The following is a 576,716-nucleotide window of genomic DNA, read 5'->3' as shown; positions in this document are numbered from 1 at the left end:
ATAATCTAGTGTCTACCAACGCTATAGCAATCAAAGGTCTTCCTGTGCACAGACAGCTTGCCTACACTCACTCACCTTAATCCCTGATTTGGCAGAGCCTTATCTACATCTCCCCATGCCCTACTCCTCAACAATATCAGCCATCTGAGATTTCCAAACACTAGCAGACTGGCTGAATGAGTTCTCATAGTAACCCAGAGGAAACAGAAAGGGCTTGCTTCAACACAACATTGGAGGAGAGTCAGATTAATGTGATCTCCCATGGAAATGTCACTGTGGTTTGGAGGGCTCCTTCCACACTGCAGGATTTAGATTTTCCTGGTGTGTGTGTGTGTGTGTGTGTGTTTGTGCACGCGCACACGCACATGCGTGCATGTGTGTTCCACAGCATGTGTGTGGATGTTAGAGGACCGAAGTGTCTGTGTTCCTTGCCTACTCCACCATCTTTGAGACAGGGTCTCTTGCTGTAAACAAATGGCACTACAGCATTTTAGATCCCCTGGCTCTGCCTCCCAGTGTCATAGGCATTTGGGGATCACGGACACATACACTACTTTAGATCCAGCTTTATATTGGTACTGGGGAGGATTGAACTTGGGTTGGAAGGATTTGCAAGCAAACTCCTTTAGCCACTAAGCCATCTCCCTCAATCTTGATTTTTTAAATTTTATTTTATTTTTTGAGAGAAAGAGAATTGGTGCGCTAGGACCTCAGCCACTGCAATTGAAACTCCAGACGCTTGCACCACCTAGTGGGCATGTGCTACCTTGCGCTGCCTCATCTTTGTGCCTCTGGCTTGCATGGTATCTGGAGAGTCAAACATGGATCCTTAGGCTTCACAAGGCAAGGGCCTTAACCACTAAGTCATCTTTCCAGGCCTTGTTTTTTTTTAACTGTATACCATGTGCTCAAAACTGACTTGCAGTGGACATTTTAGAGTATGGAAAATTCCCAACTGTAAGGAATAATGCTTTAGACTGGACAACCATGAACTAATTCTGGTAATTAAATCTTAAATTTGATAGTGTTGATTCTGAGTGAAATAGCTCAAAGAAGTGAGAAATCAAGTGGGGCTCAAGTTTAAGGGATGAAATATATGGCAGACACTTATTGACAAAACCTGCTCCTTTCTCTTCCAGAGATACAACTGGACTACAATTCCCAGCAGCCCCTTTAGCAGTGAGATCTTTCCAAGTATGACTAAAAAAATAAGAGGACGTACACCTTTCAACATCTAGTTCAGCCTGGTCAGTAGGCACTCAGAGGTTGCCATGCTCTTTCCCATTTCTGCTAAAATGATCCAAATTGGTATAGCACCTTGGGAGCTAGAGAAACTCATGTTCACCTTAAACTCAAAGAACTCCCACTGACAGACACCAGAAAACAAACTAAGAGTAAAATAAAGCAAAACAGTATACACATACACACACACACACACACACACACACACACACACACAAAGAAATGAAGAACCACAAACAACTATCAGAGAAAACAATACATAGCCAAGACTGAGCCCATAAGGTTTTCAAAATTAATATGATCAGACACTGCTTATAAAATAAATATTTAATGAGTCATATATGGTGGCCAACCCCTTTAATCCCAGCACTCAGGAGGCTGAGATATGAGGATTGCCATGACTTTGAGGCCACTCTGGGACTATATAGTGAATTCTAGGTCAACCTAGGCTAGAGCAAGATCCTACCTCAAAAAAACAAAAAAATTAAAAAGTAAACTAAATAAGTATTTAAATAAATCATGCTCAATATCTTCAATACAAATGAAATTTGGATTTAGGTTTGGCTCCTTAGCAATACAGGCCAGAAAACAGAAGAACTACAGCTTTCAAATGTGAAGAGAAATAGCTAACTTTATACCTAGCAAAAATATACATTAGACCTAATATGACTCTTTTTGTCCCTTTTTTTTTTTGGTGGCACTAGGGATTGAATCCAGGGTCTCATGTACACCTGGCAAATGCTCTACTACTGAGCTATAACCCAGTCCTATAAGACTCTATTTTGAGAACAAGAAAATAAACATTTTCCAAGAAACAATTATGGAAACAGTATTGTGCCAATTTATCCTCCCTACATAAAATAAATGTAAGAAAAGAGGTGATGAGACCAGGAAGGATTTATAAGCCAAGAACACATTTAACACATAGACACATAGATAAAACTAAATATATTTCCAGTTTAAAAATAATGATAAATGTCTACACTTTGTGATCTATGAAGTACACACACACACACACACACACACACACACACACCCCTAAGGGGGAAAGTAAGTGCAGCTGAGTGGCCTAAGGTTTTTACATTGTTTGAGAAGAAAGATATCAATTAGCTTTAAGCTTTGACAACTCTATACCTTAAATTTCTGGAGAACAGCTAAAAGAATCGTGAAAGAATGTAAAACTTGGCCCATGTGTGGTGGCACATGCCTTTAATCCTAGCACTTGGAGGCTGAGTAAGTTTGAGACAGCCTGAGACTACGTGGAATGTAAAACTTTCAAACTGCTACAAATTCACAAAATAGGAGGGAAATAAGTTAATGCAAAAGAAAACAAAGAATGAAGGCAAAGGAAAAGTTGAAGGGGCAGGAAAAATAGAAAGGACAAAATACATCGGAATACATTTGTAATTACAATAACTACAAATCCATTATACATTGGAGCTTAAAAATAAGTATTTGCAGACAACATAAAAACAATCTCGAGCAATGTTACATAGATAAAAGACGCATCTTTAATAATTAGGATATAAATGGTATGAAAAATCAAAAGATACAAAAACAAATAGCCAAAATAAAACGAAGGAGAGCTGCTCATGTCCCACTACTTCCTAATATTTTTATACACTTTAAATAAAAAGCACAGTGCGAGGTCAGGGCAGCACCTCAGGGCTGGGGACGAAGCTGAACTGCCACAGCACGTACCCGATGCCCTGAATTCTGTCCCTGCACCCCATGGACAGCGTGTAGCGTATGCCTGGCATCCCAGAACTCTCAAGATGACAGGAGCTCAAAGTCACCAGCAAATACATAGAGAGTTCGAGGTCAGCTGGGCTACGTGAAACCCTGCCTCAGAGAGAGAGAGAGAGATTGACCAAGCCAAGATTCATTAGAGGAGAAAGGAATTAAACAGTTTTGCTAACAAGTTTGACTTAAGTGAAAAGAGTGGCGTTGTAACTGTTGAAATCAACAACATAAAGATAATGAAAACCATCCGCTGGGCATAGCATTTCATACTCATAGTCTCAGAACTAGAGAGGTTGAAGGAGGAGAATTGACAAGAGTTAAAAACCAGCCTAAGCTAAACAGTCAGTTCTAGGCCAGCCTGGACTACAGAATAAGACTCTATCTCCAAAAAAAATAAAATAAAATTTAAAAAGCGTTTGCTTACAAAACCTGCCAACCCAAGTTTGATTCCCTGGCATCCACCCATGTAAAGCTAGATGTCAAGTACCACATGCGTCTGTGATCCCAATGCGCCTATGACGAAAGAAAGTGGATCCAGGAGGAGTTGAAACTCATGGGCCAGTTACAATGATGTTTCCAACAGCAACACACCCTGTCTCAAAGAAGGTGGACAAAGAGCACAGATACCTCAAGGTTGTCTTCTGATCTCCACAAACGTGCTGTGGCTCATGTGCACCCATACACAAGCACACACACAAGCATCCACACACATGCAAACAAATTTTTTTTTTTTTTTTTTTGGTTTTTTGAGGTAGGGTCTCACTCTAGCTCAGGCTGACCTGGAACTCACTATGTAGTCTCAGGGCGGCCTCGAACTCACGATAGTTCTCCCACCTCTGCCTCCTGAGTGCTGGGATTAAAGGCATGCGCCACCACGGCTGGCTGCAAACAAAATTTTTATAAAGGGGTGCCCAGTCGGTCAAGGGACCTGGCTGGTGCCTTGCAAGCACAAGGACCTGAGTTTGGTCCCCAGAACCCATGAAGATCTGCCTGACATGAGCTGGGAAGCCGGCGTGGCGGGTAAAGTATTTGGTACACAGGCATGGGGAGCAGAAAATCAATTCTCAGCACCCACATCGAGCTGGACACAACAGCACAGCAAGGAGGGAGGTGGAGACAAGAGCGCCCCCAGATGCTTGTCAGGCAGCCATCCAGCCAATACTGTAGTGACTAAGAAACCCAGCCTCAAGCAAGGTGAGAACCAACACCCAAGGGTGACCTTTGACCACCACACATGCACCCTGGCACATGTGCATCTGAATACACACACATACACACATGAGAGAGAGAGAGAATATCCTAAATAGCTCATAGGACAAAAAGTAGTAATAAACTTAGAAGTTATGTGGAACTGAATACATTAGTCCTTCTGAAAGCTAATTTCATATATAGAATCTAATTTATGGCTTACGCTTTGATATTAGAAGTAAAGACTTCAAAACAATGAACTAAACAGTAATTTTAGGAAGTCAGAAAAATAACAAAAAACCCAAAAGATTAAGAATGAAAACAGGGCTGGAGGGATGGCTTAGCAGTCAAGGCATTTGCCTTCAAAGCCAAGGGGCCCAGGTTCAACTCCCCAGGACCCACGTTAGCCAGATGCACAAGGGAGCCCATGCGTCTGGAGTTTGTTTGCAGTGGCTGGAGGCCCTGGTGCACCCATTCTCTCTCTTTCTCTCCCTCTTTTGCTGTCAAATAAATAAATATTTTTTAAAAAGAAAAGAAGAACAAAGACAGTAGCAAAAAAAGAGAGAGAGAGAGAGAGACACTATGAAGAAGATCTAAGAAACTCAAGTTTTCTTGAAAAGACTAATGACAGTAGTAGAATTCTGGTGATAATAATCAAGAAGATGAAAACAAGCATGAAAGTGATGTATTAGGAATCAAAATTAATTGTGATGACATAAACTTTAAAAACCATTATAATAGCCAGGCATAGAAGCACACACCTTTGATCCCAGCACTCAGGAGGCGAGGTAGAAGGATCACCACAAGTTCGAGGCCACCCTGAGTCTACATAGTGAATTCCAGGTCAGCCTGGACCAGAGCAGTACACTTTCTTGGTAAACCAACAACAACAAAAAATTATAATAGGCATTATAAATACTATATTATGCCACTAAATGTTGATGCCAATTTAAGATATTAATTAAGATATGGTACATAAACAATAGAGTTTTAAAAATTTTTATTTATTTGAGAGAGAGAGGCATAGAGAGGGAAAGACAGAGAGAAAGGGGTACACCAGGGCCTCTAGCCACTGCAAACTCCAAATGCATGCACCACCCTTGAGCATCTGGCTTACGTGGGTCCTGGGGAATTGAACCAAGTTCCTTTGGCTTTGCAGGCAAGCACCTTAACTGCTAAGCCATCTCTCCAGCCCCAACAAAAGAGTTTTATTTATCTGTAAAGGCTGAAATTCTGTCATTTTTAGGAAAATGGTTAGAAGGAGAGATCATTATGTTAAGTGAAAGACATTTTGTCAGAAAGACAAAATGGCCTGTTTTTTTCTCAAGCAGAATCTAGAATCTATCAAAGAAGGGAGAAGGAAGCCAATGTGTGGTGGGGAAAGGAAAAGAAGGGATGGCCTGAATATGACCAAAGTATAGTGATATACATGTATGAAAATGTCATGAAACCCATTATGTTGTATACTAACTTTATTTTTCGAATATTATTTATTTATTTAAGAGAGGAAGAGAGGCAGATAGAGAATGAATATGCCAGGGCTTCCAAGTTTTGAACCCTATTAATAAGACATTAGGTAGTTTTTGTTCATATATTTAAAAAAATTACAATAACAAACTGAACAGACTTAATTATTTCTGGACATAACAATGTGGATGGTCTTTGATATAACAAGTAATTATTGGGCATCTATTGACTAAAAAATCCTGTGTGAAAGTTCATACCAGCACTGTTTTTTTTTTGCTTGTTTGTTTTTGTTTTTGTTTTCCAAGGTAGGGCCTCACTCTAGCCCAGGCTGACCTGGAATTCACTATGGAGTTTCAGGGCGGCCTTGAACTCACAGCAATCCTCCCACCTCTGCCTCCTGAGTGCTGGGATTAAAGGCATGCGCCACCACGCCCGGCTAGCACTGTGTTTTTAGTGTATTTGTGTGTACAGTGTGGTGTGGGCAGTATAGTGCATGCATGTGTGCACAGATGTGTGTGTCCTATCTGTACAGATAGACACTACTTTAATTAAGTAGACACTTTATACGGACACATCATGTGTTGGTATCATTTCCCTCCTCTCTACCCCATTCCATCGAGGACCCTCCTCCACGGGGCGCTGTTAGTCCCCATGGGGTTGTAGGTTCTGAGTTGTGAAAGCAATAGTCACTGTTTGGAGGTGGGTGGCAATGGCCCTGGGTATTCCCTCCCACCCTGTGGCTCTTACAATCTTTCTGCCCCCTCCTCCTCAAAGTTCCCTGAGCCGTGCTGGGTGTGCGTTTGAAGTCTACTTTAATGTTGAGCTCTCAGCAGCTTCTGGATTTCTGCTTTGGTGCATGTTGAGTATTCTCAGGCAATATTTTTATCTGTTTACACTATATGTACAAGCGCAACACTCATACACCTTTTATGTATCACATCACCTTTGATATGTGTACATGTATGAGGCACAAAAAATAAACCTGAATGCCTGACACGACCCAAAAAATTTCTGGATGGACTCAAGGCTGAAATGTAATGAACAAACTGCAGCCTCATGGGTAAAGCAAGTTCTATGTCTGTATCAGTGCATTTCAATTGCTATAACAAAATACCTGAGGCTGACTAAGTACTTCATCATAAAGAACAGGTTTAAAAAAAAAAAAAAAGAACAGGTTTATTTTGCATAGTTTTCAAGACTGGATTCATGAGGGGGCAGCCCATTCTGTCTGACCTCTAAGTGAGGGCCTCTGGCCGAATTACAACCTGACAGATGACATCACGACAGAGCACAGTGCAGGAGTGTCCTAGATACCAGGGAGAAATTCAGGAGCCAGGCTTGCTCTTTTATCAACAGCTGGCTCTGGAACTGAAGAACTCCCCTACTCACTTCCAACTAGGTCTACCTTTGAAAGATCTCACCCCCCCCCCTTACAATTACCTCAGTGGGGAGCAAACGTCCAGTGCTTGAACCTTTGGGGGGCAAACTCAAACCATATAGAAAACACAGCAATGCTCAATGCACATGTTGAGATGCTTAGTCTTAGCCAGAACCAAGAAAAGTAAAATGACATGGGATGACCTCACATTGAATAAATTGGCCAAACTTTTCAAGAGTGACAATAGTAATTGTCAGTCAGATTGTGAGGTATCAGGGATAGTCCTGTTCTCTTGGTCAGAGTGAAAATAGATACAGCATTTCTAAAAAGCATTCAGGTGCTGGGAGCAGTGAACTTATCCCAGAGCCAGAGGAGGAGCTCCAGTCAGACAACCAGGGCCAGTGCCTTGATGGAGGATGGGGTTAACCCTCAACTGGTCAGTGGATCCCAGGGTGGATGAAACACGTCACCTAGGATAGCAACACAATGTTCTGAGAAAGTCGAGAGGCTGACAAGACTCACTGTTTAAACAAATATGTCTTAAAATATTTTATTTATTTGAAAGCAGAAAGATACAGAGAGAAATGAGCATGCCAGGGCCTCTAGCCAATGCACACGAACTCCAGGTGCATGTGCTACTTTGTGCATCTGGCTTTACATGGGTACTGGGGAATTGAAACTGGGTCATTAGGCTTTGCTGGCTAACACCTAAACCTCTGAGCCATCTCTCCAGCCCCCATCAAACTTCTTAAATGAATTTATTATTGTCTTGGGTGCATATATTATTCGGTATGTGCATGCATGTTCATCTGTATGTGGGCACATGTGCTCATGTGCATGCGTGTGGAGACCAGAGGCAACATCTGGTGTCTTCCACATTATTCTTTGACACCAGCTCTCTTGCTGAACCTAGAGCTCCCCATTCTGCCTAGTAAACCCTGGAGATCCATCTGTCTCTGTCTTTCCAGCCCCGGGATCACATCCCAGGCCATTCTACAACAGGGCTGGGGAGCTAATTCAGGTCCTTACTTAACAAGCTCTTAACCCATTGAGCCCTCTCCCCAGTCAGACTCACTAGTTCTCCACTTCCAAGGGACCAACTGATGTTTCCTTTCCTTTCCTTTTCTTCCCTTCCCTTCCCTTTTCTTTTTGTTTATGTGTGTGCACATGCGTATACACACACATGCATGCAGATGGATCCCAACATCAGGTGTCTTCCTCAGTCACTCTCCACCTTATTTTTTAATTTTTTTTTTCGAGGTAGGGTCTCCCTCTAGCCCAGGCTGACCTGGAATTCCCTATGTAGTCTCAGGGTGGCCTCGAACTCACAGCAATTCTCCTACCTCTGCCTCCCGAGTGTTGGGATTAAAGGCATGCGCTACCACGCCCAGCTCACTTATTTTTTGAGATAGCATCTTGCACTGAACCTAGAGCTCACCAATTCAGCTAGACTAGCTAGCCAGCAAGTCCTTGGGATTTTCCTATCCCCACCTTTCCAGTGCTGGGTTATAAGCAGGGAGCCAAGGGAATAAACTAGATGTGTAGACTGGAAAAGGAGTGGCTGTCCAAGTTTTCTAACCTGGAAATGAAGAGAATGGTTGCAACAGGAAAAAGAGGAAGCGGGGTGGGAGATGGAGGGGAAAGAAGACATTTCATTTATTTATTTATTTATTTATTTGGGTTTTTCAAGGTAGGGTCTTGCTCTAGCCCAGGCTGACCTGGAATTCACTATGTAGTCTCAGGGTGGCCTTGAACTCATGGTGATTCTCCTACCTCTGCCTCCTGAGTGTTGGGATTAAAGGCGTGCACCACCACGCCTGGCTTTCTTACGTATTTCTGTCTGAATGTTTACACTCTGGATTTGTATGCCTCGTCTCTTCTTCCCATTTTCACACTCAAATCCTCCTTGGGGAAATATACCCATTCTGAAGCTCACAGGATTGCCAAAGAGTCATGTAGAGTCCCAAGACCAGGGAAGGAGCTGAGGAAGATGGAGTTGTGGTGGAATCTTCTAGTCTCCCTTGAGACTTCACACTCCAGTTCACACCAGCTCCACCTCCAAGGGCACCCAGACCCCAGCATCTGCTCTGGCTGGGGCCTGTTCTGCAGCTTGCTTATAGACCTCAGGGGTTGGGATTAGGGTCCCCAGAGAGTGGGGCTCCCCCCTACCGCAGTACCTTTAGGGAGGGCAGCTCTGCTACCAGCTGCCTTCTGCGACTGCTGTGGGACCAGCTCCCAAGTGAACGACACCCTCTTAGTTACGCTTTCAGGGACACTGTTCAAACTGAAACAACGAAGCGTCAGTACCTCCAGGAGGGACCTCAAGGAGGACATCACTTCGGTCTGCCCGTATCAACTCAGAATGAACTTTCAAAGAGCCGCCACTGGGACAACATCCTCTTCAAAGGCGGGGACGAGTCACCGAACCGATGGCGCCGGGCCTGCAGTGAGTTTCTTCACAGGACACAGCCCGTGGTATGCGATGGGGGCTCAGTTAGTGTTCCCCAAATAAATGTGTTCATGGCTCGTTTCCCTGAGCTTATACACATGTCCTTAGCACTTCCCTCAATCAATTCTTTGAAGTGACTTCCTACGCAGGAAATCACACCTGTGAAACATGAATCAGTTCCATCAAGCTCAGGTCACTTACCTGACTCCCTTAAACAGAATCAGAAATTATCAGGAATGTGCTTGAACGAAAACGTGCGCATGGCCCATTGCAGGTTCCGCCTGCAAGGCAGTGTGGGGTCCTCAGCTCATGATGTAACTTGAAGTGCTCCCTCACCAACATAGGGCCTCCATAAACACATCAGAAATCTGTATAACTTATGGTGACAGAGTAGGAAAGGGTCCAAAATGGAGATGGTGGACATCCTGTGAATTCGAGGGCTTAAGCCAGGCTGGCTGGCTGGCTGGCTTGCTTTCTTTCTTTCTTTCTTTCTTTCTTTCTTTCTTTCTTTCTTTCTTTCTTTCTTTCTTGTTTGTTTTTCAAGGTAGGGCCTCCTGTAGCTCAGGCTGACCTGGAATTCACTATGTAGTCTCAGGGTGGCCTTCAACTCATAGTGATCCTCCTACCTCTGCCTCTTGAGTACTGGGATTAAAGGCATGCGCCACCACATCCAGCTCAAGCCAGGTTTTCTTGGGGGAAGGGGAAAGTAAGAGAATGGTGGTGGTTTCAATGTACAATATACCCCATTGACTCATGTGTTTGAACACTCAATCCTCAGCTGGTGATCCTGTCAGGGGAGGCTGTAGAACCTTTAGGAGGTAGAGCCTTGCTGAAGGGAGGGTGTGTCACTGAGGTGGATCTTGAGTTTTATAGCCTGGATCCACTTACTGCTCTTGCTCCCTGTCCTTACTCCATGCTTATATGACAATGTGCCACAGTAAGTCAAAATAAACCTCGTTTCTTCCTTAAGTTGCTTCTGGTTGGGTCTTTTATCATAGCAAAGAGAAAGTAACTGGTACAGAAAATGAAGAGCTGTCATTGTACTTGCACACATGACTTGTTGAGAGCAGTTCATGTCAGTTCAAAGAAGGAATGTCATCTAGGAAATCTGTTGCTATGGGCTAGAGATGCCACTAACAGAACGAGTGTAATAGTTAAGGAAGTGAAAAAAAATCACATTCTGTGGCTAGTACCATTTGTTCACCAAGTAAGCAATTGTTCTCAGAGACAGGTGAAGAGAAATAAAAAAGAAAGATGAAGGAAAGAAAAGAACTAACAAAGGGCCTAGGGAGATGGCTCAGCGGTTAAGGCCCTTGCTTGCAAAGCCTAATGATCTGGGTTCAATTCCCCAGTACTCATGTAAAGTCAGATGCAAAAGTGGTACATGCATCTGGAGTTTGTGTGCAATGGTAGGAGGCCCTGATGTGCCCAGTCTCATTCCCACCCCCCTCTGTTTTCAAATAATAAATGAATAAATAAATAAGTAAACTTTAAAAAAATTGACAAGAAACCTACCTAACATATCTTTCTCACCACAAAGGCCAGATGTGGGAACACAAAGTCAATAGGCAAAATCCCATTTCCTTGCCAGAATCACCACAAGCATTCTCATCCCATCCTGCAATTTTTCCAGGAGGAGGCTCCACTTTATGTGTGGAGGGGAAGGCCAGCAATGCTGGCCTAGAAATGGTCAGAGGAGCAGCTGGGAGTGGTCAGCAGGTGCGAAATCCCTCCAACTGCTGTCTGAAGCTTGGAGGTGAGCCCTAGTCTGCTCTCAAGAAGTGAGTGGCTCTAGGAATATAATGCCTGTTTCTTCATCTGTAGAATGGAATATTAATGCATAACAGAATTAATTACTGATATTAGTCACACAGCATTACTATTGGATTAGTATGAAAATTAAATACAATAACGCAGAAAGCAGCACCTGTAAACCAAACCCCATGCCAGGGTGATGGGATTTTTCCATACCATCCAACATGGCCAACTTCACCCAGATCAACTTGTTTCTTTTTCTACAGCCCATCCTACATGCTAGATCTAGTCACAAAAATCAATATAATGGTCTTAGCTTAGAGACATTTACTAACTAGTCATTAGAAAGTTATTTCACTTTAAAGCCTACAAAACTATTGAGTTTTCTGAAGCAGAAAATTTCAGGGTACAAAGAGATATTTTAGGGTATCTAAAAAATCTATATTGTATAATATACTACAATCTCCTTCCCAAGTGAAACTTGCTGTGCTCCAAATCCTTGCAGTTGCAAAGGTCCTGGGCACACAATGTGCCACATTTACAGCAAGTTTTCCACCAACAACCATAGACTGCATCCTTCGAATCCAAAAGCAACACCTCCTTTCCTGGCAACCGGGCTTAGGATGTGGTTTGGCTAGCAGATGCCAAAGTCCTGGGTTTGATCCCCAGTGCCACCAGGCTTAGGATGTGGCTCAGCTTGGAGATGTATAAAGCCCTGAGTTAGGTCCCCAGCTCCCAGCTCAGGGTTCGTGGACATGGCAGGAGTTTGAAGCCATCCTCACCTACATAGCAAGTTTAAGGCCAGTTTAGGATCCATAAGACCTTGTCTCTGAAAAGGAGGCAAAGCCTCCAAGAACATCAGAGAGCCATATTGAGACCCAAACTAGCATAGCTGTGTTCTCATGAATAAGCCCTGGAAGAGTTCCCATGGTTTTCCATGGCTAGATACACTCCTCAGAAAGGCAGGTGGAAGAAGGCATCAGATAGCCTTAAACAGCCTAACCATGAAAAACTTTATGCAGTACAATCCCAGAAATAAAAGTTACCCACAATCATTTTCATCCACTAGTGCAGCCAACTATTTTGTATTTTATCCTAGTTTCATCTTTGTAGAGGCAATATATTCTTTAAAAACATGGTTGGGAGCTCTATGATTTCCTGAAATGCTGATTATTTTAATCATAACCTTAAGCCCCATGCAGGCAGCAGAAACATGGCAAGCACAATGCAGGTTTTGGAGAATGGAGGGAAGGAGCTGTCTGTCCTTTCTACTTCTGTAGACTCCCCAACTGGGCAGCCTCCAGAAGTCAATGCCGAGAGATCGCTGAGTGCCGCAGAAGCACAGTCCTGTACAGCTTGCCCCAAACCGCTGCTGATTGCTCCATAACCCCCGTTCATGCATATGTGAATCAATCACTGAAAATCAAGGGAGGAACTGAAGGGGATTTTCCTTTCCTGCACCCCTAAAAAAAATTCATTAATTCTGGTAGCATCTGGGGCATAAAGAGGACCGCTGAGCTCACTCCTCACTGCTGGTTCAGTATAATCTTATAATAGCGGAGATAATGCAAATATATTTGATGATATTCAAATATCATCTGTGTGTTATCATTTTACTCAACACTCAAAACACCAGTGAGTCTGCCAAGCAGATTTATACAGCTTGGCAAACTTTCATTTCATGAATGACACTTAATATGAAATTATTGTCACTGACTAATAGAATAACAGTGAGGAAGCAGACCCTGAGGTGATAATAGATTGTACCCATGCCTTCCAGTAAAATGACAGAAACCGTCTCAGGCACATCTCCGCGCGGTTACTATAGCTAATAAGGAAAATATAGTAAGTAATCCCTTAATAACAGCTTTGCATCCCTCTCTCGTTACAGTGTGAGGCAGGACTTTTCCACACCACAACTGCACTGACCTTTGCTCTCTTGTTAGCTTCTTGGGGTCTGGTGTATTACACACTCAAGTGTTACCTTTCTTCTCCTCCCTCTGAAATGCTCAGGCCCACAGTTCTCTTTGGTGAAGTGGGTACAGGGCCCTGTAGACACTCCCTTGGGCCTCCTTAAGAGAGGATGTGGGGCAGTTTAAGAGCAGTAGTTTCCAGCTGTGTTGAGGGACCCTGGAGGGTTGCCAGGCAAGCCCAGGTACAGCCTAGAAGGAGGAGGCAGTCACCAGCTCTGGGCGGCTTGTCCCCCACCCCTAAAGCTCTATTAGCATTCAACTCATATTTTGGTGTCTTGCATAAGATTCCTCTTGGTAGAATGGGTGGAAAACATTGAAATAGATGATTTTCTCTCTGGCTCTCTGCATCCCCATCGATAGGCTCTTCCCACACATGGGGATTGATACTCTTGTAGACCCATAAAGATCTTCCTCGCCCACTTTCAGCATTTGGAACATACATGAATTGAAACACTTATTTTAAAAAAAATTTATTTGCAAGGAAAGCAGAAGAGAGACAGACATAATGGGTGCGCCAAGGCCTCTTGCCACTGCAGACTTGACACGCATGCGCCACTTTGTGCATCTGGCTTCATGTGGGTACTGGGGACTCGAACCCAGTCTGTTAGGCTTTATAAGCAAGGACCTTAGCTCCTGAGCCACCTCTTCAGCTCAAAACGCGTATTTATAACATCCAAGATACAATGAACATTTTTGTGATATGGGGGTCCATGTAGCCCAGGCTGGCCCTGAACTCACTATGTAGCTAAGGCTGCCTCTACCTCCTGAGTGCTGGAATTACAGGTGTGTATCAACACACCCAACTATATGGTGCTGGGATCAAACCCAGGGCTTCACGCATGCGAGGCAAGCATTCTACCAACGGAGCTGCATCCCCAGCACTTCCCGCCCCCATACTTTCAAACAGTAATTGCTTTCAAAGTTAAAGTTTATTTTTCTCAAGTGTCACCTGAACTGACTTTCACCCCCAACTTTGACATTTTGCCATCATCAAGGCTGGCATATACCTGACATGTATTCTTTATAGATGTTTTTTCGTCTGATAAGAAAGGAGCAGAATGAAGCTGTCTCTTTCCCAAACCTCTATGCACTAATACTAAATTGCAACTGGCATTTGATTGGTACTCTGGAATAATTACTAAAAATTTGGCACAGCCATCAAAGAAATTCCAGGTTCAGTAAGTATGTGAGCAACTTTCTGACAAAGGAAAATGAATTGGAATTTTATTGAACATCTTGTTAATTTGTATTGGTGAAATAACTCGTACATGGTAGTTATTATAAGGATTAATTTTTCAAATTCCAAAGTCAAAAGAAATCAACACAAGTGACAAAGACTTAAAGTAAATTAATTATACTCTTAAAAAGTCACTCTCTTTGAAGTGTTCAGAGCAAACTCTGGGACAGGCCATAGAGAATGAAGGTAGAGTCTAAAAATCAACAAATCCCATTCATTTCTTTCAGTTTGTTAAAAAAAGGAAAAGAAAAGCAACTGACACAATTCCAGCCAATGAACACGCTTGCAGATAAGAAAGCGCTCTACAGGAAATCCTTTGCTGAAAGCGACCAGTGCCATTAAACTCAACCTGATTCATCCCTTCCTAATCCATAAAATATTTGTTAGCATAGGATCATAAAACATACACAAAATTGTCCAAATGATGCTATATGTCTCTAAGGTCTGTACCTCCTCCAACACTGACATAGGATATAAAATAAACATTAAAATATACTCAGAAATTCTTCCATCTCCTCCCTCCCCCTGGCAATCAGTCTATGAAAACAAGGGGAATTGGATGCACTTTACAAAGATCAAACTGTAATTTGAATAAGCTTAAAAACTGACCATTTTCAATTAAGGTAAAGCAATCCGATGCTAAATATGGCACATATGGAAGGAAGCTATTTCTACATGAGCATCAAGAACTTCCAAGTCTAAAGATTACCATTGAAAACATTGGGGGGAAAAAAAAACCCCACAACAAATGCATTGCCTTTATATTAACAAGTCGAAGAGCCTAGAGGTAAAAATTTAGGAGAGGTCAACTCGGTTATTTTTCACTGTAACAAAAAAAATGGGGCCTCAGGAGGAGTGGGCAGAGGCACCTAAACTTCCGTCCTTTCTAGCCCTCACCATTACCAAACCATAGCTAGCAGAATACTTGGCCCCTTGGCTTGGGGAACCTCTGAACCAGTGTACAAATGCAAACACTCTGTCCACAAAAGAAGAAACTTCCAGAGCAGCCAGCTAGTGATCTCTACAGTTTTAGAACTGTCTTCATTTCCATTTAGGAGATTTTCCTTTTCCTACAAATCTGCCAAGAATAAACACCTTCCCTTTGGCTTCTCCTAAGCACCAAGCAGCCTGAATGCTTGCTCTGCTCAGGCAGCCTTATAGCACAGAGCCAAGATAACACAGTCCTTTAAATTCAATTGCTGCAGCTCAACTGGGAAACCCTCTTGCAAACAAACCCTCTGATAACTCTTCGTCCACAGGTAATATCCTGGTCTTGACGGCTCTATAAAGACTTTTGTTCTAATGGTAAACATACAAGTCTAACAGCGGAGGAACAATTCCATAATTGAGTTCTCAAATACATGCTCTTCAGCCTTTCCCTTGCACAACTTAAGAGATCACAAAATGCTAAGTAAGCACGAGCGCTCATCTGGCTTTCAGGTTGTTTTTTTTTTTTTTTCTGAACTCTGTTCAATAAAAATACAGTTATGAAATCCAGGAGACTGCATTTTTGGTTGTTGTTGTAAAATGACCTTGGTTTGACAGGCGCAGTCTCAAGTTTCAACAGCTCTAGTGGGGAGCTTGCAGAAGCCAGCATGCTCTGGGGGCATCTCTGAGGACACGCCGGCGGTGCTTTTTTTTTTTTTTTTTTTTTTTTTTTTTTCAGTGGTGGTCAAGATAGTGTATGCATGTGTAGTGGGGAGGGGGAGGTTACACGTCTCGGTTTCCATGACAACCACGTCTCCACTCCTGGGTTACTAGATACCATCCACTTCCTGTGTCTAAAATTTTAAACCAATCAGAAGAGTGTTTATACGTTTAACAACTTCTGGAACCCGGCTTCTTGCAGGCTGAAATGAAGATGTCCACAGGTCTTACTTACACTTTGTCTAATAGATACCCATTTCACAATTTTTACTAATTCATAGCCTTCTGTGGTTTTTTTTTTTTTAAAAAAAGCTCTTTTGGGGGGTGTGTGAAACGCATCCTGCTCAAAACAGACGCTAAGGTTTCTTATAATAGCACGTGAGTGTTCATTGTCTTTCACTGCCACAAGACTTAAGAGAGCGAGACACGTTAGTACACAAGGAGCTTGAATTATCAAAGTCATGATAGAGTTAAACATCCATTTGGGGAGGTTGCCATTTAAATACTGAGATCCAAAAAACGGTTAGGAAAAATTAATTCCAAGTTGAACAACTTTGTATCCTACAATGGAAGAGCAGAAATCACAGAGGGTCCAGTGAAGTCATACGTCTACCCATGCAAGCTAGTAGCCGACGTCTGCAAAGAAATTTGTCACCAAAATGGCCTACTTTTATCTGGATAGAAACAACACCACCACAAAAAAAAAAAAAAAAAAAAAAAAAAAAAAAATTAAACATAAAGGCATCAGGAGCCAAAGCCATCCAGATTAAAAAAAAAAAAAAAAAAGCAATGTTGCAGAAACCTGGTTTACAAGAGAGCTCATGTGAAATCGCTGGCAGGATTTTTTAAAGGAAGGTTTGGGGTGAGTGTTTTCCTAAGTCTCAATGTAACTGACCAATCAGTGCCAGAGTTGGAGCGGGCTCCAGACATTAGTGCAGTCTTCAGAGCTGCTCCCCCTGGCTAAGGCAGCGCTGGAGATCAATGGAAAACAGGGAACAAAAGGGTTATAACAGGATGTCTTCCTCAGCTGAGGGAAGAGAATCCCGATTTCCTCAATGGGCCCATCGCACCCTGCCTACCACAGCTCCAGCTCTGCACGCGAGCTCCCAGCAGACCGTCCTTGCCTGTCTCCGGGGAGAGGCACATTTTTTGCATTTGCAATCCAGAGTCCCAGCGCTGGCAAAATGTGTCACCTTAAGAAACAGCCGGTGACGGAGGTCTCCGGGAGCCCAACCAATTGAAACTAATACATTAAATAAATTAATAATCCCACGATTTAAAAGCTCCCGAGAAAGATTGTGTTTCCCTTTCCCCAAATGTCATTCCCAGAGTATAAACAAAGCATGAAAAATAGCTCATCACGGTTTTCTCCTCCATACAGTGTTTCTCCAGAAAGAGAAATATATATATAGATATATATAGACGTATATTTTTTTGCTTCCCTCAACGGAAACTCTATCGGTGTCATATCAGGATAAGCAGTTACATACGCGAAAAGAGGTTTAAACTGCCCATAGACTTGACACTGTGTTTATAATTGATAGCAAAACAGTTGCGACAGCAAAATGCTGAAACTCTACCCCAGACAAACTCCACATTTTTAACACGTTCCTTCTTTGAGGGTAAAAGTGACTCCCGGAGACCCCATCCAAGCAGGATCCCCTACAAGTCATTAACAGAATTACATCAATTATTTGGCCATTTTTATAAATATCCATTGTCTGCAATTTTTTAAAAAAAATTTTAAATGGCTATCTATAAATTCTAGAGAAACTTTTTTTTTTTTTAAATGAACTTACTTTTCAGACAAAAACTAATGAAAATAAGCAAGTTGCCATCCCCGTATCTTTCTCAATCTGGGCTGCATGCTATAAATCAATCTGAAACTGGGTGGAAATATGGGGTAGACACCTTCTCCAAGCCAACCCGAGGGTGCCCCCCCCCAAAAATGCCAGCATCCCGCGCCGTCCGCCGGGGCTCTCCCCCCACCACGCTGCCCCCCGCCCGGGACCGCGGAAGGAAGCCGGCCCCGGCCCCGTTACCTCCGGTCGCCTGCCTTCCCCCCCGCCGCGTGTCGCGGCCGCACGGGGGGCCCGCGGCGGCGCTGCTCCCGCGGGTGGCCCGGCCGCCGGCTCGCGCGTCTCCCGGCCGGCCCGAGCTGCAGCGATCGCGGCCGGAACCCCGGCTCCAGCGCCCGGCGTCCGCCCGCCCGCCAGCCCGCCCGCCAGCCCGCCCGGGGTCGGCGGCGCGGTTCCCACCCGGGCCCGGAGTCCTGCTGGGTCCTAGCGCACGCCGCCACCCCTGCCCGGCCCTCCCGAGCTCTGCAGCGCGCACGTACCGCGGGGCGGCTGGGGGAGCCCCGGGAAAACCCGGCGGGGGTGGGGCGGGGAAGCGAGCAACCGTGTGGATGCTGGTTTCAAACGCCGAGGTGATGGGTACGGAGGAACCAGAGCTTTGGTGTGCAAAGAAAGCCGCTGCGGGTTACGACCGAACTCCCCGGTAGGCAGATGTTCGAATCTGCAGCTCCATGGACAGACAGCGCAGGGGCTGGGAGGTGGGCTCCGGGCACCTGTGCCACACGGAGTGCCTGCACAGACAGTAAACCACGTCGCGGGATCCATGAAGAGGTTTCAGAAATGCAACTCAAAAATCATTTTTTAAAAAATTTAAAAAGTGGACAATTCCAGTGTTTCGAACCAGTTCTCCAACACCCGACGTTAACAGGTTCCTTTGCATTTCTCTTTCTCCTGCTTTATAATACACTGTTTTAAATAACAAAGCCCCATATGGCTAGGCATGTAATCATCTGATTTTCAAAAGACCTCCAAAATGACATCAAAATATGTGCTCTTGTACCTCCTAAGGAATCAACGAGGGAGAATTAATGGTGGCATATGGCGTGTCTCGTAGAGAAAAACTTAATTACAAATTAAAACAAATGCGAAAATTCACAAATCCCATAAACTGAAAGTAAATGATGATCCTAGACTGGTACCCCAGTCTGTAAGTTCTCGGCTGTGTCGCCCCACAGGGGGAAGGTTGCTTGTCACTGGAACCCAACATAGTCTCCAGGCTGCCCCTCCCCCAAGGCCTGTCAGCAACCACTTGTGGGTTCCTGTCCTTTAGCCCACCTGGAAGGCAACTTTAATCTTGCAAGTGCCCCTTTAAGAGGACAATTCTATTAGCCCTTAATTCAAAATAACAGTGCTTTAGGTTTGAAAAGCCGGGCTAGCGAGAGCATTCTTCGGGCCTTTAATATCACCAAGTTTGAAGGTCACCATTCTGTAATGCTGCTAATAGCAAATGGTGCTTTACAAGGAAAAGAAAGTCAAACGTGCGCCTTCTTCTGAGTTCTATTTTTGGAGTAGAAAAAAGTCCCTTTGCAAAGTGCTCTTGCCTTCACCTTTCCAATTATAGCCAAAATAAAGGCAACGGAAGTTTTAGTGCTAATTAAACATCAAAAGCACCCTTTCTGCCGCCGTATGTTGTAATGTTGTACACTTGAGTTTCGAAGTACTAGGACACACATCTCGTGTGATCTTTCCCACACCTCTGAGAGAAAAACAGATAGTTATAATACCAATCTTCAAAGGAGAAAATGGAGGTACCAGAAAGTGACTTGTCCACAGCCACAGAGCTGGGGAACAGACTCCCATGTTTCCAGCAAGCCTTGCTTTTCCAAGTAAATCCATGCTCCTCCCACAACTGTCTCTGGAAACTCTGTGGGAAATGAGGTGTCTGGACAAATCAGCAAATAGGTTTCTTGAGCCATCTGGTCTTACCTGTTGCAGACCACCATTTATACGGCAGGGACACTCGAGGCAGGTTGAAAATATTCTCGTGTCTGTTGAATGAGAAAGCTTTGCTAAGTCGAGTGTGCTCTGGTCAGATTTCTATCCTGAGGCTCTCCAGGGCACCCTGGCAGACAGAAAACATCCAACTCCAGGCCCGGCGGTGCCGAGGTCACTCCTTTGCATCTTTTTGCTCTCTGTCAGAAGGAACTCCACTTTGTTCACACACAAGGGAGGTTTTCTTATTGGAAACGGATTGTCTCTGTAGTACCTGCACCAAAACTTTGGCAAACCCTGGGAGCTCAAGGCGTTTCAGATATAAGGTGAGATCTGGGGTGTCCCTGTGCAGACCACATGGCGCCCAAACTTGGAAGGGCCTCAAGAGAGTCACTTCTCAGTGTCCCTGCACCTGTGGGAAAGTCACCAGCCAGCTCTGTTTGTGGCGGCTCACTTCCTCCTCCTCTGTGCCAAAATGAAATGTCACTTCTCTGGTGGTGTGCCCCAACCTGCCTGAAGACTAGCCAGGTGAAGGGTTGAGTGACATTTAACTGGACAGACAAAAATGTGTTAATCAAAAAAAAAAAAAAAAGAATGATTCATTCTTTTTCTCATGCAGCTTGTGTGGAAGGGGCAGGCCGGGCAGGGCAGGGGCATAGTAAGGTGCCTGCTGCTTTCCTAGCTTCCCGGAATGATTTCTGCAAAATTCACTTGGTGAATTCATTTGATCCCTTTGTTGAAATCACTCTAATTACTTTATAGTCATACCATCCCCCTGGCCTTCAAATGTCGAGAACACTGGGCTCCAAGTCGTCTTAGCACCCGTAGAAAGTGATGAGACGCTGAAAAGAAGCCTTGCTGGTAAGCTAGTCCTCAAAGCCGGAGCATGACAGGAGAGGTGTTCGCAGAAAGTAACCGTCAGATGTTCATTCAGTCATGACTTCATTCATTCATCAAATCGTGAATGAATCAAGCAGTGAGGAAGGCACTGGACATGACAATCATGTCCCCAAAGCACTCCTTCTTCCACGGAATCACGGACAGCCGGCAGTTGCAGTTGTCACACCCCTGCAGCCAAATCATGTTGCTAGTGCCCTATGTGGGGTGCCAGCAGTCCCAGTCCCCAGCTGGTTGTCTTTGGGGCCGTACTTGAACACATTCTTCTCTGGGCTGCTGGAGCGGCCTTGTGTAATCTGAGTGTCGGAACCCTCGGTCCACCGGCAGGTGGCTGGGCCTGGCAGAGAAGGGGACTGGAGGAAGCGCTGTGAGTCTCAGGGAGCAACAGGCTAGAGAATGTCCTCACTTCTCTTCTGCCTGATGTGTTGTTTGCCAGGACTGCACCTGGCTGGGTCTTCTACCCGGTGGCTTCGGGCCCCGGGCCTAGGATATGCTTCTTGTGAACCCTCTGGCCTCAGGATGTTATTGACTCTCTGCTGAGGTTAGTCCCTGGGTAACTTTACCACGAGGTATACAAGAGTGGAGGCATACAAGAATACAAGTCAGGCCGGGCGTGGTGGTGCACGCCTTTAATTCCAGCACTCGGGAGGCAGAGGTAGGAGGATTGCCATGAGTTCAAGGCCACCCTGAGATGACAGAGTTAATTCCAGGTCAGCCTGGACCAGAGTGAGACCCTACCTCGAAAAACCAAAAAAAAAAAAAAAAAAAAGAATACAAGTCAGGACTAGAGGGGACAGCTCAGGCACAGCAAAGGCCCAGAGGCAGGTCTGAGCACTACATGGAGAACAGCATGGTTAAAAGGAGGATTTCACAGGAGGAGGCTCTGTGAATTCTGCTGAGCTGGCAGGCAGGGCCCATATCCACTGAGATTTGAACTTGACCATGACTTCCATGTTAAAACCCTTTTATGACCCTTAAGCCTTTTCCAAACATTCCCTCCCCAATGTCATATTTTAAATATTTTGTAAACATCTTGTCTCTTTATTGGGGGCGGGCAGAAAGACAGAGTACGTATGCCAGGTCATCTAGCTACTGCAAATGCACACCAGAGGCATACACCACCTTGTACATCCAGCACTACATGGGTACTGGAGAATTAAACCCGGTGTCTTAGGCTTTGCCAACGAGTACTTTAATGGCGAAGCCATCTCTCTAGCCCTACCCCATTACCAATGTCATTTTTGTTTGGTTTGGTTTGATTTTGAGGTAGGGTCTCACTCTAGCCTAGCCTGATGTGGAACTCTCTCTGGAGACCAAGCTGGCCTTGAACTTTTGATGATCCTCCTACCTCAGCCTCCTGGGTCCTGGGACTAAAGGAGTGTGCAACCACATCTGGCTATCACTTACTTTTCTTTATCCACTCTGTTTTTCCTTCTTCTGTTGCCCTTATCATCTCTAATACGTTACTATTTTATTTAAGATTTTTGTAATTTGTTGTGTATTTCACACTTCTCAATAGTTCTACAGGGTCAGGAATCTGATTTATTCAGTGAGAATTTACAACTGTACTAAACAGCATCTAAACTGGTGTGGTGGCTTAATGCCTGTAATCCCAGTTAGTGCAAGGGAGGCTAAAGCAAGGGATCTGTGAAGACAGCCTGAGCTTTGTAAGTGAGTTCCAGGCCAGCCTGGGCTACAGAGCGAGTATCAAAACCAACACCACAACACAGTAAAAAAGTGCCTGGTACACAGTGACAGCCCATTGACCTTTTGAATGAATGAATGAATGAATGAAGAAAATCAGTAAATAAGAAGGTATTTTATGGGCTGGAGAGATGGCTTAGCGGTTAAGCGCTTGCCTGTGAAGCCTAAGGACCCCAGTTCAAGGCTCGGTTCCCCAGGGCCCAAGTTAGCCAGATGCACAAGGGGGCGCACGCGTCTGGAGTTCGTTTGCAGTGGCTGGAAGCCCTGGCGCGCCCATTCTCTCTCTCTCCCTCTATCTGTCTTTCTCTCTATGTCTGTCGCTCTCAAATAAATAAATTAAAAAAAAAAGAAGGTATTTTATTAGTTGGGGTTCTGCAGAGCAGCAAAACCTATAGGATGGGTCAGGGGGGAAGGTTAAAACATATAAGGATTTGTTCATACAATTATGGAGGCTCAGCAGTCCCAAGATTTGCAGTGGCAGCTGCAGCCCAAGGAGGGCTGAAGGGGTTGTTCAATCTCAGGCCCCAGGAAGAGCTGATGTTTCAGTTCAAATCCAAAGGCAGGAAAAACTGATGCCCAACCTAAGGGAGTCAGGTTGGGGGTGGGGTTTCCTCTCACTCAGAAAACAGGTCAGCCGTCCACTGGTTGTATGAGGCTCTCCCACACTTCACACAGAAGGCGATCTGCTTCATTCATTCTGCCCATTCAAGGTTAACCTCATCCTAAAACACCCTGCTAGACCTGCTCACAACAATGTCTTGTCATGTCTGCTCTGAATCTCAGCACAGTTGACGTATAAAATAAATACCATGTTGCTGTCAAGGACTCTGCAAGGATTGTTCTAGAAACTGTGTGGAAGATGACTTGGATGAGTCATCACTCAGATGGCAGAAGGCCGGGTGACTTGTAGGCGCTTGCTGTTACACCAGTTCATATATGAACGGGAAGGAGCTCATCTTCGGTGGCTTGTTAGAGGATCCACTCGTGGCTGGGAGCGACGCATGGCATTTCACACACTAGAGGCTTCAGACAGGAGGAGCCAGTCAGGAGTGTGGTGTCCAGAAAAGATGATCATGGTGGGTTCTGACCAACTCTGCAGAAGGCCGGGGACAGCACTTGGCTCTTGGCCACTTAAACTGCTCAGGCAGAATAGACACAAGTGGGGGTGGCTCCCTGCTCCCCCCATTGGTTGTCTCAATTCACTTGCTGGCCCTGGTGTGGGCTCCACTGCAAGCCCATCGGTGTCCTGTGGAATCCACTCACCAGTCACACTGATCACTGAACTGCAGGGTGCCCCAGCAGCCCCATTCTCCGTTGGTGGGTTCTAGAGGTAGAAGACAGGGCAGCTATTATATTACCTGGAGGGTGCTACATCATAATGACAGCCTAATATAAACTTTGGATTATCCAAATGCACCTCCTTCCCTCCTCCACTGTTAGAAACACTTTGGACTCACATGTATGCATAGCCAGTGTTTATATACACTGAGAATCACAGAGGCCCTCCCTGTGCTGGAGAGAGCCCAAGAATGCTCCCTAACTTTCTAGATATGGATGGCACCAGGTGACGCCGAAAGAAAGATTCCCCACTTGCTTCTTTGCAAGCTTTGAGCTGTAATAAAATGCCACCTGCCGTAGCCCCATGAAGTCATTCACAAGCTGTAACGTTCTCTATGAAACCGAGAGCCTCACCCTGTTACTAACGTACCCTTAGGTAGCACGAGCCTCAGACTTCATTATTTTCACCCACCAACAGAAAGGGATTCCTTGCCACCCACAGGTGATGGGAATGATCCACTACTACGCTTCTTGTCAAGAGGAAAGAACAAACTCACTTTGATTCATTCACATCTTTCATATTTCTCCTGGGCATCCCTACACTGTCTGAATGTAGGCATCTGCAGGTTGTCCTGGCTGACCATAGTGGATGGGTGGTGTTTCACCCCCTACCCTATAGGGTCAACTTACAGAATCCTTGTGGGTTCCTCAGCTCCAGTTCAGTCCCCTAAGGAATTACTTATCCTCAGCAGAGTTGTGATATGGGCCTTGAGAAAGACATGTGGGGCCGAATGCTGCCAAAAACCAGTCCAAGCTGGCATGGGGCCAGCCAGCTGGCTGTTGAGCAGAGCCCTCTCCCAGCCTCTCCAGACCCCCCTTCTGTCTCTCTTTTACAGCTGTCTGGCCTCAGGTAATCATCCGTACTCTGCGGGTCCCTAGCTCTTTTCATTCCTGTGTTTCAGATCACTTTCCACACGTTAATTAAGCCTTGAAACACTCAGGAAAAGAAAAGCACACGGCGAGTCCCCATGTCCTCAGGCTGGGGAGCACGCCGTCCCCAGACCCCACTCTCACCCAGGAGGAAGCTGAGGAGCCACGGAGAACAAGAGGAAAGGGAGAACTTCTCAGATTACTGTGGGCAGCTGAAAACGTCTCACACCACAGAACAACTCGTTTTACTGAGAGTCACAGAACATTGACAGAGAACAATTACCCACCTGGGGGGTCACCTGCCCCTGGTGATCCAGATGAGCTTTGGAAGGCAAGGCGTAGGCAAGGCAAGGCTGGAGATCATTAGTACCTGCTTCGCACCTATGGTGAATGCTCCGGATCTAGACTGCTGTGGTCAGGGTCAGGGACATGAAATCAGAAATGGAATCAGAGAGGCCTTGGTCCACAGCCTGGCCCTGTCACTTCCCAATGCAGCTGTCTTGCATGCATTACATGAAATCTTAAGTCCCATTGTCTCATCTATAATGTGGACAGGACAGTGTCCACTATACTGTCCACCTTCCTCTCCCAGCAGCCATCCTCAGTTTCTGGGAAGCAGCAGATCACATCATGTATGCAAAGCAGCACTTGGCATAGAAAGTGGTCAATGTGTGGTTATTCTGAGCCATCTTTGTAACTAAACCCTGTTTGTCTGGGTTAATGTAGCCCTGCTACTAATGTGCTAGATCCTGCAGCTTAAGTTGGTGCTGTTGTCTCCCATTGAGATGAGATGGTGGGCAATCCCAGTGAAGCCTGCAGTGTAGGTGACAGGTTAGACCAATGATACTTCCTTAGTCTGAATTAATGTGTCACTGTTATCTGAGCTATTAACGTAACGGGAAGTCTAGAGAGTGGAGTATAGGAACTATCTTCCGGTTGATAACAAGTCTTATTTTGAAAGCATCAAGATTGGTAATGACTACCCAGTATGTCTAATACTTCATTTGTATTTCTTTTAGCATACTATCTTAAGATATCTCATCCAAGAAAATAATAACTGCCAAGACTTTTGTTAAGAAAATAAGAGACAATTTATGTTATCTCTAACTGTTATCACCACCCAGAAAAATTCACCGAGTTTCCAGCATCTGTGAGGCTCCATGTTATATGTTCAAATAGCAAATATTACCATCAAGAGAAAAACCACTGGCTGGGCAGAAGTCATTTTAAGACAGCTGTTTGGATGTAAGATATTTGATAACCTTCCTGGTTAGGTCCCCAGTGTTTTCCTTATTTTGCAGAAAATGGATGGTTTGCCAGCCATGCAGCTCAAAGCTTTCCCTTCTGCTGAGAAGTGACTAGGAAAAGCCATGCTGTCAAATAGCACTGTATTTATACTGCTTGCCTGCCATTCCCAGGACAGTTATTGTGATGTTCACCTTAAGAAGCGTAGATCTGGGCTGGAGAGATGGCTTAGTGGTTAAGCGCTTGCCTGTGAAGCCTAAGGACCCCGGTTCGAGGCTCGATTCCCCAGGACCCACGTTAGCCAGATGCACAAGGGGGCGCATGCGTCTGGAGTTCATTTGCAGTGGCTGGAGGCCCTGGCGTGCCCATTCTCTTTCTCTCTATCAGCCTCATTCTCTCTCTGTCTGTCCCTCTCAAATAAATAAATAAAACAGAAAAAAAAATTTTTAAAAAAGAAGCGTAGATCTTTCCCCTCTCTAACTTAGTAGAGACCAGAGGGTTTAAACACTTTCATTTCCTTATCTTTGTAGACCGTGCAAATCGGGCTATGCTCGTGGAAATCAGAAAGAGATTTTGATTGAGTGGATGGGAAGTTTAGAAGAGCCTTGTCTTCAGTGCCATCAAAGAATGTAAATGTGATCTGGCCATGTTACAAGCAGTTCAGCCAAAGGGCCGCAGCCAGAGAAAGTAAAAGACTCAAGGTGTCAGGATGGAGAGCTGACTCCGTGGCTAAAGGCACTTGCTTACGAAGTCTGATGGCCCGGGTTTGATTCCCCAGTACTCACGTACAGGCAGATGCACAAAGGAGTGCATGTGTCTGGGCTGTGCAGTGGCCGGAGGTCCTGGATGCCCATATTCATTCTCTCTCTCTCTCTCTCAAATAAATAACTAAAACTATATTAAAAAGAAACATCAATTGGGGCATTAGGAAGCACCCCTTTGGATGTGTCAGTGAGGATATTTCCAGTAAGGATTAACTGAGGGGGAAAGACCAGTCTCTGTGTGGGACTGGCACCATCCTAGGGGTTTGGGTCCCAGACTGAATAAAAAGGGGGGAAAAAAAAGAGAAAGCCAGCAGAACACCAGTTCCCTTTCCTGCTTTCTGGTCCACTGAGATGCGAGCAGCCCTCCACCACCACAGACATGAGGTGGTCCAGCAGCCACGCCTCCCCCATCATGAGGAACTGCATCCCTTGACCCATGTGCCAAACTGAACCTCTCCTCCCTGAAGTTGCTTCATCAAGCATTTGGCCACACCCATAAGAAAAGTCGATAATAGGGTGTTCAGTCAAGCAGCCTAAGGTGTGGCAGCAGCTCAGTGGGGAGGGACACATTGTTGGTGTCCACAGCAGAACCGTCACCTGACCTGTGTGCTACACGACCTTGGTCCTCAATCAGGGCGCCTCACCTCAGAGTCAGTCCTCTATCTCTCCTGTGGGTTCTTTCGAGCCAGCCACCCGCCCTCCTATGAAGAAGTGTTGTTTCTGTTTAGGACAGTGAGACTCTGTCGGGCACTGCCAGGCACAGGCTGGATCCTTCAGGAGAGGGGTCTGAGCTGCCAGGCATGGCTACAGAGCCCCAGGCTACAGGAGGCCACTCCCTCTCCAAGCCCAGCACACCCGAACTTAGGCTCTGCCCATATTCCTGTAACCTTTGGCCAGTTGCCCAGGAAACTCCTTATCAGCCTTCACACAGCCCATCCTCCTGAGACCCTAGATCACCTGACCACCCCCCCCCATTGCCTACCTGCTGGAATGAATGTCCCCGTATGCTAATTAGGCATTAGAAATGAACTTGGTACGTCCAATCGCCTTAGGACCCTTCCCCCTGCCCTCAGATGCTTATAAACCCATTTCCCTGACAATAAACCGAGAGCTGTTCACACCGAAACTCCTCCCAAAAGTCTTTTACTTTCGCGTGCTCACCCACCCCGGTTGCCTGGGTGCCTTCTGGAGTCCGTGGCCAGCACCCCCAGAGCCAGAATCCAGGAACCCACAACACTCAGCATCTGCTGACGAGTGACAAGCCTTGTTCCATCATCTCCGTCTTGGATGCTAACATTGGACTCGCAGGGAGTCCCCTCTCTCACCAGACTTTCAGGGCAACACTTACGCTTGGGACTGTCCACGGACACAGAATAGGTTTTAGTGAATTCACCAGGACTGTGGGTACTAAGTGAATCAATCAGAAATGTGAGCACACTTCATCTCATTTACCTTAGCGCATGGGTCAAATGCGCATGTGTTTTAACATATTTCTGGTCTTTTCTCTGATACTGGAGAATATAGTGTCATGTACACTAGAGATTTGGTAGGAAGGGAGAAGCAATATGACAACAAAAAGAACAAAAGACCTCTGTAGTTACCGAGGAAGCATCATTTTTGCTGTTTGTTTTTTTTTTAATAAAGAACGGGTACCACCATTCAGTTCATCTTTATTCAGCCTCCTCTCTTTGTCCTGTAGAAATGCCATCCTGTAGTGGCGAGTACTTACAATTCACCCATTGACTCTTCTGGATGACACTGAACTTCACAATGAAAAACTTTCAATGTGAAATGGATCATCTTGTTTCAAAGGGCAAAGCACTGGTTGCTTAAAAGATTGAGAAAACATGAACTTTCATTGATAAAAACCTGGAATGCAGGGTTTTCATATTCTTCTCCCAGCAAGTTAAACATGGAAACGGAATAATTTCATACAAAACAAAGAGGTAAAGATATCATTAGCCCTTCAATTATGCTGCTCTTAGCGGCCATGAATGGAAGTCCGGGAGCAAACGTCTGGGCTCCTAAGTGAAAGCAGAATGGATTTAAGAGAATTGGAGCAGAGGTCACAGAGAAAGGCAGTCTGCGTTTCATTCTGAATTCCTCTGAATCCCACGGACCAGACAGCCTGCTGCCCAGTGTGTGTGTTTGGGGCGGGGGGGGGGGGGGGCTGCCTGCACTGGGGGCGGGAAGAGTACATTTCCATCTCATCTCCTTCGCACTGTTGTCCATCCGGCTGCCACTGGAATCACCATCACTCAAATACTCATGTGTCCCCAGGGCCTTAACCTACCCACCCGGACCTTCACACGTCTACCTTTGTCTTCTAGAAACACTTCCTGCATTGGGCTCCACCTCCTCCTTATTTCCCTTCCATCCTTCTGGTGGGTTCCTCTCCACACCTATGCCCCGCGCTGCCTTTCCCACCTGTGTCCCAGGGCCGTGCCCCGTCGTTGACTCTTGTCTTCCTAGTGCACATGTTCCTTGCTGGCCCATCACATCTGTGTCCATGCCTGCCAGTCACTACTGGGGACCCATAACTATCACCCACACTCCTCCCGAGTTCCCAACCCTGGTTTCCACTAAGCTCCTGGACTTCACCCTCCATATTCTGTTGTCACTTCAAATTCAAAAAAAAAATTGCCTATGCAGTGGGCTGTGGCATGTGTGTGTGTGTGTGTGTGTGTGTGTAATGTGTGTATGGTGTATATGTGTGATATGTGTGGTGTATGCACATGTATGTCTTAAAGCAGAGTCCCATGTGCTCGCCAGCAGTGGACTGGGCTTCCTTCTAGGACACTGAAAAAGGCTACTGTCGTGTATGCTAGAGACTTGGTAAGAAAGGATGTGATGGCAAGAACAGACCGTCAGGTGTCCCTCCCACCGCCACCCTGCCTTCCATGGAGTCTCTGGCTGATTCCAGAGCTTAGTCTCCTTGGCTTCCAGAGATTCTCTGGTGCACTCTTCCCAGCAGTTCAGATGGATTCTGGACATTGGAACGTGGGTGGTCTCAGGCCCCCCTCAGACCCTCTTACTTGTGCAAGAAGCATACTTAATCACTGAGCCATCTCTCTGTCCCTCAAATTCAAATTCAAACCAGGTGCATATGTGTAACCCCAGAATTGGGGAGACCAAAGCTGGAGGACCAGGAGTTCAGGGCCAACTTTAGCTGCATAAGAGATAGAAGAGAGAAAAACCTTTAAGGAACAAAACAAAATATTTATTTATTTTTTAATTTTTTTTTTTTTCAAGGTAGAGTATCAGTCTAGCTCAGGCTGACCTGGAATTCACTATGTAGTCTCAGGGTGGCTTCGAACTCACAGAGATCCTCCTACTTCTGCCTCCCAAGTGCTGGGATCAAAGGCGTGCACCACCACACCTGGCTAAAATATTTATTTAAAATATAGTCTAATTTTATTTATTTGTGAGGAGAGAGGGAGATTATGGTTGTACCGGGACCTCCTGCCACTGTAAACAATCTCTAGATGCATGTACCACTTTGTGCATCTGGCTTTATGTGGGTACGGGGGAATCAAACCTGGGTCCACAGGCTTTGCAAGCAAGAGACTATAACTTTTGAGCCATCTTCCTAAGCCCAAACCAAGATTTAAATTCAGTATTTGAATCCGAACTATTTATCCGCCTGCTGCGATCTCCTTCCTCTTTCCATATCACTACATTCGCTGGCAAGAATCCTCCAAGTGTTCCTTCGCACACCCCTATCCCTCTGCTTGATGCTCTTTCACCTGAACCCTCCTCTCCACCCCAGAACCTCTGCCCACCGTGGCTGCTGTTTCCTGCTGCGTGGGCCGCTAAGCGAGGTGCCCAGGCCGCTGGGAACCAGGGAAAGAACACAGACTTCCCAGTGGGCCAGGCCCTGGATGGTTCAGTCGCCTGACAGAGATCGTTAGCGACCCAGCCGACCCCTTGCTGTTTGGAGGGTTTGAACCACCCTGTCTTCCTGCTCTGAGGGAGGCTGCCTGCCCCCCACTCTTGAGCTGACCGAAAATATTACTTTAATTCCACTGCTTCCCAGCCCTCGTGTTTTTGTTGACTCCCCGTTACCCACAGCAGACTATTTACAATTCCCACCAAGCACTCCAACCCCATAATTGCGCTCTCTAGTCTGTCTTTACTTTCCTAAATTAGCCTTCCTCCCTGGCCACACTTAACTTTTCACCTTGATTCTCCCATTCTTCCTGTGCTTTTCCTCCTCCTAAACTTGCCCTATAAAAATTTCCTCAAAATTATTTAGGTTTTGCATGATCACTTTAAAGTTAGCTCAACTAACTTTAAAAACATATTTATTTATTTGTTGTTTGTTTATTTGCAAGCAGAGAGAGGAGAGAGGGAGGCAGACAGAGAGAATGGGTGTACCAGGGCCTCCAGCCACTGCAAAGGAGCTCCAGATGCATGCGCCCCCTTGTGCATCGGGCAAGGGTCTTAACTGCTGAGCTATTTGTACAGCCCTCAACTTTTATTAGAGTTGTAGAAACCAAGCCAAGCCTTACTCCATCCCTTTGAGGAGCACCTATACCCTAGGGAAAGATGCCAAAAGGAAGTTGCATTACAGTGTGACAAATTCTACAATGGCATCAGCCTAGGATGTCCTATGAACACCTGCTGGAGGGTCCCTCCGATCTCATCACCACAGAGATGTCTGCTTAAATGACCTCCTTAGCAATGTTGTCTTCTCTTCTGAACTCAAGGCTGCGTGGTTCTCAATTTCTTTGCTCAAAGATTCATCTGGGGGTACTTTAAAAATATCTTTGGGGCTATAGAGATGGCTTAGCGGTTAAACACTTAACTGTGAAGCCTAAGGACCCTGGTTCAAGGCTTGATTCCTCAGGACCCATATAAGCCAGATACACAAGGGGGCACATGCATCTGGAGTTCATTTGCAGTGGTTGGAGGCCCTGGCACGCCCATTCTCTCTCTCTCTGTGCCTTTCTCTCTCTCTCTGTCTGTCGCTCTCAAATAAAAAAATAAAACAAAAAATATTTTTGTATATGTGTGTTTGTGTGTGTTTGTGTTGTATGTGTGTGTCCATGTATGTGAGTGTAGGCACGCATGTACCAAAACATGTGTGGCTATTAGAGGACAATCTTGTGTTGGTCCTCATCTTTGTGAACTAAAGTTCCCAGAAAAGCATTGCATCTACTTCCAACAAGGTTAAATAGACTAACAGAGCTCTTGTCATCACAGAGATGGAATGTTGCAAGGTGAGAGCCAACTTACCTCGGGCTACCTTTAGCACCTTAATCGTCATTTACTGCCTGCTTCTGTGTCTGTCCACACATCCTGGTGACTATTAGAGGATCAGATGTGACCTTTCTGGAATGTGCAAACAGACCCCCAGCTTCCACCAACCCAAGAGCTAAGAATGTCATCAGATAGCATCTGAAGCCTATGGTGGAGATTTCTCCTCCTTGCTGTAACCCACCTACCTGAAGTGTCAGCCAGCATATTTGAAAAGTGGCTTAAGGGGCTGGAAAGATGGCTTAGCACTCAACGTGCTTGCCTGTGAAGCCTAAGGACCCAGGCTTGAATTCCCAGTACCCATGCAAGCCAGATGCACAAGGCAGTCCATGCATCTGGAGTTTGTTTAAAGAGGCTAGAGGCCCTGGTGTACCCAATCTCTCTCTCTCTTTCTCTATCTGCCTCCTCCTATGCTGTCCCCTCTCTAATAAATAAATAAAATATTTTAAAAAAGAAAAATGGATGAACACTCAGAAGCTATAGATTGTTACTAGAAAATTTTCAGTGCAGGGATGGGATATTTTCTAGTGAGTTATTGGCCAGGGAGGTCCCTGAAGTCCCCAAAACATTACAGGCCATTACTGAAGCCCTTGGTTTCCCACCAAGAATAGATGGTAAGACCCTATTGCTGAAGACTCCACATACATGGCCTGCAAGGTCACTGAGAAATCCTGCTGGAGCTGAGCTGAAAACTCCTCCATGTAGACCAGCTGACAGAAAGTTGGAAAAAGCATCACTGTATGTAGTTCAATGGGAGATAGGGAAATCACCAGTGAAGATATTCAACAGTGGACACTGCAAGCCGTATATTGGGCCAGCCAGGCCAAATGAGCCAACAGGTGCAATAGTGGCACATCTGTTATTGGGGGAAACCAACCACCCTCTAATTTGACTGGAGTCCCACTCCATGGGAGGAAATACATCCCTGATAATGAAAACCTACAACAGGGGTAGTAATGAGCCCTAGAGGTGTAATGTCTGTTGGTGTCTGGCTAAATGTATATACTATGCTCACCAAACTGCACAGTAAGCACTTCTCTTAATGTTCATACCCATATATTAATGCTATTCTCACTTTTGGTTAGAGACCTTCTCTTTTCAGATGGTGGTGACCTTGGGATGGCTTAGAAGATACCATGGTGCTGAGAAGAAATGACAGAGGCGTGCTCAGCACTGAAATATCTCTATCACATCTTCCAAGGCTCAGGGTCCATTGCAGAAGAGGTTGTAGAAAGAATGTAAGAGCCAAAGGAAGGGTAGGACTCCTTACAATGTGCTCCTGCAGACACAAAATAGCCTAGATATCCATGACCTCACAGTGCCTGACACTACCTATACAAGACCATCATAATAGGAGGAAAAGATCATGATATCAAAATAAAAGAGACTGATTGAGAGGGGGAGGGGATATGATGGAGAGTGGAGTTTCAAAGGGGAAAGTGGGGAGAGGGAGGGAATTACCATGAGCTATTGTTTACAATAATGGAAGTTGTCAATTAAAAAAAATGGCTTAATTTATGACTTTCTTTGGTTCTGTAACTATAAAAACCTTCATGAAATTGTTAACACATCGGAACATGAATTTGGGGTAACCTAAATCTGAGTTCCTAGGGCCATGGCCACTCATGTTTGGCTCCAGAAGAAGCTATCTCTTATCCCCTTTGAGGTGAGAGCTGTGTCTTCTATGCTGACATCTTCCAGCTTGTTTAGAAGCAGGATTGCTTGTCAGTACTGTAAATGCCAGGCTAGTTTACTGTGAGCTTCTGAGAATTCTTATGTCTCTGCCTCCCATCTTGCCGGGATTACAGATGCTCACACTACCATGGCCAGCTTACATAGGCTTTATATGTGTCCTGAGGCTCCAGACCTGGGTCATCACGCTTGCACAGTAAGCACTTTTACCCACTGAACTGTCTCCTCTGGCTCTGGGGGACTTTTTTTTATAAGTCCCCTAGGGGATTCTAAGGTGTAAACATTAAATTTATTCGATATGAGGCCTTACTTTGTAGCTTGGACTGGCCTCAAAATCATTGAGTAGCTCAGGCTGCCCTTGAACTTATGACATGACTGCCTCAGTTACTCCTAAATGCTGAGACTGAAGATGTGTCCAGCCACACCCAACCTGGGGGGACTTTGTTTTTATTTTTTTATTTTTTGGTTTTTCGAGGTAGGGTCTCACTCTGGTCCAGGCTGACCTGGAATTAACTCTGTAGCCTCAGGGTGGCCTTGAACTCACGGCGATCCTCCTACCTCTGCCTCCCGAGTGCTGGGATTAAAGGCGTGCGCCACCACGCCTGGCGGGGACTTTGTTTTTAAATCAACTCGTTAGGAGGCCTCACTTCCAGAGATTCTGATGAGTTGGTCTAAGAATGGTCTGAGTATAAACTTTTTTTCTTGAGGCAGGGTCTCACTCAAGCCTGGGCTGACCTGGAACTCACTCTGTACTTCAGGTTGGCTTTGAACTCACAGCAATTCTTCTAGTGAATCTTCCAGAGTACTAGAATTATGCATGTGAGCCACCATGCCTGGCTCGGGCATAAACATTTTTTGAAAAACCTATCAGTGATTCTAACATTGATGAGATCACAGGTCACTCTTGGAAGAACATGGCTCAATGTTTGCTTCTGCAGCTGTCTCAACATACAGACACTTCATTGTAGTCTATGTGCTTCCTTATATGTTTATGTTGTCACCAAAAAGTTGCTCTTCAAAAGCAGGATATGTTTCTTACATATCTGTAGTGGTTACCTTCTTATTGCTGGGACAAAGCACCTAGTCAGAAGCTGCTGATGGAGGAATTTATTTTGGCTTCAGTTTCAAAGGGAAGTGTCATCATGGCTGGGAAATCATGGCACAAACAGACAGCAGGGTGTCACATCTAGTCACATCCGCTGAGAGGAAGCAGCAAAGCTGAGCCAGCTCACACTGACAAGGGGGCAGGACTATACAATCCCAAGGCCCACAGGGAAATGACACACCTCCTCCAGCAAGGCTCCACCTCCCAAAGGCTCTCCTAGAGACAAACACATAATGCTATGGGGAACATTTCATGTTCAAACCATCGCAATATCTTTGCATTTCTCTGTCAGACATTGGCAGGGTTTCTCTGTCGGACATTGGCAGGGCCCTGAGTTAAAGCAAACCTAAACTGTCTGACACGAAGGCCCCAGGCTATGGAGGGGTAGCAGCAACCTGAACCATGGTCATATCTCGGGGACCAGACCAGCAGGGTAGCTCCTCCCCCCATCCTTGGGGGTGGCAGTGAGCCAGGATCCTCACCTCACTCTTGGGGGTCACAGTGAGCCTGGACCACTGGACAAAATCCTGGACCCCAAGATTGGCAGGAAGTAAGGCCACTCCCTCTCCAAGCATAGGATACCTGGACTTTCAGAAAAGACTTAGGCTTTGTTCATAACCCTGTGGCCTTTGGCCAGTTACCTAGGAAACTGCTTATCAGCTGACACCTTCAGATCCTAGATCACCTGACCCACCATTGTATACGTGCTGGGACAAATGTCCCCATAGACTAGCAATCTTTAAATCCACCAATCTATTTAGGGTTGTTTTCCCACCCTCAGATGCTTATAAATCCATTTTCCCTGACAATAAACTGAGAACTGTTCACCACAACCGACTCCCAGGAGTGAGTGATTCTTTCTCTAGTCCTGAGTGCACAACCTTGGTCTCCATGGTTGCCTGGGATGCCTTTGGGGGAATTGTGGCCGGCCTGAAACAAGAACCCAGGAACCCACATTCCTCCACAGCACAGAATATAGGAAATGAATAATGAGATATTTTGGTACATTTGCCTTTAAATTTTTGTTATGCCTGTAAGTTTTCATAATGCTTTTTCAAGATTGATCTGAGAAAGTATGTCTTCCAAGAGCCACAAAGTGAGGTGGACAAGGGCATTTCTGCCACACCCCCAGCAATGGACGTGGGGCACCCACAGTCTACACCATTTTAGGGACACACAGGCTGTGTCAGCATGATGTTAAGTCAGTGTTTTGGGAAGGTGCCATTGGCCATTGAAGGGGGGTGTTCTTTAAAGCCACCTCTGATCTCCGCAGGACAGTTGTGAACCTGTGCTCTTTCTAACATGTCTATTCAGTGCCCTTTCATGAAGAAATGAGGGAAACCCCAGAAGCCCAGGATTGCCTGGCCCAGCTGGAGGAATTGGCCTTCCTTTGTCCACAGCCTGTGGCAGAGCAGTGGGCAGATCACACCTGCCAGGAAAGGACCATCCAGAGTCACTGCGCTGAGATCCAGGTCCCAACCAAGTAGGCATATCATTGCCCTGTCTCTGCTCACTCTAGAGCCCTTCCTACCTGAGAACATGGCTTCTCCCCTGATGTCAAATGCCTTGGGCCACTGGACTGTTGAATATTCCACAGCTGTGTTTTGTGGACCACCCACGTCTATGATGCATGGCAAAGAGTGCCTCGAAGTCCCAGTTGGGCCTAAGTAGTCCCCAGAAAAGAAATGAAAGAGGATTAAACCAGGATTAGTGTTCTATTCTCTTCTTTTTTTCTACAATGTTCTTTCTGTTCTCGGGAGAGGGCTCTTCTTCCCAGGTATATGCATCTGGCTGTCCCTCACTGAAGTCACCAGGGCTTCCTGTGTGGCATCAGCTTTTTTCTAATCTTTATATTCCAAGAAGTTCTCTAGTCTCAAGAAAGGTCCAGATCTTGGGTGAGAAAGTGTTCAGCATTCACTTTAAGAAAATTTTATTGGGGGGCTGGAGAGATGGCTTAGCGGCTAAGTGCTTGCCTGTGAAGCCTAAGGACCCCGGTTCGAGGCTTGATTCTCCAGGACCCACATTAGCCAGATGCACAAGGGGGCGCACACATCTGGAATTTGTCTGCAGTGGCTGGAAGCCCTGGTGCGCCCATTCTCTCCCCACCCCCCGCCTCGTTCTCTGTCTGTCGCTCTCAAATAAATATAAAAAAATTTTTAAAAAATTTATTTACTTATTTAAGAGAGACACACAAAGAAAGGTAGAGAGAGAGAGTGAGAGAATGGGCATGCCAGGGCCTCCAACCACTACAGACAAACTCCAGACACATGTTTCACTTTGTGCATCTGGCTTACATGGGTACTGGGGAATCGAACCTGGGTCCTTCAGCTCCACAGGCAAGCACCTTAACTGCTAAGGCATCTCTCCAGTCCTGGCATCCACTTTTGAACCAGGCTTTATAGTTCAGACCCATTAGAATACAGCCGAGAGTTAGAGAGTGGACAGGGCGGCACGAGCAGCATAGGGAGGAGATCTACAACTGCACCAGGGCGGAACCAACCCAGTCACAGGTACCAGGACTCGCTGTAGGGCAGCAGGTACCCTGCTCGCCTCCCACCCTTGTCTGCATTCAAGCAGGGGCTGAGCAAAGCAACAAAGTCTTGAGACAGAGTGAAGACTGCCCACTGATGGCAAAGAGTCCCTTAGCCCCTGAGCTGAGTTTGAAGCCCTCTGCTTAGAGAGGCCATGCAACTGCATGATGTCACAGTGAGACTGCGCAGGCAAGTTAGACATTCCATGAGAAAAACTCCCAACCGCCTCTTGGTAGCTGTGTCCTGGTGAGACAGGGAGTTGGATGTGAGCAGAACAAGGGAACCAGCTGCGTCTCAGCAGAGGTATCTCCTGATGGTCCTTTGTGGTGAAACATCCTTGAAGCTGTGCTTGAGCCCTTCCTACTGTATCAGGATCTAAAGCACCAGGGAACTTTCCCATCTGCCACACGTGGACACGAATGAAGGGTGAGCATCTTTAGGAGACCTTGGTATCATGTCATAGCTTTAAAAATATTTTATTTATTTATTGGAGAGTGAGAGAGAAAGAGGCAGATAGAGAGAAGGGGTGCACCAGGGCCTCCAGCAAATGCAAATGAACTCCAGATGCATGAGCCACTTTGTGCATCTGGCTTTACATGGGTCCTAGGGAATCGAGGCTGGGTCCTTAGGCTTTACAGGCAAGCATGTTAACCGCTAAGCCATATCTGCAGCCCTCATATCATATCTTTGCATTGTGGTTGTGACCTTCTTCCTTCCCTCTTGTGGACTTTTCAAAAGCATCATGGGAAGAAATAACTTAAAAGGAAAATCTGATCCACTATGATTTGGGAGACAGGGCTTCCTAACCTCAATGAATATGTCACCACATACCTCATAAACATTCACAAAAACTTCTTAAAACTCCATAACACAGGATCCAGTGGTTTGCTATCCATATCCTTTTGGGTCAGCCCATGTCAATCTCTCTTTGCGTGTAAACTTCTGCTTCTACTGGGTCTCTTAGCTGAGTTCTTTTCTTTGAGAAGGCAAGAACTGAGGAGAAAACCTTCACCCAGTAACAGTAGGAATCCATTAGTCACATGTGTGGATCTACCAGGAGGATACTACAGCTTTCAGGAGGGACAAGTTTGATAATTAATCACACATAGAAGGAAGAGGAACATAGGCAGAAGGGTGAAGTTGGCAGATAAACTTAAGAAAAACATTCAGTTGAGTCACAAAAGAAACACAGAAAATAAAGAGACATGAGAAGAGAAAAGAGCCCCTCACTTCAGAGTCTGGTTGAAGTCTCTTACAAGCTGGGTCAAGAATTCCACCACAATTAACAACGGTCACTGTGAGGGTTGCCTACATAAAGACTATTCCTTTTACACAGAGCATTCAAATAAGAATGTTAAAATAGCAATGAACCATGCTGAAGGTTCTGCCAGGAACGTTAACTTTCCTGAGGGTATATGATGTTTGGTATAGCCTTACTCATTTCCAAGATACTTTATGGAAATCTCATAAATAAAGCCATTAACTACTCTTTTTTAACAATAAAAACTGTGATCCAGGGATTTACCTTATCAACTACAATCCTATCCAAGGCACCCCAGTAACCATCCTATGATCTCATTGAGTTCCTTAGCAACCCTTTGAATTATAATTTCAGCACCAAGCAAATCTTACATATGGCTATTGTAAAGACATTTTATCACTCTCCCTTGAGAAGCCCACATCCACACTTGGGTACGTCTCTTTCTTTCCATATATACCACTCTTTCCATATTAATCCCCATGCTTAACTCTATGTTAAACCTTCTTCCTAAGAAATTCCAACTTTGCTTTGTACTGACTCATTCTAAAATTCTTTGCATGAAGTCAAGAATCCCAGCTTTACCTGAGGTCTCTGAAAAGAATTCTGCTGCAGGAAGTAGCGTGGAGCTATGTTTCTGGCCTGTGTCCCCATGCTGCTGACACCATGATCACTATAGGATTCAGAGCAGTGAGAGATGTCCCATCACAGGACTCAGGCATTCACAGCTACTCCCTCAGTCCAAAGGCCAGCCCAGCCTTCAAGACGAGGGCATCTCTTCACTACGCAAATATCCTTTTTCATGCTCATGTGTCCTGGTTCATGCCACCTAAAAACTGGAGGTGGTTACACTGCATGCCTCTAAAGAATGTCTGTAAGCAAACTGGGGGGCTGGGGTTGGAGACAAAGTTAGTATTCCTTTAATAGGAACTTGGTGGAAGTGAGTACCTTTGGAATCGCCCATCTGGTCCACCCCATCTGCGTAAGCTAGTAATAATAGGACATTAGCTTCCAGCATGTTAGTTTCTAGAAATGAACTCCAGAGACAAGTGCACTGATAGTTCAGGATGAATTACAGAATAGAAGCTTCTTGGAAGTTAGGAGTGAAAATCTGTGATGTGCTTTATATTTTTCTTGTCAGGAGGTCAAACAGACTACATGGCATGATGGGACTTGCTTCAATTGACATCAAGAGAGGAATGTCATTTGCTGGGATGGCCATATTTTAACAATGCTCTAAAAAGTATTGCCCTGCCACCACATTAGCACATGTGATGGTTCGAATCAGATGTTCCCCATTATCTCATGGGTTTTGAATGCTTAGTCCTCAGCTGGTGGCAATTTTGGAGGTGGAGCCTAGCTGGAGGAGGTGTGTCCTTGGAGACAGGCTCAAAGGCGTCACCGTGTTATAGCCAGCTTCCCCCTTGCCAGACCTCAGCTCATTCTCTTGCTGCTTTCTGCCACCTTCTGTGGCAGAAGTGGTGCCTAGTCTCTGCTCTGCCATCTTTTCCCTGCTTCACCAAGCTTCCCCTTGAGGCTGTAAGCCAAAATAAACCCTTTCTTCCCAAATCAGCCAAGAGTTTTTTTCCCCCCAACAACGTGAAGGTAGCTGCAACAGACATGTCACTAGGAAAGTCCAGACTCGACTCAACTCTCATTTGGTGGCTTAAGTCTACTACAGTTATGGGTCATGGAAGCTGGACTCACCTACCTTCCCACTTCCCATGTCTGTTCATCCTAATTTCATAAGCCACCTGCTCCCCTTGCCCGGACCGACTTAGTGGCAACAAAGGGGTTCTGTCATCGCTTTTCATAGTGCACCTTTGTGGCTGTATCTATGTGGCTTTCCATTTGTTTCTTTTGGAATGTTTGAAGAACTCATACTGAGTTTGTTTTGTCTTCTCAGGAGATTAGCATTTCCCTAAGAGCTGTGTGATAAAACTAGATGTAAAAGCCTGTCAGAGATGTAGCGGTGCGTGTCTCACGTCTCATAATTGTCGTGGAATGATTAAGATTGAACTTCCTTATTTTGTTCCAATACAGAAAAAAAGGGGCCTTGTTCTTTGCCAGCCTCCAGGACATGAGGCATGGGGTAAACGACCTGTGTTGCCTTAGAAAGTGTACGTTCGAATCTTCTCGATGAAATGGAAAATGTGGTGCAAAGTGAGATGGAGAACTAATGAATGGATGACCCACACCTCTACTTTGAGGTTTTCTTTTTTTTATTTTCCTTTTTATTGACAACCTCTGTATGTATAGACAATATGCCATGATCATAATCACCTTTCTTCTCTCCAACTTGTGCTTCTTAACTTCAGTTGGATCCCACATTATTACTCTTCGAGTTTGGGATGAACACATATGTTACACGAAGATACAATATGGCAACTGCTGCAGGAGGATTGTGGGCCCCAGAGTCCTCAGGTTGAAGAACTTTTGTGGGGTCATAGGAATGTTTCCCCCTCCTGGTTTAACTTCAGGATACTATGAAACCCTAAGGTATCTGACATCCATTTCTGTCAACATCCTCATTTCTTTGACTTTCAGCCATTTGGCTCCATTCACCCTGACTTTCTTTGAACACACTGACCTTATTCCTCTCTGGAGCCCTGCATACCTCTGTTTCAACTGCTTTGCATATAACCACATGGCTGGATCCTTTGTCATTCAGTGCTTCCTCCCCTAGCCAACCAAAGTATCTTTGTCATGTCATGGAGATACGGGTTCCACTGGTGCAAAGACCTAACTTTGACCACAAAACCATCCCGGCTCTTCTCAGCAAGGGTCTTTCCAAGGGTGGCTATCCAGAGAGAAAAAGGGAAGCTTCCAGGATTCTAAGATCCGATACAGGAGATGGGCATTTCTTGCCTGCCCTGGAAGTCACTCAGGTTCAGAGCTCAGAATTGCTAGCAAAAGCTGTGATGGGTAGGGAGACCTGTTTCCGCCAGGTTAAATTAGAGATGTTTATTTAACATTCAAGTGGAGACGTCATTTGCCATTCCAGGAGAGATTAGGGATTAGATTACATGCAGTTTTGGAAATCATCACCATGTGGATGCTATTAGAATCTTAGAATTAAGAAAGTTCATGTATTTCTTGGCCACATATTTAGAAACATGACATCTTGGTACTGGATGGAACATTAATTATCCCGTGGTCCAATCCTAGTATTTATCTGTAGGGAAATTAAGGTCCAGAGAAGAAGGGCCAGCCGGCCAGTGCCTGCCTTCCTTCCTTCCTTCTTTTCTTCCTCCTTTCCTTCCCACCTTCCTTTCTTCCTTCTTTCCTTCTTTCTTTCGAGTTGGAGACTTATGTATTCCAAGCTGGTCTTAACCAGTGATGACCTTGAACTTCCATTCCTCCAGCCACCACTTCCCCAGGGCTGGTAGCCCAGGTGTTTGCCACCACACCTGGCTTATGCAGTGCTGGGGACAGAACCCAGGGCTTCATGCATGCTAGGCAAGCACTCTGCCCACCGGGCCACATCGCCAGCCCTGTAAGTTCTCCCTTCATAGTGATGTAGCCCACAGGATCTACAGCGTCATTATGTGGTCCATGACATTTTCATTTACCTTCTGCCTCTAAAGTAGTACAAATTAGTTTCAAAGTAATGGTTCATATTTGTTGAGATAAATAATTTCTCTATGCCCCCTTGGATTTTATGTGTGTTTGTATATGTGTTTATGTGTATGTTTTTGTATATTGGTTTATGTGTGTGTGTGTTTTTGTTTTTGTTTTTCGAGGTAGGGTCTCACTCTAGCTGAGGCTGACCTGGAATTCACTATGGAGTCTCAGGGTGGCCTCGAACTCATGGTGATCCTCCTACCTCTGCCTCCTGAGTGCTGGGATTAAAGGTGTGCGTCACCACGCCCGGCTATGTGTGTGTGTGGATATTGTTTTATATGTGATTTATGTGTGTATGTTTACATGTGTATGTTTGTGTGTGTGCACACACAGGTGCAGGTATGCCATGGCCCATGTGGAGGTCAGAGGACAACTTTAGGTGTAGGCTTTTGCCTTCTACTTTTGAAGCAGAGTCCCTTGTTCACCACTGCCCATGCCAGGCTAGCAGGCCCTCGAGCTTCTGGGACCCTCCCACCTCGTCCTATCCCGGCACTGTTGGGTGGGATGACAGTCTCAGAACCACACCCAGCTTGACCTAGGTTCTGTGGGTTCACACCCAAGCCGTCAGGCTTGCTCGGGGAGCGCCTCACCCACATAGCCATCCCACCGGATTTGGGGTTTTGAGTGACCAAAAAAGTTAAAGGGAGACATGGAAGTTTATGTCTGTAATCTCAGTACTTGGGAGACAGAACCAGAGGATTGTCATGCATTTGAGGCCAGCCTGGGCTACATAGTGAGTCCAAGGCAACTTCGGCTACAATGTGTGAGCCTGTCTGAAAAAAAAAAATCAAACAACAAAAAAAGTTAAAAGAAAAAGAGAGAAGCCACAAATATATTGCTGAAAATAGTACCCTGCCAATTTTAAATCAAGAGAAGAAACAGCTTTATTGGCAGACTGGTTGGCTCAGTGGGAAATGAATTAGCAGAAGCATTTTTATTGAGAATTTATTGTGACTGATGTAGTCAGCTACCTCCTCCTCCTCCTTCTCCTCTATTCTTCTGCAGCATACTTTTTTTTTTTTCAAGGTAGGGTTTCAATCTAGCCCAGGCTAACCTGGAACTCACTCTGTAGTCTGAGGCTGGCCTTGAACTCACAGCACTACTCCTACCTCTGCCTCTCAAGTGCTGGGATTAAAGGCGTGCGCCACCACACCCAGCTTAACATGCTTCTTGTCCCTTTTGTTTCTATTCCGAGGTTGGGTCTTGCTCTAGCCCAGGCTGACCTGGAATGAGTCTCAGGCTGGCTTCAAACTCACAGCAACCCTCCTACCTCCTATCTTGGCCTCCTGAGTGCTGGGATTAAAGGCATAAGCAAGCATAGCTGGCAGAAAGAGAGAGATTGAGAGAGAGAGAATATGGGTGTGCCAGGGCCTCTAGCCATTTCAAGCAAACTCCAGATGCGTATGCCACTTTGTGCATCTGGCTTTACTTGGATACTGGGAATCAAACCCATGTTGTTAGACTTTGCAAGCAAGCACCTTAACCACGGAGTCATCTCTCCAGTATGTTAACATACTTCTTTAAAAACAATGTTTGAAATTTTAAAAACACTAATCATGTAGTCATCATACAAAGTGATATAATATTTAAAAAAAATTATATAGCTGAGCATTGTGGCAATTCTTAGGAGGCAGAGGTAGGAGTATCGCTATTGAGACCAGCCTGAAACTACGTGGTGATTTCTAGGTCAGCCTGGGCTAGAGTGAGACCCTACCTCAAAAAACCAAAAATAGAAAAACCCCTCAGATAATGAGTTGTTAAATGGAACAATAAAATCCCACAGACTGGCATGTTACACACACAAGTACACTTTTACTAGATTCAAGTGTGCCTGTTGCTGCAAAGACAAAGTGGGCGGGAAGGGAAGTGTCCAAGTCCAAGGCACACCCGCACACGTTGCCCCGGCACTCCAGGGGGAAAGGCGAAGGTTGAAATAGATATCGAGACTTCTGGGAAATTTATCTGAAAAGAGCCAATCCAGGTTACTGCAGATAAAAACAATGTGGCAACAGCTGATCGATAACTCCTTTTATGAAAGTATCACTGACTTGTTTATGAAACTCTGGATGGTTGTGGAAGGTGCTCTGAATATCATATATCATATCTCCGAGGAAGAAGCAACGGCTGTGTCTTTCCTCAGTGCCTGTGTCCAGTAAAACTCCCAAGTGGCCGACGCTAAGTGTTGGCCACTGTCTCATTGTGGACAGGCACCCAACTGGAAGCCAATTATGAAGCCAGTTTCCTCATGGTGGGGAAGGTGTGGCAGCCCAGAGCAGGAGGCCTGCATCACACCTCACCAGAGTCAAGAAGCCGAGATCAAACCGCACGTTGGGGGGGAGGGCGCTACAACACCCCAAGTCCCACCCGCCAGGGACACTTCTCAAACCCCAATGATAAGCACAATCAACCTCTTTGAGACTCAATTTCCTGATTGATAAAAACAGAGAAAGTAATCATTTAAGAATTCAAGTCTTTGGGGCCGGCTTAGTGGTCAAGGCGCTTGCCTGCAAAGCCTACAGACCCATGTTTGACTCTCCAGATCCGGCATAAGTCAAACGCACAAAAATGAGGCAAGTGCAAGGTCACACATGCCCACTACGTGTTGGAAGCGTCTGGAGTTTGATTTCAGTGGCTGGGGCCCTGGTTTGTCAGTTCTCTCTCTCTCACACTCTCCAAAATAAATAAATAAATAAATACATAAATAAAAGAATTCAAGTTTTTGAAATTTTAATGCTAGGACTTACTAAAGACAACATAAATAAAGAGAAGAAAATATATTCTTTTAAAATATTTCTTTACTTATATTCAGGGAGAGAGAGAGAAAGAAAGAAAGAGAGGTAAGAAAGGATATGTCAGGGTCTCTTGCCATTGCAAATGAACTCCAGGGACATGTGCTGTTTTGTGCATCTGGGGAATCTAACTCTGGCCATCAGACTTTGCAAATAAGTACTAAACCATCTCACCACCCTCAAGAAAATAAATTCTAAGATAAGCAAGATGAGCCTTCTGTTTGGGCAGAGCTTGGGCCACTTAGAACCCCACACTTGGGGGCTGGAGAGATGGCTTAGTGGTTAAGCACTGGCCTGTGGAGCCTAAGGACCCCAGTTGAAGGCTCGACTCCCCAGTACCCACATAAGCCAGATGCACAAAGTGGCGCATGCATCTGGAGTTTGTTTGCAGTGGCTGGAGGCCCTGGTGTACCCATTCTCTCTCTTTGTCTCTCTGCCTCTTTCTCTCTCTGTCTGTCACTCTCAAATAAATAAGTAAAAATAAACAAACAACAAAAAGAGAACTCCACACTTGGACTTTGGCCCCTTCCCTTTTCTGCCCTCAATTATCTTTGTGATTTTGTGGACTCTAGTGGATGGGAAACACCGCCTCCTTAAGTCCCTCGGCACACATCTTTACCTTTCAAGTATGATCTCAGGTAAATTCCCCAATGCAAACATACATGGTGATTGTTGCTCAGTGTATCATTTACACGTGGTACCAGGCTAGCCTAGCATGAAGCACTGGAATTGAGGTCAGTGACAAGAGATGATTTGAGAAAACCAGGTGTTGTACTTTTAGTATGGGAGACTTTTTCCCATGTTGGTCTGACACCAGCTTCAGTCTAAGGGGACGGAGACCACAGCAACGAATGTCAACATCAACAGAAGAAAAGTCCTCTGCTCATGGGTTCCCCATCCAGGCCAAGGCCTCTTTCTCGCATCTTACTTAGTTCAGTGAATTCTCCATCCTTGAGGGAAAATTCATCATCCACTTTGATTCCTACTATTATGGCTAAATGTTGGCCCAATTTAATGGCCACTTAAGTCTGGCATGTGTCCCTGGTAGACATCTATATTTCTAGGGTTTTGGTTGTGGTAAACTAGGAGACGGTTCTGAAACTATTTTAACCATCATACTTTACTATTACATCACCAGCAATAATTAGCACAAAGCCTGAGACATAGTAGGCATGCCATCTGTTAAAAGCGGAGCAAATGAATGAACAAGCAGACACCCTTATAGCCTGGTTAGGAACTCCATGTGGTCAGCAGGTGGAGAGGGAGGAATGCATTTCCAGTTGACTTAGCTATTTCCCCGGTTGCCTGGTCCCTCTCAATCCCCAGGTGAGTTCCAGGAACTTCTCTTCTGTCTTTTTCTTACATGTCCTTTGAAAATCTAAGCCTCCTCACAGCTTATCCTCAAGCCCACCAGTCTATCTCCTCTCTTGTCTTCACACCCTTCCTTGAATCCTGTCCCTCTTATCCATGTCAGACATGGCACTTCAGACTGGGGGATTCCAGAAACCGCCTTTGCCCAAGTAGGTGATCTGTGTACATTGCCTCCTCAATTATTTTTCTCCATCTTTAAAAATATATTTTTTATTTTATTTTCAAGGAGAGAAGAGAGAGAATGAGAAATGGGCACAATCGGGCCTCTGGTCACTGCAAACGAACTCCAGGTTATTGTGCCATGTTGTACGTCTGCTTTACGTGGGTGTTGGGGAATCCAAGCTGGGTCATTAGGCTTTGCAGGCAAGTACCTTAACGGCTGAGCCATCTCCCCAGCCCTATTTTCTCTGTTTTATAAGTAAGGAAATTGGACTAAGAGATGGTGGATCTCACAAGAAGCAGAAAAGACTTGGAAGCAAAAAGATCTGTTGCTCTCCAGAGCCCATCTTTCCACTGTATCTTCCCCATATTCCAGAAGCCTCCTAAAAAATATAGTCCTACCTCTTTTAAGACTGAAAAATACTGAGCATAAAAGAGCATTGATGGTTCAAAGCTATATTAGAAACATGATTTCCAAGACGGTGGGGATTTCTGTAGGGTAAAGGACTTCTGGCTCAAACACAAAATGACCCCTAGTTGTGAGTGTGTGTGTGAGTGTGTGTGTACACAATAGGTGTTGCATGTGTATTGTGGTGTGTGTAAATATGTGCGCAGATATGAGCCTACTATGTACCCACATGTGGTGGCCAGAAGAGGGCGTCCAGTATTCTCCTTTATCACCCTTCTGCTCTATTTTCCTGAGACAGACTTTCTCACCTGCAGTGACCAGAGGCCTGGCTAGAACGTTCCAGAGAGGCCCAGTGATCTTCCTGTCTCCACCTCCTTCAGTGGGGTTACGTGTATGTGCGGCTCTGCTCAGCTCCGTACGTGGGTGTACATTTGTAACACTTACTCATAAAACTTCACTGGTGGAGAGGAAGAGGAAGAGGACCCTCACATCAGAACAGCTTCCCTTAGTCCTCAATCCCGTAGTTTCAGGCACAGTAAACAAAGCGCACAGGGAAACTGCTGCTCACAGAGCTAGGACTCTAAAACAGGAAGAAAAAAACCCTTCACCCTCAGGTATTTCTGTCCTCGATCATGGATCACCACAGATTGTTTTGTTTGAAGGCAGACTCTCACTAATGTAGCCTAGGCGAGCCCCAAATTAGAGATCCTCCTGCCTTGGCCTCCTGAGATTTGGGATTACAGATAAATGCTACCACACTGGTCACTGATAAAGATTTGGGGGTTGATGGCTGTTTTGGGGGTTGATGCTACCCATTCTTCACCTGTCGAGCTTGTCTCCTTTATCTCTTTACAACTTCTTAGGAGCACCATTGGGTGGCCATAAAGGAGATTTTATTGCATTTTTAAAAATTTATTTGAGAGAGAGAGAGTGACATATATAGAGAGAATGGGTGCTCCAGGGCCTCTAGCCACTGCAAACAAATTCCAGACACATGCTACACCTTGTGCATCTGGCTTACATGGGTCCTGGGGAATCAAACCTGGGTCTTTTGGCTTTGTAGGCAAGCGCCTTAACCACTAAGTCATCTCTCCAGCCTACCCTTCTGGTCTTTTAATCACAGTCTCATACTCTAAGCTCTTGTTTGTTTACCAGAGATAGGCTTTTACCTTCCAACGCCTGTCATTTTTGAGGCAGAACAGACAGTAGAAATTAAGGGGATATGGATGGGAAAGAAGCCTCTCCCCCCTAGGATCTATTTATGGTTTGTTTGTTTGTTTTTTTTTCTGCCTGAGAGTCAAGAAACTTCAACACAACTCTAAAACCAAGGTTCCCGACAGAGATAGCACCTACCTTCCCAAAGACAGCTGAAACAACAAAGTAATTATGCTTACTTGGGCCAGAACAATTGTGACCTTAAGTTTAACCATATTAGTCCTCTCTTATCCCTAAATCTAAACTATACACCTCCTAAAGCCACCCTACAATCTCATTTACAAAAGCAAATGGGGAATAAATAAACCAGCTTATGTATTTTTATGTAATTTTTAAACTTTACTTAATTTTAAAAAATTCGTTTAACTTTTAAAGCTTGTTCCACCTCCTTTGAGGCAGGGTTTCTCTGGATCGTTTTTTGCTTTGATCATTGTTCTTTTTCGTTGCACTTGCCAAGTGCTTCCAGGAAGTTCTCCTGTTCCAACCTCTTATCTCACCATCAGAATCCCTGTACTTTTTAACATGGGCTCTTGGGATCGAACTTGGGTACTCAGGATGGAGTAGTAAGTGCCTTATCCGCTAAGCCATCTCCCCATTTCCTGTCTCATCCCTTTCTTAAGACTCGCTCTTTCTCTCTCTCTCTCTCTCTTTTTTCTTTCACTCACTAAATGTCTGCCCTTAAGTTGCAAGTGTGTACCACCTCTTACCTCTACTTAATAAGCTTACTGACTTACTTCACTCAGACGTGTACTGGATTTCTTTTCTTTGGTTCAAGGTTCTGGCTTTGCTTGACTGGAGGTCCCTAATGGGGGAACCCCTCAGGCTGCCAGCAGCAATGCCGGGCCCAGGCTCCCCACCATCCTTGAGAGTCCAACAGTGCCATGTTTAGAAAGTTTCTGAACTCACATTTGTGCTCAGTGGGAAGAACTGTAGTAGTCAATCAATGAAGTCTGCCAAGGGCAAGACAGAAGTGATAGACGTGTGTGTGCCAAGAAAATACCCATGCCCTCCAGTATCCTGTGGTGAACAAAGAGAGGCAGAGTTCCTATTAAATTTTTCTTCGTTTCTTTCTTCTTTTAAACTTCTGTTCAGTGCCTATTGTGGGATATTCAAGTATTTTTCTTTTTTGTGTCTTAAGAGTATAAAAGTATAAATGAATTTTTCTTGCTGTTGAGGCAAAGTGATTTCTTCCAGGTCTGCCTGATCATTGACTGTCATGGAGCAGAGATAGCCTTGGCCCCGTAGTCATGGCAACAACCTAAGTAGAATACTACTTTGATGCCTACCTAGGTAGATGGTAATGATAAGGGAGCTAGCCGCACTCCCTAACAGAGAGTGGGGGCGGTCACAGGGCTCTTTCCTGGTGTCCAGCCATCGCCCTCTTCTGCCTCACAGCTGCCTTGATCTTGGGAGATGCTAGAGCACCCAGGAGGTAGAAGGTTAACCGAAGGCAGGACTCCCCAATGCAGCTTCCATGAAGTCATCACCCATAAAGGGGTGGCGCTTTTCAAGATGAAACTGTTTGGAGTCATGGATGTCCTTGTCAGTACCCCTTCATGTGTGCTCCTGTAAGTCAAATAAATTCACTGGTTTACCAAGTTGGACTTGGTTTGTCATTGGTGCCCTATGTGGTGAATAGACTTTTGGTCTCATGTCTGCAGGAAGGTTAGCATACCATTTGGCCATTGGGAAGGGTGTATAAAGTCTGGAAATAACCTAAGGTTGTTGAAGGGTACTTACCACAAACATACTTCTCAGTGTGATCAGTACACACACACACACACACACACACACACACAGGCATGTGAATACACATCCAACTTAAATCCATCTTCAAGCTCTCAATCCTGCCTCAGCCTCCCCAGGGCTGGGATTACAGACATGAGCCACAGTGCTGGTATGAGTGAGTTGTCAACCAGATTATACAGAATGATAAAGATAGACCATTTTTCCCTGAAACAGTCAAATGGATGGTGGTGGAGTTTATTTATGAATATTCAGAGCTGGAGATAATTTATGTTAATTTATACTTTGAGTCCAGAAAATCATCTTTGTTCTATCTAAAAAAAAGATGTTCTGAGTGTCTACAGTGAAGGTAGGGTAGTGAAGGTAGGCTGCAGTTTTTTTCTCTGCAGGGATAGACAGAAACTATTTCCACTTTAAAGATTACGTGATCTCTGTCTCAACTATCCATCTTTCTTCTTATACTATGAAGACAATCCATAGCCAAGACCTAAGAGTTTTGCTGTGCTGCAATAAAACTTTATTTGCAAAGTCAGGTAGTAACTGGTTACAGTTATTAGGAATTTATAAGTCATTACTAATACTCCCAAGAGGCCAACTTCTGTCCAAAAGACACATTTTCTTACTAAGCAATCATTGGCCAATTTGGCCCCTCCAGAGGGAGAGATACTCAATCTGAAATCATGAATCTTCATTCAAGATGATAATTGTTAATATGTTTTATTTATTTATTTATTTATTTTAAGAGAGTGAACGAGGCAGATAGAGAGAATAGGTGCACCAGGGCTTCCAGCCACTGCAAATGAACTCCAGGTGCGTGCATCACCTTGCACGTCTAGCTTATGTGGGTACTGGGGAATCAAACCTGGATCCTTAGGCTTTGCAGGCAAGTGCCTTAATCACTAAGACATCTCTCCAGACCACAAGATGGTAAATTTTAATACAAGTTCATGCACAACACATTTAGTATACCCCCACAGAGCACTGATTTGTTATAAAACTATTTGTCTTTGAAATTATTTAATATTCATGTTTCAAAGGAAAACTGCATCTCCCCACATAGCAATCCTTTACAACTTACCTTAATGCTTTTTCATCCCATGCCCTGAAATCACGTGCTCTCAGCCAATGAGCGAGAACATGATGAACTGTCGTTCCTCCCATCTAATGAAGGTTACTGTGCTAAATCATGCACTCTCAACCAATCAGCTCCCTGCTGCATTAACTGGGATTTGCAGTGTGACGTGTATGGTGTGTGATAATTTCTCCTTTTGGCATTTATTTTGTGTTCTGGTTAATAGCTATGACACATTGACTGTCAAAGTGTGCTTGTTGACTGGATTTCAAGGAACAAATAACACAGGAACTCCCTTTTTTTTTAAAGGTGTTTAAAAATATATATTAAAAAATTTTTGTATACTTTTATTTACTTATTTGAAAGCAATGGACAGGGAGAAAGAGAGAGAGAGAGAGAGAGAGAGAGAGAGAGCACACCAGGGCCTCTGGCCATTGCAAACGAACTCCAGATGCATGCACCCCCTTGTGCATCTGGCTAACGTGGGTCCTGGAGAGTCGAGCCTTGAACCAGGGTCCTTAGGCTTCACAGGCAAGTGCTTAACCGCTAAGCCATCTCTCCAGCCCTAAAAATATTTTTTAAGTTTATTAATTTATTTTATTTGTTTGAGACAGAGAAAGACAAAGAGGCAGAGAAAAAGAGACAGACAGAGGGAGAGAATGGGCATGCCAGGGTGTCTAGCCACTGCAAATGAGCTCCAGATGCATGTGCCCCCTTGTGCATCTGGCTTATGTGGGTCCTGGGGAGTTGAACCTGGATCCTTTGGCTTTGCTGGCAAGTGCCTTAACAGCTAAGTCATCTCTCCATCCCCTAAAAATATTCTGTTTATTTATTTGTCTAGTTGAGGGGGGGGGGAGAGAGCGAGGAAGAGGCACAGAGAGAGAGAGAGAGAATAGGTGCACCAGGGCCTCCAGCCACTGCAAATGAACTCCAGATGCATGTGCCCCCTTGTGCATCTGGTTTACATGGATCCTGGGGAAATCAAACCTAAGTCCTTGGTTTTATAAGCAAGCATTTTAACTGCTCAGTCATCTCTCCAGCTCATGGGAACTCTTAAATGTAAATATGACCTGGCTCAGAGACACAATTAAGGATAAAGGCCTGGAAGTCAGCAGGTGATTGGCTTAGGTCCTCTGGCGCTAGGAAGGAGTCAAGAACACCTGTGCTCTGGGATGAAGAAGGCGGTGGGAGGCTTGGGCCCCTCCTGGGGAGACAGGGTTCTGAAGCTGGCAGCATGGCCACACGAGCTGTTGAGCGCACAGCACCAGAGGGCAGGGCCTCTCCTGCATTAAAACTACATTCCATGATAACTAAGTTAACATGCAATATGCTGATTAAAAACTAGACATTTTTTCCATTTTTTCTGACAAATAGGAACTCTTTGGGGTTTTGATTCTGTTTTGTTTTTAATTGTTATTATTTGTGTGTGTATAAATGTGGGCACATCCATGCCATGGTGACCGTGTGGAGGTCAGAGGACAATTTCTGGGTTGATCCTTGCCTGTCCACCTCATTTGAGGCAGGATTTCTCACTCTAGATTCTCGCTGTGCCTTTTTTTTTTTTTTTTTTTGCCACAGGCACCACATGTGTTGGGAGAATTTTTCTTTTTAAGTAAATATTTTATTTATCATCTATTTCCAAGTAAAGAGAGAGAGAGAGAAAGAGAAGAGATAATGAGAATGGGCACACTAGGGCCTCTTGCCACTGTAAATGAACTTCAGATGCATGTACCACTCTGTGCATCTGGCTTTCTGTGGGTAGTGGGGAATCAAATTTAGACTTTGCAAGCAAGTGCCTTTAACCACTGAGCCATCTCTCCAGTCCTGTTCTGGGCTATTTTCTATACTCTTAACTCTCATTTCATGGTCGGCATCAGCATGCTGGGATACAGAAACCAGCCATGGCTTTTTACGTGGGGGTCTAAGAACTGAAATTGGGTAGTCCAGGTTAAGCAGCAAGCACTTTATCCACTCAGCCATCTCTCCAGCCCGTGTTTTATTTGTTTCGCTATGGTTTGCGATGGATCTTGCTGTGTAGCCCATGCCAGCTTCAAGCTCCCAATCCTTCTGCCTCAAGCTCCCCAGTTTTCTCTGCAAATCCACCTCACATAGGAGAGAGCCTATAGGCATGGGTCCCCATGCCTGACCTTTGGGCTTTTCTTGACAAATTTATTTTTAAAGCCACTTAAAAAAATCTTTTTATTATTATTAGTTTTTTTTTTTAAGAAAGAGAGAATTGGCACACCAGGGCCTCCAGTCACTGAACTCGAACTCCAGATGTGTGCACTACTCTGTGCAGGCACAAACTTGTGCATTTGTGTCACTTTGTGCATCTGGCTTACGTGAGACCTGGAGAGTCAAATGTGAGTTCTTGGGCTTTAAAGGCAAGGACCCTAACCGTTAAGCCATCTCTCCAGCCCTAAATTTATTTTCATTTTTATTTATTATTTTTTGTCTATTTTTATTTATTTGAGAGCGACAGACAGAAAGAAAGAGACAGATAGGTACAGCGAATGGGCGCGACAGGGCCTCCAGCCACTTCACGCGAACTCCAGATGCACGCGGCCCCCTTCTGCATCTGGCTTACGTTGGTCCTGGGGAATCTAGCCCGGAACTGGGGTCCTTAGGCTTCACAGGCAAGCACTTAACTGCTAAGCCATCTCTCCATCTCTCCCGAAATCTATATTTTAAAAATATTTTTGTTTATATTTATTTATTTATTTATTTATTTATTTATTTATTTATTTATTTATTTGAGAGCGACAGACAAAGAGAGAGGGAGACAGAGAGAAAATGGGCGTGCCAGGGCTTCCAGCCACTGCAAATGAACTCCAGATGCGTGCGCCCCCTTGTGCATCTGGCTAACGTGGGTCCTGGGGAGTTGAGCCTGGAACCGGGGTCCTTAGGCTTCACAGGTGAGCGCCTAACCGCTAAGCCATCTCTCCAGCCCCCCATATTTATTTTTAAACCACTTAAATTCTTTTTTGTTCATTTTTATTTATTTATTTGAGAGTGACAGAGAGAGGGAGAGAGAATGAGCGCGCCAGGGACCCCAGCCACTGCAAAATGACTCCAGATGCGTGCGCCCCCTTGTGCATCTGGCTAACGTGGGTCCTGGGGAATTGAGCCTGGAACCGGGGTCCTTAGGCTTCACAGGCAAGCACCTAACTGCTAAGCCATCTCTCCAGCCTCATAAATTTATTTTTAAATGTAGTGTATCTTAACCTGTTTCATTCATTATATAATCAGCTATCTGAATTTCATGAAAACAGTTTACTTCCTAAAATGGGCTTGTCTTTTCCTCTGAAGAATTTAAACTATTCATATCCATGGCAAGCCCTGTATTGCAAAAGTAATCTGTGAGCTGACCTCTGACCCCATCGTGACAGACCCTGCACCAGCACCGTCGAAAGCACCACCAGCTAAGCTGAAGCAGCTGGCATTAATCTCTTTGGAAAAAAATGATTTTGTACCCATAAGTTAAGGTTTAAAATTGCACAGGGAGATGTGAACCCTTTAAGGAGACAGTCTGCTTCGAAAAGTGGTTTGTATTCCATTCTGGGTTAGGGTTGGTTACCAAGGAGACCGCTCAGCTCCATCAGTAGCCTTCTAGGATAGGGAATCTAAGGGACTCTCAGGAATGTTTGAAGAAAGAAAAAGGAGAGAAAGAAAGAAAGAAGGATAAAAAGGAAGGAAGCGAGAGAAGGACTGTTTCTAGCTATTAGTATTAAACATTGTGGTGGCTAATTTTATGTCTCAATGTGACTGAAATATTCAATCAAGCATTATTCTAGATGTTTCTACGAGTAATTCTTTTTATGGAAAATTAACATTTCAAAGGGCTGGAGAGATGGCTAAGCTGTTTGCTTGCAAACCCTGCTGGTGTGAGTTCGATCCTCCCCAGCACCCACAGAAAGCTGGACCTAAAGTGGTGCATGTGTTTATGATCCCAATGCGCCTCTGACAATGGGAGGTGGGACCCAGGGCATTGGAAGCTGGTGAGCCCGCTAGACTGGCATTCTTGTGCAGTGGCAAGAAGAGCCCAGACACCTCAAGATTATCCTCACCATGACACACACACAAAGAAATAAACCAATAACTGAGCAAAAGAGTTCATCTTCCATAAGGTGGTTGGCCAGGGGGTCTCATCAGGGACTGCCCTCTCCTCCCCCAGGGGAGGGGCCCTCCAACCTTTGGAGTCAAGCTGCAACAGCAGCTGTTCTCTGGCCTCCATTCTCTCTTCACTGCCCTCTACAGACCCCTTCTCCACGTTCCCCCTGAGGCGTTCCTGTGATAAGTGAGGCAAGGAGAAAGAACACTTGGGCCTATTTCACAATGGTTCTGCACGACACACTGGGGGCCATCAAGAAGTGGACAGCTGCAAAGCTGCCCCCCTTCTGACACATACCTCAAGAATAATGGTGGAAAGAAGTGAGCAGAACTTTGGGCAGTACACAAGGTCTTTCACTTGGCTTGGAAATCGCCCAATTATATACTGGCTCATGCGCTACTGGCAATAGCTGGCTATAAAATCAGGGACTTGGATGGAATAAGATTGGAAAAATTGGTGGCAAGAAAGTTTGAGGAAGACGTATGTGGTTAGACTTCTCTGAATGGTGAAAAATGAAATAAGATATTTGCATCTCTTGTGGGTTCTCATTAAAGGACAAGTTTGGCAGAGGATTTTAAAAATGAAGGGGAGGCAGGAGAGATGGCTTCGTGGTGAAGCACTTGCTTGCCAAGCCTGAGGACCAATGTTTGACTCTCCAGATCCCTCTTAAGGTAGACACGCAAAGGTGAGGCAAACACAAGGTCACACGTGCCCGCCAGGTGGCGCAAGCATCGTTAGTACAATTGCAGTGGCTGAGGCCCTGGCATGCCAATTTTTTTTTCTTGCTCTCTCTTGCTTACTCTCTCTAAAATAAAGTAAAATAAAAATAAATCAAGGAGAAAGGATGACCTACTTTGTGACAATCAAGTCAGCCCATTCTACAGTCACTGCTGTCCAATGATAAGCAAAGGTAGCACCGTGACCGGTAGAGGTTATACATGAGCTCAGCAACATGGACTCCCGTCCACCACAGTTGATATGCCTGTAGCCTCTGCGGAGTCCCCACTCCACCAGCAGCAGAGACAACTGCTGAGCCCTGGTGTGTGTATGGCACCATGCTCTGGGGGGAATCAACCAGCTACCTGGTGTTGGGTTCATGATTCCATAGAAGACACACAGGACAGTGTCCCTGTCAGAATAGACACTTACCCTGGGCACAGAGTTTTCTTCCCTGCATGCAATGCTTGTGTGCAAACTGCCTAACGACTGACTATCCACTATCATGGATACTTCACACCATTGCTTCTGACCAAGGAACTCTCTTCACATCAGATGCAAAATGGTGGCGGTCCATCCCCATGGAGTGCTCATGGAACTTATTGGTACCACCACATTCTTTTCTATCCACCATCCTGAAGAGGAAGCTGGCATGATAGAACAGACTCCCTTGAGACAGAGTCTTGCATAGCCCAGTGTGGTGGTTTGAATTAGGTGTCCCCCATGAACTCATGTGCTCTGAATGCTTGGTCTCCAACTGATGGCAATTTGGGAGGTGGAACCTTGCTGGAGGAGGTGGGTTGTTGGCGGGCTGAGGGGTGTTAAAACCAGCTTCCTCTTTGCTAGAGTTCAGCTCACTCTCTGGCTGTTTTCCACCTGCTGTGACAGAGGTGATCTCCAGCCTCTGCTCACGCCATGCTTTCCCCTGCCATCATGAAGCTTCTCCGCAAGACTGTAAGCCAAAATTAAACCTTTCCTCCCATCCACTGCCTTTGGTTGGGTGCTTTGTCCCAGCAATGTGAAGGGAACTACAATGCCCAGGCTGGGTTTAAACTCACTATGTATTCATGGCTGGCCTAAATCTCCTGTCTCTACCTCCCAAGTGCTGGGATTACAGGTGCACACTTACCACACCCAGCTCTGGAATGGCCTTTGGAGCTCTCCATAAACAGCAGGTAGGTGCCAATGTTTTCCAGGACGTCGTCTACCCAGCATCCAGTATGTGGTGTTCTTTCTCTCAGGCCCGGAAGTGAAGCGTGGGAATGCAAGTGACGCCCATCACGATTGTCCCTGCTGAGTCCCTAGCAAAGTGTTGGCTTCCTTTCCCTGCACTCCCATGTTCTTCTTCCCTAGAAGTCTTAGTTCCAAGGGGTGGAATGCTTCCACCAGGAGACACAATCATGGATCCATTGAGCTAGAAGTTAAGGCTGCTGCCTGGCCACGCTGGAGTCCTTGACCCTCTGAATCAGCAAGTCAAGGGAGGTACTATACAGGCAGGGGTGACTGGTCCTCACCAACAATTGTGCATTGGGCAGCTCCTCTTCAAGAGTGGTGAGGAAGAGTCTGGCAAGGCGCACAGGAGATTCCCCTTGGGTGTCTCAGCATAACCGGGCTCTGGGGTGAAAGTCAGGGGAAAACTATAGCAACCCAGTTCATGAGTAGAATAGCCCAGATCCTTCAGGAACAAAATTTCAGTAACCCCACTGGGAAGATAACAGCCACCAGCTGAGATCTTTTATTTATATAACAGTATATCAAGGAAAAGAGCAAACATCGCCCAAAAACTTGGTTAAATCTTGTGGGAGAAGGTTAGTATGATTTGTGTGTGTATGTGTGTGTGTGCGTGTGCACATACACATGTACATGCTACTGGTTCTTTTTCTATGGAAAATTCTAACATAAACATAATATCATGATACAGTGCTGATATAAACCCATTCCATATGTCTATAAGTGCTTTTTACTTTTTAAAACATTTATTTATGAGAGAGATAGAGAGAATGGGCATCCCAGGGCTTCTAGCCATTGCAAACGAACTCCAGATACATGTGCCACTTTGTGCATCTGGCTTATGTGGGTCCCAGGGAATTGAACCTGGGTTCTTAGGCTCTGCAGCCAAGTGCCTTAACTGCTAAGCCATCTATCCAGCCATATAAATGCCTATTTTTTTTTTTTTTTTTTTTTGGTTTTTCGAGGTAGGGTCTCACTGTAGCCCAGGCTGACCTGGAATTCACTATGGAGTCTCAGGGTGGGCTTGAACTCACAGCAATCCTCCTACCTCTGCCTCCCGAGTGCTGGGCTTAAAAGCGTGTACCACCACACACAGCTATAAGTGCTTTTTTAAAAGAAGTTTTTAAAATTTTTATTCATTTATTTGCAAGGAGAGAGAGAGAGGGAGAGAGAGGAGGGAGGAATAGGTAAGCTAGGGCCTCTTGCCATTGCAAATGAACCCCAGATGCATGTTCTACCTTGTGCATCTGGTTCTACATGATACTGGGGAATCAAACTGGGGTCACAAGACTGTGCAAGCAAATGCCTTTATCACTGAGCCATCTCTCCAACCCTGTAAGTAGTCTCCCCACCAATGTTCGTTGATAATCTGAAGGGAAAATGGTGCCAGTCCTGAGGCCAAGGAGAGCTGCAGGTACGTGTAGCAGTAACTAACAGTCAGGGTGAGGGTCTCCTGGTAAAAGGCACCCAGAGGAGGGAGTTTAAGGTGGACTTCAGATTTGAACTCTAACAAGAGAGGAAGCAGGTGGGCTCAACCTTGCAATGGGCAGGAGAGCAGAGGAGCCGTCTGTATGGAAGGGTCCATTTCTTCCATGAATCCATTGCCATCCAGACAAGCACATCTGATCCTAGTACCTGGAACCCAGGTATCTCAAGGAAAGCCCTTGCCACACGGCAGCCGCCAGCCTGGACTGAAAGAAAAATGATTCCAAAAACTGTAAAGGAAAATGTCTACAAAGCTTCAAGTAGAAAGCAAAGATTAAACAATCATCGATAAGATTCAGGGATGGGCAAGAAACACAGCTGATGTACTTCGGTACATATTTTCCTTACTAATTTACTCTGTGGAGCTATCTTTTTTGCTTCTAATGTTTGTTATCTGTTTTAATAAAGAGATCTCTCCTTTGTAAAAGAAATTATAATTAGGTTGTAAAATAAATTAATCTTTCAGCTAATCATACCTTTGGGAGATTTGCATTTTTTTTTAAACATGACTACAAGGCTCTGATGTGAGAATTGTCACTAGAAGTGGCCATATTCGAATCATAGCCAAAGTACTAACTAGAATTAAGCAGTCTCTTCAGCACCATGCTGACCAACTCAGTCCCACAAAGAGAGAAAAATGTCAGAGAACCACAGCATTAACATTTCCACATCTGGGGTTGGAAAGCTGGCATGGCGGTTTTAAGTGCCTGAAGCCTACCAGCCAAGGTACAATTCTCCAGCACCCACATAAAGGTGGATGCAAAGTGGCCCATGCCTCTGGGATCCCAGGATGCCTATGACAATGGAGGTGGAGCCTGGAGGACCCGAAGCTGGTGGTCCACCTGCTATGATATGCCTTGCAGTCTGACAGTTCATTCGCAGTGGCAAGAGCCCCTGTGTCAAAGAAGGAAGAGCAAAGATGTCCCAGAGTTGTTTTCTGACCTACACACATACACTGTGGCACATGTTCCCCCCCCCACACACCACACGTACCTCACACAGATCCACATCTGTATCAACATCAAATGAAGCCCCCAGCCTCTTAACAATGCCAGACATCAACAGTAATAGTATCAAAGTGGATTGGAGACACAAAACCAATGGTTTTGAACTTTTTCAAGTATGACCTCTCCATTATAGCATTTTCAAATTTTATGAGAGCTCTCTATATAGTGGTAGCCATGTCTTGGTATCAGATATAAAAATGATTAGTAAAAGTTACTAAGATTTCTTTTTTTTTTTTTTAGTTTTTTGAGGTAGGATCTCACTCTATCCCAGGCTGACCTGGAATTCACTATGCAGTCTCAGGATGGCCTTGAACTCACCGTAATCCTCCTACCTCTGCCTCCTGAGTGCTGGGATTAAAGGCGTGCGCCACCATGCCTGGCAGTTACTAAGAATTTTAATTGTTATTTTAACATTTTATTTTATTTTATTTTTTGTTTCTTTGAGGTAGGGTCTTGCTCTAGTCCAGGCTGACCTGGAATTCACTCGGTATTCTCAGGGTGGCCTTGAACTCACTGTGATCCTCCTACCTCTGCCTCCCGAGTGCTGGGATTAAAGGCGTGCGCCACCACGCCCAGCTCGCTATTTTAACTGGATGTAGAAAACATTGTCTGTGAAGAACTGCTTATGATGAGGGTGGTAGAACACGTGTATGTGAGTTCATGAGTGGCTTAGTCTTCATGTGTGTATGCACTTACAAGCCCCTAGTGGTCATTACTTAGTACCCTGGGGGGTCCTCAACCATTGATTTAGACATGGGGATGAAGCCCCTCAACCACCCATCCTCCTGTACCGGTCACTTTGCCTACCACTGACACAACACTAGACAGAATCAGCTTGAGGGAGGAAAGGTTTGATTTCTCTGACAGTTTCCGAGGGCTCCACCCACCACAGCGATGTAGTGGAGGGAGCAGCTCGGTCCCCAGCCTTGGAAGCCGGAGGCTGACTCAGATCACAGCAGGCCAGGTGCAGAGGAGGAAGACTGTTGGTCCTCAGCTGTATTTTTCCCCTTCTACCCACATTCACAAAGGACTCCCTTCCCCCTGCCATACACAGTTAATCCTTTCTGGAAACACCCTCACAGACACACCCAAAGGTGTGTCTCACCATCTTCTAGGTGATTCTACCCAGTCAAGTTGCCAATAAAAACAATCCTCAGCTGGAGGGATGGCTTAGTAGCTAAGGTGCTAGCCTACAAAGCCAAAGGACCCAGTTTCTATTCCCCAGGTCCCAAGTAAGCCAGATGCACATGGTGGCGCATGCTTCTGGAGTTTGTTTGCAGCAGCTGAAAGCCCTGTTGTGTCCATTGTCTCTCTGTGTCTGCCTCTTTCTTTCTCTCTCTCAAATAAATAAAATAAATAGCCCTCACATCTCTAAGGGCTCTGCATTTTACAGCTGGCAGAGCTTGCCACTGGAGCCTCATATGTACCCTGTGCCTAATATCACAGTCACTTATCATGACGCCCAGGGACGTGCATATCAGCCCCTTACCTGGATTCGTGACCTCTACTCCTGCCTCCTATCTCCCGGTTCTAAAACCTCCACACTACGGTTACATTTCTCAAAGCCGAGATCTACGAAACTGCTCAAAATCAAACACACCCGTGTCTCTTCATCACAAAAGGAAAGCAGGCTTCTCAAACCTGAGAGCATCACACTCATCGGAGAACTTGTCAAAATGTAGGTTGTGGGGCTTGTGATGGTTCGGATATAAAATGTCTCCACAAAAGGCTCATTCATGTACTGAAGTCTCTGGTCCCCAGTTGGTGATTCATGAAGACTCTGACCTAATCAATGGATTAATCGGTGGACAAGTTTATAATTTGATGGCATGCTTGGGAGGCGGTAGGAAACTAGGGACCTACATACCTTGGTCACTCCGGCATATTGTTACTTTCTCTGCTTCCTGCTCCTGAGAGGCAAGAGACTGCTCCACCATGCCCTTTTGTCATAAAGTCCTAATTACAACAAACCTCAAAAGGATGGAGGCTCTGAAACCATAAGCCAAAACAAACTTTTCCTTACATAGGTTGCGTTTGTCAAGTGTTTTGTCACAGCAGTGAAAAGTCTAACACAAAGCTCTATTCGAAGACACAGACTCCCTGTCTGGGGACAAGGAGGTCGCAGATGATGGCGACAGTCCCACAGACCATCTTTGGAGGGCAAGCATTCTGCCACTGGGCCACGTCATCAGCTCCTCGGGGACCATCTTTGAAAACAACTGTCCTAGAATAAATAGCCAGACTTGTTTCTCTCCTTTCTTTCTTTCTTTCTTTTTCTTTCTTTCTTTCTTTCTTTCTTTCTTTCTTTCTTTCTTTCTTTCTTTCTTTCTTTCTTCCTTCCTTCCTTCCTTCCTTCCTTCCTTCCTTCCTTCCTTCCTTCCTTCCTTCCTTTCTTTCTTTCTTTCTTTCTTTCTTTCTTTCTTTCTTTCTTTCTTTCTTTTTATCTTCCTTCCTTCCTTCCTTCCTTTCTTTTTTCTGGTTTTTCAAGGTAGGGTCTCACTCTAGCTCAGGCTGGCCTGGAATTCACTATGTAGTCTCAGGGTGACCTTGAACTCACAGCGATCCTTCTACCTCTGCCTCCTGAGTGCTGGGATTAAAGGTGTGCACCACCACACCTGACCAGATTTCTTTTTTTTTTTTTTTAATTTTATTTATTTATTTGAGAGCGACAGACACAGAGAGAAAGACAGAGAGAGAGAGAATGGGCGGGCCAGGGCTTCCAGCCTCTGCAAACGAACTCCAGACACGTGCGCCCCCTTGTGCATCTGGCTAACGTGGGACCTGGGGGAACTGAGCCTCGAACCGGGGTCCTTAGGCTTCATAGGCAAGCGCTTAACCGCTAAGCCATCTCTCCAGCCCAGATTTCTTTTTTAAAAAAGTTTTGTTCATTTTTATTTATTTATTTGAGAGTGACAAAGGGAGAGAGAGGGAGAGAATGGGTGCACCAGTGCTTCCAGCCATTGCATATGAACTCCAGACCCATGCGCCCCCTTGTGCTTCTGGCTAATGTGGGTCCTGGGAAATCAAGCCTTAAACCGAGATCCTTAGGCTTCACAGGCAAGTGCTTAACTGCTAAGCCATCTCTCCAGCCCCCGACCAGATTTCTTAAGATGACGAAACAGGTCCTTTACAGTCTTGACATTTAAAAATTTTTGTCTTCTGCCTGGTTTGCTTTTTATTGCTTATCTACTTGTCAAGTTTCCATTCATCCTAAATCCAAGCTTGTCTGCTCTCAGAGTTCCTTCCAGGCAAAATTAACCCACGTGTCTTTCATGTTCCATGCCTCTCACAGGATGCATGCAATTCTTTGTAATCATGTGTGTACACACATGGCTAGCTTACCCATTAGACTATATGCTTCATGAAGACACAGATGTTATCATCTGTTTTCATGTTCCCAGAGCTTGACCATTGTATGTGTGCAATAAATATTTCTGTATGTTTTTGAATTGGGATAATTAGCAAATGAACAACTTTTTAGAGAGACTGTCTCTGAGACAGTTAGAAAACTTCCACCCCATTGGCTCACATTCCTCAGATGAGGTTGTTGTCAGTGCCTCAGAGTTCAAGATGCTGTTTGTAGTACAGAAAGCAATATGTTGTTAATGCCCTACAGCTACTTACGATCCTGATTGAAAATGACATATATGTCTCACAGAAAAGTAAAATTAAAAAAAAAAAACACATACAGAGTCTTTATTGGAAATGAGAACTAACCAGACTGACAACAAATCAAAAACTTGTGTTTGTCTCAGAAATCCGATACAGTTCAGTGAAAATCCAAGATGGTTCCCAAGAACACTGCATGAAAGCCCAGGTGACCATATCTCAGTGATCTTTGCCCAGTGCCTTCCACAAACACGACCGAGAAACACCAAATAGCAGAATACATTGTGCGGCGGTAGGAAGAGATGGGGGGGGGGTGGTTAAAATTTTTCGATATTCTGCATAGAATTCAAGAAGAGGAAAAGAGAATTGATAAGATCACCTGATGTGGCTGTGAATAAAGAGAGGACTTTATGGACTGAGTCTTGGGACGATCTGTCATCCAGTTGCCTCTGGAGAGTTGTCTGCACAAAGGGAAAGAGGGTTCTTCACATGTAAGCAGCATGATATATACAGAGCCTACCTCTTTATTATTGACTCCAACATGAAGGGCATTCTGCTTAATAATTCACTGGCTATTAGGGGATTAAAAAAAAAGTATAGCTCTAACAATAGGTCGTAAGATGACTGGTCTATAAATGCTATGATCTGTCAATCCCCCCATTCTTCCTCTGACTTCAAATATCCATGCAAATTTTTACATGTACACACACACACACACACACACACACACACACACACACACTCGCACCCCCCCACGCATCTCCCACTCTTCCATTGCTTTGTTTTCTTCTGACTTAATGTAAATGAATTTGTTAAATGATTCCTTCTCACACTCTGATAATAGTTGCTGAATTTTGCTTGGCCTTTAACTGTCTGTCATCAGATCGTGTTCATTAGAACACATTCAGCTTTGAAAAATGTTCTTATGAAATCTTATTTGTTCATTTATGCAATGAATTTTTGAGTGTCCTAGGTACTGGTGACGGAACAATGAGCAAAATAAATATGGTTCCTGACCTCATTGGGATCAATCATAGGCTGATGGGGAAATGGTTAAACAAGTAAGTAGTCCGCAAATAAATACATCATTATCAAGTGCAAGGGCCTCTTTCCAGTGAGGTGTGAAGAACAGGGTATATGGGCAGGGGAGATATCCAGTGCAAATATGAAGACCTGAGAGTAGATCCCCAGCACCCACGCAAAAAGTCAGGTGTGGGGCTGGAGAGATGGCTTAGCGGCTAAGTGCTTGCCTGTGAAGCTTAAGGACCCTGGTTTGAGGCTCGATTCCCCAGGACCCACGTTAGCCAGATGCACAAGGGGGTGCACACATCTGGAGTTCTTTTGCAGCGTCTGGGGGGGCCTGGTTTGCCCATTCTCTCTCTCTGCCTCTTTCTCTGTCTGCCTGTTGCTCTCAAATAAATAAATAAAAATAAACAAAAATTTTTTTTTAAAAAGTCAGGTGTGGTAGCAGGAGTCAGTAATCTCAGAGCTGGGGAGGCAAAGATAGGAGGATCCTTGGGGCTGGCTGGCTAGCTAGCCCACCTACATTAGTAAACCCCAGGTCTAGTGGAAGGGCCTGTCTCAAAAAATATTCTGGAAAGCAATTGAGGGTGACACCCCATCTACCTCTACCTCTGCACACATGTATATGCATGTGCACCCACACAACACCCCCCCCACATACATGTGCACACGAACATGTGCACACATACACCAGCCACACAAGAAAGCAAAGAATGGGTTTTAAAGAATGAGAAAACAAAGAATCAGATTTAAATAAAAGAAATGTAAAAGGTTGTCTCATTGACCCCAGGGCTTGCCCTTTCCTTGTACCTAGGCCCTTGGTCACATGATTGTAGCTATCTCTGCCTCCCCTCTACTCTGGCTTTGCCCTTGAAAATTGATATGACCATAGAAGTCGAAATTGTTGTCCTGCCGGTGTTGAGCCCAGGCCTCAAGAGGCCAAGTGGTTTTTTGTTAGTTTGTTTGTTTGTTTTGTGTTTTTGGTTGTTCAAGGTAGGGTCTCACTCTAGCCCAGGCTGACCTGGAATTCACTGTGTAGTCTCAGCCTCGAACTCACAACGATCCTCCTCCCTCTGCCTCCTGAGTGCTGGGATTAAAGGCATGCGCCACCACGCCCGGCTTCCAAGTGTGTTTTATACTTCTGCCAGGTGTGTGAGAAGAGCCCACCCAGGCCAGCCTGCTGGTCTTAGGGGAAGGTGATGGGCAGGGGTACATTATCTCTGCTAATGGTCTCTGGCCAATCTCAGGCCCCAGTAAGGCCGTAAGCCATCAAATGTGTAAGTCAGGCTTACATCAGATGACCTGGCCAAACCATACAATGATTATTGTTTTTATCTTTTGTTGTACAAAAGCCTTTTATCTATTTATTTTTAACTTTTTATTGACTTCTCTACATACAGACAATATACTAGGATCATAATCCTTTTTCCCCTCCTTGTCGCCCCTCCACTGAATCCCTTCTTCTTTTTAACTTGTCATTCTTCTATTTTGATGTCAGCATTTTCCCCTCCTATTATTCAGATCTTGTGTAGGCAGTCAACCACTGAGAGGCCACTTTATGTCAGGAAGACAGTACTGCAAAGCATCCCGCCCCTTCCTTTGGCTCTTACATTCTTTTTGCCACTTCTTCAATGGTTCCTGAACCTTGAAGGGTGTGATAGAGATGTCTCACTTAGTGTTGAACACTTTACTGTCACTTCTAGTCAACACTTGGATTAGGTTTGTGCCTCCCCAGTGGTCACCACCATCTGAAAAGAGAAGCTTCTCTAACCAAAAGTGAGAAGAGCATGAACATAACTATTTAGAGGGCAGTTTGTGGGCTTAATATATCCATTTATCCAGACAAACAGTAGTAATCTTTCCTCTAGGGTTTATGACCTCCCCCGCTATAGGATTTTGATTAGGTTTCCAATGCCAGGCATGAGTTTTCTCCCATGGAACAGGCCTCAAATCCAATCAGAGAGATGTTGGTTTTCCTCATAACATACATGCCACCATTGCACCAGATGGCAATTTAGCCTGGCCGACCAGCCATAAGCTTGCAGGGCCCACTGATGATTAAGACTCTTGATGACTTTTCTCCCCTAACAGGCTGCCTAGTTCTTCCAGCATTCTGAAAGTTGATGAACAGGGATGAGACTCAGCTCCAGCTTGATTTCTCAGTGTCCTTCAGCCCAGGTATGTGGTGTCTTCAGCAATAGGACCTTATAATCTTATTTTTTTTAAATGTTCTTTTTAAATTTTTATTTATTTATTTATTTGAGAGTGACAGACACAGAGAGAAAGACCGATAGAGGGAGAGAGAGAATGGGCGCGCCAGGCCTTCCAGCCTCTGCAAACGAACTCCAGACGCGTGTGCCCCCTTGTGCATCTGGCTAATGTGGGACCTGGGGAACCGAGCCTCGAACTGGGGTCCTTAGGCTTCACAGGCAAGCGCTTAACCACTAAGCCATCTCTCCAGCCCCTTATAATCTTATTATGGTGGGCAACCAACAGCCTTTGCCTGGAATGCTTGGAGACATCAGGGGCTGCCCTGGCCAACAACTTGCTGGGCACTGAAATTTTCTTGTAACAACCTGTGGTTTCTGAGTACAACATTATCCATCTCCACAAGTGATCATTGTTTTTGTCCACCGAGTTTTAGCATAGTTTGTTACACAGCGGTAGTTAACTGTGGGACATCAGGGACATCTTCTCCAAGTGAGCAATGGTTGGATTGTAACTTCATTATTAAGGAGGTGTTAGAGGAAGAAGAGAATCCTGATGGAGGGAGAGGAATGTAAGACTTCCAGTGGGAAAGAAGTTGATGTACCCAGATGACTGGAAGAAGCTCTCTGTGGTTGGGAGAAAGGAATGTACCAGACCAACACTGTCCAATAGGGTAGCCACATATGGATCCATGCTCAAAGTAAGTAAAGTAAAGTAAACGAAATTCCTCAATTGCACCAACCTCATTTCAAATGCTCAAAAACTTTAAAGAGTATTACCTAAAATCATATAAGAAGTATATTTATCTGTGAAAAACTACAATAGCTAGGGATGGGGAGATGACTCAGCAATTAAAGGGACTTGCTGGAAAGGCCTACAGGCTTGAGTTCGATTCCCCCAGTATTCATGTAAAGTCAGATGCACTCAGTGGCACATGCATCTGGAGTTGTTTTTTTAAAATTTTTTTTTTGCAGTGGCAAAATGCTATGCCATGCCTATAATCTCTCTCTCTCTCTCTCTCTCTCTCTCTCTCTCTTCCTCTCTCTCTCTCCCACACACACACACACATACACATACTCAAGTAAATAAATAAAATATTTTTAAAAGTTACAATAGTGGGGCTGGAGATAGGGTCTAGTGGTTAAAGCACTTGCCTGAGAAGCCTAAGAACTCATGTTTGAATTTCCAGGTCCCATGTAAGCCAGACACACAGTGATGAAAGCATGCAATGTCACATGTGTGCACAAGGGGGCGCATGCATCTGGAGTTCACTTGCAGCACCTAAAGGCCCTGGAACACTGATTCTCTCTCTCTCTTTCCTCTCTTTCTCTCTCAAGTAATAATTTAAAAAAATCACATAGTGAATGACTACCATATTAACAAAGTAGATTTAGAATATTGCCATTGCCGTGGAAAGTTCTGGTGGACAGAGTGCATTAGTCTCTTATTGCTACCTAACAAGTTACTCCAGGGAGCTTGGATGCTAGTTAGCTAGGTCCTCTACTTAGAGCCTCACCAGATTAAAGTCCAAGTTTGAATTTGGGTCTCCTCTAAAGTTCAGGATCCTCTTTCAAATTGAGTTGCTTACCTCCTTGCACCTGAATGACCTAGAGGCTGCCTTCAAGACCATTTTATGTGACCTTCTCTTCCCATGACATGGGAGTTTGCTTCTACTTCCTCTGGTCCATTGAGACACATTTTCTTTTCTTTTTGTAAAATATATTTTATTTATTTATTTATTTGAGAGAGAAAGAGAGAGAATTGGTGTGCCAGGGCCTCCAGCCACTGAAAATGAACTCCAGATGCATGCACTCCCTTGTGCATCTGGCTTACGTGGGTCCTGGAGAATCAAACCAGAATCCTTTGGCTTTGCAGGCAAACATCTTAATGGCTAAACCATCTCTCCAGCCCTCATTTTTTTTTATAAGCAATCAGAAGCTTATCTTCATTTATTCCCATTTAAAAGGTGGAAGAGGGCTAGAGAGATGGCTGAACAGTTAAGGAACTTGCCTGCAAATCCAAAGGACCCAGGTTTGATTACCCAGGACCCCCATAAACCCGATGTACAGGGTGGCACATGCGTCTGGAGTTTGTTTGCAGGGTTAGAGGCCCTGGCATGCACATTCTCTCTCTCTCTCTCTGCTTCTTTCTCTGTCACTCTTAAATAAATAAAATATTTTTTTTTAACTTAAATAAAGAAAGATGGAAGCGGTGAGTCCCAGAGAAGAGGCATGCTATGGTCAAGGCCACAGTGGCAGGCCCAGGATGTGGAGTCACCCAGCCTGGGTTCTATGGCACTCCTTGGGCCTCCTGCACTTGGCCAGTCCCCCTCAGTGTTTGCCTGGAAGAAATGAAGGGAAGGGGAGGGCTCACAGCCCTCATATTTTGATTCTTTTAAATAAAATTTGTTTAGTTATTTGATATATAGAGAGAAATAGGCAGATAAATAGAATGGGCTCACTGGGCCTCTAACCACTGCAAATGAACTCCAGATGTTTGTGCCAACTTGTGCATCTGGCTTTACAAGGATACTGGGAAATCAGACCAGGATCCTTTGGCTTTGCAGGGAAATACCTTAACCAGTAAGCCATCTCTCCATTCTGGGACACATTTTCAATTTAACCTTTACTTTCTGTTAAAGGGCTTGCCTGATTAAGTCAACCCAAGACAAATTCCTTTTGATCAATTCAAAGTTGACTGCTAAGGCACCTGGCCCAGAGTATGATGATGTCCCATTGGCACTGTCCACACACAAGTGGGACCTTGTATAGGGTGGGGAGTCTTAGATGCCATGTTGAAATTCTGCCCACTGGGCTGGAGAGATGGCTTAGCGGTTAAGCACTTGCCTGTGAAGCCTAAGGACCCCGGTTTGAGGCTCGGTTCCCCAGGTCCCACGTTAGCCAGATGCACAAGGGGGCGCACGCGTCTGGAGTTCGTTTGCAGAGGCTGGAAGCCCTGGCGCGCCCATTCTCTCTCTCTCCCTCTATCTGTCTTTCTCTCTGTGTCTGTTGCTCTCAAATAAATAAATAAAAAAATTAAAAAAAAAAAATTCTGCCCACCATTGTTGCCGTTACCTTCTCACTGCTAAGACAAACACCCGACCAGAGACAGCTGAGGGGAGGAAAGGGTTCACTTCAGGCATACAGAGTCCAGGGGAAGTTCCATCATGGCAGGAATAGCTGGCTCTCTTCAGCATCCACAGCAGAAAGAGTAAAACCAACACCCTCAAGCATCAGCAGCCAGAGCTCAAACTCACTCTCTACACACCCAGCGGGACTCTGAAAATCTGCTCCAGTGACCCGCCTCCTCCAGCAGGATCTGTCTGCTGGAGACTTAAGTAGGAAACTTAACCAAAAATACCTGAGCCTATGGGGGATGGGCATTTGCATTCAAACCACCACAACCACAGACAGCAGCGATATAGAAAGGAGGAAGAGGGCTGCAGAGATGGCTTAGCGGTTAAGCGCTTGCCTATGAAGCCTAAGGACCCCGGTTTGAGGCTCGGTTCCCCAGGTCCCACGTTAGCCAGATGCACAAGGGGGCGCACGCGTCTGGAGTTCGTTTGCAGAGGCTGGAAGCCCTGGCACGCCCATTCTCTCCCTCTCTCTGTCTTTCTCTCTGTATCTGTCGCTCTCAAATAAATAAATAAAATTTAAAAAAAAAAAAAAAAGAAAGGAGGAAGAAAGTTAAACACATGAGTCAACGAGGAAAGCGAGCGGTGTGAGAAGTGTGATCAGTGTAGGCTTAGGGCACACAACCATTGCTAGTTAAGTAACGTCTGCATTACTAAGGTCCACGAGTGCTTTCTTGTAATTGAAGGACGGCTTCCACATGGATCCAGCTTTATCTACAGTAGTTTCCCTCTCAAGGAAGTTGCGATCACTGACTGTTCTGCACATGACCACGGAGGAGTATAAACAAGGCCCTTAAAAGCAAGAGCACCGAGTATGATGGAGCATGCCTTTAAATCCTGGCACTCAGGAGGCTGTGGTAGGAGGATCACTATGAATTCAAGGCCAGCCTGAGGCTTCAAAGTGAGACTCAGGTCATTCTTGGGGTAGAGTGAGACCCTGCCTCAAAAATAAATAAAATAAAATGATAAGCAAGGCAAGCACAAATAGCCAATTACCTGAACATTTCTATATTTTATTCCCTTGTTTTTGTTAACCTCCTAGAGTTTCTGACCTTTTGCGGCGGTTGGTCTCCAAACCCAGCTGCTACCTGGGTGAGCTGACTTGACACACCCTGGCCTGGCCAGCACCCCCTCTCCCCCCCCCCACTCCCCCCAACCCCCCCCCCCCCCCCACGCTCCAGAGCCTAACTGCGCAGCTTCCCTCCTTGGCTCTGGAAACTGAAGTGGCCAAATACTCTGGTGCCCCGTCTCCACCCCACAATCCTTTCTGGTTGCTGCCCATCTCCTGCTGTGTCTTGTGTTCAGGGAAGGGGACCTTAAGGAATGATTTTCAGGGAGGAGTGAATTGGCAGGGAAAAAAAAAGCATTCATTTGTTTGATGCCGTTGCCCTGAATATAAACTCCCATCACTGATTATAAAGCACTCAGAGAAGCTAATTATTAATTTCAAAGAAGTTCTACTTAAAAAATCATGTAAGGAATATACTTATCAGTGTGAAAAAATTACATCTATATAATTTAAAATCTCACCATGAAACTATTTTGGAAATTTGTGTATAATGATTTTAAGGGATTCTATTTCAAAGCTCTACCTGGTTCTGGAATGGTCTCTTACGGTGGCTCATCCTTTGAAAAGAAAAATGTTTTGTTTCTTCCCAGTGGAGACCAAGTGTTTGCATTGTAGCTACATCAGTGCTTCCATGGAGGCAGATATTTCAGTGCCTTTGGCGGACATTCATCTTCTTGCCATCAGCACAGAACAGCACTAGCTGTATGAACATTAATAATAAAACCGGGTCCATTATGCAGACCTTCTTGTCAGTTAAATTTGTTACAGGCTCAGTTTTGGATTCAGTTTCATCCATTTGGAAGTACTTTTGCTGTCAAGCAAATTTTTGTTTTATCATTTTAATTTCCATGGTTTTTACCCCCTTTTCCTTCTTTTCTCTCCCCCCCCCCCCACCTCCTGTGTCTGAATCACCTTTTCAGAGGGTGGGCGATGGTTCTCCCACTGCTATAGGAAGGACTTGACTTGGCACATGGAGATATTTTCCCTGATGTGAATAGAGTTAATTTTAACAGAGCTGTTTCATTTTAACAGCCTCAACTTGCACAGTGTGCATCAAGCCAAACAGCTTTGTGTATGATCATCGACTGATGTCAGCATCGCTCTAGAAATAGTATTTGATAGCTAACAGCTGCCGCAGAGCCAGAAGGGGAACACGAGACACTGTGCTGCGGGAGGCCTGACACAACTCATGGCTATTGTTTTTTAATCTACGTACTTATTATTTACTTACTTCACTTCTTGATGGTGGAAGAAGAACTTAAAAATACCAAGTGTAGACTTTTAAAAATATATATATTCCTTAATAGGTCAAGTGGCTCCAAGAATCTTAACATTCTGCATAATATAGGAATTATTCCCTGAAAAGATATTTGATGAGTTTAACATAATGTTTATTGATTTTACAGTCATGTATGTGGTTTATGTTACAACAAAAGTTTGCTTGTTGTATCAATTTTGCTTTCGTGGCAAACCCTTTCTTCAGAGAGTCACACAGAGAATGGTCTAGGCTCTGTGGACCATTTACGATTTGTGTTGCAACAACTCAGCTCTTGTTTCAGGGCTCACATAGCCATAGACAGCATTAACTACATGGCTGTGGCTCCGTGCCCATAAAACTTTATTTACAAAACAGGTGGCGGGCCAGACTTCACCATGGGCCATAGCTCCCCTACCACTGCTTTGGATTGTAAGGGGGCAGATGCCACACACTTCCATACAACATACCACAGAGGTCAAAGATACTGACACTCTCTGAAGGGTTTGTGAAGCAAGTTTCCCACACACAGTAACTGTGCAAACACACTGGTCTGTAACGGCCACAGAGGGATACTTAATTATACACGTATATGTGCTTGGCAACCATTGTAATAATGGCTAAAGAGTAACGGCAATAGATACAACTTTATAAACCGAGAGGAAACGAACATCATGGTCTCCAGTGTACAATGAACCTGAATTTTCTTCTCTTTCTTCTTTTATTTAGGTGAATATCTCCCATAAAGTTTGAATTCTCCTGCCAGAACATAGGCTCGTTAACTCCACTTGGGCTTCCTGGTCATCTTAATGGGGCGCATTTTGCAATGATGTGAATCACAAAACTGTCCTGGGCTCCAAATGACACAAATGTTTCACGGAAATCATTACAACATTGCATACTAGGAAGAAAAGGGACTTTATTATTTAAAGATAACTTGCACAGGGAGAAATTCTAGGAACAAAAGTTGAAGCCTAGTGTTAAAAAAGAAAAGCCAAAAAATATCCTGGTGGTAAAATATTATTGAGAGAGTCTTTCCATGTCCATGCTAACCATTAAGTTATTTTCACAAAATGTACAGAGTGATGATAGCACGTAGAAGCAGGGAGAACATCTTCTCTGTACAGTTGTATTCATGTTTCACATTTGTTCTGGAAATACCCTTGACATCTCAGTAGCAAGGTGATGGTCTCAAACTTAGGAATGTCTCTTTATACATCTATTGGCAACTTCTCCAAAAGGGAGTACTTTCCCTACACATGCCTCTTATTGTATGTGTATTTTCTTTTTCAATATATATATGTATTTTTTTTTTGAGGTAGGGTCTCACTCTGGTCCAGGCTGACCTTGAATTAACTATGTAGTCTCAGGGTGGCCTCGAACTCACGGCAATCCTCCAACCTCTGCCTCCCAAGTGCTGGGATTAAAAGTGTGCGCCACCACGATTGTCTTTTTATTTTTTAACATGAGTTCTCAGCATCGAATTCAGTTCTTGCTTGCATGGCAAACACGTTACCTACTTAGTTATCTCACCAGTCCTACTTTGCTTCTTTCTAGTGATAGAAATGTCATCTATTGGCCCAATATAGTTTAGAATTTTTTTATTCTTTAAAAAAATATTTATTTGTGTGTGTGTGTGTGTGTGCAAGAAAGAGAGAGAGAGAGAGAGAGAGAGAGAGAGAGAGAGAGAGAGAGAGAGAGACAGAGACACAGAGAGAGAGAGAGGGAAAGGAAGTATGGGTACACCAGGATCTCTTGCCACTGCAAACAAACTCCAGATGCATGCTCTACTTTGTGCATCTGGCTTTATGGGGGTACCTGGGAATTAAATCCCAGCTGGCAAGCTTTGCAAGCAAGCACCTTTAACCACTGAGTCAGATCATCAGCCCTAAATTAATGTTAATACTTTTTCAACTTGTTCTGTTCTGGTTTTCAACACATGTATCTCTAAACACCAAAGTATTTTGCTATGGAAAATATTTTAATGACATCTTTTTCTTTAAGGTTTTCTTTTTGAATAGCAATTTAAGTTGAATAAGTAAGCCACTATTATCTGAGTTATTCTTGTCAGTGCACATAATTTATAGAAAGCATGCCAGCTTCTGAGTTATTCATGCTCTGGGTTGGGTTAGGCTCATCTGTGGGCCTCCTTGGCTGTAAGCTGCTTAAAGGTGCTATGTCATCATCTTGACATCTACCTTCACATGGACATGAGTGAACATCACTCAGCTCAATACTGACTTCTAAATAATGTGTCCCCAACCTTGTAAGCACCTTTCAAATGGCGTGGAAGCACATATTTTTATGGGTAAATTCCTGTCATGTGGTCCATTTCATCCTATGGAGTTCCTGTTAGGGAAATACATTTCCTCATATATTCCATCACTTCCTAAAATGTTTCCTGGCTTGCTGATTATAATGGTGTGGTGGTTTGAATTAGGTGTCCCCCTAAAAACTCATGTGTTCTGAATGCTAGGTTCCCAGCTGGTGGCAATTTGAGAATTGTGTGTTGTTGGGGTGGGCTTATGGGTGTTACAGCCAACTTCCTCTTGCCAATATTTGCTACATTCTCCTGCTGCTGTTGTCCACCTGATGTTGGCCAGGAAGTGATGTCCATCTTTTTCTTGGCCATCATAGAGCTTCCCCTCAAGTCCTTAAGCCAAAATGAGCCCTTTTCTCCCACAGGCTGCTTTTGGTTGGGTGCTTTGTGGCAATGACAGCAACACCCTGAAACCCGGCTTCTCTCAAGAATGTGGCTGCTCTTCCTGGACGCTCGAGGATAGGAAGAGCTTGGTTTCTCTTGGGGACAGTCAAACCATCCCTTCTCTACCCCATGAGGATGCAACCCAACTACGCAGCTCACGTCTGTCACCCACCGCTCCCTGGGGTAGATGGTGGAAGCTCTCCCTAGTGAAGAGGCTCATTAAATGGTCATTGGCATCCCTGCTCGTTCCCTGTATTTCTCTAGAGATGGCTTCGCCTTCCATCATAGGATCCAAAGCCATAGCAGAGGCCTTCAGTTCCCAATTTGGTCACTTCAGAAACCCTTGCCTTACTCTTCTTCCCTCGCCCCCATTGCCAGCATCTCTTACCTCTCCATCCGTGATTATAGTTTCATATCATCTACCAGCCCTGTGCGACCTGCAGTCCACAGGTTGCATATGCCCCAGGATAGCTATGAGTTTGGCCGATGGAGTCATGATGCAGTGTCAAAAGGTTCCATTCCTGACGCCCCTGACATGGCACTGAATTTAAAAAAAATTGAAGTTCATTCCCAACCATCCTCTCTGGCTGTCTTCACCATCAAACTGTCTTGATATCCTCAAACAGCATTATGACTATTTCTAACATACAGACGTTCATTTGCAGGTGAATTGATTTTTAAAGGATGAACTGAATCTGCAATTGAGGTGTCTTCCTCCTATGAGACAGAAATCAGCATGCAGGAGACTTATTTGGGAAGTGCTCTTGAGATGAACACCTGCTTCAGGGGGCGGGAGGGGGAAACAGAAGCTTGGGAAGAAGTGACATAGAGCTGTGGTGTGGTCACAACAAGGCCTCCACTGACTCTGCAAGGACCTCCTTCAGAAAACTGGGGTACCCTGATTGGGACGTGTTAGCATGGTAACCAATCACTGGTTGTGGGCTGCCCTAGAAAAGTGGTATGAACTGGGGCTAGGAAGCTCTTTTCAGTCTAGGATATTCCCAAGGAAGATGGATAGCTAAGAGCAGCCAGCCAACAACCTTCCCCGTGGCTGGGGGGAGACTCCCTTATTCCCGAGGTAGCACTGTGGGTACTAGAGGTCTAAACGTAGCTCAAGTGCAGAAGCACGTCACTGGTCACCCACTGTGCCCTGAGCATACAGCCAAGCTCGATGACCCTTGAGGAGCATCTTTTCTTTTGTTTGTTTTGTTTTGTTTGTTCTTTTCGAGGTAGGGTCTCACTCCAGCCCAGGCTGACCTGTAACTCACTCTGTAGTTCCAGGCTGGACTTGAACTCACAGCAATCCCCTTACCTCTGCCGCCTGAGTGCTGGGATTAAAGGTGTGCTCCACCACACCTGGCTGAGAAACATCTTTTGTTTGAATATCTTAGCTTTTTTTTTCTTGCTATACATGCAGGTATTTTATGATTATTGAACTTGAAGAAACTTTTGTATGCATATATATTATATTATACATATATATCATATTATATATATCATATTGTTATATTATAATTACCTAACCTGGCATGATGGCACATATCTGTAATCCTAGCAAGTGAGAGGCAGAAGCAGGAGTATCAGGAGTTCAAGGCCAACCTCAGCTATATAATAAATATGAGACCAGCCTGGGCTACACAGAACTCTCTCAAAATACTAAGTATCCAGGCTGGAGAGGCAGTTCAGTTGACAAAGTGCTTATCTTGCAAGCATGAGGACCCACATTTGACCTCTAGAATCTATGGTTTTCCAAAACCTAAAACCAGCCAGGTGTGGTAGTGTGCCCTTGGAATCCAGCTCTGGGGAGGTGGAGACAGATGCCTGGGGCTTGATGGCCAGCAAGTCTAGCTTACGTGGTAATGATGCCCGAGGAACAGCACCCGAGGTTATCCTCTGGCCTCCACAAATGCACATGTGCACCTGCCTGCACACACGGGCTCCACGTATACTCTCTGACACACAGAGGTAATAGCTCCATGACAAAATGCCAAACAAAAATCCTTTTGGATACTTTGAACATATATATCATATGGAGATATGCAGATAAACAGGCAGATATAAAAAGACAGACAGAGTTCTTGATGAATGAGCCAAACGCCTACTTACAACAGTTACTTAATTATGAGCATTTAAAGTCTCCTGCTTGGAACTCAAGTTTCATGGATCAATTTTTTAAAAAAATATTGTTTAAAAAATATTTCTATTGCTGGGCTTGGTGGCACATGCCTTTAATCCCAGCACTAGGGAGGCAGAGGTAGGAGGATTGCTGAGAGTTCAAGGCCACCCTGAGACTACAGAGTGAATTCCAGGTCAGCCTGAGCTAGAGTGAGACCCTACCTTGAAAAACAAAAACAAAAAAAAATTCTATTTGGGCTGGAGAGATGACTTACAAGTTAAGTGCTTGCCTGTGAAACCTAAGGACCCTGGTTTGAGACTTGATTCCGTAGGACGCACATTAGCCAGATGCACAAAGGGGCACATGCGTCTGGAGTTCATTTGCAGTGGCTGGAGGCCCTGGTGCACCCATTCCTCTTTCTCTCTGCCTCTTTTTTCTGTCTGTCTGTTGCTCTCAAATAAATAAATAAAAATAAACAAAAATATTTCTATTTATTTATTTGCAAGGATAGAGAAAGAGAGAGAGAGAGAGAGAGAGGTGAGAGACAGAGAGAGAATAGGCATACCAGGGCCTCCAGACACTGAAAACCAATTCCAGATGCATGCGCCATTTTGTGCATCAGGCTCTATGTGGGCACTGGGGAATTGAACTCAGGTTGCTAGGGTTTGCAGGCAAGCACCTTAACCATTGAGTCATCTCTCTCCAGGCCTTATGGATCAATTTTTTTTGTGGGAGGGGGGAAGTTTGAGGTAGGGTCTTGCTCTAGCCCAGGCTGACCTGGAATTCACTGTGTAGTCTCAGGGTGGTCTTAAGCTGTCGGTGATCCTCCTACCTCTGCCTCTTGAGTGCTGGGATTAAAGGCGTGCGCCACCACGCCCGGCTTCTTATGGATCAATTTTATCCAGGCTTATACAGCTCTTTTCTGCCCTCATTAGAATAACTTCAAGCTTTCTAGAGTTTTTTTAGATCACTTCATCTTTATTTTCATCTAAATTGTTTACGATGCAGCCATTCTGGGATTTCAAATCATGACCTTGGAAACTCTATCCCATGCACAAAGCAGTCATTTACTATTAGTGAGCGCCACAGACAATTGATTACTTTATTGCTTCTTGAAGTATTTGTGAAAGGCATATTCTCAACAAGTTCCAGTACTCATAATTAGGAAGCCAGCTCCCACTCATAATTACTAAATCTATGTTAATTTTTTTCTTCCTTTTTCTTTCAAACTTACCATTATAAGAACATAAAATTAGCATTGTCTTCTCTCAATAGTATTCTGGTTTAAAATAAAGCAACTAAGAGGGTACCCTATAATATGAATGGCTTTGTAAAGTTTTTAACTAAAGATAGCAGCTTTTCTGAAAGATCTGTCTCTCCCTATACACACCAGAGGAAAGAGCCAGCACTGTACTGGGGCGTGGCCAACAACATATAATAAACGAAAAACTTTTCTGCTACATGTTGTTTGCCAAAGACAACCAGATTGATAACTGCCTTAACCTCTCAATTTCCACCCTTAAATTGGCATCACATCTTTCTAGCACCAGAAGAAAGTTATTAAAGGGATAAGAAAATGCACACTCATGACTCAGCTACACAATCATAGCAGAGGGAGATTCTTTTTTTAAAAATTTTTTTGTTTATTTTTATTTATTTATTTGAGAGTGACAGACAGAGAGAGAAAGAAGCAGAGAGAGAGAGAGAGAGAGAGAGAGAGAGAGAGAGAGAGAGAGAGAGAGAAAGAGAGAGAGAATAGGTGCACCAAGTCCTCCAGCCACTTTAAACGAACTCCAGATGCATGCGCCACCTTGTGCATCTGGCTTACATGGGTCCTGAGGAATCAAGCCTAGAACCAGGTTCCTTAGGCTTCACAGGCAAACGCTTAACCACTAAGCCATTTCTCCAGCCCCCGCAGAGGGAGATTCTAATGAAATTATTGTGGAGAAACTAGGAAGTTAGTAGGAACAAATAAAGCAAATGAAAAGTTTTTAAGGGGGGAAATCCTATAAGGCCAAAAATTCTTTTTTTTTTTTTTTTTTTTTGGTTTTTCGAGGTAAGGTCTCACTCTGGTCCAGGCTGACCTGGAATTAACTCTGTAGTCTCAGGGTGGCCTTGAACTCACAGCGATCCTCCTACCTCTGCCTCCTGAGTGCTGGGATTAAAGGCGTGTGCCACCATGCCCAGCAGACCTAAAATTCTTGATTAAAATCATTTGAAGGTGTCATATATATTTAAAAAAATATTTATTTACTTATTTATTTGAGACAGAGAGAGGGAGAGAGAAAGAGAATGAGTGAGAATGGGCATGCCAGGGCCTTGTAGCCACTGCAAATAAACTACAGATGCATGTGCCACCATGTGCTTGTGTGGGACCTGGAGAATCGAACCTGGGTCTTTAGGTTTTGCAGGCATGCACCTTAACCTCTAAGCCATCTCTCCAGCCCCTGCTCTACTTTTTTTATATGTGTGTGTATGTGCGTGCACATAGAGGTCAGAGGACAGCCTGGGCATCATCCTCAGGAATACTGTCACCTCTCTTTGAGACAGGGTCTCTCACTGGCCTGGAGCTTACCAATTAGGTTAGGCTGGGTGACCATCTAGCTCAAGGGATCCTCAATCTCCACCGCCCCAGTGCTGGGCTTACAGGCATAGGCTACCACTCTCCATATTTCACATGGGTGCTGGGGATGGTACTCAGGTTCTCACGCATGGTAGACAAGTAACTTGCCAACTGAGCTATCTTCCCAGCACCCCAAATATGTCTGCTTTAGTACATCATAACCCTGGCACCATCTACGCACTGCTAGCTGGACCTTCCAAATGGATCCAGGGTCTGACCATTTCTCAAGGGAGCCCGGGGGTCTCCCAGTCTCACATCAGGGCTAAGACAACAGCCACTAACATGGTCTTGTAGTCTTCACCCTTGATCCAAACAGTCTGTCCTCCACCCAACACCCAGCCAGGGGGATCTTTAAGAAACCTACATCTGGGCTGGAGAGACGGCTTAGCGATTAAGCGCTTGCCTGTGAAGCCTAAGGACCCCGGTTCGAGGCTCGGTTCCCCAGGTCCCACGTTAGCCAGATGCACACGCGTCTGGAGTTCGTTTGCAGAGGCTGGAAGCCCTGGCGCGCCCATTCTCTCTCTCTCCCTCTATCTGTCTTTCTCTCTGTGTCTGTTGTTCTCGAATAAATAAATAAAAAATTGAAAAAAAAAAAGAAACCTACATCAGATCTTGCTCCTTGCTGAGGACCCTCCAGTGCCCTTCCAATCCATGCGAAATTAACTCCAAAGTCCTACTATGCCTACCAGTTCTCCTGGGTGCAGCTCTGCTAACCTGGGTTACTGACCTCCTCCTCCATCCCTACCTTCCTCTCCATTTTCATTGACCGCGCCCCCCCACTACTGCTTCTTCCCTTTGGGAATCCCTGCACTGTGCGGGGAGATTGGGTTCATTCAAGGAAAGCCTAATGAAAGGAGCTAATTACAAAGAGGTGGTCAAGATACAGGGAACTGCAAGGACCGTGGGCTATTTGTTGCCACTACCTGAGGGAAGGAGCAGTTATGGTATCCTGGAAGACAGAGCTGGGTAGAGAGTGACCTAGAACATTCCAGGCACTCCAGACTGCTAAAACTTCCTCAGAAGGACCCAGATCCACCATCTCCTTCCTGTAGAATCTTCTCTTTGGGTTCCAAGGTAGCCTTCAGACAGGCAACCTATCAATGCAGCTTCCAACCAGGAAGCGCTGGCTGCAGAGCAGAGGAGACGGCAGAGCAGGGGAAGCAGGTGAATGGCACGCACGGGTCCAGGTGTCTGAGGGTGGGGCTTGACTCAGGCGCTTGCTTCTAGTTTGGTCTCCCACAACCCCTCCCATTCTGACGTCCCATTCATTTACCGGGCTAGGTGTCCCTCCTATGTGATAACAGTACCTGCAACTCCTGTTACCGTGCTGGATAGTGGTCATGTCCATCATGACCCTCTCCTACCACGTGGTCATGCCCATGAGGACAGGGCCAGTTTATGTCCTGATCATCATTACCCATCAGACACTTCTGTGTCCAGCATGCAGATTTGAACTGAATTAACTAACTAGAATTATTTTCTTTTTTCCTTTTTATGTATTTATTTACTGGAGAGAATATGAATGGGCACACCAGGCACCTAGCCACTGGAAACGAACTCCAGACACATGTGCCACCATGTGGGTTCTGGGGAACCCAACCTCAGACCTTAGTTAAGGCAAGCGCCTTAACTGTTAAGCCATCTCTCTAGCCCTAAAATTATTTTCTTAATCCCTGTTCCATCCATAGTTTTAAGGCTCATTGACACCGATACATTTTCTTACTACCTTTGAGGGGGAAAAAAAACCTAGGCTTAAGGGCTGGAGAGATGGCTTAGCAGTTAAGAAGCTGGCCTGCAAAGCCTAAGGACCCATATTCAACGTCTCTCCAGAACCCATGTAAGCCAGAGGCCCAAAGGTGAGGCAAGCACAAGGTTGCATAAGCCCACTAGATGGTGCAAGCGTCTGGAGTGTAATTTCAGTGGCTGAGGCCCTGGCGTACTAGTTCTCTCTCTCTTCCTCTGTCTATCTGTCTCTCTCTCACTCTAAAAAAAAAAAAATCTAGGCTTAAGAACTAACTTGTTGCTATTCCACCCACAAAACATTGCAGTGATAGTGAACAAATATCAGCATTTTGAATGGCCAGTTCGTCTTTTTCTTTTTTCTGTTTATAGAGGTAGGGTCTCACTCTAGCTCAGGCTGACCTGGAATTCACTATGTAGTCTCAAGGTGGCCTTGAACTCATGGCGATCCTCCTACCTCTGCCTCCTGAGTGCTGGGATTAAAGGCGTGCGCCACCATGTCCGGCTAATTCTCCATTTCTTGAGGTCCGGTGTGATGGGCTGCACCAGCTCCCACACCTCAGCACAGTGCGTGGTGCTCATCTTGGTGTCCCCAGACCCCAGCCTGGGAACTCCAGGGTCTGGCGGTGGTTTGGGCTTTACGTCCAAACACAGCTCTGCGCCACACTGGCTGTGCAATCCTGGACACGTTGCTCTTAAGAATCTCAGTCTCCTCCTCCGGAAAACAGAACTAAAGCACCTTTAAAGTATTTTGCAAGCATGTAATGCACCTCACAGTGAGGGTTCCTGGAATGTGCTTGAATATGTGATCCAATGAATCTAGGATTCTAGACAAATTGCCTAGATTAAATAACAAAATATGCAGTTTCTTCCATATCCTGCTCTCTAAAACACTGCGTGATTAACATAACTGTTTATACTCTCTAGCTCATAAGAAGATGTAAATTAGTTCCTTGTGTTTGTGTTAAAACACCAGATATTACTAAAGTGTACAGTTAGTTATTACATAGATATTGCTGACATGTTTACAAGCCAGGGCATATACTTATCTACTTATGGCTTTTTGTATGACTATATACATAAACTGATTATGTCTACAGTGAAATGAACATATGAAGAAAGTTTGTGGGCAAGAATATTTTGTTTCTAATAAAAAGACCTATTTGATTATCATATCATTCCAAAACAAAACAGTCTGAACTTTTATTGAGTTAAATCACAGATAGAGAGTTATATTATTTAACAAAATTTCAGACTATCTCATTAAATAAGAGAAGGTATAGCAACAAATTTAATTATTAAATGTGACTTTTCTTGCCATTTTTTTTCCCTCAACTGTTTATTCTGTTGGTTTAGTCCATCTGGTTTCCATTTGAGAATAGAAATCATAAATCCACAAACCATCCCCTGACTCCTAATCCTAGAAAAGACTGGAATTACTTCAGCAGCATAATATGTTTTTTCTTTCCTTGCCTGCAAATAGATGTGCAGCTTTATAGTGGATTAAAAAAAGACAATTGAGAAATTTCCCATTATAAACATGTATGGTATCTTAATTTCCTGGTATAACAGCAAGCCGACTAACATAATTAATTATATTTTAAATGCAAATTGTTGACAATGGTTCGTCTGGTTGAAATTATTTAGCTGCGTGAATAAAGTTCTGCTTTCTAATTCCTAATTTTTTTTTTTTAATAGAGAGAGAGAGTTGGCATGCCAGGGCCTCTAGCCATTGTAATCAAATTCCAGATGCACACACCATCTTGGGCACATGTGTGACTTTGCACACTTGAATCATCTTGTGTGTCTGGCTTACGTGGGACCTGGAGGGTTGAACATGGGTCCTTAGTCTTTGCAGGCAAGCACCTTAACCTCTAAGCAATCTCTCCAGCCCCCTAAATTTATTTTTATTAAAAATCATTCCATATTCTTTCTTACGCACAGCAATCTCTTGAAAACTTCACATGATATTTAAAGCACCCTCGCGGCAACCCCATCGAGACAACTAGGCAAATATAAGTGATTTATATGCAGATTTCAACCTATTTACCGAGCTTAATAGTAAGAGACAAAATATTATATGCAAAATGCATTCATTTGAATTTTTGATCAGATCTTTCTGCTACTTGATGGAGCAAGCAAGTTATCTTGGTATAGGAGCACATTTCAGAATAGAAGTCTCAAGCCAAGTATATCTGTAATGGGAGACCTGGGCAACAGCATGGCTGAATGATCCATTAGTTTCACTCATCTTGATTGACAAGTATCACTGCGAGGTGTATCAATCCTGAAATTTCCACAGTAAGCACTAAAGTGGCTGAGATAATGACAGCTCTCAGACATACAGTGCTGTGGTACCCACAGAGTTCACCTTGCCTGATGTTTCCAAGATACCAGCTACATGTGGTATACAAGATAATTCCAGTAAGAACATGCATACTGGTTAAGTTTACAGTAATGTTTATATCTCAATGTGCCTTAAAATACATGTAAGTAGCATATTGAGCTATGTTTGCATGGATGTTGTTTCTTAGAAAAAGGCTAAAGTAATCCAAACAGATTTGTGTTTATTACAGGAAAATGTTGAGAAAAGAACAGTGCCCATACCCACTGGAAATGACAAAAATAATGATGATTTTGTTATACACAATGACTAAAACTTGGAAAGCTGTCCTACTCTTAAGACTTAATTTTTTTTGTTCATTTTCATGTATTTATTTGAGAGCAACAGACAGAGAGAGAAAGAGGCAGAGAGGGACAGAGAGAGAGAATGGGTGCACCAGGGCTTCCAGCAAATGAAGTCCAGATGCGTGCACCGCCTTGTGCATCTGGCTAATGTGGGTCCTGGGGAATGGAGCCTCGAACCAGGGTCCTTAGGCTTCACAGGCAAGCGCTTAACCACTGAGCCATCTCTCCAGCCTTCTAACACCCAATTTTCTAAGTCAGGATAAGGTTGCCCTGAATAGTAGTATCCTAGAGCTTGCAGACTATATTCTACCTCCTCTAGTCCCACACTATATATTGCATTGAAGATTACCTCTTCTGCCTGTAGACTACTTAGCTCAACCTCACAAAGCATATAGGTAGGCTTTTATTTCCAGAAGTATGGATCAATGAGAAATTCAGATACATTGTCAAGCTATTTGTGTATTTGTTTCTATTCACGGAACAACTGAAGTGTGTCTTCTAACCAGAATAAAAAGGTACTAATGAAAGCTGCTTTCATTTTGGGGGGATATATTTAAGCAGAATAATATTGATTACCTCTGTCTTGTTAATTATGTAAATAGATGTGGAATACAAAAATAATATGTTTATAGTCATTTATAAATTCTGTGAAGCAACCTGTCAGCTTTCTTACTAAATTCAGCCATGTTTATCCTATACTTGTTTTGCCTATGAGGGATATTCTAGGACTTATTCCACAGGTTCCTGGAAATGGGAAACAAAAGTCTGAATGTACTTCCCCATGTTTCCAACAGGCTGTGAGTCAATCTTCCCACCTCTGTGTTATGAGACCTCACGTCAGTAGGGTGAAATCATCCACCATGGTGGGAGTGTTTATACCCTGGAAACTGGCGAATACTGTGCATCAGAGCTTTGTCCTAGAAGGATTAATGTTAACTCTTGCCAAGCCCACAACTTCTTGTGAGCAGTTTTGAGGGTGGGTTCAAGGCTAGCCCTTTCTAGGTGAGATCTGAGAACATAAAGGATTGATACGCACAATGACCTCTGTACCCGTAGATGACCTAGGAGAAGGTGAGCTCTGGCACGTGGCTGTGGTGTCTTTTCCTGCTTTCCTGGGACTTCAATACAGTCTGCGCCCTGAGGAAACCAGGTCCAAGCAGTCAGAAATGGGCTTGTTCTTATTATCCTGCTGCCTAGGAAGGCACTGCCTGAGGCTGTTTGCAAAGTAAAGACGACAAAGGATGCCTTCTTCAGAAAGACAAGCTTCTCAATGAAAAGTCTCAGGACTAGGCTATGGGGGCACTGTCCAATGGGACTTTCTACAGGGCTGGATGTGTTCAGTCTCAGCGCTGCCCTGCCAGCGAGGGAGGCACGCGTGACCTGTGGCACTTTAGCTCTTGAAACGTGACTATCCGTGAACTGAGAGGGGTTGCAAGGGTAAATTTTCAAGACTTAGTATGAAGGAAACATGTAAACTGTTAGGTTAACAGGTTTATAGTGATTACACAATGAAACAATAATCTTTTGGATACATTACTGATTAAACTCAATCTGTTTTGCATTAATGTTTTTAATGCAGCCACTAAACAATTTCAGATTGCATAAATGGCACACATTACATGTTTGGTGGGAGTCACACATTCTGAATCAGATACTAGAGAAGGGAGAAGTGTCAGGAGTGACAAGGCACAAATACAGCTAAATTTGTAGATGTCAAAAGACAATCTTTTTTAAAAATTAGTTATGGACATACTCAATGTAAACAACACATGTTGGTACCATCGTTTCCTTCATCCCTGTCCCCTCTCCAAAGGGACCCTCCTCGTTGGGGATGCTGGTTATCCCCATGGGGATTATGGGTCACACATTATTGGGGCAGGAATCAGTTATGGGGAAGAGGCAATGACTTTGTGTGTAATGTTCCAACTTGTGGCTTGTTATAACAGCCTTCCCTCTCCATCTTCTGCAAATTCCCTGAGCCATATTGGGTGCATTTTAAAGTCTACTTCAGTGATGGGCACTTAGGAGCCTCCAGATCTCTGCTTTGGTAGGTGTTGAGTGGCCTCCGTGTCTATCTCCTTCATTCTTGTGCTGATATCTGGTTCACCGAGACAGCAGCACTCTTGCTCATTTCCCCAGTTCCTCTGTGGTTTCAGCTGGGCCCTGGGGAAGTGCAATGGGTGGTTCCTCTCCTTAGGTCCTGCTTCCGAAAAGACAATCTTTTTTTTTTTTTAAAGGATAAACTTGGGGACTGGAGAGATGGCTCAGTGGTTAATACGAAGTATGCTTCCTGCACAAGCATGGGGGCTGGGGGGGGCTGAGACCACCTGAGTTTGGATCCCCGGATCCCACATAAACAGCTGGGCACAGCCACGTGCATCTGTAACCTTGGTCCTCTAAAGAGGAGCAGAGACCAGAGAGAATAGCTCAAGCACAGGAAGACCAGCAAGCTCTGATGTCAGCAAGAGACTTGGGCTCAAAATGAGAATGGGTGGGAGAGCGATGGAGTGGGGCCCCCACCCGACACCCTGCTCCGACCACTGCAGGTGAGATCTCATGCCTCGGGCAAGGCCGCAAGGCCCGTAGCCACGCATACAGCACACACGTGCACACACACAAGCCAGCACAAAGAGACAAATCTTGTATATAACCTCCTCTTCTATACTGTGTATTAGAATGCCCAAAACTTCCTAGCCAGTGGTCAGCCCACTGCAAATCTCAACTGTCATCTATGTTGTCCTGTGAACCTTCTCCTTTGGGGAAACAGGAATGTAACACCAACATGAGGCAGTTGAATTCCATGAGAGAGCCTCTCCTGCTTGTTATATACATCCTCTTTGTAGTCTCAACAAGAAAAAGAACATTATGGTGCCTGGGAATTTATGTCTGATCACTACCTTGAAATCCAGCACTTTTTTTCTCTCCTTCAGATGGAGAGTCATAAGGCGTCAGCACTCCAGTGAATCAGAAGATTGGTGGAGGCCATACAGAACCCAGACTTCACTATTTTAATTTCAGTCCTTCAGTGTCTCAAGAAGATTAAAAGAAACAGCACGGGCGTTCAGGCACACTTGCTGTCAGAGGAGCATTTGGCAGATAGGCTCGGTTTCCCAGTCTTCCCAAGCATGTCACTGAGGCAGGCTGCTCTGGCTAGCAGAGGAAAGTTTGGTTTAACCTTCGGGGGCAGGGGGAGAAAAAGAGGAAAGGAGGGGGAATTTTCTTTCTTTCTTTTGTTCCAGGCTGGCCTTGAACTTGCGGCAGTCCTCTTTCCTCAGTCTCTGGTGTGCTGGGATTACAGGTGTACGACACCAGCCCTGGCGAGAGGTTTATTTCTTCTACTGTGCAGAAATTCCAATCATCACGCCTTCAACTGCCCACTTCTTCAGCATCCTTTGGGTTCAGGGGACAAAGATCCTGAGCTAACTAACACACTCGAGTTCAAGTTAAAGAAGCTTCCTGTGCCCATGCCAGCTGCAAAGCCATGGACAAGAAGGCACACTGTGAGGCCCTGGGAGGGAGTGCGCCTGGTGCATCCAGCCCTCCTGTCTTTACCCGCTCCTTCTGAAGCTTTTGCATTCAGCACGGAGAGCGGGAACCGTAAAAATAGACTTCATGTTTCTGAAGAAGTGAAAGACTTATTGCATAATGGTGGTAAACGAGGTCTACTACTGCATGCAAACACGAAACTCAAAAAATAGCTACCGTTCTAGACAGATGCATTTTTTTTTTAAAATCAGCCTAAAGAAAAATATGTGGCCACACAAGGTCAAAAATAAAGAACAACAACAACAAAAAGCACACACCTCGCTCTCTGATACTGGGAAAAAGTAGTTGTGAAAGTGAGTCCAAAACCTGCTCAACGAAGCTGGTGAATTCACATTGACTTTTCCCCCAACTGTGAGTCTCTGGTTATTTCTCTCCTTAATTCCTTTTTCTCTTTGTAAGACCTATACAAAAATGGAAAGGAAATAATCTGTAAACAGAAAGTATTGATTTTCACAGAAGCTCTGTAAGGCATAGACCTACCACTTCCTCCCTTCCTTTTCAGAACCCCAGGAGTAAGAAGAAGGAGAAAAGCATCCAGGCAGGCTGTCAAGTAGGAGGGAAAAGGCCTAAGCGAGGCCAGGAGAAGAGATTGAGAAAAAGAAGGGTGGGGGAGGGTCAATCAAAACTCAAGATACTCTGAATAAGACATATGAAAGCCTATTTTTTTTAGATAATAGAACATCCAGAAGCCACAGATTTTTACTAGAAAATTTTCAGTGTCAGGGCTGTGATAACTTCCAGTGAGTTGTTGGCCAAGGAGGTCTCTGTCGCCTCCTAAACATTACTTGGTTTCCCATGAGAAACAAATGGTAAGATCCTATTGTTGAAGACTTCACATGCCTGAGCAGCAAAGTCACTGAGAAATCAAGCTTGTGCTGAGCAGAAAACCTTCTCCCTATAGACCAGCCAACTGAAAGCTGGGAAAAGCTGCACTGTATACAGCCTTATAGGAGACACAAGTCATTAGCGGTGAAAACAGTGGACACTGGAAGCCTCAAGTCTGGCCAGGCAGGCCAAATGACTGAATGAGTGCAATAGTGGCATGTCTGCTCTGAGGGAAACCAATTGCTGTCTAATTGGACTAGAGGCCTACACTATGGGAGGGAATACATGTCTGGTACTGAAAACCTAATCAAAAGCCTATGGCAGGGGAGGTCATGAGCCTTAGGGGTATAAAGCCTACTCTTGTCTGGCTAAATGCACATACTATGCTCACCAAAGTGCCCTGAAAGCACAACACTTAATGTTCATATTCATATATTAATGCTACTCTCATTTTTGGTTATAGAAGCTTCTCTTTTCAGATGGTAATGACCACTGGGATGACCCAAAAGGCAACACAATACTGAAAAGAGGAGTGTCCAGAACTGCAACATTTCGATCACACCCTCGAAGGCTCAGGGTCCATTTTGAAAGGGGTGGCAGAAAGAATGAAAGAGCCAAAAGAAGGGTATGACTCCTTACATTACAATGCAACCGCCCAGACAGAAATTGGCCTTGGTATCCATGATCTCACAGTGCCTAGCAAGTGCCTTCATAAGACCCTCATAATATGAGAAAAAGATGATGACATCAAAATAAGAGAGAGATTAACAGAGAGAGGGAGGGGATGTGATGGAAAGTGGAGTTGTAACAGGGAAAGTGGGGAAGGGAGGGAATTATCATGGTTTATTGTCTATAAGTATAGAAGTTGTCAATAAAAAAATTATATATTAAAGAAAAGAGGCTCCTCCTCTGTTCCTGGCCTCCCAGTCCCCTGGCCTCCTCCTGAGGTCCCATGCCCACCCTCTGGAGCTGTCTTGATAAATACTCATTCACTGATTGTCTGAGCCAAACAACAAATACTTACTAAGCAACTACTGTATGCAAGGCCTGAGCTAGGTGCTAGACATAGGGATCATGTGGAAAGAGGGACATACAGAGAGAAAAAGAGAGACAGAGAGAGGGAATTTTCTTAGGGGAACATAAAATCTAGGGACGTAGAGAGGAAAGTTATCATAAAGCGTTGAGTGAATAAACAGTTGTCACAGCGTGACACAAACCCAGACTAATGTCCTAGGAGAGGCTGGATCTCCGAGTGCCTGGGGAGCTTGTGGGGTACACCTGAGAGAAGTCTAGGTGCCTTTTGGAAAAAAAAGTAATCATACAAGGAGACAGTATAAGATGGTTGTAACGCCAGTGCTTCAAGGTCAGAATAGATAGACAGGTTGAGGACGAATTGGCCTCCGGCCATATCCCTGAGTCTCAAAGTCCAGAGGAACAAAACTCTTTCCATTGAGAATGTGTCCATGGTATACCCACTATCCAAGGTCACACCTCTTCCTTGCTGGTTTAACAGGCATGCCTCCCACTGGAGTTCTTTTCAGAGCCCATAGACAAGGCACTGGTGCAGTGTTTCAAGCAGCTGTACAGTCCAAACAGAAGTTGGATCAAAGAAGACAGATGAGGAGACAATGTATGTCTGCAGTGTGATCCTTGGTGACATCCTGGCAGCCTCAGAAAACAGATGCTCCTTTGAAAGACTTTTCTTCATAAACATCAGCAAGAAGAGGCCCCTGGGGGAGCTGAACAGCAGGAAGAGAGACGTGAGGTAGCTGAGGACTGATGAGCGAACCCCAGGCTCCTCCTAGGGCTGGTGTTCTCGTAGGCCCCACGTGGTTACTGGATCATCTAGGTGCTGGCGCTGCACTAGGCACTGGTGACACAATGATCCACCAATCAGACTCTGTCTCTGCCCCAAAAGGCTTGGGTCTTCAGGGCCAGATTATTTGCATAAGGTATCATTTCACTGGGTGAATGCTACGAATAAAAAGTACAGAATGAGGGCTGGAGAAATAGTTTAGCGATTAAGTGTTTGCCTGAGGACCCCAGTTCGAGGCTCGATTCCCCAGGACCCACGTTAGCCAGATGCACAAGTGGACACATGCATCTGTAGTTCGTTTGCAGTGGCTGGAGGCCCTGGTGTGCCCATTCTCTCTCTCTATCTGCCTCTTTCTCTCTCTGTCTGTCACTCTCAAATAAATAAATAAAAATAAAACAAAAAAATTTTTAAAAAGAGTACAGAATGAAAAAGTATTGGAAACTAAAGGTCAGGTAGTCTCAAGGGTTATAAAATATTTTTCCTGAGGCAAGAAGCAGTTGGGCAAAGGAAGCTGGATTCCATCCTACAGTCTTCCTACAGTCTCATGTAAGGGCAGGGCTGAAGAAAAGCTGGCCACTTCTGTTTCATGGCTGTTGCTGAAAGTTTTTATGCTCTGATAAACCTAGTTTAAAAGACACAGTAGTGACCTGTAGGAATCCTGTAGGAAGATCGACTTCAGGATCTGGGAAGCTGCTTAGGAAGATAGCATGTTCCCTGCGCTTTGACTTAAGCTGGGGTTTGGCAGAGGGAAGATAGAGAGACAAATTATGTCCCAGCAGATATGGAAGCAACCAGGACAAACACAATAAGTATAAAGGAGGGAGGGGGACACTGTTATGATACACATGTGAAACACACACAAGTTTGATGTACACATACATATGAAGTACACACATACATTTGCTTGCATCAATATCACGAGGTAGTCATGATTTCTCAGCTGATGAAGTTGAAGCTCTGAAAGGTGAAACCGAAAGCAATGAAGGACTTGTCCAAGGTCACCAAGATGTGAGGCCACGGAGCCCAATTTTAAATCTGGGTCTGAATCTACCCCCACGTATCTTTCCTCAAAGCAGATGGTACATAATAATAGCCTTAATAGTAGCTGTTATGATAAACATCAGTGTTGGACTGAAAAAGCTCTCGTGCTGATGTGCCCAAAGGCAGATGGATGGAGAGGAAGGTGACCAGAGATGGCATGGGGTACCAGTAAGAGTCATATGTGGGAGTTTTTCAGGGCCTGTCAATGTGACCTGCATACCATGAGCAAGAAATGCCAGTCAGCCAGCTCTCAGCAAGGCCATTATCCCAGCATCCTGTGGGGCAGAACACACAGCTACAGTGACTCCTGGGGTTTGTTCAGAATCAGGAACAAGCGGTAGAAATGGATGTGGGTGTGCTAATGGTAGTTAATGAACCCTCTGCAGAAGACGGTCCTGAGAACTGAGGTTTGGGAGACCACAGGCAAGATACTCTGGAAGCTCTCAACAAATGGGCGCATTTTAACACAAATGTGAAAGGGATGAGGTGAATCTCATGTGGACACGCTCAGCTCCCAGAAGTAAACTGCAGGCAGTGTCAAGAGATGATACTGATGGACCACGATCGTGTCACTAGGCGGGGGTGGAAGCCCAGTGTACTCATAGAACACGGCAGTAATACGCTTTGTTCCAACACATGCCCGTTTAACACACTACTCAGTGATAATGAACAAAAACCAGCCAAAGTCCTTCAGAAACTTTGAAATTATCCTTTTCTATTGTTGCTCTGATTTTACAAATTCTTTTGAATTTCTGAAGATGAGATACAGAGCTGGGGAGATAGCTGGGGTTAGATTGCTTGCCTTGAAAGCATGGGCACCTGAGTTTGATCCCCAGAACTCACATTAAAACAAAAAGTAAAAGGCTGAGTAAGCATGGTGGTGCCCACTTATAATCCCAGGGCTGGGGAGGTAGAGATAGATGAATTCCTAGGACCTACTGGCCAGACAGTCTAAGCTGCTTGGTGATGAGCTCCAGGCCAGTGAGAGAGCTTGTCTCCAAAAAAGTGGTCAGCCCCGAGGAATGACACCCGGGGCCCTCCTGTCCCTCCATGTGTACACACGCGCACACACACACACACACACACACACACACACACACACACACGGTCAGTTCTAATCAACTACTGGGCTCTCGATCCTCTTGTCCTGGTTAAAAAAAGAAAGTTCTGGGCTGGAGAGATGGTTTAACAGTTAAGGCATTTGTCTGCAAAGCCAATTGACTCAGGTTCAATTCCCCAGGACCCACATAAGCCAGATGCACAAGGTGGTGCATGCATATGGAGCACATTTGCAGTGGCTGGAGGCCTTGGCATGCCCATTCTCTCTGCCTCTCTCTCTCTCTCTCTTCTCTTTCATTCTCTCAAATAAATAAATAACTTAAACATTTTTTCTTTTAAAAGTTGGGCGTGGTGGCACATGCCTCAGCACTCGGAAAGATAGGAAAATCACCATGAATTCAAGGCCACCCTGAGACTACATAGTGAACTCCAGGTCAGCCTGAACTAGAGTGAGACCCTACCTCAACCCCACCCCAACAAAATTTCAAAAGTTCTGACAGAATGTACTTCTGAAAGGCAAGGGAGGGTAGAGAAGGGCATTCGTGTTTGGATAAGCCAGGTACATAGCTGTTACTTTTAGGGGTTTGATATTTATTGCATAGAAGATAGCATTATCAAAAGCATCGGCTTGGGGGTGACATATTTGCTCTGTATTATAGTAAAGTCCCAATAGCAATATGAGGGAAGGATTAAACCATTCCTATGCTTACTTTATCAAGATGTGCCTGGTCTTACTCTAGCCCAAGAACTCCTCTCTAGTCCCAGGCTGGCCTCCAACGCATGTTCCTCCTACCGCAGCTTCCTGAGTGCTGGGATTAAAGGTGTGTGCTACTGTGCCAGGCTAGTATGATGTGGATCCTAATGGGCACACCTAATAGCTGCAGAAGTTGATCTAATTAACTTTAGCTGAATTGAACAGTTCTTAGAAATGTGCTGATAACTCCCAACAACTGGCTTTGGTTAAAGAATGCATTTCAAGTTCCAGGCGGGAGAACAGAGGAGAATGCATTTTGGGAACGGGGAACATTTGGTCTCTAAGCCACTGCCAAGTATGCCAGCCTTTGCTTTCACTGCGCAAGTCTTTTTCCAGCATCTCTCTCTCTCTCAAGTAAATAAATAAGAATAAAATATTTTTAAATGCTCAGTTGATTAATATTGGGTTGGGGGCACTGCATGGCCAGTACTGTACAGGGAGCAGAGACGACAGATGCTGACCGCTGACTGTCCATTGCTGTGCGGCCTGGTGAAGGAGAGCGTGCGGAAGGGACCCTGAGGAGACTGCAGAGGCTCAGAGGCATCACTGGGCAAGCGTCGGAGGACCTGGTGCTTCAGCTAAGTCTTAAATGCTCAGCATGTCAAGAAGAGAGGATTCTAGGGAGACGTGAGAAGATGCATTCAATCTCTTGTCCCTCCCAGCCTTTTAAGTGTGTGTATGTATGTGGGTGTGGGTGTGAATCTCTGAGTGTGGAGGTCAGAGGACAACTTTCAGGTTGGTCCTGGCCTTCTATTTTATTTGAGACAGAGTCTCTCATTATTGTTTGCCACTCTGTTCACAAGCTTCTGGAAAATTCTCCTTTCTCATTGTAGTCACACTGGGATCACAGAAGTTCATCGCAGTTTCTGGCTTTTATGTAGAGTCTGAAGATCTGAACTCAAGTACTCAAAGTTAAGTGACAAATACTTTAGCCACTGATAATATCCTCAGCCTATTCCCAGCCTCTTAAAATTTGATTTGAAACAGGTCCTAAGGCTGGCTTTGAACTCACTATATAGTCAAGGATGACTTTGACCCCCTGATCCTCCTGCTTCCACTGTCCAGGTAACGAGATTGTAGGTGTGTACTACCATGCTTGCCTTTGAATTGTGTCTTTTTGTATCATAAGTGAGTTCTGGAGCTGCCCAGGAGCTTTGACCTCCTGAACCAGAAATGAGGGGTTTGGTGTGTAGCTCATTGGTTGAGCTCATGCACAGCTTGCTGGAAGCCCTGGGCTCTGCCCACCCCCCGAACACATGCGCAGAAACGCAGTACTATGAGCACAGCCAGCCTCCGCTGCCTAGTCTCCCTCCTCTTCATGACTACCATGAGCTGACCATCTGAGGGTGCCTGGTGCATGACCTTTCCTGGGAAAACATAACCATCCATCTACCCCAGACAGAGAGGACACTGACAGACAAAAGGAAGGATTCCACCTAAGTGCAGCTCTGTGAACCAGTGCCTTTACTTGTGTTACTTACAGAAGCACAGGGTGACTTCAGGCAGCCACCTCGCAGAAAGGTCTTACCTGCCGGCATGGACAACTGACAGGAAATAGAGCAGTGAAGAGTTCCAGTCCCCAGCTGGAGCAGGAGAACAGCATGGAGAGTGAGGTCAGGAAGGCTGTGGTGGACTGGCTCAGGTGTCCCTCATAAACTCAGGTGTTCTGGATGCTAGGTTCCCAGCTGATGGAGATTTGGGAATTAATGCCTCCTGGAGGCAGTGTATTGTTGGAGGCGGGCTTATGGGTGTTACAGCCAGTTTCCTCTTGCCAGCGTTTGGCACACTCTCCTGTTGCTATTGTTCACTTTATGTTGGCCAGGAGGTGATGTCCACCCTCTGCCCATGCCATCGTTTCCTCCTACCATCATGTAGCTTCACCTTGAGTCTGTAAATGAAAATAAACCTTTCCTCCCACAGGCTGCTCCTGGTTGGGTGTTTTCTGCCAGCAACAGGAAGCTGACTGAAACAAACACTGCACAATTAGCATATGGCAAAGAGGAGCTCTGGAAGACCCTGGCGGAGGCTGGCTGGCACTGCAGGTGTGAAAGCCCTCAGAGTGTCTGAAGACGACCTGAGGCTCATAATACTACTAAACCCTACCCCCGGGGGGGAGAGGTGGGCTGCTATAGCCCGTGATACATGAAATCGTATCGAGAACTACATGTAAAAGATAAAGCGTGATTGGCTGCTGGAAGTCTCCTCCCTGGTGACCAGCTGTCATGGCGCTGTAAAGTGCTGTGCAGTCTGTTGAAAAGTCACCGGCAGGATTAACCAGCACTGGGATCAGCAAGCTACGTGGCCAGGCCAAATGTGCCAACTGGTACCATGGTGGACTGTCTGTTATGGGGAAACCAATGAATGGCTCTCTTATTGGATTTCAGTCATGCTCCGTAGGAGGGAATTCATATCTGACTCTAAAGACCTAGTCAAAAGCCTATGGCTAGGAAAGTCATAGCCCTAGAAGGAAGCTAACGCAGTTGTTTGGCTAAATGGATATATTATGCCCATCAAGTTGCCCTCTAAATACTTATGTTTATGCCCATTTATCAATGCTACTCTCACTTTTGGTTAGAAAAGCTTCTCTTTTCAGTTGGTGTTGACTACTGGGGAGATTCAAAAATCACCTATATACCAAAAAGAAGTGACCGACAGTGGTGTATGCAGCACTGAGACATCTCTATTGCACCCTCCAAGGCTCAAGGGACTGTTGTGGAAGAGGAGACAGACAGAATTGAAGAGACAAAGGAAGGGAAGACGTGTTTTGCAATGCTATCTTTCAGACCCAAAGGGGCCATTGCATTCATGACCTCACAGTGTCACTTGCTACCTACACAAGACCTGCCTAATATGAAGGCGAAATAAATAACATCAAAATAGAAGAGGGAGGGCTGGAGAGATGGCTTAGTGATTAAGGGCCTTGCCTACAAAGCCAAAGAACCCAGCCAGGTTCAATAACCCAGAATCCATGTAAGCCAGATGCACAAGGTGATGCATGCATATGGAGTTCATTTGCAGTGGCTAGAGGCCCTGGAGTGCCTGAATTCTCTCGCTCTCTTTCAAACAAATAAATACATTTAACTAATAAAAGATATTTTAATTTTTATTTATTTATTTGAGAGAGAAAGAGAGAGAATGGGCACACCCGGCTACAGCCACTGCAGAGGAACTCCATATGCATATGCTCCCTTATGCATAATAAAAGATATTTTTAAAAATAGAAGAGGGACTAGTTGGAAAAAGGGGTACAGTGAAGCAGCAAAGAGGAATATGGGAGGGGGGACAAAAGAGGGCGGTGGCAGATTATAATCAGGGTACATTGTGTATATGAATGGAGGTTGTCAATAAAAAGGCTTTTGTTGTAGGTTTTCTTTTCTTTCTTGTGTTTTTTTTTTGTTGTTGTTGTTGTTTTCTTTTTGTTTTTGTTTTTCAACATAGAGTCTCTGGCCCAGGCTGACCTGGAATTCACTATGGAGTCTCAGGTTGGCCTCGAACTCATGGTGATCCTCCTACCTCTGCCTCCTGAATGTTGCGATTAAAAGCGTGCGCCACCACACCCTGCAGGATTTTTTTTTTTTTTCGTAAAAAAAAAGCATGAGTGAGAAAGCGAATGCTATGCAAATAACTCTGAAGGCCCTGGAAATGTGGCAGACAAGCCCTATCCTTTGTACAGCATTGCCTTTGAGCTTCTAAACTTTCTCCCTGTTCCAGCCCACTTCCTCACTTTAAAGCATGGTTTCTTAATAAATTCTCTCGTCTTTGCTTGATCGTGCCCATATATCTCTGTTCTATTCCTTGTTCCAGGACACAGGGTTCCGGCAACCCTCTGCAGTCGCCAGTGAACCTCTGAACTCTGGATGACCACCATCAACCTTCTACTTCCGTGAGCTATAGCACTGTGCCCTGGACCTGTGCGTCTCAGACAGCAGGGAGAGGTGTCCGGAATCTCAGCTGAGGGCCTTGTGACCCTCCTCAATCTTTGCAAGCAGGAACCTTAACAGCTTCATTCCATGTCCTCAGACCTACCTGTCAGCTGTATTATTCTGCTTATTTAATTGCCACAACTGTGTGCCAAGGTCTGTCAGTCCCCATGTGTAAATCTGTTTCTTCACAGGGATGGTTGTGTCTGGCTATACCACTGTGCTGGTAAGATGTACTCTTGGGGGATCATTAGCAGTGAAGACCTAATGGGAACCACAAGGGAGCTGAGAGAGTGACAGGTAAGTAAAGGTATTACTTGTATATTGCACAGGTCAGTAACATACACAACCTGAAGGCGTGCTTAGCAAGATTGCTTGGGCTGGACATAGTAGCACACACCTGTAATCCCAGCACTGAGAAGGCAGAGGCAGGAGGATTGCAAGTGTGAGGTTAGCCTGGGCTACAAAGAGTTCCAGGCCAGCTGGACCACAAGTTGGGGGAGATGTGGAGGGTTATAAAGGGGAGGTGGGTGTTATTTTTGTGCCTCCCATTGGCATTTACTGTTAGTGAGAGCCAGAACTGACCTTCATGAGGACGTCTTGGGGTTTTTACTAAACACCCGCAGTGCTTTAGGGAGTGGCTGGGCTTCAATTTGCCCACGTGAGGCAACTTTACTACTTTAAAATCTTTTGAGGGCTGGAGAGATGGCTTAGCGGTTAAGCACTTGCCTGTGAAGCCTAAGGACCCCGGTTCGAGGCTCCGTTCCCCAGGTCCCACGTTAGCCAGATGCACAAGGGGGCGCACGCGTCTGGAGTTCGTTTGCAGAGGCTGGAAGCCCTGGCGCGCCCATTCTCTCTCTCTCCCTCTATCTGTCTTTCTCTCTGTGTCTGTCGCTCTCAAATAAATAAATAAATAAATAAATAAAATTTTTTAAAGATCTTTTGAAATACAGAACTTGTGAGGGCTGCGTATTTCTTTAAAGAAACACTAGCTAATTGTCATTCCCTGGACAAAACACATGACCGAGAGCAGCTGATGGAAGACAAGGTTTTATTTTAGTCTTGAGGGGAAGCTCCATGATGGCAGGGGAAAGATGGAAGAGCAGAGGCTGGACATCACATGCCATAGCAGGTAGAAAACAGCAGCAGGAGAGTGAGCCAAGATCCAACAATGCAGAGCTGGCTGAAACACCCAAAGGCTCCACCTCCAAGATCGCTATCACCTGGGTACCAAGCATTCCCAACACACTGAGTTTATGAGAGACACCTGATTCAAACCACCACACAAATGAACATAGATAATTATTTTTTAAACTTAAAGTGTTGTGCTGCTTTTTGCCTTCAGTCTATACTAAAAGATTCATAGCCTGTATTGATTTTTCCTCCCCAAAGATAACTTAATTTTCAATAAGCCTAAATTATCCCTCTTCCCATACAATCTTCTTGCTTAGCCAGCTAGCTCTAGACTCCTTCCACTTTCTTAGGAAGTCCATTTACCAAACCTGGAGGCTTTGTTTTGATTTTAGTAATAACATGTGTTTTGAGATTTTTAAAAATATATTTATTTAGTTATTTGAGGAGAAAGAGGCAGAAACAGAGAGAGACAGAAGGAGAGGGAGAGGAAGGAGAGGGAGAGGAAGAGAATGGGTGCATCAGGGCCTCCAGCCACTGCAAATGAATTCCAGATGTGTGTGCCCCCTTGTGCATCTGGCTTATGTGGGTCCTAGGGAATCGAACTGAGGTCCTTTGGATTTGCAGGCAAGCACCTTAACTGCTAAGTCATCTCTCCAGCCCTGTTTTGAGATTTTTGGTTGCTCTGGAAGGCATCATGGGAGGTGTTCAGAGATGAAGAATCCACCTTGGGTGTCACTGGGTAAGGACAGGCCACCAGTGAGGATTAACTAGGTGAACCACAAGTGCTTCTGCTCCTGGAACAAGGTGGGAAGCAAAGGAATCAGGGTTTCTCCTAAGGGTGTCTCTGTGCTTCTAAGGCACAAGGAGAAATGTTCACTGGTCTTACCTACCTGTTTGCTGTTCTGTTTCTTTTGTTGGGTATCCTCATCCCTCAGTTCTCAAGATCTGTTTGTTTGTTTGTTTATTTTTGTGTGTTTTGTTTGAGGCACAGTCTCACTCTGTAGCCCAGGCTGGCCTCAAACTCAAGGATCCTCCTGAGTGCTGGGATTAAGAGTGTGAGCCACAGCACCTGGTGCAACCTGTAATTCTTGCAGATACTTAAGTCTGTTCCCTCACATCTCAGCTTGGCAAGCAATTCCTGATAGGGTATTAGCAAAACAAACAAGTGATGAACCTCAGTGGGCATGACAAAATGAAACCACCACTACCACGTCTTCTAAATGTATTTGCAATGTGATTGACATGTTCCCTCGACACGCGTCGGCTGAGCGCCCGCAATGCCAGGCGCCATGTTGATTACTGCACATGAAGCAATGAAGGCTCAGAATGCGGCGTTGGAACCGTAACTTTGAAGATGCTTTTCCTAAACTGCACTGACTCCCCACTTAAACTCACAGGAACACTAAAAGCAGGGTGACAGCCTGGCATCTTTGCCTCCATTTTGCATGTGTCTCCTTCGCTTTGGGTCACCTGCTTACCACTGCGGGCCAGCATGCTAACCGCTCATCCCTCTTCAAGGCCAAAGGCACAGAGATAAGGCATTGTTCTAAAGCTGCGGTCACCCTGGATTCCAAGGAAGCATGAAACCGCATTGTACGGGCCACCCTCCAGAGGGGGAAAATTGACCACAATGGCTGTCACCCTGGAGCAGCAGTGGTCATCTTGTAGGAACTGGATTCGTCCCCTCAAGCACTGATTAAGACTGCTTTGGAACCTCCCAGAACCAGAATGGAGACAGTGAACCACCAAACCACACCTTGCCCAGGATGCTAAATTATGCAGACCTCTTGTCCGCCCCCGCCCCAATTCTTCCTCTACTGGAAACGAAGGCTCACATTAGCACCCTGAAGATGGAAGCGGGTCTCTGAATCCCTTCTGCTTCTCTGCCCCGTGTGGCTACACTGAGGAAATAAATACCTCTTTGCTTTTCACTGCTACTTGTCTCCTTCGCTGGGGTGTGGGGGACGGGCGGTCATATTAGTCAGGGTGGCTTGAGTAATGGAACCAGGGCAAGGAACGTCCGTCACAACATGGCGTGGTAGACTGGCCCACATGACATAGGCTCAGTCGTCCAGCAATGGCCATCTGTGCACTAGAGCCCGACAGCTGTCACAGAGCTGGATGCTTGTGCCGTCACAGCCTGGCGGTGGTGAAGCCCGGGAGGAAATCTGGACAGCTACTGGTCTTCAGTTAACATTTGGAAGGCCAACATCTTAAGAGTCCTAGCATGCTCTACCTCCTCGCCCCTAGCATGCCTAGACTAGATGGGCATTTCTGGAACCACCTCCTGTGATGGCAATTGAGGATACCTCTAGACTGAAAATAGAGAATGACATCTACCTCCCACCCCCCCACCCCTACCTCAGCACATCATTCAAGGCCCCTCCCGCACTGGGCAATTTCCCTCCTCTTCCCATAAAAACCTCTCCGTAGCCCTCTTTCCTGCTCCTTGGTGCATGCACCTCTACTTTATTTCTCTGCTCTTTCTCTCTCCCTCTCTCACTGTCTTGGGTCCTCTTGTTTTCTCCCTGGTACACACACCCCACATCTCTCTCCCCTTTTCCACAAAGGGAGTACTAATGGCCAAGAAACATGAAAAAAAAAAATGGTTCAGCTTCACTGGTAATCAAACAATCCTCAGTGGTATAGAGAAACAAACACAATCCTGTATTGCTGGGAGGAATCTAGAGATAATCATCCTTTTTGAAAGACATTTTGAGAATAGAGAAGGAACAACAGGGCATAGTGATGAAAAATATCAACCTTGGGCTAGAGAGATGGCTTGGTGGTTAAAGGCACCACTTGCTTGCAAAGTCTACGGGCCCAGGTTAAACTCCCCAATACCCATATAAAGCCAGATGCGCAAAGTGAAGCATGGTTTGGAGGCCCTGGCATGCCTATTCTCTCTTCTTTTTTTTTTTTCCCCTTTCTCTCAAATAAATAAATAGATAAATAAATATTTTAAAAAATATCAACCTTAAAATGACATGCTCAAATTTAAATGCAAGATCTGTCAACCATATCACCCACTAGCTAATTTCTAGACACAAGACTCAGTGTCCTCTAAAACTGCAGATATCAGTAGTAGTTACCTAGCTCCACCTGTGAGTATTAATTGTGTTTGTGCCTATCAAGTAGTTAGCACAGCGGTCAGGACGGTCAACTGCACAGTCCATTAAATGGTATTAGTGTGACCACTATTATAAGACATTTTACAAATAACCATGTTTGTTGGCTCAGCAATTTCATGTCTAGAAATGTATCTTACAGAAATGATTAGAACTGCGCATAAAGCTCTATGTGTATGTATGGTCATCATAACATTATTTATAACAGTGAAATATTGGAAACACAAATCAAATGTCCAACAATCGAACGGGTAAATAAATGATGGTTCATCTGGTTGCTGCAAAAGCACGCTCAATCATCAGAGAAATCATCCATATGAAGTGACAGTCCCGGTCACACATGATATCTGAGCATCAAGTCAATTTTGTAACTAGCTACATACGTGTATGTACTCTACACATCTAGAAAGTACTGAGTGGCACCTGGTGGGTACGCAGGGGTGCCCTGTAACTCCATGGGAGAGCCTGGCTCCTTGAATAGAGGAGCACTCATTTCACCGACTTGTGTTGTAAACTCTGTAACAAGATTAAGAGAAACAGGAGCAATGAAAATGAGTTCCTTTTGCTGATACTATCAAAACTACATAATATTTGAGTTTAGCCAGCCATTCTCAACCCTCCAGGTTTGAAAAGACCTGCAAGGAAAATTGTATTTTTCCATTGTAAATTTATCTCAGCATGTTGGGATTTTCATACTTAATTTCTATTAATGCTTTTCAATGCCAGCATTAAAATATATACCTGAGACAATCTCCATCCACGACATTTCTTAGAGAGAGCTGATTAAACCAAGTAAAATGAAGTAGTAAACGAAATAGGCAAACTCTCTATGGCCAAACGCTGGAAAAGGCGAGAGCAGACACTACCTTCTTTTATCAATGTATCTGAGGAGCCTACAGTACAAGTGAGAAAAACACAGAGCCCAAAGGAATGAGCCATCATTTTTCCTACATATGACTCCAGGTTTTTCACTCTAAGAGGCTGAAAAGACTGTGGAGTACATTCTCAGCTGTAAACCACCACGCGCTCTTTCCAGTGGTACATTATTTGTGCAAGGTTCAGAACATACACCAAGCAGGTCCAACCAATACAAAGAGGGTTCATCATTATTGCTTTGTGCTTTGTAAATTGCCAATGCTTTTCTGAAAACGTGCTGTTGGTCAAGTCACTTAACCCATGAGTGGCCTCATTTCTAAACAGGTAGGCTTCAATGGATTTCTAAAACTTCTAATTCTGAGAATATACCACAAACTATAGCTAAAAACAAACAGCAACAACAACAAAAAACCAGGAGAGCTGGAACGATGGCACAGTGGTTAAATGTGCTTGCTTGCAAACCCTGCAGCTCATGTTCGATTCCCCAGTACTCATGTAAAGCCAGGTGCACAAAGTGGTGCACATTTGCAGCAGCAGGAAGCCATGGCATGCCCATTCTGTCTCTTCTCTACAAAAATAAAAAATTTAAAAAAAAAATTTTAAAAAAGTCAGGTGTGGTGGGGCACGCCTTTAATTCCAGCACTCAGGAGGCAGAAGTAGGAAGATTGCCATGAGTTCGAGGCCACTCTGAGACTACATAGTGAATTCCAGGTCAGCCTGAGCTAGAGTGAGACCCTACCTCAAAAAGCAAAACAAGGGCTGGAGAGATGGCTTAGCGGTTAAGCGCTTGCCTGTGAAGCCTAAGGACCCCGGTTCGAGGCTCGGTTCCCCAGGTTCCACATTAGCCAGATGCACAAGGGGGCGCACGCGTCTGGAGTTCGTTTGCAGAGGCTGGAAGCCCTGGCGCGCCCATTCTCTCTCTCTCCCTCCATCTGTCTTTCTCTCTATGTCTGTCGCTCTCAAATAAATAAGTAAAAAAAAAAAAAAAAAAGCAAAAAAAGCAAAACAAAATAAATAAATAAAATACATTAAATATTTTTAAAACATGAATTAAATCTTAAAAATTAATTTACCCTGGGAAAGAAGTTGAATTCATTGAAATCATAAAATGCCTAGGTTAATATTTTTGATGTTAATAAGTATTAGTTTAAATTATTTTTAGCAGACCATTACAGTTGAGTTATTATCCACCAAGGTAGAAATATTTTGGCTGGAAAGATAGTTTCACAGTTAAGGCACTTGCCTGAGAAGCCTAAGGATCCAGGTTCAATTCCCCAGTACCCATAGAAGGCAGATGCACAAGGCAGTGCATGCATCTGGAGTTTGTTTGCAGTGGCTGAAGGACCTGGTGTGCCCATTCTCTCTCTGTCTTTATCTGCTCTCACTCTCTTTCTTTCTCTGTCTCCTTCTCTCTCTGTCTCAAATAAATAAAATATTTTTATTTTATTTTATTTTTTTAATTTTTTTTATTTATTATTTATTTGAGAGTGACAGACACAGAGAGAAAGACAGATAGAGGGAGAGAGAGAGAATGGGCGCGCCAGGGCTTCCAGCCTCTGCAAACGAACTCCAGATGCGTGAGCCCCCTTGTGCATCTGGCTAACGTGGGGCCTGGGGAACCGAGCCTCGAACCGGGGTCCTTAGGCTTCACAGGCAAGCGCTTAACCGCTAAGCCATCTCTCCAGCCCTAAATAAAATATTTTTAAAAAATTAAAAATTACAATAGTAAAAAGATAGTAAAATTAAGTGATAAATATGATAAAAAGTTATTCATTCATATTCTGTCTGTGGCACCTAAGGATCCAGGTTTGATCTCCTAGAACCCACATAAGCCTGATGTCAGAAGGTGGCATATGTGTCTGGAGTTTGTTTGCAGTGGCTAGAGGCCCTGGCATGCCCATTCACTCTCTCTCTCTCAAAATAAATAATAAGTAAAAATAAAATATTTTTTAAAAGTATTCACAATTCTTATCACATTTTGTGGATTAACATTTGTACAGATACATTTACATTTTGGTTAAGATAGTAACACTTTTTTCTTTTTCGAGGTAGGGTCTCACTCTGGCCCAGGCTGACCTGGGACTCACTATATAGTGTCACGGTGGCCTCGAACCCATGGCGATCCTACTACCTTTGCCTCCTGAGTGCTGGGATTATAGGCGTGCGCCACCACACCCGGCTCTATAGTAACACTTTTTAAAAGAAGTTACAGCAAGCATGTTTACGTACCATCTCATTTGAACATTTTAAGAACATGAGTATATTTCAATTTCGCTTTTACATTTTATATTATTATTATGTTTTCTATTTATTATATTTATTTCATTTTATATTTATAATGATCAAAGCTTAAATGATTTTTTTTCCCCACAATAGTGCAGTTACTTAGATAGTAGAACTTGGAATGGAAACCAGGTCTCAGACTCCAAACTCTCTCGTTCAGCTGCAAGTCATTGTCTCCAAAGCACATTTAAACTCATGTTTTAGATACCTTGGAGGGTGGCTTCTGTGGGCAGTAAAGATTATTTGTGGTTACACTTGTTTTTATAGCATAAATAATATACCATCTGTTTAACAGCTAGGAAGATAGTGCAGTCAGTGAAATACTTGCCTTGCAAGCACGAAGACCTGAGTTTGAGAGTGGTGGCTTGCATTGCTAATCCCAACACTGGGAAGGCAGAGAGAGGCAGATCTCTGTATGGGTAGAGCTTGCTGGTTGGATAATGCAGACTGCTTGGCAAGTTCAAGGCTAGTGAGAGACCATGTCTTAAAAAAAGTAAATACGGGCTGGAGAGATGGCTTAGTGGTTAAGCGCTTGCCTGTGAAGCCTAAGGACCCCGGTTCAAGGCTTGACTCCCCAGAATCCACGTTAGCCAGATGCACAAGAGGGCTCATGGGTCTGGAATTCACTGGCAGCAGCTGGAGGCCCTGGCATGCCCAATCTCTGTCTCTCTCTATCTGCCTCTTTCTCTTTCTGTCTGTCACTCTCAAATAAATAAATAAATAATTTAAAAAAAGTAAATAGTGTCTGAAGAATGATACCCAAGGCTGTCCTCTTCACTCCCCACACATGTGCACAAGCATGCACGTGTGCATACACACACACACACACACACACACACACACACACATTTTAAATATTTCAATATTTTAGTTAAGAGGTCATCAAGTTATAGCAGCAAGCATGTGGGCCAAGTCTATTTACCTGTTTATGTAAGTAAAGCTGCATTGGAACATAGCCAGGCCTATTGTTTTACACACTACTTATGGCTGCATTTGTGCTATTATAACTTGGTGGAGTAGCTACAACGGAGCTCACAGGGCCCACAAAGCCTGAGTTATTTACTATCTGGCTTTTTACAGAAAATGCTTGCCAATCGCTGTCTTAGATTCAATGTACATATCTTATTATGCTTTGTAAAGCAAGCTAATTTGACAATCACGGCAAGAAGGTTTTTATAAACTCAGCTACAAGTCCTCTAAACATTTTAAATGACATTTAAAAATTTGATGTATTAGATTTCCTTTTGACATAATTTGTCTATTTTAGTTGATAAAAAAATTTCCCACATTATTCTAATAAATATAATAAGCCATGTTGAAGCTTATAACTATATGGATACTTAATTTATAACTGCAACTATGTTGTTTTATAATTGCTTAACTGTTCTGATACTTCACAAATGTGGGGAGATTTTAATTTAGAAATCACAAGCCAAAACTTATAAATATAACTTAAGTTATAAATATGATCTTAAATGATTTTTAAAAATTTTTTGTGTTTATTTTTATTTACTTTAGAGCAACAGACAGACAGGGAGAGAAAGAGGCAGATAGATAGAAAGAGAATGGGCACACCAGGGCCTCTAGCCACTGCATACGAACTCCAGATGCATGCACCACCTTGTGCATCTGGCTTACATGAGTTCTGGGGAATTAAGCCTTGAATTGGGGTCCTTAGGCTTCACAGGCAAGCACTTAACCGGTAAGCCATCTCTCCAGCCCCCTCTGAAATGTTTTGATGCTTACATCTAAATCATGTCACAGTTTGGATTTGGATTACCTTACATGGTGGAGGACTCCATGGAGGGACGTGTCTCTCACGGAGCACATGGTACCACTGGGCTGGAAGGGGAGACTGCCTTGCTCCATGATCACTGAGCTCCTCGTGGCTGCTCTTGACTATCATCAGAAGCAATTCCATTTACCAAGGGACAGTCTATCCTTGGACTGCCTCCCGCTGCCACCATACCCATGTGCAAAAGCTAGAAGAAGCTTCAGTAACCCTAGAACTCAAATGCCTCAGGAATGAAAGTGTAGGTCTGTATCACCAGGCAGAGAGATCCGGCCCTCTTACAAGCCAGCTGGGAGCACAGGCTACATGGAATGAGCAGCGGAGGAAGGAAGACGTAAACCCCAACTAGGGCTCGTGACCAATAGCAAAAATGAAGACTGCCATACTCATGCTTTTCTCTCCCCCTGTATATATTATCTATGTGCATTAGCAGCTTCCCTTTGTATACTTCCCGTAAGGGTCATAGTTCCCTTATTCTGTAGTCCATAGGTTGTGAGGTATGCGGACTGGGTTGTGACTAGATCAAAGGTAAAACAAATCAATAAGCAAAAAGCAAAGCAGTCCTTAGAGATGGATCCTGAGAAGTGTTAGTCCCCCCCTTCATGAGAAGCTAGCCAGGGCATTTGGATTAGGACTTGTCATTTTGGTGTACTATTACTTGGAAGCTTCAATTCAGGAAACTGTGTGTATCGGATGAACACACGGCAGCCAGACCTCTGGTCTGTGGTGGACCAGGCTGATCCTCACCTCACCTTTCAGATTGCCTTGAAGCAAAGTCTAAATTTAATGCTGCCTCTCAGGATGCACTTGTTTGCTCCCAGCCTGGCTTCTGCTGCTTCTGCTGTTTCGGCTGGCAACCTTGCTCCGGGAGTCACTGAGCATTTCTTCCACAGGGTTAAGAGAGGTCTCAGCGAAGAGTCACTGGCATGCAGGCATCGAGAGAGAGAGATTGGGCACTCATTTTGCTGATGAGAGCGCCAGGGTCCTGGACCTGGACTTTGGAGGGGAACTTCCTGACATGGATGGTGTCCTGCTGTCAGTGGTTTCCAGTTGGGGAAATCTTTCTGATTATGTAGCTGTGGAAGTCTCACGCCAGCAGCTGCAATGCAGATCGCTGACTTGGCAGGCAGTTTCCTGCTGCACGAAAAGAGGGAGCTCCTGTGGTGACCCTTGCTTTGGGTAGCTAGTTATTCCTGAAGCTCAACACAGAATGTTTCCTCATCCCTAACATGAAGCAAGACAGCCATTTATCACCCTATCCCTGCTGAAATTTCCCAGAGTAGATTCTGTCAGGAAACCCTGACTGAAAAATTACTTCACCATCAAGGTCTGAAGTCCTTTAAACTCATCAGAATTCTCTACTTTTTCAGTATTTTTTCAAACAGACTTCACATCCTCACTTGTATTTCAAAGTCATATTGCTCATGGCTTTGTCTGATTATGTTACAACTAATTTTACAAAAATGATTCTGTGTTGCAGGGCGTGGTGGCGCACGCCTTTAATCCCAGCACTAGGGAGGCAGAGGTAGGAGGATTGCCGTGAGTTCAAGGCCACCCTGAGATTACAGAGTTAATTCCAGGTCAGCCTGGACCAGAGTGAGACCCTACCTCGAAAAACCAAAAAAAAAAAAAAAAAAAAAAGATTCTGTGGCCACTTCCAGTTTTCATTCCACTTTACCATCTCGGGCTCTTCGTGACCCATGTGCTTTAACCTTCCAAGATGTCTGTGTCCAATTCTGGCTTGCTACTGGTCCATGTTCAGACTTCTCTCGTTAAAGTGCCTATTTTATGTTCTACCAACACCTTCTTTCTCTGGGATAATTGAACACATAATTTAGGTGAGATGGGCTGGAACTGTGAGAACAGTAGAGCAGTGGTTTTCTTTTTCTTTTCTTTAAAAAAAATATTTTATTTATTTGTTATTTACTTGCAAAGAGAGAGAGAATGCACCTAGCCATTGCAAACAAACTACAGATGCACACGTCACTTTATGTATCTGGCTTTTCATGGCTACTGGGGAATAGGACCTGGGTGGTTAGGCTTTGTAGGCAAATGCCTTAACTACTGAGCAATCTCTGTGGCTCCTATTTTTTTCTTTCTTTTGAGACATAGTCTCACTTCGTAGCTCTGGCTGGCCTCAGATTCATGGCAATCTTCCTGCCTCAGCCTTCTGAGTGCTTGCAATCTAGGAGTTCTGGGAATAATATCTTAATGCTCATATTAATAACAATGATGGTGACAGCCACTGCTGATATGTTGACAACATACCACACACTTTATAGTAATTACCTCATTTAGTCCTTCAAAATTCCCAAACCTGGCTGGGAAAATGGTTCCATTGGTAAAGTGTTTGCCATACAAGGATGAGGACTTTAGTTTAGATCCCCCGCTCTTACATAAAAGTTGGGCTGTTGTCACATGCCTGTAATCCCAGTGCTGGGAAGAGAGAATGGGAAGACTCCTTGGGCTTGAATCAGTGAGCTTCAGGTTCAGTGAGAGACCCTGCCTCAAAAACAATCAGGTAGGACTGGAGAGAATGCTTAATGGTTAAGGCATTTGCCTATGAAGCCAAAGGAGCCAGGTTTGATTCCCCAGGACCCCCATAAGCCAGATGCACAAGGGGCACACGCATCTGGAGTTCGTTTGCAGTGCTAGAGGCCCTGGCATGCCCATTCTCTCTCTCTCTCTGCTTGTGAATAAATAAATTTAACTTAATAAAAAACAATCAGGTAGAGAATAACTGGAGACATGATGCTGACCTCTGGCTCTCATGCACACACCCATGTGCATGTGTACTGCACACACATATGCACCCATGCATAAACACATACATAAATATACACACATAAACAAACATCTCTGGCCTGACATAGTGGCACACACCTTTAATGATAGCACTTGGGAGGTTGAGGTAGACTGATGTTGGAGGATTACCATGAGTTCAAGGACAGCCTGGATTTGTAGAGTGAGTTCCAGGTCACCCTGGGCTAGAGTGAGGCTCTACCTTGAGAAAACCAAAATCAATCAATAAATAATCCCCAAAACTTAATAAACTAAGTGCTATTTTACAGATGAGTACCCTGATGCCTAGAGAGGGATTGGGATAGGAGGCTGGTGGTCTATAATAATGATAAGATACTTAATGCAAAGGTCACTGATCATTTGAAAAAGAGGAAAGGTGATCGTGAAAATGGATAGAGTGGTTGATAAATATTAGGTTCCCAAGGAAACAATAACCATAAATGATAAGGTAGAAGCCTTGTAAACCTGGAAACTCACGGGAACAGCTGTGTGGAGATCATTCCCACATCAGGAAATTATGTGGAAAATCCAGTGAGATCCTCAACGTTCCAAGATTATTAATAAAGTAGGACATGCATAAATCCTGTGGGCTCCTCTGGTGTCTGTTTAACTCTCCAAAGTAGCCAATGAAGGATGAAGACTGAAGGTTGGGATAACTCACGTGTATATAACTCAGATTCTAGCTAGAAAGAAACGACCCAGCAGTTAAACAGCTGATCTGGGCAGTTCTGTTTGCCAAACGTTGGTGAACCCTTTCCAATATCCTGCAGTCAAGTTGTCCTGGGATCCCACTGACGAATAATCTCTGTGAGAAAAGAACTATAGGATAATGAATGGATAATCAAAGAGACCATAAAAACTACCAAATAAAAATTAATGTTCACAAGTGCTAATTATATTACAGAATCCACTGTTATTGTTCCTGGGTATGGTAACATTTAAATGACCAACTTTGAAGCAGATGAATTCAATGATTGGCCTTTTGCAGAATAAAAACAAGTTTCCTACATTCTCTCCCCTCCCCCCTCCCCCCCCCACTGGTACTAAGCATGATATTCAAGCTCTGGCTCTCAGTCTCAGCAGTTACCCTCTTCTCTCTAGCATGCAAATTGTAAGGTTCTCTTTTGTTAATAAGGTGAAAATGAGTAAAGGTAAGAGAATACACGTGTGTGCGTGCACTCTCGCACACATGACTACATCCTCATTCATAGCTAGGCATGGTGGCATGCCCCTGTGAAGGAAAAGCAGGAGGATCAGGAGTTCAAGTTTAGCCTGTGTTACTTGAGACAGTCTCATTAAAAAAAAAAAAAATTAAAAATCCAGGTGCAGTGGTTCACACCTATAATCCTGGCACTCAGGAAGCTGAAGTAGGAGGATCATCATGAATTTGAGGCTAGCCCGGACTTCTTAGTGAAGTCTAGATCAGTCTGGGATAGTGTGAGACCCTGTCTCAAACAAAAACACTTGTGCGCATGTGCATGTTCGTGTACGTGGGTATTAAATGTTGGCTCCTTTTTTTTTAAACAGGTCCTTGCTATATAGTCCTCGCTGGCCTGGAACTTGCTATATAGATAGACTAAGGTGGCCTCCAACTTGAGGCTGTCCACCTGCCTCTGCTTCTTCAGTGCCACCCATGTCTGACTATAAATACTTTCATATGATCATTTCCCCAACCACAAACTAAAAGGTATGTGAAAGTAGTTTTTGAAGAGATTGAATACTCTGACGAAGTGTGGAATTAAAAAAAAAAGTTTCCAGTGAATGATCCTTTGGAGTGGAAAAAGGTTAGGTGTAAATACGCCTTTCAAATCTACTGTAGAGGAGCTTCGCTGAAATGCTGGTCGCTCATCCTCCAGGTTCAAGGGGTGTTCAATCAGCAAGGTGCTCAATTCACAGTGATTGCTGCGCCAGCTCCTTGTTGAGCGAGACTATGCATCATCTCAGCCCAGATACATTTACCATAAAAATGAATATAAGAAATACGGTTTGATTCTCATTTTCCAGTTGCGGCAGATGGAGAAAAATACATGCAGAAGATTCCATTTGAAAAGCTCTGATTCAAATAAGACCAAAGAGACTGCTTCTCTAGGTATCTAATGTTGTCTTCGAATTAGATGGCAAGCTCTTCTTGTTCAGGGCCCTTGTCAATTTGATTAAAATCACAAACACGTGACTGACTCCGCCTCAGTTAAAAATACTCAAGCTAGAGGACGACTGAGGAGCTTGTGGCCTTGTATTGAAGAGTGGGGTCCTGCACTAGCGGGGGGGGGGAAGGAATGTTTAAATTTAAAACCTTTTAACTGGATTGTCCACGTGCAGCTCATTACAAGGGAGATACGGAAAACTGCAAAGTCTAGTCCAGAATCGGGTATACCCTTCCCGTACACAGTCACTTCCAGTTCAAAATGGCCCTTAGGAAATGGAACACTTATTTCAACGTGGTTTTAGGAGACAGATTTTGGAAGTCGCTCAGTTTCCCGCAGTCTCTCTCTCCCGGATGCATAAGGAAAAATGAAAAAAAAAAAAAAAAAAACAAGGAAAAAGGACAGGACCTGAGACCACCTGGCGTGTGTGTGCGCGTGCACATTTCTGCACAGATAGGGTAAAAGTCCAGTTCGATTCCCCCTCCTCCCACCCCAATTCCCTGAGCCTAGACCTAGCCTGACATCAGCTCAGTCCCTGGAAAACAAAACTGGAGAGTGCGCCAGCCTTCACCGGCCGGAGAGTGAGCCGCGGCGCGGAGGCAGGCCTGGAACCCCTGGGGGGATGGTGGGGACTGGATTCCTCCGCCTCCCCCAACCCCACCTCCACCCGGGGAGCCCGCGGGCCGCGCCGCCCACTTCCGGCCCCGGGGCCCCCCGGCTCCCCGCCCGCAGGCGCCGCCGGTGCAGGGCGCGGCGGCTGCGTTGCCGTGGCAACCGCGGGCTGCCCATCCCGCTTCCCGGCGCCGGCGCGCCAGCCCGGGCGGGGCGGGGCGGGCGTTGCTAGGAGACCGGCGGCGGGCGTCCGCCTCCGTGGCGCAGTCTGCGGGCGTCCACCCTTCACCTACTTCGGCCTGGGCGGAGGGGGGAGGGGAGGGGGAGGGAGGCAGGGGGAGGGGGGGGCAGGGGGAGGGGGGAGGCAGGGGGAGGGGGGAGGGGGAGGGGGCAGGGGGCGGGTCGGACCGCCGAGGTCGCTGGCCCAGGCCGACGGGGATCCTTCTCCCTTGCAGCGGTCCCTTTCCTGGGCCTGGTGAGGTCCACGTTCCCCTGGACATTATTGTGTCCTGTGCCCTGGCAGGAAACCGACCTCAGCAAATTTGAACCATTTCACCATTGTTTTTCCGGCCTCCCTGCCCGTGGCTGCTTTAGAAAGTCAAGTCCCCAGATTCCTTAGAAGGCTCCTTAACCTAGTGACCGCCCCCCCCCCCAGGAACTAGGTCTCCAATTTTATCTGGCAGCCACACTAAGTACTTCATAGACATCATCTCCTTTTTTTTTTTCTTCTGGTTTTTCGAGGTAGGGTCTCAGTCTAGCTCAGGCTGATCTGGAATTCACTATGGGCTCTCAGGGTGGCCTCGAACTCACGGCGATCCTCCTACCTCTGCCTCCTGAGTGCTGGGAGTAAAGGCGTGCGCCACCACGCCCGGGTTCATCATCTAGTTCTTAATCCTGTGACGTCGAAGCCAGTAACTCCATTTCAACATTAAGGTTGCCAAGGTCGTACAGCTGGTTGGATGGAGGCAGGATGTGAGGTCCAGGCTTGCTTAACTAACTTCAAGGTCTCTGCTTTTTTTATGTTGCTCAAACTCCCTAGGCTACCTCTTGGCTAGAACGCCATTCCGCCTGCTGTCCAGGGCGCATACCCCACACTGCCTGGGCCTCGCTGTCTGGAACACGGACTGACCGGGGAATTGAGAACTTGAAAGCAGAGTGGACAAATGATCCTGGACAAACAGTTTGCACTGATGGATCACTGATAATTTACAGATGTCTCAGTCTTTAACGTACTCCTGGAATCACCGCTTAGAGTCTTAAAATTCTTAGCAAAGAAAGAAAGTCAAAAGCGAGGACTATGCTGACCGTGTGGGGGTCTTCCATGCTGGGCTAGACACCGTAGGAGATGTAGAAATTTTTTCGTCGAAACTGTGTCTGTCCAAGGAAGAGTTTATTTTCTGCTAGGGAACTGTGTTGGGTTGCCACGGATGTGCGTGCAAGCGATTTATTAAGGAAGTGCTTCCAGGAGAAACTAGTAAGAGGCAGAATGGGGAAGGGAAAGAGCCAAGCAAGGTAGTAATAATTTCACATGAAGTTCCAGCCCCAGTTTGATCCAAATGTAGCTCTGGGAGTATAAATTTCGCCCTGAGCTCCTGGCATTCAAGCCTGTGGGTTTTTGTTTTGTTCCCTCCACCTCCACTCCAGTCATTGTCTGCATCCTATCTGGAGAGGGTTAGGGACACAAATACTTGGAACTTGGGGACCTGGGAGGGGCCAGTATGAAGTGATATCCCTGCAACATAAGGGAAGGAAGTCGGAAATCTAAGGAAGGCTGCAGCAGCAGAGTGGAGCCAGACCACCCACCAACAGCCAGTCCCCTCTTGTCCCATGCAGACCAGGTGGTTCCCACAGTGAGTTCCCCCATCTCATCACAACTTATTCAAGGTCCTAACTGGTGACAGATGGAGCAAGACAAACTACAGCCAGTGCTGTTACAGCTATTCGGAGGGAAGTAATATTTGTCATCTCATGTCTCTGCCATCTAATCTAGATTGTCACCATCTTCCACTCACTCTTCTGCCAGTCTAGGTGACTTGTTAGGCCAGGTGACCCTGGAGGAATGTGAACTCCTTACAACCATATCTTCATCAGATTAGGGGTGGCTATATCTACCTGTTTCCAGTAAAAAACGGGGCTTGGGAGCAGCTAGTGTCACTCTAGTGTGTTAGTGAGTATCAGCATGTGACCCCCTATCTTTTTTTTTTTTTAATTTTTTATTTATTTATTTGAGAGTGACAGACACAGAGAGAAGGACAGATAGAGGGAGAGAGAGAGAATGGGCGCGCCAGGGCTTCCAGCCTCTGCAAACGAACTCCAGACGCGTACGCCCCCTTGTGCATCTGGCTAACGTGGGACCTGGGGAACTGAGCCTCGAACCGGGGTCCTTAGGCTTCACAGGCAAGCGTTTAACCGCTAAGCCATCTCTCCAGCCCCCCCCTATCTTTTAATACACAGTTGTCCTGCCTTTTCCTGATGAGGGTCAGTTGCCCCTGCCAGTATAGGAACTGCTTTTGTTTTTTTTTTGCCTTCATGGAGTACAAAGTGATAGGACCAGAGCTGTAACTTGTAGGAATTGTCGGCCTGTGTCCTCTGGTGCAGGGCAGTCTCCTTCTGTGACCTAGAACCTCCAAGTTCAATGGCCTAGAATTGTGAGGATGGCAAGCATACACGGGGAGTGCTGAGTGAGTCAATGTACCCTGTTCTCAGACCCATCTATACAAACAACTCAGTCAAGGGTAATACAATATAATAGCCATGGGTTTCGTGCTAAAGAATAGTGCTCTGCACAGTGCCACTTGCACACAGGGTGGGCCTACCCTTTTCAGTTAAACTTCTCAGGAAACTCACTCACAAATGTGTCCAGAAGCATGTCTTCTGGGTGATTCTAAACTCAGTCAAATCACACGCCTGCCGCTGGCAACTTGACACCCAGCTTCATCACTTTTAAGTAGAACATTCCAGCGCTTCTCCAGTAGCTCCCGGCCATCCCATAATGCCGCTGTAATTGTTCAAAAGTCTCCACAGCCTTAACCCTTTTGAAATTGTTCAGAAATCCTTAGTCTCTTCTGAGACTCAAGGCAATCTCTTCACTATGGGCCTCTGTAAAATAAATAAACAAAAAAACAAGCCACATACAATATACAATGGCACTGAGTAAATATTTGCCTTCTAAAAGTAAGGAATGGGGACATTAGCAAGGAAAAATCAGACCAAAGCACAACTGAAACCCAGCAGGGTAGACACCAAATCCTGCACTCCATGTCCAGCATCTGGGACACTTGGTGGCATCATCTGGGCTCTAGTGGGCTTGGGCAGCCCTGCCCCTCCATTCCTGTCACCTGTAGCACATACAGTCTTCCTCTTGGGCTAACTTCACTCCATGCCTGCAGCTTTCCTCGGGAGGTGCACAATGGTCTTGGCCTTTCCAACACCCTGGGATCTCCATCGAAACTTAGGCTTCATCTTGACAACGTTACACGGTGGCCTCTCAGAGCCTCCTTTTAAGGAAACTGACCCTGCCACATATTGCCTGCCCTCAGCGGCTTTCTGGAACTTTGATGCAAGCCTCCACAGCCCCATACCTCTTGAACTTTGCATGTTTGCAAAGCCAACACCATATCATTGACGCTGCCAGATTCTGCTGTTAGCTCCAGATGTATAGTCTGGTCCCCTTTCTACTACACTTGAGGTGTCATGACATGTCTTGTTGGCTAAACCTGGGAAAACACTTCTCTACATGGTTTTCAAGTTGGAAAGTACCTCAGCAGCATTCTCAGTCCAGACTCTCTCTCTCTCTCTTTTCAAATGAATTTACATTCTCACAAGTTGGAGCCTTTTGGTGGTGAGGTCTTGCCTTTAGGGCACTTTTCCCAGCAAAAAGCCTGAGGTTTTCTCTTTAGTAATCACAGATGCTGAGGTAGTTTGAATAAATGTCCCCCAATAGATTCAGGAGTTTATTAAAGCTTTAGATTTCCAGCTACATGGCTGGGGGAGATGTCACTGGATGAATCTGAGGGCCGAGCCCTAAGGTGTGGTTGTGAATTTGGAATTCCAGTTGAAAGATATACAAAGTGCCGGAGTTCTGCCTGGAGTTCTTAAGTGTGCTTCTGTGCTGTGTGGCTTTTGTGTTTTTTTTTGCCTTGTGGTTTCTTTTTCTCTGCTTGGATCTTTGTGAAGGCAGGTCAGCTTCTTCTGCCATTGTGGAACTTCCCCTGGATCTGTAAGCTTCAATACATATCCCTTCTTCCATAACTGTGCCAGGTCTGGAATTTCATCTCAGTGACCTGAAGTTGTCTACTTTTCCAGCCTTCTCTGGACCTGCCTGGTCTGCAATTTTAAAAACTTACTCACCATCAATTTCCTTGCCAAACTATATTTTCCATATCACTGTCTTACCGGCTATTTTGTCTCACTGAAAACCAGGATATGAGCAGTGACTAAGTAACTATGGCACAGCCTGAATGCTGTGCTATCTTGAAATTTCCTCTGCCAAAACAATTAGCCAATTGCTTTTGAATCTGGCCTCACTCGAGTTCCAAGGAGATGAGCAGAAACATCCAGGTGCTTTGCCAGAATGTAGCATGAATGGTACAAAGATGTTCACTCTCATTCTGCCCCCACCCATGGGTCCTAATTCCCTAAACCCCCTTGTCCCCATCTTCTACTCATGTTCCTTCTAGTCCCACAGCAAACCAGTGCAATCCTTTGCCACTGCCCCTGAGGCTCTATAAATCCTTACCTAGGCCACACCCTTCTACGTGAAGTTGGATGGCTGGATTGAGCCCAAATCTCTACCTGCTACAATGTGAGTGAGGCTACAATGCAGCAACAATCCTTTCTCACGTGGCACCAATAATATACTGAACCAAGCAACTTCTGAACCATGGTAGGATAAGTCCTCTATCAGCTGATCTGGGACTCCCCGTGAGGCCATGGGAGTGAGCAAGTGAAGGTATATAGGCTGGTAGATGGCATAGATCACACAGCTTGCTTTTATGCTCTGGATCCGCTGTAATTCCACCCAATGGCACAGTTCTTATTTTTATATTTCCTCAGTAATCTCAAAAACTATATATATTGGGTCTGGGAAGATGGCTTGTTGTAGTCAAGTATGCATTGCTGGCAGAAATTGCCTGACCAAAAGCAGATTTGGGGGAATAAAAGGTTTATTTTGGCTTAGAGAATCAAGGGATGCTCCACCATGGCAGGGGAAAATAATGGTACAAGCAGAGGGTGGACATCACCCCATGGCCAACATAAAGTGGACAATAGCAACAGGAGAATGTGCCAAACACTGGCAAGGGGAAACTAGCTATCTCACCCATAAGCCCACCCACAACAATACAATGCCTCCTGGAGGTGTTAATTCCCAAATCTCCACCAGCTGGGAACCTAGCATTCAGAACACCTAAGTTTATGGGGGGACACCTGAATCAAACCACCACATTCTGCCCCTGGCCCCCATAAACTGATATCTATAGATGATGTAAAATGCAATGCATTCTCCAACTTTAAAGGTTTCTATAGTTTTTATCAATTCCAGTGATGTTCATACATCTTCATAGTCCAAGATCTTTTAACTGAGCCAGAATACCAAAAAATCCCCTCAAAACCCATAATGGCATAGAATAAACATTCACACTGCAAAAGATGGCATCAGACATAGCAAAGACATATTTAGCCAATACAAGATTTAAAACAACCAGGGCAAACATCAAACTCTGCAGCTTCAATTCCATCAGCTCTAGCCAGTGACAAATCTCCAAGTCCAATAATTCTAACCAGAAACAATTCTCTGGAGTTCTAATTCCACCCCTCCAGCTAGGCTACTCACAGTCCTGGAAAACTTCATCGGGGCCAGCTGCTTTCCTTTGCAGTCATCTCGTGGTCCCGGCATCTCCACTGGGTCTCCACTGCAATCCATGGTTCATCCTCATGGCTCCATTGGGTCTCCATGCAGGCATCCAGCCAACCTGCTTCACACTGCCTGTGGCCATTTCCAAAATACAAGACCACATTGCAAACTCAATGACCCTCTCTTTCCTGCATTTTTTATACTCCACAATACCAGGTAGGGTGCCAGTTTGTTAATCCAGGGGTGAATAAAGCAGACTTTGAAGAATAGGACACTCCTTGAGCACTCAGGCCCCATCAAAAGAGTCTACATTCTTCCTGTTGCTCCAATGCAGGTCAGTTGGCCCAATCTCAAAGGTCATAATCTCATACAATTGCAGCTGAACAGGCAGCAGTTTAGGCCCAAAGATTTCATTTTTTCTGTGCCATATCCCTCTGCTCACACCAGTCCATTTCTACACAAAGCAACCCAGCACAACTTCTCAGGTCATGGCCATAACAGCAAGCCTCTTACAGAAACTGTCTCTAGCCCAGTCTAGGCAAAGCTCTTTCTCACCCTCACAAGCCAAACCTAATAGTCCATAGTTCTTAGTGAAATCAGGTCTTTCAACTCTGACCTGAATAGTCCATCAAGCTGTACTTACAGCACTGCAAGGCATTTCTTAGGCCAAGGTTTCAAATCCTTCCACATTCCTCTTGAAAATCAGCTCCAAAAGGCCAAAGCCACACAGTCAGGTGTCTAGAAGCAAATGACACCACTTCTCAGTTGTTGCAGTCAGGTTCACATTGCTGGCAGAAATCACCCAACCAAGAGCAGCATGTGGGATAAAAGAGGTTTATTTTGGCTTACAGGCTCGAGGGGGATGTTCCACAATGGCAGGGAAAACAATGGCATGAGCAGAGGGTAGACATCACCCTCTGGCCTAAATAAGGTGGATAATAGCAACAGGAGAGTGTGCCAAACACTGGCAAGGGGAAACTGGCTATAACACCCATAAGCCCTCCCCCAACAATACACTCCCTCCAGGAGGTGTTAATTCCCAAATCAAATATCAGCTGGGAACCCAGTATTCAGAACACCTGAGTCTATGAAGGATGCCTGAATCAAAGCACCAGATGGCTCAATGGTTAAAGATGCTGGCTTGCAAAATCTGCTGTCCTGGGTTCAATTTCCAAGCCACCTACATAAGCTGAATGCAAAAAGTGGTTCATGGACTAGACAGATGGCTCAGCAGTTAAAGGCACTTGCTTGCAAACCTGACATGTTTGATTCCCCAGTACCCAGATGCACAAAGTGGTACAAGTGTCTGGAGTTTATTTTCAATAGCAGGTGGCATGCCCATTCCCCCACCTCTCAAATAAATAAGTAAATAATTTTTTTTAAATGGTGCAAGTGTCTGGCATTCATTTGCAGTGGCCAGTGGCCTTGGCATGCCCATGCATATACATACATACATACATACACACACATGTACACACATGAAAATAAGTAAATAAATACATTTTTTAAAAACTAGAGATATTTCATAAGCCAATGTGTCCCTTTCTATCCATCTCCTATTGTAATTTATCTTTCTCATTGCTGGGACAAAATAAATGACCAGAAGGAACTTAAGGAAGGAAAGATTTAATTCCATTCACAGTTCTAGGGGAGTCCATCCCACCAAGGTGGAAGGCACAAAGAAGGAAGCCAGTTCATCACATTGTAGTCAGGAAGAAGAGGACAAACAGGAGGAAGGTCCTGACTATAAAAGCTCAGGGCTCCTTCCCAGTGACTCACTTCCTCCAACAAGGCTCCACCTCTTCAACATTGCACAACCTTGTCAAACAGCACCGTTAGCTAGGGACCAAGTGTTCAAACATGTGAGCCTATGGTGAACATTTCACATTCAAACCATAATGACAATGACACTACGTTTGGCTCTATTAGGACTTCCATTTCAACAAGAAACAAGAAATTCCTTTAGAACAGAGATGAAATAAAGACCATTATAACACAAACCTTGAAGTCCTTTTCTGAAGCACCATTAAGAATTTTAACTTGGAGGCTGGAGAGATGGCTTAGCATTTAAGAATTCCAAGTTGAGCTGGAGAAATGGCTTAGTGGTTAAGGCGCTTGCCAGTAAAGCCAAAGAACCAAGGTTAAATTCCCCAGTACCTATGTAAAGCCAGATGCACAAGGTGGCATATGTATCTGGAGTTTGTTTTTTAAAAAAGTACTTCAACTTTTCAGTTGTCAGTTGTTGGAAGGCAGGCTTATACTTACTTGACATGAAATCCCCTCACTGGGCTGGAGAGATGGCTTAGCGGTTAAGTGCTTGCCTGTGAAGCCTAAGTACCCTGGTTCGAGGCCCAATTCCCCAGAACCCACGTTAGCCAGATGCACAAGGGGGCGCACATGTCTGGAGTTCGTTTGCAGTGTGTGGAGGCCCTGGCATGCCCTTTCTCTCTCTCTTTCTCTCTTTGTCGCTCTCAAATAAATAATAAGAAAATGAAATCCCCTCATTAATATTCAAAACATGGGTGTGTTCGAAGTCTTAAGAAGTTGGCTGAATGAATGAAAGAATGAACGAATGAATGAGATGCCTTGAATAGGGTTGTATCACACAGAAGGGAACACATAGAATTCTCTACTTCTATATATTTCTACAGCAGACCGTCTACACATTACTACGAAGACATATTACCAATGCACACTCCAGCATATTTCTGTACAGTTGCTATAAATATTATCGTTCCTGGTATTTATCTGATAACCTGTATTAGGAAATACAACATGCTTTCCTTAATTTAGAGTTAAGAGCAGAAGTAATTCATAAGCAGTAAGTGAAGTAGACAGTTACTGTCCCTGACAAGTGTGTCGTTTCTTCTTATTGGTCCGTGTATATGCGAACACACTGAGAACCCTGGGTATATCTAATTTGGCATTTATAGCAGTTTATTACCTGCAGGGATAAGTGAGGTTATGTAATGAGCTTCAATTCAAAGACTATGCTTGCTTGTATATGCAAATATATGCCTAAATTGCTTAAAATAACAAGTTGCTTAACACCATAAGCTGGTTGGCAATGTTCAGACATCGTCTCTCATTAGGCTTGCCTACTGGGAGTAGATGGAATGAGAGATGGCATCAGTGCCATGCTCCTCAGCCGCACGATGGTTTCAGGTAAGGGAAGAAGCTCAGAACTCCTCTGGCTCCACCAGTACCTGATCCAGGTTCTGTGTCAGGATACTGATTATATTTATTAACGGACTTTAGGATTCCGTTGTTCTGGCTCCAGAAGAGAGTCCAGCTGGGAGGCAGAGTCCCTCTATCAACGTCAGTCTTCCTTTAACAGAAGAGGACCTGGCTGCTTTCAGTTGCACATTTTGCTCCCAATAAAGACGTGGTGCAGACGGCCTTCACTGTGGTAGCCTCTCTTGTGCCTCTCTCCTCCCTTCCAGAGGCCACATCATTCCCTGGTTAAAATCCTTTGCTGACTCTCCTTTGGTCCCCGTAGGAAAAGGGCACAATCATCTGCTTGACATCCAAGGCCTTTGTCATCCAGTTCCTCTTCCTCTCACGATTTCATCTTTCCAAGTGAAGTCAGGAGGCTGGAGAAATGGCTCAGTGGTTCAAGGCGCTGCAGGCCTGAGTTTAATTCCCACGTAAAGCAAGATTGTACTAAGTGGCGCATGAGTCTGGAGTTTGCAGAGACAAGGAGCCCTGGTGCTCTCCCTCCGTTTTTCTCTCTCTCTCTAGTCAAATATTTTGTTGCTGTTCTTGTTTGGTTTTTTGTTTTTGCTTCTCTAGGGAGGGTCTCACTCTAGCTGAGACTGACCTGGAATTCACTATGGAGTCTCAGAGTGGCCTTGAACACAGGGTGATCCTCCTACCTCTGCCTCCTGAGTGCTGGGATTAAAGGCATGCGCCACCACCACAGGCAGCTTTTTGAATAAGCTTGCAATTTAAGTCTCTATGTTTCCTTCTGTCTTGTCCACTGCCTTACCCCTTCCTCTGATTCTAAGTCTTCAGGATCCTGCTAAGCTGTCAGTGCCTCTGAGGCATTCCCTCATCTGGGGTTGGGTGCCCTCCTCGGGGCTCCTGTGGGTCCTGGCACACTCCACCAAGTCCCAGAGTGTTAGCCTTAACGGGCTCCCCCGAGGTCCAGGACTCAGGGACATCGGTCTGTATTTTCTTGGGACCCGGCACAGAGACCTCATTCACAGAAGAAGCTAAAATAAACATTTGAATAAAAATCTGTCAGTTGTGAATGGGGGCTGGAGAGATGGCTTAATGATCAAAGACACCCGCTTGTAAAACCTGACAGCCCAGGGTTCAATTCTCCAGTACTCACATAATGCCAGGCACATAAAGCAGCACACGTGTCTGCAGTTCATTTGCAATGGGAGGAGGTCGCAGAGTCCTCATACTTTCTCTCTTCCTTTCTCCTTCTCTATCTCTCTAGAGGGAAATGAACATGTAAACGTTCATGTTTCTCTCTTGCAACCTTTGTGTCTCCACTTGGGTAGATCTCATCTTCAATTATAGTACACTTGGCCAATTTAGTCAGTTTCATTTAAAATGAGTGACCACTAATGTAAACTACAAGCTATTCAACAGACATATTCGAACAACAGAGAATTTCCTGAAAACAAAATTAACTTTTCAAATTTAAACCAGCAAAATTGATTTAGAGTACTGCTTTTTGAAATGTATGTATGCATTCACTTACTTGGTTGTGTATGTTCATGCTCATGTGTGTTCGTGTGTGACACGTGGAGGTCAGAGAACAACTCCCAGGCCAGTCCTCACTACGCGCGTCAGGAGCTTCCAGGAAATTCTCCAGTGCCCGCCTCCTGCCTCACTATCCGTGTAAGCATCTGCGAGCAGGAACTAGAGACGCTGGCCAAGACTTCTGGTTTTTTACAGAGGGTCTGGGAATCAAACTACGCCACTCCAGCTTGTACCTTATCCCTGAGCCACCTCCCAGCTCCTATCTTCTCTAATTCTCACAGATGCGCATCATCACATGGGAATAAGCTCACATCCATGAAGCTGCCATTCCTTGCAAGTTTTCTTCAAAGTCCCTCTCTACTGGTTTACTGATGAAAGGAGGGGCTAACACAGTTCGCTTTTTTTCATGTAGTCTTAGCACAGGAGTAAAAATGGCTAAAATCTAAAGAATTCTTCTAAAAATTATGAAGATCTGTATATGAGCAAATGTGTTTTTATTTAGAATCGAATTCTTGCTGTGCAACGTACAGTCCTGCCTTTATTATAGCCCAGCTACTACCAGCAACAGGAATGACCGCAGAAGAGGATACCAGGTTGACAACCCAGGTATGATCCGCATTAGAGCCCCTCCTGGGTGGAAATGTCTTTACAAGTGGAACTGGGAGCTGTTGAAAGCATGGCTTTCTTTTTATTTTAATGGCTTTCATGGGCCTTCTCCCAAACACTTGTAAACCATAAATCTATTAGAAATGGGAACCTGACTTGCTCTTAGCCTATATCATGTAGCTCTTATTCAGGGAAAATTCCAATGACATTTTGGTTCAAGAAGCTAACATAGACCTCATGCTACTTACCACAACCTGTTTAGTCCACTGGAAAGACAGTCAGTGATTCACCAGGCCTGTTGGGATATAGCAAAACGACACCTAACAACCATGGGGCTGGAGATATGGCTCAGTTGGTAGAGTGCTGGCCTAGCATGCATAAAGCCCTGGGTTCAATCCCCAGTAACACATGAACTAGGATACTAGAGTAAGGATCAGAAGTTCAAGGTCATCACTGGCTATACTGAGTTTCAATCTAACTTGGAATACCCAAGATCTTGTCTCAAAGAAAAAACACAAAAAGAAATGATGGGGGGAAAGGGGGTGTGATGGCTTCTTAGAGCTGCTCTAGCAGGATATCCCAGCAGCAGAAGAAACCTCTTCCTCACACTTCTGGAGTCCACAAGCCCCAAATCAGGGTGGTGGTCCAATCGGTTCCTCCTGGAGGCTGTGGGCAGGAATCCGACCCCTCTCTCCTGCCCTCTGCTGGCTGCTCGGTCCCCAATGCTTGACTAACAGAAGCCCAGCAGCACTCCAGCCCCTGCCCGTGGTCTTCCTCTCCGCCCACTCTGTCCATGTTTTCGGTCTCCTTGTCTTTTCTTAGGAAGCAGCCATTGGATGATCATTATTTCAAAACCTTTATTATACCTGCAAGGACCCTATTTCCAAATAAGGCCATTCAGAGGTACAAGGAACTATGGACATACCTTGCTTGGTCATATCTTTCTGGGGTCATAATCAAACCACAGCAAAGGGTGAGTTCCCTTCATTTTATAAGTACCCTTTCTGCTTTGGCCCTCCCAAGTACTGTCTAGATTGTGATCTTATGACTATTCACCTCCAGCCACTACAAAACCCTGAGATACCACTGTGTGGAGATTTGCATACTGAAAAAGGGAAAGTTAGCTAGAAATAAACAAGGAATGAAAAGTGGTATTAAAATCTTAAAAGGTCAACATATAAAACTAGTGATATAACATGGTTCTATTTTTAAAAATTATTTATTTGAGAGAGGCAGGTAAAGAGAGAGAAAAAGAATGTGTACTCCATGGCCTCCAGCCACTGTAAACAAACTCGACACATGTGCCACCTTGTTGTATCTGGCTTTATGTGGGTATGGAGGAATTGAACCTGGGTCCTTTGGCTTCTCAGGAAAGTGATGTAAGTGCTAAGCCATCTCTCCAGCCCCTATTTTTGACAAACAAATGCATACATGTTCATAGAAAATGTCTGGAAGCTGGAAAGATGGCTCAGACAAGGCACTTGTCTGCAAAGCCTAACAACCCAAGTTCAGTTCCCCCCAGCACTCAAGTAAAGCCAGATGCACAAAGTGGTGCATGTACCTGGAGTTTGTTTACAGTGGCTGGAAGTTGTGGCATGCCCATTCTTTCTCTATCTCACTTCTTTCCATCTCTCTCTGCTTGCAAATAAATAAATTTAACTTAATTTTAAAAAAGAAAATGCAAGTATATGTATATATATATATATATATATATATATATATATATATATACACATACATATGTATATGTATATTTTTTTTCAAAAAGTTAACAGAGACAATCATTGAACTTTGGGATTATAGGAGCTTACATTTCTTAGGGTGCCATGATGTTTAGTGTCTGGCTAGGGCACTCTTTCTAGTTCACAGATGTCACATTGTTGTGCTCTTACAAGGTAAAGGGGTCGTTCTCTGGGTCACTTTCATAAGGCACTTATGCCAATCATTTATCCTCATGATCCTCTTCCTCTCACCTCCCAAAGGCATCTTCTAATGTTATCACACTGGTCAGAGGGTGAGAGGTTTCAACTTAGGACTTTGGGAGGGACAAACCATTCAGATCATAGCACCTGAGATGGCAAATAATTGTTCCCTTGGTCTGGTCTTTCTTCCAGTCAAGTACCAACTAGACCCAACCTGCTTTGTTTATATAATCAGGTATGGTCAAGGGGGAATGGCCTTAGAAGTCTGAACTTACTGAGAGGCAACTGGTCTAAAGATGGTATAACAGGAAGCAATGGGATCTTTCCACAAGTCTCTCTTTTTATCACTACAAGTTTCACATAGTTGGTATGGGGCCACTGCCTAGTGATCTTGCTGGATTTAGGCAGGAGACCTGAAAGAAACCTCATAGAACATCTGGCAGAGCATCCTGGCTTTCCATGAAAGAGAACTCCAGAAAGCATGACCACATCCGCAGAGGTAGCTCTAGGACTCTAGGAACTGCTTTATCCAAGTGGGAATTCTTCCAGAACTGTGGGAGGCTGCTGTGAAGATCTTGTGCATGAACTACTGGTTGACCGGGAGTCACCGTGTCTGTAGTCCAGTGTCTTAATGAACAAGCCACTCACCTATGCCTCTACCATGTGTTCAACTATATCAAGACTTATTTATAATCAGGAGTGGTGATGCTTGCCTTTAATCCCAGCATTCAGGAGGCTGAGGTAGGAGGATCACTTTGAGTTCAAGGCCAGCCTAGGGCTAAAGAGTAAGTTTCAGATCAGCCTGGACTAGAGTGAGACACTACCTCAAAAAAATAAAAAAAGATTTTTTTAAAAGTATTATTTATTTATTTAGAGAGAGTGTGTGAGGGAGAGAAAGGGTGTGTCAGATCCTCTAGCCATTGAAAATGAACTCCAGACACATGTGCCCTCTTGCAAACATCTGGCTTACATGCGTTCTAGGGAATCGAACATGGGTCCTTTGGCTTTGCAGGCAAGTGCCTTAACCACTAAGCAATCTCTCCAGCCCTACATCCCCCAAAAGGATTTCTAACATAATTATGAAATTTCTGTACCTTGTCCCCAAGCACTACTGGGTATATAAAGATAGGTAGGTACATTTTTGTGCTACTTCCTGGTTAAGAAACTGCCACTAAAATGTCCCTAGTCAGGATATGATATAGATGAGGCCCTTTTTCTTTGAGGCAAGTCCAACAGTGCCTTTCTTCTATGGGGGGGGGGGAGGGAGAGATAGAGGGAGAGAGAGAAAGAGAGAGAGAGACAGAGAAAGAGAGAAAATTGATATATGCCAGGTCCTCAAGCCACTACAATTGAACTCCAAACTTGTGCACCCCCTTGTTCACATGTATGACCTTGCACGCTTGCATTACTGTGTGTCTGGCTTACATGGGACCTGGAGAGCCAAACATAAGCCCTTAGGCTTCACAGGCAAGCACCTTAGTTGCTAAGCCACCCCACTAGCCCTAGATGAGGCCCTTTTACTTTTTAGTGCGGATGTTGTTCTGGGTGTGTTGGGGGCTGCACATGTGCGTACATGTCTGTGGAGGCCAGAGGATAACCTCAAGTGCCGTTCCTCAGGTACTATCCAACCTTTTCTTTCTTTTCCTAATGAAATAGTGTCTTATTGGCCTTGGAACTTGTCAATTAAGCTAGACTGGCTGGTCCACAAACCCCAGGGTTCCACCAATCTCTGCCTCCCCAGTGCTGGGATTACAAGCAAGCTCCACCACTCGTGATTTTTCTTGATGCAGTGCCTGAGGATTGAACTCAGGTCTCTCTTTTTAAAAAGTATTTATTTATTTATTTATTTATTTGAGAGAGAGACAGAGAGAGAGGATGGGCATAACAGGGCCTCCAGCCACTGCAAACTAACTCCAGACGCGTGTGCCCCCTTGTGAATCTGGTTTAGGTGGGTCTTGGGGAGGCAAACCGGGGTCCTTAGGCTTCGCAGGCAAATGCCTTAACTGCTAAGCTATTTCTCCAGCCCTGAATTCAGGTTTCTATGCTTGCAATGCAAGCGCTTTATGAACTGAGCTGTCTCCGTAGCCCCAACATGAGATTCTTTTTAATATAACACATCCAACTCTTGATGACTGGACTTCACGGCTCCTCTCCTGGGAATTCAATGTCCTCAAAAATCCATCTCCCTTGGGTATGGTGATAGCAGGAAGTCCCAGAACATAGGGGTAAGAAAGGCTGGGGGATTGGTTGTGGTGTCTCATAGGTACTCATCAGCAGCGTTCTCATGTGTGACCCCCCCCCCCCATAGCCACATTGGGAAGGAGATGATCAAAAACTACTTGAGGAGGGTAATTGTTAATTGTATGTATCAACTTGCTGAGGTCAAGGTAATCAGCATTGTTCTAGATAGTTCTGTGAAGATATTTTGAAAGATCAGATTGACATCAAAGGCAGTTGACTGAGTAAAATAGATGATTATCATGTGGCTGAGTTTCAGTCATTCAGTTGAAGTCCTAATAGGAAGGAAGGAAGGTAGGAAGGGAGGGAGGGAGGAAGACACACTATAAAGAAGGGAATTCTTCCAGAAGACTCAGGGAGCAGACGCAGACTTCCCTGGGCTGCTACCAGCTGGCCTGTTCCACAGGTTTTGGACTCACCAGCCTCCAGAAATGAAGTTCATAAAGAAATCACACATTCCCCAGCTGTAGGCAGCTGCATAGTTTGCCTTGTACTTAGGCAAGTGTTCCATGGCTGGAAGTTGCCATGGCATTCTGGGCCTGGTGCATGCCAACTCTGTTGTTAATTGTACCAGCCATGTCAGCATAATTTTAAAAAATCACATTTTGAGATTCATATGAACATCTAGGGCCATGTTTTATTAGTTCTCTTTCTCTAGAAAGCTAACACAGGAAGAAACTGTTGTAGTCTGCTTTCTGTGGCTATACAAAAATTCCTAAGGCTAGATAACTGATAAAGGTTGGGGCTGGGGAAATGGCTCAGTGGCTAAAGGTGCTTGCTTGCAAAGCACGATGGCCAGGGTTTTATTCCCCAGATGCACAGAGTGGAGTATGCTTTTGAAGTTCCTTTGCAGTGGCAAGAGGCCCCGGTGCATCTATTGTCTCCATCTCTCTTTCTCTACTTGAAAATAAATAAGTTTTCCTTTTCTTTGAAAAAAAAAAAAAAGAATAAAGGTTGATTTAGCTCATGGTTGTGGAGGCCAGGAACTAATAGCTAGCAAAGCCTTCCTGCTACATCATACAGAACATGACAGAAGGCATCTGGGATGGTTCACATTGACTGTCAACTTGACAGGACCTCAAGTCGCCTGTGAGGGATTATCTAGAGTAGGTCAGCCTCTGAGCATGTCTGTGAGGAATGATATTGATTAAGTTAACTGAGGTGGGAAGACCCACTTTAACTGTGGGTGTCACCATTCCATGAGTTGGGGTTCTGGACTGAATGAAAAGGAGAGAGCTAGCTGAGCGTAAGCATTCATCCCTTTGTATGTCCTCCTTGCTGATGTGATGACGTGATGGCAGCTTCCTGCTCCTACCGTGCTCTTCTTGTCACGCTGAACTGCCCTGGACACGGTCAGCTGAGGTAAGCCTTTTCTTCCTTACGAAGCTTCTAGTTGGAGAGTAACAGGTATAGTATCACGTGGTGAGACAGAGCAAGTGTGCTAGTTCCATTCTCTTTTCTTTAAAAAAAAAATTTAAGGAAATTTATTTATTTATCTGAAAAAGAGCGGCAGATAGTGGGAGAGAGAATGGGTGTGCCAGGACCTTCAGCCACTGCAAACGAATTCCAGACAAAATGTGCCACCTTGTGTATCTGGCTTACATGGGTCCCAGGGACTCCAACCTGGGTCTTTTGGCTTTGCAGGCAAGTGCCTTAACCGCTAAGCCATCTCCCTAGCCATCCATTCTCTTTTCTTCCCTTCCTCTTCCTTCTTCTTCTTAAAAAGCCACCAATGCCACTGTAGGGTCTCCATCCTTGTGACATCATCTAATCCTAGCTACCTGCCAAAGACTTTACCCCCAAATATGATTAACATCAGAATTAAAGTTATTTCCCTCTGCTCCAGGGTCTTTCTTAGGCCTCATTACCACACACCTGCTTTTTTTCTGCCTTTGGTTTCATCTCCATTTTATTTATTTATTTTTGCATGCAGATGTGTGTATGCTGTGTGAACATCCTATGTGTGTTGGTATGAGTGTAAGTGCATATGGGTGTGGAGGTACATGCAAATATGTATGTGTGCATACACCAAAGGTTGACTCAAGTATCTAAGTATCTTCAATCGTTAACCACATCAACATCATTTTATATACATACATACATACATACACACACACACACACACACACACACACACATATATTTTTTATTTATATTTATTTATTTGAGAGAGGGAAAGATGCAGAGTGAGAGAGACAGAGAGGAGAGAATGGGTACACCAGGGCTTCCCAGCCACTGCAAATGAACTCCAGATGCATGTGCCACCTTGCGCATCTGGCTTACATGGGTACTGGGGAATTGAACTGAATTCCTTTGGCTTCATAGGCAAGTGCCTTAACCACTAAGCCATCTCTCCAGCCCCTAATTTTTTATTTTTTTTAGAGAGAGAGAGAGAGAGAGAATTGGAAAACCAGGGCCTCAGCCACTGAACTTGGACTCCAGGCTCTTGCACCACCTAGTGGGCATGTGCAACCTTGCCTCACCTTTGTGTGTCTGGCTTACATGGGATCTGGAGAGTTGGACATGGATCCTTAGGCTCTGCAGGCAAGCTCCTTAACTGCTAAGCTATCTCTCTAACCCTGTTATATTATATTTTTGTGATAGACTCTCTCTCTGAACCTAGAGCTCATGCATTCAGCTAGACTAGCTGGCCAGCAAGCCCTAGAGGCCCACCTCCCCCAAGTCCTGAGATTGCAGGCATGTGCTACTGTGGATTACATGTATATGCTACCATGGATTACAGGTATATGCTACCGTTGATTTCAGGTGTACACTACTGTGGACTATAGGTATATGCTACCATGGATTTCAGATATATGCTACCATGGGTTTCAGGTATATGCTACTGTGGATTTCAGGTATATGCTATCATGGATTATAGGTATATGCTACCATGGATTTCAGGTATATGCTACCATGAATTACAGGTATGCACCACCATGTCTGGGTGCTGGGGATCTGAATACAGGTCCGCATATTTGTGCAGCAAACACTTTACTCATCCTCCTGGCCCGTATTTCCATTCGATTAGATTAGTCCAGACAGAAATTAGTTTAATGTCCATGAAGTAAAATTCTGATAGTTGCAAATAAAAGCTCTGAGTTAATGTTAATGTCTGGGAAATCTGGGGTGACAACTTTCAGGCATAGCTTGAAGCCATAACATGAGGACTCTGTCCATCGTTTTTGTCTTGGGTTGACTTTACTCAAAATCCCTCTGACCTGGAATTCACTCTGTGGGCCCAGGTGGGCCTCGCAGCGATCTTCCTGCCTCAACCTTCAAAGCACTGGGACTAACGGGGTGAGCCACTATGCCCAGCTTCCAGATCTCTTCTTGATAGCAGCAAGAAGCTTCTGGTGTCTTCAGACCCTCATGTTTCTAGGTCCCTGGGTCCTAAGGCCAGAGAAAGGCTCTCTCCCTCCACTCCACCCCTACTTGGGGTTGCACACTCCTGCACTGGGGTGGACTCATCCTCATGAGTAACAGATGACTGCCTCACGTCCCCAGAATAAACTGTCCACAGGGGATTCTCACTGAGAAAGGCACCGGGAAGAAAAAGAGTTTGGCGTCTGTTGAGGCCTCTCACCATGTAAGACTCAATAATCCCAGCACAATCATTCACATTTGTTGTGAAGACTGCCAACACAGAGACACTGTTCATTTTCTATAGTGATATTTTCATATATGTTAAAATAGCAATGAGCCATGGATAAGGCCCAAACATGGCCCGGTTTCTTCCTTAGATGAAACCTGTAATTTTCTGAGAATCAATTGAACAAGCCCACCAACTTCTGTTTACAGTAAAAGCATCTTACTTTCTATATAGCCTCATGATCCAGGGTTCTGCCTTAACAGCTGTGATCCTACTCTCTGGTCTCACTGAAGTTCCTTAGCAACCCTGTGAGATGTCACTTCAGAGGTCACCCAACCCTTACCCATGGCTGTTAGGAAGACACTTAGGAGGACTCTCTCTTGAGAAGCCCACAGCCATGCTCTTGTTTCCTGGGCACCTTTCTGCTAATCTCTGTGTTGGCGTCTATGTTAGACATGTCTTCTTGACAAATTCCAATTCTCTAGCTTCGTACTGACTCGTCCTGAAGTTCTTTTCTACAAGGAGGTCAGGAACTCCTGCTTCCTCAGGCCCAGGCTGCCCCTTAGAGCTCCAGCTTGTGCCCCACTGCCTTGACATCTGGTGTCGCGGGAAGGCAGCACACGTCCCACCCTCTGTGAAGCCACCCTGCCTACCACAGCCTGATTTGGGAAGATAGGCATGCCGCCTTCAGCTGGCCTGAGCACCGGATCCTGACCGGTGGGCTTTCGGCCGCACATGGCCAGGCACGCTGCCCACCTGCGGCCCCTCATTGGCCGTGTGCGTCCTCCACCCAGGGCCTGCTGGAGGTGCTGAGTCCCTTCCTCCACAGCTAGACCCCACGGGAACTTCAGGAACTCAGCAAGCTAACTGCTTTTCTCTCCCAGATTTAAACGATGGTGGCGACGTCATAACAGAGCACTAAAATGTTCTGAGCACCCAGCACTGGTCAGGGTGCTTTAGGTACATTGATCTCCTGGATTACAGGAGAACGTGTGAGGACAGGGACGTTAAGAAGCGTGCATGACATCCCCGAATCCACGGAGAGCTGGGCTTTGCACTTACGCAGTTCCTTAACCAGTCGTGAAAATTAATATTCATGGAGCACTTGCTGTGTCCCAAGGGACTTACATAGTTTTTTTGCTTTTTTTTTTCCCAGCAGCCCAGCAACGAATGACCGGTGTCATCCTTCCACCATGGAGCTGAAGATGAGGTTCTGGAAGGTTAGTTAGTGACCGACTCACTAACGGCCCCCAGAGCCCGGCGCTCTTCCAGGCTTCGCTAGGCAGCAGAGAGCCACTGCCAGTTCCAAACAGCAAAAAGACGGGCGTTCGAAGCTGTGCTTTGGGGAAATTAATCCGGCAGCGATGTCTTTTCTCAGCCCACCAGTTGGAAGGCCTGACCAAGGAAGCCAGCGCGTGGCAGAGCCAGGGTTAGGCTCTGGGCCTGGTTGCTTGAAGCTGAAAAAAAGTGGGGGGGCTTCCTCCCCAGTCCTAGCCAGGCTCTCTTTCCTCACGGTGGGTGCTCTGTGCTTCTCGTCCTTGCCCTGCGCAGGGGCCCATCCCAGCATCTTCCCAGAGAAGCTCAAGCTTGCCAGCAGCTGGAGCTGGTTGGCTGTGGTACTTTCGGGGGCGGGGGGTGTCAGAAGCCACATTGTTATTTATACCCGATGCTCCTTATTCATGGTGCTTTTACAAAACACAAAAGGGGCAGCCCCCTGCCTTAGGGAGCCAACAGACCACAGACACACAGAAGACAACAGAGAGTAATCAACTCCCTCCCCGGTCCTTACAGGAAACTCCATTCTGCCTGAACAGTGCCCTCCACGACCCCCTTTTGTTTCTTTTATTACCTTCCTCGGAGCAGTCTTATTATGGAAATAGACTCCTAATTAACACATCAGGTTTCCCCTTTCCAAAATGTCTCTGAAATTTGCCTGTTCCATGAAGCTGTTCACTCAAAACACCCCCTGCTATCTCTATTTTGTTCTGCTTCGCGGTTGTGGCTCATATCATTTGTTTCTTTGTATTGAAAGCCTGTCAGCTCGTGGGACCTGGCACGTATTAATTAGGAGGATGGTCCGGAGCACCACGCAGCTTGATGGAAAGCAAGTCTGAGTGGGGATTTGGGCAGAGAGTCAGGGAGCAGCGTGGGGGAGTCCATGACCCAATTTTCCCACTCAGGGTGATCACCATTCAGTCTTTTGTGCTGGAATCCTTCACTTCTCCCTGAAGCCAGTCTTCAGCTCCGACTAGGAAAGGCATGGTCAGTGATCAAGCCTCACCTTTGCGCCTTTTCTCACCTTGCTCCCCTCTGCTCCAGCCTCCTCCTCTCTTCCATGCTACTGATCATGAAGGCCAACTTGAAGTCTTTGTCTCCTCCCCAGGCCTTCCAGGGCCCCTCTAGTCCTAACTTACCCCCATTTCCACAGTGCTCTGACTGTGTTGGACGATGCGCTGTTCTTGATGTCAATGGCCTTGGTCTTTCAGCAGTCAGAGCAAATCAGGGTGGTAAGGATGTGTAATGGGGTGCTAAGGGTCCTTGGACCCCACACCCTAGGTTAGTTTCTAATTTTAATCAAAGAATTGAATTAAAAAAAGAAGACTGAGAAGGATAATTATTACATTATTATATTTATTGAGAGAAATACAGAGCCAAGGAAAGGCACCCCCAGAGAACCCACATGGAGGGCCTGGGTTGAGGGGAAGGCATGGAAAGAAAAAAGAAAGTTCATGGTGCTCCTGCCATGTGGGGAGCTGGAGGGGGTAAGGGAGCCCATGTGGAAAGTAAGGGCTAGGGGCCCCTCCCAGCTAGATGTTCCCAAGTGGTCAGAGAGCCTGCCCTCCCCTTGCAAAGGTATTTGTAACCTTATGGGGGTGGGCTGTCTTCCTGCCCAGGTGAACCAGAGGGCCCGCTGGTTGGTTAGGGCTGGGGTGTAGCAGAAAAGAGGTTAGCCCTGACACCAAGTTTGTGGGGCTGAACTTGACCAACCACAATGTTTAAATCCTATGAAGGACCTCCCTCCCAGGAGGGGTCCTGATTGTGGAAAAACAGGCCTAGGGAACTAGGCAAGAGATAAGAAGTCAGATCATCTTTGATTTCTAGCAAGTGCAAGCTTTCCTGTCGTTTTTTTTTTCTTTTTTGCCTTCAGGGGTCCAGTCACCCTAACTGTACCTCGCTCTTGGAGGCTTGCTGGACCCTTCATGTTGAAGCAGTGTTGTCCCCCTTTGTCCTCCTCCATGCCAGCAGTCACCTGCCACTTACAGTTCCACCCTCCCAGCACTTACTGGTGGGGGGTTGGGGGAGTTCTGGGCCAAGATGTAAGATCATTACTGAGTCTGTGCCATAGAGAGCTGCCCGTGCGGGAAGCAGCCTGACTAATTCAGCTGCCGCAACTTGAAGAGTCCGCGTCCTCGGGCTTTTGGACTTATGTCTGGAATATCGATTTCTGATTCCGCCTATAGGTTTTGATATTTATAGTGAGCACTTTCGAGACTGCCATCCCTTTGAAGTCCTTTCCCCACTTCTGGAAGTTCTTTCTGGCTTCTGTTTGGCGATGGTGACCCTCTTCAGGATGCTGAAGGCAGAGGCACCTGGGAGTTTAGGTGGTGCTCCCTGACCAACCCGTGTGGCACGTGGAAACCAGACCCCTCCACGGAGAGCTGAGGCAAAGCCCGCGAGGTACCATGTTCTCCAGTACTTTTTCCATGGGTTCAGGCAGGACCAGCTCCCTGGCTCGCCTGTATCTGTGTCCCACTAGCCTTTCCCCTGCCTCCTTCTCCCCTCCCCAGACTGATGTCCCTTAGAGCCCTGCTTAATAAATCCTTGCACAAGCATCCTCAGCTACCGGTCTGTTGGAGGGAGAGCTCGACTATGACAATGCATACCTAATATCTCTTCACTGTCAAGAGCCCCTATCTTAGACCCATTCTTAAAGTCTATATAAAGTCCAAACCTGGGCTCTTATAGTCAAAATCTACCCAGTAGTTTCCAGATAATGTGGTAACAGGTACACAGTAAGACACTTTTTTTCTTTACATGTGTGTCTGTGTGTGTAAGGGACTGCATGTGTGTGAGCATGTGTATAGGGGCCAGAGACCTACTTGTTTTTAATCAGAAAAGGTCTCTCACTGGCCTGAAGCTCACCAAATTGGCTAGAGTAGCTGGCCAGTGAGCTCATCTGTCTCTGCCTCCTCAGCACTGGGGTCACCAATAATAATAAAAGGTTGGGCATGGGGTCACTATATCTGGCTTTTATTATTATTACTATTATTCTTATTTTAGCATGGATTCTGGGAATTGAACTTGGGTCCTCCGGCTTGTATTTCCAACTGAGCATGTCCCTAGCCCAGAAACTTATTTTTATTTATCCAGATTGTCAGTTGAATGTCGCTAGTCATCTTTTCTAGCAAGCTATGGTATCTTCTCCGCTGTGACTTTGGAAATGGCGAAAGTAGGCGGTTAGATTCCAGTCATCTTTCTAGATTCTTCTGTAACTTAAGGGGCTTCTGCCTCACTGGCCCTGCTGAAAACTCTCTGATAGGCTCTGAAATAACCAAGCAAAGACCAGTAGAACCTTTCTGCTCAGGTCAAAAATTACTAAACTCTACCTAATTTATTATAACTTCTTCCCAAAACCCCAGTGCTCCGTTGCCCTCTTGCCTTTGGTGGTATTTATCTCCTTATAGTGGGGGGCTGTCTTCTGGCTGAGGTGAACCAGAGGGCCAAGTGGTTGGTTAGGGCTAGGAGCTGTCTCAGGAAGAGGTTAGCCCTGACACCAAGTGCCGGAGGCTGAACTTGACCAACCGCAATGTTTAAATCCTATGAAAGACCTTCCTCCCAGGAGGGTTCCTGGTTTTTGTGTTCCCTGCTTTCTTTCCCCACCACAAGCCAGAGGCCAGAGCTTGGAATTTTTTGTTTGTCCATTGTGCTCAGTATAGGGCTAGGGTCACACCTGTCAAATTCATCTATCACATGGGAAAGGGAAGTCACAGACTACTTTGCATCAAGCCAGGCAATTAGGTTTTGTACAAGGTTTACCCCATTCATGGGTTCTGGTACCTTTGCAAACCAGAATCTAAATTTGCAACTGAGATGTAATTTTCCGAAATGTAATTTCTCAAACTCCTTTAGCGATCTGCCCTAGGGTTCACTTGAGTTTTCTTTCTAAATCTATTGTTCTGCAACTCAATCCCCTTTCCTGCCTCTCTGAGAAATTCAGGTTTTCCTGAACTTGAGGGTTTTTAGTACTTTAGATTTCTAAGAAAGGCAGTTTATTAGGAAACCTTGTGTTTACTCAAGTATGCAGTAGGTCCCCATTGGCCAGCAGGCTAAATAGGATTCCTTGAAATTCTGTTGCAAGCATGGACCCCGGGGAGCTAAGTGTAACATTTAGGCACCAATAGGATAATTTGGGTTCATTCTTTCTGCTTGCCTTCTTAAGAGGGGGTTGGATTTCTTGCTGGTACTCTCTAGAAGAGGAAACTCCCTTCCCACCCTGTAGCAGGATGTTATTATGGAGAAAGCCACCTACTTCCTGCGCTGGCTTCCTGGCTGCCGCTGCCTTGGGATCTAGGCAGTGCCTCCTCCCCCACGCTGGTCTGTGAAGGCGGCCGCAGCAGCAAGGTAACAGTGTCTAAAGGCAGCTGGCCGGTCACTGTTTGAAATTCAGCTCCATGTCTGGACCTTGTTATGTAGGCATTTTCAGAACATTACAGCTCAGCTGTGAAAGCACTTTGGCTTAAAGTGAAGATGCAGTAGAACCTTGCTAATCTAACAACTTAATAACACGTGCCACCCCTTTGCAGCCAGGGCTGCAGAGGAAGACTCAAAATGAGGCTTCGTGTTTTCTGAACACGCGGGGACACATTCCACTGATGACTTGGCCACCACTAAGGATCTCTAACTTTGCTTATCAAAGCAGAAGCCGGGCTGGAGAGATGGCTTAGCAGTTAAGGTGTTTGCCTGCAAAACCAAAGGACCCAGGCTCAATTCCCCAGGACCCACGTAAGCCAGATGCACAAGGTGGCGCATGTGTCTAGAGTTTGTTCACAGGGGCTGAAGGCCCTGGAACACCCAGTCTCTCTCTCTCTCTCTCTCTCTCTCTCTCTCTCTCTCTCTCTCTCTCTCTCTCTCTGCCTCTTTCTCTCTAAACAAATATAATAAGTAAAAACAAAAACAAAAACAGGAGAAGCCATGTCCCCTCAATACTGCCTTGCCCTTTCAATCCAGCCTCCCTAGAGAGCCTCAGAATTCCTGAGAACGTTACTGAGACACACTCTGGTTCACACTCTGTGTTCTGTCCTTCAGGGCTGAGACCCAATGTAAAATGTGGAAAACTGGGTCATCGGGCACCCAGTTTCTTTAGGGGTTTGAGGAACATCCTTTAGACAAATATTCTAAACACACTTGAGGTAGATATTTCAAAAATCCATATTAGATTATGTGGTTTCCTTAGGACCTCATTTACACATATATAATTATTTGGCCAGGGTTAGGTAAGTTCATTTTTCTTTCCCCATAGGGACAAGGAAAGCTTTTAATACTCATATTAAGGGCTGGAGAGATGGCTTAGTGGTTAAGCGCTTGCCTGAGAAGCCTAAGGACCCCGGTTCGAGGCTCAGTTCCCCAGGTCCCACGTTAGCCAGATGCACAAGGGGGCGCATGCATCTGGAGTTCATTTGCAGTGGCTGGAAGCCCTGGCGCGCCCGTTCTCAATCTCTCTCTCTCTGTCTCTTTCTCTCTCTCTCTGTCGCTCTCAAATAAATAAATAAAAAATGAACAAAAAAATTTAATACTCATATTAAAATATTTCTAAGGGAAGTCCTAGTTAATATTTGTTTTCTACTGACCATTTTCCTTTAAAAAAAAAACAATGAAACATTTTTTTTCTTGATTCTTCTCTTTTTTTTAAAAAAAATTGTTTATTTATTTGAGAGCAATAGACAGACAGAGGGAGAGAGAAGAGAGAGAGAATGGGTGCATTAGGGCCTCCAGCCACTGCAGACGAACTCCAGATACATGTGCCATCTTGTACATCTGGCTTATGTGGTTCTGGGTAATTGAGCCTCAGACAGGCGTCCTTAGGCTTCACAGGCAAGCGCTTAACCGTTAAGCCATCTCTCCAGCCCCAAAACACTTTTTTCTTTTTATTAGTCATATACACAGTGTGTACACAGTCATGTTGATACCATCGTTAGCCTCCTCCCTGTCCTCCCCCCTCCACAGGAACCCTCCTCATGAGGCATATAGGTCATGCATTGTGGGGTTAGCCATCAGTTATGGGTAGGAGGAAATGTCTTTGCGTATCATGACCCAATGTGTGGCTCTGACATTCTTTCTGCCCCCTCTTCTGCAAATTTCCATGAGCCATGTAGGGTTCATTTTAGGTCTGCTTCAGTGATGAGGTCTTGGGAGCCTCTGTGCCTCTGGATACCTGGTTAGGTAGGAGTTGGGTGTTTTCTGTGTGTATCTCCTTCACCCTTGTGCTGGTCCCAGGTTCACCAAGAAAGCAGCACTCTTGCTCATTTCCCTGTTTGTTTTTTTCAAAGAAAGAAAGATGGAAAAAAAATTGACCTATTCTTTTTGTTTTTATGAAATGTGACTGATCATCTTTAAAATTTTACCAACTCGAATTTGGAATTTTCTGTTAAGGGAGGGAAGATATATTTTGTCTCACAGTTGTACAGAGTTTCATCACCCATTATGATATGGAAGGTATGGTAATCGGGATAGTTCATTTGAAGGCTCTGTGTGTGTGTATGTGTGTGTTTAAAATGTCACCATTGTTTTCTATATGATGAAACTTTTTACAGGTTGGAGAAGGCAACGGTCAGCACCAAAGTCTAGCAGAGGCGCAAGAGGGAGTTTACTGGAGATGCAGAAGAGAAAGTTGACAGCTTGTGTTTACGTGTTCCCAGGCACATGCCTACCAAGCTATTTAATGAATGTGCTTTCTACTGCGGATAGGGCTTATATATGAGCACAACAAAAAACACACACAACATAAAAGCTCTGTAAAAGTGAGCAAAACCATTTGATCTCAAAAATATAGTGGCAGGGTTGAGAACATAGTGCTTGCCTTGCATGTGGGGGGTCCCAGGTTCACTCTCCAGTACCACACACTCACAAAAACCCCAGAATAAAAATAAAACAGTGGTTTGTGATGTGATCTGGTATCATAGAGCTTCCTGTGTGTGGCAAGCTCTCTGGGCTCGAGGTGTGATGCATGTGAAAGGCCTTAAGGAGACCTTGGAGTTGCTTATGGTAAAGTAAAAATAATTTTCATAGCAAATACTAGTTGAAAGTTGTGATTCCACCATTTCCTTTTGCATAAAAACAGACCTTGTTAGTCTGTTGTAAAAAAAAAAAAAAATTCAGTGATTTACCAGGAAGTCAGGAAATAAGAACAAAATTGAACAAAAAGAGGTCAGGAAGGTCAGAGAAACAGCTCAGTTGGTAAAGTGCCTGTTTAGCACACATAGAGCCCTGGGTGTGATTTGCAGTACCACATACATGGAGTATGGTGGTGCATGTCCATAGTCCTAGCACTCAGGAGGTAAAGGTAAGAGGATCAGAAGTTCAAAGACATATGACTACATAGCAAGTTTGAGGCTAGCCTGGGCTACATGAGACTTTCAAAAAGAGGAGGAGGCATGGAGGGAGAGGGGGAGGGGGAGGAAATGTGTTTGCCCCAAATGTCCAAAGTGATGGTTCTTCATTTCTCATGACTTCGTTTAAGTCTATAAGTAGAATTTGTAAAGTCCCCTGAATTTGCTCTGGTTCATGCTATCCCTTCTATATAACTGCAAACCAGGTAATCAGAACCAAAGCCTTCAGAAAAATGTGCAAAGAAGCCCATCAATTCTTCTTGTTATAAACTCACCATCAATGTGGCAGAGGAAGCTTTAGCAGTAATTCAGTCATGGTAGATATTGTTATACATATGTATTTGCTTATTTCACACCCACACACCCACACACATCCACACACACCCACCCACCCACACACACACACCGGGGGTGGGGGAGAGAATGAGCCCATCAACACCTCTAGCCACTGCAAATGAACTCCAGACACATGTACCACCCTGTGCATCTGGCTTACATGGGACCTGGAGAATCAAACCTGGGAGAATATATGGCCAAGAAGTAGGTTTCCATATGGCTTATTCATAATATCTTAAATTTTCATTAACCTCTTTCCCTCCATCTCCTCCCCTGACCCTACTTCCATCATCCCACCCCAGTACTCGGCCCCTCTACTCACACATCGCTATACCTTAAGCCCTCCTCTCTCCTCCCCCCTCGCAGCCCCTTTATAGCTTTCTGATCTTTACTACTGACTTTTACTCCAACTCACATAAAAATCTAAACTTTGAAGCTAGGATCCACATATGAGAGAGCACATAGAGTGTTTGATGACATCAAAATAGAAGGGAGACTAACTGGAAATAAGAAGGGATTCAGTGGCCGGGGGGGGGGGGCGGGGGGTTGGGAGGGTAAAGGGGAAGTGGGAAGGGATTATGATCATGGTGTATTATCTATATTAACAGAAGGTGTCAATAAAACATGCAAACAAATAAGGCAAAAAGCAACTGAGAAAGATACCCGGCATGGATCTCTGGTCTCTACACACACACACACACACACACACACACACACACACATCTGAACACACATATATGTGTGCACATCACACTCCTACACATGCAAACAAGACAAAGTAGGGGAGAGTCCTCACTGGGGTCTGTGGGACACTTTGCTACGGTTGATGATCACTGGAATCCTGGCCATCAAGTTCTCCAAGCTGTGAATTTAAAGACTCAAGCTGCGTGTGAGAGTACATCTTGGCGCTGCTCAAGACACCCAATGCCAGGGGCATTGAGAGGAAGTGTGGTCTGCACCAGGCCTCCGCCTCTTGCCCGGCCGTGCCCTGCTCTGGCCCCCTTTCCTGCCCTGGCTCCGTCTCCATGGTACTCACTGTCACCTACAGGAAGCAGTCCTTCCCCAGCTGATTCACCCACAGCCCAGATTGTTCTTGTACCCCAGACTCTGCTCAGAGACCACCTTTTCCTCAAAGGAGGCTTCCCTTGACCTCCTGTTAGGTGCTGAGCATCACCCTGAATTTCACATGTTGTGTCTTAACCTCTGGACCTTAATGTGTAAGTATACTTGGAGATAGGGTCTTTAACGAGGCCAGTTGTTAGGGTTCCTTAGGGTGGGGTCTGATTCAACCTAGTCTTTTTTTTTTTTTTAAATTTTTATTTATTTATTTGAGAGTGACAGACACAGAGAGAAAGACAGATAGAGGGAGAGAGAGAGAATGGGCGCGCCAGGGCTTCCAGCCACTGCAAACGAACTCCAGACGCGTGCGCCCCCTTGTGCATCTGGCTAACGTGGGACCTGGGGAACCAAGCCTCAAACCAGGGTCCTTAGGCTTCACAGGCAAGCGCTTAACCGCTAAGCCATCCCTCCAGCCCTCAACCTAGTCTTAAAAAGAGACTGTGGGCTGGAGAGATGGCTTAATGGTTAAGGTGTCTGTCTGCCAAGCCAAAGGACCTCGATTCAATTCCCCAGGACCCACGTAAGCCAGATGCACAAGGTGGCGCAGGCATCTGGAGTCTGTTTGCAGTGGCTGGAGGCCCTGGCGCGCCCATTTTCTCTCTCTCTCTCTCTCTCTCTCTCTCTCTCTCTCTCTCTTTGTGTGTCTCTTTCCGTCTCACTCTCAAATAAATGAATTAATTAACTAATTTTAAAAAAGAATGTTAGAACACACCCACCCACCACAAGGGTCCAGTAAAGACGCATTAGATGGCTGTGTCTTGGGGAGAGAGGCAGGAGAACCAGCCCTGACACCTCTATCTTGGACTTCCAGCCTCCCCTGAAGCAATAGATTTCTGCTGGTTAAGCCACCTAGCTACTGGCATTTTGTTGTGGCAGCTCTAACAAATGAATAAGCCTGTCCCCCCAATGCCAATCAGGGAGCCTTCCCTGCCTCTTCTTCACACCCAGTGGTTTGAATTGTAAAATGTCCCTCATAGGCGGCTGTGAAGCCTTTAGAGCTGGGGCCTTGCTGGAGGAAGGGCGTCCCTGGGGATGGGCCTTGGCGGTCACAGTGCAGCCAGGCCCCCACTGGCTCCCACTCTGTGTGATGTGACGTGGGCTTCCCCCTCCTGCTGCGCTTTCCCTGCCAGGACGAAGCGTCTCAGTTGTAAAAAGCTGAATTGAACCTTTTTACTTCCACAAGCTGCTTCCAGTTGGGTATTTTGTCCCCGCAATGCAAAATTAAGTGATACACCCTGCTTTACATCTCTTCATAACACAGGACAGTATACACCTATTATTTGTACACTAATTATTTTGCATCCCCCTATACAGTGAGAGCAGAACCATGACATATTGACAATTATATTCCCAAGGGTCTAAAGTACATCTACTGATGCATAGTAGGTCCTCAATAAATATGTGATTAGCAAATGACTAAGCACATATGAAATGATGTGCAGTGGCTCAGTTCCGAAATAGACACAACAGGAGAATATAAACACAGATGCGGAGGCCCTATGTTTATATCAAATGAACCAACTTATTCCCTACGTGCACAGTAACAAAATGGAATGTCTGTGATCCTGTCAGGCACCTTGTAAGTGGCATTCAAATGGACCTAATGACTAGAGAGGTACTAAGTGGAAACAGTGAATATGAAATCAAACTCAAGAACAGAAAAAAAAAATCTGCTTTCATGGTCATTATACTGTATTTAGGATAATTAGGAAAAAAACATACTGAAAGAAAAAGCGCTAGTGTTCAAAAGGCAGAGATACTTGAAAGTCTTTGAACACCTCAGTAGAAATAATTTAACCAAATAATATTAAAATGCCAGATCAAAGGTAGCAAAAATGGAGAAAGAAAAATGGTAGTTGTGAGACTTCTCATTCCCTTATAATGTTTAACACCACCCAAATAATTAGAAGACATAATACTGATTTTCACTTCTAACCCCTTTAAGGAAGAGCATTACATCACTGCTCTTGGAAATACAATTGGTAGATTCCATCACTCAGGATCTGGCTAGTCTTGGAGCAGATAAACAACAGAGAAAAATTATACAGGAGGATGAAGCTTTCCTGTCATGTAGTAGACCATCCAAATTTATACACACACACACACACACACACACACACACACTCTTTGCTACTATTTGAAGTTCTATCCTTGGTGTTATATAAAAAGCCAGCAATATGTAAAAGTTGTTTTGATTTATCTAGTCAAGCAGCCCTACATGAAACTGGACAGTAGGCTCCTTACTGGAATGTAAACTATGGCCAGGACCCTGATTTATCTCTGAATTTCAAGATCCTTACATACATTTAGTGTTCCATTAATCTTTGCTCAGCAACGAAATGAATATCAAATTAAAAGTAAGCTCATGGCAGCTCTCCAGAAAGTCGGCACCAATGGCTGTTTGTCCATGAGGATTGAACTTAAAGCTGTTCAGGGAATTTAAAGCTTTGCAGGGAAAATCCTGGCTCTTGGACTTCTGATCCAACCATATAGAGATTCCCTAGACTCAACCTTAAGGTCCAAAAATCACTGTGTACTGCGGGCCGTTCTCCTGGCAGGGGCGGCGAATGTCTGCTCTTTTTGTCTGCCCTGTGAGTGCTTCTCCTTTCTTCAAGTAGCTGAGCCTCACTTTTCCTTTCCACACCTCCACACACACAGTTCAGGTAGAGCAAATCTCCTCCCACCTCCACCACCAAGATAGACAAGGGGCCCCGGCCAAGCAAGTCTGAGGCACCTTTCTACGTACAAGACAGGCCAGGAGAACTCAATCCCAGGACTCATATGCTCATATGGCACTGTTGAGGTAACCTACCCATATGAGAGATATTAAAGTTTTAAATGTGAGCATAGGTGCTGGAGAGATGACTCAGCTGTTAAGGCACTTGCCTGTGAAGCCTAAGGACCCAGGTTTGATTCCCCAGGGCCCAGATAAGCCAGATGCACAAGATGGCACATGTGTCTGGTGTTTGTTTGCAGTGGATGGAGGCCTTGGTGTGTTCATTTTTTCTCTCTCTTTCTCTGCCTCTTTCTTTCTCTCATAAATAAATAAATAAAAATATTTATTATAAAAGTAAGCCTGATTCTATTTAGTCTAACCATGCCAGCAGAAATATAAGCAGACTCTAGAAATGGAGAGAGAGAGAGAGAGAGAGAGAGAGAAAGCACATGTGTCTTTGTGAAGGGTCGGGGAGAAGGAATGGGCTGGGGAGTCAGAGGAAGAGATGGAAGGGGGAAATAGATGGGGAGGGAGGAAAGAAGAAATGGTGGGAGGAAGGGAGGGACAGAGAGAGAGAGAGAAACAGAGACAGAGGGCAACAGACACCATCTGGTCAGTTGTATACAGCTATGCCTGAAGCCAGAGATTTTTAATCATCCTGGTCAGACTGTCAATAATTCTCCATACTTGCCACAGAAAATCTGAGCTGACTTCTCATGGCTTGTTAGAATAATTTGAGTAACATTGCAACACAGAGCAAGCCTCAAACTAGCTTGCTTGTTTTCAGTGGCACAGCTTACCAGTGAAAACAGTTGTCAATAAAAAGAAGTAAAAAGCCTATTAAGTGGATACCTTATCTTGCCTCCCTGGGCCTGAGTTTCCCCATCTGTGAAATGGGAACAATTATAAAACCTGATATAAGGCGTTACTGAGAGGATCAAGTAACTCCACATGAGAACTGGCCCAAATATCAGCCAGTACAGTAGCCCATTGCTGTTTTTCCCATTTGAAATGATTATGTCAGTGCCAGAGGTCCGTGCTGTGTGAGGTGGCAAGAAGCTTCAGTTTTGCACCCACCGAGTTAAATAATAATTACCTCTAAGATCTGCTCATTGCTGGGTAAACGGATTTTCATTCAGCACTCGAAAGGAAATCCATAACCAAGATTCAAGTCAGGAAGCACCCCAGGATAACCCAGGCCCTTACCCTTGCCTCTCTGCCAGCCTCCGCCCGCCCCCGCCCCGTGGAACATTCGCGTTCCCTTCTCGTGGACTCCAGCCGGGAGAGAGGTATTTTTAGAGGAAGTGAAGGGCGAGGGTAATGGCAGCCTTGGCGTGATTCTTGAGGCTGTCGCAAGGAGAAAATCACAGTGTTGGTAATTTCTCCTTCCTGTTTAAGCACTTCAGTGAAGCGCCTTCCCCTAAATTAAACCTGGAAGTAAGAAAAATGTAGTGCACATGCCAGATACAGACCCAAGGGCCCACTTGGCTAGAGATTTCTAGCACACGGGAGTTCTCTAAGAGGGAAACGGGGGAACTGGGCCAAGCTGCAATGTAAGACTTTCCCTCTGATGTGGGAAAATAGGAGAAAGTAAGCTGAAATGTTTCAGAGACAGGCGAAGGCTTTACCTCCCAATCCCTTCTTCCTTCTCTCCCACTCCTCTGTTTCTATTGTGATAAAACACAAATAGCCCAACAATTGTCATTATGGTCATTTTAAGCCCACGGCTCAATGATACTACAAATATTCCCAACAATTGCGTAACCATCACCATCTCCAGACTTTTTCATTCTTCCCCACTTGAAACTCTGTGCCTGTTAAGACAACCTATTTGGAATAGGCAGATGGCTCGGAGATTTTTTTTGAAAAGTGTTTGCTGCACAAGCCTCGCAAACTGCAGGTCAAATCCCCGGAACCCGCAGAAAGCTGGACACAAGTATGGCAGGCTTCTGTAACCCCAATGCATCTAGGGCAATGCAGGTGGTGTCAGGAGACCCCAGCAGCCTGACAGCCACTGTGGCCCTCAACAATGGCACCACAGACAGAGCCCGCCTCAACAAGGTGGAAGTTGAGGACTGACGCCCAGGGGTGTCCTCTGATCTCCACGTGCACGTGTGCCCATACACGCACGCACACACACGTTCTCCCTCTCACGTCTACGCACTATTTACTAATGACGACTGCCATTTTGTACTTTCTATAGATTTTATGGCTCTAGGAAACTGATACAAAAGGAACCTACAACATTTTCTATTTTAAGGCTGGCTGATTGAATAACAAGATGTCTTTAAGGTTCATCATCTGTATTGTAGCTTTGTCAAAAATTCTTTTTTTTTTTTTTTTTCACTCTGGCCCAGGCTGTCCTGAAATTCACTATGTAGTCTCAGGATGGCCTTGAACTCACAGTGATCCTCCTCTCCCTGCCTGCCAGGGCTGGGATTAAAGGCGGGCGCTACCTTGCCCAGTATAAATTCCTTTCTTTTTAAGGCTGAACAACATTCCATTGTATTTGTTAACATTTTTCGTCTGTCCACATATCTGTTGTCAGAAACGGGCTGTGATATAACTTAAATGTGGCTGAGTGTTCCCCAAAGGCCCATTGTGATTAAAGACTTGGTCTCTGAAGTGGCGTGGCAGTATGGCGGGAAGTGGGGAACCCCGGGGGATTGGAACTAATGGGGGGTTCTTAGATCACTGGGGACTTGAGGGATTTCTCTTGTGACCCCTTTGATGGTTGTTGTGGAAGGGTTGTCCTAAAAGGAGCAAGTCTGGAATTGCCTGCTTTCCTTTCCTCTGCTCCTAACCCGGATGTAACTTGTTCCTATACGTGTTTATGCCATGATGTGCCATCCTCTGCCACCCTCACTGGAGGTCAATCAATGTGGCACCCAGTCTTGGACTTTGAACCTCCTATGAGCTAAATAAACCTTGTCCTTTACAAAATTTTATTTTTATTTATGTTTATTTATTTGAGACAGACAGCGAGCGAGAGAGAGCAAGAGAGAGAGAGAATACGAATGAGAATATGGGAGCACCAGGGCGTCCAGGAACTGCACATGAACTCCAGACTCATGTGCCACCTTGTGCATTTGGCTTATGTGGGTCCTGGGGAATCAAACCTGGGTTTCACAGGCAGGTGTCTTAACCTCTAAGCCACCTCTCTAGCCCCGATCCTTGTCTTTTTTATAAGTAGCCTGCATTAGGTATTTCTTTACAGAGAGGAAAAACTTGATTGGCACAGGTTGCTTTTACATTTGGCTGTTGTGAGCAATGCTTCTATGAACATACGCATACAAATACATGTTCAAGGCTCTGCTTTCTGTTACGTTGTGTACATATCCAGAAGTGGAATTGCCCAACCATATGATAATTCTACATTTAACTGCCTGAGAAGTTCTGATATTGTTTTCTACAGCCTAGCCCCATTTTATATTTTGAAACAGCAAAGTTCCAATTTTTCTGCATTCTCACCAACACTTGCTATTTTTTGTTTTTGATCATGGCCAAGTTAGTGTGTATGAAGTGGTTTCTTTTGATTTTGATTTGTGTGTCCCTCATGATCAGTGGTTGAACATCTTTTTATGTGGTTATCAACCATTAGCAAGCCTTCTTTGGAGAAATGCCTATTCAAGTCTTTTGCCCATTTTTTTTAAAAAAGATGGTTGTTTAGTGTTTATTGTTGAGTGAATGGATATTAACCACTTATCAGATATAAAATTTGCATATACTTTTTCTTATTCTATGAGTTGCCTTTTCCTTATGTTGATGGTGTCCTTTCATCTATAGAAATTTAAAAAAATATTTTAAAGACAAAGTCTCACTATGTAGCCCAAGCTGGCCTTGAATTCCTGATCCTCCTGCCTGCACCTCGCAACAGCTAGGATTACAGTTGTGCACACACCACCATACCAGACAGAAATTCAAAAACAAGTTTTCTTTTTTAACATAGGGTTTCATGTATCCCTGTCTGGCTGGAATTTGCTATGTAGCCTAGGATGATCTTGAGCTTCTCGTCACTGTTTTCCCTCCACCTGCTGAGAGCTGGGATTGTAGGCACGAGCCACCACACTCTGTTTGTGCAGTGCTGGGAATCAAACTCAGCACTTTGTGCACATTATGCAAGTATTCTACCAACTGAGCCACATCCACAGCCCAAAAGTTTTAAATTCTCATGTCCAATTATCTACTTTTGCCTATGCTGTTTGGTGTCATAGCCAAGAAATTATTGTCATGAAGCTTTCTTTCTGTGTTTTCTTCTACAAAAATTTTAATTTTAGCTCTTTTGGTTAAGTTTTTGGTGCATTTTTTTCCTTTTTAAAAATTAATTAATTAAGTTCAGAGAGAGGGAAAGAGGCAGAGAGAGAGAGAGATTGGGAGAGAGAAAGAGAGAGAGAACAGGCATGCCAGAGCCTGAAGCCACTGCAAACAAACTCCAGATGCATGTGCCACCTTGTGCATCTGGCTTACATGGGTCCTGGATAATCGAACCTGGGTCCTTTGGCTTTGCAGGCAAGTACTTTATGTGCTAAGCTATCTCTCCAGCCCCATTTTTTTCCCCATTTCAATACTGAAGATTGAACCTAGGACCTTGTGTAGGCTAGGCAAGCTGTCTCCTACTGAGGTGCATACTTAGTACCTGCGACAGTTTGAATGTATGTCCCCTAATAGACCCAGGTGTTTTGTTAAAAAGCTTATTTCGAGCCACCTAACTGGAGGAAGTGTCACTGAGGGCAGATCCTGGAGTCCAGCCCTAAGGCGTTATGGAGGTGGATCTGAATCCCAACCTAGGGAATGCAGAGTGAGCTCTGGATCCTTGATGCTGGCTGTTTGATTGTGTCTCTCTAGATCTGTGAAAATGGGCCAGCCTCTTTTGCCATTATGGAACTTCCCCTGGATCTGTAAGCTTCAAATGAATCCTGTTCATCCCATAAGCTTTGTCTGATTTGGTGGTTCATCCCAGCATCATGAAGCTGTCTACAATAGTCCCTCTGATTCATTGGGAGTTAATTTTGTACATAGAGTAAGAAAAGGATCCAACTTCTTTCTTTTGCATGTGGATAGCTAGTTTTCTCAGCACCACTTGCTAGAGGAGAATGTTCAGTTTTAGAAATCACATATGACTGTGGATTTAAAGCTCTCCTTCCTCCTTCTTGGCTTTCTTGGCATTTGCTTTGTGTATTTTGAAGACCAATGAACAGGTGCATATATTTAGAATTGCTATGTGCTCTAGTAAATCAATTCTTTTATCATTGAGGATTGACCCTCTTCACCCACAGGGATACCTTTTATTCTGAAGTCCACTTGGCCTGGTATTAATAGAGCCATTTCAGCTTTCTTATCATTATTAACATTTGTATAGTCTGTCTTTTTCCATTTCCTTATTTTAACTTACTTATTTCTTTTTATTGAACTTCTTGTAGATAACACCTAATTGGATATTGCCTTCTTATCCAGTCTGACAGTCTCTGACTTAGAATTAAAGTGTTTTCACTTAGTGTAGCTACTGACATGGTTGAATCTAAGTCTACCATCTGTGGCTGTGTTTTCTACTTGGTCACTTGTTACTAGTTATTTTCACCTTTTTAGCTTTCTTTTGGATTGTGTATTTTTAGAGTCTCTGTCCTTTCTACTTGTAGTTACTGGTTTTATTTTTTACTGGAATATGGAGTTAACAATTTGCATCTTTTACTTGTCACAGCCTGGTATCAAATTATAATATACCTTTCAATATCTAACTCAATTTTATGATAGTATCATTCCCTTTCCTTTAGATCCTTTATGTAATTGTTACCATGTATTTTATTAATGTGTGCATGATCAACCTCATAAACATTGTTACTTTTCCTTTCCCCCTTTTTATTTGCTTTTGACAATTTCATATGTGAGTTTTCAACATTGACATGCCACAATTGATACAAAACTCCTTTTTTGTTTTGTTTTGGGACTGCTGGGGCTTGAATTCAGGGCCTTTTATATGGCAGGCAAGTAAGTATTCTGCCACTGAGCTACATTCCCACCCCCACTTTTCTTTAAATTAAATTATTTACTAAATAATATTTTTTTAAGGGTTGGAGAGATGGTTTAGCAGTTAAGGCACCTGTCTGTGAAGCCTAAGGACCCATGTTCAGCTCTCCAGATCCCACATAAACCAGATACACAAAGGTGAGGCAAATGCAAAGTTGCACATGCCCACTAGGTGGTGCAAGCATCTGCAGTTTGATTGCAGTGGTTTAGGCCCTGGCACACCAAATCTCTTCCTCCCCGCTCTTTGTCTGTCTCTCTCTCTCTCTTGCTCTCTCTAAAATAAAATTAAAAAATAATAGTTTTTTTTTAACACATTTTGAGATAGTCTCTTGCTCTTGCCACACAGACATGAAATTCACTCTGTAGTCTCAGGGTGGCCTCAAGCTCACAGCAATTCTCCTACCTTGGTTTCTCCCAAGTGCTGGGAATAAAGGCATGCACTAGCATGCCTGACTTAAATAAGTTTTAAAGTTACCAAATATATTGTACATTTATTTACCACTGCTAGTATTATTCTCTCCTGTATGTGGACCCAGGCTTTATCTTGGTATCATTTCCTCTGACTCTATAGTGGAGATCTCTTAGCTTAAAGTCATTTTGTTTTCATTTTTGCAGACATATCTATTATCATAGTGAAAAATCAAGGGTGGGTGACTTGATAGAGAAAAGAGAATTATTTAGCTCAAAATTTTGGATGATGAATATCCAACATCAGGTGGCTTTGTGAACTTCATCTGTGATGAGAACTTAATGGAGGGAGGCATCATGGAGAGAAGGATAGTGATAAAGAGAATTGTGTTGTCAGATGTGAAGCCAGAAAGTGATTAGAAATCAAACTCATCTTTATTTAAAAAAAGTTTTTAATATTTTTGAGACATGGGCCCATGCAGTCCAGGTTCGTCTTAAACTAGCTATGTAGTCAAAGATGACCTTGAACTCCTGATCATCTTGCCTTCCACTCCCAAGTGCTAGGACTACAGGCGTGATCAGTTTATGAAGAACTGGGGATGGAACCTAGGGCTTTGTGCATGCTCGGCAACTACTCTACCAACCGAGGCACATGCCCAGCTCCGTACTCACTTTCATGGCAACTGCTTTTTTTTTTTTTTTTTTGCTAACTCAGGGTGCCAGGAAAGCAAGCTTAATCCTTTCTGAGGAAATGTGACTCTGGGGCTTTCCACTAGACCTGTTAGAGGTCCAAACTATCTCTCAACACTGCCACACTACCAACCAGTATGTGAACTTCTGGGAAACAATCAACCCATGTCCAAGAATATGGATAAAATAACAGCACTACGCAATGCATTCATTGTATTTTTGCTTACATTGTTTCAGACAAGAAGTCTGTGGATATTCTTTTTTTTTTTCCAATTTTTTTTATTAACAACTTCCATGATTATAAAAAATATCCCATGGTAATGCCCACCCTCCCTCCACTTTTACCTTTGAAACTGCATTCTCCTTCATATCCCTTTCCATCTCAATCAGTCTCTCTTTTATTTTGATGTCATGATCTTTTCCTCCTATTATGATAGTCTTGTGTAGGTAATACCAGGCACTGCAAGGTCATGGATATCCAGGGCATTTTGTGTCTGAAGGAGCACATTATAAGGTATCCTACCCTTCCTTTGGCTCTTACATTCTTTCCACCTCCTCTTCTGCAATAGACCCTGATCTTTGGAAGGTGTGATAGAGACATTGCAGTACTGAGCACTCCGGTCAGTTCTTTCCAGCACTATGATGCCTTCTGAGTCATCCCAAGGTCACTGCCATATGAAAAGAGAAGATTCTCTACCAAAAGTGAGAGTAGCATTAATATAAGGTGTGAACATTAAGAGAAGTGCTTACTGGGCAGCTTGATAAGCATAGTATATATATTTAGCCAGACAGCAGCAGACATTACACCCCTAGGGCTCATGACTACCCCTGCTTTAAGTTTTCAGTATCAGGGATGTATTCCCTCCCAAGGAGCAGACCTCCAGTCCAATCAGAGGGCAGTTGGTTTCCACCATGACAGACGTGCCACTATTGCACCCATTGGCTCATTTGGCCTGGCTGGCCAAATATAAGGCTTACAGTGTCCACTGCTGAGTATCTTCACTGGTGATTTCTCTTTCTCCCATTGGACTGCACGCAGAATAGCTTTCAGTCAGCTGGTCTACATGGAGGAGATTATCAGCTCAGTTCCAGCAGGATTTCTCAGTGGCCTTGTAGCCCAAGTATGTGGAGTCTTCAACAATAGGGTCTTACCATCTATTCCTGGTGGGAAACCAAGGGACTTGGCAATGGCCTATAATGGTTTTAAGGCATCAGGGACCTCCCTGGCCAACAACTCACTGGAAGGTATTCTGTGGATATTCTTGTTTCCTGTGTAAAACATTTTCCTGTTTTTAGATATTTTAATTTCTTTCTTTCTTTCTTTTTTTCTTTCTTTCTTTCTTTCTTTTTTTTTTTTTTAGACAAGCCCAACAGACTGGCTATTTTTATGAGATAGAGAAAGAGAGGAAATTGGTGCTCCAAGCCTCCAGCCACTGTACTCAAACTCCAGACATGTGTGCTACCTTGTGCACTTGTGAGACCTTGCACATGCATCACCTTGTGCATCTGGCTAATATGTGATCTGGGGATTTGAACATGGATCCTTAGGCTTCACCTCAGGCAAGCACCTTAGCCACTAAGCCATTCTTCCAGCTCAATTTCTTTCTTTCTTTCTTTTTTAAATCACTGCTTTTCTTCAATTATATTGTATGGTGATTTTTTTTTTTTAAATTCTGCTTGATGTTCTTTGGGTGTTTTGGGTCTGTATGTTTATAGTTTTCATTAAATTAGGCTATTAGGCTATTATCACTTCAAAGAGATCTTGCTTTCCCTTTTCTGGGTCTTCTATTTTTCAGAAATTAGGCACCTTAATATTGTCCCACAGGTGCTTACGCTCTGCTATTTCTCTGTTCTCAGACTCCTCAGTGTGCTTTAGTTTTTTCCCCCACACCTTTTTTTTTTTAAGTTCACTGACCTTTTCTTCAGTAGTGTCCAATTTCTTATTATAGTTTTCTAGGAAGTTTTTCATTTCATTTGGTTCCATGGTGTGGTGGTTTGGATGAAATGTCCCTTAATAGGCTCATGTGTTTTGAATATTTGGTCTCCAGCTAGTGGCAATTTGGGAAGGCTGTAGAGTCTTGGGGAAGTGGAGACTTGCTGGAGAAGTTGTAGCTAGGTTTGGGCTTTGAGACATACAGCCTAGCCCTAAGCCCATTACTCAGGCTGCTTCTTTTCTGTGATTATGGAGTTGTGATGCCCAGCTCTCTGTCTGCTCCTGCCATGTTTCTTCTGCCATGATGATACTTCCTCTTAAGACTATAAGCCAGAAATAAAACTTTTCCTTCTGTAAACTGCTCTGGTCAGGTGTTTATTTTAGCAACAAGGAAGTAACTGCTACACATGGAAATTCCATTTGTTTCTGACCAAACTCAACTAGATTCTCCCTCCCTCTCCCTCTGTTCTTATTTCTTATTTTTTTTTGGGGGGGGGCGGTTTGAGGTATGGTCTCACTGTGGTCCAGGCTGGCCTGGAATTAGCTATGTAGTCTCAGGGTGGCCTTGAACTCTTGGCAATCCTCCTACCTCTGCCTCCCAAGTGCTGGGATTAAAGACATGCACCACCACACCCGGCTGTTCTTATTTCTTTTCAGTCCTCTCTCTCTCTCTCTCTCTTTCTTCCTACCTCCTGTCTTTCTTTCTTTTTGTTTTTACAGTTTATTAGTCTTCTTCTTATAACCTTGTAGATCGTTGTAGATCAAGTCACTGCAGAGTCTCTACTTCTTTTTGCCAGCACCAACATTGGCCTTTGTGGTCCCCCTTGACTTTCATCATTCTATTCCTGTGTTTCTTTGGCAGTTTTTCTTGAGGTCTTGTTCTTCTCATATAGGCTCTGCTTGCAAGTCTGTGTTCAGGCTCATTTTCCTTTGCATAATCCAAGGAATCATAAATCATGCCAAACCCAGCTGTCTCACCACCACCCAAATGGGTTCTGAATTCAAATACAAACATGATATCTGGTGTGGTCAAACACATTTTGGCTAGTTTTCCCCTTAATTTCTGCCTTAGTTACAGTTGCTTTCCCAGGGTGAAGGACATTGCTGACCATTGGTTTCTTCTGAAGTCGTTGGCTGGTCATGAATGTCCTGGTGCAGATGCCATCCACGTTGGCAGCAGATTCCCCAAGCAGCCGAAGAGGAGACTGGCCAGATTCCTAGTCATCCTCCCCCACATCTGCCTCTTGATTTATGCTGAGGTTATATTCCTGAGGAGTGCCAGTTAATTCAAAAACATGTAGAGCAAAATGAATTTTATCACAAGAAATGAAGAGAAAGCCAAGCAAAAGAAATGCTCTAGTAGCTCGCAAAAGATTCCAGTCATGTAAATGGTTTTGCTGTATTGCATTAATATGAGCAGTAAATAAACAGTTTATGGGGAAAATAGAATATATTAAAATTTATTCATGAATTACAAGTTTAAAAAAAACAGCTACTGGCTGATGGAGTGCTGGCCAGCATGGTCTGCAGGCACTAGTGTGCGACACTGTAAGAATTCTAATGTACGTAGTCTCTCATCAGATTCGTGGTGTTCCCAACCAAACACCTCGGTTATTCTTTGGGGGTCCTACTTGAACTTGTTCCTAGCATTTCATCAAGGTGTGCTGTATGCCTGGAGCCTGTGATAATAATCAAGAGTAAACGCCGAGTGCTCTGTACTTGCTTTGTCTGAAACACGGGCATGGACTTGTCCACTCTTCACCTTCATCCAAGAGGAAAGATCCTGGCATTATTTCTTCTTTACATGTAAGGAATTAGAAACTCGGGGACTTGGGAACTTCATATGATGGTTATTATCATCAGATGTCAGCTTGGCTGGCCCAGGTGTCAGATATTTTGGGATATTTCTGTGAGAGCGTTTTTGAGCCTTATTCTGGATGTTTCTGTAAAATTGCTTTTTTCTTTTAAATGAATTTGTTTATTAACAACTTCCATGATTATAAAACATACCCCATGGTGATACCCTCCTTCCCCCCACTTACCCTTTTGAAACTCCACTCTCCGTCATACCCTCTCCCCATCTCAATAAAGTTGCTTTTTAATATTATTTACATTTCCTGTAATCCCAGCTCTCAGTGCCACAAACACATGAGCATGTGGGGGCTATTTTTATTCAAACCAAAGCCACTACACTTACCAAAGGGCAGCCTCAGGAGATGATTTTAATCATTAAACAGATATGGTAATATTTTGTGGATACGAGTTAGCTCCTTTGCCCAGACATTCCTGTCATTGCCAAATAGGAGCATAAAACGGCTGTGATGACAGAGATGGAGGCAGTACATGGTCTATGCAGCTTGGGTTTACACTTACCAATGCTAATCTGGCTATGCCCTGTGCCAAGCACCCAATCTTCTCACAGCAATGACCGACATGAGTCTCCGGTATGCAATCAATGCCGCAGCTCGTCAGTGGGTTGCTCAGTAGCAGGTCGGTTACATGGACGTCTTCTACTTGGAAGGGCAGCGCTGTGTTCTTGTTAGAATAGACATTTGTTCTGGACACAGCATTGCCTTCCCTGCCTGCAGTGCTTCTAGCCACACAACCAGCATGAACTTACAGAACGCCTCATCCACAGTCATGGTATTTGCTATAGCGTTGATTCTGATTAAAATTTATTTTATAGCATAGCAGTAGGCCCGTGCTCATGGTCTTATGTTTCCTACCACCCTGAAGCAGCTGGCTTGATAAAACATCAGAATGACCTTTTGAAGATCCAGCTACAACACCAACTAGGTGTAGGTCTGGCCAAAGCTTTCTAGTAAGTTGTATAAGCTCTGAATTAAAATTCAATATATGATGCTGGTTCACCCACAACCAGATTCATGAGTCCAAGAATCAAGAGGAAATTACCTCTGACTCACTTGCATTTGTTTTTTTTTTTTTCTTGGTATCTGAACCCACAGTTTTATACTCTGTGGGCATAAAGGTATTTCCAAAGACAGGAATGCTTCTAACATGAGACACAATGATGATTTCACTGAGCTTGAAGTTCACAGATTCTTTGGGCTCCTCTGCCTCTAAATCAACAGGCAAAGCAGGGAGTTACAGTGATACTTGGATGGCTGAACCTGACCATCAAGGGGAAGTTGAACTTCTGCTCCACAGTGGGGGTAAGGGAGAATATACCTGGGTTACCCTAAAGACATCTCCTAGTATTGCCTTGCTGTTTGAAAGCCAGGGGAAAACTGTAAGAATCCAAAACATATAAGACTAAGAGTGGTCTATAACCTTCAGGAATGAAGACTTGGGTGACTCTGTCAGATAAAGAACCATAACCAGGGGCTAGAGAGATTGCTCAGTGGTTAAGGTGCTTCTTTACAAAGCCCGATTGTCCACGTTTGATTTCCCAGTACCCACATAAAGGCAGATGCACAATGTGATGCATGCATCTAGAGTTTTATTGGCAGCTGGAAGAGGCCTTGGCCAGCCCATTTTCTCTCTCACTGCCTCTCTCCCTGTTTGTCTTTCTGTGTTTACAAATAAATAAATATTAAAAAGAATCATAACCAGTTGAGGTATTTGCCGAGCAAAAATGGAATATAGGATACAAGAGGGTCATTATCGATATCAGTTATGACCATGTGTGATGGTTTATCTCTGGCTGTCAATTTGACAGCATTTTTAGTCACCATGGAAACAAATCTCTGGTCATATCTGTGAGGGGTTTTACATTAGATTAGTTGAGGTGGGAGGGCCCAACTCACCCTAACTGTAGACAGTACTACCCCATGGGCTGGGCTCCTGGGCTCCTGGGCTGTAGAAAAAAGTGGAAGTTAGCTGAACATGCAGCATTCACTGCTCTCCCTGGACTTCCTCCCTCCTTCCTGCTCCTGCCACACTTTCCCCATCAGCATGGACTTCTCCTTCAAACTATAAGCCAAAAAAAGCCCATACCCTTCTTAACTACCTCTGATTGTGAATGTTGACCCAGCCACAGGGAGTCACTGATAGTCCATGAAAGCAGTTACAAAAAATAAAGATGATAGTTTTCATAAGTGTTTCTTTTTTTAAATTAAAAAAAATATATTTTATTTATTTGAGAGAGAGAGAGAATGAATAAGCGCACCAAGACCTCCATCCACTGCAAATGAATTCCAGACACATGTACCAACTTGTGCATCTGGCTTACGTGGGTTCTGGGGAATTGAACCTGGGTCCTTTGGCTTTCCAGGCAAGCACCTCAACCACTAAGCCATCTCTCCAGCCCTATTTCTTTCTTATTATGAATGTGTGTCCCTCTCTTATCCCCTTATCGTGTAATGTAAGAGGTGTTAACTTTATATAATAATACCTAAGTATTGTTACCTTTACATCATAACATTTATGTTACTGGAAAAAAAAGAGAAGAATAAAGATAATTCAAGGGCTTTGCCTCATTTCTTGGGGGCAAATGTATGTTTTCAGTTGTACATAGAATGGTGGCATCATGTTGGGTGGAATTATGGCCTCATTATTGTCTTACATGGAGATTAACTATGGTTACAGGAGATGTGTATGGATGCTAGGGTGATAAACAGTGGACTTATGATGGTTAGTTTCATGTGCCCAACTTGGCTGGGCACACTGCCCAGATATCTGTCCAGTTATTCTAGATGCTTCTATCTTTCTGTGAAGATGTTTTGGAATGAGATTAACCTTTAAATCAGTAGATTCTGAGCAAAGCAGACAAGACTCCATAAGGTAGGTAAGCCTCATCTAATAAACTGAGGGCCAAATCGAATAAAAAGATCTCCCCTGAGCAAGAGAAAATCCTGTCGACACACTGCCTTCCGACCATGTCTACAGCCCTGGCTCTTCCTCACTCACCAGAGAACTGACTGCCCATAAACTCAATATATACAACTCTTTCCTGCGTCCTTAGTCTACCAGCCTGTCAACTCCCCCTCCATCAAAATTTTGCACTTGCTAAGCCCTCAAGATATTGTGAGCTAGTTGCTTGAAATAACTTTCTCCCGTAATAGACAGATGATAGGTACATAGATATAGAGCCTATATATTGTTAATATTTATATTTTTTCTAAAAATAGTTTTATTTATTTATCTGGGAGAGAGAGATAGACAAAGAGAGAGTATGAATATACCAGGTCCTCCTACCACTATAAACAAACTCCAGATGCATATGGCACCTTGTGCATCTGGTTTTATGTAGGTGCTCAGCAACTGAACCTCAGCCACCAGATTTTGCAAGCCAGTGCCTTAAACTGCTGAGCCATCTCCCTAGCCCAATAATATATATTTAATATATAATGTTTATAAGCTTTATAGTTCCTTAACTTACGTATGATTACATTTTTTACATGTAAATACATTTATCATTCCTGATGCACTAAGATTACACAGCCACTAAGTGGTAGAAGTGGCTTTAAAATCTTGGAGTCTAGTGTAAGAATTCATACTCTTGTTATGTACCATCCTGTTAGACTTTATCAGTGTGGTAGTATAATGTTAGGGGCCAATACTGGTAGCTGTTTGTCCATCTCTTCATCTTAACTGACCATATTAGTTCAGGTAAATAATATGAAGAAGTCTAAGGAGTTAGCTGCTACAGTAAAAAAAAAAAAAAAAAAAATATATATATATATATATATATATATATATATATCAAAGGTCAAAGACTGACCCCATGGGATGCTACTTCTCACATATGGAGATGTGACTGGGTGATTCTGTTTACCTGACGAGTTCCTCCACAAACTCAGGGACCTAGGCCTATGGAGTAACTGCCGCCTCCAACACATAGCTTCTAAGGTTATGTTGGGGCTTGACTCTATCTAGCATTAGCCAAAGGGCACAGGAGAATGTTAGATTATACACAGGAAGCTTTTCTACTCACGGGGACAGAGGAACTTAGTTTTCTGAGAAGAGGCAAGCAGCTTAAGTTGCATTATTCTGAAATTGCTTTGTGTGTTTATGTAAGTATATGGGGAATGTTTAAATGTTTTCTTTCATTTTATTTCACATTACTTAAATTAACAAAGTCTGAATTGACAGGGAGGTATATTAATCAATCAAACTAACTGACAGGGCTGCATTGTATAGCTATTAAGAGAAGAGCTTGGAAAGTTGGGCTCACATTGTAGAGGGCCTAGAATGTGAGAAGAGAGCATGGGCCTTGATCTACAGTTGCAGGCTTTCTCTATTTTTCTCTGAACTAACAGCTGGGAATCCTGGGGGCCTGTCTTAAAGTCCATCTGCCACACTGTGAAATTAAGCAACATGTTTCAGGGTCACACAGCTTATGAACACCACAGTTAGGACCTCACTGCAGCAGTCCAAGTCCAGGTTTCCTTTCCTCAATTACTACATTCTGGGGCAACTCCATGTGAAGGAATATTTGTAAATGGTTACAGTACTTCTTTAAAATAAGAACATTCTCCTCTGAGTTTTCAGTAAGACACCAGCCATACCCCTCTTCTGGACTCACGGAAGCTAGCTTCTGAGTGCCAGGCATAAGATCAGACCCTTGCTCCGCGTGACTCCATGCGGGTGATGCCATTCCCTGAGGACACCTGCTCTGTGATTACACCTTCAAGCCACAATAATGTCCTGGACATGCTTGTGTGAGCAGACATAGAGATGCAGTCACAGACTAGCCATTAGGACCCCTCAAGGCAAGGGGCACGTAGCTAGAACAACCGGGAGAGAACCTGAGAGGTACGATTTCAGTCTTGGAAGGGACCCCATAGCAGCTGGTTTTCTCCAATATAACAGGTTGAAAAAAAAAAAAAAAAAACCTCTATCAAAAATAAAGAAAAACCTAACCAAGTGCAGCTGCCATTCCCCAATAATTAGATTTGGAGGATTATCACTGAGATGAATGGAAGATATCAGATGGTCACTGCTAGAAATATTTGCCATCCCCATCTAACCATAGTACTAGACACAAGAGTTCTTAGCAGACCACATATGTTTGTTTTTAATTAAAATGTGGTGAATGAACTGTTAGCTACTTGGAAATAATGAAGAAAAGCAACAAGACAAATCAGCTAATTGACAGCTCCAAACATTCTATTCTAGACCCTTCACTTGTGTTAATGGGGGTTTCTAATATGTTCTAGTTGAAATGATAATTACACAAACACAGTTACATAACTGTGTAAGAGGTAGATAAAAATGTATTATAAATAACAAGAGCAGCAAAACCCACAAATGGGTCAAAGGATTACAGATTCATTCTCTTAGTACTTACTTATTCCTATGAGTATTTATGGAGTGCTTAGAGCTTATTAAGATGAGATGGCCCAAGTGTTCTCAGATACACATTGTTCTGTAAGATTGCATGTTTTGTGTGGGGATGTGTGTGTGTGTGTGTGTGTGTGTGTGTGTGTGTGTGTGTGTGGTGGGGGCTACTATGTCAAGTACATCTCCAACCATGGGGTGATATGAAACAGCAAACAACCCCTTAAAGAGAGAGACCATAATTTTAAGCCATTTCACAAGCTAGTTTATGTGAAGACAGAAACACTGGCCAAGATCTTGACAAATTATATTTTATTCAGTGCACAATGAAGCTAGCCCAGCTGCCTGAAGGAAGATGTGCCCTAGGATTCTGTACACAGCACAAGGTCAAGGGGCAGCCATGTTCCAAGTGGACTGTAAACACAGGGCTTATTGGAAGCCTTTCCAAAGATCATGGCAGAATTTCAACCACGAGATAACCAGAATTCTGGCCAAAATTGAGAGCAGGAGCAACTGTCAAATGTATTTGGATATTTTGTGGAGATTAATCCCTTAGCTGAGGAGAATGGAGGAGAATAATTCAGAGTCACCGAACACCATTGCCCTTAACTGGAGGTCCACAATATCAATGGGGTAAATTAACTCCAGGGCTTTTGGAGTTTATTTACAACTAAAGTGCAAAGCTTCAATCTCATCCATATTCAATCAGAGAAAATTGTGGCTCATCCAAGACTAGACAGCAGCCAAATTTGGGACAAGGCAAAGGGTGACATCATCTGAAAGGGCTGGAAATGAAGTGTAAATTTGAATATCATCTGTATATAAGTGATAATTAAAGCCGTGAGACTCGAGACGTGCCAAGACAAAGTCAATAAACATGAAGAACAATGGTGTTCCAAGCCACGTGGTCATTCTGGAAGAGAATTTTTTTTTTTAAGTTGGTAGGACAATATTTTCTTTCCTCCTGAATGATTTCAAATATAGACACAAATCATTCGCAAGAAGCCTAGAACACTCTGAAAACACTCTCTGAATTGCCTGAACGTCCACGAATCACAGGGATTTTCTATGAGACTTGTATTGCAAGACATTCCATTTAGTTTGGAGATCTCTTCGCTGAAAATAGATTGCTTTAGTAAATAATGTCCAAGAGAACCATCATTTCACCTGACAACTGTCCCTGTCCTTTTCAGACCTTGCGTTAAGTTTGGGCAGGAAACAAGCCGCTCTCACTTGGGTGCTGGATGGCTCCATTCATGCAAAAATAAAGAAACAAGAGTCTGTTCCAAGCTGGGTGAATGCATTTGCACTGGGCTAATGGCAGGTAAGTGCCACTCTAGATGAAGGCAGGGGTGACTATCCTAGGAGGAATTCTTTGTGATGAAAGGGCCATTTGCCCTACCCTCACCTCTAGAAATCTGTGACTTGGAATTCTTTTTATTTTTATTTTTTGGTTTTTCGAGGTGGGGTCTCACTCTGGTCCATGATGACCTGGAATTAACTCTGTCATCTCAGGGTGGCCTTGAACTCATGGTGATCCTCCTACCTCTGCCTCCCAAGTGCTGGGATTAAAGGTGTGCACCACCACGCCCGGCTTCTTTTTATTTTTTTCACTGTGAGCTACCTTTCTAGTTCATGGGGAATTCCTAAAAACACCAAGTTGTTCTGTAGCTTGGGCTGAGCAGGAAGTGATTTTAACCAAAAATGATGAGTGTTATATGGAAGTCCTAACCCCTAGTGCCTTAGTGTGTGGCTGGTTTCAGAAATACCACTTTTAAGAAGGTAATTAAGTGAACATGGAGTCCCTGGGATAGGCCCTAAACCAATATGGATGGCATTCAGGAGAGACAGATGATTCCACAAAGGAGTACAAAAAAACACAAGGAGAAAGGAGCTACCTACAAACCAAGGAGAGAGACTGCCAAAGAAATCAGTCCTGTTGGGAGCTGGATTGATGGCTCATTGGTTAAAGGTACTTGCTTTCAAAGCCTACTGACCTGGGTTCAAATTTGTAGTACCCATATAAAGGCAGATGTGAAAAGTGGTACACTCATGTAAAGTTTGTTCACAGTGGCAAGAGGCCCTGGCAACCCATATATTTTCTCTCTTTCTTTCCCCTCACAAATAAATATATAAATAAAAATATTTAAAAAAATAAATTAGTCATATTCACAGCTGGAATTTAGACTTTTAGCTTCTGGAATTATAAGGAAATATATTTCTGTTATTTAAGCGAGCCAATGTGTAGTGCTTTGTTCTGGAAGCCTAAGCAAACTAATTCAAGGGCCAGAAGACATGGCTTGCTTACTTTCCATAGATGCTTTTCTCATTCTAGAAACCAACCTATTTAATAGATTTCTCCATCACGCCATTTTTGACCACATAGCTACGTACACATATACATATTCTCAACTTTTCTGGGCTTTGGTCTCACTTGTAACTTGAAATTGAAAACACTTGATTCAAACCAGTGCTGCACTACAAGTAGATTTCAAGATAAACTACCACAAACTTCTCTCCTTCCCTTCCCTGCACAATTAATCGTAAAAGACTATGGCTTCCCAAGTATTTTTTTTCCCTTCAGTATCCTATTCTGCTTTAAAGTTAGCCTGGTTTAGTCATTTATTATGTAACTTTGGACAAGTAGCTTAGACTCATGGCTCCTCGTAACCTGCCTCCCGAAGCTGTGAAAATTAAAACTCAGGGAACAGCTGTCTGGAGACGTTGGCAGAGGGCCTGGCACATGGCGGGATTTCAAAGACAAGTTGCTTTCACCCCTCCAAAGTGTGAACCTGCCATTTGCTTGCAGAGAAATGTTTATTGCTTTGGATATTGTCCTCCTTTAAGTATTTATGCTCTTTCTCATTCTAAAAGGATTCTAGGCAGCTCATAAAAATATTACCAGAATAAATTAATCCTGGTCATGAAGAAATAGTGGTAAATAACAGAAGCAACCGTGGACCACTTTCCTATAACACATTCAAAAGATGGTTCACATAGCTGATCCTGAAGACATTCTATAAGTATGAATCCACAATTCAGCCAGAAAGAATGATTTTTTTTCCCTAGGGAGGGGTGGTCCAAAATGAAATGAAGTCCTACTGTGTTTATATATCTTCTCTACGGTTGAACTTCACCCAAAAGAAAATTTAATGTATGGATAAGTCGACCACCATCCTTTTAGCTTACTTAACTTTTCTAAAACTTGAGCTATTCAGAAAATACAGAGCCTGTTATAACCAAACTCTCATACCTACTGCTAAGAAACTGTTCACAGAAGAAACTTCTCTTTCAATCCAGCTTGGGCATCTGATACAGAGACCCACTGTTAGGCATGGATCTCACTCATTCCTTGCAGGAGCAGTGACATGGGTTAAATTGTGCCCCCCCCTCCACATTTGTATGGTGAAGTCTTAGCCCACACCAAGATGGGCCCCAAAGCCAATGTACCTGGCATACTTATAAGAGGGACAGGTTAGGGCACAGACATGCACAGAGAACGACACTGGGAGAAGGTGTCATCTAAAAGCCGAGCAGGGAGGCCTCTGATCCTTGACCTCAATTGACTTGTTCTTTAAGCCACTTTGTCTGTGGGTGCAGATGTAGTACCAGTGTGGGCGGTAAACTACGCCCCAGAATTCAAACACCACAGCATCTTTCTCACCACGGTGTCCACTCAGTACCCTAAGCACAAGTGCATGTCCTTCCTTGCACGTGGCTTCCTGTGCACCTACGTGGGAGGGTCCTTGGAGTGTTCACTTACACGTGAAATTACTGCGTGACAAGGATGCACGCTTGTACAAGATGCTGCCCAGTTGCTTTGTAAAGGGTCGACATCGATCCACACTCCCCGCAGCAGGGAAGAGAAGTGCCCTTGCCGTCACTGGCTTGCCCACACTTGACATCCCAGAGCTTAGAAATTTCCTCCAATATGATTGGCAAAATAAAAAGCATTTAATTATATTCCAGTTATGTATGAAGCTGAATTGTTTCTTCATACAGATATTGCCTTTTGTTAATTTATCTTCTGTGAATTCTTAGTTGATATCCTCTGCCAGTTTTTCCTTTGGGTTGTATAGCTTTTTCTACTGGATTTGTGGGAATTTTATACGTTCCTGATAATAATCCTGCCTGCCTGATCTTTTACAAATACCTATCCCAAGGCTGTAGCTTATCAGAAAGACTGCTAGTAGTAGCTTGCAGTTTATTTTGGTTGTCTTAAAGAAAACCATTTCTCTCCAAAATTCATAAAGGTGTTTTCTTATCATTTCTTATAATAGTTTTAGAATATTTTTGTTTAGTACACCCTTAATGCATCTCTGTGATGAAAATAGAGATTTTCTTTCCTTTCTATTCACTGAAATATCAAATACTCACTTGAGTCATTAAAAAGAAAATCAGTGAGATATCGATCCATAGAACATCTCACTTAGTGTTCCTGATGTGAATTACCACAATGTATTAGGAGAAAACTGTAGCCCTAGATAAGTATGCAAACTGACTCCAATGGGTACTCAGAGATGAGTCAAGCAAAGACTAAGAGAGCAGTGTCCACCAAGACCTGGTTTTGCTACCGGGAGGGTTAACATTAAGCCCTTCTTGCCAGTCACTGGATAGCAGGGCCAGTGTCTTCCAAGACCACTGTCAGCTTGTCACGATCAATTGTCAGTGGGCACCAACGATAGTCTTCCCATTGTTCCCATCAAAGGGACTGTGCTTTTTGTCCATCAAAGCAGTGGCCCCTGTGCAGGAATCTTGGAAATCACATGGGGAATCTGGCCACCGAGTGGGGATGGGGTGCTTGTGGGGAATTAAACTTCTCACTGAGTTCCCTTTTATTCACTTCTTAACATCTTTTGAGCATATGCTTAGATTTCTGATCCTAAGTAATATTTCTTAAAAAGCAAAAATGAACAAACAACCAGGTGTGATGGTGCACACCTTGAATCCCAGCACTCAGGAGGCAGTGAATTCTAGGTCAGCCTGGGCTAGAGTGAGATCCTACCTCAAAAAACAACAACAAAAAAAAAAAGAAAGAAAGAAAGAAAGAAAGAGAAAAAGAACAAACAGAAGAACCAAAGCCAAAACAAACAAAAACTATGTCACCAAAATCCCCATGGCATTCTGCTCAAAAAGGAGATAGATGTTGGGGAGAGGGCTCAGCAGTTAAAGGCACTTGCTTGTAAAGCCTGCAGGTCTATGTTCAGTTCCCCTGTACCCACATAAAGCCAGATGCACAAAGTGGCACATGCATCTGGAGCTCATTTGAATCAGCAAGAGGCTCGGGAGTGCCATTCTCTCTCTTTCTCTCTCTTCCCTCATAAATAAATACATTAAGACAAACAGGAAACAGACGAGAGTATTTGATGTGCGCATGTGTTTGTGTGTGTGCATGTGAATAGAGGCACAGTGAGTGTATGGAGGTCGCTGGACAACGTTGGGGTCACTCTTCAATTTCCCCCCAGTTTTGGGTTGTGGTTTCTCTCTGGGTCTCACTGCTGTGAGATTCGTCTGCTGTTGCTCCATGCTGCACGCACCATGAGCTTCAGGAACTTCTGTCTCTGCTGCCCATCTTCAACCAGCATTGTAGGGTTACAGAAGTCCACCAGAGCGTCTGGCTTTTAGGTGGGGTCTGGGAAGGATCTAATGGGGGGTATTCAGGCTTGAGAACTGAGCCATCTCCTCATCTCCACTGCAGGGCATCATGGGGGGTGGTGGTGGTGGTTATTCAAAGAGAAATTGTACTTCACCTTAATTGTTTGAATAATTTAGATGATTGGCTTTCAAATATTCCTTAGCACAAAATGTTTTGCTTAAACATGAAAAGCAGATGAAACAAAAGTATTCTCTGCTCAGTGCAAGTATCATAGCCAATGAGGTTTATCTGAGACGTGAGTATTGCTAATTGAAAACTTTAAAAATAAAATAAAGTGTTCTCATTTAGAATGGAACCCCAGGTGCCTCTGAGGGGCTATGAAATCCCCAGGGCCCTCAATGGAAACTCTCCCCTTAAAGTAAATGTATTTGAGAGTTAAAGTTTCAATAGTTTTTAAAAAATTTTGTTTATTTTTATTTATTTATTTGAAATGACAGACAGAGAGAGAAAGGCAACTAGAAAGAGAGAGAAAGAGAGAGAATGGGCACGCCAGAGCCTCCAGCCACTGCAAATGAAATCCAGACGTGTGCACCCCCTTGTGCATCTGGCTAACATGGATCCTGGGGAATTGAGCCTCAAACCAGGGTTCTTAGGCTTCACAGGCAAGCCATCTCTCTAGCCCTCAATATATATTTTTTGCACTTTCTTCGTGTAATGATGCTATACTCCACTCCAAAATTCACAGCTCTGTGGAGACACTCAGTTCTTTGGACACTTATTGAGCACTTGCCGTTTTCTAGGCCCTGAGATGGACACCACAGAGGAAGGAGTGACTCAGAGGAGGTAAGAGTTCTTAGTGAAAGTTTAAAGTGCGACTGGCAGACAGCTGACTTTCAGTGAGGGCACTGCAGGCCCAGAGGCCCGCGGGGAAAGTAGGAGAGAGGCAAGGGGGGTGGCGGGTGGGGCCGCATGGGGAGACGCACAGGCCTCTGCCGGCCGTAGCAGGTGCTGAAACTAGAGAGGCAAGGAGGGGTGGGTGATCACCGCCTGGGAGACATTTCCAAGTTTAGATCTGGGAGTCTGTGGGGAAGGGTGGAAGGGTTTTAAGCAATAGATTGTCCCTTAGGGCAAAGTGAATATTGAAATGGGACATGGTTAAGTCGGGAAGACGTGTGTATGTGTGTGCAGAGTACACGTGGCATGGTATGCTATGTGTGCACATGTGTGTGCATGTGTGTTGGCTAGAGAAGAACTTCAGGTGCTTTTCTGTATTTGGCCAGAGGGTTCCAGTGATTCTCCAGTCTCCCCATTCCCAACCAGGGTTAGAGGCATGCATGGCCATGTCCAGCTTTACACATAGTGTTCTTAGCCACTGCAATATCTCCCTACACAGAATTTTCTTTTTAACACCAATGCCTGTGCTATTCTTGTTTTTCCTTTTCTTTTGTTTTGTTTCGGTGGTGGTAGTCAGGATAGAACCCAAGCCCTCACCCTCTGCCGAGTTACACCCTATTTTGAGCAAGAAAGGATTGAAGTAGGTGTCTATGGAAGAAGTGTGATGTCTTTCACTTGGTCTGTTTTGCTGGACATAAAAGAAATAGAGTCCATCCAACTAGCACGTGCCTCTGCAGCCCCCATTCATTCTTTTGGGCAGGCATGCCTTGAAACAGAAAAAAAAAAAAAAAGTGTCCTCTACTGACAGGGAGGGTGATGACCCCAAACTTTCCCAGAACACAAGGTGACCATCGACCAGGCACTCTGAGGGCCTGCTGCCTGGCACTTCTGTGGAAACATGCCAGAGAAATGGACACCTGACTCAGTTTTCTCCCAGCATGCCCCTTCCATGATGCTGCTCTGTCTAGATACCTTGCTACTGATGCCATCACCACCAAAATGCCAGCAGCTTTGCTCTGCCAAGCGGCCCCTACCACAGTGTTCCGCCTCTCTCTTGCTTAAAAGTAATGGGGTCATTCTGCCATGGACTGAAACCTCTAAGACTGTGAGCCAAAATGAGTCTTTGTTCCCTTGAGTTGTCTAGAGGCATAAGAGCCGACAAACATAGCCTGTATCTCACAATTCCTACCCTTGGCTTCCATGTCTACAAAAGTGTCCCCAGAACAGCACACTGACCAGCACAAAGCAAGTGCAATTCAAGATACCTATAACAATTACTCATAATTACTGTTATAGTTATTTAGACAATTCTATTATATGCAGTTATGATAGCATCTTAAATACCCATAAATTGGCACAGATCCTGTGGTTGTCACAATACTGTCTGGGCCTTTGTGTGAGAGCAGTTACACAGAGTCACCTTTCAAGTTTTCCACTCTGGAATTCTGTGCGACTCCTGGCTTGTTTGTCTCCTTTGTAGACTGCAGGTGTAAAAGTTCTAACGGGCCTAATATCAGGGGAGCAGGGCTCATGGTAAGTGAAAAGTCTGCTTCCTGATGGTGAGCACTTCTCCACAGCAGACAGGTCCATGCCGTGATAACTGATCTCTACAGTCAACTTGATTGGCTCTAGAATCACCTAGCAGACAAACCTCTGGGCAAGTCTGTGAGGAAGTTTCTCGATTAAGTTCACTCAGGTGGGAAGACCCACTCTAACTGAGGGCCATTCCTCGGGCTGGGGAGACTGGACAAAGAGAAAGCAGGCAGAGCAGTTGCAGTCATCACCCTTTGCTTCCTAACTGGGGATGCAACGCGGCCAAAGCTTCCGCCCCCCCCCCCCCCGGGCCTTCCTCACCATCATGCTGGGTCTCTTTAAACTGTAAGCGCCCTTAAATTACTTCTGGACAGGTTTTATCCCAGCAATAAGGAAATAAATGAATATACTGCCTGTTCCAGTTGTAGCAGATACATTTTTCAGAACCCATCAACTCAGAGATCAGACTAGCTGCCTTGTGACATTGCTTCATGGAGTGGCACCTGGGCCTTCAACAAGTGCAGAATTTGTCCTTTGAGAATAAAGTTGTATTCTTCTCCAACCTTCTGTTCCTTTCTGTCACCTAATTTTATCTCTGCTCATTCTGCTTTCTTTTATTTTTACACAATTGTTCTATTTTTCATGTATTAAATTTGTAACATATGTTCAGTTCATAAAACACAGAAAAGCAGACTGAAGAGATGGCTTAGTGGTTAAGGTACTTGCCTGCAAAGCCAAAGGACCCAGGTTCAATTCCCCATTATCCATGTAAGCCAGATGCACAAGGTAGCATATGTGTCTGGAGTTCAGCTGCAATGGCTAGAGGCTTTGGTGTGCCCATTCTCTCTTTATGTATTTGCTTCTTGCTGTCTCAAATGAATAAGTAAAAAATAAAACTAATAAAAAATACAGAAAAGTGAAAAGATGGAGGGTTGGGAACATGATATCCCTCTATCTTCTTTTAAATATTTTTTTAATTTTTATTTGTTTGAGAGAAGGAAAGAGGGAGGGAGAGAGAGAGAATGGTGGTACCAGGGCTTCCAGTCACTGCAGATGAATTCCAGATGCATGTGACACCTTGTGCATCTGGCTTATGTGGGTCCTGGGGAATCAAACCAAAGTCCTTTGCCTTTGCAGGCAAGGGCCTTAACCACTAAGCCATCTCTCCAGCCCATGATAATCCTCTACCTTGATGTGCATTCTCCCAGAACATCTACACCTACACACACACACACACACACACACACACACACACACACACTCACACACACACATTTTTATTTGAATGGAAATAAAAACCATATAAGCTAGAGCAGTGATTATCAGTCTAGGTGATTTTTTTCCCTTGAAAGGATATTTAGCAATGTCTATAGTCAGTTTGGATTGTCAGAACTGGGGAAGGTGGTGCAACTGGCATCTAGAGATAGGGGGTACTGCTAAGCATTCTCTAATTAACACCTTCCTGGCTCAACCTCCACAACAATTTTTTTTTTTTTAATCATTGAATGAATGCCAAAAAAGCCAAGTTAAGGGAATTCTAGTCTAGACAGGGTCGAGCAGATTACAGCTTTCCCACCCAACCTCTTCCCATTAGCTGCCTGTTTTACAAATAAAGTTTTATTAGAACACAGCAACATTTTACCTATTGTCTATAGCTGATTTTTTCCTTACAAGGCTATTAAGTAGTCGTCTGAGAAACTGCATGACAATAATTCTTGTATTACATTTATAGATCTGTGTATATTGAACCATCCCTGCATCTCTGGGATAAAGCCTACTTGGTCAGGGTGAATGATATTTCTGATATATTCTTGTATTCTGTTTGCCAACATTTTGTTGAGAATTTTTGCATCTATGTTTATGAGGGAGACTGGTCTGTAATTTTCTTTTTTTGTTCTATCTTTGCCTGGTTTTGGTATCATAGTGATGCTGGCTTCATAGAAGGAGTTTAGTAGAATTCCTTCTTTTTCTATTTTATGGAAAAGCTTAAGAAGCAATGGTGTTAGCTCTTCCTTGAAGGCCTGGTAAAATTCAGCAGTGAATCCATCTGGGCTTGGGCTTTTTTTAGTTGGGAGATTTTTGATAACTGTTTGGATCTCCATGCTTATTATAGGTCTATTTAAGCGATTAATCTCATCTTGATTTAATTTAGGTAGGTCATATAATTCAAAAAAATCGTCCATTTCTTCCAGGTTTTCATACTTTGTGGAGGCTATGTTTTTATAGTATGTCCCTATGATTTTTTTGAATTTCTTTGGCATCTGTTGTGATGTTACCTTTTTCATCTTTAATTTTATTAATTTGTGTCTCTTCTCTCTTTTGCCTTTCTTTCTATGCTATATCCCTCTGCTCACTCCAGTCCATTGATACCCAATGCAACCTGCACAAGTTCTCAGGACATGGGAAGGATGCAGTAAGCTTCACACACAAACTGCTTATAGCCCAGTTCAGACAAAGCTCTTTCCTCTACTCATAAACCAAGCCTCACAGTCCATAGTTCTTACTCCATTTAGGTCTTTCAACTCTGACCAAAATGGTCCGTCAAATTCTACTTACAGCACTACAATACATCTTTAAGTCCAAGGTTTCAAATCCTTCCACATTCCTCCCACAAATCAGTTCCAAAAGGCCAAAAGCCACATTGTTAGGTTTCTAGCAGCAATAACCCCACTCTGCTCTGCTCTTAATCAGTTTTCTATTGTAGTTACCTTCTTGTTACTGGGACAAAGCACGTGACCTGAAGCAGCTTATGGGAGGAAAGGGTTTATTTTGGCTTGAAGTATTGAGAGGAATCCCCATGATGGCAGGGAAAAGGATGGTAGAACAGAGGTTAGACAATACCTCTGCCATAGCAGGTGGCAAACAGCAGCAGGAGAGTGAGCTGAAATAACACTGGTAAGCTAGGGGCTAGTAAAACTCAAGGTCCACCTCCAGCAACACATCTCCTCCAGCAAGGCTCCACCTCCCAAACTGCCATCAGCTGGGATCCAAACATTCAGAGCACGAGTTAATGGGGGCCACGTAATTCAAATTGCCACACTTGGCTTTTTTTTTTTTTAATTTTTTTTGTTCATTTTTTTTTTTTTTATTTATTTACTTGAGAGTGACAGAGAGAGAAAGAGGCAGATAGAGAGAGAGAGAGGGAATGGGCACGCCAGGGCTCCCAGCTACTGCAAACGAACTCCAGACGCATGCGTCCCCTTGTGCATCAGGCTAACGTGGGTCCTGGGGAATTGAGCCTTGAACCGGGGTCCTTAGACTTCACAGGCAAGCGCTTAACCGCTAAGCCATCTCTCCAGCCCCACACTCGGCTTTTTGCATGAGTGCTGGGGATTCAACTTGGGTTCTTCTTGCTACTGTTGTGTTTTCTGTGACTATGGAACATTGGTTTTTATATTTAGAATTAGCATTAAGTGTGTATTTTTTTCCACAAGCTCAGTCACTATCCATATGTACTAGAATTGAACCATTTTTCATGAAATGTTCAGGACAATTAATGACTATTTCTATCAGTCAGCTTTCACTAGTTATGGTGTTGTAATAAATGACACTAACATCTCTCCGTGGTGTGCAATAATAAGTCTATATCTCTCATACTATGCACAACAACCCAGGTTGCGTGCTTACAGGGGTGTGCCATTGTCCTGGTAGCTAGAAAGGAACAACTGATCAAGGGTAAGAACAGAGCCATTTGTAGCCTTTTCCCCTTTCTGTACATCATCTCTTCATTCACATCTCATTGGCTGAGTCATGGCACCAAGCTCAACATCAGTGGGCAAGTAAGTATATTCCTTCCAGGAGAAACACTGCAGGTCACAAGTCTTACACGGCAATGGGCAGAAAGTGAAAGGAGCACATGACTGGAACAATGTATGATCCTCACCACCAGTTAAGCCGGCCAAGTCCAGTTACACTGAATGGGTTGCGTGTTTCCGCCCCACCCCCTGCACAGTTTACTGAAGTTCTTATAGGGGTTTCGTGACCTGTATTCCTAAGGGAACGGACGATGCAGGCAGGGCAGCCAAACCGTTTTTAGCGTGCCCTGACCGAAGACGAATGTGTGGAGAGATGCCTCGCTTAAAGCAAACCTGGAAACATCTCCCTCTTCCTGCTTGAAAGTGTCGACAAAAAGAACTTTGTTCCCAAGTAAATCATGTGATTATCAAACAACTAGAAACAATAAATTCCCAAATGATCTTACAGCCATCAAGTAGTGTGTGTGTGTGTGTGTGTGTGCGTGTGTGTGTGTGTGCGTGTGTGATGCTGGAGATTGAAACCTGGGCCTCACCCATATTAGACAGGTGCTCCACTCCTGAGCTCCCACCCCCAGCCCACAACCTGATTCATTAGGAGAGTGTAGTGGATCCCTTAGAATATTTTAGGTTGGGCTTTATTTCCTAGCTACCTTGCCTGTGAGGTAGGAGCTGCTGTTATGGCTGTTGTCACTGTCGTTAGCAGCAGCCGCAGAAGCATTGTTGCCACCAGCACCTTTTAAGGCCAAGCCATCCACCCTCCTCTGAAGCCCTGCCAACAGCAGCCTGGATGTCCAAAGGGACACTGACCTATAGAAGGACTGAGCCTTGGAGTGAAAATGGAGCGACAGTCCCAGGAACCTGACTGGCTGGAAAATCACTGAGCAGTTTGAATGTTCATAAAAAGGCACTATAAAAATCCAACACTAGATAGTTTGCAAATTAATAAAAATATATTAAGGTTACAAGCTATTCAACCCCAAACCTGAAAGAAACCATTCTAAGAACACAAACAACAAAAAGGAATGATCTAGGTTTCCTCAGGTAAGTCTCTTCCTATCTGGATCATTTACTTCGATAACGAGCCTTTCTGGACCCATTATGAGAACCACTACTTACTCTGGCCAGTCCTTCTGCAGGTGGGGAGAAGCTGGCATGTTCTGCTGGAACACTCTGGAGATCTCCGTCCTCATAGTCACAGCCCCTCTTTTGCTTTTTCCCTGTCAGTCTTCGGAAGGGTCTGACGTTCAGGAGAAGCTGTCAACCTAGGCCAAGCGCAGAGGGACAACAGCACAACCCTTCCATCCACTGAGCTGCTGAGCCTGCCAGAGCCTTGAGAGCTGGTTGGAATGAAACTAGAGTATGTCTTTCTTTTGATTCTAGGTCTTTTTCAATGCCTGAACTCAAATCCCTCCTCTTCTATGATGCTTTCCTCAACTCTCCCAGTTAAAAGAGTGTTTTTCCTTTCTCTGAGCTCCCAAGTGAGACTCCCTCATTGGCTCTGCCTCTGCTGCTACATAGTGACTTTCCCAGGTGGACCAGAACAGCTGCTGATGGCCCAGGTGCCTTCCCATCTCCCTCCTTCGGGAGATTGTAGCAGTTGATCCAGGTGCAAGTCTGAGGCCCTATTGCAGTCAGATTTGCATTCCTGGCAGAAAACACCCAACCAAGAGCAGTTTGTGGGAAAAAGAAAAGGTTTATTCTGGCTTACAGACTTGAGGGGAAGCTCCATGATGGCAGGGGAAAACAATGACATGAGCAGAGGGTGGACATTATGTCCTGGCCAATATCAGTTGGACAATAGCAACAGGAGAGTGTGCCAAACACTGGCAAGAGGAAGCTGGCTGTAACACCCATAAGCCTGCCCCCAACAATACACTTCCTCCAGGTGGCTTCAATTACTCAATTGCCATCAGCTGGGAACCAAGCATTAGCACACTTAAGTTGATGGGATACACCTGAACCAAACCTCCACAGGCCCCAAGAAGATCATTCTACAGTGTTTTACACACACGGAGACAGGGAAGCTGTTGTCTGCATCTGGGTCAGTTGCTGTAAGGAAAGTCTAAGCTTGGATTCCTGTTCACGGCTGGTGTGGAGAGATGGAGCGCCATGACAGCACAGTACAGTTTGGACCCTTAAGTCCAGCCACGCCTACAACTCCCATCTCCGTCCTCTCAACTATGGGAGCAAATATGTTGTGTTTTCTGTGGATTGGTATCTATCATCTATAATCTCAGGGACTGATAGGGCTCTCACAAAACCCCGTAAGAAAACAAAAGTGCTATGGGAAGGATTCATTGTACTTGGAAACCTTCAAGTCTTTGCAGCTTGCCACTCTGCCCCCATCAGTGAGTGGCAAAGCTGTGTTGCCTGTGTGTATGTGTCCCAGCCTGCAGGACGGTGACAAAACACACGGAGGGGTGGTAAGTGGGTCTGAAGGGACAGCCCTGGAGCTGACACGTGTGCCTGTGCTCCTGTGTGCCGGGGAGCTGGTCAGCACAGTGCACAGAAGGCTGGGCTGCTGCGTGTACAGAGTTAATGTACAACTGGCAGTCTAAGTCACAGGTGTTTGTGGGTTGAGACAACCGAGGCGCTGTCTCAGTCACCTTTCCATCACTCTGACAAAAACCCCTGACATAATCAGCTTATAGAGAGGAAAGGTATTTTTGGCTCATGGTTTCAGAGGTTCAGCCTGTAGCTTCTTGGCCCCCTATTGCCTTTGGGTCTGTGGTGAGGCATGTAGCAGAGAGAGCTGCTCACTTCAGGGCTGTCAGGAAGGACGAAGAGGAAGAGAAATAAATAGGAGGTCTTAGTACCTCCTTTAAGGCATTGCTTCCGATGAGTTAACTTCCTCCCTGTAGGCTCTACCTCCTAAAAGTTCCACCACCTGTCAGTGATGCTGCAGGCCCACAGCAAACCTTTAACACATGGGCCTTTGGGGGACACTTATTCAAACTATCAAATCCAAATCCAGCTTCAGTGCATGCAAGCTTGGGAGGGAGGTGGAGACAGTTCCTGGGTTTTGAAAGCCCTGTCAAGCAGAGCTACACATGGTCTACCGAGGTGGCCATGTCCTCTGGCATCATACTTGAGCTGGGACTATGTTTCCTAGAATTCCTTCTCCTGTCAGGTACCAAGTTGGGGTTGGTCATCAGAGAGATGAGCATGAGAGCTGGAAGGTGGTGGTGGGGAAGCAGCAACATTTACCCTGTACAGCGGGGTGAGATGCCACCCAGTACTGCTGCTCATGAAGGCTCTGCAGCTGGTCCACTCCCCTGCTCGCATGGCCACTGGCTAGGCCTGCCACTCCTTGTCAACTGTCCAATCTCCCCTAGATCCTCCCACGAGCAAGTGTGGTTCCATAGCCGTGGTTGCCGGCCACTTTCTTCTTCAGGTCCTCAAGGATGGAGGGGTTGAGAGGCAGACGTGGGCTCCAGCTGGCCACCCAGGCTGCATCCTTTCTGCACTCAAGGGTTTCTCATCCCCAATTCTATCAGCAGATGACTCTTTGGGCCAGATGACTCTTTGCAACAGGTTGTCCTGTGCATGACAAGATCTTCAGCAGTAGCTCTGGCATCTACCCACCATCTACCCTCATCTAAGTTGTGATGGGCCCAAGCCGAGATGGCTCCAGCTCTTGCCAGGGTCTTCTGGGGAACAAAACTGCCAGGGTTTCAGCACTACTGTCTCAGCATCTACACACCACCTGCCGCTCTGCTGGCCTGTAGCCTTCAGCCCGTCTCCAGATGGAGAGGTGCATGCACCCTGGCTGAGGTCTCACTGTTCCTGTGCACACAGAAGCAATCAAGCTTTATTCCATGCTACTCACAGTGGTTCTGCTTGGGGATGAATTATGACTTCTGTGGTCCAGACACATTGTCTTCAAGGATCCCTTTGTCATTAAAAATGTGTTTCTTGGGCTGGAGAGATGGCTTAGCGGTTGAGCACTTGCCTGTGAAGCCTAAGGACCCCGGTTCAAGGCTCGATTCCCCAGGACCCACGTTAGCCAGATGTACAAGGGGGTGCACGCGTCTGGAGTGCGTTTGCAGTGGCTAGAAGCTCTGGCGTGCCCACTCTCCTCTCTCTCTCTCGGCCTCTTTCTCTCTCTGCCTGTCACTCTCAAATAAATAAATAAAAATTAAAAAAAATGTGTTTCTTTTTTTTAAAAGGTTATAATTTATAAAATATAGGGAGATGCTGAGTCAGTAAAGCATTTGTTGTGCAAGTGTGAGACCCCAAGTTCAGCTCCCCAACACTCATGTAAAAGGCTAAGCATGGTGGTGCGCATGCCTTTCATCCTAGTGTGGGGGAGGTGGAGGCAGGATTTCTGGAGCTGCTTGGCTAGTCTAGCCAAATTGGTGAACTCCAGGTTCAGTGAAAGAACAATTGATTGAGGAAGACATCTCACTGCAACTTCTGGCCTCCACTAGTATGTGCACATGTGCACAGCCCCTTCATGCACCCACAAACATACAAACATACATGCTTGCCACACACACACATGCACAAAACAATTATAATTTATGACTCTGTTGGTATTATCTAGGCTGGGTTAATTATGCTATGTCCATGGTTACTCTCTTTTAAACTGTGAGTACCATCACAAGGATGTGTGGACAAGTTGGCTCGGAGTTTGCTTCTGTCTCTAAAACCGAATGACATGTTATCGTCACTTTACATCCTTATCTTCTTTGGTTTTGCACGTGTGTTTATTTTATTGTTGTTGTTGTTTTTGTAGCAGGGCTTTATTATGCAGCCCTAGCTGGCCTGGAACTTGCTATGTAGACCAGGCTGGCCTCAAACTTGTGATCCTTCTGTCTCTCTGCCTTCTGAGTGTTGGGATTAGAGGCACACACTCCTCCTCCCAGGAAATCATCTCTTCTACGTCACCAGAGTAAAACCATATGCAATGATGGTTTGCTTCTTTTGAGACTAAGTTTAGGGGAATAACTCCAAGAGTTTGACACCGCCCTTTCATTTCTCACTCTCCCCTCTGAACACGATGCCTTCCACCACGTCACGATGCAGCGAGAAGACATAGGCCAGATGCAGCACCTTGGTTGTGTGCTTCTCAGCCTAACAAATGCCATGGCATACAGTTAACCCACGGTGGGCCAGTCTATCCCAGCAGCAGAGGAGAAGCAAAGTCACTGTATAGACAACCGGGGAGGAAAGATGAGTGCAAAATAAACTCCATCTTAAAGATGCATCATGGGCTGAGAGATGGCTCAGTGGTTAAGGCACTTGCCTGCAAAGCCAAAGGACCTAAGGTTGATTCCCCAGTGCCCATGTAAGCCAGCTGCACAAAGAGGTGCATGCATCTGGAGTTCATTCCTTGCATTGGCTAGATGCACTGGTGCACCTATTATCTCTCTTTCTGCTTGCAAATACATATACATATACATATATTAAAAAGACACATCAAGGGCTGGAGAGATGGCTTAGCGGTTAAGCGCTTGCCTGTGAAGCCTAAGGACCCCGGTTCGAGGCTCGGTTCCCCAGGTCCCACGTTAGCCAGATGCATAAGGGGGCGCATGCGTCTGGAGTTCGTTTGCAGTGGCTGGTAGCCCTGGCGCGCCCATTCTCTCTCTCTCCCTCTATCTGTCTTTCTCTCTGCGTCTGTCACTCTCAAATAAATAAATAAATAAATAAATAAATATTTAAAAAAAAAAAAAGACACATCAAGGAAAAAGAATGTGTCTCAAAATGAAACTGTAGCTGGGTATGGTGCATGCCTTTAATACCAGGGAGGCTGAGATAGGAGGATCACCTTGAGTGAGTTCGAGGCCAGCCTGAGACTACATAGTGAATTCCAGGTCAGCCTGGGCTAGAGTGAGACCCAACCTTGAAAAATAAAAAAAGGAAAAAAAAAAAAGTAAGAAAGAAACTGTAGACATGTGTTTTCTATGTATTTCCCATTAGATTGTTAATAATAGGATGTAAATCACCTGGTGCGTCAGACGGACCAGTCCTGGGCGCAGGTCCCTACTGGTGCCAGCTGTTCCTGATTAGCATGGAGCCCACCGCCCTGAGGAAAAATGAGATCTGCAGGGGACAGGAAATTAGCCAGGAGGCATCTTACCTATTATCCCCACATTTTCCTCAAGCTATAAATCTATCAGATAGAAAAGGGAGCAATAAAAAGTGGACTAAGTGGGAGGAATCTGGGGAGACATTCATATCACATATGCACCCAAGTTTAGCCCCAACAGGAGAACATTTACTCCAGAATGGAGACACCTGCTTCAGACAAGATGCTTGCTAGGCACCATTATGGATGTTAGAAGGTTTCTATCAAAGCACAAATTATTCCTGTAGCAAGAACTCTTGCTTTTTTTACGTGAACATATCAGGAAACCATTTTGCAGCTGAACAACCAAACCAAAGGCGGCAGAGTTTAAGATAAACGTCATGAAAATTGCATAAAGCATCACATCAAAACCCTTGGCAGTGTTGAAAAGCAGGATTTCTGAATCTTGTGTGTAGCTGCAGAAGAAAATTCAATTTCATTTTTTCACTTTGTCTGCCAATTTTTATAGCACTTCATTTTAAAATGAAATCTCTAAAGAATCAATTCAAATTAGCTTTACAGTTTTCCCCAAAGAATCCACTTTAACATAAATTGAATCGGAGCATGTGACATAATAAGTGAGCATAAAATTCATGTTAACTAGTCCGAAGGAGAAAACTTCTCATAATCAGGAAACAATCTCACATGACTGAGCTAAAAATAGCCCTTAGACTTCAGTTTCAAAATTGAACAAAAATAGGGGGACTTGTTATAATAATGATATGGTGCATTTCCCCCTAATGAAATGGCCTTGAGTTTTGTAATAAATTACAGCAAGAGAATCCTTTGGGCAAAGAGGAGATACAAGGCATGAGTTGTTTTCATAAAGAGAGTGGCAGCCATGGAGATGCCTTCAGCTGGGACCCGACAGCTTTGGCTCTGCTACTGAAGCAGGAGGGTATGAGGCAGAGGGCAAGTGGTCCATGCATTTGCTGCCCTCTGACTAGAAAACAGCTTCGCCTTCTGTATTTGATGGATTGGATGAGGCAGATTTATCATAAATATTTATTGGAAGTTTTTAAACTGTACTTAGATTCTTAAGCCCAGTGACTGTGTCTTATTTTAGCTTTGTAACCATCCAGTACCTATGCCAGTGGCTGACGCAGTCAGGATATCAGAAATGTTCAAGGGAGGGACACAACAATGAATTAATCAATGGATCAATGTACTGTTTAAAATGGATTAAACTTGGGTTTTTGATTGTACCTTTTTATTTTTATTTTTTCAGAAGTGGTTGTTAAGTGTCCAGTCAGTTTAATTAAGAAGGGGATGGGGGCTGGGGTGTTGGCTTAGCAGTTAAAGCACTTGCTTACAAAACCAAAGAACCCAAGTTCGATTCCCCAGGACCCACGTAAGCCAGATGTATATGGTGGTGCATGCATCTGGAGTTTGTCTGTGCACCCATTCTTTCTCTCTCTGCCTCTTCCTCTCTCTCTCTCAAAGAAATAAATAAAAATAAAATATTAAAAAAAAAGAAGGGGATGATGGCTGGTAGTGATATTTTTTGATACTGAAGTAAAAAATGAAAACAAAACAAAACATAAAACAACCAAACCAGGTAACTTGGTTTAGCACTGAGGTCATTATGGAGATTTCTTAAGACCCCACAGGAAAACAATCATACAGAAGTTTATTTTAAAGGGACTCAGTGTCTTGCAATTGAGCTACGTCAGGAGGTACTAGCCTCTCTCTGTTCACAAGGCCAACTTGGGTCTTCTGAATACCACTGTGCTCCTTCAGACTAGCTTCATAAAGATCATACTTTATTTCCTGCTACTTTTACCTACATGTCTATTCTTTGTCTATTTGTCTATCTGACCATCCTCTGTGAAGCAGTTTGAGGGATACAGTGAAAGTTATGCTAGCTAACATTAAGTGTGTATTATATGAGAAACATAGAATAAAAACTTCATGCTAGTTAATTTAATAGCTTCAGAGTTCTCTGAGATACTACTACAATTCAAGTTTTACATATAAGGCAACTGAGGCACAGAAGGGCTGACTATCCATCCAAGATGATCTAGGAGGTAGGGAAGTTGAGATGGAATTCAATGAGTCCATCAGTCTGCTGTGCTCAGTGGGCATTTGATCTTGGCCTTCATTCCACTTACATTCTAGTAGGAGACATGGAATTTCAACAACCACATGTCATTATTATGTAATTTTAATTATAACAAGATGACAGGTCTAGAATTTTCTGATGTCAGTAGGATCAAAACCCAGCTCAGACATGAATCTACACTGGTGGTATTTTGTTTTTGTTTTTGTTTTGTTTTGTTTTTTGAGGAAGGGTCTTGCTATAGCCCATGCTGTCTTGGAATTCCCTATGTTGTCTCAGGGTGGCCTCAAACTCACAGCGACCCTCCTACCTCTGCCTCCCGCGTGCTGGGATTAAAGGCGTGTGGCATGCTGATCCCATTGATTGGTGCTTCATTTACCCAGTTATGGAAGTCAACAATGCTGGTGATAATCTTGTCATTTCCTCCTCTACCCAGTGCCCAATATACCTAATGTGTCACCAACGCCTGTCTCCCACTGCTTTGCTGTATCTGATCAGTTGCCCCAGTACATCTAGAAGACTGCTCTTATCTCTCTGACCCTACCATACCTACACCATGCTCCTGATGCCCACATGCGTGCCTGCATGTCGGCCTCTACCCTAGGCTGGATCACCTGGTCATGCCATCTCTGCCCTCCTGGAAAAACCTTTGATGGTCTTCCATTTCCCTTATGAAGCCCTACAAAACTTGCTATAGCCTGCAGGGCCCAGAGTGACCTATAAAGTCAGCTTCATCCTGGGCTGGATGCTGGGTCCACAGTGCCCCTCAGCACCAGGCCTTCCTTCCTGGGGTCTCTTCTGTGTCCCCTCCTTCCTCCTATGGAGGGCTTCAGCATGTGCTGTCTTCATCCTGGAACTCCTTTCCCTCCTCTTTCTTTTTATTTAAATTTTTTTATTTATTTCATTTATTTATTTGAGAGCAACAGACAGAGAGAGAAAGAGGCAGATAGAGAGAGAGAGAGAATGGGCACGCCAGTATCTCCAGCCACTGCAAACGAACTCCAGACGCGTGTGCCCCCTTGTGCATCTGGCTAATGTGGGCCCTGGGGAATTGAGCCTCGAACCAGGGTCCTTAGGCTTCACAGGCAAGTGCTTAACCACTAAGCCATCTCTCCAGCCTTCCCTCCTCTTTCTTAAATTGGCTCTTCCTCATCCTATAGATGCCATACAGTCCTTGGGAAGCCACCATTGTCCTGCCTTGGTATTTGATTCATCCCCACCCAGAAGGTGTCTGTTCAGTTACCTTTCTATTATGAGCTGAAGTATGTTTCTCCCAAGGCCCCATGTCAAAGACCTAACCCACAGTCCCTCAGTGCATGACCATATTTGGAGACAGGGGCGTTAAGGATATGATTCAGCTAAAATGAGGCTGACCATGAGGGTGAACTTAATTTAAACTGAGTGGTATGCTTGCAAGAAGAAATTTGGACACAAAAAGAGATGCTAGGCATGGTGGGTACAAAAGAAAAGCCATGTGGACACTTTAAGAAGACAGCAAGCTGGAGCTAGAGAGATGGCTTAGTGGTTAAGGTGCTTGCTTGCGAAGCCTAAGGACCCAGGTTAGAGTCTCCAGGTCCCACATAAGCCAGATGCACATGGTGGCACATGCATCTGGAGTTCGTTCGTTTGCAGTAACTAGAGGCCCTGGTGTGCCCATTCTCACTCGCTTTCTCTCTCTATTGCTAATACATAAATAAAAATAAATCAGAATTTTTTTTTTAATTTTTTTCGAGGTAGAGTCTCACTCTGGCCCAGGCTGACCTGGAATTAACTATGTAGTCTCAGGGTGGCCTTGAACTCACAGCGATCCTCCTACCTCTGCCTCCCAAGTGCTGGGATTAAAGGCGTGCGCCACCACACCAGGCCAGAAAAAAATGTTTTTAAAAAAGAAGACAGTAAGCTGGGAGCTGGGTTGCTGAGCACCCAAGCTTGGACCCCAGAACCCATGTAAAACCAGACATTGTAGTGGGTGTCTGTAATCCCAGTGTGCCTGCAGCAAGAAGGGAGATGGAGACAGGAGAATCCTATGAGCTAATTTACTCGTGAGCATGGTGAACACAGCAGTGAGCAATGAGAGACTCTACCTCAAATAAGGTGGTTATCCTCTGACCTCTACATGCATGCTGTGACACATGTGTGCCTGCACCCACGCCACAGACACGCACGTAAAGAAGACAGCCACCTGCCAGTCAAGGAGAGTGGCCTCAGAAGAAGCCAACTCTGTGGATGTCGTGTTCCGGACCGTGGGGAAGCATTTCACAGCAGCCTGAGTTAATCAATACACTCTCCATACAGAACCTGTCACAGTTACGTTCAGCTTCATGATGGCTGGCTTCCTGGTAGGAAGGTGAGCTCTGGGAGCATAGGAAGTCCCTGGGTACAGCGGATACTCAGTAAATATTTGCTGAATGAGTGAGCAAACAGTTAAGAATGTTCAAGTGATTGGACGAGCAGTGGTAGTTTTTGAGTATTCGCTCTGGGAAAACACACGTTAGTCCAGGGTTGAATCCGGAAGCAAAGGCACCTTGTATTGGATGGTTTGGGTATTAGTGGGCATTTATGTAATTTCACTAGATACTGCAAATTCTTGGAATGTCAAGTTTTTAGTACTCAGAGAAACACTATTAGGTGAAATTTAATCTCATGGATTTTATTGAAAGAGGCAGACCTATCTCTAGGGTCAGAAAAATGATCATTCTTAGAAATATAAATCCAATCACATTGCAATTGGAAGAAAATGCACAAGCAAGAGAAATGTCCTCATTTGATTAATGACACACTTGATTCCAGTCTGGAAACTGTCCTTGCTGCTCTCCACCAGGATGAGAGAGAGAGAGAGAGAGAGAAAGAGAGAGAGCGCACTGTGGGATCACCATACAGAAGGGAGGTTGAAGACATGGGAAGATTTCTCTTGAAGTCTTCAGAGAAATCCTCTTTTCTGAGAAACTCATTATTCACTTAATTATTCATTCTGTTTATTTACTGTATAGTTATTACACATAAATATGGTGCAAATCCCCCGAATCCTCAAACACCAGATGCCAGTTTCCCTCTACAGTCCCAAAAGACATAGCCAAGCCATCACTGTGAGAATTAAAACAACAACAACTAAAACCCAATTAAAATTGTGCCAGCATGTTCATTTCCAAAAGAAAAACCCTGCAAATGAATCAGCTTTTAGTCACTCTCCTGACGGCTTCTCTAGAGACAAACAAACAAAAATCCTTTAAAACTAAAATTGGAAATAGCATTGGTATTTAAACCAAAGCTTGTGGAACTCTGGTGTTGGCTGAGTCCATTTGGTATCATTTCTGGTTAATTCAACTCCATATCATTGGTTCCATCTTCCATATCTATGTTCTGGAGAGAAGGACGTTTTGCTGTCAAACTTCCTGTGTGTCTGTCAAAGTCCCCATGCTGTGGAGAGAAGCCAGGGGTGGCACATCCTCGTTGGGGGCTTGGCATCCCTGGGTTACAGGACTACTGCTAATCTGAAAGGAGGGTATCCTGCGACTCTTGCCTACTTAAGGGTCAGATTGGCATTCTGAGGAGGTCAACATGCCACCCGAGCTCTTTAAAGAGCATCAGCTAAGAGCAAAAGAGGCCAGTGTCCTGTGAAGATGATGGAGGGTCAGAGAGAACTTCAGCCACTGATGGCTGTGCAAGACTGACCACTGGCATAGAAGACACACGTTAGTGTCGGAGGGTGCGGGGTTAGAGAAGGGGTGTGTGTGTGTGCGTACTTGCAATCATTCAGATTCCCATTCCTGCGGTGTCGTTGCCCTTATGAGGAAAGTGACCTTGTAGACAGGTGTACAGCTGACAAGCTCTACTAGAAAGCCTTTATTAGAGAGCGATGGGGTGGTGTGCCTACCCCGCTATTTCCATGTCTCCATTCATCCTTCTCAGTACGTCTTCCTAGGAGGCCACCGACTCAGAGAGGCTGCCGATTGATTCCATTACTGGAAATACTCGGAGCTCTTCGAGATCAGCCAGAATCCTCCAAACCTGGCCCTGAAAGGCCAGAGTTCTCCACTCTGTGTTGAGGGCAGGAAGGCAGCCTTGGTACCACACCGTCCAGACTCAGAATCCTGGGTCTGCCACTTGCCACTCATAGCCCTATTCCCCCTCCTGTGACACAGGCTGTCCCCTTCCTACTGTGGCCACAAGAATGGAATGTCGCAGAGAGTAAGAAGTGCTGAGAAGAGCACAAGAAACACAGGATTTTAATATCAGTGTTAGTGACTTTCCGTGCCTGTGACAACTTACTGCGACCCAGGATACAGCTGTGAGAGAACCCTGGTTTTCCTGCTTTTTATTTCCAAAGCATCTGAGTGACTCATTTTTGTTATTTTTTCTTTACCAATGAGAATGTTGCTATTCCTGGCACCTCAGATTATAATAAATTCATCACCTCCTACCCCGAAATGCCTCATGGCCATTTTTGTTACCTGTTGCAAATATATTCTCACCATGTACCCTAATTTGGGGACTTTTTGCTGAGAAGGCAAAAGCACTTTCTAATCTATTCAGCAACCACACTGTGAAGTGTCAGACTCACTGAAACACAAAAGGTCTTCATTAATAATATACTGAGTAAGATGTCTGCATAACATGCCATTATTGTTTTCTCATTAACATAATATTAATAATCTGTTGCTGCTTTAAGACTTCAGTGCATGAAAGTCTGGTATATTAAGTTATGGCTCAAATGAAATATATTAAACAGTGATACCCATGATATGAAAGAAATATGGAGAAACTGGAAAAAAAAATCAATTTTAAATGAAAGTAAAATCATTCTGTCTTATGCTTCGATTTCAAAGCAGCTGCTCTTTTAGAGGAGCACTGGCATTACTTCATTATTTGAGGTCAAAGTTAAATGTTCCCAAACCCTCTTTCCTTCTTTGGGACCAGCATATGAAGTAGAGTCACTTCAGTTTCTTTTTCTGGGGGCAGCAGGGAGTAGAAGGGGCACAGAGAGATGGAGGAGTTGGGAGGCAGGAGGTTAAGTGTATATGTGTGTGAGTGTTCACAGTTACAGCAAGACCCGAGTGTGTGTGTGTGTCAGCTCAGTTACAACATGACCTGAGTGTGTGTGTGTGAGCTCACAGTTACAGCAAGACCTGAGTGTGTGTGTGTGTGAGGGCTCACAGTACAGCGTGACTCGAGTGTGTGTGTGAGCTCACAGTTATAGCATGGCCCGAGTGTGTGTGTGAGCTCACAGTTACAGCAAGACCCGAGTGTGTGTGTGTGAGCTCACAGTTACAGCAAGACCCGAGTGTGTGTGTGTGAGCTCACAGTTACAGCATGACCCAAGAGTGTGTGTGAGAGCTCACAGCTACAGCATGAACTTAGTGTGTGTGTGTGTGTGAGCTCACAGTTACAGCATGACCCAAGTGTGTGTATGTGAGCTCACAGTTACAGAATGACCCGAGTGTGTGAGCTCACAGTTACAGCATGACCTGAGTGTATGAGCTCACAGTTACAGCATGACCCAAGTGTGTGTGTGTGTGTGTGAGTTCATAGTTATAGCATGACCTGGGTCAGTGAAACTCTGCACAGGGGTCAAGGAGGTGGTTCAGTGCTGCTGAGCAAGCCTGACAACAATGTTATGCAGAGACCCACCCAGCCCTCATAAAGCCAAGGCAAGTAGCACATGTGTTTATAATCCCAACATGCCTATGGCCAAGACTGGGGAAGGCAGGAGAATCCTGAAGCTTGTGGTCCAGCTGGTGTGGAGTTACAGTGACAAACAACAATAGGGCCCTTATCTCTAGCAAGGAAGAAGGTGATGACTGGCATCCTGAGGTTGCCTGCTGACCACTACACAGGTGCCTCAGCACAGGCATGCCCCTCCACAACTTAAAACTCTGCATAACATCTTCATAAAAGTCATAAAACATGGACTGTAGGTCCTATAAAGAGCAACTAATTGTTGACATCTCAAGGTCTGATCCATGGAGGTCAGAGATCAGTCCTTTATAAAGATTTTCTCTCTCACACACACACAGACCCGCTTCCCTCAAATGAGTCTGAGAAGTATACTCTACCCGTATTGTGAATGCCTACGTTTAAAGCATGCCTACTTGTGTTAGTTGGGTGTAAAATGTCCCCCATAGCCTCCTGTCTTTGTGATTAAGCCTCCTACTTAATCCCCAGCTGGTGGAGCCTTAGGGAGGCAGAGCTTTGTTTGAGGAGGTGGATCTGAAGGTTTATTAATTCAGCTCTATTGGGTGTTCATTGCAAGCTCACTCTGCTTCTTTTCTGCTACTGTAGAGCTATGACACCCAGTTTTCTGCTTGTTCCATGTTTTCCCCTCCATAATGAAGCTTCCCTTCAAAGCTGTAAGCTGAAGAAAACCCTTTCCTTCCATAAGATGCTTCTGGTTGGGTGTTTTTTCCCTAGCAACAAGAAGGTAACTATTATATTACTATCTTTGACCCAAAACTTCTCCACAGCTTCCCTGCCTATGGTACTCTGTTCATATGTTTACACAGCATTAAGTCTTGTATAGTACATGGATACAAATGTTTGTGTCTCTCTCAAATTCATATGTGGAAAAATATTTCCCAATATGATGGTATCAGTAGTTGGGGCCATTGTTGGTGACTAAATCATAGGGTTGAGCCTAATGAATGAGGTTACTGCACTTGTAAAAGGGACTCCAGAGAATTCTTTTGCCTTTTCCACCATGTGAAGTCATAGCAAGAAGTTTATGAACCTGGAAGCAAGCCATCCCTAAGCACCAAATCTGCAGGGGCCTTGATTTTTCATTTACCAGCTCCCTACACATTAAGGAAATAAATAATTAAGCCTCTAGTCTGATCATTTTGTTCCATCAGCCTGAAGAGACTAAGACAAATGGACAAGAAAGTCTTATCTAAGTCAATTGCTTCATTCAAACTGATAAGAAGCAATTGAGAGCCAAGGAAAGTATTTGCCTTAGTGAAGACCACAGGAAGTAAGCACTTATTCTTAGTTCCACATCAAATGGCCTTATAGAAAAATGTCACTGGAATTCATCTCCCAAGGTCTCTGAAAAGTCTTATCACATAGTTAGGAGAATTGTCATATGGCAGGTGATGTACACATGGGCTTTTGAAAGGTGCTATGGTTTGAATGTTTGTCCATGATGACTCTGCTTTTATGAATGGATATTAAATCATTATGTGGAAGTGGGTTCATTACAAAAGGGTAATTTCAGCATCCCACCCATCCTCTTGCCCTCTTGACTGAACAACACAGTAAAGTCCTCACCAGATGCCAGCCACTTGATCCTGGGTTTCCAGCTTTCAGACCAATAACAACTAAACTTCTCTTCTTTATAAAGCAGTCAATCTCATGTGTTCCTGGGGTCTTCATTTCTTCTTACTTATTACATTGAATAAAGAAATTGACCAGACTGACTTTACAACTTATAATAGAGCTCCTAGAGAATTAAGATTTAACATATCAGAGTTTACTATTATTAAAATTTCACAGAAATACTTGGGAAGAAGCATTTGTTTATGGAGAATCTAAGGACTTAAAAGATAATTAAAGATTAGAAAAGATTTACAGTAAGTCCTCTGATTATAGTGAAATTAGCTAGAAATCAATAAGAAAGAAATCTAGAAAACATGACTTTTGAAAATCTACTTGTTTATTCATGAGCAACTCACTTTTTAAAGAAATCACAAGAAGAATTAGACACAATTTTAATGAGAATAATCATGAAGATAAGATTAAAAGTGAGGTGCAGTTAAAACTGTGGTTAGAAGACATTTATAGTCTCACATATTAATTAGAAAAGAATAATTCTTATTCTCATGCTGACAGAAAGCTGGAAGAAGCCATTCTACATGTAGTCCAGTGGGAGAAAGAGATACCACCAGTGAAGATACTCAACAGTGGACACTGCAAGCCTTATAATTTGCCAGCCAGTGGGTACAATAGTGGCACGTCTGTCATGGTGGAAACCAAGTGCCCTCCAATTGGACTGGAGGCCTGCTCCATGGGAGGGAACACATTCCTGATACTGAAAACTTAAAACAGGGGTAGTCATGAACCCTAGGGGTGTAACATCTGCTGATGTCTGAATAAATGTATATACTATGGTCATCAAACTGCCAGTAAGCACTTCTCTTAATATTTATACCCTTAAAGCTACTCTCACTTTGGGTAGAGAATCTTCTTTTTTCAGATGGCAGTGACCTTAAGATGACTCAGAAGGTATCATAGTGCTGGAAAGAAGTGACTGGAGTACTGAGTAATATTTCGATCACACCTTCCAAGGCTCAGGGTCTAATGCGGAAGAGGTGGTGGAAAGAATGTAAGAGCCAAAGGAAGGGTAGGACTCCTTACAACATGCTCCCTTCAGACTTAAAATGGCCTGGCTATCCATGACCTCATAGTGCCTGACACTACCTACACAAGACCATCATAAGAGGAGGAAAAGATCATGACATCAAAATAAAAGAGAGACTGATTGAGATGGGGAGGGGATAGGATGGAGAATGGAATTTCAAAGGGGAAAGTGGGGGGAGGGAGGGTATGGCCATGGGATATTTTTTATAATCATGGAAAATGTTAATAAAAATTGAGAAAAAAGAATAATTCTTATTCTCTATCTGCCTCTTTCTCTGTCTGTCACCCTCAAATAAATAAAAATAAACAAAAGAAGATTAAAAAAAATTTCAGGCTGGAGAGATGGCTTAGTGGTTAAGCCCTTGCTTGTGAAGCCTAAGGATCCCAGTCTGAGGCTCAATTCCCCAAGACCCACATAAGCCAGATGTACAAGGTGGTGAATGCATCTGGAGTTCGTTTGCAGTGGCTGGAAGCCCTTGGCGCCCATTCTCTATCTGCCTTTTTCTGTCTGTCACTCTCAAATAAATAAATAAAAATAAACAAAAAGATTAAAAAATAATAAGTTTATTTTTATTTATTTATTTGAGAGAGAGAGAAAGAGAGAATGGCATCCTACAAATGAGCTCCATATGCATGCACCACCTTGTGCATCTGGCTTACATGGGTTCTAGGAATTGAAACTGGGTCCTTTGGCTTTGCAGGAAAGCACATTAACTACTAAGCCATCTCTCCAGCCCCAAAAGAATTATTCTTGAAATAAAAATCTTAGCCTCTCAAGAAGTTAGAAAAAAGTATTTGAAGAAAAGAGAGAACGAATGAAAAGGGGGGCTGAGGAGATGGCTCAGCAGTTAAAGGGGCGTACTTGTACCAGCCTGCTGGCCCAAATGCAATTGCACAACCCCCAAGGAAAGCTGTATTTGAAGTGGTGCATGTGTCTGTGATCACAATGTGCCTATGGCAATGCAAAGCGGGCCAGGAGAATTTGAAAGCTTGAGAGCCTATGTAGAGCAAAACAACAAGAGAGACCCTTGTGGAAGAGAGAACTGACACAACATAGCTACACACGTGTACACACATGTGCGTGTGGAGAAGCTAATTAGTAATGCTGATAAGGGCCTTAAGGAAACAGGGGGCTGAAGAGATGGCTCAGTGATTAAGGTACTTGCCTGTGAAGCCCAAGGACCAGGGTTCCATTCCCCAGTACCTACGGAAAGCCAGATGCACAAGGTTGCACATGTGTCTGGAGTTCATTTGTAGTGGCTAGAGGCCCTGGTGTGCCCATTCTCCCTCTCTATCTGCCCCTCTCTCTCTTTCTTAAATAAATAAAATTGAAAAATAAAGAAACAGAAAGCAAGCTTAAAGAAAATTAACAATCCCAAAAGTTGGTGTTTTGAGAAGGTTAATAAAACTGATAAACTCCTGCAAAGACCAATCAAGAAAAGATAACTGGATATATTATAATGCAGTTAAATCTTAAGGAAAGATGTTAAAAAAAAACATTTGGGGAATATGTAATAACATATATACTTACAAAAGCTACCTGTGAGTGATTGTGACAGTTTTCTGCCTTTATAGATTGAATACTATGATCTGTATATGAAAGAAAAGCTGAAGGAAGAAGTAGGCTTTTGTCATATCTTTCATGAAAAAATTACTAATGTTGTGAGATCTAGCTAGTCCCTGGGTGGTCGTCCAGTGACTGCTGGTTTTCTAAGGATGTGACTCTGGGCTAAGCGGAGGCTGGCCTGTGGGGAGTGTAGGAGAGCTGGGGTGCTGGTTGCAGAACTGTGTGCCCTTCCCGATAGGCCTCTCCTGACCTGCCACAGACACCACCTAAGACAAAGCGCACCTATGCAGATTTCTCTTTAAGGCTTTCCCAGGACTGTGAGGAATTTCCAAGTTCAAAAGAAATGTAAAGGGCTTTCTTTTCAATAGACCCAAAGCCAAGGGATTTCTTTCCTTGAAATGTATATTGAAAGCATATAATAGAATGCTGAGGACTTTTCTCTTGTGTGGTTTTTTTTTTTTTTTGGAATGACCTTAAAATGTAATTCAAAATCAAGTATTTAAAACTATATTAGGTTTTTTCTTTGACAGAACCAATCCACATCATATAGCAGGCTGTGAACATACTTCTTTATGCCAAAGGCCTGGCCCCAGGAAGATCTTGAGAGGTCACACAGAAAGCCCTATAAAGATACTACATCACAGTAGTCTACAAAGTTCATAGTATCCTATAATTTTATTCTGAGCAGCTATATACCACTTTTGCATATTTTACTTTTGCATATTTTAATTGACTTTTTTATAAGCTATAAATTTGAACTGTCATATAGGAGGTAATGTAGACGTGGAGCTTTGAAGGGTGCTATGGCCTGAATGTTTGATCCCTTCAAACTCATGTTGAAACCTAAATGCCTTTGCAACACCAAGATGAAGCACCTTTAAGAAGTGCTTAGTCCATGAAGACTCTGCAAGGGATGTAATTTCTACCATATGCTAAGATCACAATTTAAGAAAAAACACTTTTAATTTTAGAGCAGTCTTATCTAGACAAGTTGTGAAAACAGCATAGGCAATTTCTATGTACCATGTCGCCCAAGCTTCCCTTGTTGTTAGCATCTTACGTTAGTATGGCTCATTTGTTACAGTGAGTAAATGAATGTTGGTACATTATTATTAACTGAAATCCATACTTCATTCAGTTTTCCTGGGTTCTTGCTTCATGCCCATTTCCTCTGTCAGCATCTCCTCCTGGCGATCAGATTTAATGTCACCATGGCTTCTTAGGCAACTCTGGGAATTTCCCAGACTTCTTTGCTTTTGATGATCTTGACAGTTTGAAGAGGACCAACCACTCAGATGTTTTATTGAATATTCATGCAGTTCTGAAAGGACATACCTTGTTTGCTTCTGGGTTGTTTTTTTTTTGACCAATTATACATAAAGCTGCTATTAAAATTCACGTGTACATTTATGTGTGGACACGAGTTTTCAAGTCAGTTGGTGAAATGCCTAGGACTGTGTTCTGTGGATCATGTGATGACTACGTTCAGTTCTCTTAAGAAATCCTTTGTCTGGGCTGGACAGATGGCTTAGCGGTTAAGGCATTTGCCTGCAAAGCCAAAGGACCTTGGTTTGGTTCCCCCAGGACCCACGTAAGATAGATGCACAAGGGACACATGTGTCTGGAGTTCGTTTGCAGTGGCTGGAGGCCCTGGCATTCCCATTCTCTCTCTCTCCCTCCCTCCCTCTCTCTCTGTTGCTTTCTATTTTTCTCAAGTAAATAAACAAATGAAAATTTGAAACACCAACACACACACACACACACACACACAAAGAAATTGCTTGTCTTACACAAAAGCTCTACTAGCTTGCACTCACTTTTTGCCATGAATGTGAATAGAAATTATCCAACTGAAACAGAAAGAGAATGGAGGAAAAGGAGAAGGAGGCAGCCAAGGAGGACAATAGAGAAGGAGAGACATGTTAGATACCCCCATTCACACAATGTGAAACTGGGGTCGGGTAAGGACATTCTCTACAGAATGTGGTAAAAGAAGTATGTGAAGATTACAGCCAAGAAGTTTTCATATGTGATGAAAGGCATAGAGCGTCCTGAAATTTTTCTTTGCTAATATGAAGGAAAATTTGTGTTGAATATATGTTTGAGTATTAGCCAAGAAGCATGTCAGGTTGAATCTTACTGTAAGTCATTCTACTTATGGCTCTAGAGAGAACAGGAAAGGAGGAAGAAAGGGAGGAAGGAAGAGAAAAGGAAGAAGTAGAAGGAGGGAGGAAGGAAGGAAGGAAGGAGGAGAGAGGGAAGGGATAAACAAAGAAAGGGAGGGAGGGATGCAGACAGGTAGAATGTGAAGAAAGGAACAGATCAGTACCAGTAGCCATAGGGAAAGCTTGTTAAGGAGACTGATTTAAACACCATCTCTGAGATATCTAACCTTAGAAAAGTCATTTAAAATCAAGCTTATCTTCCTTACTCAAAATAAGAAAGATGCCCAAACCTGACTTCTGCCTTACCATGACTGTTGCTATGACAATACATTTAATATATTTCTAGCCCCTTGGTCAATTTTTTTTCCTACAAATTCAATATTATTGGAATTGCTCTTTCTGAAGTCACATACTTTAGCCAACTTAACCATTTTACTGTCATTTGAGTTTTCTTTTTCAAGGATCAGCAAAGCATAAAATAAGGAATAAATTTGAATTTCAGCTTATGTTCTCATATAAATTTTAATCTGCATTTTCCACTGAAATTAGAACAATGTTCTCTTTTTATTCACATTTCTAAGTATTTCTTAGTACCACAGAGAGTTTAGTTTGCATACTTGATATTTTTCATGTTCTGTTGTTGAGGTTAGTTTTTAAAAAGTATTTTATTTATTTACTTATTTATTTGAGAGAGAGAGAGAGAGAAATAGGCAGGGAGAAGAGAAAGAAGCCGGGTGTGGTGGCGCACGCCTTTAATCCCAGCACTTGGGAGGCAGAGGTAGGAGGATTGCTATGAGTTCAAGGCCACCCTGAGATGACAGAGTTAATTCCAGGTCAGCCTGGACCAGAGTGAGACCCTACCTCGTAAACCCCTCCACCCCCCCCCCAAAAAAAAAGAAAAAGAGAGGGAATGGGCATGCCAGGGCCTCCAGCTACTGCAAATGACCTCCAGACATGTGCACCCCCGTATGCATCTGCTTATGTGGAATCTGGGGAATTGAACCTGAGTTCTTTGGCTTTATTGGCAAGTGCTTTAACCACTAAGCCATCTCTCCAGCCCCCAAGGTTACTTTTTAATCCAATTTAAATTTATTTTATAAGAAAGGTCACTTTGTGGGCTACTAACTACCCCTAGTGACACTCAATTCAGTCGGTGTGTGTGCGTAGCTTGGGTATGTAAGCGCAGGCTTGCACATGCCACAGCATGTGTGTGGAGGCCAGTTCAGGGGTTGCTCCTCCCCTTTCATCTTGTTTGAGGTAGGGTCTCTTGTTTGCCTCGTTGTTCACTGCTGTGTTTGACCGGCTAATTGACAAAGAGCTTCTGGGAATTTCTCCTGCCTCTGCCTCCCTTCTTGCTGCGGGTTTGAACTCTGGTCAGTAGTGGGATGGTTTATAATGACTGTCAACTTGCCAGAACTTAGAACCCCCTATGAGGGATGAGGTAGGTTCAGTTAGCCTCTGACTATGTCTGTGAGGAACTATCTTGATTAGGTTAGTTAAAGTGGGAAGACCCACATTAGCTGTGGGTGGCACCATTCCATGGGCTAGGGACAGAAAGGAGAGAGCTGGCTGCAGAGCAACAGTTACTGCTCTTGACTCTTCTCTGATGTGACGACGTGAGTGTCCTGCATGCTCTCCCTGACATAAGGGACTCTGCCCTGTGGTACTGTGACACTGAGATAAACTCTTTCCTTCTCTAAGTTGCTTCTACTTTGGTATTTTTTTAATTAAAAAAATATTTAATTTATTTGTTTGAGAGCAAGAAAGAGGCAGAGGGTGGGCATACCAGGGCCTGTAGCCACTGCAAATAAACTCCAGATGTATGTGCCACCTTGTGCATCTGACTTATGTGGATCCTAGAGAATTGAACCTGAGTCCTAAGGCTTCACAGGCAAGCTAAGCCATTTCTTGGTCTAGCTCTGCTTTGGTATTTTTTCCAAGCAATTAGAAAATAACGAATATAGCAGGTTTGTGGAGCAAGGCCTTTAACTATTGAGACATCTCCCCTGCCCTGTCTATTTAAATTTTGAGACAGGATCTCGCTATGTAGCCCAGGCTGGCCTTGAATTTGTGATCCTCCTCCTTCTGCTTTGCTGGGATTATGAGCCTGAGCCACCATGTCCAGCTGAGATTTTTTTTTTTAATTTTTTATTTATTTATTTGAGAGCGACAGACACAGACAGAAAGACAGATAGAGGGAGAGAGAGAGAATGGGCGCGCCAGGGCTTCCAGCCTCTGCAAATGAACTCCAGACGCGTGCGCCCCCTTGTGCATCTGGCTAACGTGGGACCTGGGGAACTGAGCCTCGAACCGGGGTCCTTAGGCTTCACAGGCAAGTGCTTAACCGCTAAGCCATCTCTCCAGCCCCAGCTGAGATTTTTATAGTATGTTTTTGTAGTTGCATTTTTAAATTTCATCAGATAGTAATTCCAAGATCAGGTATGGCTTTTCTATTTTGAGCAAAGATCTATTGTGATTTTTGTGTTTTTAGGTGAAGGGACTATGTGCAAGTGTGTTTCTCTGGTTGTGGAGTGGCATGGCGGAGGGATGTGAATGATGAAACAGAAAACATAAATTGATACTCCATGACAGAAGGCTGTGAATGACATGTTACAGGTCTGATGTTATCTGCTAAAAACAATGGCCACTGAAGGCTTTTGAACAGAGAAAAGTAATTTTGCCTGTGCTTTGGGGAGACCACTGACATAGCAGACCAAAATTTCTTGACAGTAGAGCCTTCTCACATGTCTTGTCCTCATCTTTACACGAATAAATAGAAGAACAAGTGACTGATTGAAGAACTGGATGAGAAAAAAGGACACAGACAGATCTGGATGGAATGGCACCAAAAAAAGTCACAAATGTTTTACAGGGATAGACTCAACTAGCTGGATGTCAGAAGTAAGGAAGGTGGGAGATCTGAACACCAAGGCAGCTGGAATAGATGGTGGCGTAGGTGGAGGTGGGTAGGGAGAAGCAGAAACACAGATTAGGAAAACAGTTTTGAAAATTGTGGGGGGGGACAATGTGTTTGGTTTGAGTTCAGTGAGTTTGCACTGAGGTGGAAATGTCTGACCGGCAAATGAAAACACAGGCCTGGAGTTGAGCGGAGGTTAAGACCAAAGATGAAGACCGGTTTATGGCGTCACATCAATCAAGGTGAAAACTGAAGTCTTGGCAGTGGATGAAAGCATCCTTGGAGAATGTGCTGATCAAGAAGATGGGCCAGTTAGAGGACCTCAGAAAATGCTCACACTTACAGGCTGGTCGTAGGTCAAAGAACTGGAAAATATGGTAGGAAAAATGGGAACTGAAAGGCCACGTGAGACCTATGTCGTGGGGTTACATGAGGATTTCAAAGGTCCTGCCTTCGCTTTAGACCCAGGAGGGTGGCCGACTGAGGACTGAGGGGCTGGCGGGCTTGGCCATTCCAGCCCCTTGGCAATGGCCTCGGAAAGCTGCTACAGCAGGGAGCTGGACCACGGGGGGAGGGGGAGTTATAGAGAGGCGGGGGACAGAGAGGGAAATGGGTGCACCATCTGCTTCCATCTTCAAGTGTTGTTTTGTGGTGTCTTTAGAAGACTTTTCTCTGCTGCTCTGGGAAATGCTAACCCAGGCCTCTGTCCTTGGCTGTATGCACACAGCAGTGAGGGTTCCCTGGGTTTCAAATAACAGAAAGCAACTCCAGCTGGCTTGAGCAGAAAGATTTATTGGAAGGATACAGGGTTACCTCACAGGACCCAAAGGGTTATGACTGACGGAGGCTTCTGCACAAGCTTTAATCAGAAACCAAGCACCAGAGGGCGTCTCCTCTCCTTGCTCGGCACTCATGATCTCTCTTCTCTCTCTCTCTTCCTCCCTTCCACCCTCTTACTCCTTTCAGTGCACATCAACTCTCTGGGCTTTTCAGTCCATATGGGAAAAAAACACGTCTTCACTCATACTCCCTCCTGAGTCATAACCATCACTCAGTCACTTAGAGGAGTACCATTGTGTTGCATCACTTATTCTTTTATTTTTTTGAGGTAGGGTTTCACTCTAGCCCAGGCTGACCTGGAATTCACTATGTGGCCTCGAACTCACAGAGATCCTCCTACCTCTGCCTCCTGAGTGCTGGGATTAAAAGCGTGCGCCACCACTCCTGGCCCATCCACTTTCTCTGTTTTTCTTTCCCTTTCCTCCCTCCCTCCCTGCAACTCTTCTTTCTTTTTGTGTGTGGTGTGAATGTGTTGTTTGTCAGGAATTACCTACTCTTTTTTTTTTGTTGTTTTTTGAGGTAGGATTTCGGGGTCTCACTCTAGCCTAGGCTGACCTGGAATTCACTATGTAGTCTCGGGCTGGCCTTGAACTCAGGGTGGTCCTTCTACCTCAGCCTCCTGAGTGCTGGGATTAAAGGTGTGTGCTACCATGCCTGGTTACTATCTAACTTTTTTGAGACAGAGTCTCTCACTGGCCTGGAACTGGCCACATAGCATAGATGGGCAGGCTAATGAGTCCCAGGGATCTGCCTATCTCCATTTTCCCAGCACTGGGATTACAAGGGCATGCCACCGTGCCCAGCTTTTACATGAATTCTGGGGATTAAACTCAGGTCCTCTTGCTTGCAAGGCAAACACTTTACCAACTGAGGTACCTCTTGATGTCCTCTGAGGGGCAAGACTGAGTTAATCAGTTTGAATGGATACCCACTCTCAGGCCATCCAGCTGAGGTCAGACTAGCAAGGTCACGCTGCACAGACAGCAGCACGATCACTGGGGACAAGACTGGGGACTGGGTCCTGGAAGGGACAGGTGGACAAAGAGCTTCTGACATGAGGATGAGGACGAGGACTGAGCCCAGGCTGAGGTGAGGAGAGGAAGGCGAAAGAGCAGCATCTGGATCCCCCTCTGTGTGTGCTCTGCGCACCTGGATACCTCCATGCAGTGAATCCCAGGACTGTGCTCCCTCCCAGAAGAGATCCCAGCCATACTGTTTTCTTCTAAGAAAGAAACTGGAACAGCTGCCCAGCTCTTGTTAACTCTTCTACGACAAGCTTTTGTCTCACCTTAGTGAGTACCCCGTGGCCAGGTCCATATCCTTTGGGTGAATCAGACTTGACTATCCAAGGGATCAACTAGAACCTCCTGGAGGCTCTGGACTTGGATCTAGATGGATCATACCAATTTCTTTTCAGGATGACATGAGGCTATCAGTAAGTATGGGAGAGAGGCAGTCTCGAGTTGCTGGTGTTTTTGTGTCCTGGAAACCTAGCATCAGCCTGCTCTCCCTCTGATGGGTTCTGTAAGTTAGCTCAGCATGCCCTAGTATATTCTCTTTGGGTAGTTTTCTATTAGTGAGAGAAAAAGTCTTGACTAATCCAGGGTTGTGGAATTGCTCATTAACTGTTACCAACCTGGCCCCTTGCCTCACATATGCACTGTAGGAAGTGATCCATTCCTTTCCCTTGTTATCTCTTCAAGAGTTGAGGTTCCAATAATGGTGGCAATATGAAGTTTGGAGTTCTGGTAATTACAGAACTAATAGCTCTATTAATAAATATTCTGTTACTGTATTGTAACTTTTTGATACTTAAACAAATCTAGAGCTGGCGGATGGGTCAGCAGCAAAGGTGGTTTCCTGCAAAGCCTAATGCTAGAGGCCCTGGAGTACCTCTTCTGTCCGTATCTCTTCTATACCTCTCTGCTTGCAAATAAATAAAAATAGTTTTTTAAAAACTAAAATCTGTATCATTTATGCTTTGAGATCAGGATCAGTGACACAATCAGTCCATTTATGATGAAAACATTTGCTGAACAAAACTATCCCCAAAGTCAGGGTGGAACTTTACATCAACGGGAACACTTTGTACAAAAGCACACATGCTTCTCAATGATAACATTAACCCATTTTGTTTCTGAAGTAACAGTCCATTTGTATTGCCTAATGATTTTCAATGTTTTTTTCGCTTTAAGTAAAGTTTAGCTTCTTAATGAATAAGGCTTCATTTTAAAAACTTTGAAGTTTTGAATAAATTTAGATTCATAAAAAATTATGAAACTGGTGCCCATCTACCTCTCACGTTATTGCCCCTCTTATTAACAATCTATACGAGTTTGGTACATTTTCCACAATTAATGCACTGATACCAATGTGTGATTCACTTCTACCTAATATCCTTCCAGGATGTCACTTAGGAGACCAAATTATATTTAGCTATCCTCTGGTTTTACACTGCTAAAAACTTTGTTTTTCTTAAGGCTATCTGCTAATAATTTATATGAGAATGGGGCCTGTTTAGTATTTGTTTTACAAATTTACATTTTTCACTTGGCTTTTTAATGTTAAATACTTTAAAGACACAAAGTATATTAAATATTGTTTTTACAAATGTTAATGTTATGAACTTTGAGTGCTAACAAAAAGAAACGAGGAGTTATTTCAAAGAGCTGCTGTATATCTAGTGCCACAGTCTGCTGAGGACAGCGGTCACCGGAGCCCAGGAGCACGGGGACCCTTACCCCAGGGTGGCTGTGGCTCCAGGTGCAGGGCAGAGCCCCCGGTGCGCAGCACAGGGCAGCTGGCCAGGGCTTGCTTCTCTGCGGCAGGAAATGCGGCTCCAGCTCACCCTAAAGGGACTTGAAAACATGTCTCTTCACCCCTAAGACTCCCACTGCACTCTGCTTTGCTCTGTGTAAGGCGGGGCATGCTGCCTTGTGCTAACGCAAGCTGCCTCCTTTGTCTTGCAGCACCAGTACCCTGCACACTGATGATCTGCACGCGGTATCATTAGAGATTTAGAGTTAGCCTGTTTTCCCAACCTTTGCTCACTGCATGCTGTTCAGCCGAAGTTGAGGGATGAAGGTCACTGTGCCACTCCCCAGAACTGATGAGAGCCAGGGACCCAAACAGGTGGCAAGGGCTAGCAAATGAAGCGAGCAAAGCCTCCACCCTGCAGTGTGGATGACACGGGGGACACGGGTGGAGTGAGGAGGACACCAGGGGCAGAGACAGCAGCAGCAGCCTGTCTCAGGGCTGTTAGCAACACAGAAGATCCCCAGAACCTGCCACCTCTAGGAGTCTGAGACCAAGTAGATTACCAGCATCCAAAAGTACCAAGATGGAGAGTTTAATCACAAGTACAAAGCATCACATTGTTACAGAAATAATGTCTGTTTGACCTTCAAATACATTACACTCTATTGATCTGCCAAAAGTAGTTCACGAGAATTTGCCTTCATTCTGCCTGTCCATGCTTCATGGCATATTCGAAGTCTCTGAAGCTGACATGACCATCTGAGTCTTGATCTGTTTCCCTGAAAAATTACATAGAAAGTCATTCGTACATTATTCTTGTCAGCACCTCCATGTCAAGGGCATAGTGGAACCTTCCCTTCTCTATATGCCTGTATAAAGGAGGAACCTATTTTGCCTATTTGAAGACTAAGGTCATCCCTTATGTTTTCCCCTGTATTAGTAATACCTAAGGTAGAAAGGAAAGCTAGGGTATTTAGTTATTTATTTAATGTAGTCTCTCTCTCGCCCCCTCTCTCTGTTGAGTATAGTGCGGTATGATGTGGTGTTTCATATGCATCTCTCAGACCTCCTGTCCTATGTAAACAGAACAGTGTGAAAGGAAGGGACTGTACTGTGGTCCTCACATGCCTGATTATACCTCCATAATTTCTCAGTGACTTCATTCATGGCCAGGGAAACTTTGTCAAATCCTCACACATGCTCACTAAGCTTTCCTAGCTCCATTGAAGAGCAAGGCAGATGTGAGCCCTTGACTAATGGGCTAGAGGTGTGAGAGGTCTTAGCAAAGTTGTCTGTGTGTCCTTGAAACTGTGGAAACATGGGCATTGCTCCTGAACAGGCAGCAGAGAAGGGCACAGGCTCCACGTGGCTATGATAACACACGCCAGAAGCACAAAACTCCGGCACAAGCAATACGTCAGAACTGTCACTAGTTAAAGAAATGTCTGTTCAAGAGTGTATCTGAGAGGATAACACATGACGATGGCCCCAACTCCTCTCTGGGGACATTCTAAAACAATGTATGGCATGCTTTCTGTAGCACTTCTGTGGTTGATGCAAATTATATTCTGTGGAAACAACAAATGGTATCAAGTATGACATAGGGCTTTTTAAAGCAAAGACTGGCCCAAGCAAGAAAGCCACTAATCACTGTAATAGTTTTAAACCAGGCTTTTAAAATATTGAATTCTAAAATAAACTTTCTGAATATTTTATGCCAAAGTCTCTGAAGTCTATAATGGTTCTGGATAGAGTGATGATAATTTTTCATTCTTTTGAAGTAAAGAAAAATCCCTACTTCTCTGCCCCAGGGCAGAGCCATGTTGCAGTGTTAGTATAAATGACTGCACACTGCAGGGGCCATTATTCTTGTTACTTCTTTTGGTGAAATATACATGACGATTTCATGCTGTACAGTACCGAGAGCAGAATGTCAGATCTCTTCTAGGGGATTAGAAATAATCAGTATCACACGTTACTGACTACAGGACATAAATCACCCCTCTTATAAAATTAGATAATTGAAGATTCTTAATATTGCCTAAGTATTTCTTCCCAAAGAATTCGATTAGATAAATGGCCTTTTTTCTTTCTACTCTCAATTGGTATGGTTGAACTATAAATCTCAGAGGGTGAATAAAGTGAATAACATAGACAAGCAATGCCCCAGATAAACTGCTCCTGGGTGTGTGTGTGTGTGTGTGTGTGTGTGTGTGTGTGTGTGTGTTTTCACTCATTTGAGATGCCAAATGCTTGCTGAGAAGGGAATCCCTCTATTTCCCTATAAATAACTGCTGCTATCATTACATTAACCTCTAATAATTCTTACTGTCTTACTGTCACTAAAACTCCCTGTTGGAAAACAAGTGTTAGGAGTAAACTTCACTCATAAGGTTTGGAGTGGCATTTTATTCCTATAATGAGGGGAGGAGTATCCTACTTATATGTAGAATGAGACATGGTAAAACATTTTTATGCCTTCTGACTTGTCTTTACACATATGAACAGATCTGGTCATTTTAACTACACTAAAAAGGAAATTGAAGTTTAAGGGCTGTAATTTGCAAAAGCTAAAATGTGCGGTTTTCATTACAGGCTGAATTATTCTGTGGAAGCTTCTGTGGCAGCCATACTCCATCACTGTGATGGGAACAGACGTGGCTGGTGGATACCGCTAGAGATGTGATGAGAGGAACAGCGTCATTAGGTAAAAAGGAACTATTTCATTGTTTCTGTTTATAGCATTCAACCTTAGTTCTGAAACCAGAAAGCCCTGTTCTGGGCTCGCCTACATATATCCTGCACTGGAAATATTCCACCCCTCCTCACCCTTACTAGAAATGAGCCCCGGGGGGTGGGGGAGCAAGGTGTCCCTCCACCTCTGAGCTCCCAACAGGCAAGGACTGGGTATTAAATGAATTTGTGGAGACGCTGGGGAAACAGGTGACAATATTATGAAATGTGTTAGCCCCACCCTCACCACTGACACCAGTCTCAAAAGTAGTCATCAAAAACAAAACACAGGCAAGAAGCCACCATGGGAGTCAGGGACCCACGAGTATGTATGTTATGGCCTCTGTGTTTAGCAGCATTAGGCACACATGTTTGGTTCTGAAGGCACCACATGTGGAATGCACTTGAAAATGAGGCTTCAGAATGTTGTAATGTGAGGCAGGCAAGCATAGGGAATAGCTTAGCAAGCTGGAGTACTGCTTGGGTCAGACTTTTAATAAACACATACCTTTCCTAACAATGCACTAGCGACCTGATGTTGACCTAGGACAACTGCCTGTACTGTGCTTCACACACGTCCCACCCCAGACGACGAGATAAGTTTCTCCTTCCTTAGTAGCCATTACTCATCTTCTGGGGTCAGTTTCTATTCAAATCTGTTCTTAGACAGGTCTGCCAACAGCAGGGGCCATGCAGTGTGGCCTAGCACGCGGTGCATGCACAGTAAGGTGAACTGTCCTCTAAGTGAGAATGAGGCCCAGGATCTACCTGTTTCCACCTCCCCAGTCATGGGATTATAAGTATGTGCACAACTCTACCTGACACTCTTACGTGGCTCTGGGGACCAAACCCAGGTCCTCATCCTTGCAAGGCAAGCACTTACTGACTGAGGTATTTCTATAGCCCCTAAAGTATTCTTTAATATTAAATATTTTTCATTTTTAGTTTGAATTTTCCAAGCAAGTAATCTTATTTCATACTGTGCAGATCTTCAACAGCTAGGGCAGGGTTGTTAGTCTAAACCGTGTTACAGCAGAGCAAGGACTGTCCGGGCACTGGAGAACACTTAGCAGCATACCTGTTCTCTTCCTGTGAGACGTCACCACCAAAGCTGTGACAGTCAAGAATATTCCCAGAAATTTCCACGTGTCTCCTGGGGGGGACCAAATCATCTCCGCTTGCGACCTTCTGGAGGACCCACAATTTGAAGCTACCCTTGGCAACAGTACAGCTAAGTCCATACATACTAAAGTAATTGTCTTAAAGGCATCTTAAACAAGTGATTTTGGGGTTAACTGAGACACTTGTTTCCTGGATAGATTATGCAGATAATTGCCCCAGTATTGTGTCAGGCCAAAACCAAGGTTTCAAGTTGAAAACTGAACCCAAAGAAGATGCCACTGGAGAGCCCAGATCCTGCTGGCAATAGCAAGACTGCCAGACATATCTGTGTTCCCAGCAAATGCAATGACAGACAGTAATTATCATGAGTCACTGTGATCATCAAATGTGGTTTTGAAAATTGACCCTGTATCTGATTCATCTGAAACATGAATGAAAAATTTAATGTGGAGGCAAAAAAAATTAATGAGAAGGGGTTTTTATTGGGTGGGGGGAAGGGGCAGCTTTTGAGTAGGAAAAGAGGAGAGAGCATCTCTTTCTTTTTGGTTCTATATGGAATAATTTCAGCTACAGTCAAAACTGCCATTCTATTAGGGACAAAGCTGTCATATTCACAGAACAGGGAGAGTAAAAATTACCCACCAAGCAAGGAGCCCCTGCTGGGGAAGAGAGGACCCGCCAATTGGAGACGCAGTAATGACAGCTTCCCCCACAAGCAGCCTTCTCTTGTGAGGAACCTGCTGCTTCCCTCCACTGGCAAGCTTGCCTCTTTGTTGATGAGAGTCCTGCAGGGCTCTGTGGCAATTCAGCTGGTAATGTGTTTATTAATTTTACCTTTTTAAAGACATGTGTTAAGAAAAGTCTCTTAGATACCCCGGAGATTTTAAAGAGATATGCAGATGAATTCTGGGCTCCTCTGTGCCACTGGCAGGTGCATTCTTTTCACCGTGTATTGGACTCCCTTTGTGCTCACACTAGGCTTTTACTCTAGCCACCAATGAGAGTACCTCACTTCAGGTGCGTCCTGCACCAATTATCTTCCACTGTTTGCCTGGAATCACTCTGACACTTGGTATGTGTCGCAGTTTGATTCACGTGTCCCCCATAAACTTAGGTGTTCTGAATGCTAGGTCCCCAGCTGATGGCAATTTAGGAATTGAAGCCTCCTAGAGGCAGTGTATGGTTGGAGGTGGGCTCGTGGGTGTCATAGCCAGCTTCCTCTTGCCATACACACTGTCCTGTTGCTGTTGTCCATCTGATGTTGGCCAGGAGGTGATGTCCACCCTCTGCTCATGCCATTCTTTTTCCCTGCCATCATGGAGCTTCCCCTTGAGTCTGTAAGCCAAAATAAACCCTTTGCTCTTGGCCAAGTGTTTTCTGCCAACCATGTGAGCCTGACAGCAACAGTATGCATGTGTCCATGCACATACACAACACATACACAAGTACGGACAGAGGTGTTACTCCACAGAGCAAGCCTTGGCCAATCAGGCAACAGGACAGTGGACAAACTATCATCTCCTCTGTCTCTTAGACAACTCTGGAGTCATTCGTTCCCAGTCACTAGAAGTTCTGGTGTTGCTCACAGTAGTAATGAACGTGGAAACATACTTGCCTTGGTTTCCCCTCATTCTGTTTCAGAACAATCTGATAGAACCTTCATCATGGGCTCCTCCTTCAGGAGGAAACCAGGGTAAGACAGTGGAAATTTCATTTTGAGAGATGAAGTTTGCATGGCGCCACCAGCAATGGCATGTTACTTCAGATTCTCGTTCACTTAAAAAGGATTTCACTGCTTGAAGTAGATCAGACTTTAGCTATTTGCAAAATGCTTTTTAGAGCAAATTAAATATTGTCTTTACAAAGAGTGCTGAAGTTTGAAGTTCTAGACAATTGAAATGACAGTTACAGAAAATCATAGCAGACTTCTCATCACTGCTTAATAGACTTGTCTTATTTAATAATATTTAGTCTGTCAACAATAAATAGTATCATTAGGCTTTAAGTGTTCCATCCTTCAGTGCGAAGATGACATACTCCTGAATGTAAGATCCTCCCAGGTTCCTTTTGGAGGCAGAGCAGAGCTGAGAGCTGACTGTGCAGGTTTAGATATATCTGCTTACAATGAACCATGGATGATAAAAGGCTGTCCAGACCAGGCCACGAATAACAAATGACAGAAGTCAGGGAAATCTTTGGTGTCATTGACACCAGGTTCAGCTACGGACTTAAGACACAGCGGGTGTTGTTGTTGGTTGTTCCCAATATCCAGGCTACCTATTCTCTGCTCTGCAGCAGCCGTGACTTGGGTGGGAGACCCCCTCCCCCAATATACACATACACTTCAAGCTGCAGACCCAGTATCTGAGTGGCGAAATAGCACATAATGCTACCTTCTTTACCATAGCAATGGGTTCAGGCACTGAGTGGCTTATGCCAGTTAGTACCTAGCATTCATCCTTTGGCCTCTAGTGACCCACAAAGTTGTTGAAACACAATAAAGTCTAGCAATTCTATTTGCGAATTGAGGAAGGGGCTTCAGCATGGCCATCTAGGATGCAGAGGTGAGGTCTGGATCTAAACAGCCTTGCTATCCAATGATGTACTGAGCCAAGAACTTGTGCATAGGCTACCAAGCAGCAAAACCCAGCCTGACCTGACATGTAGTTAGTTACGCACACAAGGGAAATCAAGTTCCAGGATCTGTGGTCAAATCAAAACATGATGGAAGAGTGTCCCATGAAGACACTTAGTCATCGACACAACATATTCTTGGTTGTTTAAGGCAGTCTGCAACGGGCTTCTTGCCATTTGCAAGTGAAATCACCCAATTGTACCAGATATCCCACTTGATATCTTTCCTAAGCCTTGAGGAACAGACAAGTACATAATACATACACAGTCCCCGGCCTTGATTGTCAGGATATTTTTTTCAGGCCCAGTGGGTATCTGGTTTTCATTTATATACATAGTGATGACTACCTATGATAATGCCTGAATTTATAAATTAAACACCGCAATAGAAAGTACTAACAAAAGCTGAGTCAAATACAATGACTGTAACAATATATTATCGTAACACTGCTAGCATCATTACTCTCACGCATTATAAGAGAAGGGTTGCTTGAACAAAAACACTCCAGCGCCAGGAAAGCAGATCCAACAACGAGGACAGCTACTAAGGTCGCTGGAGGGCAAGTAGAGCAGCATACTGGGCAGAGGGGTGGTTCTCACACCATGAGGGGCACAGCAAGATGGCACGTAACTCAGAATGGCATGCCATTTAAAACTTGTGATTTGTTTTTAGAATTTCCATTTAATATTTCTGGACTGAGGTTGTGGGTAAATAAAGCCAATAAAAGTAGAACCATGGATAAAGAGAGACTACTCTAATTTTTTGAAGTTATTTCATTTTGTAAGAAACAACTCTCTGATTCAGATTTCACCTTAGATGCTATTCCAGGGTTATGAATTATTTTCCTTGGTTTTGTATTCCAAAGAACTAACTAATTGTTGTCATTGAAATTTTTGGTTTAAAAATATTTTTACTTGAAAGAGATGGAGACAGAGGGGATATATGGGCATGTCAGGGCCTCTTGCCCTTGCAAGTGAATTCCAGATGAATGTGATGCTTTGTGCATATGGCTTTAGGTGGGTACTAGAGAATCAAACCTTGGCCAGCATGCTTTGCAAGCAAGCACCTTTAACTGCTGAGCCATCTCCCCAGATCCCACTTAAAAATATTTTTATTTATTTATTTGCAAAGGGGGAGGGAGAAAAAAGGAAGGAAGGAGAGAAACAGGGAGGGAGAAAAGGAGGGACAGAAAGAGAGAGAGAGAGAGAGGGAGAGAAAAGGAGAGATTGCTGTTCATGGTATCTTTATTTTTGAGACAGCATCTAATATAGCCCAGGCTGGACTTTAACTTACTAGGTAGTTGAGGATGTTCCTGACTTTCTGATCTGGTTTCCACATCCTGAGTGCTGGATTTATGGGCACGCACCATCATGGCCAGTAAACGTGGTGCGGGAGATCCACTTCAGGGGTTGGTGCATGCTAGGCAAGCCTTCTGCTGACTGAGCTACATCTCTAGTACTATGGTTCCTGTAAGTGTGGTGCTTAATGTCAAAAAGACCATTATGTTCTTCCTCTCTGAAGAGTGAGAGAATAGCTTCTTTAGTTCAAGAAATGAAATGGATGGGAAATGCTATCATGGTAAATGTAACTCACTTTTTCCTACTTCCTTTCTTTTGAGGCAAGCCCAACAGACTGGCTTTTTTTTATGAGAAAGAGAGAGAGCAAGTGTGAGAGAGAATTGGCACACCAGGACCTCCAATCATTGCGATCGAACTCTAGATGCATGCACCACCTTGTGCGCATGTGTGACCTTGTGTGGCTGGCCTACATGGACCTGGAGAGTCGAACACAGGTCCTTGGTCTTCACAGGCAAACACCTTAACGACTAAGCCATCTCTCTAGCCCTTTCCTACTTACTTTTAAGAATGAGAAATCTTATTTTAAGCCAAATATATTTTGGATCTATATTAAAAAGAGAAAGGAATGTAATTTTGGCCTAATTATTGATTACTTGTGGGAAACCAATATGTCCAAAGTCTCGCTTCTGGAGAGCAGGCTGATACCTCTTCTCTAGCAAGTATTTTAGCAGAGCTGCTAATAAACAGTGATGTCATCTTAGTGTTCTTTTGTTTTTCAGTTTGATTCTCTGGAAGAGAAATTATGATGTAAGAAAACAGTACAGAACAGACAGCTTTGAGGAGAAGGAGGAAAAGTCTACATGAACACCTTTGAACTAGCCATAAAAAACTGATTTTCTGTATGTTGGGATTACTAGCTCTCCATTTAATCCTTGTGCCTATCTGTATAACTGTTTATAGACCCCTTCTGAGTGTGGCCCAGCTGGAAGCTCCTGTCTCAGCAAGTTTTCCCCAGGCCTTGTAACTCCGGGCAAGCCTCTTGACTGTTACATATTCCTAGCTCCTGGCTGTCAAGTCGCATGGTCAGACTAAATGATAGCTAGAGTGTGATTGAGCTGTAAACTTTGATAACTCTGAGCTATATCTTAGCCTTGCAATGGTATACAGAAAATCTAAAAACTGCAACCCCACTCCTGTTAGCCATTTCCAAACAGCAGCTCAAGATTTTGACCCTGTGGACCGTTACAAGGAACCACATGCATATATAAATGCAAATGCAATAAAAGACCCAACCTTCAACACTGTGAAGTATGAACAGAGATAAAGCCATTTTTATTTCAAATAATCACTTCAGCTGAGATATCCAGTATCATCTTGAACTTGATTATGAGATAAAAGAAATGGGACAGAGATGGCAATCATTTAATCTCTTAAGAACAGCTATTCTGAAGAGCCTTTCACTCTGCCTTCAATAGATTTCTAGCAGGTTATGATCTGGCTAGAAAGAAAGCATAATGATGAGGAAAATTATGTTTTCAATAACACATGCTCTTGCAGTACAAGTCCATCCACAAAGGAGGCAATAAAATGAACTCTGACCACTTTCATAGACGGCGTAATGGCTCAGTGCACAGACGCGGTCTTCCTGAAAGCGACAAGTTCACATCCTTGACTGCAGGTTTCAAAACGAGCTGGACTTCCAAGCCCCATGCAGGAAAGATTACACAGTGCCAGACAAGAAAGCTGAGTATTAGTAGGTTTAGAGGCAGAGATGGGCTTGAAGAATATGGCTTAATGAGCTTTATTTTGCTAATGCAACAAATAGAGTTGAAATTGAAATGTGAACTCAAAACATTGAGCCATTTGTAAATGCCCTGCTAATAACACTGTGAGCCACTGTTTGGTGGTAAGCTTGCATTTCAAAAGGCATACGGCCCCAGAGTCAGAAACCACCCATTGTCACATAATGCTTATTTTTTCTGATATGTATAATGTTTTTGAGTAGAATATATTTTTGTAATTTGATAAAAGAGTTGTAGAGGTTTTTGTTTGGTTACTTGTTCATTTTTGTAGAAATTTGATGCATTGCATCTAAAACTTATCTGGAAAAATGCTGTAAGGGTCAAGATTCAGAATTTAAAAAAACAATGATGTCTGGAGGGATGGCTTAGCGGTTAAGTGCTTGCCTGTGAAGCCTAAGGACCCTGGTTCGAGGCTCCATTTCCAGGACCCACGTAAGCCAGATGCATAAGGTGGTGCATGCATCTGGAGTTCGTCTGCAGTGGCTGAAGGCCCTGGCACACCCATTCTCTCCCTCCCCCTCTCTCTCTCTACCTCTTTCTCTCTCTGTCTGTCACTCTCAAATAAATAACTAAAAATAAACAAAAATTAATAAAGTAATGATGTCAAAACCAAATGTAATTCCTCAGTAATTGAAGCAATCTGATTACGACTCAGGAGCAATGGAAAGGATAGTGACCAGAAATAGGCATACAGGTTTTCAGCAAAGATCAAATGAGATGTTCTGAGCCAGTGAGGATGAAGTCGGTTGGTAAGAACAGTAGTTGGGGTAACCAGTTATCCACTTTGGGATAAGGTGGCTTGCCCCATGCCACAGCTTGCTCTGTGCTCAACAGAAGGTTACTTCCCTCTCTGTAGGACTATAGGCAGATGACATTCTTAGCCTCCTATCTGTTACTTTTTGTTGCTGGTACAAGATATCTGACAAAAATCACTTTAAGGGAGGAAGAGTTTATTTCAGCTCATAGCTCCAGGTCACAGTCCATCATGGTGGGAAGGCGTGGTGGCAGGACACGAGGCAGCTGCTCACGTTCCGTCCACAGTGAGGAAGCAGCCAGCCATGAACGCTGCTCAACCAGCTCTTCTCAGTTTTTTTTTTTTTTTAAATTTTTATTTATTTGAGAGCGACAGACAGAGAGAAAGACAGATAGAGGGAGAGAGAGAGAATGGGCACGCCAGGGCTTCCAGCCTCTGCAAACGAATTCCAGACGCGTGCGCCCCCTTGTGCATCTGGCTAACGTGGGACCTGGGGAACCGAGCCTCGAACTGGGGTCCTTAGGCTTCACAGGCAAGCGCTTAACCGCTAAGCCATCCCTCTAGCCCTCTTCTCAGTTTTATATAGTCTAGAACCCTGGGCCCATGAGTGGTGCTGCCCATAGTCAAGGTGGGTCTTCCCAGCTCTATCTAACCAAGATAATCCCTCACAGGAGATTCTAGGCCCCATCACATTGACAACCAATATAAACAATCATACCCCTGTTACAATGATAGCAATGGGGAGTTCTGACAGTGGGATGTTGATAATATAATGGTGAAAAAACAAAGAATTTCCTTGGCATAACATTTCAAAAGGGAGCACAGGATATTAGAGTCACCCTTGGGACTGTGGCATGGCCAGCTTCTGAAAAACATTCTCACCTGGGGTTAGTAGACTCTCATTCGAAATCCAAGCAATTTACTTCATACAGCTTGGTTATAGAGAAATTGTTTTAAAACTCTGTAAAGTCAGGTTTTTTTCCAATAAAGGAGCATGTAAGAATCTATAAAAATTAAGATTTTTAACAGCTTATACTTTGGCTTTTAAAAAAAATCCATTTGGGAAAATAGATTTTACATCTCAGCCCATTTCTCATGGGTGTGTATCTCTGAGCCAATAGAAAATGGACTTTAGTTCAGTATAATTGTTATAAATTATTTATACTTCATTTACAACATGCTCCTAGAATTGAAAAATTCTGGGCCTGTGGACGATAACAAACAGCACAAAATCTGAATCACATTTCATAATGTGATTATCAAATTATCAAAAACACTCTATTAATAATGGCTTCCTGTAATCAAAATGTCATATCCAATGAGATGACCATAAGCTTTTAACAAGAGGATTTTGGTCTAAAGAGATGAAAGTTCAGAGGGCATTACAAGCATTTGGAAAATTATGAATTGCTCAGAGAATGTGAGCCTGACCAATCACATCCTTCTTCATTTAACAGCTAGACGAGCCCTCTCTCTCTCTCTCTCTCTCTCTCTCTCTCTCTCTCTCTCTCTCTCTCTCTCTCCCTCCCCTCCAACTCTTCTTGCTTTTCATTCTTTAATCTCTCTTTCTTTACCTTTCCTTCTCTCCCACCCCTTGGGCCTCGCTAAGCAAGGGCTATACCACTGAACTAGCTCATTCATTCATTCATTCACTCACAGGACTGGCAAGCCCAGGGCCGTAAACATTAAAAGTAAGCACTCTACAAGTGTTCTATCTCCCCAGCATGCCATTTTTCTTTTGAGACAATGTTTCAAGTAGCTAGGGTTGGTCTGGAACTCACAATGGTAGCCCAGGGCCTTGGACTCAAGATCCTCTTGAGGGTTGGTGTTACAGTCATGGACTCCTTCTGTGTTCCCTGTGGTCATTCTCAAACCTAGTATGAAGGCAGAGAAGGGAAGGTTGCAAGCGAGGACAGTCTCACAGACCACAGGTGATATCCCTGCACCATCTAGACAGACCTCTTCCCCTGCAGCCCAGAGCTAAGCATCCTGCTGAGGTTGGCCTGCGACCTGCCTTAGAAAGTAAGGAGAAGATGAGTCTCTGTGGTTTTAGGCTGAGGACAGATGCTGACTCACCAGGGGTTTCAATAACGAGTAAATCACGAAGGGACATTAGCGATGTCGGGGGGCTCTTCCTAGCCTTGGGAAAAAACTGTTCTCCCATAAATTGCCACACTAATACTGATTTCAGGGATTCAAATTACTGGCCCGATCCAGCATGACATTTTCTGCCCATTATCTAGTTACTCCTGCCTCCAGGCAGGGCCACATCATTGATTACAGAGCATTTCCGCCACTAAAAAAGATCACGCTCATCATTAAAGACATTAAGTGTTGATCTGTGTCGGCTAAGTGACTTAAAAGGTTCGTGCCCTTCTAGTAACAACTCAAAGAGGCTATTTTGGGATATTTATTAAACAAATTAAGTATTTACATTATGTTCAAGCACAGAGGACAGCCATTGAGTACATAACTATGAGAAGACAAAGCCAAGAGAATTCACAGGGAGAAAAGGATGCCCGTTCAGTTTCCTAGAAGTGGGAATGAAGGGACCTTCACACCAGCAGAGAGACCACCCTATCCTCACCTGCATCCACGGCATCCTGATGGGCCCTGTGCACAGATACTCTCCTTCTAGAGCATACAGCCTGATTCGTGGTAAGCAGTGAAAGAAAGAAAGAATTGGTTTCAATTATGGATAGTGCTAACCCTAATGGAAAAAAATTAAGAAATCTCTTTTGTAGCTGGAGATATGGCTCAGTGGGTCAGTTAAAACTGACACACACAGGAATAAAGCCAGAGACCTTGTATCAAAAGATGGAAGGATAGGACAAACCTCCATATGTGTGATGGCATGCACATGCTTATTATACGCACATCACACACACACACACACACATACACAAATTAAAAATAAAAAAGAGGGGCTAGGGAGATTTCTCAGTGGTTAAGATTGCTTGCCTTTGAAGCCTAAGGACCTGAGGACTCTCTCTATATATATCTGCCTCTCCCCCTCTCTCTCTCAAATAAATAAATAAATACATAAATACTTTGGGGCTGGAGAGATGGCTTAGTGGTTAAGGAGCTTACCTGCAAAGCCTAAGGACCCCAGGTTTGATTCTCTAGTACTCATGTAAGCCAGATGCCCAAGATGGTACATGCATCTGGAATTCATTTGCAGTGGCTAGTGGTCTTGGCATGCTTATTCTCTCTATCTGCCTCTTTATTCCTCTCTCAAAATTAATTAATTACATTTATAAAAGAAAACTCATGATATAAAGTTAAGGATATAGATCAATGACTACACATGATTTTATAAACATATGATAATAGGAATAATAATAATTTCCTTGTTGGATCTCTGATTGCCCCAGTTTACTTGCATAAATGTATCAGTGAGCATATTCACTTCTAATGCTTTTCTTAGAAATGGGTGCCTGAGTTCCTTTGCTCATTCAGCTGACTGTGGAGCACAGGCATCTGGGTCTGAAGATGGAGGGATGAACAGGATAGGCACAGAGTCTCTCTGAGCTTTTAGTCTAGCCACAGAAAGAATTAAATCGCTCTACATGCAAAGTAACATGACCAGTGCACTAGGACTAAGAGTGAGTGGGATAATGGGATCCAAAGTGAGCAGCCAATCGAGAAGCAATCCCCAAGCATGTCATGTATGAGCAGGAGGTGTAGGTGAGAGCAGAGAGAACAGCATGTTCCAGGGTCTTGTGGTAAGAGAATGTGAGCTACATCCCAAGACTAGATAGCAAGGGTGACCAGAGCACACAAGCTGAGGCTGGATATGGAGCCAGAGAGGTTGAACACTGAATGGAATGATAGATTCTGGTCATAATCCAGAGAATAATGGGAAAGACATCCAATTACATCATGGGGAGGAGTTCATCCGTTTAGATGTTATAGCAGTTACCTTCTTAATGGGACAAAACATCCTCAATCAGAAGTAGCACATGGAAGGAAGGAAAGGGTTTATTTCAACGAGAGACTTTGTTTCCAGGAGACTAAGCAGGAGGGTAATAGAAAACACTCCGTATTCTACTCTGGTCTCCATATGGATGCCCAAGACATGTGCACATCTGTGCATATGTTGTATATTACACCACACACATGACACACCACACACACACACACACACACACACACACACACACACACACACACGAACTTATACTAGACCAGAGGTACATGGATCTATCACTTTGTCACGGACCACTCTGGTGCATTCCTCATGGCTTCTATACAGGAAACAGGATGCCTGAGCTGACTCTTTGCCTTGCCACAACTCCTAATGGCTGGGGGTAGGGAGACAGAAAGAGAGGGAGGGAGGGAGAAAGGAAGAACAGGAGGGAAAGGAAAAGAGGAAATGTGCATCCCAGGGCCTCTAGCCACTTCAAACAAACTCCAGATGCATAAGCCACTTTGTGCATCTGGCTTGATGTGGGTACTGGGGGAATTGAGCCCAGGTGGTCAGGTTTTGCAAGCAAGCACCTTTAACCACTGAGCAATCTACCCAGCCCCATCGTTGCCTTTTTCAACTCCCTGTAATTGTGTGAAGTGTGAGGTGTGAGTGAGGGTTAATGATGTCAATAATTGAATCCAGTATAGAACAAAGAGCATATGACCACTGTGGGCATGATGGCAAGTCAAGTCAAGAGATGGGGTGAAGTTGAGCCAGTGATATGGATGCTACCACACACGTCCAACAGGCTGCTCATGACTGGGCTCACTTGAAAAGACAATACATGTTCACTGTTTTCAGCTACCAAGTGGTTATAACTGCCCAGCAAGTGAATACAGAGAGGAAAATCACAAATTTAGTTTTGGATATTTTAAGTTTTACAAGTCCTTGAAACAAAGAATATAGATTTTAGGCAGAATTCATCTATAGTAACTCTTCTAAGAAGGTTTATGGTCTTAAAGAATATTTTGCTTCTGATGACCTCAGTTTTACCATAGGTAAAAAGAAAATATATTTGGGGTTGGTTTCAGTTTTAAATCTCAGAGTTTATAAGCTTGGAAAGGAGCAAATATTCTTTTCACTTACATATCTGTTAGTACTTGGCAAACATTGGGATAAAGAGATACCAAAAACAGTGATCTATATAAAAGAGGGAAAAGATTCCATTTTAAAAAATGCTCAAAATATAAGATAATCTGGGAATGCTTTAATAAGAAATGTGTTGAATTTATAGAAAGAAAACTACAAAATTCCACTGAGAAATATAAAAAGATATTTGCAAATGTGGAGGGACGTGCCATATGTGTATTCCTGGATGAGAAGACAGAACATTGTAAAGATGCCAGTTCTTCCCAATTAATTTATAGGGTAAATGCAGTTTTCATCAAAATCCCAAAGGGAGTTTTCAGAAGTTCACAAAAATGATTTCTACCATTCATCTGGAAAACGCATAAGCAAGAAGAGTTGAAAGCAATCCGAAAACAAGAAATATCACGTTTTAGAACATGTTATAAGAACTGGGGAACTTGGTTGGAGGTGTGAGTCTCTGGAGTGGGATAGAAAGTCTAGACAGGTCCCTCATGTGTTAAAGAACTGAATGCAAAAGAGTGCTAGACCCTGTCTTACACACCCCAAAATGGGCTGGAGAGATGGTTCAGCAGTTGAGAGTGCTTCCTGCATAAGCATGAGGGCCTGAGACCACCCATCAGATCTCTAGATCGCATGTAAACAGCTGCAGGTGGCCATGTATGCCTGTAATCCCAGTCCTGTAAAGGGGAGCAGAGACCAGGGAATTGCCTAGGCTTGTGGGGAAAAGAAGCCAAGATCCAATATCAGTAAGAGACTCCAGCTCAAATAAGAACAGGCAGAATAGAGGAAAAAGTAGGGGAACCCTTCAACCTGCTGGCATAGGCAATGACTTTCTGAATATAACCCCAGTTGCTCAGGAAATAAAACCACTAATCAACCAATCAGACCTCATGAAATTACAAAGCTTTTGTACAGCAAAGAGCATTGTGAATAGAGCAAAGAGCCTACAGAATGGGAGAAAATCTTCACCAGCTATACATCTGACAGAAGATTAATATCTAGGATACACAAAGAACTCAGAAAACTAAATAAGAAGAAATCAAATAACCCAATTAAAAATGGGCTAAGGAACTAAATAGAAAGTTCTCAAAAGAAGAAATACAGATGGCATATAAGCATCTAAAAAGTGTTCTATGTTCTTAGCCATAAGGGAAATACAAACTAAAACTACTTTGAGATTCCATTTCTTTCCTGTCAGAATGGCCACCATCAAGAAAACAAATGACATTAAATGTTGGTGGGGATGCAGTAAAAGGGGAAGCCTTCTGCACTGCTGGTGGGAATGTAATCTGGTACAGCCATTGTGGAAATCAGTGTGGAGGTTCTTGAGACAGCTAAAAATAGATTTACCATATGATCCAGCTATAGCACTCATAGGCATATATCCTAATGACTCTTCTCACTACCTTAGAGATACTTGCACAACCATGTTTATTGCTGCTCTATTCACAATAGCAAGGAAATGGAACCAGCCTAGATGTCCATTCACAGATGAATGGATAATAAAGATGTGGTACATTTACACAATGGAGTTCTATTCAATGGTAAAGAAAAGTGAAATTTTCAGGCACAGGGATAGATCTGGAAAAGATTATACTAAGTGAGGTAACCCAGGCCCAGAAATCCAAACATCACATGTTCTCTCTCATATGTGGACCCTAGCTACAAATTTATAGACTTGTATGTGAACTGGAACCAAAAATCAGTATCAGAGGCCCATAAGCTAAAAAAAAGGCTACAAGGGAGGGAGGAAAGGGAAAGTCTTAAGGGGATGGTGTTGTATATATGTAAATAGAAGAATAGATTACAGGGAGGGGAAAGGCCTAAGCAAGGTCAGGGGAAAGATTGTGTACAAAAAAGGGCAGGAGAGGGGGAAGGGTCAATTAAAATTCAAGATATTCTGCATAATACATATGAAAATTTACTTTCTTGAAAAATGGCACACCCAGAAGCCATAGATTGTTATTAGAAAATTTTCAGTGCCAGGGAAGGGATACCTTCCAGTGAGTTGTTGGCAGGGAGGTCCCTGTTGCCTGCAAAACATTACAGGCCAAGGTCCTTGGTTTCCCTTGAGAAAGAGATGGTAAGACCCTATTGCTGAAGACTTCACATGCCTGAGCAGCAAAGTCACTGAGAAATCAAGCTGGTGCTGAGCAGAAAACCTTCTCCCTGTAGCCAACTGAAAGCTGGAAAAAGCTGCACTGTTTGCAGCCTTATGGAAGACCGAAATCGTCAGCTGTGATAACAGTGGACACTGGAAGCCTCAAGTTTGGCCAGACAGGCTAAATGACTGAATGAGTGCAATAGTGGCATGTCTGCCCTGGGGGAAAACAACTGCTCTTTAACTGGACTGAAGGCCTGCTCTATGGGAGGGAATACATACCTGGTACTGAAAACCCAATCAGAAGCCTACGGCAGGGGAGGTCATGAACCTTAGGGGTATCAATCCTGCTCTTCTCTGGATAAATGCATATATTTACTACTCTCACCAAATTGCCCTGCAAACACTACATTTAATGTTCATACTCATATATTAATGCTACTCTCATTTCTGGTTAGAGAAGCTTCTCTTTTCAGATGGCAATGGTCCCTGGGATGACCCAAAAGACAACAGTGTTGAGAAGAAGGGAGGGAGGAGTGTCCAGCACTAAAACATCTCCCACCCTCCAAGGCTCAGGGTCCATTGCAGAAGAGGTAGAGGAAAGAATATGAGATTTAAAGGAAGAGTACCACTCCTTACATACAACTGTCTGGACAGAAACTGGCCTTGATATCTATGACCTCGCAGTGCCTAACAATACCTTCACAAAACCCTCATAATAGGAGAAAAAGATTATGACAATCAATTAAAAGACACTAATGGAGAGAGGGAAGGGATATGATGGAGAGCAGAGTTATGAAGGGGGAAGTGGGGAAGGGGAGGGAAATACCATCATTTGTTGTCTGTAAGTACAGAAGTTGTCAATTATACATATATGATAAATATATGTATATAAAAAATGACAATAAATTCTGGCAAGGATGCAGAAAAAGAGGAACCCTGTTGATGGGAATGTAAACTGGTATATCCATTGTGTGGAAGTTACTGAGACAGGTAAAAGTAGATTTATCATATGTCCCAGCTATACCACTCCTAGGTATACATCCCAAGGACTCTTCTCACTACCTTAGAAATACTTGAACAATCATGTTTATTGTTGCTCTATTCACAGTAGCTAGGAAATGGAACCAGGCTAGATGTCCCTCAACTGATGAATGGATAATGAAGATGTGGTACATTTATAAAACAGAATTCTATTCAGTGGTAAAGAAATATGAAATTTACAGAGAAATGGATGGATGTTTGTACTAAATGAGGTAACTCAGGTCCAGAAAGCCAGACGCCACATGTTCTCTCTCATATGTGGATCCTAGTTACAAATGTTCAGACTTGTGTGTGAACTGGAGTAAAAATCGGTAGCAGAGGCAGTAAGCTAGAAACGGGCTATAAGGGAGGGAGGAGAGGAGCGAACTTAAGGGGATGATATTGTATATATGTAAGTAGATGAGCAGATTACTGAGGGTAGAATGGCCTAACTGAGGTCAGGGGAACAGATTGAGTAAAAGGAGCCTGGGAGAAGGGTTAATAAAAATTCAGGATATTGTGAATAAGCCATATGATAACCTAATATTTTGGATAATGACACACCCAGAAGCCATAGACTCTTACTAGAAAAATGTCAGTACCAGGGATGGGATACTTTCTAGTAAGTTGTCAGCCAGGGAGGTCCCTGATGCCCCCAAAACATTACAGGCCATTGCCAAGGCTCTTGGTTTCTCACCAGGAATAGATAAGACCCTAAGACCCTATTGCTGAAGACTCTCCATGCCTGGGCTACAAGGTCACCAAGAAATCAAACTGGGGCTGAGCTGAAAACCTCCCTGTAGAGAAGCTGACAGGAAGCTGGAAAAAGCTGCACTGCATGCAGCCCTATGGGACAGAAGTCATAAGTGGTAAAAACAGTGGACACTGCAAGCCTCAAGTTTGGCCAGCTAGGCCAAATGAGCCAATGGGTACAATACTGGCATGTCTGTTATGAGGGAAGCCAACTGCTCTCTAATTGGACTTATGCCCACCAAACTGCCCTGTAAGCACTTTACTTAATGTTCATGCTCATATTAATGCTTCTCTCACTTCTCTTTTCAGATGGCAGTGATCACTGGGAAGACCAAAAAGGCACCATGGTTCTGAGAAGATGTGATGAAGGAGTGTTCAGCACTGAAACATCTCTATCACACCTTCCAAGGCTCAGGGTCCATTGAGGAAGAGGTGGCGGAAAGAATGTAAGAGCTGAAGGATGGGTAGGATTGCTTACAATGCAACTGTCCGGACAGAAATTAGTCTTGATATCCATGACCACACAGTCCCTACCACTGCCTTCATAAGACCCTCATAATAGGAGGAAAGGATGACGACATCAAAATCAAAGATAGACTAATGGAGAGAGTGAGTAGATATGATGGAGTGTGGATTTTGGAAAGGGAAAATGGAGGAGGGGAGGGAATTATCATGACCAGTAATAAAATAAATAAAATGACGTACTATTTCCTCCCCACATTAGGTTAGTAAATATTTGAAAAATACATCATACTCATTGGTAAGAATACAGTGAGCGAAGCATTGTTGCTGGGGAAGGGTAATTTGTTAATCATGCAACTGGCTAAAAAGATAAAAGAAGATGTTCTCTAATGCTGTATATCAATATCTAGGAGCATCTCTGAAAATGTAGACAAACATGTTTATTGTCAGGTTATTTATAAAGCAAAGATGACAAAATTATTGAAAGGCATGGGATACAAATCCCATTTTAACAACCAAAAACTTGGAGTGAAAAGTTCCAAAATATTAACAGCAATTATTTGTGGTTGAATAGAAATATGGTTTATCCAGACTTTTCTATAGTTTCAGAAAATTCCATAAGAAACACTTGTTGGTATACACAGATCTCCACCTCTTGTCCCTATAAACGCACGCACGCACGCACGCACACTCATTCACACACCTACCTTCCCTATTTTGTCATCTTCCTACTGCCTGCAGCTGATAGCTAAGGGGAAATTCATATTTGATATACTCATCTTGAGAGTGATAGAAGAAGGAGAAAGAACACGTCCAGGACTGGGTCTGCACACATTCCTCTGTGGCAGTTTCCTTCACTGACTGCACAGTCTAACTATTTGACTCCCTGACACTCTTTAGTAACAAACAGAGCTCAGCAAGAAAGTTTTACTGAAAATAGCTTCAGGAGGGAGGAAAGAGAAACAGTCCCCTTAAAACATTTTGAATCAAACCACAGGTCAACACAACCCAGTTTTGTGCTACAATCTCTGGAGTATTGCACAGAACAAACGTTGTGAGACAAGACTGTCTCATAGCTTCTTTCCTCCCCACATTGCTTCTCTGCTCCTATCCTCTCAATCTACATTAATGGAGCTGTGTTGCAGGCTTCTGACTGGCTGCCCTCCACCCCTGCAAGGTCTGGTCAACCAGGATAAAGCAAGGTCTCTTTCAACCTGCCCAACAAGGTTCCAGACTCCCAGAACAACTGCACAGTTACTATCTCCTTCGGAGGATGTTAGAAATAACCTAGCTCACTCTTCCCATTACAGATGAACAAAGTGGAGGCTAGAAGTACAAGGCAACTTTCCTAACTAACACAGAAAACCAAGTCTCCTACAGCTGGGTCCTCTTCCCAAATAATAATTCTGAGTTTTCTTTGTCAAAAATCCATGTTGGGGGCTGGAGAGATGGCTTAGCGGTTAAGCGCTTGCCTGTGAAGCCTAAGGACCTCAGTTCAAGGCTCGATTCCCCAGGACCCACGTTAGACAGATGCACAAGGGAGCCCATGTGTCTGAAGTTCGTTTGCAGTGGCTAGAAGCCCGGACACGACCATTCTCTTGCTCTATCTGCCTCTTTCTCTCTCTCTGTCACTCTCACATAAATAAATAAAAATGAACAAAAATATTTTTAAAAATCCATGTTGGTTTTGCTTTATGCTGAGAGAAAAGCCAAGTTGGAGAATGATACCATTTAAAAGTAGTGTGCAAAAACATTAAAAAAAATGAAAAAAGAGCTGTGTATAGTCATACTAGAAATGCTAGGAATGAGATGCAAAGGTCCCTGTTTCCAAATTCTTGCCAATTTTTTGCCTATGTTGGGGATTGGGATAAACTCTGGGGTTCAGATCACTTTGCTCTGTATTCACCCTGAAACTTTTCATCCATGAAGAATTCCAGGCTAAGTGAAACATGAAGACCTAGGTCTGGAACTTGGTAGCTCTACATCACATCACATCACATCACATCCTATGTCCTCCTCAGGGCTCCACAGAACAGCACAAGGGAACATTCTATAATCTGGAGATGGGAAGGAAAGCACAAAACAGTTCAAAATAGTGCTTCAGAATTATGTAGCAAGTGCACATTTGCAAACTTTCATTAAAGTTCTTAATTATGTTTTCCCCTCACAGATGCTGGGTTGTGCTTAAGGAAAGAGCCCTTAGCAAAACTTGAGTTTAATAGAAGTACTGATATCATAATTAGAGGAATTTCATTATGAAATCCTGTTTAATTAATACTACATAGTTGGCTATAAATCTTAGTTTTGAGCAGTGCGAGGAAATCAGCTATTAGAGGAGATTAAATGTTCCTGGAACATCCTGAAGATTACAGTTGTGACTGATTTGATGATTTAATTGGAAAAACACAAATCAAGAGAGACAGAATAAAGGGGAAAAGAGAATGAGCAGATTACAGTTGAGATATGAGAGAACATAAAGTATACAGGAGCTCCAGGACAAGAAGTACTACAGCCTATTCAAAAAGGAGAGCTTTGAAACTTTAGAGCAAAAGATGAAAAATTTGCATGACATAAGGGAGAGAACTATAAAGGAAAGATGTCCTTCTCACATACAGTTAATTCACTCCTCGGTATATGTTGTAGATACAGTCTCATTGCAGTTTATGAGAGAAAAGAATTTATTTTGGCTTATAGTATCAAGGGGAAGCTCCTTGATGGCAAGGAAAAGATGGTAGAGCACAGGCTGAACATGGCTCTTTGCCAACATCAGGTGGACAATAGCAATGGAGAGTGAGCTGAATGAACACTGGCAAGCTAGGGGCTAATGAGCCTCAAGGTTCACCTCCAGCAGCACACTTCCTCCAGCAAGGCTCCACCATCCAAATTGCCATCAGCTGGAGATCAAGTATTCAGAAAACATGAGCTTATGGAAGACTTCTGAATCAAACCACCACAGCATGCTTTGTGGGCACCTGTAATCATTTGTATGTTAAGTGTATTAAAGGGAGTTTTGTAAAATAAAACATACATTACAAATTTTTAATTCCTTGAAAAAAATCAAAACAATCCCCTTAGAATAAAAATCCAACACCACTCAATGTAGACAGACAGTAGACGCACGTTTGGTAAAAACAGTGCTGGGGATTAAACACAGAGCCTCATGCATTCTAGGCAAGCACTCTACCACTGAGCTAGATGTCCAGCCCATCCTTTACTTTACTTTTTATTTTGATTCAGGGTCTTGCTAAGTTGCCTTGGAAGACCCTGAAATCTGATCTACCTGCCTCAGCCTCCCAAATAGCAGGCTTGGAAGATATCTTTATCTTGTCTTTTATATGATAAACTGTTAGAGGTCTTTCTATTGCCATTTTACAGGAAAAATAAAATTAATAGGAAGGGAATATCACTATCTACAGGCCAAGCATGTAATACAGTTATGGTTGTATGCTTAGAATTCCTAATATACATAAAATTATGTATATCAGGAAATAAAATAATTAGAAATATATATCATTAATATTTCTTTATATTTTTAAAATTTTTATTTATTTATTTATTTATTTGAGAGCGACAGACACAGAGAGAAAGACAGATAGAGGGAGAGAGAGAGAGAATGGGCACGCCAGGGCTTCCAGCCTCTGCAAACGAACTCCAGACGTGTGCGCCCCCTTGTGCATCTGGCTAACATGGGACCTGGGGAACCGAGCCTCGAACCGGGGTCCTTAGGCTTCACAGGCAAGCGGTTAACCGCTAAGCCATCTCTCCAGCCCTCATCAATATTTCATTAAATAAGAACAATTATTGCTTAATTTCAAAGTTATATTTCATTTATAAAAATAGTCAGGTACAAAGGTTTTTAACATATTGATTGAGTACCTACCTAGTAACTAATTTAAGATTGGCTGTACCTGTCCAATGTAAATGAAGCTACAAGTATTTTATAGAAAAATTAAAATATTACAAACATGGTAATACTTCAAGTTAGTTTATAATTTTAATAATCTTAAATGATATAACAGATTACATAGAAAACTCTAAAATTCACATCAGAGAGATAAATGTTGACAAGAAAGAACTTGCCTTAGAAGACAGTAGAATGAGAAATAAAGGAGCCTACATTAAAAGCATGGTGCCAGATTCAAAACTCTAGACCTATAGTTTAACAAAACAACGATTTAGAACTAGACATAGGTTAAATGAGAATTTGATGTTTGACAATCTCAGTGCACAAAGTAAGGACAATGGGAGCTGGAGAGACTGCTAAGTGGATGGAGAACTTGCTACTCAAGCCAGAGTATCTGGGTTCAGATCCCTCTAGTCTATGTAAGAGCTGGAAGCTGTGGTGGACTTCTGTACTCCTAGAATGCTGACTGTGAGATGGGAGGATACAAAAGAATTTCCTGGAAGCTGGAAGACCAATAGCCTAGTGGACGCAACAGTGAGAATGAGGATGAGGTGGAAAGTGAGGCTCAACATCTGAAAGTTGTCCTCTGACCTTGCTGTGACTCACATATGCCATCACTAATATACATGAACACACACACACACACACACACACACACATACACACCAAGTTTTTAAAAAATGATTTGCAGCCCAAGCTGATCTTGAACTTACTTTCCTTTTGCCTTAGCCTCCCAAGTGTTAGTATTATAGGCATGTACCATTATGCCCAGTGCATATTTTTAATAATATAAAAAACAGAAATTTAGACCCTTACTTTATATCACAAAATATCATAAAGATCATAGTAAAGACTTTCCAAAGCTAGAAGAAAAATATACTTATATGAAGTGGGAACTTAGATGTACTATTGAAAGTACAGAAAATACTGCAAATATCATTCTAGATGGAGTTCGGAGAGACTAAGATAAAAAAGATAAATATGGATATAAAAGTATTTGTGATTATAACTATAAAGGAATTTTGATATCTAAATGTGTGAAAATATCTTACAAATATTAAGAATAAGTCAAAAATTTCAACAATAAATTGTCAAATATTACAAAAAAAATATTTCTAGAATATACCACATTTAGGTAAATGTTCATTCTGCCAGGTAAATGAAGTGTAATGGAAGTATGAAGTAGTACTACACTCACTAGGAGAACAAGTAGAGCAGGTGAAAGACCACACTGCACAAGTACCCAGGGAACACACTGATTCAACACAGTGTTTCATGTTCTTTGGAAGACAGTCTAGAGAACTACACACAACATACACATGGGAGAGGGAGGGAAAGGGGATCATATACTTGGCCTACTAATACTATTTCTTAAATGCCTCTAAAGCAAACACATTTTAGAAACTTTCACCCTTCAAAAGGCATGGTTAAAAGCAATGCAAAGAGAAGGCAATGGCAGAAGAAAATCATTGCAAAGTAGATACCTGACTAAGCCAAGCACAAATAACTCTCAAAAGCATTACAATAAGCAAAGAACAAGAACTCACATAACCAACCAGGAAGTATACATGGATAGAAAATATAACAGACCAACAGACAAGATATATACACAGAAGCAAGCAAATGAAAAGACAGTGATAGCATTATTCAGTGGAAGATGCTGACTAAACCCCAGTGAAAGACCATGACATATGAGCAAAAATGGCTAGATTTTTACAGAGATCAAGCATTGGTCAGCATGCAGAGAAGTCAGAGTTCTCTTAGCCTGGCATGGTCACTCATACTTATAATCCCAGCACTTGGCAAAGGGAGGAGGATCACCATTAGTCTGGGGACAGCCTAGGCTACACAGTAAGCTTCAAGCCAGCCTACACTACAGAGTGAGATCCTATCTAAACAACAATAAACCCCAAAATCAATCTCCCAAGCCCCTAAATAATAACAATAAAATTCTCACTCACTGTTGATAAAAATGAAAAATGGTATGCCCACTTTTGAAAAGCCTGGAAGTTTCTTAAAAAGTCAAACACACATCTACCACATGAATGGCCCACATCTACCTACGCCCAGATATTATTCAAAGAGAAAGAAAATACATATTAATTCCAAGTTGAACTTGAATGCTCATAGCTGATTTGTTTGCAATAACCTCAAACTAAAAACAACCTCAATGTCCATCAATATGTGAATCAGCATACAAACTGAGGTAGATAATATAATGAGATATAACTCAGTAAATCACATGGATAAGGAATTCTGCTGGGTCATGGAAATAAGGCAAATAAGAGTACATATGATTCCATAATAATTATGAAAATATTTTTAAAAAATAGAAAGAAATTTGTAGTGTCAAAACATATTTTAGTGGCTAGAGAGATGGATTAATATTTAAGGCCCTTATCTGTGAATCCTAAGAACCCATGATTGACTCTCCAGGTCCCATGTAAGCCAGGTGCACAAGGGGACATGAGCATGCAAGGGTGCACATGTTCACAAGGCAGCACACACATCTGGAGTTCGATTACAGTGTCTGGAGGCCATGGTAAGCCCACTCTCTTTCTTTTTCTTTCTCTCTCTCTCTCATTAAAAAAAGTAGTTTGGGGCTGGAGAGACTGCTTAGTAGTTAAGGGGTTTGCCTGCAAAGCCAAAGGACTCAGGTTTGATTCCCCAGGACCCACGTAAGCCAGATGCACATGGTGGTACATGCATCTGGAGTTCATTTGCAGCAGCTAGAGGCCCTGACATGCCCAGTCTCTCTCTCTCTATCTGTCTCTTCTTCTCTAGTTTGATGATTACTTGTGAAAGAAAAACAGGGAGGTTGGAAGAAATGAGAGTGGGATTCATTCTAAGTGGATATGAAGACAGTTTTTTTATTGTATGGACTTATTACAAATCGGTCATATTCCCATCAGGTTATACTCTTATATCCTCTCTCCACCTCCATTCTACTGAGGCCTTCCTCAGTGGGGTTATCAGTAATCACTGTGAGATCATGAATGCATCAATCAGTTTCTGTGAGGAGGACAATGCCTCAGAGCATACCTTCCCACATTGTGGCTCTTACCTTCTTTCCATCCCCTCTCCTGCAATGTTCCCTGAAACTTGGAGGGTGTCTTATAAGACTCCTTTAATGTTGAGCTCTCAACAGCCTTTGATTTTTGGCTTTGATGAGTTTGAGTCTCCTCACTGTCTACTGCTACTTCCCTGGAGGAGGTTATCAGGCTAGCACTTAGAGCAGAACTCATATCTAATCCTCCATTTCCTCTGTAATGTTTCCTGGGCCCTGACAGATGTGACAGAGGTGACTTGTCTCATCCTAGGCAGTCAGCTGTCTTTTCTTGTTATTCTAATGATCTTGGGCTTCCCTATTATTTGATGCCACCTGTGAAAGGTGAGAGAGTCTAAATTTATTCTTCCACATGTGCTTATCTAATTTCTCCAGCACCATTTGTTGAAAATGCTATCTTTTCTCCAGTGTGTGTTTTGTCAAAGATCATATGGCTATAGTTACCAAAACTTATACTTGGATCTTCTATCCTATTCCATTGATATAGTGTCTATCTTGTGCTAGTACCATGCTGTTTTTATTACTATGTCTTTGTAGTATATCTTGAAATCAGGTATGATACCACCTGCAGTATTATTATTGCTGAGAACATTTTTGGCTATCCAAGGCCTTCTGTGCTTTCATACATATTTTAAAAAATATTTTATTTTTATTTATTTATTTGACACACACACACACACACACAGAGAGAGAGAGAGAGAGAGAGAGAGAGAGAGAGAGAGAGAGAGAGAGAGAATGTGTGCACCAGGGCTTCCAGCCACTACAGATGAACTCTAGACATGTGTGCCCCTTGTGCATCTGGCTAACATGGGTCCTGCGGAATTGAACCTGAGTCCTTTGGCTTTGCAGGCAAACACCTTAACCACTAAGCAATCCCTCCAGCTCTTTCATATAGATTTTGGGACTTTTTTTGTATTTCTGTGAAGAATGGTGCTGGCATTTTGATTTGCATTGAATCTGTATATTGCTTTTGGTAGAATGGCCACTTTCATGATATTAATTATTCCAAGACATGAGCATGGGGGATTTTAGATATGAAGAAACTTTTGATGGCAATGGATAGTGGAATGTTTAGATATGGTCAGTTCCTCTAAGATTAATGGGCTGGAAATGTTATCCCTAATGCATTGGTATTGAGATGGTGGGCCCTTTAGAAGTGAGGAGCAGTAGGAGATAATGAAATCATGAAAATATCCCTCAGAAGGGATTAATGCTTATCTTAAGAGGCTGGGTGAGGTCCTGTGTAACTGTATTATTTTTGGAGAGGGAAGGCTATTATGAAATGAGGCCACTCTATGTGACTAGTCCCTTCTACATGTGGCCAGTTCCTTTTTCACTTCTCCATCATGTGTTGACACAGCCAGGAGGGCTTCACCAGATGGCAGCACTGTCTGGACTTTTTAGCTACCAGAGTGATGAACCAAATAAAACCCTTAATTTAAGTAGTATCTGCTCCTATAGTAACACAAAGTATTAAAGAGAGCTTCACTGTTGTGGCTATTGTGTTATTTCCATGGGCAGTCAATGCTTAAAATTAGTAAATTGTATTCTTTAAATATGTGCAGTTTATTACATGCCAAGTATAATATATTAAAATGTTAGATACAAAATAATTTACACCATCCTCATTTACATTGGTAAAAATGTGGTTGAAATCCAAATGGCCCACAAAAAGGATATAGCACAGCAAATCATCTCTCATCACCTTAACAGTGGGCATATGTTTTAAGGAGTTCTTTGGCCTTATGAAAAATAATATAAAATGGAATACTAGAGCTATTCAAAGGAAAGCAAAGTACTTAAAAAGGAGAAAAATAAAACAAATGACAAATAGAAGAAACAGGAGCAATGTGTATATGATAGGCTTAAATCCAACCACATTAATAAGTACATTAAACACAGCAATGCTTTGGTACAATGGGATATTAAAAGCTGCTGCAGAGAAAAATCCCTGAGTAAAATCTGGCAATGGAAGAGAAGTTTTATTGAGGAAAGAAGGAAAGGGAGAGCATCAGTAAGCATGAAGGAGGATAGGGTCCTGAAAAGCACTCAGAAACAGAACCCCTATGGAGAGAAAAGCGGGGACCAGCCTTTGCTCCTGGGGCATAGATGGGGAGCCAAAGACAGGGACACAAAGGAAGGCAGGGCAATGCTATGAGAACAGACTAGCAGTCCTAGCCACAGGAGAAGACCTTCTGTGATAAGCACAAACTAAAGTGAGTCATGGCCACTGAGACAACACTGCAGAAGATACCTGAAGGAATCTTGTTTACACAGAAAGAAGGGACAGTAACAAACATGAGAGAAAATGAAAGAATATATTTCCTGAGAGGAATAGATGTACAAGTTGGGAGTTAGGAAAGAATCAAACATATCCAACTCAGAAAATAGCAAGCTACTAAGTAGAGAAAGGGTCAAAGAGAGAGACGCTCAGACAGAAGAAAAGTTAGTGTGGCACGAAGGGCAAAATCTGTTAAAGTTGAGTGGCAGACAGGTATGTGGATGTTTGTTATATCTTCTGTATGCTTAAAATTCCTCATAATTAAAGAAAAATTCTTTCCCAAGATTATTTAATTGATATTTACTGATCATGTATCACGTGGCAGGCTTGCAGCAGGGCCTGGGGTGCTATCCAGAGTGCAGGTCAGTGGAGGAGACAAGAATTAATCACTTTAGTTCATTTCTTTATTACCAATTGAAAATGTGGAACCTGCTAGACAATTTCAAAAGACTGTTCAAATGAATTTACATAACTAGAGTTAGTATGGGATAACTTTTTTGGTGACATCACAAAAATTATATTCAGACCTTTCTTTTGCTCACCCGCTTTTTATGTGTTTGTGTGTTCCATGTGCAGCCCAGTTTTTCTTTATCCTATGTGGCCCAGCGAAGCCAAAAGGTTGGATACCTCTGGACTAGAACATACAGAAGAAAGAAATTCTTTAAGATGAGTTTAGAATGGTTATCCTATCTAGTAGGATGGAATTGGATGTCACTGAAGGTTTTAAGCATAAGAGTTATCTTTGATGTTCTTAAAAATGAATTATAGGTAGGACAGTCTGGGAGCTGGAAGCTGCAGTAAAATTTCAGGTGTGGGCTAGAGAAATGGCTCCGTAGTTAAGGTGCTTGCTTACAAAGTCTGATAGCCTGGATTCGATTCCCCAGTGACCACGTAGAGCCAGATGCACAAAGTAGTGCATGCGTATGGAGTTCACTTGTGGCAGAAGGAGGCCTGGCACATCCCTACTCACACACTCTCTCTCCTTCCAAATAAATACAAATATTAAAAAAGAAATTTCAAGTGGAAAAGGAGAATAGTTGAGAATGGGATGGAAGCAGTGGAGACAAGCAGAGTGGAGTAACTTGAGACTTATTGTACCTGGCTTGAGCTTTTCACTTTTTAAAAAATAATTTTTCAAAAGAGCTGGAACGAGCCACTCCCTGCCCCACTCTTGGACATCACCATTACTACTGGATCTTAAGAACAGCAGCCACTTTTGTCCTGCACATTGCTTGCTTCAGGCACTTCATCACAATCAACCACAGGGGACAGTTTGATTAATCATGATGTCACTGAATGACACAGATTACTAACACTCCAGTTTGCATGGGCAAGCCACTCAGCATGGCATGCAGGGCACAAGATGCAACTAAACTATTTTCAGACCACCTGGTACCACCATGGTGCCATTTATCATATCAGTCAGGATCCAGAAGTCACAGTAGTTGTTTTAAAAGAGAATTTTACATGCAAAATGGGCTAGACAGGTAAGTATTGGAGGGCTAAAAACACAAAGGGGGAAATCTATAGCTAATAAAAGCAAAAGCAGTTAATACATGAAACCTTCATTATCCTTAGGTCTAAAGAAATGAAGAGAATGAGGTTATATGGACCTTCAGGACTGCAGGAAGGCCCCAGGGAGCTAGACCCTTTGGTGAGGGTCTGGAGGCTGAAACTGGCATCTGTACAATGTGGGAAGAGCTGAGAAACTAGAAACTGGCTGTAGACAGCTGGAGCAAGAACTGTTACTGGGGTGACCCTGTCTGTAAACATCACAGAACGGCAGCAGACATGAAGGGGGAAGTGCTTCTCCATGTTCCCATTGTCCTGAATCTGTACCTCAGGGAGAAAGAAACCAATGAGTGGCCTCTGGGTAAAGGAGAAATGTGGTTCCAAGACCATGTCCCTGCCTCCCGTGAAATGTTAGGATAATCTGATGCTGAAAGATGATACCTAATAACCCAACCAGCTGCTTTTCCATGACCGTTTCAGGAACCAAGCTTATTGACTCTTGCCATGAACCTTCATATAAATGTCTCCACCTACCACTGGATCATTTTTTGAAAGCTTTACTCTTTTCCAGGGTACATCTTCATGTGAAAGTTGTCTGGAATATACAACTGTGATTCCATGTCTAGGACTGACACTAGAAACCAAAAGCTACTGCTATGATTTGAATGTGTTTTGTTTTCCAAAGATTCACGGGCTAGAATTTTTGGTCCCTACAACATCATTACTGAGAGGTGATAGAACCTTTAAAAAGGTGGGATCAGGTGGAAAGTAAGTAGGACAGAGAGAACTATGCTCAGAAGGGATTAATAGCCATCTTGAGGGAGTAGGTTACATTTTGTGTGACTGCAAAAGCGGTTTGTTATAAAGTAAGGCAACTGATGAGTTGTACTGATTGACAACCTGACAGGACCTAAAATGCTCTGTGATTAATAATGTAGACTAGGCTGGCCTCTGGGCATGCCTGTGAGGGATTATCTTGATCAGGTCAATTTAGGTGCGCTGGGCAGCACCATTCCATGGTCTGGGATCCTGCACTGTATAAAGGGAGAGAGCAGGCTGAACAGCAGCATTCATTGCTCTACTCTGCTTCCTCACTGTGGACTGAATGTGACCAGTTCCTACCACCATACTTTCCCTGCCATGATGAACTGCAATCTGGAATTGTAAACAGAAATAAACTATTTTGTCTTAGCACTAACAAGGTAACTGATATAGCCATCTACATGTCTGGTCTCTGCAGCATGTACTACTGGCTGCTCTAATACTTATTTGCCTAATTTATTATACAGCATGAGACCCTTGGCTGAACTATAAGCCCAAATAAACCTCCTTTCTTTATATACTACCTATTTTCAGGTATTTTGTTATACCAATGCAAAAGGAACCAAAACAGTCACTTAACAGCAATTTATGTATCATTACAACAGGAATCTTTTAAAAGTTCAATTTGAGATGTGTATTTGTGATCTCTAATATATAATCAGTAACTTACTGCTTTTGCTAATGATTTGTAATGGTTCATGAATATTTGCAATAATGAGTTTATAATACTAGGCTAAGAATAAGAACTAGATCAATGTTAAATGCCTTTGGGGGGACAATTTTGCCAGGTGATGTCTGTAAACATTCAGACTTATTGACTGAGGATATTTCAGGCTCAACCTTTTATTTTCTTGTTTGAAATAAAGTAGCTGAAATAATTTCTTACAATAGGGGATATCATATAAGATATATAATTCTTTCAGAGCAATTGTTTCAAGGAAAGCCTCACTTTATTAGTATGTCAGATAAGGCAATGCTCCTTAACACCTCTGTGGAAAATGACCTCTTCTCATAAATTTTCAATCCAAAGCTCATACTTTGTAAAAATGAATGGAATGGTGAGTTGATAAAAAAAATGAAGCATAACCAGGCATGGTGGCACATGCCTTTAGTCCTTTAGCACTTGGGAGACACAGGTAAGAGGACTGCCATGTGTTCGAGGCCAGCCTGAGACTATATAGTGAATTACAGCCCAGTCTAGGCTAGAGTGAGACCCTACCTTGAAAAATAAACAAAAAATGAAATATCATATATTAAAAGTTACCGTTTTGTGATATCAATTCAACAAATGGGAAATTTTATTGCAACAGATATTTGAAGGGTAAGCACAATGTGGGAAAAATGAGACGCATGAACATATGCATATGACTTAGTCATTGAAAGAAGTCAGGCAGACAGTTAACACATGGGTTCACTATTATACTTTCCAGGTAGACAGTGAACACATGGGTTCACTATTACACTTGTCAGGTAGACAATGAACACATGGGTTCATATTACACTTTTCACTTTTTGGAAAACTAGTGCTCATATTAAAGTTCTATATACACACTGTGAATGAGCACAGTATACAGAAGATTTAAGTTTTTCCTTTTTAATTTTTTATTTACTAGAGACAGAGAGAAGGGGAGAGAGAGAGAGAGAGAATGGGCATGACAGGGCTTCTAGCTACTGCAAACAAACTCCAGATGCATGCACCACCTGGTGCATCTGGCTTATGTGGGACCTGGAAATTTGAACCTGGGTCCTTAGGTTTCATTGGCAAGTGCCTTAACCGCTAAGCCATCTCTCCAGCCCTAAGATTTCTCAGTTGCAGGTTTTTTTTTTTTTGTTTTTTTTTTGATGTAGGGTCTCACTTTAGCCCAGGCTGACCTGGAATTCACCATGTACTCTCAGCCTGCCCTCAAACTCAACAGCAATCCCCCTACCTCTGCCTCCCAAGTGCTGGGATTAAAGGTGTATGCCACCATGCCCAGCTTTAAGTGTGTGTGTGTAAGAGAGAGAGAGAGAGAGAGAGAGAGAGAGAGAGAGAGAGAGAGAGAGAGAGAGAGAGAGAGAGAAAGGAGAGAATGGCATGCCAGGGCCTCCAGTAACCTTGTGCATATGGCTTACATGGGAACTGAGGAGTTGAACCTGGGTCCTTAGACTTCAAAGGCAAGTGCCTTAACTGCTAAGCCATCTCTCCAGCCTGCATACTAAGTTTTTAATGTGACAAATTAACTTGCTTTCTGCTTGACAATTTGTCTAATTTAGGCAGAATAGTCGGTAAGAATACTTGGAAGGAGTAATGTGTACCTAAACCATTTCTGTGCTTTAATAATAATGATATGAAAGAAACCAGCCTCAAGAAGAGATTTTAGAGTAATTACAGTGAATTTAGTTTAAAAAACATTTAAATCTGAAATAGAACAAGTGCTACTACGTTTTCAAGTCCTTCAGTCTTTTCAATAGGAAATCAGTTCCAGTAATATATCTGGTAAGTTACAGTTAAATTTAAATTACCTGTTGATAAAATAAATGGATTCTGAATCCACAAACTTTTGGGGTGTAGATCTTCTTTCAATGGCAAATAAAATTTGAAAAATTTTACCAAACTCCTGATGTTTGGTGACAGCTCTTCACAGGTGTGCTGCCATCACCTGTGTCTGAGAATTGCTATTTTAGAACATGTATCATGACAATCTGTAAAAAATGTCTTTACAAATGCCAGCTTGTTTTTGCCCTTTGATCATAGGTGCCCTTGAAAACTTATGTTGAATTTTTTCCTTGCATGAAAGTAACTAAAAATACCAAAACTATTAGATGAATGAGCAGCATTCCTTTTTGTTTTGTTTGCCACTGCTGAGGATTGACTTTGTGCATTTCAGGTATTGGGGTTACTTTCCTGTTGCTGGACAAACACTTAACCTGAAGCAGTTTATGAGAGGACAGGCTTTATTTCAGGCTTACAGTTTCTGGGGGAAATCATGACAGAAGAAGCTGGCTCACTTCCATAAATCCAGAGCAGAGAGATGCCACCAAACAGCCAGCAAAAACAGACTAGCCAGTGCTCCACTGACTCTTCACATACCTTAGGGCAGGACTAAAAGATCCGCCAGTGACACCTCCTCCAGCAGGCTGCTAGTTGTAAGTAGGAATCTTAACCTTAATCAAAAATCCCTGAGTCTGTGGGGGACATGCATTCACAGTCAAAGCACCACACATGGCAAGTGCTTGACCATTGATGTATACGTCCCCAGCCCCCAAACTGTCTTATCACTGTCTTATCTGCATTACCATCAAACCTCAGTATACTACAACAGCTGTTTATGATCTGCTTCCCTTGGATCATACGACACAAAAGAATATTCTAGAATGGAACACATGGACCTTTACTTAATTTTTAATATTCAGTACAACATTAAGCCTAGTTTATTATCACCAATATTCCTTTCTATAGCAGGATCTTCTCACGAGAGACACGGTATATTCTGGTGTAAGTTCCTGAGGGTAACTGTTCCAGAATGTTGTCTGCACCACAGAACTGACTCCTACACAACACTGAAATTCCGAATTGCAGTTGTTGACAATGTAATCCTTCATTGTGTCATGCAGCTAGGACTTAGTTATGTTTATCAGTAACAAAATTGAAAGAACTCTTCCTTCATATCAACATCATGTTCAAATTGCACATAAACAGGGACATGAGTGAAATTATCATTGTGAAATGAAAAACGATGTTGCTGGCTTTAATTGCTCCATGTGTTAGTCTTACATTTCATGAGCTGATCCCTGAATATGATGAATGATGGTAGCCATAGAAAAGGAGACTTGAGCAGCCATCTTTGCTACAGATTTCCCAACATTTTCAAGCAAATACCTTTGACAGAGTCTTTCATTAATGTCTCCACAAACTGTGTGGATTTCGGTCTTGGCAAACTGAAGTTCCATGTATTAAGAAACTTGTAAAGCCTTAATGTTTATATGTGAAATATTGAACATCTGTTTCAATCAGATTTTAATCCAATATTCTTCCTTTCAAAAAAATTCTTGTGGTTTTTAACTTAATTTTTGTAAGTAAATAGCCCATACGTTTTTCATGGTTTTATTGCTTCATAGCCCCAACATCTCCAAAAATTACTGAACACTATTTGTAATGCGTCAACATCTATTACAGCTATAAAATGAACTCCATCTGTTAGGGATTATGATTCTGAGGACTGTTGGGTCTTAATGTCTCCAGGACCATGTCCATCATCTCCACTTGGCTTATACTTCTGCCACACTCAGCTATGTAAGTATTTTCTCTCTTATCCTCCATCTCCCCAAAGTCAGTGAAGTGCATTTCATCTTCGGAAAATTGAAAGTGTACATAAAAATATAAATTTTGTTGCTCTAATTAACTGTTAATGTTAAACCATAAAAATAAAAAATTTACTTAAAAGTTAAAACAGATTGCTGTTTTCTCCTAGTTTGCAAATAAATAAAAAATGCTACTTTAAAAGGTTAAATCTTAGGTTAGGAGATGGCTCAGTAGCTCAAGACACTTGCTTGCAAGGTCTGCTAGCCCATGGTTCAATATATATATATCAAATAAATAAAAATACTTAAAAAAGTTAAAACTTTAACAAAGAAGTTATAAAATAAATGGTTATATTTTCACAAGTTTTAATACACTTTTAGTGTATCACTGACAAACTAGTCATTAGAATCATTGGTCGTAGGCTGGCAAGATGGCTCAGAGGTTAAAAGTACCTGCTTGCAAAGCCTGCAGGTCCAGGTTCAAATTCCCAGTACCAACATAAAGCCAAATGTACAAAATGTACAAAGTGACACATGTGCCTGGAGTTTGTTTGCAGTGGCAGGAAGCCCTGATGCACCTATTCTTTCTTCCTCTCTCTTTTAAAAATCATAGGTTGTATATGGTTCTATAGTATATAACTATCACAAGACTTGTGCTAGCTAAGTTTAACACTTTAGTTCATCAATGTTAAGGTCTGTACCTGCTCAACAAGGTAAAGCTACCCTTGTGAACTTGGTCATCACACTGCATCAAATTCCTATGACAGCTTCTATGGCTCCCAGTTACTATGGCTGACATGTCCTGCACCAATGACACAGCTCATGGATCAGCAGCATCCTGCAAGTCTATAGTGTGAGTAACACTGTTATGAGGTATTACATGCTATAGGACCAAGGATGCTTGCTGATGGTCTCCCTTAGAGACATGGAAGCTCTCTAGTCAGATTTCCATCACTGTAATAAAATAATACATGAGAAGATCAACTTCAAAGTAAGAAGGTTTAGTTTTGTTCATGGTTTACGTTTCAGTTCATGGTTGGCCCTGCTGCTTTTGGGTCTGCAGTGAGGCAGCATGTCATGTTGAGTAGCACACGGTAGAGCAAGGTTAACCACCTCATTCATGGATGCCAAAGAGAAAAAGGAAAAGAGTTCTGGAATATCTTTTGAGTGCACATCTCCAATGATCTAAAACATCCCATTAGGCCCAACCTGTTCAATTTTCCACCACTTCCCAAATGTCAACCTAGGGCATAAGCCTTAATGCATAAGCCTTTAAGGGGACAGTCCAGATCCAAACTATAGCAGGGTGGATAAAGAAAAGTCTGGTTTCAAGAAAGATCTGAGTGTTTGAAACAATAGGTAGTTGGTGACACACCATTCACTGAGACAGCAGGAAGAAGTTCATTTGATGCTGGGACAGTGTTTGAGGCAATGGGTAGATGGTAACACCATTCACTGAGATGATAGGAAGCAGTTCATTTGGATGAGCTAAATTTGGAATGCTTATGAATTACGTAAGTGGAGGTGTAAGTCTGAATGAGCCTGGAATTTAGGGAGTGATCTGGTCTGAAGGTATAACTGGGGCTGTATTGATTTGACAGAAGCTTTAACAACCACCAGCACACATGACATGTGTAATGTAAATAACAGTAAAGACTGAGAAGTTTAAAAAGTATTTGAAATGATGCCTCATTCATATGCAAACTCTCAACCACAAGCATATTTGGATAACGCTATTCTCTAAAATGAAGTATTAATTTTTATGGCAGCTTTCATGGTAGGTGACAGGCAGCCTGTGATGTGGGGTGGTTGGAAGTGGAAAGAAAGCAGGACAAGTAGAAAGGAAAATGGAGGAAATAAGGCAAGGTCAGGGATAATTGAAAAATCTAAAACTCAGTTCAAGGCAGCACAGAATCTATAGCCATGGCTGTGTGTGCAAGGTATGGGTATATGTGCACCTGTTTGGAGACCAGAAGTTGATGTCAGGTGTCCATCTCAATCCTTCTGCAATTAATTTTTTGAGGTAGATTCTCACAGATTCAGCTAGTCCAGCTAGCCAGCTTGCTCCAAGAATTCTACTTTCTACACTGGGATTACAGAGGGGCCACCACATCTGCCCAGAATTTATACCAGTGCTTGGGATCTAAATTCTGGCCCTCAGTTGGGCAGCAAATGCTTAACCACAGAGCTGTTTCCCTAGCACCCAGGGACTTTTGATTGACTGAGTCTGAAAGTTAGGAAAATACACCTTAGCTGGTAAAACCCATATAAAGTAGCTGGGCCTGGTGGTGCATGCCTTTAATTCCAGCACCTGGGAGGCAGAGGTAGGAGGATCACTGTGAGTTCAAGGCCACCCTTAGACTACATGGGGAATTCCAGGTCAGCCTGGGCTAAAGTGAGACCCTACCTCAAAAACAAACAAACAAACAAAAAAAAAAAATCCAAATCATAGATTATATAAGCTTCTTTTTGGCAGGCATCTTTTTACACATCAAATACTGCTGCTGTAAAATTACATGAGGTAGCTATTCACATAATTACTTGTTTGATAAATAAGCAATGGAGTTCACTATATGCGGTATCTTTGTGTCTCAATGAAAAGAGAGCCTTAACTATATGGATTCTGTATTCAGTGTGGATTTCTGGATCTAATATAGTCGGGATTTGGGGCTGATGTTCTCAATGTGGAACATGGAGCTAAAAGGAACTTTTCTATGAGATACGGAAGGAGAAAGGCCATAATATTTAATCAATAACCTCTAGGACAAAAAAACTTTGAAAATGTTCTATATTCAATAATCACAGAGTACACATTGCCTTTTAAGATTGGTTTCTCAGAACAGCAGACATCATTTAGTCTAGGAGAACATAGTGTGGTTTAATTATGTTTTTTTTTTTAATTTTCTAGATTCTCTGCCAAAAACTATGGAGCAAAATGAAATGGCAGTGTAGGGAGACAGCTGCTAAGAAATCTCTTTATTGTTTTTCTAATAAGAACTACATCATCTCTCTTGCTAACATATAGCCATTTTAGTTCTGAAAAAAACTCTTATGGTCTTCCCCCTCCAGTGGACTCCAGTTGCAATAATCAATTCATCATTTACAATTGGAGATGTGTGTCTCTCAAAAAGATTTGTTCCTTTTCACTTAAACTTTTAAAGACTTTGGAATCTACTGTTGAGTTGGAAATGGGCAGCTGGATTTGCATACATGATTTGATATTGATTGAGCACCTTATTTTTATTTTTATTTATTTATTTAACAGAGGGGAAAAAGAGAGAGAGAGAGGATGAGAATAGGTGTGCCAGGGCCTCCAGCCACTGCAGACAAATTCCAGATGCATGAGCTCCCTTGTGCATCTGGCTAATGTGGGTCCTGGGAATCGAACCTGGGTCCTTTGCAGTCAAACTCCTTAACATCTGAGCCATTCCTCCAGCTCTGATTGAGCACCTTCTATAAGCAAGGCACTGAGAGTTTAATGAGTAAGAAGAGAAGCAGCCCAGGACAGAGCTCTAAGGAAAACAACATTTAAAAGAAGGAGACTTGAAAAGTGTCCAGGAAAACAGAAAGAGGAGGGATGTGAGGGGCAAAAAGCAAGGTCAGAAGGTGGGCTTAGCAATGGCAAGATCGACAGAGGAGCACTGAAGTGCTCACTGGCCTTAGTAGTAAAGAAGTCCTTATCAAGCCGGGTTGGAGCAGCTTCTGCAGAGGTACTGGAGCAGAAATAAGATCACAGTGGATTGAAAGGGATTTGGTTATAAGTAGAAAAATGACTGTTGCTTACATACAGATCTTTAGAGAAGATAATGGACATGGTAGGTCCAGAGGGAGCAGAAAGGGGTAGAATTGAAAGCTATGATGGAAAGATTTGTCTGAGACTGGGGGTGGGAGTGAAAAAGACAGCATGGTTGCTATGGAGACTGGAGGGAAATGGTAAGTCAGTGGTCAGTGCTGCAGAAAATCTCTATCACTCTCATTCACAGCACATGTCAAACAGTACAGCCACACTAGGGAAGAAGACAGGAATTGAGAGACACTTGCTGTTTTGGTGACTTCTATTTTCTTGAGAAATAGAAAGCAAGGTTACTTTCTGAGAACCACAGGAAGATGGTAAGGTAGGAGCCTGGGAAAAGTGGCAAAGGTTTGAGAGTGTTTCTGAGAAAAAAAAGCTGCACGAGAAAAGACAGTGATTCTTGGTGGACAGAGGTCTAGCTGCAATGACATGTTTGACACTATTGATACAGCAACGAACTCAGCAATCCAGCTGTAAAGCAAGAAGGTCCAGGGCTGGGCTGTTACAAGGTTCAGGTAATGGAGTGTCTCATGGCCACGGGGCTGAAGGCATTGCTAGTAGCCTGAGGAATTCTAAGCTCCAGACTAAACGGGAAAGGAAGGAAGTATCATAGAAATGTACAGTCTGAGAAAAACACATGGGTGAGAGGCTGGGAGTCTTGGTGAAAATGATGAAGCTGAAAGCTGTGTATGAGAGCAGTGTTAGACCTATACCTGAGGAAATCCTGTCCTGGGTCTCAAATTTTTGGGGTCTTACTCTTGGTCCTTTGGCTACAATATCCTCTATATAAAGTAAGGAGTCTGTGGGAGTAAGGGCTGTGGCCACCCAAAGCCTATACACCCATCTTTTAGGCAACATTCCAGGTCCTGGGACTTTACAACTACCTCATTTAGTGACTGCTCAGGCATCTTCTTGAGAGGCTGCCCAACAGGGGATGTCTGAAATGAATGTGATGAAGCTTGGGTGTGGGGGCTGGGATCCCCCCAGCATAAAAAGCCTCTTCACCATGTTGGGCAGGGCTTGGAATCAGATGCCTGTGGACACCCATGCCATGGGTAGTCCATGTGTACCTCCAAAAAATTTCTCATCCATCTTTGCCTTCTTGCTCATTAGTAATAATACTTGCTAAGATAGGATGGTGAAGCCAATTTTATTAAATAGTTTACTTTGATTTCTAACTTTTAAAAATACAAACACATAGGAGAAGAATTGTCATTTATACTTTTTTTCCCTGGGCCCTTAAAGTGTTAGAAATATGCCTCAATTGGAGTGTCAGCTGAGTAAGAGGCTACTGGGCATGAGGTAAACATGGTGAACACATCCTAAAAACACACAGCCCTCTGTAATATCTCTATGAGGGTACATACACATGCATACATACATATTCCACATAAGCCTCATTCCATTTATTATTTATTACTTATCCAATCTTTCTCTCTGTTTATTGTATGACCTTCTGGACCACAAGTCCTTACTGACTGGCTCCCTGCTGGGTATGGCTAATAGAAGACACAAGAAGGAGATGAAAGGGTGGGAGGAGAAAGGACAGTACATTTCTTCCTTGTTCCTTCCCAGCATCAGGCCTGCCTTCTAGCACTGGATATGTGTCCTTCTATAGCCAGGATCTCCTAGGTGGCCTTTCTTCATAGTGATGACATCTCTGGGTTCCAACAATAACGCTTATCCTTCCTTTCAGGACTGGTGGTGGGAAAAGCTACCTATTATCCGTAGTTTCTGCATTAGTCAAATGACCTCAAGGGATTCTTTACTCCTGCCCACATTAAATTCTCCTGAATTTAAATGTGAAGGGATGGGAGGAGGATTAGTAAAAATTGAAAGTGTGTGAATAAGCCACATGAAAACCTACTTCTTCACTAGCTAAATAATATATATGTTTAAAAAACAGAGCATTTGGGCAGAGTTAACCTGTGGAGGAAGCCCTAGATTGTTACAAGAAAATTGCAGTGCCAGGGGTGGGATACTTTCTAGGAAGCTGTTAGCCAAGGAGGCCCATGATGCCCCCCAAACACTCTTGGTTACCCACCAGAACTAGACAGTAAGATACTACTGTTGAAGGTACAACATGCTTGGGCTGCAGGTCACTAAGAAATCAAGCTGGAGCTGAGCTGGAAGCATCATTTCTGTTGACTAGTTGTCAGGATGCTGAAAAGAGCTAAGCAACCTGTGTAGGGAGGAAAATTATCAACAGCATTAACCAGCAGTGGACCCTGCAAGCTTTAGGGCTGGCCAGCCAGGCCAAATATACTTACTAGTATAATGGTGGCATGTCTGTTATGGGGGAAACCAACTGTTCTCTGATTGTACCTGAGGCCAGCTCCATGGGAGGGAATCCATGCCTGGTACTGAAAACCTAATCAAAAGCCTGTGGCTGATGAGGTCTTAAGAGCTAAGGAAGAAAGCTCTATTATTTTCTGCCTAAAACAGTATGTCTATAAAACTGTGTTCTAATTATTTATGTTTATGCCTAAATATTAATGCTACTCTCACTTTTGGATAGAAAAGCTTCTCTTCTCAGATGGCAATGATCACTGGAGAGACCCAAAACTCACCAAAGTGCTGAGAAATGACAGTGGGTGTTCAGCACTATGTGATAAATCTCTATCACACCTTTCACAGTTCAGAGATCACTGGGGAAAAGATAACGGAAAGAATGTAAGAGCCACTGGATGGGCAGGAGTACTTTTCAATAAGGTTTTCCAGACAGAAAGTGGCTGTAATAGTCATGACCTCACAGTGGCTTAAGACCTACATAATAGGAAGATAAATGATAACATGAAAATAGAATAGAGACTAGTTAGAAAGAACAGACTCAGTGGATGGGGAGGTATCCTATAGGAGGGAAAGGAAGAGTGGTGGAGGGGATTATGATCATGGTATATTGTCTATATGCATAGAGGTTGTCAATAAAAAGTTAAAGATAAATCTACAAATAATATTCTATATTCTGTTGGAGCCCTAACTAATAAAACCACTTTTAAAAACAAGAAAGTAGCTGGGCATGGTGGCTCATGCCTTTAATCCCAGCACTTGGGAGGCAGAGGTAGGAAGGTCACTGTGAGTTTGAAGCTACCCTGAGATTACAGAGTGAATTCCAAGAAAGTAGAGTGTGTGCCAACAGTGATGACTATGACTCCATGGCTAAGTTATAGCTAAGAAAGCCAATGATTGAAGGAAAATAGAAGAAGGTCACTAGAATTGAAAAAGTTTAAGAACTGAAAATCTGGGCTGAGAAGATGACTTAATGGGTGAAGTACTTGCCACACAAGCACGAGAACTTGACTTGAGCTCTCCTGGACCCATGTAGCTGGATGTGGTAGCACACATCTCTGATCCCAGTGCGGCTGTGATAAGATGGAGGAGGAGACAAGAGAATCCCTGTAAATTTGAGAGCCAGCTAGCCTGGTGTACACAGTGGAAAACAAGAGACACTGTATACTAGTTATTTTCTCATTGCTGTGACAAAATACCTAACAAAAAGCAACTTAATGAGGGAAGAGTTTATTTCAATTTATAGTTGGCAGGGAGGGCATGGTGGCAAGAGCTTCAGGCATCTGCTCACATTCAGTCCCCAGAGAGGAAGCGGAGAGCAGTGAGTGACTGCTGCTCACATTCAGTCCCCAGACAGGAAGCAGAGAGCAGTGACTGCTGCTACTCACATTCAGTCCCCAGACAGGAAGTGGAGACAGTGACTGCTGCTCACATTCAGTCCCCAGACAGGAAGCGGAGACAGTGACTGCTGCTGCTCACATTCAGTCCCCAGACAAGAAGTGGAGACAGTGACTGCTGCTCACATTCAGTCCCCAGACAGGAAGAAGAGAGCAGTGACTGCTGCTGCTCACATTCAGTCCCCAGACAAGAAGTGGAGACAGTGACTGCTGCTCACATTCAGTCCCCAGACAGGAAGCAAAGACAGTGACTGCTGCCCACATTCAGTCCCCAGACAGGAAGTGGAGACAGTGACTGCTCTCACATTCAGTCCTCAGACAGGAAGCAGAGAGCAGTGACTGCTGTTCACATTCAGTCCCCAGACAGGAAGCGGAGAGCAGTGACTGCTGCTCACATTCAGTCCCCAGACAGGAAGTGGAGACAGTGACTGCTGCTCACATTCAGTCCCCAGACAGGAAGCGGAGACAGTGACTGCTGCTCACATTCAGTCCCCAGACAGGAAGCAGAGAGCAGTGACTGCTGCTCACATTCAGTCCCCAGACAAGAAGTGGAGACAGTGACTGCTGCTCACATTCAGTCCCCAGACAGGAAGTGGAGAGCAGTGACTGCTGCTCACATTCAGTCCCCAGACAAGAAGTGGAGACAGTGACTGCTGCTCACATTCAGTCCCCAGACTGGAAGCGGAGACAGTGACTGCTGCTCATATTCAGTCCCCAGACAGGAAGCGGAGACAGTGACTGCTGCTCACATTCAGTCCCCAGACAGGAAGCGGAGAGCAGTGACTGCTGCTCACATTCAGTCCCCAGACAGGAAGCGGAGAGCAGTGACTGCTGCTCACATTCAGTCCTCAGACAGGAAGCGGAGAGCAGTGACTCCTGCTCACATTCAGTCCCCAGACAGGAAGCGGAGAGCAGTGACTGCTGCTCACATTCAGTCCCCAGACAGGAAGTGGAGACAGTGACTGCTGCTCACATTCAGTCCCCAGACAGGAAGTGGAGAGCAGTGACTGCTGCTCACATTCAGTCCCCAGACAGGAAGCGGAGAGCAGTGACTGCTGCTCACATTCAGTCCCCAGACAGGAAGTGGAGAGCAGTGACTGCTGCTCACATTCAGTCCCCAGACAGGAAGCGGAGAGCAGTGACTCCTGCTCACATTCAGTCCCCAGACAAGAAGTGGAGACAGTGACTGCTGCTCACATTCAGTCCCCAGACAGGAAGTGGAGAGCAGTGACTGCTGCTCACATTCAGTCCCCAGACAGGAAGCAGAGAGCAGTGACTGCTGCTCACATTCAGTCCCCAGACTGGAAGCGGAGACAGTGACTGCTGCTCACATTCAGTCCCCAGACAAGAAGTGGAGAGCAGTGACTGCTGCTCACATTCAGTCCCCAGACAGGAAGCGGAGAGCAGTGACTGCTGCTCACATTCAGTCCCCAGACAGGAAGCGGAGACAGTGACTGCTGCTCACATTCAGTCCCCTGACAGGAAGTGGAGAGCAGTGACTCCTGCTCACATTCAGTCCCCAGACAGGAAGCGGAGAGAGTGACTGCTGCTGCTCACATTCAGTCCTCAGACAGGAAGCGGAGAGCAGTGACTGCTGCTCACATTCAGTCCCCAGACAGGAAGCGGAGAGCAGTGACTGCTGCTCACATTCAGTCCCCAGACAGGAAGTGGAGACAGTGACTGCTGCTCACATTCAGTCCCCAGACAGGAAGCAGAGACAGTGACTGCTGCTCACATTCAGTCCCCAGACAGGAAGTGGAGACAGTGACTGCTGCTCACATTCAGTCCCCAGACAGGAAGCAGAGAGCAGTGACTGCTGCTCACATTCAGTCCTCAGACAGGAAGCGGAGACAGTGACTACTGCTCACATTCGGTCCCCAGACTGGAAGCAGAGAGCAGTGACTACTGCTCACATTCAGTCCCCAGACAGGAAGCAGAGAAGAGTGACTGCTGCTCACATTCAGTTCCCAGACAGGAAGCAGAGAGCAGTGACTGCTGCTCACATTCAGTCCCCAGACAGGAAGCGGAGACAGTGACTGCTGCTGCTCACATTCAGTCCCCGACAGGAAGCAGAGAGCAGTGACTACTGCTTACATTCAGTCCCCAGACTGGAAGCAGAGAGCAGTGACTACTGCTCACATTTAGTCCCCAGACAGGAAGCAGAGAAGAGTGACTGCTGCTCACATTCAGTTCCCAGACAGGAAGCAGAGAGCAGTGACTGCTGCTCATATTCAGTCCCCAGACAGGAAGCGGAGACAGTGACTGCTGCTCACATTCAGTCCCCAGACAGGAAGTGGAGAGCAGTGACTGCTGCTTACATTCAGTCCCCAGACAGGAAGCAGAGAGCAGTGACTACTGCTCACATTTAGTCCCCAGACAGGAAGCAGAGAAGAGTGACTGCTGCTCACATTCAGTCCCCAGACAGGAAGCAGAGAGCAGTGACTGCTGCTCACATTCAGTCCCCAGACAGGAAGCGGAGAGCAGTGACTGCTGCTTACATTCAGTCCCCAGACAGGAAGCGGAGAGCAGTGACTGCTGCTCACATTTAGTCCCCAGACAGAAAGCAAACAGCAGTGACTACTGTTGCTCACATTCTCTCCCCAGACAGGAAACAGAGTGACTGCTGCTGCTCAGCCATCTTTCTTTTTTTGATACAGTTCAGGACCCCCTGCCCATGGAAGAGTGCCACCCATAGTTAGGGTGGGTCTTTCTATCTCAATTAACCTAATCTACAGAATCCCTAATAGGCACACCAAGAAATTTGTTTCCATGGTGACTCAAAATCCTGTCAAGCTGAAATCCAGGGATTAACCATCACCCCTTTTCTCAGAAAAGGTAGAAAGTGAGTACTGACACTGGAGGTTGTCCCTTGACCTTTACATGTGCACTGTGGCATTCATAGGCCTGCACTTACAAACATACACTCATTCATTTGTAGACACACAAAAACTGACTAAAAAGAACTGAAAATCTAAAGTACTAAGTGGCTTTGATGGTGGCAGGGCTTTGTGTTTGAAGGAAGGAAATGTGTAACATAGGTGACAGAACAAAAGGAAAAAAGAAATGAAAACTAAATAAGCTCTTTGAATATCAGGGGTTGGTACTGAGGATAATAGTGTTTTCAGTTAGGGCAAAACCCCAAAATAATGATGATTTAAAATGTAGTTTAAACCACTTTGCTAATTCTGGGTAAAGGATGTCTTTACTGTAGTAGGACTCCCAAGCCATTCTTTAAGCTAAGGAACTCATGGGACAGAGGTTGAGGCAATCTCAGACCTTCTTAAGGAGAATTCTTATGGAGTAAATCTGTAAGGACATTAAATTCTTGATAAAAGGAAGTTAGAAAATATAAGTATATGCTGCATGATTAAAGGCAGTCCAATAAGTAGGACTATTCATATCTGAGAAATATGTGTATCAGAACATTTCTGAAGGTGACTATAAAATTTCTCTAAGTCGTAATGGGGGGATTACCAGCTATCAAGAAAGACTATAAAACCAGAAGGTCATGAAAAGGTAACAATGAAAAGGAACCAACTGAAAATCTTGAAATGAAAAAAATATATATACCTGGGCAGTTCTGAAAGAGCTGCAGAGAAATTTAATGATCTGGAAAGCAGAAATGAGGAGATCTCTCAAGATATACTATATGGAGATTTTTTTTTAAAGGTAGGTGCAAGCTAAAAGGAGAATTAGAGACACTGAAGATGTGAGGGAAAAGTGCTGGCTTTAAACTTAAGAAGTTTCATCAGGAGAGAGAATGGAGGAGAGAAAACATTAAGGGCTGCAAATAAATATTAGATCCAGGAGAAAAACGATAGAAATATCACATACATGTAGAAAAAGACAGTCAAAGAAATATAACATGTATTCCTATGGGAAAGTCCAGCATATGGAACATATAGTCTTTTTCCTTCCACCAAAACTCTTAAAGCCACATTATATGAGAAACACATAAGGATATCCACTGTTGCCATTACTTTCTCACTGCCAGGACAAATCCCTGACCAAAGCAATTCAAAGAAGAAAGGGGTTGATTTTGGCTTACAGTTCCAGAGTGTAGAGTCCATCATGGTGGGGTAAGCATGGCAGGAACAGGAAGCCAGGGTCACATTGTTCCATCAGCAGAGAGGGAGGAGACAAGAAGGGAGAGAGAGACAGAAGAGACACACTTCCTCTAGCAAGGTTCTACTTCCTAAAGGTTCTACAACTTTTCCAAACAGTATCACACATGAGTCTGAGGGGGCCTATTTCTATCCTTTCTACTATTCAGTATTTTACAAGAGATACTCATTGAAAAGAGTTATTTGGAAATGAGACTTTTGAGCTGGCATTTCTTGGCAATGGTTTAGAATTTAGAAAATGACAGTATAACAAACAGCCCTGTGCTGGTAGAGCGCTGGTTCTCTCAAAAAGACCAACTGGGAAATGCTCTCAGGTACGGGCCAAATGTCAGTTAAAGCAAGAAGCTGAAGTGTTACAACCCCATACCTAGCTGCAGAAAAGTTTAATATTGAACAGGGTTCCAGGGATGTTTTCTAAAAGTCTGAGAGAGAATAGTGGAAGTTCCACTAGGGGAATGGCGGTGAGACAACCAAAGAGGGTCTTCTGTTTTTCACAGAGATGACAGGGCTGAGCCTAGTGGAATTCCCTGCACTCAGCATGATGGTCTTTCTATTAGTCTGTCACAGCTGCAACACTTCCAGATGAATTCATTATACATGTTAAGAAATGGAACACAGGCCTCCTTGACATTATAATAAAAAGGATAAGAGATAAACAATGCCAAGGGAAACAAGGTATGAGGTGGCTCAGAAAGTAGCTCAAACAGTAGAGTGTTACAGGCAGCAAAGTCAAGTCTGACCTCTAGTTTAGATCCTGTTGCAGTCAGGTTCGCATTGCTAGCAGAAATCATCCGACCAAGAGTAGATTTTGGAAAGAAAAAAAAAAAAAGGCTTATTTTGGCTTACAGACTCAAGAGGACACTCTGCAATGGCAGGGAAAACAATGCCATGAGCAGAAGGTAGACATCACCCCCTGTCCAACATAAGGTGGACAATAGCAACAGAAGAGTGTACCCAACATTGGCATGGGGCAACTGGCTATAGCACCCACAAGCCCACCCCCAACAATACACTGCCTCCAGGAGGCACTAGTTCTCAAATCTCCATCAGCTGGGCATCTAACATTCAGTTCATGGGGGGCACCTGAATCAAACCACCACAGACCCACTATGCATTACTCCTTTACCAGTTGCCTTGTACTGTGCTGTAGTGTCACAGGAATATCAAGATTAACCAGCATCAGAAATCTAGAGAAATAATGATGACATTAAAGCACACATTGAAATCACTCAAGTTTTAAATACAGCAAATATTTACCAGAGGCTATAAAATTCAAGTTGATAAGTATTTAATGGATTAACTTTATATGAAAGCCTTTTGAGAGATTTTTACAACTTCAATGAAGAACCTGATTTAAGCTGTGTGTGGCAGCTTATGCCTTTATTCCTAGTACTCAGAGGGCTGAGGTAGGAGGATGGGTCATCATAAGTTCCAGGGTCAGCTTAGTCTAGAGTGAAAGACTGTCTTCAAAAACACAAAAACAAATAAATAAAAAGAAAGAAGCTAGACAAAAAAAAAAAAATGAACTTCTTCTCTTTTATAAACAAGTTTTCTAGCCGAGTGTGGTGGTGCACACCTTTAATCCCAGCATTTGGGAGGTACAGGTAGAAGGATCACCATGAGTTTGAGGCTACCTGAGACTACATAGTGAATTCCAGGTCAGCCTGGGTTGAGTGAGACCCTACCTTGAAAAACCAAAAACAACAACAAATTTTTTTTTCCTTAGTTTAATCTCACAGAAACAGCTTTTGAAGGAAAATTAACAATTCTCCTACAGCAAATGATCCCATTGCAATTGCTTCACTTTGTCTAATGCAGAACTTGCATGTTCAAGTCTTAGGAAGCATCCCTTTCAATGACCACTGACAAATAAGCATGCAGTAAGCAAGGACTGGCATCTGTTAGCCTGTGAATATGGACTGTTAATTATGTGAGACAAATATCATGTATTCAAAAACAGTACCCACTTATCTGCCTTTTTCAAAATAGAAAAGCATGACATTTAATTTGTGGTTCTCTGTTTTTTAAATAGGCAACTCAATGAAGCAATAAATGTGTTCATAATGAATATATTTTTCTGCATAGGAAACTCTTAATAGTAGTAGCATAATTGTAGAGTAGACCTGGTGAACATAAAAGTAGACAACAGAAACATATGAGGACAATTTGCACTGCCCAGAAAATGATTGTTTTAAAGAATCATTGTTGTTGAGGTTAAATTTTAGATTGTGATGAAAATGCATTGTTGTATAAAAAGATTAGATTGCTGCAATCAAATTGCCAGTATCTACAGTAAGATACAGTCAGTACTCAGTACATCCCTCGGTCTTATGAGATAATCATGCTTGGTCCCTCTAGTGAGCACTTTGGGCCTTCCTGTCTGCCCTGTCTTCTTCCTCCCATTAATCTGGTGCTTTTACTCGTTTGGTCCAAGCCCCTACCTCCCTCCTAGCCTCTTCACTGAGCAACATGGAACTTCTTTTTCTAATTAAACTATAGTACATTTTTAACTTCCCTTAGCTAGCACTCATTTCATGGTATGCCTTCACTGGGACTTGGTTTTCTATTGAAACCAAGGTATCCTTTCACTTCTCCTAAAATCCCTCCCATCCAGGACTTTTCTGGAACAACTTATCCTAATGATCCTCACCTTCTCTTCCTCCCCCACTCTTGTTCCTCACTCTTTCTCCTTAACCATAAAATTATAGTATTCTCAAATCTCTTCAAATAAAAACATATTTTACTATTTATTTGCAGAGAAAGAGAGAACGTGGGCATGCCAGGGCCTCTTGCCACTGCGAATGAACTCCAGACACATGTGCCACTTTGTGCATTAGGCTTTATGTAAGTACTATGGAATCAAACCTGGAAACTACTTGGTACTAACTCAATAAAACCCTCAGAATTCTCATCAACTTTGACAGTTCCATTCACCATTGACCTTTTCCCACCCTTCCTTCTTTCTTGAGACTATTCCCTTGGTTTTGATGATCACATGGCCTCTGGGCTCTGGGCTCTCAGAACTCTGTTGGGTACCTTTTCCAGCCATGATTGCACACTCTCCTTTCTTTGCTGATCTGTTAAGTCCTGGTTCTTCCCAGACTTCACTCCATGGTGGTTGGCACCTCTCATTTAGATCCTTGCTCTGAGAGCTCATTCAGCCCATGGCTTCAGTTATGATATATATTTTATTTGAGGACTCTCACATCTCTGACCTCAGTTCATCTGCTGCTGTTTGGCTTCAGAGCCAGATATCCCCATGGGGAGAGGGCAGCTTCTCCTGGACGGTCATAATAGGGGACTACAACCAACACTTCCTCGATCACATCTGTCTGTGAATATTATCATTATTCTGCTGTTAAACCTGAAAGCTAGGCTTATCCTGATGCCCATCCTTCCTTTTTTTTTTCTCAATTTTTAAAAAAAAAATTTTATTAACATTTTCCATGATTATAAAAAATATATATCCCATGGTAATTCCTCCCTCCCCCCTGACACTTTCCCCTTGGAAATTCCATTCTCCATCATATTACCTCCCTATCTCAATCATTGTACTTACATATATACAATATCAACCTATTAAGTACCCTCCTCCCTTCCTTTCTCTTCCCTTTATGTCTCCTTTTTAACTTACTGGCCTCTGCTCCATCCTTCCTTCTTTAATCATATCCAATTTAATGAGCCAGACCGATAAACTTCTCAACATTAGCATTTCTCCTACCTATGTCTCTCTAGACCCTCAGCCATGCCCTAGTCTAGGCTCAGATCTCTGTATCAGTTTGCCAATGATACCTAATGTGGCTCCATTCTCTACAACTAGAAGGATCTGTCTAAAATTCAAGTAACTGGCCCACATCTCCCCCAAGGGGAGGTCTTAATCCTGAACTCACCAGGTCCATCATGAACTAGCTGTTGTCATCTAGTCCAACTTCATGTCATATGATTGCCCCTTCATCCTGTGCTCCAGCTACATGTCACTTCTCTTAGTTCTGCAATGAAGAAGTACTTTACAGAAGATTCCTGTCACAGAGACCTCTGCACATCTACTTCTGTTTACTCCATAAAATCTTCCTTGCCTACATAAACTCTCATTCATTGTTGCAGTCAGTTCCACAGTGCTGGGATGAACATATAACCAGACACAGCTTATGGAAGGTGGAGATTGATTTCAGGCTTACAGATCCAGCAGAGGTTCCATCAATGGCAGAAGTTGGCTCCCTTTCACAGATGCAAGCAGATAAAAATAGTCAGCACCACAAAATACAAACAGCAAGCATGAACTGCTAGAGCTCAAACTACTCTCTTCATGTCTTTGGGCTAGAATCAAGATCCACCCCCAAACACACTTGGGGCTGAATCCCAGAATCCACCCGCCCCTACCCCCCATGACACCTCCTCCAGTAGGCTGCTGGAGGCTTAAGCAGGAAGCTTAAGCTTAATCAAAAGTACCTGAGGCTATGGGGGACACACATTCAAAACACCACATTCATCCACTCAAGATTCAGGAGAAACATTAATTATTCCTGTAGATCTACCCTAAACAGGGACAGGGGTCCTACATTCATGTGTTTTTCTATCACAATATGTCTCACATTCTGGATATTATCTTTTTAGCTTTAGGTAACTATTTCTTCTATCAGCAAGTACCGCTAACCAGTGTACACCTGCTATTTCTACACTAACCCAGGCCCAGTGCATCATGGGAACTTTCTGTCAGAGCAGTGGTTCTCACACTATGCCTTCAGGATTTCTTTAGGCTCTTAGTAATTGAGAAGTCTCATGAACATCTATTGATGTCGACTATATCTATTAATACTTGTACCATATTAGAAATGATTATAAAAACTGAGAAAATGTTTAAAAAATAAGTCATTTAAAAATAACGAAAATCAAGCAAGGGTGCTGTTTTCTTGGTGAATCTGGTACCAGCACAAGGATGAAGGAGGTAGACACAGAGAACAATCAACTCCTACTAAATCAAATATCCAGACACAGGGGCTCCCAAGACCTTATCACTGAAGCAGACCTAAAATGAACCCAACTTGGCTCAGGGAAATTTGCAGAAGAGGGGGCGGAAAGAATGTTAGAGCCACACATTGGGTCATTATGCACAGAGACATTGCCTCTTACCCATAACTGATGGCTAACCCCACAATGCACAACCCACATTCCCCAACGAAGAGGGTCCCTGCGGAGTGGGGAGGACAGGGAGGAGGCTAACAGTGGTTCTAAGTTGACTGTATTCACTGAGTACAAAACTAATAAAATAAAAAATAACAAAACTGGGCTGGAGAGATGGCTTTGTGGTTAAGCGCTTGCCTATGAAGCCTAAGGACCCAGGTTCAAGGTTCAATTCTCCAGGACCCACATAAGCCAGATACACAAGGTGGCACATGCATCTGGAGTTCATTTGCAGTGGCTGGAGGCCCTGGTACACCCATTCTCTGTCTCTCTGTCTGTGTCACTCTCAAATAAATAAAAATGAACAAAAAAATTTTAAAAATCAAAACCTACTGCATTTAACCTACTTTTATAAAAACTATTTTTTGTTGTTTTGAGGTAGAGTCTCTAGCCCAGGCTGACTTGGAGTTCATTATGGAGTCTCAGGGTGGCCTTGAACTCACGGTGATCCTCCTACCTCTGCCTCAAGAGTGTTGGGATTAAAGGTGTGCGCCACCATGCCTGGCTAAAACTAATTTTTTAAATTAAAAACACTGAGAAGTCTATATTACATTTAAAAATATTTTATTTACTAATTTGAGAGAGAAAGAGGGAAAAAAAGGAATAATAATAATAAGTTATGTATTTTTGCTTTCCTTTGAGGAGACATGGTTTAGTATATAAAAAAGTATAGATTCCTATTAATATGTAAATGAGAAAGGGAGGAATATTTTAGTCGTCATTTGGGTTAGTCAAATATATTCATTTTAAAACTACTATACCCCATAACTCAATTAGTAGTCTTTTCTGAAAAGATAGTTGCAACATGGAATTTGATGCAATATCAATGAACCGTTCATATTTTAATACATTAACTCACATTGGCATCTTGTACTTAAAATGGGTCTTCTACTTAACTATGACATACTGCTAACATACAGTGATCATCAAAATATAGTAATCAAAAAATATTAATGTACTGAGTTACACAATTCCTGGAAATGTTAACACATTTCATTACAGAATATAAAACTTGCATTTTTTAATAGCACTGCTAAACTCATCACAAAAGTCTTTATTGAGAAACTGTCAAGCTCTCGAAGGTGTATACAAGTTTCCAAATTCTAATTTTCACTTGAAAGCTCAAATTCTATCACTGGCAACAAATACCATCAGCTGTTTTTCTTGAAATGACAGGCTCACTTCATTCATTTCTGAGAAAATGTCGACTAAATATCATAGCCTGAATAATGGTAGTTTGTCTGTCAGTCATTCTTCTAAATAAAAATGGTATTCCATTAAAATGGTGGCCAGTTCAGCTCTCCTTAACTAACTGCAAATGCTTTTCCTGGGTACAATCATCAGGCACACAATGGAAACTGTCTATAGATACTTCCTGGAATATTAAAAAGATGCATTTGAGGATTTTAGATTTAGTAAAATATTTTTGTTGCTTCATCATCATATTTTTATGTAAGACATGGTTTTTTTTTAAAAACTGGGCAAAGTAGTGAGTAATTTCTACAGTTTGGAGCTACTGTCATGATTCAGCCAAACACAAGTGAATGAATTCAGGCAATGTCACTGCTATTGCTTTTGCACCATCCATGTGTGTAAATGAACGTCTACATAGGGAGCAAGGCAACCAGTGCCCAGTTATGTGAAAATGGCTTTGACCTCAGATGCCGCTGGGGCTACAGATCACATGGACAGAAGTTCCAGGGGCTGAAAGAACATAAGGCCATTGCAACCCATCTGAATTCCAGAATTTGTAACAATGCTGCCTGGGATCCAGGCTCTTGCCTGGCTGACCTCCTGCACGCACTCGCAGACTTCCCAGTTGCTTCCTCACTCTACCCTCATCCAACACTTGGTTTTGACTCAACCCTGGGTATTAACACTTAGGTCTTCACACAGACTTGCTCGCAACTCAATTTCCTGCCTTCATTTATAGTACTTCCAGGGCTCACCTTTGGGTATCAGCCCTCTGACCTCAAGCTCCCTGCTCAGGAATAAAGTAAATCCTCTTTGGGATTTTTCTGGACCACTATGAGCTAACCTGCCAGGTGAACCTTAGCTGTATCTTCCATTATGTGTGGGTGGGAGGAGGCTAAGGAAATTAGGGATTTGATATAAATTAATATTGTGAAAGAAACATATGTGACTTAGAATGTAAACCTCAACTGTTTTGTTATCTTTCTTCCAGAAAAGGTGAAGCAGTCTTTCACTCCTGCAGAACAAGGTTTCATCTGGTCAGTGAACACAGACAGAAAGAAAAACAACACAATGTATTTTGTTAAATCTCTGCACATCCACTTCTTTCCATCAGTACTTTCTGAATATGCATCAGGAGTTCATTCAAGTATGAAACCTCAATGAATGTGCTGTTTAATTATGAAGTTTGGAGTGCAGCTTGCACAGGACAAGCTAAAGTATCGTTTTCTCAAAATAGCTCTCAGCAAATACAAATTAATTTAGAGCCAAAGTAATATGATGCTCAAATTACCTGCTGGATAAATCATTTTATTATTGCAAAGGAAATGCTTTCTTCTCTTTGCATTCTTCTTAAATTACGTTTCTGAGCAGCTGGAATGAAGATTTCCACCTCAGCACAACTCTCTTGCTCGCCCACGGGTCAGGCTCAATCACAGGACTGTCTGTAAAATAACCTCCCAGAAGTCCAAGAGCAGCAGCAGCATGAAATGCCACACATGTCTTTCCTGAGCTCTTACACGGACAGGCCAGGGGCTTTGGGAAGATGTCTGGTGCACCTTGCCCATGAGGGGAGCTGTCCTGGGAAGAAGTACTGTGCCGGGTGACAGTGAGGAACCACTCTGAGTCTGTGCTCTGGAGAAGAAGGCTGAGCACTGGCAACAGGAAGATGGAGGCTCAGCCAGGAGCCTGCAGTTCCAGTGTGGAGTCTCTGGACAGGGGGTCTGGAGTGGCAAGCCACTCCACTTCCTTTACTAACAGGAATACGCTGGCCTCTGATGGGAGGCAGCCTTCCTACCTTTTTTGGTGTGTGTGATATGCAAGTGTATGCGCATGCACGTGGAGTCCAGAGGTCAGATGTCTTACCATATTTATCTCTCTACCATATTTATCGAGGCACAGGCTCTTGCTGAACCTTGAGCTCACTGACTTGGCTAGACTAGCTAGCCAGCTTTCCTGGGCTATCTATCTGTCTCTGCCTCCTGAGTGCTGGGACTACAGGCATTATGTGGGTACTGGGGATCCAAACTCCAGTCCTCATGTTTGCATAGCACTTACTTTACCAACTGAGACATCTCCTCAACCCAGAGGAAGCTTTTCATAGTCAGGGTCTTGAGTTCTGGAGGCAAGCCACCTGGATTTCAATATGGGCTCTGCCACTTAACAAACTCATGACCTTGGACCTTAATCTTCAGTGGTCTCATCTACAAAACAGAGAAAGAGCCATCTCTTGGAGTTATTAAAAGGCTGGAAAGAGATAATATAAATAAAGTGCTGAGCACAGTGGCTGCCATGTAGTAAGTCCCAACAAATGGCAGGTACTATTATTAACATCAGACATCTCTTACGTAAGCTGAACATCTCTTGGAAGAAGAAATTAACCTAGAAATGAAACTCTAATATCTTTCCCATAATAATCCCAGGAAGAGAATCTTGAGGAAAAAGTGGAAGACTTCATCAGATATCCAGGCACTAACTAGAGAATATGCCACTAAGTACCAGGATATACCTGCCATAATTAGGAGGGAACTCTTCAGACATAGACATTTTATTTACTAACTGCTGTAAAAAGGCACAGTCTTGTTACATACATGTGAACTCAGAAGGGTGCCCATATGAGGTCTTATCCATACTCCATACTCTATACCTGCCTGTCTCAAATAAATAAATAAGTAAAGTGTAAGATAGCTTTTAAAAACTGTTTCAAACACCACTGATGCCCAGCATTGCAACCTGGCCTCTTCTCAGCTCACTCTGGACCCTTCCCCCCAATATACCCCAGACATCGGCTACCCGGTGGACTCATAAACTGATCTCAGCTCAGATGTCTGTTGAATGGAGACCCTTACTAAATGTACACTGGCTAAGAAAGAAGACTCAGAATTTCTATAGGTACCCCAGATCCTGTCTCTGTATTTACCAGATGTCTAGCCATGAGAAAGTTACCTGACTTAAAACCCAGTCTCCAATTAGTAGAGTAGGGGCCATCATATCACTGGTGTCTATCTACATGATTCTTTTGAGGAATAACTGAAGTCATGCACATAGATGCACATAGTAAGTGCTCAAGAATATCAACTGCTGTTACTATAGGATTCTCTATATAAAGCAACCCCAAATTATAAATTAAAAAATCAACCTAATGTCCTCATGCTCCGATTTCACTTTAATAGTAACAATTTCATCATAATTTTTGTTTCTCGTGAATTAATATCTATAATTATCCTGTAAGTTAACTATTAGTGACCCTCATCTCACATATGAGGCCACTGAAACTTAGGAAATAACTCTGCCCAAACTCGTAGCTAGATTTAAACCCTGTTCCTTCTGACTCCACAGTTCATACTACCTAGTACTGACCCAGAGTTTCAGTGTTCAGTTACCAAGCCAAAACCCAGGCCATTTATTTTTGACTTCTTTCCTTTCACTCAGTGTTACCTAGTGGTATGTTGGAGAACTGGTTCTCATGGAACAAACATTCCCAATCTATAGCATTTGCTGGTTGAAGCAACCAAGGTGATGACATTGAAAAGATGATCAGAGCTTACTTGAGAGCCTGTGTGGGCCAGGTCCGACACACTATTGGACCCAGTGAGTCCCCAAATCAAGGTAGTGAGAATTATAATGTGTTAAAAGCAACCTGGCGGAGGAAGAAATCCTGCTCTGTGATGGCCTTTCCTGGCAAAATTTTAACACAGAGGATGGAGAAGGACAAAAGTCATGAGACATCAAAACACAGGAAAAGTTGCTTGGAAAGAGGAGGGTCCTTAGTGGAATGGGGGTGGATGAGAGGGTACAAAAAAAACTCTTGGAACAGTAGTATGGTCAAGTCATAGTATGTTCATGTATTAAATTTCTCAATAAAAATGTATTAAAATTTTTAATTTTGACCAATTATTTCCCAGGCTATCTAACTATAGGTTATTAGTTACTACAGTGTCTTCTCTACACTTGTGTGTAACCAGTTCCCTCAGTCCACAGTGCCCTTTGCTCCTCCCAGTCACCTTTGCCTGGAGACCGCGGTTTCTCAACTTGGAGTTTGGGCATGAGCCACAGGGGGTTACTGGGAACAGATTAGATATAAGCAAGGGGATTAAGCGGAGATCGTGCCTGTCACAGTTACCTTCGCATTGCCGGCCCAACACCAAAGCAGAAGCAGCTTATAGGAGCAAAGGGTTTATTTCAGGCTCACAGACTCCAGGAGAAGCACTATCAGTGCAGGAGAGGCTGCCTACCTTCCATACATCCACACAGAGGGACAACAACCAGGCAGAAACACAGACTGGCAGAGCTCAAACCACTCTGAACACACCTGGTAGGGCTGGACTAAAGATCTCCCCCAGAGACACCAACTCCCACTAGGAAACGAAAGTTTCAAGTTCAATCTTAATAAAAAAAGATTGCTAGGATGGTGGTGCATGCCTTTAATCCAAGCACTCGGGAGGCAGAGGTTGGAGGATCTCTGAGTCTGAGGCCAGCCTGAGACTACACAGTTAATTTAGCCTGGACTAAAGTGAGACCCTACCTCAAACCCCCTCTCCCCGCAAAAAACTGTCTGAGTCTCTGGGTCCACCCCTTCAAATGACCACAGTGCCCAACAACTGAACTGGCACACTGCTTGAGCAGACAATGCTGATTTTCAAAATATATGTGGTGTGACCCTATTTTTTATTGAAATAGGGAAGAATAGCCAGACATGGTGGCACATGCCTGCAACACTCAGGAGGCTGAGATAGGAGGACAGGGAGTTCAAAGACATACTGAGCAATAGGAGACCCTGTGGTGGATTTAATTGGGTGGCCCCATAAACTCATGTGTTCTGAATGCTAGATCCCCAGCTGATAGCAATTTGGGAATTAGATCCTTACTGTAGGAGGTGTGTTGTTGTGGGTGGGCTTATGGGTGTTATAGCCAGCATCCCTTGCAAGTGTTTAGCACACTGTTTTGTTGCTGTTGTTGATCTGCTTTTGGCCAGGAGGTGATGTCCACCCTCTGCTCATACCATGTTTTCTCACCACCATGGAGCTTCCCCTCAAGACTGCAAGTCAAAATGAACCCTTTCCTCCTGCAAGCTGAAGTTAACTGCAACCGTAAAAAAAAAAAAAAAAAAAAAAAAAAGGAAAAGGAAAGAATAAAAACAGGATGTGTGTACACATCTGAATCGCTAGTCTCTAGGGGTCTCAGCAGTGACTTCTAAACTCAATAGGATCATGTGGGGTTTGCTTGTCCATAACTTCTGTAATAAACAAGGATTGCTTTTGCCATAACAAATTTTAAGTTTTGCATTATAATCAATTTTGGACAAGGCTGACTGGCTCACTGAAGAGAAAGAGGACCTGGAAATAATGAAATACAAGTACTTGGAACATGTAAATCATCAATGTGTACAAAAATGAACGGAAATGAAGAAACCAAACACGCAAGAGATTAGATGAACGGAAATGAAGAAAGCAAACATGCAAGAGATTAGCCTTCAACTAAAATGTCACTTCCACAAGATTATTGAGTCAACTCATTGTATTTGGTCAAATTTTTCCTCTCTGAGATACCTTGTGAGTCACTGGTTTTCTCTTTTCGATTCTTCTTAGCAGGTTTAGGAAAATGATCAAATCCCTTGGAGTACACAAGCCCCATAATTATGCTCAGAGCTCTACTTGTTCTTAACAACCCTCCTGCCATAGGCTGCCCCTCTTTGCACCCCTGCTGCCTCATTCCCTGACCGCTGTAGGCTCTTTATTCTAGTAAGGCCAACTCTGTGCCTTGAAGGTATCTCACAGTTTCAGCTTTCTATGTATTTGCAGTTCAGCTGTACAGCTCACATATGTGTATGTGCACGTGATGATGCAGTATGATTAATATCACACTGTACGGTATCGATGAGACCAGTGGAGCCAGGCTCACCTCTCCACAGCACACTGGACAGGTGTTAAACACTGTTGAAATCAGAACTACTTTTAATGATAAGTTCTCCAAGTTTTTATTGTAAGCATTCCTTCTGATGTTCACTTTCCTGTAACTAAGGCATAGGGGTATGGGATAATCTAACTCTCTAATTTGCAACTGTTAAGACTCTCCCTTGCTATCCTGGCTATCTTGAGCAAGCAAAAGGACTGTCAGTCAAACAGTTGTCTGGACAACCCTTATGTCAACACCAGCCATCTTGAACACTCCAGGACAGTCTGAGGAAACTACACAAAGGCTACAGATGGCTGCCTTGGCTCCTGAAGGTGCAGCTCATTCAAACCAGGACTGCTTCATGCACCTTGTATCAGACTCTGCTATTCTAAGCCTCAGTGATGAGGGTTTCTTAAACCTTTTCCACTCATGAGTCCTTTTCACCCAAGATTTTTTTTTAATCCAGCTTGGATATACAGGTATATAAAATAGATCTGTAAATCTAACATTTATTGAAAACAAATCACAAAGAAATTTATTTCAAAGTAATTCTTTAGTGCACATAATTATTTTTAAAAAATATTTTATTTGAGAGAGACACACAGAGAGAGAATAAGAATGGGCATGCCAGGGCCTCCAGCCACTGCAAACGAACTCCAGACACAAGTGTCATCTTGGGCATCTGGCTTTCATGGGTAATGGGGAATTGAACCTAGGTCTTTAGTCTTCACAAACAAGTGCCTTAACCACTAAGCCATTGCTCCACCCTAGTACAAATGATTCTATGATTTGTTAATGATGAAAGAAAGTTTGCATACTAAAAAGATGAATGTGCTTATTTGCATAGAAAGAATTAAATCTTGGTTGAATATTTGATACTGAACATCTTCAACGTTTTTCAGAACTGACTGATTTTTTTTTCAAATTTTTTGTTTATTTTTATTTATTTATTTGAGAGCCACAGACAGACAGAAAGAGGCAGATAGAGAGAGAGAGAGAGAATGGGCGTGCCAGGGCTTCCAGCCACTGCAAACAAACTCCAGATGTGTGTGCCCCCTTGTGCATCTGGCTAACGTGGGTTCCGGGGGAATCGAGCCTCGAACCAGGGTCCTCAGGCTTCACAGGCAAGCGCTTAACCGCTAAACCATCTCTCTAGTCCCTGATTGATATTTTGATTTTATAATCATCAATGCTGAGAATCCCTCCATAAAAATATATAGAAAAAAAAAACGGCATTAGTATGTTTAGGGCCATTTCAGAAATTGATGGAAATTCTATTGTAATCCCAAGCAAAAGTTCATGTAATTTTTTGAAGTGAAACTCAAGTTAGCAATTCAAGCAGCAATTTTTAAAATCAAATATTCTGAGTATAATTCAAAGATTTTCTAGTTTGATAGATGCTGAGAAACTGTAAAATTTCTTTGTTTTCCATAATTAAATCATTATGTTGCTATAACAGCAGAAAATGGCAATCCTGTAATAACACTGTAATTCATACTACACCAGAGTCTTGGATCTAAGCCAGGGTGTTTTGGGTAGCTTCACTGGCACTGCATGGTATGATGGCATGCGCAGTGCAAAGTACGTGTGTTGTGTGCTCAGAATCAAAGCTGCAGTGAAGCCATGCAGTGCAACATGGGCAAGCTTCAGCAGAAGCACCTCGGATGTTCCATGCATTTGATTTTGAATTAATCTATGGCCACTGCATATCCAGAAAACATTTTCTGTTGTGAAATTTTTCACAATCCCTCACATTCAGCTACATATCCCCAAGATGGGGTCACAACCCACAATTTAACAAGCTGGGCTCTAAATGACCCTGCAACCATTTTCACCTAGGCCAGAGGACAAGCAGTCTCCACAGTGGCGTAGCAGACAGACTGCCATGACCGGTCCTGAAGAGGGAGAGAGGCAGGCTGTGATGGGTGCGATGTAAAACCTCCATGTGTTTGTGAAGCATTCTGTCATTGGTGCAAATGCCCCTTCTCGGCTTGTATAAGCACGCTACTCAGGCTGAGCTGGCAAGTGGGCTGGGAGACTCTTGTGCTGACTCTCCTGGTGTGGCTACATTGGGCTGAGGAAAAGGTTTCTCTTGAGAGGTCTTTTCCTGTCTACTTGAGCAGTGTGGGCTGAGCTGGCAGCATGAACAGAGGCAGCAGAGACCATGAAGCAGCCAGTGAGCAGAATCACACAAGTGGCAAGGCGGCTCGCTGGCTGCTGACAGCCAAGGAAGAGGCAGCTGAACAGCTCGAGGGAGCAAATAGGGGAGAAGAGGAATGGCAGACATCGAGAGGAGGGAGAGCTGAGGCTGAAGGAAGACAGAATAGCCAGAGGAAAGAAACTGCAGGCACTAGCTACTAGAAGAGTCCTGATAAGTTGGCAAGCCCTTAGAACCAAGGGTCTCGGGTACAGCAGACTTAGGAGCTGTGACACTGGCTAGTGCAGGGCTGGGGAACTCCAAGGCCTAGACTGACCAGATGCTGCCAATACTAGCTTCAGCCATGGGCTGAGCAATCTTGATTCCTATGCTTGCCTGGAAGCTGCTGCCAAGGGACAAGGAATTCCAATTTCCTGGGCCAATACCAAGGCTCATAACACTTGTAGAGATAAGGGTTCCAATATCTAAGCCCTGCAAAGAGCTGGAACTCTAGCAGGTGCCACCTGCTGCTGCTCCCACCTGCCTGCTTATTACTGCTGCTCATAACTGCCACTTGAAGGGCTTCTCTTTATCTGCCCATGATTTCTACCTGGTAGAGCAAAAGGACCACAGTCAAGCTGGTGGGGTGATGGAAGACATTAATAATCCTAGTTGCCTATGGACACAGATATTGGCTTTAAAAAATATTTATTTTGGTGGGGGGAGACAAAGGGGAAGAAGCAGATATATAGAGAGAATGGGCATGCCAGGGCCTCTAGCCACTGCAAAGGAACTCCAGACACATGTCCCACCTTGTGCATCTATCTTACATGGGTACTGGGGAATTGAAGCTTGGTCCTTAGTCTATGCCAGAAAGCACCTTAACCACTAGGCAATCTCTCCAGTCCAAGGTTGGGTTTTTTTTTTGGCCTTGATATTCTGTCTCAGATTGTGCTACCCAAAGTGTGCTCTATGCATCAGTAGTATCATTACTGAAACTTAGTTTTCAGACCATACCACAATACTCAGTACATCAGAAAGTCTAAGGATGGGTTCCAGGAAGGATATTCTGAAACCCTTGGGGGATTCTTATGAATCTAAAAGCTTAAGGAGCACCAGTCTAGTCAACTGTTAGCAACAATTAAATGAAGTGACAAGTTATTAGAAACACAGGACATTTAAACATTTAGGTCCACTCTGGGCTTTATTTTGTATAAGTACAAGTAATAACACAAATTAGACATAATAACCAAAACTTTCATGATATCCAGCAAAATTTTGGTGACCTGATCACTAAAAGGACATTTAACTTTCTCCTCTATAAGGAGAAGGTAAGAACTAGATTTCACTTGATAGGATTCTATTTATTATTGGATAGTTGTTTATGTATTACAACTCTTAATTCGGGATACAGAAACTGGGCCCAATGAAGTTAAGTGCTCTGTTTCTTGCCGGGCGCACAGAGAGGTCTAGTGGGAGATATGGATTAGGCCTGAGCAGCCTCTGGATTTCAACCTGTTGCTTAGGCTGCTGAGCAGCCAATGTTTCTCTCCTGCAGTTATATTATTGGTATTAATGTGATGCACAGACCTGGGAAGGTTACAGTAAACACTTTATTTTGTAGTCAGACAATTAAATGTGCAAAAGTCCCTACCTTCTACCTGATCATTGCCTGAAGGACATTCTTATTTTGCCAGAAGTGATTTGTTGGCCTTCTAACATAGGCAGCCCTTTTTACGTCTCCCTCTGTAGCTGCTGAAATCTTGGCTCCTACCCAAATGCCCCACTTGGGTTTTGTTCAGGAAAGATTTCTTCCAGCTGCTTTATTTGTTCCACAATTACATGTATGAGCTTCCAGAAAAGTGCAAGATCACAATCAGATGAAAGGCTTCTGTTCCCAGTTTGCATAAAGAGAGAAAATTCGAAACCAAGGAAACAACAAAACTTGGCTCCAAGAGAACTAAGCATAAATGAGACAAGAGTATTTCTACTAAAAGGTCAGTGCATGCTAAAAGGCTCAAGGAAAACAGACACTGTAGAATAATCACAGTTTTCTTTGTGTTATATTTATGGTCACATTTGGAAAGAGATTCAAGCTTCTCCCTTTAACATTTACCATGTGAGGCAAAGCAGGCTGACAAAAATGGAAAGCACTTGTATTGAACAATAAACAAGGGGTAGGAAGATGGCCCATTCACTGCAGTGCTTGCTCTGTCAGCACAAGGACCTGACTTTAGTTCCCCAGCACCTATGTACAATGGCAGGCATGGTTGTGCAAGCCTGCAATCCTAGTGCTAGGGAGGCAGAGACAGGGAATTCCTGGGGCTCACTGGCTAGATAGTTGAGCCAGGAGCACAGACTAAGGTACATGTGTAAGCTAAGTGTTTAATTTTAAACTTCAATATAATTAGACACTTATTCTCTGGTATTCTGATCAATACCAAAACTTTTACCTCTGCAAACTGGTCCACTTATCCACCTGCCTCATTCCTTATCTTGCATAAATGACACAAGAACCCAGTTACAAAATATTCAACATGACGTGGCATCCTCTGGACTGCTTGGTGAGCTTACTTTAATCTGACAAATTGTTTGGAAAGCTTCTGCTGAATAAAAATATTATTAGCATTTAATGAGCAAAAAGCTTATACTGTATAAAAATATAATTAGCATCTAGTAAGCATTTACAATGTACCAAGCAATGTGCTAAGTATGTAATTTGCATAATCCCATAATCCCATGATGCAAATATTATCAGAGGCAAGGTCTTGGTATGCTATTCAGACTGGTCCTAAATACCTGGGCTCAAGTCCTCTCCAGCCTCAGCTTCCCCAGTAGTATTACAAACATGAACTGCTGCACCCAGCCCACTATGTTCACTTCATGTACCAGAATCCTAGGCACAGAGAGGTATCTGGCTAATTTATCCAAAGTTACACCATAAAGAAGGGATGGGCTGAGATTTTTCAAGTCAATGTGACTCCATATTTTATCTTCACTTCACCTGCTACACTGATTCCTAAAATTAATTTAAATAAAAGGCATATTGAGAACTAAAATACTGAAGTCTTTGTTTTCTACTGACATCATATAAAACAACAAAATATGCCACATCTATTTTTCTTTTTTTTTAAAAAAAAGATTAACCTAATAAACAAGGGATGCACTTAAGACCTCACAAAAAAGAACTTAAGTAGTACAGTCTGCAACTGTGATTTGTTTACACAGGAATTATTTCAGCTAATTAAAGACAGAAGAATTAGGCAATATTTATAAGGAAGAGCTGAAGTCAGACATCTTAATTATGCTCTTAGATTAGCACAGGAAGAATAAGCTACAAATAAAAACTGTAATGAAAGCTAAATGTGTTAGATGGATAACTCTGAGGCGAGAGAGTGAGAGGGGAGCACACTTAAAGTGATTCAGAGTCAGATAATAAATGACTAATCAGGGAGGTCTCAAGATAACCATCTGTAGCAACACATGGAAATGCCAAGCTACAGTTTTTATTCAAGTTTTTTTCTAATAGAATTAAGCATGAATTTGTGATTATTTATTTAAAAGAAATATGAGGGCTGGGGGGGGGAGGATAGCTTAGTAGTTAAGGCACTTGCCTGTAAAGCCTAAGGACCCATGTTCTACTCTCCAGACCCACATTTGCCAGACACACAAAGTTGAGGCAAGCGCAAGGTTGCATGTGCCCACTAGGTGGCACAAGTGTCTGGAGTTTGATTGTTGTGGCTGAGGCTTTCCCTGGCATGCCAATTCTCTCTCTCCCTCTGTCTCTCTAAAATAAAAATAATTTAAAAAATAAATATGGATGATATCTCAGAACTGATATGGGCAATATTTTTAAGTAGGTATTAAGATTGTCAAATCATAGCAAGTAGAATTAAATTCCATGGAACAGCCCACAGAAGCCATAGGGTTACACAGGCATAAAAGAGTGGTGGGTGTGGCTTCTCAAGAAACACTTCAAAATAAGATCAAGGATATGGTGATGATAATGAAAGCAAATAACTTCTCACAAATCTGTAATAATTAGGTAAAACAGCATAGTAATCCTAGTCACAACTATTAGGTAACAAACGGTAAGTTGTAAGTTTTACCAGGACTGTTTGGGCACTTCAATAATTTATCTAAAATATAATTTTATATGGATAACATGAATTAGTCTTTAAGAGTCCAAGGTGTTATACTTGCAAACAGGAGTTAAGAGTACCTCCTGTGTAAGCAGGAGGGCTTGGGGTGGGGGGGTGCCAGGGTGATAGTAGCTGAGTTCAATTCTTTATCACCCAGCAGCTGGGCATGGCCACACATACCTGAAACCCCAGTCCTGTTGGGAGTGGGTCCAGGAAATCACTGGGGCAAGCTCTAGAATCAGTGAGAGACTCCATCTCCCAAAAACACAGGGTGAGTGATGGAGGGGAACACCTAGTGTTCTCCTGTGCCTGCACAGAGGGAGTGTGCATCTGTACACAGACACATGCACACACCACACCATACCACACAGACTACACACACATGCAGAAAAGTGTTTTCAGATTCCACATATAAACGAGATTATGCAATCTTTCTGCAGCTGGCTTATTTCACCTAGTATACTGTACCCCCAGGCCTATCCATGTTGTCAAATGAAAGAACAGGACCTTCTTATTTAAGGCTGAGTAGGAGTCCACCATGTGTACACACGTAAGTTTCTCTATCATTGTCCATCAGTGATTTCCACCCTTGGCTCCTGTGAACCGTGCTACAATGAGCATGGCGGGGGGGGGGGGGGTCCCTTCTCTTTACGTGGCAATGATTTCATTTCCTTTGAGTATGGGCCCTATTGTTCATATCTTTAGATACTTTAGATCCTGTTTTCCCTAATGGCTGCACTAGTTTACGCTCTCACCAACATTGTACGAACAAGCGTCACCTCTTCTCTCCACTTTTTGATAATAGCCATTCTAATGACTATGAGGTGGTATCTGATAGTGATTCTGACTTGTACCTGATGACTGATGATGGTGAACATCTTTATATACCTGTTGGCCATTTTATGTTCTTTTTGGAGAAATGTCTATTCAGGCCCTTTGCCTATTTTTAAATTGGGCAATTCAATTTTCTACCGTTGGGTTATAGAAGTTCTTTATGAAGTTTGTTTACCAACCTTTATGATCTATGGTTTGCAGAGGCCAGCTTGTTATTTTCGGGACCTTTACTCCAATCAACAGATTCCCTTCAGACAGTCTCATAAACTACACTGCTTCATGCCGTCAAAACCAGAAACACCTCCTTAGTAATTTCTACCAGCTGAGATCCACACAGATGTGACTTGAACCTTCCAACAGTTTCTTTCTAGTCTTCCTGACAGCATCTAGTTGAAGCAAATACAGACGTGGCTTTGAATCCACAACCTGCCACTCAGTCAATGTGGCGCCACAGTCAAGTTTACCCAATCAGACTAGTGTTAGCTTTCTTGTGGAGAAAAAGAAGGCAATGCTACTCACTTAAGGGGTTGTCAAAATTGACAGACAATAGACATCAACCAAGATCACCACTTTGGGCACCTAGAATTCAAAGATGTAAGTCATACTTCCACCCTTTGGTCACATCTGAAAGTCTAGCAGGACATACAGATGTGGATTAAGATGTAGTTGTGCCAAATGACAGGGTATGTTGACAATCAAGCCGTGTGAAGTAGGAAAGGCTATCTGGTCTGGAGGTGACAAAGAATGAAAAGGAAACAAAGGGAAGAAATCCCCTACGTAATACGGGGTCCACCAACATGTGCTCATGAGTGATGGAGGAGGAAAAAATGACATCAAAATAGAAGAGGGACTAGTTGGGAAGAAAGGGGATTCAGTGGAGGGGGATAAAAAGGACAAGCAGCAGAGGCTAATAGGAGGGGAATATTATCAGGGTACATTCTATATACAGATTTTATTGTATCACTGAGAAAACACAATGCTTAAAGCTAGGCTTGCCTGAAAAATGCTTTTTAAAAAAATCTTCCTTTCTGTGTGGACTTTCAGTTACTAGTGTGCATGTGGAGCTGGTCTTTCTCTTACCTTTCTGAAAGTTATCACCTTATATCAGCAACAAAATACCAGATGGTTCCTAGTTCCATTTCTGGAGCTCTGATGCATCCTGGGAAGGTTTGTCCTCACTGGCACTTGCTCTTAGAATCGTACCTAATTGTCCTCTAGTTGGTGCTCACAAACTCCTCTGGACACTGGGCAAGTTTCTTAAGGGGATTTCTACCTCATTAAGGTTTCTCAGAGAAGAGAGGCACTGAATTGTACTCGAGACAGCGAAGGTGTGGAATGTAGATATAAAAATGACATCTTTTGATTTTAACATCTCATGTTTTTTTTAACCACTGTGCCTCATTATCATATATAAGAGCAGAAAAAGAAATCAGGCACTAGAAATAAAGCAAAACCAGAAACTCTGATATCTGACTTCTGTTAGTGGATGAGAAGCTAAACCCATGACTTTGATCCCAGATGCTTCTAGATTCTGACCCAGACAGGTCAGGCTGTAGACATGTTTTATGTTACGGGTGGTGGCTATTGCATTCCCTCTTCAAGAGTTAGGCTGACCACTGTCTCTTAAATGTGGGTACTCGGGTTTTCTCCAGGTTTCTCCCTTTCCTAGACCACTTGCTCTGGGGAAAGTCATTTGCTACAGTGACTGAAGCACCCCAAATAAGGGCGATCTGTAGCAAGACAACAGTCACCGATTTTCTGTCCATCTGAGGAAGTCACCTCAGAAGCCAGTGCTGCAAGCCTTCAAAGGATCAGTCTCTTGAGTGTAGCCTCCTGAGGACGTGAACCAGGATAGACCAGCTCAGCCACACCCAGATTCCTTTCCACCAGATACAACAGGAATATGAAGTGTTGTTTGTTGGCTTGTATATATGTGCTATTCAGGCATGTGTATGCATGTCATGTGTGTAGGTGCACATGCACATGTGTGAGTGTGCATGTGTAGGCCAACAGTTGATGTTGGGTGTTTTCTTCGATTGCCCTCCATCTTATTTATTGAGACTTGCATCCACAGCCTGACTCAGCTAGCTAGCCAGCTTTCCCTAGAGTCCTTGTTTCTGCCTTCTGAGGGCTGGTGCTAAGTGTCTGAACTCAGGTCCTCACACTTGTGTGGCAAGTGCTTTACTGCCTCAGCCATTTTCTTAGCCCCTCCCCCTCCCTTGTTTTGAAACAAGGTATCATGTAGCCCAGATTGGCCTTGAACTTGGTATGTAGTTGAGGATGACTTTGAACTCCCGATCCCCATGTCTCCACCTTCCAAGGGCTGGGATTGAGTGTGTGTCACCATTCCCAGTTTATGTGGTGCTGGGGATTGAAGCCAGGGATTTGTGCATGCTAGACAGGCAGTCTACCAACTGAACTACATTCCCAGCCCGTAAATGCTTATTGTTTTCATTAGCTAAGTATCAGGGCAACTTGTTCTCAGCAATAGATAACTGAAATGCAGGCCAATATGATACTGTGATAGGTTGTTTGTATTCTGAGGAGCAAAATTTTCTTAGTTGAAACACTTCTTTTAATCTCTTCCTCCTGAGCACAGAAATGCAGCATGTGATGTGGGTGAGAGGCTGCACCAAGAGCTAATGCTGGTTCTACGTTAGTCTACTGTTTTGCATCCCCACCTCTGGCATAAGATGCTAGTGTTACACAGGCAGAAAAGAGTGGTGGGTGTGGCCTCTCAAGAAACACTTCAAAATAAGGTCAAGGATATGATGATGATAATGAAAGCAAATAACTTCTCACAAAATTGTAATAATTAGGTAAAACAGCATAGTAATCCTAGTCACAACTATTAGGTAACAAACAATAAGTTGTAAATTTTACCAGGACTGTTTGGGCACTTAAATAATTTATTTAAAATATAATTTTATATGGATAACATGAATTAGTCCTTATTATACTTGCAAACAGGAGAAAAGGAACCTTATTTTTTTTGTTTTTCCGAGGCAGAATCTCACTCTAGCCCAGACTGACCTGGAATTCACTCTGTAGTCTTAGGCTGGCCTCAAACTCACAACAATCCTCCTGCCTCTTCCTCCCAAGTGCTGGGATTAAAGGCATGCGCCACCACGCCTGGCTCAATCTAACTTGTAAGCAAAGTATCAAATAATAAGTGAGAATAAAATGTCTTTTCTTACTGGGCATGGTGGTGCATGCCTTTAATCCCAGCACTCGGGAGGCAGATGTAGGAGGATTGCCATGAGTTCAAGGCCACCCTGAGATTCCATAGTGAATTCCAGGTCAGCCTCAGCTAGAGTGAGACCCTACCTCCAAAACCAAAAACAAAAACAAAACAAAACAAAAAGTTAGATTGATTTGTAAACATTTCATGTACTTCTAATTTCTGCAGGAAATAGCCCTACAGCCTAGGAATAAAAATAGTTTTTTTTTTTTTAATTAAAAAGGACCTTTAGGTCTCTCAGGTACTCCCAGAGGGTAGCCAGTGCTTCTCACATAAGCATGACCTGCGGATATATGTAAAGATACAGATGCACAGACCTATTTCTAGAAATCCACACAGTAAAGGAGTGGAGTGCCTAATTAACTGAGACTGGTGCACTGTCGTCACTGCAGAGAAGCACCGAGATGGGCAATAATACAACGTGACACATTACTCTATCATCAAATGTTAGCTGAGCCCCTGACCTGTACTAGAGGCACTAGCTGCCGAGGATACTCTGAGGTTAGAAGAGTGAGGGAGTCATCCAAATGAAGGAGGGGGCAGGAGGCTCCGCCACAGGTGGAGGAAGCAGTACCTTTAGGGAACAGGTCGGGGTGCACATTAGAAGCACCCCAATCGTGTTTCTAAATATAGAATCATGTGATGTGAAAGCCTTTAGCACATTTCTCCATCAACTGTAAAAAGCTATGCTGTTAGTATAGGCTACTATCTCAGGTACCATCAATCTGGGGCTTTCTGAAAAGATATAATCAACCAAGAAAAAGTAAGGTAGACATGAAAAATGAAAAATGTCTCTGAAGCTGTTTTAGTTGCTATTGCTGGAAGATGATGTTTGAATTTAAACTCTAGTAGGCATAAAATAGGCTTGTAGAAAACACTGGCTTTGGAATCGGAATCAATGACCTAGAAATAAACACCAGAGAGGGATCAGTAAAAATTTGAAAGAGTAGAATCATAGGACATCAAAATATTATTTCCAAATGGCTTGTAAAAATAATGTTTTTGGACTACAATGTAGAAATAAGTACACTTTAAATCTACAGGTATTAATAATATGCTGACATTCTGGTATATAGCACTAGTCAACTGAGGAGTGATTTTCCTTCAATGGGGCTTATTACCTGAAGTGACTGAGGATTGCGCGTTACAGTCCCACAACACCACTAAGTCTTCTCCTTTCAGTCTTTGCTGCCTGGTGACCACTCCAAAATTCCCCACAGGTCAGCATTTTGTTCAATGCAACAGGAGGACAGGAAGCCGAGAAATCTTACTTGTGTGTGTGTGTGGGGGGGTGCATGTTCATATGGTCATGTCTGTAAGCATGGGTAGACACATGTGTCAAGGCATGCATGACATGGTCAGAGGACAACTTCTGGGTATTGGTCCTCACTTTCCACTTTGTTGAGGGAGGGTTTCTTATTCTTTACCACTCCATTTATCAGGCTAGCTGGTCCACGTATGAGCTTGTAGGAAATTTGGTCTCCTCTTCCTATCCAGCTGTGGGTGGTGCTGGGATTACAAAAGCACTCCACAGCTTCCAGCTTTTATGTGAGGTCTGACAATCTGAACTCAGATACTCACCCACTTTTCCCGCAGAGCTATCTCTCACTGCCCTCTTCTTTCTTGACCTCTTTGTTCTCCCTGTTATCTCGAAAGACCTTCCCTCCATTATTTCCATGAGCCTGAGAGTCCTGGCACTTTAACCATTCCTGGTGTGTGTCTCTCCTCACCACTGACATTTTCTAAAGATTCTGCCTGGTACCCCTCTCCTTTTAACCACTCATTTCTACTAACGTGTCAGGCACTTTAATTCTCTGACTCCCCTATGATGCCATCCTTGGAACTGACCTTGACATTTCTCATCACACTGCTTCCCAATACTGAATGAGCTTTACAAGACATCTGGTTCCCTCCTTGTTAGCACTCCTGAAAGCTGACCATGGTATATGTCTCCTTCTCCCTAGCGACAAGACCTTATTGGTTAGGCCTTGGTCAGCTGCAATAGCTTCCAATGGGTCAGTCTCTTTATTCTCTGCAGAATCCTGCAACCTGGAACCTGATGAAGACCTTCCTGTCATGTTCCTCCCTTACCCCAGAATCAGCACACGCCCTGCTGAATCCAACCCCAGTCTCTTGACTAGAAGAACTTTTCCCTTCACAAGCTGCTGTCCCAAGATTTAGCATGAACTTTGTTTTGGCTGTTGCCGTCCATCCTGCTCCCTTTCCACAGTAACTCCTTGTAGTTATGTCGGGATCACACTGTATGTCACAGTGATAAGGGGTCATCAGAAATATCTCCATAAATGTTTGCTAAATGGAACTGAATTTTACTGCAGATCTGTCCAAGTTTAATTTTATCAACAGAGAGATTACAGAGAGTAGAAAGCACATTTCATTTCAACTGTAAGAATTATTACTTTGATTTCTTAAACTGTAATAACAGAAATGGATACTAAAAGCATTTTTTCTTGAATTAAAAAAATCCCAGAAAAAAAAAAATCCTTGAAGCACTCTTGTTAGGCTTTTCTCATTTACTGCTTTAGATAGATCTTATCATTCAGAATATAAACAGGATTTTTGGCATCTCAGCAGCTGAGGATTGATGACAATGGGAAGGCTCAAATATGTGAAGAATGAATTGTGTCCAGAACTCCGTGGGTCAGAGAGCTCTTTTCTAAATGGGAAATGAATTCTGACAGGAAGCTGCCCGCTGGGAGTGGAGGAAGGCTCTGGAAAGCTAGTCATCATGATCATGTTGCAGTGGTGTGGACTAGTGGACATGCACATTAGTTACATTTCTACAAGTGTAAGTTGTTCTGGAAAGGACATAATTGCATAGAAGAGAAAATTTTATATTTTATATTTACCTTTTTAAAACTTGAGTATCTGTACCATCAAACATGTTACTGCATCACAGATAAATGTCATAAAATAATTGCTGCTCAAGAGAAGTTTTCAGGGCATATCAATTTTACCTACTTCATATCAAGGTTGGCACACACACACACACGCATGCACGCACGCACGCACGCACACACGCACATATACACAGAGAAAATTCCCTTGACCCCCTGGGAGATCTTATCTTCCTTGCCAATGTTAGAGCTTCACTCATCCCCAGTATGCCTTCCCCAGTAGGCCTTCTCCTGGCATAAGGGAAAGAAAATCCAACAATTCAATGTAAAACAAGGAACCTCAGCAATTGTTCCCTTTCCTGAACTCCTTATTATTGTCACACTTGCTGGTACAAGGCAGCAAATCACCTGCGATTTACTTTCCATGTATTTGTTTTTCTTCCCTAACACATCATGTGCCATTCCTTGAGGAAAGGAAGCATGTCTTATTGTTCTGTATCCTCAGCCATCAGATAGTCCCCTAACTATGGTAAATGTCTGTTGTTGAGAAGGTATATGCTCACACTTGGGATACTATTTCTGTGAATATTAATGCATTTGGTTGGCTGAGAAGAAAGGACCAGATGCTCTATATCTTTATATTTTGCTGATTCAGAAATATTTATGAAGACCATAGCTTTGTATTATTTAGACAAGTAAGCACTAAGAAATAAAACTATTGTCATTTAACAAACTGAAAAAAAAAATCATTCATTCCAAGTGTTGAAATTCCTCTAGGCTTTGGTAAGAGATATGGAAAACAAAAGATTGTCAAACCTTTTCATTAACCAATACCCATATTGGCACCATTCTCCCTCTTTTCCCTAAACTCAATGCATCTAATCAGAAACAGTTTAATTTTTAGCAGCAAGTCCTAAATAATGTACATGGATCTACATCTTTATTGAATCCCACTCTCTCCCAATTACTTAGCCTATCCTAAGTGACCCCACTTGCAGCATCAAATGCCCTCCTATGGGAGTTTGAATGAAACATCCATCATAACTTCATGTTTTTAAATATTTGGTCCTCAGTTGGTAGAATTTTGGAGGTAGAGCCTTACTGGAGAAGGTGTGTCACTGGGGACAGACCTTGAGGTTTTTTAGCCCAGCCCTGCTGGGTGCTCATGGGTCAGCTCACTCAGACTACTGCCTTCCTGTTAATGTGGGCATATGGACCAGCTGTCTGCTCTGCCATGCTTTCCCCGCCACGATGAAGCTTCCCCTGGAAACTGTATGCCTGAAATAAACCCTTTCCTCCCAAATGTAGCTTCTGGATAGGTGTTCTCTCCCAGCAACAATAAGGTAACTGCTATGCTTCCCCTTGATGCAGGACCATGTCAGAGACAAAAAAACCACTGGGCAACAAGTCATATGAGCATATCAGTTACTATGGAATGAGTGTCAAGGGCAAGACGGATGTGGGGAGTATAAGTTTTTGGAACTCCCAAATGTTCCACTGTCTATCCTAAAAACAAATCCCTTTCCCAGTTGTTTGCTGCTGCTAGTTTCCTCCCTCAATTCTTTTCTTTCTTCTGTGTACTAGGGATTAAATATAAGGCTTACACATGCTAGGCAAGTACTCTACCATTGAGTGACATCACCAGTCATATGTTTTGTTTTCCGAGGTAGGGTCTCACTCTGGTCCAGGCTGACCTGGAACTCACTATGTAGTCTCAGGTGGCCCAGCTCCCAGTCATATGTTCTTTAAGTATATTTTTATTTATTTATTTGCAAGCAGAATGAGATAGAAAGACAGAGAGAATAAGGTATGACAGGGCCTCCAGCCACTGCAAAAGAATTCCAGACACATAAGTCACTTTGTGCATCTGGCTTTACGTGCAAATGCCTTTACACTGGGGCCATCTCTCCAACTCCCCCATATCTTTACTTTTTATTTTTAGACACTTTCTCACTAAGTTGCTAAGGGTAGTCTTGAACTCACTTTGTAGCCAAGACTGGCCCTGACCTTGTGCTCCTCCTTTTTCTCCCCCTCAGTAGCTGGGATTACAGTTTGTGGCACCAGGGTTAGCTGTTGTCCATTTTTTTCTGAACACTATACAAGAAGACCTAAGGCTAAAATTCTAAGCTTCCCTGTGCTTCCAGCACTGTTTAGAGCTCCCTAGAGCCCACTGGTCCTTGCCCCATTCTTGCCTCTAGGATCCTTGTGATTCGGGAGGTAAGGATCCCACCCAAAACTCCAGCAGTGTGATCTGGCAATCAGTGGGGCACCATGTACCTTGCCCTCAGTGACTACTTCTCAGCTTGCCACACACTCATGGCTGTAAGCACTGGCTTAGAGACACTGCACAATCTTAAAGAGATGCTCATGACTTCTTATGCTGGAGCAGAACATCACTGAGCCCCCAATGGAGAAGTTAGGAATGTGGGGCCTGGAGTTGTTGCAGTCAGTGTGACAAACACTAATGGAGTCAACCAAGATCATAGCCAACACAAGGGTGAGGATAAGCCTGCGAAATGCACCCAAATCCAGTCCCATCTCTACATGGTCCAACTCTGAGAGCCAATAAATACCTTTCATCATCAAATCATTAAATTGGAGACATGTTATATTCTAGAAGGCAAAAGAAGGATTCAAAATGGCAACATAAAGTCCATGTAAGCCATATTGGACAGATCCTATATATTAGAGAATGACACATAAGCATTTGGGTATCTGATGGGGGAAGAGATGCCATGGACAAGGGGACAAGGTACTTGATTGAAAAGAAAGGCTTTTCAATATGACGCTAATGCTTTGATCTTGTTTAAGTCTGCTTGGCTGTTAGGAGACTTGAGTTTTAAAAGATGAAGTTTCAATAATAGGATTTCACATGGTATTAAGAATAATCAGAAACTTATGTGGGGCTGTTGAGATGGCTTAGCAGTTAAGGCACTCACCTGCAAAGCCTAAGGTCCCATGTTCGACTCTCCAGACCCCATGTAAGCCTGATGCACAAGGTGATGCAAGTATGCATGGTCACACATGCCAACTAGGTGGCACAAACATCTGGAGTTTGATTAAAGTGGCTGGAGGCTCTGGTGCACCAATTCTCTCATTAAAATTGGCCAGTTGTTGGGCTTGCCTCAAAAAAAGTCATAAAAAACAGCGGTTTTTTGGGTGCCCTCAAATGACATTGTAGAACAAAGAACCTTTTACTTTTACTTTCCCTGCAGAGCACAGCCACCCCCACTAATAGAGTCTCTTTTGTTTTTAATGAGAGAGAGAGAAAGCAAGAGAGGGAGAGAGAATTGGTGTATCATGGCCTCTAGCCACTGCAATTGAACTCCAGATGCATGCGCCACCTGTGCACATGTGTGACTTGTATGCATGTGTCACCTTGTGCATCTGGATTATGTGGGTCCTGGGGAATCAAACCTGGGTCCTTAGACTTCTCAGGCCAGTGCCCTAATGGCTAAGCCATCTCTCTAAGCCCTAAAGTTCCTTTTATTTATCTATTTACTTATTTGACAGAGAAAAAGGAAGAGGGAGACAGAGAATGGGCATGCCAAGGCCTCCAGCCACTGCAAATGAACTCTAGACACATATTCCCCTTGTGCATATGGCTAACATGGGTCCTGGGGAATCAAACCTGGGTCCTTTAGTTTTTCAGGTAAATGCCTTAACTGCTAAGTCATCCTCCATCCCTAAAGTTACTTTCTAAAGCCCCAGTTATTCCACCAGTGAGGGCCATATAGTACAATGTGTGTCTCTCCAACTTAAAAGTCAAATCCAAAATACTGGGGATAATATCTTTGACAGATCCACGAAGGCAGCAGGACAGAGTTGTGCTGGTCTCCTCTAGGCCTCCCTATTGCTCCCACGCTGCTTCCTCTTCAAGCCTCAACAGCAATTCCTCAAAGGGACAAGGAGGCCGGTCTTCCCCCCAGAGTCACATATGTAACTAATTGTTCCTGACCAGCCCTTTCCATGCCCCATCATTTCCCCAGGCCTGACACAGTCTCCAGACGAAGAAGGCTCCCTGACTTCAGCGCTGTCAGTGCTGTGGCGTACTTAGCTAGGGCAGCCTTCAGTTTTCTAGATGGCTGGCAGAGAGGCTTACAACCACCTAGCTTTAGCATGGCTCCTTACTTCAGGTCTGCATCCTAACTAGACAGTAAACCTGAGTATGAAGGTGGAGATCAGGACTACTTTCCCTTCATACCTCTGGGGCCTACAATGATGAAAGGTTTCCTATTTGGAGTTATACCTTTGCCTCCCTCTTCAGGCCAGCATCTGTGTCTTTCAGGGACAGCTTCTAACTTTATTACTCTGACTTACACAGAATTCAAACCAGTACCCCATCCCTTTCCAAACCTCCTGTCTATCAAGTGCTTCCACCAATGCCACCACATGCTAAGATACAGCCTTCTCTAGAGGCGTCCACCAGCTCAAAAACAGTACAAGGAGAAGGTGATTTAAACAAACAAACAAAAAAAGAGCTAGGTTGGGGAGTGTTACCAAGGCAACAAACATCTCCTATAGCTCCTTCTGTCTCCATCTCCATGGTGACCTTGTGGCCACAAAAAAAAAAGAAAGAAAGAAAGAAAAAAGGAAAAAAAGAAAAAACTTTTCTTGCTTGCTCTGTTTCATTTATTTTGAGGTGGAGGGGTCTCACTATTTAGCACAGGCAACCTAAAACTCATGATCCTCCTGCCTCTGCATCCTGAGCTGTGGGATAAAGCATGTGTGCCTTACTTAGCCTTATTCTTTGAGTTTTACTATTCTGAACAATTTATACTTGCTTGACTTTGTAAATATTTAACTTCCACAATGCACATGCGCCAGGGGTGGGGATTACAGAACTATCAGTTATGTCCATGTTAGTATGACTCAGTTAAATAAAAATGCTGTCCTGACATCTGAGGCCAGCTACACAGGTGTGAGTCTTGGCAGGCTGGGGAAAGGGAAGAAGCGGCCGGGTGCATAGAGGCCACTAGGAGGCTCGAGGGCAGAGCCTGCTGCAGAAAGGGTGACCGCGGAGTCCAGGGAGGCAGAGGAAAGTACCCCTTTCTTTCTCTACTTTAGCCACAGAAATTAGGTTGAGTGAACCATGTGAGGACTTAGCGTAGTGATCTCAATCAGGTGACTCCCATAAACTCACATGGTCTGAATGCCTGGTCCCTCGCTGATGGCAACTCGGTATGTGGAGCCTTGTTGGAGGATGTGTATTGCTGTGGGTGGACCTTGAAGTTTATTAGCCTCTGGCTTGCCAGTGTTGGTTCAGCTCACTCTCCTGCTGCTGTTTTCCACAGAATGTGACAGAGGTGATGTCCAGCCTCTGCTCATGCCATGATTTCCCCTGCCAAGATGGAGCTTCCCCTAGAGACTATAAGCCATCAGCTGCTTTTGTTCAGGTGCTGTGTCTCAGCAACAGTAAGGTAACTTCAGCACCTGGTGAGGAGTCGCTGGCTAGCTTGGGAAACTTAGCACCATTTATAACACTGCTGGCTATTACACTGCAGATTTCAGAGTCAACTTCCCAAACACTTGGAATCCAATTGCTTTGTTGGAGATTATGTTCCCCTTGTTTCTTCCAAAGGGAAAACCCTGAACTAGCCCTTGATAGTAAGCAATAAAAACCTGCTGAACTATTAGACCAGCAGTGTGCAGTCTGTTCACCAAGTCAAAAATGTCCCTCTGGCGGGGGCGGGGGAGGGGGAATTAGTATTTAAAAGCCAGGCGTGGTGGTGCACACCTCTGATTCCAGCACTCGGGAGGCAGATGTAGCAGGATCACCAAGAGTACAAGGCCACCCTGAGACTCCATAGTGAATTCCAGATCAGCCTGCGCCAGAGTGAGACCCTACCTTGAAACAAACAAACAATGTCTCTGAAAAGAAATTCTGACAAGACTAGGATTCAAAGAATCCATTGTGTCTATGTGCCAAGGCCTTGATGTAGTTTACAAGCTGGAGTGACCTGAACTTCAAGTTATGCATTGTATTTCCTATACACAAAGACACTGTGGTCTCTAGGAAGAGTTATAAAGGGTACCAAGCATCCTTACTGACAGGAAAAATATTTGGATTTGGTGTCAAACTCCACTGAAGAAAGGCATTTACAAGAGTACATCAAGAACAATATTCCACAGAGTCAAGGTGGCAAACCGTCTTCTGCAAATGTTTCTCTTGCGTACAAGGTTCACAGGCCCAGCACTGCACGGTGATGCCCCACGATGCTGCCAGCTGGAGGGACCCTGAGGGAGCTTCGCTCTTGCTCCTCTCGCACCGCAGCTCCCTGTTCTAAGTGTTCTAAGTGTCTGCTAGTCAGATTAAAGTTTTTTTTTTTTCCTGCAGTTGAGTAAAGACAAATCTGCAAGCCAGTGATAAATACACTACAGACCCTGCCTTTGAAGCCCATTTCACTTTAAGTAATTGACCTCCCTCACAGGGACCAATTATAAATCAGGAGGAAAATGACATCCATACCTTTCATGAGAATTCCAGAGAGCAAACCCCTGTGCAAACCCTGCCTGCTTTCTTAAGAAGCAAATAGTGTGCCCTAGGATGCGCTCCAGTTATATGTTCAAGAAGTGTAAATATAGTTAAAAATAAAAAAAAATTACCTCTAATGTGCTTATTCCTTCCCCATCATACTTCAGAAACATTAAATTGAGCTTACCAAAGAACAGGAACCATCAGACATAAATGATCCCATCTTGCTGGGAAGAAAAATTTAGATTACATTGTTAGAAAGGGTAAGCGAGAAGATCTCAGTTTTCCCTCCTGCCTCCTATATCCCATAACTTCTGATCACAACAGTATGACATTATAATTTCTGCAAGGCTAGAGAAAAAAATTCTATATACTCACACTATACTATTGGAATTAAAAGATTAAGTGACAAGGAGCTGGCAGGGCTAAAAGCATGAGTGTTAGGATTCACAGAACCGAGTCTGTGTTCTGGTTAAGGGACCATGAAAGTTACTTCACCTCTGAGTCTCTGCTTCCTCAACACAGACGAGGGTGGTGGTAAGAGCCACCCCAGGGTTGCTGTAAATAAAGCACGGAAAGCATTTCAGCTTGTATTATTTATGATGACAACATGCTCAGAGACCTCACAAAGAGCCCAGTGTCTTAACTGGCAAGGTCAGCCTTGCTGAGCAGCAGGCTATCCTCCACAATTGTGAGGGCTGGAGAGCTCCCACAGGCCTTCTTTTGCGCTAAGCTGTCAGCAAGTTGCAGTCATTCTCAGGCGACATAAGCAGCTCAAAATTCTCCTTAGGGCTTCACTATCTGAGAAAGGCTAGAGGAATCCTTCTCTCTGGACTAGATAGGAGATAGAATTGTATGTTAGCTTTCCATTCCTGTGAGGACAAAATGCCTGAGATAACTGACTTGAAAGGAGGAAATACTTAGACTGGCTCAGTTTCAGTCTGCTGTTGCTTGCCTTGCTGGCATGGCCCTGTGCAGGCACAGTAGGAAGTGGGAAGAGTCTGTGATGAACAGGCTGCTCACCTCATGGCAGCTGGGAAGCCAGCAGAGGTGGGAGAGATGGAACAAGCGAGAACAGCTAGCACAACCCAGATGCAGTCTAGCAAGTGTCTGTATATCCGCTGCAACCATTTTCCCTCTGCCTCTTCATTAATAAGGAGTAAGTAGAGGACCATTATCACCAGTTTCCATACAGTGTGGTCAACATATTTGTTACTAACCTCTGTGCGCTTCCCTTAAATCCTGTGGAGGACCAGAATATCCTCACCCTTCTTGGAAAGAGCCATGTTTCTCTGTCAGCATCCCATCCTCGAAAAATCTGTTGACGATTTTAACCACATGGACTACTGGCTCAGAGACAAAGGGCTTCATCACCCACAGAAAGAGCATCAACACATTGTGTCAACAATCCTTGGCCCCGAATGCTATGGAGTGAGGCACATGGGCCCATATAAATGTCTGTTCCATGTATAAGTCAGCTTTCTGTCACTATAACAAAATACCTTAGGCTCAGTTACTTATTGATTTAGCTCTCAATTGTGGAAGCTAAAAGCCCAGACACAAAAGGGTCTAGTCCTTTTGGCTGCATCATATCATGACCAACGGCATAATGGCGACAGCATGTGTAAGAGGGAGAAATGACACTGGGGAGACAGGAAACTAGAGTAAAGGGAGGATCAGCAGTGACCTCACACTAGGCACATCTCCTAACATTGTCATCTAAGGAACCATGTTTTTAACATATGAATGTCATGAATTATGACAATTTCAGTAAGCAAGCCTGCCCTTTGCTCTGGGCAGAGACACTATCTTTATTTCTCCGGGCAGTTTATATGTATACAGACATCCTTGAAAAGATATTCTGGAAGGGAAGTTACTGTCTCACTCACAAGCGAGTAGAAACAAAAGGGGCTCTTGGAGCCTAGTTCCCAACATAGTATATTCAAAATCATTAATAATGTTCAAAATTTTCTTAAGAATAGAAAATTATTTCTTTTTCAAAAAATTATTTCTTGAACAAGCAAGAAATAGCCATAGTTACAGAGCCTCTTGGGAGGAATGAGTGTCTCTGTGTGCAAGAAAGGTTCTCCCAAACGATGCATGTTTATTCATCCATATATGAAACTTGTAAGTTCAGCATTCAGAGGTTTGTTTATTTATTTCACATGTGGGGTGTATTGTGGTGTGTATGGCATATGCCCATGTGAGTGCAGATGTGTGCCATGGGCACATGTATGTGGAGGCCAGAGGAGAACACTGGTTGTATTTCTTTCTCATTCGTTAGCATGTTTGCTTGAGATGGAGTATCTCACTGAACATGGCTGCCATTGTGTGTCAGAATGGCTGACCAGTGAGTCACAGTGATTCTCCAATCTCCATCTTCCACAGAGCTGTTGTTATATTTGGTTTAGCTTTGCCCAGCTATTTAGGTGGGTGTGAGAATCAAACGCTGGAGGTCTCAGGCCCTCTCAGGTCCTCAAGCCTGCATGGCAAGCAAGAGTTCTTACCTGCTCAGCCATCTCTCTAGCTCTGTTCAAAGGTTTTGAGAGAATTATTCTCAGGTTTTTTTTTTCTGTATTAAACAAGCACAATAAATTTCCCTATAATATTAGTTAGAAATTTCATTAAGAGTTGTAAAAGATGAAGACTGCTATGAGATAGAACAGTAAAAATATTAAAAGTTCTAGTCACTGTCTGTAGGGCTTGCAAACCTTCCTGGCATACAAGTTCTGTGTACAACAAAGCCCCTACTTTTCATTATCCTACAATGTGCACCTTTTCCGTCCAAATGGTCAGTTTCCCTGTGTTACTAATGTACTGACCTCCCCTTTACATTACCCTGTAATTTATGTCTTTCTGTATGTCTATCATATACTCTACATTACTAACACACTGGCCTCCCCTTGATATTATCCTGCAATTTATATCTTTTCCTCCAACTCCATCAGAATTCCCATGTCACTACTAATGTACAGCTCACAATTTGTACTGCATTTCTTATAATTTGTACTCTTTTTTTTTTCCAGAAAAGCTGGGGAAAACTGCATTGCTACTATGTGTCTAGGGCACAAGAGCAGAACTAGCTGAGAGGGAAGGCTCTGGACTCCCCTGCAGGCCTGTGGACGTAGCTTTCAGTTTAGGAAAGTGAGGGAGCAAGGGAATGTGATGAGCTAGGCTGATGGCAAAGTAAACAAATTGAAAAATGTGTCCCTTAAATTAAGCTTCAGGACCTCCAAAGAATGAGGAAAGTCTAGCTTAACTTATATCACCCTTTTCTTTTCTTTCTTTTTTTTTTTTAGCTTTTATGCATTAATTTTTTGCATGTGTACATATGTGTGGTAGACATGTATATATGTTCACAGATGTGAGGGCACACATGTGCATGTGTGGCAGCCAGAGGTCAGTGCTGGGTGTCTTTCTCAATCAATCTCTACCTTATTTTGTTTTGAGTTAAAGTCTTTTACTGAACCTGGAACTCACACCAGTAAGGCACAAATAGCGAACCAGCCAGTCCCACGAATACAATGTCTGCCTCCCAGCACTGCCGTGCAGAGTTTTTTTTTTTTTCGAGGTAGGGTCTCACTCTAGCCTAGGCTGACCTGGAATTCACTATGTAGTCTCAGGATGGCCTCGAACTCACAGTGATCCACCTACCTCTGTCTCCTGAGTGCTGGGATTAAAGGCGTGCGCCACCATGCCTGGCCCGTGCACAGTTTTTACGTGGATGCTGGTGATCCAAACTCAGGTCTTCATGCTTGCTTGGCAAGCACATACTAACTGAGCCAACCCCAGCACCCCTCTTTTAATCTAAAGAGATGCTTTTTCATGTATTAATTTAAAATTTTCTAAGCCAGATATGGTATTACATGTCTATAACTCTAACTTAAAGCCAGTCTGAGAAACACAATAAAAAAGCTCTGCCCCCATAAAATTATCATATGTAAAATATAAATCAAATCAGATAAAAATTCCCACAATTTGGGGCTGTAGAGATGGCTTAGTGGTTAAGCACTTGCCTGTGAAGCCTAAGGACACCGGATCAAGGCTTGATTCCCCAGAACCCACATAAGCCAGATGCACAGGGTGGTACATGCATCTGGAGTTTGTTTGCAATGGCTGGAGGCCCTGGAGCACCCATTATCTGTCTCTCTCTCTCTCTCTCTATCTGTAGCTCTCAAATAACTAAATAAAAATAAATTTAAAAATTCCCAAAATGTCCCTCAATTGGTACTATCAATATTTGCTGGACTTCCTCCTGGCACTGAGTGTTAAAACTTCCTGTAGAATGTGATATGTTGAGAGATGGATGGGGTTGGTGAGACAGGGGTGGGAAGGACTAAGAGAATTATAGGTAAAAGCAGTATGAACAAAGGCACAGAGGTGCAGGTCTAAGGCCTTAGGAAACTGCAGCCATCTCAGAATGGTCCGGGCTCAGAATGAGCAGGGTGTAGCTGGCACACACTGTGACACAGCACCATCTGAAGGACTCATCTGGATGCTCTTCTCCACATGACTGGGAGCCACACAGAGCTGTGAGCAGGGGGACAAAATGCCCATATTTGATTTCAGAGTAATCACTCAGACAGTGGCATGAAGGGTACAGAAGACTGTCTCCACACTATGCTACTGGAGTCAGGTAACCAAATTAGCAGCACAAACAGTAAGCTATGAGATGATGAGAGTTGAGTCTGCCAGTTTCAGACACTTAAGTCTTAATCCCTAGTTCCCTAGAATGAGAATGCATTTTCTTCAGAGGCAATTAAGTTGAGGCCATATGGGTGGGCTCTCATCCAGCTGGACTGGTGTCCTTATACGGAGAGATACACGCAGAGGGAAGGCCACGTGAAGGCACAGGGAGAAGGCAAGAGTCTACAAGGCAAGTAAAAAGCTCCCTTTAAAAATGACACTTATGTCAGACATCAAGCATCCAGAACTGAGAGAATAAATTTCTGCTGTTTAAGCTACCCAGCCTGTGCTACTTTGTTATATAGCATGGATCAGTGAAAATAAGGGGCGGGGGGAAATGAGACAGATGGGTGGCAGATTGGATGTAAGTGGTTAAGAAAAGAAGTTGACTTTTAAAGGTTCCTGATATAAATAAATGGTAGATGATAATATCATGAACCAAGAAGTCATATAAGAAAGAGATGGACCAGCAGGTCTGAGGCACAAGGTAGTATAAGGCATTTAGAGCATGAGGAGTTAGAGGAGCCAATGAATAGGATGTGCCCTTTTGGTAGGGGCTGAAGGCAGGGATCTGAAGCCAGGAAACAGGGCCGAGGTAAAGAAGGGAAACTGGGAAGCCCCCCAAGGAACAGGGGCTCGCGAGTACACTGGGGAAGGAGAAAGGCAGTGTTGCTTCCCCCATGAAGATGGACAGGAAAGGCTGTGAAGGGAGGGTCAGGTCCGGGAAGAGCGCAGTCACCAATGCCAAGGCAGTTCAGGGAGGGGGCGCCATCTGTGTTGAACGCTGGAGAAGTCAAAGAGCAGGGAGTGCAGGCTGGCAGCTGGGAGGTTCCTGGCGACCTCAGCAGTCACTTCAGCAGCACTGTTAGAGGGGGAGCTGCAGAGCTTCCCTGAGAAGCGAGGAGGCTGCCTGGGCCCACGCTCCCAACACAGGCGGCTCTGAAGCAGCTCGGCCAGTCAGAGCTGGAGTAACGTGGGCCTGCCATGGATGCTGTCATTCTCAGCAGTGGTGGTGAGGGAGGGGCAGGAAGTGGGCCCCCGAGTGGTCTTGCTGGGGTGGTCACAGCCTAGTGTCTCGGGATGCTGGGCCTCTCTACCATGTTAACTGCAAGACAGTCAGACACATAAAGGAATTGTCCTTGTTTCCAACTGAGGTGGCTGACTAGAATTAAGGCAATTCCTAGCCAAAGCATGCATGGTTTTAGGGAACCCTTTGGGGCAGAACCCTTAAAAAGCTTCTGCGCAGTTTCAGTAAGGTAGGCTACATTCATTTGGAATTATGAAGGGAAATGGTAAGTGAATGAGGAGGTGAAGAGGAATTTAGGCTCCTCGAATGCAACATATACATCTCCTCTGCACTCCTTGCCTGCAGAGACACACCTTGTTTAGTATTGTAGCCTAGAGCACACTGACTATGCCAAGCACCCAGTAGAAGCCCAACCAATGCTGAAGGGCAGGTCCACCAGTGCTGTGTGAAAAGGAGAGCCTAGAAACAGGTCTTCGTGGCCTGATGTTCAGATCGTACTCACATACCCACGGAATACCAGCTGATGTCTCAAATGGCCAGAGCATGTCAAGAAAGGAGGTTAACTGGGATGGCCAAAGGGCAAACTCAGGGGAGATGACCAAAAGTATTTGGGAGCAAAGTTAAGAGTGCATACCGAGATATAGGATAATGGGTCAAGATGCTGCTAAAAAGCAGAAGAAAGCTGCCCAGTGGGATTCGTATCTGTATATGATATCTGAAGGCCATTCAGAACAAGGTGGCTAAATGCCTGTGACCTCACCTCAGAATCCTCAAACAGCTTCTTCCACAGCTCACCATGTTCTCCATGGTGATGCATCTTACACTAGTCAGAGGTTAATGCGCAGAATATTTCTATCACCAATGATATAAATATGCTGGTGCTCCTTAGAAGCATTAGTGTTTTAAACTTAATGAAATATGATATTTTGTTTCTTGAGAGTATGACAGTTGTTTTGATCATCCACTTAAGTTGAAAGCAGTCAGCTTTACTGATGGGTGAATTACAAGTACAAGCCAGAGTATATAAAAGGCACCCTTTCAGACTAAGACATTGGGAACTATTTCGTGAGCTAACTGTGCACTGCCTTTCCCACTCTTGACCTCGAAACACTGAGCAGTGGGGACTCCAAGTGGCAGAAAACACTATTAAGGTAGTCATGAGTAATGACATGTAAGTCCAAAAATATAGTAATGAGACTGATTATTACCTCTTTTGTTAAATAGTTTCTATATCTGTTCCTAATCTATGTCTTTTGTCCAACACTACAAAATGCTGCTTAGTTTCTTAAACAAGTTGGGGTTGGGAAGACTTGAGACTCTACTATTTCAAGAAAAAGTTCCTGGAGAACAATTGTAGCCTGCATATGGACCTGCGAAAAGATGTTCTGGGGAATATTTGAGACAGCAATCTTTTACCAGAGAGAGGAACCCTGAGGTAACTGGTATGCAGGGTCTATGCTGTTTTCCACTTCTACAAGGTCAAATCTAAGTCCATATATTGGAAATGCATTCTATTTTTGACTATGGAATAGGAGATGAATTAATTTACTTATTTTTAAATGCATGTACTGGCCTTTAGAAGCTATAATTTACATGAAAGTACTTTTGAACTTTACAAACAGGTTGGAGGCTAACCACTGTCCAAATATTTAAAACAAGGCATTAAATGTGTAGAAAGCAACAATTCAAATCAAAACAGGGAATAAAAATTATTGTAAAATGCCTTCCTAAATCATATTTTTATAAGTTTAACATATTTTCTTATACCATATTAGAATCTATTTATATTTAAAACATTAAATCATATGTATACATAAATATATTGATACTGCTTTTATAAAAATATGAAGGATATTTTACATAGCAATCAATATCTTTACTTTGAGCAGTTATTTTAATAATTATTATAATTAGGAGTCTGACTTTTAATAAATTGACCTTGGAGACAATAATAAATGTGATCATTTATCTTCAACTTCTTTGAGGTCTAAATTCATTTCCATCTTGGCTTTTCTCATTTTCACCTTGTATTTGATTACTTTACCAGGTATATGTCTCTTCTTCCTTTAATTGCTTTTTGTACTTTTTTTTTCATTTTTGTAGAAACTGCTTGTTGCTAAGCAATGCGCATAACATTAAGACATACATTTACTATCTTTGAACATCGTCTACTGGGCATTATTTCCCTTCATTACTTTACCCATATTTGAACTGACATAAATTGTATTTTCTGTCTTATTTCACTAAAACATATACCCCCATATTCCTATCCATTGATTGATCCTCAATAGCTTTTGTATTCAATACTTAGCTCTATTTCTATCCTTCACTATTTTTTATTTTTAATGATAATTTATACATGTATATAATGTATTTTGATCACAATCCCATCTCATTACCTTCACTTAACCACCTTCTTCTACCACTAATCCCATTCTTCTTTCAACTGACATGTCTTCCACTTTATGCTTTTCTTGTGTGTGGGTGTGACAGAGTTTAGTTAGGTTTGCTTGCGTGAGCATGGGTGGAGGATTATTCACCAGAGTGTATGTGCGGCTCCTAGCAGCCACCATTAACTACACAATACTCCTCATTGTTTTGGTAAGCTCTGCTGGACAGAGTCTCACACCATATGACTACTTTTCTTCTTAGTCTATTTTCTTTGTATTCATTCACTTATAGCTAAAGATACTAGAAAGATACCTCCTCTTTTTTAAAAAGTTAGGTTACTTCCTATTATTTTCTTTTTATTGTGTTTGTTGTTCCAGATGCTGGTTTCTTCCAGGATCATAGCACATGCTATTAGTCTCTCCCTGACACTGCTTATTAACCATAAAAATCACATCCTTCATTCAACTTAAATGTGTTACTTTGAATTATAATGTAACTATTTCTCAGTGTGTCACAATGCATTTAATTTATATTATTATGTTACCCAAAACATGCCCTAGAAAAGCAAAAAGAGAGAGAGACAAAAACCAAATACATCAATTACTGACAAACGTGCATAATTTTCTTTTATATATATCTAGATAAACATTTTTGAAGAGCACTAACAGTATACTTGGCTTTTGCCAAAGTAAATTAGCTTGCAGGAGAACTTGAACAGCTGGGCTCACAGGCTCTTGGTCCTGTTATAACTGGAGACGATAATTTCTGAAGAGTAGATGGGATAGGAATCAAAATTAACTGAAATTTACCTTGCATCACTGCATATAACCTGCTAAGGTCCTAGATTTTCTAGTTATAAAGAGAAAAAAGCAAAGCATCTTCCCCTATCACAACACAGGGTTGTTACAGAATTATAGAACACTTTAAGCAAAATTCATTTTATGTAAGCTCCCTAGGATAATATATATACATATACACACATACATGTGTGTCCATGATAATATCCTCTTAGATTAGACTATTAGAATTTTAACTACAATGTAAATTTAATTTTTATTTATTCTAAATATTGCTTGTAAGCATTTCTTATTATTGTAGGACCCTGCTATGTTCCAAATGAAATTGCTTCCACAATTTAGATGTTGAAACACCCATGTGATGCTGATGGAATTAGTATGTAAGGCTTCCAAAAAGACATTCCTTGTTTTGGGAAGACTATACTAAATAAGACCCAGACAGTGGCTCTGCCATGTGACCAGCAGCAAGAATACACTATGAATCAGAAAGCAAGTCCCTATCAGACTCTGGATCTGCCACTGCCTTGGTCTTGGGAAGTGAACCTGAATAGTTTCTCTAGCTTCCTCCTTGTACAGAAAGCGTGCTTAACTGCTGAGCCACCTCTCCACCCCCATATTATTTATTTATTTATATTTTGTTATTATTTTGGTTTGTCGAGGTAGGGTCTCTAAATCAGGCTGATCTGGAATTCAATATGTAGTCTCAGGGTGGCCTCAAACTCATGGCAATCTTCCTAGCTCTGCCTTCCAAGTGCTGGAATTAAAAGTATGTGCCACCATGCCTGGCCCTACTCCCATCTTTTTTTAAAACTATTTTATTTTTAAATTTATTTTATGTTTTATTTTATTTTATTTTAGAGAGACAGAGACAGAGACAGAAGGAGAGAGAGAATTGGCACACCAGGGCCTCAGCCACTGCCATGGAACTCCAGGTGCTTGTGCCACCTAGTGGGCATGTGCTACCTGACCTGGTGCTTCCCTCACCTTTTGGGCATATGGCTTATGTGAGATCTGGAAAGTTGAACATGGATCCTTAGGCTTTGCAGGCAAGCACCTTAAGTGCTAAGCCATCCCTCCATCCTTTTTTTTTTTCTTTTTGGTCCCTTCCCCCCACCTCCACTCCCATTTTTCAAAAAGATGGTTTGTAATTAGTTAAAAGAAATAAAAATTGGACTGAGGAGATGAGAAGGAGTAATAGCGCTCACTTGTACGCCTGCCTACCCATGTTCAATCTTTAGTGCCTACATGAAGCCAGAGGCAAAGTGGCTCCCACTCCAGTAATCCCAATGAACCTAATGCCATGGAAGGTATAACCAGGAAAATCGAGAGGTGCTCCAGTAGCTATAGCAAGAGACCCTGTCTCAAAAAATAAAGTTGAAGGAGGGAGAAACACCCCAAGGTTGTCCCCTGACCTCAATTATTGCCCGTAAACACACATATACATACACACACAAATAAATAATAAAAATAAAAGTAAATTAAACATGCCAGTTAGCTCTATAACCAGCTCTAAAACTAACTGTGACACAGAGCAGTTCTTAAGACAGAGGCTTTGGGGTGAGTTGGCCTGATTCTTTTCTTAGCTAGTCCACAGAACAGTAGGCCAAATTAGTAAAGAACACAAGCTCCAAGCCAGACCAGCTGGGTCTGCAACCTTACTTGACTACTTCCCTAGTAAACTAAATGTGATGGAACCATGTACACCTTTCTTTTTCCCTCTATAAAATGGGGGAAAAGTAGAATTTATAAACAGGGTAAGGCAAAACCTGTGTCCCTTAGCCCTTGGCAATGCCTTCTTCTAGCACATATCTCCTTACTTAAGCATCACCCATGATCTACAAAGTCCACTGCTAGTAGAAAAAGAAACCACAAATGTGCCTACCACCCCTCCTGTGGTCTTCCCAAGAACACTTTCTAAAGTCTGTACCAGAATGTCTGCTTTCCTATCACCTTGTTTATTTACTTCTTAGTGCTTAGACCAATTGGTGATTATACTGCTGTTATTTAGCATAATTTACTTGATTACTGTTTATTTTGTCATATAGTGTTATACTGCAGATCTGTCTAGTTCACATCACACCTCCACTGGTCTTTCCCACTGTACACAAGTTGATAGACGCCTCAATAAATATTTAGCAAAAGAATGAATAAGTGAAAAGGTGGGTAACTGCTCTCTTTATCAACTTCATTTAGAAATATACAAAAATTTTAGTCTTTCCCAAATCCAATATCTCTCTTTGAGTTTTACCTTAGCTATTTTCAGAACTATTCATATTATTAGTCTATATCTTTGGATGTATGTATTTTGAATTCTATCACCTACACAAACCCTGCCCTGATCCCTCTAAGAAAAGTCAAAGTATGAAGTCTGAGGTTTGCACACCACTTGAACACAGCTTCAAGCCTGCTTACAAGCTGGGTCAGCAGTAGGCTTAAGCTTAGGCACATGTATGCCTGCAGTTAGTACCAGAGTTCAGCTTCTTAGAAGCATTCAAAACCCTGGTGTGCTAAAGAACAGAGTTGTATTGAATACACTGCCCTCCTCGCCTCATTCCCTCTTCTAAGCACATTTTTTCTACTTTACAAAAGAAAGGCACATTTCTTACCCCAAGTCCATTTTATATTCATGTATCTCCCATACATTTAAAGATTCCTGGGCTTCCAGAGGGACAAACAGGGCTGGTTTTTGTGAAGCAGTGCACTATAAACTCCTCACTGAGAGGATGGATAATAAGATGATACCCTACCTTATTATTTGTTTCTGTTAAAAGTGGAGCATGACATGAAATGTAGGTGGAACATACATTGAGATGCTCTGATTTCAAGTGGTGGTTTGATTCAGGTGTCCCCCATAAACCTAGGTGTTCCGAATGCTAGATTCTCAACTGATGGAGATTTGGAAGTCAACACCTCCTGGAGGCAGTGTATTGTTGGGGGTGGGCTTATGGGTGTTATAGCCAGTTTCCCCATGCCAGTGTTGGGCATTCTCTCCTGTTGCTATGGCCCACCTTATGTTGCCCAGGGGTGATGTTCAACCTCTACTCATGCCATTGTTTTCCCAGCCATATGGAGCTTCCCCTCGGGCCTATAAGCCAAAATAAACCTCTTTTTTCCCACAAGCTGCTCTTGGTTGGGTTATTCTACCAGCAATGCGGACCTGACTGCAACAGTAAAGTGGTACTGAGGCATGGGGTTGCTGCTAGACACCTGACTGTGTGGCTTTGGACTTTTGGAGCTGATTTTCAAGAGGAATGTGGAAGAATTTGAAACCTTGGCCTAAGAGATGCCTTGCAGTGCTGTAAGTACAGCTTGATGGACTATTCTGGTCAGAGTTGAAAGTCCTGAATGCAGTAAGAACTGTGCACTGTGAGGTTTAGCTTATGAGGACGAGAAAGAACTTTGCTTGGACTGGGCTAGCAGTTTGTGTGAGGTTTGCTGTTATGCCCATGTCCTGAGAAGTTGTACAGGGTTGCTTTGCGTAGAAATGAACTGCTATGAGCAAAGGGATATGGCAGAGAAAGAAAAATCTTTGGGTGAACTGCTGCCCATTCAGCTGCGATTGAGAGATTACAACCTTTGAGATTACACCACCTGACCAGTCCTGAGACAACAGGAAGAATGTACTCTTTTAAAGGGGCCTGAGTGCTCAAGGAGTCCTGTTCTTCAAAGTCCACTTTATTCCCCCCTGGATTTACGAATTGGCACCCTACCTGGTGTTGTGGAGTATAAGAAATACTGGAAAGAGGGTCACTGAGTTTGCAACATGGTCTTGTGTTTTGGAAATGGCCGTGAGCAGTGTGAAGCAGGTTTTGTTGGTTGCCTGCATGGAGACCCCATGAGGCCATGAGGATGAACCATGGGTTGCAGTAGAGACCCAGTAGAGATGTCAGGACCACGAGATGGCTGCTAAGGAAAGCTGCTGGCTCTGATGAAGTCTTCCAAGACTGTAAGTAGCCTAGCTGGAAGAATGGAATTGAATGCCAGAGTCGTGTTGCTGGTTAGAATGATCAGACTTGGAGATTTGTCACTGGCTAGAGTTGTTGGACTTGAAGCTAGAGTTTGATGTTTGCCATAGTTGTTTTAAATCTTGTATTGGTTGAATATTTCTTTGCTATGCCCAATGCCATCTTTTGCCGTGTATTTATTCTGTGCCATCATGGGTTTTCTGAGGTTACTTTTGGGTATTATGGCTCAATTAAACGATCTTGGACTATAGGGATGTATGAACATCATTGGAATGGATTAAAAAAAAACTATAGGGACTTTTAAAGTTAGATGAATGCATTGTATTTTATATCATGTATGGTTATCAGCTTATGGAGGTCAAGGGTGGAATGTGGTGGTTTGATTCAGGTGTCCCCCATAAACTTAGGTGTTCTGAATTTTAGGTTCCCAGCTGATGGAGATTTGGGAATTTTTAACACCTCTTGGGGGGAGTGTATTGTTGGGAGCGGGCTTATGGGTGTTATAGCCAGATTCCCCATGCCAGTGTTGGGCACACTCTCCTGTTGCTATGGTCCACCTTATGTTGGCCAGATGTTCGCCCTCTGCTCATGCCACTGTTTTCCCTACCATCATGGAGCTTCCCCCTCAAGCTTGTAAGCCAAAATAAACCTCTTTTTTTCCCCACAGTCTGCTCTTGGTTGGGTGATTTCTACCAGCAATGTGGATCTGACTGCATCAGATGGTGATAAGTTTATGTAGTGACCTTGATTCTTTTATTATTATTATTATTATTATTATTAAAACTTTTCATTATTATTAGCAACATATTGCATATGAATACATCATGTATTGGTACCCTCTTTTCCCTCATCCCTGCCCCCATTCCATTGGGGACCCTCCTCAGTAAGGTTGCAGGTATTCCCTATGGGGTTGTGGTTTATGCATTGTGGGAGCAGTGATCCATACCACCTTCAAATTTAAATATGGTATAGTAGGAAATGCCTATTTTCTTTTCTTTTCTTTTTTTTTTTTTTTTTTTTTGGTTTTTCGAGGTAGGGTCTCACTCTGGCTCAGGCTGACCTGGAATTCACTATGTAGTCTCAGGGTGGCCTCGAACTCACGGTGATCCTCCTACCTCTGCCTCCCGAGTACTGGGATTAAAGGCGTGCACCACCACGCCCAGCTGGAAATGCCTATTTTCTACAGAATGTGGCTTCTTTACATTTTCACTGTTCATAGAAATGATAAAAAGGCTTAGTAAATAGTCTTGTATTTCTCTCAGACCAAAGTTCAATTATATTCTACATGATTTAAAGGAGGTAGAGCAAAAGTCCTATGGACACTGTAATATACTATCCATCTAGAAGTGCATTTTTGAATAAAAGGAACTGATATGAGAGGAATATTTTAGCTTCATCAAAATTTGCTAAGAATCAGGAAAAAACATTTCTGAGAACCATTACTAAAAGATGTCTGGATATATCAATACATGTTTACTTTTTATTTAGGCCTAGATGCCTAGTTACCTGTCACTACTGCTTCGTCCAGTATTTATTTTTACCGAGTACTTGTTAAATAGAGATAAATGTGTTGGGATTATACTGTGTCTTCTACTGTGAATAATGATCTTAACAAAAAAATCATTAAGCAATTATAAATATTCTAAATCTTACATTAGCTACTGGTACAGAACATTTTCAAGTTTTGATATTAATGTCTGCAGCATCCATCACATTAGTAAAAAGGGAAAATCATATGATCATGCTAACATATGCAGAAAAGACATTGATAATGTTAGTATGCACTAATGGTTAAATATTTTAGCAAAGCAGAACTCCCTTAAGCTAATGAAGGTTATCTACCCTATCCTTCCCTTCCCTGAAAAAATAAAACAAAACATAAAATATTACTGTAAACCTTATACCTAGTGTGAAGTATAAAAGCACTCTCCTCCTCTGTCAAGATAAGATAAGATGTCTATTGCAAACTTCTTTTCATCACAGTGTAGGAGGCAGTATAGGCAGTATAGGAGCCAGTGTAATAAGAAAAGAAAATCAATCACATAGGAGCTGGAAAAAATAAAGTTATTATTACTCAAAGATGACATGACTATAAAAATAGAAAGAATGAACTACTGCAATTATTAAGATAAGCTATTGGAATTAATGCTAATTCAGTGTTGTATGCTAATTGTGTCTACTTCTATGTTGAAACCCTGACCCCCAATGTGATAGTATTTGGAGAAAGGCCTTTGGAACATAGTTTGGTAAAGAGAGCGTGGGTGGGCCCTTACAATGGGATCGATGTCCTCACAAGAAGAAACAGACAAACCGGCCCATGCTATCTTGTCACTATTGCTCTGTAGGATCTTAGGTCCGGAATCCTGGTTCCTCCAGCAGTGCTCTTCCTGCTTAGGTCTGCTTTGGCTGTGCATGGTCTTCTGTGTCTCCATAGGAATTGCTGGATTTTACAAAGCTCTGAGATCAGTATCAATGGGACTTTGATGGGATTTGCATTGGCTCTGAAGATTACTTTTGGTAATATAGTCATTTTCATAATATTGATTCTGCCAGTCCAGGAACACAGATCTCTCCAACGTCTGTTATCTTCTTTTATCCTTTTTTTAGTGTCTGAAACCATTCCGATCCTTAGGCTTATTCTTAGTTTTCTTTTTTTTTTTAATTTTTTCTTTTATTTTTATTTATTTGTTTGAGAGTGACAGAGAGAAGGAGGCACAGAGAGAGAGAATGGGTGCGCCAGGGATTCCAGCCACTGCAAATGAACTCCAGATGTGTGCGTCCCCTTGTGCATCTGGTTAAAGTGGGTCCTGGGGAATCGAGCCTCGAACCGGGGTCCTTAGGCTTCACAGGCAAGCATTTAACCACTAAGCCATCTCTCCAGCCCTTAGTTTTCTTTTTTAAAACCCTTTTTACTTATTTATTTGTGAGCAGAGAGATAGGAGAGAGAGAGAAAAAAATATGTGAATGAACTGCACAGCAAAATCTCTAAGAGCTGCACTTGAATTGCAGACGCATGTACCGCTGTGCATCTGGCTTCATGTGTGTATGGGGAATCAAACCGGGTTCTTCTGCTTTGCTGGCAAGTGCTTAACAACTAAGCAATCTCTACAGCCCCTTATTCCTAGTTTTTAAAATTTTGTTTGGCCAGGCGTGGTGGCGCACGCCTTTAATCCCAGCACTTGGGAGGCAGAGGTAGGAGGATCACCATGAGTTTGAGACCACCCTAAGACTATGTGAATTCCAGGTCAGCCTGAGCTAGAGTGAGACCCTACTTGGAAAAAAAAAAAATCCACTCTAAAATTTTGTTTGGAGCTACTTTAAATGGGATATTCCTCTTCATTTCTTAGTGAGTTCAATGTTGGAATATATGAAAGCTACTGATTTTGTATGTGTTGATTTTGTATCTTGCATTTTTGCTGAAAGAAGTTTTGTCATAGACTCTGTAAGGTCACTTAAATTAGAATTATGTCTGCAAACAGAGAGAACTTCATTTCTTCCTTTCCTACTTTGACCCATTCACGTCCTTCTCTTGTCTTATTGCTCTATCTAAGTCTTCCAGGACTATATTAAATAAGGGTGGAGATAGTAGGCACCCTTGTCTTGGTCTACATTTTAAAGGAAATTTTTTCAGTTTCATTCATTCAGTGTAATATTAGCCCTAGGTTTGTCATATGTAGCATTTATTATTTTGAGGTATGTTCCATCTATTCCTGATTTCTCCAAAACTTTCAGCATACAGTCATATTAGACTTTGTCAAATGCCTCTTCTTTGTCTACTGAAATAATCATATGACTTCTGTCCTTAAGTTTATTTATATGGTGAATTATGTTTATTGATTTGTGTGAAGTACTTAGTTTTTAAGAACACACAGATAACTACTTCAGACCACAGCTTCCTGACCTGAGCAATGCTGGCTTACAGATGTGACTAGACATTCCATTTGAATATCTCTTGGGCAGGCAAGCAGTGTGCCTTCAGCCAAAAGCAATTTTTCTGTTTACATAGATGTGCTTTATAAGTACTCTCAATATCTGTGAGTGTCATGAGGTGAAAAAGATTGTGAAGCACTGTTCTAGAAAAATTCATGCACAAAAACCGCTTACTATAGCATTAATTAAAATACTGAATAACTGAATATGGAAACATCCTTCCACTAGAGACTGAATAAAATGTAGAACTATGAACCAATGAAATTTTACATAGCAACAAAAATGAATGACTGTAGCAGCCACATGTATTGATATAGATGAATCTAAAAAATGTAATGTTGAGTGAACAAAGTCAAGGTGCTGGTTATGCTAACAACACTACTGTGTATGAAACATCTGAATACATGCCAAGGAAGAGAATACACCATTTATGAGTATCAATGTAGAAATACTAAAACATCTATAAGATTGGTAAATATAACAATATAGACCATGATTTTTCTCTTTTAGGAGAAAAGGAATCAGAGAAAACATAAGGATTTGTAATTTTACTTAAATCTTTTTCATTGAAAACTTTAACATATGAACATATTGGTCATATATCCATTGGATTATACTCATAAGTCCCCTCTCCCTCATCCCCATTCCACTGAGGGCTGTCCTCAGTGGGGCTAGCAGTAATCACTGCGGGGTCATGAATGTACCGGTCAGTGGCTGAGGGGAGGGCAATGCCTCAGAGAACACCTTCACACCCTGTGCCTTTTATGTTCTTTCCTCTTCTTCCCTGAGCATGGAGGGTGTGCTAGTGTTGAGCTTTCAGCTACTTCTAATTCACTGCTTTGGTGAGTTCTGAGTCTCTTCAGGGTCTACTGCCATCTTCTTGGAAGAGGTTCTTAGGCTAGCCACAAGAGCAGCATTCCTAATTAATCCACATTATTTTGTGGGCCCTGGTGGGTGTGATAGAAATGACTTATCTCATGCTAAGCTCTCAGCTTTCTTTTCTTGTCATTCTGAGGGGTCTTGGGTCTCCCTGCTATTCATTGGACCTGTATAAAGCAGATTCTCTAACCAAGAGTGAGAGCAGCATGGATCAAAGTGGATAGACATTTAGAATACTTTTTGATGGATATAACCTCCTAGTGTAAGCTTCCCTCTAGGATCTATGACCTTTTAAGCTACAGGCTTCTGACTTGGTTGTCAGTAGCAGACAAAAATTTGCTACCACTGAGTGAGCCTCATATCCAAAGAGCAATTGATTACCCCTATAACCTATATACCACTTTGCACCGATAGATATATCTTACATGGCTGGTTAATTCTGTAGATTGCAGGATCCACTGCTTGTTCACACTGTTGGTGACTTTTATCCCTAGCAGCTCACAAACTGCCTTCCAGTACTAAGAGAGACAGCCAGCAAGCAGGCGGCTTTTATCTCAGTTTCAGCTTCAATGTCCTGCAACCATAGTCTGTGGTATCTTTAGCAGTAGGGTCTTACTACTTAGCTCTGGGAAGTGACCAAGGGCTTTGTATGACAATGGCCTGCATTGTTTTGGTGCCTCACAGGCCTCCCCAATCAACAGCTCATTATGAGAGGTAACACAATTCTGATACTAGAAATTTTAAAAGTACCTTTATTTATATGAAAGAGAGACAGACAGACAGAACAAGAGGTAGACAGAGGAGTATGGGCCCTCTAGGACCTACTGCAGCTGCAAACAAACTCCAAATGCATGTGCTACTTTGTGCATCTGGCTTTATTTAGGTATTGAGGAATCAACATGAACCTGCAGGCTTTGCAAACATCTTTAACTGCTGACAAGTCTCGCTAGCCCTTGGCACTGGGATTTGTAACTTTATGTGTAATGCTCTATTTCTTTTAAAACATGGTGGAAATAGGTTAAATATTAAGGCTGGATAAAGTTAGATGATTGAAATGTGTTACTCTATACATTTTCTCCATTTAAAGCATTTCAAACAGACACAAAATAATCAAGGTATATACTTATTATTTTCAGATTTGGAAGGAGTTGTGATTTGTTGTATTTTATTTAATAATGTATTTGTGAGTGGGGAGGAGTGAGAGAGAGACAGTAAGTATGAAGTATGGCCCTGCAAGGGCCTCTTGCCACTGCAAATGAACTCCAGATGGATGTGCCACTTTGTGCATCTGGTTTATATGGGTGTTGGGGAATTGAACATGGGCTGGCAGGCTTTTAAAGTAAGCATCTTTAACCACTTAGCAATCTCCCCAGTCCATTTGTTGTATTTTTGATGAATTATGGTAAATACATAATCCTCAGATAAAATATAAAGAATCAGGAAACTGAAGCCTGGATGTTGAATATACCTTTTTTTTTTTTTTTTTTGAGTCAAGCCCAGCAGACTGGACTTTTTTTTTTTTTTTTAGTGGGAGAGAGTTAGAGAGAAAAAGAGTTAGTGCAGCAGGGGCTCCAGCCACTGCAGTCAAACTCCAGACACGCGTGCCCCCTTGTGTGCATGTGCGACATTGCGTGCTTATGTCACTGTGCATCTGGCTCACATGGGACCTGGAGAGTCGAACATGAGTCCTTAGGCTTCTCAGGCCAAGTGCCTTAACTGCTAAACCATCTCTCTAGGCCTCACTGTTATTTTTTTAGTTAGGCAATTACAGGAAAATAAATATAAGGTCAGTCTTAATCCAAGAAAAATCTTACAGGCTTAAGTGAGTAAAGATCAAACCTCATTTCTAACATAAATAGCCCATGTTTTTCTGTAATTTAACAAGCTAATTCATTGACTCACTCAAAAAGAACTAAATGACCATGTGTTCAGTGCTAAGCTGAGCATCTAGAGGCAGCAGACACAGGACAGGAGACCATGGCTGTCAGACAGCTAGAAAGTGAACAAGTTAGACCACAGGCAAAGACAGAAGAGCCTCTCTGAAAGGTGACAAGTACAGCCAATGACATAAAACCAGGCAGCAGAAATTTACTGTGGATGGGAGGCAGGAGAAGTCATGAATAGGGAAAGCCTCTGATGATGCACTGTTTAATCAGGAACCTTCAAATGCAGTGGTCTAATACCAAAGGCAATAATGGTCTTAATTAAGGAGACATGCATGATCACATGTTCATGAAGAATTAGATGTAAACTCTCGAAGAGCCTATAAAGGCATTTGCCATCTTGCAGTAGTTTGAAGTTTTACATTCCTTTTTTAAAAAGTTAATATTCAGCTAGATGTGGTAGCTCACACCTACACCCAGCATTTGAGAGGCTGAGGCAAGAGGATCACTGTGAGTTTGAAGCTGGTTTGGGGCTACACAGCAAGTTCCAGGTCAGCCTAGGTAGAATAATACCCTGACAAAAGAGGGAAAGGAATGAAAGTTGAAACGAGAAATGTTTTTTCCCTATCTATAAACACTTAAGTAAGTATTATAACCCAGTCCATATAACAAGACTCTTTCTGTGGTATCTAAGTAAAAACACTGTCAAGGTCTTGTGTTGAAGTAAAATAGCAAAGAAAATAAAATAATAAAGAAGTAAGAAACCCTAAAGGTATCTACTGAAAGATATCAGTAAAATTTAATCTTTTTTTCTAACATTTGTATGAACCATTTAGAAAAGACAACAGACTGTAAATATATTCTGGGGAACAGGTGGTAGGGAATAAAGAAAGCAAACAGGCAGGGATCAGAGAAGCAGGTGACTATGAACAGTAAAATATTATTACAGCAAGACATTAAACATCTGCATCATATTTCAGCACATGTGTTAACACTCAAACTTTTCTTGAAGCTATAATGTATTTACTTGGGAATGGATAGAGTACATAGTGGATTCTTTCAATTCAATCAGAAAAAAATAAGCTAAAGTACACTTGTGAAGAGGCAAGCTCTTAGTTTGAAGTTTCACTCCAGATGGCCACCTAGAAGCATGAAAGTGCACACTCCCTGAAGTCACTGTCCAGTATACTGAGGAAGACAACTCAGCCGATGCAATGATGAGAATTACAAGGAAGGAAATGAAACAGAAAAGACTACGGCTGGGGACTGAATACTTATGGCTCTCTAAATTCATATGTGAAAACCTAACCACCAGTAGGATGGTATTAGAGGTGGGTCTTTGAGCGGTGGTTAGCTTGGCGGGACTGTGACCGTCTCTAAGGGGTGTGGAGACTGGCACTCTTCCCTTCCTCCATGTGAGAACACAGCCAGAAGGGGTTGGCTATGGCTAGAGTGCAGGCCTTCACTAGACTCTGGCTGGATCTTATGCCCCTTGTTCTTGGACTTTCCAACCTTTAGAGTGTAAGATCTTAATTTCTGTGGCTTATTGCATTAAAAAAGAAAACCTGTATGTGAGTGCATGCATGTGTGTCAGCGTGGGTAGACATGTGGGCGTCAGAGGACAGTTTTCAGGTTGGTCGTTGCCTCCACATTTGAGGAAGGATTTCTCTCCACATCACTCTGGTGCTGGTGTCCTTTCACCTGCCCTGGCAGCAAGCTTCCAGGAAATTCTCTGGTCTCCACGTTCCATCTCACATAGTGTGATGGGATCACAGAATTCCATCATGGCTTCTGGCTTTCTTTCTGGGATCTGAGGATCAAACTCAGGTAATGAGGCTTGAGTGGTGAGCACTTTATCTGTTGAGCCTTCTTCCCAGGCCGTTTATGGCATTTTTTGCTAAAGCAACCCAAATGGATGATAGCAGTCTTATCTTTTTGTTATAAACTATGGTGCCATGATAACTTCTCTTTGTGTAGTTATAAACGTGACATTTCAGAGGAAACTGAAGGGAAATGCAGACAGAACAGTAGCCAAGGACCAAAGAGACCTTCTGTAGGAGGATGAAAAAAAAAAAAATCTCATTCTCTAATCTAGAAACACAAAGGCCAAGATAAGCCTATGAGATCAGGAAGGGTTTGCATAGGATAATGAGAATGATTTTCCAAATCTGAAAATTAAGAGCCATGAAACACACTGAAGATTAAAAGCAGCTGTAAAAAGACCATTTCTTTTAATCACAGTTTTACACAAGTATATAAAGCATCTTATCCATGAGGTTAGACAGCATGAAAATAATTCTTTACAAAACCAATAAAGCATTTGATAAAATAATGGATTCTGAAGTAGACTAAGTTTTAATCCTGTTGTACTATCTGTTAGTTGGGCAATGTTGGCCAAGTCTCTTAACCTGTCTGGTCCTCAGTTCACTTATGAAATGACTGTCTTGAGGACAGCTTAGTACAGCGCCTGCCCTGTGGTAAGTGCTTGTAAAACATTAGCCACAGTTCCATGTGCAGAAGCGTTAACATGGCAGGCTTGGCTGCTACCCGGCTCACAAGGCCAGCATTGACAGACATCTGGAACTTGGTTTTCAGGAAGGTTCTCACCACAATTCGCTGATAAGAGCCAGCCAATATGCCTTCCACCATTTGTGCAAACAGTATGGTCTGTGCTGAACACCTGCTTTCTTTCTGCATTCCAGACAGAGTTTTCCTCTATGACCAGCTCACAACATGGACCATGGGCACTGAGTTTCCAATGAGCTGTTAGCAAGTACCTCACACGTAGTGTCACAACTTGTTGTTGGGAGAACTGTGTTTGGTGCAATTCCACCTTGGAAGCTTGTCCCTATTTTCCCCTGGACTCCATTCCATAGTCCTTTCCCTATGCTGACTGAGCTTAGTCCTTCCACCATGACAAATCCCAACCATGAGGGCTGTTCTGAGTGGAGTGTTGGGGGCCTCCTAAGCAATCACCAAAGCTACGGGTAATGGGTGGGGAGAGGGGACCCATCTACATATTTGGACACAGACAACAAACTCTTTTATACTAGATAGAATGATAATAAAGACAGATTTTAATAATTTTGAAGTTCAACAAAGGTGATTCTTAAATCTAATACTTTGATGAAAATAGTAAACCTTCTATGATTTCTTCTCATGAACACTAAATGTAATCACAGCATTCAGGTAGGTCACAAATCCCTAACATTATACTTTTAAATTACATGAAAATAAAATACCTAGTTTACATGTTCTTCTTCAGCACCGATGCGTAAGCTATTTTCACTCATCTGTGCACATGTGTGTGGTTGCTACAGAGCAGTAAGAGGTAGGCCGTGAGGAGAGGGGTGCTTGCGAAGGAAGGCGAGAGATGGGATAGAGGAGTGCGTACATATATGTGAGCTAGTGGCATTACTTTAGTTCTTGTGTTAAATATGCTAATTTTATTGTTAAACACACTAGCTTAAGTAAAATAAAAACAGTCATGCGTGGAACATTATATTTAAAAATTAACTACAAACATTTACAAATTTATATTTAGTTACAATCTGATTCAAAGTGCTGTACCATAGTTTTAATTTATGCAAACTGGTAATGTGCCTCTTTGGAATAATTTATCATAACATTTAACTTATTTATACAACCTGTTGGAAAGACTGGCATGTAAATACAGTCAAATGTAAGGCAGAAAAGCAGTATGCATTATTCCCATAAAGCCAATTTAAGAAAGTACAACAAACAGTTCCTTTAGTATTAAGAAACAAAAAACACCCCACAAACAAAAAGGCAAATGTACTCAAATTGACCAGTCTAAAAAACCCCAGCTACAGAAACTGAGGCCAATTTTACGAAGACAGAATAAAGCTACAATTCTATAATACATGCAAATGGAAAACACACTGTGCTGGGGGCTGACAGCCCTGGATATTAACCATGCAAGCTGTGTGACCTCAGATGGGTCATTTAGTTTCCCATGTGTAAAATAAGAGACTACTATATGTTCTTTAAGGCTTGTTTTGATGGCCTCAAACTCATGGCAATCCTCCTACTTCTGCTTCCCAAATGCTGGGATTAAAGGTATGTGCCACCACACCTGGCTTTAAGGTTCTTTTTGGTGAAAGTCTTTGACCCTATAAGAAACTATTCTTACAGAGAATTAGCAAAATCATGACACAACATCGATCTGCAAGTATCATCATAGACCATTTAGAACAAAAAGGATATAAAAAAGTCTGAGGACAAAGCAATGCTGTTGATCTGCCTGCCTTTGCTTCTTGCTGGCTATTGTGTCTATCCCATTGCTGCTGCTCCATTCTTCACTGCTATTATAACCCAGTTTCTTCAGCCTTCCAACACAGGGCAAGACCTGGACTGCGCAGCTACCAGGTACTCAGCAATGCAATGCAATGCCATGATGTTTGGACCCTCCAGCTACTCAAATTGTCAACCACACAGACCTCTTTACAAGTTATCCAGACTCAGACATTTTGTTATAGTTACTCAAAATTAAATAAGACATGTCATATTAATGCTTCATTCTCTCCTCATAGCCCCGCCAGCCTGAGCACAGCCATTGTTGGACTACTCAATCCATGTTCTGTAAGCCAAGGAAATAAATCCCCTTTTGTCATACATATGTATATTCTTATTCTGTCAGTTCTATTCTTCTAGAGAACATAAACTACTACACTAGGGAACAAGTTTTGGGGGGGACTAATTCATATTCAAACCATAGCACAGCACTACCAAGGGATTAGTTAAAATGGAAAAAGTATGTTATATAGAGCTTCCAAATGATGAACAAATTTGCTATAAAAATAGATTAGGGGCTGGAGGGAATGCTTAGCAGTTAAGGCACTTGCCTGCAAAGTCAAAAGACCCGGGTTCATTTCCTTAGTACCCACATAAGGCAGATGCACAAGGTGGCACATGCATCTGGAGTTTGTTTGCAGTGGCTGAAGGCCATGGCGCACCCATTCTCTATCTGCCTTTCCCCTCTCTCATAAATAAAATAAAATAAATATTTAAAAATAGATTATGGGTATTTGTATATAATATTTTCATTTAACTAATATTGCAGCTGAAAAAAACCATCATTTAAACACTAAGAATTAATGTTATAATGTAAAAAAAAAAAGTAAAATAAAGCCTGCAGGAGCATTTATTCAAGCTGGTTAAGTAGAAAAAATATCAGCAATTGTTCAAAGATCATATAGACTCTCCAACAGCAGAAGATCCTATGGTAGACTCTGTTAGTATGTTCAAGTGGTGTTCTGCATGTTCTGCACATAATTCTAGAGTCTGAACATGTCCTATTTTTTTTTTTTCTCAGTTTTTCAGTTTCTCTCCAACAGGGCTAAAAGTAATACACATCCCAGATATATACCAAAACATTTTCTCCCTCTCCAAAAAAGTAAGTCAGGCCACAAATAGGTGATGATTTCTGTGGTTCATAAATGAAAAAAATATCAAGGCCCAAACATATAAAGAACTCCTATAAGTTTGTACACCAGAGCCAGGTACATGCCTATTAACATAGCACTTAGGAGGTGGAGGCAGGAGGACCAGGAGTTCCAGGTAGTCCTCTGCTACAGTCCAGCCTAGAAATGAACAGTTCAAAATAGTTAGGGGATATGATAAATTTTACTAATAACCAGGGAAATGAAAGTTACAATAAAATGTTATGTCAAACACATCAAACTGGACAAAAATATCATTAAGAAGTGCTAATGAAGATAAGGGCAGAAGGGAATTCCAAAGCATTGTTAGTGAGACTATGAACTGGTCCAGCCACTTGGGAAGGAAGTCAAGTTGCTGATGTGTACAGGCTATGAACTGGTCATCTCATTCCTTCACACACATGCCTCAAGAATTGTTCCTGGATATAGGCGAGGAGACACTGAACAGAACAGTCACTGTAGCACCACTTGTAACAAGACATAAGACCATCAATAGGAAAGGTGGCTAAATTATGCTATACTTTGACAATGGGAGAGCTTTCCTTTCCCCGTATTTCCATGGAGAGGGACATCTTGTGGAATGACACTCCCAGCGTGTCTCTCTTCCTTCTCATTCACTTCTAGAGAACTAACTTCACTATTAGTTCCTCCTTCTTTTCCCCTAGAAGCATTTTGCAGCAGTGAGTGAGCAAGGTCATGCTGGAGGGGCAGGTCCTCCTGCAGGGAGAGCTGTGACAGGAAGGGAACCTGCCCAGCATGAGCTACATTCTAGCAAACCCATCCCTCTTGCTAATAACTGATGTCTTTTATCTGCTTCTCTCTTGCACTTGGAGTCTATTCTCATTTGACTGAGGATGGTAAATTGGGGTACTAGTTATTGTGCCCCCTCAAGCTTCAATATAATACTATAAATCAGGGAAAATGAAAGGTGCATATATCAATGCAAATAAGTCCTAAAATATGAAAGATCAATTCTTACTTATGTAAGGTTTAAAACCAAGCAAAGCAATATTATATCTTATTTGAGATACATAAATCCATGTTGTAAAATATAAAAGCCCACATGAACGACTGTAAAAATACTCAGGGTAACAATTATCTCTAGAGAAGGACAAGGGGAAGGGCTTCCTGACAGGCTTCAACATGTGAGGAATAGAACATTGTTTCTAAACCTGAGGGGACCCATATATGTATTTTTTGCCTCAAATCTTACACAATATTTATATGTATGTATGTATATTTTTGTACTCCATATACGCATCTATAAGCAGGTCTGAAAAGCTATAGTGCAACACAAAATATCCTACCCCATCATATTTCAGGCTTTGTCAGCATTTTGCAGAGCTCTGTGGAATACTCTGGAGACAGACATTACATGTGGTTCTTATACTTTTACTCTAGAGAGAAGGAAAATCTAAGAGGTGGAATGGCTATTAGCAAATCAAAGAAAAGCTTCAAGATCTCACCTTTGCCATAATGAAAAAGTATTGCTTTGTTTCTTTTTGAATATCAAAGCCTTTTTATTAATTATATCTAAAGGGAGACACAATAACTGCTATTGATAATGTATTTCAATGGCTTACATGTCCTGGGGAAGTTTAATCCAGCGGAAATTTAAAGTCAGTATGGTGTGACTACTTATGGTATGAAGATGCACAGAAAGGACATAGTCTCTATTATGTCCTGATTCCCTAGTCTAGAAATCCAACTCCAAGTCATGATCAACATAACAAAATAGAATCTAGGGCTGGAGAGTTTGCTTAGTGGTTAAGGTGCTTGCCTGTGAAGCAGAAGGACCCATGTTTGTCTCTCCAGATCCTATGTTAGCCAGATGCACATAGGTGAGGCAAGAGCATGATCACATATGCCCACTAGATGGCACAAGCATGTGGTGTTCAATTGCAGTGGCTGAGACCCTCGTGTGCCAATTCTATCTCTGAAATTAAAAAAAAAAAAATTTAAAATAGAGTCTATACCTTTGTGTTGCTTCATTTAAAAGAATATATACTTTTGACCTTTCCTATATTTCATTACACTTTATATATATTTTTTATTGTGCACTAGGGGGTGTGAAGGTGTGTGTACGGGCACACACATTCCTCAGCATGTGTATGGAAGCCAGAAGACAACCATAGGGAGTTAGTTCTTTTCTTCCACCTTTTTTTTGAGACGGGGTCTCTAATGTTGGTTTTTCTGCTGGGAACACCAGGCTAGCTGGTCCCATAAGCTTCCGTATTCTCCTGGCTATGCCTCCCTTTGCTGTAGGCACATTGACATAACAGATGTATGAACCACTTTGCAACCAGCTTTACCTGCGTCCTGGGGATTTGAACTCCAGTTGTCAGGCTTGAAGTGCCCTCTCACCACTGAGCTATCTCTCAAGTGTCATATTTTACTAAACTCTTAACTTAAAAAAAAAAACACTTCCTTTATTCCTCCACCCAAAGAAATATTTAAATGATAAACAAACAGTTTTGGGTCTCATGCATACATAGGCCCCAAAATCATGTCTCCTTGTTCTGCATCTCCAATGTGGAAGAAAAAATGAAGATTATGTTACTATGAGTCACTGACACCTACTTGAGGCATTTGGCTCTTAAAATCATTTTACAATTTCTAATCTAAGGATAAATAAGGTGGCAGAACATGTAGGTGCTCAGCAATGAAAATTACAGATATAATTCAGAAAAGTTGCTGTACAGCAAGTCTATCGCACGTTTTGCTGCCTTTGTCTACAATAGCCCAGTAGATGTGTCACTGTCTTATGCCCAGAATGTACCCAGAAAGCACCTATTGAACTGAATTTGCGGCTACTTAGAAAGAACCATGGGATGATACTGGAGGCCCCAGCAAAGGCTACTGCAACCCACCAACATGACTCTACTGGGAAAACCAGAAACTCTGCACCTGAGGACTTGAGCACCTTTCTTTCTGTAACATAACAGAAAGGCACAGTGTGGAGTTGGATCATGATATAGCATAATATAATGCAATATAGGGTACAGCTCACCTGGAAATATAAATTAAAGGGGTCACATGCATGAATAATGCATCATCTTGCCCTGTACCTACCTTTCAAATTTCACTCAGACGCAGCTGCCTCTTGCTCACTGAACTCTCAGCACTCGGCTGTCTTTCACTTTTTTCCATCCCGCCAAGTATATCCTCACTTCAGAGCTTTTGCAACTGCTCTTCCTCTTTCTGAACGGCTCTTCTTCTAGATGGCAGACAGTGTTCTGTCATGTAAGTCTCAGTGTAATGTCACTCTTCAAAAAGGCCATCTCTAACTTCCTGCTCTAAAACAATCTCTCCACTCAATCATCCTCTATCATGTGTTGTTTGATTTCCCTTATAGCATTTTATCTCCACCTGAAACTCCTTGCTTACTCAGGTGTTGCTGGTCTTCTGACAAGGTAACCAAGAACTTCTGGTGAGCAGAGACCAGTTTCCTTTGTTCGTGGCCCTGTCCTCAACACCCAGAAAGGCACCTGTCATACCGCAGGTGCTCAATAACCACTTCCCAAGCAGATTTATGAATATGTTCTAGCCCAGCTTTAAATCCTTTAATCTCAAGGCTTCTAAGAATTTAACAAATGTGTTCTCTATTTTATTATATTCAAACTTGTGCACACTGACTTTATTTAAAAATGTGAGAGAGCAGAAGAAAATGGAATATCATCTGATGACTGTTAATATTTAAGATTAGACATGAGAGATCTGAAATTAAAGCTATGATTTAATTCATATATTTTAATCATGCTGATCTGACCCATTAAAACTAAAAATAAATCCTTCCACTATTTTATACTAGACACTAGTTTAATTATAGTCTTACTAAAGCTGTTACATTATTTTTCTATCTAAATTATCTTGTATTTTTCAGCAAAGATATTCACTATCTCAATACGTCACAGGTAATCTTGTAGGATGAGATAGTAAGAGGTGAACACAATGTGAACATACTACTGGAAAAATGCTTTTAAAATGTGTTTTCTTCTGTCAGCTAGAAAAAGGAAAACTGCACACTAGGTCAGTTAAAAGCCCCACCATGTCGCATCTGTGTTATATGTGAGTCTGGCTCTTGTGCATTTCTACGGGAATGTGAAAAACTGTTTTATTGAATACACATTAGAAACAGACAGTTATCCCTTAAAAACAGGCTTATGATCCATTAAAACACAATTTTACTAGTACAGTTTCAGGATCTAATTGCAATGAGGTATTCTTTCTAAATTAAATTTAAGCCTCCTCAGTTTTCAAACCTGTTATAACTAAGAGGATGTAATAATGAACAGCCACATGCTATAAAAACGATTCCACTTTTATGAAACCAAAGATTATTCTGTATGACATAAAGTTCCATTTTGAAAACTTCATGAATTTGAAAAAATATATCTACTCCTAGAAGAAATGGTTATTTTCCATAAAAATGGTATTGGGAGATAGCTTTAGCACAAAAGTGAAATATCTACTGTCAAGTAAAGGCTGCTTATCCACTGGACAAATGTGGAGCTATTTCATATAATGTGGGGGAGGGGAGACAATTCTGGGTGTCTGCACAGCAAGTACACAAATTAAAAGAAATCAATGTTAGGATTAGATTATGTCCAAGAAATTATGAGACAAAAACAGGAATACATGGTTTTAGGATACGCAAATAATCACAATTTATTGTTGCCCTTTAAGATGACTTTATGCAAGTAGAGAAATTCACAATGCATTAAAACTTTGCTTGCAGCAATATCTCGAGCTGCATCTACTGCATGCACAGTAGGGTGGAGACTCGAGGACGAATGGGGAAAAGGTGCTGCCTCAAATGCTACCCTAGGTCAGGAGGCCTGTTTTGCTATAGTCTTTGGGTAAAGTAAGTCACAAGGTCAGTTCACACTCAGGGAGTGAAGAAAGAAATTCTCCTTCTTCATGGGAGGAGAGGCAAGTCACAGTGCAAGGCAGGAGAGAGCCACCAATTATCTCTCAGTAACAAGCTATTGCTGCAATCTGTGATGGCATGCCTGGAGGGAAGGGTGAGGAGAAGACACTGTAAGGAAAATAAACCATAAATGATAGAGGAAGACTAAGGGAGGAAACTGTTTTAGATGAGAAAGCTGGAGGAGGCTCTGCATGATCATGAGGATTACTGGGAGATCTCAACTCACTGAGCTCAACCTATGAAACTTTCAATAGCTCCCATTAAAAGTCACACACACAAGGAGACATGGAGACCTGCAGGCTCCAGGTAGACAGCAATATTCAAGGTGCTCAGGGACAATCTAGGTCCCAGCTCTATCCACCAGCAAAAGACAGATTACATCCACTGGGATTACACAGTAACACTGAGCAAGTGGCATGTACTTCATGTAAAACTATGGGCGCAGAAACTATTTTAAAGTATGTGACTGTGGGACTATGATTTAACCTCTTAAAGTTTAGTTTTCTAATGTATAAAACAAGAATGATAGAAATAATGTATAACTCATTAGGTTATTATGAGGATCAAGTGAAATAATGATGCTTCCTAGCATTTATTAACAGTGTTTAAAAATCAGGTAACTTTTTTCCACCCCCATTTTCCAGTATACCATTTGGCCAATAACCCAATAACTCTCACTTTTCCTTCCTTCCTTCCTTCCTTACTTCCTTCCTTCCTTCCTTCCTTCCTTCTTTCTTTCTTTCTTTCTTTCTTTCTCTCTCTCTCCCTTTCTTTCTTTTTTTTGTCACTTCATCCCATGGCCACATAATATGCCTTTATCAGGTTAAGTTTTAGTTCAATACAATTGAGATAATTTTTTAAAGTCTACTGTAGGGCTGGAGGGATGGCTTAGCAGCTAAAGCATTTGCCTGCAAAGCCAAAGGGCCCAGGTTCGATTCCCCAGGACCCATGTTAGCCAGATGCACAAGGGGGTGCATGTGTCTGGAGTTCGTTTACAGTGGCTGGAGGCCCTGTCATGCCCCATTCTCTCTCTCTCTCTCCCTCTTTCTCTGTGAAATAAAAAAATAAAGATAAAAAAAAGTCTACTGTAATGGCAGGCCTGTAAATTTTCTACAGCATTTGGGTCTGGGCAATTTATAATTTGGAGAAGACACCAATTCTATGACAAATTCATTATTGCAACTCATTACAACTAGGATGTTAGCTGATCCATCTGGATTAGAATCAAACATTTCATAATTTCATGGTTATGGTTTCCTTTATTCCTAAGAAACATAGCCTAGAATGGGCTTGGCATCAAAAAATTAAAAGAAAAACATTGTACATGATCTAATAATAATTTGCAACATGTGAAGAATTCTTTAAGATGGAGTCCTTATTTTGTTTTGCTTTGTTTTACTTGTATAGAGTGTAAGTGACTCTAAAGCATAAAACATTTTGTGGCATCCTCTTTGTAGCTAATAAAGGAATATCAGAAATAAAGAAATGAAGGGAGGGTAGATGCCAACTTAATCTGAGAATTTAACATTATACTTAATAATACTTCCAGTAAAATACACAAAATATACACAATATATCCTTTATAAATACTAACTAAATATTGATCAAAACTAATGAAATCAAATTATTTGCTGCTTGTTTTCTTCTTTTTCTTGCTATTAAGTCATTGTAGAGTCATCCTTGATTTACTGAGTTTCATTTTATTGTGCTTCACGGATATTGTGTTGTCTACAAACTGAAGGCCTGTGACAACCTTGGGTCTATTGGGGCCCTTTTTCCAAAAGCATGTACTCTGTATCATTTTTTGTTAATTCTCATAGCATTTCAAATTTTGTTATTATGATATCTGTTATAGCAATTTAGGATCCCTGACCTTTGATATTACTGTAATTGTTTGGGGTACCATGAACTGTGCCTATGTAAGATGGCAAATTAATTGATAAATGCTTTGTGTTCTGATTGCTTCACTGACTGGCCAGTCCTCCATCTCTTTTCCTCTCTCCACTATCTCTATTCCCTAAGACACAACAATAAGGAAATAAGGCTGGTCTACAATGGCATCTAAGTTTAAGTAATGGGAAGTGGGTCTTGTCTTTCATTTCAAATCTAAAACTAGAAAGGTTTGTATTTAGTGATGCACAGCATATAAGCAGCTACTTATGACAGCTAGAAAATTCTGAATGCAAAGGAAAGATTCAGGAAGGAATTAAAAGTGCTACTCTAGAAAACATACACATGATGTAAAAGCAAATTAGTTTTATTGCTGATATGGAGAAAGTGATCAGCCCCAGTACTCCCTACACCAAAGCCTAAGTCAGAGCAGGGGCCTAGCTCTTTAGTTTTTTGAAGTCTGGGAGAGGCAAGACGACTGCAGAAGAAAAGTCTGACACCAGCAGACATTGGTTCCTGAGCTCCGGGAAGGACGCCATCTCCACGAGATGACCCATGTGACACAGCAGGTGCTGATGCGGAGGCCGCGGCAAATCCTCCCCAGGGTGCTGCAGGCATCAGGGATGATGGCGGCCGCACTGTATAACTGACCCTCAGCGGAGATCGGGCAGCCTTCTCCTAGAAGACAATGCCATCTAGTACTTTCACAGCTAGAGAGGGCAAAGCTTCAAAGGACAGGCCGACTCTCTTGATAGGGACTAAATCAGCTGGTGACTCTACATGGAATCTGGTGCTCATTTGCTATTCTGGGAGTCCTAGGCCCTTAAGAATTACCCTAATTCTACTCTGCCTGTGCTCAATAAATGGAATAGCAATACCTGGATGGCAGCACATCTGTTTACAACATGGTTTATCAAATATTTTAAGCTCACCGTGGAGACCTACAGTTTAGGTAAAAAGATTTCTTTCAAAATATTGCTGCTCACTGACAATGTGCCTGGTCACCTAAGAGCTCTGGTGGAGAGGTATAGCGAGATGAATGCTCTTTTCATGCCTCGGACACGACAACATCCATTCCGCAGCCCCAGGATCAAAGAGTCATTTTAATTTTCAAGTCTTATTATTTAAGAAGTAATAAGCTTAAAGCTTCTGTAGGTAATGATTTCTCTGATGGATTTGTGCAAAGTAAATTGAAAACCTGAAAAGGATTCACCAGTCTAGATCCTACTGAAAACCTTTGTGAATCATGGCAGGAGATCAACTATGAAACATGAACAGGAGTTTGGAAGGAGCTGATTTCAACACATGGAAGAACTTGAGGGTTCAAAACTTCAGTGGAAGAACCACAATGTGGTGGAAACAGATATAGAGCTAGAAGGGAAGCGAGGCCTGTAGATTTAAATGAATTAATGCTGTAATCCCATGATAAAACTTTAACATATGAGGAGTTGGGTCTTATACATGAGCAAAATGATTTCTTGAGATGGAACTGACTCCTGACAGAGATGCTGTTGAGATGGCACCAAAGGGTTTAGGACATCATCTAAGCTGAATTGGGAAAGTAGCATCAAGGTTTGAAAGGATGAACTCCAATTTTGAAGGGCATGTTACTGTGACAAGTAAAATGATATCAGAGAAACATCTATGAAAGGAAGACAATGAATGTAGAAACATCATAGTTGCCTTATTTTCAGAAACTACCAACCACCCCAATTCGATGGCAGTCACCAGCATTGATTAAAATGATACAACTTATTGAGGCTCAGATTAAAGCAATAAAGTTATTTTAAAAGTAAGGTTAGGGAAGACTAAGTGGTCAAGGCACCTGCCTATAAAGCATAACAACCTTGTTCGACTCCCTAGTACCCACAATGCACAATGTGGCACATGTGTCTGGAGTTTGTTTGCAGTGACCAGAGGCCCTGGTATGCCCATTATCTCTCTGTGTGCCTCACACTCTCTCTCAAATAAATAAATTAAAATAAAGTAAGGTTATATACATTGTTCTTAAAGATATAACACTATGGCACACTTAATGGACTATACAGTGCAATGTAAGGATAGTTTCTATGTTTATTGGAAAGCAAAGCATTCATATTACTTGCTTTATTATGCTCTTTTCTGTATTGCATTGGTGTGCAATTGAATCTACAATGTCCAAAGTATGCCTATCCTAGTTATAATATTCTTTAAAGTACAAGTAAATAAAAGGAATAGGCACCGAGAATTAAAGTTCAGTATTTTAAAACCGGGAGTCCATTAGAAGTAATGGATGTCCAGGGAAGTTAAGAAACACTTGCTCAAGTCAATTCCCTACTATCATAGGAATATTGACCAACAGTCCTGTGACCATCCTACTACTCCATGATGGCAAAGAAACAGAAACTCAAACCTGTCAGTTCTTTGATGTGTCTGAAGGTTGAAATCAGTAGATGGATTCTGAGAAATAAGGACTTCAATTATTTAAGCCACAAATGTTTCCCATTATGACATTTAAACAATTCAAAACAGTCTGAAACAGACCTTTTTTTGTCACAGCAGTCAGGTATTGTGGTATGAAGGTTTTGATACTTGTATTAAAAGATTTTAAGACCAAACTGTCAGAAATCAGGGAATTTTATGAAAAAGATATACAATTCAGTTCATGTATCCACAACATTAGGTCTATGAAAAGGGATATGACTATGACCACAGATTATACAGCTATGTTTTTCACTATGAAAATTTATATGCTGTCCAGATCTTTATTCTAGTGAAATTGAGTTGGAAAAGGCCCTTAAATCTGTGAATTGTAATAGATCTGATTCATAAAGATTCAAAATCCCTTTTCAAGGGCACATCTGAGAAGAGGCAGAGAAGAAAGAGTGATAAAGACCCTTCTTGCCAGATTGGGAACCTATCTGCACCTCCATTTGTAATTGGACTGTCTTCTCTTAGTTCTTCATTGTGAAGAATCTTTCAGGATTAATACACATCTGACTGTAACCAATTATTCCTGATGTCCAGAACCTTTTTTGTTCTCCTGTCACTTGCTCTAGGATAAGGTCTAGACATCATAATAAAAACAATGAGGAGTGTGTTTGCTTTAGGCTAGGTATTGTGTTTATATATGCATTCATTCACCTATTTCTCCAAACAACTCTGTTAGTTTCTACCATTTACAGATGGAGAAATAGAGGCACAGGTTAACTAGGAAGCTTGTTCAAACTCTATAGCCCAGCTTTACTCAAGTTATCTCAATTCACTTTCTCAAAATTACTGCTGTATGTGGGCGTGCATCACAAGATTCACTTAAAAGATGTGAGAGGGGCTCATTTTTACCTTGAGAGGGTCTATTGTGAATTATCTTGGGTAGGTAAGGAAAGAAGAATGGCAGAGGAGGAGTCAGAGAACTTATATTACCTCTGTTTAGAATTGACATAGATCTGCCAGTTAGATGACAGGGAAAAATAAAGAGCTAAACAAAGAAGTCCAGGGACACCATGGTACATTAGAGTGTGGCAAAGGGAAAACTGTAAATACAGGCTATTTTGTTTTAATAATTCACAAAGCTGTACCTAATGCACAGACCATGGACAAGACTGGGGGTGGGAGAATTAATCTAAGACTACTCATTTTGTGATAGCTTAAAGCAAACAACTTTTAGCAATACTATGAAGCAAACTGGTAAAATAAATACAAATGAAGTCCAAAGGATTTAAACATGAAAATTTGGGAGAAAAGAACTTCACAAAGCAAAACAGACAAAATACAAGCAAAAGCTAAATCAAATAAATAGGAATTGCTGTGTGCCCTGGAGGACTGCCAAGGAGAGTGAATTTCAACAGAAAATGCTCTGCCACCAGCTCGGAAAACGCCAATTCCAGAAAGGATGAAGGAGTGCTGCGGTTGTGGTGGAGGGAAAGAGGCTGCACAGGAATGGGGAGGCAGCAATGCTGACCAGGTACTAGGGACAAACACTAGAATCTTTTCCAAGACTCAAGCAACCCACTCCTTCCCAAAGTGATCTGAATCATGTCCAGGTCAAAAGGGAGCAATCCGGATCTCCAAGGACGCCTGCAGCAGCCCTCTCAATTGGCAGGAAGAAAGAGCACAGTAAACCCTCTGGGAACCCTACTATCAAGTGTGTGAGGAAACGAGTCCAGATAGCCCAAGGAAGGCAAAGCACCAGTGAGCATGTCAACAAGATGGAGCCCGGACAGTCCTGAGGCTCCGGGGCTGGGACTGACACAGACTGACTTGAGTCTCACTGCCCAGGTGCCTGGCCATTAGTCACTGCAGTAGTCACCACAGCCCCAGGGCTGTACTCGCCACTGACTAAGCAGTTTCCTGTGCCAGGCAAGAACTAAGCCCTCTGCAAATTATCTCCATCAAGTCCCCTAACAGCCCCTTATCTTAATTTCACAGCCATTCATCCTACAGATGGTAAAACTAAGGCAAGTGGAGAAGCTTTTCAAAGGCTTCACGGCTGGCTAGTAAGCAATCATTCATAGATTTAGACTTTACAACATGCTCCTATAACCAAAAGAATACAGACATCCAACGAAAGAGGCATTCGATCATCAACAAGCATTTATTAATTGTTGGTATGGTATGTACTATAAACCATGTGAGATAAAATTGGAATAAGATAGTTTTGTTTAACAAAAAAATAAGACAAGGGCTGGAGAGATGGCTTAGCGGTTAAGCGCTTGCCTGTGAAGCCTAAGGACCCCGGTTCGAGGCTCGGTTCCCCAGGTCCCACGTTAGCCAGATGCACAAGGGGGCGCACGCATCTGGAGTTCGTTTGCAGAGGCTGGAAGCCCTGGCGCGCCCATTCTCTCTCTCCCTCTGTCTTTCTCTCTGTGTCTGTCGCTCTCAAACAAATTAAAAAAATAAAAAATAAATAAATAAATAAATAAGACAAGCCGAGTGCAGTGACATATGCCAGTAATCCCAGCATTCGAGCAGCACAAGCAAGAGGATCTGAGGAGTTTGAGGCCAGTCTGGGCTACATAATGAGACTCTGCTTCAAGCAAGAAATTAAAGGTAAGTAAAGGGGGAATCATGAGAAATTTTTGAACTTGGGCTGGAGAGATGGCTTAGCAGTTAAGGCACTTGCCTGCAAAGTCTAAGGGCCCATGTTTGACTCTTCCAGATTCCACGAAAGCCAGATGCACAAGGTGACTCAAGTGCACAAGGTGGGGCATGCATCTAGAGTTCAACTGCAGTGGCTAGAGGTCCTGGCATGCCCTCTCTCTCTTAAAAAATAAAATAAAATACCTGGGCATGATAGCACACATCTTTAATCCCAGCCCTTGGGAGGCAAAGGTAGAAGGAAGGATCACCATGAGTTCAAGGCCAACCTGAGACTACAAAGTGAGTTCCAAGTTAGCCTGGGATAGATACCCTACCTTGCAAAAAACAAATGAATTAAAAAATTAAAAAATGCCGGGCGTGGTGGCTCACGCTTTTAATCCCACCACTCGGGAGGCAGGGGTGGGAGGATTGCCGTGAGTTCGAGGCCACCCTGAGACTCCATAGTGAATTCCAGGTCAGCCTGGGCTACAGTGAGACCCTACCTTGAAAAACCAAAAAATAAAAAATAAATTAAAAAATAAAAAGTAGTACATGTACCTGGAGTTCATTTACAGTGGCTGAAGGCCCTGGCATGCCTATTCTCTCCCTCTCTCTCTTTGTTCTTTTGAGGTAGGGTCTCACTCTAGCACAGCTGACCTAGAGTTCACTATGTAGTCTCAGGGTGACTTCAAACTCATGGACAGCCTCCTACCTCTGCCTCCTGAGTGCTGGGATTAGAGGTGTGTGCCACCACGCCCAGCTGTCTCTCTCCCTCTCTTTCTCAAATAAATAAAATTTTGAACTTTATTAGCCTTAATAAAAAAGGATCCATACTCCTAACTATCTTGCATGTCTAGTAAATAAGCAGGTTGTTCAAACTACCTAAGTAGCTAACAAAACAAGGGCTGTTTATACATTTGTTCAATGAGTGAGAGAGAGAGAGAGAGAATAAGAAAGAGGGAGAGAGTGTGTGTGTGTGAGAGAGAGAGAGGGAGAGAAGGTGAAGTGACGTTACGCAAAATGTGAATTTATTTAGATCCAAACGCTAGGGAACTTCAGAATGTGAAGTTTCTTAAGAATTCTCTGGCTTCTTCCTCAAATGTCTATATTGTTCTCATTATTGAGATTTCTGCACATTAATATGAGCCTTTCTTTTCAACATGACCTATTTTTCCAATGGGACTGTGAGGGGAAATTACAAATGCATATTTAAAGCCATAAGAATAGTTATATCCTCCCTATTTTTGTCATACATTTTTAGTACTATCTATGTGTGTTGTAAGATAAAAACTTGTATGCACAATTAATTGTAATGATGAAAGAATACTAGCCAGTTGCTTAAGAAACGAGAACAACAAAGGAATAAACTACTGCAGACATCACCAGGACTGGAATGACACTGCTCTGTGTACTCCATTTCCATGGCAACCAGCAATGGGAAGATGAATGTTTCATAGTCACTCCACGCTGCAGTACACGTCTATAAATCAAACTTGCATAAAGAGCACAAGATTTCTGCTATGGGCTGTTCTTGGAGTGGGCTTATTTTTCTGTTACTATATAATTATGGAAAAGAAGCAGAAAACAATGAGGTCATTTTTAGTGGGGAACAAACTCAGAAATTACTAATACACCTGCAGTCTATGATGCCATTCATCTAGCAAGCAACAAGAAGCAGGCGAGGCAGTCTGAGAATGAAAGCCCTCCTGCTTCTACCAGGGACACCAAGCAGCTCACTGGCTCTGGCTGAGAACTGCACATTCTGGGCCTGGTGTGCCCTGTCTCTTTTAGCTGGGCTGTGACATCGAGGTAGGAACTCCCTAATTACCTGCCTCAGGAGCAGTCAAAGTTTGCATTGTGGTAATTGGGCAGAAATGAACTCCATATTCAGTATGAAAGTTGACTGAGACAGGGCAAGTATACGCTTGTTTTTATTTACACTGAAAATGGCTTATCATATGAAAGATAGGATGGAAAAAATAGCACAAAAGCACAGAATTGGAAGACAGGGGACGTGAACCAAGACCCATGTCTACATAAGTTAGGTCAGCCTCCATTTTCTGAGCTATAAAATAAGACAGTGTATTAGATTCTTAAATGGTCCCTTGTCATCCAGTTCCAGGATGTGATAATCTCCAAACCAAAGATTTTAGTTGTATGTTTCCTAAAAAAAAAATAAAAGAATAGTGTGCTTGGCATTGTTAGATTTTTAAATTCTATACTGGCTAAATCTCCTAATTAGCACTATTTTAAGATTTTTATCATCCCACAGAAACCGTCTTCTGATTTTTTCAACTCAAAAAATGTGGGAAATTTAATAAAGCTATCAATTTAAAGATGTTTAAATGACACATAACTGGTTTTTAATATTATAATAAATATTTAAATTCAAGCAATAGAGGCTGCCTATCAACTCCTGCCTGATGGAAAGCACCTGTTATCTCTTTTTAAAATTTTTTAAAAAAAGAATCATAAGGATTGAATCCAGAGCCTCTTGCATGCTGGACAAGCACTTATACCACTGATTCACATCCCTGGTCCAGCAACTGGATTCTTAAAGTCCACAGTCCTTAGGTGGGTTCATCTTTATAAGCCTGACAACCAGCAATGGTAATGCTCAATAAAAAAGTCTGTGGTACAAGCTGGGTGTGGTGGTGCACTCCTTTAATCCCAGCACTTAGGAGCAGAGGTAGGATGACTGCCATGAATTCAAGGCCACCATGAGACTACATTGTGAATTCCAGGTCTGCCTGAGCTAAAGCGAGACTCTATCTTGGGGAAAAAAAACAAAAGGTCTGTGGTACAAATAAATGGATGGATGGACAAATTTTTTGACACCTCTGCTGTACCTTCTAGCAACTTGGTATTCCCCTTTTTAACATTAAGCTTTTAGGCAGCTTTATAACAGCATATAAACATCCCTTTGACAGGAGTTCTAGTGACAAGATACAAACTATGTTGGCATTTTTTTTTTTTTTTAGTAAATCTTTTTAACTTCCTTGTGGAACCTAGAAATTGCTATTGAGGTGTGAAGAATGAAGAATTGTTTGGGTGTGAAGTGTCTCCCATATGTTCATGTGTTTGAATACTTGGTCCCCAGCTGGGGGGGACATGGCTTGAGGTTTCTGTTCTTCCTTCCTTCCTTTCTTTTTTAAACTTGTGACAGTCTCACTAGTTAGCCCAGGATGGCCTCAAATTTGTAATCCTTTTGCCTAAATATCCCAAGTATTGGTATTACAGGCATAAGCCACAACACCTGCCTAGGGACCTTGAGGTTTTACAGCCCAAACCTACTTCCTGTCCACTCTCTGCTTCCTGATGTAAATGCAATGTGACCAACTGCCTCCTGCTCCTGCTGCCAACCCTGTCCTGACATGATGGACTGTATCTTCTCAAATGGTAAATCCAAAACAACTCTTTTTTTCCTTAAATTGCTTTTGCCAGGTATTAATTATAACATCTAAAAAAACAACTAATACAGGAGTCATAAGACATGAGGAGAGTCTCCTGCCCCCAGACTCATATAAAGTCATCAGGGTATGATAGAGGCCTCAAAGGAAGAGTCTCTGCTTCCTACCAGGGAGGCCTAGGATCTCCAAACATCAAAGAATCACCCATTATCTCACATGATACTTAGGCCAGTTCTGGATGAAGCAGTCATTACTCACTTTTACAAGCTGGTGAAACCCAGCTGTAAAGAATCCAAGTGAATAGGGGACAATTAGGTACTGGTGCAGTTACCTTCTTTTTGCTGGTACAAATCACATGACCAAAAGCAGCTTGTGGGAGGAAAGGGTTTATTTTGGTTTATAGACTCCATAAAGGCAGAGGGAAACATGAAATGGACAGAGGTTAGACATCACCTCCTGGCCAACATTAGGTGGAAAGCAGCAGTGGGAAAGTATAGCAAACACCAGCAAGGGGGAAATGGCTATAACCTCCTCGAACAAGGCTGTGATTCTCAGATTGCCACCAGCTGGGGACCTGGCATTCAGAACACATGAGTTTATAGGGGACACCTGAATCAAACCACCACAGGCACTAAGCAAGGAAATTCAAAACTTAGCCTCTCAGACTCCAAAGCCTGTGCACTGTTCACTGTTTCAGAATATAGTCATGTGATGCACAGTTGCTCTACTTGTTCTTCAGAGTTTTAAGCAAGCATTAAAAAGGGTTAAATAGGGCTGTGAGATGGTTTAGTGGTTAAGGCACTTGCCTGCAAAGACAAAGTACAAAAGTTTGATTCCCCAGGACCCACATAAGCTAGAGGACAAGGTGGTGCATACATCTGGAGTTCATTTGCAGAGGCACCCATTCTGTCTCTCTCTCTCTTTCAAATAAATAAATATTTTTAAAAGGGTTAAATAAACAAACCTATCCCATGAAAAGCAATATTCCTGCAGCCACAGAAATACATTCAAAGTAAAAGAAAAATATCTAGTATTAATAATACAAGTCAATATTTTTAAAATCTAAATTGGCATAGAAACTTGACTAGGAGCACTATTTTACCTCCCCAGCACCCATTCTCCAGACAAGCAGGCTAAAGGCAATTGTGGGACCAAGTCAGGTGTTACAAAAACTATGCAATTTCCAATATGTAAGAATTAACATGGACCAATTCTATCTATACAGGAATTTACAAAAAATGTATTCTATTGGCCATTTGAGAGATTTGATCTGCTTCCTAACCTTAGGAAATATATAATTTGAGCGTACACATTTGATATTAATTTTTCAAAAACTAATAAAATCACATTTATCAAAAACGGCTGCAGGTTAGCCTCTTCTCCTTCCTATCAGTCTTTTAATCAGAGTTCTCAGCGCCACCAACTGGGTAAAGAGCTCTACTACAAATGTGTGCGCTGCTCAGCCGGCTGGGCTCTTTGACAGCACAGCATCTATTTTTGTCACATGGTGAAGTAATACATTTCAATCACTAAATAAAATTAGAAATGCCCTTCTTTGTCAGTTAAATTAATAATCATCCATTCTATTTTTTCATGTAAGAAGGTATATTTTGGGGCTGAAGAGATGGCTTAGTGGTTCAGGTGCTTGCCTGCAAAGCCTAAGGACTCAGATTCGATTCCCCAGGACCCAAATAAGCCAGATGCACAAGGTGGTACATGCATCTGGAGTTTATTTGCAGTGGCTGGAGGCCCTAGTGTGTCCTGTTTTTTCTCTCTCTCTCTCTCTCTCAAATAAATAAATAAAAATTTTTTTTAAAAAAAGAAGGTATTTTTTGGTTGGTTGAAGTTACTAAAGAAAACCAAATGTACCTACTAGAGCTAACTGGATTTATTCTACCAGTAACTCAAAAAAACAGACCCTGAGTACCTCAATGAAAATTAGAAACTAAAAAGAGCAAACAAAATGGAATTGAATACTATGCAAGTAAACAGTGTTGACATCAGACATTAGTTTAATTGAAAGTAAAAATGACCAAGAGGTCACACACATTAAAAAAAATTGGGGGAGGGGCTAGAGAGATGGCCAAGCAGTTAAGGCACTTGCCTGCAAAGCCTAATGATCTGGGTTCAATTCCCTAGTGCCTATGTAAAGCCAGATGCACAAAGTGGAGCATGTGTCTGGAGTTTGTTTGCAGGGGCTGGAGGCCCTGGCATACATATCCTTTCTCTCTCTCTCTCTCTGCTTGAAAATAAATAAAATATTTTTAAAAATTTCTTTGAACATTTTACATCAGATTTCTACCTCAAAGAAGAAATATCATCTGACATATGAATATAAATTATTATTTATCTTTCCTTCCTACTTAAGGGAGCCACACCTGCCAGTGGATACCAACACACAAACATGTTTGAACTTTTAGATTCAAATATGAACTCTGCACAATGAATCAATCTGCTAAGTTCCATTTTTCCCCCAAACCAACAGATTTGTGGACATATGTTGTCTATGAAAAGAACATCTAGTCACTTTGGGTCATGGCAAGTTTGAAACGTAAAGAATAACAACCCCATTGTGAGGAGTCTTGTCATTGCAGAGCTCTCTACTAGACAATGTACAAGACAGAAAGACAAAGTTCCATCCAAAAAAATCAAATTTGACTGACACAGGATTCCATTAGAATCTTTCTGATGGTACTGAAAGCTACTGGATATAAGTTTAAATCTCACTGGGCATTGTGGTGCATGCCTTTAATCCCAGCACTCAGGAGGGAGAGGTAGGAGGATTGCTGTGAGTTTGAGGCCACCCTGAGACTCCATAGTGAATTCCAGGTCAGCCTGGGCTAGAGTGAGACCCTACCTCGAAAACCAAAAAAAAAAAAAAAAAAAAAGTTTAAATCTCTAAAACAAAGGTGTAGTCAATCAAATATTTTTATGCTGCCATGTCTAAATCTGCAAATGAAAGCCCAATAAAAAAAGATAATTGAGGGCTGGAGAGATGGCTTAGTGGTTAAGTGCTTGCCTGTAAAGCCTAAGGATGCTGGTTCGAGGCTCAGTTCCCCCAAGACCCACACTAGCCAAATGCACAAGGGGGTACATGCATCTGGAGTTCACTTGCAGTGGCTGGGGGCCCTGGAGTGCCCATTCTCTCCCTCCCCCCCTCTACTCTCTCTCTCTCTCTATATATATATATATGTATGTATAATATATAATTTTTATATATACATGTATAGTACACATATATATGTAATATACATATATATGTCTCTTTCTCTCTGTCTGCCAGTCTCAAATAAATAAATAAAAATAAAAAAATTTTTTAAAAGATAATTGGTGAAAGGCTTAGATAAGATTAAGGGCCAGCAGCTTTCTCTGCCCAGTATAACACACAATGTGGTCAAACTCTGATCAAGTTAACTTATTCCTTTAATCATTTCTTCATGCTACTTGTTCATTCACATACTCACTAAAGACTTCATCAGCAAGCCGGGTGTGGTAGCACATGCCTATAATCCCAGCACATGGGAGGCAGAGGTAGGATCGCCCTGAGTTTGAGGCCACACTGAGACTACATAGTTAATTCCAAGCCTGGCCCAGAGTGAGACCCTACCCTGGAAAAAAAAAAAAAAAAAAAAGCATTTTGTAACTTTTATTTACTTTTTTAACTTTGAATTTTAATTTTTTCAGGTAGGGTCTCTCTCTCGCCCAGGCTGACCCAGAATTCACTGTGTACTCCAGGGTGGCCTTGAACTCACAGAGATCCTGAGTGCAAGATTAAAAGCATGCACTACCATGCCTGGCTACTATTTATTTTGTGTGTGTCTGTGTGTACTCAGAGAGAGAGAGAAAGAATTGATGCACCAGGGTCTCAGCCACTGCACTTGAACTCCAGATGCTTATGCCACCTAGTGCACATGTGCGACCTTATGCTTCTCTTACCTTTGTGAGTCTGTCTTACATGGGATCTGGAGAGAGATTGCACATGGGTCCATAGACTTCACAGGCAAGCACTTTAACCACTAAGCCCATCCAAATATATTCTTTAACATAACTCTTGGATGATACTTAATGCTATTTGTAAGGACCTTTTTTGGAGGTCTGATAGATTAAAAATATGTCTATTTAAGGTATGCAATGTGATGTTTTAATATAAATATACCTTATATAATGATTTCCACAATCAAGCTAATATATTTATCATTTGACACAGTTCCTTTGTATGTCTATGTTTTGAGAACACTTTTTCCTTAGCAAATTTAAAACATAGTATTATTGCATATTACATCTCTAGAATTTATTTATTTTATAACTGAAAGCTTTTCCCTGTATCCAATACCTTCCCTTCTTCGCTCCCTAAACTCTGGCAGCCACCAGTGTGTTCTGTTTCTGTAAATCTGATTGTTTTAGATACCACAACAAAGTATTATATATTCATCTCTTTGCCTAGCTTATTTTCCTCATTATATTATTCTCCAACTTGCGATAAATGGAAGGATATGTCCTTCTATCTTAAGGCTGAATGACACTCTACTGCGTACATGTATGTGTATGTGTGTGTTCACACATGCTACATATATACTTACATACAACAATTTTTTAAATGAAAGGCAAATTGGGGAGATTCATTCATTGGGGTCACAATGTGAAGAGGAATATAAACAGGTCAAATAACTCTCTTTCTCCCAAGTCCATCTTCAGAGGTCCTGACAGGTTTAAGTTTAAATAGAGAGCACAAGGTATGCATAACTAAGCAGGCCTGGTCAAGGTGTGGTTCCCACATTGTCTCTTCTCCAGTCTCTCCTGCAAGATGGTTTGACAGGCTGTCTGAACTGTGTAAAGTTTCTTTCCAAGTGACAAGCTCTTCCTGTGGCTGGCACCAGGCCTCAGCCTTTTTCTTCATCCAGCATGAGATTCATGCAGATATTGTCATTTCCTGGGAACAATTGTTTCAATGATCTGATAGCAAAATAAGGGAACACAAATGCTTCTTTAAAAAAATTATTTTCATTAATTATGCACTTTATGATAGGAGCAAATTTGTGTTGGTCATGTTCCCCTCAGGTTATCCTCTTGTATCCCTTCTTCACAGCTCCTATTCTACTAGGTATACTCCTCAATGGGATTATTGGTATTCATTGTGGGGTTGTGAATGCATCAGTCAGTCTGTGGGGGGGGGGGAGCAGAACCAATGCCTCAGGATACTCCTTCCCATCCTGTGGCTCTTACAATCTTTCCGCCCCCTTTCCCACAATGTTCCCTAAGCCTTGTCAGGGGTATTATAAGTCTACTTTAGTGTTGAGCTCTCTGTAACCTCTGGATTTCCGCTTTGTTGACTTTTGAGTGTCCTTAGTGTCCACTGCCTGGAACTGGTTGTCAGGCTATGATAATTTCTTTATCCACTTATCCATTGGTAGTCATGTCAGTTGTCTACTTACCTTGGAACTTTTGAACAATGCTAACCTGACCATGGGCATGCAGACATTTTGTTTTAATTGTGAGTTTAGTCTACTCCCCCAAAGTATTATTAGGCAGAGAGGTATTCCTAAGAAAGAAGATAAAATTTTGACAATTTCCATGTAGAAACATAATGTAATATGATCACAGTATCCTCCCAATACCCTCTTTTGTGCCCACTACCCTTCCTCTTTCACTGAAGTACTCCTTCTTTGCAACTATTCCCTCTTCTATTTTGATGACTTTTTTATTGGCCACCTCCATTATCCATGTTGAAATGTTGATGAGCTCAATACTGTAGAAGTCATGTGGAGTTAATGACAGCCTCTGTCACAGGTCATGAACTAATGGCCAGTTTAAATTTTTATATGTGGAAGAAAACAACACTTGAACAACAATATGAATATGTCAAATAAAATTTTTGGATTGTCGGTTTCCTATGACTTTTTTCTTTGATCAAAAGATAAAATAATTCCAGTCTGGCTTGAACTAGCAAGAAAGGCCTTTTTTGTTTAAATGGGCAGAGACAGCAGGTAACATGAAGGGTCACTGTAAGGGCTCATGAAGTTAATATCTAGTTGGTGCTGAAAGAAAGGGAATCATGGTCACTGGCCTGTGAGCTTCACAGTACCAAGAAGGCTGAGAAACAGAACTGAGGACAGGGCACACAGGCAGAGTGCTGAATACCTTGGAATCTGCCTACAAGGAACCCTGAGACAAAGGACAACGGGTAACTGGAGAGACATAGATGTGAGGAGTCCCTTTCTGTGTTGGGGAACTTGATTGTATCTGCAGCAGGGACAGAAGTTATAGACAGCCAAGAGAATGGCTGGTGAAGAAATGTCTTTGATCAGAAGAAGGCAAGGGGAATGATACCAGAACAAGAAAGACATTAGGAAAAACTTATAATAAAGATATAGTAGTTGTCATTGTCTTCTAGAAACTATCGAAGGAATACAGAAAAGCTCAGAGGTCAAGAGGAGGCAGTAATGGGAGTCCAGGCAGAGAGCTGTTATGCTCTCATGATATAGAAGGCAGGACCACTTCAGTGTGCAGGAGTGAAAAAGGTCCACAGCCATTGCAGAGAATATATCAGTACCAAAGGGTTGACTTGGCATGGGATGTTATACTGAGAAAAATGCTGAGTCTTGGCAGAAGAGTAGCCACAGCATGAAACTGAAGAGAGCTGAGTGAAAGCCCCCTATGACAGCAAGGGTGGTACGACATGATCTGAGCTCTAGTGCACTAGTCTTTAGCTAGGGAAGAAAGCATTCTGGAATTACCCCCACCTGGAGCAAGAAACCAAATACATAAGGTAGGTTTGCATAGTCCCAGCTTGACTTTGGTGAAGTAAAGACCAGTTCTTCATATGAAATATGAATGTAACCCAATGCTGGGCTCAAGGCACAGAGCATGGGAATCTATGCAAAAGGATTCCAGAAGATGATAGCAGAGTTCATACTAGATGATAGACAGAGAGAGAGAGAGAAATACACAAGTGAAGAATGGATGTTCTGTGTTTCAGGGAAGGGGTAGATTGTTGAAGAAAAAAAGTGGAAAGTAAACTTCAGCTCAGGTCGGCAAAGAGCGGGTCCAAGTACTAAAGACAATTTAAACGCTTAAGTCTTGCAGTGAATATCAGAAGTGGAAGCCTACATAAAAATACAGAAGGGAAAGTGGTGTCACTATTCCTGAGGGGTTTTGGTAGGCTATGAATAACAAAGATGGGGAATGTGGAAAAGATGACTGACATAGAAACAAGGATGGTAGGAGACATCAGCAGAGTCCAGAATACATTTCTGGCTACAGGGAATCAGTTGAGAGACTGTAAGATTATAAGTTCCAGAAGCTAAAGGAGGATAGAAGGAAGTGATAAGTAGGCAAGAGTGGGGAGAAAGTAAAGGTAGTGAATATAACAAAGCAAATGCTCTGTGTCTCCTGGGGTGAGCTCAGGAACTGGGGGAACTCCAGTTCACCAATGAGCCATCAGTAGGTTCAAGAGCTACACAGGCAGATGTCAGGGAAAGAGCATGAGCCAAAGGGCTTCACAGCATACCTGCAGGGCTTTAATGACTGTATCCTCCTGATTCCCCTAGCAACAGGGTTCAAGAATGGCAGTAAGGAGCAAGGAGAACACAAGCAAAGTAGAAACTCTAAGCCACAGGTTGAACTCATTGCCACTGATTAAAAGGGTATTCTAAGTAGATCAAAGTAAAATATAAGGAGAAGAGGGGCTTGGGGAGATTGCTCAGTGGTTAAAGGCACTTTCTTGGAAGCCTGCCAACCCGTTTGATCTTCCTCAGTATCATCCATGTACCACCAAATGTAAAGGGACACACATCTCTAATCCCAACATGTCTATGGCAATGGGAGGTAGACCTAGGAGGATACAGAAGCTCACTGGCAGTAGGAGCAAGAGACCTTGTCTTAAAAGAAGGTGGAAGGAGATGAAAAACACCCTGAGGTTGTCTTCTAACCTACACATGCACACCATAACACACACACACACACACACACAGAGAGAGAGAGAGAGAGAGAGAGAGAGAGAGAGAGAGAGAGAGAGAGAAATGACAGTGAAAATAAAATTCTTTTAGCATCTTTACCCCAGTTAAAATTATAATAAAACTCCGTTCATCTGTTTTATATAGTTCTTGGCTTTTACAATTTACTTGGCAGATCCTTTGGCATTGTGCTATAATTCCCTAGGCAAGATACACAACACATGCATTCCTATCAAAGCAACCTAAACTAAAAAGCCCAAGTTTCATGTGATAAAATGCTGCATCAGCTTCCTTTGTGTATATTTTTATAAACAGTGCCTTTCGTTTATATTGCAGATAATCAAATGAAATCTCAAAGAAAACAACCCAAACTAAACCAATTCACATGGAAAGGGAAAAACTACAATTATGCAACTAATTTATCAAGAACACTTTTTGGACAAGGCAAATATGTCTTCCTTCCTCACGTTTAGCTAGCCATTGCAGGGCAACAAAGGCATGGCCCCACCCACAGAATGTTGACACTGTTCAATGAAGTGAGACAGGGATCGGACAGTGACCAAAAGCATGGGCTTCAGTCACCCTGCATGTAGTCTTGAGCAAATCCTTATGCTCCAAGACATTTCCCCATCTGTAAGGTGGGGTACACAAAGCCTAACCCATGAGGTTCGTTCAAGTACAAAGTAGATCCTCAGAAAATGGGAGTTACTGTGGCTGTTGACTGTGCTTAGTGTGGCACTGTACCATGGAAGTTCTCGGAGAAAGAAAAGACATGTGGTGGGCTAAAGCAGTAAGGAAAAGCTACTTCAGCAAGGACATGGAGGCTATTTAGATATGTGGAGGGGGCGTGGGGAACAGAGGAGGACATAAGCAAAAATGCCAAGGACACAGGATCCGTCTAAGCAAGCCGACTAGAATGATGGAATAGAATGTTTGATCTGGGGAATGCAGGAAAATAAGCCAAAACAGCACAGCAGTATTCATTTATCAGCCTTGATTGGCTCAAGAATGTAGATTTCTATGGTTAGCCATAAGAAACTACTGAAGTTAGAAAGTAACATTAAAATAGAATGGTAACGTACTCTCATTAGCCTAAATTTAGCTAGAAGGGTAGACTAGTGATTCTCAAACCTTAATGTGCACATCAACCACGCAGGAATCATTTAAAGTAATCACAATAGATTCAGCACCTTTAGTGAGGCTCAGAACTAACCAATAAGCCCCTCATGCTGGTACTGTCTCTAGAGTCCTCTTTGCATGACAAGGACATAGCTATTCAAGGTAGCCTGCTGAAGAAGATGAGATAGACAAGCTGGCTAGATTTAATGTAGCATGCTCATAGGTTGCTATGTCATAGGTTAAAAAAAAAGTTCTGGAAATCTCTGGTTGATTTAAAGACAAGAACTTCAACATAGTTCTTAATTTTGAGGCCATTTCTCCATGACATTTAAAAACAATCATGAGGCTAAGGAAGAAGAATTATTGTGAGGCTGTCTTAGGCTACATAGTGAGTACTGGGCCAGCCTAGGGCACAGAATGAGTGAGAGCCTGCCTCAAAAATACATACATACATACACACCATACACATACATACAATGTTAATTTAAATACATCAAAATATATAAAATTAAAATCATTTAGTAAATACAATATATTTTATAGATCTATAAAACATGAATAAATTCTCAGCCAGAAGTTCACTATCTGCTACAAAGGAAGAACAGGAGAAATTGATTCCTTTTGCTATAAAGGAAAATGGCATGAATACATTCATGATGTGCAGCTATTAATAACATCGAGGATGACAGAACGGGTTAGTACATTTGGCCATAGAAAGAATCCATGGCGGCCATTTCTTATGTGACAGTTGAATTAAAAGAAAAATGGCCCTTGTGCTATTACAGCAGGAACAGTATATTCAACCATATATGTAGATGAGGAATTGGATACAGTGGCCATAACACTTGTTATAGTGACATCTCTAAAACTAAACCTCAGATTGGATGGCTGTCAAACCTAGTAATTTCCTCTTGAGAACAGTCTTTGTCACATTGACAGACCACATCTGTATTCATGCTGTGGTGGCTCTGAATAATATGTGTGGTACACAGAGAAAATAAGAGAGTCTGCCATGCCACTCTCCATGATAAATAACCCCACCAGTGCATTTCAGAGCCAGAAGAAGCCTGCCAGCCCCCTTACTGTGGAGACAGAAGAGTACAAGCAGAAACCTATGTGGTTTGTGGGCAGACGGGTCATCCTGATTCCTAGCTGAAGGCCTGATTGGACTCCATGTTCTTTCTGAGACACCAGTGTCACATAAACAGAGTAAAGCCAGCAAACACCCACCACCACAAAATACAACAGAACACCAGTTTGCTACGTAAGCCCTTCATTCAGATACTGTGTATTTAAAGTAGCACAAGAGTGTACTGTGAGCAGTGCAGAACATGCTCTAATAGTGAGTACTCTTCAATACACGCTCCGGTCCTGTGCACATTCTGATACAGAAATAATGTACATCTACAAGAAACTACATAAAGCCAGGAAGACAGTTATTTGTGACATATTGGGAGTTCAAAGCAGGAAGCAGAGTTTACTTGTGAAGGGGTGAAGGCATGTGGGCACTGTGCAGTGTAGGGCCAGCTTTTAAGATGGTAATCTCTTACTTGCTGGACCTGGAAAGATAAGCAGACTTTGTATTTGGGTGGTTTTAACATAAGAAAGGAATACAAAATCTGTGGATCCTAAATGTGAAGGAGATTAAATATTCCTTCCTATAAAATAATACACCCTTGATAACAGGAACCAAGTTAGCTCACTAAAGAAAATGAAATAATGCATCCTATTGAAAATCTTATTGAAAATCTATATGATGAAGTCATTACTTTACTAGTTTCTTATCCAGTCTATGTCACCAGTTTTAAACTTCACAGTGGCAACATGATGGTCCCTTAAGTACAATGAAATAATTTTTATCTACTGGCTAACATCCATTAAGAACCCTAAGAAAATGGCATTAAAATCATTAGCATATGTTTATATAACTGGATTTACATTTTTCGTGTGTGTGTGTGTGTGTGTGTGTGTGTGTGTGTGTGTGTAAGAGGGGCAAAGGGGGGAGGGATGTGGTGCATGCGGCTGGTGTGTGGTCTATTCATGTTTGTATGTGCTGATACAGTGCTGTAGTGCCTGCCTGTGACAACCACAGAAAAACACCATATATCTCCCTCTATCACTCACTTGCCTATTTGTCCTTGTAATGGAATCTCTTACTGACCCTGAAGCTTGCCATTTATGATCCCAAGTGATTCTCCAGTCTCTGCTCCCCACTGTACTAGGATTATAGATATGTGTGGCCATGCCCAGTTGATTATGAGTTTTGGAGATTGGAACACAGATGGTCTCAAGTCCCCTCAGACCTTAATGCTTGTACAGGAAGCACATTTAACTAATGAGCTATCTCTCCAGCCCTACATTTTTCACTTTTAATTGACACATAGAAACTATACATATTTGGAGAGATGGCTCAGTGGTTAACTGCAAAGCCTGATGGCCTGGACTTGATTCCCCAGTACCCAAGTAAAGCCAGATACATAACATTGCATGTGTATACGGAGCTTGTTTGTATTAGCAGGTGACCGTGGCATTCTCTCTCTCTCTTCTTATGAATATAAATAAATTTAAAAAATTGTAGAGCTGGAGAGATGGCTTGTTAGCTAAGGTGTTTGCCTGCAAAGCCAAAGGACCCAGGTTTGATTCCCCAGGACCACCATAAGCCAGATGCACAAGGTGGTGCATGCATCTGCAGTTCATTTCCAGTGGCTGGATGCCCTGGTGCACCTGTTTTCTCTCTCTCCCTCTCTCTGTCTCTTTCTCTTTCCCTCAAATAAATAAATAAAAACAAAACTTTTTAAAAGCAGACTTAAAAATAAATAAAATAAAAAAGAAATTATACATATCTAAGCGGAATGGTGTGATATTGCAACACACACATATATACAATATATAATGATAAGATCAGGGTAATTGCTATATCTATTGCCTCAAATATTCAACATTTTATAGCTAGAGGTTTTAAAGTATAGTTTCGTCCATGAGAAAATTCTAAGGTCAACTTGATAAGGATCCAGACATTCATTCTCTGTTTAGTAAGTACATGCAAGAGGACACTCAGGAAAGAAAATATCTGGCTGTACAAATTTGAAACAAAAAAACTGAAATATAAACTTAAAAGCATCACCACTATAGAGAAGACACAAAAATTTATGAAATAAAAACCAGACACTCAGAAGTCTGTTTGTTGGGGCAGAACATTCACACAGCTGGTATATACCATCTATGTAAGGCTATGAAGAATGAGAAACGGTTTCAAGTCTTTTAATATTTTCCTATACACAGAAGCATATAGGTACTTACAGATCAATAATCACATTCACCAAAGTAGGGACTTACTATAAAGAACTCTGGTATTACTGAGGTCACGTGACTATGCTCAGCTACATTCTAATGCACAAAATGATAACTAGGAAGCTTTCTTGTATTAGAAGCTGTTCAAAAACTGATACATAACAAATTGGTTGCTTGCAGAAAGGAGTTAGGTGAAGCTAAAGAACATGTCAAGGAAAAACATTTCAAAAGAGATGGAAATGATTTGAAGAAATAAATGCTGTCTGAAATCCCTCATCTTTATGCTCATTGACTCTGTAGGACTTTTTCAACCAGTATGTCTGAGGTGCTGGTTAGCTCATTTTACCCTAGCTTGGGACAGTGCTTCAATCTGTAACAGCTGTGACATGAGGCATATGTCATTTTTCTGCCAAGAGAGTATTGATCACTTGCTTTTAAACCCCAACCTCTTAATAACACTCATACATTAATAATACACTATTCAGTAAATCACAAAGTTCTTATTTTCAACAAATTTCTTTTAAAAATATATCTTATTATTTATTTGTAAGCAGAATGAGAGACATGGAGAGAGACAGAGATATGGAATGTGTGTATGTGTAAGTACTGGTATGCCAGGGCCTCTTGCCACTGCAAACAAATTCCAGACACATGTGCTACTTTGTGCATCTGGCTTTATGTGAGTACTGAGGATTTGAACCTGGGCCATCAGGCTTTACAAACAAGTGCTTTTAACCACCAACTCATCTCTCCAGCCCATCAACTAGTTTCTAATACTCTCAAAAGGAGAATCAGAAGTTCTATTATTCTGAATTCCTCCAAGTAATATGAAGAAGAGAATTCTTATACAAAATATATCAGGATATACATAAATTGGATAAACATATAACTTGGAGTGTGTAAATGCTGGCTGGAGGAACTTGGGTGGTGCAGTGTGTGCACTGTGCACTAGTCTGTGGCAGTGCAGCCACATACTCACGACCCTGCTCAGGATGCTGGCCTTCTACACATGCAATTTTTATATCATGGCTGGGAAGCAGAGAAGGCTTCCCAGAGCTTGCTGCCAAATGACAGGTGATGGAAATACACAGAGACCAGTGCTTACAAAAAGATGGAGAAGGCCCTGGTCAAGAAGAAGCAAACATAAGCACACAGAGAAAAAGTTTGCCAGATTCAGAGGGTGCTGATGGCAGGTAAAGTGAAAGAGCACAGTGGTCCAGTCCCCCAGTGACAACTAAGGTGAAACCATGAACTGAAGATGCCCCCAAAGAAAACAGAAAGGCAGTGTGAGAATAATTCATGAAAATCACATGCAGGAGGAGAAGATGGAAAACAGAGCTGCATGTGACTGTCAGGGCTCCTTCTCTTTAAAGCGCTCTCCCCTTGTCTGTAAGAAATAAATGAAAACATAAAGAGGGCTGGAGAGATGGCTTAGCGGTTAAGCACTTGCCTATGAAGCCTAAGGACCCCGGTTCGAGGCTTGACTCCCAGGACCCACGTTAGCCAGATGCACAAGGGGGCGCATGCTTCTGGAGTTCATTTGCAGTGGCTGGAGGCTCTGGTGCGCCCATTCTCTATCTATCTCTATCTGCCTCTTTCTCTGTCTATCACTCTCAAATATATAAATTGAAAAAAAAAACATGAAGAAAACTCTTAAGTGAGACTCTTAGCCAGAGTATTTGGAGTAAGTGATAATGGATCAAAAATCATTTATTAGCTATAATGTATAAGACAACATGCCAAAGACCCTGGAGATAAGTCTATAAACTCAAAGGACTCATAGTATTTCATGGAGCTAATCATAAGCACTGCATTTAAAAATTATTTATTTATTTATTTGAAAGAGAAAAAGAGGCAGGGAGAGAGAATGGGTGTGCCAGGGCCCCTAACCCCTGCAAATAGAGGTATGTGCCACCTTGTGCATCTGGCTTTACATGGGTCCTGAGGAATCACACCTGGGTCCTTCGGCTTTGCAGGCAAGTGCCTTAACTACTAAGCCATTTCTCAAGCCCAGCACTGTGTTTTTGTTTAGCATGTAACTTACTGAAGTAACATACAATAATAAACAGTCAAGGTTTACAGAAAGAAAGGAGACACCACTATTCCATGTACAAATAAAAAGGCGTTACTGAGCAGTAAAGTAAAGGAAGGCTCATGTCTGGGCAACCAGGCTATAGGAAAAGTCAGGGTCAGTCAGGGGAAATGGAATGTGGTATACAGGCACACTGCATAATTAAAGGAACACATACCACGAGAAGAAAAACATAGGAATTTAGGACCAGTGAAAGATGAGTCTGGAAAGAAACCAGATGTTGGAAAGGGGGCCAGATGTTCAAGAGCCAGGTTAAAGAGTTTTAACTGTACTCATTAAAGTCACTGAAGGATTTCTGAACATAAAAAAAGGTCAGTAAAACAAAGTTCTGTTAGGGTTAAAGAAGAAACATGTGCACTGTTTTCATCTTTGCGGGTTAGAAATAGCCTTTGATCTGACATTATTTCCACAGTTACAAAAGTGCTATTCCACTCAGCCTCTATTGTATTTCTGCCATTTCTTTTGTGGGAAAGAGGGAAAAAATACTTTCACAAAAAGAATTAAGAGCCTCTGAATAGTAAGTGCATCACTATCTTGGATACAGCCTCGGTGATTTGAGCACACAAATCCTGACAGCCAGTTCTAACAGGAATTAAAGTCACTGTATTTCAAATACTGAAATAGGTCTCAATTTTTTTTTTTTTTTGCTTTTGTTTTTTCTAAAACTGGGTTTTGTGCAACCCAGTCTAGTCCAAGCTTGCGATATAGCTGAGGTTAACCTTGACCTTCTGATGTTTCTGCCTCTATTTCCTAAGTGCTGGGATTAGAGGTGTGTGCCACTGTGCCTAGCCTAAATATAAAACTTCTAAAATTTTTTTTTTCCCTGGTAGCAATCACATTTATAAGGCAATAGTTAAAAATAAATATAAAAGGCTTTTGACAGAGCACACAGGAATCAACTGCAGAGACATATTAAGAGACATGGTGGGCAATTAAAGCAGAAATCAATAAGAATTTTAAAAGGACTTAAAACATAAGCATAAGCTACCATTTCAAAGTTAAAGAAGGTGGCTCAAAAATCCCAGCATTTTATCTACCACCTAATCTATTCAAATGCAATACCCCAGATAAATAGTTTGGAAGGGTTGGGGATGCAGTTCAGTGGTAGAACACTTGCCTTGTATGTGCAAAGCCCTGGATTCGGTCTCCAGTAACACATACACACACACACACACACACACACACACACACAAAGACAGTAGGAAGTATGGTGCATATGATCCCTAGAAACAAAAGCCTATGGCATGTGGCTTGAAGATGAACTTTGATCCACTGAACTTTTAACTAAGATGACAGCAAAAAAGAGGATTACCACCACAGAACAGAATGTGAATTTGACAAACCCTGACAATACATATGTATGTTTAAAACACATCATGTTTTCATGATATACTCAGTATAGTAGGTCTCATCAAAATAGCCAACAATTTACCAACCTTGTACAAGAATCTCATTTAGTTCCTGTGACACCTTCAGTTAATGACTAATGCACCAACACTGCTCTCAAGCTAGGAAGTGAAATCACTTTTGATGCCTGATGCCCAGGTATCTTTTGTTTTGCTGCTGTTGCGTATTTGGTTTCACTGCCGTGGCTGGACAACAGGACAAAAGTGCTACAGGAGCAGGTGCTGCTGAAGGAGACTCACGTGACCTTTGGAGATTTCTTTGGGAATAAACTGGCAGGCACTAAATTGAAGACTATAAAGATTAATTTTTACAGTCTTTGAGACCAAAGAAAACTCTGGTCCAATTAAAATTGCCCCAGCCACTCTGACTTTTGAAAAAGTGAGCCTTGTCTTGAGAAGCATTACAGAAATTCATTGTCATGGCTGATAGGAGCTTTCCGATCGTGGAGAGCCACCTGCACCAGTGACGCAGGGACAGGCACAGTGTGTGGTGCACGTCACCTTACCTAGCCTATTTCAATTCATATGGAGGAAATATTTTCCTCTCCTTTTTGAGTTCACAATCATTTATTTTTATTCATCATTTATTCTGGTTTACAGATCAGGGTGTTAAGAGAATTAAAAATAATTGAGAATTTAAAGAAAGCATGTCTGAGCAACTAAAATGCCTTGTTCAGGCTGAATGTCACAGTAATCTCCAAAATATTTGAGGCATCCTGCTAGGCAGTATATGATTTGACAGCATATAATCTACAAAATAAATAAATGTACTTATAAATTACATGCAAATGTGCTCCTGTATTAACATATTATATATACTACAAAATGTAATTCAGAAATTTCTAAATAACTTAATACATATATTGAATTTATAAATGGCAGCTTTTGTTATGACTTGAAATTATTGGTAATATTTAATAACAATGTGATTTAATCTATTTTATTGTTTCTGAATGTTTTGGACTAATCCTTTATGACTGAGCAAATTTAAAGTTCAATTTGTTTTGATATGTAGCTTTAATAGCTGTCCTAGACACCTCGTGAAATTATGTAGATCTAAATGAGAAAAGGTGACCATGGCTCAGCTGTTAATTCTATCCTCTAATAATGCAAAGCTCTACGGGTATTTCAATTTCTTCAATTATTATTTTGTTATTGCTGACTGAAATTCAGCAATAAATGTCTACTTTTCTTGTTATCACTGGTATGGTTTGAAAACTTATTAAGATTATAATACATCTATACTGAATTATTGTGCCTTAAAAACCTCTAAAAATTTTGAAAGGCTTTTTAGCCAGGTCAGGACATTCCATTTCCATACAGATATAAAGTGTTTTAATAGGTGACCCATATCACTTTGTAAAGTAAAATCACATTTCCAAACATCTATTTTTCAAAAATGTTTTCTACAAGGAGGTAACTCAGGCTCTATCTGGAAGTAGTTGCTGTTCTCATTTATGGTGGTGATGGTTTTTATTGATTATCAACTTGACAGGATGGAGAATCACCAAGAAAATGAGTGTCTGGGTATTAATGTGAGGGATTATTTAGATTAGGTTAATTAAGGTGGGAAGACCCATTTTAACTGTGGGCAGCTAGAGTCCTGGACTGGATGAAACAAAAAGCTAGCTGAATGTGAGGCTTCCCCTTGCTCTGCTTCCTGGGTGTGAATACAATGTCACCAGCCGAATGGTTTCATAGTCCTGCCTCTGCTTTCCTTGCCACGATGAGATGTAACCTTGAACTGTAAGCTGAATTAAACTATTCTTCCCTTAAACTGATTTTTGTCAAGTATTTTGTCCCAGCCACCAGAAAGTAATTAATACAAAGTTTTAACCATAGTTTCTACCATGAGGGGTTATATTTAAGTATGTGTTTTTAATCCTGGCCCGGTAGTGTAGACCTGGACTCTCAGCTATTGGGGAGGCTGAGGCAGGATACAAGCGCAAGGCCTATCTGGGTTCAGAAGGAGCAAGTTCAAGTCCAACCTAGGCAACTAAGTGAAGCCCTTTCTCAAAATAAAAAAGGGGGGCTGCGGATTTGACTCAGCAGAAGGACATTTTCCTAGCATACATGGACCCTAGGTTAATCCCCAGTCTGGGAAAATATTTTTCAAAAATTTCTACAAGGTAGCATCTATTATAGCTATTTAACACATATAGAGGTCAGTAAATCTGGACTTCGTTTTTTTGTAAAAGGGAAATGGGTTACAATGTCTGGTTCTTCTAGTATAAAACAACTTCCCTGTGGTGGAAATATACTGACTTTCATTAACCATCTCATCACAGAATACAGAGAAAGACTCTAGCATAAGAACTTGCCTTCACAAAATCACCTGTGCTGGCCTGTAGCACTTTGTATGCATCTGGTGTTAACATCTCTGCTCTCCTTCAACAGCCTGCTCAGTGGCTTGCTTATGCACCACACAGCAAATGAACTGCATATATGTCAGTGTTGATGATAATGCGAGCAGAGTCTTATTCAAATAACCTGCTTGATCATTTCTATTGAGCAGAGCTGGTTTCTGGCCAGATTTCATTAAATGACTTTTCTCCCAGATAGGAATATCTGCCAGATGTCCCCCAATATTCATTCCCTCCCCCCTTCCCTCACTATTAGAACCCCTGTTAATGAGTACATGGTTGCCCAAAGCAAAGCCTGCATTTTCTCTGCCCTTTCCTTGCTCCCCTGCAGATATGTTCAGCCTCGAATCCAAGCATTGGCCACTGGAATGATATGTGTGTGTGAAGAAGATTATCTGTCTCCTTTCCTACTATCTAGAATTTAGACTTCATGGCTGTAACTTGGGCAGCCATCTTCAAGCAAGAAAGAGAAGCTAGGTGTTAAGGCAGCCACAGCAACAAGCAACAGGGAACCTGGATCCTTCCACACTGATAATCACCATTGGGTCCCAGGTTGCCTATTTTTATACATTTTCTAATCTTTCAGTATTTGAGTACCCTAGCTGTCACTTGTGTACTGAAGTGACACTTGATGGCAGGCTCATGCTAGGTGTCAGAGTGGAGACAACTGAGGCATTTTCTTACATCTGCCAGTGCCTGTATACTAGCAGACTATTAACACAAACTGCCTTTAAGCCATTTGCTCATTGAAGAAGAACTTTGTAACATAATCTTGAAATTCACTCTACTGAGCACTGATAAATGGAAACCTGTACCAGCAGCATGGAAAACTGGTGAATGAGGGGCTGACATTCGGTGCTACCACCTTTTCTCTCCAGACAACTTGAGACCCGTGTATAACCTATGCCTAATGAATACATGGTTCTTCTATCTTCCTGCTCCTCTGAGAGGCCCTGTCAAAGGATGGCTGGACTCAGGGCTAATAGTACACATCTCTCCTGGATCGTGAAACTACACTGTGAGATTCTGGAAATGTTCAAAAGTAAAAAGTCAGAACAAGTAAGTTCTTAGTAAGACTAAAAGTTCATAAAAGCAAATGGGAAATAAAAGGTGGATGGGTGTAAAGATCTTGGTGCCTTACCTGAATACTTCTAGAACAGTCCTTTCTGGTAACTTGGGAGCCACCTGACTAAATGCCCTTTTGAAATCTTCCAGAGTTAAAAATCCACAATCTATTTGAAAACAAAATACAAAACACTCACTTTTATAAATCCTATGAAGTATTATTTCAGCCACAATGTGAAATTTAATTTCAATATATTATTAGGAGAAAGGCAGTAATTTAGAGTTGATCTTTCAGGTATGGTAATCTGAGATAATCACCATGGAAGATTTTAAGCATCTTGTAGTAATATTCTACTCTTTAGTTGCTCAGTCTCAGATAATTTTGAAGGCCATTGTCAGCTTTTCTTCTTCTACCCACTGATCCTCTAACTCCTACGAAAAGGACTACATAGAGAAAAAACTTTAATAGTGGCACTAAGCGTTGAGTCCTTGTGAATTGCCAAAACATGTCAGTTTTCAATTCACGTTTGTTTTTTCTGGCTTGATACTAGACTGGTGATACGTTAATATTTAGGGGAAATAAGAGCAAGGACAATGAATCTTGTCATCCTCTGTATGCTTTATGGGGCATGGGGTCTGCAGCCACACACTATGGGAAACAATTCTTCAAATCACGTGTGGATCTAAGTAGCAGTTGTGGCAGAGATGTCTCCACATGTCCACAGGTGGCTGTGGCTTATCTCCCCACATGGTCAGTCTTTCTGCTGTCACCACTACAACATAGATACAATATGTAAGTACACAGGTATTGTACATAAATACCAATCATATAACTATAAATATTGTTTCATCCACGGTACATGTCAAGAACTTAAAATACAAGACAAGAAGATTCCCACTACCACCCATGGTAAGAGCTAAAGAATACAGTAAAATGATCTTTGTGTGTTGTGTATCAGGGCTGGAAAGTTGTCTAAATGGTTAAAGGCACTTGCTTCCAAGTATTTTATACATTTAATTCACTGACTATCTTGTAGTCCCATTCATAATTCCTTAACACCAATTATTCTATCAAAACACTTTAGTGACTTTACAAACACTTACAGTGCACATCAAAAGCTGTGAAGATGTGTCTTATCTCATTCCGATAGAGCTGTGCTTCCTTCTTTTTCCTTATGATATTTAAGAACTCCGTAAGTGATAGACCTAGAAGTTGCGGGTGGGGGGGGGGACAATTTGTCAAAGATGACTATATTCTCTTAAGAAAAAATAAATCAGATATGAACAGTGATAAATATTACAAATTACTTAACTTTTACCTTAATTTCATGAATAATTTACTCTTTAAGACAAAAAGACAACTTGGTGCTACATGATAGGGAAAGTCCAACCCTGGCAATCAGTAGTGAAAACTAAAGACACCCTGAGGTTCCTGGAGCTTTTTCAAAAAATGAAGGAATGGTGACCTTGAAAAGTTTAGCCCTCTCTAGCAGCTCTTAGACAGGTGCATGACTGCTTATTAAACAAGGTCTCATAATTTTCTTTCCTTATGCTTCTTTGAGCCCTTTTTTTTTCTAGCCAGATGTCATTCCAGCAGGTTTTTTTTTTCCAGCTGGGAGATCAGGTCAAAGAAGTAGTTTCTCAAAAGTCAATACCAATTGCATGCCACAGATAAAGGTGGAGAGAATATTACATAAACAATAGAGCTGGCACCATCCCCAGCCCTGGATACACCCCACAATGTGTTCGGCAGCCTCAGGCTCAGCTTCCTGCGACTTTCATAATAAAAGAGCCCAGCATGATGATGTGAGATTGGATACTGTGCTTACAATGTCTATTAAAATGAATTCTAATGTGATCTTTGTAGTAGGTTTAAGGAGCAGAGCCAAGAATTTAAACATTTTAGTGAACTGAGCCCTAAATATACAAAAAGAGAAACTCATTTTTTATAATGCAGGTTTTCTATGTAAAAAGTTATCATCCTGTTTTAAAAAAAAGCCACAAATCATATAATAACCACATGTAACTACTTCCTTCAGGAAGGTAACTACTGAGCCAAGTATTTTTCCTATAATAGTTTAAATTGTTTAAAAATGTTAAAAACAATTTTCTTAATTTCTCATGCTTTTTTTCTTATTTGAGGTAGGCATAAAACTAGAATGAGATCAGGAGAGAGAAGAAATGAGAAAGAGGAGTTACCTGGCAGGTTAGGGGAGGGACAGAACATAGGAAGTGGGAGAGGAGCTTAAAGTGGACAAGAAGGGGTAAGGAAGGAACTACACAAAAGTTGAGACAACCTGAATCAATTCCATACAAACTCTTATTCTGGCTAGCATTCTGTAAGATATAAACACCAATAAATGGAGAGGGGGCAGTCCAGACAGAAGGTAGAAAAAGCTTAACTTTGAAACCATGGAGAGGGCTAGAGGGATGGCTTAACAGTCAAGGTATTTTCAAAGCCAAAAGGACACAGGTTTAATTCCCCAGGACCCAAGTTAGCCAGATGCACAACACGGCACATGCATCTGGAATTTGTTTGCAGTGGCTGGAGGCCCTGGTGTGCCCTTTCTTTCTTTCTTTCTTTCTTTCTTTCTTTCTTTCTTTCTTTCTTTCTTTCTTTCTTTCTTTCTTTCTTTCCCTCTCTCTCTCTCTCTCTCTCTCTCTCTCTCTTTCTCTGTCAAATAAATAAATAAATAATTTTTTAAAAATACAGAGAGAAGGAGAGATGGCTTAGTGGTTAAAGCAATTGCAAAGCCAAAGGACCCAGGTTTGATTCCCCAGGACCCACATAAGCCAGATGCACAAGGTGGCACATATGTGTCTGGAGTTTGTTTGCAGTGTCTGGAGGCCCTCTCTTGATGCCCATTCTCTCTTGATGACATGAACACTGCTCTTACTGCTAGCCTGACAACCAGCCCCAGGTTGATTGTGACAAACATGGTGATCAAGCAAAATATCAAAACAGAAAACCAGAGGCCACAGAGAACTCAATGCTAAATCAGACTGCCAAAAGGCCTGCTATGGCTCAGGGAACATGGCAGAAATATTTTAAGAGCCATAGAGTGAGTAGGAATATACTGAGGCACTGACACTTGCTACCCCACAGGGACTGACTGAGACCTTCATGGCCCCATAGTGAATACCATAACCCCACCCAGGAAGACTCCAGTGTAACTGGACCTGTGATGAGGGTATAAAAGAGAATAAGCTGTTATAATTTATATAAAAATAAAAATATTTTTAAAGGGGCTACAGAGTGGGCTCAGCCAGTAACACCCTTTGCCCCACAAGCACGAGTACCTGAGGTCTGTGTTGGAGCCTCAATACCCATGTAAATAAACTGGGTGTGAGAAACTCTATCTCAAGGAAACAATGTAGAAGAGCGATACAGAAGCATACAAGATGGTAGGCTCTGTCCTCTGTACATGGGCACGTTGGGCACACACATGGGCATACAGTATACACATACCACATAGCCATACATATTAAAAAAGTAGAATAATAATAAAGGTAGCTTGTTTTTAAGTGATGCTTTTATAATTTGTAAAGTCCTTCTGTGTGCCAAGTACTATAGGAAGCTCTGGTAATAAAACAGAAGAGAGAAAACACACGGTTCTAGTTCAAGGGAAAAGACCAGCTTAGTTCAGCTGCAAATGTACACATCTTGAAAACTGTGGCATATGCAAGGAGGGAGAAATGGGAGTTGGTGAAAGAGGAAGCCAGCAATTCTCTTGTAGCATAGACTGGAAGAGAAGGCTCTTAGAAGAGGAAATGTTGAAGCTAAGACCTAAACCATGAAAATAGTACAAATTGCCAAAGTGTAAGAAAAAGAACAAGATGGGCAGTGGGATAGCACATGCCAAGGCCATTGGGTGGTAAAGCAGTAAATGAGAGGAGGCCATGTGATTAGAATGGAATTGAGCAAGAGAGAGGAAGGGATATAGCACAGGGTAGGTGAAGGAGGCAGAGCCCAAACTCACAGGCCCTTATGGACTGAAGGAAGAAAGGTGGGCTTTACCTAGACTGCAATAGGAAGTAAGTGAAAGATTTTAATTGGGAAGCAATGAGATCTGATATAAATTTCTGAGATAACTTTCAGGCAATTGGAGAGAAAGCAAAAACATCAAAAGAGAAACCAGTTGGTCTCCTACTGGCAGAAGACACAGTTGCTTTGGAACTGGCAGTGGAAGAAGCGTGGAAGGCATCCAGTCAGATCTTAGAATGGAAAGGACACAACTTCTTGAATCCCAGATGTGGCAGTCAGGTATAACTCATAGACTCTAGAATGAGTATTAGGTGGCTTAAGGAGTTAAAGAGATGAAGGACTAAGGGAAAGAACAGGATTGGAGGTGAGAAGAAGAGTTGTAATCTGGATGTGCTAAGTGTCCAATGTTTGGGGTACAACTAAGTTAGGGAGTCAGGAGAAATATCTGCCAGCAACTACAGTGTCTAGCAGGAAGTCAATAAAAACAGTTGTCCTTTGGTACATGGGGAATGGGTTCCAAGATCCCTCCAGAGGACACCAAATTCTGAGGATGCTTAAAATCCCTTATAAAATATGCAATCTCTTCATATATTTCTGCATCTTTCTATATTATGCTTAAATCATCTCTGGATACCTAATAATATTTAATACAATATAAATGTAAATAATTATCATACTGTATTGTTTAGGAAAAATGACAAGGAAAAAGTCTGCATTGTGCACTTTGTAGATGACTTTTTGAAATATATTGCATTTGCAATTGGCTGAATCCTCTTGGATACAGAGGGCTGACAGTGCTGTGTTGAATTAGCATATGCAGTGTTTTTTCCTGTAGTCGCTAAGGACAGAGATTGATGCAGCCCCATTCCCATCTAATCACCTTGTGACCAGAGAACATATTTTAAAATGCTAGCTGAGGTTGAAATTGAGTCTAGTCATGCATGTTCCCAAAGATCAGACTCATAACTTTAGTTTCATAAACTCCAAAAGGTAATAAATTAAACAGCATCTAGAGTTGTTGAAAATCTTGAATAATTTATTCACTGATGATGGTGTATTCTATCACAGTCTTTCTCCAATCTCTCTAGAAAAATTCCTGGTGATTCCCCTAAACTTTAGGCTCTTAGCACCTGTACCCTGACATGTGTAAACATACTGCCTAGAAACACCTCTTCCTTTATTTCTCCAGTAAATTTTTCTAACTTCTGCCAGAAGCAACTGAAGCATGATCTCTGCTTTAAAGGCCTCTGATATGTCTTTGCTGAGACCCTCTGCTATGACCAGCAGCCCAGAGTTCACAGAACATAGGACAGTTTAGGCTCCATGGCAGTTAATTGGTCACATGTCTAACTGAGATATATTTTATGTTGTCCAAAATTTCATCCTTAGGATTTAGTATGATGCCTACCATGTACTAAGCATTCTTTACATGTTTACTGAATGAGTAAAATGTCACAAATAAAAAAATGAACAGGGGTGGAGAGATGGCTTAGTGGTTAAGTGCCTGCCTGTGAAGCCTAAGGACCCCAGTTCGAGCCTTGATTCCCCAGTACCCACGTAAACCAGATGCACAAGGTAGCACATACATCTGGAGTTCGTTTGCAGTGGCAGAAGGCCCTGGTGCACCCATTCTCTCTCTATCTGCTTCTTCCTGTATCATACTATCTCAGATAAATAAATAAATAAAAATATTTTTAAAAAATTAACAGGAGGTATCACTAGGTTTTATCAAAAAAGCATTAAGATATGTGCTTTAAGTCACCTGAAAAATAATGTCAGAAACTAGATCAGCATTTTAGAAGTTTCTATTTTTAATACATAATAATCTAATGGAAACCAAAATTCAGAGGGAAGAACATGTGTACATAATGTCTGCTCTTATAACTGCATCTAATTTAGAGAAATTGTTGGGGGGGGCAGAGCATCATTGAGTGGTTCAATATGTGATTCATATGAAAAAAAAACATGAATAGTGGTATCTTTTAAATTACATATTCAGGGCTAGAGAGATGGCTTAGCAGTTAAGCGCTTGCCTATGAAGTCCAAGGACCCCGGTTCGAGGCTCAGTTCCCCAGGACCCACGTTAGACAGATGCACAAAGGTGTGCACACGTCTGGAGTTTGTTTGCAGTGGATGGAGGCCCTGGCGCACCCATTCTCTCTCTCTCTCTCCCCCTGTCTCTCTCTCTCTCTCACTCTCAAGTAAATAAAAGTAACAAAAAAATTTAAATTATATATTCAAATAACACATTCATATTTAAAGCTATAACATATTCAGGTATGTATTTTATAATTTGTATTGTCAAAAACAAATGGATTTTAGTTTTTAATAGGAGAAAATGCACATGGACTTAGATTGTATGTTTATTACCACTTAAAATGAAAAACAATGAAATAGCACAAATAACTCTCTACTTGTAACCAAGTTCTTCCACACTATTTTCCCACAGAGTCATGTGTACCTTGTATCTCTTGTGTTTTCAAGTCAGTACACTAGGGGTTAAAGGCTCTGAGCACATATTTAGCTGTGTTACCATTCCCTCTGCAGCGTGCCCTTATAGGCGACACACACAAATCTCCCTTCTGGAGACACGGAATTTTCATTCAGCATGACTCTTCTGTTGTAATAACAATATGATCAGTTTCCAAAACTAATAGTTAATAATTTACTATTCCTAAGCTTGGCAACACAAACATGTTGATGTAAGCTTGATATAGCTTGCTGCTTTTAAAATGGCCTAAGAATAGAATTCCTACTACTAGCTCCACCTGCTGTCACAATGTTCAAAACTTTCCACTTCATAATGACTTTCGATAATTCCATTTACAATAGATTTCATACCCAAAGAGAAATGCATTATCTCTGTCTTCCCTGGAGTAGAAGGATGTGTCTGGAAAATTCCAATTTCAAATACAACATTCATTTCTCTCAGTACGCTGTTCAACTAAAATAGTTACCTAAACATACTACTGAAACTACAAATTTGGGTCTCAACAACATCAGGGACCGCAAAGATCTATGAGTTTTCTTGTGTTTACCAATATGCCTATAGAAAGGATTCAGAAACTGGGTACTTAGACATTTTTCTGTGAGCAAAAATCCCTTTAAAAACAGGACATTCCTATGTGTAGTTGAGACAATAGCAGAGCTCTCTGGTTTGAAGGGAGATGGCTGGGTTCTTCATACTTCTCTGTCTAGTAATGGTGCTGAGAATGTCCTCGAAAGACCCAAGATTGAGGGCCATGGTTTAAAGACTGCGTCAGCTTTGTTTTTGTGATGAACACCTGAGACAAACAATGGAAAAGAGGAAAAGATAGATTTTTGGCTCCTGGCTTCAGAGATTGCATCCCACAGTCTCTGGTCTTACCACTTTAGCCTGCAGTGGCATATTTCATCATGGCTGGAGTGCCTGGAGGAAGAAATTGCTCACTTCAGAGAAGTGAAAGGGAAAGAGGGTGAGACTAGCCGCTCAATATCCCTCTCAAGGGTATGCCCTCAATGAGCTGACTTCCTCCCACTGCTGCACTTGGCCCCACCACCAGCAGCACACAGGCTGGGAACCAGGCCATCACTACATGGCTTTTGGAGAGCATTTCGAGTACAAACCACAACGAGGACCAATACTCTTGTAAATCCTTCCTGCCTTTGCAAGTCTAAGTATTTTGCACACAACTGGAAAATATTCCTTCCACTTTATAAATTATCCTGGCAAAATAAACTCTTTTTTTTTTTGCTTGTGAATGTGTGTGGGGGATGGTATAAAGGCTAAAGGTAGAGTAGAGTGTCTTCCTCCATTACTCTCCAAGGCATTATTTATGAGACAGGGTCTTTTGACTGAACCCAGAGATCATGGATTACGCTAGGTCCAGCTAACCAGTTTGCCCTGGAGAATCCCCTGTCTCCACCTCCTGAGTGCTAAGATTACAGGCAGACTGCCCTGCCCACCTGGCATTTATGTGGGTGCTGGGGGCTTAGAACCCAAGTCCTCACTCTTGGGTGGCAAGTGATTTATCCACTGAGCCATCTCCCTTGAACAAAATGAATTCATTTTATGTTTTATAATGAAGATATATGTTTATTTTTACTTTCCAAACTACTTAATACATGTAATATAGATATGCCATAGGGCGAGAGACTAGGGAGGTTATTATTTTTCTACTTCTTTGTTTTGAAACCATTTCCTAGGAGGATAATAAGCTTTCACTGCAGGGGTGAATGCATTCAAAAAGTCCAATAAAACTATATAATTTTTCCTTGAAAGTTCCATTATGTATATGTTTTTGTGGTTCACAGTTCTAAGCATCAGGGTCAGTACACACAGAGAAATCCTCTTGAAAATGAAGTAGTCTAGTGTCTGGCTATCACAGTGAGCTCAAATTAGAAACTGTAATAAACCTGGGAAGAGTGAAGGAGAAAACAGTAAAAAAATGCCAGGTTATTTGGACTGGAAAGTTGAGCCTAGATTTAGCTAAAACAGAAAGGGAGGGAGGGAGGGAGACAGGGAGAGAGAGAGAGAGTGTTTATTGTGCCATCTATTAATTTTCCCAAGGCCTGAAAATGCCTAAAACTGAGGGCTTAAGTGGATGAAGTGGCCTTTGAAAAAAAGCATAATATAAGCCTTGTCTGGCCTCTGAAATAAAATTAAGATTATGACTTTTGGAGGCCACAATGAGTAAAAGGGACATAATGTGTTTGCATAAAAGGACTATAAAGACAGAAGGTGAAAATGACATCAACAATGATGAGTTGTCAGCAAAATGGATAAGAAAATTCTGAGGACTAATATTTTCTTCCATATGCTATAGAAAAGTAGGGGAATAAAGAGAAAAGAATCTACTCTAATGGAAGAAATCAGTCTTTACAGTATCATTGAGAGGGAAATGAGGTGTTGTTTTTTTTTATAAAAAAAAAAGGTTAGAGCAGAACAGAGAAATGTCAACCAATAAAGCCTTATTTCTATCGAACATGGACAGGAATCATTGCCTTTTTACTGTGAACATCTCCTGTTCATAAAGCATCAAAGGTTCCTTGGTATTAGTAGTGCAAAGGCTTACTTTATTCTGAAATTTAAAACCTCATTCTTCCTTCTCAGGGAACTGGTTCTTAACCCTCTTCCTAATTCTTGGCTCCCATCAGAAGAGCATATAGTGGGCTAAGCACAGCTCATTTACAATTATGAACCAGCCACATTCTTCCCTGGTGCAAGAGGCTGTGAGTCTCCTGGGAGGGAACTGTTTATATGAAGATACTTGTTAATAGCTTAAGAAATGAGATATTTGGGCATCCACATTGAAATGGGGAGGATGCTGGTGGGTTGTAAGGAGAAGGACAAAGATCTAGGAGTATACCTGCAGGGGAAGAGAGTCTACAAGAAAGACCTGAAAGGGTGGTGTGCAGAAGGGACCCTTACAAAGAAGAGAGTATATCCTGCCTCATTCCATCAGCTGTGGAGGGGAAATGAGGTACAGCGGGAGTCTCCACCACATCCAGGGCTTTCATGGCAATAGAGTATGGAGGAAGTCTGAATGCATGGTGCCAAACAAAGCAAAGAGGTCCACTGGTGGCATCTCTCTGCATTCTTTCACTGCCTTCCTGTCTCTGCTTTGCTGCCTTTTCATATCTTGCCCATATTCAATACCCAGCTCCAGGAATGAAACATCCCTTGCCTCTGAAATCTTGGAACTTTTCTTGCCTATAGTATTGGCATAACATCCTGCCATAAAGGAAGTAGTAATATCTCTTGAACCTTCTCTATCACCTGACATACTTTTTCAAAAGCTGTTCTTAGGTCACTGTCTGTCTCCTAATTCTTTCCTGTTCCTACAATGAAGCACATTCTCCATTCTCGAAATGGAAAATGAAAAAATTTATGAGTGAACATCAGTGGGAAATGCCACAACTAGTCCTTGATTTGATTTCAAGATTCAGTAATATCAACATTTTCATAGCTTCCTAATTATAGAAAATAACTAAGAGAGTAAAGGAAACCTAAAAACTTTTAGTCCAGGGGTCTAAACTACTCAGAAAGAAACACCCTGACAAAATGTACACAAAACTGCAATAGTGGCACACAGCCTTGGTGGGGAACCAATAGCTTTCTCATTGGCTAAGAGATCCACTCAGTAGAAGGAACCCATATCTGGAATTGGGAAACAGGTCTGACTCCTATGGAGACAAAGATTAAGCTCTCCAGTGTCAAGCTCTCAGTAACCTTTGGCTAATAGAGGGACTATACCCATTAAGTTCTCCCTAAATTAATAACACTTATCCAATTTAACCTGTGCTGATTTTACTCTCCATTGGAGAATCTGCTTTTCTTTTTCAGAAGGTAGTGAGACCCAAGAAGATAAACTACCCCTCGCACTTCAGCCAAGCCCCAGCAAAAAACACAGCGGAATTAGGGAGATGACCAAGAATGCAGCTTCCATGGGGAACCTGACAATCAGTGCCAGGGTGAAGGAGAAAGACCCTGAGGATACTCAACACCCACAAAAGCAGAGATCCAGGGTACCTAAGAGCTCATCACTGAAGTGGACTTAAAACACACCCACTACAGCTCAGGGAATTTTGCGGAAGAGGAAGCAGAAAGATTTTAAGAGCCCCAGGCTGGGACATCATGCCCAGAGATATTGCTTCTCCCCAGTAACTGACTGCTGCTCTCACAATACATAACCCACAACCCCATGAGGAATACCTGCAATTCCATGGATAAGGGCCCCTAGCGGAAAAGGGTCAGGGACAAGGGAAAGGATGTACCAACACATGATGTATCCATACTAAGTGGTGGTTACATTCAGGTGTCCCTCATAAACTTAGCTTCTGGCAACTTGAGAATTAAATCCTCCTGGAGGCAGTGTATTGTTGGGGGCAGGCTTATGGGTGTTATAACCAGCTTCCTATTGCCAGTATTTGGCACTCTCCTGCTGATGTTGCCTACCTTATGTTAGTCAGGAGATGATGTCCACCCTCTGCTCATGCCATTGTTTTCCCCTGCCATCATGGAGCTTTCCCTTGAGTTTGTAAGCCAAAATAAACATTTTATTTTTTTGTTTTTCCCAGAAGCTGTTCTTGGATGAGTATTTCCTGCCAGCAACGCGAACCTGACTGCAACAGTAAAGGTGGCATTGAAAAGTGGGATATTTACTGCTAGAAAACTGACTGTGTGGCTTTTGGCCTTTTGGAGGTCATTTTCAAGAGGAATGTGGAAGGACTTGAAACCTTGGCCTGGGAGGCTCCTTGCAGTGCTGTAAGTATAGCTTGATGGACCATTCTGGTCAGAGTTGAAAGACCATAGTAAGAACTATGGACTTTGAGGTTTGTCTTATAAGGGTGAGAAAAAGCTTTGCCTGGACTGGGCTAGAAGCAGTTTGTGAGAGAGGCTTGTTCTTATGTCTGTGTCCTGAGAACTTGTGCAGGGTTGCATTACATAGAAATGGACTGGTGTGTGAGCAGAGGAACATGGCACAGAAAAATGAAATCTTTGCGCCAAAACTGCTGCCTGTTCAGCTGCAATTGTATAAGAGATTGAGTCAGCTGACCTGCACTGGGATAACAGGAAGAATGCAGACTCTTTGGAATGTCCCATTTTTCAAAGTCTGCTTTATTCCCCCGTAGATTAACAAGTTGGTAGCCCACCTGGTATTATGGAGTATAATATATGCAGGAAAGAGAGGGTCATTGAATTTTCAACATTGTAGTGTATTTTGGAAATGGCTATGGGCAGTGTGAAGCAGGCTTCTTGTATTACCTGCATGGAGACCCTATTGAGTCATTAGGATGAACCACTGGTTGCAGTGGAAACCCAGTGGAAATGCCAGGACTATGAAATGGCTGCCAAGAAGGCCAGTCAGAACTGGATGAAGTTTTCTAGGACTGTGAGTAGCCTAGCTGGAGGGGCAAAATTGGAACTCTAGAGATTTGTCACTGATAAGAATTATTGGACTTTGAGACTTGTTACTGGTTAGAGTTGTTGAACTTGGAGCTACAGAGTTTGGTGTTTTTCCTGTTTAAATTTTATATTGGTTGAGTTTTTCTTTGCTATGCTCAATACCATCTTTTGCAGTATGAATGTTTATTCTGTGACATTATTGGCTTTTTGGTCTATTTTTGGCATTATGGCTCAGTTAAAAGACTTTGGACTTGGGGAATGTTTGAACATCATTGAGAGTGGTAAAAACTATGGAGACTTTTAAAGTTGGATGAGTGCATTGCATTTTCCATCATATATGGTTATCTGTTTATGGAGGCTAGGGGCAGAATGTGGTGGCTTGATTCAGGTATCCCCCATAAACTTAGGTGTTCTGAATGCTGGGTCCCCAGCTGGTGGCAATTTAGGAATTGAATCCTCCTGGAAGAAGTGTATTGTTGGGGGTGGGCTTATAGGTACTATAGCCAACTTCCTCTTACCAATGTTGGCATACTCTCCTGTTACTGTTGTCCACCTTATGTTTCCCCTGCTGTCATGGAGCTTCCCCTCAAGTCTATAAGCCAAAATGAACGTTTAGTTTTCCTCACAAGCTGCTTTTAGTCGGGTATTTTCTACCAGCAATGTGAACCTGATTACAACACTAAGCATGCCCACAATAAATAAATAAAAAGATTTGAAACTTAAAAAAAAAAAAAAAAACCTTTACCTATGCCATACTTTGATCTTTGTTCTTAACTAGGAGCTCAAAATCCTAAGACTCACACAACTACAAAGCCTAGAAAGTAGAAATTTAAATTTAAGAAATTGTTCTGTTTAATACTCAACTAAAGAGCCAGACAAGACTATAATAGATAAAAGAAACAAGTGACTGACCATTAACCTAATCATCCACAAATTATTTTTCAATTGAACTTACACTGACTAGCATGACTGAGTGCAATAGCCCATAATTACCATTATAATGAATCAATCTCTTTGATTTTTCCATCATTCAAAGTAGAAGGTTAAAAGCAAGTTCCTGGAAAGTCTTTTTTTTTCAAAGCATGACAGTAAAATATGTTATTTTAAAAGGGGAGGAAACAAAAAAAAAAAGGCAATCTAGTCATCTAGTGAAAGCAAACTTCTATAAAGTATATGTCCTGATTTTTGGTTAGGCATGTTGTATAGAGATCTAGGATGATAACCAAGATAACACTGGGGGGATCCAGCAGGACAGTGCTAACTTAGTTCTTACTTACAGTGTTTAGCATGAAGCAGAAAGACCTCTATAAATCCTGTCTGCCATTACTCATGAAGTGCCCGGCAGTTTATTCCACAATGAAGCAAATCATCTGAGAGCCATATACTTAGGTCCTATGGCCTGTAAGTTTCACAGAATTATCCTGATCTGATTTGGTATTAAACATAGACTTATACTGAAGAAAGTTTAAGGAGCAGCCTTACAAAATTCACAACTACATGTACTAACCGTCCATGAACAATGATGTCAAGTCATACTTCTCTCCCTCATGAGACAGCATAGAACTGTCCCAGGAGAGAAGACTACACCTCTCTAGCAAGAGTTTTACTGTATGGATACTGACCACTGTATGTGCTTGTTGCTAGATACAAAAGTACTCAGAACCAAGTCTGAAATCAGCTACAAGCAACTACACAGAACTTGGCAACTTGCCATTTCTATATTGACCCCACTTCTAATTTCCACTCATTAAGTTTCTTAGGAGCGAGATCACGGGCCTCAATTCTGTCACAATTACAAATATGACCCATGACACTGTTAAAAATCAAGGAAAGGGGTATGCCAGTTAGTTGGTCATGACAGAGAGGTTTCAGGTCAGATCACTTTGGGCTGCTGCTTGCTAGTGAGTCCTGCTACCATGGATAAATTATTTAACCTCTCTAAGCTTCATGTTATTTTCAACTCACCAAAAGGGAATCATCCAAGATCCCAGAGTTAATTAAATACTCACTGCACATTGTTCATCACACTCTACATACAGCTGTAATTATTAACCATAAACAGCAAATATACTTTACATGAAAGTATTTTAAACAGAGGTTTAAAAAATGCCAAGTGTAAATTCTTTTACTTCTCTTCTATGTAGATGACTGGACTCCGAAGCCCTCATTTTGAGTTTCCTCATTTTAGAAAAAAGGGGCAGAAGAGTTTTGTCTAGGTCTCTTCTGGTTGCCATCTTTTAAAAAACATATATATATATACACACACACATACATATACATATACACATACACATACACATACATATACATATTTAGGGCTAGAGAGATGGCTTAGTGATTACAGCACTTACCTGCAAAGCCTAAGCACCCATCTTTAACTCTCCAGGTCCATCATAAGCCAGACATACAAGGTGATGCAAGCACAGAAGGTTGCACATGTGCACAAGGTAGTGCATGTGACTGGAGTTTGACTGCAGAGGTTGGAGGCCCTGGCACATCAATTCTCTCTCTCTCATTCACTCTTGTTCTCTCATATAAAAAAACAGCCAGTCTACTGAGCTTGTCTCAAAAAACTATTTATTTATTTGAGAGAGAGATTGAAAGAGAGAAAGTTTGGGTGTGCCAGGGCCTCTAACCACTGCAAAAGAACTCCAGATACAGACACCATTTTGTGCATCTGGTGTGACATGGGTACTGAGGAACTGAACCCAGGTTGTTAGGTTTTGCAAGCAAACATCTTTAACCACTGATCCATCTTTCCAGTCTCTTCTTTTATACTATTTACTGAGAGAAACTATGAACAAGAATTGCAACAAAACATTCAAAAAAAGGTAATGATCCTATATGCAGAAAGTAATTTGATCAGTGATCTTTTGCCACTTTAAAAAAATGGAAATTTTTCCTTCTATCAATATATTTCCTTTGTCTGAGATGCCCCAAACAATTGTTATTATATTTACTTACTGGCTATGTGACAAAATGAAGCACCTGTTAGCATCTTTCTGGTGTTCATTCAGGCTGCTCTCAAATCATCCCAGCATGCACTTTTCTTCTAGCCATCTCACCCCTGTTTCTATAATAGCTTTATTGAGCTTCACATTCTTAATTTTCAAAAGGAACTTCTACAGAAATGACCCATTTATAAGAGTACTAGAGGCTCCAGGGAAGTGTGACTTGGCATTCAGGAATTGTTGCAAGCTGGAAGTACAGTATAGTATACATATCTTCAGAACTCTCACTCAGAAGTAGCTAAGTCAGGGTCCAGACAGGATGTGCGTCTGGGCCTCACCCAGAAAGCTGTGCCATCAAAGGGCTGTGGACAGACACTTGGCATGAGCTAGTCTTTAAGTAAAAACAGCTGCAGAGCTGGGTATGATGGTACATGCTTGTAATCCTCGCACTTGGGAGGTAGAGAGTGAAAGAGCAGGATATCAAGGTCATCTGCTGCTATATAACAAGTTTGAGGCCAGCCTGGGCTACACAATACCCTCATGAAAAGAGCTATGGATAACAGGAGAATAATTCCTAATCACAGCTCACCAGAAGAACTTTGGAAAATTGAATACTAAAATAAGTACTCTCTGAGAATCCAAGACCAACACTTAACTTCTTTGAGACAGCCAATAGCTTTGAAGCCATTTAATCTGTGCATGAACTCATTTCCTTCAAGAGAAATACTAGGTACTGAATGTGTCTCATGTCATTTATAGGAAGGAAAAGGAATTAATGGTCTGAAATTGGTTCAGGATTGGATAGTTCTAATAGAAAAAAAGTCATGTTAGCAGCAGAGTTTGGTGGTAATTTCTTGCTGGGTAGCTATTTAACTGTTTCTCTTAAATGTTTGTGGTCTCAAGTCTCTGCATTCAAGTACACATGAATTGAAGGTAGTTGGAGAGGTGGTTCCCTGATTATAAATCTGTTCCTTTAATCCTGAAGAAAGTAATGCTTTAAGAAAGGTAATTTGATATTGATCTGAAGAGTGGAAAAAGGAAAGGGGTAGAAGCTTGGAGTCTAAAGCTGGTTTTCTCGGTAATATTGTAACAAGCACTTGCATTTGATCTTAACCTTCCAAACCAATCCTTCCTCTGATACTCCCCTGAATTTCTCAGATGGCTAATTTACTTTATAACCTTTTGAAACATACTTTAATTATGAAAAGAAGCATCCTAATGATTTGGTTGAGAAATGGATGACAGTCATTCTTTGATATTAAATGCAAGGAAAGCTGCTCATTGGAGCAGGTCCCTGAACACAACATCAAAGCTATAAAGCCTTGAGTCACAGGGAAGACTATTTAAGTATTAAAAATCTCCAGGTGAAGCAACCCTTTCGGCCATAATGAATTTGAGAAAATGTTCCATAATAGGGCAGCCATCATCACACATAAGAATGGGGCCTGAGAGAGACCATGAGAACGTGCTGCCTATGGAGTGCTCTGGACTACACACCTGAACTGTGCAGAAGGGAACTCCGTGACTGCAGCGCAGCTGTTCTGCATGGAGGCCACATTCAAGCCCTAGCAAAGTCATAAAAGGCAGGAGATTTTGAAAGGTTCATGAATATGACCTATCTTCAGCCACCAGTCAAGCCACTTTCCAACAGCAGAAGGAAAAACAACAGAAGAAAGCATTCGTGGCAGACCTGCATGTCTGTTTAGCACAAACCACCCTTAGCTAATGGCAGACACTCACACACAGGAGTAGCTCTAAACACATTCTAAAATGTGACGAAAGTGCAAAACCTGCTGCACGAATTTCTCTTTCATTTCACCCCAGTCCCCACACTGAAGCAAAAACACATGAGGCAATACATGTGGTGATCACTTTTATTAAGTAATATGTTACTAAATGTGGGAATGAGAAGACCACCTATGAATATACTGGATGTGGGTAAAGTTACACTGTAAGTCAATGTTTATTCTATAACAAAGAAGTCACCACACAGGTAAAGAATGTAGGAATTATTTCCTTCAGAATCCACATTTCTCTAAACATCTTTCTAAACCAAGAAAAGGAAAGTTAAGCTCACAATTAATTCTTCCAGAGCTAAAGAAACTCTTCTGTGTGGAGCTAAGTACAGCAGAGTACTTGCCTAGCATGCAAGAGGTCCTCAGTTCAATTCCCAGCTCTGCATAAAGCAAAGTATAGTGATGTGCACCTGTAATTTCAGCACTACGGAGGTGAAGACAGGAAAATCCAAAGCTCATCTTCAGCTATACAATGAGTTTGAGGCCAGCCTGGGCTACATGAGACCCTATCAAGAAAGAAAGAAAGAGAGAGAGAGGGAGAGGGGGAGGGAGGGAGGGAGAGAGAGAGAGAGAGAGAGAAAGAAAGAAGAAAGGAAGGAGGGAGGGAGGGAGGAGAAGAGGGAAGAAGGGAGGGAAGGAAGGAAGGAGGGAGGGAAGAAAGGAAAGAAGGAAGAGAGAAAAGGAGGGAGGGAAAAGAAATTCTTCAGTATGAAGAAAAATCCTTAATTCAAAATCAGGAAGCATATATAAGATAACCTATGCAAGTAATGAATAGTAGTAATGTGGCTTCAGCAACAGGCATATTTGACATACCAGGAAAGACACATGAAACAGAAATGCATATAAATATAAAGTAGGGGAAGGCCTCAGTCCAGACAGAGTAATTTGCCCATTATCAAGGTTCCCTGAGAGAAACCCAATCAACATGAAAATATGAGACATCCTTCTGCCAAAAGACAGAACTCCTTGTAGACTAGAATATTCACTTAGAAACTCTAAGGAGAATAATGCAGGAAACGTTACACCAAGACATAATAACTAATCAAACATCAAAAAAACTACTATTTTGAAAGTGAAAATTTTCAAAAGAAAATTAAAATCCTGGGTAAGCGTTATTAAGCTGGAGGTCATGTAAAGCATCTATTCTTTTAAAAATGTTATTGTGTGTAAAAGTCATTATTTCATGTGGAAGACTTAAGGGTTTACAAAAAAACATGTTTTCAACCTAAATCTCACCAAGATATCTTATCATATGATATATACATATGAAATAATCTTTAACAAGATTAAAAATATTATACCACTATGTTTCCTGCAATATAAAAATTATTTTAGATGACCAGAGATACAGCTCAGTGGTTAAATACTTGCCTAGCATGCATATAAGGTCCTGGGTTCTATCCCTAATACCACAAAAATAAATAATGGTTTGGGCTTAGTAAGTGAGTCATTCAGTAAAACAGCAAAGGTTGATGGCTTAAGTTTTCAAGAATATTCCATCTCCATTAGGAAAGTAGTCTATAGAATATTGGCATAAAATCTTCCCAAACAAGACACAATTATTAGCAAGTGTAAGTAACTGAAACTACAATGAGTATTACTTATTACAAACAAAAAAAGTTATATACAGAAAATACTTTTTCACATTTTCAATATTTTAAAACATAAGATTTTACAATATGCAAAAAAGTATACAAATTCCCAGACAAACACCATTCAGATGTAATAAATGTTTAAAGGGAACAGAAAGTATACAACCAAGTTTTTAGGAGAGTTTGACTAGTATTGATATAATTTTTTCTTTAGTATCCAATAGAATTCACCATTAAAACCATCTGGGCCTAGGGAGGGTTTCAACTAGAAATTAAAATTTCCTTAACAAAGACTGGACAATTCACGTTACCTACTTCTTGAGGGATTTATCATAATTTTTATCTTTTAGGAAATCTAGTCATTTCAACATGCTGACCATATAAACTGTTGGCATAAAGTTGTTCATAACGTACCCTCATTAAATCCTAAGTAACTGTCATTCATATACTGGTAATTTGTGTCATTGTTCCCTATTGTGTGGGTTTCTGTTTTACTTTTTAAAAAACCCTAATTTTCTTTGTCTTTCTCCTTTCAGTCTCACTGACTTCCACTCTTACGTTTCTTACTTTATTTCTTCTGTTTATTTCAGGCTTCCTCAGCATGCTGTTCCCCCGCCACACACACACACACATTTGGGGCCTAATGGAGGGTTTTACACATGATGGTCCTTCCTCTATTACTGAGCAACACTACCAACCCAGCTTTCTTTTTGCAGTTAACTAAAAGTATAAGCTGAGATTATCCATTTGTAACTCTCCTTTTGTAACATAGGAATTTTAGTACTATTACTTTCCAAGTACCATTTTCAATGCATCTCACAAAAAAAAAAACTGAAATGGTTTTTTTTGCTCATATGTATGTATGTGTATAATGTGGTGTGTGCATGGTAAAAGCACATGTATGTGTCCTTGCAGCACCCACCCCCTGCCATGTGCTCACTTATCAGGGTTGGTGCTCATCTGTGGTGGCCAGAACAGAAGACTGTGTGTCCCTCTCCATATAGCAGGCTTTTCTGATGGGTACTAACCTAGTGTAGGTAGGTCCTATTACCTTTTGGGATGGCTTTGGTCTTAGCCATGTGAGGGGTCCACTTGGGTCCCCCTTCACTGAGCTGTGGGCTCAGGTAGCCTGGCTGGGTCAGTGACTGCTCTGATCACCTGTGCTTGGTGCTGTGTAGCTGAGTTACCTTCCCTAGGTCTCTGGTAGCTGCAAGCACTACCAGTTGGGGGAGGGGAGGCTGTGGAAGGTACCTGAAATTGTATGGGAGCTGCATGGCTGGTTTCCACTATCCTCTTCCTCAAAAGCTGCTCAGCTGGTCCCTGCTGTCTTTTCCTTCCGGTTTCTTGAGTTTGAGTGGAAAATCCCTTCACCTGGTTTTGCCTGTGGCTCAGGCAGAGGCTGGGGCGGTGCAAGCCCACACTGCCACTGTTGGAGCCGCTTCTGCCTGCTTCTGTGGTCTCTAGATGCTCTTGGGTCTCTCCTGCTTCTCTGTTGTGGTTGATAATTTCTTATACACCTTCACTGTTTGGTTGTTTTTCTGCTTATTTCCCCCATAGGCTTCTTTGGTGTGGCTCCTATGCCACCATCCTACCTGGAAGTCCTTTCTTCTGTCCATTCTTATTTTGATGTTTTGAGCTAGAATTTCTTACTGATACCAGAGTATGCTGTTTGCCATGAGCTTGGGCCATCCCCTGGCTTTTTCTCCCTTTTGCAGATGAAAGTAAACCCAGTTATTTACATGGGTTATGGAGATTCAAATTCAAAGAACTTCAGGCCATTATGATTGTGCAGGAATCTCACTTAAGCACTAAGCCATCTCTCCAGCCCTGAGTGTTATTATTTTACCAGAATATTTTCTTTCTCCCTTTGGGTTTTACTTTGACCTGTAAGGTTTTTGGAAATGTGCTACTTAGTTTCCAAATGCTGAGGCTTTTCCAGACCTCCTTTGCTACTGATTTTTACAACAATCCTACCACTAAGAACATATTCTGGGATGTGTTGATAATGATCCAGATCATGATTAGTTTGATCAAATGTATTGCAAAGACTTGAAAAGAACATGATCTGCTATTTCTGTAAAGAATACCTTATGACAATTAGGTCCAGTTTGTTAGTTGATATAGTTTAACTCATCTATAGTCATCCTGATATTGTCTACTAGCTTTATTATTATAGGAATATTGTTGTATCTTCCCACCATTATACATTTGTCTATTCTTTTCAGTTTCATAGTTTTTTTTTATTTCAGGTATTCACATTGTTCATTATTGGTGGTATAAATACTTAAAACTATTTCATTCTCTTGATAAATTGACTCTTTTTATCATTGTGAAATGACTTTCCCCTACCCCTGGTAATATTTCTTCTTTTGAAGTCAACTTTATCTGATATTGATATATTCACTCTAGCTTTCCTTTGATTAATGTTAGGATAATATATACTTTTTAATTCTTTTAACTCTGTGTAACTTTAAAGTGGACTGTTTGAGGGTAATACATTGTCAAGTATTTTATCTGACTAGACGATATTGTCCTTTGAGTTGGCAGTTTAGTTCACTTATATATAATGAAATGATTAATATTACTGAGCTGGAAGCTATTACATTGTTACTTTTATCTATTTCTCTATTTCTATCTATTCTTAGTTCCGCTTTCATTTTCTCTTTCTTTTTTCCCCAAGGGGAAGGTACTGAGGATTGAACTAATAGTCTCACATACAAGGCAACCACTCTACCAAACCTTCCTTCTACGTTTTAAATATATATATATATATATATATATATATATATATATATATGTATGTATGTATGTATGTATATATTATATATATTATATATTATATTATATATGTATGTATATATTTTTTTTAATTTACTACTTCTATACTTACAGACGACAAACCATGGTATTTCTCTCCCCTGCCCTCCCCCACTTTCCCCTTCATAACTCTGCTCTCCATCATGTCCCCTCCCTTTCTCCATTAGTTCCTCTTTTATTTTGATGTCATCAACTTTTTCTCCCATTATGATGGTCTTGTGTGGGTATTGCCAGGCACTGCGAGGTCTTTGATATCAAAACCAAATTCTGTCTAGACAGTCATATGTACTTCCTCTTACTTTTTGAGGCAGGGTCTAACTGAGTTGTCTAAGTTGAACTCAAACTCACTCTATATCCCAGGCAGGCCTCAAGGTTGTAATCACACTTCCTCAGCTTCATGAGTACGTGGAAACACAGACTTGTAGAGCCAAGCCTGGACCTTTCAGAAAGTTAAATATTGGGCTGGAGCAATGGCTTAGCAGTTAAGAGATAGCATGCCCGCAAAGCCAAAGGACCCAAGTTCAATTCCCCAGGACCCACGTAAACCATATGCACAAGGTGGTACATGCATCTGGAGTTTGTCTGCCATGGCTAGAGGCCTTGGCATGCCCGTTCTATCTTTCTATCTGCCTCTTTCTCTCTCTGTCTATCTCAAATAAATAAATAAGATTTTTTTAAGTTAAATATTTTTATGATTTCATTTCATCTTTTTCTCTCTTAACTCTGTTTTAATCTTAATGGTTCCTTGCTATCGATTGTATCTTTAAAATATCATTATCTGTATTCAAATAACACTTCAGGTACAGTATAAAAAAACCTGTATACTATATACTTTCAACAGCACACTTGCACTTTGTCTGCTACTAGTCTGTGTGATACTGTTGTCAACAATTTAACTGTGTATGTTGTGAACACCATAACTTATGATTATTTTTTGCTTTGATCAGCCCATTACCTTCTGAAGATATTTAAGTGATAAAAGGTACTTTGTATTTACCCACAGTTACTATTTATGGTGCTCTTCATTCCTTTGTGTAGATGCAAAATTCCACCTGGTACTCTTTCTCCTGCCTAAATGAGTTTCTTTATTATCCCATATAAAATAAATCTACTGATGATATATTATTTCAGCTTTTTAAGACTAGAAAAAATTTAATTTTATGTTCATTCTGAAAGATATTTTGCCAAGCACAGAATTCTAGATTGACTGTTTCTTGGGAGATATGCCTTTATGGACATGCCTCCACTGTTTACTGCCTTGCATTGTTTTCCACAAAGTTGGTTGTCATCCTTATTTTTGTTAGTCAGGATGTCATGTGTGGTGGCTTGATTCAGATGTCCCCCATAAACTTAGGTGTTCTGAATGTTAGGTTCCCAGCAGATGGAGATTTGGGAATTAACATCTCCTGGAGGCAGTGTGTTGTTGGGGACGGTCTTATAGGTGTTATAGCCAGTATTCCTTGCCGATATTTGGCACACTCTTCTGATGCTGTTGTTCATCTGATGGTGGCTCATGCCATTGTTTCCCCTGCCATTATGGAGCTTCCCCTCAACCCTGTAAGCCAAACTAAACCTTTTTTCCCACAAGCTGTACTTGGTCAGGTGATTTCTGCCAGCAATGCAAAGCTAACTGCAACATCATGTGTCTTTCTTTTCTTGGATACATTTTAAACATTACCATTAATTTTGAGGAGTCTCTACGTGCCTCAATGAAGTTTCTTGTGCTTGAGTTTCACTGAACATCATATATTTGAAGACATTCATATTTCCTAGTTCCTGAACAATATTTATCCATACATTTCCTTCTATTATTTTGAAATTTTATTTGTGTTCATGTGGGTGAGGGGGCAACCCCCCTTCTTCTTGCTGCTGAAAATGAATGCCAATACAGCTTAGGTGACACAGGAATTGAACCCAGACAAGCAGGCTTAGCATGCAAGTGCCATTAACCACTGAGTCATCTTTCCAGCCATTCCTCCACTAAACTGTTATCTCTCTCTCTCTCTTTTCCACTGGGACATTATTAGATTCATTTTTGCCACCTGACATTGTACAGAAGTTCACTGTTGTTAATCACAGTGTGTTTTATTTTAAACAATCTCTATGACTCATTTGGAAATACTCTACTTTTTAGTACTGCATGTTTGATTGGAACCTTTGTTACACTATCCACCTCCCAATTTTTCCTACAAATGAATTAAGGGTAGAGAGAAACTCTTGGTTCTAAACCTCTTTTGTAAATCTAACATGATACTAAAATTATTTTCAAAAATAAAGAAAAACAGTTGGGCATGGTGGTGTATGCCTTCAATCCCAGCACTTGGGAGGCAGAAGTAGGAAGACTGCCATGAGTTTGAGGCTATTCTGAGACTACATAGTGAATTCCATAGTTTTAAAAAAAGCTAAAATAATTAAAAAAAGAAAGAAAGAAAGAAAAAGTGAAAGTAGTCAAAAATCAGGAACTTGATTAAGGGGGCATTCATGGGTCAGCTCTGAGTCATGTGAGCACAAATTTATTTTACAGTCATGAGTTGTAGATCACCTTATAAATATCTATACACTAAATATTGGAGGGGGGGGGTCTCATAAACAAGTCAAGAAATGTCAGATAGGTCCTGATACAATAGCAGTGGAAGACTTCAAGACCCTACTTTCATTCTTAGATAGAGCTTTCAAACTAAAAATTGACAAAGAATGTCAAACCTAAACTGTACCACAGATCAATTAGATTTAACAATTACATACATACATATTACATCCAACTGATACAAAATAAACATTCTTCTCAGTGGACTATGGTACCTTCTTAAAAACTGATCACATTATAGGTTACAAAGCAAGCATTAACAAATACAAAGATAGAAATAATACCTTGTTATTTCACCAGATCATAACAAATAAAACAGAAATCAATAAGAGAAATCACAAAACAACACAAATCTGGAGACTGAGCAACTGAATCAACAGTAGGATCACTGAAGAAGTCAGGGAGATGCACAGCACTAAGGGAATCAAGTGGAAACGACAGCACAACTTCCCAGAACCTTTGGAACTTAACTAAGGCTTTTCTAAGGGGGACGTTTGTGGCTATAAAGTCCTTACTTGTTGCAGTCAGGTTTGCATTCCTGGTAGAAATCACCCAACCAAGAGCAGCTTGTGGGAAAAGTAGTTTATTTTGGCTTATAAGCTCGAGGGGAAGCTCCATGATGGCAGGGAAAACAATGGCATGAGCAGAGGTGGACATCACCTCCTGGCCAACATAAGGTGGACAATAGCAACAGGGGAGTATGCCAAACATTAGCAAGGGAGAGCTGGCTATAATATCCATAAGCCCGCCCCCAACAATACACTGCCTCCAGGAGGCTTTAATTCCCAAATCTCTAACAGCTGGGAACCTAGCAGTCAGAAAACCTAAATTTATGGGGGACACCTGAATCAAAGCACTACATTCCTCCTCTGGCCCCCATAAACTGATAACCATACATGATACAAAATGCAATGCATTCATCCATAGTTAAAAGTCCCCATAGTTTTTATCAATTCCAATGATATTCAAATATCCCCATAGTCCAAGATCTTCTAACTGAGCCATATGACCAAACAATCCCTAAAAAAATGCCCAAACATAATGGCACAGAATAAACATTCATACTGTAAAAGATGGCATTGGGCATAGCACAGAAATATTCAACCAATACAAGATTTAAAACAACCAGGGAAAACATAAAACTCTGTAGCTCCAACTCCAACAACTCTAGTTAGTGACAAATCTCCAAGTCTGATTAGTTCTAACCCAGCAACAAGTCTCTGGTATTCCAATTCTGCCCTTCCAGCTATACTACTCACAGTCCTGGAAAACTTCATCAGGGCTGGCAGCTTTCCTTAGCAGCTTCTCATGGTCGCAGCATCTCCACTGGGTCTCTATTGCAATCCACAGTTCATCCTCATGGTCCATGAGGTCTCCATGTAGGCAATCCTGCTTCACAGTGCCCATAGCCATTTCCAAAACATAAGACCATATTGCAAACTCAATGACCCTCGCTTTCCTGCATTTCTTATGCTCCACAATACCAGGTAGAGTGCCAATTTGTTAATCCAAGGGGGAATAAAGCAGACTTTGAAGAACAGGACACTCCTTGAGCACTCAGGATCCTTCAAGAGTCTACTTCCTATTGCCTCAGTGCTGGTCAACTGACCCAGTCTCAATGGTTGGAATCGCTCAAACAATATGCAGGTGAATAGGCAGCAGTTTAGGCCCAAAGATTTCATTTTTTTCTATGCCATATCCCTCTTTTTACACCAGTTCATTTCTACACAAAGCAGCCCTGCACAGCTTCTCGGGACAGGGCCATAACAGCAAGCTTCTCACACAAACTGCTAGCCCAGTCCAAGCAAAGCACTTTCTTACCCTCATAAGCCACGCCTCACAGTCCATAGTTCTTACTGCATTCAGGTCTTTCAACTCTGACCAGAATAGTCCATCAAACTGTACTTACAGCACTGCAAGGCATCTCTTAGGCCAAGGTTTCAAATCCTTCCACATTCCTCTTGAAAATTAGCTCCGAAAGGCCAAAGCCACACAGTCAAGGGGAAGGCTCCATGATGGCAGGGAAAATGATGGCATAAGCAGAGGGTGGACATCACCCCTGGCCAACATAAGGTGGACCATAGCAACAACAGAAGAGCATGCCAAATACTAGCATAAGCCTGCCCCCAACAATACACTGCCTCCAGGAAGCTTTAATTCCCAAATTTCCAAGAGCTGGGAATTTAGCAGTCAGAAGACCTAAATGTATGGGGGACACCTGAATCAAACTACCACATGACTTCAAAAAGTCAGAGATATCTAAAAAATTAACCTAATGATATACCTCAAAGTTTTAGATAAGCAAGAACAAGCCAAATTAAAATATACTAAATGGCAAGAAATAAAGATTGGGGCAAAATTAATTAAATGGAGACAAAAAATAATTATACATAGAATAAACTCCTTGATGTAAAAGAGATAAACAAGACTGACAAATCTCTAGCAACGCTAACCAAAACAAAGAGAAGATTCAGGGCTGGAGAGATGGCTTAGCGGTTAAGCGCTTCCCTGTGAAGCCTAAGGACCCCGGTTCGAGGCTCGGTTCCCCAGGTCCCATGTTAGCCAGATGCACAAGGGGGCACACGCGTCTGGAGTTCGTTTGCAGAGGCTGGAAGCCTTGGCGCACCCATTCTCTCTCTCTCCCTCTATCTGTCTTTCTCTCTGTGTTTGTTGCTCTCAAATAAATAAATAAATAATTAAAAAAAAACAAAGAGAAGATTCAAATTGATAAAATTAGAGATGAAAAGCAAGACAAACTCCAAGGAAATCCACAAAATCATTAGGGAATATTTTGAAAACATGTTCTCCACCCCCCAAAAAATTGGAAAATGTAGAAATGGAAATATTCCTAAATACATATGACTTATCAATATTAAATGGGAAATACACACACACACACACACACACACACACACACACACACACCCTTTGATCTATTAAAAGCAATGAGATCAAAACAGTAATTAAATGTGTCAAGACAAAGACAAGTCCAGGACTGGATGGATTCAGTGCTGAATTCTACCAAACTTTATGGAAGAAGTAACACCAACACATCTCAAACTGTGCCATGAAATAGAAAAGGAAAACTCATTCTACAATGCCAGGACTATCACTACCAAAACAAATTAAAAATACAAAAAAAAAAAAAAAAAAAGAAAAGAAAAGAGAAACTACAGTTCAATTTCCCTGAAGAACATAGATGCGAAATATCTAAACAAAATAATTGCAAACCAAATTCATGAACATATTGAGATAATCATTCATGGCAAGCAAGCTGGTTTCATCACAGAGATCAAGGTTAGCTCAACACAGGAAATTAATCAATACAATACAATGGGTAGGCACGCACAGTCATCTCAACAGATGCAGAAAACACATTTGGCAAAGTTCAGCATCCTTTCATGACAAAAATACTGAAGAAACTGGGAATAGAAGAAACAGAAAACACATATCTCACCATAATAAAGACTACATGTGACAAACCCCTAACAACATTGTACTAACTGAGAAGAAACTGAGAGCATTCTAAAATGTAGAATGAAACAAGTATACCCACTCTACTCTCTTCTTCAATAGAATGCTTGAAGTCTTACAACAACAGTGTCCACTCTCTCCAGTCCTTTTCAACAGAGTACTTGAAGTCTCAGCTAGAACAAGCAATAAGAAAAGGAAACTATGGGCTGGAGAGATGGCTTAGCGATTAAGAGCTTTCCTGTGAAACCTAAGGACTCCAGTTCGAGGCTCGATGCCCCAAAACCCACGTTATCCAGATGCACCAGGGGACACACGCATCTGGAGTTCGTGTGCACTGGCTGGAGGCCCTGGCGTGCCCATTCTCTCTCTCTCTCTATCTGCCTCTTTCTCTCTCTGTCACTTTCAAATAAATAAATAAAAATAAACCAAAAAAGAAAAAGAAAAGGAAACTAAAGGGATACAAATAAGAAAGAAGTCAAACTAACCTCATTTGCAGATGTATGATTCTACAGACGATTCCCTAAAGGTGATTAACAATTTCAACAAATGGCAGAATACAAAATTAACACAAAGAAATTAGTACCCTTCCTATGCACCTATAACAAATGTTGAGGATGGAATCAGGTAAACAATCCCATTCACAATTGCCACAAAATAATAAAATAAAATAATTAAAATGCCTTGGAAGAAACTTAACCAAGGAAATGAAAGACCTCTACACTGTAAAGTTTAAAACACTCAGGAGAGAAACTGAAGAAGTATGAAATGAAAAGCCCTCCCATGCTCAAGGACTATAAGCACAAATATTATCAAAATAGCTATCTTGCCAAAATAAATACATAGATCAGATTTAATGCATGCTACAACAAAATTCCAAAGCCACTCTTCACAGAAATAGGAAAAAATATCTTAAAATTGACAAGGAAATACAGAACACCCAGACTAACCAAAGCAATCCTCAGCAAAAAGAATACTACTAGAGGTATCACCAGACCTGCTTTCAACTTATGCTAATAGTATGCCATCGTAATTAAAAAGTATGAGCCAGGCGTGGTGCTACACAACATCAATCCCAGCACATGGGAGGCAGAGGTAGAAGGATCACATGAGTTTAAGGTCACTCTGAGACTACATAGTAAATTCCAGGTTAGCATGGGCTAGAGTGAAACCCTACCTTGAAAAACCAAGCAAACAAACAAACAAACCAAAAAACCAGCATGCAGGCTGAAGAGATGGCTTAGCAGGTAAGCACTTGCCTGTGAAGCCTAAGGACTCCGGTTCAAGGCTCAACTCCCTAGGACCCACATTAGTCAGATGCACAAGGGGGCGCACACATCTGGAGTTCATTTCCAGTGGCTGGAGGCCCCGGCAGCACCATTCTCTCTCTCTCTCCCCGACCCCCTTCTCTCTCTGTCACTCTCAAATAAATAAAAATAAATAAATTTTAAAAAACCAGCATGGTATTGGTACAAAAACCAGATATGTGGACTGATGGAACAGATCAATTAAATATAATATGCTTTTCAAATTTTTGAATCATATATTAACTACTCAGATCTTAAAAGATTTTTTTTTTTAAAAAAAAATCCTTTCCTTGAGCTGGGGAGAGAAGTCTGTGATAACAGTATTTGCTGTGCAAGCACAAAGCCTATGTTTTATCCTCAGTACCCACATGGAAAGCCAGGCATGGCAACTGAAAGCTGGGAAAAGCTGCACTGTATGAACCCCTACAGGAGACAGAAGTCATCAGCGGTGAAAAGAGTGGACATTGGAAGCCTCAAGTTCGGCCAGACAGGCCAAATGACTGAACAAGTGCAATAATGGCATGTCTGCTCTGGGGGAAACCAACTTCTCTCTAATTGGACTGGAAGCCTGCTCAATGGGAGGAAATACATGCCTGGTACTGAAAACCTAATCAAAATTCTATGGTAGGGGAGGTCATGATCCTTAGAGGCATAAAGCCTGCTCTTGTCTGGATGAATGCATATATTATTCTCACCAAATTGCCCTGAAAGCACTACAATTAATGTTCATATTCAGATTTTAATGCTACTCTCACTTCTGATTAGAGAAGCTTCTTTTTTCAGATGGCAGTGACCACTGGAATGACCCAAAAGGTAACATAGATGCTAAGAAGGGATAGATGAGTGTCCAGCACTGAAACACCTCACATTCTCCAAGGTTAAGGGTCCATTGCAGAAGAGGTGGCAAAAGAATGTAAGAGCCAAAGGAAGGTTACCACTCCTTGCAATGCAACTGTCCGGATGGAAATTGGCCTCAATATCCATGACCTCACAGTGCCTAGCAATACCTTCACAAGACCCTCATAATAGGAGATGATGACAACAAATTAAAAGAAAGACTCATGGAGAGAAGAAGGGGATATGGTGGAGAGCAGAGTTATGAAGAGAAAAGTAGATAAGGGGAGGAGATTATCATGGTTTATTGTCTCTAAGTATAGAAGTTGTCAATAAAAAAATACACAAACACACACATATATGATATATATAAAAGCCGGGCATGGCCATGCACATCTGTAACCCAAGTGCTGAGGTGGGCAGAGATAGTAAGACCCCTGGGGCTTCCTGGTAAGCCAGCCAGTCAAACTGAAAAATGAAGGGAGTCAGGTTCAGCAAGAGACTCTATCTCAGGGAAATAAGGCAGAAGAGTGACAGGAGAGGACACCTGACATCTTCCTCTGGCCTCCATTTGTGTGTGCTCAAGTGCATACATCTGTACACATATGTGTGCATATACCACATGCACACACACACATATAACACATGCAATTTATATTACACACAAAAATTTTAAAAGCTTAAAATATTCTTAAAGGGCTGGGGAGATTTCTCAGTGGTTCAAGGTGCTTGCCTGTAATGTCTGCTGCCCCAGGTTCGATTACCCAGTTCCCACGTAAAGACAGATGCACAAAGCGGAACATACATCTGGAGTTCCTTTACAGTGGCAAAAGGCCTTGGCATGCCTATTCTCTCTTTCTGTCTATCTCTGGTCTCATTTTTTTTTTAAGCTTTAAAAGCTTTTCAATGAGAAACAAAAACAGATGTGCTTAAGCATAGTATGTAGTCTCTATACTTGTTCTTCATTATGTTACTCTCAGTTACAATTTTTTGAAATTTTTAGAGTACTAAAAATATTAACTTTCATATTACCAGAGGTGGTTGGGTTGACTGAAGACATCACAGAATCTGCTTCTATCTAGAAAATAAGAAAGAACAGGACATGTATTAGCCAATGTGTCTAAAGTATAAGTTCTAATTCCTAGGGTGAGAAAAGGTGTGTGTCTTGCAAGAAGTCAACTCTACTGCATGTAGTTTACAACCTCACTCAACAGCTACAGTCATTGTTTTCCAACATCCATAATAGATACTAGTCAGACATAGGCCAAGTGGCCCTCAAAACTTTATTTCACTGTCCAATACAATTTAAGCATATAAAATAAACATGAACAACCCGCCTAGATCAAAACTTAAAATATACCCTTACTTTTTTTCCTTTTAACTTAACTAATTTATTTATTTGAGAGAGTCAGAAAGAGAAAGAGGCAAATATATAGAGAAAGAATAGACATGCCAGGGCCTCCAGCCACTGCAAATGAACTCTAGACACATGTGCCACCTTGTGCATCTGGCTTAAGTGGATACTGGGGAATCAAACCTGCATCCTTAGGTTTCACAGGCAAATGCCTTAACCACTAAGCAACTTCTCCAGCTCAACTTTACTTGTTTTATTTATTTATTTTTTATGCAAGCCCAACAGTCTGGCCTTTTTATGTGAGAAAGTGATGGAAAGAGAGAATTGTTGTGCCAGGGCATCCAGCTACTGCAATCGAACTGCAGACATGTGTGGCCCCTTGTGCGCATGTGCAACCTTGCACTTTTGTGTCACTGTGCATCTGCCTTATGTGGGATGTGGAGAGTTGAACATGAGTCTTTAGGCTTCACAGGCAAATGTTTTAACCACTAAGCTTCTCTCCATTCCCTTCCTTGTTTGTAACATTTTTATTTATTTGCAAGCACATAAAGATAGAAGAGAGAAAGAGAAAATGGCTACTCCAGGGTCTGTAGCCACTTCAAATGTGAACTCCAGACACAGGCACCACTTTGTGCATCTGGCTTTATGTGGGTAGTGGGGAAGTGAACCTGGGCCATTAGGCTTTGCAGGAAAGCACCCTAACCACTGAGCAATCTCTCCAGCCCTAGCCTTGCTTTTTAATATAAAACAATTTATTACAACAGCTTTACTTTTCACTTTTTTTTTTCCTGCTTGGAAAAGCAACACAGGCCAGGCATGATGGGTTCACACCTGCAGTCCCAGCAGTTAGGAGACAGAGGCAAAAAGATCATTGAGGCCAGCATGGGCTTCGCGGCAAAACCTGCCAATATAGTAATACATGATCAAGTAGAAAAAATGCAAATCAAAAATTATAATAACATTTTAAAACACTGAATGGTTAGCACTCTTACCATTTGGTCTAATCCAGCCTTTTGTTTTGTTTTTGCCTATGAGAACACACTACATAAAATGTGTAAGGACCTGCTTTCACTAAATATTCAAATGGAAACATTTCCCCACATTGCTATGAGGCTTTCTTTTTCCATCATTTGTGTGGGTGGTATGTGGTGTTGTATTGTGTCAGAAGTGTAGTGTATGCATGTATATGCACCCGCATTATGCACATGCATGTAGAGGCCAGAGAAAAATGTTGAGTGTCCTTCTGTGTCCCTTAGCCACATGTTTCTTTAAGACAGAGTCTCTCGCTGATCCTAGGGCACACTTTTTGTGAACCCTAGCAATTTTCTTTCTTCTTTAAAATTATTTTTATTTATTTCAAAGAAACATAAAGAAACAGAATATGAATGCACCAGGGCCTCCTGCCACTGTATATGAATTCCAGATACATGTGTCACTTTGTGCATATGGCTTTATGTGAGTGCTGGGGAATCGAACCTGGGCCTTGCAAGAAAGTTCCTTTAACCACTGATCCATCTCTCCAGTCCCAATTTTCTAGTCTCTTCTCCCCACAGGAGTCACAAACTTATGTGTGGCCACACCCAGCTGTTTATATGAGTGTTGGGGAATTGAAGTCATGTGGCCTCAGCTCCCCATTCTTCCACAGCAAGTATTCTTACCTGCTGAGCCATCTCCCTAGCCCCACAAGACTTTCTTCATACGTATTAGGGAATCAGATCCTTTATGGCAACCAACATACTTTCTCCAAAACCAGTCTTGGATCCTCCACAGTCTTGGAATCCCTGAACTTTCCAGATTCCTCCTTCCCTCTCCCAATGGTCTCTCCCTCCATCATCCTCATGGAGCCTTTACCTGCCTTTAAATGCTGGCTTCCCTCAACCTTCTTCCTCAGTCTGCTCTTCTCCACACTCTGCACATTCTACCCAGGGAATGCCACCCAGTCTTGTGAGTTGAGCTACTCCAAATAAACTGGAGTCCCAAATTTTCACAAATTAACTGGAGTTTCTCACCTTTCTACCTAATTTCAGGTCCTATTTTCAGAGAAGCACATAAGCCAGAGCAATTTTCATCACCATATACTGCATGACAAGCAAATGTACCCAGATGGCTGTAGCCACCTAAAACTCAATATGCCCCATCTCAACTGACTCTCCCTGAACCTACTCCATCTGAATACTTAATTTGGTGGCAGTGCAATCCTTCATTCTGGTGATCACATCACTACTACCAATACCATATACAGTCAGTTACCAGGCCACAACTTGTCCTACTATCTAAAATGGGCTCCCAGATACTTGATGTAACAGTAGTCTAGCTTCTCTACTCCAAGTGACATATGAACATCTAGTCTAGCTGTTTCTAGAATTATATTTGCCACTATGTCCCCTGATCTTTCTGTATTCAAATACCTTCTCAATCTTTATTTCTATGAGTTTTATAAGTCTGCTTACACTAAACTGTAAATAGCTTCACATTGGAGACTGTTTCATCCATCTTTACATCCCCAACAACTAGAAGTGTTGACTTTATTAAACAAAAACATTTAACAAATTTCATTGTGTAATCAACTACATCAGTATATAAGTGATCTATTGTGTATCTTATGAAATCATATTGAAATGTTATGTTACGGTCAAAGTAGCATTCAAAATACACATTCTTGATAAATTTAAAGTTTTTATAAATATCTCATTTAATTTACTGACCTGTCTATAAAAATTTCATGAAAATTATGTCTAATGTCATCAGTTCATAGTCAATAAGTGACAACTGTAGAAGAAATGTTAGCATGTGCTTACTAAGACCTGTAATCAGTTCAATATTTCATTTGCCTAAAAAATAAAAACTCGGGCTGGAGGTATGGTTTAGTGGTTAAGGCATTTGCCTGCAAGGCCAAAGGACCCAGGTTCAATTCCCCAGGACCCTCGTTTGCCAGATGCACAAGGGGGCACATGTGCCTGGAGTTTGTTTGCAGTGGCTGAAGGTCCTGGTGCACCCATTATTTCTCTCTCCCTCTTTCTCTGCCAAACAAATAAATAAAAACAAAATATTTTGAAAATAAAAATTAAGGGCTGGAGAGATGGCTTAGTGGTTAAGCACTTGCCTGTGAAGCTTAAGGACTCTGGTTCAAGGCTCCATTCCCCAGGACCCACATTAGCCAGATGCACAAGGGGGCACACGCGTCTGGAGTTCGTTTGTAGTGGCTAGAAGCCCTGGCGTGCCCGTTCTCTCTCTTCCCTCCCTCCCTCCCTCCCTCCCTCTCTCTCTCTCTCTCTCTCTCTCTCTCTGTTGCTCTCAAATAAATAAATAATTAATTAAAATTTAAAAAAATAAAAAACAAAATCTCAATCCAGTATGCAAACCAAGTCTGTTAAACTTTATGGAATAAGTATATGAACAACAGAGCATTACCATGCCACACCACAGTTCATGCCATTAAATTCCTCATATAATCTAAAACTAAAATAGAATTGAGTGACACAAAGGCAAAATGAGAACAAGCACTTTCAAGCTGAATCCAGGTTAAATAAAATGCTTCAAGGCTGAGTTGATTCAGGTGCTATGCCTTGGAACTCCAGGTGAAATGACTGCTGGTGGGCAGGACAGTTGCCATGTTGGAGCCATCCTTGACTTCTGTGAACTCAGTAACTGGTCTCACAGGTAAGCATCTCCACACGGAAAGTTCCGAATCCACTCCGGCTTTCCATGCATCCTATGTGGGGTCAATGGGGCATTTTTACCGTGAAGCTGTGGTGAATTCAAGCCTACTGAAGTTTGCAGAAGTGCAGCATCACAGGGTTCCTTTCCTATGCTGAGCTTGCACACTGACAGGAAGCTACAAGGCACTCATGAGTAGCAGCTGAGCCCTGATTGCCAAGCCGTCTGTCTGATGAGGGGAAAGTGGAGGGCATTCCAGGCAGTGCTCAGAGTGTCCCCTTTGCTTGATGGCTGCAGTTTACGTTCCTGAATTTGTTTCTGATTAGTTCCAGTTCAGCAGCTTAAGAAGAATGGCTCTGTCCTTAGAATGCATGTAGCAGGCATGCAGAACAGCACAAGGACGGGGGTGAGAAGGAAGCTTAGCTTCTTAAAACAGAAAATTCGCTGAAGCTCAGCTCAAGTTTTATTTTTTTTTTTTTCTTGAGTACTTGATTCATATACTTGTCCATCTGCATCTCATTTCTTGAGAATTGTCTATTTAGGTCTGTTAGCTGTTTTATCAGAAGATGATTTTGCAGTTGTATTGTGCCCCTTATTAAGCTTACATTAATGTGTTGTCAGACACACAGTTTGCAAACATTTTCTCCCACTTTGTACATTGTCTTTTCACTCTGATGACTGATTTCTTTGTGGCCCAGTCCAGGAGCCATTTAGTTTGATATAGTCCAAATTGTCTATGATGTTACTCTGGTTCCTAGGCTTTGGGGATCACATCTACATAAAATTCTTGCCAAGGCCAATGTCTGAAGCTTTCCTCCATCTTGTCTTCTATTAATTTCATAGTTCCAGCTCTTGCATTTAATTCATTAGCTTACCTATATTTGATTTTTAATATAATGAGGGAAACATGCTATGTATAACTTTATATTTAATATAAATTTCTATGTAAGTCTGATTTAATTCTTGTACATTGAATATTAAGTTTCTGTAGCATCATTTACTGAGAAGAATGCCCGTTGCCATGGCACGATTTTAGCATTTTGGTTGAAAATTGGTTGGTTTCAGATGTATTCTACTTCTCTCCACTGTGATTCCTTGCCCTGTCTGTATCTATGTCAACACCGCACTTGGTTGTTACTATAGCTTTCTTGTTTATTTTAAAGTCAGGTTGAAAAGCTTCCTGCTTTGTTCTTTTAGCTAAAGATTTCTTTTCTTTGGCTACTTGGGAGTCTTTTATTGTTTTTTAATAAATTTTAGGATTTTTTTTCCTTTTTCTTTGAAAAATGTCATTGTTATTTTGATAGGCATTGTGTTCAATCTACTGATCACTTTGGGAAGATATTTTAACAATACTGATTTTCCCAGTCCACTAACAAGGGATAATTTCCTGTTTTTGTCTCTTTACTTTCTTTCATCATTATTTTACAGTCTCATTGCAGAGAAGTTCATATCAAATTTATTTGTATTTTTATTTTGTAGCATTTCAAATACAATTATATTCTTGATAATTTGCTACTGGTATATAGAAATACTGATTTTTGTATGTTCATTTCATATCCTACAAATCTTACTGAATTAATGTAATAGTTTTTTTTTGGTGGGGTTTGGAATTTTTTCTATTGATCATGTACTCCACAAATAGTAACAGTGTGACTCTTTCTTTCAAATTTAGGTGTCTTTAATTTTTTTCTCTTGCCTGGTTGGTGTGGTAATTTGATTCAGGTGTCCCCCATATATTTAGGTAATCTGAATGCCAGATTCCCAGCTGATGGCAATTTGGGACATAATGCCTCCTGGAGGCAATGTGTTGTTGGGGGTGTGCTTATGTGTATTACAGCCAGCTTCCTCTTGCCAGTGTTGGGCACACTCTCCTGTTGCTGTTGTCCATCTGATGCTGGCCAAGAGGTGATGTCCACCCCCTGTTCATGCCATCATTTTACCCTGCCATCATGGATCTTCTTCTTGAGTAAGCCAAAATAAACCCTTGTATCCCACAAACTGTTCTTTGTTGGGTGTTTTCTGCCAGCAATGCAAACCTAACTGCAACAGTTGCTTTGCTTATTAACCCATTGGCTATTTACATGTATTGATAATTACAACTTTCTACTTAGAGTTGATAAACCTCATTAGCATTTGTTGTAAGGTAGATGTTGTGGTGAACCCTTGCAGTTTTGGTTGAAAATGTCTTTATTCTGTCCAAATTTCTCAAGAACAGTGTTCAAGGCTTAGTATTCTTGGCAGTTTTTCTTTGAATACCTTGAATATATCATCCCACTTTCTCCTTATTTGCATAGGTTTGCAGAGAAATCTATGGATAGGTTTATGGGTGCTCTTCAATTTGTGTTATTGAGGAACTTTTTATAGAGTAACAGGAATTTCAAATGTACATGACCTAGAATAGCCAACGATAATCCTAGTAATTTTCTTCTAGGTGAGATGGATTTTTTGTTTGCTTGCTTTTGTTTTGAGACAGGGACTCACTGTGTAGCCCAGGCTACCAATGAAGTTTTAATCCCTCTGCCTCACCTTCCCAAGTGTTCCAATTATGTATTTAGAAATTTATTCTAAAATACATATACCTCATCACATAGTTTACATATGTATGTATTTGGACATAAAAGGATGCTTAATGCTGACAGGAACTTAAAATAATGCAAATAAATAACAAAGAGGAGACTGACTAGAGCTATACACAAGAAACTGGATGAATGATAGCATTGGGGAAGGAATTTTTTTCAGCTGTGTGAATGTATTACTTTTACCATTTAAACAAAAACCAAAAAAAATATTTAAAATTTTATTTATTTATTTGAGAGAGACAGACAGAGAAAGAGGCAGAGAGAGAGAGAGAATGGGCTCACCAGGGCCTCCAGCCACTGCAAATGAACTCCAGATGCATGCACCACCTTGTGGACCTGCCTTGTGTGGGTACTGGGGAACCAAGCCTCAAACCGGGGTCCTTAGGTTTCACAGGTGTTTAACTGCTAAGCTATCTTTCCAGCCCAGTAAAAATATTTAAAGGGGGGTTGGAGAGATAATTTGGTGGTTAAGGAGTTTGCTTGTGAAGCCTCACAGCCTGGGTTCAATTCTTCAGTAAAGCCAGATGCACAAAGTCGTACATGCATCTGGAGTTTGCAAGAAGCCCCGGTCGGCCCATTTTCTGGCTCTCTCTCTCTTCCTCCTTGCAAAAAAATAAAATACTATGAAAATATTTAAAACTAAGAGATTATGCATGTCAACTATTAGGAAGATTCCTTCTGATGGAAGCTCCCCTCCCCTCTCAGCCTTTTCTTTCTAGCATCTATGGATGTATTATATTAGGAGATTTATGGAGATATTTTATAGGCACCACGGACAAATTCATGTCTGGGCTGCACCCGTTACTGAGAGAAAATCTAGCACTGGAGACACTCAGAAACTGCTTATAAATCAGATTTGCTCTATAAACATCATAAGTAGTCCTGGACAATTTTCTTAGGATCCATTATAAACCCCACTTCCCAACACTTACAGAACAAGACACTACACTATGAGAGCGAGGGAAGGAGAAAGAAAGGAGAGAAGAAAAAGAGAGAAGAGTTCTACCTTGCAAGGCTTGTACCCAAACAGCATGACAATGGCAACCTTAAAGTCCTCTCTGCTTAGGTAGCCTTTGTTATCTTCATCGCAAGCTTTAAAGACCTGAAGAATATTAAATGTCTCTAATTAGTAAGACAAAAGCTAGGAGCTGTCAAAAATCTAAAACTCTGCCCAGTAATGGGATTTTAAAGGGGTGGGGGTCGTGGACATTTTAATTTTCAAGAAATCCAAATGTGCTCCCCCTCCCCCAAACTACAACCGACTTTCATGTCCAGGATGACATAAGTCAATTCATTTAAATCACTGGGATAAATTCCACGTGGACTTCAGTCCTGGAACTCGGAAAGGGAGTCAAGGCTTTGGGTCGTGGGCCCAGAGAAGAGAATTCGGGGTGATTATTAAGTGACCAGGCGTCCCGCAGCTCCGGGCTCGGTCGCCGTCATTCCTCAAGGCCGACCAGGTCGTGAAGGTTCCGCCCGGCTGAGGGAGACCCCAAGCGCGAACGACCGACGGTCCGGCTCAGGTCGAAGCCGGAACTGAGTCTCCTTCCGACACTTACTTCCACCCACTTCCTGTGTTCCGAGGGGCTGGCTTCCCACGCCCGCGGCCCGGCGACAGCCTCCGACATGAACGTCGCGACAGCTGCCAAGGCCACCACCCGCTCCCCTGAGCCCGGCCGCCAGCCTCCGCCACGCCCACCGCGGCTCAGGAAGCCCAACTTCGCCGCGCAACTCCAACGGCTCTTCCCATTGGTCAGCCAGCCAGCCACTGGCGTTAATTCCGCTGTGCTATTGGACCATCCAGGGGCCACCCCAGCACTTGGCTCCGCCCCCTGCATAGTTCCTTCTCCACTACGGCGCGCGCGGCTGACCTGACGTCCAGGTGGTTTTCCCACGCCTACTGGTTACTTCCTCTTGCAAACTTGCAAGAACTCCTTGATTATTTTTTCTTTGTTTGTTTTTTCTAAGTTGGGTCTCACTCTAGCCCAGACTGACCTGGAATTCACTATGTAGTCTCAGGGTGGCCTTGAACTCACCGAGATCAGTGGCTATGGCAGACATTGTCGAATACACTAGAAAATGTTTTTAAAGTTGGGCGGGGGGGGGTTATTGGAGAGATGGCTTAGCGATTAAGGGGCTTGCCTGCAAAGCCAAAGGAGCTCGGTTTGATTTCCCCAGGACCCACGTAAGCCAGAGGCACAAGGTGACACGGGTCTAGAGTTCATTTGCAGCAGCTGGATGCCCTGGCGCGTCCGTTTTCTCTCTTTCTCTCTCTCTGAAATAAGTAAAAATAATTTTTTTTAAAAGTTCAAAGTCATCAAGAATAAAAGAGACCAAAGCACATTGAGCCAAATTTAAGACGACTCAGCTTTAAATCGCCAAGTCGTTGGATGGAGTTCAAGGTAAGTACTACATCTGCTTTGAACATGTCACCCCAGCTCTTAGCACTGTGTCAGTTAAACAAAGTGATACGTCAGATTGGTTATACAGACGTACTCAGGGGAGACTCAAGGAATCAAAAGCCCAAAGCAGCATCGAGTCCATAATTCCTTGGCAAACATCCTTATAAAAGTTGAAGAGGGGCTGGAGTGATGGCTCAGCGATTAAGGCCCCTGCCTGCGAAGCCTAAGGGCCCAGGTTTCATTCCCCAAGGACCCACGCAAGCCAGATGTACAAGGTGATCTAGAGTTCATTTGTAGTGCCTGGAGGTCCGGGCGTGCCCATTCTCTCCCTCCCTCCGTCCTTCTATCTCTCTCATCTCTATCTGCCTCATCTCTCTCACACTGGCTCTCAAATAAATAAAATGGGTATTGTTTTGTTTGTGTGTGTTTTTAAAGGAGTTGGGGCTTGCTAACTAGCTACAAGAGATGCAAGGAAAAGCTGCTTCTCTCTTGCTGTAGGAATCTCAGGCTGAGCCAAGAACGAGAGGAGCCGCCTGATACGGTGAGCTTTAGGACCCAGGGGCAGTTTTCCCGGAAGGGGAAGTGCCTGGGCGTGAAGGCGCGCCGCGGCGGAGGGTTTGAATGCACGCATGCGCGGGCCGTGCGAGGGGGGCGTGGTCGCGGCGACGGCTGCGGCGGACTGGCGGGCCAGGTACGTGTCGGCGCTGTCCGCGCACGCTCGGCGGGTCACTTGGGGGCCGCGGTCTTGCGCACGTCCTCGTGTGGCGGCGCGCTGGCCGCTGCGGTCCGGCGGGGTGGTGAAGGCCGGGTGGGGGAGGAATGCGGACCGCGAGGGAAGCACTCGGCCGAGATCCCCCCGGGCCGGGGTCTCTCCTGTGCCCCTGGGCCTCGTTCCTGCAGTCTGGGCCGAGCTGAGCCTCTGCTGTCCTCGGCTTTTCCTCCGCTCCCCCGACCCCGCGGTGTCACTGCGCGTGCTGCCCCCCTCTGCCCCCACGAGCCTGGCACTTAGCCCCTCTGTGCCCAGTGTTCCCATCCCGGGGACCTACGAGTTCACGACCCCAGTTGTCCTGGGACTATGACGACTGTAGACTCGCGGAGCACTTAGAATTCATTGTGTGTGAAAGTTAGCAGCGCTCATGGGTCAGCCCACTTCACTCCAAGTGGATCTCCCAGCTCCAGCCCTGCAGGAGCCTCCTCACCTGACTGGCCCGGCTGGAATTATGGCAAACCACTGGTGTGAAAGAGTAAACTAGGCCGAGGCACTGCCCTTATGAAGACCCTCAGTGGTCTTAGAAGGAAATCTAACGTCTAACAAGCCTTGCCCTCCTATAGATCACTGCCTGTCTTAAGGCCTTGTGCCTGCCCTTAAAGGTTAGGAAGGGAGCTGGAGAGATGGCTAAGTGGTCAAGGCTCTTGCCTGCGAAGCCTAAGGACCCAGGTCCCATTCCCAAGAGCCCATATAAGCCAGATACATTCAGTGGAGCATACCCAGAGTTCATTTGCAGTGCCTGAAGGACTTGGCACGATCACATCCTCTCCCTCAATAAATAAATAAAAGATTTTTTTTAAGACGTTAGGAAGGACTCAGTTCCCACCGCCGGGGTCTTTGCAGATTGGATTCCATCCTCCTGGACTGCACTTCACTCCACCTTTTAGCCCACTGGTCACTTTTCACCCTCAAGGTTTCCCATGCTCCTTCATCGATTATTTTAGAGGTCAGCCCACTAAAGTATAACGAACAGTTATCATGTTAGCTTTTAAAAATCATTGTGTGGGTGCTGGAGTGATGGGTCAGTGGGTAAAGTGCTTGCCTTGTGATCAAGGGGACCTGAGCTGGCTCCCCAGTATCTACTTAAATGTCAGGGATGGAAGTACACCCAGCACTGAAAGTGGAGCCAGGACAGACCCTTTGGGCTTCACTGACGTGCCAGTCTAGTTAATGGGTGAGCTCCAGGCCAGTGAGAGACTGGCTCAAAAAGAGGTCAACTGTGCCTGAGGATCACACCCAGTTTCCTCTAGCCTACATGTGCATGTATACACACATAAACATACATGCACAACCGCCCCACACACACCTTGAAATGAAACTCACCTGGTGTAGAAAGCTATTTATTGTTCACTTGTTCCCAGTGCTTAGCATATATCTACTCGAAACTCTGGGAGGTAAGCATGGTACCCATTTCACAGATGAGGAAACTGAGGCTCCGCTGGTTATCTAATCTGCTCAGATGCCCATTTAGCACCGAGTAATAGCTTGAGATTGGAATCCATACTAGCTTACTGCTAGCCCATAGGACCTCCTTCATTGTGAAGTCTGCTGCCCAGGCCCACCCCATTAGGTCTTTAGGCTCTGAGCAGGAGCAGCCAGAGGTGTAAAAGAAATGACTCACTGAGTCTGTAAGGTAGGGGTACCCTTACATGGCATGCTTTCTCCATCAGTGTTTGAGAGAGAGCGCGCACAAGCACCAGGGTCTCTAGCCACTGCAAACGAACTCCAGACGCATACGCCACCTTGTGCATGTTGCTGACATGGGTACTGGGGAATCAAACCTGGGTCCTTAAGCTTAGCAGGCAAGCATCTTACCCACTAAGCCATCTCTCCAGCCCCAGCATTTTTAAACTTCTTAAACAAGCTCTGACCACATCCTTAGCATGTGGAGGGAGAATTTCATTAGGTTTTCATCTTGTTAGGACAATGTTTGGCAAATTTCATTCACTCACCTGCCTCCTTTATTTGTTCATGTATGTTATTATTTGTATGCACTGTTAACAATGACTTTTTTGTTTTGTTTTGTTTTTCAAGGTAGGGTCTCACTGTAGCTCAGGCTGACCTGGAATTCACTATGGAGTCTCAGGGTGGCCCCGAACTCACAGCAATCCTCTTACCTCTGCCTCCCTAGTGCTGGGATTAAAGGCATGTGCCATCATGCCCGGCTTTAACACTCACTTTTAAAAATATTTTATTTTAATTTACTTATTTGAGAGGGAGGGGGAGGGAAAGAATGGGTGTGCCAGGGTCTCCAGCCTCTGCAAATGAACTGCAGATGCATGTGCCACTTTATGCATCTGGCTTACATGGATCCTGAGGAGTTGAACCTGGGTCCTTTGGCTTTGCAGGCAAGTGCCTTAACTACTAAGCCATCTCTCCAGCCCAACACTGACTTTTAAAAGTAAACTTTAACCTGCTATTGTAAGTGTAATGGCACCATAAGCTACATTCTGCCAGCCTCTGAGCACGTGCCACAGGCACTTGCAGGAGACACTGGTGTTCATTGAGAAGCAAAATTAAAGTATTTCTGCAACAGTGCAGCTTGTGTCTTGTTTTAAATAGAATTTAAGGGAAGCTAGGGCTAACATTCAAAGTAGTTTTTTTTTTTAAATATTTTTATTTATTTATTAGAGAGAAAGAGGAAGTGAGCGAGAGACAGAGAGAGAGAATCATCCACCCACTACAAATAAACTCCAGATGCATGTGCCACCTTGGGCATCTGTCCTATATGCATCCTAGGGCACTGAACTTGGGTCCTTTGGCTTTGTAGGCAAGTGCCTTAACTGCTAAGCCATCTCTTCAGCTCTGAAATAGTTTTAAAGTTATAAGACATAGCCACCAAAATAGTTCCTTTAAAACAAATTGTGACAGCTTAAATAAAGGAATCTCTACAGTCTAGAACACTAGAAATCTAAGTTAAAAACTATAATCTAAGTTAAAAAATACATCTAAGCCCTCGATGTGGGTGTTATGTAGCAAATCAGTCTGAATTTCTTTCATAGAGAAGACCTGGCAGTCAGACCCCATTAACTATCACAGAATACCTGGTGAGCTTGGTTGTTTTAGTTTCGTAACCTTGAAGATTAGAAACAGATTGAGAAAATGCCTAAACTGATTCTAATCTTCAAAGCCTCTAGAAGTGAGTTGAACTTTCATAGGGCTCAAATAACCAAGAGGGTCAGGTCCATCTACTGCAGGATGAAGCAGCTCCATGTAGATCTGCAGTCTCCAAGGCTTTGGCTGCAAAATGGTCTCTGGGCCCATTGGGGTTAATAGTCACATTGAGCCATGAAGGATGTGTCCTGTGCACTCTGCGTAAGAGTGTGTAATTGACAGAAGAAATCCTGTCTGATCCAACTAGTCATTCATCAAAGAAGTTGAGTAAGTTAGAAATTATGAACAGTGATCAATACCTTCAAAGGGTTTGGGGTTTTTTGTTTTTAATCTTAGAACATGAGTATGTATCCATTTGAAAATCTGGTGTTAGCATCAGCCCCCATACTTTTTGTTCAAGGAGTGCGGAGTCTGTGGCCAGTGTGCCAGTGTCTTGATTTGCCTCACAATGCAGCCTGCTTAGCTTCATTGAAACAGCAAGTCTTGGTGATACCCTAACAACCTAAGAACAGACTCTTGAGTTTTGCCGTTTTCCTCTTGTACTAACCTATTAGAAGTATTGCACTAAAGAGCTGTTATTTACCTATCTGGAAACTCTACTTTAGTCTTTTGTCATTAAATTGAACACATTTTATAGTTAACACCAAAAATACATATTTCATGTATTTCCCTCTTCTGAGAGCAAGAAAGTGAAAATTAGACTGTGTGTTTTGGAAAATAAGTGTTTGTTTCAGTACAAGTTCTTTCCTATAGTTTGATTTGTGACATGGTCCATAAGATAATTATCTCAATTAGTTGGTCCTCACATGCAGTACTTAACAGTGTAAATACAGAAGTGATCATTGGTTTTTCCTGGGGGCCTTGCTAAACTAATGGCAAGTGCCTTTCTGGGAAGTAAGATTATCTTGTTTTTGAGGTCTTTTAGGTCCTTGTACTTAAGTGAAGGGTAGATTTGTAAAGTCTAATTTGACATTAAAAACTTGAGATGGAGAGATAGCTCACTGGGTAAAGTGCTTGCCACACAAGCATGAGGACCTGAGTTCAGATCCCAAATAAAGTATTTGGCATGGTGGTGCATGCTTGTAATCCCAGCACTGGGAGGTGAAGACAGGAGGATCCCTGGGGCCCACTGGCTACCTGGTCTAGCTAAGTTGGTGAGATCTAGGTTCAGTGAGAGACCCTGTCACAAACAGTAATGTGGAAGGTGATAGAAGGTGACACCTGATGTCAGCCTCTGTCCTCCACACACATGCACATACCACACCTATAGTCACAAAAACCACTTGAGCGTGGTCAGATAAAACCTTCAAGTTCCTTAAGATGGCCTTAACCCTGACCTCCCTTCCCAGGGCATCTAAGAATGAGGTCTAGCTTGAAAGCCAAAGGGGAAAACATGGAATGTTTTTGGCTATTACTTTACCAACTTCTCATAGCAGATTCTGTCAGTAGGAGGCTCTGCCTCAGAAGTGCTGATTGCTGCAGAAACTCATCTGATAGGGAATTTGGAGAGAGGTGTGCTATCAGCGGCATCCTAACTAGGAAATAACCCTTCCACCTTTTCTCTCTAGAAGTATGTCTCAGGAAGGCAGTTACGGGAGGTGGACCATATCCAGCAGTGATGAAAGTGAAGATGAAAAGCCCAAACCTGACAAGCCATCGACTTCTTCTGTCCCCCAGGCTGAGCAGGGAGCAGGCAAAGAGCCCACATACACCTGTTCTGAGGCTCGCAGAGCCGCACACAAGAGGCAGATGTCACCTGTGAAATTCAGCAACACAGAGTCAGGGCTGCCCAAGAAACAGAAGACTGGTTCCCAGGAAGAACTTGGCTGGTGCCTGTCCAGCAGCGATGATGAGCTGCTGCCAGAGACTCGGCAGGAGGGGCCTGAACGTGTGGTGGTCAAAGAGGAAAAGGTGGTCTCCTTGCCCGACACGAGTAGTACCCAGAGAGCTGCAGATTGTGACCCTCCTGCCAGACACAGGCTGCAGGAGGAAGATGAGTATGAGACCTCAGGGGAAGGCCAGGATGTCTGGGACATGCTGGATAAAGGGAACCCATTCCAGTTTTACCTCACTAGAGTCTCAGGGATTAAGGCAAAGTATAACTCCAAAGCCCTCCACATCAAAGGTAAGGATGGATGGTGTCCAGGAACTGTTGAATCATATATAAGAATATTGCCCTTCAGTAAATAAAGGAGAATAGCCTGACCTCCCAAAACCTTTTGTTGTGATCTTAAGTATTCTCAGGGAAAAATTAGTTTTGACAAGTGAGTGAGTTTGACAACAAACTCTTTAAATATATATACACATAATTTATTTAAGAGAAAGAAGCAGATAGAGAGAGAATGGGTGTACCAGGGCCTCCAGCCACTGCAAACGACCTCCAGACGCATGTACCACTGTGCGCATCTGGCCTACATGAGTACTGGAGAATCGAACCTACGTCCTTAGGCTTCACAGGCAAGTGCCTTAACTGCTAAGCCATTTTTCTAGCCCATCAACAACAAACTCTTAGCTGACATCCAGAGGGCATTTGTCAAGACCCTGCAGCTCAGTCCCTGACGACACTTAGCATAGTGCTTAGAGTTGTTTAACTTCGGCAGTGAAGGTTAAGCTTGGTCTCTAGCACGGTCAGGTAGCACGAGCTTGATCGCAGTAGTTCTGTGTGATCCCTGCACCGAAGTGCCAGTTACCAGACTCAAGGAGGCATGCTGAGGGTAGGGTCTGCCGTCTGTGTTTCCACAGCCCTCTAGGAGATTCTCCCACCTAGTAAGTAGTTTGAGAACCACTGCTTGAAAGCCCGGTTAGGTTCCTAAGACAAAAAAAAAAAAACACAGAAAAGGAGAAAATAGGCACTGGCATACGGGTAGATGTTTCCATTATAAAGTGGGTGACGGTCCTTGCGTGTTTCCTGCATTGCATGCAGAGAACAACACAAGCTCAAACTCGCAAGACACATATCCCCTGCCTGTCAGTCACTTACTCCATGGTTAACGTGCAACGAGATTGGGCTTCAGAAAAATGGGCAAATCCATGAAGCTGTCCACACAGTATAGCCAGCCACACAGCACATGCACACAATAAATACTCTTCTTTCAGACCGATTTTTCTGGGGCCTCATAATGAAGGATAGATCATATTGAGCCGCAGCAGAATTTTTCATATCAAATATAGTAAGCTAAATTTCTTGTGTGGTATGTCAATGTTAGTGGCTTTAATTTCAACTGTACTAAGTTCAGTTCTATATATTTTTGCTTTGAGAATCGCTTACTCTGGAGAAATACAGTTGTCAGTGTTTTTGCTTTGTTTGAGAAAGATCGACACAGGAGGTAGAGGAGTATGCCAAGTCTGGCAGTGTAGAATAGAATGGTAACAGCTGTCTGTGAGCAGGAAGATTTCAGGATGGTAAGATAATGATAGGAGATTTCACATATGCTTTTTTTAGGTTATCTTAAAAAAATATTTTTATTTATTTATTCTTCAGCAGAGACAGAGAGAGGAAAAAAAGCTATAATGACAGAGCAAGTGGGCACACAAGGGCCTCCAGCCACTGCAAACAACTCCAGATTTATGCACCACTTTGTGCATCTGCCTTTATGTGGTCTACTGGGGAATCAAACCCAGGTTGTTAGGTTTTTTAGCAAGCACCTGAACCTCTGGACCATCTCTCCGGCCCCCGCATATACTTTTAGTCTCAGAACAGCTTCATGAGATGTTCCAAATGTCCATGGACACGTGACAGATCTGCAGTTTATAAAAATTAAATAACTTGCCCATGGTCACTGAGTAGGTAAATGAAAGAGCCACATTTGAATGCAGGCATTCTGAAATCTGACTCTATGCTGCTTGATTAAACCTTGCCAACAGCTGTAATTATCTAGATCTCATGGAGGAAAGGAGACTTCTAATAGTTCTTGGAAGATAAAGAATGTATTTTATGCCGGGTGTGGTGGCACACGCCTTTAATCCCAGCACTCAGGAGGCAGAGGTAGGCGGATTGCTATGAGTTCCAGGCCACCCTGAGACTCCATAGTTAATTCCAGGTCAGCCTGGGAAAAACCAAAAAAAAAAAAAAAAGTATTTTGATTTATCTCCTATTTGTACAAATGTTCGGGTAAGGTAGGAACTGTCTCCTGTAAGAATATTTTTTGTTCAAAAATTTTAAGATATTTTTATTTGAGAGAGAGAGAGAATGGGCACACCAGGGCCTCCAGGCACTACAAACAAACTCCAGACACTTTGCATCTGGCTTACGTTGGGTCCTGGGGTATTGAACCAAGGTCCTTTGATTTTGCAGGCAAGCACCTTAACCACTAAGCCATCTCTTCAGCCCTGTTCAAAATTTTTGCATCCCACATCTAGCTCAGTGTCTAGAGGGTAGGAGGCACTCAGAGACTATAAAGTAAATGAATAAGCCCACTCTTTTCTCAGAGGCAATTCAGTAGATCCCAGCAACCTGGAGCCAGACATCCTGAGTCAAACCTGAGCTCTGCCTCTTCCTAGCTGTGTGGTCCTGGGCAGCTTCCCCTGAGGATAACAGCCTCCCTCAGAACACCCTGGGAGGAACAAGAGTTAATGCATGGGAAGTACAAGAACGTGTCTGCTTCCTGAGTCTTGTGCAGGGGTAGCTGCGAAGATGGTGATGACCATGGGCTTATAAACACTGACATTTCTTATCTGTCTAAAGAAAGGATTGAGTGTGTACCAAGTGGAATTTCTCCGGAGGTGACCAAGGACAACACCAAGGGATGTGAGTTTAGAACTGTAGGAAGCTCCAGAGGTGTGTGTTGTGGGCTTGAATGGTGCAGAAGGAAGTAAAGCTTCATAAATCCTGGAAGAAAGGATGAATATGACTGTCAGTTTCCAGACTGACTAGGCATCAAGCCCTAAAGTTTTAGATTTTAGAATGTATAATAAATATTAAATAGCATAGGGGACTTTTTTCATGGATTTTTAAATTATTTTTTATTTATTTGCAAAGAGATAGAAGGATGGGGAGAAAATGGTCAGGCCAGGGCCCCTAGCCATTGCAAATGAACTCTAGACACATGTGCCAGTTTGTGCATCTAGCTTTACGTGGGTACTGGGGAATTGAACCACATTTGCTAGTCTTTACAAGCGAATGCTTTAACCACTATGCCATCTCTCCAGCCCTTCTGTTTTTTGAGCCAAATTTTGATTGTCCATGACTTTTGAACAAGATAGTTGTGATTGTGTTGACTGGAGGATTTATTATATGTGTGTGTGATATGTGTATGTCTATGCATGTGCCTGTTCGATTATGTGGGTGTGGGCACATGTGTGCCACAGTACCAATTGTGGAGGTCAGAGGATATTCTTGCATGTTGGCCCATGCCTTTCACCATGTTTGAGGCAGGGTCTCTTGTTTGCCACTGTGTGCCAGGCTAGGTGGCCTGCAAGCTCTGGAGATTCTCCTTTCTGCCTCCGTCTCATTGTAGGCACACTGCAATTACACAATTTTATATGGGCTCTAGGGATCTGAACTCAGGTCCTCATGCTTGCCTAACAGGTACTTTACCCACTGAGCCATCTCCCCAGTCCCATGACTAGAGGATTAACTTTTTTAAATCTAGAAACAAATTGTGTTTATATTTTGTCTTTATAGATATCTTATCTCCTCTGTTTGGGACACTTGTTTCTTCAGCCCAGGTAAGTTTATGGCTAAGTTGGTTTTTGTTTAAGTAAAAAGAGATAGATAACAACTTCCTAAGAAAATGCAAGAGATGGGTCTTTCAGTCCCTAAAGGGTCCCCAAGATGGCACCTGCCTGTTGATTCTCCAAACTGGCCCCAGCCATCACAGAGCACGGACGCCGCTATCAGGAAAACACCAGGCTCTCAGGCCATAAGGACTGCCAAGAGGTCACTTTGGATATTTCTGCTTGAAAGATTTCTTTTGGGAATATTTAAAATCTCACTCATGGGATGCTAGTGCAGCCCCCTGGGGAAAGCTAAGCCAAGTTTGATTTGATTTAGAAAAATAGATTCTTTGCACTGACCAGAAAGGAGTAAGTAGAATTTATGAGTACTTCGCATGCATGGTGGGTCCTGCCTGATGGAATCATAGTCACGGGCCAGATACTCAAGGGAGAGCCAGAACAAAGGGCCTTGCTCCTAAAACAAGCACAGGTGTCTTCTTTGTGTTGGATCTGTCTCTGAGGGTCCCGGTCACCTCCTCCAGAGAGTACCGGAAACCAAATGGGTACATGCACTTGTGCTTCTCAGCTCAACTGAGCTCCTGTGCCAACGATTGGCCAAGCATGGCCAGTGCACCCATGGTGAGACCACTACACTAGTCAGTATGGACCAAACTAGCTGATATATTATGCTGAAAGGAAGTGCCCTTTTCTAAAAATCTTGGGATCTTTGTCTCCAAGATATGTATTTATAACCACCAAGGGAAAGTTGATAATTTGGGCTATTAGAGATCATTCTGGGCCATAAAATAATATAGTAACATCCCAACCGACAAGTATAGATGCTGGCAAACCAAAGCAAAAGCATGTGGAGCTAATATCCTTTGAACCCATTTTGGTGCATTTGGCTGTATTTATGCAGGTTCCTATAACCGTATAGTCCTTCAGGATAAATTTTAGGTCTAATGATGAGTACTGCTGCATAACTAACTAGGTTTTAAATAGTGTACATGACACATTATTATTTTTGTATTTTCATCCAGTGTAATGTTAGCCCTTCTGAACTTCTTGATTGACTTCTGGCTTTGCTTTTCCCCTGTAGTTCAACTACTGCTTTGACGTGGACTGGCTTATAAAACAGTATCCACCAGAGTTCAGGTGAGTGTCATAGTACCCAGATGGCATAAACTCTGCTTTGAAACATGAGATTTGCATTTCTCAAGCAAAAGCTGTCTATCTTTTTGTGGGCTTTGTTTTGAACATTGAAAACGTGCAGATATTAAATTATTTTGAGAAAACAGCGTTTTAAAAAAGTATTTATTTTACTTAGAGAGAGAGGGAGAGAGTGAACGTGTCAGGGCCTCCAGCTACTGCAAAATGAACTCCAGACACATGTGACACCCTGTGCATCTGTCTTACGTGGGTACTGGCAAATCAAACGTGGGTCCTTAGGCTTTACAGGCAAGTGCCTTAATTACTAAGCCATCTCTCCAACCCAAAAAACAGTATTTTTTTTTACATGTATGTATTATATACATCCCTTTTTTTCTTTACAAATTTTGGCATTTTCCTCTGTGCTCTGAGCAGAAATAATAAGGACAACTTCCAACTCAAGTAAGCAGACTTGGTGTCCAGTGTTAATAGGAAGTAAATTGTTAATCTCCACCTGGTGTCTACACCGATATGTGTGTTCACGTGTGACCAGCACAGCATACTTCTCTTAGTCTACTAAAGTCCTTTTCTGAGGGTCCATGTGCACCACTCGCCTCCCCAGTGGTCCTTCCTGTGGCTTTCGTGTTTAAGAGCAGGGGTATTGGCCTCCCCTTCTCCAGGCTGAGGAGCTGTGACCTGCAGCTCTGCCACTGAGGGTTCAAAGTGTGTGCATTGCAGTGACCTGTCGCCACTTCTGTTCCTAGCACAGTTCTGTGGCAGAATCCCATAATAGTAGGGTGGAGGGAGACCCACAAAATGATTAAGTTCTTGGTGCCTTAAGGCATCGTAGGAGCCTTTGTTATTATAAAGGGTAAAATGTTGAAATTTCCCAAAATGACTTTGCCATTCAGTGGCTTTTTTTTTGACCTATAATATAAGCATGATTTTAGCTGCATGTCAACAGAATTCCCCAAATAACAGCATCTTAAACAAAGCAAACTAACTTTTCATGCCTAAGAGGTCCTGTTGATAGAAATTTGTGGTCTCAGCCGGGCGTGGTGGCGCACGCCTTTAATCCCAGCACTCGGGAGGCAGAGGTAGGAGGATCGCCATGAGTTCAAGGCCACCCTGAGACTACAGAGTTAATTCCAGGTCAGCCTGGACCAGAGTGAGACACTACCTCGAAAAACCAAAAAAAAAGAAATTTGTGGTCTCAGTGAAGGGCACCATGGGCTTCTCTCTACCTCTTGTTTCTGTTTCTCCTGGTGTGTGACTTTAGTCTTCAGAGTTGTCTCACAGTCCAAGATGGTAGCCAGAGCTCTAGCTCCCTTGTCTATGTGCCAGAAAGAAAGGAAGGAGGAGAGGAAGAGGGCTCATGTCCAATCCATGCCATTCTGCACAGCTGCCCTGGCTGGGCCTACACAACATCTGCTTCTGTTTTGTAGAGCTAAGCTCTGCTGCATGACACTAACTGGCTCTCAAAAAGGCTGGAAATGTGACTTAGCTGAGGCTACTTATCCTACACAAAGTCAGAGTTTTGCTCAGAAAGGAAAGATTAGATATCTGGAGGTAAGACAGTCCCTGCCACCAGTTCCTCTTACAGTGTGTCCCTGGATGGTATGTTGTTTTCTGTTCCTCCTCCTTTGGTTCTCAGGCCTTGCAATCAGGTTCACTTCTCTGTTGAATTGCCAGAGTAGAGTAATTCCCTTCATGTGTCTGAGGGTTAAATCGACATATTGAAGTTCCGAGCCTTAGTGCTGCATGCAACTGTGCTTGTAGATAATCTTTATTGAAATAGTCAGGTTAAACTAAGGTCTCTAGGAGGATACTAAGATCATGGAAACTCAGTCATGGAAACAGAGAAGGCTATGTGAAGATGCAAGGACAATGCCAGCTATAGGCCAGGGAATGCCTAAGGCTTGCAGAAGCCATGAGCAAGGCCTAGACCTGGTTCTGAGGATAGCCCTCAGGTGGAAGCAGCCCTCCTGGTGTCCTGATCTCCAGCTTCCTGCTTCCAGATCTGTGGCACACTAGATTTGTGTTGTGAATGCCACCAGCATGTGGTACTTTGGTCCAGCAGCTCTAGCAAAGTCCAGGACAGAGAGTTCCTCCTTCCACTCCAAGGGCCCCTTGGTACGACTGTGAAAACATTGTAAGGCTGAGGAATGGCATAAATGACAAGTTTAGGCAGAATTGGTGTGTAGGGAATGTCAGACAGTATGGATCCATCCCTTGTGTGGTTCAGATGTAGCCTTTTTGTAATGGTCCATAGAACTGTAGCTTTGAAGGGATTAATAAGGACATCTGTCATTCATGTTTAATATTTTATTCTTTTTCTTTTTTTTTTTTTTTTTGAGGTAAGGTGTCTAGTCCAGGCTGACCTGGAATTCACTGTGTAGTCTCCAGGTGGCCTCAAACTCACAGCGATCCTCCTGCCTCTGCCTCTGCCTCCCAAGTACTGGGATTAAAGGCCTGTTCCTTAATTTATTTTCTTAAGATGGCCTGTCTCCTGAGAACAACTCTTGTTTCTGGGTAATTGAATATTTCTTACATTTTTCTCTGTACTATTTTTTCATTGTCACATTTTTTTCCCAAATAGAGAAAGCATTAGGAACACATGTTCATGCATAGGGCAGCTTTCCTCCCCGTGAGAACAAAGCACGCATGGGCATGAGGCAGTTAGGCACTAGTGCTAAAAGCGCGTGTGGTCCTAGGACTCTTGCCAGGTGACTCCTGTCCCTTCATGCATTCTGCAGTTGTAACTGCAGAAGTGATTGCTGGTTGGAGAAAAATCCAATTGTTCTTGTTTTGGGAGAGCTTGTAAAGATGGATTGATTTCTAAGCATTAGCTTGCTTTGAATTAACCCAAGAAAGAGCCTTTAAAAGCCTTTTGGAAATGAGACAGCATGGCTCGGAACTGTAATCCCACCACAGGGACGTGGGTGCTGTGACAGGAGGAGTGTAGAGTTTGAAGCCAGCCAGGACTACATATTGAGACCCCGTCTCAGCACACAAAAAGAAGGGCCTTTTAATCAGTTCCTGAACAATGCTTTTATGTCCAGCCTTGGAATTTCAAAGTTTGCAGTGTACTCTAGGCTGTAGTTCATTGAAACCCTACCTCCCCATTAGCAAGTCTACCTTCAGAGGGCTTGGGCTGGTCTTTTTTGATGTCCTGGCTCTCCCACAGCACATACATAGTAGATGTTATCACAAAGATGTAGTCAGCTTAAGAGGCACTACTGCCCAGGGCTCACGGCCAAATAGGTGAGCAAGATCAGCTCTTTCCCTCCCTCCAACTCCCTGCTCCTGTTGTAAAGGACTCTAAGGCCACTTGACTTATGGCTTTGGGTTCTGTGCAATGCCTGTGGCTCCTAAGGTCATGTAGCATGAAATGTTCCCTCTTCCCTGAAAACTTACAAAAGCAAAAAATTCCCTTCTTCTTATGCCTTGGGAGGCCCCATCATGATCTTCCATGACATACCCCAGTAAACCAGCAGAGTTTTCCCTCCAAAAGAAATCTGTCTGAGTATTCTCCCTATGAAACTGGCCTTTAAGAATCTTTCTTTTATCATTTCTACAGTAGGAGCTTGATCAATGTGGGCACTGTGTGAATGAATGCTGCTAGTCCAGAAGAAGGGGGGAAAGAAGCATCACTCTTACTGTGCCTCAGTAATTGTCTCCCTTTGATCCATGTCATCTGAAAGCGCTGAGCCACCTATGTGCTTTTTGGGGCCTAAGACAAATTAATAAGTCACAATTTCCCTGTGTCACAACAGTCTAGGGCCGTGACTCCCTTACAGAGGGAATTGATGAACGGGTACAGATTGATGGCCACTTGGCATTAGCCACAAAAGCCAGAAACAGACAGCAAGGCTAAGAAGGCTTGTGTTCCTTCCTCAGTGAGGCCAGAGTCCAGCCTTGTGAATGATGCCTCGTAAAGGTTTCTGATCTCTTTCAGGAAGAAGCCAATCCTGCTTGTGCATGGCGATAAGCGAGAGGCTAAGGCTCACTTGCATGCCCAGGCAAAGCCCTATGAAAACATTTCCCTCTGTCAGGTAAGCTGCATCCCAGACACCCGTGATCCTGCCTCCTTCAGAATCTCTTTTCAAGTCTGCTTTCTGGTGGACTCCCTTTCTGGGATAGGTCGGTAGGTGAAGCCAGTCATAGCCACGGGCATGGCTGTGCCTGGATGTTGTTGAATTCCAGCTTCTGACATCTTGACATTAGAACAACCATGTCACGTGTTACACGTCACACATTGTGCTGCTGAGACGTCACATCTCACATAGTACTCATTGTATGGCACACGTCCCTGACATGGCAGCTTATCTGACTTCTGTTAGCTACCACAGACACACACTTTACCTGCTGCTGTCCTCTTTTCAATGCTGTCCACTGGAGAGACCTATAGATTAAAAGTTCCTTATGACACCGAAGTGAATCATATGTAGTATATGATTGCAGCCCAGTGGGGGAACGTTGAATGTACGTGTATTCTGAGAGGTCTCCTGCTTTGCTGGATCCAAAGCACTGTAAAGAAAGGACAACAGCTCCGCCCCAGCTCTGGCTCTGTAGCACTGTCCTCTGCTTTGTGGTCAGCCCACACTGCCGCTGAGGAAGGTGACTTGTCACAACCCATTGCTTTATATATACTTCTCGTCTAAAAGGATCTGCTGCATGGCATTTTGAGCAAGAAGCAGGAAAAATGGGAAGAAAAGTAATTCTTTTTTTTTTTTTTGTCTTTTTTAAATTTCCCTTCTGTGGAAATGGTGACTGAAGCAGTGGGTGGAGCACTCGCCTTTTCCTGTCTGTCAGCGGAATCGCAGGAGGAACCGTGATGAACAGTTCCACACCTTTCTGTTCTTGTCATCAGCATAGTACAGTGCATGCAAGAGTTCTGTTCTCAGAGAACAAGGATGTGGTACCTGCATTTCTTTTCTTGCCATCTTCCTTCCAGAGTCAGTTCAGTGGCAGAGCGCTTGCCCAGCAAGCATGCACGCAGCTCTGGGTTCCATCCCAGCACCACCAGAGTGCTGCTAATGAGAACACTTCTACCACCAAATGTGGTTTAACTCACCCTTTGTTTAGTAGTGACCCAAAATGCCATTGTTTTCCTTTGATTTCCACCAACAGAAGAGGTTAGCTCCCATTAGATTACAAGTGAGCAGAAAGTAAACTGACACAAGAATCCTGAAAGCAGTAATTCCATAAATGAAACGATGCCTTCAAAGAAGAGACCTGCACCTGATAGCAGACTGGCCACTAGAGGGCGTAAGGACACACTTCTCTCATATTTTGTGCAAAAAAAAAAAAAGACCCAGACAAGTATTCAATGGGAGAGATGCATGATTGCAGCCTGCCCTGACCTATTAAAATGCATTTACACCTTGTGTATAAGAAGAATGTTTCTAGTAACACTCTCACTGAAGCTAAGGTACATTCACCAAGGAATCATTCAGTGGCATAACTTCATGGCGTGTGACTAGAACATGTGGCCTGTGGTGATGAAGGCTCAGGATTCCTGGATTCTGCCCCAGCCCTTCACCTGTGTGAACTAATCTGGACTGCTGTAACAAACAGCTGGATGGGTAGCATAAACAACAGACATTCATTTTTCACCTTCTGGAAGCTAGAAGATCTCAGAGCATGGTTCAGATCACTTCAGGTCCTAGTGAGAGCTCGCTTCCTGGCTTGTAGGCAACTGTCTTTTTCATGGTGTCCACACATAGCACAGGAAGGTAGGGGGGCTACACTAGCATTCTTAGGTCCTTTGTGAGGACACTAATTGTATTGAATCAGTCTTCCACCCTCTCATGACTTCACATAACTTTACATACATCCGTAAAGTTACTGTCTGAATACTGGCACATCGGGGGTTTTGCCTCAGTGTGTGAGTTGGGTTAGGGAACCACACACAAATGTTCATTCCACAACACTGTTGTTCTGGGCTTGTCACTTAAGCCTAATTGTTTGTGCCTACTCTGTTCATATTTAAAATGGATAGAGCTGAAGAGATGGTTTAGAGGTTAAGGCACTTGTCTGCAAAGCCTAGGGACTCAGGTTTTTCCCCAGTACACACATAAGGCATATATACAAGGTGGAACATCTACCTGGAGTTTGTTTGCAGAGGCTGGAAGCCAGATGGCACAAATGCATGTTTGTCCTTGAGTGTCCCCAAACATTGCAGGTAAGAGTATAGTCGACTAGGCTACCTGGTGGGAGCATCTGTAAGCAGAGAATGTGTGGTGCCCACTCATTTCACTTACCCATTGCTGCCCCCAGCATTCAGTTCCTCCTTTCTACCGTGTGGGACGGGGAGAAGTTGCTGTGGCTGCTCCCATTCCTACAGCATGCATGGCAAACAGGCCTCTTTCCCAAGTGTTTTCAATATACTTTCTCATCTATCCCTGACAACTCTAAATCTTTCAAGAAGCTCTTATTTAAAAGGAGAAAATTGAGGGCTGGAGAGTTGGCTTGGTGGTTAAGGTGCTTGTCTGTGAAGCCTAAGAACTCATGTTCGAATCTCCAGGTCCCTGTAGCCAGATGCATAGTGACACAAGCATGCAATGCCACACATACACACAAAGGGACATGTGTCTGGAGTTCATTCGCAGTGGCTGAAGGTCCTGGTGTGCCCATCCTCCCCCCCACTCCACTCCCACCTCTCTCTCAAAAATAAATAATAAAATAAAAGGAGAAAACTGAGGCATAGAAAAATAAGTATTTCCCAAAGTCAGGCAAATTGTGAAGAAAGGATTTGAGCTCAGGTACTACATTCCTAATCTAATCAGCTGTTCTGAAAATTATTTATTTCATATTACCTACACCTTCTGGAATATTCTGCTTAATCAAGATCTTACAGTATTACATATTAGATAAATTTATTTATATACCTCCATTTGTTTATAAAGATGGTATTTTTATAATGCAACATTGTTTCTCTTTGTAAAAAATTTTCTGTTTGAATTTAATATCACAGTATGTCTTTAAGCCGTATTATGGTGACACACGCCTTTAATCCCAGCACTCAGGGGGCCAGCCTGGACTCATAGTGAGTTCCAGGATAGAGTGAGACCCTGCCTCAACAACAACAACAAAAAGTTTTTATGTCTTTCATTGTTTCCTTTTATTTATTTACTTATTTATTTATTTGTTTTTTCGAGGTAGGATCTCACTCTAGCTCAAGCTGACCTGGTATTCACTATGTAGTCTCAGGATGGCCTCGAACTTGTGGCAATCCTCCTGCCTCTGCCTCCTGAGTGCTGGGATAAAAGGCATATGACACCATGTCTGGCTCAGTGTTTCTTTTAAATGTTGTCTCAAAACTTTGTATATATAGTTTCTTTTAAAAATATTTTTGCTTATTTACAAGGAGAGAGAGAGTAAATAAGAGAGAAGAAATGGGCATACCAGAGCCTCTTGACACTGCAGGCAAGCACCAGATTCATATGCAACTTTGTGCATCTGGCTTCACGTGGATACTGGGGAATCAAACTTGGACCATCAGGCTTTGCAAACAAGTACCTTTTAACCACTGAGCTCTCTCTCCAGTCTCTATTAGTTTCTTCTAAACAAGCCAAAAACTTTGCCTAAACTCATATTTGTTTTTATTAGTTTCTTGGCAACTGAAGAAATTAGGCTTCTCACCCATAATTATCATAATTAAAATGCAATACATATTAACTCATGTTGGATAAGAAAAAAAGTTCTGTGGTTTTTAAATGATCAGCAATTGGTGTATAATAAAAACTGTCTTGGTATTCAAGTGCATGTCCGGTAGGGGGCAGTAGAAGTTTTTAAAAGTTTTCTTGCTCTATTAATTTCCAATAGAGATATTAAGTGAGACTTAAAAAATGACTTCTGTTTTTGTCCTAGGCCAAGTTGGATATTGCGTTTGGAACACACCACACGTAAGCAACTTTTTTGAAATGGGGGAGGATGTAAGTTTAGTCGATCAAAGTCAGTCAGTATTGGCTGTGATGGTGTTCTTCAATAGCTCTGAGGCATAGCTCTGAGATTCTGCTATCATCATGGAGGCATGATGAATTCGTGACTCATTGTTCTCCTCTTTGCTAAGGGCATGTGGTGTAATGACCTGGAGTGTGAGGTCTTTGTGTAATAGGTGATTGTGTGTGTGTGTGTGTGTGTGAGTCACATGCCTGTGGCTTCCCCTCCCAAAGAGTTCTGTGATATTGGTAAGAATGAGTTGTATTGAATAGCATAGTGTTGGCCAGTTCTATATTAAATCAAAACAAACAAAAACAAATTTACCAAAAGTTGCCACCTTGAAATGCCTGTCCCAGCTCCAGTCAGCTTAGTTTTTCATCCATTTGAGTGAGTCTCTTCACAAAGTAATTGATTTTAAAAGAGAGAAAAAGAATAAAACAGGGCTGTCCATATATAAATGACATTTCCCTGGGAAAGGTTTGTTTAAAAAAGAAAATGTCCCAAAGCTTCGTCTTCAAGATTAGAAGTGGAAATAGGTAGCTTAGTGCCTCCAGAGTGGAAAGGAGTCTCCTAAGAGGGAGAATTTGTCCTGAGGCTGGCCAGGACCACTGGTTTCCTGCTGCTGTGCTGACCTGAAATGACAGCATTGTGGCTGCCTTTCTGTGTGCTTAGAATGGCAGTTAAAAGAATACTTATTTATTTATTTAATTATTTATGAGGGAGAGAGAGAAAGAGAATGGGCGTGCCAGGGTCTCCAGTCACTGCAAACGAACTCCAGATGCATTTACCACCATGCGCATGTGGCTTACGTGGGTGCTAGGTAATTAAACCTGGGTTCTTTGGCTTCACAGGTAAGTGCCTTAACCATCTCTCCAGCCCTAGAATGGCATTTTTGCCAATCCACTATAAAAGGAACCAGAGTGAAAGCACTTGAGCCCTTCTAAGAAAGGACAGTCTTGTCATATGATTGTCATACTCTGAATAGACGTTGCCATATCTTCAGACCACATCTGATTGGAAGCTTTTGTCCAGCAGGGGACAGGGCTTGAGGACTGAGAGTGTACTCCAGCGTCTGACTCGTAGAAGATACTCTTTTCATGTCTCTGAGCTCACGGGAGACCACTGTCTGCAGAGAACACAAAGTGCCATCAAATAGGGGCAACTTAGCAGAACGAGAGCACATGGAAGTGGCCAGGAGTTCACTCTGATCTTCCCGAACTCAAAGCCCGTGAGACACTAGGTCTACTTTATCCAGCATCTGTGGTGGTGTCAGTCCTGGGCTCCTCAGCTTTTAAAACGGTGTCTTTGGTTTCTCCCAAACCGGGCACAGTTACCCTGACAGTGGCCCTAAGAATTGATGAGGGGAAGGGAAGGCCAAAGCCATGGCCAGTGTCCCCATGCAAGCATGAGCCAGCCGGAGCTTTCAGGGCGGCCGGGCACAGCTTTCCCACGAATCTGCTGCGGCTGCCCCAGTTCTCATCAAGACTGCATTTGCGCCGTGTCACCTAGTCTTTCCCAGGTAGCTAGAGCTGTTCTCCATCACCACCTCCAGCCTGTCAAAGCTGTGTACGGTGAAGTGAGGCCCTACATGGATGAGTTCAGCCAACTCTTCCATAGGCTTCCTTGACAACCTGGATGATATTCCCATTTCTTCTCCCAGCTACAGATTCCAGACTGCCTGGAGGGTTTAGCATGGTGGCACATGCGCTGACGTGTGTGTGGCAGGCACGCACCTCCTTTCCACCTCACAGCTTAGCTTCATATGGGATGTGGCCATCTTGCCTCCCACTGCTCAGGGACACTACAGGTTCACTGTCTTTGCAGAGATCCCCTTCCCTTCCCCTTTTCTATCTGTTTGTAACTTTGACCTTACTAGCACACAATGTTTGCTGTGAAAAGACTAATATGGCTCCCCTTAAATTAATTCATAATTCTGTTAATAGGATTCCCTGACATCAATGCATGATTTTCCTTGTAACTGATGCCTTGATTAATGAAAATATTTGTAAAGCTTATATCCCGAGTCCCTAGCTGGCTTATCCTTAATTGTAATCAGCTGCTAATGTGGCAACTGTTGTGTTGGTTCGCCCAGACTTCAGGCGCCTTCCAGAGCTGAAACAAGATGACTCGGCTGCTGTCGCTGATCCAGCTTGCATTCATTTACTGTTTGCCAACTTGGATTAATTTCTCATTTTGGCAAGAGCTAAATATCTCATTCCCTTTTCTGTTCCAATATCTTTTCCCTTATCTTTTGATGCTAACCTCATCCTGCCCAAATTGTACTTATAGTTAGCTTGCTTAGGAAGAAACAGAGGTCCATTGTTTTTGTAGGTTTCATCAGGAAGTACTAAGTAGCATTTTGACCTCAGCAGAAATGATAAGTCAAGTCAGAATAAGAGTTGAAGCCTTGGGCTGGAGAGATGGCTTAGCGATTAAGGTGCTTGCCTGTGAAATCTAAGAACCTATGTTAGAGTCCCCAGATTCCCACATAAGCCAGATGCACATGGTGTTGCATGTATCTGGTGTTCGTTTGCAGTGTCTAGAGGCCCTGGTATGCTCATATTCTCTCTCTCTCTCAATAAATAAATAAGTTAAAAATTTAAATAAAAAAGAGTTGCAGCCTTCAGAGTGACTCTGGTTCGGGAGAGAAATCTTAAGGTCTGAAAATAATTGAGAATCAGGAGGTAAAAGTCACCCAGAACTTGGTTACAAAATAAAGCAGAGCACCAAGTGCATCATGGGTATGGATATGTGATAGGTTAACCTTTACGATATGTGCTTTGATTTCATGTTCTTTAATTCAAAGGTAGGTTGATCCTTATTTTCCAAGTGAAAGCTTAGGCTCAGGGACACTGCATGTCTAACCAGAGGTCACGTGTCTTCAAGTGACAGATTAGCGCTCAAGTCTTCAAGCTTATATTTGTCATCTTTACTCTTGTTCACTGAATATAAAGTAAGAGAAATATGCTTAGTGACTCAAGAAGCCTAAAGAAGCTCCGTGAGAAAGAGAGGCCACCTAGGTATGACTAGTATCCATGGAGGTGAGAAGTGAAGACTTACCTCAGAGCCAGATACACACCAGTGACACGTGTGGCATCTGTGGAACACAGAAAATCTGATCAGTCTCATTGGAGTGGAGGGTCTTATAATCCACAGAAACACGTTTTACCTTTCAGTGCAGTACACATGGGCAGGCCTGTGTGCTGCAAGAAAAGTTTCTTGAATCAGCACTTTATTTAAACAACCTTATACTGTATAATCTGATTTATTCCACCTTTGTTTAAATGATGTTGACCATGATACCACAGAAGATGGTATCCATACCTGGCAAAATATAGAGCAGGAAAGCTCCTTTTGTCTGTCACAGTAACATGATACCCAACAGATAATAAAGGGCTAGACTGAGGTATTTGAAATGTTACGACTGGTTAATAGACAGACAAGGTGGACCTTCATTTGTCCCCAAATATGCTGGGTGGGGTGTGTGTGTGTGTGTGTGTGTGTGTGTGTGTGTGTGTTTATGATGGCTATGTGTATGTGGACAAGCACATGCCACAGTGCACATTCTTTCCACCTTGTTTGAAACGAGCTCTCTCATTGTTTGCCACTGTGAATACCAGATTAGCTGGCTGTGAACTTTGCCATTCTCTTGATTCCATCTGCCATTGCCATAGGCCTTTGATGCATGTGCCACTTTTGTGTCATCTTTATGTGGTTGCTGCGAATTGAGCTCCAGTTCTCAGGCTTGCAAGCAAACACTTTTAACCACCGAGCCATCTCAAAGCACCATGTTGGCCATTTTGAAAGATAGTTGTCTGCCTGTCACTTCAGCAGATCTCTATATTGGCAATGTATGAAAGAGATTGTGAATGCTAAAATTTTACGTAAGTTTAGAGTTTTAAGAATTCCACTAGCTATCTGATACATTCACATTAGAAAGATTCTGTGTATTTTGAAAACTTTATTAATGCTTTCCCTTCCCTCTCTTTGAAGGAAAATGATGCTCCTGCTGTATGAGGAAGGCCTCCGAGTAGTCGTACACACATCCAACCTCATCCACGAAGACTGGCACCAGAAAACCCAAGGGTTCGTAGGGCCTGCTCACTAGTGGCATCGTTTGTGCTTCTGTGAGAAAGGGCAAAAGCCAGAACATTCACCTTCTTTTCATTTTTCTTCTGCTTTTCTACTTATATAAATAATGTGTATAGAGAAAACGGAAATATCAAAAATGTTTACAGTATTTTCCAAGCGTATATAAGGCATAGCAAGGAGAGACTGGAACAACGTAAACTCAACAGCCATCAAGCAAACATCAAATTTCTGCAGTTCAAGTCTGATACAACCAGTGACTGGCAGTCTTTGGATTTTCTAATTCCACCCCTGTGGTCATAGTAGCCAGGGAGAACTTCCACCCTGAACCAACAGCCTCCATGGTAGCCCTTGCACAGTCCTAGTATATCCAAATCATCTTTGGGTCTCCATGCAAACCATGGTCCATCTTCCAGTGGCTTTGCCAGCCTATTGGGGTCTTCATGCCCTGCCTCATGCTGCATCTCAGCAGCAGCTCCTGGAACCATGTGTGCACATCATGACCCACTCCACGTGTTTTTCATGCTTCCAAAACCCATATCAGATGTGCAGGATATAGCCATCTTCAAACTACCGCAGGTCCTTTTTTGTTTTTTGTTTTTAATTTTTATTTATTTATTTGAAAGCAACATAGAGACAAAGAGGCAGACAGATAGAGAATGGGCGCACCAGGGCCTCCAGCCACTGCAAATGAACTCTAGACACGTGCGTCCCCTTGTGCATCTGGCTAACGTGGCTCCTAGGTAATAATCAAGCCTCAAACCAGGGTCCTTAGGCTTCACAGGCAAGCGCTTAACTGCTAAGCCATCTCTCAAGCCCCACAGGTCCCTTTTTAAAAGAGGGGTGTGTTTTAAAGAGGGACTTTAAGGATGCACTCAAATCAATTTCAGCTATTTCTCTCTTTCTTTCATGGAAGCCGCTTGGGACATTCTGTCTTCCTGGGAGAAGAGCTGACTAAAAGCCTTATGTCAGGAGCAGGAGCATTTCAAGTTCAAGTGGTCTCTGCTGCCATCCTCACCTGCTCACCCCATCCTGTGCAGTTGCCTTACCTGGGCTAGAACTACTTCAGATTATCCTACCACTGGCTGAACAAGCTCTCCTGAGCCTCAGCAATATAATCAGCTGAGCTGAAAGATGGAACCTTGTAGCTCTGTCACTCCTCCGACCCACGTGTGCTGTGCACTATAAATGCATTTCAGTTTTCAAGTGTCCTTCGTGAACTGTACTTTTAAAGTACAGCATCATTCTGACTGGCACAGGGCCAAAGGGCCTCTGCCCTGTCTTCTAAATGTCTTAGCCCCACACTCTCCCACCCTCACTTGGGATGGAATCTTGCTATATAACTCAGGAACTCACCCTTAGCCCCAGCCAGCCTCAGCGTCTTGCCCTCGCCTCCCACTTCCCCACTCTGCCTCTGTGCCCCAAGAGCTTTAGGTCAGGTCCCTCTGAGCTGCCACACAGGACTGGGTGGGGACCCACATGCAGCCCCATCAGTAAAAGAACTGAGATTGGATGAACTTACTCTTAGAGAAACAGCAGTAATGAGAGTAGAAGGATTTATTAAGTTAGCTGGTTGGTAGACAGCTGTAAGAACGCACCAGACGCTTTTGCTCATTCTGGAGTTAGGAACTTAGCTCATGGGCAGCAGTACTTCCTGCGCTTTCTCCACTTGTTACCCTGGGGAAACGTTGAAGAGCAAGAGTTTGGGTGCTATGTTTTTTTCTTTCACAAAAAGTTATTAAAATTTGAAAAAAAAATATTGTCTGAGTTGTAGCTTCATATAGTCCAAAACTCAAAGTGACAAGGATATGAAGCCTCCCTCCGGCTTGCCTTGGCCAGTCACCTTAGGACAGAGCCCTGTTATCTCACTCTTGGCCCTCTGTGCACTCATACTTGGCAGTTTCCTGTTGTGGCAATGTTTCCAACACCTCCGAGCGGTTCTGTGTGCAGTCTTCCTGATTGCTGGCCTGCTTTAGTCCTGCTGTTCTCTGCTGTGCCAGTGTTGCAGCCTTCCTCCTCAGCTGCTGTGTCCACCTGTTCATGCCTCAGCCCTCAAACTGTGTGTCCCACTGCAGTGTCTTATCTTCTGCAAAGTACTAGCCTCAGATCTTAGTGTCCTAGTTTAGGAAGCCATTTCCTGTCATGGTCCTTATGCAGAACACATCTGTGTATGAGCTGTTCAGGCTTGGTCTCCAAGGTGCACTTGCAAGTACATCTGTATAGCCCGGCTGGTCACTTTACACACACAGGCAGAGGTCCAAAGAGGTCACAGGGCTTACCCAGAGTGACAAGGCCAGTAGAGGCAGAAGCAGTCCAGAGCTTGGTTCCTGGGTCACCTCTGTTGCTCCTGCACTATAGGCCAACCCAAGATGGGCAGGGAGTAAACAAAAATGCCAGGGTGCAGAGGTACAGCCTAGAATCCTCTTTATTCTTCTTGCTTCCCGCTCTGGTGGCTGCCTGTGGCTTACCTTTGAGAATGGCCAGGTGAAGGTGAAATAGCACCATTTCTGTTTTGACTCAGTGGGTAGAACTGCAGGAGAAGTAGCCACAGGAGGGGAAAGGTGGTGACAACAGCCATAGTGCTCTGCTAGCCGCCCATTCCTTGTCTGCCTTGGTTCCTTGCAATCTGACCCTTTCAAGGCAGGACTCTTAATCTGGTCTGGCCATGGAAGAAACTGCAACACAGAGGCTTGAAGCCATACTGTTTTGTAATGTGCATGAAATAATTTATAGAAGGATTAGGCTTAGAGAAGGTTGTTTTCCATTTGTGGATATGCTGTGGAAGTTTTGGATAATACATTGTCTTCCTTTGGGAAAAGAATGGATGAGATAAAAGATAGCTTTCATATTTTATCACTGAATTAATGTAAAATTGTATGTGGCATTTACTCATTCCAGAGATCAGAAAGTATCTGCTATGAAAACACCTCAAGTCAGTATAGAACATACATTATAGAACTGAGTTTATTTATTGAAAATAGGTTTGCATATACATTTTTCTTAGTACATACTTTTTTGTTATTTCCAGTTTTGCTAAAGAGCAACACTGATATAGGCATGATATGGCCAGGATGTTAAATTCATAAGTACAAAGCATTCAAATACAACTCTGCAATAAGAAACCATTAGAGTTTTATTTCCTCCTTCAGAAATTACCCTCGTCTCTGTGTGAAGAAATGTGGAATACTCACCTTGTGCTTAAGATGAATGTGTAATCAGTACAGAGGTTTCATAATGATAATGGCTCCAGCACGTTAATTTATTTTCCATTTCAGAATATGGTTGAGCCCCCTGTATCCACGAATTGACCATGGAACCCACAAATCTGGAGAGTCAAAAACACATTTTAAAGCTGATCTCATCAGTTACTTGATGGCGTATAATGTTCCTTCTCTCCAGGAATGGATAGAGACCATCCGAGCACATGACCTCTCTGAAACAAAGTATGTGCCATCTTAGTCTGGGATGCAAAAGCCACATGAGTCCGGGAAGCAGGGACCCTGGAAAGGGGAGAGTGGCATTGGGTCTGCTTTATGAGGGAATGAGGGCAGACGTGATGAGTGTGCAGCTCACAGCTCTTGGGCATCGAGGTGGTAATGAACTTGAGTCTCCCACCGTGGTGCTCTTAGAATTACTGAGCTCTTTGCCTGGCACCTTACACCTCTCAAGTGTTTTGCCTGAGCCAGTGTGCTTGAAGGTGAGCTTGAGACTGTCCATCACTACTGAGAACAAGGCTTGGATTGACCTCTAGGTCATTTCATGGTCTGTGGGTTTACACGTGTCTACTGTGATATTTGGGGGCTAGGGCTCCTTGCTATGTTTCATAATGTGCATTTTATTTCTTTTAGTGTTTACCTTGTTGGCTCAACCCCAGGACGCTTTCAAGGAAGTCACAAAGATAACTGGGGACATTTCAGGCTTAGGAAGGTAACAAAACTTTTCCTCTTTTAACATTTTATTTAAATAATTTAATAATATTCTTTCTTTATAATTGTATGTTGTAATGGACCAAGCAGAGAGAAAGAAGCACAAGCCTCAAGGTCAAAAGCCACAGCACACTTTAGGAACTCCAGCTAGGCACAACTTTGCATATCTTTAGATCGAAATCTGAAACCCACCACCACACCTAAAGATCCACACAGTGGCATTGCCTCCAGCCAGGTGGCTGCAGAATGCAAACTACAAACAATAAAGAACTGAATATTTTGGGGGCCATCTATTCAAACCACCACAGGCCCTTTCTTGTTTCTAGTATACTTCTGGGAGGATTGTAAGCCACTGATAAATCAGCTGTTTAATTATAGTGTTTAGTAAGTACTTGCTGGTTTTTCTCTTTGTTTTTTGTTTGTTTTTGTTTCTTTTGGTGTGGAGCAGACTGTTGTAAATGACATAAATATATTAGCTTTTTCTTAGTTTTTACATTTTTATAATAAAGATAAGTATAGGCTTCCATTCATACAAATAGTATAGCTTTTGATTAGCAGGGTGGGGAGGGTTACAGGCACTTATTTATCAAGTCAAAGATTTTTAGCATCCAGATCGAAGGAGACCAAGACAGTATTGAGTAAAGGCTATTGTTTACAAACCCAGTGCCCACAGTGGCCCTGTGGTTGTAAAATGACATCTGCTGCTGGCATGAAAATGAACAAAGAAAGGTTTCTAACAAGATAAAACAACAAGGAGGTTGAAGGTTAGTGTCCTAACCCTCTCTTCAGACAGTTGTCCAGACACCATATTCCCTGAAGCAGCTTTCTCCAAAGCCGCTCTGCTTCTTCCATAAGGTGCGTACAGGTGGAGCCTCCCTTCGCAAATGCTCTGGCCAAAGTATTCCAGATTTTTATTTATTTATTTATTTATTTATTTATTTATTTATTTGAGAGCGACAGACACAGAGAGAAAGACAGAGAGAGAGAGAGAGAGAGAGAGAGAGAGAGAGAATGGGCACGCCAGGGCTTCTAGCCTCTGCAAACGAACTCCAGACGCGTGTTCCCCCTTGTGCATCTGGCTAACGTAGGACCTGGGGAACCGAGCCTCGAACCGGGGTCCTTAGGCTTGCAGGCAAGCGCTTAACTGCTAAGCCATCTCTCCAGCCCTATTCCAGATTTTTTATTGTGGCATACTTCTGCAATATAATTTGAGGAATAATGCCCAAATCTAAACACAAAATTTACCTATACATACCTTAAACATAGAGCCTACAGATAATGTTACAAAATATTAGTGTCCCTGTGCTTAGATATGATATCAGGGGTGGGATTTTTCACTTGGCATCATATTACTCCTCAAAATGATTTTGGTTTGGAGTCTTTTAGGATTTTCAGAATTGGAATGCTCACCCTATTTCATATGTAAGAATCCATCTTGGTTAATGAAACCTTTTCATATGAATTTGCTTTTCTGAGTTGAGACCACAGCTAAAAGCAGGCAGGATCTTAAAGATGGCCTGTGCCTTGACCCAGACAAGGAGTGGAGCCTTCTGGCTATGGGAATTGCTATTGGGTAGATAAATGTTCCTGGGATTAAACCCTGACCTGTGATAAATAAGCCATGTGACCTTGAGTTGTCCTGTAACCTACTTCCCTTGTCCTGTAATGGGCAGAATTGTTAAAGATTTAGTGAAGTAGTGAATATAAAACAGAGTCAGTGTTTGGTGAGCACGAATGGCTGTGAACCGGTAGGCTGTCAGGTAATAGCTTATGTTGCTGTGAAGGCCATCTTGTGGAGAGCTGAATGGCATCTGCAGAGTTGCCAAGCCATTCCTCATACTCTGAGCTCATGCTGCATCACAGCTTCCTTCCAGGAGACCAGTAGGCCATAAGATGCCTTGTCTCTGAGCATGCCGTCTGCAAGGGCTGAGCCCACCATAGAAATTGGGTCTTCTAGTTGTCACTTAAGTTCTGTTTCCTGCACCAAGCTGCAGCATAGTGGAAACTGAGAACTCCGGGCTGCTAGGTTAGTGTGTATGTAAATACTAATGCCTAAGCTGTAGAGAGGAGAGTAATACATGTTAAATTAAGCAAAGCATCAGTCAGAGTATGATCTCCACTGGGGCAGGAGCTATGGCTTATTTTTCTTCCCATTTTTCTGCCTCTAGGTAGGCATTCAGTGCATGTTTAAGTGGATAAAATTTCCAAAACTTGTTCAGTTATTTCAGCCACTTTGCATAAGTGTCAAGGCAGAAAATGTAAATCATTCTTCTGCCGTGCTTTAGGTGGTATGAATCTGTATACAAACTTACTCTCTTTCCTGTTTAGAGCGCCACAGATGGCCTTGTCTGTGCGCCTCCCCAGGCCCTTGCTGTACCTTAGAGTTGCACTCCCAGCCCAGGACCCAGTGTCAAAGGGAACGGAAAAGACTCCCTGTTGCAGTCAGGTTCTCATTGCTGCAGAAATCACCCAACCAAGAGCAGTTTGTGGGGAAAAAGGCTTATTTTGGCTTACAGGCTCAAGGGGACGCTCCATCATGGCAGGGGAAAACAATGACGTGAGCAGAGGGTGGACATCTTCCCCTGGCCAACATAAGGTAGACCATAGCAACAGGAGAGTGTGCCAAACACTGGCAAGGGGACACTGGCTATAACACCCATAAGCCTGTGCCTAACAATACTCTGCCTCCAGGAGGTGTTAATTCCCAAATCTCCATCAGCTGTGAGCCTAGCATTCAGAACACCTAAGTTTATGGGGGACACCTGAATCACACCACCACACTGCCCAAGAAAAGGAGCTAAAACGCACAATACTTTAACCACGTAGGCATTGTTTAAGAATATTAAACAGTCTGATTTCAAGGTTGATGGTTTAACTTGACATTTGCACAAAAATGGGTCTTTAGAAAATTTTTAAATTTGTTTTTGCTTTTAGTACAAATGAAAGAATTTTGGAAAGAAACTTCTCCTGCCCACCTACCATATTTAAATAAAACTGTTTTGTATATGTGGTATATGTGTTGTGCATGGGTCATGGGTGTGGTGTGTGCACGTGTATATGTTGATGTCACGTCCTATGGACTCGCCTGTCTTGGCAGAGATTCCCTATACAGTGGAATCTCTTACTGATTCCAGAGCTTGCCCATTGGGAGTCCCAGGACTTCTTCAATCTCCCCTTCCCATAGGACTGGACTTACTGATGTGTGTGGCCATACCCAGCTGTTTACATGGATACTGGAGATTTGAACTTGGCTCATGCTTGTGCAGAAAGCACGCTTAACTGCTGAACCATCTCACCAGCCCAAAATACATATTTTTATATTTAATAAATACTTCCCCATCCTGGGCTAGAGTGAGACCCTACCTCAAAAAACCAAAAATAAAAGTAAAAAATAAAACATACTTCTCCAAGAAGAAAAATACATATGTGTGTGTATTGGGTGTGAAATTTGCTGCTAATACAGTCAGTATTTCCTTATAAGTCACATGTTCCAAGAGCCGAAGTCCATGTGCTTAGGTATTCCAGCATTTCAGTTAATGTTCTGTGTGTGACTAGCGTTCATTTGTGTTTCTGCCAGCTTCTGAGGGAATGTGCTCCGTCTGTGCCTCAAGCCGAGGGCTGGCCTATAGTGGGTCAGTTTTCAAGCATTGGTTCGCTGGGGGCCGATGAATCAAAATGGCTGTGCTCTGAGTTTAAAGGGAGCTTGCTGGGGCAGGGCGAGGAAGGCAAGACTCCAGGAAAGACTGCCGCTCCTCTTCATCTGGTGAGTTCTCTTCCCCCTGCTTTCTCTAGTCCAGGGGAAGCGCGGACAGCGCTCTCCTTCAAACTGATGCTTTCTCCTGTGCTTGGGTAAACAGTTACCAGTCACCTGTGGCCCTAGCAGCCTCCAGTGCTGAGGTCAGGATTTGCAGGTTTGTTCAGGAGCCTCTCCCTCCCCGGGGGGTTTTCCATTCTTTCTTTCAGGTTGTCAAGCCAACGAAAAAGTATTTGGCATAATACTGTAGCAGAATTATATTAATTATTTAGAGTCCTGTGAATTAGTAATTAACTACCCGTACCATGAATTATCAGTTTGTTATTTCAGAGGAAAAATATTGAAATCAGTTTTTATCAGGTATATACATACTTCCTATTATTTTTCAATAATATGGACATTTTCTAAAAGTATAAAGTATATTTTCTAAATTTTTAAGCTGAATATTTTTAATGGATATTTCCATTTTCTTAAAAGCTAGTCAACATTCCTTTTTCTCAACATCATTCCAAGTGTTACTGCTTTTCTCTTTTCGTGCTTGCTTTTAGATCTATCCTTCTGTGGAAAATGTGCGGACCAGCTTAGAAGGATATCCTGGTAATTGTTGGGGAAACATTTCAGTTGTGGGTTGTGTACATATTCCAGAAATGCCCTGGGAGAACTTCTTACCAGAACTGGGTAGAAATGTATAGATGTGCTCTCTTAACCGGATCAGGATCACGAGTCAGGTGCTGCTAGCTGTGCAGGGTTCCAAAGATGCTCAGGAACTGCAGTAGTGATGTTGTTCACTTTTACCACACGCTATCTGCAGACAAGATTTTCTATGTAAAATCAGCTTCCCCTAGTACTGCCTTGTCGGCACATAGCTGACAACCTTATGTTCTCTGTGTCCACATCTGCCCTGCCCATGTCTGAGGACTCTGCAGTTCTTCCAAGTAGGAATCCCTGACACAAATATGTTTAAGGTTTAGAATTAATGATTAACATACCTTTGGTGTAACTTAGTCGATGTGTCATTTTTCAAGGGTTTCATTTGCAAAAGCTAATGTTGTTTTCTAAATATCTATCAACTCTATTCTCCGTTTCTCTTATCTCACTACTAGGCATTGTGCCTTTATATGGAAGTCAAATCACCCTCGATGGTACAGCTGAATTGTTAACAAAAACACAAAGAGTGTGTGCTTCTGGAAAAAGGAAAGGCTGACTGGCATTCAATGATGCTGGTGCAGAAGGCACTAAATGAAGACTAACTGAGCCCCATTGACAGCTTACCAAATTAGATGTGACTTTGCCAGAAGAATCTCAGTGAGGTTCAGGTTATATTTGTCATTAGTTGCTTTTTAATGGCAAAATTAAAATGGCTTCACTTTGACTCTAGGACATGGTGGTAGTTTTTATTTCCGTACTTCTAATAGGCTAGAGCCATTCAAAGTGCACTTTGGATGGGGAAGAATGCAGCATTTCCAATAAAGCATTTTAAAATTGATTCTAAAGTGGAACATGCTTTTAGTTCTTTGCACTGGGAGCCAGGGTGTGCCTTGTGGCATGATGGTGCTGTGCAGAGCTCTAGATTACTGTGGAGAAGGTCCACCATGTGTTTGAAACGGGAGTCTGAAGTGGAGTTCTCTTCCTTTCAGACATGAACAAGCATTGGCTGCTAGTTGTTTTTCCACCTAGAGCTGTGTTTCTATTCTCCTTGCAAGAAGGCTTGTAGAATTTTGTTTTAACAAACACAACTGTTTACGGAATATTTTAATTTATTTTCCATTCCTCCTGTTCTGTTCAGCTGGCCTGTTTGGAAATAGCAGGATGCAAAGGCACACTAGACAGGACTGAGTTTTTAGCACAGAATGCCTCCCAAGGTTTCTACCTACACAATGGGGATAGGATGGGCCAGGATTCTTCCTGTGGTCTTTTCTGACACTTCAAATCTATGTAGATGTCACCACCACTGAGTGGTTACATAATACCCTCGCTCTTCAGATAGTAATTACTGTTTAAATGTTTCTTCTCCCTGAGAAGAAAGCCACTTAAGGAGAATACACCTAAGCCGGGTCTGTTGGTCTAGGCCTATAATCCTGGAAAGGCTGAGACAAGAGGATCACAAGCTCAAGGCCAGCTTGCACTATGAATTGAGATCCTGGGCAATTTTGACTTTTCTCAAAATAAAAAGTAGAAAAAGTCAGGCGTGGTGGCACATGCCTTTAATCCCAGCACTGGGAGGCAGATGTAGGAAGATCTCTGTGAGTTCAAGGCCACCCTGAGACTGCAGAGTGAATTCCAGGCCAACCTGGACTAGAGTAAGACCCTACCTTGAAAAAAGAAATAAAAAGTAGAAAAAGAGCTGTGGATGTAGCTCAGTGGTAGAGTACTTACTTTGTATGCACACGTCCCTAGGCTCAACCCCCAAAAGAAAGAGAGAAAGAGAGCATATGAATAGATGAAATGAATGTACCTGATACAAACATAGACGTTTTATTTGAAAGACTGTTTCCTAAAATGAAATAATGGCAGTTGTGTTTTATTTACCCTCACTATTTATTAGAGATTTTATTCTTAATAAAGAAGCCTCAAATTATATTTCATTATTTTTGTTTTATTTTCCTTCTTTTAAAAGCTGGGGGCTCCCTTCCCTATGGCATCCAGACAGCTGAAAAACAGACTTGGCTACATTCCTACTTTCAGTAAGTAATTGGTTCAGAATGCTGCTCTTCTTTAGAATAAGAAAGTTATGTCAGTCTGCTCTTTAAAAGGAACCTTACATAATATAGCTATATTCTTTCATCTACATATGTTAGTGATAGAAATAATTTAAAACAAGGTTTTGAAAAATTTTTGGAATAGTTTTTTAATACCAAAGAGTAAAATTTATCTCTGAGGATTCTATTTAAATGTTGGTAGGCAGGGGAAAAGATCATGTTGGGAAGTTTATAATTTACATAAGCAACATTTCAATTCACTTTGCTGAAGTATAAAGTATGATCATTCTATCAGTACTTTGATAGCCTTCATGGGCAGAGCCATGCCACCTGTTCTCTGGGGTGCAGGAGAGCATTTGACATGTCATCAGAGCTCAGGCAATGAGTAGAAAAGGGAAAGAAAGGCTGGGCCTCATTCTCTGTAGTTTTGCCTGTCTCACATGTTCTAGATCATCCTCTGTCCACAGCATTGTTTGTTCTGTATGTTCTAAATTATCCTCTGTGGCATTGCTTTCCTGAATGTTCTAGATCATCCTCTGTCTGCAATGTTGCTTATCCCACATGTTCTCGATCTTGTCCTGCATGTTCTAGACAACCCCAGTTTTACACTCTGGTCAGTAGGTTTTTGTTGAACTGAACAATCAGAAAGGAAGGCAGGATCACAGTTCAGTAGCTTTCCACCATGAGTCTGCGTATGGACCTGCAGCCTGGCCACAGTGCTCTCTGGAGGTGGAGCAGTGGCTCCTTACAGAGGACATTTCTTATGTTGAGCTTTCAGTGTCAGATTCTTAAGTTCTTCACTTGAACAAAGAAAATGGTACACCTACCTAGTTCTGATTTTGTGCTTATAAACACCTGCTACTTTGAGCAACCACCTTCTTGCATCCATAAGTTGAATTGATGCCTCATGAGAGAGGCCATTTATTCCAGAACCTCAGTCCTGCAATGCTAGAAACTAAGAAGCAAAGTTAAAGAAGCAAAGCTAAAACCAAAACACTTCTGAGGGCTGGGGAGGTTGTTCAGTGGTTAAAGGCACTTGCCCTACAAGCTTGCTGACCAGAGCTCAGATCCCCACAACCCCTGTGAAAGGCAGACACAAAGTGACACATGCATCGGTGATCACAACATGCCTGGCACTATGGCACATGAAGCCAGAAGCCTCTAAGCCAACAGCAAAACAAGGTAGACCCTGACTCAGGCAAGGTGGAGGAAGAGGACCAACAGCCCTGAGCTGGTCCTCATGCATATATGCACGTACATACACACAAATAACTAATTTTTACAAAACCAAACTTCCCAATTATCTTCTTGCTTTTCAACACTCACACGTGCTACACTGCATTTTGCTAGCGTGGTTTCATTCTGCTAGCTTTTATGCAGCCTCTGCTCACTAGTGTGTACTGGAGGACACAAAAGGCTCCTGCTCCTGAGAACTCAGGAAACGTGTATGCGCGTGTTTAAAGACCCAGCAGCAACAGTGTAGGTGCACGCATATGTACAGGAGGTGGGTTAAGCAGGAAGCTGTATGTCCAAAGGGCTTGGTGCTTTTTGTGAGCAGGGCTGAACTTTCTCTACCATACCTACTTTCCAGAGTGACTGCATATTCTGTTGTTTGAACAGAGTTTAATGAGCATACTCCTACTGTTTCTTAGAGAGGATTTTGCTTTTCATGCTGTTTCCTAGTATTAGGATTATGTCCAACTTGAATTATTTCCTGACCAGTGGTTTGTGTGTCTCTTATCACCAGCAAGTGGTCAGCTGAGACATCTGGCCGCAGCAATGCCATGCCACATATTAAGACATATATGAGGCCCTCTCCAGACTTCAGTAAAATTGCCTGGTTCCTCGTCACAAGGTAAATGGACTTTCTGTCTCCCGTAGGAGGGCTTTGTAACTTCTGCTCTGAATGTGGTGTAGGTTGCTAAAATGATCCCTGAATCGATTATCTTTCGTTTTCACCCTGCTTGCTTCATACGAGCTTTAAAGAATGCCTGTGACTAATGTTTCATAGAGTGTGTCCTTATTGTCTGATTTTTCTTTTTTATTATTTTTTCTTTATTTATTAGAGAGAGAGAGAAAATGTGTGCACCAGGGCATCTAGCTACATGCGCCACCATGTGCATCTGGTTTACATGGGACCTGGAGAATCAAATCTGGGTCCTTGGGCTTCAAAGGCAAGTGCCTTACCCACTAAGCCATCTCTCCAGCTCTGGTTTTTCTTGAACAGATATCTAGATGCTTACATGCTTTGCCTAAGCACTGCATTTACTTCTGTTATCTTATACTGAAATAATAATAGGGATTTAGCAAACTGACATTTTGGGAAAATATTGAAACATAAAATGTTAGGTTGATATTTTTTTCTTTATCAGTTTCTCTTTAGGTAATTAAAACTTGAGGAATCAAATCTCTTACATGTCCTTTTAAAAAACACTTTTGATATAATTCACATGTCATGAAATTTGCATATTTAAGGTCTACAATTTAATGGCTCAACATACTCATAGATTTGTGCAAATAGGACCATAATACAGTTTTAGAATATTTTCCTCACCTCTACAAGGAACTTCTTACCCACTGGCATTTTTGTCTCTGTTTTTTAAGAAGGATAAATTGCTTTGCCCTTTAAAATATAAAGCTGTAACTAGAGTGTTAGTACCTAACTCCTAGATTGCACTCAACCACTGGCCATCTCTTCATGATTCAGTAACATAATTGATGTCAGTTGCAGCTAATTAAAGTATCACAGAGTAGAATTACTTCTTTAAGAAAGGAAAAGCACTCATGAACATACTTTTAAACAAAAGAGCCACTTATGAATCAAACCATGTCACTTTCCTAGTTAAAGGACATTGGTGGCTGACCTTTGTGCCTAGTTCAGGATAAGGAACAGCGACTTAAAGATCATGGTTGGTACAAGTCAGATGGCAGAGTGCTTCCTAAGGGCTGTTATATTCTCATAGCATAATGGAAAAGTATATACTTTGGAGTCCCAGGCATTCAATATGCTATTCTTTCATTTAGCAGCTATATGAACTTGGGGGGTTTCTTTGGCCTGAGAGTATTTCCTAGTCTGTGTTTGGCTACTACCATGAGAGCTAAATGCAGTGACAGAGCTCGATGCCAGGAATGAAGCAAGCTCTCAGGAACATGCCCAGGTATCTCCTTGTGTGGCGGAATGGTGGTTGGGAGAATGCATGCTACTTTCTTTGCTGTGCTTTTAAAAAGAAACTTGCACCAGGCACAATGGTGCACACCTTTAATCCTAGTACTTGGGAGGCAGGGGTAAGGGGATCACTGTAAGTTCGAGGCCAGCCTGGGACTACAGAGTAAGTTCCAGGTCATCCTGGACTAGAGTGAGAACCTACCTTGAAAGAAAAAGAAAAAGAAAGAAGCTTTGGCCTTTGGAGAGGTAGATTTCTTGGATAAAGTCCTGAACTGTGGACTATTTAGGTTGGAAGCCTGAGACAGATGAGACATGCTAAGGGGCAGAATACATGTGGCAAGGGTTAGAATACTTGGAGCGAGGACCTAGTTAGATTGGTGAGAGTGAGGCTGTTACTATCACCCAGTTTCTTGCAAATATTCCTGAATTGAAGTGATGAGAAATTAAGTCTTAATGCTACCCAACCTTCTACAAAGTTAACAGACAAAGCCATAAGATACCTGGCTATTCAAAGACCACATTTCACTTTCAGTTCACATGTTTGTTCCATAATTGTCTTTCAAATGAAGTTGCTTAGTTGCTAGTTAAAACTGCAGTCGGATCTGGCTTTTGTAACTACACCTTCACACTCTTTGATACAGTGTCTGTGGACTGGGCTGTGTGTTCTGAGAAGTTCATAGTACTGGTAGAATAATCTGCCTGCTTCCAGTTCTAAAAGGTTACGATTAGAAGCATTTCTGAGCAATAGACTATCATGTACCCCCCAAGGCTTGTTGTTTTGGTTTGCGTTAAGAATCGTAAATGATGTGATATTTTCCTCCATCAGGTATGACATAATTTCCTAACAGTTCAGGTCATAGGACTCAACCTCTTATATTAACATTTCTATGCTAGTCAAGGATCTTACTGAATCAGGCAGGATTTGCATAAATCTTTAATTGCATTTCCAGCTTTGGTTAAAATCCTCTTCCTGATAATTTTTCTGATTATTCTCAAAATGCAGTTAAGAGCAGTGTGAAAAGATATGAATTATTTGGTAAAAAGTGGTCTTTCATTCGCATTTTTTACCACTGGGAAACACTGGGTCCTGTAGATGTTAAACTAATCATCCAGGATCATATCCACACTGGGGAGTGACTAGTTTTTGTTTGTTTTTGTTTTTGTGGGGAGGGGAAAATTTTTTTTCCACAATGTAAGAGACTCTTTTAGCTTTTTGTAAAGTAAGACTATTCTCATATTGGCCTCTGAGATGTGAAATCCTGTGAAAGCTCTAGATAGAAATCCTGGTGCTGGAGTCCCAGAGACAAAAAGAAAGAAAGAGCTGGGTGTGGTGGTACATGCCTTTAATCCCAGCACTGGGGAGGCAGAGGTAGAGGGATCGCTATGAGTTCGGGGCCACCCTAAGACTGCATAGTTAAATCCAGGTCGGCCTGGACCACAGTGAGACCCTACCTCGGAAAAAAAAAAAAAAAAAGAGAGAGAGAAAGAAAGAGGCCATTTTGAAGGAAGGGCTGATTTGTTAGGTAAGAATGGAAGGGTTGGGTTCAGAGAAAGCAGAGATGATTATTGTGGAGGTGACTCATCCAAAACCTACTGGGCAAGCTTGAAGGATGGAGAAGTTCTAAGACTTGATGTTGCCAACTGGAATCTCTTCGTACTGTATTGAAAATGCTGCACGAACCTATTTGAAGATTATTTTCCCTCAAAGAAGAGCTACCTTTTTAAAGCTATACTTCACAGAGGTTTCAAAAGTATTATTAATGAAGGGAAGTAATGGCAGTGTTTCATGTAGCTGTGCGGATAAGCCTTTTCTAAAGGCTGGTTTTGTAGTCTAGCCTGCGGACAGCTGGAGCCTGGCCCTGGGAGTACACAGGGTGAGGAGATGTGGGCCCCACTTGAGTGACACTGGACTTCAGTTGCTTCAGGCGTGGGGAGCAGAGTGGAAGCCCCATTACAGGTAAATTCTCACTTAGGCAGAAGCTAGGAGAGATGCTCACTAAGTTCAAGTGTGGCCATTAGCTGCTATGAGATACACTGTCATTGCTGGGACAAAATACTGGACGAGAAGCAGCTGATGGGAGGAGAAGGTTTATTTCAGCATGCAGTTCCCAGGGGAAGCTCCATCACCATGGGGTAAAGCATGGCAGGCGGGCGGCCCTGTGTGTGAGGAGTCTGAGTGGGCAGGGCTAGCACGGGCAAAGAGACCGGGTCATAAAATCCCAAGGCCGGCCCCCAGTGACACACCTCCTCCAGCAAGGCTTCTCCTCTCCAAGGCATTGCCACCAACTTGGAATCAAGTGTCCAGAACACAAAGGCTGTGGGAGACATTTTATATTCAAGCCACAGCAAATTGTCTTGTTGACTGGATTTGGAATCATATAGGAGACACACCTGTGGTTGCGTCTGAGAGTTTCCAGAGATGTTTAATCAGGGAATGATCTACCATGCCTATGGGTAGCACCATCCCACAGGCTGGGATCTGGGACTGAATAAAAATAGAAAAAGGAGAAAGCAAGCTGGGCACCACTCTTTCCCTTTTTCTGCCACACAGATGAGGCCCCAGCAACATGCCTCCACCACCATGGGCTCCACCTTGCCGCCTTCACACTGTGAGGCAAAATACGCCCTTCTACCTGCGAGTTGATTTTTGTCGGGTACTTAGTCACAGTGACAAGAAAAGTAACTAATACACCAACTAGGGAAAAGTGTTCCAGTAGGTCTACAGATGCCTGAGAAGACAGACAGTGGTTGAAAAGAAGCAGCTGCAGGCAGAGGTGCCAGCAGAGGGAGACGCACATGAGGTTTTCAGGAGTCTGAGCTCCATGCCGATTGCTAGAGCAGTCACACGTTTAGGTAACTAGAGTAGAATTTCTGAAGCAAGGGAGCCACTTGTACCTACAGTTTCAGTCAAAAAGCACCCACCGTCAGTTTACTGGTTAACATTTGGTGGTAGTTTTATTGTGGATGAATGTCTGTGTTTAATGTTGACTGGATGTTACTTAATTAAATTGATTATAACTACTTGGAGTTGACTTAAGAACTTGAAACTTGACATTACTAAACTAAATTGATTATAACTACTCAGAATTAATTTAAGAACTTGAAATTTGACATTATGGAGTCATAACTTCTAATTTTACTTTGAAATGAAGACTGAGAACTCTTCTTATTCATCGTGCCAAAGAGAATAAGCAGCAACAGCTACATTCATCTGTGATTTTGATACGCCAGACGCTGCCCTGAGCACCTATGTGCATTGAGTCTGTAATTCGAACCGCAGCTGCACAGGCGCTCGGAGGCACAGAGTGCTTAAGCGGTCTGTATGCTGTCACACAGAAGGCTCTGTGGAGCCCAGAATCTGGACGGATCGGGGTCCCCAGCTGGCTCTCTTCACCCCTACTGCCCATGCCCTCTTAGTTAAAATGGGGTGATGCTATGCTTAGTTTTTTGTAAGGACCAGTTAGGTCAAAAGAAATCACACAATGGTGCTGGAAAGATGGCTTAGCAGTTAAGGCATTGGCCTGCAAAGGCAAAGGACCCAGGTTTGATTCCCCAGTACCCATGTAAAGCCAGATGCATACGGTTACACATGTGTCTGGAGTTTGCTGGCAGTGGCTGGAAGCATGGGTGTCTCTCTCTTTCTCTCTCTCTCTCTCTCTCTCTCTCTCCCTCTCTCCCTCACTCCCCCCCCCTTTTTCTCTGTCTCTCAAATAAGAATAATAATTTTTTTAAGTAATAACATATTTCACTGTATTACATAAAATATTTTAAAATACTGTAGAACATTCAATAATCATTAAAGGATTCCTAAGAGACATAAATAACAACTTGGAAACCCCTCAGCGTTCAGTCTTGCCATCTCTTTCAGAACAAGGGAAAGTACAGATCCCAGACGTTCAACAGCCTTGACTTTTTTGTGGTCACGTTATCTCAACATCAGAACTAATCTGAATCTAAGCTCATCCTGTGTGAAAGATTTTCCCAGCACTCACTTTAATATCAAACATGGTTTTGCCTTAAATTTCTTAAGCCTCAAACTCCTCATCTGCACCATGCTGTGGAGGCGTGAGGTACCACACAGGGTGCTGTCACCCATCTTTTGAAAATTCAGTGTGATAAGCTTATTGATGGAGGAGTATCATGAAAGAAGTAGACATGGAAAAGTTCAACTTTGGTGTGAGTATGAGGTCACTGTTCACCTAGGGTGATCAATCCAAATTACCAGCTTGACCATCCATTGCTTCTCCCAGGCACAGTTCCTCTGTTGCAGGCAGGGCTTCCTTGCGGTGTTTAAATGTATCCCAAGGCACATTTAGTAGAAACTTAGTTCCTAGTGCAACAGTGTTGTTCTCAGGGCCCATGAGTGGGGTCATGCCATGACCATGTGAGTGGGTTAGTTGTCACATGTGTTAGTTCAAGACTCCTCTTCCCCATGCTCCGCACCAGGTGTTCTGTTGTAGCAGCGTGCAGTGGGCTGAGACTTGGCTCTCCTGGCTCCTGCATCATGCTTCCTCCATTGCAGTTCCTCTGCACACGATGCTAGTCTGCCCTGCATATCTTCCCCTCCTCACAAGAATCCTAATTCTGTTTGCCCAGAGTCATTAAGAAATATCTGGTTTGCTCCTAATAGTTGGCCATCAGTAAACAGTTTCCTACCTTGGTAAGTTTACCCCCACCTTCACTAACCAGTGATAAGCTTGCATAGAGGAGAGCCAAGTTGTCCTCTTTGGTACCTCCAGTATTGAACCTTCTCTCTCCCTTTCCTTTCTTCCACGCTCACTCCCTATCTGTTCCTCTTTCTCTCTTTTCCTTTCTTCCTTAGGTAGAGTCTGACACTAGCCCAGGTGGCTCTTGAACTCACATAGCAATCCTCTCATCTTAGCCTCTCCAAACTAGAATGGCAGGCACGAGCTGTCACACCCAGCTCAACCTGTAGTTCTTGAATACTGGTGACGTAGTGGGTAGTACGACCCAGCCTACCACCCTTGATTCAGGAAGTCTAGTGAGCCCTAGATGCTGCATCTATGAGACTTGCTGTTAAACCGGACATGGTCCTTGTTGTGCTCGGGGCACTAAGTGATGCTCTGGGACACTGAAGACCCTGCTAAGCAATGGGATAAATGGAATGCCCGTCAAGACTACATAGTCATCAGATACTCAGTCTCCCTCTGTTTCAGGCACTGTCTCTATGCTGTGGAAAACAAGACGCAAAGACAAGTTTTCATTTCAAGTGTAGTAGGATAGGGGAGGCAGATCATATACAGGTAAACATGAAAATAATCAGCTAAGGCCTTACCAAGGTCACCTGGGAGATCTCTATCAAATGCCAGGCTCTTGGCACCACATGGAAAACATGTTATTTCTGCTCTGCATCAATATGCAGAAAGGGTCAGCAGAGAGAACTGACCCTTATTTAGCAATGGCAGGTTCCTCGCCTGTGAGCCTCGTTCTTTCAGGGTCTTGTGAGGCAGCACTGTTCTTTCCCTGTTTGAGAAATAAAGCTGTGGAGTAGCAGCAGCTCCAGCTACCCACCACTCAGCAAATATGCATCGCCCACAGAAGCACTAGGAATAAAAGAATGGGCAGTGCATGGAGTACAGTTCTCTCCTTGCCTGGCAAGGAGGCAGCTTTATTGTAGTAGGGAGTAGCCCTGAAGTATGGCTGATCCAAAGACCCATACTCACAGGTATGTAGGGTTGTTAAAACAGTAGTCTCAAAAAAGATTAGTAAGATCCAAGTTCCTAATCTGAAAAGGCTCCTCACCTTAGAAGTGTGCCTCCTGCGTATTCTGTGGTATCCACACGTCTTACTTCCTGTTATTCTTCAGCCCATTCCAAGTGAGGGCATCGGCTTCCTGATCACAGGGACTTTGTTTTGTCCAATGAAAGTCATGGATTAGAATCTTATAAAAACATTAGCCTTAGCTGGGCATGGTGGCACACACCTTTAGTCCCAGCACTCAGGAGGCAGAGTTGGGAAAATCTCCATGAGTTCGAGGCCATCCTGAGACTTCGTACTGAATTCCAGGTCAGCCTGGGCTAGAGCATGACCCTACCTCAAAACAACAACAACAACAACAAAAAAAATACTAGCCTTAATATAGTTTTCCTTTTCTGTTTTTTTCTTTTAAATATAAGAAATTAATAGCTTTTATTCTTTCTTTTTATTTATTTATTTATTTATTATTTATTATTATTTTGGTTTTTCAAGGTAGGGTCTCTAGCTCATGCTGACCTGGAATTGACTATGTAGTCTTAGGGTGGCCTCGAGCTCACAGCAATCCTACCTCTGCTTCCCGAGTGCTGGGATTAAAGGGTGTGCACTACCACACCCAGCTTTATTTTTAATGAGAGACAGAGAAAGAATTGCCACTCCAGGACCTCCAGCCACCAAAGGTGAACTCCAGATGCTTGCGCCACCTAGTGCATGTGTGACTTTGTGCATGTATCACCTTGTGCATCTGGAGAGTTGAGCATGGGTCCTTAGGCTTTGCAGGGAAGAACTGTAACTGCTCAGCCATTTTCCTGTCCTCTCATTTTTTTCTTTTTTATTCTTTTTGGTTTTTCAAGGTAGGGTCTCACTTTAGCTCAGGCTGACCTGGAATTTACTATGTAGTCTCAGGGTGTCCTCGAACTCACAGTGATCTTCCTGCCTCTGCCTCCATGCCTGGCTCTCTCATGTGTTTTGATTGTGGTTCTGATTGCAAACACTATTCAAGGGTCCTGGATCAAGTTTTGGTATATAGTTGCTATAGTTACCTCATCATTGAGAATCATAAAATCTGTACTAAAGCTATTTTTAATAAAGTAGTCCAGTAAGAGAAAATTATTTATTTTATTGGACCATTTGTGTTAGAACTTTTCTTCTGGCCTAAGATAAAAATGAGCTTATAATTATCATAGTTCATTTCCTATCAAAGTACTCATTTTGAATTTTCATGCTTATTATAAGTTTGCTGTTTGTGTTTTCTGCCAGATGGATGAACACTGGCCTAATGCAGTATTGGTCACTAGAGACTTAGGAATTTTTGAATGAATGAGTAATATCTCCCTTGATGACAGCTCACTTTCACACTGTTTCTCAAGGTTTTTTTGTTTTTGTTTTTTTATGCTGTGCTGTCTCGTGTAATTATGCCTCTTCTTCAAGGCCTATGTCAGGTATTTTCCTCTGAATGAGCCATCTAGCTCTGCAGACAATTCATTATTTTTCCTATGTGTTTCCATAGCACTTTTGGCTTGGTACTTAATTAAATTAGAAATCTTTATTTTCCCAAATATGCAATTAATAAATGAATATCTTAGAAGAAAAATAAACTTTAAATTATCCCCCATTCACCCCATTGGCCCTTTTCTAAATTTTTTTTTTTTATTTGAGAGAAAAAAAGATGCAGAAAGAGAGAGAATGGGCATGTCAGGGCCTTCAGCCACTACAAATGAACTCCAGGTACCTGCACTACCTTGTGCATCTGGCTTACATGGGTACTGGGGAATCAAACCTGGGTCCTTTGACTTCACAGGCAAGTGCCTTAACCACTAAGCCATCTCTCTAGCTCAATTAGGTCTTTTATATCGTCTTTGTTGGTTCATTTTTATGCACGTGTACAGACATGTTCCTGCAGGGGCTTGTGGAGGCCAACGGACAACCTTGAGTGTCACCCTCAGGAACACTGTGAACCTTCTTTGAGACAGGCCCTCTCACTGGACTAGATAGAGCTCACCAATTAGGCTAGCCTGGCTGGACAGCAAGCCCTAGGGTCTTCTGTTCCCACCTCTCTGGTGCTGGGATTACAGACTTAGACGTGTCACAATACCTGACATTTTTCTATGGTCCCTGGGGATCAAACTCAAGTCCTCATGCTTGCAAGTCAAGCACTTTAATGACTGAGCTTTCTCCCAGCCCCTTCATTGTTGGTCTTGAGTCCTTTTCCCTGTGAGACTGTGGGGTGCTTGAGAGCAGCGCCTGGTCTTTGTCACCTTCAGAGTCTTAGTACCCACCATTGTGTGTGTCTCACAGTTACTAAACAGTAGACGTGGCCATGTGCATTTAACAGTCAGGACACATTGTGAGAAGTGCACTGGTGACTTTGTTATGAGAACCCCTGGAGAGCGCTTACACACTTACGTGATATGGCTCAGTGCTCGACGTAGCCTCGGCGCACTAGTGTAGTGCTGGGCGTTAAACCCAGGCTTTGTGTATGTTAGGCAGCTACTCTACCACTGAGCTACGCCTCTATCCCTTTTAAAAAATTATTTTATTTTGAGACAAGTCTCACTAAGTTGCCCCGGCAAGACTTAAACCTGCAATCCTTTTGCCTTAGCCTTCCGAGCAGCCATACCAGGCTTCATATGGCCTCTCAGTGCAGTGGCACAGCAAAGACTGATGTGTGAGGCTGTTGCCACCTCGCATAGCATATTAGGGTGTTGTACTCGAAGGATAAAAGGATAGCCTAGGCAGTTGTTTGCAGATCTTCACTGCTGAGCCTGTTTGCTTCCCTAAGCTTTCACTCAGAAAACGGAACTTTTCCTTTTTTTTTTTTTTTTTTATGCCCTGACACTTTGGGGTTTTTCCAGCCTACCTTACAATATATATATGGTGTGTGTATGTGTGTGTGCATATAAATAATTTTATATATACGTATAACTTACTAGTCTTGCTGTGTAAATTTTAGGAAAACCTATTTGTAATAAGGACTTTTATCTGGTTTAAGGAATGCTCTGAGGATGACGAGCTAAACTATATGGGAATATTCTCCATTAAACATATGATGTAGTCTAAACTTTCTTATTGACAACTTCCATGAATATAATCAATATACAATGATCATAATACCATCCCACCACCTTCCCTCTCCCCCTCCACTGGATCCCTCCTTCTTTCCAACTAGACCCCTCTTCTGTTTTGATGTCATCATTCTTTTCCCTCCTGTTATGCAGGTCTTATGTAGGTAGCATCAGCCACTGTGAGCTCATGAATATCAATATATTGGTGTTTTATTAGTTTGTAGTTTGCATCTGCAGCCACCTGGCTGGAGGCAGTGTCACTGGACAGATCTTAAGGTGAGGTAGTAGGTTTGAGATTTCAGTCTAAAGATATGCAAAGTGTGCTGTGTTGTGTGGCTCCTGGGTCTTCTTAGGCTTGTACTTCTCTCTTTCTGCTTGGTCCTGTGAAAGCAGGCCAGCTTCTTCTGCTATTATGGAACTTCCCCTGGATCTGTAAGCTTCAATAAATTCCTTCCTCCATAACTGCCTGGTCTGCACATTCATCTCAGCAAACCTGAAGCTGTCTGCTGTAGAAGAAGTTGGAGTACAATGACTTTTCTCCCCCAGCAGGCCATTTTCCAGGATTCTGACACCTAGTCAAAAGGGAGGAGAAATCAGCTCCAGCTTGATTTCTTGGTTATCTGCAGCCCAAGCATGCGAAGTGTTCAGCAGTAGGTTGCCATCTAGTTCTGCTCGGCAACCAAGTGCCTTGGCAATGGCCTGTAATATTCTGGGGGCATCGCGGGTCTCCCTGGCCAACAACTTGCTGGAAAGTATCTCACCCCTGGCACTGAAATGTTTCTAATAACAATCTGTGGCTTTCCGCATTCAACATTATCTACCTCCATAGGATACCTTTGCACCTGAACTCTTTTAACAGATATATTATTAGCTAGCAAAAAAAAAAGCGGGTTTCCACATGGCTTATCCATAAGTCTTAAATTTTAATTAACCCTCCCTCCACCCCCTCCTATTACACCATCCTCCCACTCGTATTCTGCCCTCTTCTTACATATCTACTACACCCTCCCTTAAGCCCTCCCCTCGCCCTCTTCCCTCAGAGCCCCTTTCTAGCTTCCTGGTTTCTACACTGACTTTTACTCCAACTCATATAGACATCTAAACATTAGAAGCTAGGACCCACATATGAGAGAGAAATGCAGCATTTGACTTTCTGAGCCTAGCTTACCTCACTTGTTATCATCTTTTCCAGATCCATCCATTTCCCTATAAATTTCATTTCTCATCTGTTTTGCATATATGACACATCTCATACAACATGTGACTTAAAGACCTGACTAGATACAGCCTTTTTAAGCTCAATATGATGGGCTGTGGAGAGATGGCTTAGTAGTTAAGGGGCTTGCCTTGAAGCCTAAGGACCCAGCTTCAATTCCTCAGGACCCACACAAGCCAGATGCACAAGGTGGCACATGCGTCTGGAGTTCGTTTGCAGTGTCTAGAGGCCCTGGCACGCCCATTCTCTCTCTCCTATCTGCCTTGTTCTCTCTCTCTCAATAGGTAAATGAATAATAAAATATTTTAAAAACTTTATTAAACCCATTATGAGGTTAATTTAATAACTGATCAAAGTTATCCTACTTCAAGCTAAGTCCTTTCAGTTACCTGTTTTCAGAGACTAACTTGAAGTTCTCAGACTGCAATATTGGGTGGCGATTTTCTCTTTTGTCTGGCTGCTGCCTTTTAAGGCAAGATATTTATGGTTTTAATAAGATTTTCTTTCCATCTGTTTGGATTCTACCATGAAATCATCCCATGTTTGTTGAGCGGCCTGTTGTCACGGCAATTACTGGGACATGACAACAAATACAGTCGTCAAGTTTTACTGCAGCACCAGGCAAGCAAGACTCTTAGGGTCAAGAAGAACCCTCGGCCAAGAGGACGTTGCCCAGGTGTAATTGCCTAACCCAACGAGAACATTTATGAAAGCTGTACATTGTGGGAGGCAGGAAATAAGGTGGTTACTAATACTTGCCTGAGCACTGTTACGGTTGCCTAGCAACCGACAGGCGCTGTGAGATAGTCACAGAGGAGCAGAAATGTTGGTGCTGCCACTCAGAGAAAACGAGACAAGTGCTTAACTACAAAACCACGGTGGCTTTCTGAAGAAACATAAAAGACATTCGCTCTCCTCTGCTTTTCAGTATCACTGCGTAATTCTTCTTCTCTAGTGTTGAAGTCTTTGATTTTCAAACAGTGTTTTTTCCCCCTTTCTTTGTCTGAGTTTTTTGGTAGAAATCAAATTGGATCACACAAAAGAATATTTGGAGATGTTATTGAGGAGACTTGGCTGTCTGGCACAGCAGCCCCGAAATGCTGGGATTCTTTGGTACGCCTTGTGCACCTTGTTAGAAACAGTGTTGTCGGTCTTACAGGCTGCAGATGATTTCCTTTGAACTTTAGGGTGATTAAAGTTATTTTCCACCTTTACTATCTTATGTTCTGATACAAGCAGAGCAGAGACAACATTCCCCTGCCCACACCCATGTGAGCTTGTCTCTGGAAGCACAATCCTTGGTTGGGAAAACCTTAAGACCCCTGCTGTAGAGCCTGAAGGCTCTTGATACCCTGGCTCTGCTAGTCATGAGGTGTGCCTGTGACTTGGGGTGAGGTGCTGTATGGAAGCACCCCACCTGGGACTAGCCTCAAGAGAAAACTGATAAATGTTAACAGTGCTTTGTATAGTGTCGAGCATGCTGGCTAAGTTCTTTTCTAGACTAACTTGACTACATTATATTTATGTTATTCCCATCTGAAGGCTGTGGAAACTAAAATATAAAGAGCTTAAGTAATGTGTGCCAGTGACCTAGCAGGTGGAGAGCTAAGATTCAAACCCACACAGTCTGGCATGAATACTTCTTGCCTAAGTTTTGGTTATCGATGATGAACAAGACCAGTGTGGTCCCTACACCTAGAAACTTGGGCTGTAGTCAGCAGTGCCCTACTTGACCCTCTGCTTTGAGATTGGCATTTCTGACTGAAGGCCGGGGTGGAATAGAGAGTTCAAAAACTTCTGCAGTCTCTTGCTTCATAAAGCAGCAATGGCCCAGCCTTCCTCCTGCTGCTGTGTAGCCAGACCTTCCTATCTCTTTCTGGGCACTCCTCACAGAGAGGCCTGCTTCTCCCCTAGTTTGATTTTAGTTTCTGTTCAGACCAGTTGTAGGCCTGTAACCCCAGCTTCTTAGGAGGCTGAGGTAAACGGATAACTAGTTCACGGCCTTCCTGGACTGCAGAGTGAGTTCTAGGCCAGCCTAGGCAACTTAGTAAGACCCTGTCTCAAAATACAAAGTAAAAGAAAGTCCGAGGATATGGCTCAATACTAGGGTACTTGCCCAGCACATGTGAGCCTGGGGTTCAGTCCCTGTTAAACATACACACACCAGTTTTCTGCCATTGCTGTCATTTACAGCATTTGCTGAGCTAGCTTGGATGACACTATAGTGTTTTACCCTGTGGTTCTGTAGCATATCATGACAGAGCACTTGGTGGAACAAACCTACCCACCTCATGGTTAGGGAGCAAAGGACAAAAGAGGAAGAGACTTGACTCCAGAATTCCCTCTGGAGGCTTTCCTCCAATGACCTAAGTACCTCAAAAGTTCCACTGCCTCCCATAGACCACCCTAAGGACACAGGAACTTTCAGGGCACACCTCCAAATCATAGCACTTACCAATACTTGCTCTGTCAAGTCACAGAAACACTACTTCCTGAAGCTTCTGTAGTCACTCCTTGCAGGAGAGGTCTCCCTCTTCACTTGTCTGTTTATCTGCAAGTACCTCTATGATGCCCTGAGGTGCTAGAGAGTAAATTCCCCTGATCACAGATCCTGAAACCTACCCTACAGCCTGATGTAGGTTTCTGTAGTGAGCAGATCTAGCTATCAGTATCCCTGGGCCCTCACACCTAGCACCATACCCTGAGTAGGTATCAAGTGTGTGTTTGCAAATGGCAGAACAGAGGAATAAAACACTGAATGATCATAGGAAGTTGAAACAACATAGAACAATGGAAGCAGCCAGATGACTCAGGCACAGAGTGGCATTTACTGTTGCATGGTGTGGCTTTGATGGGTGTGAACAGACCGCATGGATGGAAGCCAGAGAAGTGAGATACTCGAGAAATTTTTGTCAGCTTTGGGGATGTTGACTAATTGAATCTTAGATGAGCATGATTCAGAACCTTAAAGTTCTTGGCATCATACCCTAACAAAACCTGCCATAGAGCAGATACCCAGTAGGTACTGGCTGAGTGAATGAACACAAGCTATAAGCAGCAGCAACAGCTAAGTGAGACCTCCAAAACCAGGAGCCAAAATAGGCCATTTTTTTTGTACGTTAATTATCCCCACTCTTTTCTTATAATGTTGTGGTGGTGTGGATGTAAAAGGTTCCCCGTAGCCTCAGATGCTTGTGATTAAGTCTTGCTGGAGGAAGCATGTCACTGGGGAGAGCCCCCCTGTGTGTTGTGAGGTAACTCAACTAGGTCTGCTGCTGATGAATAAAGGTATGAGCTAGTTGCCATGCTTTCTCCACCATGAAGAAACTTCCCTCCGAAACTGCAAGCCTAAAGGAAACCCCTTCCATAAGCTGCTTTGGTTGGGAGTCTCGTCCCCACAGTGAGAAGGTAGCCATTACAAAAGTTAAGCTAACACTAGGCTTTGTTGAACACTTGAGGCAGAAGAAATCATGACCTTGAAGGTCCTAATGGGAGGCTTGCAGGATGGGGAATCACTGAGCGTACAGGGAGCCTATGTAGGGAGGGGCTGGAAAGAGATAGGAACAGGTTGGTGGCAGGCAAGAAACTTTCCACTTAGGGTATCACTGAACATTTTCAAACAAGGCAGTGAGATGCTGAACCACATCTTATTAATATCGCTGATGTCTGTTGTCCAGGTCTACTCTAGCCACCATAGTGTTCAAGGTAACATTGTTAAGGCTTTCTGAGGTCTAAATGGCCAGCATGTTACTGGAGCATCCATTTGTGACTATAAAAGCAGGTGGAGTGCTCTGGCTGCTCCTCATGTACGTGGCTGAACCAGAACTTGGATTAGATCTTTTGTTAAAAAATTTATTTATTTATTTATTTGCAAGGAGAGAGAGAAAATGGGCACACCAGGGCCTCCAGCCACTGCAGATGAACTCCAGATACATTCACCACCCTATGCATCTGGCTTCACCTGGTTAATAGGGAATTGAACCCAGGTAGGCTCTGCAGGCAATCACTTTAACCACTGAGCCATCTTTCCAGTTGGGATTTAGATCTTTTGTTTCCTCCAAGTCACACTTTCTGAATCAGTTTGTGGCTGAACTAAGGAGAATAGAAAGTAGAAGCTAGTAGTCCTCCTGAGACCTTCATATAGGCAGTAGAGGGGAAAGAAGTGAGGAGCAGTTACATAGACACTGGGATGGAAGAGCCAGGGTGGCAGGCTGAGAGTCAGAGGAGGGAAGCAGGTCTCCGTGAGCACAGCCCTGTGGCAGTTATAGGAGCTGTCGGGCTTTGTGAGCTGGTCACAGACCCAAGAGGGCTGTTCCTCGTACTGTCTCAAAAGGTATTGGTAGAAGTCTTATGTTCCATCTGTAGCACGAATACTTGTTCACTGTAAGGTTCTAAAAAAAATAAGAAGGTTCCAGCAGGGTGCACTGCTGTGTGTCCTGGGAACACAAAGCCAGGGCAGCAGCCTTCACAGACTCGGGGTAGTCAGGGTTTTCAGCTCTCAAAGGTCACTGCTGGCCACACATTGGTCCTGTTGGTCTTCCCCGGCTATGTAGACAGTGCTGTGTCTGCAATTGTGCTCCTCTCCCCACCCATCCAGCCAGGGCTTGGGCGTCATCTGTGCTGCACACAGCGTGTTCCTTCTAAGGACTAGAAATCCCTTTACAAGGCCACAGGAGTGGACCAGGGGAGACAACGGTGGGCAGTTCCTGCTTCAGCTGGAGACGCTGGTCTTTTGTTTGCTGTATGTGTTTCCTTTGAATGCAAGATTCTCCAAGTTTAAGAGAAAAGAAAAAAATCTTTAAAAGAAAAGTCCCATAGCCTTCCTAACAAGCAAATATAGTTCTGGTAAAGGTATTTGTGCTTTGCCAGTCTTTGCTTTGTGTTCTGCCTTGCAGTGAACTGGTCACTGTCACCTGGATCATTTCATCCATCTGCCATTACAACCCAGGCAGAGCAGATGACGCAAGTCCATCTAGGACATGAAAACAGAACCAAAGTCTGAACTGCATGGTAACAGGGCCAGCTCAAACTCAGTTCTGACAAGTCTGAGCACTCTTACAGTGGCTGGGGCTTATAGCTTTTCACCTTGAGCAGCCCACCAAAACAATGGGGAGTTTCAGTAGAGAATAAGGTGGCAAGCTGTGTTTGGTTCTCACATTGGCTACTGCTAAATGCATAGTCATATGCTTTGCACTGTTGTGAATGTCAATTCAGATCTGAAATTTGAAAACCACTTTCAACAGTAATTCTTGTCATTTGCTGTCTTCCATGCTTGTGTGATAGCTTCTGAAGTCCCCATAATACATAATACAATTGCATCTATAAGATCAAGGTCCATTTAAAGGTGAGGCTAGACTGTGCCATGGAATGTGTGAGGGACCATTTAGAATTCTCTGGGGATGTGAAAGACTTCACTTGGAGGTCACTGTTTGCCTGTGACAAGGGAACAAAGTGACATTTGCAAATAGATCCATCCAAATCCACAAAGCCCACAGCAAGTGTGACTGGTCTGTAGTGTTGTGCTGTCTAAAAATGCGTCATGATGACCTTCAGTCTCCTGCTTAATCATTCCCTCCAAGCCAGCCCATGCGTTACGTCCTCTTTGCTGCTTCCTCTCAGAAGATCTCAGCATCTGCGCAGTTAGCTTCATCATAACCAGGCCAGTGTGTTTCTAGAGCGTTGTCACCATCTGTCATAACAATCAGGGGCATGTCTCTGTATAAGTCATCCTATAGGAGAACCTCATTGCATTTCTGCCTTGGAGACTCCTGCTAGGAGTATGGGTCAGTGTTGCAGTCTGGTGAATGAAGTTTAGACCCATCTATACCAAAACCTTGTAGGATAGGAGGCCTGGGAAGACCTGCCTTCCAGAGAACTCCATCATTTAGTGAGTCACTCCAGGGAGGACAGGGTTATCATCCATAAGATATTGGTGAACGCTAACACTTATTAAGTACCATTTATGTGCCAGGGACTTAATAAACCTTATGTGGCATAATCCTTGGATCAGCTTTATGAGGCAGATAGGTAAGGAAGATGCAGGTCAGCACTAATTGTGGGCAAAATGCATGTGAATTCAAGTTCTGTCTACTGTAATCCACTATCCTACTTTACATTTTTTGTTATCAGTAGACCTTTTCTCCAAATTTTTATTTTCAGTGTTTTAATTCTCTAACCATAATGAGCAAAATAGCCTCAATCAATTGTCTCTTCTAAGCTGTGTATGTCAGCCTCTTTTCTTGAATTAATTAGATGTTTCATGACTGCCTAACATCTGCAGAATTCAGCATTAGGACAGATCCAGAGGCTGAAGGAGCAGTAGACAGCTTCTGAAAGGGATGGGCTGTGTGGGGGAGGAAAGGGCGCAGGCTCCTGCAGGAGTGGGTAGAGTGGAAGGCAGGCATGCTGAACAAAGAAATGGATGTTTGTAAAACCAGGGGTGAAAATACAGGAGACATGTCTGGGGGTAGTGAGTGACTCAGTTCAGCTGGAAGCAGAAGGGGCATGAAAAGTAACAGTGGGAAGTAAATCTGAGAAGCATAGGTTCAGGAATGGTTCCTAGCACCCACGTAAGGTCAGACGTACAGTAGTGCACACCTCGATTATCCTAACACGTTAATGGCAGTGGAGACAGGTCTATGGCAGTGGGAGAATCCCAAAGCTCACAGGCCAGCTAGTCTGGCCTTCACAGTTGCAAAAACAGTGAGAGACCCTTGCCTTGGTTTTTAAAATGTCTTCTAATTATTTGAGAGAAAGAGGAGAGCGAAAGAGAATGAATAGGTACACTAGGGCTTCCTGCCACTGCAAACCAACTCCAGATACATGCTCTATTTTGTGCGTAGCATCTGGCTTTACATGTGTACTGGGAATTTGAACAGGGCCTGCAGGCTTTGCAAGCAAGTGCCTCTCACCACTGAGCCATATCTCCAGTCTTAAAGAAGGTGAAAGGAGGGAACCAGCACACGCTGTGGCCTCCCCATGTGTGCTGTGGCACACACATACTCATGCATGTGCACATCACATACGCCCACACCTACACAAAGGCATCAGTTCCGTCCGTTTGGAGGGTCTTAGGTGCCAGACTTTGGCAATTACTTTCTACTTTAATGAAAAGGGACATTGGTGCTTTCTCGGAACCATTGGCAGTAGATATAGAATGAAAAGTCTGAGGCAGGGAGAGCCATTTGGATCTACATTTGGAGTTAAAATGGCCCTGATCTAGGGAACCCTTATTAGAAACAGACGTTAGAAGGTGGATTCAACAAACTGACTAGAATTAATTGCTTAGGAAGAAAACAGTTCCAAAATACCTAACATTTTTAAGCCTGATAACTAGGACTATGAAGAGAAAGGAGTTATTGAAATAACTAGTTTTCAGAGGGAAGGCATGTTGGCAGATACCACCTTGGGAATATGGGCTTGGGTGATGGTAACATCAAAAGAGAAGTTCAGGGCTGGAGAGATGGCTTAGCGGTTGAGTGCTTGCCTGTGAAGCCTAAGAACCCCGGTTCGAGGCTCAATTCCCCAGGACCCACATTAGCCAGATGCACAAGGGGGCGCACGCGTCTAGAGATCGTTTGCAGTGGCTGGAAACCCTGGCGTGCCCATTTTCTCTCTCTCTCTGCCTCTTTCTCTCTCTTGTTTGTTCCTCTCAAATAAATAAATAAAAATAAGCAATAAGCAAAAAAAGTTTAAAAAAAAAAAAGAAGAGAGAGAGCAGTTCAGCTCATGGTTGGAAATGTGCCAGTTTGGAAAAGTGATGGTAGGTCAGAACTGGAGCTCTGCTGCAGCCATCCTGGTGCAGGTAGTAGTTGCAAGTGCTGAGCTGAAAAGCTCCCAAGTGGTAGAGCCAGAGCCTGAGCTTAATTTCGGAAGGGGCAGAGTAGAAAGGACAGCAAGGGGAGAAAAGCTGCATCCAAGAAACCACAAGAGTTCAGTAGAGAGAAAGGCAGGGAAGTGGAGAAAGCCGAGTCCATGAGGTGGAGGAGTCCGGGCCTAGCCTGGGGACACTGGAATGCAGACGTCTTTGTGGGGGCTGTCCTGGGCATTGCTAGATGTGGAGCGCCTCCCTGGCTGGTCCCCGTTAGATGCCAGTAGCATTCCACTGTCCAGTCATGACGACCCAAAAATGTCCTCCGTGGGCCAGAATCACCTCCAGTACCGAACTACCAGAAGAAAAATAATCCAAAAATAGCATGAGGCCTGGCGGTTGTGATTACTGTTTGAGTGGCAGTCAGACTGGTTAAGACATGAAGGGGAAGAGAGGAATGGAATGCTGAGGAAGGGCGTGGACAGTTCCCTGACTGCTTCAAAGGTGACAGGGAGCAGTGGCCACAGGTATCCAGCACTGGGGATGTAACTCAGTGGTCGAATGCCTGCCTACCATGCACAAGACCCTAGGTTTGATCCCCAGTCAGCACCACACACATACAAAAGTCTCATGTCTATATTAGCTACACGTCTTTGGGGATTAAACATTAATGTGTGGTTATCTACCAATTTTTCTGAAGATCAATAGTTTATTGGACGAATGTTCAAAATCAACAGGAATAAATAGTACATACTGCTTCAGCTCATGAGGCGGCTGAGGTGTCAGGCCAGCAGTTCTGTTGCACTTGTTAGTTTCCTCTTGCTGCACTTGTATTAATAGGAAGCCACGTGATGATACTTAAGGCATCTGTGACACAGCCCAGGTGCTTTGGAACAGCATTTTTATAAATGACTTAGCTGTGAGCCAGTGACCAAGAGCAGATTAGAACAATAGATAAAGAACATCTGCCTGTCTTCAGAATGCTGGAAAATGAGGAGACTGCCATTGACTGGTGGAATTTTGAGAAGTTCTTAAAAGGTAGAAATGGGCAAGATCAGATCCATGGAGGGAAAACGCTTACGATAGTGTAGTCCTTAGCATTCCTTTGAGCAGATTCAAACCAGGAATCAGGGAAGCCTACGCCCAGGAGGCATAGGCCAGCAGTCAAGACTGCGTCAGGCAAGGTAGGAAGTACTTCTAGAGCCGCCCTGCCCCGGTGCCTGCAGTGCATCCTTTGGAGACAAAGCAAGGTGCAAGCCTTTCTGTGTGCGACCTCCTAGTGAGCCAGGAGCCGCTGAGGAGGACAGCCAGCGGGCAGCCCCTTGCGCGGCTTCCCTGAACCACCCCCAGGTGAAGTCTCTGAGTGGCCGTGCTTCTTTCTCGTGCCTCTTCTTTGACACCTTTCTGCTGGCTCAAATTCTCTTTGTTCCTTGTCTGCTACTAGAGTAAAAAGTACAGTTCCCATCATAAGCTTAAATTTTTACTGCTTAAAATATAATCATTTTTTCCTTTTTCCTCTCTAATCCCAATTATTCCTTCTATACAAAATTGTTTTTCTCCAGAATTTTTGTTCCCTGTCATTTTTAGAACTCAAAATTAATCATTATCATTTTTAAAATATTTATTTGAGGACTGGAGGGATAGCTTAGTGGTTCAGTCTCTCTGTCTCACTCCCTCTCTCTCTCAAGTGAAAATAATAAAAATAAAATAAAAGAGAGAATGGGCATGTCAGGACCTCTATCCCCTGCATATGAGCTCTAGATGCATGCGCCACCTTGTGCATCTGGCTTTACATGAGTACTGGGGTATTGAACCTGGGTCCTTTGGCTTTGCTGGCAAGCACCTTAACCACTAAGTCATTTCTCCAACCTTCATTGTCATTTTTATAGTGAGTTCTTGTTTATAGTTACCCATAAGTTCACCAATTTATTTTCTATCTTTTCTTCCTAGTAGCCCCATCCTTTCAAGCAAGTTTGGTTTGATTTCCTTAATCATATCCTCTATAGTTATTTCACTGAAGCCCTCTCTCCATTTAATACTATAATCTATGGGTGGTGTGTTTTGTTTTTGTTTTTGTAGTTTTTTTTTTAATAAAGCCGCCTTTGTCCTCCTTTTTGAGTGATAATTTAACAGTATTTGAAATTCTGTATTGATTTATATATCTGAATTTCTATAGTCTCAGTCATCTGAAGTTCATGTAAGTCTAATTCTGTGGTCTCTTGCCTCTTACATGTGATTGGAATTCGTGTTTTGAATTTGGAGGTTGTAAGTCTCTCTGCATGGAAGCTTTACATGTAAGAATTCTTTGTGACCTGAGCAGACCTCTTTCCCTCCAGATAGATCTTGTTTCTATGAATGTAACCATGTTAACACCTTGACACAAGGTGGGGAATTGCGCTATTCTAAAATTGAGAGATTGGGTAGAAGAAAAGGAGTAGCCAGAGGGTGAGAACAGAAAGAAAAGTATAAGGTGCAGCAGAAGATAAAGACAATCATTACATTTCAATTAAGCCAGGGGAGGGAGGCATTGTTAGTGGTGGTCACAAGCTACTAAGAGACTGAGCAAGATGAGGCCAAAGATGTTTTCTGTGGGCTAAGGCAGTGTTCAGATGTTCAGATTTGCAGTGACTGGGTGATTGCAGGTGATGGTATAGGGAAACATAGATTGACAACTCCTGGGAGTCTTTGAAGAATTGTGCTAAAGATTATGTACCCAGTACAGTAAAACAAGAAAAACCAAAGGCAAGGAAAAACATTGAGGGAAGAGTGAGATTAGTAAAAATAAAAAGAAGTAAAATCAAATTTGCAGACTTAGAATATATCATATCAAAATTCACTATAAAACCCCTATGACTGTCTTTTTAAATTTTTTTAATATTTTATTTGTATACAAGCAGAGAGAAAGAATGGGTACATCAGGGCCTCCTGCCATTACAAACAAACTCTTACCACATGTGCCACGTTGTGCTACTGGCTTTATGTGGGTGCTGGAAATTCAAGCCTGGGCCATTAGACTTTGCAGGCAAGCACCTTAACCACTGAGCCATCTCTCCAGCTCCCTGCTCCCCCCTCCCCATGATGGGTTTTAATGTAAGACATTAATCAGCACAACAAGGTAGTGTCCAGAAAGAGACACATACATAATCAGGTTTTTGACAAGGGCACTGATGTAATTCAGTCAACAAGGATTTTCTTCTCAATAAAAGGAGCTGACACAATGGGATGTACGTGTATAAAATAGAATAAATAAATGAGGCCTATTTTGGACACCAGTTTCAATTGCAGGTACATGCTAAACCTAAGTAAGGCAGCTAAGACTATGAAATTTTAGAATAAGACTGTGCCCATGACCTCGAAATGGACAATGGATGAGTAGCTAGAACACAAAATGTTCCTGATGATAAGAGATTGTTACATTTGGGGGACTTCGAAACTGTTAGGGAGGATGGAGAGATTGCTCAGCAGTTAAGGCACTTGCCTGTAAAGCCTGACAACCTGGGTTTGATTCCCCATTACAATGTAAAGCCTGAAGCACCAAGTGGCACATGCTTCTAGAGTTTGTTTGCAGTTGCTATAGGCCCTGGAGTGCCTATTCTCTGTCTCATAAATAAATATTTTTATAAAATTAGTAGGCTGGAGAGATAGCGTAGAGATTAAGGCACTTGCCTGTAAAGCCAAATGACCTAGATTTGATTCCCCAGGACCCGCCTAAGACATAGAGTTCATTTGTAGCAGCTGGAGGCCCTCGTATGCTCATTCATTCTCTTTCTCCCTCTCTCTCTCCCTCCCCTCCCTCCCCCCCTCTCTCTCTGACAAATAAATAATTTTTTTTAATATGTTAGGGTCTGGAATGGCTCACTGGGGAAAGTGGGTCTAGGCCCACAGTGAGGCAGAGGCTTCTCACCCAAGGAGGACCACAAACAGACACGTGGAGCAGGAACAAGATTCCCCATGGGCTTACTCTTAGTTTCTTTCTTCTAGCTGTGTCCCACCTCCTAAAATTTTTATCAGCTCTCAAAATAGCATCATCGGGCTTTATCACATGAGCTTGTGAGAGACATTTCATTTTCAAACTGTAACATAATACATAATTTTTAAACCCACAATTCACAGAATTAAATGGTGTCTGATAGATATAATTAGGACTAATGAACACCACTTTTAATCAAAGCAATCAAATTTAAAGATGTATTTTATTTGCTACAATGCAGAAATTTTCAGAAATAATAACCACCCAGTATTTGTGCATATTTGAGAAAAGAGTCCTATTATACACTTTCAGTGGTACTCTCACTAGGAAAATAGGTTTTTGAGGAAAATTTAACCAAATCTTTCAAAATTAAAGCTCATCTTCTTGTGTATACCCATATCATACACAGTATGATTCTTTTACAATAAGGCTATCTTTCCATATCATTTGTGAAATTTTACTACAGTCCAAAGAAACAGCCCATGGACGGTACAAGGAAGCCTGTATAGCTCATGCGGAAGGAAGGTCACCTGCACTGTCTGTCTGTGTATCCAGAAGGCGGCTCTGCTGGGATGTGAGGGCATTCAGCAGGGACGACGGCAGTTTTGCCGGGAGGCTGTCCTTTCCCCCTTCTACAGCTGTCCAGTTGGATCTGCTCCAACACCCACCGCTAACGTTGGGTATTACATTTGCCCTCGCAGGTGTCTGCTCCTCACCCACCTCCCCGACACACACACTGGCACGCCAGAAGTTTGGCCACCCAAGCCTCCTTGTGCAGCTGCTGCCTAAACTGTTAAGTAATTAAGAAGAAAAACAAATGCTTCATCAGCAAGCATGTGTTCCCATAGCAACAGTCACCCTCAGACATGCAAAATCTTCTACAGAAACTTCAACATGAACCCAGTCAGCAGCTCTGATGGTGCCCATGCCAGCACTGGCCATGGCAGCTGCCCCATTGCCAGCAGTAGACTGAAAGATGCATGGAGTAGGGTGTGACCCAGAGCCTCTTCCTAGTGTCCTGCTCTTTTCTTGCTTAGCTGTTTTCCCAACATGTTAGCATAATCATTCAAATGAGGAAACTAGGGGTTTTTTCTTTGGACCTAGAAAGGACCCTCCAGTGGGTATGGGTATGGACTTGGGTGGCTTGTAGCATCTGGTGAGGAAAAGTGTTTTAGTCTCACATTCAGGCCACTGTAGAGGCAGGAACCTAAGGCCAGGGTGAAGAGGTGTGGCTTAAGGACTCATCCTTGGTAGGGAATCAAGGACCAAGCCTCCTATAGCCTCTTGGGATTTTCTTTAGAAATTTGTTATATATGATTAAATATACTCTGTAAAATTTAACCTGTGCTACACATTTTTCATACTGGGAACAGAGGTCCAACCTGTAATGAGAGGCCACACCTGAAAAACCCTGGCAGACTAACCCACCACCGCTCACGCTCCTTGTAGTCAAGAGGCGAATGGATGTCAGCGTGGTGTCTTGCTCAGTGCAGGCTGTTTTACAGGCACCACAGACCTGGTGGTTCCTAGACACAAGCGCTGCGGGCTGGAGGAGCTGGTGAGAGGGCCCTCGTCCAGGGTTACAGATGGCTAACCTCTCGCGCTGCTTGTGGTAAAAAGGAAGGCAGCTCTCTGGGGCCTCTGTTACAAGGTAACTGATGTCTCCAGGGCTCCACATTTAGGTCTTGATTATCTTCTGAGACCATTTCATTCGGGGTTAGGGTTTCAGTTAGGAATACAAACATTTAGTTGGTGGCGCTTGCTAATGGAATCAGCCTGGATTTTCCAGAATGCCCCTCCTTGTATATTTCTGATTAGGATAAATGCAAGAGAGATTCTTAGGTGTAATTGGAGGGTGAATGCCAGCTGTTACTTTTATAACACATACTCTGTCATGTGTCACTGTGTGCTGGCTCAGCCTGTTGGCATGACGTAACAGCTGAACCTCGTACCCTCCCGTGGGTCCACTTCAGCGTCTCTCTCCTGGTCCCACCATGCATGTGTGCTGTGACACAGCTTCAGGCTGCTGTGAGAGGCAGCCCACCTCCATGCCAGAGACCCCAGAAACAAACTGCTGCTGAGCTGCAGCTCAAGCTTGTGCTACAGCTGGTTGCCCTCGCCTTGTGCACCTTCCTCTGGCTTCTGCCTGTCCTGTGGGGACGTCCAGCTCCAGTGTGAGGACAGAGATAAGTCTCACAGGGACCGTTGAACCAGCTCCCGAAATGCACGTGATGTAGGGTGCCTGTGAAATAAGCATGCCACACATATGCATCATGTACAGTCTCCTAAATCTGCGTCTGTGGTTGAGCCTTTATTGCCATAGCTCTGTCCACCGGAAGCCATGCTTCCGTTCCTCATTATTTCACTAGTAGCTTGGGCACTTTCTGGTAGACAGTAGAGCTTGCAATATCCTGACTCCTAACTTGTAGAATTGAATACCTTAAAGAGTCCAAAATAACAAAATACCTCAGCCTTCTTTAATGACAGTGCATCAGTTGCTGCCCAGCAGCAAACAAAATAGACTGTGCCCCTCACATAAGAAGGCAGTGCAATCCAGAAAGAGGCAGGAGGAAGCTAGAAGAAGAATGGGCAAGTAAATTCACTCTAGAAAGATGCTAAGACAAGCAGTAGATGGTATCTTGAGTAAAAACAGGTGCTGTGGAATTTCAGGAGCAGAAGACCAGCCCTGGTGCCCCTGTGCCCCATCACAGATACCAGCACTTCAACTGCATGTGACTATGCCTGTCTACAACACCCACATGCAGAGCAGGCAGCGATAGTTAGGAGATACTTTTCCCATCCTGCTGGTACTCTGGGAGCCAGTGATTCAAAGTATTACTCAGAATGTAGAAAAATATTAAAGATGACATTTCAAGAAATATTGATTTGTCACCTACTCTACCTACATGCAAGGGCTACCCATTGCTCAGTAGACAGGATGGAGTTTTCAAGATTATAGATACTGAGATTCTGTTAGAAGCCAATTACAAAGGCAAGGTTGGAGGAAACCATCTGTTATAAGAGTGCCCTCTTGGTCTCCACTGTCATTACTGTGGAGTTAGTCCTCAAATTGCGGAGTGTTGGCTAGCAAGGGAGGAACCTTCTAGAAGATACCTTTGGCTTGAGGTACCATGCTGCTAATAGTCAAAAGACTCACCTGGATAAATGTAGAAAGGGAGAAAAGTTTTCACAGGAAGATAACTTCTACCTCACCCTGAGTAATTAGTTTTGACATTAGATACTTGACACAGAAGTTACATTTTATCACTAACAGGTAATATTCGTCATGGGTGACGGAGGAGGGCAGCAGTAAAAAGTCATCAAAGTAGGAGTGGTGCTAACTGGAAAGAAGGAATTCAGTGGAAGGGGACCAAAGAGGGTAATAGAAGGGGTTGTGAGTAAAATACATTACGTACACGCAGAAAAAAATTGTCAATAAAAGGTTTTTTCAAAAGAAAACTTTGCCAGGCGTGGTGGCACATGCCTTTAATCCCAGCACTCGGGAGGCAGAGGTAGGAGGATTGCCATGAGTTTGAGGCCACCCTGAGACTACATAGTGAATTCCAGGTCAGCCTGGGCTAGAGTGAGACCCCACCTGGAAAAAAGAAAACAACTTTTTTTCTGAAGTCATGGTGCTATATCATACGCATTCTGCATTCTCTCAGCACAAATAGCAATATCCATCTTTGTGCTCTTTGCAATCATAGAAAGGTTCCTCGTCTTCACTGTGGTCCACTTCAGAAGGCAGGAAGATCTCAAATGTGTGTGTCGTCTTTAGCTCTGATTACTATGTTCCTTCCTGTCTATTCTCATGGAGCCCTTAGCAGAAGCCATTCTTTTCAGCTGACATGGTAACTAATTGTGTTTGGGTCTCCTGTCACAGCAGACAGCGGTACCAGCATGTCACTTAGGTTGTTGATGGAGCAGTGAGTGAAGGTTGAAGTAGTCCGTCATCCCCGAGGGTTCAGGTTGACCTAGGGTATAATGTTGGTTTTTTGAGCAAGGTCTCACATAGCCTCGGCTAGTGCTGAACTCTTGATCATCACATCCTCACCCTCCCACGTGCTAGGATTAGAGGCATATGCTACCATGCCCAGCTCTTACTATACAACTTAAAAGTTAAATAGAATTTGGGTAACCCTAATGGATTTTAAAAGGGGCTCTAAGGAAATGGCTCAGTGATTCAAAGTACCTACCTTGCAAACATGAGGGCCTGAGTTAAATCCCCAACACCCTTGTAAAAAACTGGGCATGGGAACTAGAGAGATTACTCAGTGGTTAAGGTGCTTACCTGCAAAGCCTAACATCCTGGGTTCAATTCCCTGCCACATGCACAAAGTAGCGCATCCATCTGGAGTTCATTTGCAACGGCTGGAGACCCTGGCATGCCCATTCTCTCTCTCTCATCTTTCTATCTCTCTCTGCTTGCAAATGAATAAAAATGTTTTTCAAAAAAGAAATGGGCATGATCACACACATCTCTAACCCCAGCCCTGCAGGGGAAGAAAGGTTAAGACAGGCGAGTCCTTGAAGCTTGCTGGTCAGCCAGTCTCACCAAAACTGGCAATTCTAGATTCCAAGAGAGACTCCAGCTCATGGAAGAGGAATGGAGGATACCTGGCTTTCTTCTTTGGTCCCTGCACACACGTGCATGGGGTGCACGCATACACCACATATACAAAAAAAAAAAAAAAAACACTAGTGGGTTTCTGTTAGTCAGCAGAACAGCGTTTTCTGTTGTATTTGCCATGTGAGTTTGCAAAGCCATGCCTCACAACATAATCATCTGCTCTTCTGAATATCCTGATTTAGGATTTTTTATAGATTTTTTTTTTCAAGTTGTACAATTCAAACATGTATCAATGCATAGTGATCAAATCAGAGTAACATTTCCCTCTCTATAAATATTTATCATTTCTTTGTATTTCTTCAACTCTTGTCTTTTTCCTCTTTATAAAATATGTAAGAAGTGCGGGGCTGGGAGGATGGCTCAGCCAGTAAAGTGCTTCACGAGCCTGAGGACCTGAGTTCAGATCACCAGCCCCCAAGTAAAAACTGCTTGTGTGTGCCTCTCATCCCCATGCTGGGGAAGCAGAGACGGGAATCCTGAGGCTTGCTGACTAGCTAGTCTAGATGAATCAGTGAACTCCTGTCTCAAAAAAGAAAAAAATAGAGAGCAATTGAGGAGGACATCCAACACCTACATGTAGCCTCCACTCATGAATGCATGTGCACCTGCACACACATTTGCATCCACACAAATGCAAACATGTACGTATATGTGTGTGTGTGTGCATGTATATATATACACACATACCACAAACATGCAAAAAATTAAAGCTGTGGTCATTACTACACTGCAGAGTGCTCAAACTTGTTTTTTTTTTTAAAAAAATATATTTTACTTATTTATTAGAGAGGGAGAAAGAGGCAGATAGAGAAAATGGGTGCACCAAGGCCTCCAGCTGCAAACAAGCTCCACATGCATACACCACCTTGTGTGTCTGGCTTTTGTGGGTGCTGAGGGATTGTGGTGTTGGGTCCTTAGGCTTTACAAGCAAGCTCATTAACCACTAATCCATCTTTCCAGCCCTAAAACTTGTTTTGATACTCATTATTTGGTTTCTTTCTGCCATCCAAAGCCCTCCCATCCCAGCCTATAGTAACCACTGTTCTCTCCATTTCTATGAAGTCAACTTTTTTAACATCGTCATATGTGAGAACTAACGTACATCTTGGCACTTTCTGGGTGGTCAGTTCTAGTCACTTTTTCTCCTGATCTACGATGATTTTTTTTTTAGCTTTTTATTTTTCTTTAATTCTATAGAAACCTTGTCTACACCAAATCATAAAAATAAAATACTTCTAAGGAAAGATAATCATGGTAATAGCTGCCCTGGGAGGAAACGCAGCTGAGGGTGAAGTTGTCCCAAATTAGCGATTAGCTAAGTCCTGGGAATTTGGCACAGCAGGATTTCAGTTCCCCTTTCAAGTCTGCCACGGTCCTGCTAGAATCTGAATCAGCGTGATTGGGGCCATCTATTTTCCTGACCGATGCTCCAGCAGCTGTGCATGTCTGGCCCACACGGAGATGCCATACTGAATCAGCTCCTTCTATGCCCTTTGTCTCCACAGCGCAAATCTGTCCAAGGCCGCCTGGGGAGCGCTGGAGAAGAACGGCACCCAGCTGATGATCCGCTCCTATGAGCTCGGCGTCCTCTTCCTCCCCTCAGCATTTGTGAGTTCATCCCTCCGTCTGCCCAGCTGGTCACCTGTGGAATGAATAGGACTCTGCATCCTCCTCCTGTAGTCACAACATCTGGGCATTGTTGGCAGGTAGCAGGGTTGGGATTCTACCCAGAAGCCTGTAAGCTTTTTAAAGCCTCTCCTCTAGGCGCAGTGGGGTATCTGATGACAGTTTGAAAGGTGAAGTTAATAACAATATTTAAATAAACACTGTGAAACAAGACATGAAGACATCACATGGTATAGTAGGTGACTGGTTACCAAAGGAGGTCCCAGCCAAGATCAGGTCACTTTAGGTGGGCATGCTTGGAGGACACAGTTGGGAAGCAGGAGACTTGGTGAGGGAGTCAAAGGATAGGAAGGGTTTAGGGATCGGGGAGAGAGTGGAGAGGAATTGGCACCAGCAAAGCTGAGAAGCAGAGAAACATCTGCTAGCATTCTGGGGTTAGCAGAGGACGTGTGTGACATGCCCAGTGAGCCCCAGAAATGCATTACACTAGAATCTGTCTCTCAAGCTGTCCAGCACATCAGTTAATCTGAGCTTTGAAATGGCTTGCAGTTTCTATAGTCAAACACCAGATGAAGTGTCTGGCTTGTCTGTAGGGACCAGGTGGTCTAAGCCATATGTTTCACTAAACACTAGAATCACACTTGGCCGAGGAAAGCATTACCCAGAGGCACACCAAGGACCTCCCCTCTCGCCTCCTCACACTCTGCGTATTCCTGACCATGGAATGTAGGCAGAATTGCCCTCACAGGGAGATGGTTAATGCTTACCATCTTTTCCATTTTTAAACCACTTGCTATTGTTGAATACATGATAAACACACAGCTCCATCGTGAACCAACTCTGACTGGACCAGGTTTAGCTGGTGGTGGGGTTGGACCTGTGCTTGTCCCCTAACTTATCTCTGGACCCACGCAGAGCCATGGGATTCACAGTCTTGCAGCATGTGGGAAAGTCCACTCCTTCGCAGCCCACCCCAGCAGTTTATCTCTGCCCGGGGAATAGTTCTTTCTTCATTCTCTTTCTTCCCACTGCCAGTCTTCATCATCCTCCACCTCAGAGGGTTTCAATACAAAACTGTACTGGCCCCTTTTAGGATGGCATTGTGGGATTTTAACACACTTTGTTTCTTTGCTCCGAGTTAAAAGTACATCCATGTGCTGCATCTGCAGCCTTGTAAGTCTGGTTATCCTGCTTTAGGGCATGAGGTGGGACTGTCCAGCCTGGAGGCCCCACGCTTCTCACTGGTCTTTCTTGATGATCTCCCAGTCTCAGGGTCTTTAGCATACAATTCCAGGAAAACAGTGTCCAGCTTGCTGTGGTTTTAGGGACCTATAAGAAAGGCCTTCCTTAAGGATTAGAGTGTGTTCCATGTCATTTTTGTTTGGCATTTGTCGTCACCATTGGCTGTGAGCTGATCCATGATCATGGGAATCATAATAGGAAAGAAATATACTGCTGCCCACATCCTCTGCCCCTGTCACCCGGTAATCTTTACCTGATACTCTTCCTGCTGTGCTAGAAAAAGGTCATGGGAAATGGGACGAATCATTCAGAACCCCAAGTCGACTCTGCCCTCTGTTCTGTGCTGTTAGACAAGGCCCAGCATAGACATGTGAGGTGAGATGGAGAGTCCACTACTCATGAAGAACGTCCGGTGGACTCTCCCTCTCTCTGCTCTGTCAGCAGGTTCAGGAGCAGGCCCACCCAGGGTGACCACACTCTTCACATTGCTGCCCACAGCCTCACTGGAGACTAAATGAGCAAATGCATCACAGCATAGTACTGCCCAGGAAAGAATTAGCAAAATATCTGTAGCCATGTAAGAGATAGAAAGTTATTAGAATTTCAAGGATACACCAGTCAGCTAACTAGAAAAGAAATCCCTGTGGCCTTTCAGTATATGGACTTTGTCTAATCTATTTTCACTGATCTTATGGGAATCAAATAAAATATGTAAAGTTAGGATTTCTCTTTTAAATTTTTATTTTATTTTATTTTATTTATTTGAGAGTGACAGAGAGAGAAAGAGGCAAATAGAGAGAGAGAGAATGGGCGCGCCAGGGCCACCAGCCACTGCAAACGAACTCCAGATGCGTGAGCCCCCTTGTGCATCTGGCTAACGTGGGTCCTAGGGAATCAAGCCTCGAACCGGAGTCTTTAGGCTTCACAGGCAAGCGCTTAACCGCTAAGCCATCCCTCCAATCCAAGTTAGGACTTCTGCAAAAAAGAACATATTAAGAAGATAATACATCTCCAGCTGTTGTTGGCTGGTCTCAAGATAACGCCCAGGACAACAGCTTCCATCATAAGACTTGTAAGAACCTACAGCCCATGGCCTTGTCCCAGCATCTTCCCATTTGCTTGCGTTACCTGTGTCCTTTGGTGAGTCATAAAGTTAGATGTACTCAGAAGTGGTTTAACCTTGCCTACCCTGGGAGCTTATGGTCATGAAATCATGTAGACACCCTATATGTGGCCAATACGAGCGACGTCCCAGCTGATCCAGCCTGAGTGAGCAGAACCGAAGGGGCCTGCAGTGTTCCTTTGGTTATACAAAACAAGGTTAAGGGGCTGGAGAGATGGCTTAGCATTTAAGGCACTTTCCTGTAAAGCCTAAGGACCCAGTACCCACATAAGCCAGATGCACAAGCGGAGTATGCATCTAGAGTTCATTTACAGTGGCTGGAGGCCCTGACATTCCCTTTCCCCCTTATATTCATATTCATAGTCTCTCTCTATTTGCAAATAAATTTTTAAAAATTTAAAAAAACAAGCCCACAAAATGAAATTTAGAAAAGATGCTAGAGAAAGTCATGAATCCAAAGAATTTCCTGAAATCTCAGACTAGGGAGGGAAAGAGAGTGGGGCCAGACCAGCTCTGTGACCCGAACAGCAGCCCTTCCAGCAGGCTGCTGCCACCAGGGCCGGCCGCCAGCCCCTCCATTGGCTCCTCCAGCTTGGGTACCTTCTGCACCTCTGACTTGATGCCACCCCAGAAGCGAGTTCTCAGAGTTTCACCAGAAAGTGAGCCGATGTGCATCTTGTCCAGCCATGGAAAGTGGTTTCAGGTTTTGGAATACAGGAGACTTTGTCTCTGATTGTACAACTGTGCTGCTTACTGTTAAGGGAAGCTTCCAGAAAAGCAACAAGCTTCTGCTTGGCCTTCACAGAAGTGATATCTCTGGCGCTAACTTTAATGGAACCCAGAGGTAATCTCACCCTGCCAAGGTCATCCAAATGCTGGAATGGTTGCTCACCTTGGAAGGAAAAGTATGTTCCAGAACAGCTTACAGGTTCTCCTCACAGCATGTTGTTCAGTGAGCTGAAGCTGAAGGAACGTTCAGCACCCTGAGGTGGACCTCACTGGTGCTAGCTCAGCTCCACAAGCACCCTGTGCCCCCTCTCGTGAGCCCTGGGATGGAACAAAAAATGAGGAGTCTTTATTCCCAGGAATCTAAGGGTACATTGAGTAAATAAAGACCCTATGCTGTGTTGAAAATTCTGGTAAGGAGCATTCAAGATGGAAGGAGTCCTAGCAGAGGAAGCATGGGAGCTGCTGGAGAATTTGGGAGAAGACCCAACTAGTAGATGGTCTTGAGAAATGAGTGACTACGCATTCAACTCAATGTTGGGCAAAGAGGCCTCCAGACAGATACAGCCGCATAGTGGTGTGTAAGATCCCAGGAGAAGAAACAGTCCTTTGTGCCTGGTCTGGGTGGGCTTGGTGCACAGTCCAGGAGAAGTTGGAATCCTGATTTGAGGGTCACAGGACATGGCTCACTGGGATTGGACTGTGTCCCACTTGGATAGTGGAAAGCCATCTGTTTTCCAGACCAATTTTCAGAGAATTTGGACCTTATAAAATGTAATTCTTAAATTACCATGATCATCACTTACATTATCCAGAAGGTTTGTGAGGATATATGGCATTATAAATGCCATCAAAATCTTCTTAATCACTTAAACCGCACTAGCCCGGCAGTCTAATTATTAATGAATTACTGTTACCATTCACCTCACTGCCCTGCTTTGAAGCTTGGAAATTGTCCTTTTGAACTCTTCTCCCTGTTTATATAATCAGGTCCTATCATTCCTAACTCCTTAATGCTACTTGATAATCTGTCACCTCTGGAAGATCACTGTGGCCACCGTCCAGGCATGTCAGCTGCTTCTCCATCCGCCTCTTCAGAGCTTAGTCTCACAGTGCTTCTGACCGTTCGCAGCACTTCGTGGTTCTCGGTCACCACTGATTAGGAAGGTGCCTAGTAAAAGGTCGTTGATTTAAGTCAGACTTCTTTCTTTGGGGTCTTAATATTAGCTTATAAATTCAATAATATTTTCTGGACTGCCCCTTTACTTTAGGTGTATTTAACTTTTGAACTAACCTGTCATTTCAATTTGGAAAAATCTTGATGTGCAAAAGGAAGACTCAGTGTTTCCAGAGATCAGTAGCTGTGTTCCAAGCCCAGGCTATCTGTGTATCTGTATCAGAGAGGTATAAGCATTTCTGTCTTTGGGCTCCATTCTTTTTGATGTTGAGCTCATACTTTGCCAAGCTCTGGATGTACAGTTGCCTCACATCTTGGGACCAGAACTCCTCCTACTCTGCACCTTTGTTCATGCTGTCTGAGGATCGTGGTCTGGTCTCCTAGGTGAAGGCAGCTCACGTGCCCCTGCACTTGACGAGGGCACAGAGCCTCTTCTGAACCCCAGCTTCATTTGCAGCTGTTTTCATATGACCACTTTTCTGTGGTCAGGGAAAAGGACACGTCAGTCAAGTCTTCAAAAAGCCAAGTCTCTACTTGACTTCATTCTTCACGCCTCAACTTCCTTCTTTTCCTGTTTAAAACTTATTTTCATTCTCTAAGATGGCCCGTACAACAGACATGATTTCTTAAGACTGTGGCTGTGACTAGAAGACACTAATGAAACTTGGAAGCACCCCACCCGAGCCCTCTCCTTATCCTCTGTCAGCACACCACTTTGCCTGTGTGCCTTGGCCCAGCTGTTGCTTCAGTTCCATAAGCCCCCCAGCCAAGCAGCAGTATTTTACATAGCACCATGGTAACATTTTACTTTCTCCCATGGAAGTAACTCCCAGTGAAATAACTTGGAAAGAGACCAGATATGGGCGAACACATTGGAGGGATCCCAAGAACCAAGACAAGAGCTCTCCGGAGCACTAAGAAAGGAGATTTAGAGTCCATAGATTTATAGGAGCCAAAATGACAGCAGGAAAAAGGACCTGGCAACGAGACAGACCAAAGCAGGGCCCCGTTTGTCAGCTGGGTGAGACTTGGCTGGGTGATTTTACTCCCGTAGGCCTATTCTCAGCTGTACAATGGGGACTGTGTAGCAACCAGTTCACAGGCTCGCATGAGAAAGTTTGAACGAGTGCCTGGTCCTTCCCCAGGGCCAGCAGAGCCTGCGGCTGACGCCAGTGGTGGCACACAAACCACAGAGTTGACTGTGGAGGCTGGTCCTCCAGGCTTTCAGCCATGCCACAGTATTGCTGTCACCATCCATGATGCTGCGCTGTGCCTCCTCCGACCTGCACTCACATAGACACTCCCTTGGGTATTAACGCCACCCTCCAGAGCCCTGCTGGTGTGTCCTCCGTGAGCCTTTGCTAAGCTCCAGCTGTAATCACCTTCAGGAGGGGCCAGTATAGGTCATCTTTCGGTAATTTCCTTCCTGGCCAGTTAGCCCATCTGATCAAGTGAGCTTGTGCTTCTGGGAAGTTCAGCTGCCTGTGCTGTGTTATCCTGGGTTCCGGGGCCTGGTGTGGCATTCGCGGTCACTACTCAAGCTTGTGCAGCTCACCAGCCGCAGCTGCAGTGGAGAGCTGGGCCGCTGAGCCCTAACCATCCAGTGAGAGCTAGCACTTCCCCTCTGCCAGCTGGGGCGGGGGAGCCAGCAGTCTGTCATGAGTGACTCATGTCCACCCTCTCACCCCGTGTTTTATAAGTGCATTGTCTTCTTAACCGTCTTCTAAGAATCTGTGCCTGGGAGGGTGCCTTCCTCTGTTTTGTAAAATGCCAAGCAATACCACAGTGATATATAAATAATGATAATTAGGAGACAACCTCAAATAATATGACATCAAGATTGAAGGGAAAAGTGGTACTTTTTTTTTCTTAATACCCTAGAATTTGGATCAGAAATGGCATTCAAGGAAAAAGAAAAGCATATTGGTTCCTGTCAGACATGGATGGTTCACACTCTTCTATCTGAGGTCAGAGACTTGGAAGATGTAGGGTATCCGATCTGGGTCAAGGCCTCAGAAACTCTGCCATGATGCAGTTGACGACGATACAGTGACTGGCAGCTAAAGAGAACTATGATTCGTTTTCTTTCTTTTTTTTAACCCATAGCCCCATCAGAGTGTTTGCTAATGATGAGATTGGCACTTCCTCCCAGCCTCCGGCCTCTTTTCTACCACACTTCCAGAGTTTGGCTCTTTCTCCCACTGCACTGCCTGCTTTAACACTGACTCTTATATTTGCAAGTTCTTCCATTGCCCTGGATCCTGGTAGAAAGTTCAAGGCCCCTTGTTTGCTTAATGGAGGAGTGTGGGCCAAGAATCAGCAAGACATGCTCCCATTCCAGTCTTTCCCCCTTCCGCAGCTCTGTCGCTCTGGGCAGCTACTTGGCCCCCAGATGTGTTCCTTCTCTGTAAAACATTTGAGTACCTGTATGTGACAGAAAGCACCATATGCCAGTCATCATTCTCAATAAACTGTGTCCTCACAAGAGCCCTGTGAACGAGATGCAATTAATATCTTCACTTGACAGATGATGAAACCAAGGCCCAGAAAGGTTAAGTAATTTGCCTAAAGTTTCGTAGGCTGTGGTGTCCCAAGCCTCCAGTTCTTTGCCTCCTCATTCTCTTCTCCTTTACCCTGATTTGTATGGTTTTCCTGTCTCTTTCACATCCATGTCTATTTGCACTGACACCACTGCCATTCAGAATCATCTCCCTTTGTACCCAAACTTTCATGGTGCTAGCTTCTGTGGCCGACCATTCTGTCTACTTCCTTTTCCTGCTGGAACAACTTGGCCTTCTGCTCCAGCAATCCCCAGTCCAGGCTATTCCCCAGGCTGCACCAGCTATCCTGTCAAGTGAGCTGTCTCTCTTCCAGTGCCTTCTGCGGCTCCTTGCTCTCTGCCAACATGAATGCCACATTCCTCCATGAGAGCTTTGTGCTTTGATGGGTGATCAACTCCAGCAAGCATAAGCAGCAAGACAAACACAGAAGGTGAGTCCCTAGCTTCAAGCGGGGCTTGAATTCTTGGAGTTCAGGCCCTGTCCTCAGAGTTTTGACCTCCTCCCACTGGTAGACATGAGAGCCACCAGCAGAAACATGGCGCTTTCCCCAACACCCCCAGCTTGATTCGCGCCCACCCTCAGTCAGTAACGGCTGGAGAGGGAAACAGGTGTAACATGTACTGAACGTAGGTGTTCTTGCTGCTGCTCATTCGGAATTCCCCAGCGTGACTCATGTCCAGCGTTAGCACCCCTAGATGTTTCTGCTGTGGGCTCTGCCAGCCTGCCCTTGAATGTGCCGCGCTCTCCCCAGTGATATTTCCTCTCATCACTCTGTTTACCAAAATTATACCAATTTTTCAAAGCCCAGCTAAAATGTTATTTTCTACCAAGCCTGTCCTTGTGCCGCCACAGAAATAGGTCATTCTCTCTTCTTTACCTAGTATTTTTGCCACCTGCTGCCTTTCACTGTATTCATGAGTATCTTCATCCTCGCCCCAGCTTCATACCTACCTGCAAGTCTCCATGGTGTTTGTTTTCTTGCTGTGCTGTGCAGCGGACCCGGGCACTGTGCCTGCCAAGGACGTGCTCAAAGTGAGCTGTGTCCCCAGCCCCCTTCCTGGAGTCAACGTTCACAAGACGCTTGCCCGCGTGCTGCGTCACCTGTGTCACGCAGGAGGCAAGGAGGCACGCAGGACAAGTGCGCTCATCCCACATGGGCAGCTCAGTGTTTCTTGAGGACCTACTGTGCACCAGCACTTGTGCCGGGGGCTGAAGTTCGAAGCATTGACATGATGGGCAACTGCCCCACTTTCACAGATGCAGAAATGGAGACCTAACAAATAAATAGTCACTGAGCAGCTTTCTTAGTTCCCGAAACATGCCATAGGCACTCTGGACCTTTCAAGGTGCTCTTCCCCAGCCTGCAGCTTTATCCCTTCTATTCTCACCTCTAGACCATACTCATCTTGCAGTTTAGTGACAGTGGGACCTTTGTGAGGGAAGTCTCTCCTGGCCAAGCCCTACCCATAAATCTAAAATGGGCCTGCTGTTGCTGTGGTATCTGGGCTGTTTTTCAGTATGGACCCCTCATGACAGGCATTTGTTACACTGTTGTAAATGTATGTGTTTGGCGCCTCCCCACACACTGCACATGCCCTCAGGACAGGGCTCAGTTGTTTAAGCTGACTCCCATACACCCAGAGCTTGGTACCATTTCAAGCCCAGAAGGAAAGCTTTGTTAGCCTGTCTGCTTCAGGGACCCCAAGACAGGAGCTCAAGTCAGACAGAGGCACTTGATGGTGTTGTGAAAATCAGACCATACGGTCTCCTGATCAAAAGTTCCCAAGTTCTCACCTGGGAACTTAAATAGAATTTTGGTCTACTCATAGGGAAGGGGGACTTTCAAGGAGACATGGAGCAGAGCTTATATTTACATGTGTTGTAGAACATGTGTGTTTGACAGGCTAAACCACCAAACTCATTTTTTTTGAAGATGGGGGTTGCTGCTTTCTGCTCTGTTGCACGGCCTCTTTCCTCCTACTTCTGATGCAGGGGGCTGTGGTCAGCCTCTTGCTTTTTAGTGTCCTGTTGAGCCTGTGTTTGTTTGACCCAACAAATAAAGCCCACTGCAAGGGGTTCATGAAGCAGAAATTATGAGAAGTGGGTGTGGTGGTAACCATGGGCTTAGGGCTGCTCTATTTCTTCAGCTTGAGAAATGGCATAATGAATGAATGAATGCTTATACCAGCCATCCTTGTGGCTTAGTAAGTGGCAGAGCAAAGGTTGGAACTCAGGTATGTCTGAAAACAAGATCAAAGTGATCCCCCATATTGTTTATTGTGCCTGCGACCAGCCTACTCTTACTGAGTCACATCATCACATCTGATGGCTCTTAAGACATTACTGGTGTTTGGTATGTATTTAGGATTGGGGGTAGGTGGGCAAATATCTTATTGGGTGAGTGGACAGAAGGAATGAGGGGCAGTGGAACAGACTGACCAACAGAGTATGGGAGTGATCCAGGAGATGCTTATGTAGACAGCTCCAGTGGCTACTAGTACAATAAACACCTGTATTGTGCAGGCCATGAGAGAGAAAGTCAACATGCACATCAGCTTAAGTGGAGAACCTCCTCCACTCTAATTCAGAGCTAAGATTACACTCTGTTCCAGACTTCTTGGAATCAACCTTCCATTTTGGTGGGCATTGAATTTTCATTTTTAATATCCTCATCACATTATATTGGAGTACTTTGATTATACAGGAGAGCAGTCGGTGTGTTACTATAGCAATACTGGAAGTGTGCTGGGTGTTTTGTAGAGGGAGCTCTGCGCATCCTGCCAACTGTACATAGAATTTGGAGAAATAGGCCCTCATACCCAACATTATTCCTCTTGGGTTTCTCTATTCTTTGTTAAACTATGGCAGACTTTTGCTTTTACTCCTAAATATAACCCTCTCCTAGCTTTAGGAAAGGAAATAATTTCGGGTTATTGTAAAATATGTTGACCTGTGAAACATTGAAAATAGCTCTAAAAATCATTTGAATTTTGTTGGTATCATAAAGATGCAGTTGTTTCATGAGATCTTCTGTCTTATTCAGAAAATAAGGTCTAATCATAGATTCCTTCCATGTGTCTGCAGGGCCTAGACATCTTCAAGGTGAAGCAGAAATTCTTCTCTGGCAGCCAGGGGCCCACAGCCTCCTTTCCCGTGCCGTATGACCTGCCTCCAGAGCTCTATGGGAATAAAGGTGAGACCCTGATGAAGGGAATCGTGGGTCTGTGTTCTATAGTGGAAGCAAGTAACCTGGGAGATGGCCCTCGTCTCACAGTGGGAGTTTCATTCGTTGAACCCACTCAAGCTCAGGTTTACAGAGAGCACTTTGCTTTTCTGTCTGGGGCCAGTGAAGTCCCAGTTCTCAAACTGGCAGGTTTTGGAACCCCTTTGCACTCTTATACAAAAATCACAAAGAACTTTAGTTTAGTGTGTTTTATATCTACTAGTGTTTACTATAGTGGGAAAAAAACTGAAAGAAGTATGTATTTATTCATTTACTAGTTTTAAAATAACAAACACACTGGTCCATGTGTTAAAGCCAGTTCCAAAGCTAAAGATGCAGTTCAGTCGTGCCATGTAATGCGGTCCCAAGCCTCTTCATTGAGCAGCTTGAAAGCCAGCCTCTGAACTCTCAGGGCTGGTTCCACTCTGGCTCTTGGGATGGCCCTCAGGTAGTCTCTGCACACTCACACTCATGTAAACATGAAAGTGAAAACGTGGTGGCAAAGAGTGTCTACGAAATAGCTTTCATTCATAGACACTTCCCAAATGACTGGTGCACTAGAATCTGACTTCCGCAGAGATGGTGACCAAGTGTGCCTCATGACGGAAAGTCATAGGAATGTCTGCCTGTGGCAGGTCAGATGTCACCAGAGGCAGGACTTAGACACGCATCTGCCTCATCCTGGGGTGGACTAGCCTCCCAGGCCACTTTTATCTGCCCAGCCTGTCTGTCTGTGATGGGCTCATGCTGGTACAGAATGAGTGCACAAGCAGGACACACGTCTTCACTTGCAGTGAGAAGTGCTGACTGGACCATCAGAACTGGCACCTTCTCGATTTGGCCAGCGTCCTTTCTGACTGGAACGTGTTAATACCATCTTCAGTTCCTCAATGGGGTTAGCCTTGCTCATTTTGCTCCATCATCCATCAACAGTGCCAGCTGAGTTCTGGCAATTTCCCCAGCCTCAGTCAGCCTGTGGTGTTTTCTCAGTAAACTAAGTCTCCCTTTCTGGGGCCCCATTTCTTAGACTGCGCTGACCTGGTGGTGCAAAACCCACCCGGCCTCCCGCTGTAGCATGCCGTCCTGCTGCGTGTGGGTGGGGTTGTCTCTGGCTGTGAACATTCTTCCCCTTCCTTCAAAAGCGTGGGTGGCACACTGAGCCCTTCAGTGCATTGTATGTGTATCCTTTTGGTTCCTTTTCTTTCACAGAGGCTACATAGACTTTAATCATAATTTCATGGAATATGGCCGCCCCTCCCTCAATCAAGAAAAAAACAGTTTAAAAAGGAAAACACTGCTTTTAAAGCCATACCTTAGAGCTAGGGATGTAGCTCAGTTGGTAGAGTGCTTGCCTAACATTCTTAAAGCCCCATCCCCATGTAAACCTGCCTTAGGGGTGTATGTATATATTCTCAGCACTTGAGAGCTAGAGGCAGAAGGATCACAGAGGAAGGTAAGAGTGTCGTTCATACAAGGCTCCGAGATGGCGTCTGTAAAGGGCTAGGCAGTGTCGAGCTCTGAGTCAGCAGTCACTACACACTGGCTGGTTTTATCATAACTTCCTATTACAGTGTCTAGCCCAGCTCCTGGCATAGTAGACAGTGAGTTAGTACAAGCCCCTGTCCTTTCCCTGACTGAGTAATGGCTGTGTGTGTGCGTGTTTGTGTTTATGTATGTATAGACATATGTAGGGCATATGCATGTGTGGGAAAGTCAGATAACAACCTTAGGATATTGGTCTTCACCTTCCACCTTGTCCTGAGACACTCTTCTTGTCACTCTTCTTATTTGACACTGTGAATACCAAGCTAGCTGGCCCACAGCTCCCGTTCCTTAAGCTCCTTGGGATTCCACAGGCACTGCTCACATCTGGCCTTATGTGGGTGTGGGAACCTGAACTCCTGGTCATCAGGCTTGCTCTGAGCCATCTCCCCAACCCAGCAGTGGCTTTTGAGTCCAGTTTACACTGCCCAGTGCCTTCTGACTCTGGCTTTATGCCCCACTTTTGTCTTTTTTCTTTTCTTCTGTTCTTCAGGCTCCTTTTCTTTTAACCCATGTTCACTAGAAGTGGGTCCTGGTATGATTGCTCTGGGCTTTATACAATCCTGGGCCTTGCCGTCCTGTTCCTTAGCTGGATTACAGTCCTTTTCTGATCACCTTCATCTTCAAAGGAATAGGACAGCAGCAGTAGGAGAGGTAACAGAGCTTTTAACATGCCCTGCAGTAGAAAAGCATTTACAAGAACTCAGAAGTTTAAGACCAGATAGTTTCTTAGATGGGGAAGATAAAATCTATTATTTGGCCACAGCAAGCAAAATGCTTTACGATGTTGTACAGAGATTTTTATTTCTCAGGCATTTTCTTTCAAAGATGCACATAGGAGATGCTGTGCATTGGGTTTCTTGGTGGCCCGATCTCTTCTGCACAGCTTCGGTAACGTGCAGAACAATGCCAGCAGCTCAGGCGTCACCATTTCAGGCACAGCTGACATTCGAGAAAACCAGGCAGCCATACAGAAACGTTCCGTCAAGGTGAAGAAAAGTGAGTGGTTAAATACATTATGAAAGCTCTTCATTTTACAAAATGGCTTTGAGCCATGGCAACACGTAAAGATTCCATTCTGTGCTTTCTTAGCAAAGGAGTATAGTGCTGCAAACAGCTGGAACCAGATGTTATCTTGAAACCAAGAAGATGATTGAATGGACTGGTGACAGAAACGAAGGCTCGGCTCCTGGGAGACCTCCCTTTGTGCTGGCGTTGCTGTTCGGCTGTCCTCTCCCGGTCACAGGATAGCGAAGCCCACTGCGTGCAGGCGCAGTGCCGGCACAGTCCCTGCCTTCCCCAGGTTCAGGCTGCTATTGTAAAAAGCTGTACTTGATTCAAACCCACTTGAAGAATAGAAATGGTCTTTTTAGGCCTGGAGAGATGGCTTAGTGCATTTGCCTGCAAAACCTAAGGACCCAGGTTCGATTCTCCAGTACCGATGTAAGCCAGATGCACACAAGGTGGCACATGTGTCTGGAGTTCTGCAGTAGCTAGAGGCCCTGGTGCATCTATCCTCTCTGCCTTTTTTGCTCTTTTTGTCAAGATAAATAGGCCAGGTGTGGTGGTGCACACCTTTAATACTAGCACTTGGGAGGCAGAGGTAGGAGGATCCCCATGAGTTCGAGATCGGTCTGAGATAACACAGTGAATTCCAGGTCAGCCTGGGCTACAGTGACACCCTACCTTGAGAAACAAACAAAAACAAAAGTAAAATAGAGTAAGGTTAAAGGAAAGCCTATCATATTTTGACTTAGTAAGTATTGAAGACCAGCAATGTGTCGTGCTGGTAGAGCCTGTGCCTGGCATTGCCGAGCCCACAGCACTGAAGGTGGGAAGAGAAGAGAGGGAGGGAGAGCGGGAAGAGGTGAAAATACGCATGTCACTTTAAGAAGGAGCTAAGCACGATTAAGGCATTTGCCTGCGAAGCCTAAGCACCCTAGTTCCATTTCCCAGGACCCACATAAGGCATATGTACAAGGGGTGCATGTGTTTGCAGTGGCTGGAAGCCCTGGTGTACTCATTCTGCCCATCCCCCCCCACACACAGTCAAATAAATAAATAAATACTTTTTTTTTTTTAAGTAGCAAAAAAAAAAAAAAAAAAAGCCAGGTGTGGTGGCACATGCCTTTAATCCCAGCACTCAGGAGGCAGAGGTAGGAGGATCACTATGAGTTCAAGGCCCCCCTGAGACTCCATAGTGAATTCCAGGTCAGCCTGGGCTAGAGTGAGACCCTACCTTGAAAAAAATCAAAAAAGAAAGTAGCTAAGCATGCAGAACTTCAAAGACATTTGTTACATTCTGTTAAGTAGGTGGTTTTACTGTCTTTGTTTCATTAGTTTTAAAAAATACACATGGCATACATAAATACAGAATTTCAACATAATTGTAGATGTACAGAAAACTACAAAGAATTCTCATGGCCTTTTATCCAAGTTAACCAAAAAAATAATATTTCACCATATTTGTGTCCTTTCTCATAAAGTTTTCCTATCCATTTGAAAGCTGCAGGCATAATATCCTTCCATCCCCTAAATATCTCAGTATATAGTTTCTAAAAATAAAAGCATCTTCTCACGTAACCACAGTACAGTGATCAAGATTAGCATCTAACAGTAGGATCGATATTATTTATATACAGAATGCATTCAGACTTCTTCCAGTAAATTCCTTTATGGCAAAGCCCAGGTCCCACATCGTGTATTTGTATCGTGGCGTTTGTGTTCCTTACTTGGGAGCAGCTCCACAGTTGTACCTCGTGACACTTGCACTTGGCACAGACAGCCTAGTAGCTCTGTAAGCCTGTTCTTCATAACAAGGTCCAGGCTCTGCGCCTTTGCCAAGAGCGCCGCCAAAGTTCTTGTTCATCTCAGTGCTTCGTACCAGGAAGCAAATGACACTGGCTGGTCCAGTACATGTGATGTTAACTTGGATCAACTTAGTTGGTGTCTACTAGGTTGCATGTAATCTTTGGTCTGTAGGATACATATATATATTTGGCTTTTTGAGGTAGGATCTCGCTCTAGCCCAGGCTGACCTGGAATTCAGTATGGAGTCTCAGGGTGGCCTCAAACTCACAGCACTCCTCCTACTTCTGCCTTCCAAGTGCTCTCATTAAAATCACGCACCACCATGCCTGACAACTTATTTTAATTTTTAATGTAAGTGGCCTAAACCACTCCTAAAATGAAAATATAATATAGGGCTGGAGAGATGGCTTAGCGGTTAAGCGCTTGCCTGTGAAGCCTAAGGACCCCGGTTCGAGGCTCGGTTCCCCAGGTCCCACGTTAGCCAGATGCACAAAGGGGGCGCACGCGTCTGGAGTTCGTTTGCAGAGGCTGGAAGCCCTGGCGCGCCCATTCTCTCTCTCCCTCCATCTGTCTTTCTCTCTGTGTCTGTTACTCTCAAATAAATAAATTAAAAAAAAATTTTTTTAAAAAAAAAGAAAATATAATATATAATCACCTAATAGACGACAACCTCACAACATGCTTGCTACATGAGCTACACATGATTCAGATTAGCATACACATAGTGTTTGTAATCCTCTAAAGTATTTTAAAATCATTGACTCTAAAATAGTTCCTTACATTTAGATATTAGGATAAATTTCAATCTTGACCTGTCAGAACTATTGCTAAGTAATAAGTTTATATTCATAAAATACTTTACTGAGGGAGTCAGGAAGTGGATTCAGTTGTCCTTCCCAAGTAAAATGAAGACTTACTCTTTCTCCATCAGTTAGATCATTCTGTTGTGCGGGAAACAGTCAGAGCTTAATAGTGTGGCTCCTTATAGGGAGGTCACCAGAGGGGCGCAGATAACAATGATACCATAATTACAAATAATCACACCGCTGCTAGGTTGGTTAACCAGGGGCATATATTCTAGAGCTTTCCTTTGTATTTCAAGTACACCCCTTACTTTCTGAGTGGGCTCAAGTTGAATGCCCCTAGAACTCTGGTGCTAATTAGCTCATTTCTTTGAGCTCCCCACACCTCAGGTTGCTTCTGTTCATCATGGAGAAAAGTGACCCCTCAAGAAGTCTCCCCACAGGGTGGGTAGTGGGAGTTGCGTTTAGGAATGAGAGTGGTAAGTGAGCCCTTAGCCCTGGGCCATTCCTAAGAGGGCTGGGAAAGGAACTTACCCTGGCTGGACAGAACAGATTGTGTATTTTATTAGGGTTTATCAGTTTGTTTTACATGGCTGTTGGAACCTTCAGAACACATGGTATGCTGACAGTCTCCAGCTCCTTCAAGGGGAGTTGTGAATTGTTATAAGGGGACCTTACATACCTCCCTGTACCAGGAGTGATGTGAGCATGTGACATGAATTCATTATTTCCTCACAGTCCCCAGTAACAGCACTATAAGGATAAGGAGCTTGTTTCCTTTTTTTTTTTTTTTTTTTTTTTTGTCCCCAGATAAGGAGCTCAGGTCAAGGTCACACAGGCTCTAGCCTCCACAGCCCCTTAAATATAATAAACACATCCTCTCTTCCCTGGGAGGGCTGTTTAGAGTTAGCAAAGAGGTTTAAGATGCCTCTAGTCTGGTGATAGGAAAATGAAGTGGAGACACAAAGAGACCTCACTTGTTCATCTTCCCAGGCTCCCTCAACTGGAAGAGAACCTTTACAGCACTGTCATGTTCCTCTGTTTTCAGACCTTCCATAATATTCCAGAAAGAAAAGAAAAAAAAGACAGTGGCCCATTCCCTTCAGCCTTGGATTCAAACTCCAGCTGTGTCAAGATCACCTTTGGAATTTGGTCCAAATGCACAGTGCAGGTCCCCAGCACAAATGTTCTTGCTTTAACAAGCTGACAGGGACTTTCTTGTCAGTGAGATGAGGAAATTAGTTTATAAATACAGTGGAGGTCATAACTATGTGGCCACTGCTTGTCTTTTCTCCTTTATGCTATAAACTTATGACACCTCTGTGTCTGCCTCACCTCCATCCAGAGCACCCAGCAAAGGCCCTGGCATGCAGCTAGCACCTGATGCATTTTTTTTTGTTTTGTTTTTGGTTCTTGAGATAGGGTCTCACACTAGCCCAGGCTGACCTGGAATTCACTATGGAGTCTCAGGGTGCCTCGAACTCACAGTGATCCTCCTACCTCTCTTGCCTCCTGAGTGCTAGGATTAAAGGTGTGCTCCACCACACCCATCTTGATGCATATTTTTGACATAAGCATGAATATGAGAAGGCAAGATGTTCTTTCATGGGTTATTTAAGAAGATTATTTAAAGTGAGTTCCTTCAAGCCAGAGAGTATTAATGTGCATTTCCAGTAGTCATGGGTGCAAAGATAGTCTCACAGCTGCCCTCTTGTTCCCATAGCCAATTTTATAGCTTTCCCTCCAGATAATAGTAGACATGTCAGCCAGAGAGGAAAATAATAAGCGCATAGGTGCTGGCATTCTGCTCATTCGTAAAGCAGAGCTACGTAGGATCTGCCAGCAGTTCCCTGTCGGCTCACTGTCGCCTGATTCTGAGTGGTGCGGTGATGCTCTTGAAGATACTGGCTGGCTAGCAAATGCCTGCGTCACATCAGGTGTTACTGTGCTGGGTATTTCTAATAGGTATTCACATGGCAAGAATCTGGGCAGCCTTGGGAATGAAACAGGGCCCATGTTACCCCAGTGGGCAATATGCAGGGAAAGATGGCTAAATAGCAGAGTGACCTGGGCACAGATGATGGTTCCAGTGGAAGAGAGCCTGGCATGGCAGAGCAGTGGGAAGTTAGCCACTGAGCTTTTTATGAAACAAACCTGGAAAACAGGCCCAGGAGTCACCAGCACTGACAAGCGTGGTGAGATCACAGAAAAAGAATTGGTTTCATGCATTCAAGCCATCTCAAGGCCAAAGACAAGAGGATTTTGGTAATTTGTTGCCATCTTGGGAACTCTCCCTGCTCATCCGTGTGCACAGCATGATTGTTCTGAGATTACTCAGCACAGACAGGCGGCCGTGAGGAGAGGGAAGCGGCGTGGTGCTGGCCAGGCCGTCTTCTGAGCGAGGATTGCCTCTGTGGAGAAGGGGACAGGGTCCCACAGCTGAGTGTGCAGTGCTCGCTCACTGCTTGAACGTGGCAGTCCTTAGACTGTGAAGGGTCAGTCAGTGAGCACTGCAGCCGCTTAAAGTCCTTCTGTCTGTAATACTTACCAAGACAGTGTCCTTATGATAGATTTATACCCTACCCATATCATTGTGGCTCTTTTTTGTTTTTGTAGCTTTTATGAGAGACAATTGATGTGCCAGGGCCTCCAGACAGTACAGTTGAACTCCAGACTTGTGCACCACCTTGTGTGACCTTTTATGCTTGTGTCAGGCTTACATAGGATCTGGAGAGTTGAACATGGGTCCTTAGGCCTCACAGGCAAGCACCTTAACCACTAAGCAATCTCTCCAGCCCCACAGTGGTTCTTTTGAAATGGCTTAAGTCTCAGAGTAGGGATGTGCCATAAGAGTGAATTGTTGAAGTGTTTGCAGTTGCTGATCAGTCTAAAGGAAGGAAGACAAGGTCCCCTTAGCACCTACATCGTGCCATGAATTTTCTTTACAGAGAACCGTGCCCAGGTGTGTTGCTTCCTTGACTAGTCTGTAGTCCTTTATGAGAGCTTCATACCCCGCTGATCTCTGACCTCTAACAATCTAACGAAAACATTGCATGTGTGTGACCCTGGGCCCCTTGGTCAGTTGAGAGCAGGAACATGCCAACTCGCTGTTGGCTTCCCTCTGCTTCCTAGCAGGAGAAGGAACCACTGCTGTGGCTTAGGCTTTTGTGTGTGCCGGGTGCTGTGTCTGCCGTGAGGCATGCATTCGTCTGGGTTTCTCCTAGAACTCTGCCTGGGTCCTAACGTGAACCTTATCGACGCCATTGTCTGCAGTGGGTATCATCTGGGGTTATTCAGAAAATGGTCTTTAGAACTTGGACAACAGAGCATGCAGATGTTTTTATCTCACCAGGTGAGTAGACATTCTGTGATCCTGTCCAAACATTCTGTAATGTGCTTTTTCCCCCAGATCGACCCTGGATTTGGAACATTCCTTATGTCAGAGCACCAGATACACATGGGAACATGTGGGTACCTTCCTAAGACTTCAAGTGCTGTGAAAGTTGCGTGTGAGACACTGAGCCCCAAACACTGACTGTTCTTGTCTATACTGTACCAGCTCTTACAGTCTTTTTTTCACCCCTGCACAACTCCCATCAGTGGTCACTTCTGTGAATGTTGACCACTGATGGTCATTGTCAACATTCTCACCAAAATAAGAAGTGTTATTTTCTTAATTCACTTTTTTATGCTCTTGAAAGTAAGTTATTAAACATCATAACGTTAAGCTGTGTACGTCATGGTGGTGGGGCACTCAGGAGGGATGGTGCCAGTGTCCTGAACTGGAGCCTGACTCTGCGTTGGGTATGTCCATGCTCCGTCCCCAGAAGGTCCCTTCCTTCACCTGCTTCAGAGGAAGAGTGCAGTCATTGGCTCTGTCACCCAATTTAGGTCTCTCACTGTGTCTCCTGGAGTGTTGGGCAGGTCTGTGATGTTCCTGGGAATCCTGGCCCCAGCTAGTGGCCTACTTCATCCCCTGTGGGGCCTGGCCATGCATGTGCCACTCCTCATCCCATTCATCCCAGCTTCTCAAGGCTTCTCCCCCCTCTGCACAGTCCTGCTGGCTGGCTGACTCCCCCTGGACCCAACCACCTGCCAGTCCACAAGCTCCTTCTCCATCCCTAGAAATTTCCAGAGAAGATAGTTTACAAAGTCATGCACAAGCATTTTACTTGCAAGAAATCCAAAAGGTGACTTAACCTAGTGCTCTTATTTCACGAGTGAGGAAACTAAGGCCAAGAAAGAGTGGTCACGGTCCCACGGCCGGCTGGGGTCAGAGCCACTGTCTTTCTGCTCTGTGTGCCTCAGGTTCTCCTGGTGTGTTCCAGACACTGTTTTCTTCTGCCTGATCCTGACTTCAGATTATTACCACCATCTAAGCTTACAGGTTGGGAGAGTTGACTATTACTTTTGAAAGATTAAAGCAAGCAAACAAACAAAAATGTCTCTCAGTACTATCCCTTGGAGAGCTAGGCCTTTTCAAAGGCACCTCAGGCTGGGGTGCTCTGAAGAAGCAGGAGGCTAGAAAGATGATGCTGTGGAGCCCTCCTACCCTCCAGCAGTCTCTGCTTTTCTGAGAGTAATTTCTTCCAGATGTTACTTGGGATTTCCTTTGTTTAAAAAAAAGGAAAAAAAAATTGAGAAGTCACAGAATTATCTTGCCAGTTCATTTAACTGCTGAAAAAAAAAATCTAATGTTTAATATTGCTTTTCTGGTCCTAATTTCTATGCACCAAATACCAAACCTTGTCAGATTAATCCATTTGCCTTGGAAGGAAGCCAGAAAGACCTCTGTCCTGGCAGTAAGAACCAACATAGTGGTGTCCAGTGGTCAAATCCAGATGGCCAAAAGATTGTGACAAAGAGCCACAATGTAGTGGTCTCGTCCTAGAGGTGGGTGGGATTAGGGGTTGGGACTGCACCAGTTTCCAGACATCTATAGTGGAAGCCAAGGTAACACCCTGTGCCTCAGTCCTCCAGCTGCAAGACTGCACTGGTGGTAACACTGCAGAGCAGCACTGTGAGCATGAAGACAGCACACAGTGCTGGGCGCAGCCTGCCCAGGCTGAGGAAGGTGTGAGACCTGGTCTGCCACAGCTGCAGCTGATTCATTAGGGAGATGCTCATGATCCTGATACTGCATTCTCTGCTTGTCACTGATCAGACCCCTGGCCATACTCCTCTAGGCCCAGTGGGCTGTGGACCCTGAAGGCCCTCCTAGACAGAGGTTCATAGAGCGGACTAGGAGAAAACATGGTGGTAACATCAGGAGCTATCTGCAATCCAAGGGCTTATACTCATGCCCTTCCCTTGGGTATAGGCTCCAGGGAGGGCAGGGCTGAGCCAGGGTGGTAGGTAGAATGGGTACTATGTGCTTTCTGGGCATTTCTGCCAGCACACATGGGAAGTAGCGAGTACCCCAGGAATAAGAGTGCAGGGTACAAAAAACAGTCACCATACCCATATGTGGTGGTTTGAATGGAAAATGTTCCCCACAGATCCGTGTGTTTGAATACTTGATCTACTGGTCGGTAGAGCTGTTAGCTACAGTTATGGAATTGTTATGAGGTACAGTCACTAGATGCAAGTGTTGAGGTCCTGTAGTCTAATCCCATGCTCATCTGCTACCTCCCTGCTGGTATAACAGTGGGACACTGGTTTCCTGCTCCTGCCATGCATTCCTCACCATTTTGGACTCTACCCTCTCAAAACAGGAAGTTGAAAATAAACTGTTTCTTTCCATAAACTACTTCTAGTTGGTTATTTTGTCCTAGCACCATGAAAGTAACTGATAAAGAGTATGAACATTTTTTTTTCTCATGGGACTGAATAAATTATTCATAGTGCTCCAGAGAAGTACTATATAGCATGCTGTTAATGTTTTTGAGGAGTATGTGTGTGTGTATGCACACGCACATGTGGGAAAACTGAGGTGTCTGTTCCCCACTCCAGACTGCCACACATCAAACAGATGTGAGACCAGCTGGCCCATAATCTTTGGATTCCCCCTGTTACACCTTCCATTGCCACAGACACATTGGGATCACAGATGCAGGAGTGGGCAGCCAGGTGTCATATCTCCACATCAGCAGGGAGGTAAACAGTGAGTCTCTGGAGGACAGCAGGTGGACTTGGTTAGAATATCTCAAAGCCCTGCCCCCAGTGATACACCTCCTCCAGCGAGGCTGTGCCTCCCAAAGGCTCCACAAACTTTCCAGGCAGAGGTTGACTCAAACACATGAGGCTGTGGCAGACATTTTTTTTTTTTTTTTTTCATTCAAACCACCACAGTTGGCATGGGTGAATGAACTAGCAGCACATTAAGCAACCATCAAATGCTGCATTGGTACACAGGCCTGAGCTGCTGAATTATTCAAGCCAGACCTACCTTCCTGCTAAGCAGGAGCCTTTCAAGTTTTAACAGCAGTGCTAACAACATTCCACTGTTTGTTCTATTAAATTCTCCAACTGAATCCTGCTGCTTCTATTGATTTCCTAGACCTAGAGTACAGGATGGGAAGAGTCCAGCAGATGTCATAGGGATGCTGGTGAGAGGCAGCCCAGGAAATGAGGTGCGGGGGGGGGGGGGGGGCTAGAAAACTGATACCTCATTAAACAATGAATGATGAGCAACCAAATGCCAAAGCTTTGCAAGTCTCAGTGCGATTTAAAATCCACATTTTACAGAGTTTCAAACAAAGCTGTCTCAAAACAAAACGCAATTAATGCATGCAAGCAGCCCTCTTATCCTCTGCTGGAAGCTCCCTTGAAACCGGTCTGGCCCATGTTAATCCTTCACAGATCCAAGTCACTTGGGTCAGTGTCCTCTGTTCCTCTTGTAGCAAGGTTTGTAAAGAGCCCTGTTGTCATTTATGAGGTAGAAGCATTTAAACCAAATACAAATGAAGAGAGGCTCAGAACAGAAAGGCATGGAAGAAATTGCATCCATAAGACATTTGTTAAGGTGGCTTTTCACTAAAGATAACTTTATTTACATCTTCATCACAAGGTGAACAATGGATATTTTCAGTTTAGAAGAAGCAAAAAAGGTTTAAGATCACCCAGGAGGGCAGTGAACAGGAGCCTGTGCCTCATCTCTGGTGCTGGTTCTGTCCTGACTAAGCCAGCACATGTCCCTTTCTGAGCCCAAGGACACAAATGATGTCATGGCACATGCCTTTACTGACTGTTAATAGGTCCTTTAAAAATTTTGACAGCTGAATGCTGATTTTGTTCAGATAATTGACTTTACTCCAATTTAAAAGCCTCTATAATTATTTGCCATTCAACAACATTTTTTAATATTTGAATGAAAGGATGCATTAGTCAGGCTTCTGTCATAGTTACAGAAGGTGAGGTTAATTAGTTTTGGGTAATAAGAGACTGACGGAAGTGCATTTGTGCTGTAGCCAGGGGACCCACAATGCAATGGAGACTATCTCCAGGTGGCAGCTCTGCTGTCCAGAATCTGGAGGTGAAACTACCCTGGGATCCCATCTCCCTTCAGCTGGCCATTTCCAATAAAAGAAGATACTTCTCAGATAGTTTCATCCAAAGGGGTGCACTTGAGACACACATGCATTCTGGACTCCACCCCACATCCTGGGGTGTTTCTGGGAGGTCTACTTGGAGCCAGCAATGCCTGTGGATGCAGTATTAGTACCATGCTGGAAGACCTTTGAAAGCCTGCTTCCTGAGAAGCTTGGAGAATGTACTTAAAGGTCCAAGTTTGTGGAACAGCTGCATGAGTAAATGAACTTTTGTAATCTGAATGTTTTAGAACTGATTTTTCAGACTGGGGGTTGCAACCCCACAATAAACCATAAAATTCTCACCAGTGAGTCAGTTCAGTGGGTCATGCCCAATACTTTTTGATGGATTAGGATAGTAAATGCTTATTTATAGTAGCGTGAGGTTATTTTTGTTTCAATTTATTTATCTGAGTGTGTTTAGGTTCTGAGGCAAAACGTATTCCTTCCCAGATTTGTGAGTTCCATCCAGCCTGAGTGGACAGTTGCCTGAGTTATAAAATTTGACTGACACTGTGAAGTAGACTGTAAGACACTTAAAATTATCCAGTCCAGCTCAATCCCTTCAAGCTGTGAGCCCTAATGCCAACATCCATCTAAATGGGACAAAGACTTGTCCTTCCTGCCTTACAGAATGACCAGGATCAGATAAAATAGTGTCAGGAGCAGTGGCATGAACAACATAAATCTAAATTATAATTGTTGTTATCAGTTCCGAAGGCCCAGAATTGAAAGTCTCTCTGGCACTTGGAACATGGCAACTTCAGCACAGAAAATGAAATCCATGCTCGCTGGGGACCAGCACACTTCCAGACCTCTTGACCCAGGCTGTTTCTGAAAGGTGGGTACATTTAAGAATCCCATTCTGCTGCACGGAGGGCACAGGCCTTCGGACCCCCCTCCATTAGGAGCTATTTCAAGGAAGTCTTCTCTGTACACAGCCTCAGCAGCACATCCTGAAAGGCTGTAGAGCTCACCTGTGTACCTGCTGCCCTGAAAGGTTTGTGATGCCAGCCTCCCCGAAAGCAGTGTCAGCATGCTGGTCGGCCAGGACCAAGGGCAGGGGTGAGGTGATGCTGATGGAGGCTAAGGAGGAGAGGAGGGTCTTTACAGACAGGGAGGGAACAGTGGGGCTTGCCTTCTATGCCTAGGAAACCCCATCATGCAGACACTTCTACGCAGTCTCAGTGTGTGGCCCCACTGGGAGTTACTGAGCATTTGGGTCTCATACTTGGTGCAAACCCACTGCAATGTGGGGGAGAATCCAAATGACTGGGTTTGGTAAGGAGGAAAAGGCATTGGGAATGATGGAAATGAAAAATCATTCCTCATCTGAGGTGTTTACCATTCACAAGATGCTCTGGGAGTATTCGAGTTGTCTGTACATCCGAAGCATGCCCCTCTTCTCCTCTGGAGGAACTTTGTTCCATAATGAAGAGAGGTGTGTGAATCTGTCTAATGTTTCCCTCTTAAAAATAACAAGAGCAAGCAAGCACCTGCCTCCTGGACTCCTGTGCTCTAACAGCCTCAGGCAAGGGTATCGTTGTGCTGGCCTGGGTGGAATCCACCTTTAGGTCAGAAGGTAAACTGTGTGATTTTAACAAGCCAAGCCAGTTAGCACCTTTCTGGAGACAACCTGGGACACTTCGAAAGAGCTCTTTTTCCATCTTTTCTTCTTTGGTCCTCCAGGACCAGTTGGGCAGTGGGTAGCCTCTCCACATGGTCTCTAGTTACTTTGGGGGAATGGTTTCTTACCTTCCACTTGAAGCAGTAGAACTGAATGATTTTTCTTTTTCAAGTGGAGAGAATGGATTGACTATATGAGAGGCCACTTAAGGGTAAAAGTAATCATGCTTGTGGTATTGATTACATTTCATGCTTGTGGTGTTGGTTACATTTTACAAAAACTGCTTGCATTATAGACAAATTGGTCATTCTTGAATGTAAATTAGAGCTCTGTAAAGTTGCTTTTAAAAAAGGAGTGTCTGAAAAATGGCCTGGATATCCATGACCTCACAGTGCCTGACACTACCTACACAAGACCATCGTAATAGGAGGAAAAGATGATGACATCAAAATAAGAGAGAGACTGATTGAGATGGGGAGGGGATATAATGGAGAGTGGAGTTGCAAAGGGGAAAGTGGGGGGGAGGGAGGGTATTACCATGGGATATTGTTTATAATCATGTAAGTTTTTAGTAAAAAAAATAAAGAGAAAAAAGGGAATGTCTGAGAATGTGAAGTTCAGATATGTACATTTGGTTTACAAGTAAATTCCACATCCTGAAGGGAAAACTCAACCATTGTTGGTCCTCGTTAATGATGGTGCTGAAGCCCTCAGGCTGCCAGTTTACTGCAAAGGGCAGAAAATGTAAGTTAGAAACAGATGTCTAGACACAAGGTGAAGTAAGTATAGAAAGGTATAACTGAACCATCTTGGGGATAGATTTACAATTTGCCCCTATAAGGCTTGCAACTTTGATGTGTTTTGGATTTTTCATCATAAAGGATTGAGAGGGGCTGGAGAGATGGCTTAGCAGTTAAAAGGCACTTTCCCATCAAAGCCTAAGGACCCCGATTTGATTCTCCAGTACTCATGTAAGCCAGATGCACAAGGTGATGCATGTATCTGGAGTTTATTTGCAGAGGCTGGAGGCCCTGGCACACTCATTCTCTGTCTCTTCCCCCCAACTCTCTCATAAATAAATAAATAAAAAATAGATTTTAAAAAAGATTAAGAGAAAAATCAAGTAAATTCTAGTTTCTGGAAAAAAAAATACATGTAGCTTCTATTGGAGTAACTCTCAAATAAAAACCAATTTCTGTGGAAAACCTTTAAACCCAACTACATATAAGTGCTGAAAATAACCAAACCTGAGCAAAAACTGGAAGGGAGTCAACATTGGGAAGAAAGTCACCACACTGACTAAGTTTCTGCTTTTTTTTTGTTTGTTTGTTTGGTTGGTTGGTTGGTTTGGTTTTTTGGTTTTTATCGAGGTAGTTACCATAGCCACATTTCAAGAATCACTGCCATACTGAATACAATAAATATAAAATATTTCCATTATGAAGAGTTCCATCTGACAGTATTTGTTTGGCCAACCCAATTATAATGTGAAAATCAATGGAATTGACTAATTCACCTCTCTGAAAGGACTCAGCTGTATGCTACTTACAAGAAATCCACTTTGAATACAAAAGGCCAGAGACAAGGTAAAAGTAAATATACTGCAAAAGAAGCCATGCAAATGTCAAGATGAGGACAACCCTGGTGACTGGACTGGTATCAGATCAAATAATCTTCAGAGCTAAAGGTCTTACTAGAGGTGAAGAATCTTCTTTATATAAATAAAGCAACACACCAGGAAGCAATAATAAACACAAACATATATGCTTAATTACAACTTCAAAGTACATGAAACAAGACAATTATACCAGTGATTTTCAATACTCCTCTCTCACCAATCCATAGGATGAACTAGAATGAGCATTAGTTCAGAAAGAAGAGCTGGAAACACTGATAGTCACCTCCAGCTAACTGACCCAGCAGAGCACTACATGCAGATGGCCACAGAGTACTCCTCCTGTTCAGGTGCATGAAGTATGTTTATGGCTAGACCATAAAACAATTCTGTAAATCTAGGAAGATTTAAAATAGACAAGATGATTCCCTGGCCACACTGTACAGAAGTTAGAAATTGGTTGTCTTTAAAATAAAAAAGCAGGCTAGACAGATGGCTTAGCGGTTAAGGTGCTTGCCTGTAAAGCCAAAGAAACCACATTTCATTCCCCAGGACTCACGTAAGCCAGATGTACAAGGTGGCACACGTGTCTAGAGTTTGTTTGCAGAGGCTGGAGACTCTGGCATACCCATTCTCCCTTTCTTTCTCTCTCCTCTCACTCTCCCCCTCCCTCTTTTTATCTCTCTAGTAATTAAAAAATAAAATATCTAAAAAGTAAAATAAGAAAGCAAATACTAAAATATTTGGAAATTAAGCAGGGCCTATGCACATGAACCAAAAAAGGAAAAAGAAAGTTTTGAATAATATAAAAAAACATTCTGCCAGGCACAGTGATACACGTCTTTAATCCTAGTACTCAGGAAGCTGAGGTAGGAGGATCACTGTGAGTTTGAGGCCATCCTGAGACTACATAGTGAATTCCAGGTCAGCCTGGGCTAGAGTGAGACCCTACCTTGAAAAAGAATTTCCAAAAAGTGTCTATGGTGTAGATATCACTGGGCTAACAGGGAAAATTACAGTTTTAAAATCAAAGAATAAGTGCTAACAAAGAAGGTCTTTCCCCCCAAATACCCACCCACCATAAGAAGCTAGACAAACAGACGAACCCCAAAAGTAGGATAAGCCAGGCATGGTGGTGCACACCTTTAATCCCAGCACTCGGGAAGCAGAGGTAGGAGGACTGCTGTGAGTTCGAGGCCACCTTGAGACTACATAATGAATTCCAGTTCAGCCTGAGCTACTGAGACCCTACCTCAAAAAAAGAAAAAGAAAAAAGTAGAAGGATAAAAATGATAGAATATAAATCCCAAATAAAATTTATCCAGAAAATGCAATGATTTTCTTTTAAATGTTACTACTAAAAATGCATGCAAAAACAATGGATGAAATTCAGCATACTAATAGAATAAAAATGAAAACTACAATTATTGCCATAGATGCAAAGAAAGCATTTGACAAAAATCCAGCACTCGGGCTGGAGAGATGGCTTAGCGGTTAAGCGCTTGCCTGTGAAGCCTAAGGACCCCAGTTCGAGGCTCGGTTCCCCAGGTCCCACGTTAGCCAGATGCACAAGGGGGCGCACGCGTCTGGAGTTCGTTTGCATTGGCTGGAAGCCCTGGCGCGCCCATTCTCTCCCTCTCCCTCTATCTGTCTTTCTCTCTGTGTCTGTCGCTCTCAAATAAATAAATAAATAAAAATACTTTAAAAAAAAATCCAGCACTCATTCAGAGTTTATTTCAAAAGGAAGAAAAAACAGGGGAAAAAAAATGGAAACTTCCTTAACTGCATATAGGGCACCTAGGACAACTCCACAGCTCATAGGGTGTGTAACGATGAAAGACTCTGCCTCTTCTACTCAGTTATGTACTGAGATCTTAGTCATCGCGATAAGACAAGAGAAAAAAGGGTCAGTATTATCATTTCCATAGTAACTCCGAAAAGAATCAACAAAAGAACCACTACAACTAATGAATAGCCTTAGCCAGGTTAGGGTCTGGAGAGATGGCTCAGTGGTTAAGTATGCCAGTCTAGGTTCAGTTCCCCTGTGACCACATAAAGTGGATGGGTGTGCCTTTGCAGCAACAAGAGACTGGTACACAAACACAAACATTTTTAAATTTTTAGCAAGGTTACAGGATACAAGTTAATGAATAAGACATATCTGTCTATGACCAAATCACCCTGAACATACTTGCTCTCACCTGATCTTGTAAGCTAAGCAGGATCAGGTCTAGTTAGTACTTGGATGCAAGACTGCTTGGAATTAACAGATGCCATAGGCTTAAATAATGATGATGATGATGATGTCATATCCAAATGATTAAAAAAATTACTAGGGCGTGCAACATGGATAAACCTCAGAAAATGCTTTATGCAAGAGAGACATGACTAGTTCTCACATCTTTGGAGGCCTGGCTCACACCTAGAAACCCAGCATGAGTGAGAATAAGGTAAGAGGATCCCCTTGAGTTCCAGAGCAGCCTGGGCCATAGTGAAGCCCTGCCTTGAAAAACAAAACAAAACCACACACACAATCTCAGATTCTGATGACCTAGAACAGGCCAAACTGAATCAAAGCAAAAATAATTCATGATAGAAAATTTCAGAATAATGGCTACCTCCGCAGGAACGTGGTTGGGGATTTACTGGAAAGGAACTTGTGGGAACTCTGACCAGTGGTGACATGCAGTTGGTGGAAGAGACTAGCATTTGATCAGAGCTTGTCTGATGGTCCTCTGAAGACTTGTGCGTGACATTGTATGTGAACTTTACCACAGAAGCAAAGCCTGTAAATAATTTTGACAATGTATGGATGTCTTCAACTTTCCAAAATGTTCCCTAAACTGAATGGGCTGATGGATGGAAAGGACAGATACGGATTTATGATAAAGTATAGTGAGATGCACTTGTACAATCTGGTATCATAAAATTCCTTCAACTTTTTGGTAAATTTGAATTTTCATCATGATAAACCTGGGAAAAGATAACCAGCCTTCACTAGGGGAAATACACATGTCCCCATACTCACCCATGACGCTCTTGCTCCCGCCTCCACAGAGCCAATAAAAGATGAAACACTCACCTGAGCTGTGCGTTTATTCAAAATGTATCACACAGGACTGCAAGCCTTTCTATCTTTCCGGAATCCGGAGGGGTTGGGGGAAGTCTCCTGGGACCCCTCTCTCCATATCTCCCCACCGACGAAGAAATTCTACTGAGTTCATGGATGGTCATGTACCCATGGCTTCGCGCATCCACATTCGCTCCCACATGCCCAGGCTGGTGATCCTGGACCAGGTGGACACACGGTTGGGGACGAGATGTGTCTGAAGGGGACGGAGCGCCCTCTTCTGACCGCGAAGGATCCCACCACGCAGGCCGACCGAGCACGCGACCCTCACCCCACCCCCCCCAAACACACACCTCCGCTCTTCAGCACCCACTCCGGATATCTCCGTACCGGGCTGGGAACCCCGCGAGCTGGAGGTTGGCCTGCGGAGCTCGCCGCGTCTGCGGGCGGTCGGGCGCAGGAATCCGGCCCCCGCGGCCCGGGGAGGCGGACACGGGGTGGAGTCGCTGCGGCTGGCAGCAGCGCGGCTCCACCTGTTGCAGTGAGTGAGGCCACAGCGAAGGCAGAGCTGGGCACCGACCTCCACTGCCAGCCCCACTGGGCAGGGGCCACGCGAGGAGGGTGCCCGGGGACCGTGCTTCCAGGGAAGTGAGACCTGCGCGCAGCCGCGGCGTCGGCGCCTTCTGCAAGGTGCGTGTGGCATTGGTGTTGGGGTCCCGGCGGGGAATCCCCCCACCACCACTCTTGGAGAGGTTTGTTGCGGCTTTGCACGGGGTAGCCGGGAGCACTCTGCGAGGAGCCCCGGCAGCGGAAGCCCGGTGGAAGAGCTGAAACCCTCTAGGGTCGTGGTCTCCCGGCCACCGTCCTTGGGTGCCTCGCGGAGAGCTGAGTTGGCACAGCCCACCGTGGGGACAGGATGTAGTGTGCCGGACTCGGAGGCCAAGGGCGCTGGGGAGGGCGGGGAGGAGGCGAAGGAGGCTCCCTGGGGGAGATGCTCCTAACTTCCGTGACTCCCTGTTCCAACCTCCCTTTCTGGTCTCCTCCCCGCAGCAGAGAGTCCACAGACGCCTGGGTGTCCCCCGGCGCCCGGTCCGTGGTGGTGGTGGTGATGGTGATGGTTCGAGACTTCATCCTCGGCGGGACACCACGACCTAGACGCGTGGTCAGCCCAGATCCATCTGCGAAGGCAGCAGACAGCCCCGCAGCCTAGCCACCCGCCGCTGGGGAGGCGATGGTCAAATGAGACCAGCGACCCGGATGGGGTGGGAGTTCTGATGACCGAGCCGTCATCTCCCCGGACCTCCGTCCCACCTTCGCTTCGGATGAAGTTCAAGTTCGCGGGGAGTTTGCCATGAAGATGTGCCACGCCCCTTCCCCCGTCTGAGCAGGGCCCGGAGCCGGGTGGGTGGTCGGGGGAGGGGGTGCGAGGGGCTGGACATCCAGCACCCGCGCCCTGGTGCCAAGCCGAAGCCGGGACCGTGCGCCCCGACGCCCGCATCCTGGGCGCTACGGAGGAGTGCACGGAGCGCGCGGCGGCGTCAGAGCGGATCCGAAAGCCCCCGGGGAGTCGGAGCGGACGTGAGCACGAGCGCGGCGGTCATGGGCGAGCCTGTCCCCGGAGCCGGCTGAAGCCCCCCCACCCCCGCGCGCCACCCGACCTTCCCGGCCCGGGCGAGGCCTGAGCCGTCCCCCCACACCTACCAGCCCCTCGGGGCCATGGCCGGCCGGGGATGCGGCTGCGGCCCGGTCCACCTGAACGAGGACAACGCGCGCTTCGTGCTGCTGGCTGGGCTCATCGTGCTGTACCTGGTGGGCGGCGCCGCCGTCTTCTCGGCGCTGGAGCTGGCGCACGAGCTGCAAGCCAAGCAGCGCTGGGACGAGCGCCTGGCCGACTTCAGCCGCGGCCACAACCTGAGCCGCGACGAGCTGCGCGCCTTCCTCCGCCACTACGAGGAAGCCACCAGGGCCGGCGTCCGCGTGGACCACGTCCGGCCGCGCTGGGACTTCACCGGCGCCTTCTACTTCGTGGGCACCGTCGTGTCCACCATAGGTAGGTACGCACCGGGCGTTAGCGTCGCCCAGCAGGCATCTCCCCGCGGCCTGGCCTTGCTGCGTCACCCCGGGGTGGTTGGAGGTCGACAGGTGCCTCCCTGCCTCTCGGAATGTGGCGCCACGGGCCACAAGCCTCGCCTCGCCTGGGAGCGTCTTAGAACTCTCCCTGGCTTTTCCTCACTGCATTGCCAGAGCCGACACACAGCTAAGCTAGCTCGTGAAAGCGAGGAAGCAGGGCGGCTGTATGTAGATTTTCAGTTAAGGAGACTGAGCTGAGTTCACGAACTTTGGGGGGGTGGGGGGAAGCTTACAAAAGGACAGGGAAGCTTGAACGGCTACTGAGTAAGGACTTCGCTTACATAAGCCATTGGTCAAAGGAAAGCATGGATTTAAGTTTCTGTTTTCATAACTTCAAAGTGGCACCAACTCAGAACTTCAGATCAGAAGTCAAAAGAGTAGGCTCTGGGCTGGAGAGATGGCTTAGGGGTTAAGCGCTTGCCTGTGAAGCCTAAGGACCCCGGTTCGAGGCTCGGTTCCCCAGGTCCCACGTTAGCCAGATGCACAAGGGGGCGCACGCGTCTGGAGTTCGTTTGCAGAGGTTGGAAGCCCTGGCGCGCCCATTCTCTCTTTCTCTCCCTCTATCTGTCTTTCTCTCTGTGTCTGTCGCTCTCAAATAAATAAATAAATAATTTAAAAGAAAAAAAAAAAGAGTAGGCTCCAAGGAGAGAAGGTGTTTAGTGCCAGGAGGAGCCAGGGAGTAAGTGACCTTTAGGCTGGCCCAGTCTGAGTTGGGCACGAGGTGGGTTTAGAGGCTAGAAGTGCGCCCATTGCATTCTGGGGGTACAGGAGACTTGTATTCAGAGGTCTGGTGCACGCTGGATGCTCTTGGAGTAGTGGAAGAAAGTCTAGAAAGGTCTGATGGCTGATGACGAGGAGGGAGCCTTTATTGCAAGACGGGGAAGTAGGAACTTATCTGGAGGTGGCCACTGGCTAGCATCACTGACACCTTTATTCTCCCCGAACCGGGAAAATGCAGGGCCTGTGCATCACATCCGTAAGATTGTTCATCCTTGAAGTATAATCGAGTGATGAGGGAGTTGGAGAAGATGTTGTAGCAAGTCCACCAAAAAAAAAAAAAAAAAAAAAGGCTAGGGTGGGGGAGGCGCCATCTCAGCTCAGGCTCACGCTGGCGGCCCTGCGGCCCTGAGTGCTGGGTGCTGCATATTCTCTTGAAGGTCGTGTCAGTGTCACTGGTGACAAGCTGAACCCCCTTGAGGTTCCCACGCATCACTGTGTCATGTAGACGCTTTGCTGGGGAAGGAACCCTGGACACAGAAGGATCAGCCTGAGATGTGATTAGTTGAGAAAGATTTCCCAAGGTTAGCCCAGAGCCCAGGGCTTCAGCTGGCCAGGAAGGGACCGGAAGAGCACCGGCTGAAGTGCTCTGTGCTGTAATGTCTGGCTCATAACCCCATCTCATCCTGGTGGCCGGGTCCAGCTGGGTGCCACCCAACTTCCTCACAGCATTATCCATGGTGACCAGAACCCTGGGGGGGGGGTCCAGGGCAGAGGCATACTATCCCCCACAGTCCTCTCCCACAGCCCACCTTTTCTGCTGGACTCTTAGCAGTTTTTCACAAACCCCTCAACACATTACCTGTGTGGTCAGAAGACAGATCCAGGCTCCTGCATAGGAGAGAGCTGGGGAGAGCAGACCGAATAGGAGTTGTCATTTCGGGATTTACCTTGGGTCTACTACATTTGCAGGATTTTTCCTTATACTGAATGGTTACGGTGGGCAGGGGAGGGGGGGAGGTGATGAAATGGAGGACCCAAATTCTCCCTGTTACCATCATGACCCACTTTTCGATGCTCCCCATGGATGTGAAGGTAGGAAGGAGCCATCTGTGCATGGCTGGTGAGGAACCAGAAGGCCATAGGTAGGAGAACGCTCAGGAACATGGGTTTTAGAGCTGCAAAAATGACAGCAGGTAGAATACAAGGAGCCCAAGCAGGTGGGGCTCGGAACCTTTGGGGCTGCCTCTGGAACTTGGGCGTGCTTCTTAACCCTTCTGAGTCCCACCCTCTTCATCTGTGGTGGCTACCAAGTGCCCATCCTAACATCTGGCCCATTGAAGCTACTGGGTAAATATTAGTGCGCTTCCTCCCCATTCCCTTCCTGCCCCAAAGCCTGCCCCTTTCAGGGTCCTGGGCAAGGACAGTGAGCCGTGTAAAGGAATGCATGTTAAAAATTACAAAGCATTGTATGTGTGGACTTAGGTTCACATTCTCCCTGTTAACACCTCCATGTAAATTGCTTTATGCCTTGCTATTAAGCATAACAGGGCTTGCTGTTCTTTAATAGGGATTCCAACAGTTAGCTGTACACCAGCTCCTGTAGTGGCATTACATTCAGTAGCCTAAAGGTAGAAGAAAAACATGGCCATTAATGGATGTGTAGACAAACAAAATGTGGTATATGCAAAGGAATATTATTAGCCACAAAACAAGTGTCATTTTATTTACTGCAGTGTAGATGCACCTTAAAAACAATACTACTTAGCAAGATAGACCAGACACAGAAAGACAGATAGTGTATGACTCCACTCATATTAAATGCCTAGAACAAACAGTTCCTAGAAGCAGAGTGAAGTGGGAATTGCCAGTGGCTAAGAGGTGAGAAGAGGGTGTTATCATTTAATGGGATGCCTGTAGGGGATGATGGAAAAGGTTTTAGGTATAGACAGTGGTGAAGTTGACACAGCATTGTGAATATACCTAACGCTATTGAACTGTCCATGTTGAACAGTTAAAATGATAAATGTATACCTTTTCCTTCAATTTAAAGATGTCAGAGTAGAATATTCTACTCTGAGTATACAATTCAAGGATGTTAATGGTGAAAAGGATGGGTGATCAAATTTTAAACAAGAACCAGGGCTGGAGAGATGGCTCAGCAGTTAAGGCACTTGCCTGCAAAGCCTGATGACCTGGGTTCGATTCCCCAGTACCCATGTAAAGCCAGATGCACAAAGTGGCTCATGCATCTGGAGTTTGTATGCAGTGGCTGGAGGTCCAGGTATGCCCATTCTCACAGTCTGTCTTTCTCTCTCTCTCTCTCTCTCTCTCTCTCTCTCTCTCCCTTTCTCTCTCTCTCTCTCTCTCTCTCTTTCTGTTTGCAAATAAATAAATAAATAAATAAATAAATAAATTTTTTAAAAGCCAGAATCAACTTAAAGTATTGAGAGACATAGAGTGCCAATATATCCTGTAAGGGCACTCCTGTGCATAGCTTCCTCTCAAAGGGGAGTTTGTTACTTAATATCTATGTTGGTCTGTATATTTATAACTTTACTTTTGTCCAAAATGGATCTCAAGTGCTTGGTATGTGATACAGTTGGTAGGATACAGTTACAAACTAAGCCCAAAATCTGACAACAGATCTCTTAACAGATTTTACTTCTTACTTGCTCAGTCGTCTTGCGGCTGGGGTCACTGGGCTGTTACCTCCCATGTCGCCCTCAGCATTCTAGGCTGCTCTTACTGTATTCATGGCTTCTCTTGATTACACATGAGTGCAACCTCCCTGCTCCCAACTGAAAATTCAACTACTAATGCCCCTGGGGTCCATTTTGGACCTGGTTTGCTTCATGAGCACTTTGGACCAGGTTTGGGAACAGTGTTCAACAACACTATGTAAACCAGGCATGGAAGCATATGTTTATAATTCCAACACTTGGGAGGTAAAGACAGTCAATAAAATTCCCAAGGCCATCCTTGACTACATAACAAGTTCAAGGCCAATCTAAGCTATGTGAAACCCTGTCTAAGAAAGAGAGAGAGAGAAGTTGCCATTCTGATAGCCATGAGATACATCCCAATTTTAGAGATACTAAGATATTGAGGTCAATCTTGACAATCATTGAAGTATATTTTGCATCTCATTGCTTTTTATAGAACCATTAACACATGAGCTTGTGGCTGTAAGTAGGTAAAAAGGAATCTCATGGTTAAAATTTCTTTGAATTACACCAACATTGATTCTTAAAATATTGATTAAAAAGTTCCCCCTCTCTGAATTAACTAATTCCTGTTTTCAGTTGGGAGCAGGGAGGTTGCATTCATGTGTATATATATATATATCACATGCAAGGGCTTTAAGCCCTTCATCTAAAAACTAAATGTGTCATATTTTTCATCCTTAGCTTTTTTAAATTTCTTTTGAGGTCCACTATGTATCATTTAGCAAAAAGAATACTTTCCATTTCTGTATAATTTCAGTCTTTTTCCTGTGATTTCCTCCATCATGTTGGTGCTCAGAATATCTTTTCCCGTCCAGGTCCTCGGTGACTGCAGGGTTTTATTCAGTACTGTTAACTGCTCTCCATTTCCAGACACTGCCGTGGTTTTGAGGTGCCTTGATGTGCTTTTCCGTGGAGTAAAGGCGGGTGCACTCCAGAGTCTCTCTGAGCAGCCGTGGGTGGGCCTGGAGAGTGCAGAGAAGAAAACGTGTGAGGGGTTCGTTTCTCCTGATACCCACCTTATAAGTTTCACAGGGAAGCTCACACCACCCATTCAGAAGCCAGGGCCTGGGCAGTTACGCGCTTCCTATTTGGAAATTCTCCGTATCCCAGCATCAAGTCCTGCTGCAGGACATGGCTCCCGGTCTCCACTATCCGGCATTCCAGTCCTTATTATGTTTATCTGGGCCTACTGCAACAGAAATTCTTGTTTGACTAGGAAATAGAATGGTCTGCTTTTTCAATCCTGAAGTTGATGTTACCACCTTTTTTCCATGCCTTTATAAAAAAAAAAGAGAGAGAGAGAGCCGGGCGTGGTGGCGCCTGCCTTTAATCCCAGCACTCGGGAGGCAGAGGTAGGAAGATCTCCATGGGTTCAAGACCATCCTGTGACTACGTAGTGAATTCCAGGTCAGACTGGGCCAGAGTGAGACCCTACCTCAAAAAGAGAGAGAGAGAGAGAGAGAGAGAGAGAGAGAGAGGTTTAGTGTAAATGTAATCCAAATAATTCTTGAGGTCCTGTGTAAAGTAACTTTCTTTTCCAAGAAACATGGCCTAATAGACAAAAGTAGTGGAAACACTGAATTCTGCTTTTGTGCTTCTCTTTGAAGGAACTTAAAGGTCTCAAGCTTACTCTTTCCAGTTTTCCTGTCATCCCTAATCCCCTTCCCAGGTTCTCGCCAGTCATTAGCCTTCAGTCCCTCTGTCCTTCTGCTCCTCCTGTCCCCTTCACTCTCTGTTATCAAGGTTGACATCACCTCACCCGTTTTGTTTCAAACATCCTCGTATTTAACTCATTACCTGGATTCTCCAAAGTACGGTTTCCTGGAAGCTGACCAGCCACAGCCCTGTTCCCTTCCAAGGAAGGAAAGAAGAGGGGGAGATGGTAATCAATAGGACCTTCGTGACCATCGTGGGGAGGTAATCAGCCTGCAGAGGAGGACGGTTGGGTTTGGGCCCAGAAGCGCACAGTTCGGGTCAGGACAGCAGGAAGCACTGAGCGGGACAGTGTTCTCCATCTAACCGCAGAGCGGCTCTCCCCGCCAGGACAGCGACAGTGCTGTCCCCGCCCGCCGCCAGCCTTCTCCCTCCCGCAGTTCCCTTTATCGGGATTGTGGGGCATTTCCCCACTCTCCCGAAATGCTGCCCTTGTAGCAAAACCACTGCATCTTTCCTTGACAAGAGAGCCATCTTTAGCAGCCCAATGAAGCCCAAAGGGTTTCTTGGTTCTGATATTCAATCAACCACCTGCATCTCTTTTGTAAAAATATTTTGTTTTCATTTATTTGAGAGAGAGAGAGAAAGGGGCACACACACACATACACACACACACACACACACACACACACACACACACATACAGAGAGAGAGAGAATGGCACACCAGGGCCTCTAGCCAACTGCAAACTAACTCCAGTCTCATGCGCCACCTTGTACATCTGGCTTATGTGGGTACTGGGAAATTGAGCCTGAGTCCTTAGGCTTCAAGGCAAGCACCTTAACCAATAAAGCCACCTCTCCAGCCCTGCCTCTCTTTTTCTGAACATTTCTTTTTGGGAAGGAAACCTTGTGGTCAGTGAATCTTGGGGTCAGACTAATAATGGAAGTGAGTGTAAGTGGGGTGCAGGGCATTATGGGGGAGTAGGCCCTGGAGACAACAGCCCTACCATAGGCATTCATAGTCTACCTTTCAAATAACACAGTGCTGGACTTAGAGTCCCCAGTTGAACGTAGGTCACCTGCAAGCCTCCGGCTTCTTTTCCCTGGGGGCAGGAAGATAAAAAGCTCTCAATTCTTCTGCTTTTTGTAGCATCTTGGTGTCACAGCTCTCTCTGGCCCAATTAGTGCAGTACTTTAGCCACTTCAGAGGACAAACCTTTCATGTTAGCTGTTTGGTTTTTGTACCCACTTCACTTCCTTTTATTAAAAAAAACTTATTTATTTGCTTCTATGCTTGTGTGTACAAGTGTGCACATTTGAAAGTCAGGGTCTCTTGCTGCAAATGAACCAATGCACACCACCAGATGCTTGAACAGTTGTTCGCATCCAGCTTACATGAGTGGCTTGGAATGGAACCATGGCTGGCAAGCTTTGCAAGCATGTGCCTTTGACTGCTGAGCCATTTTCCCCAGCCTCTGTACCCACTTCTTTCTTAAAGGAATAGAGAATTATATTCTCTTAGCTATTTTTTTAAATTTATTTTTATTTATTAAAGAGAGAGAATGACCCAAAAAGCAACATAGTGACAAGAAGAAGGGATGGAGGAGTGTCCAGCACTGAAACATCTCATTAAGGCTCAAGGTACATTGAGGAAGAGGTGGCAGGAAGAATGTAAGAGCCAAAGGAAGGGGACCACTCCTTACATACAACTGTCTGGACAGAATTTGGCCTCGATATCCAAGACCTCGCAGTGCCTAGAAAGACCCACACAAGACCCTCATAATAGGAGAAAATGATGATGACATCAAATTAAAAGAGAGACTAATGGAGAGAGGGAGGGGATATGATGGAGAGCAGAGTTATGAAGGAGAAAGTGGGGGAGGGGAAGGAGGAGGAATACCATGGTTTGTTGTCTGTAAGTATAGAAGTTGCCGATAAAAATATATATATTAAAAAAGAGAGAGAGAGAGAGAATGGGTGTGCCAGCTCCAGACACTGCAAATAAACTTCAGATGCATGTACCACCTTGTATATCTGGCTTACATGGGTCCTGGAGAATTGAGCCTGGGTCCTTTGGCTTTGCAGGCAAACACCTTAATCTCTAAGCCATCTCTCCAGCCAGTTCTTTTTTTTTTTTGATATAGGGTCTTGCTGTAGCCCAGGCGGACCTGGAATTCACTATGTAGTCTCAGAGTGGCCTTGAACTCATGGCAATCCTCCTACCTCTGCCTCCCAAGTGATGGAATTAAAGACATGCACTACCACACCTGGCTCAGCTCTTCTATTTGAAAAATATTTTATCGAGGCCTGAAGAGCTGGCTTAGTGGTTAAGGTGCTCTTGCCTGTGAAGCCTAAGGACCCAGGTTCAACTCCCCAGGACCCACATAAGCGAGGTGCACAAGGTGACTCATGAGCACAAATTGGTGCACGTGGCTGGAATTCAACTGCAGTGGCTGGAGGCCCTGGTGAGCCAATTCTCTCTCTCTCTCTCTCTCTCCCTCTCTCTCTCTCTCTCTCTCTCTCACGCGCGCGTGCGCACACACACACACACATAAAACAAGCAAAAACAAAACTACAAATAAATTGTATTGAAAACTTTAATCTATGAACATTCCTGTTGGGTTATACTCTATGTCCCCACTCCCCCAACCCCATTCTGCTGCCGGTCCTCCCCAATAGGGTTAGCCATAGGTGTTCCCTCTCAGCTCTTCTGATTGCCAAGGCTTCGCGTCGCATGGCCCTCTTTCAGCATGCGACATTCCGCCTTTTCTTTCACATTGTCCCCTATGTGCTTTCTCGAGATTTCTGTGTGTTTCCATTCATGTGGCGTTGTTTGTTTGCCAGTCCTCAGACAGTTGTCCTCAGCGAGGGTTCCACACTGCACAGATCTCTGCGTGGGTTTGCTGATTACAGCCGCATCATAGACGAGGTGCCAGTCACATTCACACTCTCCTGTGACAGGCAGGCGCCCCGAGGATCAGAGAGCTTCTGTGCATCATTTGCAGATGTCTGGCTGGTGGTGGTATGATGCTCTGTTCAAAGCTGGCCTCTGGACTGTCGCTTCCATCAGTCTTTGTCCTTTGAGGTCCTTGTGGTGGGAAGAGTCCATTGTTAGTTGCACATTACAACTCCTTTCTTTCGTGTGGCCATTTCTGGGTTCTCTGCAATCATAAGAAGATAGAGATGGTCTGGCTAGAAGACTCCGGGGAAAGGTTGTGACGTCTGCGCTACCACAAGGTCAGGTTTTCATAAAGTCTGCTCCGTCCTAGAGAGGCCATGTAGACAAAGACTGACACTGCCCAGGGTCACATTTCATAATGTTTGCAAAGTGGCAGTAAACCTTCTAGTGCCATGGCAACTGGGGAGGCCTGCCTCAGAACCACTGATCCCAAAGGCAAAGCCTTGGCTTTGCCTGTTTGTTCTTGGCATGTTGGTGCCCAAGTTTCCCATGTCTTGGGTTGTTCTTGGATTAAGCAACTAATGAGTACCAACCACAGTGGCATCAATCCAAGCAGCCAGCCAACCATGGGAATGGTTTCCAGACTCTGTGGTTTTCTGTGCTATGTTAAGGTCAGCCTCCAGGGCTAAGGAGAGTCTTCAGTTTCTGGAGGACCCTTGGGTTACCACTATTTTGGATATGTATAAAAGCAAATAGGTTAGGGAGATGGTGGACGGGGGAACAGAGGAGGGTAGTGGAGGGGTTTGTGATCAGGGTACATTAGGTACATGTATAGAATTTATCAATAAAAAGTAAAAAAAAAAAAAAATGCCAGGCATCGTAGCACACGCCTTTAATCCCACCACTTGGGAGGCAGAGGTAGGAGGATCACTGTGAGTTCAAGGCCACCTTGAGACTATGTAATGAATTTCAGGTCATTCTGGGCCAGAGTGAGACCCTACCTCAGAAAAAAAAAAAATTAGGGTGAATATTTATCTTATTTAGCAACCTTTATCCCCCCATATCTCCCCCCCCCTCAATCTCTGTGTGTGTGTGTGTGTGTGTGTGTGTGTGTGTGTGTGTGTGTGTGTAAGCCAGAGGTTGATTTCAGATGTCTTCAATTGTCCTCCACCTTATTTTTTGAAATGAGATCTCTCACTGAACCTAGAGCTCACTAATTTATCTAAAATAGCTAGCCAGTTTTCCCTGGAGATAGGCCTCCTATCTCCTAGTCCCCAGGGCTGGGGTTACAGGTGGCATGCACCATCACACCTGGCTTCTCCATGGGTGCTGGGGTCTGAATTCAGGCCTTCATGCTTGTGCCGCAGGAATTTTACCAACTGAGCCATCTCGCCATCTCCTCAGCCCCCGCAACCACCTTCGTATTGACTTGAATTTTTGATATGTGGAAAAAATATGTACTCATTTAACTGACAGTTTCTTTTCTAGTTTTTTATAAATTCAGATCCTCTTCCTGGCTAAAATAAACATTTGCAACTAGTCTCTGCATGGCTATTTAACTCATCTCAAGTGTTATTTTAAAAGTCTGCTTTTGAAAAGGTTCTGCGAGGTTGGCTCATAATTATGCCCTGATTTATTGCTAAAATTATCACATAGTGATTTGAGAATGTGCATGTTGTACAATTCTCTTTTTCACTTCTTGAGTGTTTCTTTGTATCTGGTGCCTGTGTATATTTAAGATAGTTTTTCTCTTGGGTCACAGAATTTTGGTGCTGAAGGGAAGATTGTCTCCAACTACCTCCGAATCTAATGAACCCACCACTGATAACATTTTACATGTGAATTCACTGCTGTCAACTTATAACTTTATTTTCATTGCGATTAACTCTTTTTTACATCTTCATGCTTTATGTGCTACTGTCTATAAGCGTAGATATAATTAAACTTCGACATCCTATGAGCAAATATTTGCCGACTTTTAAGCCACTTCCTAGTTGTCATCTTTAGTCATTTGTGTCTTAAATAAACACTGAACATAATTTTGCATTTTACTTCTATTTTGGTGTGTGTGTGTGTGTGGCATGTGCATGTGTATGCACATGCATGTGCATGTGCACGCACCATGCATGCACATGTGGAGGCCAAGGGAGGACATCAGGTACCCTGCCCTGTCACGTTCTGCCTTATTCCCTCGGGAGGCTCTCACTGGACCTGGAGCTCATGCTTTTCAGCGAGGCTGGTGGCCAGTAAGTGCCAACGCTTCTCCTGTCGCCCTTGCCTCCAGCACTGGGATGACAGGCAGATGAGACCCTGCCCGCCTTATTACAGGGGTGCCGGGGATCTGAACTCGGGTCCTCATGCTTGCCCAGCAAGTGCTTTTACCCACTGAGCCATCCCTCCAGCCCCTATGTTGTTTCTATTTTCTAAACTAGCTTGATACTTTTCCACATATAGGGAATTTTGGTACAATTGCTACTTGACTGCATGTATATTATCCTCCATTCTGTACTTCCCTATCTTTCATTTCAGTCTGTTTTTGTTTGGGGGATTTTTTGTTGTTGTTGTTGTTGTTGTTTTTACAATGGTGGATCAGGAATTCTTTTGTTCATTCTAAGTATTATGATCAAAAATGAAATCTTGCCAGGCATGGTGGTACACACCTTTAATCCCAGCACAATAGAGGCAGTGGTAGGAGGATCACCGTGAGTTCGAGGTCACACTGGGACTACAAAGTGAATTCCAGGTCAGAAAAATCAAACAAAAAAAAAGGATTTATTTATTTGTGTGTGCGTTTGTGTATGCGTAATATGTGGTGTGTATGTGTGTGTGTGTGAGAGAGAGAGAGTGTGTGTGTGTGTGTGTGTGTGTGTTTGCATGTAGATGTGCACTCCCCACATGGAAATACGGGAAGGCCATCAGGTGTCCCCTGCCATCATCATCCACATGTTTCCTCAAGGCAAAGTCTCTCATTAAACTCAGAGCTGCCATTTTCCACGCAGGCAGGCCAGTGAGCCCAGTAATTCTCCAGACTTTGCTCCCCATAGGACTGGGGTTACAGGTGTGTGTATGGCCATGCCCAGTTGTTTCCTTGGGTGCTGGGGAATCAAACTCAGTCAGGGTCAATCAGGCCCTCTCGGGGCCTCATGCTTATGGGGCAAACACTCTTACCTGCTGAGTCATCTGCCCAGCCCCAAAATGAAATCCTACTAAACTCTCTGAGGAGACAATCCAGCTCTACCACTATCTTTCATGTTTATAAATAAAACGGAAGTACCCTTTCTGGATCATACAGAGTCTTGTGGGTCCAACCCACTCTCTCCCCCACATCCTTATTGTCCCATATTCTTTGAAATGGCATTCAGCATCCTGGAATCTTTGTCATAGCCTCGTCACTAACAACTGAGAGCCTGTCTCTCCCTAACCCCTAACCCTTTTGCTCCTTAGTGCTCTTCAGGATTCTTCTTCCTTTCCTTTTTTTTTTTTCCTCTTCTTCTCTTTCTGTCTCTCCCCCCTTCTCTCCTTCACTTTCCCCTCTTCCTCTTCTCCCCTTTCCTCTCCTCTATTTTTCTGCATCCTAACACACTAAAACCACTGACTAGGATGTATCCTTAACCTGTTAGTTACTTTTTGCTTTGACACAGGATATGGGAGGGTTTATATGGATGACCAATTTGACAGAAACTAGAATCACCCAAGGGTTTTATGCAGATTATATTAGGCTCTGTGTGTGTCTATGGGGGATTATCTTGATGAGGTTAATTAAGGTGGGAAGACGTGCCTTAACTATGAGAGGCACTGTTCCATGGGCTGCGGTCCTGGACTATATAAAAAGGAGATAGCTGGCTTAGCACCAGCAATCATTGCTCTCTGCTTCCTACTAGGGACTGAGTGTGATGGGCTGCCTCAAGTTCTTGCATCCATGCCCTCTCCACCACCTAGAACTGTAAGCTGAAATAAACCCTTCCTTCCTCAAACTGATTTTTGTCAGCTATTTTATCCCAGCAACATGAAGATGACTAATACAGGGTCTTACTGAGTTGCCCAGGCTACCCTTGAATTCACTCTGTAGCCTAGGCAGGCCTTGAACTTGTGATCTTCCTTTCTCAGCCTCCTAAGCACTTAGGACTTTTTTCTTTTCTTTTTTATTTTATTGATTTTTTTTTTTTTTTTTGAAACAAGGTCTCATTTATTCCAGGTTGGCTTGGAACTCACTATATAGCCCAGGATGGCCTCTCACTCATGGAAATTCTCCTGCCTCAGCCTTCTAAATGCTGGGATTTAAGCATATGACACCTTTCCCAGCAAGAATCTTTCCTTCCCCATAACTCCATAGTCCAGTTCCTTTCTTTTTCTGCCTCTAGACCTTCGGGCTGCAGTGGATCTTTTACTGAATACCATTGTATATTTTTCAGGCTTTGCTTCTGCTTTCAAGTGGAAAGTGAAGGCAAGGAAATAAACTTCTACAAAAACTGCTTTTCCTATGTGGTCTGGAAATGATGCCCTCGGTAGCATTGAGTGGAGTGGGAGGGAGAGAGAGACAGGTCACACAGTTCCTCTGTGTTCTGTGACTCGTGTTCCTCCTGCTCTCAGCCCTCAGGGAGCCTCCCTCCTCTTTTTTCTCTCTCAGTATTGTTGCTTTGTCTCAGTCAGTACAAGGGAAAAGACAGTGACAAATACAGCACTGCAGTTTGCACTGGGTTCCTCCTGAACGAAAATGCCAATGGCGATGGCCGAGACGCACTGAAATGTGCTTGTCCCCCATGAGAAGCAGAGTCCATGTCCAGGGCTTGTCTAACAGTCCCACTGGGCCACCAGCCCTTCTAACTTCATGCTCTGGCAGGCTTAGGTGATGGCTGTCTTCCTTGTCCTTAAAAAATAGCCCTTGGTCCTCCAGGAATTATGATCACCTTGGAGACAGGAAGAGGCAGAGGGTATGTGACAGCTGAGCGGGTCTCTTGCAAAGAACGTTCTCCAAAGCCTCAACTTCCGCTGACATCTCATTGTCCAGGACAGTGTCACCTGGAACTCCCTACCATACAAACACATCTGCATGGGGACTCATTACCATCATGAACTCACGTTAACTTTACACAGCAAGCCAGAAAGGACTGTATAATGGAGTAACAATGTTGTATAGGCAACTAGTGGTATGTCTCCTAAGAAGAGTAGCTGTCTGGGTGGTGGCTTTCTCTCTGGGACTATTTTCAGAAGAAATTCTTTCTTTTTTTAAAATTTTTTTGGAGTTTTTTTGAGGTAGGGTCTTGCTGTAGCTCTTGCTGGAATTCACTGTGTTGTCTCAGGCTGGCCTTAAGCGCACAGTGATCCTCCTACCTCTGCCTCCCAGTGCTGCGATCAAAGGCGTGAGCCACCACACCCGGATTTCAGAAGGAATTCTATGAACAGCTAAGGTCATGCTCAACTGTTTTTTCAGTCCTGAAATTTTGTTTTCTTTTTTTTTAATGTGTTTTTTTAAAATTTTTTGCTCTAGGTGTTTTCTTAATGAAACATTAGATAATCCCTGTGTGGTGTTTTAAATGTATAACACCCCTATATGTGTTTGAATATATGTATATAAAATCCCCAATTGGTGATGTTGTTTGGGAAGGTTATGGAATCTAGCATGTGGAGCCTTGCTGGAGGAAGTGTGTCACTGGGGGAAGGCCTTGAAATTTTGTAGTTCAGTCCCACTTGCTAGTTCGCTGTCCCTACTTCCTCGCTGTTGATGTGGAGATGTGATGTCCAGCTGCCCTCCCCTGCCATGCTTTCCCCACCATGATGAAACTTCTTTTGGAAACTGTAAGCCGAAAAGCACCATTTCCTTCCTTCAGCTGCTTCGGGTCAGGTGTTTTGGCCTAGCAATGAGGAAGTAACCAGTACACCCTGCATTTTGTTAATCTTGTTGCCCTTATTACTCTCAAATTGGAAGTTCATGATTTTAAAGGTCTGCCAGGTTCTGTTGCCTTGTTTTGATCAATTTACTTAATCCCATATTTGGAGTTTAATTTTCCATTTATCCTCCTAGCTCACTAGTTCTTTTCTTCAGTGTTTCACTGCTACCTGCTGACCTCAGCCATGTTTTGAGCTGTTTATGAAGGGTCTACTGTGTGTCAGATACTGGTCTGGTATCTAGAGTTCCTCTGCTACCCTCATCCACTATTCTTAACTCTCATGTGACGATTCATGGTAGTTCTTTATGGTTCCTCTCTCTCTTTCTCTAGATTTTCTGGATCATTTCTTTTTGCAGTTTCCCTGTTTCCTATAAAGTACCCACACCCAACAAAATCTTGAAGTTTTGGGGGCTCAGAATTTAAGCTGAAGAGATGGCTTAGCAGTTAAGTTACTTTCCTACAAAGCCTAAGGACCTAGGTTCAGTTTCCCAGGACCCAACATAAGTCAGATGCACAAAGTAGCATATGCATCTATGGTTTGCAAATCTCTGGCATGCCCATCATCTCTCTATCTATCTATCTGCCTTTCTCTCTCTTTCTCTCTTTCTCTTTCTCTCTCTCTCTCTTTCTCTCTCTCTCTCTTTCTCTCTCTCTCTTTCTCTCTCTCTCTCTTTCTCTCTCTCTCTCTCTCTCTCTCTCTCTCTCTCTCAAAGAAATAAGTCAAGTATTTAAAAGGAACACTGCCTTTGACATTATCCTCAGTAAGGCTTATAGTATCAACCCCAGCTCTTTGTTCCAAGTGTTCAAGATGTTTTCACACTTGAAACACAGGAGTGCTGGGTTGTTTCTTGCATTGTGAGAAGGCCTGGCTTCTTTTAAAAAAAAAGAACTTTTAAAATATTTTATATTTATGTATCTCAGAGAGAGATAGAGAGAAAGAAGCAGAGAGAGAGAGAGAGAGAATGGGCATGCCAGGGCCTCCAGACATTGCAAACGAACCCCAGATGCATATGACACCTTGTGCATCTGGTTTAAGTGGGTCCTGGAGAATTGAACGTGGGTCCTTTGGCATTGCAGGCAAATGCCTTAACTACTAAGCCATCTCTCCAGTCCCTGGATTCTTTTGTTTAACAGCCTGGGGCCCCAAAGTAATAACTATAAAGAAAGTGTGCAATGACTCCAAAGCTGGACACTGGATCCTTGGACAGCTGAACAAAGAATACAGAATGATCCAGTGGGGCACACAGTGTCCACTGCAGTTTCCCCAGTTCCCACTCCTTCCCTTTCTATTTCATTAACCAGTCTTCTCACAGGGCCATATCCAGCTTCAGCAGTGGGTGGAAATGAAGTATATATTCAGGTAGTAATGTATCACAGAGCAGCCTCTAGAAATTCAGATGGAAAAAGCCCCTGTGCTTCCTGAGTTGCTGAAAAGAGCTCTTCAGGTCATGCTTGCCAGAGAAACTTAACCAGAGGGGGATAAGGACCACGTCCTATCTTGTATGGGTAAAGAGGAGGTATAAGGCGAGGAGACAGTCAGGAGTGAGGGGACAGTTCCCAGGAAGAGGAGCAGAGAAGAGGAAGGGAAACAGGAAGGCTGCAGCTCAGGCACATACGAGCATAGGTTTCTTGGTAGAGGATGCTACTGATGTCAGAAAGGGGACACCAAAGTGGAGGCTGTTGTGGAGGACCCCGAATAGAGTATCAAAAGTGCTGAATTTAGGGAGCCTTTAGGACCCTAGATAGAAGGAAGTGTTGAATAAACAGCTGGAAGAAAAATAAGTCCAGGGTTGGGGAGATGACTCAGTGGGTAAAGTGCTGGCTGTGCCAGGCTGAGGGCCTTAGTTCAGATCCCCAGTACTCATGTAAGAGCCAGGCGTAGCAGTGTGTACCTGTAATCCCAGTGAGGATGAATATACACAGAGGGGTCCTGGGAACCCTACCTCAGCCACTACAGTGGTGGGATCCAAGCTACCATGCCTGGCTTATTTTCAGATGTTTGAGGAACCTCCACACTGGTTTACGTAGTGGCCTCACAAGTTTACATTCCCACCAGCAGTGTGTAATGGTTCCTCTTTCTCCACATCCCTCAGCATGTGTGGCCAATTTTTTTTTTTTTTTTCTTGGCTGGGGTGAAATGGGCTCTCAAAGCAGTTTTAAATTGCATTTCCTTCATGGCTAAGGCAATTGAGCACTTTTTGGAGTATCCACTTGCCATTTGTATTTCTTCTCTTGAGAATTATCTGTTCAATTCATGTTCAGCCCATTTATTGGTTGGATGACTTAGTTCTCTTGGTGTTTAGTTTTTGCAGATGTATATCCAAGATATTAATCCCCTCTATCTCATATATATTTGTTATAATTTTTTTCCTCGTTCAGTAAAATATCACTTCACTCTGCCGATTATTTTCTTTGCAGAAGCTTTTCAATTCCACTTAATCCCATCATTAATTCTTGGGATTATTTCCTGTACTGTTGGAGTCCTTTTCAGAAACTCCTTAGCTTTCCCTATATCTTGTTTTCCTCTAACATTGTAAAAATGGTCATTCATCCATTTTGAAATGATTTTTGTACAGGGTAAGATATATGGATATAGTTTCATTCTTCTGCATGTGGAAATCCAGGTTTTTTTTTTCCCAGCATTATTTATTAAAGAGGCTGTCTTTTCTCCAATGCATGTTCTTGTTAACTGTAGCTGTGTGGATTTACTTCTGGGACCTTTGTTCCATTGAACTCAGCTTCATGTTTGTTTCTGTGCCAGTGCCATGCTTTTTTGTCGCTGTTACTATTGTTAGTTTGGCTCTGTAATATAATTTAAGATCAGGTATTAGTGCAATCATAGGACATTTCATCACCCTGAAAAGAAATTCTTGATATCCTTTAACAATCGTGCATATACCCTCTACCCTTAAGCAACCGTTCATCTACTTCCTGTTTCTATAGGTTTTTCCAATTTTGGGCATTCTATATAAATAAGATTATGTGACTATGCAGTCTTTTGTAGCTGTAGTCTCAGTATTTTCAAGTTATTCATGATGTAACATCTCATTTTTAGTGCCAAATAGTTTTCTGTATGTATCCTGTGCATCAGCTTATCAGTTGAGGGGAATTTGGGTTATTTCTACATTTGAGCTATTATGAATAATGCTGTGCAATATTGGATAAGTACCCAAGATTTTGTGTGGGCTTTTTTTTAAAAGACTTTTGAGGTAGGGTTTCACTCTAGTCCAGGCTGACCTAGAATTCACTATGGAGTCTCAGGGTGGCCTCAAACTCATCGCAATCCTCCTACTTCTGCCTCCTGAGTGCTAGGATTAAAGGCGTGCGCCACCATGCCCAGTTGGACATTTGTTTTTATTTCTCTTGGTTTTACACCCAGGTTTAGAATTGCTGGGGTTGTAGCATAACTCTACCTTTTCCCTTTAGAATGACTGCTAGAATGTTGTCCAATGTGACCCTAGCATGTTATATTCCAACTGACCATGTGCAAGGACTCTAGTTTCTCCGTATCTTCACCAACACTTCCACTGTTTGTTTCACTCATTGTGACTATGCTGTGGATTGAAGTAATATCTCACTATGATTCAGATTTGTATTCTGGAACGACACATGGTGTTGAGCATCCTTTCATATATTTAATAGCCATTTGTATAATTTCATGTATATATGTGTAGATGTGCGTATTTAAGAAGGGGTCTCACTATGTAGCCCAATTGGCTTTGAACTCTCCTAATCCATTCTCTCAAGCACTATGGTTACATGTGTGGGCCACCACACCTAGCCTTAAGCAACTGTTAACCGTCTTCCTGTTCATATATAAAAGGAAAGAAATTCTTATTTGTACATTTAGTATTCAATTACAAACATGCCTTATGCTCTAGATTTAAGAAGTAGTGAATTGCCGGGCATGGTAGCACACGTCTTTAATCCCAGCACTCGGGAGGCAGAGGTAGGAGGATCATTGTGAGTTTGAGGCCACCCTGAGACTACATAGTGAATTCCAGGTCAGCCTGGGCTAGAGCAAAACCCTACCCCAAAACCAAAAAAAAAAAAAGAAGTTGGGAATTGAACCTGAATCCTTGGGCTTCACAGGCAAGCACCTTAACTGCTAAACCATCTCTCCAGCCCATGAGATTATATGATCTTTTTTTTTCTGTTTTTTCAAGGTAGGGTTTCAGTCCAGGCTGACCTGAAATTCACTATGTCATCTCAGGGTGGCCTCGAACTCACGGAGATCCTCCTACCTCTACCTCATGAATGCTGGAATTAAAGGTGTGCACCACCACGCCTGGCTGAGGTTACATAACCTTGAATATAGATAGTTTTACTTCTTCCTTCCTATTTTGGAAAATCTGTATCTTTTGTTTCCTGCTAGTTAGAGCCTTTAACATCATGTTAAACAGGAGTGTGAGACTAGACATGTCACCTCATTCCTAATCTTAGGAGGAGAGCTTCCATTTTTCACCTTCAGTATTAGTTATAGGACTGGCCTTTGTCCAGCTGGTGAATTGAAGAGTGTCTTGTTGTTCTCATATCTTTCTGCACTCACCACAGCCATCGTACAGATGCTAAGTAATTTATCTGTTCCCCCTCATATAGGAAATGTAGATTGTTTCAAATTATTTGCTACTATAACAGCTTTGCAAAAAAACATATCTTCATTTTAGTTGTAAATATGTATAGGTACTACCTTTTTGTTTGTTTGTTTTAAGGTAAGGTCTTCCTCTAGTCCAGCCTGACCTGGAATTCACTATGTAATCTCAGGGTGACCTCAAATTTATGGTGGTCCTCCTACCTCTGTCTCCCAAGTGCTGGGGTTAAAGGCATGCACCACCACACCTGGCCAGGTACTACATATTTTTGAGAATTTTAAAACATAATTTGTTAATTATTTGGTAGACTCTCATTCCCACAGCCAATATGTACTGAATGCTTTCTCTTCCTTGGTACCATAGCAAACATTCTACGACATAAGTAATCCTTCATCCTGTAACACAAGGCAGTCATTATCCCCACTGTGAAAAAACTAAAGCATGATGGTTAAGAAGCTTACCTAAAGTTGCACAACTAAGAAGTTGTAGAATTTTGTCACACTCCAGCTGTGACTGAAATGAAGCATAGTAGTTAGTCCTCGGGAATGTCGAAAGTCTAGTGAAACTGGAAATGAAACCCATGGTCCGGGCTCTGTGCTAATTATTATTTTTTTTTTTACCATCACTGTATTTGAATTTAACTTATAGATGATTTTATTTTTTTTAGACAGGGTATAGTCCAGGCTGGCTTCAAACTTGAGACAATCCTCCTGCTTCAACCACTCAAGTGCTGGGATGGTAGGCGTATACCACTAGCTTAGATGAACATTTTTCAAGGCTGTTGCTTAGAGGAACAAGGGATGCCAGGCTGCTCAATAAGTTAGATGTCTGGGTGTCACACATTGGGATTTTCACCTTTCTTGTCTCTTTAGCAAAGGTTGGAACTGACCAGTGTTGCTCCATGATTTAATAACAGAACACACATAATGTGCCACACATCTGTTCCATAATTTCAGAACTGTATTTTAATTTGGTCATTCTGTGAATTTTGCTTAATTCACTAAAAAATTCATTCTCAAAGGGACAGTAGACTTCGCCCGACTGCCCTGCCAGAGTATCCTTGTCATCAGAATAGGAATTGAAACTGGCCCGAGGAAGATTCTGAATGAAGGGGAAGAGGGAAGCTGCCAAGCTGCTGTGGCCACTGTGTGTGGTTAGTGAAGGCTGTTTATAGCCCTGTAACTGCTTGCAAAGCCACTGGAAACACGCTTGTTGCTCATGTAATACATCCCATCCCTGCATAACTCAGGGATGTTTTCTGAGTGCTGTAAGATCTTAAGGACAATGTGGGAGCACAAGTGGCCACACTCCTCAGGGCAGTGGGCAAGAGACACCACTGTCACATGTTGTATTACAGAGCCCATTCAGGCTACCTCTGAGCCTTCATCCTTCTTCCTCAACGGTAATGGAGTCACTCTGACTCATTGCCCACCACCTACCCTAGGGCTTCAGTGCCATAGATGCTCTTCATTGCAAATCGTGACTTGGGATATCTAACTCTGCTTTGTGGCTCATTAGCACTACTTCTTGCTTTACGTTTAAATTGGAAATTATAATCAACAAGCCTCTGGCCAAAGGCCATATGTGTAACTTGGCTTACAAGTGACAACAAGTTGGTAAATGCTACCTAAAATAAAACAAAGTATACTTGATTCATAGCACCTGCCTCTTCTTGTAATATAAATATTCCATGGGCTGGGAAGATGGCTCAGTGGTTGAAGGCACTTGCTTTCAGGGCCTGGCAACCTGGGTTTGACTTCCTAGTGCCCACAATAGAGCCAAATGCATAGAAGGGTGCATGTGCCTGGAGTTCATTCGCAGTGGCACTAGGCTGTGGTGCACCCATTATCATCTCTCTCCCTCTCTCTCTCTCCTTGCAAATAAATAAACATATTTTTAAAATAGATATTCCTAGGGTGAAGTCACTGGAGGCAGAAGGCACAGTAGGGATGTGTACCATTAGCTCCTAGAAGCCTTTGCCAGCTACTCCCTTGGCCGGCCAGCCACTCCTCCCTTACACGGCTGTCAACTTAAGCATTTGGGGAAATCTGAGTGCCTGTTAAAGGGGAACACATGCATGTCTCCGTGCACACAGAGGTCAAAGGACAACCTCAGCATGTGGGTCATCATTTCCGTCTTGTTTGAAGCAGGGTCTCTGTGTACTGCTGCTGCATACCCCAAGACAGCTGATCCGCAAGCTCCCAGGTTTCTCCTGGTGCCTGACTCCCACCTTGCCCATAAGCAAACAGGGATTAAAGATCCCTGTGTTACTATGTCCAGCTTACATGGGCTCTAGGAAACTGAACTCTGGTTGTCAGGCTTTATTTTGTATATTTATTGGTGAGGGAGATACAGATAGAGAGAGAATGGGCACTCCAGAGCCTCTAGCCACTGCAAATGAACTCCAGACACATGCACCACTTGTGCATCTGGTTTCACATGAATACTGGGGAATCAAAGCCAGGTCCTTAGGTTTTGTTGGCAAGCTTCTTTACTGCTGAGCCATCTCTCCAGCCCTTAGTTACCACCTTCTGACAATCAATTCCCAAGCCAGACGTGGTGGTACACGCCTTTAATCCCAGCGCTGGGGAGGCAGAGGTAGGAGGATTGCCAAGAGTTCAAAGCTACCCTGAGACTACAGAGTGAATTCTAGGTCCTGGGTGAGAGCAAGACCCTACCTCAGAAAAACAAAACAAAACAAAATCAGTTCCCAAGTCAAAGTCTAGACTTCTGAATGCCTTTTGGAAGTGGAAACTCTAGCTATGCCCAGGCCGCACTTGTATGGATGCTCTCTTTGAGCAGCTCGCTGTGTCCTATGCTTCTGCCTTCTAAGCTCTGAGGGGCACCTGCCATTATCACTACACTTGGCTTCTTTTCTGTTTCCTGATTTAAAACAATAAATAAATAAATTTAGATTCAGAGAGAGAGAGAGAGAGAATTGGTGTGCCAGAGTCTCAGCCACTGCAATTGAAGTCCAGACACTTGCGCCACCTAGTGGGCATGTGCGACCTTGTGCTTGCCTCACCTTTGTGCATCTGGCTTACATAGGATCTGGAGAATCAAACATGGGTCCTTAGACTTCACAGGCAAGTGCCTTGACTGCTAAGCCATCTCTCTGGCCCCTGTTCCCTGATTTAAGTGCTGAGTTTGAGATATGAGGACTAAGAAATCTCATCACCCAGCTTTTTGTCAAAAGCACAAGAAAGAGTTTCCAGTGGAACTACCACAGGATTATTAATTTTTCAAATGTCTTCTGGTTTAATCATGCCAAGTTTCCCTTGATAGATAGTAGGTAGTTGACACAGCCCAGTGGAAGAAAAATAGAACGTTGAGCTCTTGTTGGATTGTATCCATGTTGATTTTGGAAAAGGCTTCAGTGTCTGGGGGAGGACTGCTTTCAAGCCTGGAATACTGAACACACAGGGATGCCTGCCTCATGTGGTGATTGGGCTATGAGTATCTCATTACCTGTGAGTAGTAAGGCATCAGTAAAAGGCATTAGATACTTTAATAACTAGTTCTTGGTGAGCAAGAATGCTTCTGGAGAAGATTTATTGATGTGATGATTGGAAAAGAGGCTAAAGGAAGATTCTTAGACTCACTAATAGTGGTGGGCAAAGGTATAGCCAGGGACCAGCAGCTTCAGCAATGAAACTTGGAAAGGCAAAGAATTCATATATATATATATATATATATATATGGTGGCCATTATAGAGATCTAATGCATCTCTCCCCCCTGCCCCATCCCCCTGCCCATTTCTCTCTCTCTCTCTCTCTCTCTATGCATGTCTTGGGTATGTACCATCTTTTTCTTAAGTCAGTCAGTCTCTGTTTGTCTATCTCTTCCTCTCTGCCTATGTTTAAGTCTGAAGTGTGTACTGTCTCTTTTCTCTGCTTAATAAACTTGCTGACTTTACTTCACTCTGACTCATGCTGAAATTCTTTTCTGCAGCATAGTCAAGGATCTGGCTTTACTTGAGGAGGAACCTAAAGTGGTTAGGGGTGGGGCTTCTCAAGCTACTGACAATACTGGCCTGCACCCCCCACTATCACTGACAGTGTAAACTTCCCCCAGATGATGGTTTCTCTGGCTAGAGATCACAGTGACAGGATTATAGGACCACACGGTGGTTGTTAGTTGACCTACCACAGGCGAGACAGGTATGAAGTGCTTCCTCTTAATACTACAGCTGATTCTATTGTCCCCTCCCCCCCATGAGAGGAAACATCAGAGCATGGAGCTCTTGCTTAACTTGCTTTCTTTTCCTCCATCTTAACCTACCATGTCTCATCTCAGTCAACTCATGGGAGCTGGGACTTAGCCCCCATGAACACAGCACCATTATCCAACACCTGGAGATGTTGGTTCTCACTATCAAAGACTTCTCTGGAGCATTACAGTTTGGTTTGCTCCAAGCTTGTCTTTAACTTAACTATTTTAGAGAAAGCATTTAGTATAAATGGACTATATGTTACCTTACCTTTTCAAAGGTAAGTTTTTTGGGATGTTCGAGACCCATCATCACGGGCAGAGAAGTATGGTAATTCTGATCTGGAAAGGAACTCTAGCTCTGTAACCTTCCATTGAGGGACCCCTGTGGTCAGCAGTGTTTAGCTCTACATCTGTGGTCTCTAACATCCTTCCTCTCCTCAGATGGCCCTTTGCACTGAGATCAAAGGGCACTCAAGGTCTTCTAGGAAACTTTTCAGAAACTGTAACTGCTTGGATTGTTGCTGGAGGTGTGTGTGTGTGTGTGTGTGTGTGTGTTTACATTCCACACATGTTGAGATCAGAGGACAATTTTCAGTGTTGGTCCAGCAAGGTCTTTTGTTCACCACTGCAGGCTAGCTGGTTTTCAAGCTTCTGGGGATTCTCCTGTCTCCTCACTGTGAATGCACGGGGATCACAGATGTCCACTATAACATCTGGCTTTGTGTGGGCTTTTGGTGTTCAGACTCAGGTCCTCACACTTGCAGGATAAACACTTTAACCACTGAGCAATCTCCCCAGCTCAAGTAGGTTTTTTTTTTTTTTTTAATTTTTATTAACATTTTCCATGATTATAAAATATATCCCATGGTAATTCCCTCCCTCCCCACCCCCACACTTTCCCGTTTGAAATTCCATTCTCAATCATATTACCTCCCCATTACAATCATTGTAATTACATATATACAATATCAACCTATTAAGTATCCTCCTCCCTTCCTTTCTCTACCCTTTATGTCTCCTTTTCAACTTACTGGCCTCTGCTACTAAGTATTTTCATTCTCACACAGAAGCCCAGTCATCTGTAGCTAGGATCCCCGTATGAGGGAGAACATGTGGCGCTTGGCTTTCTGGGCCTGGGTTACCTGACTTAGTATAATACTTTCCAGGTCCATCCATTTTTCTGCAAATTTCATAACTTCATTTTTCTTTACCGCTGAGTAGAACTCCATTGTATAAATGTACCACATCTTCATTATCCACTCATCTGTTGAGGGACATCTAGGCTGGTTCCATTTCCCAGCTATTATAAATTGAGCAGCAATAAACATGGTTGAGCATGTACTTCTAAGGAAATGAGATGAGTCCTTTGGATATATGCCTAGGAGTGCTATAGCTGGGTCATATGGTAGATCAATCTCTAGCTGCTTTAGGAACCTCCACACTGTTTTCCACAATGGCTGGACCAGATTGCATTCCCACCAGCAGTGCAGAAGGGTTCCTTTTTTTCCACATCCCCGCCAACATTTATGATCATTTGTTTTCATGATGGTGGCCAATCTGACAGGAGTGAGATGGAATCTCAATGTAGTTTTAATCTGCATTTCCCTGATGACTAGTGACGTAGAACATTTTTTTAGGTGCTTATATGCCATTCGTATTTCTTCCTTTGAGAACTCTCTATTTAGCTCCTTAGCCCATTTTTTGATTGGCCTGTTTGATTCCTTATTAGTTAACTTTTTGAGTTCTTTGTATATCCTAGATATTAATCCTTTATCAGATATATAGCTGGCGAAGATTTTTTCCCATTCTGTAGGTTGCCTCTTTGCTTTTTTGATTTCCAAATTCATTTAGATGGTAAGATAACTGAATTCTGAGCTGTCCTTGCAATACAGAACAAGGCATTGTAATACGTTATTCTGTAAATGCAGGAACAGCCTTATTAGCAGAGTAAGACTGTATTTTCTGCATTGTTTTAGTCAAGGCTCTTTGCTCACAAGTATTAGGAGCTTAACTCAAACAAGTCCTAAAATGCACTATGAGGAGACATTGTGACTCAGGAATTCTGAGGCAGGAAGTATGAGTAGGCCTCTCAGGAGTGCTAAACCAGGAGAGGCAAGACCAGCAGGAGCTGACAGCCTTTCTCTCAGCTTCTCTCTTTTGCGTCTCTCTTCATGCCTGCTCTATCTTTAGCTCTAAATTCTGACTTCCACTTCTGCTTCTCCTCATTCTTGGCCACTGATGGCCACTCCTCAGCTCTTGAGTTTTTATCTCCTCAGTGGGAGCAACTACCAGTGATTTCCTACTGCCTCCGAATTTCAGATCTATAAGCCTGGGAGAATTTAACTGAACAGACATATATAGGGTGTTTACCCCTTGTCCAATCAAGTGACTCTTGGGGTCTTGGATCAGGCATAATGCACATGGCTGCTAAATCTAAATATGCTGAAAAGGAAGCTGGGGCTAAAATCCCAAATCTCCCTGTATTGTATTGTACTTCTTAGCATAACCTCTTCTTCCTGTATACCCCAGAGACCTTTCTCCTAGTATAATCAGCTGTGTTTCCAGCAGCTATGAACCATGTCCCTCATCCCTGATGGAGAATATTCAAGGTGCTGTTGAGCTATACATGCAAGAGACTATTGGCTCCTAGATGCCAGTGCCCACCAGCTGTAGACCAAGCCACCTCAACACACTGGTATGCTCCCCTGGAAGGAAAACAAGACAGTCACAGTGAAAATTCCCCTTTAGGAAACAGAAAGGGATACAGAATCTCCCCATGTTTCATGTCTACTTATTACCCATTGGCACAGAACAGGAGCAGCATCCCAAGGACCAAAGACAGTTAGGTGGGACTTGAACATGCAAACATCCAAACCTAAGAAGGGGAGTTCACCATGAGGACCCAGCTCCCAGTAGACATGTTGGGGAAGCAGGGATGGGTGACCTTCTCAGTCTCTCTCTGGGCCTCTTGACCCGTTCCACATCTCTGTACTGCTCCGTGTAGCAGGCACCAACCAAACATGTGGAGAACATCACACTTGACAAAATGGCTGTTTCACTATTACTTATTTTCATTGATTAAATTTATTTAAGTGGCAGAAAAATACTATTGTGTTTTCTTGGATATTATTGATTAGGTTGAAATTAAATTAGAATTTGTGTGGTTCGTGTGTGTGTGTTTGTGTGTGTGGGCACATCTGTGTGTGCATGTGTGAGGAGGACAGAGGTTGACACTGAGTGTCTTCCTTGACTGCTCATCATCTCTCATTGAACCTGGAGCTCACTGCTTTAGCTAGCCTAGCTAGCCAGAAAGACATTGGTCTTTCCATGTCTCCACATCCCAAGCACTGAAATTGCATCTGTCTTTTACATGGATACAGGGGCTCCTAACTCAGATCCTCATGCTTGTGAAGCAAGTACCTTACTGAGTAAGCTGTCTCCCCAGACTCTTACATTAGAATTATTTTAATATATGCTGGGAGTGGTGATTCACAACTTTAATCCCAGCTTTTGGGAGGCAGAGGTAGAAGGATTGCCATGAGTTAAAGGCCACCCTGAGACTACATAGTGAACTCCAGGTCAGCCTGAACTAGAGCAAGACCCTACCTCAAAAAAAACAAAAAAAAATTATTTTACTATCTCATTCATTTATCTGAGAGGGGAAGACAGAGATACAGGAAGTCTCCCCAAAGAACTGAGTCCACCTTTCTATCCAAAAACTCCAAATTAGATGGTAGGAATTTTTGTGACGACTTTCCTACCATTAGCCAGTTTTCAAAGCACAGCAATGTGAACCTAATGAAGCCTAAACTGGAAGTTTACTCTGCAAAAGGAAATTGCACTTTAATAAGCTGCTTTCTGGCCAGAATTGGTGACCTTCAGAACATAAGGCTTTTCTATTTCCTGGAGAGAGGACTGACTACCTGAATGAATGGACATGAAGACCTAATCTGTCTACGGATGTTAGGCAGGCGCCTCAGGGTGCAAGGCAGTGGATTGGACAAAGGAAAGTAGTAATTTTGTCCGATCTATAATGGCTATTTTTATAGTTCTGATTTCCCCACATGAAATAATGGAATGACTTTTGTAAATATTCTGAGGTGCTGCCTTTTTAAAATTATATTTGCAAGTGAGTGCTAAATCCCCTGAAGATGCCTTATTGTTCTTTGCCACTAAGTGGACTACAGAATACAGATGCAAGTGTCCTCAGGAAGTTTGATTCATTGTGCCTCAGTTTACCCATCTGTACCGAGGGGTTGGTAACCATAGAACATTGCAGTAGTTATTAGGTATAAATGCAGTGTCACAGGTAGTGTTCAGAATTCTGCCTGCTATGCAGTGAGGCCACCATATGTGTTTGCTCCTTAAATATCAGGTACTCCCACTAAGTACAATATGGTTGGAAGGCTCTGTTTTTTTTTTTTTTTGAACTCTTGATCAGAAGTCCCAGCATGGAGCCGAGCGTGGTGGCACACGCCTTTAATCCCAGCACTCGGGAGGCAGAGGTAGGATTGCCATGAGTTCAGGGCCACCCTGAGACTACATAGTGAATCCCAGCTCAACCTGAGCTATAGCAAGACCCAATCTTGGAAAGAAAGAAAAAAGTCCCAGCATATCTCTTCTCTGGAGCACTGTCTTGGGTCATCAATATCGGTGAGGGTGCCTTGTCCTCATATGGAAAAGCCAGCTCTTTGATATGGGAGTGGGAGTGTCCTATTCAAAACACCACCATTGAAATGGGTTCTCTGGGTACCTAGAGGCTCCAGTAACTGACTATGGTGGAACCAGCAGGTGCAGCCAATGTACAGAGAGCTCACTGGATATTGGGCTCAGAGCATCACTCTTCTATGGAGTAGTGGGTCTCCAGTTTGGGGTATGAAATTGAAGCTTCGGAGAATCAAGGAACCATCTTGCATGTGGTGAAATGCACAGTGGCAAAAGCAGGATTCAAACCCGGATGGTCAAACTCCAGAATCCATCATTTCCATGCCTCCTGACCCAGATGTGTTCATAACACTGTCTTCTCTCCCACCCACCTCCTGGTTATTGGAAATCAATTCTCAGGTGGCATATTCTCTCCTGTGTCTGCCTGTGAAATCCCTCCCCTTATCTAGACATCACCTCTGGGAGCTAGAGCTCCCCACAGAGCTTCCAATGTCTGCTGCCATGTGAACACTGAGTCTCTGTCAGTCTGAGGGGCTGCTGTTTTCCAGTTGAATTGGAAAGGTTTAGTCGATGGCATTAGACAATAGATTAGAGAATTTCATTGCTTTTAGCATTCAGATTTCAAGGTCCACTGGGATGATTTTATCCAGGGCCTTTCCCCCCTCCCCCCAAGGTAGGGTCTCACTCTAGCTCAGGCTGACCTGGAATTCACTGTTTAGAGATTAAGGAACACTTGGAGGCCTTTAATCCCAGCACCCAGGAGGCAGTAGGGAGGACTGATGTGAGTTTTGAAGCCAACCTGGAACTACAGACTGAGTTCTAGGACAGCCTGGGCTAGAAGGAGACTTTCCTCAGGAAGGAAGACAGGAAGGAAGGAAGGAAGGAAGGAAGGAAGGAAGGAAGGAAGGAAGGAAGGAAGGAAGGAAGGAAGGAGGGAAGGAGGGAGGGAAAGGAAGGGAAGGAAGAAAGGAAGGAAAGGAAGGAAGGAAAGAAGGAAGGAAGGAAAAAGGGAAGGAAGGCAGGCAAACACATGGACACTAGAGACCCTTCCCACCCCTAGAAGAAAAAGATTCCTCTTCCCTCCTCAGTTGAGAGACATGTGTGAGTGTACCCCTGCCTGCATGATTTAACATTGTCTTCTGCTCTCATGGCTTGAAAGAAGCACAGATCTTACCCAGATGTTAAAGGTCAGCCTCTTGCTTCCTGAGGACCTGTCTTTGCCACTCCCATTTCTGTTGAAAGATTCAACCTCTCTGTGTGCCTCTCTCTCTCTCTCTCTACCCAACCCCCCCTCCTCCAGCCTGATCATTTCTCTCTGACAAATCCATTACCTCACTTCTCTGCCCAATTTTCCGTTCACATCAGTTTCCCGCCTCTTGGCTCAACCTCCTAACCTTGCTCCTCCTCAAGGCCGCAGAGCGTACACCTCACTGACCCCGCTGACTTCTCCGTCTCCTCTCTCTGTTCTCTGGCGCTCAGGGTGAGTCACTCCTGAGCTTTCTCTCTGGGCCGTTTCTTGGGTACAGCAGTAACACTAGTGATTTTTATAGACTCCATGTCAAATTTATTGTCATGTAGACTACTCATTGAGTTTCTAAAAACCTCTCTGAAAACACAAATCCTCTGAAGATGTTTTCCTCCCTTGGCACAGCAGGCATCCAGATGGCAATAAAACTTGTCACACATGCATTACCATGCTTGGAGACTCTTGTGATTTGCTTGATAATTTTATCTTTTTTTTCTTTTTAATTCTTTGAAACCTTTGCATGATCATCTGAATTCCAGAAGCATCTCATGAGAGACGATGCTCACTTTCTGTTTTTCCACTGGCCCACGTGTCCTGTTAGTCCACCCCACCCAGGTTTGCAGGGAAAGCAGGAGAAACCCGCTCTTTGGTGAGGGTCGCTGTTTTAATCAAGGGGCAAGTTTCAACCCTACTGCTGTTTGCAAGTGAGGGGATAGCACTGGATCTGTCCACACATCCAATAATTCAATAATACGCTTTCACTCTTTCACACTGTCCTCTCTCTATTCTAATTCTCAGAGCTCCTTCTTGCTTCAGGCCTTTGCAACTTGCCTGTCTTCTCTGAGCCATCCTTCAGCCTCATCTGAAGGTGTGAGATCTTCTCTTTCCACTTGCAATGAAGTAGCTCTTCCCTCATCTAGCCCCGTAATAACCATCCTCTCAAAAAGTGGCTGAGACAAAAGGACTCACTCTTCCCTGTTAACATAAAGCAAATAGCGGAGTAACCCACATCGGAACAACCTAATGCTTATATGGTTCGTGGAGACACCTAGCATGCAGATTAATTACCTTCTATCCTGTGGCTCTGTGTCGCTGCCACTGAGGACGTTGGTGTTACTAATGGCTTAGAACCCCAGGCTTTGGGATCCATACCTACACAACCCCTGCCTCCCCAGGTCAAGGAAGTTACTGTTTGTCTTGCCATTTTCCTTGAAGGTCTTTAAATCCAACCCTAAACAGACAAGGGCAGGTAGCAATTTGTGTCCGTGGACAGCTAGAATGAAGAGCTCCATCTATTTTGTTTCTGCATCTATAAGGAAAATATCCAGAGTGAAATGTCATAGGTGGGAGTCCAGCGAAGGCTTTGTACTTTCTCGTAAGGCTACATGATGTTACCAGTCATAGTCAAGGCCTCAGCAAGAGCCGAGCAAAGGTGTTCTGTGGAGGCAAGGAGTCCACAGTGCTGGGGAGGGAGGCCAAGCCTTGGCCAGAGCTGGATTCCTGAGTGCCTGACTCTGCGCATGCTCATCGACTGTGACCCTGAGCACTGCATCTCCCCTGCGCCTTAAGTCCTTTGTCTAGAAAATGGGATGATTCAATCTGAGTATGTCTTCTTAATTCCCGTCCTATCTGACAACTCCCTTTATGTGTAGAAAATATTCTTATACAGAATGAATTTTTATACCCAAAACATCACTCTCCTGAGTAAAATTGTATGTATCTATACGCATAATTTCAAAAAGATTATCATAATTATAAAGAAGAAAGAGGAAACATCTTAAAGTAAAACAGTATGTCTCTTAGTGCATCAGTGCAGGGACCCAGCTATAGTGCAGAGGCCGGTCAGGTGCTGGTACCCATGGATAGGCCGACACAGGGTGCTTCCCACACACCACTGCAGCGCTGTCCATGGTGAGACGGCCTGGCTTGGTGGACCACTCTTTTAAAGATGTATTGTGTTTATTTATAGTTTTATACATGTATGTAATGTATTTTTATCCTGTTCACCTCCCATTACCTTCTCTTCTTATTTTATTTTTTTTTGGTTTGTCGAGTTAGGGTCTCACTCTAGCCCAGGCTGACCTGGAATTCACTCTGTAGTCTCAGTCTGGCCTTGAACTCACGGTGATCCTCCTACCTCTGCCTCCCAAGTGCTGGGATTAAAGGTGTGCACCACCACACCTGGCTCCATTACCTTCTCTTGTTCCCACCCCTGCTGAAACCCTTCTTCCCAACTAGTCCTGGTTTTATTTTGCTGCCGTGTGTGTGTGTGTGTGTGTGTGTGTGTGTGTGTGTGTGTGTGTGTGCATGTGCACTGGGTTAATTGGGGTTGCTTGCATGAGCATGGGCTGGGGGCTACTTACTGGAATGGGGGCAATCCCCCCTAGCATCCATTAGTTTCCAGAGATGGTGGGGATCTCCTGAGCCCTCCACTGCCATGACCGGATGTGGATGGGCCAAACTTGTGCAGGTAACACCACCTGTGATCTCCTGAAAGCAACACCACGCCGTATCTCAAAGTGTTCTGCAGCGCCCCTTTCCCGTGCTCTGGCTCCTACATTCGTTACGCTCCCTCCTCCGCAGCGTTCCCTGAGCCTCAGAGGGCAACCTAAAGGTGTCTTTATTCAGTACTGAGCACTCAGCAGCCTTGTTCTCCTGCCCCATTGCCAAAAGAAGCTGCTCTGACCAAAAGTGAAAGCAACACTAATCTATGAACATAAACATAAGTATTTCTAGGGCAATATAGTTGTGCCTCACTATCCATGGGAATTGGTTCCAGCACCTCTACAGACTCAAAAATTCATGGAAGCTCAAGTCCACTAAGTAAAATGGTACAGTATTTTCATATAAGCAAGTGTCTTCTCTCTTATACTTTAAATCATCTCTAGGTTGCTTACAGTACCCTAAGCCAATGTAAATGGCAGGCCAGCGACCACTGGACTTGTATAGGGAGTAATTAATGGTGAAAAAAATCAATGCATGTTTTATGTAGGCATTTTTCCAATTATTTTCTGCTGAGGGTTGATTGAATCATTAGCTATGGACCCCTGGAGGACAGAAAGCCACTTCTAAATCTTGGATTGTGCTTCAGTTGATATGACTGTTGCATTCCTGGAAATGTCACTGTATGTTAAAGTTGCACATAGAATGAACAGCTATTTGTAAAGAAAGAATTAGGCAAACAAGTTTTCTGTGTGCTTGAAAACCCAGCCAGACATTTGGAAGTCATTCAGGATGCAAGGTAATTCTTTAATGTACTGGAAGTCTGGAATCCCTGGCTCCTGCCCACTAAATGCCAAATCATTATGACAGCCAAACCACCTGCTAAACAAATTTCCTGAGTGCCCTGTGGGGACAGGGTTGTCTCTACTAAGGACTCTGACATTAGTGACCCCAGAGATGTATATGCCAATGACCTAGGAGGTCTTAAAAATGCATCTGACTGGGGGAGGGCATCATTCCACTCTCCAGGTGATGTGGCTCCTGCTAGCCTGGGGCCACCATTGAGAAGCCTATAGAAGTCCTACGGGTTCCCCCTGGCCTGAGTGTCTGAGGATTCAGGGCATGCATCTCCCAGGCAGGGTCATCTTTAGAAAATACCTTCTACTGAATCTCCTGGGTGCTTGTCAAAAATGCACATTGCTGAGACCTACGCCTGAAATCAGAAACTCTGTGTGTCTGCATCTCAGTGCTGAGTCTCCTCATCATTGCTTAATCCCACTAAAGCCAAGAGCCCCCAAAATCTTGAGGATCAAAGTCTGGTTTCCCCATCCAAATCTCAGACGGCATCCTGCAATGTCTGACTGAGGCTGAGGCTCAACTGAATTTCTGAAAACTGTCCATGTCTCGGTTGGATGGTTGGCACCCAGCTGTTCAAGCCATGCATGCATTCATTCACTTTTGCACGAGTGTGTGCGACATTTCACATGTCCACAGCTGAGAAGCCTGAAGGTCACTGAGTGTGTCTCCACATCTGGACACAGATATCTCTCTTCTTCCTCACCACAACATCACTCCACCAGGTGGTTAGGCCACAACCATCTTCCTTCTGCCCAGGCATGTGGCTACCACAGAGCTTCTCATGAGCACACTCTTGCAGGAATGAGCAAGCCTGTGGTTCTCTCAGGTGAGCTGGTTTCTCTGTCATCCCTCAGTGCCACTGTGGGTTTCTGGGTCCTTGGGCCTGCCATGGTCCCCCAAGGAGACCCAGGCAACTGTGGTGGTGAGTACTCGAAAGTAAAGACTTTTCGGGAGATAGTTTCAGTGAACAGCTCTCGGTTTATTGTCAGGGAAATGGGTTTATAAGCAGTGGAAGGTGGAAAGAGGACCCTAAGGGGATTGGTGGGTTTAAAGGTTGCTAGCCTGAGCCTAATATGGGGACATTCATCCTAGCATGTAGGCAATGGCAAGGGGAAGGTATACAAAGGTGAGGGCTGATACCATATAAGGAGTTTCCTAGGCAACTGGCCAAAGGCCACAGGGTTATGGGCAAAGCCTAAGTCTTATCTGAATGTCCAGGTATCCCATGCTTGGAGAGGGAATGGCATCACATCCTGTTGATCTCGGGTTCCAAGGTTTTGTCCTGATGCCCAGGTTCGCTGCGACCCCCAAGAAGTGGGGAAGGATCCTGGCTTACCGCAACCCCTGAGAATGGGGGGAGGAGCTCCTCTGCCGGTCCATCCCTGAGGTACGACCAGCAGTTCAGGCTGCTGCAACCCCTCCATAATCTGGGGCCTTCGTGTCAGACAGCTTAGGTTTGCTTTAACCCAGGGCCCTGCCTGTGTCCGACACACCACCCTTTCCATGCGCTCCTCAGCCTCAGCAGTGGGTCACTGGGCCATACTCCAGCCTCTCGAGTTCATATCCACCCCTTCAGGACAATCTACAGGGTCAAGGTTAGTTATTAGGTCAGCAACAAATCAAGCTGTGGCTGACCTGCTGACTATATACCCTGACTCTGTCCTCTCCCCAATCCCCTGCTGGGCTCCAGTTTGGTTATCTATGTCTTGGCCTGGTATGGCCAAAGTAGTAGCAACATATACCCAATACCTTCTTATGCTCCCTAGAGAATCTCCGTTCAGGTCAGGCCTGATCTTCAGGCATCTAAAAACCTCCTTTGGTGATTTTAATTTTTTTGTTTATTTTTATTTATTTATTTGAGAGAAAGAGTCAGAGAGAGGAAGAGAGAGAGAGAATGGGCGCGCCAGGGCCTCCAGGCACTGCAAACGAACTCCAGACGCGTGCGCCCCCTTGTGCATCTGGCTAACGTGGGTCCTGGGGAATCGAGCCTTGAACCAGGGTCCTTAGGCTTCACAGGCAAGTGCTTAACCACTAAGCCATCTGTCCAGCCCTCCTTCAGTGATTTTAATGTGTAGCCAAGTTTCAGAAACTGGTTTTTGACCTTAACTTTCTGTTGGTCCTTAAAAGTCTTGAATAAACCCAGCCTTAATGACAGTGGCCCATCCTCATTCTCAGGACCAAAGAGGTATCTGCAGGCATGTATGGTATGCACAGTCCTTTCATATATGTGCAGGAGCATGTGTGGCCAGGGGTCTGGCTCCACGCTCCTTTGTGTTTCTACCAGGAGGTGCATGACTCTTTCTCTAGACATTCTTGTGTCTCATCCTGGAGAGAGAGACAGAGAGAGTGAATGACTGAATATTAGATTGCTGGTTTCTCTTCTGGAAACAGATGATAATGCCAGCCCTCAGGCTGCCCCTGTTCCCCTGTTTCTCTCCATGTAGCAACATACCAGGCTGCTTCCTCTTCTGCGGAATGCCACCCCCCCTCCCCCGCCCATGTCTGCAGGCTCTTCAGATTCACTTCAGAGTTTGTGCAGATTGAAGACATTCATAGGGGAGGGGAGCTGCAAAGATTTCTCATCAGTTAAAGGCATGATGGCCAGGGCTCAATTCCCTAGTACCCATGTAAAAATCAGATGCACAAAGTAGATGTGGTGGTTTGATTCAGGTGTCCCCCATAAACTTAGGTGTTCTGGATGCTAGATGGAGATGTGGAAATTAACACCTCCTGGAGGCAGTGTATTGTTAGGGGCAGGCTTATGGGTGTTATAGCCCAGCTTCCTCTAGTCAGTATTTGGCACACTCTCCTGTTCCTGTTGTCCACCTGATGTTGGTGAGGAAGTGATATATACCCTTGTTTTCCCCCTGCCATCATGGAGCTTTCCCTCAAGTCTGTAAGCCAAAGTATACCTTTTTTCCCCATAAGCTCCTCTTGGTCAGGTGTTTTCTGCTAGCACTGTGAGCCTGGCTGCAACAGTACAGTTGGCACCAGGAGTGGCACCATTGCTACTAAACAGCTGACTGTGTGGCTTTGGCATTTTGGAGCTGATTTTCAAGAGGAATGTGAGAGGATTTGAAACTTTGGCCTAAGAGATGCCTTGCAGTGCTGTAAGTACAGCTTGATGGACTATTCTAGTCAGAGTTGAAAGACCTGAATGCAGTAAGGACTAAGAGCTGTGAAGTTTGGCTTATGAGGGTAGAGAAAGAGCTTTGCCTGGACTGTGCTAGAAACAGTTTATGTGAGAGGCTTGCTGTTATACCCATGTCCTGAGAACTTGTACAGGGTTACATTGCATAGAAATGGACTGGTGTGAGCAGAGGGATATGGCACAGAAAAAATGAGATCTTTGGGTGAAACTGCTGCCTGTTTAGCTGCAATTGAGAGATTACAACCATTGAGATTGGGCAGCTGACCTGCACTGGAGCAACAGGAAGAATGTAGACTCTTGAAGGGGTCAGAATGCTCAAGGAGAGTCCTGTTCTTCAAAGACTTTAATTCCCCCATGGATTAACAAATTGGCCCCTACCTGGTATTATGGAGTATAAGAAATGAAGGAAAGAGAGGGTCATTGAATTTGCAACAAGACTGCTTAGGATTGCCTGCATGGAGACCCAGTGGAGATGCCGGGACCACAAAATGGCTGCTAAGGAGAACTGCTGGCCCCAGATGAAGTTTTCCAGGACTGTGAGTAGCCTAGCTGGAGGGGCAGAATTGCAACTCCAGAGACTTGTTGCTGATTAGAATTACCAGACTTGGAGACTTGTCACTAACTAGAGTTGTTGAACTTAGAGCTACAGAGTTTGATGTTTGCCCTGGTTAAATCTTGTATTGGTTGAATATTTCTTTGCTATGCCCAATGCCATCTTTTGCAGTGTGAAAGTTTATTCTGTGCCATTATGGGCTTTGGGGAGAATTATTTTTGGTATTATGACTCAGTTACAAGACCTTGGAGGCTAGAGAGATGGCTTAGCAGTTAAGCACTTGCCTGTGAAGCCTAAGGACCCCAGTTTGAGGCTCATTTCCCCAGGACCCACGTTAGCTAGATGCACAAGGGGGCGCACGCGTCTGGAGTTTGTTTGCAGTGGCTGGAAGCCCTGGCGCGCCCATTCCCTCTCTATCTGTCTCTTTCTCTCCCTCTCTCTCTGTCACTTTCAAATAAATAAATAAATAAATGAAAATAAATATTTTTAAAAAAGACCTTGGACTATGGGGATGCATGAACATAATTAGGATTGATAAAAAGCTATGGGGACTTTTGAAGTTGGACTGAATGCATTGCATTTTATATCATGGATGGTTATCAGTTTATGGGGGCCAGGAACAGAATGTGGTGGTTTGATTCAGGTGTTCCCCATAAACTTAGGTCTTCTGAATGCTAGGTTCCCAGATGATAGAGATTTGGGAATTAATGCCTCCTGGAGACAGCGTATTGTTGGGGGAGGGTTTGTGGGTGTTATAGCCAGCTTCCTTTTGCAGTGTTTGGCACACTCTCCTGCTGTTGTCGTCCAGCCAATGTTGGTGAGGAGGTGATGCCCACCCTCGGTTCATGCCATTGTTTCCCCCTGCCATCATGGAGCTTCTCCTCAGGTCTGTAAGCCAAAATGTACCTTTTTCCCACAAGCTGCTCTTGGTCGGGTGATTTCTGCCGGCAATGCGAAGCTGACTGCAATCGTAGGGCACACATCTGGAGTTTGTTTGCGGTGGCAGGAGGCCCCGGCACGCCCATATTCACTCTGTCTGCCTGTCTCTCTTAAGGAAATAGATAAATATTTACAAGGACATTCACAGGCATCCACGTGTGCCCTGGGCAGAACCAACTCTTCTTTGCACTTAAATCTGATATCCGTCAAAATCACCTGACTTTGTGCCAACTCAGTGTAGAATCCAGGGTCCAGCTGGAAATGTCTCTTCAAAATATTGAGGCTAGTATCTGGTCTCATTTCCGCTCCTAAATGTCAACGCTCCCAAACACAGAGGAGTTATTGGGTTCTGCTTTTCATCTGGGCTGCTTGATTTAGAACAGCAGGGATTCCAGACCTTCTGCCGTCCAGTTGGTGAAGGGAGATGCTGGGCATCGGAGGGGTGTGTGTGTGGGTGCATATGCTCTGTGCACTGCGTGCAGAGGCCAGAGGAGGATGTCAGGTGTCCTGTCACTCCTCTGACTTTTTGCCTTGAGACAGTCTCTCACTAAACTTGGAGCCCATCGTTCTCCCGTTAGGCTGCCTGAGCAGCAAGCCCCAGTACATCCTCCTGTCTGCTCCCCACTCAGCGCTGGACTTACAGTCATGCATGGCTGCAGGCAGCTGCTGGGGATTGACCTCAGGTCCTCATGCTTGTGAAGCAAGGGTTCTCATCCACCGAACCATCTTTCCAGCCCAGAATCTGAGTTCCAGCATTGCATGGATTGTTTGTGGAGTAGCCAGCCCACCACCACTGGTACCTGAGCTTCCCTGGGGAGCACCAGCACCACAAAGCATCCAGGGTGTTGCAGTCCGGTTCGCCTTGCTGGTAGAAATCACTCAACCAAGAGCAGCTTGTGGGAAAAAGAGATTTATTTTGGCTTACAGGCTCGAGAGGAAGCTCCACGATGGCAGGGAAAAATGATGGCATGAGCAGAGGGTGGACATCACCCCCTGGCCAACATAAGATGGACCACAGCAACAGGAGAGTGTGCCAAACACTGGCAAGGGGAAACTGGCTATAAAGCCCATAAGCCCGCCCCCAACAATATACTCCCTCCAGGAGGTGTTAATTCCCAAATATCCATCAGCTGGGAAGCTAGCATTCATAACACCTAAGTTTATGGGGGACACCTGAATCAAACCACCACACAGGGCATGGACTTAGAACCGAGGAGCCCTGGAGAAAAGCCTGCTTGGAACTTGCAAATAACTCACACGCAAGCTCCATTCCTGGAGAGCCGGAGCCAGGGGGTCCAGTGGTGCTGGGCGTTCATTAGCATGTTTCCCACACCCTACCTGGTATAGTTCTGACCTCACCCAGCTGTGGGGTGGCATCTTCTGTGAAGGACCACCCGGTACATGCAGCAGGTGGGTAGACCATGTGGTCCCCGCTGCAGCTGCCACCATAGCCCAAAGCAGCCTGGAGCTTGCTGAAATGGATGGCATGGCTGTGATCCAGAAATGCTTTATTTACAAAGACATGACCGGCTGCTTTAGTTTATGGGCCAGAGTTTGTCCACCCCAATAAACATCACCTGGGGAGTTATGAAAATGTTTTTCTGGTCCCAGGCCAATTAAGTTAGAATCTCTGTGGGAGGTGTCAGGCATTGGCAAGTATTAAAAGTTCTTCAGATGATTTCCAATCAGCTGGGATTAAGAATTGTTGCAGTAAGGCTGGGCGTGGTGGCGCACACCTTTAATCCCAGCACTTGGAAGGCAGAGGTAGATGGATTGCCGTGAGTTCGAGGCCAACCTGAGAAGACTACATAGTGAGTTCCAGGCTGACCTGGACTAGAGTGAGACCCTACCTCAAAAAACCAAAAAAATTAAAAAAACAAAACAAAAGAATTGTCACAGTAATGCCGGGCATGGTGGTGCACACCTTTAATCCCAGCACTGGGGAGGCAGAGGTAGGAGGATCGCCGTGAGTTCGAGGCCACCCTGAGGCTCCATAGTGAATTCCAGGTCAGCCTGGGCTAGAGTGAGACCCTACCTTGAAAAAAGCACAAAGAATTGCCATGGTACATGCGCAATCATGCGGTCATGGCACAGTGCATATGAGGGGCGGGGTCTCCCTCTGATGCAACACTGGGTGGGCTCTACATGGTATGCTGTTTTCACTCCCTTTAAAAAATTTATTAATTAAAAAAATGTAAATATATTTATATTTATTTATTTGAGACAGAGAATGAAGCAGAGGAAGAGGGAGAGAAAGAGAGAGAGAATGGGCACGCCAGGGCCTCCAGCCACTGCAAACAAGCTCCAGATACAGGCACCGCTGGTACCTGTGTGCATCTAGCTTATGTGGGTACTGGGGAATCGAACAGAGGTCCTGTGGCTTTGTAGGCAAGCATCTTAACCACCAAGCCTCTCTCCAGCCTTTTTTTCTATTTTCCCTCAAATTAGGCTTTCACTCTTACCTTGGCTGACCTGGATTTCACTATGTAGTCTCAGGCTGGCTTAGAACTTTCAGTGATCCTCCTACCTCAGCTGGGATCAAAGGTGTGCACCACCACGCCTGGCAAGCTTGATGCTTTTTGTTTTTTTTTTGTTTGTTTTTGTTTGCTTGTTTGTTCAATGTTTGTGCTTACTTTTTTTCATTAAATGGAAGGACTCCCAAGTATATTCTTCTGGGCCTGCCTTCCAAAAACTACCATTTTATTGAAATATGACACATATACAGCCATAGACATAAGTGTAAAGTATGTAGTTCAGTGAATTTATACACTTATTGTTTACACTCTTCATATATATCGTATCCTTGTAACCACCACTCAGATAAAATATAAAACACTCAAAGAAACCTTTGTTCCCCTTCCCAGTCAGTAGCCTTCTGAAGTCTCTTGAAGCCTGCTTTCACATCTGTCTTTGTTTGACATGCACATCACAAATTACTACGTACTCAACTTGCTTTGCTCACAAACATTGTTGGCATTGTGGGGCCAAAGCAAGCATGAAGTATGATTGGGATTTTCTACTGCACATCTGTTTCTGATTCCCTGTGCACCCCTTCCCCCCAACCCTCCAGGGAAAAGAAGTTCCACATGTCAAGCCGGGTGTGGTGGCACACACCTTTAATCCCAGCACTTGGGAGGCAGAGGTAGGATTGTCGTGAGTTCAAGGCCACCCTGAGACTACAGAGTGAAATCCAGGTCAGCCTGGGCTAGAGCGAGACCCTACCTCGAAACCACCTCCCACTCCAGAAAAAGTTCCACATGTCCCCATGTCCCATTGTGGCAAACACATGACAGAACAAGGTGGTCTGTCAAGCCACAAGCAGTCCTCAAACAGCAGGCCTTGGATAGGCTCACCACACATCCAGAGTTTCTACAGAAAAGAAAAGAGTCCAAGTGCACTTAGACAGTTCATTACAACTCAGCAGGCAGCCCAAGCTTCATGTTGAAATCGATTTCTCTCCTTCTTCCCCCAGGTCCCATGGAGGCAATGCAAAACAGGTCTGGCCTAAGGCTACATGCTCTATGGATCTGTGTCACAACTAAAAATCCCCATGGTATAAGGAGTCAAAAAGAAAATGTATTTGACCTTCTTATCTCCACCTAGTTCCAAAACTTTTCTTTTATTAAAAAAAAAATATTTATTTATTTGGGTGAAAGAGGCAGAAAGAGAGAGAATGAGAAAGGCAGAGAGAGAATGGGCACGCCAGGGCCTCCAGCCACTGTAAACTAACTCCAGACACATGCGCCCCCTTGCGCATCTGGCTTACGTGAGTCCTGGAGAGTCGAATGGGGCTCCTTTGGCTTTGCAGGCAGGTGCCTTAACCATGAAGCCATCTCTCCAGCCCAGGTTCCAAAACTGTTCATCATCCCCAGAGAAAGCATTGTACCCCTTGAATAATCAGTCCTGGTTGTCCTTCTCCAAAGGTCCTGGCAACCACCAATTTATTATCTCCATGGTTTTATCAGCTATAGATATTTCTTATCAGTGGAATCACTTAATATCCTTTCTAAATTTATTTTGCAAGCAGAGAGAGAGATGGAGAATGGGCACACCAAGGCCATCAGCTGCTGCACACAAACTTCAGATGCATGCACCACTTTGTGCATCTGGCTTTACGTGGGCATTAGAAAGTCAAGCCTGGGTCATTAGGCTTTGCAGGCAAGCGCCTTAACCATTAGTCATCTCTTTAGCCCCAATTTGTCATCTTTAGTGCATGGCTTCACATAATGCTTCTGCATTTTATTCACATCATGACATGTATAAGTGCTCAACAGTGGACACTTGGATTTCCATATTTTAAGTATTATTGTGAGTAGTATTGCTGTGGCCATTCACACACAAGTATTTCATGAGTACTTGTTTATAACATTCGCAGGTGCAGATCTACAGGCCATGTGATAATCCTATTTGTAACTTTTTGAGTAACCACCATACTTGTCCATAAAATTTCCATCTCATTAAAAGGATACAGGAGTTCCAATTTCTCCACTCCTGGTCACTACTCATTTTCATTTTTTTTTTAAATTGTTGCCATCCTAGTAAGTGTGAAGTGGCATCTCACCGTGGCTCTAATTTGCATTTCCTCAGTAATTAATGGTGGCAAGCTTCTTTCCCTACGCTTCCCAGCCACCTATATCTCTTCCTTGCAGATATTTTTGTTCAAATCCTTTGCCTGTTATTAGATAAGGTTGTCTTGTTGGTGTTGACCTGGGTGTGTGTGTGTGAGTGTGTGTGTGTGTGTGTGTGTGTGTGTACATATGCCATCCCGGTGACGAAGACCAAGGGATCACTTTATGCACGTCCAGATTACTCAGACCAATCCTTGACTGTGTACTACATTCACAAAGTAGCCTTAGGGCGAGCTGTGAGGTGGTTCTGTGGAATATCCCCATGTTTCTGTTGGTGGAGTCAGCAAGGCCTGTATTTAGTCCCGTGCCCTGTGATCAGAACTTAGCGTTTGGAGCCAATCAGAGGCTCTTCTCAGGCGTCACCAGCGGTGCCATGCAGGCTGAGGATCTGGGAGTCACTAGCTGATGGCCAGAACAGGGAAGGAAATTAGTAAGAAGGAGCATGACAGGATCTTCCCTTCTTGTTTCTGAGACATCTGACGTGGCAATTTTGCAATACCCTCTTTGTACAAAGGTCCCAGAGAACTTTCTAGTGCTAGGGTTTGAGCAAAATGTCCTTCATGGGAACAAAGGAGGTGCAGCTCTGTGGACCACCGAGCTCCATAAGCAGTAATTTTCGGGCTTTTTGTTTATGTGCCTTCTTTACAATTTTCAGAGCTCACTCATTTTCTAAGTTGCCAACCAGAATTTTATCATGAATGTAAGTAGTTGGTAAACATGAAGCTTTAGACACACAAATAGTGATGTTTGTATGAGTCAGGGCTCTCTAGAGGGACAGAACCAATGAAATTAATATGTGTTATAAAAGGGATTTATTAGGTTAACTTATATGACACAGGCTAGGCAGTTCGACAGTGGCTGTCTACTGGCAGGAGAGTCTGAGAACCAGTTGGTAGCTGCTCAGAGCACGAGGCTGCAGGCCTCAACTGTCCCAGTCTGGCACGGAAGGCCGCAAGGATTCCTGGAGAGCCACTAGTCTTCCGTCCACGTGAGAAATGTGAAGAAGCTGGGTTCCAGTACCAATGAAGGACAGAAGCGACAATGAAGGACAGGGCAGACGTGCTCATCAGCAAGGATCAAGGGACCTCCTTATATATAGGCTGATGCCAAAAGGGCCGACCACTCTGGGGAAGGTCTTGCTCCTTCCACTAATGCTTCCTGGAAGCATTGTTGGCAATAAAGATTAACCATCACAACATACTATGCCTTTTCTCTTCAATGTATCTACTTACCTTTCTCTTTAAAAAATATTTTATTTATTAATTATTTGAGAGAGACATAGAGAAAGAGGCAGCTAGAGAGAGAGAATAGGTGTGCCAGGGCCTCTTGTCACTGCAAACAAACTCCAGACACATGCACCAATTTGTACATCTAGTTTTACGTGAGTACTGAATACTTAAACCTGGGCCATCAGGCTTTCCAAGCAAAGGCCTTTAATAGATAAGCCACTTCTCCAGCCTTACCTACCTTTCTTTTAAATGTATACTTATACCTTTCTCTTAAATGAGCCCAGTGAAATCTGAATATTATAGCAGTTTGACATCAACCAATCATTTTTACTTTGTTTCAGCAGACATGAATCTGATACAATGGCCTGTCTGCTCAAACATGTCCAGCTAGTGACCAAGAGATTGGAAGTCACAGGAAGAGCTTCCGGTCAAAGAAAACAAGTGCCAGTGAGATGGAAGGAAACATTTTGAGACTGAAGCACAAGACAGACTCAGAATAACTCACAATTTCAAGTATATCACCACAAAAAATGCCAAGGGCGATGATGAGTAACTACAGTAATTAGTTTGGCTTAACCCTTCCACACTGGGTACACATATCACATTGTACTCCATAATTGCAGCATAATGATGATTTGTCAATTTCAAATGATTTAAGAGGAATATAACTATGTTCATTGATGAAAACAGAAGGGAGACTGAGAGGGAGGAAAGGGCCTTAGGGAGGATAAGGAGAGAACAATAGGGGGAAGTATAATAAAACATTGCATTTTTTCCTCTCATATTCAGAATCTAGATGCATATTTAAATATGTAAATGCATATGATAGGAAAGGAGGAGGAATACTTTGGGGGGACAAGGGAGCCAGTGGAAGGATAGGGGAGGTTTGGGAGACAAATATGAGCAAGGTACAAATATGTGTGTGTGTGTGTGTGTATGCATGTGTATATATATATGGTCATAGTAAACCCATTTGTGTAACTTAATTTTTTTATTGACACCTTCTATACTTACAAACAATAAGCCATGATATTTCCTGCCCCTCCCCCATTTACCCCTTCACAACTCTGCTCTCTATTATATCCCCTCCCTCTCTCCATTAGTCTCTCTTTGATTTTGATGTCACCGACTTTTTCTCCTTTGATGAGGGGCTTGTGAAGGTATTGCTAGGCACTGCGAGGTCATGAATATCGAGGCCAATTTCTGTCTGGACAGTTGCATTGTAAGGAGTGGTACCCTTCTTTTGGCTCTTATATTCTTTCCGCCACCTCTTCCGCAACAGACCCTGAGCCTTGGAGGGTGTGATAGAGATGTTTCAGTGTGGGACAGTCCTCTGTCACTTCTCAGTACTATGTTGCCTTTTGGGTCATTCCACTCGTCACCGCCATCTGAAAAGAGAAGATTCTCTAACCAAAAGCGAGAATAGCATTAATATATGAATATAAACATTAAGTGTAGTGCTTTCATGGCAGTTTGGTGAGAATAATAATACATGCATTTAGCCAGACAAGAGTGGACTTTATACCCCTAAGGCTTATGACTCCCCCGCCATAGGCTTTTGGTTAGGTTTTCAGTACCAGGCATGTATCCCTTCCCATAGAGTGGGCCTCCAGTCCAATTAGAGAGCATAAAAAAATCAATGTAAATAGTCAATAAATTCATTCCTATGATGGAACAATTGGAGACTGCCACCACTATGCGGAGAAACAGGAGGGCACATGTAACCCTGACGTTGCCACATGGGCTGAGAGATGTAGTTTTTCTATGTGGCCACATGCCCAGCGCCTGGGGAGAATCTGCTACTATGTAAGCAAGGAAGGCAGCATCTAGCAGGAAAGAGGGTGCCACAGTTTGTCTCGAGTCTCCCCCAAATCCCTAAAAGCTTCATCCCTGGGGTGATGCTCTGGACAGGTCATGGAACCCTTAGGAGATGGGGCCTATTCGGAGGTCCTTTGGTCATCAGAGATATGCCTCCCAAAGGGATTGCGGGACTCTGGTCCCTTTCTCTCTTTGACCCCGACTGTGAGGTGAGTGGCTCTGCCCCCCACCCACACACACCTGCTCCTGCCGTGAACTGCTGCCTCACCCCAGGCCCAAAGCAATGGGGTCAACAGATCATAGACTTGAACCTCAGAAACGTAAGCCAAACCTTTCTTCTTCATATCTGATTGGATGTATAATAGTGACGGAAAGCTGACTGACACCCGTGTGCTCAGGCTGGGGAGGTACTGCAACTGTTGGGGGTAGATGCACCCGTCCTCGAGAACTGAGCTGACTGAGGGAGTTTCCCAGCCCGTCTCCAGCAGGACTTGAAGCACTGGACATGATGATGAGAGAGGAGGAGGAGCTAAGTCCACTCCCCAGGCCCCTGGCTCACCGCAGAGCAAGGGATCGCCATGCAGAGCATGCCAGCAAGTGTAGGACCGGCAGGCCGGGGAGATGGCTCGGTGAGTAAGACGCTTGCCATGTGCTTTCCCCAGAGCCCATGTGAGGCAAGAGGCAGGAGCGGCATCTGTGGTCCCAGCGCACCTATGGTGAGATGGGAGGCCAACACGGAGAGTCCTTACAAGCTCATGGGCCAGCAAGCCTGGCATCCACAGCAAGAGACCATGCCACGACGCAAGGTGAAGGGTTAGGACCTGCACCCGAGGTTGGCATCTGACCACACACATGCATGGCACACACTCGAGCAAATGCACACAGAGAACAAAAAACACACAGGGTGGGTTGGAGAGATGGCTTGACGGTTAAGCGCTTGCCTGTGAGGCCTAAGGACCCCGGTTCAAGGCTCGATTCCCCAGGTCCCACGTTAGCCAGATGCACAAGGGGGCGCACGCGTCTGGAGTTCGTTTGCAGAGGCTGGAGGCCCTGGTGTGCCCATTCTTCCTCCCCCCCCCCCGCCTTTTTCTGTCTGTTGTTCTCAAATAAATAAATAAAAAATGAACAAAAAAAATTATTAAAAAACCCACACAGGATAAGAATGATATATGTGCCTTATCAGAGCCACAGGTCTATGTAAATATTGACTTTCATTGGCAGGTCTCTGTTAAGTTCATTAAGAAGAATGTGTTGTTAAGGGACAGAAGAAAAACTGCTGAAGCAGCACTTGGCAGCCTCTGGCTTCGCTTCCCTCAGACACAGGTTTCCTAAGGCTGCGCTTCACACGCACATGAGGACACCTCGGGCAGGGGTGTCACAGTGTCAGGGCCATGTCGTTAAGTGGAATCTGATCACTTGAGCCATTGCAGTAGGACTGCTGAACCTCTAAGATTACAGGTCTCCTGTTTCTGTTATGTTGTTGAGTATGATATATTACCTATAATCTCTCTTCTCATACAACAAATGTAGTACATGCTCACTGTGGAACAAAACTTAGAAACTCAGAGCAGTGAAAGGAGATTGTCCACTCGCCGAGCCTTCTGCTTTATTAACCCCTGACTGGGTTTCTGCTTAGCCTGATCTCTCGTGTGTGTCTTTTTCTTATGTAAGCACCATAATTAAATGTTTTCACAATTTTGTTAGTGTTATCAGAGTGCATGATGGACATGTACGATCTTTTATCTCCTTATCAGATGTGGGGACTGTGGCTGATTTTCCACTCTCACGTGCAATGCTATGAGCAGTATAGTGGTATAATGTATAGACAGTAGTGGTGAGGTATGGTACACTGTGGTATGCTATAGCATGATGGGGTATCATTTTATACAGTATGTAGTATGTATAGTGGTAACATTATATATATATATATATATTATATATATATATTATATTATATTATATTATATAGCATATATATGTGGTATGGAATAGTTTGCTGTCACGTGTATCATATTATTGTAGCATATATACAGTACTATAGTATGGTGTGGTATAGTATAGTTCGGTATAGTATTTATAGTAATAGTAAAACATATGTGTCATAGTATGGTATGGTATCATTTGGTGTCATAGGTATGGTAATAGTACAATGCTATGAGTAATAGTATCAATAAAACTATTCCTAGATTTTAGCACTTTTTCTGGATAACAAGGTATGACTGTCTACCTTCCTCCATATATATGTGTGTATATATATATATGTAGATAGATAGATAGATAGATAGATAGATAGATAGATAGATAGATAGATAGATAGACAGACAGACATATATATATATATGGAGAGAGAGAGACAAAAAGAGAGAGACAGAGCTTGTGTTTCACTGTGTGATCCTGATGGCTAAGTGCTCACCATGAAGCCAAGACTGGCCTCAAACTCTTAGTAATCCTCCGATCTAGCTTACTGAGTGCTGGATTTCAAGTATGCACCACCAAGCCTGGCTTGTATATGACTATTATGAAGGCTTTTAACCATAATTCAGTGTGGCCTTCCAGAAGGGTTGTACCTATATTTTTTTTTAAGGATTGTATGAAACCAGTGGGCTTTACGTAGAACATAATACTCACAGACTGCCCAAAACACTCAGTAGTCATAAAACATTATAACTCAGGAAGGAACAGTGGTAGGCAAATATGATAACCACTACACCATGGAAACCCACCAAGATCAATGTTAGAACTATTTTATTTTTTAATCACAGCTGAGCTGCTAAAAGAAAAAAAATAAAGTCCATGGATTTGGTCTATGACACTGCTCATCCTTCAGTACATTCCTGAATCCCTCATATCCGTCCAAACCAGTCAGGCAGGCTGTGGAAAGATCTGGGTAGATTTCTAGATCCTTCATCTCACATTATCACAGTGGTCTCACAAGGCTTTTTTCAGGGGAAGAGATTGGAGCTTAGTGACAGCCAAGACCACAGATGACTAACTTTGAGGCTTCTTTGTGTTTTTTTTTTTTTTTTTTAAATGAGACAGAGAGAGAGCAAGGAAGAGAGAGAGACACAAAGAGCAGCATAGGTGGGCCCAGGGCCTCTACCTACTGCAGTCAGACTCTGGACACGTGTGCTACCTTGTGCACATGCATGACTTTGTGCACAGGCGTCACCTGTACATCTGGCTTACGTGGGTTCTGGGGAGTCAAACCTAGGTCCTTAGCCTTCTCAGGCAAACACCTTACCTGCTAAGCCATCTCTGTGCCCCTGACTGTGGCATTGGAACACTAGTCCTGCGCTGCCAGGATGGCCTGGTGAGCTTCGGGGAAATGGGTGCAAAGCAAACCATGCCTCTAGGAACTGCGCTTCAGAAGGAAGCCCAAGTCCAGCTGGTGACGAGACCCCAAGCCGGTTCACGAGGGCGGCCATAGTGAAACTCCACAGCCAGGGCCGCTGAGATGCCAGGCGTGGACGTCACCTTACAGTTGCGGAGATGGTCACCACGACCCAGGTGTCAGTAGGGTTAGTCCCTTCTGGGGCCACACTCCTTGGCTTGCATGTGACCACCTTCTCCCTGTGTGTTCACACGGTCTCAGCACTATGTGTGTGTCCCAATCTCCTCCTTACAAGGACACGGGGGGGGGGTGCAGAGATGGCTTGGTGGGTAAAGCACGGGGACCAGAGTCTGCTTCCCAGCACCCACATAAAAGCCAGGTCTGCTGACACATGCTGGAGATCCCAGCACCTGAAGTGGATGAGCCCTGGGGTTTGCAGGCGAGGTAGACTAGCCAAATTGGTGAGCTTTAAGTTCAGTGAGAGACCCTGTCTCAGAAAGTAAGGTGCAGGCTGGGCACGGTGGCACACACCTTTAATCCCAGCACTCAAGACGCAGAGGTAGGAGGATCTACCTCCTGAGTGCTCTGAGTTTGAGGCGATCCTGAGACTACATAGTGAATTCCAGGACAGCCTGGGCTACAGCAAGACCCTACCTCAAAATGTCAAAAAAAATTTTTTAAAAAAGTAAGGTGGAAAATGATAGAGGAAGACAAGACCTGTTATGAAGTATGGCTAGTTCCAGGCCCTTGGCTCAGCCCCCACTGAGCTTCAGAACTGCCTGGGGAGTTTGGAACAAATAGTCGAGCCCCCAGAGATCCTGACTTAATTGGTCACATTCTTTTGAAAGCTCCTGGGTGATTCTGATGTTTACCCAAGACTGAGAACCTTGTATAACTGAACTCCTAAAGAGAGCCTTTATTTACTTTCATTATTCTAAACGGTCATGCTTTCTGCCCAGCAAATAATTATTTTCCCATACCTAGAATGCCTTCCAATTGACAAGCTATCCAAGAAACAGCCAGATTGGGAGTGCCCAGTCCATGAGCGCCCATGCCCCCGGCGTAAAGGGTCCTTGGGCTCTTTCACTACAGTGGTTAGTCACTGTTGGAGCGACTGCTCTGTAGATCCTCTATGCTAATATGATAGGCCAGATAACAGACCTTCCCAAAGATGTCCATTCTCTGGAACCTGCGTAGATGATTGTATAATACCTTAAAAATAGACACATACCAGGATGGAGAGATGGCTTAGTAGTTAAGGCACTTGCCTGCACAGCCTAAGGACCCATATTCAACTCTCCAGGTCCCAAGTAAGCCAGACAGACACACAAGGTGATGAAAGTGCACAAGGTCGCATGTGCGCACCAGGTGGCCCACGTGTCTGGCATTCGATTGCAGTGGCTGGGGGCCCTGGCACACCAATTCTCGCTCTCTCTCTCTTATAAGAAAAATTACAAAAATAGAATAATATAAATAAACACTAAGGGGGCTAGAGAGATGGTTAAGTGGGTAGTTTGCCCCAGAAGCATGAGGGCCTGAGCTTGGCTCCCCAGTACCCATATAAAAGTTGGGCATGGGGGCATGCACCTGTAATCCCAGCTCTGGGGAAGCAAAGGCATCAGGAGATTTCCAGACTTTGATGGCTAGCTCGTCTAAGCAAATCTGTGAGTTCCAGGATCAATGAGATATCCTATCTCAAGAAAATAAGGTAAAGATCCATAGAGGAAGACAACTGAGTTTGACCTCTAATCTACACACATATTCATACACATATGAACACACATGCACACAACCACACAAATACATGCAAAAAAAAAAAAATCCCAGGCCTGGAGATATGGCTTAGCTTTTAAGGTGCTTGGCTGCAAAGCCTAAGGACCTGGGTTCAATTCCCCAGTGGATGCACAAAGTAGCACATGCATCTGGAGTTTGTTTGCAGTGGTGCGCTCATTCTCTCTGTCTGTCTTTCTTCTCTATCACTCTCTGCTTGCAAATAAATAAATAATTTTTTAATCCCAAAACCAAACATAAGAGTTCTTAAAAGCAGAGGATCTCTCCTAGCAGAAGCCGAGGAAATATGACATAAGGGTTGTTGGCCTCAAAGATGGAGAAAGGGCCACCAACAGAAGACACAGGCAGCCTCAAGAATCTGGGACCTCAGTTCCTAATCCCAAGGGACAGAGTCCCGTCAGCAACCTGAATTGGCAAAGGAATATTTTCCCAGTGAGCATTCCAGTTTATCTTGGTGAAACTCAAGTCAGACTTCTGACTAACAGAGTGGGAATGTGACGTGTCGTTTAAAGCCACTAAATCTGTGGCAAATTTGTTGCAGCAGCAATAGAACTTGGATGCAACTGAACTCTGAAAAATAAGATATCCTCCCTATTGCCATGGAACTTAACAGCTCAAATGTGAACACTTCATTAGAGGGGAAACGATCAATTTTGTAATAACTCCAGTTACAGTCTTCAGAAGTTACTTAGCTTAAGGGTTCTGACTGTGAGCTGATATGTGGAGCCCAAGCTCTGCATTTTTGGGTGGAAATTCCAACTGAAATGAAAATGAAAAGCCTGTTACTCTAACTTGAAGAAAAGAGCATTTTGATGGTAAACATATTATGTACAGAAAAGATTGACCTTTTAGAACGTGTAGGACTTTGTAAAGAAAATTACAATAATAATAGCTCTTTGGATTTCGTTTACCATCCTCAACCCCTTAATCTTCTTAGTTGTAGAGTGAACTCTCATGGTATAATCATATATACCAAGAAATAGCTTATAAAAATGGAAAAAGTGGTAAGTGTGTCAACAGGACACAGGAGCCAGTTTAAAGACCTCCTGGTGGCCAAAGCTATAATAATTTAAACAATAAAATGAACTTGTATTTAATAATAACCCAAGTGTTAAATAAATATTTACGGTTCCATACTGTGGTTAGTAAGTAATTCAACAAATAAGTGGGAAGCATTTATTCTCCTGAAGAATTCCAAATTATTTACTCAGATCTTTGCCTTAGTTCATTTCAGCTGCTACAACAAAATGCCTTAGATGGAGTAAGTTATAAATAAGAGAAATGCATGGCTGTTGTTCTGAAGGACTGTGGTTCAAAGTCAAGACTCCATGGAGCCAGTGTCCATGAGGACCTGCTAGTCACAGATGTGCCTTCTGTGTGTCCTCGCACAGTAGAAAGAGGCACACACACTCTGTCCTTTGTCAGGGCACTCATGCCATCCATGAGGGCTCTGTTCCTGCGACATGGTCACCTCCTTTTAATTCTAGCACTTTGGACATTAGAGTTCAACATATGAAGGTTGGAGGGACATAGACATTCAGAGCAGAGCAACGCCCTCACCATCGTAAAGGCAGATCAGTAAGTCACCACTCCAAGTGCAGGCGTAGTGACTTCCTTCCAGAGAATTCAGGCAGACATGGTCAGCAGGGGAGTGACTTCCCAGAGGAGAAACCTGTCCAGCCCCAGCTCAGACAGGCGATCCAGGCGTCAGCATCCTCGGGGATGTGGTGAAGACAGAGTGCTCCTTGGGTGAGCTATGACGAGAAGACCGCTTCCCCTCTTTGAGTTTTCTCCCCCAACCCAAAACTCCCGGATAATCATGAGAAGCTACCAGACAAATTGAAAGACATTCTAAAAGCAACCAGGACATCAAAAATGGGAAAGCTAGGCTTAAGAGATGGCTTAGCAGCTAAGCGCTTACCTGTGAAGCCTAAGGACCCCAGTTCGAGGCTCAATTCTCTAGGACCCATGTTAGCCCGATGCACAGGGGGGTGCACTCGTCTGGAGTTCGTTGGCAGTGGCTGGAGGCCCTGGCACGCCCATTCTCTCTCTCTCTTTCTGTCTCTCTCTCTCTCTGCCTCTTTCTCTCTCTCTGTCTGTTCTCAAATAAATAAATAAAATAAACAAAAGAAAAATGGGAAAGCTACAAGACCTATCACTGACCAGTGGAGCCTAAGGAGACATGACATTTGAAAGTAACATGAGGGTTAGAGAGATGGCTTAGCAGTTAAGGCACTTGTCTCCAAAGCCAAAGGACCCAGGTTCAATTCCCCAAAACCCACGTAAGCCAGATGTGCAAGGTGGTACGTGCATCTAGGGTTTCTTTACAGTGGCTAAAGGCCGTGGTGTACCCATTCTCTCTCTTTCTCATAAGTAAAAAAATTTTAAAAACTTTTTTAAAAAAACTAACATGATAAAAAAAAAAACAAACTAACATGATATCCAGTATGGGGTTCTGGTGCAGAGAAAGGACATCATGGGAAACAAAGGAAATGAACATGCATTCTGGAATTTAACTAGTAGTCCTGTGACAATGTTGGGTCATCAGTTGTAAGAAATGTACCATACTCATGGAAGATGTGAACAACGAGGGACAGAGGATGTAAGGTACAATGTAAGAACTCCCTGCACTACCTTCATAATTTTTCTGTGAATCTACATTATTCTAAAACAATTTTTAAAACTTTGGTAGCAGATGGCCTATAGTCTCAACTACTTAACAGGCTTATGGTGCGAAGACTCTGCGAGATCAGGAATTCATAACCAGCCTGAAGAGACCACATCTCTAAAAAATAAGTTTTTTTAAAAAAAAATGAAATTATGGAGGCTGGGGAAATGGCTAAGTGGTTAAAGGCTCTTGCTTGCAAAGCCTTCCAGCTGGGTTCAATTCTCCAACCACCTACGTAAAGCTGGACCCCAGAATACAAGCATCTGACATTCTGGTTGCTGTAGTGAGTCCCTGGTACACACACACACACAAACATGTGCCCAAATAAATGCTTTAAATTTTATTTTGTGGGGGGGGGCGGTCTCTTGCCACTTCAGATGCATGTGCCACTTTATGTCTGGATTATGTGGGTGCTGGGGAATTGAATACATGCCCATAAACTTTATAACCAAGCAGTTGTAACCACTGAACCATCTTCCCAGATCGCTAAGAAAATTTTAAGTGCAATGACACAGGTCTTATGTTTGAATGTTTCTTCCCCAGCAGCAGATACGTTCTGAAAAGTAGGATGAGCACTTCTGCATATTCTGGATGGAGAAAGGATCCGTCTATTTGGAGCTGGGCCAGCCCCCAGAGCAGTCCTGGGTTGAGAGGGGACGTTTGTTCACGAGGGAGTCTCGACGAGAGAGGGCTCACTGTGCGTCATTCTGCCTCAGCCCTGGCTTCCTGCTTCACCTGCCCTTGCTCCTGGGGTGCGGTGACATGTGTAGTGCTGGGACCACTCCGGGGATAATTTCTGGAAATAGGGGAAAATGTGTAAGAAACTAATGATGGTTGCCCAGGTTGAAGGCTTAAACTTGGAACTGTGGGAATCCAGCACAAGTCCATTTTTAAATCTGCCTGTATACAGAAATTAAAAATTGCTGTTTTCCCCTTTAGTTCACAGAGGAAAAATAGGGATTAAGCACTTCATCTCTAACAGTCAGCTCAGCACAAACATTTACGTGCTTTCTGAGATGGGTGAGCACCCTGTCTTCAAAGGAAATTGATTCTTCTGTTCTGGGGAAGATTTATAACTTTTCAAAGAGCAATTTACTTCCAGTCCCAGGGAGAAGTCAATTGGTGGTTTTAAAAATACAGTCACGCTGAAAACAGCGGGGGCAGCATCCAAGCCGTCTTCACCCAACCTGGGGCTCCTTGGCCAGTGTCTTCCCTTGGCTCCTCGCCGTCCCTGTCACTGTGGGCTGCCTGTGCAGGGCATTCTGGGACCCGGAGCGCTTGGTACATGACCGAATGACCCACACAAAGGGTGGCGGCCCAGGCAGGCAGCACTGGAACCGCCCATCGACAGAGGCTGACGGGAGGTGAGATAAGAAACTCCTCTGTGAGGCTCATTCCTCTTCACCACTCTGGTCCTCTGACACCATAAACCTGTCTAGACTAGACTCTTTTGACTCTTCTGGAACATTCCATCTCTTACAGTACATTTTCCCTGACCATCCTAATCAAGCAAGAGATAGCATGGAATTTAGCAGAAGTCTCTGTCCCCCTTATAACTTATACTGTACACAGAAGAACACTGATGGCAGAAATGTAAGTTATGGATCCTTCTAATAATGTGAACACCCAGCCTCAGGGCACAGGCATTACCAATAGTCTCCCTCATATGTGCTTCCCTGCCTGTCCCACAGAGGACCCCTACCCTGGACTGTGAGATTATCCTTCCCCTAGTTCTTCCAAGTTGATACCTTTATCACAGATGTATGCAGCCCCATGGGAAAAAAAAACATTGCTTTATTTGGGGGGAGGGCGCTAAACCCTAACCACTAGACCACCAGACATCCATTGCTTTGTTGTGGGCTTTGGCATTTATAAGAGGAGCATACCAGTGTTGTCTGTGGAAGCTTTCTTGTTAGCCTCAATGTTGTTCCTAAGATCCAGTTACCCTCTGTGTAACCTAGCCTATAGTTCATTTGTTTCATGGCTGTGTGGTGTGCCGTCGTGAATACTGACAGCTTACTTATTGATGTTCATGATTTGAAGTGTTGGTGTTTTCTCCATGATTTCTTACCACAGTGGGCATTTTTGGAGGATGTCTCTTTGGTGCGCAGGTATGAATGTTCTTTGTGGTGTGTGTGTGTGATATAAGCACATATATGTGCCCTTTGGTACCCCATGTGCCCACCTGCAGTGTGGTGTGCTCGCCTGTAGTGGCCAAAATAGAACCTGGGGTGTCCCACTCCATCTCTCTTCTAATGGATCTTAGTTGAGCCAGAGTCTCTTTCTGACCCCAGAGCTGGCCTCCCCCCGCCCAGGTCTCCTATCTCTGCTTCCCTATGGGACTGGGGTTAAAGATGCAGGCAGCCGCTCCCAACTACGGGTGTTCTGGAATGCAACAGTTCACAAGCATGACCATCCATAGAATTCTCTGGAGGGAATACAGTGCTGGTCCCATCCCCACACCTTCTGATTCAGTAGGCCTGGAGGGGGACAGAGATATTGCATTTTTAGCAGATCCTGCTGATCCAGGACCCCACTTTGGGAACCATGCATGGTCCCGGGATGGCATGACTGGACTGTAGGCTGTGCACGTGTTCCACGTGACAATATAGTTCCCTGATGTCTCCTATTTGTTGGTAACATTATTTTCTCATGGTAGAATAAGTTCTACTAACCCACATTTTGGCCAACCCCTGGTATTACTCACCTGGTCCTCACTCATTGTGGCTAAAGATTCATACACAGAGACAAGAATGTCTTGACACTTACTTTAAATAATGTGAGGGCTTTACCTATTTTAGGTATGTTCCTCTTACACACACACACACACACACACACACACACACACACACACACACAACTGGTTCTGAAGGGCTTTCCAGGGAAAGTAAATAATAAACAGATCATAGAACTTTTTATTTATTTACTTATTTATTTATCTTGAGATGAGAGAGAAAAAAGGAGAGATAATGGGCATTCCAGGACCGCTAGCCACTGCAAACAAACTGCAGACTCATGCACTACTATGTGCATCTGGCTTATGTGGGTCCTGGGGAGTTGAACTTGGGTCCTTAGGCTTCACAAACAAGCACCTTAACCACTAAGTCATCTCTCCAGCCTAGACACATAGAACTTTTACCAGCACCAGAAAGAGCAGACGGCTCAGTCATGAGGTTTATTGTAAGCGGTCATAGCAGCCTGGGAGGGATCCTAACATGTTAGCCAAAGCCACGGGCAGTCACTTGTGTCTGCTCTCGCCTGCACGTGGCCCGGTTCTGATTTCGCGATGCGGTAGACACAAGAGCGTGAGGTCATAGAATGCAGTGCCATTGTTCAGGTATTTCATTTTGAAAGACGAGGACTCAGGGGAGACGTGATTGGAATCTCGTATGCGGTGACAGGTTCAATGCTCATGGGTTGACTTGTCACTTGTGAGAGCTGGAAGGAGATGGGAATATTTGAGCCAAGTGAGGGGGCACATTTCTTTGCATGAAATTGTGCAATCACTTCTCGCACAAGGCGGCAAAGCACACCTGACTCTGAATTCCAACTCCTCTCACAAAGCCCTGGTGTGGGGCCCGTAACAAGCTGAGCGTCCGTTTCCTCGCGTGTCACCTGAATCACTACTGTCTACCTAGCGGGGCTGTTAAGGTTTATGTGACATAATGTATCAAGCACTGGACAAAGGAAAGGTTTTCAGTCAGTGACTCTTCACAGGGGTGAGGTTTCTTCTTTATTAGGACATAGTAATTGTGTAAAATAACGCATTTTATTTTCACATCTTCATATACGTACACAATGTACTCGATCAGTTTGACCTCCCCATCACCCCTCCCTTTTTAAATTCTATGTTTTTTAATTAAGAACATATTTTGTATGGATATATCCTGCATCAGTGCCATCTTTTCCCTCCTCCTTGCCCCAATTCCACAGGGGATCCTTCTCAGTGAGGTTGCTGGGATTCAGTGTCTCGTTACATAGGCCAGGCTAGCCTCGAACTTTCAGCTGTCTTCCTACCTCAGCCCCCTGAGTGCTGGAATTACAAGTGTGTGTCATCGTGCCTGGCTTCTCCCTTCCTCTCTCTTAGGATGAATTTTCTTTTGGGGGACAGAAAGTTCTCTAGTGAGGTTTGTGACGATGGCATCATTCTGGCTCATGAATTAGACCCCAATAAGGCTGACTTTTAAATGTTATGTAACACAAAAGCAGAACAGGCACAAACCAGTTCAGGAACTTGCTAAGGATCACAGAATTAGCACTAACCCCGGCAAGACTGGAACCAGGCCAGCTGAAGTCAGAGTCGGCACCTGTGGTTTCCTATTTCCCCGGAACAAGCTTAGCTCCTGCTGTGAATCACCTCAAGTCTACCTCTTCTCTGACTTCAGGCAGCCTCTGTGGTCCCTCTTCTGTGGATTTGCCCTTCTAAAAACAGCCCCACAGCCAGGCGGGGTGGCGCACCCCTTTAATCCCGGCACTCGGGAGGCGGAGGTAGGAGGATCACTGTGAGTACGAGGCCAGCCTGAGACTACTGAGTGAATGCCAGGTCAGGCTGGGCCAGAGTGAGACCCTGCCTCGAAAAAACAAAAAACAAAAACATAATATATATATATATATATAAACAACCCCACAAAAGCAATTTCCACCGTGCCCTGTGTGGCTCAGTGCAGCTGTATGTTGCTAACCGGAGGCTGAGTTCTTCCCACATGTATTCCAGCTCCCTTTGACTTCCATGGGTCATGTGTTTCCTGCCCGGACGCTGTACCTGAAATAAGGGATGTAGGCCCGGGCCTTTCACAGACCGTCCTTTGGCACAGCTATGGGATAGTTACGTGCAGAGCTGAGTTGACGAGCTTGGCTGCCGAGGGCTGCTGCCCACTAATGAGGCCGGAGTAGCCCATCTAACCTCCGCATGGCTTACAGGGCTTTCCTGTGATTGCAAACCGAACCCCCGCCCCAGATGGCTATCTTGTTAAGCCCAAGCCTTTGATTAGATGAAAGACTAGAGAAAAAAAAGATGGATATGATTTGAGGAAAAACTCATTATCACCTATGGAAAGATACCTGTGAGTTCCTGTCCGGATAATAAGAATAAACACACCAGTCTTTCCCTTGCATACAGAGGTAATAGTTCTTTTCTGAACTTCAGACTGTCCACTTTTTTTTTTTTTTTTTGCTTTTTCGAGGTAGGGTCCTCTGGTCCAGGCTGACCTGAATTAACTCTGTAGTAGTCTCAGGGTGGCCTTGAACTCATGACAATCCTCCTACCTCTGCCTCCCGAGTGCTGGGATTAAAGGCGTGCACCACCATGCCCGGCTTCTTAAATTTTTTAAGGTTATTTACTTTATTTATTTATTTATTTTGATTTTATTTATTTGTTTGTTTGTTTGTTTTGTTTTGTTTTTCAAGGTAGGGTCTCACTCTAGCTCAGGCTGACCTGAAATTCACTATGTAGTCTCAGGGTTGCCTTGAACTCACAGTGATCCTCTACCTCTGCCTCCTGAGTGCTGGGAGCAAAGGCATGTGCTGCCACGCCCAGCTACTTTATTTATTTGAGAGAGATAGAGGCAGAGAGGGGGGGGGGGGGCCTCCAGCCATTGCAAACAAACTCCAGATGCATGCACCACCTTGTGTATCTGCCTTACATGAGTACTGAGGAACCAAACCTAGCTCCTTTGGCTTTGCAGGCAAGCACCTGAACCTCTAACCCACCTCTCCAGCCCCCAGACTGTTTACTTTTCTTACCATTATGGAACATAGACTTAGAAAGTTTGTCAAAACCCAGCGGAAGGTGGGAGAGGGTTAATCAAGGTTAAAGACTTAGGAAAGAACCAAATGGACATCTACTACTTTGCGAACTAATTAAAATATAATTTAGGAGCCAGGCATGGTGGTGCACACCTTTAATCCCAGCACTGGAGAGGCAGAGGCAGGAGGATCACCATGAGTTTGAGGCAACCCTGAGATTTTGTAGTGAATTCCGGGTCAGCCTGGGCTACAGCGAGACCCTACCTCGAAAAACAAAATAAATAAATAAAATATAATATAATTTAGGGCTGGAGAGGTGGCTCAGCAATTAAGGAATTTTCCTGCAAAGCCTGACGACCTGGGTTTGATTCCTCAGTACCCATGTAAAGCCAGAGGCATAAAGTGGAGCACGCATCTGGAGTTCGTTTGCAGTAGCAGGAGGCCCTGGTGCACCCATTGTCTGTCTGTCTGTCTGTCTGTCTGTCTGTCTCTCTCTCTCTCTCTCTTTCTGCCTCTCCCTCAAATAAACAAAAAAAAAAATGCTTTTTTAGAGCCGGGCATGGTGGCACACGCCTTTAATCCCAGCACTTGGGAGGCAGGAGGATCGCCCTGAGTTCAAGGACACCCTGGAACTACGGGGTGAATTCCAAGTCAGCCTGAGCTAGAGTGAGACCTACCTCAAAATAACAAAAGATAAAAAAAAAACTTTTTTATTTGAGATATATACATATACATTTTTAAAACAAAATTTTAATGAAACTATGCCACATGGGCAGATAAAGCTGCTCCCAGAAGTCATCAATTATCAACCAAAAATCCTAGTGCTGTGGATCAGATGCCTCCCACTGAGCTGTTGGTCAGGGAGGCTACAAAGGCAGCTAAACCACTGTAGCTATTGCTGCTGCTTTTGGTTGCCCACCAAAGCTAGAGGAGAAGTCCCTCTTGCTGAAAAAGCTGCACACTTGGTTATGAAATTTGCATAAAAATGGATGGACCTGGAAAGGATTATACTAAGTGAGGTAACCCAGGCCCAGAAAGCCAAACGCCACATGTTCTCTCTCATATGTGGATCCTAGCTACAGATGATTGGGCTTCTGCGTGAGAATGAAAATACTTAGTAGCAGAGGCCAGTAAGTTAAAAAGGAGACATAAAAGGAAGAGAAAGGAAGGGAGGAGGGTACTTAATAGGTTGATATTGTATATATGTAAGTACAATGATTGAGATGGAGAGGTAATATGAAGGAGAATGGAATTTCAAAGGGGAAAGTGTCAGGGGGGAGGGAGGGAATTACCATGAGATATTTTTTTTTTTATAATCATGGAAAATGTTAATAAAAATTTAAAAATTAAAAAAAAAAAAAACGCTGCACACTGGGCCACAGAACGTAAACCTATCAAACTGTGCTGGAAGCTTACCAGCTGCTGCCAGGCTGCCTCGTGCCAGCAGTGCTGTGCCAGGCTGCCAGGGGAGAAGCGTCATCCGCAGTGTCACCCAGCTGTAGACCCTGTGTGCACACAACTGACCTTCCAGGCAAGATGTGCCCAGTGCTGTAATCATGACATGATTGTTATGGGGATAACCAACTACCTTCGGCTAGGACTGGAGTTCTGTTCCACGGAAGGGAATTCATTCCTGGGACTTTAGCCCTGGTCTAGAGCCCATGGTGAACAAGCTCAAAGGTCCTACTGCTGTTGATATGCTAAATGGACAGGTTGTCAACCTGCCCTGTAAATATTTATGTTTACGCCCGCAGGTTAGGGCTGCTCTCAGCATCAGTCACGGAAGTTTCTTTTTGCAATGGGCAGAGAACCGTGCACAGAGAGAAAGGGCCTGGCATGCGCAAGGCCCTGGGTACGATCCCAGCCCTGAAAAACAAACCATAAAAAGTAGTAACTGCTGAGAAGGAAACAAGATGGAGAAGGTTCCTGAATGAGGGGTTAGGGAGCTCAAGACGGCCACGAATAGTTATTGGTTCAAGAGTCTCTGGGCTGGAGGGATGGCTTGGTGGTTAAGATGCTCTCTGGCAAAGCCAAAGGACCCAGGTTCAATTCCCCAGTACCCACATAAAGCCAGATGTACAAGGTGGCGCATGCATCTGATGTTCATTTGCAAGGGCGGGAGGTCCTGGCCTGCCCATTCATATTCTCTCTCTCTCTCTCAAATAAATAAAGAAAATATTTTTTTTTAAAAAGTTTCTGCCAAATCTTGCTAAGGCACCTCAGCTTTACTTGTATTTTATTTGTATTTCCTGGTATTGAGGATCAAACCCAAGGCCTTGTGCATGCTGAACGAGTCCCCTACCACTGAGCAACATCGCTGGCCCCCAGCTTCCTTCTAAAGTTATCAGTATACACTTGATTTGGCAGGCTGTTAAATCGCAGAGGAGTTGGCCCAATGTTCTAAGGTGACCTAGGTGCTCTAAGGAAAACATGCCAGTCTGTTCCGAGCCCTCCAATTGAGACCCGGTCAAAAGGAAAACAAAGATAAAGGCCAAGCTCATCACCAAAGCCATGGGCTCCGGTGACTCCTGGGCAGAGGGCTGGGCGGCGTGCCGCCGGCAGCGGGCCAGCATCTCCTTGGGCCGCGCAGTGTGCCGCAGCTGAGGTCGACCTTCACCTCCCTGGGAGCCAGGGGAAGGGAGGTGCTGCGGTTCACCCCTGCCTCACCCTATCCCGAGGCTGAGAAACAAACCTCCCTAAGTAATTTCACAGACTTTTCCGAGCACGTATAGGTGGAGCTTCCCTTGCATTGTAGGTGATGGCTGCTCCCCAGTGTCAAGTCTTAAGAAGGCCTTTCCTGCCTTCTTCCCCTATGGCTGATGGTTTCCACGGGCCCACAGACTTTTGCACAGGAGTACCAACCTGTTGGGATTGGTCGGATGTGGCCTCCGTGTCACTGTGGGGTGTTGGAAATACTGGTGTGGGAGAAGGTTGAGGAGCATTTGCAGCTCTGCGTTGGGCCAATGGTCTCCCCAGAAGAGGAAGCCTTTGTGCTCCAAGTTAAAGTTTTGGTTTCCCACTGAGGGTAGAGACATGGCATTGTTCGCACAGTCTTCCCCATTGCCTGAATCCCCCCGTGATAGCTGTGGAGCCTATAAGCTGCTTCCCCACCCCCACGAGAGATGAGAATGTCCCAGCCGCCGTCACTCACTGGCCATGAAGGAACCCACTCCACAGGAGCTGGGGGCTCCAGGGCACACCCAGGCCAACTCTGCCCTCCCACGTCATCAGCAGGGTACACACAGCTGGCCTGGCATATCGAAGTCAGGACAGAAGTGCAGTAGATGGATGGCAAATGATGATCACCAAATGGAAACGTGTCACCCAAAGGGGAGATTGGTCTGAGGCCTGTGCAAAGTGCCCAAGCTGTGGATGAGAGTAGAGGGATTGGGACAGGGGGAAAAGGAATATGCTGGAAGTCTGGCCCCTTGGGTATATGCCCTTCCTATCCCTGGCCTGCTGCATCCGCCTTTGCTGCAGGATGAAGTTGACCAGCAGGCAGACGCTTCCTCCTAAGAGGCAATCTGCTGCTGCAGGGGGCTCCTGGTAGAGGTAGGTGCCCGGAACTCCCTCCAGACAAGTTCTGAACCCAGATGAGGAGGGAGTTTCCCATGGTTAGAACTTCTGAGAAAGCTGAGCAGGGATACAAGCAGCTGACTTTTTTTTTTTTTTTTTTGGTTAAGACTTTCTGATTTTTCTCTTTTATTAGTGTAGCAATGGTAACGATAATTATTGTGACATTTTCATCTGGGTATATAATGTGCTTCGCTCATACTCGCTCTTCCTATTACCATCTCAGGCTGAACCTCTTTCTTCCCCACTGGTCTCCTTCCCAAATAGTCCTCCTTCTAATTTCATATCTTTAAAAAAAATCTGATAGCTGCATATAAGAGAAAACATGTAATGTTTGTCTTTCCGATTGTGACTTATTTCTATTCACAAGATAATTTCCAATTCAACACATTTTTCTGTATTTGACCAACTTTTCTCTGTGGCTGAATAAAAACCCACTATGGATATGTACCACATTTCTTTAAAAAAAAAAAGATTATTTACTTATTTATTTATTTGAGAGAGAGAGAGAGAGTATGGGCACACCAGGGCCTCTAGTCACAGCAAATGAATTCAAGGTGCATGTGCCACTTTGTGCATCCTTTACATGGACAGTGGGGAATGAAATGCAGGCCTTCAGGCTTTGCAAGCCAGTGCCTTTAACCTCTGAACCGTCCCTCCAGTCCTGTACCACATTTCTTTCCTCATTCCTCATTTCCTCACTCAGTGGACACCTCGGCTGATGCTACAATGTGGCTATCATGGCACTGTCACGGTGCACATGGACTTGCAGGTGTCTCTGTTGTATACAAGGAGCTGAGTTAAATTTAGCAGGAGAATTTTAGAATTTAACATAGCCTGATCTGTCTAAGATTTTATTGAAAATAAAAGTCAAGGGCTGGAGAGATGGCTTAGCAGTTAAGGTGCATGCCTGCAAAGCCTAAAGACCCAGGTTTGAGTCTCCAGGTCCCATGTAAGCCAGATGCACATGGTGGAGCATGTGTCTGGAGTTTGTTTGCAGTGACTAGAGGCCCTAGCACACCTATTCTCTCTCTCTCTCTCCCTCTGTCAAGAGTAAATAAATAAAGTATGTATATATATATATATATATATATATATATATAGAGAGAGAGAGAGAGAGAGAGAGAGAGAGAGAGAGAGAGGGAGAGAGAGAGAGAGAAAGTCAACATTAGGGCTGGAGAGATGGCTTAGCAGATAAGGTGCTTGCCTGCAAAGCCAAAGGACCAAGGTTGGATCCCCTAGGACCTATGTAAGCCAGATGCACAAGATGGCATATGCATCTGGAGCTCATTTACAGTGGCTGAAGTCCTTGGCATGCCCATTCTCTATATGCCTTTCTCACTCTCCCTTCCCTCCTCTCTCTCTTTATCTCTCAAATAAATAAATAACAATAAAAATTTAAATAGTCAACAGTAGAGGGAGTTACTCTAACAAGCACATCCCACAAAATCATGAAACGAGTACTTCCCCCCTTGGCAGGCCTCCAGCTCTGGGTCAAGTCTTTGGACAGCAGGGGATTTACCTCTGAGCCCATGTCTGGCTGGATCAGATGTGGCATGAAGCTATAGGTTAACTGAGAGAGAGTTTGAGGAGGGGAGTTCTTCTAACCTTCCTACATACCAGGGGACCAGCAGACTCATCTGGTCTTTATTTTATTTTATTTATTTATTTATTTTTGGTTTTTCGAGGTAGGGTCTCACTCTAGCCCAGGCTCACCTGGAATTCACTATGTAGTCTCAGGGTGGCCTCGAACTCACGGTGATCCTCCTACCTCTGCCTCCCAAGTGCTGGGATTAAAGGCGTGCGCCACCACGCCCGGCTCATCTGGTCTTTAAATAGTACTTGGGCCTGCAAAAGGCCATCACCAATTAAGTCTGGACAGGTGACTTGTGCTAGCTATTACCTTTGTCTGTCTGTCTGTCTGTAGCTAAGGTGAACAATGGAAGAGAAAAGAGAGGAAGCACAAAGGAAGGGCCATCCAAGCGCAGGCTGTGGAGAGGCAGTGTCCAGGAAGAGGTCCCTCCAGGTCCCGAGTGGCTCCTCAGACTTTTGTTTCTTCTTTTCACCTGTGTGCTCGGGTCGGGAGAGCCACAGCAAACACACTTGGGCAAGTGCCCGCCTTCCTGTATCTGCGTGGCCACCTGCACTTCCAGCTGGCTTGTCACAAGGCCTACTTTGGACTTACAATGCTTTGCTTATTTTTAGCTTTTTGCTCCCGTTCTTGTTTTAAGATGACACACTGGGAACCAATGAGCGAAACCTATTAGCTGCGAAGTTATTCTGAAAAATAAGAAAATAAATGGGGAAAAATAAATGAGTTGTAAAAACGTGAACAATATAATTGACTCCCAGCTGCGTGTTTATCACATTACAACTGCCAGCGTCGGAATTCATTTTCCCACTCTGTGGTTTGGTGCTCGGGTAATGAGCCGCTTACACACACGGCTGTGCATTTCAAAAGCCTGCAGCTCCGAATAATTAGAGGTAGATTTCACTGTGAGCCTGGCAAGCCTGGCAAGTGTCTTAGCGCTCAGGGCAAACACAATTGTCTCTGCCTCTGAGCACTTGTTGTCAGCCACAGCATGGTGGGCGAAGACTTTTGGGGCTGATTATTCATGGCTGACAGTGTCTCCTCCTCTGATGTCAGCCCCGGGGGCGGGGGGGTGGTGCGGGGGGGGGTGTGATTTCCAGGTACCCATGGTAGGCAATTAAATGTGGAGGAAAAGAACCTGCAATTGGAAGCAATTGATTTGACTTTTTAATCTGCATTATTTTATACCGTGCTGGAATGGAGATAGTTTATTATTATTATTATAGCTATTTACAAAAGTGATAGCAGTTACTATAAAAGCAAAAAGTAAACAATTTGGGCATATCAAAAGGAAGGCCTATGCAAATCCTTCTTTCACCAAATAATCCTGGTTAGGAGATTCTGTCTATCCACCCAGCATTTTCCATGCATATGTAATGTCTATATTCCCATTTTTAATTCCTTGTTTTGTGGTGTGTGTGTGTGTCAGAGAAAGAGAGAGAGAGATGGGCACATGTATGTACAGATGCATGTGCTACTTGTATGCACAAAGGCCTACAGAGAACATCCCATGTTTTTATCACAGATCCATGTTTCCTTGAGATGGAATCCCACTGATTCGGGACCATGTCATTTTCAACAGCCTCAGTGGTTCTCTGGTCTCTGCTCTCCACAGGACTGAGGTCACAGAGTGTGGGGCCATGCCCAGCTACTCATGTGAGTGCGGAGGGATCAGAACCAGGGGCCTTCAAGCCCTCATGATTATGCAGCAAGTGCTCTTACCCACTGGGCTGTCTCCCCAGCCACACCGTTCTGAATTTTCTACTGGGCTTCCTTGAATTCTGCCATGTGTTTGTAGTGTGCTGACATCCTGTGGTTGGCACAATGTGATGACACACTGACAACATGTAGCCCTGCATCTGTGCAACTGATAGAAGTGAGCCTGGGGGCTGTTTGGCTTTCATAGCTCCGTGCCCTACTTCCCACAGATAACTGGAGTTCATGTGAAATGTCACGGCACAGAGGCCCACAGGAAGGGAGATATAAGTCTATCCTATGGGACTCTCTGAAGTGACCATTCAAAGATGCCATGCGCAGTTGTGTAATGTGAGCATAGAGGGCAAGAAAGGGCTGAAACCCTGCCTGTATGATTGACTGTACTCTGTCCTCAGGGGACGTTTTCTGCTAAGGGCTGAAGGCAGGCAAGACTCAGTGTATGTAGGTCTAGAAGTCATGGAGAGGGTCTGGGGCTATTGCTTTTGTGCAGTGGGGTGGTGTAATTGAATGACTTACAGCAATACATTGACTAAAGCAATACATGATTCATATTTATTTATTTTGATGTATGTATACCTATATGTGTGTATGGGGGGGGCAGTACATGTGTACCACTGAGTGATGTGGAGGTCAGAGGACAACCTCAAGGTATCTGTGCCCTTCTGCCTTTCTTGAAACATGGTCTCTTGTTGCTGCAAGAAAATTGCAGTCTGGCTGTACCACAGCCTTCAGATTCTTCTGGCACTGCCTCCCATTGCCATAAGCACATTGAGACCACAGATGCCTGGGCCACATTGCATCTGGCTTTACTTGGGTGCTGGGGAGGATCAAATGCATGTTGATTGGCTTTACAAACAAGCACCTTTAATGCTGAACTGTCTCCCTGATTTATAGTTTCTTTTCTCGAAATTTACTTATTTATTGATTTAGGAGGTACACAGAGAGAGAGAATGGGCACTCCAGGGCCTCCAGCCATTGCAAACGAACTCCAGACGCATGCTCCACCTTGTGCATCTGGCTCTCATGGGACCTGGAGAATCGAACCTGGGTTCTTTGGTTTTGCAGGCAAGCACCTTAACCGCTAAGCCACCTCTCCAGCCCTGATTTATATTTTGTAACATGCACTCTTCTACTATGACAAGAATGTAGCAGTTTACTGTGGGTCCTGGAAAGATGTCATATGGGGGTGGGGCAAGAGCAGAAGATCCTGTGGGAAAGTCCAACGTCTTCCAGACAAGCAGCATGCAGGTGGGGGCAGTCAGATTTGAGACATCAGGGATAGAGGACCTGGCCTCCAGATAACCAGAGATATCATGAGAGATGGGAGGAGGAAGGGCTCAGACAGCCCCCTAACTTTGGGGACAAGGTTCAAGGAAGCTTATGAGGAAAAGCAAGAAACGACACTACACAACCTCTGAGATGTCTTGTGGGGCCCCTCAAGTTCAAGAGTGAAATCTTCCCAGTGTCTGGCCTGCCAAGACTCCAAAGACTCATTTCATTTCTTCTGGTGCTAGAAGCCCAACCACCTGTTGAGAACATTCTGGTTTTCCAAGGCTGGGTAAAAGGCAATGAACTTGACCATGATTACACTCCATTCTACAAAGCAGTTACATGGGTCCTAGGAACGTTGCTGTGACTTGCTACCACTAGTGAGGTGGTGGAGACTGGGAACCATCACCCCTCCCATAGCAGACCCCTCACTGTAGGGATGTGCATCTGGTCCTGAGCTAAGCACCATGGAAATGACTGGAACCCACTCCACTTTGAAGTCTCTCCCTGGGAGATCCTCTACTTGTTCCCATTAGATCCTGCAACCTGAGTAATCTGCGGCCAATAAACTGTGCCCTGCAGAGTCTGAGAGCCAGACATTTGGATGGGAGCCAAGGGTAATGTGCCAATGGCTCCTGTGGGCTTTAGATTTCATGACAAGGAAGAAATCATCAAAGTCCTTCTCTGTCTGAGGTGGTCGATTTTTTTTTTTAAATGATCTTTCCTCTGGCCACACTGGGCAGAGCTCCGACATTCCCTGGGCAGTGAGTAAGTGAATGGTGGCTGTTTAAAAGCAATGCGTACTCAAGGTAGTGCTCAGCCATCACTGGGAGAAGGCATGTCATTTCTTACCTGGCCAACTTAAGCTCCTACCAATGGTGACTGAGAAGATACCAGTTTACCACCCACCACCCCTGCTTCAGAGACGGAAGGCCTCTGGACAGTAACTTCTCCAGGACGAGGCAAGAGAACTGGACCCTGCTAACTGCCCTCCTGTCCCTCGTGACCAGTCCTTGCTTCTTCCCCAGGAAGTGACTCAAAGATTGACCGCAGCCCTGGGAGCCCTTTCCCCATAGTACACACATATAAGGAAGTGACACCATTCTTCAAGACTCAAAAGCATCACCAGAGCACTCAGTGATAGATCATTGTGTTGTTTCCTGCAGCTTTACTGAAATACGCTTGGCACACAGTGATCTGCACATACTTAAGATGTAGCATTTGAGCAATCACAAATGCTCATATTTCTGTGCACGCAGGAAGCCCCCTAAGCAATGTAGATGATGGACATAGCTGTCACTCTCAAGTGTCCCTATGTACTTTATAAGCCAATCCTCCCTCCCCATTACAGCCATCTGCTCTCTGTTACTGTGCATTAATTTACATGTTCTGGAATTATCTGTGATTAGAATTACACATGAGTTCTTTTTGGACTGGCTCCTTTCACTCAGAATAATCATTTTGAGATTTATTTATCTTGTTGTATGTCTCGATACTTTGACCTTTTAATTAGCTGTCTAATGTTTTAAGCATCATTTATTAAAACATGTTCCAACCCCACTGAATAGTCTTGATGCTGTAAGGAGATGAAGGAAACATTTTTTTTTTCCTGGACCCTCCACCTGGCCTTGAAAATCACACTAAGAAAAGGCAGACTGACAAGAAAAAGTAGATATCATAATATGGGCATCATGCTTACCCACAAGTGCGCTTGGTGGAGAAACACCAAGAGGTGATCAGAACCTGCATCGTAACAGACGAGCCGCGTGTGTTCAGAGGAGGGGGCAGAGGAAGGGCGAGGACACTGGAATTCTGGGATGTCAAACCTGAGAAGATAAACACTTGGGGAAAAACAAGAGACAATAAGGGCTAAAGTGAGTAAGGTTTGTAAGTAAGGAAGAATTCCTATGGTTAAGTCTCTGAGCTGACGTGAGTCTAGAAGTGTCTCCCTTGGTGTGTTTCTGCCCTTCCCAGTAGATAGAGGAACCCTTTTACAGCGTCACAGTAGTCACCCTGCCCGCTTTATCTGTAGCTTCTCTCTCTGCAATTGCAGTCAACCAGAATCCAAAAATGTGACATGGAAAGTTCCAGAAATGATTCGTGAGTTTTAGTACATTTCTTTGGTATATGTGTGTGTGTGTGTGTGCTCATATGTATAAGTGCGGGCACACATACGGCATACATGTGGGTGTCAGAGGACCACTTTGGGTGCCAATCCTCACCCTCCACGTCTGTTGAAGTATGGAAGCAGGGTGCCTTGTTCCCTGTTCCATACACCAGGCTAGCTGGCCTGTGAGCTTCCTGGCGATTCGCCTGTCTCTGCTTTCTTCTCGCCTGGGGGCACGCTGGGATTAGAGGTGCTTGGGCCACAGCATCTGGCTTTTTCTTTGGGTTCTGAGATGGCGCTGTGTGACAAGCGCTGTACCCAGTGAGCATCTCCTTAGGCCCCATTCATGAGTCTTAAACCCACGACTCCTCCCTCTGGCCAGGGTGTTCATGCCCTATCTGCTGCCCTCCTGTGAGTCACTTAGTACCCAACTTGGTTACCAGGAGCGCCCTGATGGTGCCATGGTGTGTATGTTCAAATAACCTTCATTCTTACTTAACTGCGGCCTCAAAGCGCAAGCATAGTGATGCAGAGGAGGCATGACAGCATAAAATAGACAAAATTCTCCCGGAAATGCTGCAGAGCATTGGGGGCAAGGGTTAGGGGTGGGGTTTGCTAAACAGTGTTAACACAACTACTGGTGGTCTTGAGATGTGTCCCCTGTGCACTGTATCTGCCTGAGACACATGGGAAAAGGGCACAGAGCCTTCCTTACATCTTCTTCTCATCACTTCAAAACAAAACAAAACAAAAAGCCTCGTGCCATGATGGCATTCTTGGGTGGGGCAGTCCTGGTGTCGCTGTGGTCTAGATGGTGTGTGTGTCTCCCAGGGGTGCATGCACTGGAGGCTTCCCCCTGGGATGGGGATGATGAGAAAGGACCTGGTGGGGGAACCTAGGTCCAGTGAGCTCTTAAATTTTAAGAGGTGATTGTTATAAAAGCAATAGCCTGGCCCCAGAGGTCTCCTGCTTTCCTGTCTCAAAGAATTGGATCCTCTTCTACATGCACTTGTCCCACTGACATCCATCATGGGAGGACACAACCAAGCGCCATCACTGCCGATGAGCCGACACATGCATGCCCTCGGACCTCCAAACCTATGAGCTGAATCAGCCTGTTCTCTTGATGAAGCTGCATTACAGAGATGAAAAAGCTGAGTAAATACATCTACTCTTCAGCACCTCTTGGGGAAAAAAAAATCAATTGGCCATTTTGGTGAGGGCTTACTTCTGGACCGCTGAGTTCCAGAGATCTGTATGTGTTTATACAAACACTTGGATTATTTGCAGCCGTATCATGAAATCAAGAACCATAATTCTCTAACCCTATTCAAAGTTGCTTTGGCATTCCAAATCTTTTGCTGATCCAATGTACATTTTAGAATTAGCTTATTAACTGCTATAAATTGATGCTGGGGTTTTAACAAGGATTGTATTCATCTATAACTTAATCTTGGGAGCATTAACATCACAACGAAATGATAAATCTGGCATATGAACATTGAACAACTTCCCACATGTTCATGTCTCCTTATATTTCTCTCACTGTAGCTTTTAGTGTGTGATTTTACTGTGCAGATCTTGTATGCCTTTTGTGAAATGTTTTCAAGTTTCATATTTTCAGTGGTATCATAAGTGGATTTTAGTTTAATGTTTTTGGCAATGCTGGGAGTAGAACCCAGGGGCCTCATACATATTAGGGAAGCAATGCCGGGCATGGTGGCGCACGCCTTTAATCCCAGCACTCGGGAGGCAGAGGTAGGAGGATCGCCATGAGTTCAAGGCCACCCTGAGACTACAGAGTTAATTCCAGGTCAGCCTGGACCAGAGTGAGACCCTATCTCGAAAAACCAAAAAAAAAAGAGAACATACATATTAGGGAAGCACTCTACCACCAAGTCACCCCCCCCCCCCGAGTCCTTTAGTTTACTTTTTGATTGTCCACACCAAACATCGAAATGCAATTTCAGTATTTGTGTCCTGCAAAGTCACTAAACTTACTTACTGACATTTTTTTTCTAGATTACAACTGAGGTATCGCATGTAGACAGCCATGTCTTTTATCAATGAAAGCCATTTTTCTTCCTTTGGACTCTGACTTTTATCTCTTTCGCTTGTCTGGGAGCTCTAGGACCTGCTTCACAGTGCCGGATAGAGAGAGAGAAGTAGTCCTGACCTTGATTGTAGTCATGGGGGAAAGCCTTGTCTCTTCCCAATAAATAGCCGCCACCGAAGGCCCCATCTACTCCTAGGTTCCTTCTGTTGCAGCCATGAGTGCAACCATGTTGCTATTACTGCTTCCTGTGGTGGAACAATATTGCATTCGATGCTTTTGGAATTTATTACATCTTCTAAATTTTGAAATCACTGTTTGACTTTCTCACTTCTCTAAAACTGATTCTAAGGTACTAGGGGAATGACTTACTTAGAGGCTCTTGATATACACACATTGCTTATTGTTTCTGGAGAGATGACTTAGTGGTTAAGGCACTTGAGTGTGAAGCCTAAGGACCCAGGTTCAATACCCCAGTACCCACATAAGCCAGATGAACGTGGTGGCACATGTGTCCGGAGTTCATTTGAAGTGGCTAGAGGCCCTGGCATGCCCATTCTCTCTATCTGCCTTTTTTTCTCTCTCAAATAAATAAATAAGAATAAAAACCTAACAAAAATAATAATGCTCAGTAGATATTGGTGATCAATGCTTGGCATTAAAAATCTTGATAAACAAAATACTTCAATACACATTTCTTTGATGACTAGGTAAAAATTAATTATAGATTTCTTTTTTAATTTCTTTTTTCAATTGCTATACTATATATATATATACATATATATATATATATATATACATATATATATATATATATATATATATATATATATATATATATATATATATATATATATATATGGTTTGTTGGCCGAGTGTGGTGGCGCACGCCTTTAATCCCAGCACTTGGGAGGCAGAGGTAGGAGGATTGCTGAAAATTCAAGGCTGGCCTGAGAGTATCTAGTGAATTCCAGGTCAGCCTGGGATAGAGTGAGCCCCTACCTCGAAAAACCAAAAAAAAAAAAAAAAAAAAAAAATTGTTGAGTAGTAATGTGACATCTCAACACATGTATGTAATGTGATCAGATCAGGGTAATTGACCTATCTGTCATTTCAGGCATTTTATTTCTTTGTGCGGATAACATTAAAAATCTCTCAAATCACTATTTTGAAATATACAATTAATAGTTGTCATCAGCCATAGTTATTCAGCTGCGCTACAAAACATTGAAAGTTATTCCTCCTATGCAATTGTACTTTTAACCATCCTCCCTCCGTCTTCCCCTCCTCCACACCCTCTCCAGGCTCTGGTAACCACTATTCTATTTTTACTTCTATGAAATCAGCTTTTTAGCTCCTGCATGTAAGTGAAAATATGCAGTATTTGTCTTCTGTGCCTGACATATTTTACTTTTCATGACACGTCCCAGTTCTACCCATGTCGTGCTACAAATAACAGAATTTCATTTTTTTAAGTAGCCAAAGAATATTCTATTGTGTATGCTGTACCACATTATCTTGTCTGTTCATCTGTTGATGGACATTTAGGTTGGTTCCATATCTTGGCTATTTTGAGCAATGTTGCAATAAACATGCAAATGTAGTTGCCATTCCAACATACAAATTTCTTTTCCTTTGGCTATATGCCCAGGGAGCTGCCTAGCTGCTTCCAACATGGGAGGGTGGACAAGACCACCCAGTTGATTGCAGGGCTGAGTTTATCAAACGGTTTTTGTAGCTGTTCACAGGACCTTGGTAGGCAGGGTTTCAATATGCTGTGTGCACAGGAGCCTGGGGATACATGATGTGGTATCTTTTTTTTTTTTCTTTCTGGTGTGTGTATATGTATGTGTATTATGGGAGTATGATATGTGAGTGTGTGTATGTATGCATATTCACATGTGTAAGTGGAGGTATGCATGTTTCATAGCATGCTGGTGGGTCTGGGACCACTGTCAGGTGTGAGTCCTCACCTTCACTTTGAGGCAGGGCTCACCACCGCATTTGCTAGGCTAGCTGGCCCACAGGCTTCAGAGAAGTTTCCCTGTCCCTGCCTCCCATCTCACCAGAGGCAATTACAGAATTGTAAATCTGGGGTTACAGAAATCCATCAAAGGTTCTTTTCTTTACATGGAGTCTGGGGATCCAAACTTAGGTACCTGTGTGACAAACACTTTATTTGAGCCATCTCCCTGGCCGTGGATGTGATCTGTACCACCTGTAAGCCTTGAGTTTCCAGAAATCTCTTCTGGAGCTATTCTCTCTTATGGATGTGACCACCCAATAGGAGGGAGAGATGATGACATCAAATTAAAAGAGAGACTGCTTGAGAGGAGGAGGGGCTATGATGAATGGAGTTGTGAAAGGGAAAGTGAGGGGGAGGGGATTATCATGGTTTATTGTTTTTAAAGTTATATGGCAACTCAGATATCATAGACACTTCAAAGTCAACCTGCTGCTCCACAGTGAGGCTATCTTCATTAACCCCCAACCTGCCCCTCTCATCTGGGTGGAGTGCATCACCACTGACCCAGGTGAGCCTCAAGGTGGGCTTCATTTCTCCCTATCCTCCATGTCCCCCTCTAGTCATTTTTCATTGATTCCAGCCCTGGAGTGTCTCTCCAGCACATCACACAGGTACTGGTCTTCCTCTGCTTGTTCACTCAGATGTAGTCCCAACCTCATGGAGCTAAGATGCAAGACTAACCCTATCTATTCCAGCTTCAAACCTTACAGTGGTCCCCCCCCCAGCACCCCCAGGATAAAGTCCAAATTCCCCATAGGACTGGGACCCTCCCTGCCTCCCTGTGCCTCCAGCATGTTCTAAGGAGGGAGTGGAAAGTTGTACTCAGTGGCTGCAGAAAGGCTCAGGAAAATGAGGGCTCTAGTGTACCCATTAGCTTGCCTGACAAGAACCTTTAATGACCTGAGTGGGAAACAGCTTCCTGGACAGATGGGAAGGAGCCACCACACCTCAGAGGTGCCAGAGCGGTGAGCTCACAAGCAGAAGGGAGACAGCTCGCTTTGTCCCACTCTTTGAAGAAAATTGGCAGGAGAGTAAAGGAGAACATATAGGGAATGAGAAAGACTAGGAGCACTTAAAAGTCCATGGGGGTGGGCTGGAGAGATGGTTTTGTGGTTAAGGTGTTTGCCTGCAAAGCCAAAGGACCTGAGTTCTATTCCCCAGGATCCACATTAGCCAGATACGCAAGGTGGCGCACGCGTCTGGAGTTCGTCTGGAGTGCCTGGAGGCTCTGGCGTGCCCATTCTCTCTCTCTCTCTCTCTCCTCTCTCTCTGTCAAATAATAATTTAAAAAAGTCCATGGGGTGGATCCAGAGAAGGGGATATGAAGATTTAGAAGGAGGAAATAATTAATGAAGCAGGGACCTTAGGTCAGACAGGACAGGGTGGGGAGGGACACATGGAAGTTTATTTAAAAGTTTTTGCCAAAGGCTTCTTTTTTGCCCAGTAAGCATCACTCAGTGTGTAAGACGCTGGACATATGCTGACAAAGAACACATATAGAATACACATTCTCTGTGTGTTATAGATATGGGATGTAGAAAAATAGTTTGATACAAAGAGAAGTAATCCAGGAAGAGTGGCAGGATGGATAGAGGAAGAAGGCTGAGTTGAGGAGTGGTCAGAGAAAACAGGAAGTGCTATGTGGTCACCTGAAAACGAGAGGAAAGGTTGTAACTCGGAAGCAGCAGGTTAGCCAGTTACCTCCGAGCACGTGAGGATGAGGGCTCAGGGTGCCAATGCTGTGGCCATCTGCAGAACCACAGAGATAGAACCCAAATTAAAATGAATTGAGGGATGATTGGGAAAGAACTCTGGAGCCTGGGATTATGGACCACCAAACTTGCTTATATAAATTATTTTCCATATAGAATACAGCATTGGAAAACTTAGATGGGAATGACAGTAAAAGTCATTCTCATAGATGAAATGAAAGAATGAAGTTACCAGACTCAGTGCTGTATATATGCTTGAAAACAACACGCCCATACTATGTCCTACTAGACCCAGGAACAATCAGTGAACAAGGGTAAAAATCCCTGTCCTAGTAGATTCAATAAATGTTTTAAACACAAGGTTGGGTGTGGTGGCGCCCGCCTTTAATCCCAGCACTCGGGAGGCAGAGGTAGGAGGATCGCCATGAGTTTGAAGCCACCCTGAGACTCCATAGTGAATTCCAGGTCAGCCTGGGCTAAAATGAGACCCTACCTCGAAAAACGGGAAAAAATACATACATACGTGTGTGTGTGTGTGTGTGTGTGTGTGTGTGTGTGTGTGTGTGTGTATCCTAAACATACAACATGTGACCTGGCAAGATATGCTACTGGAAAATAATAACAAAGCAGGAACGAGAGACAGGACATCTAGGGACGGTGTTGTAGTTTTCAGTTGGGTAGTTGGAGATGGCCTCCCTGAGAAGGCTGCATTTGAGAGGGAAGAGGTGAGACAAGTTGCTAACTAGCGGGAGGCAGAGGGAATAAGAGGCCTCTGGTGTGGCAGAAGCAGGAAGAAGGCTGCGGGCTGATCCAGAGGACGGGAAGAGCAGAGCACTGAAGAAGGGGTGAGAGGCAGAATCGGGGCATGGCAAGCCCGGGTCAGCCTCGTGGGCTCTTGTATGGACTTTGGTATTTCCAGCTGGCACACAGGTTGCTGGAGGGCTGTGTTCTAGCTCATTTCAGAAGGGCCGTGCAGTGGTTAAGAGCGCTTGCCACTTAAGCCTCCCTGGCTGGAGATCTCCAAGTTCCACTCCCTAGAGCTTACGTTGAAAAGTTGGGAATAGCCATGCACGTCTGTAACCTCAGCTCACTGGGGACAGGGACTGGACAATTGCTAGGGCTCGCTGTCTAACAGGACACAAACAAGGAGCAATAAGAGAAGGACACCTGACATTCTCCTCTGGTTTCCACATGTCTGCACATGAGAAACACGTTTTCTCATGCACGTGGGCATGCACCACATATCACACTCACACAAAAGTGATTCAGTATGTCCAAGGAGAAGATCCAGGGACAAAGTGGCCTTGCTGTGATAGTGCAAGGAGCATCCACTCTGTGTGGGTGCTGAAGCCAGCCAGAGTTGTGAAGGTAACGACAGGAGGGTCTCTGGGACTCACGGCCCAGCCCGTCTAACCTAATTGGCGAGCTCTGGGTCAGTGAGAGACCCTGTCTCCAAAACAGGTGGATGGGGCTGGAGAGATGGCTTAGCAGTTAAGGCACTTGCCTGCAAAGCCAACAAACCCATGTTTCCCCAGGTCTCATGTAAGCCAGACACACAAGGTGGCACATGCATCTGGAGTTCGTTTGTAGCATGGCTGGAGGTCCTGGCATGCCCATTCTCTCTCTCTCTCAAATAAATAAATAAAAGTATTTTTTAAAAGAGGTGGAGAGCGTACCTAAAAATAGTACCTGACCTCCACACACATGTACATGCACGACAAATATGTGAACATGCAAACATATACATGCACATCACCCATATGCAATACTCAACAGGAAAAAAAAATAGATTTGTACTTAACATATGCAAACTCTTTTTTTCCTGTCATTATCCCCTAAATAAAGTACAACTGCCATTTGTATAGCATTTATGTTATATTGAGTATGGCAAACTAGACATAATTTAAAGCATACAGGCGGGTTATATATATACATTATATATATCCTACTGGTTCTGGCCCTCTAGAGAACCCTGAGGGTCTAAAATGAGGAGCAGGGAGTACATTCAATCCTTCACTTCTTTGTCTCATCAACAGTCTTCTGGAGCAGGAATTTTTATCATTATCCCATCTTCATAAGAAATTCTTTTTAAAATACTTTTATTTATTTATTTTCAAGCAGAGAGAGGAAGACAGACAAGGCCTCCAGCCACTGTAAACAAACTCCAGATGCATGTGCCATTTTGTGCATCTGGCTTTACGCGGGTACTGGGGAATTGAACTCAGTTCATTAGGTTTTGCAGGCAAGTGCCTTAACCATTGAGTGATCTTTCCAGCCCTCATTATCCCATTTACAGAGGGAGAAATGGGCGTGCAGGAGAGGTCAGCGCCATGTCTAAGTCTGTACGTGGTAGCGGAGTTGGGTATGAGTCCCTGCTCTTCACACATCACTCTCCTGCCTCACGCGCGAGAGGTTTCCCCGAGCTAATCCCGCCTGCTCGACCATCACTGCATCTTGAGGGCTTCTTTGCCAGTGGATGCATTTGTCCCCAAACCAGTGGTTGTGCTTTTTCATGTTGCTTACAATGTGTATGTTTGGGTTCTGGAAAAAAAAAAAAAAGTTTACTCTATGTACAAATAAATGTAACAAATGCATTTACCGGCGTTCAAGCAGTGAGAAATCTCCTACGTTCAGACATGCCCATCAGTGCAACTTCAAAATAATTCTGATGGTTTTGACGATGTGATGCCAGCGTCTGCAATCTGCCTAGAGCACCAGAGATCATTTGAAGGATAACATAGCAGAATCGGTGTGATGAGCTCACGTTGATGCACTTTGATAATTGTACATTGCTATCAACAATTGTCATCTTCAGTTAATAAGAATATTCCATCCCTTCTGGAACCCTTTCCAGACCATTAGAGATGTTTCATCTTAGTAGTCAAGTATATTGTGACCACAAAAAAGAAAACCGGTGTTGGCAGTATTTCTGCAAAGGATCAGATGAGAGTGGTCATGGGCTGCCTACCCTGAGATTGGTAGCCGAGAGCACAAAGACTGGGCTGGAAGGGTGCCATCTGTGCTGACATGGCATGGCCTTGGTGATCCTTGGGAGACCATGAGGGGTACACTCCCATCCATGAACACACCCTCGCAGCTGGTATCTTTTAGAAAAGTGGTGGGAGAACAAAGATCATTTGTTTTATTATCTGCCCTTGACAGAGAGAAAGAAAAATGAACGAAGTCAACGTTCTCTAAAGGAAGCACTCATGATTTCAGCAAGGCCTTGGCCTGGAAATGCGGCCAGCAGCAGACTGGGCCCAGGGCCAGAGGGTCACGGTCACCACAGGATGGGCCCAGTCCCACCTCTGAGTAGCTCACAATCTCATTGTATGTTTGTTGTTCTTGGCTCCCAGCAACTAGAGACGAATGATTAACACCGCCAGATGCTTGCGGGCTATTACTCTTCAGGGACGTGGCACCAGGCACTGTGGGAGTGGGGGATCGCCTCTGTGGGGTAGGGAGGGGACTGGAGAACCAGGGAAAGCTTCTGGAGCCAGTGTGTGAGGCTGGAGTGGGTAGGTGGCAGAGTGCAGGGAAGAGCAGTTAGGTCTCTCCTTGCCAGCTTGCCCGTCTCCTTTATTCCCAAATATCAACAAACATGAACCCAATGCTTGCTGTAAGCTGGATGACAGGGACAGCAGAATCGCAGACGAGGACCCTGCCCATCTGGGGTGATGCTCTGCTGGGGCAGACCTACAGATGACTGGGAAGGTCCTAAAAAGGAAAGCCTGTGAAGCCAGACATGGAAACTGTTCCTCTTGGGTGGTGGGAGTCACTAGTCCTGGTGACAGGAAGAGACAGGAACTTCTAGACTCCTTCCCAACACAGCCACAGCCCTTTTGTCCCCATTAGAAATCAGAAGTGGGCCCAAGACTCCAGGTCTGGGTTACCTGTCTTCCCAGGAGCATGCTGCTCTCAAGAATATGGCCTCAAACAGCCAGCCAACAGTTGGCTCATTGCCATGGAGTCCATATTGATAACTGTTTCCTGTTAGTCTAGATGCAGGATGGCATGGATTTGATTACATAATAAATCTTCTCGAGGTCACCGTGGCCCCAAAACATTACTGAGTGACAACTGTGTGGTACCCAAGCAGCTGTCCGTGGTGCACGACCTCAACTGTTGGGCGGATGTAGCTCAGTGGTAGAGCACTTGCCCAGCCTCGTTCCAACACTACGAAAACGAACAATGCCAAAGAGATCTGACTCTTAGAACACCTAAGCATTTCACCTATACTGAGTCACTTCATCCGTTCAACTGTTCTATGAGGAGGATACTCTTACTGTCCTGTTTTATAGAGGAAGAAACTAAGGCACACACCAGTGGACCTAACTTGCCCACGGTTAGAATTATGATCCAGGGCTGGAGAGATGGCCTTGCGGTTAAGGCACTTGCCTGCAAAGCCTAAGAACTTGTGTTTGAATTGCCAGATCCCACAGTGCCACAAGCATGCAACATTGTCCATGGGCACAAGGAGGTGGATGCATCTGGAGTTCGTTGGCAGTGGCTAAAGGCCCTGGCACACTCGTTCTCTCCCTCTGTCTCTTTCCCTCTCTCTCTCTCCTCAAATAAATAAAAAGAATTATGGCCGGGCGTGGTGGCACACACCTTTAATCCCAGCACTCGGGAGGCAGAGGTAGGAGGATAACCAGGAGTTCGAGGCCACCCTGAGGCTACATAGTGAATTCCAGGTTAGCCTGAGCTAGAGTGAGACCCTACCTTGAGAAAGAAAAAGAATTATGATCCAAACTGTCCAGGTTGACATCCCTCATCTCCCTTTGCTGCTCGGGTGTCCTTGGGGGTAAGAGACAGGGCTGAGACTTGAATCCAGACAGTCTGACTCCAGGTTCAGCACTCTTAAACAGTGTGGGGGGCTGGGAGCTTGCAAGGACATGCCTCTGCTTCTAAGGAGCTAACCGAGAATACACAGATGTACTGGCCAGGAAGCCACTCCAGCCTCCAGGCCACAGCAACATAAGAACACCCAATTTAGAAAGAAAAATGACTTTTCTTATAAGGCAAGCAGAAAAGAAATATATCCTAAGTGCATTGCCAGGCCTATGATAAATACCTAGATACTGAAGGGACCAGGCAGCATTTCAGATAAATCCACCTGCTTTCTGTGGCCTTGCACCACTTCTGCTGCGTTGGAAGTGGCCGTCTGTGGAACCCTGCAAACTTTTGTCCATTCTGCTTTGCGTGGCAAATCACCTCACCCAGAAGACTCAAAAGCACAAAGACAGCTGGCATTTCATGGACAATTGCACCTACATCGTTCGGGTCTCTAGAGTACACTGTGCTCATGGCTTAGGAATGGACAAGAACTTATGAATATCTGTGACAGGGAGTCAAGGCCAAGGAGAAACAGAACTTGGCAGGAACCTTGAAGAGCTGGGGTGTGATTCAGTGGGAATAGTGCTCATCTAGTGTGCTCAGAGCCCCTTTTCAATCTCCAGTGGTGCGTAAACAAGGCATGGTGGGGCACACCTGTGATCCCAACACTTGCGAGGTGAAGGCAGAGGATCAGAAGTTCCAGGTTACCCTCAGCTACAAGTTCAAGGCCAGTGCGGTGGTGCACACCTTTAATCCAAGCACTAGGGATGCTGAGGCAGGAGGATTGCTATGAGTTCCAGGCTGGCCTGAGACTGCATAGTGAATTCCCAGTCATCCTGGGATAGACTACCTCAAAAAAAATTTATGCAAGAAGACAAACACAAATTGGAAAAAAAATATTTGCAGCATCCATAAAATGTAGAGATAAACTCTTAAGAGCACATGGAGACCTCTTATAAATCAATAAAAAGGATAAATATAAATCAATAAAAAGGATAAATACCTTAATACAAAAATAGGCTAAAGAGGGCTAGAATGATGGCTTAGCGGTTAAGCGCTTGCCTGTGAAGCCTAAGGACCCCGGTTCGAGGCTCGGTTCCCCAGGTCCCACACTAGCCAGATGCACAAGGGGGCGCACGCATCTGGAGTTCGTTTGCAGAGTCTGGAAGCCCTGGGTCGCCCATTCTCTCTCTCTCCCTCTATCTGTCTTTCTCTCTGTGTCTGTCGTTCTCAAATAAATAAATAAAAATTTTAAAAAAATAGGCTAAAGATACAAATATGCAGTTCACAAAAGAAGTACAAAAACCTAACAAGGGAAGACACAAGACGACGAAGCAGGGCTCTTCACCCCTCCTGCGAGAGGAAACTGTGTTGAGCCCCGAAGCATCGAATTCAATAAACCTCGTGCGGTTTGCATTGAGAGTGTCCTGCATGAGTGTTCTTGGGGTCGCGTAGACAGCCCTGAGCAGGGACCCCTCTGGGAAACCCCACATTTGGTGCATGGGCCGGGAATCTCTACAAGACCCCAGACCTCATTTAGGACCCCTCAGAGGTAAGAGGCGCCTCCTGTCTTGTCTGTGTACGTCTGTACTTTTATCTCTGTCCTCTGGAAAAATTTTCAATTTCAACCGGTTTCAGTATCTGGATGCCTTCCCTTTGGGTGCTCTGAGTCGGGGCTGACGGGCCTGAGGACCACCACCCAGCAATCTGGAGGACGCTCCTGATTGCCCCCAGGAGACAGGTTTTTCTGTCTCCTATCTGAAGAACTCGGATCGAGTTCGCCTCTGTCGGGAAGCATCATCTGGGTCCCGCTCGCCGCCATCTGCTTCAGTTTCATTTTTACTCGAGCAGCGATCGGGCCGCCTTTGTCTCTTTGTTCTCGGTGTTCTCCAGATCCTTTTGTTCTCCTATCTCTTTTATTCCCCTCCTAACATGGGACAGACTATCTCAACCCCTTTGGACTTGACTTTAGCTCACTGGACTGACGTTAAGAGCCGAGCTCATAGTTTATCTGTTGAAATAAAGAAAGGAAAATGGCAAACTCTATGTGAGGGAGAAGGGACTGTGTTTAATGTTGGATGGCCCCGAGGAGGGACCTTTAACCCAGATCTTATTCAGGCTGTTAAACGATCATCTTGCAGGAGCCCGGAGGCCACCCCGACCAGATGCCTTACATTTTTACTTGGCAGGATCTTGTCCAAGACCCGCCTTCCTGATTGAAGCCCTGGATTCCTCCCCAACCCACTAACAGTAGCCCCTTGGGGACTTCAAAAGTTCTCGTTGCAGGACCCCCCCCCCCCCCCGGGAGGAAAAGAAGATTTACCCGGACATTCAGACGGAGCTCCTCCTCCTGATTCACCACCACCCTACCTGCCAACCCACACCCCCACAGCTCCTCCTCCTGCCCCCTCACTAGAGGGGGCACAGGGGGGCCCAGCCACAGGGACCCGAAGTAGGCGAGCTCTGTCTCCTGATACTACCATTGCCCTACCACTCAGGCTATAGGACCCCCACCCCCTTTAGGACCAGGGGATGACCCAACTCAGAGACCTCTGCCACCCCTACAATATTGGCCTTTCTCCTCCGCAGACCTTTATAATTGGAAGGCCAATCACCCTCCCTTCTCGGAGGACCCCTCAAAACTAACTGCACTCATGGAATCCCTAGTTTTCTCCCACCAGCCCACATGGGACGATTGCCAGCAGTTATTCCAGACCCTCTTCACGACCGAGGAGAGGGAACATATTCTGTTGGAAGCCAGAAAGAATGCCCCTGGTGACGACAGGCGCCCAACCCAACTCCAGAACGTCATAGATGATGGGTTCCCCCTGGTCAGACCCAATTGGGACTTGAACACCCCTGACGGTAGGGAGCATCTCCGAATCTACCACCAGGCTCTGATGGCAGGTCTCAGGGGGGCTGCTCGCCGCCCCGCGAATCTGGCTAAGGTAACCTCCCTCTATCTTTTTAGAATGCTTGATGGAGGCTTCCCGGAGATATACTCCTTTTGACCTTACTTCTCCCGGTCAACAGGCAGCGATAACAATGACATAGATGAGGCAGTCCGCTCCAGACATTAAAAACAAGACAAGGAAGGAACTTAAATAGGATATTGGATACAATGATAAAAAAAAAAAAAAAAAAAAACCTGAGGGCTTTAGGAAGCCCCTTGAGAAGGATCAATGTATGTATTGCAAGGAAAGAGGCTCTTGGATTCACGAATGCCCCAAAGAGAAAAAAAAAAACTGGGAAGGAATTTTTCAATGTTGGGACATAGAGTGCTTGTTAAAAATGTCTTTTGAGTGGTACTTAGATCAGAATGTTAAAGTATGTAGATGAAGATGTGTGGATGTGAAAAAAAAAAAGAAAATTTTCAGGCTGAAGTATGTTGGGATAGTTTGCTTGAGCTTTATCAAATTTAAGTCATGGGTAAAACATAAAATTGTTTTATGTTAATAAAAATTTCTGTGGTGCATGAAATCAATAGCTATCAAGTTTAAGCCAAAATCATCGGTTGTCAAATAATGTTTTTTTTTTCTTTCAAAAAGATTTATCAAGGGTTATGTTAATATTTAGCTAGCTGTTTGGGCTCAGAAAAGACCAGATTCTACTTTGTTGTATGTATAGTAACTGTCTCAATTTTGGCATCTTATAACAAAATTAACCCTTAAGACATATTCCCTACTTTAGGGCACAGCCTCATGCTCAAACAATGGTCCTCATCTGAGAAAAAAAAAAAAAAATTCAAACTCCATGGTTCTGTTTCCAATGTTCTCTGGGTAATTTGTACCCACACAGGTATCTGAACTAATCAAAGATGTTTTCACACAGGTACTAAGACCTTATACTGTCTTACTTGTTTTCTAGGTTAAATAAGTTAAGTTTGTAAATCAACTGGTACTGTTTTCAAGACTGATAACAGGTTCTGCCTATACTTATAAATGTTAGATATTTAAAATGGGAGATGTGCCTACTTTCTATACCTCAGATATATATATGACATGCTACCACAGTACAACAAAAATTTTAAAGATAGGACAAAATGATTTTAGAAGCCCTGTGCCATTCTTTAGTTAAGTCTATTTCAGTAACTAAATGTGATCTATATGTATGTACATCCAAGCTGGTGTAACTTCCTTTCTAAGTGTGTTAATCACCTATGTAGAAGCCAAAGCCAATTGGAATCATCGGAGTAAAAAGTGTCAATATTTTGGCCTGTGCTCCCATGTCATGAGGCCACTGGAGATGATGGGACACTTCTACACTGGCCCCCTGGTAAGTCACCTGTCTTCCTGAGCAGGGAGGATATGGAGACCCAAACAAAAGTGGTGTACAATGTAAAACAGGAGAGTCACAATTGAGAAGCAATCAGTCCTCCTGACTTCCCAAAGAAGGGAAAACTACTTGGCCAGCATGGCCCTGACTCATCCTAACAGGCAAAAGACACCAGTAAGCTATGGGGCTACTCCTGTGTCCCTAAAGTCTCTTTGGAGAGCCATTAATGACCTCCAAAATTAATCCTTAATTAACTTTTGGCTATCTACAAGGTCTTAAACACTCAGAGAGAAATGTATAACCAAAGATAAAAAATAGCTCTTTATTATTAAGTTTAAATGTTATGTATATGTTTCTGATAACTCTGGTAGCATCTCATCTGTTTTACAAGCCACGTTAAATACTACTGTGCCATTTAATGAACAGTTCTGAAAAAAAAAAAAAAAATCTCAGCCAGCTCATCCTCAGATGGTCCTGAGATGATCCAAGCCTGTCTACCTGGATTCCCTTGACCTACAAAAAGACCAGTTTGCTGTGTGTTCACTTCTCAGTAACTCCTTACTTTTATTCTTTCTTTCCAAAGTTATCTTTCAAGATTATCTTCCTACACTCTGGGGTACATTAAAATAGTTCCCCTCTCTAGGAGAGATTCTCTAACTGCAACAAGTCTCCACTTCATGTCCCGCTCAGCAGGAAGTAGTAAATGATCTGATGTCTTCGACCCAGTCCCCTAAAGCAGTTAGAGTGTCTTCTCATGAGAGGGAGAAATAAAAGGGAAATAGACTGTCTATACCATACGTTCCTGTTGTCATAGATAAAGTTTACTTAAAATAAGTTTATTTAAAGTTCCTCAAATAAAATTATAGAGCTTGATTGAAATGCCATACAGATTAAAAGTTCTAGGACCTCCCTTTTATGAGGGAATTGCCATCCTTACATCTCCTGTGTCTGCTAACAGTGCAGAGGGATTATTCTGGCACTCTGCCCCAGAGGGGGGTATTACTCTTGCATCCATTTCCGGTCTCGGACTGTGTCTATTAGGCCCTGATTTGCTCCCTCCTCTGACTCTTGAACCAGCATGCAACCAAACTGCTATTATCAATGACTCCTTTATATATACTAAAGCCCCTAGTAACTCCTATCTTGCTTGTTCCACGGGGCTGACTCCCTTTATTGTCAACAAGGACTTTTTACAGACTAAGGACTATTGTGTTGTAGTTTTGCCACGATTTTTCATTCATGATTCTGAAAGTTTTACAACTACTATAGATCAAGGCATTGCCATTAGACCAAAAAGAGAGCCTTTAACTGCCCTCACCCTGACTGTGCTCCTGGGACTTAGTGCTGCAGGGGCCGGGACAGGTATTGCCTCGCTGGTAACCTCCCAACAGCATTTTTCACAACTCAGTGCCTTAGTGGACAGAGATCTTAACCTCATACATGAGGGGATACAAGATCTCAAAGATTCTTTGGCCTCGCTCTCTGAGGTTGTACTTCAAAACCGGAGAGGGCTAAATTTAGTGTTCTTAAAGGAAGGGGGGACTCTGTGCAGCTCTAAAAGAAGAGTGCTGCTTCTATGCAGACAAGACTGGATTAGTAGAAAACAGCTTGCAGAAAGTACGAGAAAGCCTAGAACAACGCAAACGGGAGAGACAACAGAACCAATCTTGGTATGAATCTTGGTTCACCAGGTCCCCCTGGATGACTACTTTGATCTCCACCTTGCTAGGGCCACTTATCATCTTAATTCTCCTCTTCACCTTTGGTCCATGCATAATAAATAGATTAGTTACCTTTATTAGAGAAAGGATCAGCACCGTCCAAGTCATGATACTTAAACAACAGTACCAGTCTCTTGCAGAAACTGAAATTCCATGATTGGAATTATGACAAAGAAAAGGGGGAAATGAAAGGATAAAAGTTGCCCTATTTCTGCTGCCCTGTTTTCTAGCTGCTCTGCTAACCTGCCTTTTTAAGCTTCTGTAATATGGCTTGCTTGCTGCTGCACTGAATCACAGAACTGCCATTTTGCAACTGCCTCCATTTTGTAAAAAGTATACCATGAGGACCTGACCTTTTGTACGCCCTACCCAATGCCTAAATTCCAGGAACTCGAGCTGAACAATCAACTCCTAGTTCCTCATAAAGACACAACCAATCAATGGTCAACACATATCTGAAGTCCCTAGACACGAGCCCACCCCGTGGGCCCCACCCAATCAGAAGGACCCACGGCTGAAAAGCCCCTATGACTCTGCATACCTGTGGTTTTAGCCTTTATAAGCTGACCAAACTCGTGGCTAGGGGCTCTTCACCCCTCCTGCGAGAGGAATCTGTGTTGAGCCCCGATGCATCGGATTCAATAAACCTCGTGCGGTTTGCATAAAAAAAAAAAAAAAAAAGACGACGAAGCGGAGACTGACGCTTACAGCTTTGCACTGTTTAGCCTGCCTGCCCGCTTTTCTGATTTCTAACTCCAACTTCTCACTTTCCCCTTTCCCCCCTTCTCATCTCTTTTTTGGTTACCAGTCAGAATCCCAAGCACGCTGGCCAGGACATTCTGGGTGAGCTCCTGTCTGTCTGAAGACCCCTCCCCAGTACAGCTGCTTGCTGACCCTAACTGCTGAGCCTGCCTGCTTTCTGGTCCCTAACTCAAAAGGCACGACTGTCTCTTTTTCCATTTCTCCCCTCCTGGCAGCTGCCAAGAGTTATAGCTCTCCTGCCCCATTTTTTGTTTCTCTCAAACTCATAAAATTGTCCTGAAGCTTTGCAAAAGAAAAGTGTGAATCTCAAAAGGACACCAGTGGAAGGACGCTGAGAGGTGATGTTCTTTTTTTTACCAGTGAACAGTTCCCCCAAGGGTTAGCATTTACCAGATGCTCTGCCATTGTTTATCGAACGACTAAGTGCTCACACAGAACACCAGTGATGGGTCAAGTTCAAGGTACAGACCGATGCCGGTAGGATGGAAGCAAAGGTAGAGAATGATTTTAAAGGGTAAAGAGGCAAGTTAGATCAATTCCCGTGGTAGAGCCTATCTTGCCAGTAAAACTGAAAATGATGTCATCAGAATATCACTTTGTCAGTTCCAGAAGCTTCCAGGTAGAGTGCTTTCGGCCCCTGCCCTCGGTACCCCTAGTCTACATCTGTGACTGCTCCTTCCTCCTTCCCTTCTCCAGAGAAGTCCTTTGCCCCTCTGTTCCTGGTGAGAACAGTGGCTGTGCACTTTCTCTTCCCTGATGGTGACAATGACTTTGTGCTTTTAGAAATATTTTTACTTATTTATTTGAGAGAGAGAAAGAGAGGCAGATAAAGAATGGGTATGTGAAGGGAAGAGAAAGGAAGGGAGGAGGATACTTAATAGGTTGATATTGTATATATGTAATTACAATGATTGCAATGGGGAGGTAATATGATGGAGAATGGAATTTCAAATGGGAAAGTGTGGGGGTGGGGAGGGAGGGAATTACCATGGGATATATTTTATAATCATGGAAAATGTTAATAAAAATTAAAAAATTTAAAAAATGTTTAAAAAAAAAAAGAATGGGTATGCCAGGGCCTCCAGCCACCACAAACAAGCTCCAGATGCTCCACCTTGGGCCATCTGGCTTACGTGGGGCCTGGGGAATCCAACCTAGGTCCTTAGGCTTCTCAGGCAAGCACCTTAACCACTAAGCCATCTCTCCAGCCCAACTTTGTGCTTTTCTAATCACATGCTTTTGCCACCAAATCTGACCCCACTGAACATGACTCCTGAGATGGACAGGAAGTTCAGCAGGTGGAGGGTGGACCCCGGCTCTGCTTGGCAATATTGGCCTCATTCTTGTTCAGATTTGCAAAGAGCTCACTGAAGACCTGAGCATCTGTGTTAACGTCTCAAGTCTCAGAAGTGTTGAAGTCATGATTTGTTTTCAGTGTAAAAAAATCTTGATGAATCCTTTCTCCATCCTCCTTTCTCCTCTCTCTCTTTCCCTCCCTCCCTCCCTCCCTCCCTCCCTCCGTCCCTCCCTCCTCTATGAGTAGTTAACTTGCCACGATGCTATAACATTTTTTGAACATTTCCTCTGGCAGTTAAATCATGTATGCCATTACCATTTATACTAAAAATGTCACAATACTTTTGAAAATGGTTTCTCTCCTGGCTTTGGGCAAAGGAAGGCTATAACTGCTTTCTGGAACTTCGATTATCAAAATTGAACAGCACCAAAAGAACTCCTTCAAAGTCTAGTTTATTACAAAGCAGTGATTCATTTAGCTCACAGCCCAGACGGTACCTCTAAAATGAATGAGATGTGAGTTGCTGAAGACTCTTTTAAAGAAATGGAGAGGAAAGGTGAGAGAAGAAGGGTGAAAAGTGAAATGAGAAGATGAGGAAAGGAGAGAGAGAAAAGAAGAAAAACTTTTCTGAAAATAACTTTGGCTCCCAAGAACTACCTCCATAGCAAGCAAGGGTTGGCTGCACAATTTTAGAAAATTCTGCAGAATGTAATGACTTCGGAGTAGAATAGGAAAAGCTGTAGAGAATAAAGACGACTATGGAAGAGTATATATAATGGTGTTGTAAATAATACATTTGCTTCAAATCTTTAATTTTTTAAAAAATTATTATTTATTTATTTATTTGAGAGTGACAGAGAGAGAAAGAGGCAGATAGAGAGAGAGAGAGAGAATGGGTGCACCAGAGCCTCCAGCCACTGCAACGAACTGCAGACGCATGCGACCCCTTGTACATCTGGCTAACGTGGGTCCTGGGGAATCGAGCCTTGAACCGGGGTCCTTAGGCTTCGCGGGCAAGTGCTTAACCACTAAGCCATCTCTCCAGCCCAAATCTTTAATTTTTTTAAATGAGAGAGAGAGAGAGAGAGAATGAGCAGTGGTGCTCCAGGGCCTCCTGCCTCTGCAAACAAACGCCAGTAGCGAGCAGCACTCTGTGCATCCGGCTTTATGTGGGTCCTGGGGAATCAAGCCCCTGGCTGGCAGGCCTGGCAAACGAGTACCTTCAACCACTGAGAAATAGCCTTAGCCCTGCAAATCTTTTTTTTTGTTTGTTTGTTTTTAAGACAATCACTTTATTTTACTGAGCTCACAACTGATGTCATACAGCTGGTTTAAGAAGGCTACACCAACTCTTGACCAGCCTAAAACTATACTAGCCATGTCCAAGCAACAACCCAGGCATCTCAGGATAGCCATGAATGTGGTCCAACAAAAAAGCGTTAATTTATGTAAAGCAGTATGAGATTTTCTTTTTACAGTTTCTATTTGTAGCTTTCTTACACACTTCTCAAGCATAAACTTTATAGAAAAAAAGAAATTCCAACATCTTCTTGTCAAAAGGTTAGGTACACCTGGTACTATCTCTAAACTTCTCTATAGTCAGAACAAGCTCTTCTGTGGTATGGTGGTTTTAGGTCAGGTGTCCCCCATAAACTTAAGTGTTATGAATGCTAGGTTCCCAGCTGATGACAGTTTGGGAATTAACGCCTCCTGGAGGCAGTGTATTGTTGGGGGCGGGCTTATGGGTGTTGTAGCCAGTTTCCCCTTGCCAGTGTTTGGCACAGCGTCCTGCTGATGTCCATCTGATGTTGGCCAGAGGGTGATGTCCACCCTATGTTCATACCATCATTTTCCCCTGCCATCATGGAGCTTCCCCTGGAGTCTGTAAGCCAAAATAAACCCTTTTTTCCCACAAGCTGCTCTTGGTCAAGTGCTTTCTGCCAGCAATGTGAACCTGACTGCAATAATAAAGTGATACTAGAATCTGCTGGGATCCTGACTGTGTGACTTTGGCCTTTTGGAACTGCTTTGCAGGAGGAATGTGGAAGGATTAGAAACCTTGGCCTAAGAGACGTGTTGCAGTGCTGTAAGTACAGCTTGATGGGCTATTCTGGTCAGAGTTGAGAGACAGTAGGAACTATGGATTGTGAGGTTTGGCTTGTGAGGGTGAGAAAGAGCTTTGCCTGGACTGGACTAGAAGCAGTTTGTGTGAGAGGCTTACTGTAATGGCCATGTTCTGAGAACTTATGCAGGGTTGTGTTGTATAGAAGTGGACTGGTGTGAGGAGAGGGATATAGCACAGAAAAAAATGAAATCTTTGGATGAAACTTCTGCCCATTCAGCTGCAATTGGGAGATTACAACCATTGAGATTGGGCCATGTGACCTGCATTGGAACAACAGGAAGAATGCAGAGTCTTTTTGAAGGGGCCTGAGCACTGAAGGAGTGTCCTGTTCTTAAAAGTCTGCTTTATCACCCCTGGATTAACAAATTGCCACCTCACCTGGTATCATGGAGTATAAGAAATGCAGAAAAGAGAGAGTCATTGAATTTGCAACACAATCTTGTGTTTTGGGAACAGCCATGGGCAGTGTGAATGAAGCAGGTTTGCTAAATTGCCTGCATGGAGATCATATGGGGCCATGGGCTATGGGTTGCAGTGGAGACCCAGTGGAAATGCCAGGACCACGAGACAACTGCTAAGGAAAGCTGCCAACCCCAGATGCAGCTCTCCAGGACTGTAGTAGCCTAGCTGGAGGGGAAAAGTTGGAACTCCATAGACTTGTTGCCGGTTAGAATTATTGGACCTGGAGAATTGCCACTGACTAGAGTTGTTGGACTTGGAGCTACAGAGTTTTGTGTTTGCCCTGTTTAAATCTTCTATTGGTTGAATATTTCTTTGCTATGCCCAATGCCATCTTTTGTAGTATGAGTGTTTATTCTGTGCCATTGTGTGTTTTGGGGGATTTTTTTTTTTATATTATGGCTCAGTTAAAAGGTCTCAGACTGTGGGGACTATTAAAGTTGGACTGAATGCATAGTGTTTTACATCATGGATTGTTATCAGTTTATGGGGGTCAGGGGCAGAATGTGGTAGTTTGACTCAGGTGTCCCTCATAAACTTAGGGGTTCTAAATGCTAGGTTCCTAGCTGATGGAGATTTAATAATTAATACCTCCTGGAAGCAGCATATTGTTGGAGGCGGGCTTATAGGTGTTATAGCCAGTTTCTCCTTGCTGTTGTTTGGCATACTCTCCTGCTGATGTTGTCCATCTGATGTTGGCCAGGAGGTGATGTCCACCCTCTGTTCATGCCATCATTTTCCCGGCCATCATGGAGCTGCCCCTTGAGTCTGTAAGCCAAAATAAACCTTTATTTTTTTTGCCACAAGTTGCTCTTGGTCAAGTGTTTTCTGGCAGCAATGTGAACTTGACTGCAACATGTGGCCATTCTGAACAACAAGAAAGGTTTAGTTATGTATTTACAACTTATGCTTTCACTATCAATTTGATTTTTCTTCTAAATAACGTGGTCATGAGAGTCGACTTTTTCTTCTTCAACTTGAAGCCCTTGATTACATCAATCCATGTGCGAGTCTACACTGTTCAGAACTTCACTGAACCCCTCACAGAGCCTTTCACCCTTGTTCTGGTTCTGGGCACATGTCAAGAACTATTTTTATCTCAGAAAAGCAAGGGCCATGGACTGTGACTGCTGTACCAACTGGGTTCCTGAACAGCAGAGCCCACATCCACCAGCTGCAGTGGTTGTCAACGGGGTCATCAGACTTGGCTGCTGGGGCACAGTGGTGGATAAGTGAACTGCAGGTGGGGGGCTGCTGTGGGTGGCTGGTGCTACCCTGGGCGCAGCTGTCATCTGAGGGGCCACGTTGGAGTTGTGCCTTCAGGTGCCTTATGACATCTTAAGTTCATGACTATTCTGTGTCCAGAAATGCAAGAACTCTCATCTTAAATAATCCTGTGATTTTCATATCCTTGGGTCACACTTCATGCTTGCTACATAGAGAACATAATCACATGTGCTGAAGTGTGAACAATGAGAGAGCCACCGATGTTTGATAGATCTTTGGCTTTCCAGCTGGGTTTCTGGAAGCACGAGGTCCCCTCAAAGGAGCTAAAGAGGCTGGTGAGGGTAACAGTGGGGTGCCGTTATGGTTAATCTCTGGTTGTCAACTTGACAGGCTTTCGAATTGCCACAGAAAGCAAATCTCTGGTAGTGTCTGTGAGGGATTTTCTAGATTGCTTAGTAGAGGTGAAAGAACCCACCAGAAGTGTGGCTGGGCTCCTGGACTGTCTAAAAAGGGCAGCGCAAGCTGAGCATTGGGCATCCATCACTTGCTCCCCCCCTCCTTGCCAGATACGACAATGTAACACCAGCTCTCTGCTCCTACCCTGTTTCCCCTCTACCTACTCGGTCCTTTGGAACTATAAGCCAAATAAAACCCTTTTACTTCTATAGGCTGCTTCTGTTCCAGCATCTTGTCCCAGCCAACAAGAAAGTGAGTGATCCAGACACTGAGCAGGGTTGTGGTGAGGACCCATCCCGGGTCAAGCCGCAGTGCTTGGCTTCCTCTGCCATGGGCACCAAGGACCAGGTTAGGGGAGCCTTGCATGTCTGCACTGTGCAAAAGGAAATTCAAAATGACTTGCAGCTCTTTAACCCAAAATTCCCATCAAAACAAAGATGTCTTCCATACTGATAGCTCCTCAAGATGTCGCAGGCAGATTTTCCCCATTGTTGAAGAAAAAGCACTTTTCCTCAGTCATGTGCCCTGTGTGGTGGTAACACTCTACTTAATTGAGCCATTTCTTCTGAGTCTGGGGGAGTGCAATTTAGTTCAGGAGAGAACATAATTATGTCTGCTTGCTTTTAAGGAGTAGTTAGTTCTAAGATGTAAAAGTTAAGATCAGGAACATTGCCTTGAGATGAGGAAATCACTTGATCCCCTCCCCCCTTCAATGAGGGTAGAGTCAGAAATAATGACAGCATTTATTGTCTCCTGCACCAATTCCAACCGTCACTCTAGCAAGTGTTTGTGAGAAGGAGGAAAGGTTTGAGGAAGCAGGAATCGCACAGCGAGATGTCCCTGTAATTCAGTGTCTTTCTCAGAGAAATGGAAGAATTTGAATTCCTCTTCAGGGGCTGCTGCGTTCTGATTCCCAGCAGGCCAGTTTCGTAACTTCAGAGTACAAAACTGCCTGAAATTCATACTAATGCAGTTGATTTAAAGAACCCTAATTCGTCATATCCCAGTCATCCGCTTTCATATTAGGATAGCCTGGTTGCTTTCCTTTATAAGCTGCTCACTGCTAAAGGGTGTAGATGTATCGTCTAGTGCAGAAATTACCTGGAAGATCATGTACTCCACTAAAACATCCCATCATCTTTTGTTAATATTTTATTTTTATTTATTTATTTATTTGACAGAGAAATAGTTGGGGGGGGGGAATAGGCACGCCAAAGCCTCCAGCCACTACAATCAAACTCCAGATGTGTGCACCCCCTTGGGCAGCTGGCTAACATGGGTCCTGGGGAATCAAACCTGGGTCCTTTGGCTTTGCAGGCAAACGCTTTAACCGCTAAGCCATCCCTCCAGCCCCATCCCATCATCTTTTGTCAAAGATGACTTGCTGTCATTAAAATGAGAGAGGAGTCATAACCTTAAGACTATTACAGTCCAAGCCAGGCGTGGTGGCTCACGCCTTTAATCCCAGCACTTGGGAGGCAGAGGTAGGAGGATCGCCATGAGTTTGAGGCCACCTTGAGACTCCATAGTGAATTCCAGGTCAGCCTGGGCTAGAGTGAGACCCTACCTTGAAAAAAAAAAAAAAAAAGACTATCACAGTCCAAAAATATCTTTAGCTCTAAGAACTGACTACTTCCACATCCACAGCAGTTGCCTGCCAGTAAACAGTACCTGAGGGATGAGGAGGAGATGCTGTTGCCTCTGGCTTGGTTGGTCTCTTGGGAATGCTTTCACCCACCTGCAATATCTTTTGACTTGATAGATGCTATATCTGCAAATATCCTTCAGGTAGACCATAGACCAAGGTACTTCCTCCCAGAGTCCCAGGGTGGCTGGATAAATGCCCAGATCTGGGCCTTAGCTCCCAAATCACAGAATGGTGGGATTAGAAGGGTTCCTCCTCATTTTATAAAAAAGACAACTAGAATAAGTTATGACCATGATTCACTTGGGTTAAGAATAGTCCAGACTAGAGATGGCTTAGTAGTTAAGGAACATGCCTACGAAGCCTAAGGACCCCAGGTGAATTCTCCAGGTCCCACGTAAGCCAGAAGCACATAGTGGCGCATGCATCTGGAATTTGTTTGCAATGAGTAGAGGCCCTGGTGCACCCATTCTCTCTCTCTCTCAAAAATAAATAAATAAAAATAAAATCTTAAAAAAACATAGTCCAGTCTAGAACCCAGACCACAACCAAGGTATATCCATGACTGAGCCGGTGACTGAACTCTGCATGTTGGACTTTTCTTTTTCTTAATTAATTAATTTTTTTATTGACAACTTCCATGATGGTAAACAATATCCCATGGTAATTCCCTCCCTCCCCTTTGCCCTTGAAAGCTCCACTCTCCCTCATATCCCTTCCCTCTCTCAGTCTTTCATTTTGATGACATCATCTTTTCTTCCTATTATGATGGTCTTGTGTAGGTAGTGTCAGGCACTGTGAGGTCATGGATATCCAACCCATTTTGTGTCTGTAGGAGCATGTTGTAAGGAGTCCTACCCTTCCTTTGGCTCTTACATTCTTTCTACCACATCTTCCACAATCAACCCTAAACTTTGGAAGGTGGGATAGAGATATTGCAGTGCTGAGCACTCCTCTGTCACTTCTTCTTAGCACTGTGATGCCTTCTGAGTCATCCCAAGGTCACTGCCATCTGAAAAGAGAAGGTTCTCTAACCAAAAGTGAGAGTAACATTAATATATGGGTATGAATATTAAGAGAAGTGCTTACTGCGCAGTTTGATGAGCATAGTATATGCATTTAGCCAGACAAAAGCAGATGTTACAACCCTGGGGCTCATGACTACCCCTGTTGTTGGTTTTCAGTGTCAGGGATGTATTCCCTTCCATGGAGTGGGCCTCCAGTTAAATTAGAGGGTGGTTGGTTTCCACCATAACAGACATGCCACTATTGCACCCTTTGGCTCATTTTGCCTGGCTGGCCAAATTCAAGGTTTACCCACTTTTGAGTATCTTCACTGGTGATTTCTCTCTCTCTTGTTAAACTGCATGCAACATAGCTTTTCCCAGCTTTCTGTCAGCTGGTCTACATGGAGGAGGTTTTCAGCTCAGTTCCAGCAGTATTTCTCAGTGACCTTGTAGCCTAAGCATGTGGAGTCTTCAGCAATAGGGTTTTACCATCTATTCCTGCTGGAAGACCAAGACCCTTGGTAATGGCCTGTAATGTTTTGGGGGTATCAGGGACCTCCCTGGCCAATAACTCACTGAAAATTATCCCTTCCCTGACAATGAAAATTTTCTAGTAACAATCTATGGCTCCTGTATGTTCCATTGTCCAAAAAAGTAGGCTTCCATATGATTTTTTTAATATTCTCTTGAATTTTGATTAACCCTGCATGTTGGACTTTTCATGTACAAGGGGAAAAAGGAGTTCCTGTCTGGGTTGACATAGGAACTATATTAGGCATGGAGTGTAAGACTTGGCTCAAACTAAGGGCCCTGTCTGTCATCATAGCTTGTCATCATCCACATGGCTCTACTCTACCTTCCTTCAGGAGCTGGGATGAACAGTCCAGTGACCTGGATCTCAGGAAACTGGGGAGGTTGGATGTTCATGAACCAGTAGTCCATAGAACAACGGCAAACCAATTAGTCTCCCTTTTGTTTCCACTTTTCTCACTACAAGACTATATAGACACCGAATGCATTATTAACCTTCTGAAAGCATAAAGTTCACTCAGTCCTTTCATAGACAGTCCTCCCCTGGTCAAATCAGTAAACAATCCTGTCTTAGATGGAAGGCTCTACAACAGTGATTCTCTTATATAATTAGTCTCCAGGAAAGGTACTGGGCTCAGCTCCAGGCTTATGATCTACTAAGGAGGAATCAGGGATCTGCACTCAAGCAAACTCCCTGGGTGGTCTTCAGCCCCTTCCACCTTACTCATCTCTCTGTCAATTAAGACCTTCCATCCTCAGAAGCTTGCTGGCACTTACTGTCTCTTGTGTCATCTGAAGATGACTTGATTTTAGAAACTCCCTTGGGCAAGTTCCATCCTTTTTGTTTCTGGTGCTTTATCTGGGTTCAAAGCTCCTGAAAGGTAAAAGCTGTCTTCTAATGATTCTTCCTACTTCATGCTCTTAGCACAATGTTTCAATCAGTACTAGCTTTCTGCCTTATTTAACCATGGCAGCAACGCTTGCCTTCGCACACTTCTCTCCTGAAACAGCAAGAAGTGATGACTTCCTGTGGGCTGGGGGGACAGCTCAGTCATGAGAACCGGTGTTCAATCCCTAGAACCTGTTTGTTTGTTTATTTTTTTTTTTATTTTAGAGAGAGAGAGAACTGGCACACCAGGGCCTCAGCCACTGTAATCAAACTCCAAATGCTTCCACCACCTAGTGGACAAGTGCAACCTCGTACTTGCCTCACCTTTTGTGCATCTGGCTAACATGGGATCTGGAGAGTCAAATTTGGGTCCTTAGGCTTCACAGTGCCTTAACCACTAAGCCATCTCTCCAGCCCTGGGACCTATTTTTTTTAAGCCAGTTGTGGCAATGGTGCATCCTTGTCACTGCAGTGCTGGGAAGACAGAGACAGAAGGATCCCCTGGGGCTTGACAGCCAGCTAATGTACCCTGCGTGGCAAGATCCAGGCCAATGAGAGACTCTGCTTCAAAAGAGGTAGATGGCACCTGAGGGACAAAACCCAAGGTTGTCTTCTGGCCTTCACAGACACACACACATGCATGTGCACATACACTTGAACATATGTACACATACACACATGAAATGATGACTTCTCAAAGAAAGTAACTCTTGTCTGTGAGCACTCAACCTTGTATGCTAAACCTCTATCGTCAACTTTCTTGAAGAAGATAAGAACTTCATCCACAGATATCTGTGTTTTGTATTTAAGGGGTTCTTCATGATTACAGAAAAGGTTAGGTAGAAAAAAGCAGAGCCAAATGTGTCTTCAAAAAAAAAAAAATACCCAAAATTGGCATGTGGGGCACATCATTATATATTTGTCAGATGAAAGAATAAACTTTATAACACATATCTATGTAGCTATAGATATCACAGTAGTTAAAGTGCTTTTGGCAGCCAATTATACAACATCTTGAATAGAGGGAGGCATGAAGAAACCATATTATCTTGTAGAACATGAAGTTAGAGATAGGGCAGTCCAGGAATAGCAAATGTTATGACTTTATGACATGATACATGAACCAATTTAAATAGCTATGTAGTTTAGTTATCTCTCTATTATCTGACATTGGGATTGTCAGGGATATTCATTATTAAGAGTAAAGGCATGATTATTAGTCAAATTTTTATTGCTGTGACAAAATATCTGACATCAACTTCTTAAAAGAAGGAAAGGGGGGGGGGGGGCTGAAGAGATGGCTTAGTGATTAAGGCACTTTCCTGCAAAGCCTAAGGAACTAGGTTTTATTTCCTAGAACCCACAGAAGCCAGAAGCACATGGTGGCACATTTGTCTGGAGTTCATTTGCAGTGGCTAGAGGCCCTGGCATGCCCACTCATTCTCTCTGGACTTTTAATAAATAAATAATTAAAAATTTTTTATCATAGGCCATTGTCGAGGCCTTTGGTTTCCCACCAGGAATAGATGGTAAGACCGTATTGCTGAAGACTCCACATACTTGGGCTGCAATGCCACTGAGAAATCCTGCTGGAACTGAGCTGATAACCTCCTCCATGTAGACCAGCTGACAGAAAGCTGGAAGAAGCCATTCTACATGCAGTTCAATGGGAGAGAGAGAAACCACCAGTGAATCAACAGTGGATACTACAAGCCTTATATTTTGTCAGCCAGGCCAAATGAGCCAACAGGTGCAGTAGTGGCATATCTGTCATGGTGGAAACCAACTGCCCTCTAATTGGACTGAAGGCCCACTCCATGGGAGGGAATACATCCCTGACACTGAAAACTTAAAACAGGATAGTTATGAGTCCTGGGGGTGTAACGTCTGCTGCTGTTTGGCTAAATGTATATACTATGCTCACCAAACTGCCCATTAAGCACTTCTCTTAATGTTCACACCCTTATAGTAATGCCACTCTCACTTTTGGTAGGGAATCTTCTCTTTTCAGATGGCAGTGACCTTGGGATGACTCAGAAGGCATTATGGTACTATAAATAAGTAACAGGAGTGCTCAGTACTGCAATATCTCTATCATACCACTCAGGGTCTATTGTGGAAGATGTGGTAGAAAGAATGTAAGAGTCAAAGGAAGGGTAGGACTCCTTACAATGTACTCCTCCAGACACAAAATGGCCTGGATATCCATGACTTCACAGTGCCTGACACTACCTACACAAGACCATCATAAAAGGAGGAAAAGATCATGACATCAAAATAAAAGAAAGACTGATTGAGAGGGGAAGGGGATATGATGGAGAATGGAGTTTCAAAGGAGAAAGTGGGGAGAGGGAGGGCATTACCATGGGATATTTTTTATAATCATGGAAGATGTTAATAAAAATAAATAAATAAAAACACTGCTGAGCAGGAAAAAAATTTTTTAAGAAAGAAAGGTTTTATTTGTGCTCACAATTTCAGAAGTTTCAGTCCATGATCATTTGGCCCTGCTACTAGGCCTGAGGTAAAAGAAACATCATGGCACAAGCATGTGGTGGAGGAAACTGACCTCCTCATGACAGCTAAGAAGCAGAGGAAGGAGCTGCTCTGTACCATTGGCCTCTCTGAGAGCTTGCCCTCAGTGATGTGACATTCTTCCATCAGACCCTACCTGCTAACAGTTCTACCATGTTCCAGTACTGCCACAGCATGTCAGCCAAGCCTTGAACACATGCCTTTGAGGAACACTTCCAATGAAATCATGTCACATGGTGGGCATCCACATGCACAAGTCTTGCATCTGATTGCTTGGGGGTTGTGATGGTTTGAATGTGTGGCCCCACGGACCCTGGTATTTTTTATTAAGATCAAGCTTAACTTGAGTCTCCAGCAGGCAGAGCCCTCTCCCCTTACCTCCTCAGCGCCCCCCTTCCCCCCTCCGCTGGGGAAGAAGTGTGTAGATCTTATAGTCCAGCCCTAAGGTGCATTCAGAGCAGATTGAGCTCTTGCTGTTCATGTTTGCTGGCTGTTTGTTTGGTGGTTTCTCTGCTTAGATCTATAGAAGTGAGCCTCTCAGGGTTGCCTTGAACTCACAGTGATCCTCCTACCTCTGCCTCCCAAATTGTGGGATTAGAGACCTGTGCCACCATACCCGGCTTTCACCTGGATTCTATAAACCTGAAATAAAACCTGTCTTCCCATAAGGTGTTTTTTGTTGGGTGTTTGTCTCAGCATGCAGAGCTTACCGCAACAGTAAAATTAACTGCAATAGAGGTTGTATTTTTAAAAATAAAAAAATGTGTTCATATGACACCTGGTTCACATTCCCAAATTGCAGACAATTTGTGCCTATTTCTATATCCCTGTGAAGCATCTGAGAGTTGCTGAATATAGAGACATACACAGACTACACAAGTCTTTCCCCCTCCCTAATTATTTCTAGAAAAGTTCTGATTTAAAATGGGTGGGGGGGGAGAGTGTCAACAAATAGAAGACACAGAAGAGACACACTAAGCAGGTACCTTGTTTGGCTCCTAATTCATACAAGTAATCTTTAAAAAAATCTTTTTATATTTGAATATAGATATATTTGATGTTGAGGGATTAGTGGTGATTTTTATCAGGTATGGCAATGGCACAGTGGTTATGTTGTGGAAATGAAGCCTTTGGCAGCCACAGATAAATCTTTGTTAATGAATGAAGCGGTGTGCTGCATGGGATTTACTTTAAAATACTCCAGCCCATAAAGAGGTACAGTGGTGGGCTAGAGAGATGGCTTAGCGGTTAAGCGCTTGCCTGTGAAGCCTAAGGACCCCGGTTCGAGGCTCAGTTCCCCAGGTCCCACGTTAGCCAGATGCACAAGGGGGCGCACGCGTCTGGAGTTCGTTTGCAGTGGCTGGAAGCCCTGGCGCGCCCATTCTCTCTCTCCCCCTCTATCTGTCTTTCTCTCTGTGTCTGTCGCTCTCAAATAAATAAAAATTTAAAAAAAAAAAAAAAGAATTAAGTGTAACGTACCTACCTGACCCCTCCATTAAGGGATTTCAGGATTGTAAACAATTTAAAAAAAAAAAAAAAAGAGGTACAGTGGTATAAAAGAAGCAGGCTTGTGCTAAGGTTTTAGCTGGAGTGTCTCCAAAAGCCCATGTGTCTTAGCCTCCAGCCTGTGGAGCCCTTGCTGCGAGCATAGGGAAGCCATCTCTATTGTGTCCAGGATGCCTCCACTCTTAGTATTTTCTATTATTTTTGACAGCTGATCAAGTAAATACTGCAAGTAGCCAAAAGTTCCTTCTTTAACTAAATAGAGTGCTGTTATAAAGCCAAATAAGAAAGACAGAATCCAGACACTTTCAATCCTCAACATGACACAAAATTACTAGAAGCCTCATCCATTAGGGGAAAAAAACTGGCTCAGGCTGTCAGTTGGCATTGGTGATGCACCTGGATGTGCCTAAGCCACTGGCCCCATTGTGCACCTGCATTCTGTCTCCTGCAGTAGATGTCACTTCCTCATACCTCATCATAGTTCTTGATTTTCTGTGACTTATCTTTAAATCTCTTATTTGTCCCACCATGCTGCTGTGCTCTGAGGCCAAAGATTTTGTCCAAGTCATCTCAGCTGGCTGTCTTAGTTCCTTTAGGTTGCTATAACAAAATGTCATCAACTGGGTGCCTTATAGACAGAAGGACCATATTGCTCACAGTTGTGGAGGCTGGGAAGTCCAAACCAAGGCACTCACAGACCCGCTCACTGCACCCTAACACAGCAGAAGGGGTGAAGCTCTCTGGGGAGTCTAGGGTCACTAATACCACCGTGAAGGTCTCGCAACCAATTACCTCACAAAGATCTCCCCTTCCAATATCATCAGTTTTGTGGTGAGGATGTCAACATGGAAACTTGGGAGAACACAAACATTCAGTGCAAAGCCTTGAGCTGACCAGGTGCTCCATTAGTTATCACGATTACTTGGGAACCAGGAGCAAATCCACAACTCCTGCCTCTCTGTTTCCCAAGAACGACACCCGCCCCCTCAAGGAGGCGAGTGATGAGTGAGAAGGATGCAGGAGAAATTCTTCCCTTTTATAGTGCATAGGATGTGCATATGCATTTGTGTACAAGTGCACGTGTGCGTACATGTGTACAGGGAGTGGGCGCATGGATATGTGAATGTGGGTGAAGGCAATTCCCCCCCACCTTTTTTAGAGAGCGAGAGAGAGACAGGAGGAGTAGAGAATTGGCATGCAGGACCTCAGCCACTGTAATCAAACTCCAGATGCTTGCGCCATCTAGTGGGCACAAGCAGCCTTGCATTTGCCTCACTTTTGCGTGTCTAGCTAATGTGGGATCTGGAGAGTAGACATGGGTCCTTAGGCTTTGCAGGCAAGCGCCTTAACCACTGAGCCATCTCTCAAGCCTGCCCCCACTTTTTTTGAGGCATAGACTCTCATTGAACCTAGAGGTCATTGATTCAGTAGACTAGCTAGCCAGTGAGCCCTAGAGATTCTCTCACCTCCACCTCCCCACCACTGGGCTTATAGACATGCAGCATCATATCTGCCCTTCTGTGAGTGCTGACAATCCAAACTCAGGTCCTCATGCCTTCAGAGCAACCATTTTACGGGCTGAAGCATCTTCCCTGTCCTCTACACACCCCGTATTGTTTCTGGTCCTTCTCATCCAGAAGTTAACACCAGCCAGTGTCTACAGTGTCACCAGATCAGAAAAAAAAAAAAAGGCCTGGGACAAGTTTTCCATGTGTTGCATGTTGTCTTAGGACTAGAGCAGTGGTACCTAGACTTGGCCTTGAGTTTTCTCTCTTTTGGGGGTAAAATCTACAAGCTGTCCTGGTTCTGAGAACCCAGGGAGGCCCTGAAGATGGCCCAATGTTCCTCAGATAATCAGGAACTAACTGCTTGTTACACTGGTTACCCTCAGTGTTTTTTTGGGTTTTTTTGAACTGGGTAGAAAAGACAAACACAAAAATACTGCTCTCAGCTTGGTCATTACACTGAATTAGTGTTAGTCATTAAACTCAAATCTCCACAAGTTCAACAGCTTCACTGGAACATGAGCTTGTGGGTAAGGATTAAGCTCCAACAAGGGCAACCACAATCAATTTCTTTACATAATGAGGATAAATAAGAACCCCCATTGGTGGTGTAGCTGAGATTTTGATTTTGAAAATATGAGTTTCCAAAGGAGGGGTGATACTCTGCTTTCCCCTTCCATTAAGGGCCCTGACTAACTGTCAAACTCTCCGTGGCATTTTTTCCTATCCTCCAGTCCTGCCTTACCCAATCATCCTGTCCGTTTCTCTCTATCCCATCCAGATAAAAGACTTCCTCCATTGTCTTGGTTCTAGGTCATTAGCTTCCTACCCAAACACAGCTCCTGTGTGCTTAGAAAAGAATGGAGGATTTAGTTGTAGAATCAAGTGGCTATGAAAGCACACATCTGGGTGTTGGGGAAAAGATGGCCCTTTGGATCAACCTCAGGATACTAGGAGGTCATAACTCCATCAGCCCACACACCTCAACATCTGATTTGACCACTTGTCAGAAGGCTCCGGGCCAGGCAGCAGCTGGCTGAGCTGTAGCAAGGAGGAAAATGACTTGCTTCGAGGCAGAGGGAATTACCAGGAAAAGATGATGGTTGAGGCTTAGGATTCTAGTAATGGGACCCAGTGAGAAAACTGAACCTGTATTAGTTACTTGACTCACTGCTGTGACCAAATACCTGACAAGAAGCAGACTAAGGAAGGAAAGGCTTGTTGTTCGAACGGGTACGTATTCCATTGCAGTGGGAAGGAATGGCAACAGAGCAGAAGGACATGGCGCTGGTCACAGCGGGGCACAAGCAGGAGGCATGGGGCGAGCAGGAAGTGGAGCCAGGCTATAACACCTCAAGACCCACACCCAGGGACCCACTTCCTCCAGCACGGTTCCACCTCTTAGAAGCTCCACAGACTGCCCAAACAGCACCACCAACTGGGAACAAACAGGAGTATGTGAGGGGCGTTTTGAGTCTCTGGGGGCATTTCACATTCAAATTACAACAGAATCTAAAAGTAAAAATAAAGATGGAAGAGAGGAGCTTTGACTTGAATGAGAAGCTGAGTTCAGGGAGGCATACTTGGCACTCATTTCCTCACTGCATTTGTATTCACAGAGACGCAAATGCCAGTCTCCTCCACAAGCCAGCCTGTGTCAGTTGTTGGAAGGAGTCCACATCCTCCAATCAGCATGGGCTGGCCCTCACTGCCCCTTAGCGAGAAATACTGTGTGTACCTGGCTCTCTTTTCTATTTCTGGTTTTCTTCTTGACATCCATTATCCTATAATACATGTTCTCAGCAGGTGACCTGTATGCCTGGGTAGAAAAGTCAGGAAATGGAAACCGAATAGTTAGAGGCAAAGGCAAGAGAGAGATTTAGTATTTTATCAAACTATACCATCCAGTGTCAGTTGACACTCAAAAAAAAAAAAAAAAAAACAGAACATATTTTTGAAGAATTTTCTTTAAATGATGAGAAAATTTTGAACTGGTTTTCATTTTTACCTACGCTGCCATCTTTGAGTCTCTGGACTGGGTGGGGGGACATCCCCCATTACTGTTGCCACGCACATGCACCTCTGCCTGCCTAGCTCCTCTATGGCGTCCAGGTCTCCCCTATGTAAACATTTCAGAACCCTTAAGTCGGAGATGGGGTCCCCTCTTAGCAGCCACCGCAGAGCCCTGTGTCTCCTCAACACTTCGCACATCATACACTAATCCTCTCACTGAACTAGAGTTCCAGGAGGACAGGGGCCAGAGCTGTCTTTTCTCAAGGTCCCCTCTTTTCTCCAGCTCATAAGTATGTGTGGAACGAATGAATTCTTAAGAGCCTGCATACGTCGTTCCTTTGTATAAACCTTTTCAGTCTCTCTGAGCAAAGTCTATCGAGTGTAACTGCTCAGATCACATACTGAACAAGGACATCTAGCAAGGCACAGAGAGGAAGCTAAGCTCTTGTCACCAAGCCATTTATTTGATGCTGTCTGGATCCACCCAGAGAAAAAAAATGTACCTTTTCCTGCCTTGTACAAGAGCACCATATGGGCTTGCCACAGCCCGGCTCTGTGTGCTGAACAACACTGCGTGGCTTCCGAAGGAGGTGCGAGCTCTCCGCTCTTTCCTAGAAGGGCTAGGACTAAGTGGATGTCTTCAGATCCTTTGTCAGCCATCATTCTTCCCCATTCCCAGTGGAGACCGCTCTCACCCTTCCCTCTCCTTGGTTTTTGTCTCCTTTAGGGTTTGGCATGACGACGCCGGCCACAGTAGGAGGGAAAATCTTTCTGATCTTTTACGGCCTCATTGGCTGTGCCAGCACCATCCTGTTCTTCAACCTCTTCCTGGAACGGCTCATCACCGTCATCGCCTATGTCATGAGGTCCTGCCACCAGCAGCAGCTGCGGAGACGCGGGGCTGTGGCTCGGGACAGCGCGGAGACCCTGGGGAAGGGGGCGGCGGGCAGCCTGGCTGGCTGGAAGCCCTCGGTGTACTGCGTCATGCTGATCCTGTGCTCGGCCTCCGTGGCCATCTCCTGCGGGGCTTCGGCTCTGTACGCGGCCATGGAGGGCTGGAGCTACTTCGACTCGCTCTACTTCTGCTTCGTGGCTTTCAGCACCATTGGCTTCGGGGACCTCGTCAGCAGCCAAAACGCCCAGTATGAAAGCCAAGGGCTCTACCGCTTTGCCAACTTCGTCTTTATACTCATGGGCGTCTGCTGTATCTACTCCCTGTTCAACGTCATCTCCATCCTCATCAAACAGACCATGAACTGGATCCTCAGGAAACTGGACGGCGGGTGCCAACAATGCCAAAGAGGACTCTTGCGGTCCCGGCGGAATGTGGTGATGCCAGGCAATGTCCGCAGCAGGTGCAACATCTCCATAGAAACAGACGGGGTGATGGAGAGTGACACAGATGGCCGACGTCTGTCTGGGGAGATGATCTCCATGAAGAACTCCAACAAGGTCTCTCTGGCCATCCTGCAGAAGCAGCTCTCTGAAATGGCTAATGGCATGCCCCACCAGTCCACCAGTGCACAGTCCCGGGACGATGAGTTCTCAGGTGGAGTGGGAGCCTTTGCAATAATGAACAACAGGTTGGCAGAGACCAGTAGTGACAGGTAGGAGGCAGGAGTGGCCCCTGGGCATGGCGCTCAAGGGCAGGTGGAAAATGAGGGCCTGCCATTCAAGAGATGTGTTCCGCTCGCCCTGGCTATGTTCCACCTGGGAGCTATTCTCATTAGCTTTTGAAATCTCACCTTAGTCCCAACCAACAACCATCTCCCAGGGTTGGGGAACTGGACCCTCCAGGCCTGCCTCTGACTTTACTCTTGAAGTTCAGATTCCTTCTTTTCAGAACGAATCACAAAATCCGCATAAGACTTGTATTGTCACCACCATCCTCTTCCTCCAGAGGTTCAACTGTCTGTGGGAGACAGGTTTCACTCCAGCTTTGATTTCCTCCTGACAGATTTGTCACCTGTGAAGGAAAACCTGAAGATCCCAATTCTTCCTGGAACTGTGAATAGCTAAATTCATCATTTTACCTGGCTCCTCAAGATAAAAGAGGATTCCAGAATGTGTCTGGGCCTTCTTTCTGCCCGACTTCCTTCTGCACAGATTTGCTGTTGGTTCCATGGATAGGGGGGAAAAATGTTTTTCCTGCTCCTTATACCCCATCTCAGGTTTTTGTTTGTTTGTTTGTTTTATTTTCCTTCTATTTGTAAGACAAGAGTGTTGGTCTGAAGTGTTCCTGGGTTTTCAGGTGATAAGAAAACTTCAGGCCTTAAAGCTGTAACAGTAAGATGATGACACTCGGATAGAGGAGAGTAAAGGCTCCCTTTTGTAACTGAAGAGATATCTTAATGTTCTCCCTTTGAATGGTCACATAGACTGTCATTTTGACCAGGACTTGGAGCTCATTATAGAGATGGCAACTGACTATTTATTAGAACTGAAATTTTAATAAATTCTCATTTTATTAAGTTAGAGGCCATGGGTGTTCATTGGGAACAGTGGGAAGGGGGTGCTGGTTAAGCAGACATTTATTGTACTCAGAAGAAAAGGAAGCTGGAAGGCGACCTTTGGGATGTAAGCATTGACATTCCAGACTAGAAGACAGTGTGTGAACGTCTCTCTCATCAACTGGAGGCCTGCCTTCAGGGACTATAGCGGGCCCAGTGATGTGAGTCTCCCACACAGTTAGGGTCTCCATCCGGGAAACAGAGAAGGCTGTCTTTTTTAAAAAAATAAATAAATACAAGAGGGAACATTTGAGGATTTTTTAAAATAAATACAAGAGAGAACATT

At 43.5% G+C, this 576,716-nt stretch overlaps 3 protein-coding genes and 2 pseudogenes across 6 annotated transcripts; 3 read left to right on the top strand and 2 right to left on the bottom strand.

The window, feature by feature from the left end:
* Window positions 1-152,905: 152,905 nt before the first annotated feature.
* On the bottom strand, window positions 152,906-153,273 carry LOC105944476 (annotated as a pseudogene).
* An 11,938-nt stretch (window positions 153,274-165,211) lies between these two features.
* Window positions 165,212-165,424, top strand: LOC123462407 (annotated as a pseudogene).
* A 33,021-nt stretch (window positions 165,425-198,445) lies between these two features.
* Window positions 198,446-375,112, bottom strand: Efcab11 (EF-hand calcium binding domain 11). Its single transcript, XM_004649344.2, has 6 exons — window positions 375,006-375,112; window positions 374,453-374,548; window positions 366,889-366,934; window positions 337,733-337,834; window positions 336,705-336,795; window positions 198,446-198,648 (listed from the first exon to the last, which is right to left on the bottom strand). Exons 1-6 carry the CDS (start codon window positions 375,072-375,074, stop codon window positions 198,570-198,572), a joined length of 483 nt encoding a protein of 160 aa, XP_004649401.1. The 5' UTR covers window positions 375,075-375,112; the 3' UTR covers window positions 198,446-198,569.
* Window positions 375,113-375,747: 635 nt separating this feature from the next.
* Tdp1 (tyrosyl-DNA phosphodiesterase 1) lies at window positions 375,748-459,083 on the top strand. Of its 4 annotated transcripts, none has more exons than XM_045155207.1 (17): window positions 375,748-375,848; window positions 376,284-376,389; window positions 381,300-381,856; window positions 385,355-385,398; window positions 386,486-386,541; window positions 390,494-390,590; window positions 394,411-394,445; window positions 398,476-398,568; window positions 401,847-402,014; window positions 402,420-402,498; window positions 406,075-406,260; window positions 406,800-406,848; window positions 408,869-408,935; window positions 410,698-410,805; window positions 440,028-440,130; window positions 450,062-450,170; window positions 458,766-459,083. In XM_045155207.1, the coding sequence occupies exons 3-17, from the start codon at window positions 381,304-381,306 to the stop codon at window positions 458,837-458,839; spliced, it is 1,821 nt and encodes a 606-aa protein (XP_045011142.1). In that variant the 5' UTR covers window positions 375,748-375,848; window positions 376,284-376,389; window positions 381,300-381,303; the 3' UTR covers window positions 458,840-459,083. The 4 variants fall into 4 exon arrangements, with proteins under 4 accessions (XP_045011142.1, XP_045011145.1, XP_045011144.1 ...); XM_045155209.1 differs by having other exon boundaries at window positions 375,828-375,848; window positions 376,347-376,389; XM_045155210.1 differs by lacking the exon at window positions 376,284-376,389 and having other exon boundaries at window positions 375,804-375,848.
* Window positions 459,084-470,913: 11,830 nt separating this feature from the next.
* Window positions 470,914-576,391, top strand: Kcnk13 (potassium two pore domain channel subfamily K member 13). Its single transcript, XM_004649342.2, has 2 exons — window positions 470,914-471,247; window positions 574,648-576,391. The coding sequence occupies exons 1-2, from the start codon at window positions 470,914-470,916 to the stop codon at window positions 575,529-575,531; spliced, it is 1,218 nt and encodes a 405-aa protein (XP_004649399.1). The 3' UTR covers window positions 575,532-576,391.
* The last annotated feature ends 325 nt before the right edge of the window (window positions 576,392-576,716 follow it).

The sequence above is a fragment of the Jaculus jaculus genome, chromosome 7, assembly GCF_020740685.1.
Source record: "Jaculus jaculus isolate mJacJac1 chromosome 7, mJacJac1.mat.Y.cur, whole genome shotgun sequence".
Classification (NCBI taxonomy): Eukaryota; Metazoa; Chordata; class Mammalia; order Rodentia; family Dipodidae; genus Jaculus; species Jaculus jaculus.
Note: the sequence above shows the minus strand (reverse complement) of the source record. Positions and strands in the feature narration are given on the sequence as shown.

Excerpts from the sequence above, each read along its gene's own strand:
- Efcab11 (XM_004649344.2), bottom strand. The coding sequence starts at position 375,074 with ATGTCGGAGGCTGTCGCCGGGCCGCGGGCGTGGGAAGCCAGCCCCTCG. Across the intron at positions 366,935-374,452 it reads TTGGGTACAAGCCTTGCAAG|ATAGAAGCAGATTCTGTGAT; the intron begins GTAGAACTCTTC and ends CTTATTTTCTAG. Across the intron at positions 337,835-366,888 it reads AGTCAACCCAACCACCTCTG|GTCTATCACTTACGGAGTTC; the intron begins GTAATATGAAAG and ends CGCAACTTCTAG.
- Tdp1 (XM_045155207.1), top strand. The coding sequence starts at position 381,304 with ATGTCTCAGGAAGGCAGTTACGGGAGGTGGACCATATCCAGCAGTGAT. Across the intron at positions 398,569-401,846 it reads TGGCACCAGAAAACCCAAGG|AATATGGTTGAGCCCCCTGT; the intron begins GTTCGTAGGGCC and ends TTTCCATTTCAG. Across the intron at positions 440,131-450,061 it reads TCTTCCTCCCCTCAGCATTT|GGCCTAGACATCTTCAAGGT; the intron begins GTGAGTTCATCC and ends ATGTGTCTGCAG.
- Kcnk13 (XM_004649342.2), top strand. The coding sequence starts at position 470,914 with ATGGCCGGCCGGGGATGCGGCTGCGGCCCGGTCCACCTGAACGAGGAC. Across the intron at positions 471,248-574,647 it reads CACCGTCGTGTCCACCATAG|GGTTTGGCATGACGACGCCG; the intron begins GTAGGTACGCAC and ends TGTCTCCTTTAG.